The sequence below is a fragment of the Anolis carolinensis genome, chromosome 5, assembly GCF_035594765.1.
Source record: "Anolis carolinensis isolate JA03-04 chromosome 5, rAnoCar3.1.pri, whole genome shotgun sequence".
Lineage (NCBI taxonomy): Eukaryota > Metazoa > Chordata > Lepidosauria > Squamata > Dactyloidae > Anolis > Anolis carolinensis.
This window is the reverse complement of record NC_085845.1, coordinates 163,838,069-164,414,784: the sequence shown is the minus strand read 5'-3', so window position 1 is coordinate 164,414,784 and position 576,716 is coordinate 163,838,069. Positions and strand designations below refer to the sequence as shown.

General features: G+C 39.2%; 13 protein-coding genes, 1 long non-coding RNA gene and 1 pseudogene across 44 annotated transcripts in view; 10 read left to right on the top strand and 5 right to left on the bottom strand.

Annotated features, from left to right (window-relative positions):
- amdhd1 (amidohydrolase domain containing 1) overlaps window positions 1–5,328 on the bottom strand; it is a 20,720-nt gene extending 15,392 nt beyond the window's left edge. Inside the window, exons 1-4 of one of the 2 annotated variants that reach the window (XM_016993739.2) lie at window positions 4,938–5,328; window positions 2,983–3,089; window positions 1,161–1,225; window positions 215–492 (exon numbers count right to left, since the gene is read on the bottom strand). In XM_016993739.2, the coding sequence (XP_016849228.2) occupies window positions 215–492; window positions 1,161–1,225; window positions 2,983–3,089; window positions 4,938–5,074 (587 nt within the window). In that variant the 5' untranslated portion in view covers window positions 5,075–5,328. The remainder of the gene's footprint in view (window positions 1–214; window positions 493–1,160; window positions 1,226–2,982; window positions 3,090–4,937) is intronic. The other variant, XM_003221065.4, reaches the window with a different exon arrangement.
- Window positions 5,329–6,364: 1,036 nt separating this feature from the next.
- ccdc38 (coiled-coil domain containing 38) lies at window positions 6,365–35,166 on the top strand. Its single transcript, XM_062982825.1, has 17 exons — window positions 6,365–6,511; window positions 8,239–8,328; window positions 9,401–9,482; window positions 10,905–10,993; window positions 12,977–13,145; window positions 13,956–14,023; window positions 14,877–15,040; window positions 18,939–19,019; window positions 21,453–21,667; window positions 23,279–23,407; window positions 24,153–24,237; window positions 24,593–24,656; window positions 29,906–30,057; window positions 30,601–30,736; window positions 31,522–31,736; window positions 31,878–31,971; window positions 34,390–35,166. Exons 3-17 carry the CDS (start codon window positions 9,428–9,430, stop codon window positions 34,495–34,497), a joined length of 1,824 nt encoding a protein of 607 aa, XP_062838895.1. The 5' UTR covers window positions 6,365–6,511; window positions 8,239–8,328; window positions 9,401–9,427; the 3' UTR covers window positions 34,498–35,166.
- Window positions 34,771–39,368, bottom strand: snrpf (small nuclear ribonucleoprotein polypeptide F). The gene is made up of 4 exons (XM_008110843.3): window positions 39,205–39,368; window positions 36,622–36,747; window positions 35,352–35,416; window positions 34,771–35,008 (listed from the first exon to the last, which is right to left on the bottom strand). The coding sequence occupies exons 1-4, from the start codon at window positions 39,205–39,207 to the stop codon at window positions 34,942–34,944; spliced, it is 261 nt and encodes an 86-aa protein (XP_008109050.1). The 5' UTR covers window positions 39,208–39,368; the 3' UTR covers window positions 34,771–34,941.
- A 624-nt stretch (window positions 39,369–39,992) lies between these two features.
- ntn4 (netrin 4) lies at window positions 39,993–129,201 on the top strand. 3 transcript variants are annotated; one of them, XM_062982824.1, is made up of 10 exons: window positions 39,993–40,225; window positions 81,417–81,946; window positions 106,956–107,234; window positions 112,134–112,260; window positions 112,843–113,031; window positions 114,599–114,812; window positions 116,645–116,760; window positions 118,287–118,355; window positions 124,467–124,637; window positions 127,000–129,201. In XM_062982824.1, the coding sequence occupies exons 2-10, from the start codon at window positions 81,473–81,475 to the stop codon at window positions 127,131–127,133; spliced, it is 1,773 nt and encodes a 590-aa protein (XP_062838894.1). In that variant the 5' UTR covers window positions 39,993–40,225; window positions 81,417–81,472; the 3' UTR covers window positions 127,134–129,201. The 3 variants fall into 3 exon arrangements, with proteins under 3 accessions (XP_062838894.1, XP_062838893.1, XP_062838892.1); XM_062982823.1 differs by lacking the exon at window positions 39,993–40,225 and adding an exon at window positions 74,316–74,664 and having other exon boundaries at window positions 116,648–116,760; XM_062982822.1 differs by lacking the exon at window positions 39,993–40,225 and adding an exon at window positions 74,319–74,664.
- Window positions 72,196–72,327, top strand: LOC134299804 (U2 spliceosomal RNA; annotated as a pseudogene).
- A 41,722-nt stretch (window positions 129,202–170,923) lies between the features above and the next one.
- Window positions 170,924–192,923, top strand: usp44 (ubiquitin specific peptidase 44). Of its 3 annotated transcripts, none has more exons than XM_003221070.4 (6): window positions 170,925–171,189; window positions 181,918–183,405; window positions 188,235–188,433; window positions 188,907–188,973; window positions 191,419–191,624; window positions 192,376–192,923. In XM_003221070.4, exons 2-6 carry the CDS (start codon window positions 181,981–181,983, stop codon window positions 192,573–192,575), a joined length of 2,097 nt encoding a protein of 698 aa, XP_003221118.1. In that variant the 5' UTR covers window positions 170,925–171,189; window positions 181,918–181,980; the 3' UTR covers window positions 192,576–192,923. The 3 variants fall into 3 exon arrangements, with proteins under 3 accessions (XP_008109052.1, XP_003221118.1, XP_008109051.1); XM_008110844.3 differs by having other exon boundaries at window positions 170,930–171,189; window positions 188,865–188,973; XM_008110845.3 differs by lacking the exon at window positions 191,419–191,624 and having other exon boundaries at window positions 170,924–171,189; window positions 188,865–188,973; window positions 192,376–192,534.
- Window positions 192,924–196,060: 3,137 nt separating this feature from the next.
- metap2 (methionyl aminopeptidase 2) lies at window positions 196,061–215,998 on the bottom strand. The gene is made up of 11 exons (XM_062982820.1): window positions 215,722–215,998; window positions 212,695–212,793; window positions 208,293–208,358; window positions 206,493–206,595; window positions 205,006–205,167; window positions 204,514–204,695; window positions 204,338–204,432; window positions 204,139–204,235; window positions 203,433–203,536; window positions 197,387–197,502; window positions 196,061–196,755 (listed from the first exon to the last, which is right to left on the bottom strand). The coding sequence occupies exons 1-11, from the start codon at window positions 215,897–215,899 to the stop codon at window positions 196,503–196,505; spliced, it is 1,455 nt and encodes a 484-aa protein (XP_062838890.1). The 5' UTR covers window positions 215,900–215,998; the 3' UTR covers window positions 196,061–196,502.
- Window positions 215,999–217,949: 1,951 nt separating this feature from the next.
- LOC103278871 (uncharacterized protein C3orf20) lies at window positions 217,950–270,126 on the top strand. 9 transcript variants are annotated; one of them, XM_062982815.1, is made up of 19 exons: window positions 217,955–220,755; window positions 220,841–220,944; window positions 231,689–232,233; window positions 233,357–233,437; window positions 234,523–234,622; window positions 237,319–237,561; window positions 239,139–239,288; window positions 240,968–241,088; window positions 244,748–244,879; window positions 247,470–247,580; window positions 252,062–252,200; window positions 252,302–252,375; window positions 252,466–252,518; window positions 253,146–253,244; window positions 258,060–258,324; window positions 259,154–259,270; window positions 263,864–264,006; window positions 267,196–267,307; window positions 268,817–270,126. In XM_062982815.1, exons 1-18 carry the CDS (start codon window positions 220,663–220,665, stop codon window positions 267,272–267,274), a joined length of 2,649 nt encoding a protein of 882 aa, XP_062838885.1. In that variant the 5' UTR covers window positions 217,955–220,662; the 3' UTR covers window positions 267,275–267,307; window positions 268,817–270,126. The 9 variants fall into 9 exon arrangements, 7 of the variants coding, with proteins under 7 accessions (XP_062838889.1, XP_062838885.1, XP_062838886.1 ...); XM_062982813.1 differs by having other exon boundaries at window positions 217,957–219,455; window positions 220,695–220,755; window positions 252,302–252,518; XM_062982814.1 differs by having other exon boundaries at window positions 217,957–219,683; window positions 220,695–220,755; window positions 252,302–252,518.
- vezt (vezatin, adherens junctions transmembrane protein) lies at window positions 264,693–303,072 on the bottom strand. 3 transcript variants are annotated; one of them, XM_008110847.3, is made up of 12 exons: window positions 302,915–303,072; window positions 292,867–293,001; window positions 288,309–288,398; window positions 286,480–286,655; window positions 283,457–283,732; window positions 279,490–279,639; window positions 278,299–278,446; window positions 276,864–277,195; window positions 275,183–275,376; window positions 274,374–274,474; window positions 272,039–272,246; window positions 264,693–270,922 (listed from the first exon to the last, which is right to left on the bottom strand). In XM_008110847.3, the coding sequence occupies exons 1-12, from the start codon at window positions 302,948–302,950 to the stop codon at window positions 270,363–270,365; spliced, it is 2,406 nt and encodes an 801-aa protein (XP_008109054.1). In that variant the 5' UTR covers window positions 302,951–303,072; the 3' UTR covers window positions 264,693–270,362. The 3 variants fall into 3 exon arrangements, with proteins under 3 accessions (XP_008109054.1, XP_003221120.1, XP_016849231.1); XM_003221072.4 differs by having other exon boundaries at window positions 279,490–279,627; XM_016993742.2 differs by lacking the exon at window positions 302,915–303,072 and adding an exon at window positions 295,589–295,995.
- A 211-nt stretch (window positions 303,073–303,283) lies between these two features.
- On the top strand, window positions 303,284–372,497 carry fgd6 (FYVE, RhoGEF and PH domain containing 6). The gene is made up of 21 exons (XM_008110852.3): window positions 303,284–303,458; window positions 316,710–319,092; window positions 332,702–332,858; window positions 336,218–336,285; window positions 336,376–336,406; window positions 340,690–340,841; window positions 341,701–341,857; window positions 344,416–344,503; window positions 359,243–359,293; window positions 361,080–361,138; window positions 361,737–361,808; window positions 362,579–362,647; window positions 362,982–363,065; window positions 364,512–364,591; window positions 364,684–364,786; window positions 365,882–366,028; window positions 366,936–367,038; window positions 367,662–367,792; window positions 370,554–370,682; window positions 371,348–371,496; window positions 372,227–372,497. Exons 1-21 carry the CDS (start codon window positions 303,443–303,445, stop codon window positions 372,261–372,263), a joined length of 4,266 nt encoding a protein of 1,421 aa, XP_008109059.2. The 5' UTR covers window positions 303,284–303,442; the 3' UTR covers window positions 372,264–372,497.
- Window positions 359,730–381,532, bottom strand: LOC134299585 (uncharacterized). Its single transcript, XR_010006793.1, has 2 exons — window positions 381,393–381,532; window positions 359,730–359,798 (listed from the first exon to the last, which is right to left on the bottom strand). It is a non-coding gene; the product is annotated as an uncharacterized LOC134299585 (long non-coding RNA).
- A 49-nt stretch (window positions 381,533–381,581) lies between these two features.
- nr2c1 (nuclear receptor subfamily 2 group C member 1) lies at window positions 381,582–402,415 on the top strand. Of its 5 annotated transcripts, none has more exons than XM_062982810.1 (16): window positions 381,582–381,720; window positions 385,104–385,160; window positions 386,351–386,425; window positions 387,774–387,881; window positions 390,064–390,294; window positions 391,622–391,703; window positions 392,317–392,496; window positions 393,551–393,716; window positions 393,800–393,890; window positions 394,921–395,105; window positions 395,919–396,084; window positions 396,459–396,580; window positions 398,186–398,325; window positions 398,684–398,821; window positions 399,711–399,816; window positions 400,401–402,415. In XM_062982810.1, exons 3-16 carry the CDS (start codon window positions 386,372–386,374, stop codon window positions 400,573–400,575), a joined length of 1,944 nt encoding a protein of 647 aa, XP_062838880.1. In that variant the 5' UTR covers window positions 381,582–381,720; window positions 385,104–385,160; window positions 386,351–386,371; the 3' UTR covers window positions 400,576–402,415. The 5 variants fall into 5 exon arrangements, with proteins under 5 accessions (XP_062838880.1, XP_008109064.1, XP_003221122.1 ...); XM_008110857.3 differs by having other exon boundaries at window positions 387,771–387,881; XM_003221074.4 differs by having other exon boundaries at window positions 381,583–381,720; window positions 393,569–393,716.
- A 2,427-nt stretch (window positions 402,416–404,842) lies between these two features.
- ndufa12 (NADH:ubiquinone oxidoreductase subunit A12) lies at window positions 404,843–414,405 on the top strand. The gene is made up of 4 exons (XM_003221036.4): window positions 404,843–405,001; window positions 408,557–408,639; window positions 410,230–410,317; window positions 414,122–414,405. Exons 1-4 carry the CDS (start codon window positions 404,913–404,915, stop codon window positions 414,300–414,302), a joined length of 441 nt encoding a protein of 146 aa, XP_003221084.2. The 5' UTR covers window positions 404,843–404,912; the 3' UTR covers window positions 414,303–414,405.
- A 20,139-nt stretch (window positions 414,406–434,544) lies between these two features.
- tmcc3 (transmembrane and coiled-coil domain family 3) lies at window positions 434,545–567,508 on the top strand. Of its 3 annotated transcripts, none has more exons than XM_008110859.3 (4): window positions 434,545–434,974; window positions 554,370–555,286; window positions 557,728–557,863; window positions 560,411–567,508. In XM_008110859.3, the coding sequence occupies exons 1-4, from the start codon at window positions 434,780–434,782 to the stop codon at window positions 560,711–560,713; spliced, it is 1,551 nt and encodes a 516-aa protein (XP_008109066.2). In that variant the 5' UTR covers window positions 434,545–434,779; the 3' UTR covers window positions 560,714–567,508. The 3 variants fall into 3 exon arrangements, with proteins under 3 accessions (XP_008109066.2, XP_008109067.1, XP_062837018.1); XM_008110860.3 differs by lacking the exon at window positions 434,545–434,974 and adding an exon at window positions 463,044–464,394; XM_062980948.1 differs by lacking the exon at window positions 434,545–434,974 and adding an exon at window positions 511,145–511,525.
- A 6,790-nt stretch (window positions 567,509–574,298) lies between these two features.
- cep83 (centrosomal protein 83) overlaps window positions 574,299–576,716 on the top strand; it is a 79,617-nt gene continuing 77,199 nt past the window's right edge. For 5 of the 10 annotated variants that reach the window (XR_010006284.1, XM_062980946.1, XM_062980945.1 and 2 more), the window contains exons 1-2: window positions 574,456–574,633; window positions 576,632–576,692. Coding sequence is in view for 6 of the 10 variants with exons in the window: in XM_062980946.1 (XP_062837016.1) it covers window positions 576,650–576,692 (43 nt within the window). In the remaining 4 variants the exon portion in view is untranslated. The other 5 variants (XM_016993746.2, XM_062980941.1, XM_062980944.1 and 2 more) reach the window with 5 other exon arrangements.

The following is a 576,716-nucleotide window of genomic DNA, read 5'->3' as shown; positions in this document are numbered from 1 at the left end:
AATAATACTTCTGAATCAGAATGATTAAAAAAAACCTACAATTCGCAGTATTTCCCAGCCAGCATGATGCCAACCAACTGGCGATTTTCTCTCTCTTCCCTTCCTTTTGTTTTTGGTAAATATAAAAAAAGAACAACTCAGTGACCCATACAATTTTTATATGCACACAAAAAACAAACATGTTATAGATCCCACCAAGAAAGATTTATATTACTTGGGAACAGAGTGGGCACCACAGTAAGTGGACGAAATACCAATGTCCAGTTCCCTCCTGGCTCGCTCAATCACTCGGAGCATCTTGATCTCTGTTTCAAGATTCAAGCCATATCCACTTTTGCATTCAACCAAAGTAGTGCCAGCTCTCATCATCCGCAGCAGTCGCTGTTTGAAACGCTGGAAGAGCTCATCTTCGGGGGCTTCCTGAGTATGCCTCACGGTGAAATGTATTCCCCCTCCAACTTGATGAATATCCATATAGGAAGCTCCTGCCAACTTAAAAGAGAAGGAGCTGCTCAAGCACCTGTCATTGCGCAAACTACACCTCACAAAGCAGATGCAAGGAATGAAGTCTGGGAGTGCATCTACACAAACTTTGGTCCTCCAGGTGTTTTGGACTCCAACTCCCACAATTCCTAAAAACTGGTAGGCTTATCAACATCCCCCATACATTTAAGGACAACAGCTGAAACAGAAGCAATTACACTATCAAAAAATTTAAAGCAGCTGAAAACATACATCATTTAAACAATCACGCCATATAAGGCCTGTTTCTCTAAAAAATAATTTTCAAAGTCCCATTGAAATAATAATAAATCCTGGAATGTTTTTGTTAATTCTACTTCTTATATGTTCCTTGACATCTGAAGTTGTCCATTCTCTGTTGTTTAGTACACTGTATGTAATGCTACAATATTTCTACTTTTCAGAGTGACTTTTCAGAAATATACCCTTATGGCAGGCATGGGCAAACGTTGGCTTTCCAGGTGTTTTGGACTTCAACTCCCACAATTCCTAACAGCCTACCGGCTGTTAGAAATTGTGGGAGTTGAAGTCCAAAACACCTGGAAAGCCAAAGTTTGCCCATGCCTGCCTTATGGAAAAGGAAGTTAGATGTGAGCAAAAGAAAATATCCCAAACACTCAATAGTTATGCAAGTTTACCTTCATTGAAAACTCATGGACCCTATCACCAGCCCATACAGGATGTGTGTGTGCATCCACCAGACCTGATTTAAAGTAAACACAAAAATACAGTCATTATGCATGATCTGGATATTTCAATTATATTTCCTAGCATTAAGGAATGTATTGCCAATTTTTTGAAATGTATTTTTTGTGAGAAAGGATGAAATAGGTCCATCATGTCAAGTACACTAGACTGTATATTCTGGCAACTACAAACATTGTTGGAAAGGAAGTGATACATATATCTTTTGTAATTTCAGATAAATGATGGGTTTTTAAAAAGCAATTTATGTAACCTTTATGATAGTTAAAGGTAAAAAGGTTTTCCCCTGACATTAAGTCTAGTCGTGTCCAACTGGGGGTTGGTTCTCATCTCCATTTCTCAGCAGAAGAGCCGATGTTGTCCATAGACACCTCCAAGGACTTGTGGCTGGCATGACTGCATGGAGCGCCGTTACCTTCCCGCTCGAGCAGTACCTATTGATCTACTCACATTTGCATGTTTTCGAACTGCTAGGTTGGCAGAAGTTGGGGCTAACATCAGGAGCTCACCCTGTTCCCTGGATTTGAACCGCCAACCTTTCGGTCAGCAAGTTCGGTAGCTAAACTGTTTAACCTGCTGTGCCACTGGGGGCTGGTGGTTAACAGGATAATAAAAATTGCTAGAATATAGATATACAGTAGAGTCTTACTTATCCAACACTCGCTTATCCAACGTTCTGGATTATCCAACACATTTTGTAGTCAATGTTTTCAATATATCGTGATATTTTGGTGCTAAATTCATAAATACAGTAATTACTACATAGCATTACTGCGTATTGAACTACTTTTTCTGTCAAATTTGTTGTATAACATGATGTTTCAGTGCTTAATTTGTAAAATCATAACCTAATTTGATGTTTAATAGGCTTTTCCTTAACCCCTCCTTATTATCCAACATATTCGCTTATCCAGAGTTCTGCTGGCCCATTTATGTTGGATAAGTGAGACTCTACTGTATCTGCAACTATGTACTGACTATCTCCTCATTCTTTTTGGGGGAAATCACATTCAACACATTCTGAATGTGTATCTCATTTGTAAAGGAAAGGCTTCCGGTTCCAAATATTTCTGAATGGGAGAATAGACATTTTGTTAAAATGTCTTTAGAAATGTCCCTGACATAATTCAAGTCATCTGGAGGGTCAGCATCCTTGAGATGGGATGTTGATGTATTATTTTATTTACTCTGTGCCTTTAAAGGCTACCCAACATGCAAAATAGGGGTTAGCCTATGAAGAAGAAAAAGCTTGATATATTTCATTTGTGTGTATTTATTACCCCTATAGGGACAGGGGAGCCCCCGGCGGCGGAGTGGGTTAAAACGCTGAGCTGCTGAACTTGCTGACCGAAAGGTCGGCGGTTCAAATCCAGGGAGTAGGGTGAGCTCCTGCAGTTAACCCCAGCTTCTGCCAACCTAGCAGTTTGAAAACATGCAAATGTGAGTAGATCAATAGGTACTGCTCCGGCTCTTCGGGTTAGAAATGGAGATGAGCAACATCCCCCAGAGTGAGACACGACTAGACTTAATGTCAGGGGAAAACCTTTACCTTTGATATAGGGACAGGATCAGTTTCAAGGAGAATGGATTAGATGGACTTTATGATGTCTTCCAGTTCCATATAATTTTATGATTCTAGCTTAGGGGGAGCCATTAATTTGTATAAAGAGTGGAAATAATTCAGAATACATGTGGACAATTGAAAGTCTCTGTATCTTTCAGTTTTGTGCAATAAAGTCTAGCAAATATACCCACCTGGTAAAATGCACTTTCCTGAACAATCAATTGTTTTTTCAAAAGATGCTCCTGAAAATTGATTGCGAATTATCTTTGCATCACCAGCTGCCTTTATATAGCCATCTCTGCAAGCAAACAACCATCCTCACATTAGTCACAAACAAAAGAGACAAAACTTCAACCTTTTCTATCCTAATCCTAAACCCTTTTCTTGCTTATCTAATAAAGTGCACTACAACTGATTTGTTAAACAAATTTTTTAGTTGTGTTGTTTAAGAAAAAAAACTGAGTTGAATCTACACAGGAACTGTAATTCAATTTGGAAGTGGATTAAAATGAATGGATTTCACTGTACAGTGCCTACACAAGCATCCCAGGAACTGGTTTAAGACTGGGACAGTGGCCACAGTATTTGCAGACTGCGGATTGGAACCAAATCCATGATTTTTTCCCCTTACCCAATCCACTGAGATGCGCTGATGCACATATTCATGTCTGCTTCAGATCCGTGCTGTAATATGGCAGGGCACAGGAAATGAGAACAAAGATGCAGAAAATGAGAGTTCCCATGAGAATGACATAGTTTCTTCTCTTGCGGGTGCTTATTTACTTTCCTGCTAGTTGTGTTTTGGAATTTTTAAAAGTGCATCAGTGCTAGTGGTGTCTTGCTAAACCTTCCACATTTATTAATCTTGAATTCAAACCCTGTATAGAATATATGGAGCCCACAGTGGAACAGCAGATTGAATTGCTAAGCTGCTGAACTTGCTGACCAAAAGGTCGGCGGTTCAAATCCAGGGAATAGGGTGAGCTCCCGTTGTTAGCCCCAACTTCTGCCAACCTAGCAGTTTGAAAACATGCAAATGTGAGTAGATCAATAGTTACTGCTCCAGTGGGAAGGTAACGGCGCTCCATGCAGTCATGCCGGCCACATGACCTTGGAGGTGTCTACGGACAACGCCAGGTCTTCGGCTCAGAGTCGGACACGACTAGACTTAATGTCAGGGGAAACTTTACCATTACCTTATAGGATATACTCTGATCTGCTGTAGTAGATTATTTTTACTTATTTTGAAACTTCTGGTGAGGTTTTTTTAGCATACTGTTTTTGGCTTAACACATCATGCAGTGTGTATTGGGGATGTATGTTTTGTGGACATCCTGCCTTCAAACCTGCTTCAAGCTGCACCCTTGGTCCCATCCTTAGTCAGATGCACTCTTAGTCCCATAATACGCCCTTAATCCCACAGATGCATCCTTACTCCCATAGGTAAGGTAAAGGTAAAGGTTTCCCCTGGCGTTAAGTCTAGTCATGTCTGACTCTGGCGGTTGGTGCTCATCTCCATTTCTAAGCCGAAGAGTCGGCGTTGTCCATAGACACCTCCAAGGTCATGTGGCTGGCATGACTGCATGGAGCACCATTACCTTCCCGCCGGAGCGGTACCTATTGATCTACTCACATTGGCATGTTTTCAAACTGCTAGATTGGCAGAAGCTGGAGCTAGCAGTGGCCGCTCACGCCGCTCCCGGAGTTTGAACCTGGGACCTTTCGGTCTGCAAGTTGAGCAGCTCAGTGCTTTAACACACTTCGCCACCGGGGCTCCCATAGATGCACCCTTAATTCCATAAACCCACTGACATCATTGGGAGACCTATTGGTTTCAGTGATTTTAGATCCCACACATAAACTGACATTTATCTGAAATATAGATATAGATGAAATAAAAGTAATGGCCAAATAAATTCACCAGTTAGAAGAAAATTCATTCTAAAAACCATAAACTCCACTTTTTATCAATCAGTTATGCTTTGAATAAAAGGAACTGGCTTTACTAGGCAGAGTAGTTTGCTTTTTCTGTTAATCAAAGTAATGAACAGTATATTCATTGAGTACTGGTAAGTTTATTTCCAGCCAGACTTTCCCCCTCCCCATTTCCCCATAATAACCAGCTCTACCATTTGAGACCACTTACTTGCCAATCACCACACTGGCGTTTTCCAGCACCGCCAGATGTTGCATGCCAGCCTCCAGGAGGTATTTCTCACCTTGGGTGCAGACCAGTACTAACTCTTTGGCACCTTCGAGCAAGAGCTTGTATTCGCCAGCCATTGTGTCGCTCTCTCCAAACGTGTAGCCAAGCTAAGCAAGCCAGATGGGAAAGTGAGACAAGAAAGGCTTCAGTAGGGCCAGGAGAGCGGCTTAGAGTTTTCCCAGTCAGGCTCTGTCTCTCTGTCTTTCCTCTAGAAGTGTTGTTTCATTTGTCTTTAGACTGCTGCATTCACTGGCAAACAAACACATACGTTTCATAATCAACAGAGGGAGGCTCAGCTGCATACAAAAAGTCATGCAGGTTGAAAAACTAACTGTACTTATTTTGAGATTAACTATAGGGAATCACCAATTAATAATGCTTCCTAATCACAGCTTGGAGAATCATCAACTTTTTGGACTATATGGCTGTGAACTACCCAGCCAGCCAAATCCCCAAAATAAATTTTTCCAACTTTCCCAAAATATGTTTGATTTTGACTTGTGGCCATGTCTCAGGACTCAATTTTGTATTCTGTCTGCTTAACACCTCAGTGGAGATGGACATCTCTTTGATTTACACCTCAGTGGAGGTGGATGCATGTTTACATCAGACCTCAGTGGAAATGGATGCATGTTGCTGTTTTGATTTCAGTGAGTACAGCTATACCTAAAGACTGTGGGCTATCAATTAAGAAGGATACCCTGTGTACTCAACACACAGATAACTATATCCCATCTATAACTGAACTTGAATAAGAAATGTGCCTGTATGGTGAATTAATACAAAATGTTTGTGAGTAAACAAGATATGTTATTTTTCAAAAAATACTTTGTTTTTTTAAATCTCTGAGTGCATATTTTAAACTAAGAGTTTTCAAGGGAGTGTATATCTTTTGGACAACTGCAACTGCAATTTCAGCATCAAAGAAACAACCATCCTCTGATAACCAAATATATTTTGTAGTGCTCTGTCTTTGTCCTTGGCAGTTCGAAGACATGGTTCTTCAGTCTAACAGATGAGTTACCTGTGTGCCATTACATGAATGCTTTTGAATATCACTTGCTTGAAGGGTTGACTTCTAACAAGGTCATGCTTTTCTTGACTAGTGGTTTTCAAAAAGTGGTCTCCATTACTACCGGCTGTTAGGAATGGTGGGAGTTGAAGTCCAAAACACCTGGAGGGCGGGCCCAAGTTTGCCCATGCCTGGTGCAGATGCCACAAGTCCATATGCGGAGAGTGGTGCAATGCCTCTGCTTGGGAGCTGCTTTGCCAAGGTGTTTCCCAGGCACGCGAGGCGTCCAGAATCCCCACGCGTGCCTCGAGCCTCCTCCCAACCGCCCCGCTTTGCGTCCAGGAGAAAAGACGGAGCCCCTTGAAGCTGCCACGAAGGGGAGACAACCTCCCATGCCTTTGGGTTGGTCGCCTCTCCCTCCCTCGGCGCTCGCCCGAGCTCTTTGGAGAGAGGAGACCCGGAGTTGCGTCTTGGAAGGACTAGGAAGGTCCTAGACGGATGGGTAGCCAACTAGCCATTGCTCAGTTTTGAAAAAGGCGCCTGTGTATCGATACTCGCTTACATCATAGGAGGAGGCATCCCTAAACTACACCAATGACTCCCAAACCTCGGCCCTCCCGTTAATTTGAACTTCAACTCCGCAAAGCCCCAGCCAGTTTGCCCAATGGCGACTCCCAGAACACCTGGAGGACCAAAGTTTGGCCCGCACAGAGCTACACTATAGAATTAATGTAGTTTGGCACCACTTATAAACGTCCAGATCTCAGTGCCATGGAATCCCTGGAGTCGTAGTTTGAGAGGCATCTTGGTAGAGAAGGCTCAAGACCAGGCATGGGCAAACTTGGATCCTCTAGGTGTTTTGGACTTCAACTCCCACAATTCCTAACAGCCGATAGGCTGTTAGGAATTGTGGGAGTTGAAGTCCAAAACACCTGGAGGGCTCAAGTTTGCCCATGTCTGCTCAAGACCCATGAACCCATGGCATTGAGCCAAGTTAGTTCAAGTGGTGTCAAGCCACACGAAAATGTGTTGTCATAGCCTGAATCACTGGGTTGCTGAGAGTTTTCCGGGCTGTCTGACCATGTTCCAGAAGCATTCTCACCTGATATTTTACCCACAACTATGGCAGGCATCCTTAGAGGTTGGAAACTAAGCAAGTGGAGTTTATATATCTGTGGAAGGTCCAGGTTGGGAGAAAGAACTCTTTGTCTGTTGGAGGCAAGTGTGAATGTTGCAAATGGCCAGCTTGAATAGCATTGAATGGCCATGTTCCAGAAGCATTCTCTCCTGACGTTTCACCCACATTACAAATGGCCTGCTAACATCTCCCAACAAAGGATTCCCTCAAGCAAGAACTAGCCAGGCTTTGAATCTGCAAAGCCATTAAATGCGAATCAGGTTGGCCATTTGCAACATCCATGCTTGCCTCAAACAGACAAGAGTTATTTCTCTCAACCTGGACTTTCCACAGATGTATAAACCCCACTTGCCTAGTTTCCAACAGATCTCACAACCACTGAGGATGCCTGCCATAGATGTGGGAAAAACGTCAGGAGAGAATGCTTCTGGAATATAGCTATACAGCCTGGAAAACTCACAGCAAGCCATACATGAAGATACACCCCCTCAGATATGTGGGAATCTGTTATTCATTGTAATCCTGGGCACAGAAGCCACTCCTGTGTCTTTAATGGTCTTTAATAGAAGAGGGATTCTGGGTATTTGCTGCTTGTCATGTATCCTCCCATTTTCCTGGCTATTTTTAAAAATGTCCCAGTTTTTCTCTCTTCCTCCTTTTGTTTCCAGCATATTTGCATTGCTGCAAGCTGAGTTCGAAGTGCAAAAGTAGTTTGCATTCAATGAATCCAGTAGAGTGAAATGGACAGAGTGGGATCTGATTATTCCTACAAGACTAAGGGCCCTTACAACCCAGAATATCAAGGCAGAAAATCCCACAATTTCTGCTTTGATCTGGGTTATCTGAGTCCACACTGCCATATATTCCAGTTCAAAGCAGAAAATGTGGGATTTTATTCAGCTGTGTGGAAGGGACCTCAGTGCCTCTCCCAGCATAATGACTTTTGCAATCTTGACCACATCTGTCATGGGTTTCATCTGTGAAACATGTAGGCAGAAACCCAGCCCTATCTTTTATTTTTCTCAACAACCCAAGCCCTGGGAGATACGTAGTTTGCATATGAAGTGAACTTTATACTTTATGTATTCTAGGTGCTACTTGTTTATGCAGAAATATTGAAGTCCTTCTCCAGCTGTTCTGAATGTGGATTGTTTTGCTACTCATTCCCATAAACAAATATTGTAAGTGATTAACTGCATTCTTCTGAAATCCAAAACAAATTGTCTTTGATACTGTAAAACCATTCCAGTATAAAATAATGGGAATGGCTCAGTTGTGGGTTTTGCTTTTGCTTCCCCAAGGACCATAAATAGACTTTTAAAAAGGCGCAAGCATGAATACAAAACAGCAGCCAAAATTGGCAAATACATTCTGAGTTTAAACCAAAGATGATTCCTGATTTAAAGCCATTATAACAACATTCCTGTTTTGTTTATCCTATAGAATTAAGATGTCTACAAATAATAATGCTTCCTTAATCCAACAACGAAGCAGTGCAGGATCTTGGGCAAAGCACTCAGACTCAAAGGAAAGCAATGACATCTTGGCAAGAAAACCAATTAAGTCAGAGTCATCTTGAAGGAACATAACAACAAAGCCTGGTGCACATGTCACAGCATGTTATTTTCTGTGGACATTCAGCACTGATAACTCGGTGGTGCAGTGTGTTAAAGCGCTGAGCTGCTGAACTTGCTGACCAAAAGGTCAATGGTTGGAATCTGGGGAGCGGAGTGAGTGCCCGCTGTTAGCCCCAGCTTCTGCCAACCTAGCAGTTTGAAAAAATGCAAATGTGAGTAGATCAATAGGTACTGCTTTGGCTGGAAGGTAATGGTGCTCCATGCAGCCATGCCGACCCCATGACCTTGGAGGTGTCTACGGACAACACCGGCTTTTCGGCTTAGAAATGGAGATGAGCACCAACCCCCAGAGTCGGACACGACTGGACTTAATGTCAGGGAAAACCTTTACCTTTACCTAACCCTAGCCAATCAGTAACAACTATAGCACAGGGAGAAAGAAGTCTGGAAATGTTTTTACTAGTCCAAAATGTCTTCTTGCAAATATGAAAGTTTTAATTGCTGTAGGGTCCTTTGGCACTCATTAATGTCACAGTGTTGTTACGTAACACTACGGTATCAAAATACACCTTGGATCATGCTGCTGCATGACTGCATGTTGATTGTTGAATTGGTTTAAAATGAAATATGATTTTAATTCCTTTTGTTGTCTTGTTTCTTTTCCTGTTTGACTTAGATCCAAGGAGCATTTTCGCTGATTGCAATGGCAGCAACAATTATATCACTTACACCATGTCTAGGAACTAGCTATAGTCTCGGTAACAAAAATTTAAATTAATCATGTGGCATTAGTAACGAGATCGGGAAATGCTATGGTCCTGCCAAATGTGGAAGTGGGGGAAACTGCTTTGGAAGAGTGTTTAGAAGCTAGTTCAACAAACTGCAGCCGGCGTGTTAATAGGTTACTATGCCGTGTTGAAACAGCTGCATTGGCTGCCAGCTTCTTTTCCGGGAATAGTTCAAAGTGCTGGCTGTGATCTGTAAAGCCCTATAAGGCTTGGGTCCAGGCTATATGGCACACTAGATTTCTTTATATGAACCTGCCAGGGCTCTTGAGATATTAGACGAAGTCCTTTTCTCAGTCCTACCACCATCACAAGCACTGTGAGTGTGGACACGAAAGAGGGCCTTCTTGGTGGCTTCCCCTCGAATCTGGAACGTCTTTCCAAAGCCAGAATGGCCCCTCCTTGTTGTCCTTCCATTGTTGTGCTGGCAGGACTGCTGACCGACAGGTCAGTGGTTCTAATCCAGGGATAGCACAGTAGAGCTTCCTCTGTCAGCTCCAGCTCCAGCTCCAAGCGAGGACATGAGGGAAGCCTCCCACAAGGATGGTAAAAAAATCAAAACATCCGGGCATCCCCTGGGCAACGTCTTTGCAGATGGCCAGTTCTCTCAAACCAGAAGTGACTTGCAGTTTCTCAAGTCGCTCCTGACACGAAAAAAAGTTGTCCTCCCATCGTCTGCTAAACAAATCCCTTTTAAGCAGAAAGATTTTTTTAAATGGGTGAAGGGGTGCAGTGTGGTTTTAAACTGAACTGCTTTTACTAGCTTTTAGTCTTTTAATTGAGGCATCAGTAAGTTAAATGTTTTGAATATTTACATAAAACTGTAATTTAAGATAAGACTGTCCAACTCTGATTACCATATATACTTGAGTATAAGCCAACCCAAATATAAGACGGCCAGGACCCTCACTCAAGTATAAGCCGAGGGGAGCTTTTTCAGCCCTAAAAAGGGCTGAAAAACACAGCTTATACTCGAGTATATGTGTTAATTTATAATGGGCCCAGAGACTTTTCTACCTCTCCTAGCATCTGAAGCAGGAATGAGCAGATGTTTTGGATTGTATCTTTCTAATCCACAGACTTTGTTCCTGTTGGCTGGGTTTCACAGGAACCCAAAACACCAACGTGAAGAGTAATATGATCTGTAGTTCTCATAAGTAGCTTGACTTTAGATTAGATATTCTTGTGGAGTAGATAGGAAGAAAAAGTTATCTTGCACATTTTCTCCAGCTTTTCTTAAGACAATACTCTTTGTTGGTCTATGTCACTTTGTGTTCTGTATTACTAATATGGGGAGTAACTATTGTAGAAAAGACAAAACTGCTTTTGTTTTAGTTGAATATTCTTCTTACATGGTTTGGGAAAATAACGTTATTTATCTTTCATACTCTGTAGAGCAAGCTGGCAAACCAGGAAGCCCCTTCAGATGCGTGGACAATGAAATCTATCTTTATAGAAATATAGAATGTGTCGAGAAAGAGAAGGTATGTATTTCCAGAGTTCAGAGATAACACATTGTGCAGTAATGTATTCTTTGGTAATAAAATACCATGACTTATGGGAAGGGAACAACAACCATCTTTGCAACAAGGAAGGGGAAATCTCTGTTTATTAATCAAGAGGGTGGCCATCTCTTTTGAGATTCTTTGTAGTTCTTCTTAAATAAAACCAAGTCTGGCTATCTTGTTTTTTGTTTAAGCAAGAGTGGTATGACTAATGTCCCTTCTACACTGCTCTAAATCTCAGGATCCAATCCCAGATTATCTGATTTAATCTGGATTATATGAATCTCCACTGCCAGATGATCTGGGATAAGAAGATAACCTAGGATCAGATCCTGGGATATAGGGGCAGTTTAGAAGGGGTCTTAGTCACACCACTCTTGCTCACAAAGCACTCGAGATGCAACATGCAAAATACAAAAAGTGCAAAAACAATAACATAAAACAGTAAGCAGCCGATATAAACATCACAACTTCACAATGCCCCCTGATTAAAAACAGTAAAATGCAGTGATTGCTGCAAGTAAAAACAGTAATCAATCTCAATCTTGTAAAATGCTTGATAAAGTATCTGAAAGTCCTCACATATATTCATAAGGTAAAGGTAAAGGTTTCCCCTGATGTTAAGTCCAGTCATGTCTGACTGTGGGGGTTGGTGCTCATCTCCATTTCTAAGCCAAAGAGCCGGCGTTGTCCGTAGACACCTCCAAGGTCATGTGGCCGGCATGACTATATATATTCATAAAGAATCTAAATATGGTCAAAGGCATATAGGAAAAGCCATGTCTTCAATTGTGTGCTTGGAGGGTGAGGGCTAGCCTGATCTCCCTCGGGAGGGCATTGCAAAGTCGGGGAGCCACCACCAAGAAGGCCCTCTCTTTCGTCCCCATCAGCCGCATTTGAGACGGAGGTGGGACCAAGAAAAGGGCCTCCCCGGCAGATATTAAAGCCCGTGCTGGTTCATAGAAAGAGATGCGGTCTCAAAGATAGGTTGTACCTGAAGCTTATAGGGCTTTATAGGTAATAACTTGCACTTTGAATTGGGTCCGGAAACTCATTGGCAGCCAGTGGAGCTGCTTTAGTAGGGGCATGGTATGTTCCCTATAACCATGCTCCAGTTAGTAATCTGGCCACCAACTTTTGCACTAACTACAGTTTCCAAGCCATATTCAAAAGCAGCCCCACATAAAGTGCATTGCAGTAGTACATTCTACTGTTGCTTCTTGAAAAAGACAAGCCTCATCTCACTGTGGCCAACAAAATTGTGCAAATCTCCCATCCTTCTCCTTCCATCTTCCTCACTTCAATCCCATCTTAAACTCTCACCTCCTTTTTGCAAATGTTGCCATCCACGCCTTGCGTCTCCTCCACTCCAGTCCAGGCTTTAATATAACTATTCCTAGATGACAAAAAAATTGGATTTTTTAAAAATTTAAAAGACATTAATAATAATAATAATAATAATAATAATAATAATAATAATAATAATAACAACTTTATTTTTATATCCCGCCCATCTCCCCGAAGGGACTCGGGGTGGCTCACAACAGGGACAACAAGCCCGAAACAACGACATAACATATTTGACAAAACTTAAAACATTTAAATGATACACAAAATAAAATAATGGACAATAAATTAAAACATTAAGACATTCCTCAGCGCAAGAAGTTCCAGATATCGGAATGTTACCACCTGGTTCTGCCACAGCTGCCCACTACTACCTTAAGGGGAATATTTTACTCAAGAATAGTTCATAGCAGTAATTGTTGTCACAGCAAGGAATAGCGACGAAAATGAAATTTCTGTTTTTCTAGTGACATGACAAGTTCTGTGACTTTCTCACTGCAGAAAAGCTACTATCCATATCTACTATGTACATGTTATATCATGGGAAACTGCGGTATGTTTGTTTCTTGTGAATTTTCTCCAAAGCTAGATGGTGAAAATGGGTTTTAATTTCAGTTTAGGCAACTTCAACAGGACCTGAAGGTGTTTCAAAAGTCCACCGTTGCATCAAGGGCTCGGGAGCGAAAGACTTTTAAAAAATTAGAACAAGTCATTGACAGAGAGTCAGAAGATGATATAGAAGAGAAAAGTTCTGATGTGAGCTGGGCTCTTGCTTTTGCAAAATGTGAGCAAAATGGGTTACAAAAACATAACTTTGGATGACTTAGTGCTCACCAATCATTTATTTTGATGTCTACAATTCCCAATCATCCATTCATTAGTATTATATGCTGGCTTGTGTTAAATTTAAAAGAATGCATGTGACTTGTGATGATAATACATTATCTTTTCTGATTCTAGCTATAATGAGAAGCATTTAATTATTAAATGTTTAAGGATTCAGAAGTTATGGGGAAGTTACTTTTTTAAGCGGACAAATGGAATTTCCCAATTGACTTGCCTGGGGGATTCTGGGATTTTTTTAAAAAGGCAATTCATCTGAGCACAGATCAACCATGGTTTGCAAATAATCATGATCTCTGACAAACCATGTTTTAGCACCGCTTATTTATTTTTGTTCCCTGGGCATTTAGTGGCTCTGTTTCTAAAAACGTCTCTGAGATAGGACAACAGATCTAGCTATGGTTTAACATGTCTAATCAACACTAAATCATCAGTAGAACAAAATGTAATTTGTAAACCTGCTTCACACTTGGTTTCTGACTCTGATTATTGGTTGATTTTCAAGTGTTGGTTGGAAACCAACCAGGCACCGCCATTCATTGTTTGTTATTAATGTGTCAAAACTCTGAAATAAAAAAATGCAGAGTCAGTTAATTTCTAGAAAAGAATAATTTGAAAGATTTGTCCTTGTTCGGCTATTTGCACAATTCCTTGAATGTACAAAGTGCAATATGTGTTCTATAAATAACCATTTACTATATGCAAGGATATAGGGGGGAGAAATCTAATAAGTCTGTTTTTCTTCTCTAAGCCTGTCAAAGTGATACCCAGTCCATAACAGAGTACATCAGTGAGCAGAAGGAACTGTTTTTGCTAGAGGTAAATGCTTTCATTTTTGTAGTTAAAGAGTGAATGTCAATCAAAACAAAATACATCTAAGCCACACGAAGCAACATAGACTAGATATTTCACCTCTTATCAAATTTCATTTTGAGAGGTGGGCTGGGGGGCCTATATTGAGCTTCAATAAAAATGCTCATCTTTTGTATATTATTTATTTACCATATCAGAAACAAACAAAGGGTACAGTTGTAACGTATTTAAAATCACAAAGTTAAAAACTTGGCATTATACTAAATGTCCTTTGACCAGTAACTGGCCACTTGGAGTGCCTCTGGTGCTGTTATTAGAAGGTCCTCCCTGGTGCATGTGCATTTTGTATATTGTGTGAAATGCACAGAGTACATGGCTTAAAGCTAGAGAAGTGGGAAGCCCGGGCCCTTGAGTGCTCTAACTAGAGGTCAGCTGTGATCAGCAGTGCTGTGGAATTTGAAGTGGCATGCAAAGGGAGAAATGTGCCAAAGGAAGGTGTGTCAAGATAACCCTGACCAGGACCACTTTCCACCTGGAAACCGATGTCCTCACTGTGGAAGTACATACGGGTCAAGAATAGGGCTCCACAATCACCTCCGTATCCACTGCCAAGACACTACACTTGGAAGGCCATCATACTCGGCTGTTAGGAATTGTGGGAGTTGAAGTCCAAAACACCTGGAGGGCAAAAGTTTGCCCATGTCTGGTCTACACTGACTGTATAATGAAGTTTCAACATGCATGATATGATACTGTATATGGAGTCATACTCTCACTATATTCAGCTTATTGGAATAACAGTTTCACATAATACTGAATCTTAAATGAATATATTTTGCAATTTTTTTCTCTATCGCAGTATGCAGTTAAAACAAAGCAACGGGCTATATCAAAGATGGAGGAAAAGGCAGCAATGGAGGAGAGGAAGGCCAAAAACGCCGAAACAAAACTAGAAGACGATTCACTGGCATTTGAGGAGTTTCTCAAGGAAAATGATAAAAGTTCTGTAGATGCCCTTAAAATGTGAGAGGCTGTGTTACAATTTCTATTATTAACAGTGGGGCAGATTGGCAGTTGGTTGCTCTTCTCACGCACAAGGATTTGTCCTTTCCATCTTCCCCTCCAAAACTATCTAAAATCCGCACAAGGAATCATGCCACGGAGAGGACCGTGTATGTGTGTATCTCTCACTACCTGCTTATTATGCCTTTTACATGCTGTGAAATATATAGAGGTAGAGCAGTGTTTCTCAACCTGGGGGTTGGTTGTGAGGGGGGTGTCAGAGGGGTCGCCAAAGACTAGTATTTTCTGTTGGTCATGGGGGCTCTGTGTGGGAAGTTTGGCCCAATTCTATCATTTTATTATCTTCATTTCTATCCCGTTCTTCTCACCCCGTAGGGGACTCAGAGCGGCATACAATATACATTTAGGCAAAAATTCAATGCCTCATTATACAAAGAAAATAAAAAAACATAAAATAATAGAAACAATAAACACAATTTAAAACCATTGATATATTAAAACTTAAAACAGCATCTAGATACACCCTACTAGCCCCCCCTCCCTCCCATCATGATCTTAAGGTCTTCTTTGGCTGTCTTGGATGGTGCTGGGCAGGGCCGGCCGGACATATTTTTTTATATAAAGCGGGGAGGGGAAATTGCGCCCCCCCGCCTCCTGCGCCCTGGCCCCGCCTCTCACGCAGCGTGAGAGGCGGGGCCAGGGTGAGCTGCGTGGGAGGCGGGGCCAGGGTTGGCCCCGCCTCCCATGCAGGTCGCCCTGGCCCCGCCTCTCACGCAGTGTGAGAGGCGGGGCCAGGGCGTGGGGGGCGGGGCCAGGGTTGGCCCCGCCTCCCGCGCAGCTCAGCTTGCCAGTCTGGCCTTTTCCAGGGGGCCAGACTGCAGCAAAGGTCCTTGCAGGCCGCGATCGCAGCCTGCAAGGACCTTTGCTGCAGTCTGGCCCCCTGGAAAAGGCCAGGCCGGCGAGGCTGAGCTGCGTGGGAGCCTCCTGTGCAGCTCACCCTGACCCCGCCTCTCACGCAGCGTGGGAGGCGGGGCCAGGGCGCCTAACGGCGCCCCCCCGGGCCTGCGCCCGAGGCGGCAGCCTCACGTGGCCTCCGTGTTGGGCCGGCCCTGGTGCTGGGTCATTGGTGGGGTTCAAGGGACTCTTTGATTGTAGGTGAACTATACATCCCAGCAACTACAACTCTCAAATGCCAAGTCCTATTTCCCCCCAAACTCTACAATATGGAGCATATTGAGTATTTGTGCCAAGTTTGGTCCAGATCCATCATCGTTTGAGTCCACAGTACTCTCTGGATGTAGGTGAACTACAACTCCAAACTCGAGGTCAATGCACACCAAATCCTCCCAGTATTTTCTGTTGGTCATGGGAGCTCAGTGTGCCAAGTTTGGTTCAGTTCCATTGTTGGTGGAGTTCAGACTGTTCTTTGATTGTAGGTGAATTATAAATCCCACCAACTACAACTCTCAAATGACAAAATTAATCCCCCCCCCCAACCCCACCAGTATTCAAATTTGGGTGTATCGGGTATTTGTGCTAATGTGGTCCAGTGAATAAAAATACATCCTGCACACCAGATATTTACATTCTGATTCATAACAGTAGCAAAATTACAGTCATGAAGTAGCAATGAAAATAATTTTATGGTTGGGGAATCACCACAACATGAAGAACTATATTAAGGGGTCACAGCATTAGGAAGGTTGAGAACCACAGAGGTAGAGCCATGTCATTGTAGCTTTGACTGTTTAATAAGTGAAACGTTGTCACAGAATTCCCATGAGCTCATTGGGGATCTATACTAGTTGCAAAGCCCTCATCATAGCTTCATGCTCAGCCCAGAAATAGGAGCCCCTGGTGTCCAAGGGGATAAAAGCCTTGTAATTTGAAGGTTGGGTTGCTGACCTGAAAGCTGCGAGGTTCGAATCCCACTCGAGGAGAGTGCGGATGAGCTCCCTCTATCAGCTCCAGCTCCATGCGGGGACATGAGAGAAGCCTCCCACAAGGATGATAAAACATCAAAACATCCGGGCGTCCCCTGGGCAACGTCCTTGCAGACGGCCAATTCTCTCACTCCAGAAGCAACTCCGGTTGCTCCTGACACGAAAAAAAAAAAAAAGCCCAGAAATTGTTCTGGAGGTTTGAGACATAGAGTTATGCCAGGCTCACATGCAGTGGTCAATCTTCAAATACATATCCCCCTTATAAAAGGTAAAAGGTTCCCTCTTGACATTAAGTCCAGTCGTGTCCGACTCTGGGGGTTGGTGCTCATCTCCATTTCTAAGCCAAAGAGCTGGCGTTGTGTGTAGACACCTCCTAGATCATATGGACACCTCTTGTAGACACCTCCTAGGTCATGCATGGAGCGCCATGCATGGAGCTATAGTGGAGTCTCACTTATCCAAGCTAAACGGGCCGGCAGAAGCTTGGATAAGATAATATCTTGGATAATAAGGAGGGATTAAGGAAAAGCCTATTAAACATCAAATTAGGTTATGATTTTACAAATTAAGCACCAAAACTTCATGTTATACAACAAATTTGACAGAAAAAGTAGTTCAATGTGCAGTAATGTTATGTTGTAATTACTGTATTTACGAATTTAACACCAAAATATAACGATATATTGAAAACATTGACTACAAAAATGGCTTGGATTATCCAGAGGCTTGGATAAGCGAGGCTTGGATAAGTGAGACTCTACTGTATATACTCCCCTTATAGCAGCCCTCATATCAACAACCCCAAGAGAGACAAAAATGATGTCTTTTGTAAAGGAAATGGATATCTAGATGAAGTCTCCTCAATTTATTTTGGATTACAAGAGAATAATGGCTCAGAATAGATGGGTGCTTAACAAATCCCTCTCTCCTTCCAGTTACAGCTAAATGCAGAGACTGCAAGCGGAAAGTGATGATGCATGTCATATACTCTCTATTTAAAAAGCTTTTGGGCTTCAACCCTTCAAGTTCTAGGAACTGAACTTTGCACTCAACTGCTTCTCGCTTTTTTCTTAAAATCTGAGAGCATGAGAGTTTAATTAGCTGTGTGCCAATTATTTCGTGAACAATGTACTTTGATCCTCGGGAGATTAATTGTTGACACATTATAACAGAGCTTTCCAAACTGTGTCGCAACACATGAGTGTGTCAGCTGTAGTGTGTAGGTGTGTCTCACAAACGTAACAACAATTTTAAGTCTATGTGAAATAAGCTATAAATGAGATATATTTAAAAATATAAATGAAAGCTTTTCATTAGATATGTTGTGTAGATTTCATTACTACAACTTTTGTTTGTGTTGGTATGTCTTATAAGGGGTCGGGTTAACCCAGGCATGGGCAAACTCCGGCCCTCCAGGTGTTTTCGATTCCAATTCCCACCATTCCTAACAGCCTCAGGCCCCTTCCTTTCCCCCCTCAGCCGCTTAAGCGGCTGAGGGGGAAAAGGAAAGGGCCTGAGGCTGTTAGGAATGGTAGGAATTGGAGTCGAAAACACCTGGAGGGCCGAATTTTGCCCACGCCTGGTTTAATCTCTGGTTTGCTAGTAAAACTGAATTACTGTGTCGCGAAATGCTGCATGTCTAAAAAGATTTCACTAACATGAAATGTTTGCACAGCTCTACTTTATGCACATTTCTTGTTTTTTTCTGACTGTAAATTTCAGAATTTGCATTTTATAGCAGTAGCATCACCCAAGTAGTTTATAGCTGTCAGCATATCAGCTCATTGACATAATTATCATGCCCAAATATTATAGTGAAACTGATCGTATATCTCAGCTGAAGATAAAATCCTCATATGCTTTGTTTTCAATTGACTTGAGAGGGAAAAATATCCATTTAGGTTAAGATCTGCCTATACATCTATACATAGTTGACAAAACCCATATTATTTCAGGGCAAGTCAGGAAGCAAAAGCTAAAAATGAAGTCATGGCAGAAGTCAGGTCAGCAATGAATGAAGTGTTCTCTCTTAAAAGGTGAGCTCTTTATTTAATTTCTTGGCAAAGCGTAGTTTGTTTATGAGAAATGAGGAGATTTCTCTTTTAATGTTGATAGTTTTGCTTATCATTTAAAGGAAGTGCTTGAGAAGCAGGATCTACAATTCTTAAAAGGGGTAAAACTCAGCAATAATTTGAAAAATACTCAACTTTTGCAAAAAAAAAATACATGGGAAGTCAACTTAAGAATAAGTGTCAAATTCAGTCAAAGTCAGTTAATGAAAATATGTATTCTGTAGGGGAGGAAACCATACAGAAATCTGTATTGACACCAATGTTACTTTATTAAATCAAACCTTGTGTGAGGAAGATCCTTGAGTATCTTTAAATTTATAACCAATTTAAGTGTTTTCTGCTGCCCTGGAGACTAGGACACGGAACAATGGCTTCATACTACAGGAAAGGAGCTACCACTTGAACATTAGGAAGAACTTCCTAGCTGTAAGAGCTGTTCAGCAGTGGAACTCTCTGTCCTGGAGTGTGATGGAAGTTCCTTCTTTAGAGGCTATTAAGCAGAGGCTAGGTGTACATCTGTCCGTGGTGCTTTGAATGTATTTTCTTGTTTCTTGGCAGGGGATTGGACTGGATTTATTTATTCCGTATCAAAAGCATTGCCTAAATTAGTATAAAACTGATAAAAATAGAAGAGGTACAAGCAGCTAAATTTATTTTGACCAAAAATGGGCAACCGTGACCGCATTGTCTGTAGCCTCAAGCAATTCTTCCTCTGTACATGAGGCAGGACATTTCGGACAAGCATACGGATGCGGTGTTGTCTGTTCTGCTCCACAGTCGCACGAAGTGGAGGATACTTTTAGGTAGTGACATTTTGCCAGGTTGTCTTTAGAGCTGCCCACTCCACTTCTGAGGCTGTTCAGGGACTTCCAAGTTGCCCATTCTTGGTTTGCCCCGGGAGGCAGACCCTCATTGGGGCCATTCAATTGGGATTTCCTGGTTTAGCTGCCCAGAGGAATGCCCTCACTGTTGCTGGGGGGTACGTTAAGAGGAGTGGTGGATTGTCATGGGATGCAAAGGCACTGTGCTGTTTGTGTTAACTGAAAAATAAAGTGTATGAAGCCGATTGGCTGAGACTGCAAAGACCTGGGGATTGATTTGATACTTTTTCTGTTCTGCTCCTGCAGAACTAGTTTGGATAAGATTTTCAGTGCTGACTGAGTACTGCTGGTGAAGAGAGCAGTGTACTAAAGAGGGGCCTTGCTATTTTGAGGCCTGTTTGCTGCTGAAAAAAGAAGGTGAAGAATTCATATCTGAAGCAGATTTGTGGACTGAGAAAGGACTGTTATGACTGTGGACTTCTGTAAGTGATCAGAGGGACCATTGTAAATCCAGTAGAGTCTCACTTATCCAAGCCTCGCTTATACAAGCTTCTGGATTATCCAAGCCATTTTTGTAGTCAATGTTTTCAATATATCGTGATATTTTGGTGCTAAATTTGTAAATACAGTAATTACAACATAACATTACTGCGTATTGAACTGCTTTTTCTGTCAAATTTGTTGTATAACATGATGTTTTGGTGCTTAATTTGTAAAATCAACCTAATTTGATGTTTAATAGGCTTTTCCTTAATCCCTCCTTATTATCCAAGATATTCGCTTATCCAAGGTTCTGCCGGCCCGTTTAGCTTGGATAAGTGAGACTCTACTGTACTACTGTTTTTTTGATCTCTTGGAATCAGTAAAGTTCCTGTATTTTATTCTGCAAACCTGAGTGGCATGTTATTGTTCTGAGGATGACTCTGGATCGCGGACACACGTAAAGGCTTCCATTTATCATCATCAATCCGTAATATGGTTCTCATGAAGCTTTCCCTTGATTTGAGTCTACTGGGAGGAGGCTGATAGCCATGCAGAGGATGGCTTTCACAGTGTTCAACCTTATTTCTTTCACAGTTAGCAGCAACTTTCCGTTGCACATCCGGGGGGGGGGGGGGGGGGGGAATGCCAGCTAGCAACAACAGGTGTAGGTCTCAGACATCCTGTGATTATTCTGCGTGTTTCGTTCAATGCTATATTCACCTGCTTCTCATGGGCAGACTTGTGCCAAACAGGGCAGGCATACTTGGCAGTTGAGTAAGACAAGGCATGGGTTGATGATCTTACTAATTTTGGGTTGGATTGGATGGCCCATGAGGTCTCTTCCAACTCTATGGTTCTAAGATATGATAACTTTCCAAAATCAATTTAAATGTTTTAATGCTTTTTATGTTTAGCATTAGAGATCAAACAACAATAAAAAAACAAATATGACTCTGTAATTAAACATTTTTGACTCATTACCTTTTCCATTACAGTAATTCCAATTTATTTGCCTTGCATCACATAGAGATGCTCCTTCAATAAAATATTAGTACTTGTTGGTATCTCAGTTTTCATCTTTTGATGTCTGCAGTGAAATTACAAATGCTGAAGATCTCCTGAGATTGTATTTATCCTATGAAGCCTTTTTATTGAGCATTTCTCCTAAAGAGTGGCAAGACCAGCAAATTGCAAGGAAGAAGAAGAAAAGAGACAGGAAAAGCATCCTTTCAAAATCTTTTATTTCAGTGCCCAGTCGTGATAAAACCAGACTGGCATCAACCTCATTTTTATTACATCACAAAATACGTAAGTGTGAATTTTCAAAACTATATTCTGGGAACCTGTGTAGTTGTGGTATATTCAATTGCTCCCCAGCCCATCCCCGATTCTCCCAGAGCGAGAATCTGAAAGAATGGTGAAAGTCAAACTATACAAGACAGTAACAGCCACATTACTTCTTTATGTCTGCACCATTGGTGTATATATAGTGGATACTGGAGGAGAATGTAACTTTTAAATAGAAAAAGAATAGGTTTAAATAGATGAACTGCAGTATCTCTCACCTTACATTGCCGTAGTCAGTTTTTTAATTTAAATAATTCTTTTTTCTCCCACGTCTCAGTCCTCCAGGGTTCCCAAAGTGCTTCTGCTGTGAGAGAATTGGCCGTCTGCAAGGACGTTGCCCAGGGGACACCCGGATGTTTTGATGTTTTTACCATCCTTGTGGGATGCTTCTCTCATGTCCCCGCATGGAGCTGGAGCTGATAGAGAGAGCTCATCCGCACTCTCCCCGGGTTGGAATCAAGCCGATAACCTTCAGGTCAGCAACCCAACCTTCAAGTCAGCAGTCCTGCCGGCACAAGGGTTTAACCCACTGCGCCGGCGGGGGCTCCCGGCTCCCAAAGTGACACATAACATATAGAAACATTAATTGGAAACAGATTTTTAAAGCACATTGTAAAAGGAAACACTGCAAGTGAAAACAGGTTAAAATAATCCCAAAAGCCAACTCTAAAACTGGTTTAAAAGCCCAAAAAAATCACGTAGAACAGTGCAATTTTGGTTGCTTGCTGGAGGGAAGCTCAAAAACTATAGAACCAACCTGTCTTTGCATGGGAAGGAGTGCCACAACTGAGGTGTTGCTAGAAACAGAGATGATCTTGACTTCAAGGGGCACCCTTGGAGATGTTTGGAAGCTTTCTGTTGTGTAAAATGCAGCAGCTGGGTTGTTGGAGAGTATATGTCACTGATTTTGAATCAGATGCTCTAACTACCAATTTGTTTCTTACTTTTATTCATGTTTTTTATTTATTCTAAATAGCTTCTGGTTCAGTCAACTGTGGGTGCATCGATATAATTGAATTAGTTTATGCAGTTTGATTCCATCATGACTCAATGTGGTGGAATCATGGGAATTGTCATTTGGTGAGATACCAGCACTATTTGGCAGAGAAGGCTAATGACCTTGTAAAACTTCCATTTTTCCCATAGCAATGAACCATGGAAGTTAACATGGTATCAAACCGTATTAATTCTACAATGGAGATGCACCCTGTGACCATGCCTTCTCTCCTATGAACAGTCTGGTGTAACCTTGAGACCTGCAATGGAAGTCCTGTTGGGTGTCCCACCACTCTGAGAGGCTAGGTTGGTGGGTACATACAACAGGGTTTTCTCTGTGGTAATGGTAACATCCTCAAGAATAAAGACATAAGTATCTAAGAGTTATCCAGGCCATAGTATTTCTAATTTCTATGTTAGAATAATTCCATTATTATTGCAACAATATGACATGTTGTCTCAGCTTTTTGTTGATGGTAGGCTGGATTGGATTTTACAAGTTCATTTGTTTGAAGCTGCTAGTTGATCCTGTGTTTACAAGTAGGTGATTTTGTGTTGATTGAACTGTATCTTTAGACAAATGGGCCCACGCCAAAGGGTCACTGCTGCCCAAAGGGCCGCCACCAGGCAGGAAGTTGACAACTGCAAGATCAGCCTCTCTACTTGTTCCTCGTGAGGAAGAGAAGAAAAGCACACAGAGGACAGGTAGGGGGGAGACACCAAGTGGTGGAAGGACAATCCGGTGTATGTTTGGTTGTTGTTCCAGAGGTTTGCATTTGTGTGCTTTTGTACCTGGATCTTAACTAACTCCCTGCCAAAACCAGAAATCCTGTTTAAAAACCACTCACAAATGTGAGCTTACCACCCAGTATATATCTATTGAATGGCGATGTTCCTTTCTTGTAATGTGAATCCTTTGTTGACAGCCCCGGAGCAGCAGAGGGCAGGTTTGCTCCATTTTCTACATATCAACCTTCAAAATACTTTAGACATTGCGTAAATGGCCTCCTGTGCTCAGATGTAATAGGCTTTTACCTTCTTGAACAGAAGAATCTTATATCCAAAAACTGTTTTTGAAATCCCATCCTTCAAAAGTACTTTGTTATGTTGTGATGCTGTTCCAAAAATGTTAGCTCCATCGCCCAGCTGGTTGCAAATACCATTTTGTGTGTTTGTTTCTTTTTTGATACTGACATCAAAGTAAAAAATATTCAGCTTGCTGATTTTAATAGTGCATTAAAGATGCTACTAGATATAAGTGTTTCCTCGGCACAGCACCAAACACTCCTAGGTTTTGTATCCTCTGCACTCCCAATACAATTGTGTTATATTTAATTCTAATGAATGTATGGTATGAGAAAAATAAGATAATATAGCTCCACAGATACATAATACAGATCTAATAACCCCTGTGGCTAAATCTTATGTTATGTGTTGTCAATCTTCAAAGGAGGCGATTACCGCTTTTTTAGAAGAACATCAAGATCAATGAGCCTTAGGACATCCCTTGGAGACAAAAAATATATGTTAGCAAGGTAAAGCAATAACACTTGAGAAGTTTATTTTTATTCAAGTCTCAGACATTGAGAAACATACATGTTACATTTAGCAATAATGTGTGCTTGTAATATATACCAGCAGCATTTATATTCAACTAACTTATGGAAGACCAAAATTTCACTGCAGCTTTTATAAGGAAAAGTAAGCTATATCTATCCTTTGACTCCTTGTCTTTAGAGGTTTATTGCTGTGGTGCCTTCTTGCCAAAGTTATAGCCATCACAAAGTATGGGGCCCATATTTTCCGTCTCAGTGTTAGATAATGAGCTAACAAGCTGACAAGTATAAACACAAAGCTAAATTAGTGTTTCTTTTTTAACAACTGTCAAAGTGAAAGAAGTGTGTCTCTGTCTTCAGAAGAGGAATTTTCCTTGGATGAAATACCAAGCGATGAGGTAAGGATTTCCTATTTCTTAGACGCAATACTCATATCATACAAAAATTAAGGGCCTTCTTGCTTTTAATTTCAACTGTGCACTATCATCAGAACCTCTGGACAAAATCTTCTGCTGCAGTTGTTGGACCCCAATGTTCACAGAGTTTAATTTTTGATATATGCAACTTTCACTTTCTGCATGTATCTATTTCCTTCTCCATTTGATGAATGGGGGAAGAATCGATCCCCCACAGCTGGAAAGCATCTGTGTCTTAATCATCTTCATTTTTGCCATACTGATCCAACGTCCTGCAAACTGATGATATCACCAATTGTAGATTCTTAAAAATGGCCACAAACTAAACATAACATAAAAACCAAATGTCTTTTAATAAGCATGGTGCATCCATGAATTTTTAGTTGTACCATAAAGGTGGACACTGGCACCTGTTTTAATGAAGAAACCAACCCTTGGCCTAATTCACAACAGGTTTCAAACTAGTACGATTTTGAGAAATTAGGACTTAATTTGTGAGAATGAATCTATATTATTTAAAATATGTAGAACTCAAGCATCAACTGCCAATAGCTTAAGGATCAAGGTAGGGGGTCTTTTCAGCTAGGATGACTATTCCAGAATACTCCAAACAGTATCAAGTCTACCAGGAATTTATGAGGATTCAAAAACAACAACAACAACAACAACATAAGAATAAAGCATATAAATTAAAATATATATAGGGACACAAAACGTACTAGTTCTCCCACTATATCTTTTATTAGTCTCCATGCTACTACTGATGCATTTAGTAGATGCTTAAGAACTTTATTTATCTTCAAAGAAAAACAGACTTTCGGTGTCACCACTGAGGACATCATTGCCTCCTAGCCAGTTAAAATTAAAACAAAATCCCATAGCTAGTATGATGGAATCTGCTTTATAAAGTAAAACAAGTCTTTTAGCAAACATAATTGTTTTAAACCATTTTAAAATGTTTTAAATTTTACTTTTAAAAAAAATCACACATAAAGGCACCCACATTCCAATTCAAATTATCATTTATTTGCTAATTATAGAGACTGATTTTAAAATTCAGCATTAACATCCATCTGATACTTAGCAAAGCCACTTTTCGGATTGTGCAAACATGATTGTTTCAGTTGCTTTTGAAGAAAGCTTAGAGGCAGATCAGACTGCTGCTTATATGCTAGCTAATCCTAGAATCATAGAATCATAGAATAGTAGAGTTGGAAGAGACCTCATGGGCCATCCAGTCCAACCCCCTGCTAAGAAGCAGGAAATCGCATTCAAAGCACCCCCGACAGATGGCCATCCAGCCTCTGCTTAAAAGCCTCCAAAGAAGGCGCCTCCACCACGGCCCGGGGGAGAGAGTTCCACTGTCTAACAGCTCTCACAGTGAGGAAGTTCTTCCTGATGTTCAGGTGGAATCTCCTTTCCTGTAGTTTGAAGCCATTGTTCCGTGTCCTAGTCTGCAGGGCAGCAGAAAACAAGCTTGCTCCCTCCTCCCTATGACTTCCCTTCACGTATTTGTACATGGCTATCATGTCTCCTCTCAGCCTTCTCTTCTGCAGGCTAAACATGCCCAGCTCTTTAAGCCGCTCCTCATAGGGCTTGTTCTCCAGACCCTTGATCATTTTAGTCACCCGCCTCTGGACGCTTTCCAGCTTGTCAACATCTCCCTTCAACTGTGGTGCCCAAAATTGGACACAGTATTCCAGGTGTGGTCTGACCAAGGCAGAATAGAGGGGGAGCATAACTTCCCTGGATCTAGACGCTATTCCCCTATTGATGCAGGCCAGAATCCCGTTGGCTTTCTTAGCAGCCGCATCACATTGTAGGCTCATGTTTAACTTGTTGTCCACAAGGACTCCAAGGTCTTTTTCGCACACACTGCTGTCTAGCCAGGCGTCCCCCATTCTGTATCTTTGATTTCCATTTTTTCTGCCGAAGTGAAGTATCTTGCATATGTCCCTGTTGAACTTCATTTTGTTAGTTTCGGCCCATCTCTCTAGTCTGTCAAGATCATTTTGAATTCTGCTCCTGTCTTCTGTACTGTTAGCTATCCCCCCCAGTTTGGTGTCATCTGCAAACTTGATGATCGTGCCTTCTAACCCTTCGTCTAAGTCATTAATAAAGATGTTGAACAGAACCGGGCCCAGGACGGAGCCCTGCGGCACTCCACTTGTCACTTCTTTCCATGATGAAGACGATGCATTGGTGAGCACCCTTTGGGTTTGTTCGCTTAGCCAATTACAGATCCACCTAACCGTAGTTTTGTCTAGCCCACATTTTACTAGTTTGTTTGCCAGAAGGTCATGGGGGACTTTGTCGAAGGCCTTACTGAAATCCAGGTAGGCTACATCCACGGCATTCCCTGTATCGACCCAACTCGTAACTCTATCGAAAAAAGAGATCAGATTAGTCTGGCATGACTTGTTTTTGGTAAATCCGTGTTGACTATTAGCAATGACCGCATTTGTTTCTAAGTGTTTGCAGACCACTTCCTTAATGATCTTTTCCAGAATCTTGCCTGGTATCGACGTGAGGCTAACCGGACGGTAATTGTTTGGGTCGTTCTTTTTTCCCTTTTTGAAGATAGAGACCACATTCGCCCTCCTCCAATCTGCTGGGACTTCTCCCGTTCTCCAAGAACTCTCGAAGATAATTGCCAGTGGTTCTGAAATAACTTCCGCTAGTTCCTTCAGTACTCTTGGATGTAGTTGATCTGGCCCTGGTGACTTGAATTCGTTTAGAGCGGCCAGGTGTTCCTGGACAACTTGTTTGCCTATTTGGGGTTGGATTTCCCCCAATCCTTCGTCCATTCCATGTTGCTGAGGTTAAAGATGGCTTTCTTTTTCTGAGAAGACTGAGGCAAAGAAGGTGTTAAGCAGTTCTGCCTTTTCCCTATCTCCTGTCGCCATCACCCCATCTTCTCCTTGCAGTGGCCCTATCGCCTCCTTTTTCTTCCTTTTTCTACCAACGTAAGCAAAAAAGCCTTTTTTGTTGTTTTTTATGTCCCTGGCAAGCCTGAGCTCATTTTGCGCTTTAGCCTTGCGAACCTTTTCCCTACAGGTGTTGGCTATACGTTTGAATTCTTCTTTGGTGATTTCTCCCCTTTTCCACTTCTTGTGCATGTCACTTTTGAGTTTTAGCTCAGTTAGAAGTTCTTTGGACATCCATTCTGGCTTCTTTGCACTTGTCTTATTTTTCTTCTTTGTTGGCACTGTTTGCATTTGCGCCTTGAGTATTTCACTTTTGAAAAACTCCCATCCATCCTTAACTCCCTTGTTTTTTAATATTGGCGTCCATGGAATGCCGCTCAGTAATTCCTTCATTTTTTGGAAGTCAGCTCTCTTAAAGTCCAGAATGCGTGTTTCACTTGTCTTAGTTTCAGCATTTCTTTGTATTGCAAACTGCAGGAGCACATGGTCACTTGCCCCTAAGGATCCAACCACTTCAACTGTATTGATCAGGTCTTCCACATTTGTTAAGATTAGATCAAGAGTTGCTGATCCCCTTGTTGCCTCTTCTACCTTCTGGACCATAAAATTGTCTGCAAGGCAAGTGAGGAATTTGTTGGACTTTGTACTCTTGGCTGAGTTTGTTTTCCAGCAGATATCGGGATAATTGAAATCGCCCATGACTACTATATCTCTTCTTTGTGCCTGTTTGGTCAGCTGTTGACAGAAGGCTTCATCAAGTCCTTCATCCTGACTCGGAGGTCTGTAGTAGACACCCACGACAAGATCTTTTTGAGTCCCGGTTCCCTTGATTCTTATCCAGATGCTTTCAAGTTGGTTTCCCGGATTACAGTCTTGCATTTCTTCTGCCACGTAACTGTTTTTGACATATAAAGCTACTCCCCCTCCTCTCCCCTTTGTTCTATTTCTGTGAAAGAGGTTATAGCCCTCAATGGTTAAATTCCAGTGATGGGAGTCATCCCACCAGGTTTCAGTGATGCCTATGACATCGTATGTGTGGTGCTGTGCTAAGAGTTGGAGTTCGTCTTGCTTATTTCCCATGCTCTGAGCATTAGTGTAAAGACATGTAAGCCCCTGTGACCTCCCCTCGAGCTGTTTATTTGGGATTATTGTGCTCTCTGTACTTGGTCCTTGCTGTGTTTGTGCAGCCCTCCGTTTAGCCTTTTGGCGGTTCCCTGTGGTCGTGGGTAATATAGTGTTCGCCAAAGCAAATCCCCTAAATTATGAATGGGGAGGAAGTACTTACATTGGAACATCTACTTAAGAGGACCCTAAGTTAAGAGCATTTTGAGTTAAGAGCTGTTGCTCGACCTGGTTTTGCTTTGACACAAGAGCAGAATTTTGAGTTAAGAGCTAGCACCAGAGAAAGTGCCAGTGCCAGAGGGAGCGCTAGCGCGAGAGTCCTGGGCTTTAGGACTTCAAGGGAGCTGCCTCCATGCTTCATGCCTCGTGCTCTTGTCCACTTTGGGAGATTGCTGTCTGCTCTGCTCTTGTCCACTTTGAGAAACTTTGGGTTAGTTGATTTTGTGTGGTTTTTATTCCTGGTATGTTCGGGTTTATGAAGAGAGAGCAAAAGAGGGAGAGAGGCTGGAATGAGTATAGTATGAAGAAAATAATGCTTCTGCCTTTTCACTTTGTATTTTGGGCTTCCATGCCACAACTTTGTGCTTCTACCATTTTACAGTTGATCTTTCTTTTTTTATTGTTCCATGTGAATGTGCATTTTATACATTTTTTTATTTATAAATACATTTTCTTATTTATAAACATGTAACAAAAATGGGTGCGTTTGGGAAGGGGGCAGGACGGATTAATAGCATTTCAATGCATTTCAATGGAAAAACTCATTTGAGATAAGAGCACTTTGAGTTAAGAGCTCAGTCACAGAACAAATTAAACTCTTAAGTAAAGGTATTGCTATTTGAAAACATGATGTGGAATACTGCTAGGATAGGCAAGTATGTTGTTTTCCCCAGCACATGTCACAAACTTATATTTGAAAGTTTCCATGAAAGTTTCCAGTATGCAAGCAGCAGACATTCTTCTGCATAATGTATGAATCTTGAATATTTCTGCTTGCTATAAATTTAACAGCAAGTAAATCACAACTTACTGTAAGTAATTCAGTACCAGACATAGGTATTTTCCTCCTTCACTTTAGTATAGTTGTTTTCAATTATATATATAAAATATGTGCAGCATATCTATAACTTCACTGATGTGGCTAATCCCAGGAAATATGTAACACCCTGTCTTTAATATTAGGAGCCAGAAATATATTTCAAAGACCCAGATGAATTACTGCAGTTGTTTAGACATCTTGAAGAACAAAACCTTTCACTGTTTCAAAATATTCAAGAAATCAGTGGAACCCTGGAAGATAGACAGCTGAATGGTCAAGCTTTTCAAGAGCGCATGTAAATATATTATGTAATCACTTCTTAAGTTGCCTTGTACTGTCCTGAGTGACTGGCTGGTAAAATGATAAAACATAAAAATGCAATCAATTTTTGAAATAAAAAAAGTTAATGATCTTGTTTTCCTGCTGCTTCCCAGTGCAAAATATAATAATGGTGCCTGTAAAAAGGTGATGGTGACATTAGAAATGCCCATGGGAGCCTAAGCCAATGCTGGGAAAGCTTTGTCCAGAGGACTTGTGCACCTAATAATTGTTGCTTATAGGCCACAAAGTAATTTGTGTTAGTGGTTTGGATGCCAAAGTCAGCACTTTGAGTTAGCCTTGTGATGTGATACAATCAGAACTATTAGGTCCCAAAAGCAATCTAGCAATCTAACACCCTATATTTTCTTTTTTTGGATGGTCTAAAGGCATTACCATAAGAAGTTAGTTGGGGTTTTTTTTTGTTCTGTTACTGTTTTGTGTTCAACATTTCAACCCTTATAGATATATACAGAATAATTTTTAACAACAGTATTAAAGTAACAATTTTTAAATATAGGGAAGAAAGAATAAAGAGCCTAATAGATGGGAAAGAAGCTCTTAAAGCAGCTTGCGCCAAAGAAGAGGCAAAATCTGCACAATTAGCATTAAAAATCCAATTGTTTTCTGCAACAGAAAATAATTCAGCATCCATGGTAAGCTACACTATATTAATAGTCTTTTATCATAATGACATCACTTGCATGGGGATGAAACAGAGGCATAAGGATTCCCAACTCTGATTTCTCTATGAAGCTTGGGGAAATGGCACAAAGACATCCTGCCTGAGATTGAATACAGAAATGGTGCTTGTAGCAAACAGATATTGGGAGGTCCTAAGAGACCCAATAGTGGGTATGTTCCACTTATACAAATGTTACCACAAAGAAACAATAACCACGGCATCAGGATGTTATCAAGTCCAGAAGAGCTATTAAAAAGTGCAGACAGTGCAGTTCTATTGCTAAGCAATGCTATTTGTTTGTTGCTTTTTAAACTTTAATGATAAAAAAACATTAACAGATACAAAGTATAAATTCATGATTTCTCTTATCGGAATCTGTAAGCTAAATGTAATATTAAGCCCACAAAGGACAGACTTATTCAAATGAGTAGAACTTGCTAGTCACAAATAACCCAAGTGGGTTGCTTTCAGTGGGCCTATTTTAGGCAATACTGGTATCAGATTTTACCTTGCTTGTATTAATTCAAAATTATACTGATTTGCCAGGTCCAATCAATGAATATCATCACTGCATTTTCATTTTTTCATATTTTAGCAGTTTTTAAAAATCGTTTTTCTATTTACATTTGGAAAATGATTACATTTGTATCTTTAGTTTATCTTACTTTTCACTGTAAGCTCTTGTGCATGTTTTTGACCATAATGTACTATAGATGCTATATAAATGTAATGTATTTTCTGATGTCCTTTACTAAGGATAAATTGCTGAATTCACTTACTAAAAAAGTAGCAGAAGTGTACAAAGTTTGCTCTGGAGGAAATGAAGTATCCAGTTTGAACCCATTTCAAATGCTGAAAGCAATAGAAATTCGGGTCTCAGAGCTCTGCGAAATGTTTGAAACACTTCCAAAAGAGTACCTTGAAATTGTTGAAGCCAATGAAAAACTCAGGGCGAAAGAAAGAAGACAGAGGTAATTTTCTTACCACTGTGAATAACAAAGCCTGCCAAATATATATATATTAATATTAACAGGCATGATGTATTGTTTTCCTCCAACAATAAGCTAATACTATTTATATTATTAAAATATTTGTTTCTTTAATCCATGAAGAATCCGTGAAGATAAGCTGAAGGAATTGAGAAGGATTCAGGAAGAGAGGTTGAAACATGCTCTTGAGAGAGCAATTGCTGCACCAAAGAAAAGGGTGAGTAGTGGTTTTCTGGTGTTTTGTTTTAAATGTCTTGAAACTCAACAAACATATTTTTATGTACAGTACAGGCGTATCCAAGTTACAAACATCCGACTCACAAATGATTCAGTTAAGAACGGAGGTGAGACAACCGCAAGTGAAAGAAATCTACCCCTCAGAAGGGAAATTCCCTCTTAAAGAGTTGTCATGGGGGAAAAGTGTCTTCACTGAAGCTTTATCACCAATCCTTGGTTTTCACAACTAGTCAGAAATGTTCTGAACAGCCGCACAAACAGCAAAACAAACACCAGAGGAGTGTTAACCCTTCTCAATGCTATGCAACGCAAAAACCATATATATATATTTGGCTGGAGTTAAACTTAAAAATGTATTTGTTCTGACTTACATACAAATTCAACCTAAGAACAAACCTACAGAATCTTATTCGTAACTTGGGGACTGCCTGTATATAAATCATCTTAATGGTAATGTAATACCAGACTATGCAGTTGTTTCCATAACCACAGCCAATACTGCCTACTAATGGCCACTGGTGTTCAGTGTGTTGGCTTTGGGACAGTATAAGAGAAGCCATGTATAATACTAAAATAACTAACAGAACATTTCAGCATTGTTGTTGTGTACCTTCAAGCCATCCTGATTTATGGTGGCACTGAGGCTAACCTATGCAGATTTTCTTGGAGAGATATGTTCAGATTCTTTTGAGGCTGAGGGAGTGTGGCTTACTCAAGAGTCACCCAGTAGGTTTCCATGGCAGAATAAGGATTGGAAATCATAGCCCAACACTAAAACTACTTTACATGGGCTCTCCACATGCAGAAATATATACAGCAATTGTGTGCATAAATATATACTGCATTTCACTGCATAATAGTTGAACTTTCTCCACTTTTTCCCCTTTAAAAAAAAGGGTGCATGACTTTTGCGGGGAAAGGGAAAAAAACATTTGGGGTCTCAAAAAAGGAGGTGTGACTATTATGCTGTAGTGACCATTATTCAATTAAATACAGTAATTATCGAAAACAACTTATTTGGCAGTGTGCTTTGCTGTCTCATATGGTATTTTTTCGTGTCAGGAGTGACTTGAGAAACTGCAAGTCGCTTCTGGTGTGAGAGAATTGGCTGTCTGCAAGGATGTTGCCCAGGGGACGCCTGGGTATTTTGCCATCCTGTGGGAGGCTTCTCTCATGTCCCCGAGTGGGAAGCTGGAGCTGACAGACAGGAGCTCATCCCGCTCCCTGGATTCGAACTGCTGACCTTTCGGTTAGCAGTCCTGATGGCACAATGGTTTAGCCCATTGCGCCACCGCAATGTCATATGAATAACACATATATATTTTAAATATTTTTAAATATGCAGCCTTGCAAAGAATTTACTACATTTTCTTGAAATATTGCAAAGCATCTCAGAGGATGAAGTCTGTTGTTTTAAGCTTGAGGTATTCTATAAGAAACCAGGGACAGAACAGCATTGCAGAGAACAAAGTGTTTCGGTATAAAGAATGGTGTAGCAGTCAGTCAGGCTCCAAACAAAATTGTTTTGTTCTTTTACATTGACCACAGCCTCAAATGAGATTCAGGTTTTTGTATGTATGAAAGATTTGCTAACCTTTTATCTATCTAAAAATTCAGACTGGAAATGTAGCACTTTTTCTTCAAACTATTGAATAGATCCAGTTTTTTTTAAAGAATGGTGTAGCAATCAGTCAGGCTCCAAACAAAATTGTTTTGTTCTTTTACATTGACCACAGCCTCAAATGAGATTCAGGTTTTTGTATGTATGCAAGATTTGCTAACCTTTTATCTGTCTAAAAATTCAGACTGGAAATGTAGCACTTTTTCTTCAATTGAATAGATCCAGTTTTTTTAAAAATTAAATCAGTGGGACTTCAGCCATGATTAATTGTCCCCCCTGATGTTACCTGGTCTTTTCAAAGCATGACTGACCTTGCATTCAAATCATAATCGACAAATTTGAGACATGTTTCAATCTGGGAAAGCAAACAGAAGTACTGTCAGAATTCTTTCCTGCAAAACAAAATCCTCAATTGACACATTCAAATACAGGGGCAGGCAATTTGATTGACAAATCCTGCCCTACTGCAGTCTTCTGAAAATGCTACTTAGGGATTTCCAAGCGAACAGAAAGGTTGACCTTGGATCGAAGCACCATCAGCAAGAGCCTGCTATCTGAACATCTAATGGAAATCAGATTCCAGTACACCTAGTGGAATGTACTTTTCAGTGGACATGTTCAAGCAGAGGAGTTTTCAATTTTTTTTTTAAAAAAAGGAATGCATATTCAAATAATTTGTGTATTGCAGTGTTTTTAAAAAAGAGTCAAATGAATATTAAAATTTAGCAAAAAAACTAATGGTATTTTAACAAGGTTTTGCTTTTGTTCTCATTTTAGATGGGAAGAAAACTGGTGTACCGCTCAGAGCCTCCACAAACTAGCCAGGGTCAGGAAAAGGTTGTAGATTTGACCACAAAAAGTGAAGATGATTACTATTTTGCATGATTTTTTGTGTTTAAAGAAATAATTTCTGGAATAGATCTGGGGACATGGAAAAGGGTGGCTTCCAAGTGTTTTGTACTACAGCACTCTTGACCATGATGGCTGGGACTTATGGGAGCTGCAGTCCAAAGCATCTACAGGATCCCTAGTTACCCACTTTTAATTATTTCTACTTTATTTTAGCAGTTGTATTAACTAAAATGTGACAAGATTAATTTGATCCAGTACATTTTCAAAAACAAAACTCTTAGACTGTGATCGAATAACAAATTTAAGAACAATCAAAAGTAGCATATTTATTTTTTCATAGCAATACTTTCCTTTGCCAACAGTATTTCTCTTCCAGAAAAAACAGTTACCAGAACAAAAAAAGCAAAAAAACTTTTATCAAAACCTTAAAAAACGTGACAATGAAAGATCTTTAACTTAAAAAAAAATCAAAAATAGTTATTCTCTCATTTCTCCATCTTCTTCTTCCTCTTCCACACCCCTTATGTAAAGGACATTATTGCATCTGAAATGAAACCAAAAGTTGTGTTATAATTCATATAGATTTTAAATAAGTTTTGGAAAATAGCTTACATACCCCCACTATTTCATATACCAAGTTATTGTGAAGTACTGTACGTTTGTTGCTGTGTTAATTAATAAAAATTACTGTTGTTTGTTGTATGTGACATGTCATTTCAGTAGTTTCCAACTCTTATCATAGCTTTATTATTCAAATTTGAAATTTACTCATTCAATGGGATACAAAACAAAGAAACTCTTTCATACACTTAAAAAATATTTAAAATCAATGTTTTCTAACCCCAAAATATTCTCCCTAAATTCTGTTATATGCTCATGTCGATTACCTTATCAGAACTTCACCAAGGTGTCCAGACATTGCTCCATCAATGTACTCTTCTGTATTTGCAAGCTTAAAAATATATAAGACAAATGTATAAGAAAGGGAAGCTATACAGAGACATATGATCCTACAGTGATAGCATTTTTAGTGTAAAACATCCTTAAAATCTGTCCATAAATTCACATAACATGTTGCCTTTAGTTGAAGTGTGATACTTGATTTGGCAACAATAAAAGGCTTCTGAATACCACCCATTTATGCCAATCTGTAAGCAACAGCATGCAATATTTACAGTAGACTCTGCAAAAGATGCTTCAGCTGTACTCTTCAAAAAGTAAAATTAGCCTGTTGCAGCCACTGATTTATTATCAGTAAATGTTTGGTCTATACCTATTTTTGTATACCTCTATATGTATCTGGGGTCACATAAAAAAATCTTGGATGAAAAGGGGTTTAAGAGATTCTGGAAAAGGCTTAAGAAATTCTGGTTTAGAACAACTGAAAACAATTATAATAAAAATAATAATCATAAAAATTCGTCTCAAAAACTACAGACACTATTAATAAATTTTACTAATTGCAAACTATGTAACAAAGGGTGGATACAGCCTAGAGGGCTGTTTGCAGCATCCTATCTCCTGCTAGGGGCTACACATATATGCATACACACACATACACAGGCATGCAACGTCCCCTCTCGCACCCCATCCCATGTGGTTTAAATCTCCATTTCTTGCATATTAATATCTACGGATTGCCAGGAGGGGTGGTAATGAAAGTCTCTCCTATCCCTCTGTATTTGACATTAAAATTACTTGCAATTCCACTCTTCCACGACAAGAGTCTTGCAATTGGGATTGCTGTAGGTTGGTAAAGACTTTCAGCTCTCTCATCAGCACTGTTTTAACATTACAAAGAACAGTGGTAAAACAACATCCCCCATAACCCCTGATAGATCACAGCAAGAAAAAAAGGTGAGTTTCCTCCAAAATTTGTAAGCAGTTCCAAGAGCATCCAGGGAAAGCAGACCACAAAGGTATTGCCCAAACTATGTGCCTTATATTCCAAGGGGATGCAATCCCATTACTGAACAAAGCTAAGCTATCTGATTGACCAACATCTTTAAATCTTATTTACTCACATCCAAACTATTGTTGCATCTAAACAGTAAAGCACAGTAAGCATTTTGTCCCTACAATATAGGATGATTGATACTTGTCCCTGTACTAACTAGTTAGTTCCAATTCCATGGTCATTCTCCTGCAACCGTTTACCTGCATGTTCATGTAGCCATCGACAGACACAAGGTAGCCCTTATATTCCATTCCCCACTTCAATTTCACCATCACTGGTTTCCCAGTCAGCCCATTTAGGAAGGGCTTTGGATTGAGAGGCAAACTCTGCATGGGATAAAGTGGAATGTAAAAAAATCTGCTAAATCAGAAAAGGCATTCTATTCACACATTGAACTACTGGATACATAAAGGAAGCAGTGCACAAGGACAACATCACTTGTGTTCTCCCACAGAAACATTCTGCATTTCATATGGTAATATAGGTTCCTGATCAGTTGCTATAGCTTTACTCGTCACAATTTTTAATAGCCCCAGTTTGAAGTCAAAGCGGAATTTTCAGAACGTTGGACCAAAACAAAAAATCATGTAGCCCAGTTTAGCCCCGCTATGTTTTCCAGAGTAGCCCATCAGATGCCTATGGGAGCTCCAGGAAGCATCAACCTGGAGGCATCAGTTAATAGCCACCAACCATCTCATTCTTCCTAAATCTTTCTAGTATTCTGTGTTGTTGAAGGCTTTCATGGCTGGAATTACTGGGTTGCTGTATGGCTATGTTCCAGAAGCATTCTCTTCTGACATTTCACCCACATCTATAGCAAGTATCCTCAGAGGTTGTGAGGTCCGTTGGAAACTAGGCAAGTGGGGTTTATATATCTGTAGAATGTCCAGGGAGGGAGAAGGAAATCTTGTCTGCTTGAGGCAAGTGTGCATGTTGCAATTGGCCATCTAGATTAGCACTGAATGGCATTGTAGCTTTAATGCTTTGCTGCTTCCTGCCTAGGGGGAATCCTTTGTTGGGAGGTGTACGCTGGCCCTGATTGTTTCATGTCTGGAATTCCCATTTTCTGAGTGTTTATCTTCATTTACTGTCCTGATTTTAGGTTTTTTAAAATAGATTTTTTTCTCATTTCCATGGTTTCCTCCTTTTTGTTGAAACTGTCCACATGCTTGTGGATTTCAATGGCTTCTCTGTGTAATCTGACGTGGTGGTTGTTAGAGTGGTCCAGCATTTCTGTGTTCTCAAATAATATGCTATGTCCAGGTTGGTTAATCAAGTGCTCTGCTATGGCTGACTTCTCTGGCTGGATTCGTCTGCAATGCTTTTCCTGTTCCTTGATTCGTGTTTGGGCAATGCTGCATTTGGTGGTCCCTATTTCTTATTTAAAACTACAGTAGAGTCTCACTTATCCAAGCCTCGCTTATCCAAGTTTCTGGATTATCCAAGCTATTTTTGTACTCAATGTTTTCAATATATCATATTTTGGTGCTAAATTCATAAATACAGTAATTACAACATAACATTACTGCACATTGAACTGCTTTTTCTGTCAAATTTGTTGTAAAAGATGATGTTTTGGTGCTTAATTTGTAAAATCATAACCTAATTTGATGTTTAATAGGTTTTTCCTTAATCCCTCCTTATTATCCAAGATATTCGCTTATCCAAGTTTCTGCCGGCCCATTTAGCTTGGATAAGTGAGACTCTACTGTATATTAATTTAGCAGCTGGTAGTAAAGTCAATGTAGGCATGAGCAAACTTCGGCCCTCCAGGTGTTTTGGACTTCAACTTAGGAATTGTGGGAGTTGAAGTCCAAAACGCCCGGAGGGCCGAAATCTGTCAATGCCTGGTCTATGGTATAAACTACTGCAGTGGTTCTCTTTTTTTTAAAAAAAAAAATACATTTTTAAAGACATACATATAAACATGTACAATTCCCACCACCATGATTATTTTCTTTTACATATTAGTCGTGTTTGAGACAATCCTTCTAGATGTACATACTGTATAACATTTGTATCCTATTTCTTATGGCTTGATCACTAGACTTATTTACAGTAGAGTCTCACTTATCCAACATGCACTTATCCAACGTTCTGGATTATCCAACGCATTTTTGTAGTCAATGTTTTCAATACATCATGATATTTTGGTGCTAAATTCGTAAATACAGTAATTACTACATAACATTACTGTGTATTGAACTACTTTTTCTGTCAAATTTGTTGTATAACATGATGTTTTGGTGCTTAATTTGTAAAATCATAACCTAATTTAATGTTTAATAGGCTTTTCCTTAATCTCTCCTTATTATCCAACATATTCGCTTATCCAACGTTCTGCCGGCCCGTTTACGTTGGATAAGTGAGACTCTACTGTATAATATAATTCTTGATCCGGTTCCATCTTTCTTCAACTTCTTGTACTGCAGTGGTTCTCAACCAGAAGTCCAGCTGGTAAACTGGCTGGGATTTCTGGGAGTTGTAGGCCAAAACAAGCTGAGAACCAGTGCTCTACGCGGTGTACTACAACTCCCATCACACACTGCTCCCTGCCATGAGGATAATGGGCCTTGTAGTCCAATCTATTCAAGTGCCACAGGCTGGTGAACGCTTACATCCAAAGGCTGGCCTCCCAGCCACTGCACCCGAGGCTGTGGGGCCTCCACGCCGCCCCTTTCTCCCTCCCGCCTGAACCTCAACAGCGCCCGACTCCTGAGGGCCAAAGGCCCGCAGCACAATCTCGAAGGGCTCCCATTCCTCCCAAAGACACAGGCACTCACCATAGCAACCCGGCCAAAGAAGGAGGAGGCTGCGAGCACCAAAAAATTACTCGGAGGCAGCACGTGTGCCCGCCAGAGCTCGAAATGAAAAACTCGGAAATGACGTCAAGCTAATTCCGTTTTCCTTAACAACCTTTCTTTCCTTCGGTTGAAAATTGATTTTTTTCTATCTCTATGGCGTTCTGGCTGTTGGGGGAAACGCCACACTCTGATTGGCTCGTTTCGCACAATAGAGGCGGGGCTACAGCTGCCAAAGTTCTATTGAAGCTCAGGGATAGGAACTGAAGTAAATATAGGCCCGAAGAAAATGGCGCCTTCCTGGGTTTTTTTGGACTTCAACTCCCAGAAGCCTCTACTGCTTTGGCCAATGATCAGGCGTTCTGGGAGTTGAAGTCCAAAACGCCTTTCAAGGGCTACATCTATTTTAACCAGCAGATGGCAGCAAAGAGTTTCTGTTTGACTCGATAGGAATCCTGTCAGGAGTCCTGTCCCAGGCTGATGACCCAAAATGGCATTATAGAGGACTATTAAGGCCCCTTCTACACTGCCATATAAAATCCGGATTATCTGCTTTGAACTGGATTATATGGCAGTGTAAATTCAGACAGAACTGAACTACCTTACATGAGACAACACCAGGCATTGGGCAAACTTGGGCCCTCCGGGTGTTCTGGACTCCAACTCCCACCATTCCTGACAGCCTCAGGCCCCTTCCTTTTCCCCCTCAGCCGCTTAAGCGAAAGGGCCTGAGGCTGTCAGGAATGGTGGGAGTTGGAGTCCAAAACACCCGGAGGGCCCAAGTTTGCCCATACCTGGCCTACACTGATCATACAATGCAGCTTCAAACTGCATTATATGGCAGTGTAGATGGGGCCTCAGTGATATCCCCCTCAAAAACAACAACTCTTCAGTCTTCCTTAATTCATGGCGGGCGTTTACTGATAGACACATGAAATAACATCAAACTTGGAGCAAGGTGGAAGGACAAGCAGAGCAATCAGCAGGAACAATGAGATCCCAGGTATATTATTTCATTTTTCTACTCTCTGGGTATTCTTTGACATCATGTGAAGCTTATGAAATTCTGAAGTCTGTAAGATAACTGATGGTCAGTGCTTTCTGTGTGAGAGGTAGTACGCTCTGATCTAGCTATTTTTTGCCCCTATCAAAGGTGGATCTACACTATAAAATAACAATAAAACTTTATTTATATACCACTCCATCTCCTCGAAAGGACTCAGGGCGGTTTCCAACATGAACATAAAAACATCAATTCTCAAAAAACATAAGTTAAATATAGTTAACATAATAAACAACATCGTAAGACAGGACCAAAACAATTCTATTAAAAACAGGCATAACATTACAGAACTCTAGAATTACAAAATTCTACACTGTAGAATTAATGCAGTTTGGTACCACTTTAATTACTATAGCTCAAAGCTTATGACATCTTGGGGTTTGTAGTTTGATGAGAAACCAACATATAGCAGAAAAGGCTAAAGACGTAAAAGTATAACTCCCATGACCCCATAGCGCAGCGCCATAGCAGTTAAAGTGGTAACAAATTGCATTAATTGTAGAGTGCGTAGATCAGGGGTCCCCAAACTTTTTAAACTGGGGGTCAGTTCACGATCCTTCGGACCATTGGAGAGCCGGACCATAGTTGGCCACCAAGCAATAATAATAATACTAATAATAATAATAAAGAACTGGTGGGATCACAAACCAGCAAAGGTTGTGGAAAATGAGCACGCAAAGATACTGTGGGACTTCCGAATCCAGACTGACAAAGTTCTGGAACACAACACACCAGACCTCACAGTCGTGGAAAAGAAAAAGGTTTGGATCATTGATGTCGCCATCCCAGGTGACAGTCGCATTGACGAAAAACAACAGGAAAAACTCAGCCGCTATCAGGACCTCAAGATTGAACTTCAAAGACTCTGGCAGAAACCAGTGCAAGTGGTCCCGGTGGTGATGGGCACACTGGGTGCTGTGCCAAAAAATCTCAGCCGGCATTTGGAAACAATAGACATTGACAAAATTACGATCTGCCAACTGCAAAAGGCCACCCTGCTAGGATCTGCATGCATCATCCGGAAATACATCACACAGTCCTAGACACTTGGGAAATGTTCAACTTGTGATTTTGTGATACGAAATCCAGCATATCTATCTTGTTTGCTGTGTCATACAATAAAATAATAAAGAGGGTTGGAAGAGACCCTTTGGGCCATTGAGTCCAATCCCCTTCTGCCTTTGGGCACCGAAAGCACAAGCAAAGCACCCCTGACAGATGGCCTCCCAGCCTCAATGTTAATAATAATAATAATAATAATAATAATAATAATAATAATAATAAACAGGAAGAAAAGAAGGGAACCCTTGTGTCATTTAGCCCAATCCCTTCTGCCTTTGTGTCGTGGGGGCCGGATAAATGGCTTCGATGGGCCACATGTGGCCCCCGGGCCTTAGTTTGGGGACCCCTGGTGTAGATGCACCCCTAGTTTAAGGAGAAAATTCAGAATATAAAGGAAATAATAATAATGATAATGATAATAATCATATACTTTATTTATGTTCTGCTCCATCTCCCCAAGGGGACTTGGGGCGGATTACAGAACATACACACAGCAAGCATTCAATGCCATTATACAGTTAATACGGACAGACAATGCACAAACATAGGTAATGGCATTTCCCATCTTTTCCATTTCCAGCATCTTGGAGGCTATGCTCTACTCCAGCCACGGGGGTTGCTGTTGCTCCGTCTTCTATGCTGGGGAGCTTTGTCATCCTTAGACATCCACCCAATCAATGTCCTTAAGGGCTCCTTTTATTACCTCCCCACTTTTTTCGTGTCAGGAGCGACTTGAGAAACTGCAAATCGCTTCTGGTGTGAGATAATTGGCTGGACGTTGCCCAGGGGATGCCCAGATGTTTTGACCATCCTTGTGGGAGGCTTCTCTCATGTCCCTGCATGGAGCTGAAGCTGGAGCTGATAGAGGGAGCTCATCCGTGCTCTCCCCGGGTTGGATTTAAACCGGCAACCTTCAGGTTAGCAACTCAACCTTCAAGTCATCAGTTCAGCTGGCACTAGAGTTTAATCCACTGCACCACCGGGGTCCTACCTCCCCGCTAAAAGCAGTACCTATTTAGCTACTCGCATTTCTGCTTTCGATCTGCTGGGTGGGCAGGGAGCTGGGACTGACGGCGGGTGCTCACATTGACCCGGGCTCAAACTGCTGACCTTTAGATCAGCAGAATTTTCTGCAGCTAGCAGTTTAACCCGCTGTGCTAAGCCCGCCCCCACATATTCCCAATATTCCTATCATTGTGAAAGACAGTGTGAATATAATTTATATTTATCTTATCAACTTCATTTGTTCACTAGATATATAATGTTTATGTGAAAGTAAAGGCAATGTTATATCTATTTTTAAGCAAACAAAATATAATAAATGGTCCCACATTTATAAGGCTGGAAATCCATCCTACTTTGTATCAGCAATGTGTAACAGGAATACAAAATTTCTTTGGATTTGTCACAGTTCTTCAGTAAAACTAAACACCAGACAACAAATCCTGTTTTTGAGCTTTGCTGGTGTAAAAGCGTATTTTGCATGTGTTCACAATAAAGACACAAATTAAACAGCCATCCTATTGGGAGACTATTTAAAAACAGTACAGTGTGCTGGTGGGATTTCATAAGCAGTTTCTGAGAAAATTTTATTTATTTCTATGTTATTGTTTTGTTCCACATCTTTTACATTCATTATTTGGAACAATAATGCTGAATAGAACAAAAGTGTTTGTATTTAGGATTGTTGTAAGGGAAGAGGGAGAACATCAGTCCTGGAGGAATCTGGAAGCTCCTCTTTCACATCAATGCTTTCTCAACCGAAACTCAATGCTGGCTTCAAATCACAGAAACTGCGCAAAAGTCAGGCTCCTGCCAAGAGAGATTACAGGCCTGGATGCAAAAACAGCATCCTTCAGGGAAATGTGTTGAGAGTAAGCCTAAACCTAATGTTCATCTTGCTGGAATAATATTTGAGAATATAATTATTTAAGGCAGCTTTAAAATCGGACAAGCTGTGGAATATACAACCCACAATGATGTTTGATCTGCTCTTTGAAATAACTTTGGAGGGGAGGACAGAATAATTACAGTACTGTTGGCAAGAAACATTAAGAGTTATTCTGTCATTAAGGTTTTTAAATACATTTTATAAATTCATAATGTTCAGGATTGGCGATCAAGAAATTGTTCTTGATAGTTCTACCTAAATGCCATGTAAAACTATTGGTTTCAGTTAACGTAAAATTAGCATACGGTCCACAACGATACATTTCAGGACCACATAATTTTATCTTTATGAAGGGCCCACACCCCCAAATATGTGATTTATTGGTCATCATTTTCGATCTATATAAAAGGAAACGTTTCCCATATCTTAGCATAATATAAAATGAAATAGCTTGGTGCTGTTTCATTGCATATGTGCCAGAAACATAGACAAAGCAGGACCTTCTGGCTGACTTCGCATGAATCCAGAATTGGAAGCATGCTTTTTACACAATCTATGCAAATTATATGGTGTATTATACTGAGTTATGGTTCTTCCAATTAACCATAGCTATAAATTAATAGACTGACCTATTGAGCATTTAAAATCTTATGTCCAGCTTGATCAGCAGCAACAGTCCACACTTTTAAATTTTGAACTGCTGGTGTTGTCTTGTTGGATGCAGAGACTGTTCCTTAAGAGGCAAGACAACTCCTGTTTATGAGCTCATTTTGGATCTCAATAGAATTGTTTGAAACACAAAGCAATAGAGTTCACCAGAAATTGAACCAAAATATAAATTGTGTGTTAAAGAAAGGCTTGATCGCAATTCTTTAAAGAAAGGAAAAATAGGAGACCGATCTAGGCAATGAACCTACGTCTTTCTGGCTTCTGTGTTATCTTTGCTTCAGACCCTTCCTATAAAATGATAAGTATTTAATGTATGTATGCCTCTCACACTGGTGAAGCAAAATGCTTGCACAAAATAATTCATTGAGCTGATTTTAGGTTTGCCAACATTAATCTCAGGATTAATACTAACTTACTGCCAGATGCAAATCTTCTGACTAACAGCTAATGATCAATTATTGATTAAGTGCAGAGCCGGCCCTAGGTATTTTTCAACTGTAGGCGAACAGAATTTTGGCACCCCCCCCCCCCCCAACCAATCACTGAAAAATAAAAGCGTTGGATAAGCGAAAATGTTTGATAATAAGGAGGGATTAAGGAAAAGCCTATTAAACATCAAATTACATTAAGATTTTACAAATTAAGCACTAAAACATCATGTTTTACAACAAAACAGAAAAAGCAGTTCAATACCTTGCGGAGGCAGGCCGCAGGAGACAGGAGTTGCCTCGATGGCGCCCCCAACAAGATGGCGCCACAGGCAACTGCCTAGTTGGCCTAGTGGTTGAACCGCCTCTGATTAAGTGCTATAAAATGGTAGGCAGCTTATGGGTCTCTAGTTGTTGAAGCAATTCCAATTGTGTTTCACCATTGGCTATGTTGGCTAAGACTAATGGCAGTTTCACACGATATAAAACATCCTATTTCCTTGTTGTCTATGGGTGTTGTTGTCTTAACCAACTTTCTTCTTCTATTTGAGGCTGCTCTATCTGTAGTCTCATACTTGCTTATTCTCTGGATACAATTAAGTCCTTGTTGTAAATCTTGGCTTCTCTCTGTATTTGCCTCAAGGGTTTTCTTCTGGTGTTGGTGAGATCCTTTTAAGATCTTTTCTGAACCTAAACCTTTAATATATTCAGACCTCTTACAATTGCTGATGAAATGACAGTTTTTTTATTTGTGGGCTGCTGAGCATGATCACCTCATGATATATAAATACCTTAAGCACACACAGTTTAATCTGATATTATATCACTTTCCCTTTGAAAGATTGGCACAGCATTATATCCTCAGAACAAACGTATGAGGTAGATTAAGCAGTATATGACCACCAGAAATTTAGATGGCCAAGCAAAGATTGCAACCTGCATCTCCTACACACAGCACCAGGGGCCGGGCTGTGGCGCAGGCTGTTGAGCAGCTGCTGCAATAAATCACTCTGACCATGAGGTCATGAGTTCGAGGCCAGCCCGTGGCGGGGTGAGCACCTGTCAATTAAAAAAAAAATATAGCCCCTGTTCGTTGCTGACCTAGCAACCCGAAAGATAGTTGCATCAATCAAGTAGGAAATAAGGTACCACTTATTAAAAAAGTGGGGAGGCAAGTTTAACTAATTTACAACTGGAATGAGGAGTGAGGAAGTGCCATCAGAGTGGATGATGAAGCAGCTGCTCCCCCCTGTGGCCAGAATCGAACATCCCCTCAGGAGAAGGTTAACTTGCCTCTGCGTCTGTCTGTCTGTCTGTCTCTGTCTTGGTTCGATGTGTTTATGGGCATTGAATGTTTGCCCTGTATGTGTATAATGTGATCCGCCCCGAGTCCCCTTCGAGGTGAGAAGGGCAGAATATAAATACTGTAAATAAAATAAATAAATAAAATAAAATGTTTTGCTCCTAAATAAGCATGTTCTAAATTTCATCATTCTACATATTGTCAGTAGTCCAAATCCAAGAGTCAAGCTGGGTAAAGGTGTGAGGAGTACAGTATATTCCTAGGCTCAAATGGAAATACTGTATTATACAATGAGTCACAGCATTTCACTTGGGTCTGATGGAAAGTGTTATGATGGAATTTCTGTTGGGTGTCATCCTGGACTCCACAAGTCTCCAGTCCCCAATGAGTAGCTAGACTAGAAAAGAGAATTAGAATGAGGGACTCCTTTCTTTATTCCTATGCATGCGTTCCTAGAAGGGGCTTTCTGCCTCTACTCCTCTCTTCCTTTTTGGTACTATCTCCTCCCCCATTTGATTGATGTAGCAATGTGATCTCTTTGGGGAAATGGGGTAACTCATGGTCGGTTTCCATTTTCTTTCTCTTCTGCCTTTTGTCTCCTCCTGTGAGGACACATCTTGCCATTCTCCAGGCAAGATGTAGCTGCATGCATATTATTGATATCTTTACCTTTGTCTTTCTTAGAATAGGAGATATAGGATATTAGTTAGCTCCAAGAACTTTCCTATCCAGAATGTATTTCTTTTACTTCAATAAATACTTTTGAAGTTATATTTTTGGTTCTGCAGTCCTGTGCCATCCTATGTAATAGAAGCTTATCCCAGCTCACCACACGTAAATTTCTGATTGTTATGAAATGTGCTTCTATCATTCTGCTATATTTTTGGCGGAATCACCTCAAGAGAGGGTTATTTTGAGCCTAACCGCTCAATAGATTCCCAACAATTTCCAATGTTGAATATGTATCCTAAATACTCTAGAGCAGTGGTTCTCAACCTGTGGGTCCCCAGATGTTTTGGCCTTAAACTCCCAGAAATCCTAACAGCTGGTAAACTGGCTGGGATTTCTGAAAGTTGTAGGCCAAAACACCTGGCGACCCACAGGTTGAGAACCACTGCTCTAAAAGTACCAGGTCCTATTTGATATTGGAAGCTACTCAGGGTCAGGCCTGTTTGGGGAACCACTAAGGAATGGCAGGTGCTTCAGGCAATATTTCAGAGGAAGGAACTGGCATATCCACCTCTGAGTATTCCTTGCCTAAGAAAACTATGAAATTGATGGGGTTGTCATAAGTTGACAAATGGCTTGAAGTCACATGCACACACAGGTTGAGAACATACACTTTAGACCATTTTTACTTGCATTATTTTATTCTGTGATCTCTTTCGTACACATTTCACTCCCTTAAATTGTCACAGATCTAGAAGTGGATATCTAACACATGATAGTCCAAAATTGATCTTCAGGCTAGGCTTCTGACCACAGAGTGTTGCCATATATGGGTAGAAGACTGCTGTAAGAACTCATCACCACTGCTGTCACATCTATACTATATAACACAATGGTAATCAGGTTATTTCATTGGGTGTGTGTTGGTCCTACTGCTGTTACATTTTGTTCTTTCTTCCATGAATCCCAAGCAGTTTATCTTCTAGGCACAGAACATACTTAGATCTGCTTAGCTTCAATAAGTTTGTTTTACCATGTACCTTCAAATGACTTGTAGATCCTGAAATTTCAAAGCAAGCTGTGTTTTCTTCAACAGGACATGACATCCCAAAATTAATCTCCGCCCGATTAATATTCAAGGAAACTAACAGAATATGATAGTAAGCATGAAAAAACTCATGTTGTATTGTAATTCAAAAAACTATGGAGCCCACTCCATAGGCCATAAGCTACACTACCCTGTCACTGATATTTGATGGCAAACTGCACTGCTGAATTTCAGCAACAAGACTACTGAAATCCTTAAAATGAAAATGAAATTTCTGTTTTAAAGGAGTTTCCCTCCTTTGCTGCCAAAATTCTGCTTGTTTCTTTTTAAGGTGAGGGGAATAACAAATACAACCGTAGTAGATGCTGGCTTGGTCATCTTGGTTAGAATATTAGAATACTAAGATTAACATTTTGATGCTTATTCGAGTCAATGTGTGTCATACTTAAAGTCAGTCACACTATTTTAGTACAAGAAACAGGAAATCCTTTGAATATATCTCCCTGTCTCTTGCCGTAAAAATACAAAGGCAACATAGTAAATGCCTAAGGATTTGCAGTCTTTTCTTGACATCTCAGTAACTCCTTCATTCTGCCCAGTGTTAGTGCCAGCCATGTTAAATTAGGATTGCAGAGGCATGGGGCATTTCCTTTGAAGGCCATGAAGATTGTGGTTTGCCTTCTGCTTCTTATTTCTCAGCCTGACTAGGGTTGTTGTAAGGATAGCTATGTGCATGTAGGAGGAAAAAGAGAACTATGCATTCCACCCTGAGTTTCCTGAGGAAGAATGAGGTCAGAAGTAAAACAAATATGAAGGAATTACTGGAAGCTAAGCAAAATTAGCAGCACTTAGTACTTGGATGGAAGACTGCCAAGAAATACCAGGCTATACTTTAGAGCAATGGTTCTCAACCTGTGGGTCCCCAAATGTTTTTGATCTACAACTCCCAGAAATCCCAGCCAATTTACCAGATATTAGGATTTCTGGGAGTTGAAGGTCAAAAACATCTGGGGACCCCAGATTGAGAACCACTGCTTTAGAGGAAGAAGTTGGCAAGACCACCTCTGACCATCCTTGCCTTAAAAAATATGAGAAGAACTAAGTCTTCATATACACTGGATAAGATAGCCCAACTTCTATAAAAAGATATATCCAGCTAGCTTCAAGGATCACGGATGAGGATTGAGAATAAGATGTAGATATACTTCTACATCACTCTACACACACCAACCTGCTTCCATTCATCAATCTTCTTTATTAGATTTACTTTGGAATTGGTCTGCTAATGGTTTACAAGGCATCATTGTTTCTCTCAATGCACATATAAATATTGTCATCTAGACTGGAAAAAAGAAGGAGCTTATTAAAACTGGCAATTGTATAGATTTGACGAAAAGACTAATTTCCTTATTCTAAAGTTAAAATGTATGGAAATTCATATCCTCAAAAATGGGTAGCTTACTTGCTATTTTCTTCAACTAGGTTTCCCCTTTCATTTTCTTGTATTTTGGCCAGATTGAATATTCCTAGTTTACATGAGAGCATAATAACACCATTATTATTATTATTATTATTATTATTATTATTATTATTATTATTATTATTATTGTTATTTAAAAAACAACAGATTAAAAGGGGAAATGGAAATAAAATATGCTGGATTCTGTTGAGAGTATGAGTCTAAAGGTTCCTTTTGGGTTCATGGAGTTTTCAAAAACACTTGAATCCAGCTTTGAAACAAGCCCAGACCAAAAACTGGCACTGAGCTCATTTCTTCAGGGGGTGAAACTTGTAGATAAACTGGGGAAAGCTATTCCCACAAACCATTACAAGTCAAAATGAACACAGCTCCGAAAGTCTATTTTTTAAAAGTCTTGGCAAATAAATACTTTCATAGTGTTTATGGATTTCCCGGGTGTTAACTGCTTGGCTTCTTACCAGCTGTGAATTAGAAAAGCCATTAGATTTATTTGCTGAAGACTGTAAAGTCAAACTCAAGATTTTGCAAGCAGAGTCTAATTCTGTTTACCCAATGCTTGTCAGATCTAGTCATAGCCGTATACACCTTACAGTTAATTCCAGTATAAGAGGGGCACAGAAACAGCTAATGTACTTTGCTCCTGAACGTTACAAACTTGCCTTTTTGTTATGTTAAGCAACATGTATAATTATGGAGGATCCGCTCATAAATTACCTTGTTGCCACCATATTTGATGAAATGAAATAGGCTGACATTTATAAAAATAAATTTATTTATTTAATTGCATTTCACTTTAGAAGCTCATGGCATTTTATAAAACTGTATCCTGAACATGAAAAGCACTGAAACCAACAATAACATGTATTCATTAGATCTTCAGTATGATAATGATATGGCTGCTGATACAAGAGTCAGAGAGACACCAGAAACTAACAACTGTTACTCTGAAGTTAGAGACAGAGCTCTGATCTTGGAGTAGGAGATCTGTTGGATTCTCTTCTCCTTTTATTACCATATAGAAATGCATTTGCTCTGATAATTAAAGAGAGCTAATGCTAGAAAGTGGGTATGGTGCATGCAAAGTAAGGCAATTACTGGATCCACAGGATGCGAAGGTCTTTCAACGCTTAACTACGCCTCAGCTGGGTAGAAAATGTAGACTACTCTTTGCTCAGAATGGCAAATAAATGGATTTTTAACAAAAACTAAGAGTAAGACGTATATAATCCAACATCTTTCTCACCCTGCTAGCAAGAGACTGGCATCGGTGTTGGATGTTTTGTAAAGTATTCTAACAACATCCATTGGGTTGCCTTGGTTGTTTGATAGGATTATGGGCCATAACAATCCTCCTCCTTCTTGCTGAAAAGGAAACTTCTTCAGAAGATAAACTTTGCAATTGTTTAAAAAAAAACTGGCATGTTTGGACAGAGTCTTAGATTCCACTAAAAAATCTTGGATTCCACAAAAATCAGAGCCATAGCTCTTGGTGCTATGCTTTACTCTACCACAAATTAATATTTGTACTAACAAGTAGAAGAGCATAGCAGGTGTGGGGGTTTTAAATACAGGAAAGCAACATTAAATTATTAGAAGCAAGATTATAAATTTATTTGAATTTGGCTAATAACTTTAAAGTGATTGGGTATCATAACTGCTGAGATCCTGCAAACTGGATCTTGCAAAAGCAAGCAAATACACAAAACAATGCAACATTAGGCAAACTAGCAGTAAATTTATCATGTTGATAGAAATGTGCATGAAGAATCTAAAGGGCACTTACTGGCTGTTTGGCTCTGGATTCAGCTGCCAGGCCCTATGCAGTAGTTTTATAGCCACAAGATCAGCCAGCCCCAAGGTCTCTTTTTCTTTCCATTGAATTGGTTTACTGAACCTTGAACTTTTTATAAGCCTATGACAATACAGGTCACAAGGAAGCTAATTAGATTCTATATTTGTTATGTCACATAATTCTGGTTAATAAGTCACAAGTAACATTTATTTTGAAAGACAATAAGGATGTACTGAAACCATATTGAAAAGCAACATAAAGAATAATGATGAAATTACTTTCTTGGTGTGAAAAATAGCATTTCAACCATTCGTTTTTAGTAGCATTCTGATTTTTCAAGTTTTAGCCCATTCTGTTATCAAGCCTAAACGTAAGTAGAAGGTAGTGAGTGTTTCGAGAAGTAACACAAGTTACTTTTTCAAATATGGTAAAGACTAATTGCAACAGGTTTTCAAACACATTAATAATGAGTAGGAATTAATTAATTTTATAAAGAAACTTCCAAATTCTACTTCATATAGCAGTTACTTTCTTCCTCTCATTAGAAATGCAGAATTTTCACTAATGAGAATGAGTAGAATGGAAGAATTCGAAAAGTGGTTAGATGGCAAATGATTTGGGAGCAGAGCACTAGAGGACTATGTCTGTTTTGTCATGAGAAAGAATGAGACTGTTGGAAAAAATATTCTATAGCCTTATAGAATGATGTGAAATATCACAGCTAACATAACCCAAACCAAATCTGCACAGTGTGGGAGTTATCAAGCCCAATACACATGGCTGATTGCATATGACAGGATAGTCCTTTTGCTTGGAATCCTACAGGACGTATTGACAGAGTCATCCCTACAATTAGATGGAATGAGATAATTGCATCATTTGGAAAATATTGGGGGACAGAGGCTGCGGTTTTTCTGTTCTTTCTCTTGAAAACGCCAGCTGTTCTCTTCTGTTGGTGAATAGAGCTACAACTTCTCCTGGATCCTCTAAACTAAGGGTCCTCAAACATTTTGAACAGAGGGCCGGGTGATGGTCCCTCAGACTCTTGGGGGCTTGGAATGAAGTTTGGGGAAAAATGAACCAATTCTTATACACACTTCACATATTTGTAGTGCAAAAAAATTTGAAAGAACAATACAATATTTAAAATTAAGAACAGTCTTTACTAACATAAATAAAGTTAAAGATTTCCCCAGACATTAAGTCTAGTCGTGTCCGACTCTGGGGGGTGGTGCTAATCTCAATTTCTAAGCCGAAGATCCAGCATTGTCATGTAGTTACCTCATGTAGTTATGACCTAACTACATGACCTAGGAGGTCGCTACATGACCATGGAATGCCGTTAACTTCCCGCCAAGGCGATACCTATTGATCTACTCACATTTGCATGTTTTTGAATTGCTAGGTTGGCAGAAGCTGGGGTTAACAACGGGAGTTCACCCTGTTCCACGGATTTGAACCGCCAACATTCTGGTCAGCAAGCTCTACAGCTTAGCAGTTTAACCTGCTGCACCATCATGGTCCCTACATGAACTTACCAATATTTCAGTGTGAAGTGTGGGCCTGTTTTTGGCTGATAAGATAGTCAAGTTAATTAGGATTATTGTTGTGTTACTTCAAGTCATTTCAGACTTAGAGTAACCCTAAAGCTAAAGTTTAGGGTGGGAGCCAGGTAAATGACCTTGGAGGGCTTCACCTGGCCCACAGGTCTTAGTTTGGGGAGCCCTGCTCTAAACCAATATACTGTTTCACATATATATGCAGGGCCTGTATTTTACTCCCAGTTCAATCAGCATGGTTTCAGTAAAGGGCAACATCCTATACTTTATGCTGCGAAATATTTGCCTTGATCAGGCTTTATTATATCTGTCTGGGAACTACGCTTAGTTATGAGGAGTGGTCTGTAGTGTAGGACAGCAGTAAGAAGTTTGCACCAGGACTAGAGATGGAGAATTCAAGCTGGTCCTGCCCAAAGGATAATGTGGCAGAGAGGTCAGAACAGGAAGGATGGAAGAAGGCAGCTGGCTGCGCCTCTGAGTTTCTATGGAAAGTAAAAAGGAAAGTGAAGTTCCTCTAAAGCCATCTGTCTCACTCTCTATGGAGACAAGGGTGATGGAGGTGGAAAGGGCCTCTTCAGTGAGCCGATTCCCAGGACCTCCCTTCCAAACACCAGGTGGATTGTATTGCTCTTTGAATCTATAATTCACATTTTAAGTGACCCATTTATAAATGTGTCAATCAGGATAACTTTCTTGGCTCAGCCAAATGTAGACACTTTCACAGGGAAATAATGCCAACGCCATAATGTGTTATTTGTGCTCAAACTGGATTACACAAGCAGGGCACTCGGCCTGCCCTGATATTATTATATCAATGGGACATTTCTTTTCCTGCTGAAGCTTAAGATCTGAAAAAAAAAACCTAATTCCAACTGTGTTGCCAGCAAGCAGTCTGGGTGAAACGCTGTCAGCTTTCATGGAAAGTGCTGTAAATTGTAGTTCACTTCTTACACTTAAAGCATCAGATGAACCATTGAGCCAAAAACGTTCCTCAGAGTTTTGTTGCTCCAATCTCAGTGTTTGAAAACAGTGTAATTTATTTAGAAATACATGTCAAAGCCCTGCTGAAGTCAATATAAAGGCTTCTGCTTGATTATAATGGACTTCCAGTTAAGAATCTGAATAGTCCTCCTACCAATGGTTCTTAAAGAAGAGCAAAGAGTTGGGGGCATTAAAAATTTACACTTGGAAGGATCACTTTCAAAGAGTCCAGTTCATTAACTGCGCCTTTGCTTTCAGGAGGAAGAGAAGCAAAATGGCAATTGCATATATTAATTTGAGCTTGTGGATTGTGTCAGAACGTTGAAAATTTACACTTTTGGAGTAGCAGCTTTATCAGCGACAAATCTACAGTCAGAATGGGCATCTCTAAGGGATACTGAGAGTTGTGGTCCAAAACAGAAACTCCTCCAAGCTCTGCTTTGTGGTAACATTTGCAAGAAAAAAGATCCAGGAGGTGCAACAGTATGATTTTTATTGTTAGAATGGATTGCTTTACTGATAGCCATTTCTGTTAACTTTAATATCCTGTGTATGTATATCTGTTGACTAATGTTGACCCCATGAATTCCATAGGGATTTTTTTAGGCAAAGTGGTTGTGCTAGTTCCTTTCGCTGAAATATAGTCTACAGCACTTGGTGGTTTCCCATCCAAGTATTAAACAGAACTAACTCTTCTTAGTGACGTAGATCAGGTGGGATCTTGTAGGGTGTCAGCTGGAGTGTGTAGGAGCAATGTCCTTATATACAAGCAGTCCCTGAGTTACAAATATTCAACTTACAAACTACTCATAGTTACAATCAGAGGTGAGACAACAGGAAGTGAGAGAAATCTACCCCTTGGAAGGGAAATTAACTCTTGGAAGAGTTATCTTGTGGAAAAGATGTGTCTACTGAAGGTTTCTCACCAATCCTTATTTCCACAACAAGCCAAATTTTTCAAAATCCAATTATCATAGGGACAGAAAATGAGGTTGTTTTTTTTATTGTGTCAGAAGTGACTTGAGAACATACTGCAAGTCACTTCTGCTGTGAAAGAAATTGCCGTCTGCAAGGATGTTGGCCTGGGAATGCCCAGATGTTTGATGTTTTACCATCCTATGGGAGGCTTCTCTCATGTCCCCGCATGGGGAGCTGGAGCTGACAAAGGGAACTCACCCGCACTCCCCGGATTTGAATCACTGACCTGTCTGTCAGCAGTCCTGCCAACACAAGGGTTTAACCCATTGTGCCACCAGGGGCACCTAGAAAATGAGGTGAAATTTTCTGAATAGAGACACATACAGCAAAACAAACACCACAGGGGTGTTAACCCCTCCCTTTGCTATCTAATGCTACAAAATATACGTGTATTTTTGGCTTGTGTTACACTTAAAAATTGTACCTGTTCTGACTTTTAAACAAATTCAACTTAAGAACAAACCTACAGAACCCATCTTGTTCATAACTTGGGGACTGCTTGTATTTCGTTATTACAATTTATGTATGTTTGCATATCTCTTATAAGGAGTTGGTTTAACCTCTGGTTTGGTAGAAAAAATGAATTACTGTGTCATGTAATGATGCATGTCTAAAAATATAGTTTGAACTCTGTGTCAGTCTGGTGTGTGTATGTGTGCCACTGTATGTCTTTGTGTGTTCATACAAGTGTTGTGCTTCCAGACATTTCCTAAAGAGACATAAAAAGAGGCTGCAGTTGGGCAAAATCAGTCTGGTTTATTTACCAAGGCAATCATTCCTTCCATTTAATTAGAAAGAGAACTTATCCATTCAAAGTGTGAACAGTGTGACATAATTACTCAAGCAAATATATAATCTTCATTCTTGAACATCACATGGCTTGAAGGATCAACAAGTGTCATTTCCATCTATAGTTGCAATATTGAAGTTAGTTTAATCATGACAGAGGTTTCTAGGAGAATAAGCAAAAACTGAAATAACATAATCTATAGCGGCATTTGGAACATCACAGTTAAATACCCATTTAATAATGAATGTTAACTCAAGGCATAAAATAGGCTCTAAATTATAGGATTAAGCAAAACTGTCCCTTTGGGCTGTGTATTCCATAATTGTCCACTGTGAAATTCCTTGCCCGATTCTTATTCACAGACTCAGCTATTTGGTTTCACAACATACACAGAAAATGGATATTAAGCTAGATGGGAAACTGTGCACATATTTTTGCGTACACTATTGTCCAATGATCCCAATAAGTATGTATTAGAAGGCAAGAGAACTTAAAGTGATTAACAAGTTTATACTTTGAAAGGAGTGCAATTTTGATTGTAGGCACATACTGTAAAAACATTCATAAGAGATGAGATCACAAAACATCTGGAGTTATATGAGCTGAATAGAGAGTTGTCATCAGGGTTTCAAAAAGGATAAATTTAGCATGAGAAAACTAGTGGAATGTTTAGGGTGAAGGCAGGGTGAAATGATGGAGCCTGGCATTTCGAAAGGACATCAGGCCTATTCCATCAGATGATTTCCCCACTTGAACAATTATTACTGCCATGTGGAAAAATCATGTGCACAGTCCTTATCTAACACGTATTAAACGTACATGTCTGTTGTGCTGTGTTACATAGAATTTTATAGAATCATAGAATCATAAAGTTGGAAGAGACCTCGTGGGCCATCCAGTCCAACCCCCCTTCCAAGAAGCAGGAAAATCACATTCAAAGCACCCTCGACAGATGGCCATCTAGCCTCTGCTTAAAAGCCTCCAAAGAAGGAGCCTCCACCACACTCGGGGCAGAGAGTTCCACTGCTGAACAGTTCTCACAGTTTTTCCTAATGTTCAGGTGGAATCTACTTTCTTGTAGTTTGAAGACTGTAGAATTATGAAGACTGCTCTTTGACTGCACATTGCATGCTGGATGGTTCCCATGAACACCCCTATGGATAATCAATGGTGCTGCATTCAAATGTCATGTAATTTGCATTATGCTGACAGTGAAAGTGCAACCTTTGCCCTCACAGATCTACAGGATGCTCCTTTCCCCGGCCTTATAACATAAGCTGCACAATTCTTGGCTGTCAGTGGCTGGCTAGTGTTTCACCAAGGCATCATTTATCTACTGTTATACATCTATCTAGTAGCTACCATCTTAAGCAATGTTTTCCCAAGTATTATGCTGGAATAACTTGTTTGAAATGCAACAATTCCTAGCATTAAAGAGCGAAAAACACCTCACAGTGGGCAGTATTTATTTCGTGTCAAAAGCTTTGCATTAATAAGTATAAAACTCATAAAATATAGGGAGCACAAGCGACTAAATAATTTTAGACCAAAAACGGGCAACAACAACTGCATCATCTGTAGCTTTAAACATGAGGCAGGGCATTGTGGGCAAGCATACAGATGCTGAGTTGTTTGTTCTGCTCCACAGTCATACATGGATGATTCTTCTATGTAGTGCCATCTTTTGATCTGCCCACTCCACTTCTGAGTCTGTTCAGGGACTTCCAAGTTGCCCATTCTTGGTTTGCCCCGGGAGGCAGAACTTCGTGGGGGGGGGGGGGGGTAACCATTTGGGATTTCCTGGTTTAGCTGCCCAGAGAGATACTCTTGCTGTTTATGGGGAAACATTAAGAGGAATAGTGGTTCTCATGAAGCTTTTCCTTGATTTGAGTCTACTGGGAGGAGGCTGATAGTCATGCAGCAGATAACTTTCACAGTGTTCAGTCTTATTTCCCTCACAGTTATCAGCAACTTCCCAGTCTCGGGCCACACGTCGGGGGGGGGGGGGGCAGTACCAGCTAGTTTATAGAGTTTATCAACAGGTATAGGTCTGAGACATCCTGTGATTATTCTGCATGTTTTGTTCATTGCTATATTCACATGGACAGACTTGCAAAACAGAGCAGGCATATTCAGCAGTTGAGTAAAACAAGGCCACGGCTAATGTTCTTATTAATTTTGGGTCTGCACCCCATGCACGGCCAGTAAGTTTCCACAAGATGTTATTGCGTGCTGCTACTTTGTGCTTGGTGTTCATACAGTGTTTCCTAAATGTTAGTGTTCAATCTAAGGTGACACTGAGATATTTAGGATGTAAACGGTATTCAGGCTCTTGGCCTTTCCTGGTAACTTTCAATTTCCTGTTGGCTTCATGGTTATGTAGGTGGGCAGCACACACTTGTGTCTTGGCAGGGTTATGCTTCAGGTTGTTATCTTTGTAGTAGCTAGAGAGATCTTTCAGGGCATTAGTAAGTTGGTGTTCAACTGTTTCAAAGTCTTTTGCTTGGGTTGTTAGGCAAAGATCATCAGCATATATAAAAAATTTTGTGAATAGTGGTGTGGCTGATCGTTAGTAAAGATGTTAAACAAGGTTGGGTGCAAGAACATTGCCTTGGAGTAAACTATTTTTTTTCCTCCTCCGTCTACTTTTCCTGTCTTGAAACTCCACATAGAAGCTGTGGTTTTCTAGGAGGGTCTGGACAGTTTTTGTAAAATCGTAGTCTTAGGTAATATGGTAGACCTTATGCAGTATTCTTCTACGTTGCACCATGTTATAGGCTGCCAGAAAGACCATGAAAACTGTTCCCGTAATGAAGCCTTTCTCATATCCTTCCTTGATATATTCAGTCAGGTTATGAATTTGACCTGTACAGTTTTTTGTTGGTCTGAAACAGTGGGCAGTAGTGAAGATAGATAGTGACTTGAAATGTCCTCCCTCTATGTTTACTTATCTTGATCCCTGTGTGTTGTAAACTGATACTCTTAGGGATGTTTTTCCACATCTTCTTCTTCCCATGAGTCCTTTCTCAATCTCCTAAAATGTAGCTAGATTAAATCAGCATCCTGAATAGCTTCCCTATCTTAAAATAGGGTTCTTACAATAAATGACCAAGACCAATTAAGAGAAAGTATCATAAGATTAATTTAGGCATAACAATAAAATTATTGTCGAAGGCTTTCATGGCCAGGATCACAGGGTTGTTGTGTGTCTTTCGGGCTGTGTGGCCATGTTCCAGAAGCATTCTCTCCTGATGTTTCGCCCACATCTATGGCAGGCATCCTCAGAGGTTGTGAGGTGTCTTGGAACAATTTCTCCCCGTAGAGATGTTCAATGTGTTGTCGAAGGCTTTCATGGCCAGGATCACAGGGTTGTTGTGTGTCTTTCGGGCTGTGTGGCCATGTTCCAGAAGCATTCTCTCCTGACGTTTCACCCACATCTATGGCAGGCATCCTCAGAGGTTGTGAGGTCACCTCACAACCTCTGAGGATGCCTGCCATAGATGTGGGTGAAACGTCAGGAGAGAATGCTTCTGGAACATGGCCACACAGCCCGAAAGACACACAACAACCCAATAAAATTATTTTTCACATTCCAGAGCTGTTTTTAAAAATGGAAAGTACTGGGCAGCAGTCATATATCTCCTGTCCTCCAGACTGTCCTCTGCCTGACCTTCTATAAATGTGTCACTATACACAAGAGCTAAATTCACTCTTAAATACATGAAAACACAGCATAATTGATATGCATTCCTGAGTAGCAAAAATTATTTGACTGTTGGATTCATGCCTTAAAGCACAAAGTAAAACATGTAATAATTACTCTAAAATGGTTTGACATGCTTTAGTGCCTGCCCTGTTATTTAATTGTTTTGCGCTCATTTGAGATAATTTCACCCACACAGACTCACAGTAAAAGTTCAGTAAAATAGTAGAAATCCTAAAGGGCAAGAAGGAGCAAAGAAACAGAAGAGTGAGTCAGAAAGGCATCTGGTCTGTGGAAGAAGATAAAAGAGAAAGAAGTGGGGATCTATGCAATGAGAGCATTGCGGATGCAACATCGAGTGTATGGAAACAAACAGTTTGATATAGAAGATATAGAAAGGGAAATAACACTTGAAAAAAAAGAGATTGCATTTGGGGCAAATAAAATAATATAAATTAAAACAAAAACAGAAGAATCAAAAGCAGAGTCTTCCTTTGAGTGTTAACTATTGTTGTTGACTTGCAATAGTAAGTAACATTGGCAAGGAATCAAATAAACTGCAAGTTTCAAGCAACAGCAAAGGCATTCTTAACATTCTTCACTTAAAGTATATATGCCAATAGAAATTCTTTCTTTCTGAGATGCCATTTTAAATTACCAAATGACTATTTTTGGTTAGCAAACTCGTATGCACTAGGTAATGAATAACAAAATAACTAGGAACAACAGTAGCAATATATTATTTGCACCTTTTACAAACTAAAATGCTAGTATCAAGGACATGCCATTTAGTGTTTGGGGTATTTTAAACAAATGCTACTCTTGTCCCATGATTTTGTGTCCAAATCTGATCTAAAAGATATATGACGGCTGATATTATATTAGTGACACAAACCAATGGAACACAGGTGTATGCCCTTTTTGGCATTGCAGAGGGAGAGATTCACTAAATGCATGCAATTGACACAAAACCTGACTATCTCAGAGACTGTTAGAGAGTCATAAAATCATAGAGATGGAAGAGACCACAAGGGTCCAACCCTCCTGCCATGCAGGATTATCAATCAAACCTCTCAAAACAGATGGCCATCCAGCCTTCACTCAAAAACCTCCAGAGAAGGGGACCCCACTACACTTCCAAGTAGCATATTCCACAGCCAACCAGCTCTGCTCGTCAGGAAGTTCTTCCTAATATTTAGGTGGAATCTCTTTTTTCCTGCAATTTGAACTCGTTGCTCTGTGTCTTACTATTTGGAGAAGCATCCTTGTGACATAATGTGACATCCTTTCAAATATTAAAACACAGCTCTCATTGTCCCCTCTTAACCTTCTTTCCAGGTTAAACATCCTGAGGTCCCTTAACTCCTCCTCCTTGGGCTTGGGCTTGGGCTTGGCTTCCAGATATTTTACCATTTTGGCTTCCCTGTGCCTCTGGCTGGATGCATAACAATAAAGATATCCTCTTGTGCTTCCCAGGAATCCTCCATAGACTATGGAGAATGATTTTGTAGTGGTATCTCTGACTATAGGCACACAGACAGAGGTATTAGCACATATATAAAATTAAACATAAGCTACGTGTTTCAGATTGCAATCCTATACATGTGTGTGGGTGTGTGGGTGCACACAGTTATGTGTAAATGGATGTGTGCATGTATAATTATTCCCATAATGCTATAGGAAGATATCCTATTGAGTTCTCAGACATTCATCAAGCATACATATAAAGGATCAGGCTGCAATGTACTTCATTATATGCTTCATTCTATTGATTTCGATAGGATCCAAACAAGCTTAGGTTAAAAGCCAAAGTGACACTTACTTCTGACGATGCTGGTAATTTTCTTCTGACAGTTTTTACCATTTTCATTGTTTTTAAGATACTGTTGGCAAATCCTATGCATTTATTGGCTCACTAGAAATTCAAGAGGAAATGTTTCCTTTTTGGCCAAGTTACATCAAGAATTTTGAATACTGAATAATTTATTTCAACTTTCCTTCCAAAACATAATACATACTAGAATTATGCATGAAAGATGAACATGTCTGAACATAAATGGGCTTGCACTTAAATTTTTTGCCTTAAGCTTCAGTGAACCACCACCCTTTCTGAAAAACATGTACAAGTTGATTATCCCTTATCCAAAATGCTGAAGACCAGGATTATTTTGGACTCCAAATTTTCTGAATTTTCTAATACTTGTATTTGCAAAAAGTTACACTATGAGCTATAGAACCAAATCTATACAAAAATTAATTGATGTTTCATGTATGCTTCATATGCATAGTTTAACTGATCTTACCTACCTTACAAGGTTGGTAGGTGCCCACCTTGCATGACTGGTGTGTGGCCATTTTGTAAGCAGGGTTGATGGTGCGGCCATTTTGCAGGCTTTACTTGCAGAAGCTCAGCAGAGCAAGGGGGAGGAGCCATCAAGTAGCCATTACAAAAGGTGCAGTCTGATTGACTCAATGCAATTAGGAGGTTGCTTAGCAACTGGAGATGGGCGGAGCCAAAGTGACAGTTGAAGCCACAGAGCCAGGGAATTCTTTTATAGTTAGGGCTTGGAATTCAGTCAGTTAGGAGTTGGAGTTTGGAAGTCAGTCAGTTGGGAACTGTGTTTTTAAAAGGAAGCCTCTTTGAGAAAATATAATTAAAGTCATCAGGAAAAGAAGGGCTGAGAACTATATTTGTGAACTTTATAGTCTAGAGTATTGCTATTTAAATCACAGGGAAAGTGGATTTAAAAGTAAACTCTTCTGTTTGTGTTTCCTTGGTGAAGGAACATACTTACACAGAAACCAAGTTATATGAACATCTTTTGAAGAGAGAAGCATAAGCCTTTAAGGAAACTGTTAAGCAACTTTACTGTTCAATGTTAATGAAACTATCACACATACTGTTCAAACTACAAATAAACAACCATTTCTTGTTTCTCCTCACATAAAGTGTCACATGTGTCTCTCTCAATATCCTAACCTAGAAGAGGCTCCTGAATAAAGCATTGGTGGCAGCATTTGATAGAGGTAGCAAGCAAGTTCGAATCCTCTACATATCTGGTGGCAGCAGAAATAAAAGCCTTGGAAATTCTGGAAAATTTGAAAAATCCTCTCTGTTAAATATTGTTGAACCCCCCCCCCCCCCCCAAATCCTCTATACATATCCTGAAGGGAATTTTATAAATAATATTTTAATAATCTTGTGCATTAGATAAAATTTGTGTACTCCATGTGGATCATTTTGGATTTTGGAGTAATTTGGATTTATAATTCCAGATAACTGTAGCTTCCGCTTTTCTCCATGTTGGGTTCTTCATCACTTTGACTAAAAGTTGTTTATTTTGTCCGGAAATATAGGCTTGCAAACTAACAAATTCAGATAGAATTGCCCTTGCTGATACCTTCTAGTGAAAGGACAAAGCTATGATGACTCATCCTCTGAGTACTAGCTTTTTCCTTCTTTGAATAACGTTGAAAGGTTTTTTGAACTGCTAATACTTAATTTTCTTCATTTTTAATCCAACCAAGGCAACACAGTAGCCCTATTCAAACGTTACCGTCTAATCAGGAGTAGAACAGGACAATACTTACTGGCCCTGCCCTTTCTATCGTGTCTTTGGCATACCTTCCAATATTTCAGGAGAAACAACCTCATTTGATGTATTGCTACTGGCAGGTTACCCATGAAATTTAGAAGAATTGGATAGGAAATCGCAAGAAATCTATCAATTCCTACTTCAGGTCAGAGTTTAGAAATTTTTACTTTTAGGCTATAAGTCCCTGAATCCATCACCCTTCACTGAGAATGATTGTCCCTGAAAATCATATTTCCAAGTTTTGATCCAGACTTTCTCCACCTAGTAATTAGCAGGCTACATATATTAAGTTTACCAAAGAGAGCGTGCCTATGCTTTTAATGGCTATGTAGAAGAGGAAATTTCATGAAGTGTTTTTGCTTTGTAAGCAAGTAACAAGTAACATGTTCTGAAATCCCCACTTCTACACAACCATTAATGCTACAGGAAACTTGCCCAGTTTTGAGTCTGGCAGCCCTGTGATCTGATTGCCTGTCACAGAGGTTGGCAATTTATGTGAGTCAGGAAGCAAATTTTGGCTTACTCCCATGTATCCTGCCATGGGCTACACTCCCCATCTTCTGTGCTGTGTGGTACAATAACACTTAAAGGTAGATTTCCTACCCTTCTGGCTGAGGCAGAAGACAACATGTTTTCATGTTAAAACAAAGCAGGCAGGGGAGTGTGTACCTTTAGTACAGCGATAGAACTGTGTGTCCCTCCAAAGATTGTTGAACTTCAACTTCCTGCATTCCTCACCACTGGCAGCACTAGCACTAGCTGTAGAAAGACAGCATAATAACACCTATTTAGGAGGCTTCCTGGAGGCTTTGGAGAATGCAAATAGAAAGAATTTGTGTGGGGAGGGGGCTTTCTGGATGCTTTGCAGACTGCAATGACCTCTTTAAAATATTTTTTAAAAACACTGTGGAGGTCATTCAGCTGCTATACCACTATATCACTGAATTCAGTATGACCCCCCCATATCTGGAGGGAATTACTGTGAAAAAGGGCATTGTAGAAAATACTGAATCCTATTGAAATAATCAGCTTATATTGGAAGTTAACATAGAATTACTGGAATATCTCAGATACCGCTCAAGGAATATGCTAGACCCTCAAACGTATAATAGAATCATCACACATGGCAAACTCAAGGCCTGCAGTACAAATCCAGCCCACCATGTCTTTTTATGTGGCCCTCCAGATGCTAGACTGCACCACCTGTTTACTCCGTCATTAGACATAAAGAATAGAGCTGATGGCAGTTGTGATACAGTAACCTTTGGAAGGCTACGGTTTGTTCTATTTAGTCAAGATTAGTTGGTTTAGATTTAGATACAATGCTTGTGTATATGATGTCTGGATTTAATATGTCCTAATCCTTCCCCAACCTCAGAACCACATGTGCTGTTGGGATTCCCATTATCCCCAGTCTGTATGGTGGATAAGACATGATGGGAGTTGTTCAGTAACATCTGGGAATCCAAATTGGGTAAAAACTAAAGAGTACCAACCACTATATTAAAAAAAAAAACTATGGTTGAACTTCTGTCTTCACTGATTCTCTGTCCATGGATTCAACTTCACTTTAAAGGCAACAATAAGGCTAATTTGGCCCTTGATGAATATGAGTTTGATAGCCTTGACCTAGAAGATGGGGAAAATCCCCAGGGGGCATGTATTTTGTAAGGTGTGAGTTTGTGACACTACAGGTACTTTCCCATGAATACAACGGTCATATCAAACATAGCAAAACAGCTTGTGTAGCTCACAAATTGTATTGGCCACATCTACTCTTCCAGATCTTTGTAGAAATGTTGTGCTTTTCTTAGACCAATATAATGAGGGTATTTTATATTGGTTATATTATTATCTTTTCTATGCAGTTATGAACAAAAGAATATAGAGTAGGTTCTGTTTACTTTTTGCATAATGAAGATTTCCCTTGATCCTCTTATGTGAAGTTATTGTCCTTTGTCTGAAGATATCCTAAAAATTGCATGCCTAATTTTACTAGATCTTCAGTGCAGATATCACAGAAGTACATTTAATTGTATTTTAAAGCTAAGTGGAAAAACTAGTGCTATGGTATTACAATACAGAATTAATAAAATACATCAGAAACTTTAGAAAATACAACAGATGAGATAAAAAGCAATAACCAAGTATTGTTTACATAGGCTAATGACACAAAAAATAAAATGTTAAGCTAATACAAATACATTCACTTGAATTTAGCCCTGTTCACTCTTGTAACTGACACTAGATGTCACCTTATCTCACTAATAATTCTTTAATGTTTTAATTAAGACACCCCACTCCATTTATTCTCAATGTCGGCAATGTTAAGTGTGTTGCATGTTATTTATTTATTTCCATCATTTCTATCCCGCCCTTCTCACCCGAAGGGACTCAGGGAAGCTCACAGTCTGGCAAAATTCAATGCCAATATACAATACAAAAAGATAAAACATAAGCAATTAAAACAATTGGATAATTTAACAAAGTACAATAAATAGCTTTAAAACAATACAATATAAAATACTTGTTACATCTGTTGCAGCAAAAATAACAAAGATAATTTGTGTCATCTTAAAAACAAACACACCTTGTTTTGCATAACTATTTGTAAGCCAAGATGGGTGGAGTGTTACATTAATTTATAATGTTTCGTATATTCAGTATATTCAGCTTTTACTTGTTACATTCTTCCCTATGTTGCTTCATGGACACATCAGTACTATGATAACAATGACCACTATTTTATGTGTTTTAATCTTATACTTATGTCTTTTAATATATGTGTTTTAATAGTTTATGTTTTTATGTATTCTAGCTATATTGTATCCTGTCTCAAAACTCAAGAAAAGTCGGATAGAATGTTGTTATTTGCTGTCCAGTTATCCACAGGACTTTCTTTGCAAGATTTGTTCCAAGCAAGTTTGCCTTTGCCTTCCTCTGAGGCTGAGATAGTGTATCTTGCCAAAGGTTAATTTGTGAGTTTTCATGTCCAAAGGTGAATTCAAACCTTGGTCTCCAGAATTTTAGCCCAATGCTTGAACCACTATATCTGTCATGGATAGTGTGGATGAGGGTTTGCTGAGCAAGGGCTTGGCTGTTGAACAGGCTGAGCCTTCCTTTGTGGAACTAAAGAAAGAAAAGGCTCAGTTGAGAAGATCAGCACAATTTGCTGAGAAGAAGGCTGGCAATCGGGATCTGCTGTGAAAGCAGCATTTAAAGGTTTTCAGTATGTTACCTGATTGCTGGCTGCAACTTTTGTGTTGATTCCTGGACTTGGAACCTTGTCTTTCGTGTACCTTTTGGAATTTGGGCTGCTCTTGGACTATGGCTCTTGTCTTGTGGACACAACCTCGTTAATTGGCATTCTGGTATTTGGATTTGACTCTGGACTGGATATTTGGCTTTCTCTTCCACTTGTTCCCTTAGATTCTGTTTCTACCATGGACTAATTGGCTTGGCCTTGGACTGTAATAGTCTCTTGTCAAGTGTTTTGAGGTTGAGGTTCATGGCAATATCTCGAGGGTTCTCAACATTATTATTATTAGTAGTAGTAGTAGTAGTAGTAGTAGCACAGTAGTAGACTACTATCATCTTTATCCTCCTATCTGGAATTTTTACAATACTTCTAATCCAAGATAAGAATCTGACGTGAAACATCTGTGGCTAGAAGAGTTTGTTGTTAACACCATTTGGAATCATGAGTATTTTGGTTTTGTTCATTCATTTGTGAGCTCCTAAAATATCAAAGAGGGAAGTCTTTAGTCATAACTTGCAGTTTCTCATTTTCCACTGGTAGCTCACACATGAGAAACCACAGAAACAAACTCTCCACCAGTGTGACAGATTAATTGTGACATTTTATTTTAGAACTGTTTAACAGTTTTGCAGACCTTTATGAAAAGATAAGAAGCACACGCACAATGATGCATATATGTCATACACAGTCATTCATACCAAAGGCTGGATGAATTAGAGATGCCAGTGATTCGCAAAGAGCATGACACATAGGAACTCAAATATAAGGCAGGTCAGTTTGAAGGTTGTTGTATGTTTTCCGGGCTGTATGGCCATGTTCCAGAAGTATTCTCTCCTGACGTTTCACCCACATCTATGGCAGGCATCCTCAGAGGTTGTGAGGTGAGGTCCCTGGGCTGTTTGGATATGTATCTGGATTAATTCTCTGCCACAAGGCTCCCTATTTGTTTTAGCGTTCAGAAATGTTAGTTTAACAGTATTTCCATTCAAAAATAAGGTTAAGTCTTGAAAGTACAAATGGTGTAGTTATCATCTTCCAGTCAAATACAAGTTGAAACACTATCCTATTATAACCAAATGCCAAAAAACAAAACAAAACAAAACAAAACAAAACCTCACAGTCAAGATGCCAAAGGTACCCCTTTCCCCCCAGCACTAGATAGCAATGAGTTATTGCCATGGACTAATAGAGGTTTGAATTCCAAGTCTAAAAAGGCAAATTATTAAGACACTAGCTGAAACAAACTAAAACACATGACACAACTTCAAGTAGCCAGAAGAATCTGACTAATTGAACCCCATGCAATGACACAGAGTTAAACTATAACAAGAATGGTGCATAGCCATAGAGATGCCAATATATAAAAAGCGATCTTTGATCAGGCTTGTAGTTCAAAAATTAACCTTATTGTTCACATTTTTGAAATTCTTTTATGACAATAATATGCTTGCACTTTAAATTAATGGTACTGTTCTATTATCTGAGCAGAGGCCACAAGTGGGCGCTAGAGAGGGAAGGCTAGTCCATTTCACAGGAAGGAAGTCGAAGGAGAAAAACCATTCCCCTCATTTTTGCTGGTTATTCCCCCTTATATCATAAATGATGGGGATCTGGGTGGGGGGAATAACAAGAAAACTGAGAAATTGTTTTACTCCTTCAACCCACCCCCCACCCAGTCTCTCTCTAGCGCCCTCTTATGGCCTCCACCCAGATAATGGAACAGTGCCAAATTAATTAGTAGAAAAGCAAATGATGTATCCCAGTTCAATAGTTTTTCCCCAGATTGAGGCAAAATTCTGGACCTATTTGGCATGTATAGCAAGGTAGGGTAGTTGATTAATCTTTTAGAGCCTTTCACCTCTGTACTCTGATAAGAGTTAAGGTACAGTATTTTACATTGACCAGTGAATAAATTGATCCAGGTTTATTGGGTCAAGTGTTGGACTAGATTTTTTAGATTTATACACAAGCATATGCAGGACGCTGTAAGCATTTTGAGGTTCGACACTAAGTGAAAAGCAGGATACAAATAAAATAGAAAAATAAAATAGATTAAATTAAAGGTCTAACTTATTTTGGTGGTGCAGTGGGTTAAACTGCTGAGCTGCCGAACTTGCTGACTGAAAGGTTGGGGGTTTGAATCCAGGGAGCAGGGTGAGCTCTTGCTGTTAGCCCCAGCTTCTGCCAATCTAGCAGTTTGAAAACATGCAAATGTGAGTAGATCAATAGGTACCGCTCCAGCGGGAAGGTAACAGCGCTCCATGTAGTCATGCCGGCCACATGACCTTGGTGGTGTCTACAGACAATGCCGGCTCTTCGGCTTAGAAATGGAAATGAGCATCAACCCCAAGTCGGACACGACTAGACTTAATGTCAGGGAAAAACCTTTACCTATTTTGGTCAATTAGAAAATTATTGACCATTACAAAGGAAATAGTTGTGGATTTCCATCCCTGTAAATCCCTTATAATGCTGATTTAGGTTTATTTAGTTCAGGCATTTTCTAGGAAATGGATGAGGAATACATGAACTTCCACTAGTTGCTTGGTTTAGTGTGCAAATGTCTCTGCATTTCATTTTTGTCTACCAAATGAGCCCTGAAATTGAAAATAGTCCTGCTGTAAGGGAACTGGTCTTAGAGAAGCATTTGCATGAGAAAGGAGTGGGCTTAGCAAAAAACTCTCCCTGCAAAATTCTGATCAAAAAGATCTCAAAGTTGCTTTTGGAGGAAGATATCATTCTGCTTTTTGGTTATAATCTGCAGAAACCTAAAACCTCATGTTTCTTTTTCCTCTTTCTGAATAAACGTCATGTGTCATGGAGGACACTCCCTTCATGACTTCATGAAATGCATACTTCTTTCATGCAATGTTCTCAGAATATGTATCAATATAAGGAAACAGATATAGATTTTTCTAAAAAATATTTTTAAACACACCAATCATAAGAAATATTAATTGCTACTGCGTTGTATTTAGATATTTTTTTCTTGCTCTTTGAACCTATTTAGACCTGACTTCAGTGGCTCACTCTTGCTATGTTTCGTTGCTGTGTTAAAATGTAGGTTCCAAAATATAATCACAGTGATTGTAAACAGTTATCACAATACTATGCCTCATGATGGCTATGTCTTGTCATAATCATTATAATCACTGTATGTTAATAATCATTTAGCATTTGCTCTAACTTGTTTGATTATCTTGTTTCCCTAACCAGAAAAGCAGCCAAGGTGATATTTTCTGCATCTCTAATTTTCAGTATCAACTTAAAATAACTGGAGAAAACATTTCTATGTTCTGCAGTCCTATCATTTTCTCTAAATGCCGTGGCATGTATAGTATTTGCCACGTCTAGACAGGCACTTTCTACTACTACATATCTAATCTCTTTGCTAGGTACTGTTTTTACAATCCCAGCACAGATTGCTGACTGTCATTATTTTCAAGAAGCCTGGAAATTGGGGCTCCTAATAATTTCCATTTTTTGTCAGGGAGAATAGCAATCATTCACAAACTGTATTTGTTTTCAGTAAGCAAAACATGTTTTTCTTAAGCAACAGATATTGTTTTCAATTTTATATCTGTGATCCTGTTTTAACACTGTATGTACCATAATGCCTGAGAAGCAACTATTTAAGGAATAAACTATAATTTTATTTTCAACACATGTCTGACTGCTACTGCTACTAAAGACTGACTATTATATTTGTTAAAAGAAGTACAGGAAGTCCCCAAGATACAATCAAGGTAGATTCTGTATGTTTGTTCTTAAGTTGAATTTGTTTGGCTTGTTGTGGAAACAAGGATTTGGTAATAAAGCTTCAGTGGAGACGCCTTTTCCCCATGATAAGTCTCTCTGGAGTGAATTTCCCTAACCGGGGGGGGGGGGGGGGGGGAGGGTAGATTTCTCTCACTTCCTATTGTCTTACGCCTGTTCTTAAATTTGAGTCGTTTGTAAATCAGATGTTTATAACTCAGGGACTGCGTGTATATACATTCTCATGGAAATATTATAGTTTATTTCCGTTTCTACTGAATTTTTAAAATCATGTCAGAAGCTACTTGAGAGAACATACTGCAAGTCGCTTCTGGTATCAGTGAATTGGCCGTCTACAGAGACGTTGCCCAGGGGATGCCTGGACATAGAATCATAGAGTTGGAAGAGACCTCATGGGCTATCCAGTCCAACCCCCTGCCTCTGCTTAAAAGTGTCCAAGGAAGACATGTTAGCTGGGAGGCATCTCTCATGTCCCCACAAGCTAGAGCTGATAGAAGGGAGCTCACCCCATCTTGCAGATTCAAACTGGCAGTCTTCAGGTCAGCAACCCAACCTTCAGGTCAGCAGATCAGCCGGCACAAGAGTTTAACCCATTGCACCACTGTGGCTCTATATGACTGAATAATTACGGACAGCACATTTAAATTATCAGCATGGTTCTGCATTCATTTTTCTGCTATTTGGTGACTTAATTTTGTAGCCATAGCACATGCACCAAAGTATGCCCTGCAATAATTGCCAGAACATACATTCAGCCCTCCACATTCACTGCAGTAAGGGGCACCAGATCCCTGAAAAAGTGTGGATCATTTTTTAAAATACATAATACCTCTCTAGAGATGTTTTCCTACTAGAATTATAGGTCAATCGTCCAATCTGCTCCTGAAGAATTCTGGGAAATGTAATTCAGAGACGCTGAGAACCTCTCTAGCTGAAAATTCCAAAGACTTCTCCCTGAACTACGTTTCCCAGAATTCTGCAAGAGCAGTTTGGACTGGCAGGGAATAGTCTCTGTTCTATAACGCTGGTGGGAAAACGTCCTCGGAATCTCTAGATACTTTAGCATGACTCTATGATCAGCTCCCACTGGCTCGCACTGGAGGAGCTAGAATTTCTAGAAAAGTGTTCTAAAAATTGTGTAAAATTTAAAAAGCTGATGAAGAAGCAATTGATTATTCACAGATTTGATTTAAACATTATCTCTAGAAATCTATCTAGGTACTCCAGCATCTATGATCAACACCTGGCAGAGTTCCACCAAAGGGCCTAGAGATTCTTAGGACATTTAAATCAAATCCATGAATAATCAAATCTACAAAAGTGGAATCTGCAAATGTGGAGGGTTGACTATATTTGTTTCATCTACACTGATCTCTATAACATGAAATGAAAACCTGTGTCTCCAGCTCTCATGTGCAGTCATCCTCCTAAGTCATAATTATCTGGCAGTTCTGTGTTCTATTATTGTTTATCATTTTTCTAAAATCTGTAAGTTACCTTGTTATAGAAATATTGGGTGTATATTTTACACCCACATATATATGTACATTGTTGGTACATGGCTAAGGGCATATGAAACAACTGAGCCATTTTATTCCCTGTAGTTGGGGATGAATCTAAGACATTTTGCTGCTTGAGAGAAACATCAAAAAGCCTCCCTCAGTTTCACATGCCTTCTTAGTTCAGCACTGACAAAAGGACAGTGTCTTCCACCACACCTGAGGCAGCTGCCTCATTCTGCCTCATGGCAAGGCCTCCCTATAGTGGCCAATAGCATGCAACACTTCACTACATTTTTCAGAAGAATTTCTAAACATAAATAAAACCAACAAAACAAAGTGTGCAAGATGGTGGAGAAAATAACTCCTTGCTCACTGTGACCTGCTGCTCAAAAAGAACTTGTAATGTAGAGACAGCCGTCACAAGGAGCAAATTAACATCTACTGCATATGCTGAAACTATGAAAGCATGAAATGGGCAAATAAAAGATACTTTAGTTTTTATAAGGGATGTTCCTTTTTTGAAGGCCAGAAAACTGGTCCTTTAAAGAGCTGACAAGCATCCTTATTATAAGGGATTTTTCCTAGTTGAAGGTCGGAGAGCCTTTCCTTTTAAATAAACCTAAGAAGATTCAATCTTTTTTGGGATGTGGATGCTTAATAAAGACAGACATAGGTGTATAATAATAATAAATTTATTACTCGCCTCTTACTGCGGATAATGTATAAGGGTGCTATATCAAGGAGAAATACATGACTTAGGCTGTCTGAAATCAATACACAAATTATCCAGAATTGTGAAATACTCCAAAATTGTCTTTGTGGATGGCTAAGATAGTGACTCCTTTGCTTTCAGATTATTCAGTGTACACAAACTTTGTTTCACACACAATATTAAAAAATACTTCATAAAATGACCTAATCTCACTTTACCGGAGGAGTCAGCATATAGAGCAGTCAGAAGCTCCAGGAGTCTTTTGTCTATGTTGGACTTTGAAAATTTCCTCCAAAGTATCCCTCGGCTTATTGAGTCAAAGGCAGCGGATAGATCTATAAAAGCAACATATAAACTTCTGTTCAATGAAGAATATTTGTCAATTACATGCTGGAGAACAAAGGCATTGTCTATAGTGGAGTAGCCTTGCCTGAAGCCTGCTTGTTCTTCCTTTATTATCAAATTATTTTTAGCCCATTCCTCTACTTTGTCCAGAAGATATCTTGCGTAGATCTTAGCTGCAATGTCAATCAGGCTGACTGGGCGATAATTCCTAGGGTCGGCTTTGTCTCCTTTCTTGAAAATCAGCACTATAATGCTTAATTTCCAGCCTGATGGGACAGAACATGCCTTATTTACATGGTTAAATAGGCCCGCTAGTAAATGAGCCCACCAGTCTATATTTTGCTTGAACAGTTCTGGGGGGAGAAAATCGCTTCTCGGCCTTTTGGCTAAGATCAAGTATAGCCAAATTACAAAAAGTGCATTTTATGCTGCTATGCATTAAATTTGCTAGCAAATACTTTTTTCGGTTTCAGGGTTTTGAAAATTGAAGTGCACATTAGATTCGATGGTGCATTAGACTTGAGTAAATAGGAGTAATGAAGTTGAACACCACTTCAACTGCTATGGTTCAACGTGACACTGTGGCTCAGCAAGGCACCAGCACTCTGGGGCAGAGGGCTAAAGACCTTGTAAAAGAACAGCTCCTGTGATTCCATAGCATTGTGCCAGGGCAGTTAGTTAAAGTAGTGCTGAACCATGTTCATTCTTCAGTGAAGATGGACCCTGGTTGTGGCGTTTGGGGCAGGAATGCTTACAGCAGTGTTTCTCAACCTGGGGGTCGCGGGGAAGGTATCAGAGGGGTTGCCAAAGACTATCAGAAAACACATTTTTCTGATGGTCTTAGGAACCCCTTTGGCAGAGAAGGCTATAGATCTCTCTGCCTGTCCTTCACTTCCTTTTTAGAAACAGATGGCAAATCCTCCCACCAAAAGCCCTCCTTCTGCTGTGATTGGCTGGACTCTCAGCCAAGGGGAGGGCTGTTTCTGAGACTCCAAGCAAGGAGGGGAGAGCAGGCGTGCTGCACGCATGGCAGTGTGGTGCCTAAGCACAGGCGAAGGAAGTGTGCAAGGCTGGAGGGAGGCTCATGCCAGGGAGTCCCTTCAAGGCAGGGGGGAAAGTGCCCATGTGATGTGGGACTGAGAGTGGCCCAGCAGCATCAGGAGGAGGAGCAGAAGCAACTTAGATCATTTGTAATGCTATTTATTAGAAAAAAGGCAGTCTTTCCTTTTGTTTTTTATTAATGCTCCCATTCAAAAATGCATAAGTATGTGGTTGAACTACAACTCCCACATCCCACCAGTATTTGCAGTTGGCCATGTTGGGTCTGTGTGCCAAGTTTGGTTCAGATCCATCTTCGGTGGGGGTCACAGGGTTCTCTGGATGCAGGAAAACTACAATTACCATCATGTTCGGCGAGTCCCCCCGCCCCCCCCCCCCCAAAAAAACCCTACCAGCATTCAAAGTTTGGCATGTTGGGTATGTGTGGCAAGTTTACTAGTTCCATCACCAGTTTGGTACAGAGTGCTCTCTGAGTGTTGGTGAACTACAACTCCCAAAATTCAAAAACTCCCAAATGCCAAGGTTTATTTTCCCCAAATTCCACCAGTGTTCAAATTTGGGCATATTGAGTATTTGTGCCAAGTTTGGTCCAGATCCACCACTGTTTGAGTCCACAGTGCTCTCTGGATGTAGGTGAACAGCAACTCCAAAACTCAAGGTCAATGCCCACCAAGTATTTTCTGTTGGTCACGGGCGTTCTGTGTGCCTAGCTTGGTTCAATTCCATCGTTGGTGGAGTTCAGAATGCTCTTTGACTGTAAAGGAGCTATAAATCCCAGCAATGACAAAATCAACACCCCACTAACCCAAACTCGGACGTATGGGGTATTTGGTCCAGTGAATGAAAATACATCCTGCATCTCAGATATTTGCATTATGATTCACAACAGTAGCAAAATGACAGTTTTGAAGTAGCAACGAAAATAATTGTATGGTTGGGGATCACCACAACAGGAGGAACGGTATCGAGGGGTGGCGGCACCAGGAAGGGTGAGAACCACTGGCTCAGAGGGTGAGAAAGAGTCCTGGCCTCGGGGAACAAGAAGGAGGTCAGCCAGGCACTGGGGCCCGTAGTAGAAGGGGTGGGAGGCGCAGAGGTGGCTTCACAAGGGCAGGAGGAGGAGGAAGAAGCGTGGGTTGCGGGGCTGAGGGGAGCCCCTTCCCTTTCCCCCTTCGCCGCCTGTCAAACCGGCTGAGGCCCCTTGGCGTGCCGCGAGGTGACAGCGGGGGAAAAGTCAGTGGTTTCCAGGAATGCCGTGAGGTTGCTCCGGGGCAAGCCCCTCTCCACCCCCGGCCACGCTCCCCACCTCGCCTTCCCAGGGGCAGAGGGAGAGGAGGGCGCCCGGGGGGGAAAGAGGAGGAAGAAGAAGACGCGCCAGAGGAGGAGGAATAAAAGGAAGGAGGAGGAGGGAAAGGGGAGGAGGAAGAACGGGAGGAGGAGGAGGCACAGCACTCAAAGCCCCTCCATCCTCCTGCCTGGTGTGCGGAGGGGTGTGTAGCGGCGGCGAAGGGAGGCAGGCAGGCAGGCAGGCAGGAGGATGCCCTCCGGAGCTCCCCGCGGGGGTGCGGGCTGCGTGGGCGCTGGGCGCGGGTCCCGGCGCGGCGCGTGGGCGGGGGAGCCCGTGTAGCGGCGCGCGAGACCCCTTCCCGGGCGGGTGGAGCCCATGCCCGCCCTGCTCCCGCTCCGGCTCCGGCGCCGGCTCCGCGATGGGCGGCCCGCCCTGGCCCCCGATGCTGCTCCTGCTCGGCTGCTCCGCCCTGGCTGCTGCTGCTGCAGGTGGGTCCCTCCAGCCTTGTGCCTCCCTCCCGCCCTCCCTCCCTCTCTCTTTCCCTTCACTCTCAAGTCGCGCCTCCGAGGAAAGCTGCCTGTCCAGACCCGAAAGGCTGCTTCTGGCTCCCCTTTGAACCTGGCGCTGAGGTTCCGATGAGAACTGTTATTCTCTCCCTCCTTGGAATCCCGTTTCAATGCCTCTCGTTGGCTTTCAATGCAGTTTGCGAGGAGGGGGGCTTCAGAGGAACGGGTTAAAATAGCCAAACTCTGCAGGTCGAGGGATGAGGCACCTTCAAGCAGAGCCCAGGTGGCCATCTGCCGGGAGTGCTTTGATTGCATTATCCTGTGTGGCAGAATGAGGTTGGACTGGATGGCCCTTGGGGTCTCTTCCAATACTATGATGCTATGACACATCATTCTAGCCCCCTTCCGCTGAAGTTTCAGCTGCAAAGGGATCTCGCAGCATCTCTGCAACTTCACTGCGAGGATGCAGTTGGTAACAGCAGCATGCCTGGCTTATATTTCCGTTTATTTATTTATCACAGTGGTTGTCAACCTGTGGTCCCCAGATGTTTTGGCCTTCAATTCCCAGAAATCATAACAGTTGGTAAACTGGCTGGGATTTCTGGATATTGTAAACCAAAACACTTGGGGACCCACAGGTTGAGAACCACTGATTTATCATGTTAGAAGCAAACCGAGGGTACAGTTGTAATGTATTTAAAAACACATACAAAGTCAAAAATTTGGTATTATACTCAATGTCCTTCGACCAGTAGCTGGCCACTTGGAGTGCCTCTGGTGTTGCTGTAAGACGGTCCTCCACTGTGCATGTGGCAGGACTCAGACTGCATTGTAGTAGGTGGTCTGTTGCTCTTCTCCACACACTCACATGTCATGGACTCCACTTTATGGCCCCATTTCTTAAGGTTAGCTCTGCATCTCGTGGTGCCAGAACACAGTCTGTTTAGTGTCTTTCAAGTCACCCAGTCTTCTTTGTGCCCAGGGAGGAATTTCTGATTCGATATCAGCCATGGCTTGAGGTTCTGGGTTTTAGCCTGCCACTTTTGGACTCTCGCTTGCTGAGGTGTTCCTGCAAGTATCTCTGTAGATCTTAGGAAACTATTTCTTGATTTAAGGTGTTGGAATGCTGGCTGATACCCGAACAGGGGGTGGACCGGAGATGTCACTGCCTTAAACCTTCCATTACTGGTTGCTACTTCCCAGCAGATGTCAGGTGGTGCAATACTGGCTAAACAGTATAATTTCTCAAGTGGTATGGGGCATAGGCATCCTGTGATAATGCAGCATGTCGAGAGATGAAGCATGTTTAAGCAGAGCCCAGGTGACCATCTGTCAGGAGTGCTTTGATTGCATTATCCTGTGTGGCAGAATGAGGTTGGACTGGATGGCCCCTGGGGTCTCTTCTAAACACTATGATTCTATGACACACCACTCCTGCCCCATTCCTCTGAAGTTTCAGCTGCAAAGGGATCTGGCAGCACTTCTGAAACATCACTGTAAGGATACAGTTGGTAGCATCAGCATGCCTGGTTTGTATTTCCATTTATGTGATACTACCAACTTCCCAGTGTTGCAAGATTCTTTCCAGTGTTGATATTCCAGAAAAATGTGACACTGTCTGTGAATTCCAGGAGCTATAGAAACTGAGGATGCATCACACAGTAGAATGCGGCTTGACACCACTTTAACTGCTATGGCTCAATGCTAGTCCAAAATAAATTTAGGCAACTTCATCTGGATATCCATTTCCTTCACAAAAGACATCATTGTTGTCTCTCTTGGGGTTGTTGATATAAGAGGGATATATAGCTCCATGCAAGGCACTCCATACAGTCATGCTGGCCACATGACCTAGGAGGCGTCTACGGACAGTACTGGCTCTTAGAAATAGAGTCGGACACAAGACTTAATGTCAAGGGAAAACTTTTACTATTATTATTATTATTATCATCATCATCATCATCATCATCATCATCATCATTCTATGACCAATAATATGTATTTAGTTTAGTCAAATGACATGTTCAGGATTAAATAAAATGTCCTTTCAAAGTATGAGAAGATTTGGTGTGCTTTTAAAGAAAGCTAAATATTTTGAGTTGTATGTGAGTCATGTTGTAGTTCTATAGAAATCAATGCGATGTGAGTCAGTCATGTCTAATTTTTCCCACTGATTTCATTTGGTCAAAATGTGACCTAAAACTATCTGAACAATGCAGGAAGGGAGATTTTCTTTCTACAAAGGCCATGATCATGCCAATAGTAACTAAATACTGTAATTGTTTAAGGAGGAGAAGCAGCAGGAAGCTATTTAAAGGCAACTAAAATAGTGGGGTTTTCAAAGGTGATATGCTTTCTGAGAATTATTCTTGTGAACATATGTCCCCCTCTGGTAATCCTTTGAATGAAATAGCCCTGAATCCACAACTTCACATTATTGCAAGCATATTCAGCCAATCATCAAAGTCACATGTGAACAGCTTAGTTGTGGAATACTTGAACTGTATATATTTTGCTCTATCAGAGGGATCCAAATAGGACAAGGACCATAACATACACTGCATTAGAAGAACTATTCCTCAGTGTGTAATGGAATAACATCCACATGTGTATCATTTACCATCATTGATTCATATCTTACTGTGATGGGAAAGTTGAACACCTACATTCTTTCAGAATTGACTGATACTATTGTTATGAGCAAGAAATGTAACTCACAGATCTTAAACATGATAACATCTGAACCGGACAAACCTTTACCACTGATATCACTGATGTCTGTACCATGGTCCTTCTGACCAAAGGTCATGGCATGAGCCTAAAACAGGAAAATGGAATGGAAGATTGAAGATACAATCCACCCATACCTTTCTGTGGTTGAAACTGCCCCCCACTTTATTCTTTTAGGTATTGAGGTATTTGGAAAAACTGTGCCCCCCGCACAACGTTAAACTGCAACTCCCTTTAACCCTTGCCAGAATATTCAGCAGTGAAGAATGGTGGGAGTTGGAGTTCAAAGACATCCAGAAGATCAAAGATCTCTTCTTTGCATTGTATATGCCATATTTATCTGTTGTCAATGCCACCAGTGAAATATAACACAATTATTGAATAGAAGGCAGAGATAATCATTCAATTAGTAATTTTATTTCTTTTGAGTTGCTGTGAGTTTTCCGGGCTGTATGGCTATGTTCCAGAAGCATTCTCTCCTGATATCTATGTCTATTTCACCCACATCTATGGCAGGCATCTTCAGAGGCTATTAGGTCTGTTGGAAACTATGCAAGTGGGGTTTATCTATCTGTGGAATGTCCAGAGCGGGAGAGAGAACTCTTGTCTGTTTGAGGCAAGTGTGAATGTTGCAATTGATCACCTTGATTATCACAAAATAGGCTTGCAGCTTCAAAGGCTGGCTGCTTCCTGCCTGGGAGAATCCTTTGTTGGGAGGGGATTAGCTGGCCCTGATTATTTCTTGTTTGGAATTCCCCTGTTTTTAAGTGTTATTCTTTATTTACTGTCCTGATTTTGGAGTTTTTACATATTTATTTATTTATTTAAAACATTTATATTCTGCCCTTCTTGCTCCGAAAGGGACTGGTAGCCAGATTTTGTTCATTTTCATGGTTTCCTCCTTTCTGTTGAAATTGCCCACATGCTTGTGGATTTCAATGGCTTCTCTGTGTAGTCTGACATGGTGGTTGTTAGAGTGGTCCAGCATCTCTGTGTTCTCAAATAATACGCTGTGTCCAGGTTGGCTCATCTATTTACTTTGTTTAGTAAAACATTCATAGCAGATAAAAATGAGGGTTTTTTTTTTCTCAGAAATACTTTTGAAATTTCTGGCCATACATATGAATTAAATTAACATCTCCAGTATAAAAATCTAATTATTAGCATTTGATGTTAATTTCATACCATATGCTTGTAAAATGTTTGATGAAATATTGCAAAGGCAAGAATAGTTTGGCCAAAAAGTGCTCCAGCAGGAAGCATACAATTTAGTCCTGAATGTTTTACAGGTGAGTCATGCTGAGCCTTGTATGCTCTTGTCATTACGACAGATTTTTGTTCAGTGACATTTACTGTATGCAGGCTGAGAGGTGGTGAGCAGTTAACCATAAATATCAAGTAAGAGACAGAGAGGCAGGGAGATAGGAAGAGCAGGACATCTCCGAGAACAGAAGATGTCTTTCATGATCGTGCAATTGGCAGGGTAAGAAGAGTATTTTGCAAACTTCCAGATTTTGGAATAATCTAGTAGCAAACATTGCAATGCCAGAAAAGTGTCTTAACTGTATAAATGAGTGTCATCTGCATCCTTTGCTCGGTGTTCTTCTTTGTATTACATGCATGAAAATTACAAATGAAAAAATGGACAGCAATGTCAGATGTCATAGAAAATATATTGTGTTATTTTGGCTAAAACAGTTCCTACAAGCAAAGTTGTCTTTGACTCCATGGCACTGAATCACCACTAATCATGAAGCTAAATGGAAGATATTACTTGACCCAAAGTTAATATGAATATGTTTAGAACTGAAAAATATTACATTTTGCCAGATTCTTTGAGAAATCACAACAGTGGCTTTATTTTTAACAATATTCATGTTTCATCAAGTGGAGTATTCAGTTGATACTGAACATTTTCAAATTGTTTTCCCCTATAGAGTTCATTATTTGGTGTTAAAATCTAAGCTTCTCAAAGAATTAAACTGTTTATCAGACTGCACACTGTTTGTAGTACCTGTTCAGACTAAAAGAATGTGCATGGCTTCTTGTTAAGAGTTATATAGAGGCATTTTTCTACTTTATGTTTTGTTTCACAATATAACATACAGTTGAGAAATGTACTGCAGTAAACATTCAGTTGTTTATTTAGCAGGTAACTGGCATAATGAGATTGAAGATTCTTAGGAGCCACCATGTAAATGAAGGCAATATATGGCATGTCTAGCTGATAAGACACATGATAAGAACTTACTTCCTTGCTTCTTAGGAGAGCCCTGCAGATTAATGTTTGTATAGCACTTCAAAATGCTCTAAATGTTAGTATTTGTTTACTTTAGTTGGCATAAGTGTGCTCTTTTCACTTGGGCTTGAGGTTTGCAACCAACATTCCGCTTATATTTATTACAGTATATTTATATCATGGTCCTAAGCAGATTTAATTATTTCAAATGAGCTTTGCATAGAAAAGATGCATAAAATGAATGAGACACATAAAGAAGAGGGTGGAAAAGGAAATATTTTGTAAAAAGTGTATGGCCAAATGCTGTTTAAATATAAACAAAAAGAATCTTGCAACATGAAGAATAACAAGTTTGATTTGGCATAAGCTTTTGTGGGCTTCAGTCCCCTTGATCAGATACATTTGCCAGAACTATCAATGAGCAGAAGTCCACGAGAAGCTGTTAAAAGTGCCACAAAACTTGCTACAACATACTAACATTGTTTCTATTACTATAGGCCAGTGGTTTTCAACCTGTGGATCCCCAGATGTTTTGGCCTTCAACTCCCAGAAATCCTAACAGCTGGTAAACTGGCTGGGATTTCTAGGAATTGTAGACCAAAACACCTGGAACCCACAAGTTGAGAACCACTGCTAGAGGCCTTCAAGTCAACTCCAATTTATGTTGACTTTATGAAAGAATCTTCTTGGAAAGATTCATTCAGAGGAGGGTTGCTTTTGCCTTCCTCTGGGGCTGGGAGAATGCAACTTACCTAAAGTCACCCAGTGGGTTTCCATGCCCAAGCAAGTATTTGAACCCTACCCTCTTATTGTCTTGATCCAACACTTAGTTGCTATGATCTCTTTTATAATATAATATTCCTGGGTTGGAGTCACTGCCTCCTGAAGGTTTCTTGAGATGAGTCTTTAAACATTCCCATCAAAACTTTTCAACTTCATAATTATCTACTGGAAGTTTAGCAGGTTTTCAGAACACTTTTTCAGTTGATCACTCTTGTATGATATAGAACTATCAGGTCACATTTAGCGATACATTCAGTGAACTACTTCCCAAGAATAAAAGGCTTCTTAAGTCAAGGGATATTAGAATCCTTTGGCCCAAATCTAGTTTTTAGTTCAAATTTGATTAGACCAAATAAATCGATGGTAAGTAAGTGATGATGTATCCAATAGCCATTCAGCAAATCTCTTCTATGTGGAATTCACGATTAAATTTAGGTTTCTCTATATTATTGAGGTGGAACTGCTATTAAATATTTTGCGGCATTAATAGTCAGAAGGTGAAGGATGAGTGTCTATGTCTGCCCCTTCTTTTTCAAAAAGACTTTGGAAGATACGAGTCTGGAATAGTCTTATTCAATTTTAATTCAGCTAATGTCAGGATAGTATACAGTATACAGGGTGTTTGAAAAAGAACTCCCTATTCACCATTGAAATTAAATGATGAATAGGGAGTTCTTTTTCAAACACCCTGTATAGAATTTTCAAATGTCTGAAGCATTTCATAGACATTAAGTCTCAAGTATAGTAGCCCTGCAAAGTATGTCAATATGATTATCCCCATATTACGTACATATATGAATAAAGACTTGTTCTGATGATAACAATATAACTTGCTTGCCTTAAACTCTCACCACATCAAGCCAAAATTTAACTTCATCTTCTTTCTAATGGGAGATTAGAAAGCCAAAACATCCAGTGTTGATTAGGTACAGTTGTTGATTAAAATGCTGTGTTATAATTATTGCTTTTTCTTCTTATTCAGGACTGAGCAGTCCCATTGGAGCTGGGTCGCACTGTGAGAAAGCATGCAATCCTCGAATGGGAAACCTAGGATATGGACGTAAATTGTGGACAGATACAAGCTGTGGAAGTAACTCCACAGAACTTTACTGTTCTTACAGTGAGGATGCAGACCTCATGTGTAAATGGCTTAAGTGTAGCAAATGCAACTCAATGCATGCCCATCTGTCTCACCCGCCTTCTGCCATGGTTGACTCTTCTTTCAAGTTGCCCTATACATGGTGGCAATCAGCACAGGGGCTGCACGGAGAGAAAATCCAACTGAACCTGGAATCTGAATTTTATTTCACCCATTTAATCATGGTGTTTAAGTCACCAAGACCAGCAGCCATGGTTTTGGAACGATCTCAGGATTTTGGAAAAACATGGACGCCTTACAAATATTATTCCACTAACTGCTCAGCAACCTTTGGGCTTGATGATGATGTAACCAAGAAAGGGGCCATTTGCACTTCAAGGTACTCTAGTCATTTCCCTTGCACTGGAGGAGAGGTGAGTTCATTAAGATATTAAATACTTACAAAAAAAAACTAACAGTAGACTTTTTACAGGTTGCTGGCAAGCACTTGACAAATGGTATTTCCATCCAGATAATCGTTCCTTACCTATTTCCACTCCTGTTCCTCATTTTCCCATTAGCGACTTCTCCAAAGTATATATTTAGAATGCCAGTGTTAAAAACAGTGTAACCCCCAAGACAACAGTCACTCAACCAGTGTTAGGTATTGCACTGGAAAAAGTGGTGCAGCTAGCTAGTTTTAGATGCTGAAAAGTATTACTCTCATTTCTTGGTCCCTACTTTTAATTGGCCCTGGGTGTTACCTTGATTGTGAAGCAATTGCCATTTCTATGCTCACCTCACCCATGTGATTCCATGCTGTACAAATGCTTCTATAGTCCTTATACCTTAGAGCAGTGGCTCTCAACCTGTGGGTCCCCAGATGTTTTGGCCTTCAACTTCCAGAAATCCTAACAGCTTGCAAACTGGCTGGGATTTCTGGGAGTTGTAGGCCAGAACACCTGTGATCTGACAGGTTGAGAACCACTGCCTTAGAGCAAAGTAAAAAACCAGAATCATATGTGCCAACCCTGATTTTTTTTTTAAGGTCATTGTTATGTTAGCATACTGTAGCAATCTGCCAATGTGCGGGTTTTAAGAATGACTCTGTCCCGGCTAGTGGTATAAACCAGGAATCTTATGATCATGCTGTTAACAGCTGCAAAAAAACTGCTTATTTAAACATGTCATCATTACTTGGTGTTTCAATAAATGTTCAGACAGGGATTTGGAGCGTAGACATGTTGCATATTAAAGTTCTCTGTATTTTAACACTACTAGTATTTATTTGGCAAATTATACTTTCTGGTGACCAGATGTTATGGATTGCAGATTTTGCAAACATGATATTTAATTTGTTACAGCCTACTACACTCCAGCAATTACTTGTAACTGCCAATAGAAACATGTAGCTCAATATAAAACCTTAGTGAGTGGTTTTGAATTATGGTGACCTGACTGATTCATAGTAATACCTAATTTCAGATAACAGAAAAGTCATTTTATTAAAACAGTTGCTGACAATGCACAACATCCAGCTAAAATGGCCTTATAAATTAGTATATTGCATTCTGTGGCACTGTTGACAGAAAGCATTGCATTCTGGTGAAGAAAAGAAGGATAATCTATATATATAAAAGAGTGATGGCATCAGGGCAGCGGACAAAACAACAAAACTACAGGCCCCCCAACCTCAAAATTTGACAACACAACCCACCATCCACGGCTCTAGGTTGATACAACAAAAAGAAAAGAAAAATAAAGTCCTAATTAGAGAGAGAGGAATAATTGTTTTTATCCAATTGCTGCCAGTTACAAGGCTAAGTTCCGCCCACTTGGTCTCCTAGCAACCTACTCAGCCCAGGGGACAGGCACAGTTAGGCCTCACTTAGGCCTCTTCCACAGATTATCTAATTTGCACTGGATTATTTGGCAGTGTAGACTCAAGGCCCTTCCACACAGCTATATAACCCATTTAGAATCTTATATTATCTGCTTGGCACTGGATTATCTTGACTCCACACTGCCATATAATCCACTTCAGTGTGCATTTTATACAGCTGTGAAGAAGGGACCTCATATAATCCAGTTCTAAACAGAGATTATAAATATACAGTAGAGTCTCACTTATCCAACATAAACAGGCCGTTAGAATGTTGGATAAGTGAATATGTTGGATAATAAGAACGGATTCAGGAAAAGCTGATTAAACATCAAATTAGGTAATGATTATACAAATTAAGCGCCAAACATGTTTTACAACAAATTTGACAGAAAAAATAGTTCAATGCTAAGTAATGCTATGTTGTAATTACTGTATTTACAAATTTACCACCAAAATATCACAATGAATTTAAAACATTGACTACAAAAACATTGACTACTAAAAGGCAGACTGCGCTGGATAATCCAGAACACTGGATAAGCGAATGTTGGATAAGTGAGATTCTACTTTAATCTGAAATAATTACTGTGGTAATCCAGTCCAACCCAATTCTGCCATGGAGGACACAATCCAAGCACACCCAAAAGATGGCCACCCAGCCTCTCAATAATAATAATAATAATAATAATAATAATAATAATAATAATAATAATAATGATGACAAATGTTCGACAGTGGCATTGAAGAAGGGAAAAATCATTGAAAGTGAGGGCATAAATATGCCCAATGGCCAAACAATAAAGTGTCACCAGCCAGAGGCCTATAAATATCTGGGCATATTACAGCTGGACAACATCAAGCATGAACATGTGAAAACTGTGGTCAGCAAAGAATACACACAAAGGGTCAGAAAAATTCTCAAAAGCAAGCTCAATGGAGGCAACACCATCAAGGCCATAAACACCTGGGCCATACCTGTCATAAGATATACTGCTGGCATCATAAACTGGACACAGATGGAACTGGACAATTTGGACAGAAAAACAAGAAAACTCATGACCATTCATCATTCACTGCACCCTCGCAGTGATGTTGACCGGCTATATCTGCCTAGAAGATCAGGGGGCAGAGGACTCCTACAAGTAAAACAAGCAGTCAAAGAAGAAGAACATGCCCTGGCAGAATATGTCAAGCAAAGTGAAGAACCTGCTTTGATTGAAGTCAAAAATCAGAAACTCCTCAAAGCACAGCAGACAAAAAACCAGTACAAGAAAACCACACTACAAACTAGAGCTGACAACTGGCACAACAAAACATTGCATGGAAAGTTCCTTGACAAAATTGAAGGAAAAGCTGATAAGGAGAAGACCTGGCTCTGGCTCACAAATGGGACCCTGAAGAAGGAGACAGAAGGCCTGATCCTTGCAGCCCAGGAGCAAGCCATCAGGACAAATGCAATTAAGGCCAAGATCGAAAAATCAGCTGATGACCCAAAATGCAGACTGTGCAAGGAAACAGATGAAACCATTGATCATATCCTCAGCTGCTGTAAGAAAATTGCACAGACAGACTACAAACAGAGGCACAACTATGTGGCCCAAATGATTCATTGGAACTTATGCCTCAAGTACCACCTGCCAGCAGCAAAGAACTGGTGGGATCACAAACCTGCAAAAGTATTGGAGAATGAGCACGCAAAGATACTGTGGGACTTCCGAATCCAGACTGACAAAGTTCTGGAACACAATACACCAGACATCACAGTTGTGGAAAAGAACAAGGTTTGGATCATTGATGTTGCCATCCCAGGTGACAGTCGCATTGACGAAAAACAACAGGAAAAACTCAGCCGCTATCAGGACTTCAAGATTGAACTGCAAAGACTCTGGCAGAAACCAGTGCAGGTGGTCCTGGTGGTGATGGGCACACTGGGTGCCGTGCCGAAAGATCTCAGCCGGCATTTGGAAACAATAGACATTGACAAAATCACGATCTGCCAACTGCAAAAAGCCACCCTGCTGGGATCTGCACCCATCATCCGAAAATACATCACACAGTCCTAGACACTTGGGAAGTGTTCGACTTGTGATTTTGTGAAACAAAACCCAGCATATCTATCTTGTTTGCTGTGTCATACAACGTCGTTGTGTCAATAATAATAATAATAATAAATCCATTTATAATGGACTTAATGTAAGGTAAAACCTTTACCCTTTACCTTAACTACCACCAATTCTTCAATACTTTATTTCCCATACCACCATACTTCGCCACAGCAACACGTGGCCGGGCACAGCTAGTATAAAAATAACAGAAGATAAATTTGTATGTGTGATTTGAAGTGTTAAAAAAAAGGATTTGTATTAACTAGTAACGGAGGATGGTCTTCAAATTTAACCCAGTAACAGCAAAATATGGTTTTCTGGTGCACATCAATCCATTCCCAGACTTATTTTCTGATTATAGTTACTATACTTAGATTTATATAGAAATTTCAATCTCTCCTTATGGGAAGATTTGATGAATTGCACAGGTTAAAGGTCAGAGTTTACCATTTGGGCTACAGAGCAGTGGTTCCCAACCTTTTTTTGATCAGGGACCACTTGATCAGGGACCACTTTGTCCATGGACCACTCTCCAACATTAATACCAAAAGGGTTACGCATCGGTTTTTGGTCAATTTTAGATTCAGTTTGGTTATTTGGGGAGCTGATTCAGAAAATTGCATTGGATAGATCTCATCAGCTCTAGTTTCTGATACAGAACATATGCCATCCAGTAGTCGCCACCTGCTCGCCCACAGAAAACCATATTTAATAATCTAGAGTTGGTGTGGTCTCTCCAATGCAATTTTATGAACCAGTAACTCAAATAACCCCAGGAACAGGCATAAAAACAAAGACACCAAGGCAAAGACCCCACTTCCAGGCGCTCTTGGAATGGCTCTGCTCAAAGGCAGGGACGAGGAGGAGAAGCAGCAGTCAGGAGGCTTGTTGTGCCTTTCATGGTTAGTCAGCCTCTCCCCTCCCGACATCCCTGTTGCCTTGGGACTATAAGAGGGTTTTGCAATACCAGTCTCTCTCACTGTAACAGTGTAGTAACTGTGAGGCCATGGACCATATTTTAGTTCTTGGGTACCACTTAGGAACCATGGCTACAAAGGAATTCATTATTTGAAGCATTCATAATGATGATGTGATGATGTAGATAATCGTTTTCATCCCATTGTCATCAGTATCGCAGTTACAGAATATTGATATGTATTTCACATACCAATCTCAGTAATCACTACAGGTATTAAAGGAAGTTTCACATTATTCTTTCTATTTTTCAGGTATGAGGTAGTATGACTTTCCAATGATTAATTAGTGAGTTTATGGTTGAAGTGGGATTTAAATCAGGAATTTCTCAAATTGTCTTTCTTGTATTTTCACACATGCAGTTTAAGACATCACTTGAATCTGTCACATTTGTGACATAAATATACAATTTGGGTTAGAATGTTCATTTTCATTATGAATGCATCTACTATTTTTTCTTTCTTGTATAATAACAGACAGGCATTACAATGAATAGTGCAATAGAGAACACAAAGGAGGCCTTGCTTCATGGATTAAACCATCCTCAGCTAATATGACACAACAGATCTTTGCAGATGTGATGATTCTGCTGCCTCTTTTCCATGTATTTTCTGGATAGTTAACAGATTAAGTCTTTTATCAGTATTTTTGGAGGCATCTCATTCTAGGCTATGGTGGCTGTATACAATATATAATGATTCCACAAGTTTACAACAGTGATAGAATATTGCTACATGCCACTGAACAAGAGAAACTCAGGTAGACAGGACTCAATCATTCAAACTGGGATTTCAGCCAAAACACTGGAAATAATGGGTTTACTCGCATGGAAAGTACCTTGGAATGTTTAATGACCACAGTAAGTTAGATTCTTGGCTCAAGGTCTCTTTACAAACACATTGCTTGGGAACCAGTTCAACTGTCAGGAAAAATAAGTGATGCTTATTGACCTGCAAACTGAAACATCGGCATCTTGTTTTGAGAAAGCCATTGGCCTGATCTTGTACAGGTGTCAAGATCTGATCCAGTTATAAAGAACCCAATCTGACTGCTATTTTATGATGACAGACATTGAATTGTTAGGACTTTTTCTCTCTTGCTTAATTAAACTCTAGTGCCAATGCCAAGGTTCAGGCACAGAGCTTTAGGCTGGCATGGTAAGACAGTGGAGAACCTAAAGCTGTCCTCATAGCTGTCCTAACCATACCACTGAATGTGTTCCTAACTTTTTCCAGAATGGCTTTGTGTCCTTGAGATATGGGGGAAGCAGAAACAAAATCAGAACTAGTCTACAGACAGCTGGTCCACATTCATAATATGTTTTTTTTTAAAAGGCATCTTCAGCATCTTTCCAAAAGACAGCAGGGACAAGAAAGGACAGTGTTTTACCAGGGATAGATATTAGAAAATAGAAACGGTTCCCCCTTGTAATTCATTAAGTAATATAGCTTCCAGAATACATTTAAATGCCACATATGGAAATTATAGGCAAAGAAAAACTTTTGCAAAGACAAATTAATCAGTCTTTAAAGCATCACAGAACTCTTTTTCAGCTGAGAAGCATTGCTAGTTGTCAAATATCCCATTTTACAGGCCTTTGGTGTTGTATTATTATGCTCAGAGGTAGAGAGGGTTTTTTGTGTTTCTGGGGAGCCAGCCAGGTTTTCTAATGACTTTGCCTCTGAACTAGAAAGCAAAGCAGCTCACTCACTCTTTGGCTTAGTTTTGGGATGAAGTTCAAGCTTTGTTGATCTGACATACATCAACAAGTAGTGAAGGCATGCCAAATCCAAGGACATAAATCTTTAGGGAAGAGGGAAACTTGCCCGAGGAAAGAATATTTAAATATCATCTTTCTTGCTGATGGACCAAAAGGCTTCTCTACAGTTCAGAGTAGGGGGTATTTATTGCTTTTCCCATGCAGTGCAGTACAGTACAGTGTTTTGTTTTGTTTTTAAGGGAGCACACATGATTAAAGAGCTAATTGAAAGGAAGATTTTTGCTTTTAAATGTGGGTATCTTTCTTTTGTCTACAAAAGTCTGTTGTAAGAAAACACAGACTGAATTTATATATGCCTAATCTTGGTTTCCTGGTTAAATTAAAGGAGGTTTTCAAACAAATCATGTTCTTGTTGAAACATTAATTACACACATGGAGACACTTCAAGAAAATACTTTATATCATAGTTAAAATATGATTACTTCCTCAAGCCTGCAGGATAAATTAGATTAAATAAATATATAAATGGAAGGGCTTTGTAGTTTTGGGTATGGGAAAAAGGTTTCAGCAAAGGTTTCTGCCAGCTCTTTGCTTAACAGTAGTGCCATATCTCTAAAGAAACTGCATGATAAACAAAATTCAGTAGGTGTAGATCTTCTGTCATTAGGACTCTATGTCTAGAAAGACTACTTTTCTTGAATGTCTTATAGCTATTAAAGGACACAAAGTCCTTCTGGGAAAAATTAGCAACACATTCAATTAAAAATCTGCCTTTTAATTAGAACCTATAGGAGAGCAGGGTGGGAAACTCATGGTCCTCTAATGTTTTCAAAGCCAGCATTTTCCATAAACTGTGCCATGATAGTCCATGGTGAATAAGGCATGTTGGGATTTACGGTATCAACAATATAGTAAAAGGTAAAGGTTTTCCCCTGACAAAAAGTCCAGTCGTGACCAACTCTGGGGGTTGGTGCTCATCTCCATTTCTAAGCCGAAGAGCCGGCGTTGTCCGTAGACACCTCCAAGATCATGTGGCCGGCATGACTGCATGGAGTGCTGTTACCTTCCTGCCGGAGCGGTACCTATTGATCTACTCACATTTGCATGTTTTCGAACTTCTAGATTGGCAGGAGAACAATATAGTACTACCCCATAATTGCAGAGAATATATTCCAAGACACACACACTCTGTGAACACCTAAAACTACTTCTCTTTCTATTATACTCTACGTACTTCCATGGCTACAAACTGAATTCAATATGCAAATGTATAATAATAATAATAATAATAATCATCATCATCATCATCATCATCATCATCATCATCAGGACCTCAAGATTGAACTTCAAAGACTCTGGAAGAAACCAGTGCAGGTGGTCCCGGTGGTGATCGGCACACTGGGTGCCGTGCCAAAAGATCTCAGCCAGCATTTGGAAACAATAGACATTGACAAAATTATGATCTGCCAACTGCAAAAGGCCACCCTGCTGGGATCTGCGCGCATCATCCGAAAATACATCACACAGTCCTAGACACTTGGGAAGTGTTCAACTTGTGATTTTTGATATGAAATACCAGCATATCTATCTTGTTTGCTGTGTAATAATAATAATAATAATAATAATAATAATAATAATAATAATAATAATTTATTTGTAACCCACCCTATCTCCCAGAGAGGACTCAGGGCACTTTCCAATGAGTAACAAAAATGGCAAACATTCAATGCCGAAAACAGAGAAACAACAAATCAAGTCAAAAACAATGGATAAAACAATCTCAATGAAAGAATAACCAAAAATTAAACTTAAATAAACATAATATAACACATAAACTCATACAAATTAAGCTAAATGCATTAAAAGGATAAGATGATTTCAGACATCCAGCGGGCTGAGGTAGGTGTCCGATGTCTAGGCAAGGATATATATAAAGATGTACTAGTGCTCCTCTCCATAGGCTAGAGTGCACAAACAAGTTTTTAAAAGTTTTTTAAAAGAGAGGAGTGAGCGGGGCATTTTTAGTTCTTTAGAGAGGAAGTTTCAGAGGCGGGGAGCAACCACAGAGAAGCCCCCCCCCCCCCGCCCTCATTCCCAGCTTGCGATAGGGATGGGACCGAGAGCAAGACCTTCTCCGCAGACCAGAGTGCTCATGCTAGTTTGTATACAAATACACAGTTTTTCAAATAGTCTGGGCTCAAACCGTTTAGGGCTTTATAGGTAATAACCAGAACTTTGAATTTAGCCCAGAAGCAGACCAGCAGACAGTGGAGCTGCCGTAACATGCGAGTGGTTCTCTCCCAGTACAGCGCTCCAGTTAGTAACCTGGCTACTGATCTCTGAACTAATTGCAGCTTCCGAACTACCTTCAAAGGCAGCCCCATGTAGGGAGCATTGCAATAGTCCAGACAAGATGTAACCAAGCTGTGGACTGCCGTGGCCAGATCTGGCGTCCCAAATGTAGTTTATATTCAATTAACTCAGCAGCAAACAGAGAACATACCTTCTCAAAAGGTTCAGGCAAAAGCAATTTGCTGCAGATTGAATGAGAAGGAATGAGAGTATTCTTTCTCATTACAAATGCTTGTCATCTTGAACACTCTGATTTTCTTGGCCACACTTGTCACAGTTACAGGGTATGCAAGCATAATAACTGCACAGTATAATTTTTTTAGCATGTGTGAATAATAACTTATTATGGAAACACCATGACTGGTTTCCCCACAATTCCCCTGTGTTTTGCCAGTGCTGCTTTTTTCTTTCTTTGTTTTTCTTTCCAAAAAGACTACCCTTTTTGAAAGGAGACTTTTAATACACTCTCCACATAAGTAGATATTTTTAGCACCATTTTCTATCTTTAAAGTTGATTTGTAATAGGTCCAACTGCCCAATGAGTTGCCAACTATGTCAAAATTATATGTCTTTAAAAGATGAAAGTGTATGAACCAGAACATGGTGGGATTTATCCCAAGAAAAAGCATGCTCTCTAATGATGTGGAGCATTAATTTTGCTTGTAGCTTACAGTGACCAAGCAATGATTTATGATCACCAGAGTCTGTGTGTATGGAAGCACCCCAGGTCAGCCGATGAGGACAAATGGGTCCTGAACAAAGACACAGCTTCTGAATGAAAGTTAATTTATTTTTCATAATATTTGCTTTATAAATATTATCAAAAAGGCAGAGGAAGCATTGCCAGGGTACAAGTGGCAGTTGACTGAATGGTTCCTTTTGTCAAACTCTGCTGAACAGTCTGCTATAATGGACACAAAACATGCAGTCCCAGAAACCTAACAATACTGTTCCGTCCCCCAGGACGATGGTTTGCCTTACCTATTGGTCGTTTGTTTGCTTTCCCTCCTTTACATTTTGTTTGAGCCTCTGGCTGCAAAAGCCTAGGAAAAGTGGCTTGGAATCTGCAAGAGCTGGCTGCAGTTTTCTTTGCAGTGATTGGTCAAAGAGTGCAACATCTTAGGACCGCCCTTTTTACCAGGGTCTAGTCTCCATTTTGGAGCTTCATTCTGGCTATAGTCTTCCAACGTGCTGGAGCTGTGCAAGGCTAACTGGGACAAATCATCCTCAAAACCAGGCCAATCTAAGCCTATCCAAATTAGATAAGTATTGAATTATATTGATCTGGAATAGGAAATCTAGTTAGAGGAGCAAAGTTATTCCATCGCTTCTAGAACTAATCTTTGCTGTAAAGATAGGGAAGGAAAGAGTTTCTCCTTCTAATATAGGCAGCGTGATTAGGGTATAGTGGTTTTATAATCACCTTTGCCTTCTGGAACCAGGGATAATTCTGTGACTAAAACCTATAGAAATTTGTTTCATTTTCTGCAACTTTAAGATCTGTGCCAGGTTTACAACCTTGTATGAATAAACATCCTTTTTTGAAGTTATCCAGACTCAGTCGTTCAATATCTATAGGACAGCTTATAGGGATTTGCAGTTCGCCCGGATAAAGGACAGCACGTTTCAGTTTTATAGTTTTTTATTGTCCGGCGGACGGCACAGTTTTGAGGTCGATCAGCGGTTTTTCCGCTTCAGCTAGCTTGCACGGCTTTATAGTTTTTTATAGTTTAGGAAGTTTTAGTATAGGCTGCGGCTTTTCCGCCTGAGCTCAGTCTGCATACCTAAAGACTCTACCAGCGTCTGAGGCAGTGGAGCCCGCTCTCAGACCTGAAGGAGTCAAATAGTGGGGCTCTATTTCCTTGCTATTTGGCTCGCGTGTGCGCACGTAGCCCAGTGGCTTTCTGGGTTTGCACAGGCTGTGCAGTTCCCAGCAACGTCCAGGGCTCCCTCGGCGGTAGACCTCGAGCCGCGGAGCACCAGCGACAGTTCTTTGGCTGGCTCTGAGGCGTGGAGCCCACCAGAACCAGGCTAGAACCTGGACAGGCCTGGCAACGCTGCTGCGAGTTCGGCCGGAGCACTCAACCGGCTTTGACAGCCTCTTCATCAGGAGTTCGGCCGGAGCACTCGGCCGGCTTTGACCTGCCTCATGGTCCGGCGGTGGTGACCTGCCTCATTGACCTGCGGCGGTGACCTGCCTCATCGTCCTGCGGTGGTGACCTGCCTCATCGTCCTGCGGTGGTGACCTGCCTCATCGTCCTGCGGTGGTGACCTGCCTCATCGTCCTGCGGTGGTGACCTGCCTCATCGTCCTGCGGTGGTGACCTGCCTCATCGTCCTGCGGTGGTGACCTGCTTCATCGACCTGCGGTGGTGACCTCCCTTCACAGCGGGGAGGAGGCGTCTCTTCTCTCCTCCTTTCCAAAGCCAGCCTCGGTGCTCCTTCGGCGGCAGGCCTCGAGCCGCAGAGCACGAGGTGCTTGAAAATTTGGCGAAGTCGCCATTTTGGCAGTTTACGTCACTCGGGCAAGGGAGGTATCAAGTGGCAAGTTGCTGTCAGTTGACATTTTGCAGCTTGCCTACCAAAGTCTGGCGCCAAAGGTCACAATCTTTGTAAAGTATAGTTACTTAGTGATATATATTGCTATGGTTAAGTGTTGTGCATTGTATTATATATTGCATTTGCTTTTATTGTAAATTTACTTGCTGGTATGTTGTATTTGCCTTTGTTGTAAATTTACTTGCTATTAAGAATACATAATGTCTATGCAATTTCAAGATGTTACAGATGGTATACCTCCTTCTGAGGCTGAAAGTAGGAATGAAAGGCCCCAAAGGATAAAGCACCCTTCAGCCAAGATGCTAGCCCATCTAATAGATGAAAAGGAGCTCCTCCATGTGAGGTTAGGTTCGGCATGGGAGCGAATTGTAACATTGATGGACAGAATTGAGAGCTTGGGTTTTACAAGGGTGCCATCCATATTACAGACAGACCTTGAAGAGACCTTCGGTCTCTGGAGGGGTTTGGTGTCTAAGATAGTCCAGGTCCTCGAGCGCATTAACGCCAAGGATTCAGAGTTAGAAATAGTGAGTGTCTTAGCTGACACTAATGAGAAAGAAAATAAGGTGAGGGCAATTCTAGATGCCTTGGAATTTAGTTCTCCACCTGTTAATCTAAGGTCTGAGCCAAAAGGAAATCAGTCTTCCTTATGCAGCCATGAGACCAATCTTTTAAAATCACCTGCTGTGGCACTTAGTCTTAAGTCCAACCGCTCTAGCCAGGTATCTAAACTAAGGGAGTGTGCATCATCTAAACATAGCCACTCTAGCAAGTCTTCTGCTGCTGGGAGTGCCATCTCTTCCCTAGCTGCCTTGCACATTAAGGAGGCTGCACGTCTAGAGCTAAAGAGCAAGGTAGCGGGGGCGGAGGCTGATGCTAAGGCAGCTGATCTCACCCTTCCCTTTAAAGAAGAAGAGCAACGACTGCAAATAGAACAGGCCCGTAGACAAAGCGAAATGCAAATAGAACAGGCTCGTATAGAGATGCTTAGAATAAAGATGGATGCCGCAGCCAAAAGGGTAAGGGCTGAGACTTTGGCCAAAGCCCTAATTGAGCCACTCACAGAAGAAAATGTAAGCCAGTTACCAATACAGGATCCTTCTGCCAAAGTGTTTGCGCACCTTGGCAGCATGAACAGCCAGTTTTCGGATGAGGAACAGGGAGACTTCTCTCCTTACCCAGAGCAGGGCCCCAAAGTCACTTTTGAGTTTCCTGCAGAGCAGAGCGTCATAGCGGGGAGCTCACCCTTGCTCGAGCTACCTGTGCCTCCTGCTAAAACCCTAGGTCAGTCAATCAGGGCCTCAAGGCCGAGTGCTAGTTGGCCCCTACAGACAGCTGCACAGGGAACCATCGATTCGTCAGTGGTTGATGTCATCCCTCCAAGAGGCCAAAGGTTGACGCAAGGTACACGGTGGGAGTCCACTCCACAACAGCAAACTCCTCAATTGTTCCCTTCGACGTCAGAGTCCCAGCTTGTCTCCATCATCAGAAGCCCCAGAAGAGATCTTAAGGACAAGGGTGTCGAAAAGTTTTCGGACAAGCCTGAGGAATTTCTTCTCTGGAAGGCCACCTTCCAGAGAGCAATCAGAGACTTAAAGTTATTGCCTGAGGAAGAACTGACTCTTCTGGCTGCATGGTTGGGCCCAGCCTCATCCTCACAAGTTAAGAAGATCTACGCAGCCCACGTAGCCGATCCCGACAAAGCCCTGGAAAAGGCCTGGGCCAGGTTGCAGCAGAGGTATGGGGCCAGCACAGAGATTGAAGCATCTCTTATGGACAAGCTCCAAAGGTTCCCAGCTTTAAAACTCAAAGACTTCAAACTCTTGTGGGACCTTAGCGATCTCCTTGCGGAATTAGAGTCGGCCAAGGAGAATCCAGAACTGCCCGGTTTGAAGTGCCTCGATCAGCACCTGTCCCAGAGGCAGATCTTGACCAAGCTGCCCTTCACTTTGCAAGAACGCTGGGGACAGGAGGTCTTCAACTACAAGGAGGCCCACTCCCAGGCATACCCTCCATTTTCTCATTTGGTCCAGTTCATCACCAGGGCAGCCAGAGAAAGGAATGATCCACAGACGGGCCTCCCCACCTTATACCAAGGGACCCAGCCAGAGAAGGCACCTAAAGTGGACAAGAAACCATCTAGAGAGGCCAATAGACCTGTCAGCGTAAAGGCAGTCGAAACTCAACACAAGACTGATGAACCCAGGTCGGAGGTAAAAGAGTTGCTTTGCCCTATTCACCAAAAGCCTCACAGCTTGGCCAACTGCAGGGAGTTTAGTAGAAAGACATACAAAGAAAGGCAACAGCTAGTTCAAAAGCAGGGTATCTGCTTTAGATGCTGCGGAGCAACTCCACACTTTGCATCCAACTGCAAAGAAAACATCAAGTGTGAGAAATGCAACAGCCTCAAGCATTGCACCGCAATGCACAACTCCAATATCATCTCCCACCCCAAAGAGAACGCTTCACCAAAAGAAAAGTCAGCAGTCGAAGACACCGACAAGCCAGCCGCACCAGAGATGCAGGTGGAAGTTTCAGCAGTCGCCTGTACAGAGCTGTGTTCTGACTCGCACCAGTACAGAGTTTGTCATCCTATCTGCCTAGCGGATGTATATCCAGCCAAGAGCCCTTGGCTTAGAAAGAGACTCTATGTGGCCCTGGATTCACAGAGCGACGCCTCCCTGGCTACTCCAGAGTTCTTCCGCATGTTTGACCTTAAAACCAAGATGGTCGACTACACTATGACTACGTGTGCAGGAAAAAAGAAGTTGCAGGGTCGCATAGCATCTGGCTTTGTTGTCTCCTCTTGCGACCAGAAGAGACAGTTCAAGTTGCCAGACCTGATTGAGTGTTCCTCCATCCCTCGGAACAAAAAACAAATTGTAACTAGAGAAGTTGTGGAGGCTCATCCACATTTGCGACGGTTAAAGAATGCTATACCAGCCTTTCGGCCAGATGTGGACATTGCCCTTTTGCTTGGCTCGGACTGCCCGAGCTTGTTCTGTGTGAACGACCAAGTTAAAGGACCTCCAGGTGCACCTATCGCACAACAATTGCCATTAGGCTGGACAGTCATAGGCCCAGTGTGCATAAACAAGATGCACCCACCATCGTCGTTGGACTCCAATCAAGCACAGGTGCTTAAAGGTGGACGTCCTACACTTGTGCGCAGTTGCCTAAGTCATATCTCGGTCTACTGCCAAGCAATAACTCCAGAGTATTCCTCCATCTTCAAAGTCTCTGAGAGAGACGAAGCCACAGCGCTCTCGAAAGATGAGCAAAGGTTTTCGGACATTATGAATGCTCAAGTCTCACGAAGTGCAGAGGTGAAAGCCTGCAAATCAACCACAGAAATCAAGATGGGCCAAAGATCTTGCCTGGAACCACACCGTTTTGAACGTTTTTCGGAGTGGCACAGTCTTCTTAGAGCAGTTGCTAGGCTTATACATCGCTTAGTCTGCAAAGATAGTCAGCCTTTGCAAGTTCAGGACATGTTGAAGGCTAAGGGAGTAATATTCAGGTCAGTTCAGAGGCATGAGTTTAGTCTAGAAATAGCCAGGTTAGAACAAGGGCTTGACACCCCCAGTCGGAGTTTCTTGCGTGAGTTAAACCCATTTCTAGGCAAGGAGGGTATTTTGAGAGTTGGAGGAAGGTTAGCCAAAGCTAAACTCAAGGTGTGCGTAAAAAACCCCATCATCATACCCCCTAATAGTCACACTGCATTGCTGCTCGTTCGGCATCACCATGAAAGGATCCATCATCAGGGTAGAATTCTGACTGAGGCGACCCTTAGAAATGAAGGCCTGTGGGTGGTAAATGCTAAAAGTTTGGTCAGCAGTGTTATTTTTAAGTGTGTCAAATGTCGGCGACTCAGACGTAACTGTCAGAGTCAGCTGATGGCTGAGTTACCTCAGGACAGGACTTTGACAGACCCCCCCTTTTCCCATGTGGGAATCGATGTGTTTGGTCCTTGGGAGGTTGTCACTAGGAAAACCAGGGGTGGTGTTGTAAATAACAAAAGATGGGCGGGTTTGTTTACTTGTTTGTCAAAACGAACTGTCTATATAGAGGTTGCAGAGGGAATGGACACTTCATCATTCATAAACGCATTGAAAAGGTTCATAGCCCTCAGAGGGCCAATTAAGTCAATTTGGTCGGACTGTGGCACCAATTTTGCATGTGCAGACCTTAGCCAACCACTTCTGGAAGAGGTGGAAGGCCGAATACTTAAGCCAGCTTCAAGCTAGAAGAATCTGGCAAAGCCCACAGGACAACATTGAGGTTAACAACGTTGTGTTGTTAAAGGACAAAGACTTGCCCCGCCATGCGTGGCCCATGGGCATTGTATTAAAGACCTTTCCTTGCCCGGACGGTAAGGTCAGGAAAGTTCAATTAAAGACTTGCAACAGAGGCAAAGTGTCCATTTTGGACAGACCAATTAGTGACCTCGTGTTGCTTATTGGAGATGTTTAAAGTTCTAGTGTTTGTATTGTTGTGTATACAAAGGTGTTTGTATGTTTTTGATTGGTAAATTCCCACATCCTGGGAATTTAGCGGGGAGTGTTCCGTCCCCCAGGACGATGGTTTGCCTTACCTATTGGTCGTTTGTTTGCTTTCCCTCCTTTACATTTTGTTTGAGCCTCTGGCTGCAAAAGCCTAGGAAAAGTGGCTTGGAATCTGCAAGAGCTGGCTGCAGTTTTCTTTGCAGTGATTGGTCAAAGAGTGCAACATCTTAGGACCGCCCTTTTTACCAGGGTCTAGTCTCCATTTTGGAGCTTCATTCTGGCTATAGTCTTCCAACGTGCTGGAGCTGTGCAAGGCTAACTGGGACAAATCATCCTCAAAACCAGGCCAATCTAAGCCTATCCAAATTAGATAAGTATTGAATTATATTGATCTGGAATAGGAAATCTAGTTAGAGGAGCAAAGTTATTCCATCGCTTCTAGAACTAATCTTTGCTGTAAAGATAGGGAAGGAAAGAGTTTCTCCTTCTAATATAGGCAGCGTGATTAGGGTATAGTGGTTTTATAATCACCTTTGCCTTCTGGAACCAGGGATAATTCTGTGACTAAAACCTATAGAAATTTGTTTCATTTTCTGCAACTTTAAGATCTGTGCCAGGTTTACAACCTTGTATGAATAAACATCCTTTTTTGAAGTTATCCAGACTCAGTCGTTCAATATCTATAGGACAGCTTATAGGGATTTGCAGTTCGCCCGGATAAAGGACAGCACGTTTCAGTTTTATAGTTTTTTATTGTCCGGCGGACGGCACAAATACAAAACAGCAACCTATTAATTTATGGTTGATGCCACCCACTAGTGAATGGCAGATTTTGTCATGAATTGTTTAATTTCTTGCATTACACAAAAATGAGAGTTAAAGTGCACAATATTGCTCTATAAATATAGATCTTAGAAACTAATTTCATATATAAATACAGAGGCATCTGTCATCAAGAATCCACTTCATCTGATAGCCAAACAAAGATACTATATAATGGAAGAGATCTCTAAGCAATAGCTGTCTACTTAAAGCTTAATAAACTTCCTGTGTGTTGTTAATCATTTACACTTTCTGCCAAGATGTCTCTTTTTACAAAAGGCATTCTACATGCAAGCTTATATTTTATTTTCATTCAAGATTTAAGAGGACATATGCTAAGGAAGTCAGATGAATCTTTGATATTTGCAAAACAAAAATGCTAATTACAGCTTGGCAAGGATTTGAAGATATTTTATTACTATCTTAAGTTTAGGGTAAACAATATATTTCAAATTGGAAAGCGTTGAAACAATACCATTTTTTACGTGTAAATCCATGTAAATTGTTGTATACCCGCATTTTTACCATACCCACATCCAGAGAGAGTATATTAAAATCAGTGGATTGTTTAGGGGGGTAAATTTGCTATTGTTTAGCACTGAACAGGTTGGGAGAACAGCAGTTTAAAGACTGGCAGAAAATGTATTTGAAGTTAAGGTAAAGGTAAAGGTTTTTCCCAGACATTAAGTCTAATTGTGTCCAACTCTGGGGGATGGTACAAATCTCAATTTCTAAGCCAAAGAATCGGCGTTGTCTGTAGACACCACCAAGGTCATGTGGTCGGCATGACTGCATGGAACGCCGTTACCAGAGCGGTACCTATTGATCTACTCACATTTGCATGTTTCAAACTGCTAGGTTGGCAGAAGCTGGGATTAACATCGGGAGCTCATTCCGCTCCCCGGATTTGAACCTCCAACTTTTCGGTCAACAAGTTCACCAGCTCAGCGGTTAATCCGCTGAGCCAGTGGGGGCTCCTATTTGAAGTTACTAATGTTTAAAATTGTACTTTAAGCTTCTGAAATTATGAGCTACCTTAACTCTTGGCCTGGGATATGGGATAAAATCATACAAAAAATTTAAAGAACATTGTACCTTCATGAAAGGCTTCTCATGTACCCACAGATTTTAATTTTGACAGTTCTAGATCAGCCCAATGTTATTGGCACTTGGTGGCCATATAACATTGGGCTTCTTGAAGAACCATTGCTAAACAAGTGGTAAAATAGATGTGCAATTTTTGGCCAAATTCAAAATGAACATCTTTTGCTAAAATTGTAAAAAGGCTGTGATTTTTTCTGGTTACACCCAGCATGAGACGGGGTGAGCTCCCATCTGTCAGTTCTACCTTACAGAAACATGAGAGAAGCTTCCCATCAGGATGGTAACACATCCAGGCATCCCCTGGGTAATGTCTCTGTATACGGCCAATTATCTCACACCAGAATCGACTTGCAGTATGTTCTCAAGTCGCTTCTGACACAATAAAAAAGCTGGAACTACCAAATGAGTTTAGAACTATAACTCATAACCATTTTCCAGATATTCAGGGATACAGGATGAAAAGATAGACTGTTTTATCTACAACAGTGGTTCTCAACCTGTGGGTCCCCAGATGTTTTGGTTCTCAACTCCCAGAAATCCTAACAGCTGGTAAACTGGCAGGGATTTCTGGGAGTTGTAGGCCAAAACACCTGGGGACCCACAGGTTGAGAACCACTGATCTACAAAATTAATATCTTGTATTCTGTCTGTATTCATTTAGATTTTTTTCAAAGTCTCCCTCTTGCAGTTATCCACCCTTTTGGTACTTTCTTTGGATGTGTAGATTAGCGTTTACAATCTGGTCATTTTTATAAGTGCCTTAGATAATGGAATGGAAGACATGTTTATCAAATTTGTCACATCAATTTGGATGGGGCTGGGGGAAGAGGTAATATCCCAGAGGGTAGGATCAGAATTCAAAAGAACCTTGACAGATTGGTGTGCTGGGCCAAAACTAACAATATGAATTTCAACAGGGAGAAATGTTAATTCTTACATCTAGAAAGAAAGAAAAATGAAATACACAAATATAGAATAGGTAACACCTGGCTTGAAAGCATTACATGTTACAACAAGCTAAACATAAAACAGCAGTGTGATGCCGCGGCCATAAAATCTAATGCAATTCTGTATCAACAGTATAGTGTCCAGATCAAGGGAAGTAGTAGTCCCACTCTATTCTGCTTTGGTCAGGATTCATCTGGAATACAGTGTGTGGTGCTCACAGTTCAAGAGGTATATTAACAAGCTAGAATGTATCCAAAGAAGGGCAATGAGGACAACAAATAGACTGGAAACCAAGCCTTATGAGGAATGACTTAAGATGACTGGTATGTTTAGCTTGGAGATGAGAAAACTGAGAGGTGACACGATAGCTTTCTTTATATATCTGAAGAGATGTCACGAGACAAACCTGTTTTCTACTGCTCCAGAGACCAGAACAAGACCCAGTGGATTTGCATAACAGAAAAAGAGTTTCCATTAGAAAAGACCTGTTAGTGAATTTTCCATTTTTTGAGGATCTTTAAACAGGGGTGAAATAAGCATTTTTTAGGAATGCTTTAAACTGCATGCCTGCCAAGGGGTTGGACTATGGTCCTTGTGGTCCCTTGCAACTCTTAGGTTCTATTATTACTCATAATGTATATAACAACCTAGAGGAAATATGTTTTTGTTATTTTGCTCCAAATTGATGGGGAAGGAGTAGAAAAGTCACATTTTCCTCTCTATATGGTTAGCTGCTTCCTGTGTGATTACATGTGCATCAGTGCTGCTGCTAGATAATTTTAGATTTTGGGCTTAAAAGGTCCTCTGGAATGTGTGGGTTTTGAATGGCCTGGTGTTTTGCTTCAGTTGTACAGATCATAACTTACATACCATATATCTTCCCCTTACTAATTCTACTCCATGCTTCAGCATTACTGTATTTTTAAAGCAGAAAAAAGAGTAGTTGTTTGCCAACTTTGACTTTAAAAAGGTATCCTTGGGATCTCAATTTTGCATGTTAAACTGACTTCAGCTACATCAACATTATGACTACTGGAATAAGAAGTGGTTTTCTCCTGGGCTGTCCTGATGCTAAACACATTTCCTCAGCTATTACCATATAACAATCCTTGATGCTGTGAGCAGGCTTCAAACCAACCGATTATCTTGCTTCAGCAATGGTTGTACATGTTTTATTTTGCCCTAACTGCATTATCCAGCAGGACTCACCGAAAGTTATGCTACTCTGAGTGGGGAATTAAGAGCTGGAATGTGTATAAAACATTCAATAAAGAACATTGATAACAGAGAAGATCACAAGGCAAGGAATGAGCTACTGTTCTGGTGATTAGTAGGGATTAATGACACAAATAGGAACATTGATAAAGTCAGTCAGGAAATATAAACATGCATGACAATTCGTAAGAAGAAATAAAATCATCCCATTTCTCCTTTGATATTGGGAAACTACAGTGGTTACCTAGCAGGGAGAGAAATATGTTCTTCAGGTTATCATTTTATACCTTTCAAACTAGAGTTGAGTCTTGGCATTTAAAACACATTTTAGGGCTGATTCTAGTTTTATTTACTTCTAACAGAAGACAACGCAGGCCAGAGACCTAACTAGAATGTCCAGGGTAGGATTGACTTCTTGTCTAGACAGGAAGACAAACAAATGTTAGTATATCTCACAAAAGTTCAGATTCACAAAATATTGTGAAAAGGCATTCTGCACATGCTAATTGTCACTTATATTGCTTGCCATGTCTTTTTTTTCTGTATCAGGAGCGACTTGAGAAACTGCAAGTCGCTTCTGGTGTGAGAGAATTAGCTGTCTGCAGGTACCTTGCCCAGGGGACATCCGGATGTTTTGATGTTTTTACCATCCTTGTGGGAGGCTTCTCTCATGTCCCCACATGGAGATGGAGCTGTAGATGGAACTCATCCGCGCACTCTCCGGGTTTAATTCGAACTGGCAACCTTCAGATCAGCAACCCAACCTTCAAGTCAGCAGTCCTTGCTGGCACAAGGGTTTAATCCACTGCACCACCGGGGGCTCTGCTTGCCATGTTAAAAGAGATGCATCTTTGCCACAGCTTCTTCGGTTAATGGATCCTGGCTTAGGATAATTTTTCGGAAAGCCATTGGGAGGTGACAAAGCTTGCTGTGAGGGACCCAATTTCTAGCCTTGTGGAATAAACTGCATTAGGAACTCACAAGGCTCAACAGGTGTGATCAGAAATCTGTAATCCTTGCTCTCTCATGTGTGCAGAGTTATGGGAAAGAACCCGCTTAGATAGCGGATTTTTTAGCATGGACCATGCTTCCCCACTGAGGAGGCAAGATGCATATTTTGCTTTAAAACGTTTAACCAACATATAATCTATTTTTATTGTTCCCAGTCCAGTCTCCTGAGTAGAAGTTGAAAGCACAAGCAACTCCTGGAGCCTTTCCACTATGGAAGTTCTCTCCTTGTGCACACATGTTTTACCTCCTCCCCAATTACAGTTACTACAACTCAGTGCAATTGCCAGCTGCAGAGCTCCATAATACTTATCTGGGGAATGCCTGCTTTTTTACTTTTACATCTATAAATAGAATGTAGTTGGCCCAGTAAAATATCCAATGTGTGTTTTTCATATAGGAATAATAAAGGTTAAATGCTCATTGCTGTTTCAGATACTTTCTGTAATAAAATTGTATTAATATTGGGTAGGACTGGGTGTAAAGAAATTAGGCACGTGTGTGGCAGGACAAGTAGGTGGTCTTTAAGACAGGAGTACTAAAAACTTTTTGCCAGTTTCTGCAGAATTGCTCAAAAGTTGCAGCTGCACATGAACAAAACAGAAAGAAGGATAAAAAAAGGAAAGAGTCTCACTTATCCAACATAAACGGGCCGGCAGAACATTGGATAAGTGAATATGTTGGATAATAAGGAGAGATTAAGAAAAAGCCTATTAAACATCAAAATAGGTTATGATTTTACAAATTAAGCACCAAAACATTATGTTATACAACAAATTTGACAGAAAAAGTAGTTCATTACACATTAATGGTATGTAGTAATTACTGTATTAACTAATTTAGCACCAAAATATCATGATATATTGAAAACATTGACTACAAAAATGCGTTGGATAATCCAGAACGTTGGATAAGTGAGACTCTACTGTAATTGAAAGGAGGACAGTGCAGAGCACTAAAGCACAGTGACAGTCAATATTAATTTGCATTAAAAATGGGCAGACATAGGCATGTGAATCACAAGTAGCCTTAGAAGAGACTAGTCCCATAGTAGCTTCACGGAATAGCAAAAATAACCTCCAAAAGGCTACTACATTTAATTGCTTCCTAACCTTCTAACTTCTAGCTAGCTAACCTGGGCATTGCTAACTCATTAATCCATAGAGATGCACCATTCTCAGAAACCAATACAAGAACAGTCAAAGGAATGGGGGTAATGAATACATTAGGTTTCTTTAACTATAAAACTATAAAATGCAATATGTGAGATAGCTGTCAATTTGCTTGCTTACTTCACTGTGGAACTTTAAAGTTAGCAGGCTCTGCAAAACTTAGTTGTGAAAAACAGTGCCCAAATATTTTCTGCTCTTACTTCTCTTGTTTCAATGCCACAAACTTTCAAACATCTTATAGACTGATTCCCATGTATGATGCCTGACTATATAACATAATAATTTTGTTTGGAGCACAGGTAGGATGTACTCTTAAGGAGCCTGCTTCTGGAATTGTAGCGGCACAATGTGGACAACACTAGAGTCCATACATGGCCTCTGGCTATATATGTAGTAGAAAGAAAGTTATCTCAACAAGTCAATGTCATTCACTTGCATGTTCTCACTGTATGCAGAAGTAGCTAGTGCTGCTAAGCACATTTTCCCAGAAAGTACAAATCTTATAAAGTACAAAGATATTTTGTGTATCATTTTAATTTTGCTTTAATCAAAGTGTTAGTTCTCTCTCAAGCCAAATTTCTCAGCCTACATTTTCCATCATTCCCATGGAAAGGAAGGCAATGTCTAGAACTTGGATGGCCTCCAAGCCATTTTCTTTCATATCCGAAGGCATCTCACATTCACAAAGCTGCTAAGAAGTCATTGTAGTCAGAACTTTATGTCACTTAATTGGGATAAATAGAAAACCCTAAAGATGTACACAACTCTTGGCACTAAGATTTCTTTGAGTCTGTGTTCATACCTGCCTGATACAGCCTTTTTCATGGGTAAGTATAAAACTTTTAAGGGTTATACAAAGGGAAACAAAAGCCCTTTGAGATGTGTTACTAATTATTTAGATCTCTCATCAAAGGCACAACACTTTTACTCATGGCAAACAACTCAGGAGCTTTGTACTGCCTCTGCTTTTCCCAATCTAACATTTTCTCTATTTAAATTTTAACAGTCCTGTAAACAGAATGATGTAAACAGAGCAGGTATGGAGCAAGTGGCTATAAGAGAAAAATAATATGCTAAGTACATCTCTTTTATGCACTAAAATAGGTTTTTATTTCACATTAGAAAAAGCCATAAATAATTTCCTAACACCCTGCTTGTGCTTGTCTCTACCACACTGGCCACTGCCACATTTGGCATACTGACAAGGTGCACAAAAGCACACTACCTCCATTCAGTTCAGAAATGTAAATGCTCTAAATCCTTTTCTGTCGCCTTAGAACTCCTCTCCGCCCCAACTGCCCCCAGTCTTTTAAGGGAAGTCTGGCAGCTCTGGAAGGGAGCCAGATCTTGGCCAGGAGAGAAGCACAGCTAAAATGTTCAGGGGACAAAGAAGTGATTAGGCATGATGACACTAAATCAATATCACAATCTGCAGCCGTCAGAACTGACAGTTTCGTGAAGCGGTGGAATGATACGAATAATTAAGTCATCATCTTTAGTAAGAAAAAAGGCTTTTCACAACGGATGATGAAAGCTCTGTACATATGTCACATCCTTTACTTTACAAGGGGGTATGAATAACATAATTAGTTCCTCTGAAATATGTTGGCTATTCCTACTGAAAATAAGAAACAACCTTTTGTTTAAGGCCTTAAATTAAATTGGCTGAAATCTTAATATGTTGATTTATTCTGCCACAACAAAGGCGTGCTAATCTCAAATGTCTAATATCCCAAACCCACATCACTCCTTTGCTGCTGCACTCCCTTCTTCTCCAATGTCTCAGTTCATACAAGGTGTGTGTTTTATTCAAAGGAAAGAAACATAGCAATAAGATCATTACAGTTTACTACTATTGCACTGCAATCTCATATTGAATTAGCACACAAACAGAAGATCCCTGAGTTTGGGAGACACCCATAAACATGTGCTAGTCAACCTGAGAAAAGTGGAAGAAAGGTGTATCTCTTTCTCAATCTTGCAGTTTTAACCCAAGGTGCATGTACGTTGAAGAATTAATGCAATTTCACTCAACTTTAACTGGCATGGTTCAAAAGGCCTGGAGTTGTAGGCTTACAAGACCTTTAGACATTTCTGCTAAAGAGTGCTAGTGCCTCATCAAACTACAACTCACAGGACTCCATAGCATTGATCCATGGTAGTTAAAGTGGTAACAAACTGCTTCAATTCTACGTGTTGATGCACCTCATACGAAACTGGTAGTTTGTGCCGGGATGTGTGTGTGTGATAGGTTTTTCATCTTTTGAATCACTGAAGCCTATTGCTTCTTTGCTAAGGCTGCAAACACATTTGCCCTACCTGCAAGAGCCCTGATTTTTCATGAATAGGCCTTTCCATGACATAGGAGCAAATTCTAAAATCCTCACCTTTTTCTCAGAGCTGCGGTGGCGCAATGGGTAAACCTTTCTGCCGGCTGAACTGCTGAACTGAAGGTTGGGTTGCTGATCTGAAGGTTGCCAATTCGAATCCGTGAGATGGAGTGAGCTCCCGTCTGTCAGCTCTAGCTTCTGGGGACATGAGAGAAGCCTCCCAGCAGGATGGTAACGTGTCCGGGTGTCCCCTGGGCAATATATCTATAGACAGCCAATTCTCTCACACCAGAAGCAACTTGCAATATGTTCTCAAGTCACTTCTAACATGATAAAAAACAACCCTTTTTCTCAAGTACAGTTCAGGGAGACAGCCAGACATTTTAATTAGCAAACACTTATTTAGGTTCTTCTATCTAGCTTTTTTTATCGTGTCAGAAGCGAATTGAGACAAAGCGGCCGTGTACAGAGACGTTGCCCAGGGGACACCCGGACACGTTACCATCCTGCTGGGAGGCTTCTCTCATGTCCCTGCATGGGAAGCTAGGGCTGACAGATGGGAGCTCACCCCATCTCAGATTTGAACCTTTAACCTTCAGGTCAACAGATCAGCTGGCACAAGAGTTTAACCCATTGAGCCACTGCTAGCTAAGGCGTGATAGCAGTCCTGACTTTCAGCATTGTTATGACCACATTGTTGGCAATCCACTTTCTTGGTCACTTATTCTGTTTTATACATTCCAGGTTATATATCGGGCCCTATCATCACCGTATGCTGCTGATGACCCTTACAGCCCTGAAGCTCAGGCCCAGTTGAAGATCACTAACCTTCGAGTGCAATTGCTTAAGCAACAATCCTGTCCCTGCCACAGCAATGACTTGAATGCAAAACCTCCACAGCTGAACTACTACGCAATCTATGATTTTATTGTAAAGGGGAGCTGTTTCTGTAATGGCCATGCGGACCACTGTGTGCCCATCAAAGGATTCAGGCCCGTTAAAGCAGCAGGAGTCTTCCATGCAGTAAGTTTATGTTATGTTATCTTTGCAAAAGAAAAAGAAAAAAGAATTTTAGACGGACAGATCAGACTTTGAAGGGGCATCAGCACTCTTTGGCAGAGAAGGCTAAGAACCCTTGTAAAATTACCATTTCCACGATTCCATAGCACTGAGCCATTGCGGTTACAGTTGTGTCAAATTGTATTAACTATATTGTATAGATGCACCCTGAATCTCATATTGCCCATCCTTTATTTAGATTGTCAAGTTTTTTATTTTCTCAGCATGCATTCCTATAACGTTTACTACACTAAGTGTGGTATAATGTTTAAAAGATCCATCAGTATATACAGTAATTAAAAGGGGGTCCAGACAAACTAGCCAACTACTAGCTAGTTAGGTATGTACATGCAAGAACAGAAGCCATGAAATATTTCCTAAAATATAGACAGTTTGAAAAGAAGTAACTGAATATATTAATTCATGAATCAAGAGGCAATGGAAGGAAACATGCCCTAGCAACTGTCTTCGTGTGTGAAAATCTGGCTCTCATTCATCTTACACAAGTCAACTTTTGTCACAGTGTTTGCCTTGTATAGCATATTGAGCGATGTTACCAGAGAGCTGTCAAGTGAAGAAGGAAAGCAGTCTGAGAGGGAAGTAAAATGGAAAGACCCCATGACAGTATGAAAAATAGTGAGGGGCAAACAAATTCTGAGCAAATGAACTCCCTTGTGTCAGTTCACAAAACAACAAAACATCCTGGAAAAAACATGCCTTGTTAGGAATGCCTCATAAAGATCCAAAACAGCAATGCTTTGGTAGTATGACGGTAAATGGAAACTGGAAATGTTTCCACTATAGTTCACAGCTGTTAACAAGTCAAACCAGGGGCAGACAAATAATAGTTCAAGTGCAGAATTATACCCTAATATAACAAGGATTACTTTTCATTAATTCCACTTCAGTTTCTTCTACTTTTTATTTTCAAAAGTTGCACTCTTATTGTTTATAGCTGGGTGACCTGAACTGTAAATCTTGACATTCTGTCTGAGGTCCCATGCACACTGCCATTACAAAGCAGATTGAACTGGATTATATGGCAATCTAGACTCATATAATACAGTCAACACAGTTCAATCTGTATTATATGGCAGTGTAGATGGGACCTGACTGTGCAGTGACTCTGACAGCAATATAATGCTTTCAATAATCACATACATAGATACTTCTAGAAACAATTGCCAGGTACTTATTTCTCTTACAGCCTTTAAAATTAAAAGAGGTTTTGTCATTACTTCAGTAGAATGGGATAACAACAACAATAACAACAACAACAACTTTATTTTTGTTTCCCACCTCCATGTCCTTGAAGGCACTTAGGGCAGCTTACATGGGGACAAGCCCGATCAACATAGTGTAAAGTAGTACAATAAAATTCATGAAATGACATCATAAAACAATATAAAGCAAACAGCATCATAACACAGTATAAAACAACCATCGAGCAAACAATCAGTAGCCTGATATAGTAAACATTTACTGGGTTTGGGTGGGCGGGCTGGTGCAATCGGTTGCAAGGACAGGGCTGATGGATAAAGTGCAAAGGTCAGATGACAGAATTAGGAGTAGATGGGCAAGAAGGGCAATATGAAGTAGAATACTATATCTATGGGCAGGGGACAATAGTAAAGTGCAGGGAATAGATCTTGGGTCAAAGCTGAGGCCAAAAATATCTGGGGAACTGACTAATCAAAAGCACAGTGGAACAAGTAGCTCTAAATAAACTATAATAATTTTGGCCCTTAGAGTTAAAAATGATCTTTTACAAAACATCTAAAAAATTTCCCTTATGCCTCCAAAATAGGTAATATTTATAGGATGTAGTGGGCATTTCCATATCTTTGGGTTGCTCCTGCATTTTCCGTGATCTCAAAACATTTTGGAAAATGTTTCCAAAAAAGGTGTGGTGGGGTTGCCTCAAAATGTCCCAAAATGCTTCCTAGAAGCCTAGAAAGATCCAAAACATGTCCTTATGTCCCATATGGCCCCCCAGTTTTTCACAGTTACCTGCCTGTGGTTTAGACACTTAACTGCAGAGCTAATTAACCTCAATCTGTACAGAAGTTAGGAATTGATAAAGAAAGAAATAACTGTAGCCAATAGGCACAAATACGATGCAAGTTTATATGTCATATGGCCTGTGAAGCATCGTTTATGCTTCAGTTGTTTCCATTTACCTGGGAGAAATCCCACAGTAACACCAATGTTATTTACTAGACATTTAGGACTGTTCTGCTACTGATTCAGTTAGTTCCAGAGAGTTCCTTTTAAAGATGTTTTGTTTGCAAAGAGGCACAATACTCCAGCATTGTGAAGCTAGCAGGCATCAAGTGGAAGTGTATCTGCCAAATCCCCATGGGTCCATGTATACAGTGTAACACAAGTGGAAGAGAAGGTGTTGACAAATAGCTTCAAGCAACTGAGGCAACCCAGATGTTATAGTGGAAGTCGAAATGCCCCTGGGATCACTGCCCACTCTGATATGAAGGAAGTTTCTTCTGGATACAAATACTGTATAATGAAGTGTCAGAGATTATAAAGTACCATGTATCACAATAATATAATCTGGGCAAACACATTTACTCTTTCTTTAAAAAGTTGTAAATAAGAGAGCAAAGAAGCATTCAGAAAGTATTTGTGAGCAGCAGCCTGAATATAACTTCATCAGGAGTCTTTCTATTTCTCCCTCCTCCTCTATTATGATTTATCTTGGCTTTCTGATTACTCACATTTTCTTGATAAGAGCAGTTTTCTCTGGAGTTCAAGTACAGATTAAGAAGTTCATGCAGATCTACTAAGTTTATGTTTTTGCTATATATGCCTTACAAAAAGGAACATGCTATCACATCCATACTGGTCTCCCTGGCTCCATTATATCCCAGCAATAAAATATATTAATCTATTGCACTGAAATGTTTTTTTGTAATTATACTTCAGTAGACATGGTGAAGAAGTTTTCCAAAATGAATCATTGCTGTAAGTTAGGGGTCCTCAAACTTTTCAAACAGAGAACCAGTTAATGGTCCCCAGACTGTTGAGGAGCCAGACTATAGTTTGAAAAAAACACTAACAAATTCCTATGCACTGCACATATCTTATTTGAAGTAAAAAAAATATGAAAGAACAATACAATATTTAAAATGAAGATCAATTTTAACCAATATAAACTGACCAGTATTGCAATGGGAAGTATGGGCCTGGTTTTGGCCGACAAGATAGTCAAGTTAATTAGGATTATTGTTGTTTTGTTATTTCAAGTCCTTCCAGACTTAGGACAATGCTAAGTCTAAAGTTTAGAGCAGGGTGAGTAAATGGCCTAGTGCAATCAAAACAATATTATCTAGGCATAACAAAGAGGCTTGTGCAGGCTTGAGGAAACTCCTAAGTTTTGCAGAAATCACTCCTTCCTTCTCAACAAGGATAATGGTATTCAGTAACCCAAAGATGCTGCTCAGCTGACTCAGAAATATATATATATATATATATATATATATATATATATATATATATATATATATATAAAAATAGGGAGAATTATAACACTGTGAAATAATACATAATGGATGTAGCTAGTATTTCAGGTTTGGTACTCAAATAATGTTTAGGGTTTGGAGAGAACGGATTATTTCATTGGATAGAATTTTTAAAACAATTTCAAGTGCTTTGGGTGTTTCATATATATTACTTCTATAAAACCTACCACTGAAAGATAGACAAACTGCAGCCATGGAGAAGTAGATGAGGTGAGATTTAAAATTGGGACTTTCCAACAGATATTCTTCACATTGTGGCAGACCTCCACAGAACTCATTTCCATTATAAGTAGTTGTTACTGATTACCATTTATTAAGTCCTGTACAGCTTGCTGCTATCTAAATAAGTGCAAGGATACAGCTTATGTTTTTTTCTTTTCCCATTTCTTTCTAAAGGTAATTCCTTGTTTCCAAAACACCATCCAAGAGCTTGCTGGGTAACAATCATATGCATAAATGGGTATACCAGTGTAAAGTTTGGGATGCTCAGGTCCCCTATACAAGGATGACTTATGCCTGAAAGTTGGGCAATAGTACTAGATCCTGAGATCCCTCTTCATACATTTGAGTCATCTGAGTCTTCCTGTTCATGCTGAATATGCTGTCACTACTACAATGCTAGCATTTGCTATTTCCTACTCTGGCACTACAGCATGTAGATACTCAGGAAATATTATGTGAAGCGTTAGGTCTTTCTTATTTTGTAGCTGTACTTTAGAACCAAATAAAATAGTAATGCTACCAAGTGTATGCCAAAATCATTATACTGTACTGAACAAGGATTCACTTGGTGGTGAACAGAAACATCAGTTTATTCAAGCTATATATTCCCTACTTCTCTGTGAGATTCAGAAGGGGCTGAGCCTGAGAATAGCTACACATATGAAATACACAGCAACATAAAATGAAGGACTGTGCCAATATTGTTTATCTGTAGAAAGAAGTGAACAGTGGTTACTTGTTTATATTGAGCTAGACAAACTTTTTCAAGAATATTTTCTAATGTTAAATGACAAAATACTGTTGCAAAGATGTATCCAGCATTATATATCAGAATCGCAACTACTATGAAGAAGATATCTTCCTAGCTGTGACAGGTACTTTGTAAAGTCTATGCTGCGAAAAAAAAATTGCTACAACTATTACTCTCAATTCAAGAAGGAATACTTATACACTGTGTAAACTGCAGGATTGTCCTCACACCCAGTTTCCTATGTGCATTCCTAGTTTCCTTTGAAAGAATATATCCTTATCACATATAGTCTGAATCATTTGTGTAGCAGGTATATTTGCATGTTTGTTTGCTTAGTTTGTTTCCCACTGTTAGGTCCATGGAAGATGCATGTGCAAACACAACACTGCAGGGACCCACTGTCAGCACTGCGCTCCTCTCTACAATGACCAGCCTTGGCAAGCTGCAAATGGCAAAACAGGAGCCCCAAATGAATGCAGATGTAAGTAGCAAATTAAAATTCATACAATTTTTTCAAGTCTATGATAAATGGAATTCCTTTCTATCCCTGTTCTTCTTATATTTCCAAAATCCAAGCAATTCCATCAGTTAGCAAGACAAAATTACAATCCACTTCCATATTACATTTAAACATTGGCATTTACAAAAATGTTAATATGCATTTTACCAAAAGGCAAACTATTTGTTTGGCATCATTTTAGAATCCAGGATGGGTTATTCATATTGACATAGGATACCTAAATAATTATACTGGACATTAAAAAACTTAGTTAAAGCACTTTCCAAAAACAGAAAAATATACTGTAAATAAATAGCATGGCAAGAAGCCTTGCTGAAATTTAATTAATATATACTTTGTACGATGTAGCAATTTCATATCCTTTCAGTTAATTTGACTGAAAATAGCAATGAGCACATTTTAGGAACATCTTCAGACTAGCAATGCATTTGATTTCATTTACAGTAATTTTCATGGATGCCCCCCCCCCCCCGGCATTATTTTGTAAATATTAACAGCAGCAAGTTTAATGTATCCTTGTAAAAAATCTTGGCTATGTTTCAGCCTGTAAGTGCAATGGGCATTCTGACACTTGCCACTTTGACATGGACACATGGCTGGCATCAGGAAACCAAAGTGGTGGAGTCTGTGATAATTGTCAACACAATACTGAAGGACAACATTGCCAGCGTTGCAAACCAGGCTACTACCGAGACCTTCGAAGGCCATTTTCTGCTCCAGATGCCTGTAAATGTAAGATAACATTAATATGCATTCTTCTTATGTCCTAGCAGGCAGTATTAAGTTTCTCATCGTCACATCTGTAAATGGATGAACAAGTCAATATCTCATTAGGCAACAGCCATTCATTGTATCCTACAGAATTCATGTGTACACATATGAATGAAAGACAGGAAAGCTTCACCCAAGGACCCCTTTGTTAAAAGCTTAAGTTAGTTACAGATTCTCTGAATGGCCTTGTAAACAGGACCTGTTCAAGTAACACAAATCTTCCCAGTTATATCTGTTTAAGGACTCTTTAGAAGCACATACTCAGCTAAGCTTAAAAAGGTTACTTGCCTAGACTAAGTCCCCAAATCTATGCTGAGTGAGGGATTCTGGGAGTTTAAATCTAAAAAATAACTTTTCCAGTCTCTAGATGCATTAAATGACAGTAGTTCCCTTAATTATAGCAGCCCAGATTGTAATTATAACAGTTGCTGCAATGCTGTGCCAGATATGCAACTCACTAGTTCACACATAACACTGTTGAAAGGAACACTTGGACTTGTGTTTCTTTGAGCCCATAAAATACCAGCAAACTGATATTCAGTATCGATTCCATGTCTAAAATATATAGAAGGTAATCCACATACATAGTACTCAGTTGCAAGGATGAATAAATAATTTGTATGCTGCACACACAAAAAATCTATCTAGATGATAAAAACATTTCCTCACAACAGAGACTCATCCTGAAAGTGTTCTTTTCTGACTTTTTCTTCTTGATCAATTCACTGGTACTATTTCAGCAAGAACTACGGATTCAAAGGAAATGCTTTTCAGCTGTTGCCTGTAACCAAGTCATGATGAGCTTCATTTCTGGGCAGCTCTCCCAGTTTCATCTTCAGCTGCTATCATCTGTATAAAGTCTGCATGAATGGAGTCAGAGTGACACATGATAGAGCCAACACAGTAGACAGATATTTCCTGCATGAAATTGTTCTGTTAGAGATGGTTCTCTCCACTTGGATAAAGAGTGAGGAGCCTTTTGGATAGCTCCAAGTAAAAAAGAAAGCTTTGAGCAGACAGATCACAGTCTCAATTGGGAAATGATAGCCCTTGTGTCTTGTTTAGTTTATGATGATAACTTTTTTGATAACCTCTTTTTCATATATAGCAGAGAATAGAACTCTGAAGCTATTCCCAGTTCAGGTCAAGACTTTTGTTCAGTCACTGGGAAACAAGGAAAATGAAAAAGCTGTAAGGTCAAAACAAATGAAAGGGTTGTTAAAGTAATCCTTAGCCACACTAAGCATAATCTTAGTAAGCAGTGTGTAATATTTGTTCAGGAGTCAGTATTTACTAGATAAAGTAAGTCGTTCCCTTATTTAGCATGGTAAACACTGCCAGAATGCTTGAAGGTTACACAGATTGTCCCCCGCTCTCCTATTTTAACTACCTGTATGAGTATTTAAGATGTTACTGCAAAGTAATCTGAGATTATTTAAAATGTGATTGGCCTTTTATAGTTATTAAATTGAATGCACCCCCCCCAAAAAAAGCGAAGTAATTCTTTGAGTCTGTGTTAATTTTACAGTGTGCTCCTGTCACCCGATTGGATCCGCAGTGCTTCCCTTTAGCAATAGCACCTTCTGTGATCCCAGTAATGGTGATTGTCCCTGCAAACCTGGAGTGGCTGGTCCTCAATGCGATAGATGCATGGTAGGATACTGGGGTTTCGGAGACTATGGCTGCCAGCCATGTGATTGCGCAGGAAGCTGTGACTCATTGAATGGTGACTGCATCAGTAGGTGAGTGATCAGACATTGCCACATGTGATCAGACACCATTTGGACAAGAAATATCTGTTTGAAATGGAAATGATAAAATTACAGAAATCTCAAAACATATCCTGGAAAAGTTGGGCTTTTTTCACAACCACAACTCATGCTCATTACTTTCTGGACAATAGTAAAATGAATATAGGCTGAACTGTCTTGACTGGGAGAAATATGCATAAAAATATGGAACAATTGCTTTTTACCTGTCGTTTGCCTTGAAGCTATTAAGGTTTGAAAATCAGTTGGTTTGTGTCAGATTTCACCCAAAATCACTGAAAATTAAATTTTGAAACTTCAAAAGTATCAGTTGTAATGGTGATACATGATTCAGATCTAGAAATTACACTTCTTCTAAGACAGGAGATGGAAGAATTGCCACTTCAAATAGTATTGAAACATGGAGAAAGGAAGTGCAAAACATATTATTTTGTTGGCCCTAGAAATATACAAATCACTCCTGAATAACTCTAACAAACTTTAGGTTATGAATGGAGTATCAGTTTATCTCTCAATTTGGAAATCACTGGCTCAGAGAAATTTTAAACAAAAATGAAGCTCCAATATTCCTAAGCTGTTTCTACATATTCTGTGATTTTATTGCATTTCTTTAAATCTGCTGATTTGTTACTCAATTTTTTTTACATTCAAACATCTCTGGAACAATTCAAAGATGGTTGCTTATTGGGGCATTGCTACCCAGTTATGACTTCCTGGTCTTTTAGATATAGTTTGAAATTCTGGAGCTCTCATGCTGAGGGTTTTAGATGGTGAGTATTGTAAGTGATTGAAGAACATCTTGGTTTGAGTGCAAAGACCAGTGGTTCTCAACCTGTCGATCCCCAGATGTTTTGGCCTTCAACTCCCAGAAATCCTAACAGCTGGTAAACTGGCTGGGATTTCTGGGAGTTGTAGGCCTAAACACCTGGGGACCCACAGGTTGAGAGCCACTGGCAAAGACAATGGAGATTGAAACTCTAATATTTAAATAGCAAAAATCCCACAGAGTCATTTCAGAATCAGATCAAGTTGTAATCCCTGAGATGCCAAAGCAGAACAAACCATATAAGGGTCGACACAGAATGCTGAATTCTCTGCCTTGCCAAAACTATACATAGAGATCCTTTTATAGATACTGTGCATTCTACAACACATAGGCTTTCATTATATATATCTCAAATGTTTCCAGAACAAATGTACCACTAAGCATAAACGACAGATATTTATGTATCAAATTATATATTTTTTTCCAGGTATTGCCAATATAAATCCAATTAGAATTAGTTGAACGGTAATAAAGTTGGACTGGAAATGGATCCACAGTGTATGTAGTTCCTATATGAATTCACTCAAACTCCCAACTTTACCTTACTTTTCAATCTTTTTATGGCCTTTTCAATAGGCTATGATCATAGATACAGGGACAAAGGAGAACCAGTTGTTTCAGCAGCTCCTATGGGGCCATTGCCTAGTGCAAGAAATTAATTCAGGGCAAATGGTGATAAGATGGGTTGACTCAGTCAAGGAAGACATGGCCTTGGGTTTCCAGGGCTAGGAGGAACAGGATATCTTGAAGGTCTCATTCACAGAGTACTGTAATGTGAAGCCAACTTGACAGCAGTTAACAGTAACAAAATAGCTTTGCTGACAGCATATTTCCATATTTTGGAAACATGAATGCCAACACAATCTGCTATTTTTCCTATCTGCTTCTGATTTCCTAAGTGTTGCTGAGGCAACATGTAGGAATATGTTTAACTTATTTTGTGACTGAACATGTCACAATGTTTCTTTTTTAATTATAGCAGTGCAGCCATAGACTGGCACCATGAAATCCCTGGTTTTCATTCTACAGATAACAAAAGTGAACCTACATGGGGATGGGAGGATGAACAAGGATATTCTGCTCTTCGACATTCAGGTAAAAATATGAGCTCAAGGTATAAGTAGTAAAAAAACTGAAAAAAGGCAAGAAAATTAAACGCACTGAGACAAATCTACAAATAGATTCTCTTTGTTTCTGTGTGCCTTCGAGTCATTTCTGACTTTGAGACACTAAGGCATGACATTTTCTGGGCAAAATTTGTTCAGATGGGGTTTGGCTTTGTCTTCTTTTGAGGCTGAGAGAGTGTTTTCAGTCATATGAAAAAGAAAGAAATAGCAGTGGGAAAGCACAAGAGAGTTGTAAACAAGGGTAAAAAGGTAAAGGTTTCCCCTAACGTTAAGTCCAGTCGTGTCTGACTCTGGGGGTGTGGTGCTCATCTCCATTTCTAAACCGAAGAGCCGGCATTGTCTGTAGACACCTCCAAGGTCATGTGGCCGGCATGACTGCATGGAATGCCATTACCTTCCCACCTATTGATCTACTCACATTGGCATGTTTTCGAACTGCTAGGTTGGCAGAAGCTGGAGCTAACAGCAGTCGCTCACTCCGCTCTCTGGATTTGAAACTGGGACCTTTCGGTCTGCAAGTCCAGCAGCTCAGCGCCACCGGAGGCAGATCCCAATGCAATTCCGTAGATGACCCATGATGATTTCGCAATAAATGCATTATCTTAAAAACAACAATTCATTTTTAAAAATAGTATTTATTACATGCATTTCTTTTTAAAACAAGGAACATAAGGACTTAATGAACAAACTGCTGGAAGTGAAATAATTAGAAAATAGTTAGAAAAGTTTAATGGAATGGTTGTTCTGAGAGAAAGCAGGCCAGCCTTACCATTAGACCAAATGAGCTGATTACCTCAGAAAGGATATATGAAGGTGGTACAGAGAGATGTTGTATCCCTACAATTTCTTTGGAATCCAAAAGCTATTCTCCTATGTTGAAGACAAAATTCTCTGTCATATGGCCTACCCCAGTGGTGTTTTGGCCTATAACTCCCAGAAATCCCAAGCAGTTTACCAGCTGTCAGGATTTTTGGGAGTTGAAGGCCTAAACATCTGGGGACCCACAGGTTGAGAACCACTGGTTTACCCTGTCTCTTCTTACCCAGCCTAGTCCCTCCAGTGCAGTGTAGGATATGGTCCTTTTGCCCAAAGTTCAATTGCTATTTTAATTGGCTTCCTTTTAGGGGTTACCGTGGCGCAGTAGGTTAAACCGCTGAGCATCTGAACTTGCTGACCAAAACTCCCATCATTAGCCAACCTAGCAGTTCAAAGACATGCAGGTGTGAATAGATCAATAGGTACCTCTCTGGCGGGAAAGTAACGGTGCTCCATGCAAATATGCTGGCCACATGACCTAGGCGATGTCTATGGAAAACATTGTCCCTTCAGCTTAGACATGTAGATGAGCACCACCCCCAGAGTCAGATTTGACTAGATTTAATGTCAAGAGGAAACCTACCTATAGAGTTAGGAGATGGGCTACTTCATTCTTCACTTGAGATAGCAAAATGTCCTGGGACATCTCAAATAAAAAGTGCTTTTGTATTTCCATAGGAAAATGTGAATGCAAAGACCAGATTTTACGAAATTCCAAGATCTTTTGCAACATGAAATATACATATGGTGAGTAGAAATATATGTATATATTATTCAATTGACCTAACACTGTCAAGAGTTTAAAATGCTAATTTGTTCTATGGGTTGTTGTAAACTCAGGTTGATAGTAGGATGGAACTTGTGCAAATCTGATAGAACTTCACAAGTGATTGCTTTCTATGTGGCCAAATTACAAAGTTGTCATGAAGAAATCATAGGTAGAAGAAAGGTTTTTTAGGTACAATGATTGCTTAAGCATTATTTCAGGTCAGTCATAAAGGTGTTTGCATCCTTTGGTGCTATGTAAATGTTTATTACAATACCTTTGGCGTGGAGATACTTATCATACCCAAAAGTGAAATTGTTATGAATAAGAACAAAATAGCAGAGTTTGGTGGCTAGGTCTGTGGTTGCCCCAATCAGGATAGTATTCTTGATGCCCCACAGTTCGCCCTAGTGTAGGTTTTTAGTGTATAGAGATTCCACATTCATAGTGGCTACTATGATATTCTCTGGGATTTTCTTCAGGAAATCTGTTGCATTCTACAATTTAGAGGGTTGATCACATATGGACCACAAACTGTCCATATATCTCAACAATCAGGGCTCTGACAGTGGGTCTTCTGGATTGCCTTGTTTATGTATTGTGAGTAGTAAATAGAAGCTGTCCATTTGAATTCAGTTTTGTACATCAGTGAAGATTATTCTGAGTCAGGGCCGTAGCCAGAAAAAAATTTCGGGAGGGGTTTTGAAAATTTCGGGGGGGGGGGAGGGGGTTTGAACCCCTAGCACTCTCTCCCCCGGCTACAGACCTGTCAATATCTGCTTGAGATAGTGCCTGGAGGGACTCTTAATGTTTTGCGTCTCATAGGCTTAGCATGGGGATTTGGTTAACCAGTAAAAATTCATGAGTAAACCAAGTTTTTTTTTAACCTGAAAAATGGGGGGGAGGGGGTTGAACCCCTAACCCCCCCCCCCCTCGCTACAGGCCTGCTCTGAGTAATTTCTGTAGTTCCTTCAGAGAACTCTGTAAAATGTGGTGCCGGAAAGATGTCTCTCAAACCTCCTCTATGCAATCTGATTTGTTCATGATAACCAACCACATCTCATAGGATGTTGCTCTATCTGTTACAATGAAAGCCCTGCTTCTACTTCCATCAAAATATTTTCCACAAACAGCAGAGGAAGTGGTAGAACTCCACAAATATATCACTAAACGGTTTATGCACAATGTGCGTATGTTGACCCTTATGCATCCTGTGGGCTGCACCTTCTCATTTCTAGCTTATTTCAGCTGGGGGTGTCAGAGGGGCTAGATTTTTTTTTACATATTTGTAGGTGTCCCTGGTGGTGCAGCAGATTAAACCGCTGAGCTGCTGAACTTGCTGATCAAAAGTTCAATGGTTCGAATCTGGGGAGTGGGTGAGCTCCCGCTGTTAGCTTTAGCTTCTGCCAACCCAATAGTTCAAAAGCATGCAAATGTGAGTAGATCAATAGGTACCGCTCCGGCAGGAAGGTAACGGCACTCCATGCTGTCATGCTGGCCTCATGACCTTGGAGGTGTCTCCGGACAACGCCAGCTCTTCAGCTTAGAAATGGAGATGAGCACCAACCCCCAGAGTCAGACATGACTGGACTTAATGTCAGGGGAAAACTTTTGCCTTTCCTATGTTTGTGGATGGTTTCAGGCAGTTTCAGAACATTTTCAGGCAAAAAGAGAGCTTGAAAGTTGGCTTGATTATTTTTTTAACTAATAATAAATAATAAAACTTTATTTATACCCCGCCACCATCTCCCCGTGGGGACTCGGGGCGGCTTACATGGGGCAGAGGCTTCAAGGTCCAGAGCCAAACATTTGCTCCCCCTAAATTGCATGGATGCTCATTGGTTGTAGAAATGGCACTCAAACTCTGTAATCTACATTAGGGACCTTCGTGCATAACAAGAACTGCCCTGCATCACCCTTCTATAATGGGTGTATCCGCTAAAATGATGTACTTTGAGCTAGTGCAATAATACTGTGAATATAGCCCATGGATGAAATGGCAGGAAAGGCTTTATCTGTTCATGCCAGGCAGCTGATAAAGACATAGGCAGTCCTATTAGAATCAAGCTGTCAGTTCAAATGAAGATTAAATGCAAATTTTTGTCTGGCAGAACGTATCACAAAGGGCGTCTATGATTAATCACAATGAGGCCTTTGTTATGTTCATTCCCTGAGTTTTTCTTGGTGTAAATCAGGGTGGGCAAAGTGCAGCCCCATAGCCGCATGTGGCCTCACCTCTATTTTTGCATTTCTCAGCTCCATAATCTGCCTGGATGCCTTTCCCCTTGCCAAGCCCCCCCCCCCCCCCAAAAAAAAAAAAACCACAAAGTGAGCTGCTTCCCTTGGAAGCCTTCAGGAGCAAAAGTTCACTGTTGAAATAGGTTGCAGTTCTCTTCTACTGTTTAACATCAATATTTTTACATTTTTCAAAACCAGAAGTTGGCTGGTTTCATCCCAATGTGGATCTTTTGTTGGTTGGTAGTCTGTGCAGCTTCCACAGGGCCTAGGAGCAAACAAACTAACCCCCAGGTCTGCCACAGATGACAGAGTATTATTAAGGCAATTCAAGAGAATTACAAAAGTGATCTCTTTTTTTCTCATCCAATTAATAATTATGATTTCATTGCACAACAAAAGTGCTACTTAATGCTGATTTAATTTCATAATCTTTCAAAATTGTAGCTTTTCATGTCAAGAGTCAGACGCCAGTTAACATACAAAACAAAGTTTATTCCGAAGATAAGCCAAAAAATAACATAAACACAGGAAATATCCTTGAAACACTTCACTTTTCAGTGTTTCGAGAGTAGATTGGACAATAATAACTCAAAAACGAGCCACGCTAATTTCCCATGATGGCATTCAATAAAAAACTAAATAACGCTTCAATTCAGCTTTGGAAAACAAATAGAGTTAATTGCTGGAAAATAAACAAACTAGAAAAGCAGTAAAGCTGCTTCCACGGTGCAGATAAGCCGAGAGCCTCAAAGGGATGATGAATAGCCGTCGTCAGAAGAATCCAAGGTCAGGTCAGGAGGCAGCAGAAATTCCGAAAGACAAACCAATAGTCAGAAGCCGGGAATAGCCGTCAGTCAGAGGGCGTAGACAGAAGCCAGGTCAAATTCAATCCAAAGTCCGAAGAGGGTGCAGTCATCCAAAACAGGTCCACGATAAGACACAGCGAGAGCCAAGCCAGATGGTATCAGCAGATCCGAATCACAGTCCAAGTCCAGAAACACAGAGATCCCAATGGCGCCTCAGCAACACCTTGCCACACGCAAAGTGCAGTGGCCAAACATTACCATTTTATTCCCCTTCCTCCTGGGTGACCAAACACTCACACCCAAACACCAGGTGTCCCAAATCTACTCCGAGTCTGAACTCCACACAGCTAGAGCTCGTGGATCTGGAGTACCTAGCAATTCGTCGGAGTCCCAATCATCTTGCCCACACTTAGCCCCATGAACACTTAAAGAACCATCCTCCCTTCTCCAAGCATCCCAATTGGGATCAGCTCCTGCAGAAACCCCAGGTTCAGAAGTATCCATAAGCCCCAAATCCCCAGACATCTCCGGTGGCTGTGCCCATTCAGTGCCCGCTTCCCCAGCCACCACCTGTTCCTCAGCATCCATCTCCCCATCTGAATCTTCCTCAGGAGATCCCCCATATAGCTCTCTAAGTCGCTTCCTGCGCAACTCCTCCAGTGAACCCTCATCACGAGGGTTTTTTCTTCCTTTCCGAATTCCATCACCATCAACCATAATCCCCGAAGGCGCAGTCACAACACTTCAGGTCACACAATATATCCATTAAAAACTGAGCAGAAATAACATACCTAAGAAGTTCAATTTACTGTTTTCCCCTACATTCTGGGCCAAACCTTGAGAATATTAGAGGCATTTCCTGTGGTCGCAACTGCATTTATCAGTCCAATTAATTCAGATATTAGATGTAGCTTATATATACACTCCAGCATTCTAGACTGCAAATACAAACGGAAACTTTTTATCTAACCAGTCTAGATATTCAATTTAAGATTATTAATCTGGAGTAAAGCAGATAATACATTACTGTGCCCTTTAAATACAAGGTTCTAGCTGCCATTGCAAAAATATTCTTTCAAGCCACTTAAACCCAGTACTTACCAACATAGCTATCTTCAACACCATAAATGGTTTTGGGGCTGGCAAGAAATACTTGAACTTGTTAAAATTTCTGAAGGAGTAGTCTTCTGTTGCACCAAAACAAAGGCTCTTGTGCCAACTTTCTAGGTTGTTTTGAGTAGGTACCTTCCAGATTGTACAAAATGTTTGGCCTTTGATAGCTTGGAGAAGCAGTGTGGCTTCCCATTAACTCAGTACAGTAGAGTCTCACTTATCCAACATAAACGGGCCAGCAGAAGCTTGGATAAGCGAATATGTTGGATAATGAGAGATTAAGGAAAAGCCTATTAAACATCAAATTAGGTTATGATTTTACAAATTAAGCACCAAAACATCATGTTATACAACAAATTGGACAGAAAAAGTAGTTCAATACACAGTAATGCTATGTAGTAATTACTGTATTTATGAATTTAGCACCAAAATATAACGATTTATTGAAAACATTGACTACAAAAATGCGTTGGATAATCCAGAATGTTGGATAAGCGAGTGTTGGATAAGTGAGACTCTACTGTAGTTCTCAACCTGTGGGTCCTCAGGTGTTTTGGCCTACAAAGCCCAGAAATCCCAGCCAGTTTACCAGCTGTTAGGATTTCTGGGAGTTGAAGGCCAAAACATCCAGGGACCCACAGGTTGAGAACTGCTGATTTAGGCATGCTATCTCTGAGCAGTAATCCATCTCAATGCTAATCATTGTTAAGAATGAAGTCTAGGCACTTCATAAGCAGTTTCAGAGTTCAGAACACACAATCTGTGAACAGCTGTATGCCAACAGCACTTTCTACAAATTCGGTGATACCACAGTTGCATGGGTAGGATGAACACAGCATTCCTAGGTAATGAGCAGGCTTCTGCGTTTATCAGAAACCTCCTTTAAGTGAAATGTTGGAGTCGGTGAGCAGAGAAAAAGATGATGTTGGACACCATATAAAGTCCAAGTCTGCTCTTTGGGATAGTGTTAAATAGGAGAAAGAGTAACACAACTTGATTAGAGTCAGATGGTTCTAGTTAAAAAGGATCTCCAGTTGCAGCAAATCCTATTGGGATAAAGAAACAATGGTTGCTTTTTACTTGACAATGCAAAAGCTAGCAATTATTTGGACTTGCATCTAGAACAGGGCAGAATGCAAAAGAATATTGTGAAGGAAAAAACAGATATATAGATATATAAAAACACACACACATACACACATCTCTCCTTTCCTTTCCCATGTTTTGTCTACTACATGGAATTCTCTGGGTAGATTTTATCTTCCTCTTTGAGTCATGGAGAAATCTCTTTTACATACTTCCCCAATATAATGTGCTTATTGTACTATTTGCATTGTGGTGCCAATTAGAAGCTTCCTTTGAGAACAACTGATAGGCCTCCAACTTGAAAGCCATCCATGCATGACTTCAGTGGCTGGGTGGGGAACATTTTATCCCAAAACCTTTAGGACCCAATCTAACTCTGAATGGAGAGATTAGTTCTCCTTGCCAAAATATAAGTATTTAAAACTTGTAATGAGATGTGGCAGCCAAGCTACAGAAAAGAACCGTTTTATTCTGTAGATTTCTGCAGACCTGCAAAATGATGAGTAAGCAGTAGTTCCCAGTAACCCCAGTCGGAAGACGCAGCTGTGTTCCTAAAAACCAGGTCACTGAGCATAATACCATGTCTTTGGCAGAGCCTTAACTGGCTCATCAAGTACAAGATCTGGCAGAGTTTCTCTTTCACTGAATCACGTTCCGTTCTCCACATCCAATGAAGTATTTGGAAAGATTTCTATTTTGATTTGTTAGTAAACAAAGAGTGGTCATCCCAAAAGTGTAAAAATGGCTTTGCCTGTAGTATACACACCTCTCATATTCAACACAAATGAATATGACTTCACTGGAATAAAATATACATATATTCTTTCTTCTGAAACTGTCTTGACACAGTATTGAAGGCAAAGATTTTGTCAGCTCACGATAAAGGTTCCCATGCTGAGGTCAATGTGAAGATCCAGAAAGTACTGAAATCTACAAAACTTAAGATTTTCAGAGGAAAGCGGATTCTTTATCCAGAATCATGGACAAATAGAGGCTGCACTTGCCCAATACTTAATCCTGGTAGGTATTTATTGTAACAAGTACATTTTCATCAGTTGTATACTGACTTTTGTTTTGTACATTATTTCAGCAGAAGCTGGATAGCCATTTGTCAGGAGTACTTTGGTTATGTGTTCCTGCATGGCAAGGCGTTGGACTGAATGACCTTGTGGTGTCTTTCAATTTTATGATTTATTTCCAGCCTTTTTCAGCCTTTTAAAAAATGCACTTTATGCACAGATCTCCTTGTTATTTGCATGTTGGGATTTTTAAAAAGCATTACATAGATGCTACAGCAAACTAAACTGCCAATCATGGTTCTCTGTGATTAAGGTAATTTAATGTGATGCCAGACAACTCTTAATTTTAGCTTGATGTTGTACCTGTTACATCATGCAGTGATCAGCATGTTTAAATTCTACCACTTTTCAGAGTTGCACACATGCAGAATTTCCCCCCAACTGACTTTAATATAGACATAGTAGATAAAAGCAGATAGCATTCTTTAGAGAAATAAAAGAAGCACTCACAGCAACAGTTCTAATTGTCTAGGAGAGCAATATATACTACCACTGTAAGAAAGAAAACCCAGACCTAAACTTCTTAATCCAGCTCTGGTTGTGTTTGCAATTTTTGGTCTATGCATGACTAGTACTGCTTCCTCACCCATAATCTGGCATATCCAAGTGTGTGTCTGGGTTTACTTCCCAATTACATTTAAAAAGTACTCCTATTTGACCAACTGCATCTCCCTATATAAACCATTTCATGCACTGCGATCAGTGGAGGAGGCCATGCTCTCAGTCCCACCCTGTCACAAACACGGTTAGTGGGTGCGAAAGGGGAGGCTTTTCCGTGATCGCTTCCACCTGTGGAACTCCCTTCACAAAGAAGTAAAAATGGCCCCTATTTATTTATTTATTTATTTATTTATTTCCATCATTTCTATCCCGCCCTTCTCATCCGAAGGGACTTAGGGCGGCTCTACCCTCCTCTCCTTCAAAAAAACTTCTGAAAATGCACTGATGTACCTTAGCGTACGGAGAAGAGGAGGACTAGTACACCCCAAATCAATCTTACCGGAACAATGGTTACCTCATTTGTATCTTATTGATCCTACGGTATATTTTAAAGCATACCTGACGATAGGCACTTTCTATGCATCTTCGTCATCCAATTGTTCAGGGTACATGTTTTTAATGTAATTCATATTATTAGTGTAATTATTTGATTAATTGTATACTTCTTTTATTTTTATTTTTATTCTTTTTGTATGCCATAAGTTGACTGATGTTATTTTGTAGTTTTTGTATTATTTTGATGTGTTTGAATTTGTTTATGCATTATGCAGTTGTTTGCCTTTTTGTATGCAAACTGCCATGAGTCCCCTTGGCGAGAGAGGGCGGTTTATAAATAAAGTTTTATTATTATTATAGTAATCATCTGTATACGCAACTGTTTTGTAAGCACAGTTCTAGCCACATACAGGATAATATGCAGCAGCACAGAAGCATTCTGGGATCAAGCAGTGGTTTTGAAAAGAGACACAGTAGGACCCAGAATAGCTGCTCTCTTTTTGAGACAGGAATGTTATTTAGAAGTTTTACCATATGCTCCTGAGATGGAGTCTTTGGGTGAAATTATCATATAATGAAAATCCAAACCCTGGCAAAGTCTCTGTATGATCAAAATTACATGTTAAAGTTCAAAACGGACCAAAACAAAAACAAAAAAGGCAGGCTGAAATACCATATCGTGTGCTGGTCTTGTTGTGGGCAGCATTGTGGTAAAACATTAGCAAACGTTTGCCCTATCTCTGTCTCTCAGCCTAACTTATCTTACTAGAGGTACTCTGGGGATCAAAAGGCAAAACTTAATTATCATTCAGAGAGTTCTCTAGAAAGGGCAGGATACAGATGCAATAAATATATTTGTAAATATATTTGATAAGGAAATTGCCTTACAAACTTAAAAGCAAGATTTCCAAGAATCCTGGAAAATGTTTACGGCCTTGTAGACTAGGATAAAACAACTCATTTAACTTTTATTTTTATGCCCACAGATATAACCATTACATTTATTGAAGGATTCTATCTATATATCGTTTGTTAAAATTTGCACCCATGTGGCGATAGTTTATGACAAGTTAGTTTCAAGTACCCTCATATGTTACATTTACAACAATTATGTTGAAATAGTCTATATTTTTCTATATTATAAATTGCATTGGCTAGAAAATAATATAAAAATGCCTATTTTTTATTTCCAGTGTCTTTAAATAATTATCTCCCTCTCTCAACATACATTCCTTCTTAAGATTATGTACCTTTGATCTATACTGTTTAGCCACTGATCCAATAAATATCTGCTTATTTTATTGTAGGTCTGAAATACCTTGTGGCTGGATATGAAGATGTTCAATCAGGAAGACTGATAGTCAATATGAAAAGTTTTGTCCAGCAATGGAAACCAGCTTTAGGGAAAAAATTATTGGATATTTTAAAAGACTGTAGCTGAGAGTGCCGAACAAGGCATTTGTCCATACACGAAATGCAAACATGGAGAAAATAAGCTCTCTAAAATGAAAACTGGAATGTGAGGGAATAGTGCCAAATGTGTGTAAAGAGGTACTCCAATTTCCTAGCCTTTCACCCTGATTATAAACATAGTAACCGCTATTGCATCATTTATGAAAAGAAGAAGAGTGAAGCCCCTCCACCAGCCCTGCTTGAATGTAAATAGGTGTGTAGGAGGTATACCAGTCCCAAAAAATAGTGAACACATCCATCCATAAGCTGCACTCTTAGATCTTTTTCAGTTCCACCAATCACATTTTGGAGGAAGAGCAAGACTGTAAACAAAACTACACTCATGTATCTAATCTATTGGACTGATCTGCTTGAAAGTAAATGTCTTTAACTCAACAGAAGACTTCTTACAATAACAGCTTTTACATTATGTCTCGATAGTCAATGTGGACTTAGTATCTGGCTTTATCGGTGCTTTAATGGTCCACACTGAAGTATGTGGAACATCATAAAGTTATTTGAAAGTTGGAAGTTTATTTTCATGTTCTGCTTTAGAAGAATGAATGCATACTTAAATGACAGACAAAATAACTATCATGTACCATATCTGTTTAAATCTTAAGAACCAGTCAAATCCATTGGAATGCTTTTCTTTCACACTTCTGTATAAAACAAATAGGAATATTGTTTTGACTAGATATCCCTTGAAGACTATACATGTATGGAAATGACATGTATCTGTAGGAAAGATCCACCGGAAGGCACACAGATTCAGACTACATCAGTTCCCATTTAAATGAACTCAATAATATAATGAACAACCGAATTCGGTGAAAGTCAAGTATGACTAACTTAAAATGAATCCAGCCAATAAAACTGGTAATTCCAGCAGACCTTTATCCAACAGATTTTTGTGGAACATTCTTTAAAAGCAATTCAAGGATTGTCACTTGGAACACTTGGACATACCAGGTCACATTGTGTAGCCTCTGAAACCAACAGGGGTTTGTTTCAAACATCAGACCTTTGGGGACTATCATAAATGAAGAGAATTTATATTTTTGTGGGGTTTTTTAAATAAAAAGGCTGGTTCCATTATATGTAGTTACAAGTATAAATGGCAATGTCTCCATTATGGAGCATTACATGCATTTAAGTCTTTGATTACATAGAGCACTTTATTGTCTGCCTCTTACCAGTCTGAATTTTTTAATGTTCAGGAACAGATTATGGCACAAGAAAAAGTATTCTGAAACAGAAGCACTCCAAAACTGTTAGGACAAAATGACTAGTGTACTTCATACCTGGCAATTGCAACTCAGAAAATCTAAGGGTACATTTTGAAAAATTAATATATTTAGTGGGCTGCTGCGAGTTTTCTGGTCTGTATGGCCATGTTCCAGAAACATGGCCATACAGTCTGGAAACTCAAAACAACCTAGTGATTCTGGTCATTAAAGCCTTTGACAACTAATATATTTACTTTGAAGCCCCAAATTCAGACTAATAGCTTGATTCTATGGATATCAATTAGGATTGGACTATATATTATTGCGAAGAGAAATCTTTTAACAAAAATAATAAAACATCTGCTTGATGCAATGTGATAGACTTCAAAAACCATGATGGACTTAGCCTTTGTTTATAGCATCTAATTTTGAAAAATAAGTTCAAGTTTTCTTGTAAATGCAGTCGGTACCATGAATGGCTTCTGGACCAAGCAAAGGAGTCTCTACCCCATTCTGTCCATAATTTGCCAAGAATGAATTATCTTCCATTATTAGATTATAAAGATCTCTGGTAACAGATCTTTAAACCAGCACCAAAATGGTTCTACATACCTACAGAAATGCACACAAACCAACACACTTATCCACATATGTATGTATGTGCATGAAAGGCAAAAGAAGAGTTACAATGCTATTTAAAAATAAAACACCACACTGGGTCATGTCTATATTTTCTATTGTGGTCCTGTGGATTCACATAAATGATGCTGTTTTGAAATTTTGCTTTTGTATCTAATGTATATAATAAATATATGATTTCAAAAAATTTGTAGTGCAGGTATATATTGTACAGTATCTTCTCCAATGCTAAAATCTAAAGTGACAGTAGGCTACTATTAGATACTATAAGCAGGACTGTAGCCATGGGGGTGATAGGGGTTCAACCCGCTCCCATGAAAATTTTCAGATTTTTTTTTAAACCTGTTTTACTCATGAATTTTAACTGATTGACTAAATGCCCATGACTGTCCACTGAAGTTTATCAATGGAGCCTGATTTCTACATTATTTTGCGTTATGGAACTACTCTTCATGATTCTTTTAAAAAGGTTTCAAACACCCGCCCCGCTGGGTTTTTTTTCTGGCAATGGCCCTGACTATAAATATCCCTATTCTCTAGCAAGACTTTGAGGGGCTCAGTTAAGCCCATTGATGGAAACAAATGCTTGGAAGAAATGCTCGGAAGAAAGGCAAATGCTTGGGAGAAAGTAGATTTCATTTGAGTCCTCTGAAAAAGCATCTTGGAATGACTGATGTAGCTAAGTGACATTAGTCACATAATCAAGTGTTCTTGGAAAATCACATTCCTGGAACAAAATAGGTACTGTGAAAAAGTATTTCCTATATTCAGAATATATGTCAAAATAAGTTTTCCATGCCACGTGTGCTGTTGACAAACTTTATTCACAATGCTACAAGAATATTTTCAGAACAGGAAATCCAAATATATAAATGTTGCTTTAAAAATGGAATGGGAATAACAAAGCAAAGAAGCATTGCCCGCTCTTGAGGAAAGCATTCCTAATGTTTCAATATTCTGTGAGGCGTCAGTATAGCATACTTCTCATTGTCAAGGCCAAGCTGGATGATTACACAATCATTAAAAGTAGACTAGGCATTCATTCCAAGTTTGTATTAATAACCCCTAAGGGAATATGCTGATTGATATTAATTACATTTGTATGCCGTCTTTCTTCCAGAGTTGAAGATCACATACATGATCCCCTTGTCTCCCATTTTTATGCTCACAGCAACCCTGTCACTAACCTCAGCTGGGACTTGTGACTGGATCAAGGTCATCCATTGACTTTCAAAGCTGAGTGGGCATTTGAAGCAGTGTGTCCCCAATCTCCATTTGGCTTTCTATCAACACCCCCACACTGACACTCATTTGAACTAGAGTCAGATATATGGGAACAGAAGCAGCCCAATCCTAAAATTGTTATGGCAGCTTGTGGTGTTGGAATTACATTACACAAATGTCCTAAGCAGACTCTGTTTAATACTGAAAATTCTGTTGTTGATGGGAAGAAATGACCAAGAAGGTTATTTATAGAGAACAATGAGGTTTTGCAATTTGGATTTGTTAAGATAAAATGTTATTCCATTCCCCAGAGACCATTTAATACTACTTCATTATTGCTTTATTATGCCTCTTTCATCCTATGAAATCCTGGGGTCTGTAGTTTGGTGAGGGAATAGAAAGCTCTGGATGAAGACTCTGAAGGCCCCTCCTTATCCTGCAAATCAAGGGACCATGGCTACTAAAGTGCAATAATAGTGCTATTATCATTTGGTAATGTAAAAAAGCCTTTAGGAAAAATTTCTTGCCCAGGATAACCCAAAAGTGCTCTGCTAATATGTTTATTTGTAAAAAAACAAAAAACGAAAACCACACACACACGCGTACATCTATAATGCTAACGCTGAAATAGTTTATCCTGACCTGTATCTGTCAGATACGTTAAGCTACATTTCCTATAAATCACAGCCAACATGTAGTACAACCTATCTGGTAATACAACTCAGGAACTAGTGTAGATTGTACGGATATCAGAGAGGTGCCATATGAGACGTGTTTAATGGCAGTCCTCACACACTGATGATCATTCAGATTGGATGATGCTGGCTCAGCACACAAACTCTTGAGGGATTGAAATATGCTCCTTCATCTTCCGCATACACTGGATATCATCTGCCTCTTGGGAATTTACACAGTGCATATTACTACATGAATCCTACTCCATTCATGACACCTGCATGAGTCCAACTAAGAGCTGAGGGGGGGACTGCATAGGGACAAATATTTCAGCATTATCCAATAAACTTTTCTACTCTTAATAAACCAACGAACAAATATTTCCCTAGAGGTTTGCCAAAGGAAACTATTTGAACTTTAAGTGTATAGCTTATAGGGCAGAAGAGCCAATGTTTTTCCTTATGTACAATGGAAAATTACACAAACAAGGTTGCATTTCAGCATAATTACTTCTAAGGGCTAAGTCTTCATGTTACTCAAAACAATAGAACATCTGGTACTACCAAAGTATCTAAATAGAGATGTAGCCTTGGCATAAATAAACACAGCAGTTTTGGAACAAATATGCTGCCTATATTTTTAGGTATGATTATCTGTTTCCTTAACAACAGTAAAGTGTTAAAAAAAACCTCCACTGTCAACCCTGTCTAGCGGCTATTTCCTAGCACACTGGGGAGAGAGCTTCCAGATAAGCTACTGAAGTTGCTGGTCCCCAAGGTTTCTGTACTTTCTTGTTGATTTTTTTCAATGACAGAGTTCTGAAATCTAACTTTGCAGAAAGGTCAAAGCAGCTCAAAGCTCCTTTCCCACAGTTTAGTATGAAAAATATTTATGAATGTCCCTCAACAGTCTGAGGGCAACAAGCAGGAAAAATATTTTTGGAAATATTCTATATATGGAAAAATATCTACACATCCTAGAATAATGGCATAAACTAATGCTTACAGCAAAAAATGAGGCATAAAAATATCATAGCTGGCACTTGTTTTAAAGTTTGGCTTTTTGATGTCTTGGAGAAATATTAACCCTATCACTGCAGACTGCAGTCCTTTCTGTTCCAAGTTGAACCTCCACTTACCAGTTCCATAAAAAATCTGAAATTCTAGCATACTACCTCCTGCTGGCATTCGACCCTAACATCCACTTAATTCTTATTCAACCAGCCTTAATAGGGATGTGTTCATCTCTACTTGTACAATGTTCATTGTTTTTTTGGGAGTTGTTACTAAGACTAATGATGTCAGATATGAAAGATGTTCCTCCTGTCACAGGTGGAAGAGCAAGTTTGGTGGGCTGGAGCATGCAGATACAAGATTGGGTGGGTTTCCCACTAAAACCACCCAATTCAAGGAAGGCTCTTTGTCCAACATATTAGGTCTTGTCCCTGTTTCTCACACAGGATGTGGGAAAAGTATCCGGAATGGCTGAGATTGCTCAAAAGGTTATTAGAGGTCATTCTGGTCTGCTTTCTATTTCATATAGTTCAATAAAATAAAATAATAAAATAGGATAAAAATAGAGTTCATGTGGTGCTTTAGTACAAGTTCTTGGGTAAAAATAAGAGCGAAGGGAGAGGGGTCTCATCTTGACTGCATGCAAGACAGCAAAGGTTATTTATTTATTTTAATTCATTTCTCTATGCTCGTGTGCACATTTGCATAAGAAGAAAAAAGAAAAATAGAAAAAAGATACTTTATACAGGAGAGAGTCTAGTAATTGAGGTATATAGTACACTGTAGCTATCTAGGCCAGTGGTTCTCAACCTGTGGGTCCCAGCTGTTTTAGCCTACAACTCCCAGAAATCCCAGCCAGTTTACCAGCTGTTAGGATTTCTGGGAGTTGAAGGCTAAAACATCTGGGACCCACAGGTTGAGAACCACTGATCTAGCTGTAATTTTGTTGCGGTATGACTGAGTGAGGCCATGGAGCGATCTCCTGCAGAGCTCTGGACAATCGTTGATGTGGACTGGCTCAGGCTGAACATTTGAGCCGGGATGTGTGAGTGTGTGCGGAACTGGACTTCATGGAGTTGAGGGGATCTGCTGCTGGTCCGGGGATGGTCGAGGGAGACTAGAGTGATGGTGGCCACTGCAGTTCATCCTGGCCCTCTGTCCGTGGGAAGCTACATTCTCTCAGTGGAGAGCTATATCTCCCATTTTATTAGGGGTGGAGGTGGTCGTGTTCGATAACATAACTACAGATGAAGTACGTTGAAAATAAGGAAACTTGGACATAGCTGGTATTGACTGGATGTTGGGGAGGGTGCACATGCTCTCTTTTTCAGCTTTGAGGAAGCGGTGGGGAGATCAAGAATAGAGTATCCCCAGGTGACACAATGGGTTAAACCCTTATACCAGCAGGACTGCTGACCAAAAGGTCAGCGGTTCAAATCCGGGGTGCGGGATTAACTCCTGTCTCTCAGCTCTAGTTCCCCATGCAGACATGAGAGAGGCCTCCCACAGGATGTTAAAACATCAAACATCCAGACGTCCCCTGGGCAACAACCTTGCAGACAGCCAATTCTCTCATACCAGAAGGGACTTGCAGTTTCTCAAGTCACTCCTGACACAAAAAAATCTTAGAATTCTTTATCTCAGCCAATTTCCCTTACCAGAAGCAAGATCAACTGAGAGAAAAGTTTCTGATGAGAATTGTTATGGAAGAAAAAAAGTACACATCAGAAAGGTTCATTTCTCTCAATCTTTTGCAAAAAAAAAAAAAAATCTAGTCTACATCAAAGCCTAAAGCATGAGTGGGGCAAATGAGTGGCTGAAGTTTAAAGTGATCTGAGGTTGCTTTCAGAAGCCCAACATCTCCAGGACTTCCATGGAACTATGCATAGTACAAAAGATGTGGGAAAAGCTGCTTCTAATGTTGCAACATCAAGTAGCAGTTCTATTTCGGGGCTAAATCTGAATACATGTATAAGGGGAAAAACGCTCTGGCACTCAGGACTATTTGCTCTGAAAGGTTAATTGTATTTTTCCACCTAGTCCTTTGCAGGAGGTATAAAACATGTCTCGAATACCTCAGTATTTGCATTTAAAGAATTAATAAAAATTCCTGGCTGGTCAAAAGGCTTCAAGGAACATTATGACCTTGGCATTTTTATCACCTCCCAGCTTGTTTTTCTCTAGCTGACCAAACAGACTAAATACAAATCTGTTTTCTGAAGTATGCAAGCACCAGTCTTCTCCCGAGACTATGCAGGTTCACAGCCACAATACTTCAGGTGGCAAAACAAAGAACAAAAGCATAAATTCACAGTTCCCACTTTAACCTCATGCTAGGACACCCATGCAGTTTGCTGATGATAAAAAAAGGTGAGCGTGCTAAGTATTACTGCCTGTAATTCAGTTATCTTATTTTTGTCTTGCTCCTTCACACAGTCTCAGGGTAGATAAAGGTTTGAAAATAACATACATACAATAAAATACTCAGTCATATTATGTTGCCTGGTAATTGCTGTATCTGAACTACTGAATGTTACAGCAAGGAGGCCAGTTTTACTGGACAGTATTCCCACAACTGTGAGGAATTGTATGATAATATATCTTGGTCTCCTCCTCCAATTTGAAAGAATTAGAGTCAAAAAGCATTGTGAGTTAACAGTAAATGGTTGCAAGAAATAGAAGCATTGAAAATCAAGACCCACATTCACAATTTGCATGACAAATAGGGAGCCAGAGTAGATGGATGCAAACTGTCTTGGTTGTAACTCATCTATGGTGGGAGGTAGGTTGCTGTTCCCCTCCATTCCTTAGTCTGCATCAAATCTACCTTGCCAAACGTGATCCAGATCATAGAATCATACAATCACAGAGTTGGAGGAAACCATAAGGGTCATCCTGTCCAACCCCCTGCTATGAAGGATCGCACAATCCAAGCATTATTTAAACACAGCTGTGTGCCATCATTATACAGATAACCAGAGGCGGTCCAACCATAAGGTGAACTAGGCACTTGCCTGTGGCGCCATCATCCTGGGAGCGCCATCGTCCTGGGAGGAGGGCACCATTCTCCACCTCCTTCTCTTTCGGGCCTTCCGTGCTGGGCCTCCCGGTGCCCGCAATGGGCCTTCCGGCCAGCATGGACCCACCTTCGCACCACGTGAGCCCACCTTTGGGGCCTTCAGAGATTGTGAGGTCTGTGGGAAGTTGAAAGCTAGGTATGTGGGGTTTATATATCTGTAAAAGATCCAGGGTGGGAGAAAGAACTTTTCTTTGAAGCAGGTGTGAATGTTGTAATTAATCACCTTGATTAGCATTTAATGGCCCTGTGGCTTCAAGGCCTGGCTTCTTCTTGCCTGGGAGAATCTTTTTTTGGGAGGAGTTAGCTGTCCCTGATTGTTTACTGTCTGGATTTCTTCTGCTTTCAGAGTGTTGTTCTTTATTTATTGTCCTGATTTTAGAGTTTTTTTAATACTGAGGGCTATCTGGGTTATCTAAGTCCACACTGCCCTATATCCTTGTTCAATGTTTAGTGCTAAATTCGCAAATATAGTAATTCCTACATAACATTACCATGTATTGAACTGCTTTTTCTATTGATTTGTTGTAAAACATGATGTTTTGGTGCTTAATTTGTAAAATCATAATGTAATTTGATGTTTAATAGGCTTTTCCTTTATCCTTCCTTATTATCCAACTTTTTGCTTATCCAATGCTTTTATTTTTCAGTGATTGGTTTGGGGGGGGGGGGGGGGGCAAAATTCTGTTCGCCTACACTTGAAAAATACCTAGGGCCGGCTCTGCAGATAACATTGTGTTCCAACTCTCCTACTCATGATTTAAATGGCATTAAATGGCACATTAGGACAAATTATTCTGCAACTAATTCTACAGGTAAGAATGCCACTGCTGGAGCATGGTGTACCAACATCCAGCTGACAGACCTGGTATGGAAGGATACCATGGTTGACAGTACTTTTTTTCATGTCAGAAGCGACTTGAGAAACTGCAAGTTGCTTCTGGTGTGAGAGAATTGGCCATCTGTAAGGACATCGCCTAGGGAGTGCCCAAATGTTTGACGTTTTTACCATCCTTGTGGGAGGCTTCTCTCATGTCCCCAAATGGGGAGCTGGAGCTAACAGAGGGAGCTCATCCATGCTCTCCCTGGATTCACATGCTTTTTTTACTTTACCTTTTGCTAGATTTGCTACTTTTTTGAATGAACTACAGCCCAATTTGTATTTTCCCCATATGCAACTATACATGTATAGCATAAAACTTGCAAAATAAATAGTCGGTGTCTTTGGAAAGTGAAATACATTTAATAGCATCTCAAGCCATTCCTGCTTCTGAAACATTCCACTTTCATAGGAATGAAAAGAATGAGGTCAGAAGGGATTTAGTGTAATTTTAATTGGAAGCCTTTTAAACTGCAGACTTATATTGTAATTGTGAGATATAATGAAGCTGTGCTGCTTCTTTCTGTGGTTTTACATAATGACCTAATGTAAGCTACTCATTCTTTGCATTGCTCCATTTTGCTCTACGTTTATGCGTGTGCATATATGTGTGTGTGTGTGTTAAGACAAAATGCTCTCAATTAAAATAACGCAATTGGTTTCCTTCACTTTTGCCTCTGGGTCAAAAAAGGTCTGAATGTATGGCTTTTAAAAGCCATGAACAGTGGTTATAGTGGGCTTGATCCATACTGTGCAAGGAGGTTGAGGGGACCCAACTCTTTACAGTTCTAGATCATGGCCACTTGCTTATTGTTTGTTCAGAGACAGAAATGTCTCATTTCTGGTCATAAGAGTTTTCCATTCCGTGCAAAAAGTGGTTGCGTAGGCAGTGGTGACGGCCTTCCACCCGCTCTCCTCCGCACAAATAGACAAATACATAGTGTTGGGATAACCAAAGGCCACAACTTGTTTATTGGTTACAATGCAAACAGGGTTGGCAGCCATGCATGGGTTCTGGATCAGGAATCGGACAACTCTCTACTGATTGATTCAACCAAAACAACTGTAGGGGTTGCAGGCAGTTTACCGACCAGTTCCAACCCAGGACACTGGTACTGCCGCACCCCTAAGAAGCCACCTGGGAGCTCCTCCCCTTCCAATAAGAGGTGGAGGGGCCCAAACCGGATCGAAGGCTCATGCCAAATGCCCCCAAGTTGCAAAAAAAAAAAATGACTGAGAAATAACAATGGTACATAAAGGGAGTGATGGGGAGGATAACCCCCTCCATTCTCATTACCAGAGTTATTGGATTAGGTCAAATTCCCCAGAGGAAAAAGACACACAGGGAGAAAATTAGTTAAATGTTATTTAGAGGTTGGCAAATCTATGTCCATTTCAAAAATGGAAAACCTTAACAAATGAGAGCCGAGAGCCTTGAAGTTGCCCACCAAAAGTTAGTGTCTGAACAGCAAAAACAGCAGGTACACGAGATATCCAATCTGTTTCTCCCACTGTGATGATGTATAATGTTCTTTATTTATATTGTATTAGTTATTCCCATATTTGTGTGTATAAATACAAATCAGCATGAACAAATGTTATGCCAATCTCTGTCTTCTTTTTCAATCATATGTTTTCCTCTTTTTTAACCATATTTAAGTGGCTACCCTCTATTTATAAGATGTACTATAAAACACATAATTCTGCCTTCATCCCATTATGACAAATATCTATGGTTAGTCAGACATGGATCGATGTTTGTTGCAGTGAAAGGTATACTTTTATCCTATAGGCATAATTTCACGACAAGATAACATTACAGTCCAGCGTAATTTTCCAACTCACTCTAGAAACATAATTGCACTGTTCAGCTTCTGTCAGATTTCACTGTATTGAAAAGGAATTAGTTCTCAATAATAAGCACAACTTACCTATATAGAACATTAAAATAGCAGGTTCTGCAAAATCTTTTTACTAGTGTGGGAATGGTTCACAGATTATCCTCCCTTTCTGTGGGATTTACACTACTGAAGGAAGAAAGTCAGGGGATAAAAGCTTCATCCATCTAATTATACCAATCAGGAGGTTTCATCACATCAGCTGCAAGACGACATGTTGCGTGCCTGGGAAAGACACTGCTGTTGTTAGGATGTAAAAGTGTAGTTTGGATGACCCACAATATAGTGTTCTTCCAACTGGTTATTTATAGAGTTTGTGCCAAGCAACTTAAGCAGCAGTAAGTGATAGGGTGAAAGTGTGAAGGCTGAATATAGTTGGTTTGGCAAAGATCTTTTAAATTAAGACTCCACAAAAATAATAGGGCCTTTTTCTTTATTTATCTATTCAACCATAGGGCAGAAAGGGCAGAGAAGCTTAAAAGGCCTATTCATGCGAACAGAGCTGGCGCTTTGAGTCAACTATTTACACATTGTAAATGTATTTCATTCACATTAACACAACCTTCAGTGAATGAAAGGGATGCAAATAAAGCATCTCTGTTTCCTCATTTTCTAAACTGAGCTGAAATATTTATTCAGGCAAAAATATTAATGCTTTTCTAAATGGTACATAAAAAACAGAACAAATTAACATCACTCAGTGCAATCTATGCTTGTGTACTCAGAAGGATCCTCTAAATTCAGAGGGACACAGAAAATCACAAGTTTTATCTTGGTTTTATCTCGGGCTGCTTTACCATCATTGTTCTGTGAACTGGGATCCTTTTTAAAATTCATCCAAATGACATCCACAGAACTTCAGTTAGTGGGCAACTTTAAAATGCAAGTAATCAGTAAAATAACATAAACAAGCTTTAAAAAAGGAATATCTGAAGCCATACAATAATTTTACCTCACATTCTACCCGATGTTCAGAAAATTCTCCTTACCATATGGCGGAATGAAACCAAGACTTACGATGTTAACATTAGAATTAAATCCTATCACTTTCTAACAGAGCTTTCCAAGCTGTATGTCATGACACATTACTGTGTTGCCTATAGTTTGTAGATGTGTCATGAGAACATAACAAGACATCTCTGAGGGCCCTTCCACACAGCCCTATATCCCAGAATATCAGGGCAGAAAATCCCAGAATATCTGCTTTGAACTGCGTTATCTGAGTCCACACTCAAATAATGTGGGATTTTCTGCCTTGATATTCTGGGATTTATTTGTTTGTTTGTTTATTTGCAGTACTTACTGTATATACTCGAGTATAAGCTGACCTGAATATAAGCCGAGGCATCTAATTTTACCACAAAAAACTGGGAAAACATTGACTCCAGTATAAGCCGAAGGTGGTAAATTTCAGAAATAAAAATAGATACCAATAAAATTACATTAATTGAAGCATCAGTAGGTTAAATGTTTTTGAATATTTACATAAAGTTCAAATTTAAGATAAGACTGTTCAACTCTGATCAAATCATTATTCTCATCTTCTTCAATGTAAATGTGCTTATGTATCCTTTTAATAATAATAGAGTAAAATAATACATGTAATAATAATAATAATAAATACAGGAAAATAATACATGTAATAATAAATAGAGTAAAATAATAAATGCAATAATAATAAGATCAGAGTGAAATAATAAATGTATTAATAAAAACATAGTAAAATAAATGTAATAGTAGCAACAATAATAGAGAAAAATAATAAATGTAATAATACCAATAATAATAGAGAAAAATAATAAATGTACCATATATTCTCGAGTATAAGCTGACCCAAATGTAAGCCAGCCAGGACCCTCACCAGAGTATAAGCCGAGGGGGGCTTTTTCAGTTTTGGGCTGAAAAACTAGGCTTATACTCAAGTATATACAGTATATTCTGCCCTTCTCACCCAGGGCAGATCACAATGTACACATACAAGGCAAACATTCAATGCCATATGAACATAGAGACAGAGACAGAGCCAATTTAACCTTCTCCAGCTTCCAGCTTCCTGAGGGGATGCTTGATTCTGGCCACAGGGGGAGCAGCTGCTTCATCATCCACTGACTTCCTCATTCCAAATGGCAGCTGGACGATTTTTATGGTGTCGTAAATTAGTTAAATTAGCCTCCCCACATATAAATGGTACCTAAATTTCCTACTTGATAGATGCAACTATTTTTCAGGTTGCTTAGGTCAACAACAAGCAGGGCTATTTTTTTATTTTAATGGTTGGATGCTCACTCTGCCACGAGCTGGCCTCAAACTCATGACCTCTTGGTCATAGTGATGTATTGCAGCTGGCTACTAACCAGCCTGCACCACAGCCTGGCCCTATAGGCCTGTGTGGAAGGGCCCTTAGTCTGAGTCCCTTTGGGGAGAGAGGGCGGGCTATAAATAAAATGTTATTATTATATTATTATCACTGTGAAATAAGCAATAAATCATATATTTTTGAAAACAGAAATGAAGTTTTCATAAGATGTCTTGTGTCCTCATACATTTTGTTATTAGAATTTATGTCTCTGTTTGTATCTCTTGTAAGGGGTTAGTTTAACCTCTGGTTTATTAGTAAAACTGAATTATTGTGTCACAAAATGACACGTTTTAAAACTGTGTGGCCGACATGAAATGTTTGTAAAGCTCTGCTCTATAGTATAATTCTGTAAAAATCTAGTTACTGCCTCATCACACCAGAGCATGGATCCAATTTAAATCCGGATACTGCCTCTGCAGAATTCTGGGGTTTGTAGTTTGGTGAGGTCCCAGGACCTACTGTGGCTGAGGTGTTTAAAGGCTCCTCCCTAAAGTGGATTTAAAGTGGATCCAAGCTCTAGTGTGATGAGGTCCTTAGAATGATGAAACTCCCCTTGTTTCAATAATAACTTGTTGCTAAAACTTCTGGGAAATAAGTCTCTATTGGAACCAATTATGGCTTCTACCCAAGAGTTAGTAGCAGCTTTGAGAGCAAGGATTTTGTATGTGTGTCTGTCAGGAATTAAGATCACCTCTCAAATTACAGTCTCGGCAAAAATTAAGCCACCTGCGATACTTGCTTTTTTAACCAAAGTGTTTGTAAATGATACATTTAATAATGTGTCTAGATTATGTCATGCCTTGCTTGGAGGAATTATTTTAGGAGGAGGATCTAGAGCAGTGGTTCTCAATCTGGGGTCCCCAGATGTTTGGGCCTTCAACTCCCAGAAATCCTAACAGCTGGTAAACTCGCTGGGATTTTTGGAAGTTGTAGAGCAAAACACCTGGGGACCCACAAGTTGAGATCCACTGGTCTAGAGCCTCCATGAACAAATGATACTGAAGATCTAGATCTACAAGAGAAAGGGTAATCGAATCTCCTCCTGAGAATGCAGGGAGCTTAGTTCTTGAGTAAGATAATGAAGCTGCCTCTTCTCTCACAGAATAAAAACACAGCCAAGGCTGGGGATCACTGAGTTGTGTCTTCAGAGTAAGAATCATCTCAGGGGTAGGGTCTCTCTGAAACGGTCCATCTTCTTCAGAGATCTTATGCTGCAATGCCTCAAAGAAAACAGGAGTGGAATTCATGCAGCTCAGCTACAAAAGCTTCCATTTCAAGTTGGAAAGATGCTAGACATATCATTTGTATCTTATTCTGGACCATGTTAAACATTCCTAGCTGCCTGAACATGGACTGCGTTTGACCTTGCTCTTGGACTAGCCTTACCTGACACTCTGCTAGAATCATTTGTGCTGGAACTCAAAAGTGTTTTGACACAGTCTTTGAACTCTCCATGACTAACTTCTGCTAAGATCCCACTGGTTTGACTTCGGACTGTTGGCACTTGGCTAATATAATCTGAGCCAAAACAGACTAGTTTGGTATGAACAACCATGGCATGGCCCAGAATACTTTGGTTGTCTCTAAGAGCTCATTTGTTTTTGTCAGTCCTCAACATTGGGTGTCACTCCCTTTAAACAAAGAACTTCTAATTGGTATTAACAGTATAGTTTTTCATTGATCTCAATGCAGAAGAGATCTCCCACTTAAAATGAAAACATTTTAGGGAAGAGATATCATTGGCATGCCAAAGATTATCTAAAGTCTTGTCTGTTTCCATCGTTTTGTTGTGGTGTGAACAACTGCCTTCTCTAAACTTGTGATCTCAAATTTCTTGGACTACAAAACCAATACTCCTTAGCATGAATAAAAAAAATTAAATTCAATAGTAATGTGTTTTCAAAGTGCACAATTTTATAGGTAGTAATCTGATTATGACCGATTCCAGAAAGAAATTGGAGATCGAATGAGAAAGAAGCACTGTACTTTCTGCTGGCAGGTGGGAACTTTGCCTTCACTCATCAACTGTATAGTAGAAGATTTATAGCAGATGCTTTAAAGGATGAAGGATCAAAGAACTATACACATGAAATGGAATAATTGGGGAGTGTTTTTTTCTCTGTGGCTGGGTTGCCCCAAGAATTTTGCCTGCTGTAGCCTATTAACTTGTTTACAAAGTGTGTTGAATCAATTTGTGGTAAACTAAGCCCACCCTCTCACTCTCCAGTTTAATTGCTCCCCTCCTAAGAAGAGTCATGAATCTGAACATGTGGGCTTCTCCTAGGTACTCTCATGTCACCTTGAATCCTGTGCTAGGATAAAAATTAAATAAATAAAAATATAAGTATCTATAATCTAACAAAATAATATAGATCTGAATTAATGGCTGAGCTTGGCCATGCTCTTTCTTTTTCCTGACTGCTTATTCAGCAAAGTCAGTAAGCGTATCAGATATTTTCAATATATGTTAGAAATGTCAATGTATTACACTAAATGACTGGAATTTCTCCTTCAAATGATGCCTTAAGGTTATCCACATTTCATATACAAATGCAAGTAGTGGCTTGTTTTAGTGGCAGGAACATTTGTTTAATGGAAGATTATTTGTAGCTGCACAGTAGTAAATAAGCTTAAAGATTACTTCAGTTGAAATTAAAAGATAATACCAACTGATCTTGTGAAATTCTGAATTCTAACATGCTGTAGCAATATAGTAATGTATCAAGAAAGTACTTTATGCAATGAAATGCCCAAGCAAATTATTTCCCGTTAATTATAGTTTATGATATTTTATCCATATATTTATAGTTGCCTGTCCCAAAGAACAGCTTACAACAAATGTTCCATGGGGAGAAAGCCCATCCTCAGATTCACTCTGCAATTGTCAGAAAATATCCAATCATATCCAAACACTGAATAACTAAGAAATCAAAACTAATGGTAAAATTATTAAAAATATTCTCCAAACAATAGCAACATAATATCACATATTTTGATAACAGTTGAAATTGTTAATGGATTGCTTTAATCTGTGTATAAATTCATCCTGAATGTTTGGATAGATAAGGTTATATATTGCTAACTAAATTAACATCCCGAAGAAACCTTATTTCATTATTTAAAAACAATCAATCCCAGCTACCTGTGATATTCCATGTATGAAAGTGGGGCCTGATACATAAATCATTTGCTGCAGTTGCAATTTAATAGGCAAACAAAAGTATGTTGGAATGTTCAACCAGGTATGAAGTCCACCCATGTCTGGCCCAAGGCCCATACCTCATAAAAAAGTGACTGAACTGGTAGCTGTACCTTTCTTGAACAATGCCAACGCAGTATCCATCTGAAGCTAGCAAGCTGTCTTAGGGTGCATAGAATAGCTCTCACTTATTTAAAGTTTTTTAAGCCACTTCCACACCCAACCATGCCTAAGATAACTCATAATTTACAGATAGTACACACAGTTCTGCTCTTCTAAGTCCACTAACCATTACCTGCACCTATATCACATTGCCTAATGACAGGACTAATCCTTTGACTTCTACAGAATACATTTTCACATATGTATCTTCATTGACCTTCTGGCACAACTAGGTACAGTTGGACTGGTCAATTCTTCATGACTTTAAAAAAAATCTGACAAAGAGATGTCTCTGATGCCATCTTCACATTCCTTTCAGCACTTTCAGATGTTCTGTTCAGCCAGGTGTTTAACAGGTATTTCAAGTCATTTAAGAGAGATTTAGAACTCCCTGACAAAGAGTTTTAGTGTCTCACCAAACCACAAAAACCACGATTCTACAGGATACAACCACAGCAATTAAAGTGGTATCAAACTGTGATGTGTACTGTGACGGAGTATTTTCAACATTTAATTCTGAAAGGGTTTTGTTTCTTGTTGTACTTTGCACTAATTTTGATTTTATGGTTTTATGTTTCACTTTGTATCTGAATGCTTATTAGAAGATGATATGCAAATGTCATAAATAACATTTTAAAAGTTTTGTGAAGAGGATTTTGTCCAAAAGGTATGTATTTAAAAAAACAACCCTAAATCCCCACAATTACTTCACTAAGTACATCTAAATATACAAGGCACATGGAGTACAGAAAGTCAGATAAACTCCCCATAGACACTTTTCTGTGCCAAATTCTGCTGCCTAATCCAACCCGTAAACTTCATATTCCAAAAGAGCTTAAAACAAATGCCATTTATTCAGCATCAGGCATTGGTAACAATGGCAGCACTGTTGAAGCTCTGCTTTTCCAAAGACACCATCATTATAATTTTGTGTGTGAAGAAGAGACCAATAACAACTACAGCTGTTGTTGTATTATAAAAATAATTTTCTTACCAGAACTACATCTTGTAGAGGTCATGATTCAGATTCCAAGAAAAGGACATGCCCTTTCTACTCTCTGGCAAAAACACCACATTGAGAATCACGATACTATATGCAATTTGTCTCACTTTGCTGCTGTTCTTATCAAGAAATGTTGACGGAAAAACATTGTGTGTTATTCAAACTACACAGTATAGAGTAGTGACTCCTGTATACATGAAACAGGGCCTGTTATACACTGATGTACTTCTTACAATCCTGTGAGAAAGAGTCAGACCTTACATACATTACACTATAGGCAGGCCCATAGCTTGGGTGTGTGTGTGTGTGTGTGTGTGTGTGTGAAACAATCTTTTTTTTTTTTAGTGAATCATGAAGAGTAGGTCCATAACACAAATTAATCTAAATTCTATGACTAATACTATATTTTATATAGACTTAAATAAATACAATTTCTATTTTAGCTACAAACTTTCAAATCTTAAAAACCCCTGAAATTTACTCTTAATTAGTAATTTAGTGTTTACAAAAGAACACCACAATGCCTGTTGGTAACACTTGAAAACTATGTCAATATACTTTGACGGAAATCAGGCTCTATCGGCTAAACTTCAGTGAACACTCAAGAGTGCAAATCTAGTCAGTCTTTCTTGCCCCATTGTGCTTCTTATGTATGTTTTCAAAGACTTGAAGACAACCTTTCATTTGTAGCTGTTGACAGTGGCAATGTTGCAGAAATCTGAAGAAATTTCTTCACATTAAAAAAAAACCTGTCTATCACTGACAAGATATGCTTCCAGTGCATTAGATAGTTGTTTGCTTGTTTTTTTGCTTGTGTAATCTTTTCCCATTTTCTACACCACAGGTCCATCTCTTCCATCAGTCTGTGATGATCTTAAAGGCATCTTATGTGTACTTGTTCAAGTTGGATTTTAAATAACCACAATTAATAGACAAGAAAACTTGCAGCCTGTGAACTACTTTCTTGTGCCTTGTAAACCTTTCTCGAAGCTGACTGCAGAAAAAGTCTAGCAATAGGAGGTACACATTGAGCCTATAATGTTCCATTGGTGTTGGTAAAGTTGCCCACGTGTTGCTTATACAAGTCTGCCTTGAACAGATTTGAGGAATCCTAATTTCTCCACCCATACACTCCACTCATATTAGCAGCTACATCAGCTACATCCACACAAGTATTGAAAGTTCAGCCAAATTTTTTCCAGTGTTTTCAAAATAATGCCTGCAAGTCCTCCATCTGTCATATCAGTATCACTTCTCTTCACAAAGCCTATAAGGTTTTCTCTTATTCTTGCAGCTTCGACATCAATGTACCTTACTGAGAGCAATAACTGTTCTGAGGCACTCACATCCAAAACAGAGAAACACTGTGATACATTGCCTCTTTCAACAATTTTGGACTATCTTTTCACCATAAATGTCTATTGGTTCATTCTGTATTTGAGAACTAGTATACTGGGCATTCATAGCTGCAGTTTCAATATGACTTTTCAGGTCAATATATCTTGATCTGGCACAAGAGTTCAACAAGGCCCTGAAATTACCATCATTGTGCAAAGGGTCTTCACAGGTAATAGGTCCTAAATCATTGTTCCCTCTTAAAGCAAGTTCTTGTTGGCCACAAAGGACAATGCTTTCTACAACTGGCGGAAGTTTCTGTTTTCTTCTGCCTTCTTCTTATTTCCTTTATCATGATGCTCCAATTGAGCTTTCACTTGGTTATCAGAAAGTCTTGTTCATATAAAGTCCAAGGTCTAACAATGACCCAGTTTCTTATCTTTGCTCCTGCTCCATGGTTTCTTTGGCAAGGCTTGGATTAGTTGAACCAATGGTAGACACCTCAGTTTCCAGAGTTTCCTCAGTTTTCACCTGCAATCCAAGTGTGCATGTTCAGTATCAACTGCTGAAATGGTTCTCAACCTGCTGCCTTCTTAGTCTTCAATATTTGGCTTTTTTTTCTTCTTTCTGCTCAAAAATGTTCAGTTCCTTTCACAGACGTTTAGGCATCTTCTGGAGTCAGGTGGATGAAAAGAAACAGTAACAGCAACTAACAGGGCTTTAAAGTCTCAGAATAGCAACTCAAGCTAGCAGACAATTGCACAATAAAGCAGCTGTGTTTGGAATGGCCCACAGCAGCTTTCATGCCATCCTTTTATACCCCAATGGGACGAGCAGGAAGGCAGATGGAAGAGCAAAGGAGTCGTGAATTTCAGGGTTTTTTTTGTACTATTAAAGATATTTATATGGGGTAAAAACAAATGTAAGTACATAATAAAATCTATAATTGTGTTCAAATTTCATGAAAAAATGTTGATTAGTATAAGAGATACAGCATTTTGAAAGATATTATACATAGATTTTCACCTTAAATTAGAATATCTAAAAATCAAGATCTATGACCCACCCATATTATTATATTTCTAGAAATTACATAAAACTATTTTTAAACTGGTACCTAGTTATTCAAAAATGTTTTATAGCTAAGAAGAAATTTAAATATAAACTTTTAAAGCAAGCACAAGTTATCATAGTTGTTATGTATCTGGAAACATCATAAATTGCATATAGATGTAGCTTTCTGTTACAGAGTTTAACCTGGGGAGTCCAATTCTGATCTTAGTTTCAATAGACTACACTGTCTTCACGTCGAAAATGTTGTGATTAAACATCTGCAATGTCAAAACTTGGGTCACTTCCATTGTGTCAGCTATTGTTGCTATTGCTATGTAAATTGGTGGAAAGATAGTAATTGAGAGTGTTAATAAATTATCAAAATTTGGTTGAGATATTGCTTATAGTTCTGGAGAAACACTAACTTTTGATCTCATAAACTTAGCATGGGGATTTGATTAACCAGTTAAAATTCATGAGTAAACCAGAGTTTTTTTAAACTTGAAAAATTGGGGAAGGGGTTGAACCCATAACACTCCGATCCCTCACCCCCAGCTACAGGCTTGGCTGTAAACTATAGTAACATTCAATTATTTCCCATTTTAGGATTTATTGAATTGCTTACTTGAAACATGCTGCTGTAAAAGATCTTGGAATCCTCATGGACAACAAATTAAACATGAGCCAACAATGTCATGCGGCGACTTTAAAAGCCAATGGTCATGCTACCACTCTAGTCCACTTTGGTCAGACCACACCTGGAATACTGTGTCTAATTCTGGGCATCGCAATATAAGGGAAATGTTGGCAAGCTGGAAAGTGTCCAGAGGAGGGCGATTAAAATGATCAAGGGTCTAGAGAACAAGCCCTATGAGGAGCGGCTTAAAGAGCTGGGCATGTTTAGCCTGCAGAAGAGAAGGCTGAGAGGAGATATGATAGCCATGTACAAATATGTGAGGAGAAGTCATAGGGAGGAGGGAGCAAGCTTGTTTTCTACTGCCCTGGAGACTAGGACACGGAACAATGGCTTTAAACTACAGGAAAGGAGATTCCATCTGAACATTAGGAATAACGTCTTTACTGTGAGAGCTGTTCAGCAGTGGAACTCTCTGTCCCGGAGTGTGGTTGAGGCTCCTTCTTTGGAGGCTTTTAAGCAGAGGCCGGATGGTCATCTGTTGGGGGTGCTTTGAATATGATTTTCCTGCTTCTTGGCAGAGGGTTGGACTGGATGGTCCACAAGGTCTCTTCCAACTCTATGATTCTATGAAACATGACACCAAATGTCCATATTCCTTCAGCCTTCCGAAACACATTTGGAACAATTATGGAAACCTATCAGATGTTTCCTGTTACTGGTTTAAGGTACTATGCTCGTCCTCTTTAATTGCTTTAACACCTTCCTGATAAATTGAAACTTTTAATAGTTTCAACAGATTGCACATTTAATAAAATGGATCTAATTATCCTGGAGTGCCACCTGCTGGCCAAAGTGAAGCAAACAACATATCGTGTTGTCGAAGGCTTTCATGGCCGGGATCACAGGGTTGTTGTATGTTTTCGGCATCCTCAGAGGATGCCTGCCATAGATGTGGGCGAAACGTCAGGAGAGAATACTTCTGGAACATGGCCATACAGCCCTGAAAACATACAACAACCAAACAACATATCCTGATGAAAAATGTTTAGTGCAATAGGAATGCTGCGTAAGTGCATATGCCTGCCAAATTCCCACTAAACCACTTATTGCTATATGTATTTAATGTTTAAATTAAAAAGGAAAAAGAAATAACTTGAGAAAATACAAAACTGGAGGAAGAGAAAAAGAGGTTGACAGATAGATACAAGCCAAATTAATTAAAGAAAGCCTAGAAAGTTTGACTGCTAATAGGTTTTATTATAAAACCCTAGGAGTGACAAAAATAAGAACAACAAATGTCCCTTTTTTGTATGGGAGATTTGGAAATTTGATGGTACCTCAACTTCTAATTGGTTAATGTGTGGCACAGTCTGGAAGCAGTTAAATAAATTTTGTTGACTATAAGATGAGAATACCGCAGAATATATATGGTGCTCCTTTAATTAATGTTTTATGTCAGAGCCAATTTCTGTATCTGTGCTTAATAAAACTATGAATGGGCAAGGAAGATGATGGGAAGTGAAAAGACTATGCTGAAGAAGATTGAAGTCTTAAAGCAGTGATTCCCAACCTTTGGGCCTCCAAGTGTTTTCGACTTCAACTCCCAGAAATCCCAGCCAGCTTACCAACTGTTAAGAACTGTGGGAGCTGAAATCCAAAACACCTGGAGGCCCAAAGGATGGGAACCACTGGTCTAAAGAACATTGTATTGTTTTAGTATGTTTGATGGGCTTATTTTGATAGTGTAACGAGAATTTACTCATAAATGTGTTTATTGCATAATTTTTTTTAATGATTTATTTCTAAATTCGAAACATATTTTCACCTTATTGCTAAAAAAGGATCCAAGGGAGGTTACAACAAGAATGCCCTTAAGCCAGAATTCAATGGGGTATTTTTTTTCTTTCTCTGCTGAGATCATCCCTTTATCTTTTGTGGTCCTTTTTCTTTTGTGGGCTGATCTGGGCTGTAGCACAGCTGGTAAATCACCCACAGTAATAAGATCTACCAACCAAAAGGTTGCCAGTTCGAAGCCCAGTCGGGGGTGAGCGCTCGACCTCAAGCCCAGCTCATTGTTTACCTAAGCAGTTCGCAAATAGTTTATAAGTTGTAAGTAGAAAAATTAGGTACCGCAAATTGCGGGGGAGGTATTTTACGACACCATAAATAACAAGACCAGAAATGCGGAAGGAAGTTGGAAGGAGGTGGAAGGACGAAGTTCTGATGGCTCTTAGTCATAGAGAATGAAGCAACAGCACCCCCTGTGACTGAATCTGAGCGCAACATCAATCTCCAAGGCACCAAAAAACTGGACTTCAAGACTACATACCTCCTTCTGTTTGTCTTATTCTGTTCTGTCCTATCTCCAAACGGCATTGAATGTTTGCCATGTACGAGGGCTATCCAGAAAGTAGATTACGTTTTGATATTAAAAATGAACAAAGTATAGAAGAAAATATTTACCATATGCAGTTGAAAGCCACATCCAAATACCACTTCTCAACATAGTCGCCATTCAAATCTAGGCAGTTATCATAGCAATGAATGAGCTTGGAAAGTTCTCCCCCACAAAACTTCCCCACTTGCGTCTTCAACCCCTTTCCGCAGCTGCGCAGCGTCGCCAAAATGCTGCGTTGCCGCTTGGTTGAGGACGCTACCATTAGCCCAGAAAAGCCACGCCACTTCCCAAAAAGAGCTTGATTATTGGGGGGCAGGGCTGAGATGAGAAGAGGGGCGAAGCCCAGAAGAGGCCGAGGCCCTGCACCCTCAGAGGCCAATCCCCACATGGGGCCCCTCCCTCCAGGGCCTGCCACTCACCTTTCCAGTCCTGGCGCACTCCAAGGGAAAAGAAGGTCCATTTGGTTGGGGCGATGCCTCCAGCCCCTCCGTCATGTGTGCCTCCTCCACGCTACCTGTTCTTTGTCACAGGAGCCACGCGCGGTGGCAGGAGGAAGGGGGCCCAGAGGCCGGGTCCATCCGAGGCAAAGAAGAGGCGGCATGGAGGAGGCACGCGGTTGGGGCGATCCCTCCCTCCCCTCTGTCCTGCGTGCCTCCTCCACGTTAACAAATTCAGATAATTCAAACAAGTATTTCACCATACGCTGATCTTTATGGCAACCTTCTAATGTGTGATGACTTATGGGCCATGTAGTCCCGTTCCTAGTACTGTTGTGGCAGATGAAGAGGAAAACTTGGGTTTCCCACCGTTTCTGCCAGATTTGGAGCCCTTGCAGCTGCAGGATGTTTGCCCACAAGAAGTCAGACAAACAAGCCTTGAGGAGAAATCTCCCACATTTTCGCGCCGCCTTTATTATAATCAAGATAGACACGCGCGGGAGGCGACTCGCCGAAGCGCCCGGATAGCTGCCAGACAATTAGAAGATTAAGTCTACTTCCCTTGGGAAAGTTTAAGGAGTCCTGCATCTGGACAGTTTAGGTTTCGGTTCTTGTTCCCCAGAGAAAGTCTGCTTTGGCGGGAAAACAAGATCCTATATAGATGCTTGCCCACAAAGGGTTCCTTGCGGAGTCAATTCGTCAGCTTCGGGAGTAGATTGTGTGTGGACTACGCTACTCCAGTTTCCAGGACCTTGTTCTCGTTCCAGCCCTGCCTTGTTCCCCGGACCTCGCCACGGATTTCCCACGGACCCAGTTCTTGCTCCTCGCTTCTTGTTGCCTTGAATCAAGCCTTGTTTGCCAAGAATCTAGTTTGCTTCCTAGCCTTGCATTAAGCTTCATGGACTAAAGGACCTTGTCAATTCCCCTCACTTTGCTTGGCAAAGTGAGTGTTTCGGTTATTGGATTACAACTTTGGACCTTAATATTTCATATTGGACATTGTTTTCTTGGACTAATTTTGACCTTTCCTGAAAGGTCTACTTCTGAACTATTTTCTACACTTGCTTTTATTAACTTTATATATTTCCTCAATAAAGATATTAGATAGATTCTGGCCTCTGTGTATGGTTATTGGTGCTCTGCAGCCTGGGTCCTGACAGTTTGACTCCGCCACCTTAAGCACCAATTAACCTAGGCCAGAATGTCTACCGGAGCCGGGCCGGGAGACCAACCACTCAGCTACACCATCACCAAGGATGAAGTGGACAGAATCCGAGATATGCTCCATACGCAGGAGGGAGAAATACGGGGCTTGAAGGAATGCGGAACCCGTCTCCCTGCCCTGGCGTTGCCAACCAAGTTTTCTGGAGAAGCTTCCAAGGTTCATGTTTTCCGTCGTCAATGCCAGGCATACCTAGAAGCCCGTCAGGCCGAGTTTCCTCAAGAAGACATCAAGGTGGCGTGGATTTACAGTCTCCTAGACGGCCCAGCGGCCAATTGGGCCACGGCGCTGTTCGATGAAGCCTCCCCACACCTAAGTTCCGCGCAAAACTTCCTGAATCACCTTAAGGCGACTTGGGGGATCGAGGACAATTTAGAGGCGGCCGGCCATAAACTCCAGCGCCTTTCTCAAGGGGACAGGCCCTTGTCCCAGTACATAGCCGAATTCCGAGTGCTGGCTCAAAGCACCGGTTGGAATGACATAGCCCTCAGAGGACAGTTTCGGGAGGGTCTCAACATCGAGATGTTGGAAGAAATCTCCAAGGTGGATCCTCCAAACTCTCTTGAAAGACTCATTGACCAATGTTTACGAGCCGAAGTCATGCTTGCCAACAGGAAACAATGGCTCCGAGGCCAGAGTGGAAGAGCTGGAGCAAAACCTCCCGCTCCCGCCGGCATCCAGCCACGTCCAGTGTGGAGACCCCCGCCACCAGCCCCATACCCCAGAGACAGCGGGGAGGTGCCGATGCAATTGGGCAACGTGCGTCCCAGATTAGACGTTGCCGAGAAGGCCCGCCGCCAACGCTTAAACCTCTGTTGGTACTGCGGAGACGGGGGCCACTTCGCCAGAGAGTGTCCAGCCAAAAGAAAGTCCGCCGCTCGTTTGGCGGCGGCGTCTTCCGTGGAGACGGAGACGGCCGAGGCAGCTGGCACAAAGTCGGCGGGGGAAGCCAACGACCGGGCGTAGAGAGGCTCGCCAACCCGGTCAGAAACCCCACTCAAGAGCCGCCAACCGGGGTCCTATTTCTCCTAGTGGTCACCTTGTGGTCAGCGAAAAAAGGACCCGTCATGATCCATGCCATGATAGACTCGGGAGCAACAAACAATTTCATCGACAGAGAGTATGCCGACTCTCTGGGATTACAATATCACGATTTCAAGAACGCTCGGGTGGTGCAAGCCATTGATGGCCGCCCCCTAAAGACAGGTCCAGTAAGCCAATGGTCTGAACCCACCAGAATGTGGATAAGGGAACATATGGAAGAGATCTCCTTCTTTGTTACCGAGATTCCTCACTTCCCTGTGATTTTGGGGATTCCATGGCTGACGCTCCACGACCCCAGCATCTCTTGGACCAACAGAGAACTGCAGTTTGCTTCTAAATATTGCCAAAACCATTGTCTTGTAGCCAAGGTCTGTCACGCCACAGACGCTGAATCCATCATCACCTTGCCCAAGAAATACTCAGACTTTTGGGATGTTTTCAATGAAAAAGAAGCCGAGAGATTACCCCCGCATAGGCCTTATGATTGTGCCATTGACTTGGTGGAGGGGGCCCCGATCCCGCGAGGACATCTCTACTCCTTGACTGAACCAGAGCAAGAAGCTCTCAGGGAGTTCATAGAGTCAAATCTTCGCAAGGGATTCATCAGACCCTCTCAACCTCCAGCCGCTTCCCCAGTGATGTTTGTGAAAAAGAAGTCAGGGGACTTATGTTTGGTTGTGGACTATAGAGCACTGAACAATATCACGAAGCGGAACCGCTACCCCCTGCCTTTAATCTCGGACCTATTAGACCGGCTTCGGGGGGCCAAGGTCTACACCAAGCTGGATCTTCGGGGGGCTTACAATCTAGTTCGCATCAGGGAGGGGGACGAGTGGAAAACCGCCTTCCAGACCAAATTCGGATTATTCGAGTCCCTAGTCATGAATTTCGGTTTATGTGGAGCTCCCGCAACGTTCCAGCACTTTGTCAACGATATCTTTCAGGACTATCTAGATCGGTTCCTGATCATATACCTGGACGATTTTTTGGTGTTCTCAAGATCACAATCAGAACATGAGAAGCACGTCAGAATGGTGTTACAACGTTTGCGGGATCATGGACTATATGCCAAGTTGGAAAAATGCGCCTTTGATCTTGAAGAGGTTGATTTCCTGGGATACCGTGTCTCGCCACAAGGGCTCTCCATGGACCCGGCAAAGGTCTCCGCAGTTTTGGAATGGAGGGCGCCAACCAACAAGAAAGAGGTGCAACGTTTCTTGGGGTTCGCGAACTACTACCGCAAGTTCATTCCAGACTTTGCCCGCTGGTTTGACCCAATCACCAGCTGCATCCGTGGAAAACAGCCTTTCCGCTGGACGGAGCAAGCAGAGAAGGGGTTCCAGCAACTAAAGAAATTATTCACGTCCCAGCCAATTCTACAGCACCCTGATCCTAAAACCCCTTTTGTTGTGCAGGCTGACGCCTCCGATGTGGCAATTGGGGCTGTACTCTTGCAACCAGTGGGAGAACATCTTCACCCTTGTGCTTTTTACTCCCGTCAACTAACAGCCCCAGAGAGAAATTACACTATTTGGGAGAAAGAACTTTTGGCCATAAAGGCAGCCTTTGAAAATTGGAGACATTGGTTAGAAGGGGCCAAATTTCCCATTGAGGTCCATACTGACCATCGTAATTTAGAGCATCTAAGAACTGCCCGCAAGTTAAATCAGAGGCAGCAGCGCTGGGCTCTATTCTTTGAGCGTTTTGACTTCCAGATTCATTATGTAACCCCAGCCCAGACCAAGCAAGCAGATGCTCTATCACGGAAACCAGAGTATGCTGCAGGGCGCAGAGAGACCTTTGAATCCCAATTGCTGCAGCCCGAGAACTTTGCCACGCTCACAGTGGGAAACACCAAATCCACTCCAATTGAATCAACTCCCTCTACTCCAGGGCCCCTTTGTGCTCAGGAAATTAGAGCCAGTCAACAGGCGGATGCCTGGGCTCAAGATCAAATTCGCCAAGGACTACGTTTCCCTTTCTCACTTAAGGATGGATTACTATGCTACAGAAATCATGTCTACATTCCTCCAGGACCAGGCAGAGAAAAGGCTCTTCGCCTGTGTCATGACTGCAAGCCAGCAGGACATTTTGGACTATTTAAAACCATGCATTTGATTCTAAGAGATTTCTGGTGGCCCAAGATCCGTAAGGATGTGGAGAAATATGTCAATACCTGCCCGGTATGCCAGCGTTCCAAGACCAGAAGGGAGAAGCCCTCAGGGCTGCTGCATCCCCTTCCTACTCCATCTCGTCCATGGGAGATAATTTCTGCGGATTTTATCACTGATTTACCACCTTCCCTTGGATTCACCACGATCCTAGTGGTGGTGGACCTTTTTACTAAATTGGCCCATTTCATTCCCTGCGATGGCCTCCCCACGGCCAAAGAGACTGCAGATTTATTCCTTCAGCATGTTTTCAGACTACATGGATTGCCCAAGAGTTTAGTCACAGACCGTGGATCTCAATTCACCTCTCGTTTCTGGAAGGCACTACAAAAACTATTGGGCATAGACTCTCGTTTATCTTCAGCTCACCATCCTCAAACGGATGGACAAACTGAGCGCACCAATGCCACTTTGGAGCAATACCTTCGTTGTTATGTAAACTATCAGCAGGACAATTGGGCTTCCCTGTTACCTCTGTCAGAGTTTGCCTACAACAATGGTGTCCAGGCTTCAACTAAGGAAACCCCGTTCTTTGCAAACTACGGCTTCCATCCACGTTTCTTTCCTCCTGTCTTTGAAACCTCAGAAGTCCCCGCAGCGGAGGACTGGCTACAAGAACTCACAGCGGTGCAACAACTATTGCTCCAGCAACTGGACCAAGCCAAGGAGGACTACAAACGCCACGCTGACAGCCATCGCCAGCCGGGCCCCGAGATCAAGGTAGGAGATCGGGTTCTTTTGTCTACTCGCTTTTTGCCCTCCCACCGTCCCTGCCGGAAGCTAGATGCCCGTTTCATTGGTCCTTATCCAGTGGTGGCGCAACTTAACCCCGTGACTTTCAAACTTCAACTTCCGCGCTCTATGCGCATTCATCCAGTGTTTCATCGCTCCCTGCTCCTTCCGGCGGATGGTGTGCGCCCTGATGCGGACCGGCCGGCCCCCACTCCTGTTTTGGTGGATGGGGAGGAGGAATTCGAGGTTCAGGACATTTTGGATTCTCGCTTCCACCGCCGCCGCCTTCAGTATCTCATTGACTGGGTGGGTTTTGGCCCCGAAGAACGCTCTTGGGAAGACGCTTCCACAGTCCATGCCCCTGATTTAGCCCGCCGCTTCCATCAGGCCTACCCCGCCAAGCCGCGGCCCCGCACCTCGGGGAGAGGGCCCATTTTGGAGAGGGGCCTTGAGGAGGGGGATAGTGTGATGACTTATGGGCCATGTAGTCCCGTTCCTAGTACTGTTGTGGCAGATGAAGAGGAAAACTTGGGTTTCCCACCGTTTCTGCCAGATTTGGAGCCCTTGCAGCTGCAGGATGTTTGCCCACAAGAAGTCAGACAAACAAGCCTTGAGGAGAAATCTCCCACATTTTCGCGCCGCCTTTATTATAATCAAGATAGACACGCGCGGGAGGCGACTCGCCGAAGCGCCCGGATAGCTGCCAGACAATTAGAAGATTAAGTCTACTTCCCTTGGGAAAGTTTAAGGAGTCCTGCATCTGGACAGTTTAGGTTTCGGTTCTTGTTCCCCAGAGAAAGTCTGCTTTGGCGGGAAAACAAGATCCTATATAGATGCTTGCCCACAAAGGGTTCCTTGCGGAGTCAATTCGTCAGCTTCGGGAGTAGATTGTGTGTGGACTACGCTACTCCAGTTTCCAGGACCTTGTTCTCGTTCCAGCCCTGCCTTGTTCCCCGGACCTCGCCACGGATTTCCCACGGACCCAGTTCTTGCTCCTCGCTTCTTGTTGCCTTGAATCGAGCCTTGTTTGCCAAGAATCTAGTTTGCTTCCTAGCCTTGCATTAAGCTTCATGGACTAAAGGACCTTGTCAATTCCCCTCACTTTGCTTGGCAAAGTGAGTGTTTCGGTTATTGGATTACAACTTTGGACCTTAATATTTCATATTGGACATTGTTTTCTTGGACTAATTTTGACCTTTCCTGAAAGGTCTACTTCTGAACTATTTTCTACACTTGCTTTTATTAACTTTATATATTTCCTCAATAAAGATATTAGATAGATTCTGGCCTCTGTGTATGGTTATTGGTGCTCTGCAGCCTGGGTCCTGACATAATGGTCTTCACAGAAACCCCCTAGTGGCCTCTTGTGGTTGCAGCTGGCCCTTTCCTAGTCATTAAGCCATTTACCTCATTTGGTTGCCTTGCATGTTTGTATCTTGCCAACTGCAACTCCCATTAGCCCCAGATATGTGTCACTGCTACTCCCATCACGCTGCTCTCTAGCTGTGCCTGGACCCCCCATCCCCATCCTCCTCTATCCTCATGCTGCTGAAATAGGAATGCATAGCAAACCTCTGGTGGGCTACTGTAGCTGTATTCACACGGCTCTCCAGATTTGGGTGGACTCCAACTACCATTGTCCTCTATCACCCTGAAGACCTGGTTGCATTGCAACTCCCATCAGCCCATGACCTGGCCAGGGCCTTTTTGTTGGGCTTCAACTCCCTTCATCCCCAGGCTGGATGTGGCTGGACTCCGATTCCCATCATTCTCTGCCAACTCCACTCCCCAAACCCCACCAGTATTTTAAATTGGATCATGAAGGTTGCAATTGATGCAGTCCTATACTGTCAGGACCCTGGCTGCAGAGCACCAATAACCTTACACGGAGGCCAGTCTCTATCTAATATCTTTATTAAAGAAATATATAAAATCAATAAAAACAAGTGAAGAATATAGTTCAGAAGCAGACCTTTCAGATGAAGTCAAATATAGTCCAGAAATGTATTGTCCAATATAAGATATTAGAGTTCAAAGTTTTAATCCACTTGACCGAAACACACACTTTGCCAAGCAATAGTGTGGGGAATAACAGAGTCTTTAAAGTCCAATGAAGCTTGACAACAAGGCTGGAAATAAACTTGATTCTTGACTAGATCCGTGACTGGAGGCAAGACGAACATGAAGCATGAACAGAGTCCGTGGTAAAACCGTGAGACAAGGCAAGGCTTGAAGCTAGATCCGGAAAGCAAGGAACTGGGATTACGAAGTCCACACACGATCTCTCTCCTCAAGCTGATCAATTGACTCCGCAAAGAAACCCTCGCGCCAAACACCTATATTGGGTCTCGTTTTCCCGCCAACAGAACTCTTTCCCTAGAGAACGAGAAGCGAAACCCAACTCTGTCCAGATGTGTGACTCCTTAGAATTTCCCAAGGGAAGCAGGCCTAATCAGCTTGATGTTTGGCAGCTAAGCGTAAACTCCTCCGTTGGGCCTCTCTGGCTCCCCTTTCTCTGGAATAAGATTCTTTTCTGGGAAACGGTGGGGAGTTCTGCCCAAGGCCTGTTTGGCTGAATTCTTGAGGGCAAACATCAACATCCTGCAGGTGAAGAGACTCCGGCTCTTGCTGAACCGGCGAAAACCCCATGTTTTCCTCTTCGTCTGCCACAATAGTACTAGGAACAGGACTACAAGGCCCATGAGTCATCACATATACCCAGCCATTGCACTTTATTCTGGCCCAGCTCTAAAGGTTGCAATATATTGCACATATATAAATTCTATTGCCTTACTCCAATCTTGAATATGCTAACTGTGCCTTGGTTATTGGTTGGCTGAGTATGTTCTTATTGTATTTTATAAGCTTTTTGTATGTTTACATGTTTTAAATGCATTTTGATATTGCATTTTATGCTGTATTTGGGCTTGGTCCCCATGTGAGCCGCCCTGAGTCCCTTCGGGGAGATGGGGTGGGATACAAAAATAAAGTTATTATTATTATTAGTAGTATTGACACAAAGACATAGTATGACACAGCAAATGAGAGATATATGCTGGATTTCATATCATTGTTATTATTATTTCTACCCCATTTGGTCCAGAACCATCAAACCATGTAGGCCTTTATGTTATATATAAACATATATTATGTAAACATCCATGTGTACAGGCAGTCCTTAAGTTACAAACTCGATAGGTTCTGTGGGTTTGTTCTTAAATTAAATTTGTATGTAATATGGAACAGGTACATTTTTAAAGTGTAACTCCAGCCAAATATATATATATTTCTTAGTTTTGGATAGTATAGGGACATTTCTTAGTTTTGGATAACACTCCTGTGGTATTTGTTTTGCTGCCTGTGTCCAGAAGATTTCACCTCACTTTCTGTCCTTGTGATAATTGGGTTTTGAAAACTTTGGCTTGTTGAAAACTCTTCCAGGAGTGAATTTCCCTTCCTAGGGAAGGATTTCTCTCCCTTCCTGTAGTCTCACCCCCATTTGTAACTATGACTCATTTGTAAGTCAGATGTTTGTAACTCAGGGACTGCCTGTACTTTCACTGTTGGATAGATAATATTTTGCAGATGCCAAAAAAATGTAATTAAGTTTTTATACTGCCTCAACAGTATTTTGTGACATGTGGGGAAACTTCTGCACTATTTTGTGTCCAGTAAATGAAATGGCTGTGGATAATTAAGAAGGTCTATATTAAACAAACATGTAATGCACAGATTTCTGGCTTTCAATCAAATTTGTACCCCCAGATATAGAGAATGGACACTGATTTTTCATGTTAGTATGCATTCCAAGGCGCAGCCTGCTATTTTACATGTGGACCACTGTTTCATTCAGTTTACAATTTCCATTTTCGGACTGAATTAGCTGCAGACTCCACCATCACAATTTGGGGGCATCTTTTTTTGAATCAATTAAACTAAAAAAAGATCTCTGGGTTTTGGCTATGTTTTTGGCTTTTTATTTAATACAAATTTAATAGATAAGCTGGTTCTAAACTTTTAAAATGTTACCATTCCTATAAAGGAATAAACCCAGAAGATCCCCAAGCTGAAGCTGTCATTCTGAAAACCAGACAAACTATTAGCTAGATTACTTACACATTCTGGGCACAGGTTGGTACTGCAATTAATCTCTGATGCAGACACTCTCGGTCTTTATGCATCTACATGTAGCATAGTTGGATTGGTAAAACGTTAACAAATTCAGATAATTCAAACAAGTGTGTGGTTCCCCTATTCACTCTGAGACCTGGACAAAAAATACCCTTAGGCCCAGATACATTACTGGAACATAACAAAGAAAAGATATCACGAAAAAAAGAAATATGTTTAAAAATTATGTTTGGTAATATATTTGACCTTCTGTAAAGACAGGTTGAACATCCCTTATCTGAAATACTTGAAACTGGAAACGTTTAACATTTTAGATTTTGGAATACCTATTTGCAAATACACGATGAGATATCTTGAAGATGGGACCTAAGTATGAAAGGGAAATTCATTTATGTACACATTATATGCATAATGTGTACATAAGGGTATTTTTATTTATGTACATAATGTGTACATAAATAAAGATAATTTTACACCAAATGTTTTAATAATTTTGTGTATGAAACCAACTTTGTGTACACTGAACCATCAGAAAATAGAGGTGTCACTATGTAGACAGTTTTGAATTTTGGAGCATTTGATTTTGGAATTTCAGATCAGAGATGCTCAACCTGTACTATATAATCTTCAATCTTAGGGAGGTCGGGATGACTCCTTCCTAGCACTATTCTGCTGGAAAGTGAATTTTTTCTACAGTAATCTTTTGCTTTTAGGAATGGGGGGAAAGAGGCTTTTTACAGGATGCTATTTTCTTTATTTTAAAAAATGCTGTCTTTTAATTAATTTTAAATAGTTTTAATACTACAGATTGGCTGTTTCTGAATGATTATATATACAGAGAGATAATCTGAATTGATTTTAACAATTCATAAGCTGCGCTGAATCTCATTATTTGTGGGGAAAGTGGGTTATAAATGAAAATGACAATTTCAACAACAATAATGATACTAAAAGAACCAAAACAAAACATCAATTCAATTACTTTGGTAGAACAATTGTTACACTGTGATCTTGTTTGTGTGTCTAATGTGAAGTTACAATATGATCATTCCTTTTAGTAAATAAAATCATATATGTATCCAAATAAATATATACACTTTTTGAAATGTATTACAATATTTCAAATTGCAGTGTTCTTTTCAAAAAACAATAGAAATATCATAAATGCATTTCTTATTAATCACCTGTATCTGTTTCTGTCATATTACCTAGTGTTTTAAGTAAATTAATTTATAAAATAAATTACCTTAACAAAAGCTGTCACTGAAATCATAGAGGAAGCAGAAATATTCTGAGTTTAGGTAAACTGTGTTCTAGTAGCACCTCTAGTGTAGCTTTCTTGATGAGAAACACGTCTTTTTATTTCTAAAGATAAAAAGAAAAACGTTAATCTTCTCTTATCTTTAATAATATGCATTAAACCGAGATAAAAGTTAGTGCTCACAAGAGTTATTAGCAAAAAAAATGTGGAAGAAATGATGTGAAACAATTGATAAGCTGTCTAAGGAGTCATTATCCATGCTCAATTCAAATCAACATTAGAATGGGTTGCTAAATTCTTCTTTATTCTCTGAAATAAAAGGCAGGAAGATCTCTGATAAATGAAGCAGAAGCTCAATTATGGTGCTTAATGAGATTTTGAAAAGTAATTTGAAGTACTTCTGTTATGTTGCAAATCAGTGTTACCTCAAAATGCTTATGGTGAATCCTGTCCGTGTTTACAGTAAGACCAACGAAATTCAGTGAGATTTGCTCCCAGGTAAATGTCATATTGTGGACATACTGTGAGAAACCATGAGCCAAAGAGGAAGACCACACAGACAAGAAAAAATAAGCTATTATCTGTGTCATACTCTATATGCTCATATTATATCATACTCTATATGCTCTGGACTGTGTTTTACATATGAATGTAATGCTGCAATCCTACATACACATATTTGGAAATAAGCTATACTGAACTCAATGAGACTTCATTCCAAAATAACATGTCAAGAAGCAGGAAAATTGCATTCAAAGCACCCCCAACAGATGGCCATCCAGCCTCTGCTTAAAAGCCTCCAAAGAAGGAGCCTCCACCACACTCCGGGGCAGAGAGTTCCACTGCTGAACAGCTCTCATAGTTAGGAAGTTCTTCCTCATGTTCAGGTGGTGGCCCTTCGTCTGTGGAACTCCTTCCCTAGTGAAATCAGCTTGGCAAAATATGGCTATGGGACCAGGCATTCAAGCAGCAAACGCAGCAATAATTAACAAGAACAATTTATGTGTCTGATAATGGTCAGACCCTGGACTATGACCAAAACATGTGTAATTTTTTAAATGATGTTTTATAATTGATGTTTTAATTACCTGTTTTATAATTGTTTGTTTTGGCATAAATGTAAATAAATAAATAAATAAATGATTTATACATTGCTATCATGTCTCTTTAAGACACTTCTCATAGGGTTTATTCTCCAGATAGAATGCATAAGGTAAACTATTAAGCTCATCATCCCAAGTCATCCCCCTCCCCCCCCCCCCAAATCTGCAGTAATGAAAGTCGATCATGACGGGTATGTGCGCCAGATTTGGTCGAGATCCATCCTCAGTGGGGTTCACAATGCTCTTTGATTGTGGATAAACTACAACTCCCATCATCCAGGGTAAAGTTGGTCATGGTGCGTATGTGTGACAAATTTGGTTCAGATCCATTGTTGGTGCTTTTCCAGTGCTCTCTGAAAGTGGAAGGACTATAACTCCCATCATCGCAGTAATAAAACCCGGTATTTTCTGTTGGCCATGGTGGGGGGTTCCTATATGCCAGGATTGGTCCAGATTCATTTTTGGTGGAATTTGCAGTGGTCTCTGGATATGGATGAATTGCAACTCCCATCATCCTGGGTCCACCCCCTCCCCCCCCCCACCCCCCCAAAAAACCAGCAGTACTTAAAGTTGTTCATGGTGAGTATGTGTGCCAAGTTTGGTCCAGATCCATTGTTTGTGGGAATCACAGGGCTCTCTGGAATTGAAAGCCATCTTGGAAAACAGAGAAATATAGAACCTTTCCCCAACACCATGCCCGCTTAAATCAAAATATATTTGCCTGTTGCTGAATGCAGAACAGAGAGAGGGCAATTTTAGCCACCCATAAGAGGAAAATCCACAGCCACAAAAATGACCCTATCCTTGTGACACAATGAAACATTCCTGTGAGGGTAATGGGATTGAGGAAAAACACAGGTAGAAAAATATAGCCCTTCAGATAGTTTTGACATAAGATGGATAGGTCATAATGAGCATTCTGAATTGTGTTTGGAAACTCAGGCTGCCACACCTCTGGCTCAATCAGATTTTATCCAGATTCTAGGCATGTCACTCAGTGCTCATTTGGACCATCACTTGGACAAGATTTCAAACTTTCCTTTTAAAAATGTAAGTCGCTAACCATTGTAGTAACTGCGATATGGGACAAAATGTGAACTCTACTGCCAAACAACTTTTCAAAAAACATGCACATTTCTGCATTTCAGGAGCAAGAGAAGGGCAAATGAGCAACGCAAGAAGGGAGGGAGGAGTTCATTGTGTGGGTGTGAGCTGAGCGGAGAAGGACACATGCAAAGGAAGCTTCAAGTTGACGTGAGGCTATTAACAACAAAGTTTACTTTTCTGGGCGTTGTATTACCCCAGTGCATGGAAGACTTTCCCTCTAAAATACTCCCTTCAATAAAGATTAGACTTAACATGGCTATAGCTCTGCTGGCCAAAGCAGCAACCAGCAACAAAATTTATGAAAGCACTCAGGGCAAAGAGTAACAAAACATAATCTTTAATATTTTTCCTGTTACAATAACAATATCATTTCAAAAGACAATGCTGAAATTTCAGTTTGCTGATTAAACGCTTGTATTAATTAGTTACATCTTTACAGATAAATATGCATTCTGATGTATTACTCAAGAGGAACTGCTACTGTACTTAATGGGATTTACCCTCAGGTATCTCTGCACACTATTAAATTGATTAGGCTATTGAAGAATCTAACTTCTCATACATTAAGATCCACAATACATTAATACAGTATGTACTGTACTAGGTCCCAGAGCTAATATTATACATCAGTTAACTTTCGACTAGGAAATAACACTGATCAGTTATACTGATGAGGATAGAAATCAAATGCAAAACGTGGCACATGTCTGCTTCAGAGAAAATAGATACTTGGATGTTCACAGGTGCTGATAATTGATTGTCCATGTGCTTTATCTAGGCCTTAGCCATTCCATGCACTTTATTAGCTTTAGTCGTTCCCATCCCTAGTCATCGAAGAATATGCATTTTCAAATTTCCATTCCCCTTAAAATGGCCCATGACCATGTATTGGGATTACTGTCTATGTTTTAAGTTATTTTAACTTTTGTAAGATGTGTTATTATATTGTGATTTTATTGTGTTACTGTTTTTATTGATGTAATACTGTTTTGGGCTTGTCCCAGTGTAAGCTTCCCCGAGTCCTTCGGGAAATGGAGCAGGGTATAAATAAAGTGTTATTATTATTATTATCATCATTATTATTTAAACTATATATAACAACCACCGTTCAGTATCTCCGCTAGTGATTTTGCACACACACATAAGTCAGAGTCTTTGTTGTTAAGCTCAATACTAATTTCTATTTACTCAATACTAGTCCTCGCAGCGGGGGCCCCAATGGCGCAGCGGGTTAAACCGCTGAGCTGCTGAACTTGCTGACCAAAAGGTCGGTGGTTTGAATCCGGGGAGTGGGGTGAACTCTTGCTGTTAGCCCCAGCTTCTGCCAACTTAGAAGTTCAAAAACATGCAAATACGAGTAGTTCAATAGGTACTGCTCTGGCAGGAAGGTAATGGCATTCCATGCAGTCATACCGGCCACATGACCTTGCTGGTGTCTACAGACAATGCCAGCTCTTCGACTTAGAAATGGAAATGAGCACCAACCCCCAGAGTCAGACACGACTAGACTTAAAGTCAGGGGAAAACCTTTACCTTTACTAGTTCTCCCAACATGTGTTGAAATAATTATTTTAAAAAACAACAACTATTTTTGATAAATAATGCAAAGTCCCAATGCAACTATTTTTTTATAAATAATGCAAAGTCCCAATTACATCTACAGAGGTGTTACGAAAGTTGTGGCTACCTTTGGCTACTAATCATGTCAATAACTGTATATTACTTCAACAGCATGAATATGTTAGGTCTTACAGGTCGAGAATCCCATTTTGAGAAATTCAAAATACTCCAAAATCCAAAAGTATCTACATGGGTGGCTAAGATAGCAACAACTTTGCTATGATGTTTTTACTTTCCAGTTTTAATTATTTTAATTATATTGTTTATTTGTTACATGTTTTTAATTATGTAACTTTGTAATCTTGTTTATGCTGGCCTTGGTCCCCTTGTAAGCCGCCCTGAGTCCCTTCAGGGAGATGGTGGCAGGATATAAGAATAAAATTATTTATTTATTATTATTGTTATTACAGTAGAGTCTCACTTATCCAACATAAACGGGCTGGCAGAACGTTGGATAAGCGAATATGTTGGATAATAAGGACGCATTAAGGAAAAGCCTATTAAACATCGAATTAGGTTATGATTTTACAAATCAAGCACCAATACATGATGTTATACAACAAATTTGACAGAAAAAGTCATTCAATATGCAGTAATGCTATGTAGTAATTACTGTATTTACGAATTTAGCACCAAAATATCATGATGTATTGAAAACATTGACTACAAAAATGCGTTGGATAATCCAGAACGTTGGATAAACGAGTGTTGGATAAGTGAGACTCTACTGTATTTGCTTTCTGATGATTCTACATACACAAACTTTGCAGAAAATTATTACAAATGCTATTATCTTCAGGCTATGTATAAGATGTATATGAAACAAACAAATGTTGTGTTTAGGCTTAGGTTTCATCGCCAAGATAGCTCATGATGTATATAAATGCATATATTGCACAAGTATTCCAAAATGTGATAAAAACCAAAGCACTTCTGTCATCAAACATTTCAGATAAGGGACACCCAACCTGTATAGTTGCATAATGTAGATAAGCTCTACCCCATGTCCTTGTGTAACTGCATGAACCAGGAAGTAGCTCCTCCTTCCAATTTGGCATGACACAAGATTGCCGTCTGTTTGAGGAGAAAGCTGCAAAGTCACAACTAATGAAAGCTTTTTTTTCTTCCTGGCAAAGTGCATTCAGGGACCATTATTAACAGGTAGGGTCAAGACTCTTGTGCTTTTGGAAGATAATTCACACCCTAATAGACCAACAAATCACTGGCAATGCAGGATCCTCTCCAGATATTTGAGCTCAATCTAGAGCTATACAATTCCCTGAGGCAGCAATACCACCAATCTTGTAGTTCATACTCAGAGGGCAGGTGACCCAGGGCAGATGTCTGTACAACAATGTAGTGTGACTGTGATCAGTACAGTAAGTCTCACTTATCCAAGCTAAAGGGGCGGCAGAACTTGGGTAAGCGAATATCTTGGATAATAAGGAGGGATTAAGGAAAAGCCTATTAAACATCAAATTAGGTTATGATTTTACAAATTAAGCACCAAGACATGATGTTATACAACACATTTGAGAGACAAGGTAGTTCAATACGCAGTAATGTTATGTTGCAATTACTGTAGTTACGAATTTAGCACCAAAATATCACGATATATTGAAAACATTAACTACAAAAATGCCTTGGATAATCCAGAACCTTGGATAAGCGAGTCTTGGATAAGTGAGACTCTTCTGTATATAGTTCCTTCACTGCTATTAAAATATGCTACCCCTCCCAAGCAGCAAGATGATAAAAGTATTTAAGAGTTATGTGGGACCAGACAAAGGCCTATGGAGTCCAGCATTCTGTCCATACATTGACCAGATTTCCAGTGGAAGTCCATAGGAGGATATGAATGCATGCCAGCCTAGTAATTTTTATTGAGAGACATAGTGTTTCTGATACTGAAGATAAATATATGTTGAATATTTGAAGGTGAATTGACACTGTTGAATTAATGCAGTTTGACACTTTAACTACCATGGCTTAATGCTATGGAATCATGGGAGTTGTAGTTTTATAAGAATTTTCATTTTCTCTGCCAAAGTATTGATGCTTCACCAAACTACAAATCCCAAGATTCCATAGCATTGAGTCATGGCAGTTAAAGTGTCAATCTGTATTCATTATACAGTGTAGATGTACCCTGAAATGTTCCATCATTTGCCTGCACTCTTTGTGGAAACGATTTGACCATGAACCCAGCACATCTGGTTTTCATGGCTCCATCACGGTATAGAATTAGTTCAACTGACTTGACTCAATACTATGGAATCCTGGGACTTGTAGTTTGGTGAGTCACCAGCACTCTTTGGCAGGGGTGAAAAACCTTATAAAACTAACAGTGTATGTTTTATCCTATTTTAATATATACATGTGATGCTAGAGATTTTAAACTGCATTGTGAGCAGCTTTGTGTTTCACAGATATAAAAGCAGGATACAAATAAATAAATACAATAATACATTTAAACAGGGAGAAATGTATGGTACTATACTTTGGCAATACAAATGAAATGCAGAGATAGAGGTTGGGTGACACCTGGCTTGAAAACAGTCCATGTGAAAGGGATTTAGGAGTCCTCGCAGACTACAAGCTGAACATGAGTAAACAGTGTGATGCGGCAGCTAAAAAAAGCCAATGCGCTTTTAGGCTGCAGCAGTAGAAATTTTGTTTTTTTTTTTGTGTCAGGAGCAACCGGAGTTGCTTCTGGAGTGAGAGAATTGGCCGTCTGCAAAGATGTTGCCCAGGGGACGCCCGGATGTTTTGATGTTTTACCATCCTTGTGGGAGGCTTCTCTCATGTCCCCGCATGGAGCTGGAGCTGAAAGAGGGAGCTCATCCGTGCTCTCCCCGGGTGGGATTTGAACCTGGCAGCTTTCAGGTCAGCAACCCAACATTCAAGTCATGAGGCTTTTATCCCCTAGGCCACTGGAGACTCCTAAATGTAGTGTTGAGATCGAGGGAAGCAATGGTGCCTCTCTGGTCTGCTTTGGGCAGACCTCACCTGGAATCCTGGGTCCAGTTCTGGGCACTGTAATTCAAGAGCAATATTGAAAAGCTGGAAGGTGTCCAGAGAAGGATGACCAAAATGATCGGGCCTGGAAACCAAGCCCTATGAGGAATGGCTTGGGGAGCTGGGTAGGTTTAGCTAGGAGAGAAGAAGGCTGAGAGGGGACATCTACGTTGAAATATTTTAAAGGATCTCCCTTTGAGGAGGGGGAAATCTTATTTTGTGCTGCTCTGGAGATCAGGACATGGAGCAATGGATTCAAATTACAGGAAAAGAGATTAGACCTAAACATTAGAACTTCCCTGACAGTGGACTATGCCGCTTTAGAGTGTGGTGGAATTTCCTTCTCTTCAGGTTTTTAAGCAGAGAATTAAAAAGCAGAGGCCGGGTAGCCATCTGCCCAGGGGGGGGGGGGGGGGGGGAGAGACTTTAATCAGTTCAATCTGCATTATATGAATCTAATAATAATAATAATAATAATAATAATAATAATAATAATAATAACAATAATAACTACTTTATTTTTATACCCCACCTCTATCTCCCCAAAGGGGACTCAGGGCGGCTTACATGGGGCCAAGCCCGAATAAAAACAACAGCAATATAAAACACAATAATAGACAAAAGACATGCACAATTATAAAAATTTAAACATTAGCCAATAAAAACAAATGACAAGAACTAATAAAAACATGGATTAAAACGGAGAGGTTGTAAAAATAGACTAGGTAAGGTGCACCATATAAATATTGTAAACACAAGGTGACTGATAAAGTGCTGCAAATTCTTGGAAGTGCAAATTGGGATGGGAATAGACCCTGTGTCTATATCAAGTTCACAAAGGTAAAAAGTGCAAACTGGTACAAGAATGGTCACAGATACAGTCTACAGTCTACACTGTTGTGCATCGTCACCAATATATTTATTGGGATTTATTTCTGTCTGCTGCAGCTCAAACTGGATTATATGGTAATGTAGTTGGGGCCATAGTGATTGCAGAGTAACTGATGTGCAGTAACGGCTTTCTTTTATACAATTTTATGGTTTAGACATGGCAATTTGAAGCCAGGGCTGGACCTACACTCAGGCCCATAGCCAGAAAAAAAATTGGGAAAGGTTGAAACACCACCCCCCACCCCCCCCCCCACCCCCCGCCATGACTTTTCAGGCCAAAGTCTCCTGATCTGGCAAGGCCCTGAAATTACCATCATTATTCTATGGTTCTTCACAAGTAATAGGTCCTGAATCATTGCTCCTTCTTTAAACAAGTTCTTTTCGGCCAATAAGAACACTAGTTTCCACAACTGGCAGAAGTTTCTTTTTGTTTCCTTCTACTTTCTTATTTCCTTTAACATCAAAACATTTTCCACTGTGAATTAACAAGAAGTTTTCAGCCAAGCCGATACTGTTTTTTGATGTCTATTGAAGACTTCTATTGCATTTTTCCATCACACAAATAGTTTAATAACCAATATACTAAGCTTCTGATAACCGCCTTTACTACAAGCACCATCTTAACCCAATTTAGATTATTCACACTATCATGATCTACCTTTCTACCAATTTACATTGCAATAGCTGACATAGTGGAAGCTGCCAAAATGTGGTAGCTGGAGGGGGGGGGGGGGGTAGAAATTGACCTGGATTACAGGTGAAATCTGATGGCTTTGATGGTTGAAAGCGAGAAGCTGAGGAGCTTTATCATCAAGGTGAAAGAAGAAAGTGCAGAAGCTGGGTTGCAATTAAACATCAAAAAAACCAAAATGCTGGCAACCAGACTGATTGATAACTGGTAAATAGAGGGAAAAATGTGGAGGCAGTGATAGACTTTGTATTTCTAGGTGTGAAGATTACTGCAGATGCAGACTGCAGCCAGGAAATTAGAAGTCGTTCACTTCTTGGGAGGAGAGCAATGACCGATCTCGATAAAATAGTGAAGAGTAGAGACATCACACTGGCAATGAAGGTCCGCATAGTGAAAGTAATGGTATTCCCTGTAGTAACCTATGGATGCAAAAGCTGGGCCATAAGAAAGGCTGAGTGAGGGAAAATAGACGCTTGAACTGTGGTGTTGGAGGAAAATTCTGAGAGTCCCTTGGACCGCAAGCAGATCCAACCAGTCCATACTCCAGGAAATAATGCCTGACTGCTCACTGGAAGGAAGGATATTAGAGGCAAAGATAAAATACTTTGGCCACATAACGAGAAGACAGGAAAGCTTGGAGAAGAGAATGATGCTGGGGGAAATGAAAGGAAAAGGAAGAGGAGCCAACTAAGAGCAAAATGGATGGATGCTATCCTGGAAGTGACTGGCTTGACCTTGAAGGAGCTGGGGGTGGCAACGGGCAGACAGGGAGCTCTGGCATGGCCTGGTCCATGAGGTCACAAAGAGTCAGAAGCGACTGAATGAATAAACAACATACTAGGCAGGGGGGTTTGGTTAACCAGGTTTTTTTAACCTGAGCTATTTTAGGGGTGGTTTGAACATTGGCTGCAGGTTTGCCTACACTGCCCTATATCCCAGGATTTGGTCTCAGATAATCTGTTTATCCCAGATCAAAGCAGATAATCTGGTCAGGCATGGGCCAATTTGGGCCCTCCCTCCAGGTGTTTTGGACATATGTGGCGAGGGGAAAAAGGAAAGGTTTGAGGTTGTGAGGAATGGTGGGAATTGAAGTCCAAAACATCTGGAGGGTTGAAGTTTGCCCATGCCTGATCTGGGACCAGATCCTGGAATATAGGGCTGCCTATCTTGGAAACTTTGGCCACATAATGAGAAGACAGGAAAGCTCCGAGAAGATTATGATGCTGGAGAAAATGGAAGGAAAAGGGAAGAGGGGACAACCAAGGACAAGGTGGATGGCTCGGTATCCTTGAAGCGACTGGCATGTCCTTGAAGGAGCTGAGGGTGTCGACGGCCGACAGGGAGCTCTGACGTGGGCCGGTCCATGAAGTCACCGAGTGGGAAGAATAAAAACAAAGCTTCGAACTGCATTGAGATGGGGCCTGGACGGGACACAACAGACTCCACAACATCTGAGAAGTGTCCACTCCACATGGCTGGCTGGGACAGGGGCGCCTTTGCTTTGTGACGGCTCTGTGTGCGCAAACTTTGCCTCCTGAGCCACACTGTGTGTTAACATGTCATAAAAGGCCCTCAGGGCGATCGATCCCTGTGAGGTGTAGAAGGCACTTTTCGAGCACAGGAGGGAGGGGAAGGGCGATACCGCGAGGGAGCGGCCCTGACGCTGCTGCTGCTGCTACTTGTACCAAGGGGGCGGTTTCTGAGGAGGAGGCGGAGGCCTAGGCCCCGGCCGCAAAGGCGTCCAAGATGGCGGCGGCTGCTGCGAGCGAGCGAACGGAGGCGGCGGCGGGGCTGCTGAGGGAAACGACGAGGGCTGCTGCTGCTGCTGCGTGGGGAGGTATGAGGAGAACGAGGGGGAACATTTCCCTAAAGGAGAGAGGCCTGCTGCGCCGACTCGGGAGGGGAGCCCGTGACGGACTTCCCAGTGCGGTCCCTCCGCTCCCGAGAGTTCAGTTTTGGCGCTCTTCGCAGAAAGCCGGGATTTCCTCCCTCTCAGGCGAGGCAAACTCTCCTCTTTCTTGTCTCAGTCAAGAACGAGGAAGGGCTCAGTCAAGAAGAAGGGCGTTTTACTCAAGAGGCGCCACCATGGATGCTCTGGGACCGGATCTTCCTCCCTCCCTCCCTTGAAGTGAAGTTGGGGCAAAGAAGTAGCTTGTTATTATTAGTATTTACCTCTTTCACACAAGTCTCTTCAAACTGAGGGCTCACGTGGAGGGCAACTCTCCTTCATGGTCGGCCTCCATAAAATATAAAGCCAGGCTGAGGTGGTTGGATAGGAAGGAAGGGTTTTAAAAGTCCCCCCCCCCCCCCCAAAAAAAAGGTGCCTTTCTGCAAACTTGGTGAAGTTGGAAAGGGTTTCTTGTGGAATTGGGTTTGTGGTCAAGAGGTGGGATCCTAGCCACACAAAAAGGAAGGCACTTGTTGCTTCTGGAGCAAGTTTGATTGGGGAAGATTGAAGTTGCTGGGGGCCCTTCCACACAGCCCTACATCCCAGAATATCTGCTTTGAACTGGGTTATCTGAGATCACACTGCTATATATCCCAGTTCAAAGCAGATAATGTGGGATTTTATTCAGCTGTGTGGAAGGGGCCTGGGATGAATCATTACACAGCATGGACAACACTCCTTTTGCTACCTCAGGGCCCTTCCACACAGCTGAATAAAACACCACATTATCTGCTCTGAACTGGGATATATGGCAGTGTGGACTCAGATAATTAAGGGTCCTTCAACACAGCTCTATATCCCAGAATATTAAGACAAAAACTCAATACCTGCTTTGTACTGGGTTATCTGAGTCCACATTGCCATATATCCCAGTTCAGAGCAGATAATGTGGGGTTTTATTCAGCTGTGTGGAAGAGGCCTCGGATAATCCAGTTCAAAGCAGATATGGGATTTTCTGCCTTCATATTCTGGGGTATGTGGCTATGTGGAAGGGCCCTGAGTCCACATTGCCATATATCCCAGTTCAAAGCAGATAATGTGGGATTTATACAGCAGTGTGGAAGGGGCCTGAGATAATTTAGGGCCCTTCCACACAGCCTTAATCCAGAATATCAAGGCAGAACAACCCACAATACCTGCTTTGAACTGGGTTATCTGAGTCCATACTGCCATATATCCCAGTTCAAGACAGATAATGTGGGATTTATACAGTTGTGTGGAAGGGGTCTCAGGGCCCTTCCACACAGCCATGTAATCCAGAATATCAAGGCAGAATAACCCACAATACCTGCCTTGAACTGGGTTATCTGAGTCCACACTGCCATATCTCCCAGTTCAAAGCAGATAATATGGGATCTTATTCATCTGTGTGGAAGGGGCCTCAGATAAACCAGTTCAAAGCAGATATTGTGAGATTTTCTGCCTTGATATTCTGGGTTATATGGCCGTGTGGATGGGCCCTGGGCGGAATCTTTGCACTGGGCAGTGCTCCTTTCGCTGCCTCAACAGTTAGCCCTGTTTATGGACATATTTGGCCTGATTCCAAAAAGGGCACTACTACAGAACATATATCACGTTTCATCTGCTCACCCAGAGGAAACTGGGATGTATGGCAGTGTGGACTCTAATAAACCTGTTCAAAGCAGATATTGTGCATTATTCTGCCTTGATATTCTGGGTTATATGGCTGTGTGGAAGGGCTCCACGACAACCATATCTAAGGGCCCCTCCAAACAGGCCCTATATCCCAGGATCTGATCCCAGGTTTTCTGTTTTAAACTTGATTATGTGAGTCCACACTGCCAGATAATCTGGGATAAACAGAAAACCAGGGATCAGATCCTGGAATATAGGGCATGTCTGGATGGGCCCCAAGAAACCTGATTCAGTCTATTCAATGAAATGTTCTGAATCAGCATCCCAAATAACTCCAGGATCAGGCCTGAAAACCAAGACACCAAGAAAATGTAGTTGTGCTGTGTAATCAATATATTCATTAGGTTATTAGTTATTCAGTGTATTTGTATCCCTTGATTCGAACACAAAGCCGCTCACAACATTTAAAAAATTAAAACCCACACAGTACAAATACAGAATTAAATGACCAGTCATTTTACAATTCATTATACAATTTGAAATAATCAAATATCCTACACCACTTCTTTTGAAAACATACAAATATTAAAACAAAATTAAACAGCCAGTCATTTTAAAATCCCTTAAAACATTTAAAATAATCAAATAGCCTATACCATTTCCTTTGAAAACATGCCTTCCCCCATACACTTAGTTATTTTGGATGTTGACATCTGCTTATTCCTGACTGATTGATCTTTATGCAAATAGATTACTGACAAACACAGACTGGAAAAATAAGAAAAGTGTGGCTTCTTACTGTTTCTTAAATTATCCCAGTAAATGTTTTAAGTGATCACAGCACCTGCAGGTTGTGTTCCCAAATTGCTTGTAACTAAGAGCCATTGAAATAAATGTGCCTCACAACAAGTAAATGTGTCCAGGACCAAAATGATTACACAGGAGATGTTTCTTAAATGTGTGAATTTTGAGATGTTTGGATATGTTTATTTTCTAATATTGGGGAATTCTGGGGATAAGCAGCCAAGTGCAGCCTTTAGGCCCCACACTTGAATTCTTTTGTTGTGTCTGAGTAACTGACAATGAGGCAAAACCATTCCTTGGGGTTCCTGTGCATAAATCTCATTGAGGGAATTTCAAAAGGTATAGGGGAGAGAAATCTATCAGACAATATGGCCTAGCAGCTTTGCTAATAGGTCAGCAAGGAGCTGCAATTAAATGTAAATGGGAATGGAACAAAACAGTATATTTAAAAAGCGAAGCCATTATTTCTAGCAGTTGAATGCATTCTCTATATTCACAGAAAACAAAACAGAATTTACATACTATGTGGAGAATAGCAACACAAACTATATCTTATTAAGAGAGTTTTTGATTATGTTCTTTGAGAAAGGCAGATAATAATTTAATTTATTGTGGCAGATAGGACCTTTATGATATAAGGATAGTGAGAATCAGGTGGAATGCGTTCAATAAAAACTTTGGAATGTAAAATACTGCTAAGTTTGTTGCCATGCCACTTACAAAGCACCTACCTGCCAGTAGCAAGTTTAAGCTAAAGTGCTTGCTTGTTTGTTTGTTTTGCAGAACTTCAACAAATATTTAGGGGGAATCCAAAGGGGAACACCTAAAGCCCCATTAAATCTGACCATGTGCAGTGGTCACTGAATGAGTGAGGTAGACTGGAAAACCACAAAGAGAAATAGAATTCAGTGTTTTGAATCCTGAGCAGGAAATGTTCTATACTGCAACATTTTGTTACAGGATGTACTTCTCCTTCCTTTATGCCACTATCACACATAGGCATGTAGGCTTGCAGCGGTACAGCCCACTTAGAGTTCAGAAATAAGGTCATTTGGTGGAAAGTACAGAGGATAGTTTGAATAATCTTGAGGCATGGTGTCCCATCATATTATTAGTATTATATTTTTACACCACTTTATTTCTCCTGAAGGAGACTCAAAAACGCCTAAACATAAAAGCATTAGCATACAATTAAAAGAGACACAAACATGCAAATATTAAAACAGAATTAAATATAAACAGTATTTTAAAAATCACCTTTAAAATAATTAAAACATATTCAAAGATAAAAACCACAGCACCCCCTGAATTTATCTTAAAAGCCTTCTTTACAAGCCTGTCTGAATAAAAAGGTTTTAGCCTGCTGTCGGAAAGATATCAGAAAGGGGGCCATTCTGGCTTCCCTCGGCAGGGAGTTCCAGAGTCAAGGAGCAGCCACCAAGAAGGCACGCTCTCTCGTTCCCATCAACCAAGCTTGAGGTGGAGGTGGGACTGAGAGAAGAGCCTTTCTTGAAGATTTCAGGGCCTGGGCAGATTCATACAAGGGGATGCCAAATAGCCTGGACCTGAACCGTCTAGGACTTAAAAAGTCAACCAGCAATTTGAGTTGTGTCGGGAAACAAACTGGCAGCCAGTGGAGCTGCTGCAACAGGGGGGTTGTGTGCTCCCTGTAGCCAGCCCCATTTAGCAATCTGGCTGCAGCTCTTTGGACTAGCTGAAGTTTCCGAGAACTCTTCAGAGGCAGCCCCACGTACAGTAATTCAGAGGGGATGTAATTAAGGCATTTACCACGGTGACCAGATCCAGCTTTTCAAGGAACTGGCACAGTTGGCGCATAAGTTTGAATTGTGCAAAGGCACTCTTGGCCACCGCTGACATCTGGGCCTCTAGATTCAATGCCAAGTCCAGGAGGACACCCAAACCGCAAACCTGTGTCTTCAGGAGGAGTGTAATCTCGCCCAGCATGGACTGGATCGCTATTCCCTGACCTACCTTTTGACTGACCAGGAGTACCTCTATCTTGTCTGGATTAAGTTTTAATTTGTTTGCTCTCATCCAGTTCATTACCAATGACAGCCACTGGTTAGGGTCAGGACAGCTTCCTTGGTATTAAAAACACTGGACTTCCAAATAAAAACCCCACAGACTGCAGGGTGTTCCTGTTTTCAATGAAAAGCCCTGGTAAAATCTTATAAAACTTGTAAGAATTGTTCTGCTTGGTAGATAGAAACAAGGAGTAATTGCTACTCCTCCCATTTAGCTTTAATAGAACAAGAAAGTATTGTGTTAGGAGTGATTTTCCAGAATCAGTGGCTTTTAAATGTACTGATGACCTCTAGGTATGGCTTTCATTTAACAAAAAAAATATGAAAGGAGTATTAATAGATACATTTTAGGCTGATCTATACTTTAGCTCTCTTCAGTACATTTCAAAACACAATGCTAAAATCCATATAATACTTTTATTACACCATCTCAAAGGTCATGAAATGCATTACCAGTTTGAGTTTGTTATTTTCGTAGATAAAGCAAAATGGGTGAAGGGCGGAAGAAAGGAGCTCATATTAAAGTGGCTTTCTGCATTGTGATAAATTCATGAAAGCCACTGGCCTATCTTGTGCCAAAAATGTTTTAAATTTTACTCTAGTTTTATCCCACTCTTCATTTTCTGTTTTTATCCCGGTCTTCATTTAGGGAGAGATCACAGTGGTGTATATAATTCCAGTGTTCTTTTTTGTTTGAATAAAAAAAACCCTTGTGAGGTAGGTCAAAAAATTTTTGGACCATGGTCACTCAGTGAGCGTCATGGGTGATTGGGGGATTTGGACCTTGATGTAATTACTTTGCCAGTGTTTCTCTCCTTTTGATTTATTCAGTGTTTGTTGGGCATTGTAACTCTGTTTCTTCCCTGTAGACCTGCAAACTTTCCTTCAGATAAATAAGCAATCACTAAAGCTACAATCACAAGGATTATTTCAAGTGGGAAAAGAACTGTTGCAGCAGGACTTGCAACAATGGGCACCCCTGGTTTAGCATCCTTTCAAGAGAAGCATCATAGAAAAAGGGAATTCTTATTACTTTTCTTGCTGATGTGCCAATTCTGTTACTGAATTTTGCCCATTGATTTATTATTACAACCTGCCTGAGCAGTGTGCACACAATAGAAAGATTGTGTACATATTCAGATTGTAGGAGAGTGGGCTAAAGACGTTCATGCGGGTTGCAAACCACCGTCTGATATAAGGAGTAGCAAATATTAATGCTTTGCTGTTCTCCACACCAAATGTCCAGTAATAAACTGATTCACTTGTTTGTATTTAAAGAGGACTATGTTCTGAATGGCATGGCCAGGAATTATTGTTTCTTTGGTTGTACAGGTTTATCTCTGTTAACAGAGCCTCTGAAAAATAAGTTTCTTTTTCAAAGCTTCTTTTTTACATTAGTCAAGCCTCTCTTTTCCCTATCTTGCTTGATGATTTTTAGCAGCATTGGGAAAATGGTGAAGGAGGGCCGAGAGACACAAGGTATCAGGTTGTAGCAGTATGTCTGTAGTAAACAGTGCCATAAAATTTAAGCTGGAAAAAATAGGTTTCTGGTGTAGTTGAACCTACAGTTGTATAAGAAAAGTTGAGCAGATGAAAGGGGAAAAGTCATTCGTGTATGAATCTTGAAAGAAACCTTCAAGTGAGCTGTGTAGTGTTCAGGTTGTTTTTGTTTTATTAATGCAAGGTTTCTGTTTATCAATGCAAGCTAACACATGTGCAAATGGTTAGTTTTGAATAAAATGTTACTGAAACATGCTGAACACGCCCCATCTGCCCTTGTTTGTTGTTGTATTTTTGTTTTGTTTTGTTTTTTGCAGTGCAGGAAACTTATCCTTTGTGTTACATTTCTACTTTGTTACCAAATTCTCTGTTACAGAAGTACATCTGTGCTCAGGAACACACCTGATTTCTTAACTTATATACCTGTATTATATCTGGAACTGCGTTGATTTTCCTCGATTGGATGACCTTGGGCAACTCATACCCTCAGCCTTGGCGGAAGGCAAGGGCAAAATCCCTCTGAGCAAAATCTTCCAAGAAATCCCCGTTTATGTTTGCTTTTGTTCAGTTAGCACATTTTTATTTACATTTTGTCTGTCTTTTTGAAATGAGAGTCAAAATTTTGTATTTTACTTAATTTTACATTTTTTTAAAAATAAAAAGTTTAAGATTCTACTATTCTTTCCTTTAATAGATTTTTTTTATCAATTCTGGTTCCGAGGAGATATAGAATTACACTGTTAACAAATACCTTGCAATCTTGCTCTATGTGTACAATAGTTTAAAATATTGATGTATACTAATTGGAACTAGAATTGTCTTGACAGCTGCCCAGCACTAATTTAGTGATTTTCTTACTAAGACATGTTAAAATCCGGTTGCTTGTTACTAAATTTTAACTATGTAATTACAGCACTTGGTTTATGTGGATTTCCTGATAATTAGAAGAAAAAGATAAAATGAACACTTTTTTGCTCTTTCATGTGTTCAAAGCGACAAGGTGACTTGGAAAAGGAGCAGGAGGGGTGAAATAATGTAAAGCCAGACTATTTAACTCAAGGATTTTGAAACTACTTTGATGTACAGGGTTCTAAAGAGTGGGGTAGTCATCTTTTATTTTGTAAAGAGTGGAGTATTCTCATTCTCAGTAGAATATATTTTTGCTTAATTGTAAAAAAATTTTTTTATCACATTACTAACTAGTAGTTTTGTTCCCCTTTTGCATGTTTTCTGGAGCAAATGCATTTCCTATGAGAGAAGTAAAGGATTTGCGGCTCCTTATTTAACAGAAAATATTTATAGAGAGTGAGACACAGGGAGAGGCTAAGAAAATTGTGAGCGAACTTCTCCTTTATACAACATTAATTTGGGGGTTACTCAATGAAACTAATGACAGAGAAAATAAATGTTTTACATGATGCATAATGATTGTGTGAACTTACTATTATAAGATGTAGTGATAATTAACTGCTTAAGTCGTTTTTAAAAATAAGTTTAGGTCCATAGACAAAAAGCCTATTAACAGGTATTACCATGATAATTAACTCACACCTCCGGATTCAGACTATAATATCTCTGGGCAATAAATACTGGAGCCAGACAACACAGAAAAGTTGTTCCATGTGTTGTCTTGACCAATAATTCCTGGAAGCATGTACTACTCTTCTTTTGGGAATGGAATACACCGAAGTTGGACATAACATTACCATGTTTATCAATGCCAGAAGTGATCTTCTGACATAGCAGCCTGTGCAGCTTCTGGGTGATATTAGGGGCAATTAGGCCCATTGCTGTTCACTATGGGCTAAAATTTGGGTTTGCCCATGTTCATGTATGGGCAATATCCTAGAGTTAGGTTACATCATGCATTTTTTGGTCATGGAAACCCACTGTGTGATCTTGGGTGAGCCACTCACTCTCAGCTTCAGAGAAAGGCAAAGACAACCCCACTGAATACATCTTTTTTACATTACATACATACATAAGGTTTTATAATGTATTTTAATAATATTATTAACGGATCTATATGTATAGTTTTGATTTATGATTGTGTTTCTTGAGCATTAAATTTTGCCAATTTCTGTAAGCCGCCCTGAGTCCCCTCGGTTGATACGGGCGGAGTATAAATGTTGCAAATAAATAAATAAATCTTGCCAAGAAAAAAAACCATGATATTTTTAGGTTAGTCACCATAAGTTGGAAATAACTTGAAGGCACACAGCAACAACAGGTACAGTCAATGTTATGTGTCCCATCCTTGCAATTTTCAGTGGATTGCCTTCAAAATTAGGGCATGGCTAATTAAACAGAACTTAGGACGCTTTGTTTTAAAATTATTTTTACTAGGTAAACTAAGGCAAATGTTCAAGTTTGGGTAAGGAATTGTGTCAGTTATACTTAAACTCAGTGAGTCCAAGGCCCTAAGCACTTCACCATAGTAAGTCCTTATCTGCCGAGTAACATCAAACATGCTTACAAAAAGACTAAAGGATGTGTAAGATTGCTGTTGAATATGAAATAGAACCATTCTTATTTCTAGATACCATTTGTGTGAATCATTGTTTCTGCATGAATGACCCCGTCCCCGTCCCCGTCCCCCCCCCACAAACACCTATTTCTGCTGATAGTGGCAGTTCATGTTACCATCTTGCTGGATAGTTTTTGCATTTACTTTGCAGTTTGAGGCTGGAAAATGATGAGGCTGGGAATAGACCATTGTTTACTCTGTTACTAACCTGCTTGTAGCTCTTATAGTTTTTTTTAGCTCAGGCATGGGCAAACTTCAGATCTCCAGGTTTTTTGGACATCCAGATTTTAGGGCCTCTAACACTTTTTCTGTGTTCGGTCTTGGAAAAGCCTTTCTTTAGATCCCTCTATAATAGAGGTTGCATAAAGGAGGAGAGCAACAATTCTCATTTGAAAGCATTTGATACTTTATGTGCAGTCTTTAGTTTAGATGGCTTAATTTGCAAAAATCACAACTCTGGCGGATATTTTAAAAGACCATTTATATATAAGTGCCTGAAAGACAATATGTTGTAAGTGTTATCATACTGGCTTATGACTTTGAAAACTAGGGTTTAAATTAAATATGCGTTTTAATTGCTTATATATTTAGATTGTTTATATTTTGATGAAATGTGTTTTATTGTTTACCTATGCAGCATTGAATTTTTGCCGGATCTGTAAGCCACCTTGAGTCCCCTTCGGGCTGAGAAAGGTGGGGTAAAAATGAAGTACAGTAGAGTCTCACTTATCCAACATTCTGGATTATCCAACGCATTTTTGTAGTCAATGTTTTCAATACATCGTGATATTTTGGTGCTAAATTCGTAAATATAGTAATTACTACATAGCATTACTGCGTACTGAACTACTTTTTCTGTCAAATTTGTTGTATAACATGATGTTTTGGTGCTTAATTTGTAAAATCATAACCTAATTTGATGTGTAATAGGCTTTTCCTTGATCTCTCCTTATTATCCAACATATTCGCTTATCTAACATTTTGCCAGCCCGTTTATGTTGGATAAGTAAGACTCTACTGTAAGTAAGTAAGTAAGTAAATAAATTGCTTCTCAGCCATGGAAATCCACCAGTTCATTCTGTGCAAGTTATACCCTTTACCTTAAGAAGACAAAAGCAACCCCTCTCTGAATAAATATTGCTAAGAAAGACCCATGATAGGGTCACCTTAGGGTCACCATAACTCAGAAACAACTTGAGGGCACAGAGTAGCAACAGCATTATATAACTGCCTACATTAAAAGAGTTCCATCTGGGTAATTCTAAAATGGAATTTAACAATCACTATAACCTTTTTTTTGTATGTCTACATTTTAGATTTGAAGCTTGCTCAGATATAATTTTCATACCCACCTCTCCTCGTGGCAGGTTACAACATAGTTAAAAAACACATAATCATTATATAAAATACACATTAAAACATCTTTCTTCAAAATACATATATTAAAATATACAGAACAAAGATTAAAATATAGTAAGTTTAAAATTCATGATTAAAACTGGCTGGATAGGCCTGCCTGAAGAGATAGGTCTTCAGATGTGTTTTAAATTTCAACAGCTCATTTAGCTGTCGGATCTCTTTCAGCAGGATATTCCACAATCTTCTTTGGGCAGCCAACAAAAAGGTCCTCTAGGTAACAATCACCTGATTAGTTCTGGCAGGCTGGAGTAACCACCCCCAAGAAGACCTCAGTGTTCAGGGCAGATTGTACGGAAGAAGGCGTTCCTGTAGGTAACCTAGACCCAAACCACTTAGGGCTTTAAAGGTCAGAACCAACAATTTGTCCAAAAGGATTTGATTATGGCCTTTTCCCATTAAAATACTTGATACAATTTACTGTGATAATGCTTAAAATGAATATAATTACAATAGGCTCTTGATATCTGCTGCAGTTTAGTTCCAGGCTTCTCATGCATATCAAAATCTTTGGATGCTCAGGTCCCATTATAATGGCATGGTAAAATGATGTTTTTTATATGCAATGGCAGAATCAAGATCATTTTTGGGTTTTTTAAAAAAAATACTTTAAAGTTGTGGGTGGTTAAATCCGCTGATATATGAGGCAGGTCTTAATGAGAAAATTAATGTGTTCTGTTTTGAAAAGTGTGAGATGAAAGAAAATAAAACAGTTTTTTTTTCTTTCAGGTCACAATGCAAGAACTAGAAAACTGGTTTCTGTAGAATTTTGACAGCATTGAAGTATTAACAATGGATAAGTGTAAGCATGTAGGACGTCTTCGACTTGCCCAAGATCATTCCATTGTGAACCCTCAGAAATGGCATTGCATGGTTTGCAATACTACAGAATCTGTATGGGCCTGCCTCAGTTGCTCACATGTTGCTTGTGGAAGATATATTGAAGAACATGCACTAAAGCACTTTCAAGAAAGTAATCATCCAGTGGCATTGGAAGTGAATGAGCTGTATGTTTTCTGCTACCTTTGTGATGACTATGTTCTTAATGATAATGCAACTGGTGACCTAAAACTCTTGCGAAGTACATTAAGTGCAATCAAGAGTCAAAATTATGACTGTACTACTCGCAGTGGCAGGACTTTGCGATCAATGGGCTCAAGTGATGATCTTTCGCATAATAATGCGCAAGCTGTGCTTCGTAATCAAGATCGTATGTTCACAGCTCTGTGGCACAGAAGGCATGCATTAATGGGCAAAGTGTTTAGATCTTGGTTTGAACTGACACCAAATGGAAAAAGAGTTTTGGAAGAAGAGAAGCTAAGAGAAGAGGCAGAAGAAAGACGACTTAATGCTAGGAAGAGAAGAGAAGAACGAAAGCGGCAGTTGAAGGAAGAAATGGAAAAAATGCCTCCAAGAAAGAGCTTTCGTTTGCAGAATCAAAATAGAAAATCCTCAAAAATTCCACGCTGTGCACTAAAAATGTCACAAAATGTAGACTCTCCTGTAGAGCTGAAAGTAACAGCTACCTCAGATGAAGTAAAATTAAAAAAAAATAATGACTCTCCAATGAAAAGAAGGCCTACTATGACTCCTGGTGTAACAGGATTGCGAAACTTGGGAAATACGTGCTATATGAATTCTATTCTTCAGGTATTGAGTCACTTGCTCATATTTCGGGAATGTTTTTTAAAGCTTGATTTGAACCAAACTCAAGAGTTGTTAGCAGCTGCAGCCAATGGCAAAACAAGATCATCTTCTAAGCATCCTCCATCTCCTGGCTCTATTTTTCATTTGAACAAAAGCCATATTAAAGGCAAGGAATCTTATGCAAGGCGAACTAGTGTGGCATCAGGCTTAAGTGGGGGAGCATCAAACAGGAGAAATATGGAACTTATTCAACCAAAGGAGCCAAGCTCAAAGTACATCTCTCTTTGTCATGAGCTGCATACTTTGTTTCAAGTGATGTGGTCTGGCAAGTGGGCTTTAGTGTCTCCTTTTGCCATGCTCCATTCGGTATGGAGACTAATCCCAGCGTTTCGTGGTTATGCCCAACAAGATGCTCAGGAATTTCTTTGTGAACTTTTGGATAAAGTACAGCAAGAACTGGAGACAGCTCGGACAAAATGCCCAGCTCTCATTCCCACTTCTCAAAGGAAACTCATTAAGCAGGTTTTGAACGTGGTTAATACCATTTTTCATGGGCAGCTTTTAAGTCAGGTATGGTGAGTGAAATAATGCTATGAAATAATGTAAAAGATTGAAGTAAATTAATGTGAGCAAATGAATTAGAAGTAATTAAGGCTTGGAGGTTTTATGTGGATCCTTTGGCAGTTTTTGGCACCCACAAGATCCCACCTTAAAAAACGTTTTGTTAAAAATACCATACCTCGCCTCCCCCCAAACATACACATACCCATTCAGGAGGGTCTTGCCCTCTCAGACTGTGTTTAGATCCTGGGTAACTCTTTATTTAATGAAGAAGAAAACTGGAAGGTTTTCTGAAAACTTCAACTATTCTTCAAAAGGTTTTGTTAATTGCCCTTAAGGGGATTTAAAAAAAAGATTCTGGAGGCCTGGTAGTGGAGGTGCAAACTTACAAGGCCCTACAGGGGAACAATGTAGTCTCTCAAGCTCTGGCAATAGTCTTACACACCAATTTAAAGAGCAAGTTAGAGGAAATTCAATACAGCGTAAGACTATCTTTACAAGCTGAACATATTTATTTCCTTGTATCTAATAAGGTGGTCCACCTCAGTCATAGCTAGGGAGCAAGTAGCCTGTAGTTTGCATTCACCCCCACCTATTTTTGAACACATCATATCTTCTTGTACTTCCAGCTAAAATATTTTATTTTGAAAGCCAAAGCGGGAACAGAATGGTTCTCCTATAAAGGATGTACAAACCCTGTGTTTCTTGTTTAGCCAAAACAGTCCCAAGGGCATGTTGAAACTGAAGCTGACTTTCAATCCCTTCCAGTTTCAGTTTTTTGCCACTGGGTAGTAGTCCCATGTTGGATCCTTTTCATAGTGATCTAAATTTTGAACTGGCTGTCAGTGAAGGACTCTCGACAGTCTTCCACTACCATGATCCTTTTAAAATGTAAAACGTGTCTCCATACCATTCCTGACTTAATATTGTTGGAGACGCCCTTCTTAGAGTCACAATATTAGAAAAAAAGCACTACACATTTACAGAAGAAAGATCTGTGATGTTCTAATTCTAGAATATCTTTCTGAATGAGATATGATTGGCATTATAGTTCATTTGATGTTTGAAATCAAAATGTTCTTATTTATCAAGATATTTTAAAGTGATTGCACTTTTTGCTAGCTGAAAAGTTTTGGCTTTCTTAGTGTGATTGTACTGAGAAACTATTTTTAATTTAATTTATTGATCCCTAATGCACCCACTATGCCCATCTGTACTTTAAGATGTATTTTTTTTAAAAAATCAGTTAATCCGTAGATGGAGAAGTAGGTGCTAAAATTGATTAAAATAATAAAAGAATACTAAGATAGTGAGCATGTAAGATCTGCACAAAACAACTTCGGTAACCTGGGTTCCTCAAAAGGCCAGATAAATTAAAATGTTAATCTCAGTTTATCAGTGAATTTGAGGCTTTATGCTTTAAATCAGTCCCTTCTGTAATTATATGGACATCATAGCTTAACTCTTTATAACTTTAAAAATATTAAATGAACAAGAGTGAGAATGACATATGGAAGAGTGTTCTCAAAGGAAAGGTAATAAAGTTTTATTTTCAAGATTAAAAGTATTATGTTGGATGTTAGAGGCAAGATTATAGTCAGGAATATCTATGTCATTCTTTGGAATAGCATTATCATGTGACATGAACATATTAGAGCAATGTGATGAGCATGATATAGAATTGTAAATTAATATCTTCTGAAGCTTATGTCTTGGCTTTTTGATTCAGTGAGTGACAGTTTATTAGTAGCAGTAGACTAGCTTTCCTTCCTAGTTAAGATCTAAACATTACTTGTTTTAAGTACTGATAAAAGTAAGGAACATAATCAGACAATTGTACTATATTCAGGGGAAAAAAGCAAGATAAACTACAACTCTTCAGTATTGCAACACTACACAACTTAGTTCAGCCTGTTGTGACTTGAGACACATACCAGAGTAACTGAGAGCTGGAACAGGAGGGGATTTTCAGGTCAAAGCTGACTTAAATTTCCATCACTGAATTGGGATGTTTGTATAATGCATGCCAGCAAACTAAGGACCTGCAGCTGTTGTAGCATTTCTGTTTCTTACTAAGTAAAATCTCTATACTTAATTCATCTGCCTGATACTTGTTGCTTAGGAAAGTGTGTTTTGCTTATTACAATTTCTTGATACACCCTTCTTAACTACAATTTATTTGATCACTTTCCTGTCATTTTTATCCAGAAATGGCAATATTGATTAAAATGATTTCAAGGCATTTTATCCAGTTTATGTGCTCCAGAATATCTCCACTGACTTCAATATTTTGGAATAAACCATTTGTGATCTATGTATTAAAACCACACTGTACTTGTCCGGGCATACTGAATTCTAGATTATGGTAATACTATTTGAAGCACTTATCATTATGGTAGTTCAAGCAATATACACATTTAACTAAACATAATCACTGAATAACATTTTTGTAGTAGAATTCCTTGCCTTTGAAATACAGTAGAGTTCCGGTTATCCGAGATAACGGGCAGGCCCATTCTCAGATAACCAAAACTGATGGATAGCGGGGAAGGTGCCTCGAGGGAGGAAGGCAGGCTCCGGAGGAAGTTCCAAGAAGTTCCAATGGAAGATTTCTCACCTCTGAGGAGCTCAAAGGCTCCCACCAGCTGCTCTGAGGCAGCGGATGGCAGGGCAGGCTCCATGCAGAAGAGGGCGTGGAGCTGCAAGGAGGCCCGAGAGGAAGCCGCCACCACTGCTGTGCTCATGGCTGCCTCTGCTTCCCCCTCCGCTGCCTCCTCCGCATTTTCCAGCCAGAGGGAGAGGGAGAGAAAAGTCCTCCTCCCTCTCCCGAGCTGCAGTGGTGGCGGCTTCCTCTCAGACCTCCTAGACCAGGGGAATACAGACAGCAGGGTTACTGTATTTTTTACAGATCCACAGTGTCTTTCTACTTATGTCAGATCCTCAATGGTGGCTGTTACCAAAGACATTTGCCTCATGACCTTTGTGAGCCACACTGGAATACTGTAAAAATCATACAGAGACCTTAGACCCTGAACTAGCAGCAACATTATAGGAAAGCAGCACTATCTGCCTGTAAGAAAGCCACAAACCTGATGTACATGTATGAAAAAGATAGTTACAAGAGCTTGTTAGATTATATTGTTCCTAATATTTGTGCATATTACACACTTTTCTGGGTAGCTACACTGTAGATTGGTGACAGGATTATATGGTACCTAGGAAATACTTGTGTGTGGCAGCTGGCCATGTGCTGAGCCATCTGTGCCTTACTATCTTGTCCTGCAAATGAGATTATTTTTGTGTTGTCGAAGGCTTTCATGGCTGGAATCACTGGGTTGCTGTGAGTTTTCTGGGCTGTATGGCCATGTTTCAGAAGCATTTTCCTCCATACAACCTGGAAAACTCACAGCAACCCAGAGATTATTTTTCTCCAAGGTGTTGTAGGTCCCCTCCTCCCTTTCCTCACACATTATTAGAACATGAAGAAAATTTATCAATCCATATTGAAATGTATGATACAAATACAATTATTTTTAGAGGGATTAGATCCTTGCAGGATGACACGCTTTTGTGATTATTTTTTACAAACCAGTTGTAATGTGCAGGTTGAACAAGATTTTGCCAGCTGTTCTGGCAAACAGGCCTTCCTGCACTGGCAATGTAATTCACTATCAGTATCACAGTAACATAGTTAGAAAACTAGGCTAGGAGTTCCACTATATGTTTACATTGAAGTACCCTAGTTTTTCATTCAGAATTGTGAAATCATATCAGTACTTCTCATCTGTAATGAAACAGTTGACTTGTTAATAGTAATGGCTACTGTGCTATGAAACACACACTTTCCTGATGTTTCATTTATCTTCCTATGGAAAACCTAAAGTTTGTATAAATTAAATTTAAAGTAAGAGCATTTTACTATATTAATGGATTATACAAACAGATAGCATAGAACAGGCATGGGCAAATCTTTTTTGCCTTAGGGCCGCATTGCGGGCTGGGCCAGGATGGAGGGGGGCCGGCCACACGCTGGGTGTGGTGGGCCTGGGAAGGGGAAGGCCCGGGAGAGGGCAGAGCCAGGAGGGGGCAGGGCCTGGGTCATCCTCAGGTTGTCCTCCCGGCATAAGGACGAGGTTGCTCACCCCATTCTTATGCTGGGAGAAAGGCAAGACTCGCACCCTTATCCTCCTCCCCCAATCTTTGAGCTGTCCTCTTGGCATTACGCTGGGAGGAGAGCGAGACCGGCAGTGGCTGAGAGTGCTTTGGAAGGCTCTCAGCTGCAGGGTATCTTCCTTGAAGCTGTCCTCCTGGCATAAGAATGTGGCCGCTCGCACCATCCTTAAGCTGGAAGGAGGGCGAGATATGAGGTGGCTGAGAGCACTCCAGAGGGCTCTCAGCTGCTATATGCCTTTCTCCCTTGTCTTTTCAGCATAAGGATGTAGTGGGTCACCATGTCCTTATGCCAAGAGGACAAGGAAAATGAGGAGAGCCTGAGGTAATTGTCCAGGGGGCTGCATTCACCCCCCGGGCCTTACTTTGCTCATACTTGGCATAGAATGTATTCACAACTCCCAAGAAAGCCCCATGATAGGGACACCATAAATTGGAAACACCTTGAATGTACACAACAACAAAATAGTGGAGAAACTTTAAGAAAAATGGTAGCCAAGCATGCTCTCAAGTTTCTTTTCCTCCTAACCAACGTTAAACAATGTTGTCCTAAGGACAGAACAGGGAAGAATGGGAGGAAAAGCAGGATATAAATGTTATTTGATGTTTTGAAAAGAGTCAGGGTGGCAAATTGAAGATTCAGTTGTAATTATTGTTTACCTTGACAGGTAACATGTCTTGCTTGTGATAATAAATCAAATACTATTGAACCCTTCTGGGATCTCTCACTGGAATTTCCTGAAAGATACCACTGCAATGGGAAGGAGACAACCTGTCAGTATCCATGCATGTTGACAGAAATGTTGGCCAAGTTTACAGAAACAGAAGCCTTGGAAGGGAAGATATATGCCTGTGATCAGTGCAACAGTGAGTAAATGCAGTATGTACTCATGCATCAAACTTATACATAATCTGTGAATTAGCTTTAGTTACGCAAACTTCATTTAACCTAAAAATATACCCAGGAAAACTACATCTTGTAGTAAATGTCTTAAGAGGCAGTTATAAATATTATTTTGGAATTGCATCATAAGTAATATTTGTTTCAAGAAAAAAATCTGTCAAAATGTATAACTGTTACATCAATATACTGACCATTGTCACAGTACTTCACCATTGTATGAACTATGCAGTCAAATTGTATTTTGAATGTTTTATTAATTGAAGTAGTATTTGCAGGATTGTTCCAAAACGAATACCTGCTAAACTGATTCTTTACCCAGGATTTTCCTAAATTGCTGTTAGTTTGATCTATTGAGAATTTGAACGAGGGATTTTTTTTCCTTTTCATGTAACAGCAAAGCGAAGAAAGTTTTCATCTAAACCCGTTATACTTTCAGAAGCACAAAAACAGCTTATGGTATGCCAGCTACCTCAAGTTCTGCGGTTACACCTTAAGCGGTTCAGGTAAGGCAATAAACTATTTCTTAGTACATTAAGAGAACAAAACAATTAAAGTCTAATCTTATTGAATGTTTTGAAGATCTGTATGTAGGCAGTCCCCAAGTTATGAACAAGATAGGGTTCTGTAAGTTTGTTCTTAATTTGAATTTGTATGCACGTTGGAATGGGTACATTTTTAAAGTGTGACTCCAGCCAAATATTTACAGTGTTCCCTCACTACCTTGTAGTTCACTTTTTGCTCCCTTGCTGTTTCGCCGGGGGGGGGGGGGGGGGGGGGGGGGTTGTGGTCCAAGGCACTCTCAGAATGCCTTGGACCTTAATGCTATCCAATCAAAAGTGGTATCTATTAAACTAACCAATTAAACAACACAAAGTAACTAGGCCACGGTGGCGCCTGCCTTTCGCACATGCATTCTCGCTCCACCCCCTCTTCCAGGAAGGCTTCACTGGCTCCCGGGAATCCTGGGAGTGGCAGGTTTACAGTCTTCTCTGCCAAATTGCTGCCCGCCTCACCAAACTAAAACAACTACAGTGCAAAACAGGCTTGCGAGAGAGAGAAAGGCCACATAACTACTAAAATAAGGTATAAATATTAAAATATAGTGTCCCTACTTCGCGGATTTTCACTTATTGCGGGTGGTCCTGGAACGTAACCCCCGCAATAAATGAGGGAACACTGTATATATATTTCAGGTTTGGATAATATAGGGAAGGGTTAATGCCCCTGGTATTTGTTTTGCTGTCTATGTCCCTGTTCAGAAGATTTCACCTCACCCTGTCCCTGTGATAAATTGATTTTATCAGGTTGCTTTGGAAACAAGGATTGGTGGTAAAGATTTAGTGGAAACACCTTTTTCCCCAAGATAACTTTTTCAGGACTAAAGTTCCCTTCAGAGGCATAGATTTCTCTTACTTCCTGTTGTCTCACCCCCGTTCTTAACTATGAGTCATTTGTAAGTCAAATGTTTGTAACTTGAGGACTGCCTACATTTAGTTAGGTTGAGATTCCAGCGAAAAAGTTCCATTCCGTCTAGATCCTGTGTTCATTATATGTACTGCTCAATATATGTGCACTATGTAGTAATGCATTAAAGAACCATTATGACAGTTTTAGAAAAGATCATGGAGTACATACAATATGGTATCATAAAACTCTTTGGTTGGGCTGTATGCTTTGGATATGAATTTATGTGCTAAGTGAATAATTATTAGATGGAGAGTGAGTATAAAACTGTGGACCTGAGATTAGTCCCAAGGCAGGCGGGAAAATATCTGTAACCAGTGGATATAAGTGTGGTACCATTTGCTGTCATACCAGTAGGAAAATTATGATCCCTCATATCAGATATTTGAGAAGCAATGGTGTAATGGGATGTCTGGATTCAAACAATGATAAGCCTAGGAGAATGAGGTAAAAGGGCAAAACCATAAGATCTAAAGCCAAGAAAGCCATTATGTAAGAAACTGAGTAGCTGAAAGAGCTTCAGAAACTAGAAGGTTCTAGGCCAGAAAACTTGAGAGATTGTAAAATCACCAGCTTTTCCTATGTTTGAAATTCTATGATTGGAAGAGTGATAGGTGAAATGAGTGGACAGCTAGATGGTCATGTGATAAGTACTCTGCTCTTCAGAGATGACATTTATTGCTGAAGATTTACTGACGGCACCCTGAATATTAAGGTTTTTATGTTAAAATAGCATAAAGGGACATTCTAATATATTTAAAAAGTAAAATGGATGCATCTGGAGATATAAAAATCATTTTGTCAGAAAAAATGGCGATCTGATGAGTGGGATTGTGGACTGCAAAAAGCAGCTCAAGGAACATATTTTGCAAAGTTTTGCCTGAAAAATCTTGAGAATAGTACCATCCCCCCCCCCAACAAATCTGTAGAAGCATTAGAGCAAGTTTTAATTTTGAAAATGCTTTGAATAAATCACTAAATTTATTATAGAATCATAGAACAGTAGAGTTGGAAGAGACCTCATGGGCCATCCAATCCAACCCCCTGCTAAGAAGCAGGAAATGGTTGTGATCAAACCAAAAACATGCTTCAGGCAATGTTCCTTGACCAGTAGCAGAGCATAATGAGACATTTGGCAGGTAATAAAGGTGAGAGGCGAACATGGCTGCTCTTCACGTGTTTCAAATGCTGTCGCATAGAAGATAGTTTAGGCACAGTGTTAACAGATTTTTTAAGCATATGAAAAACATCTCAGTAAGAAAATAAAATTATTTCCCTACAGGATTGGTAGGTTAGACAGCCAATCAAGAGGGAATACTTCGCTTCTAGTATCCTCCACTGAACATTGTGTTGCATAGTTGTCCACCCACTCCAGTGCTGATTCTAGTTCATGAGATTGTGGTTTCAATCACATCCCTGAAAATTTTAAATCTCTGGTAACTTTTGAGAATGTTTTTATTAAGTTTACTTTTTCCCCCTATAAGATGGTCAGGACGCAATCACCGTGAGAAGATTGGTGTACATGTCACCTTCAGTCAGATACTAAACATGGAGCCCTATTGCTGCAGAGAATCCCTGAAGTCCCTTGTTCCAGACTGCTTTATCTATGACTTGTCTGCTGTGGTGATGCATCATGGAAAAGGATTTGGATCAGGACATTACACTGCCTATTGCTACAATTCAGATGGAGGTACAAACAAGGATTTTAAATGTAAAACCGCCTTTTAAGTTTGCCTCAGAGGCATTAACCATTTCAGATTAATTTTAATTGCCCATAAAGCAGTCCTTCCAAATTTTTCAGACATGCTCAGTCAGCAGATTTTATAAGATTGCAGCAAATGACAGTCCAGAGTGCTCTCTACAAAATCCTCCTTACAGCCATTTTACAAATGTTCCCTCTAGTATACTGAAATACAGGCAGTCCCTGAGTTACAAACATCCGGCTTACAAATGACTCATAGTTAAATACGTGGGTGAGACAACAGGAAGTGAGAGAAATCTATCACTAGGAAGGGAAATTCAGTTCTGAAATAGTTTTCATGGGAAAAGGGCTTTTCATGGGGAAAAGGCAGCAAAACAAACACCAGAGGGGTGTTAACTCTTCCATATTCTATCCAAAGCACTCGCTCTCGCTCTCCCCCCCCCCCCCCCCCCCCCGTATGTATGTATGCATTTGGCTGGAGTTACACTTAAAATGTACATATTTGACTCACTTACAAAAAAACCTATAAAACCTATCTTGTTTGTAACTTGGTGACTGCCTGTACAGTTATTGGTGAATAATCAAATTTATTAAAACATTAATCTGCAAATGTAGAGAGCCAAATGTACACCTATCCCTGTGTAAAATGTTCTGAACTGTAATCATGTCCTCTATTGCTATTTTAATTAAGAATAAAGCAATTTAACTTCTATGACTAAATTGCTGTTTTTCTGTCTAGGATTCTGGGTACACTGCAATGATTCCAAGCTCAACATGTGCACTATGGAAGAAGTATGCAAGGCCCAGGCGTACATTTTGTTTTATACCCAGCGAGTTATTCAGGCAGTTAGGCCCTCTCCTGTATCAGGTCTTGACTCACCATCTGGAAGGCAGCCAAATACTGAGGTTAACTGTTCCAGTACAGGCAGTAACAGCTAATCCAAAGCAGAAAATTGAGATGTCATTTGTACGTGAGCTAAGTAAGTGCAGTATTGTACTAAATCTGTCTTGTGATACATTGTGTTGCTAGCCTTTTGTACTTTGTAAAAAATTCATTTGGAGAAAATGTTTAGTATAATACTTTATATTGATGGTAGGTAACTTCCCAGGTTACTAGGATGTCTGTATAGCTATTTTTTTAAAAATGCCATTTGAATTTTTAAAATCTTACCTCAAGCTGTTTTTCAGCTTTTCTATATTTTGATGTAGGAAACATAGTTGGGGAATTTCAGTGAACAATTTTTATGTTATGCTGGAATTTTTTAATAAAAAGTGCATTTTATACAATGTTTCTGGGAACTAATATCCTACAAATAGATAAAGTACAAATCTTCATACTGATCGTTTGTAAACTACATTGATATATTCAAACAATTACTGAGATACTGGGCAAAATAAACAGAAAATGCATTTTGCTATCATCCAGGTTTTGCTGGCTCATCTCATCAGACTGCTGGACTAGATTAAATGTATGGGCAGGGCAAAGCAATTTATTGCAAAGGTCAGTAGAAGTATCTCGAGCACAGGACTTTTAGCTCTTATTCATACTAGCTTTAAGCAGTCCAATTGTATGTCCATGGGTTCTATCTAATCCAGCAGTTGAAGAAATTGATGACAAAATATGATGCCCTGAGATAGTGAACTGAGACAGTTCTGAGAACTGAGACAATATCTGTGAACATAAAGGCTCTCAAGAAAGATCCATACCCATTTCAGTGCAGTAATCATAGCATGTGGTACACATTTCTTGTGCAGTGGTGATAATCCCGATTTAATATTAAGTGTACTTTTTTCTATGCATACTGCATAATTTTTATACACCATTATCATGGTACACTCTTTTTCCAAATGTTTAGAATTTCCCATTTCAACATGTGCTGATATGTACTTCTTTGATACACTGTTTTCCACTTGCAGCATTGTTACATGGCCTAGCTTTGGCTACTAAGAAAGTTTAAAAAAAACCAGCTATGAGATCATCTTGTGTATTCTACTTAAAAGGGGTATCCGTTCAAATCCTCATTTAGCCACAAAGCTCACAATTCTAAATGTTATACAGAAAACATGGGTTGGGTTTTGTGCTGTTCTTAGTTCCTCGAGAAGGATAGGGAGAGAAAGTTAGTACTTGCCCGTGAATTTATAAAACACAATCTCTTCACTGCAAGGAAGAAGAGAATGGAAGGAATCTTTCTTTGTTTAATGTTTAATGGTAACAGCAAAACAAGATGCTGCATGAGGGATCTAGTTGTGTTTTGTGGATTCTTCCCCTGCATCCTCCAGAAAAGCAGCCGTACCATCGTTTTTCAATAAGGTAGCAAGGCCAATGCTACTGTAGGATCACATGAAATACAGACACTCAAGCCCCGGATCCACTTTTAAGTTCCTTTGAGAGTAAAGAAAGCAACTTATGATACTTTGGTTACTGAAATACAATTTGGCTGAGATTCTTTAACTGAACTTTTACTGACTTCCCGCACACTTATTTGCAGTCACAGAGAAATACCATTATTTCGTTATATTGAACTTCTTGTAATCTGATTCAGTTTCTGAACATTTCAGTAACATTATTATTGACACTCAGATGCCATGTCTGCAACAAGAATATTTCATTAAAAGCAAAATGTTTCTTCCTCTGCCCTGCTGAGTTCATTCTCTTGCCCTGAGTGTGTATTTTCAGGGTGATCAAGAGGGGACACAGGGATGGGAACAGTACTGCATCGGATCTTTTATTTTTTAATAAAAGTGTAGTGTTTCTGAAGCTATCTGGTTTGGGAAACTAGCAATTATTCGTATCCAATGTACCAGTAAGTAGTTTCATATCTATTCCAAGAGGCTACATTTGCTTCTTTCCTTCCTGGAAATGTGTAAAGGATGGATTAGGGACCACCATTTTGAGTAGCATTTATCCACTAAGAGAAAGTTCATTGTGCCCTTTAAGGGACACTTTCACTATAGTTGTAGATTTTACATTATTTAAGCTGAGGATGGGTGTGATTCAAAACTGGAAGATCCCCTTAGTCTAAAATAGCTTGAGTTCCAAACCTAGCAGTATTTCCCCCCATTCTCTTTGGTTTTTTAAGGGGGTGTGTGCACTTTGCTCCCATCTACTCAACCACCTTGAGAGCTGTGCCCCAAAATGAATGAATTACAAGGAAAGTGTGCCATGTATCAAGTCCTATACAAGATGAGATGTTTGTGTCAGTAGGTGGAGAAGAATATGTTTTTCAATTTTCGTCACTTACTACAGGATGTTGTAGCAAGATTTGTATACTTTCAGCTCTAATCTATTCATCTGTACCTGTACTATGAGTTAATCGTTTTTCTATTTGGTGTGGTTCTAGCAGTTTATGGACCGTAAGACTGTGCATGCTAGCTGCAAATTAAGCTTGTATTTCTAGTACTTGCTTCTGCCCCATTCAGCCTTCCATGTTTAGACTGAGCAGCCCATTATATCACCATTTTAAAAACCTAATACAATAAAACCATTGGAAACATGTTGCTCATGTAATGACAAAAGGCCTTACGAAAATTCTGTATGCTTCTCTTGAACAAGTACTGTGGCAGGGATCCTTAAGCTTTTCAAAAGTAGAATGTTTGCAATTATATGTGTTAACTTTTTCTCCCAAGGTTGGCTGGTTTTAGTCTTTCATTGGCTTTTCCTTCTCCCAAAGCACATTAAGAAAACATTAAATATTCTCATGTAATCGCAATTTGAGAAACCCTTTTTATGGCTTTCAAGATAAGGTTATACATACCTGATACATTAAAATAGCCATATTTCATTTCCAAAATATTGATGGGTACTACTGGATTTTGGTAATGTTGAAGTATAATCTTAAAAGTATTGCAAATATGGTAATCCCAAAAATATTCATCAAGAATCACTTAATGTTTCCTGCAGTTTCTACACTGCTTTACTAAAACACATTCTAAGAAAAGTAGCACCTAATTAGGCTTCCGTAGGAGAAATGTGAATACTTGTACTTTCATTTAAATTAGTCATAACTAAAAGGTCTTGTAGTCTTTGAGGTTGATTATCACTGAATATATAGCAGAAACATTAGTAGAAGGCCACTAATTCATGCAGAACGCCCAACCGCTCATCTCCATGCACTATCGGTGAAGGTAAGATTTATTCCAGGAAGTTAGCAGTGCTATAAATCTAAGGAAGCAAATCTTCATACAACATAGCAGGGTGAGAAATGTGGGCTGCCAATGGATTAAAAGCCCCATCCGCATTAGACAGTACTGCAAGTGGTAAGGCATAATCAGAATTGCGCCTCAACATCTGGAAGGCCACATACTTCCCATCCTTTCACAACCTTCAAATAGCTTCCAGTGTTAAGTAAATGCAATATCCTGTCATATTTTCAAGATAAAATTTAATAGGGAAGTTTCCTCAACTAATATTTAAACAGGTATAGTTTTAGATCTGGAAATCTGTCTTTATTATTTTTTACAAAATGAATTTCAGGATGTTTAAAAGGCAATACCAGATACGACTTGGGCACAGAAATCAGGTGTAGTCATTCAAAGCGTTCAAGTAAGAATATGGTAATATAAATATTTGAAAAGCCTTCTCAGAAATTTTCCACACAATATGCAGAACTCATTCCAAACTAAGATTTTGTGCATTATAGCATTTTCTCACAAAAGAAAAATATATATGTAACCTGAAATATTCTAAAGGCCCCAGAAAGCCATTTTCCTTGGTTAGTTACATTAGAGAACTTGCCTTTGATTCAATTCTTCTTTTCCAAACACGGAAAGTTATCACATTGGGTCCACTGTTAAAACAGACTGCAAATTTATTCTGGCATAATGTAATCCAACAGAGTACATAGGTGAGGTAATGGCCTTGAAGATTTAATAGTCATCTCCTCTGCTGACAACTTCTTTGCATGTTGGACGCAATAATATGGTATGCTCAAACTGTGCTGTATATGAGCCTTTAATATCACAGAGGGGAGGGTATGGGTCCACTATACCCAAGTCACACAGATTCTTCAAAGCCATTAAATATTTACTTTCTCCTAGACGATCTAGCCATCTGCGGCAGAAGGCAAGCGTGCCAAAGTTTTCATTAATAACATTCAGCAAATGTTTTGCTCTTGGAAGCCTAGGAGAAAAGAATGCACAGAATGAGAGAGAGAAAAGGTTGATGCACGGGAAATATTTTCTTCCAAAACTATATATATATATCAGGCAGTTACATATTATATAATAATATGCATGTTTACTCACACAATGATCAAAGGAACTTAGTGCCTTAGATGTTTAGAACTGCAATCTTAATACATTACTTGAAATGATTCAGAGTATTGTTTTTCTACCCAAGTTGGTAATCAAAGAAAGAAATCCTTTTGCTCTATTTCAGTGATGTCAGTTCAAAGCAGAGATTCAGATAATTCAACACTCAAATGTAAACTTATTTCCATTTTTAACAATGTAAACGTTTGTTTCCAAACCCCAATTCACTGAATTTCAGGAGAACCTGAATCAACAGGGAACTTGCTTATTGTTCACTAATATATAATAATTTCAGACAGCTGCAATTTATTTAAAGGCATTTATTTATTGCCTCTTAGGCCGCCAGGTCTCCTGCATAAGTTTCATGGTTTTCCATCTCACAAATTGCATCTAATTGCCATTTTTCCTTTTATGTTTTATGATTATCAGATGTTCTATTTCCAAGGTACTGGCATATCTAAGGCAACATTTTTACCTAATGTAGTAAAAATTGGACTAACCTTATTGGCACATGTCCAACATCGAAGTTCTTCATATAATGAGAACATTCCATGTCATCATGAACAACACCTTTTCCTGTGCTGCCAAATGTTTCTATAGCATACACTTCTCCTTCCTACAAAGAAAAAGATATATTTAATTATTGTTTAGAGAAGTTTTACCCGGCTCTTTAGCCACAAAGGCACTCAAGGCATCTTACAAATGATAATCTGCCCTCAGGCTTACAATCTGCATAAGATAAATAAGACATACAGGCTTCATAGCAAAGCAGCAGGAACGACTGGATCACCAGCAAGGTGCTCCTCTTCCTCCAGCCCTGACTGTTAACACCGGAAACAGCCTTTTCGCATCCCCCTGCCTCCCCATCCAGCCTCTGGGGCTCCAGGTTCTTCCGGGCTTTTCAACAGAGGTGGGATTATTTACACAATTCTAATGTGCCATTGAATCAAATGCACAATTAAATTTTGGCAATGTAATTTAGCCCAAAAAGGTGAGCATTAGGCTCAAACAAATAGGATATGTCTTTACATATGTGCAGTTAAATTAGTCATGTTTAATTTGTTACATTAAATTTCTAAGAACTAAATACACATTACCCTACAAAGCAGATATTTAAGGCATCTTACACATGAAGCAATGTCTCTAAACACTTCCATAATTCTAAGTCTAACCCTCTTATAGCTGCTCAACAGGCCATGAGATCAAGAAACCCAGTTTGCACTTTACCCACCAGCTTGCACCTTACCTACCCCCATCTTTTTGTTACTTCATTGCACTATCCCTGGCCCAGCTTCTCATAGTGTCTAGGCACTCCCTGGAATCTTGTCCACTGGTAGTTGAACTTTACCCAATGGATTAGCATTGAATTGGTTTTTAATTCTGTATGAGTATGTTGTGTCATAGTAATTATGTCGATGTTTTATTACGGTTGTGTTGTATGTTTTTGTGTTGGTAATTGAGTATTTTACCTATGTTGGAAACCACCCTGAGTCCCTTCGGGGAGACAGAGCAGTATATAAATAACATTTTATTATTATTTATTTTAATTCATCTATTCACAGTGCCTTTTGAGAACTGCCTAATATGACGAATATGACGATTCCTCAGAATCGTCATAAATCGGATCTATTCAGATTTTCGAATGGGGCTCCAACCCACATTAGCGTAACGGAATTAACCCTCAATTCCGAAGCGTTGAAGCCATTCATTTAATGGGCTCGTAATTTAGACTGGATATATGAGAAAGCATTTTTGAAGCAACCAAACTTGTTTGCAAGGAGGACCAGGATAGCCTGGGCTTGCCTCCCTGCCCAATCAGTATGGGCATTCATGTAAGGGGGAGGGGTTTGGATGTCCACATTTAAAAGCATCTGCTGCATGCCACGAGGCACATTCTGGCTTGAAAGTTGAAGCGAGGAGGACGGTTGATCTTTTGTTGCCTGTGCCTGCCTGCCTGGCCTGTTGTTGTTGCAGGGGGACCTAGAGGCACTGGTAGCCACTGAAAAAAAGGAGTCAACTCTTTAGAGAGAAGGCATTTTTGGGGTGGGAAAGGGTTGTTTTTTGTTTTAAAAATCTAAAATAAAGGAGTAAAAGAAGAAGCATTTATTTTTTGGGACAAAAGTGGGAGTTAGAAGTTTTGGAGAGGGGAAAGGGGTTGTTTTGTTTTAAAAATCTGACACCTTTGTCCTGCTCAAAGCACTGCATGCCCCATCATTCCCAAAATCCCTCTCTCCTGTACTCCCTTAGTCTGGGGGAGCCCAGCGACATTACATAGCTGAATCCTTCTCTGGCCCTCTCTGCCTTTTGAGTTTGTTTGCTTGTTTGGCCTAAGCCTCCTCAAAGCACTGTGTGTCCCATCATTTCCAAAAACTATCTCTGCTGGTGGTGTACTGCCCTCCTTTTGTCTGGGGAGAGGCAGCAACATTACATAGCTGAATCCTCTGAGTTCAAGGCCCTCTCTTTGTTTGGCCTCAAAGCACTGCGTATCCCATCATTCCCAAAAACCCTCTCTGTTCCTGGTTGATAAATGTCATTTCCTAATTGGTTCTGTCACAAAAATATGGCAAAACTTTATTACACTGCCAAAACTTTTTCTTTTCGCAAGGGACATCATGCTATCACATTATGGTTTGCTGAGTGTCCCCCAAAATAACAGAGTTTCAGCCACAAAAACAAAGTTTCTGAAGTAGAACGATGACTTTCAAAGTAAAGACAACCCAATGAAACAGGAAATAACACTTTCAAACCAGGAACAGATTTCAGTATTAAAAATGTTTTTTATATAAACTATGAAAAATCACGAAAAATCAGAGGATAAGGGAAACATTCTGAAATTTGATGAGTTACCAGTGGTAAATGTGTTCTACCACTGTAGCAAGTTTAATCAGGATAGCTCAAAAATGAGGACGGCAGAGTCCCCTAAAGTTCCCCCCATTGCTGATTTTCGCTATTGCGCATGTGCATCCACCATTAACAAATTAATCACGAAGTTTTGCAAAATTTCGAACTGTTTGCCTTCAAAATTTGGAAATGACTTTAGAAACGAAGCGCCAGCGCTCCCTACCTTCGAAGAGAGTTTAGAACCATTTTTTTTCTAGATCGCACATGCCTACTGCCTAAGTTAATGGTGGATCATTTAATTTTTTCTACAAATCAAAACACTGTAACTTAATTTAAACTCCCCTTCATATTTAATGTTTCTAATGTGCTGTCCCACAGAAGCAATGTATAAGGCATGACTTAATTCATTGTATTAATAGACATGATCTGTATACTTTCTAATCATTCTCTGGGTCAGGAAGCTACATATGGGAGCTGAGGTTATTCTGGCACACAGGGTATTGATCACCTAAATAATTAAACAACACTAGACAAATAAACATTAACAGGGGAACTAAAGAGGGATGTCCCCTTCCCCCAGCCCTATTCTCATTGGCCATTGAACCTTTAGCAAATTCAGTAAGGAACAACCCAGCTATTAAAGGTTATAAGGTGGGCAAGGAAGTCATCAAGATTAATCTATACGCTGACGATGTTATGATAATTTTAGGGGAGGTGGAGGAGTCACTACAATCAATAGTCAGAACAGTTAAGGATTTTGGTAAAACTTCGGGCCTCACAATTAATTTAGGGAAATCAGAGATTCTACATAAAAATCTAACATGGGAAGAACTTAAGAAGGTTCAAAACATCATGGGAATAAAACTGGGGAATAAGAAGATGAAATACCTGGGAGTAGATATACCAAAAAATATTAATAATATTATACCAATGAACTACAATCATTTATGGAAAAATATGAGCAAACAAATCATTTCATGGGGAAAAAAATTTCGAGATATCTCCTTAAGGCTAAAAATTTACAAGATGAAGATCTTGCCCAAGTTTTTATTCCTGTTCCAAACCCTCCTGGTGAATATCCCTATCAATTTGTTGAAGAAATGGGATAACTCTTTCAAAAAATGGGTAGTGGGAGGAAACAAAAACAGAATTGCTAACTTCTTATATTATAGTAAACAAGAATTGGGTGGATGGGGGGCTCCCTCATTGGGATTATATGAGGCAAGTCAACTAGTGAGATTACTAGAATTCGAATTGGAAGGGTCAAAAAAATGGGTGCAAATAGAAAAGGAAGCAAATAATTGGCTAAAGGGAACGTCAATGGGAGAGAGAATAGATATAAAAGACCTAAAGAACATAAAAGCAGGCCCTTGCTTAACAATGTTGTCAATCTGGAAAAAATGGCAAACTAAATTACAAATAAATAAAATTGACCCTTTCCCATTAGAAACATTGGAAAATAAGGACAAGACATTTAGGAATATAATTAAGGCACTGAAGGAAAATGGTATTAAAAGGATTGGGGACCTTATGGACCCCAATGGAGAAATATTAAAGTGGGATAAAATAAAAGATAAATGTGGCCAAGGGAACTGGATAGCATGGTTAGGTTTGTCCAGTAAAGCCCAGGCCATGAAAAGAAGAAAAAGTAGGTGAAACCCCCCTGGATAGAATAATTAGAAGGAAATTAGAAACAGATAAAGGAATGATTGGGCTATGGTATGATGTACTAATTACCTTAACTTATAATACGAAAGAAACGCTTACAGAGATCTGGAAACAGGAAAAAACTTTACTGAGAAACTAATTGGGTCATGGATCAATAATATTCATAAAATTAATCATATAAGGATCAAAGAAACACAAAGGAAAATAATCACAAAATGGTATAGAACCCCCCTACAATTGGCTCATATAACGGGAAGTACCTCGAACAAATGTTGGCATAAATGTGGGGGAATAGGTTCATTCTCCCACATGTGGTGGGACTAGAAAAATTCAAATCTTTTATAGCAAAATAAGAAAAGAAATGGAAGAAATTATAGGGAAAGAATTAATATGGGACAAAGCCAGATTTATGTCCCTCACAATAAAGGTAAGGGAAGATAACAATAATTGGACCGAGATTCTAAAATATATGACAGCCGCAATACAAGCCACAATAGCCCGAGGATGGAGGGATGAGACAAAATGGAATGTAGAAATTTGGTGGTCTTATATATCAGAATATATAATCAATGATTTCATTAATCAAAGGAAAAGAAAATATACAAATTGTCTAAAAGAACCTGACTGGTTCAGGAAATGGTCAGTCCTAATTAACAAAATAGATGGAGACGAAAGATACACCACCTTGAACCAGGCGTTCCACACAGTTAAAATGATACAATGATAATATATTGAATTGCTGTTCCAGGGGGGAGGGGGAATGGGGGAGGGGAGGGGGGTGGGAGTTACATTCCAAAGGATCGTTTAAAATGTCATTTAAGCATTACTTACTTTTGGTATTATGTATATTGAAATAAGACATGCATCGCTAAAATTTTGTTAATTGTTGGAATGTAATAAAAAATAAAAATAAAAAAAACAAAACAAAAAAACAAAACAAAAAAAAAACACAACACTTTAATACAGACATGGACAAATTTTTTTGTCTTGGGGCCGCATTGTGGGCCTGAATACGAGGGCCGGGCCAGGAGAGAGGAGGACAGGGCCTGGGTCATTCTCAGGTTGTCCTCCCAGCAGAAGGACAGGGATGCTTGACCCATCCTTATGCTGGACGCAAAGCGGGACATCCGGCGACTGCCCTGATTCTCCTACCCATCCTCTCCCCCCCCCCCCCCCAATCTTCGGCCTATCCTCTTGACATTATGCCGGAAGGAAGGCGGGGGAGGGCGGGACAGACGGAGGCCAAGTGTGCTCCAGAGGGCTCTCAGCCACCTCATGCCTTCCTTGAACCGTCCTCAGCATAAGGATTGGGTCACTCACACCGTCCTTATGCCGGGAGGAGGATGACACACCGTGGCTGAGAGTGCTCTCAGCTGCTATGTGCCTTCCTCCCCCATCTTTTTGGCATAAGGATGCAGCGGGCCACCGTGTCCTTATGCCAAGAGGGCAGGAAAAATGAGGAGGGCCTGAGGTAAGCGCCTAGGAGGCCACATCCAGCCCCAGGTCTTAGTTTGCCCATGTCTGCTTTAATATATAAAATTATACTGAATGTTCAAAACAAAATTATATTTTGTGGTTTTGGACTATTCCTGGGAATCAATGTTACTACGTGAGCTATTTTGCAAGATGTTTCATTAATTGTGATAATAAGACACTGCATAAATTTCTCAAACTTTACATTCCAACTGATCGAGTTTCTATTTATTCTGAATAAAACATTTTCTCTAATTTAAAAATTTTCAACAATACTTCCTTTTCTTTTCAAAAATAATTTTTACCAAAGTCAAGATTAAACAGCAGAAGGGAATATTATTTTTCCATGTTAGGAATTGTGTTGTTCTACATGTCAAGTATAGATTTCATTTTTCTTTTTAATATAAATATTTTTTACATGTTCAGTACCTTTCATTTTACTTTCTCACCTGTAAAATCACATATTAAGGCAAAGCCATGTAATGTTTGGCTATTAATCATAACTTCGACAATCTAATCATATACGGGACTTCCAACAGAAAGGAGGTGTAAAAAATTGCTTACCTCCATTCTTGTTGCTTCTCCTCCTTTCACAATGGGAACTGTTTTGCCTGCATGTATCCTGTATGGTCCAATAGAGTGCCCATTCAAATTGCGAATTGGTTTCACTGTTACATAAAATATTACAAAATCACTGACATAAGTACACTTCAGCAAAAAGGGCAGAAACATTTGTTATTTTTTAAAATGCTATTTTTAGGTTTTAAAATCTAGAAAAAAGCAAATGAAATCCCTGAAATTTATACTAAATAGGAACATTTATGTTGTGATTTGAGTACTGGACCACAACTCTAGAGGGCTAGGATTCATATCCTAATTTGGCCATAAAAAACCTACTGGGTGACTTTGGGCAAGTCACATACTCTCAAAACTCGGAGAATAGCAAAGGCAACCCCCCCCCCCCCCGAACAAAATTAGCCAACAAAACCCCGTAATAGAGTGGCTTTAGGGCCATCATAAATTTGAAATTACTTGAAGGTATACAACACTGAATAGAAAAATCAAGGTTATTTTAAAAATGCAATGCAGTTCTAGAAAATACAGGATCTCTCTCGACCCCTGAAAAAAAATATGTGGCCCTTCCTTCTGATAACAGCATAGTCATAGCAGATGTGTAAGATTTACAAAATCTAAAGCCCTCCCACTTTTTTTTTACATATAATGTAGTTTGAATTAAGGCTACCACAAATTCTAGATGGAAATAAATTACCCTGATATGTTTTTCCATCAATTTCAACTTCATAAGATTCCATGACTTCTTGGATAGCCTCACCGACATCACAAAGACGAACATCTATTCCAGCGCACTACACATAACACAAAAAACTCCAGAGTGAAACTGAAGATAAAATTTTCTCTCACAAAAGTATGTAGATAACAACCAGTTACATTTCACCCTATGGATATACCTTTATTCCAGTATTAGTTGCATCTTTTACAGCTTGTAAGAGCCTGTCATATTTTGGATTGAATGTGACAGTAAAAGCACAGTCAATGATACGACCTGAAATTAGATAAATTAAATAAAATCATTTGCCTTCCAGCTAAATTATCTAAACATACAAATAAGCAATAGAAGACTCACCACTAACGTGTGTTCCAAAATCTATCTTGCAGATATCATCATACTGCAACACAGTTGGATCTCCAGCATTGGGGGTGTAGTGGGCCGCACAGTTATTCAAAGAACAACCCGTAGGAAATGCAAGGCCAGCATTTAAGCCGTTCTCTTTGATCAACTTCCGTGAACAGTCTTCTAATTTTTCACTAGGAAAGCAAATGTCTCTATTACATAATAGGAAATTTCTCCCAAAAGCTGATTGAGGTCACCTAGAAGCTGCATTTTAGAAACTATAAACTGTACACATACATTTATATACATAAACGCACATACACCCATATATATTATGTGTGATACTGAGAACACTCTTTCCATCAGACTTGCTGCCACAAGTCCATTACATTGAGGAAGTGTTTCACTTTTTTCCCCTCTAGCCACTAATTCATCTAAAGAAAAATACGCAAAGTACATTCAATGAACTACAATAAGGAAATTTCTGTAGGCTTTTCTGCTCACCATATTTCTATCATGGTCATTCCAGGCTTGATCCAGCTCATAACATATTTCCTCACTTGTCTATGTGCTTCAGCAGCCTCTCTAAAATCATTCCAGATCTCTTCACTTGCTTGATCTAGTGCTCTCTTTTCATCACTTGTAGTTCTCCAAGTAGCAGTTCGCCTTTAACATTAGAACACAAAAGTAGTCACACGTTACCTTAAATTTTATCTTAAACTACAATATACATGTTTTAATTTTTAAAAAAGTTCCAAACACCAGATATAGATATATATAAGATTACCAGAAGTATCCTTAATTATAATTATAATAATTGAATACTTCCATATTCAATAGTGCTAAATTACTGTATTTCTCCTGAGAACTCAGCATGGGCAAGATACATGTTCAATCAATGTTTACTGTCCATTAATAATATAAAATAATCCTAACGGCCCTGTTCAGACTCCTCTAAGTTCAAACAGTAACAAGATAATGATTTGAAATATTTTAAAGATGACACTGGAGGGAAAATTCTACATGTGTGCAATTTTTTCTATTATAAAGCTTGAACCCCTGAATCCTGGCACAGTAAGACTGGACTGTAACGGCTTTTCAGAATGCAGATGAAAATGTTTTTAAAAAAAGACCTATGGGAAATCCTTTTGCCAAGATTCACATAGCAAAAAACAAATTAAATTATAAACTTTTTTTCACTTTTCTTTTGAATTGCCAAGGTGATGAACAGAACAGATCTGCAAGGGACAATCTGTTTTACCCCCTACTAGATAGATAATAATAAATAATAAAACTTTATTTAGATCAGGCTTTCATTAGACTAATAAACTATATATGCTTTTTCATGTTATCACATATTTTTGGCAAGATACAAAGCATTTCAAATGGATTTGGTGCAGGTATTGATCACACAATAAAGATCCAATAAACTATTTTAGGTCTTAATGATACTACTATATATTTATAATCTGAAAGCATGGAGAACTGGTAAACACGTTCAGGGGGTGCTTCTGAATAGTATATAAAAAACTATCAACTGGCCTGTGCAAGAAAAATGCATGGAAACAGATGTCTAGTAAAGACTAAGCACATCCTTTGTGTATTTTGCTAGCAAAGCTTTGAACACATATTTAGATGAGAAATTTGAACGAATAGTATGAAGATCAGAATCCCTTCAATCAGAAAACCCTCTTAGGCTATTTCAGCAACCTAATGTATTTTGTACAATGTTTTGTAGTTGCTGCAGGTAAACAATATGGAGTCCAAATAGGGAACCTACATACTGCAAGTGACCTTAAGGTCAAAAAGCAGCTCAATTTTATCTTCCGTCTAGTCTGCAGTATGGTCTACAATGCAACAAACTTGACACGCAGTAAAAAAAAAAAAAGTGATGCCAGTAAAGATTAGGCAATTAGTTGAGCCTATAAAAACACTCTCCATTGCTATATGTTGTCATTGTATCATTTTAAAACTTTAAAGTAGACACTTACCCATCCTGTGTTGGTGGGTACTCACATTCTTCACCTTTTGGAAATATCCCACTGGGAAACAAATCACATATTGGAATAGATGGAGGATCTGTCTGGACTTTGGCTGTTGGTTTAAAAACATAATTTATAACTTATTCAGTAATTTCTGGCACATAAGCATTTTGACGCTTAGTTCCTGCCTGATATCACATCCAAATAAAAATATGCTCAGATATCTTCAAATAACCTATCTTGATTTTCCAAGTGCCAGCAGCCAACAAGATGTGCCTTAGCCAAATAGCCTAGTTTGTGCAAACACATTGTCCATTTCTTTAAGACTATGACATCTGTATAGGTTTCAAGTGTACCTATTTACGAAGATAGTTATTTTCGGATTCTTGTCTCATGTAAAACACTAAATCTATTTGGTCTTTCAATATGACAGTCATTGACACACTTGCATTAGAATTTAACTTCTGCCTATTCCCAGAAATTACCATAACTAGGAATCACTTCCAATATAAGAGGACACAGGTTAGCCTATTAAAATTCACATTGAAGTTTTCAGCAGCTTTAAAATTATTCATAAAAGTCCTGCTATAAAAGCTGATACAAGACAATTTTTATAGGGAGAGATTTTATTTACGCTTTCCTCTCAAAATTGAAGTTAAGGGCAGATAATAAAACTGGGGGGAAAAACCAAATATACATAACTAAAATATGTACAGATGGAAAATAAGCTGGATATATTTAGCAATATGTATATATAACAGAATAAGTTTATTCTATGGGTATGAGACCTTTAATAGGTGATTGCTTCGGATGGCAGTGACTTGAAATTTTAAAGAATTAGTGAGTCTGATTGTGTCCTTGCTTTTATTCATGAAACGTTACTGAAGTATATGTGGTACGTATGCTACTAGCCTTCAAGAAATCTCACCATAATATTACTTACCTTGATATCATATAAAAAGCAAGGTAAGAACAGCCCTACCTACCAATCAGTGGACCCATAACCTATGCCTCCTAGGTAGTGATTCATCTGTGACTGAAGTGCAAAACAGATTATGATCCCACCCACAGAGTTGCTAATGGAGTGGCAAGAGATGAGAGTTTAGTCTGTCCCAGTAAACCTAAAAGAAGCACTGACACCTCTACTCTCTGTTGCAGTGACACTTTTGGCCTTTTAGAATTCTGGGCAAGAAAATAGCGGCAGCCCTTTGGCACTCTCCCCCCCCCCCCCCACAAATAAGTGCCAAGTGTAGAGGTTCGTGCTTCTTTTAGGCTCCTTTAATGTGCAGTACTAACTCACCACAACTGACCTATAATTTTGGCCCCATAACTTGTTATTGACTTATATACAAATATATACGGTGAGCCAGAAGGCTGGGAGAAGATTAAGACAAAGCTGCTCACAGCAGTAGCCTAGACTGTTAAAGAGGAATTACACAGCTCTCCAACTCTTCTAGACTGACTATATCAGCTAGAAATCACTGGAGTTAAAATCAAATAGCATCTGGAAGATCACGCAATTCCCAGCCCAACAGATCAGTGGGCTTACTCATTATAAGAGATGACATCTAGGGGCCAATCTGGAGATGCAGGACCCATTGCAGGTTGCACCAGCTCAATGCCCCCCCCCCCAAAGTAACAAAGTTGCCAGGAAGATTTCCCCCCCAAAGGTTTTGGAGATATGCAGTGCCCAAAGAAAAAGCCACAGAGCCACAAAATCCTCATTCAAGCTGCAGGATAACAGCACAGGTAAGTTTCAGAACATGACAGGAATGCCACTTATGATATATTCATGTGGTCAACACCTACGTCCTTTCTTCTTTTTCTTCTTCTTCTTTTTCTTCCCTGCTGCACCATCGCCTTCGCCTTCGCCATCTACAGGACACAAAAGTCATAAATACTGGATAATGAAAATAACTATGTAAACAACACATAATCAGCAATACATACAACTGCTAGAGAAAAAATTAGACAATAATAGATTGGGCCAAAAACAGCAAAAAAAAATCTGTACTATCTGACCAGGCTTGTCCAAACTTCATAACTGATATACAGGATGTTTCAAAAAGATGGTCCCAATTTCAAACAGCAACATGGTACAATTACACAAAAAGTCACAATGTTTTAATAAGTTACCATGTTTTACTAACCATTTTAACCCAGAAACTAATCTAAAAAATAACTCCGCAAAATGGAGAATATCTCAGTAGGCCTTTTGTTGTGTAATCACTATCTTGCAAATGATTGAAGCTGGGGACTGTTTGTGCACTGGGAGAGGCCTCTAGCGGTAATCATTTGAAACTCGGTATGTTCCACCCTTTCAAATGATAAGGTTTCAATTCATGGGTGGTTCGTAGTAGCAGACATATAGTGATTTTAAATTGGGTCCATCTTTTTGAAGTACTTTGTACTAGAGCAAAAATGATTTTCTCCCAAAAACAGGTAACCTCGTAAGATATCACAATATTTAGTATAATCCTGCTGATATCATTTTACGTATCACATAATGCCGTAGTGCAAAAAGAACTATATGTCAGAGGTTTGCACACGTCATCTGCATACTGTTTGGGTGCCTGGCCAAAATGTTCACTTTTCCCTACTCTTTTAAGCATTGCCACCCTTAAAATCTATGAACAAACAGGCTCAATACCTATAAAGTGCTCTTTATTTCCAGAATTCTAGGGGGAGGAGGAAAAAGAAAACATGAAAAGAGTGGAAGGTGAATGGCAACTGGCAATGGTATTTTGCAAGAGACTACAGTAAATATCAGTTCCCATTTACTTATGTACATGCATTTTTTATCTTACAAACTGATTTTTAATTTAACCAATACTAAAAATAAAAAATCAGCTGTGGTCTACTGTGTTAATTTCTTCAAAATTGGGCTACAGGATTACGTTTTAGATCTGACAGTTGCACATTATAGTTAAGGTGCTGAAATGACAAAATGTGCCCGTTGAAAACTGTTCTATATTTTAAAAGGTGTTATTTATCTGTCCCAGCACATTCCGAAACAAAGATACGTTTGATCTTCAAATAGTCAATGCTATTTAAAAGCACTGCTCGTTTTCGTGAATTAAAACTGCATCAAATTTCTCTTGCCCTTGAAGTGTGCTTAATCCATTTACACTACATCAGAAAAAAAGTTCTGGCATACAGTTCATTCATCCATGGATCTGGAAAACTTTCCAGCCTTCTATGCTAACCACTGCAGAAGCTGGCAATGTTGAGTTCAATAGCTGCTCCTATTCAATGATTACAGTTTTTTTCTGCAGTGCTGCTGGTAAAGGTGCCAATCAGCAAGCCAAACCATTCAAGCTGCCATGTCCTTGAAGACTGGTGCAAACTTTCTATGTGGGCTAGAACCCCAGTTTCTGATCCTAGGCACACTTATTAGAAATCCTACTATCTGAATGGCACTAAAGCCAGGGGTCCCCAAACTTTTTAAAAAGGGGGCCAGTCCACGGTCTCTCAAACCGTTGGAAGGCCGGACTATAGTTTTTTTTTTTAAATGAACAAATTGATATGCACACTGCACATATCTTATTTTGAAGTAAACAAATACAGCCTCAATGTTAATCATCGTCATCATCTAAATAATAAAGGGGGTTGGAAGAGAACCCTTGGGCCATTTAGTTCAACCCCTTCTGCCTCTGTGCACCCAAAAGCACAAACAAAGCACCCCTGACAGATGGCCACCCAGCCTCAATGTTGTTGATAATAATAATAAATCACAGATTCCTAAATGCTTGAGAAGCATATAGATCTCATTTCCTGTGTTATACTATGTCTTTGTGCCAATAATAATAACAAAGAGAGTTGGAAGAGACCCCTTATGCTATTTATTCCAACCCCCTTCTGCTTTTGTGCACCAAAATCACTAGCAAAGCACCCCTTAATAATTAATAATTAGTTAAATAATAATAAAAATGCCATTATAAATAAGCAAAGCTTTGTAAAGCGCGCACCAGCTGAAGGAGGAGGAGGGAGCTGCCGCAGCGGCCCCCGGGCCTTAGTTTGGGGACCCATGATCTAAGCTATGAGACAGTTGTATCCCGTGAGACAGAGAGATATAAAAATTCTCTCTGAAGGGTCTTTAAATTAGTCAAGAAATAAGTCTTCTTGTTATCATTACATTTAAAAGTCCATCATTTCTTTCTTGGGAATTACACATCTTACATAAAAAGTGAAATACAGAGCTGCTCTACTCAGTCACCATTTAAGATAAATTGTTGAGTTATATGACAGCTGGCCAGACTTTTGAAACAATTATTTCCACTAACAGTAACTTCTGATACTTTTCTCATTTTATCCATCACTTTGGAGCCACCAATTAATAGTCACTTGATAATCGGACTCCTCCCAGCTATAGGAAATTTAAATAATGAAAACTTCTGTTCATTAAATGTTAGCTAACTCAACTAACTTAGGTTCCATCTATTTCATTGAATCTATACCAAACACAACTAAGTCTGGATCCAATTAATCAATTTCAACTCTATGGAGTTATAACACATATTCAGGTGCCACACTACCATAAACAGAACATTTAGAGTTCACCTCCCTTTTCTCCTCCTGTGCAGCTGCAAAGATATCAGAAAGCTTCCATTTTAGATTAACCACAAGTCGGTATTATGCTTAATTTATGTTGAATCATGACATTGATTTGTTCAAACAAACTAACTTTGTAAATCACAGTCTCAAGACAGCTTGTTCCAGCTAATGAAGATTTATCATTAAACATTCATCCAGACAACATGGCAACTCAAAACAAAAGTTCTAAACTGTTGGAAATGTTTATGCCTGAAGCTCATTGTATGACACTGTTATCATGCTAAACTATTCTGGAACCCCCGCGTGGCGCAGTAGGTTAAACCCTTCTGCCGGCAGAACTGCTGACTTGAAGGTTGCATTGCTGACCTGAAAGTTGTTGGTTCGAATCCAACCTGGGGAGAACACAGATGAGCTCCCTCTATCAGCTCCAGCCCCATGCGGGGACATGAGAGAAGCCTCCCACAAGGATGGTAAAACATCAAAACATCCGGGCATCCCCTGGGCAACGTCCTTGCAGACAGCCAGTTTTCTCACACCAGAAGCGACTTGTAGTTTCTCAAGTTGCTTCTCACACACACAAAAATGCTTTAGTTCAAGGGTAGAGAAACTGTGGTTCTTCAGATACTATTGGACACTAACTTCCTGAAACCTTGTAGGGATTGACTGAGCTGGAATGTAATTTGTAGGGCCACACTTTCCTCACTTCTTGTTTAGGGTGACATCCATACATAGCCATAAAGTGCTCTTGTCCAAAACCAATCAGGAGGCAGGGAAGCAGGCTGCTTTCTACATTTTCGACTAAGCCTTTGTCTGTTTTCAGATATGCAGTCTTTCAGAGCAGACTGTAACCCAAAATAAGCATAATATAATTGTAGATATAACATTAAATGCAAACTTGAACTATCATGTGCCATATACATAAGCCTTTAGCCAGAGTCAGAAATGGCATTTTACCACTATGCATTTGCCCATCGCTTCTCTAAATAATAATATAACCTTTATTTTTAACCCACCTTCTCTCCCCGAAAGAACTCAAGGGGGCTTCCAAAAACCAAACATTCAATGCCATGTACAATCATAAATTAAACATTAACACATACAGTTAAAACAGATTAAAACGACTTTGGCTAAAAAGATGTGACTGTGGTGGTTGTTTCTTCAGTAGGACCCAATCTTGGGGTGCATGTAGGAGCCCATTCATCGATCCAGAGAAATGTACAGGCAGAGGTATACAAAGCAAACCTTGCTAATGTTCACATACTGTACATACAGTTTGAAGAGCTACATAATGGAGAAGATGGGACTCAGATTTTGAGTGATGGCTAAGAAGCCCTTTACACATGTAAAGGTCAGTTCCCTTCAGCAATACCTCACACGTCATGATCACAAACACAAAAATCTCAATTTTCAATTAATCCCCTTCAAAGTGGTGATGAAGAGTGACACTGCATCACTTCTTTTCACCACTGAAAAGAAATTGAGATATTCTAGTTAGTGGAAAAATACGGAGGGGTTGTGTTGACAGAGTACATCTAATATAAATTGCTGCATTATTATAAACTAGGTTTATATTAAAATATTCATAATAATCACCTAAGCTTCTCTAGAACCATTAGCACACATATTTGTATATTACAGCAGCATAGAATACACTTGCCTTCATCATCATCATCTTTTTCCTTTTCCTCCAATGTCTGTTTATCCAACTGTTTTGTTACTTCATCAAGGGTCTCCCCCTCTCTTTCGGTTTCTTGTCCTATTTGCAAAAAAAGATGGGTTAACACTGATGCAAAAGGCCACTGAGAAAGTTACAATGTTTTCAATAGTAAAGGTTTCCCCTGACATTAAGACTAGTCGTATCCGACTCTGGAGGTTGGTGCTCATCTCCATTTCTAAGCTGAAGAGCCGGCCTTGTCCATAGACACCTCTTAGGTCGTCATGTGACCAGCATGACTGCATGAAGCGCCGTTACCTTCCCGCAGAAGCGGTACCTATTGATCTACTCATATTTGCATATTTTCGAACTGCTAGATTGGCAGAAGCTGGGGCTAATAGCGGGAGCTCACTCCGCTCCCCCGGATTCAAACCGCCAACCTTTCGGTCAGCAAGTTCAGCAGTTTAACCTGCTATGCCACCACTTACTTATTTTCAAAGATATGTAATTATCCCTATCACTGCATGAGTACTCCATATAAATGAGAAAATTCTTTTAAGAATGCACATTTATCTCGACTTCATTCTTAGGACAAGTCCTACTTAAAAGAATGGAAAACTCTTCATAGCCAATCTCAACCCCTTTATCTTAAGATAGCCATCTTTAAATAGTTACTGATGATGAAGCAGGCTTGTTTTCTGCTGCGCTGGAGACTAGGACATAAAGCAATGGATACAAACTGCAGGAAAATGAATTCCACCAAAATATAAAGAAGAACTTCCTGATAATAAGCTGTTTGATATGGAATGTGCTGCCTCAGAGTATAATGGAGTCTCCTTCTCTGGAGATTTTTAAGCAGAGGCTGGATAGCCATCTGCTGTGAGTGTTTTAATGGTGTAATCCTGCCTACCAGGAGATTGGACTGGATGGCCCTTGTGGTCTCTTCCAACTCCACAAATTCTGATTCTTTATATTTCTGGCTTTCTAAAATGTTGGCGTCAGTTTTCCCACATCTAATTCTATGAGTCTGACCGGCTTTTACGCGCCTGAGTGTCCAATATTTTCAAGACTCTTCTCCCAGCACTCCCAAATCGCCAAGAGATCATTTTTAATTCTTTTTTCCGTACACTGAATTGTCTGAATCCAACATAACAAAAACTTACACATGAGCTTTGTGTTTACTCCTGCTGCTATCCTTAGATGGCAGCGTTACACTTAAGTACCTCACTTTCCAAGATCTCCCACACCCTGAGTTTCAGTGACAGCAGTGCAGCAGTCCACCCCCTTTCCCAAGACAACTCTCTTGCCCTGCCTTTCAACCCCTTTGCGGTAAAAGTCTCACAGATTGTGGCAACCGATGGTTAGAAACAGACAGGCCGTGGGCATATTAATAAGAACAGCCAGCAACCCATTCACCCCCCTCCTGAGAACATTTACTAAGGATTTCACATATAGCATAGGCCTAGGATGCATCCGGACTGTAGAATGATTGCAGTTTGACACCACTTTAACTGCCATTGCTCAATGCTATGGAATCCAGGGAGTTGTAGTTTGAAGAAGCACTGGCAATTTTTGACAGAGAAGGATAAAGAACTGGGCTCCTTCTACACTGTCATATATATATAATCCAGATTATGAAATCAGATAATCCACATTATCTGCTTTGAACTGGATTATATGAGCCTGCACTGCCATATAATCCAGTTTAAAGGAAATAATCTGGATTTTCTATGGCAGTGTAGAAAGGGGCCCTTGTAAGCTACTTTGAGTCTTTTTTGGGAGGGATAAAGTGGGATAGAAATAATAATAATCATTGGGTTGCTGTCAGTTTTCCGGGCTGTATGGCCATATTCCAGAAGCATTCTCTCTTAACGTTTCGCCCACATCTATGGCAGACATCCTTAAACATTGTGAGGTCTGGACCCACCCTGGACCTTAAAGAGATATATAAACCTTCCTTGTCTAGTTTCCAACATACCTCACAACCTCTGAGGATGCCTGCCACAGATGTGGGCAAACCATCAGGAGAGAAAGCTTCCGGGACATGGCCATAAAACCCAAAAGACTCACAGCAATCCGTTGTGAGGTCTGTTGGAAACTAAGCGAGTAGGGTTTATATATCTGTGGAATGTCCATGGTGGGAGAAAGAATTCTTGTTTGTTTGAGGCAGGTGTGAATGTTGCAACTGGTCACCTTGATTAGCATTGAATAGCCTTTCAGCTTCAAGGTCTGGAAACACCTGCCTCAAAGAGACAAGAATTTTTTCTCCCATCCTGAACATTCACAGATATATAAACCCCACTTGCCTAGTATCCAACATACCTGACAACCTCTGACAATGCCTACCACAGATGTCAGGAAAGAATGCTTCTGGCACACAGCCACACAGTCCAGAAAACTCACAGCAACCCAGTGATTCTGGCCATGAAAGCCTTCGACAACACAATAATTGTAATTGTAAAAACTACAGCTCCCATGATTCCACGTCACTGAGCCATGGCAGTTGAAGTGTTGTCAAACTGCATTAATTCTACAGTGAAGATACATCACTAACCGTAGCATATTTCATAAGATTGTACGAATAGAAAGGAGAGAGCTTTGTATGTTGAAGGCTGCTTCTAGTGCAGTCATGGACCAACATGGGCCCTGCCTTGAGGTGTTTTGGACTTCAACTCCCACCATTCCTCACAGCCTCAGGCCCTTTCCTTTTCCCCCTCAGCCGCTTAAGCGGCTGAGGGGGAAAAGGAAGGGGCCTGAGGCTGTGAGGAATGGTGGGAGTTGAAGTCCAAAACACCTCAAGGCAGGGCCCGAGTTGGCCCATGCTTCCTTTAGACTAGAATTAAAGCAGTTTGACAACACTTCAACTGCACTGGCTCAATGCTATGAATCAATATAGTTGCTTTAGTTTGGTGAGGCGGGCCCCAGCACTTTGGGAGAGAAGGCTGTAAACCCGCAACTCCCAGGATTCCCGAGCCTTGAGCCCTCGCATTAACTCGCCTGTCCCGGGTAAGCCAGGGAAGCCTTCCCTACCTGCGCCGGCGGGCCCCTTGCTCTTCTTCTTCTTCCTGCGCTTCTTCTTAGCGCCCTCCTCTCCGCCGGCTCCCGCCGCGCCCTCTCTCTCGTCGGCGTCCAGCGGCAGCTCTCCATTGAGGTGTTGCTGCTCCTGCTTCTCCTCCTCAGGGCTGCCCCCTTGCTCCGTGCCCGCCATGTTGCTCCGGCTGCTTCTGCTTCTGCAGCCAGGGAAGAAGGAATGCCGCTCCAGCCGGGCCACTCCGTGGTGCGGCACGAGGGGGACGCTGGGAAACGTGGAGGACTCGGAAGAGGGGGCGGGGCGAAGGCGCATGCGCGAAAGGGAAACTGGCAGGCGTCGTCGCGGCCTAGTCCTCCGCAAGTTCCTTTGCGTCGTCTGATTGGTTACAGTTTGATATACAGTAGTGTCTCACTTATCCAACACTCGCATATCCAACGTTCCGGATTATCCAACGCTTTTTTGTAGTCAATGTTTTTAGTACATTGTGATATTTTGGTGCCAAGTTCGTAAATACAGTAATTTCTACATAGCATTACTGTGTATTGAACTACTTTTTCTGTCAAATTTGTGGTATAACATGATGTTTTGGTGCTTAATTTGTAAAAGCATAACCTAAATTGATGTTTAATAGGCTTTTCCTTAATCCCTCCTTATTATCCAACATATTTGCTTATCCAACGTTCTGCCGGCCCATTTATGTTGGATAAGTGAGACTACTGTATATACCACTTTGGATTGGATAGTATTAAGACATGAGGATTGAAGTGGTGTCAAGCTGCGTTAATTCCCTATGTCACATGGAATTTATTTATTTATATCCCACTTTCTCTCTCTATGGGCCCCTAGTGGAGGCGCAGTGTGTTAAAGTGCTGAGCTGCTGAACTTGCAGACCGAAAGGTCCCAGGTTCAAATCCCAGAAGCAGAATGAGCGCCTGCTGTTAGCTCCAGCTCCTGCCAACCTAGCAGTTCGAAAACATGCAAATGTGAGTAGATCAATAGGTACCGCTCTGGCGGGAAGGTAACGGTGCGCCATGCAGTCATGCCGGGCACATGTCCTTGGAGGTGTCTACGGACAACGCCGGCTCTTCGGCTTAGAAATGGAGATGAGCACCAACCCCCAGAGTCGGTCACGACTGGACTTAAAGTCAGGGGAAAACCTTTACCTTTACCTTTCTCTCTCTATAGTCCAGGCATGGGCAAACTTGGGCCCTCCCTCTAGGTATTTTGGGTTTCAACTCCCACAATTCCTAACAGACTACCAGCTGTGTTGTCGAAGGCTTTCATTACTGGGCTGCTGTGAGATTTCCGGGCTGTATAGCCATGTCTCAGAAGCATTCTCTTCTGACGTTTCGCCCACATCTATGACAGGCATCCTCAGAAGTTAGAAGCTACGCAAGTGGGGTTTATATATCTGTGGAATTTCGAATGTAGGAGAAAGAACTTGTCTGTCGGAGGCAAGTGTGAATGTTGCAATTAACTTAATTAGCATTGAATAACCTTGCAGCTTCAAAGCCTGGCTGGTTCCTGCCTGGGGGAATCGTTTGTTGGGATGTGTTAGCCGAGGTCATAGCAAATTTCTACATGGAATATTTTGGAAAACAAGCCCTGGAAACAGCAACAAAAAGCCCACTACATGGGTCAGATGTGTGGGTGACACCTTCACCATTTGGAGCCATGGAGGAGAAGAACTAACCAAGTTCCTGGACCACTCCAACAGCATCCACCCAAACACAGAAATTATTTGAGAACACAGAAATGCTGGACCACTCTCACAACCACCATATCTGACTACACAGAGAAGCCACTGAAATCCACAAACTTGTACAATTTCAATAGAAAGGAGGAAACAATGAAAATGAACAAAATCTGCCCACCAATACTAAAAACTCAATAATCTGAACAGTAAATAAAGAACACCACTCAGAAAATAGAGGAATTCCAGACATGAATCAATCACGGCCAGCTAACACCTCCCAACAAAAGATTCCCCCAGGCAGTAAGCACCCAGACCTTGAAGCTGAAAGGCTATTCAGTGCTAATCAAGGTGGCCAATTGAAACATTCACACCTGCCTCAAACAGACGAGTTCTTTCTTCCACCCTGAATATTCCACAAAATAAACCCTACTTAACCAGTTTCCAACAGACCTCACAACCTCTGAGGATGCCTGCCATAGGTGTGGGCAAAACTTCAGGAGGGAATGTTTCTGGAACATGGCCATACAGCCCAGAAAACTCACAACAACCCAGTGATTCCAGCCATGAAAGCCTTCAACAACGCATTCCTTTTCGTCATTTGATTGGTGCAGCTTGATACAGTAGATATCACTTTTGATTGAATAGCATTAAGCCATGGCGATTAAAGTGGTGTCTGACTGCATTAATTCCACACTAGATACACCCTTTTCCACATGGAATTTATTTATTTATATCCCATTGTATCTCTCAATACCAGGCATGGACAAACTTGGGCCCTCCAGGTGTGTTGGACAGGCCGGTAGGCTGTTAGGAATTGTGGGAGTTGAAGTCCAAAGCACCTGGAGTGCCCAAGTTTGCCCATGCCTGATATATAATATATTATTAGCCTAGCACAATATTAGTATTATATATTATTATAGTGTACTATACCACTATACTACAATATTATTAGCAATATATCTAATATATATTATACATTTATTGTATTATATTGTACTATAGTACAATATAATACAGGAGTACAGGAGCCCTGGTGGCAAAGTGTGTTAAAGCACTGAGCTGCAGACCGAAAGGTTCCAGGTTCAAACTCCGGGAGCGGCGGGAGCGGCCGCTGTTAGCTCCAGCTCCTGCCAACCTAGCAGTTCGAAAACATGGCAATGTGAGTAGATCAATAGGTACCGCTCCAGCGGGAAGGTAACGGCGCTCCATGCAGTCATGCGGCCTCATGCCGGTGACATGACCTGGAGGTGTCTAAGGACAACGCCGGCTCTTCGGCTTAGAAATGGAGATGAGCACCAATCCCAGAGTCGATCACGAGTGGACTTAACGTCAGGGGAAACCTTTACTTTTACCTTTTTATGCTTGTCAGAAGGGGTCAGTGAGTATAACTGATTATGATAACACAGAATGTTTATGAAACAATAGGGAGCAGATACCAGAATATTTGTGTTAAGATCTTGGAAGGTTTCTGACTACTGTCATAAGAAATTTTATATCCAGCTGCAATCTAATCCCATCTATGTACCTGTATATTTTTACCTGAGATTCTAAGATTGTATTCCTTTGGTGCATCTGAAGAAATTGATTGTTAATTTACATGTGCTTCTGATTAGTTAGTTTTAAAGGTGCCACAAAATTTCCTTCCTTTCTTTTATTTTCTTATTAATAACCAAAATTATGTTTAATTTGAATGTGTTTCTAAATAATGTCCAATGTTCAAAGTCCAATGCAGAATTTAATACATGCTAATATCCATTCATTTCTATGGGGTTTTTTTTTACACAAGACTGAAAAGAATTGTAGCATGTATTCTTTAAGTCTTCTCCTTTGAAGAACCGAAACATGGCTGAAGAAAGAGACCAAGGTTGAGTACAATCCACAACAGAAGGTAACCAAGCAACATCCCTTTAAAACATTGTGTTGATCGACTGGCTGCCTTCATAGGGATTCAATAACTTTTCGCTTCCTTGAAGAAGCAACTTTAACACAAACAATTTCGCATTTGTGACCAAGCAAGTTTGGGAAAAACCTGTATTGGTATGTATGACATTATGCCTTTGCTACCGTCTCTACTACAGAATCATAATTAGCAAGGGAGATTTGAGAAGACAGAGTCAAATATCTTTTCTGTGAAGCAGATAGCCCGGATATAAAGAAGTGAATTATTTATAGCAGCCTAAAGAAGAGATTGCACAGGAAGATACTGTTTTTCTTAAGTTCATCACAATGTCCTGTTTTCATTTTTGTAGATGTATAGCATTAATGGTAAGTTTTCAAACTGAATCAAGATTGCTATAGATCAGTGTGCAGGAATAAACAGTATTAATAATCCAATTTGGCAAATATAAAAACTGCCATGATCAGACAACACATTCTTTAAGTAATTTTGGGGCTTAAATATTTTACACTATTTCTGACATTAAGAAATTAAAGTTAGGATGCATATTTGTTACTAACTTTTGTAAACTACAATGATAATGCTTAATTCAGAAGAATTCCAGAATAACAATGCAATTGCACATTTTAAAGGAGAATCCAAAACTGTTAACAAGCTTTTGAATTTTTCAGATTTTTTTTCATACTGCATATTAAACAAAATAACAGTGGAAAGAAGGAGGGATAATGTGACATAAACAGTTAATATGATTAAAAGAGTGGAGGAAGCACAGCAATGAGTTTTTATTTGCTTGAATGGTTGTAGGCATTATATGAAATCTACGTAGTAGAATTAAGAATTATGCCTGCCTTCCTGGGAGTATGCTATATTGAATTTAATTGAACAATGCTTTATTTGGATAATCTGGAATATGGCTTGTTAAGAATTTGAGTAGGTGATTTGGCTGGGAAATTGATTTGAAATTGCAACTCTAGTACATAGTTAATTTTTCAAATTTTCCAGTTTACTGTATGAATCCCCCCCCCCCCCATATCTGTGAGTGATACATTCCAAGTCCCCTCTCCCCATGGATCCCTGCAATTGTGGATAATAGCAAACCTTAAGGGTACATATACAGACACTTCTGGGGAATATTTTTGGAGTGTGGGTAAGTGAAAGCATAGTTATCGAATCCATTCATTATAGGGTCAAATTTTATTTGCAAATCCTATGCAAACCTTTCACTTCTTAGGCAATGAAACACTGACAAAGGCTTGAAACGGTGATACACCTATGGTTTCCATTAGATACAGTTGCAACTAATCAGCCCTGCTTTAAGTTCTCAAATATGAAAACATTTTATTTCTCATGTTCATAATATTTTATCATGATGAGTGCAGACTTTTACAGAGAAGAATGGCTGAGACTCTGGAACAAGGGCCTATATATTTCTTTGACCAGGTAATTTCCCTGCTCATTATTAATTCATTTTTATAGCTTTCTCCAAAGCTACTAAGGATTTAATCAAGCCTATATTTTATTTTAGCCAAAATCCAAAAGAAAATGGGTCAAGAAAAAGAAACGAGGAGAGCAGCTAGATGTTATAATTTCAGGCTACACAAATCCCCAAGAAAATAGAAGCTTTTACAGGTAATGGTGCTGCCTTATGGTTTTCTACATTAAAGTTTTAATACATGATTGATCATGTAAATTAACCGAGTTGTTAATTATAAAAATGGCAATATTTTTCAAAGGCATTATTCTCAAGTAAAATATAAATATTATGTGAGTCAGATTGCAGCCTTAGTCATAAAACTTAATTTTTATTCAATGACAGGCCAAGCATTTTACATTCTATTATCAGAGTACAGTTCAGTTAATATTACAAATGGGTAGAGGGTGTACATTAAAGCTTTGTTTCCTAATTTGCTTGGACTTTCATTTGTTCTCATTGGTTTACTTTAGTTATAAAGTCTAATAGCAATATATAAAACCACTTGATTCTTTATATGCGTCCATCTCCATAAAATAATAAGTATCAGCTACAAGGAGAGGCAAATAAGAAATAATAATATCATCATCAACATATTGGCCCAATCTGCATTTACAGTACATATCCCATTGATGTAGGTTGCTAGTTGGTTGCAATCAAAGTTTCAGGTATGCAGTTCCCTTCAGGTATTAGGCTACTCTCTATACTGTATTCAAATCACATTTAGTTAATGAGTTGATCCTTCTGAACAAAATCTAAACATCTGCTGATATGTGTAGACTTGTCACTTAGGTTGTATTCAAAAGTTTCCAAATAGCTTCTTTGTATTGGCTGTTGTTTAGTAATGCTTCACTTTCTGTAATATGCTTCCAGAAATTGATTGCAATAGGAATGTTACCTGGATGTATGTCAGCATGCTTCAGTAGTTCTACTACCTTTTGCTTTTGATTAAAAGATAACTTTCACTTCCCTCTCTTTCATCCTGTATTATGAAATAATGTATCCTGGTTATTTCACATCTACTTCCTTGCTTTAATGTTCTAGAATTTCATCACTGTCTTCTATTTTCTCACAACAAATGGTCAAATCATCAACATTGTTTTTTTTATTAAAAAAACATATCATACTGTGGAAAATAGTATAATGGAAGAACTGCAGCTGAAGATCCATTTGTTGCTGATAGCAAATTCCATTTTGCAGTCAACAACATGCTGATCTTCAGTTGCAGTTGCCTTCACTATACCATCCCATACAATGCAATGTTTCCCTTTAAAATTAACTTCACAGTTGCTCTGTTGGGGCTGTAATAGATATTAGGGTGGACCCCCAATCTGGCATGCATAAGACAATCATCATCATCATCATCATCATCATCATCATCCTTATTTGTATCCTGCTTTTCTCCCTAAACAGGACCCAAAGCGGCTCACAACATTTTAAAAACAATACAAATCTACCATACATAAAACAATAAAATCAACTATAAAATAAAACATATATAAACATTTTAAAAATCATTAAAAATCATGCTTCATGCTGCCCAATGGGGTTTTGCAGAACAGAATAATAAATAGTCAATAATCCTTGAGATTGATACCGTATTTTTCCTATTCCGTGCACATCATCCTTGATATTTTCATCCAATATTGTGAAAAAAGATTTAGCTCAGCACATATGGGACGTTGCATCAGGATCAAAAATATATTGATGTTTTTTAGTATGTCACTTGCAAAGCCACATTTCAACTCCAAAAGATTCTCCATAAAAATAGTCATCAACATTAAATGGATAAGCTAGGACCATAGATAAAAAGATCCATGCCCAGCGAGCATATTCTAAACAGAATGGGCCAGGACAAAAAAACACTCACCAGGTTAAAGACAAGCCACATAAGTTTATTCAGTTCGGCCAAAAGGAATACAAGTACAAGTGGATGCTTCAAAATGTACAAGCAAAAACATACAGAGAAAACATGACATCTCATACAGGTTGACAACCATTAAAAATTCCATTCCCTCCCCTGATTGGCCAAAAGAGGTATCCGCTCCCTGATTGGCCAGGAGTTCCACTGATGTCACTGCTTCCAATCGAGGATTTCCTTTTGCAGTGAAATGACAGCTAGGGATTGGCCAGCTGGGGAACCAATCGGCTGGTGAGATGCCCCCAGGGAGGAGGTTCTGCTTGTAAAGACAGCGTGAAAGAAATGATAATGAACTTCCATTTAGATCAACTTTCCAGTTCTGTATTTGACAAAGATAGGAGCTCCCGAAGACAAAGACGTGAGGCTTCTAAAACAAAAGGTGATGATCTTGGGTCATCAAGGGCAGGGCTGTCAATAAAGAAGTGTAACAGAAGTACATACTCTGCTTCCACAGTTGTCAAACTCTCAGCCTCAAGTTGACCATTTTACTAGACCAACAATTCTGGGCTAACATAGGAAACTATCTCTGCATATACATGCACAATGAATTTTGATGATTACCTGGCTTGGGAAACAGCCAAAGGGATTCACCCAGCCTTTTTGTTCTCATGGAATTGCCTCTGCTGGATTATGGAAAAATTACTGTCTTTGGGCTACAACTTCCACCTCAACACACTGGGGTTTTGGAGTCTTTGCTCCTCTTCAGGGACGGGGCCTGCTGAGTGTCGTCACATGATGTTGGCTGTGGCCCTGCCCCGTTGATCGCCAAAGTGGCGAAGCATCGCATTTTTTGGCCTTTTCCCCCCATCTGATGGGTCCAGGGACAGGGCACCTACGCGCCTTGTTCCAATGCCCCCATGTGATGGAGGTACCCCACTCACCTTCCATTTCACCTGCAATTGCAGGTGAAGCAGAACTGAATAGATGAGGTCCCTTGTTACATTTTATAAAGAAGTTTATACATTTTATATATAAGAAGTAGATACAGTACACAGAAAGAGACAAGTTACACAGAAAATGAAGAAAAACCGATACAATTTATTAAAGGGTTAGAAACAAAGTCTTGGAGGCGGCGGGGAGGTGAAGCTGCTGCCAGTCTACTCCTGATCTCCAATGCTTCAAACTTGGGAAAGTTTGAAGTATATTTTTAAAAATATTAAAGTAATATATTTGCTATGGAGCCCTTGGCATACTCTAAATATTTGGGGGTGGGGTGTCATTGTGGCTTGACAATAAACATCTGATTCCTTGGTGTCAGCCACTTTCCTGGACTGCATTCTTCGCATTCCTTTTCCTCTCTGTCTTGAGCCTTTGTTCTAAGCAATTAGATGGAAAGGGTCCCATTTAGTCACATAAAAAACGTTTAGCATTCAAGAAGACTTCCTAAGCTGGGATGAGGCTTTTGGTCTTACAGCTGAATATATTGTAGAACAAGCATCAGGTTTTTTTTTCAAGTTTAGTATTTTCCTTGGCTGTCAATTTACATGTAACAGAATCTAGTTCCAAATTCTCAGACTGAGCTTTGAAAACTTATAAAATTCTCAAAGTTTTTCAATAGTCATTTGAAAATACATGCAATGGATTCTCATTCGGCTGCCATTTAATATTTCTTAGCTCATCTTTTACATTTGACAAATGCTCTCTAAGTAGGGTTGTTGTATGTCTTTCGGGCTGTGTGGCCATGTTCCAGAAGTATTCTCTCCTGACGTTTCGCCCACATCTATGGCAGGCATCCTCAGAGGTTGTGAGGTATGGATTAACTAAGTAAGGAACCTCTGAGGATGCCTGCCATAGATGTGGGCGAAACGTCAGGAGAGAATACTTCTGGAACATGGCCACACAGCCCGAAAGACATACAACAACCCTGTGATCCCGGCCATGAAAGCCTTCGACAACACATTGCTCTCTAAGTATTTTACCAGTTTTATTCATGTACAACATAATTGGTCTAACAATTAAAGATTCTTATTGGCATTTGATTTCCTTGCATCTGTTCAATATATTCTTACATTGACTTCGCAGTTTTCTCATTCTGACCATATCTGCATGTCTCCTCATTGAGAACAATGGTGATGGGTCCCCCTCCCAAGATGGGATCTTCTCTTCTTCCTTTGGCTGCTGTTCCTTGCAAACAGCAAATACTGGGTCCTTGCTGATTCAAATTCCATTCTGCAAATCCAATTTGAGAAGTTTTCCTCTGTGAGAATGGGAATTGTCACTTTATATTCCAGGAGACTGCCATACCTTGTTGTTTTCACACGTGACCTGGCTCTTTGATCTACCTTAATCCTTTCACAGATCTCTTTAATAATAATAATAATAATAATAATAATAATAATGATAATGATAATAATAATAACAACTACTTTATTTTTATACCCCGCCTCTATCTCCCCAAAGGAGACTCAGGGCGGCTTACATGGGGCCAAGCCCGAATAAAAACTGTAGCAGTATAAAACACAGCAATAGACAAAAACATGCACAATTTTTTTTAAAAATTAAACATTAGCCAATAAAAAACAAAAACTAATAAAAACATGGATTAAAACAGAGAGATTGTAAAAGTAGACTGGGTAAGGTGCACCATATAAATATTGTAAACACGAGGTGACTGATAAAGTGCTGCAAATTCTTGGAAGTGCAAATTGGGATGGGAATAGATCCTGTGTCTATATCGAGTTGACAAAGGTAAAAAGTGCAAACCGGTACAGGAATGGTCACAGATACAGATTGCTTCTGGATTAGCAATCTTTATCTAAAGGCCTGAGTAAAGAGCCAGGTTTTCAAACTCTTTCTGAATGCTACCAGGGTGGGGGCTTGCCTGATTTCCCTGGGGAGCGAGTTCCAGAGCCGGGGGGCCACCACGGAGAAGGCCCTCTCCCTCGTCCCCACCAACCGCGCTTGTGACGGAGGTGGGAGCGAGAGGAGGGCCTCCCCCGACGAACGATCGTGCAGGTTCGTAGGGGGAGAGGGGGGTACAAGGTACAAAAAGTTGATAGAGAGCACATGTTTTGACTAGAACAGGGCTTCTTAAACTTTTTCTACTCAGGACACCTTTTTGCCTGAGAAATTTTGATGCAACTCCAGATATAAGTACAGTAGAGTCTCGCTTATCCAAGCTAAACGGGCCGGGAGAAGCTTGGATAAGCGAATATCTTGGATAATAAGGATTGATTAAGGAAAAGCCTATTAAACATCAAATTAGGTTATGATTTTACAAATTAATCACCAAAACTTTATGTTATACAACAAATTTGACAGAAAAAGTAGTTCAATACGCAGTAATGCTATGTAGTAATTACTATATTTATGAATTTAGCACCAAAATATCACGATATATTGAAAACATTGACTACAAAAATGGCTTGGATTATCCAGAGGCTTGGATAAGCGAGGCTTGGATAAGTGAGACTCTACTGTATATAAAATAAGTATAAAATCAAACATGTACTGATAAAAAAATCAGCATTTGCAAGGCTTGCTATACAGGCTAGTTTTCTTTTTTATCTAATACAGTGAAGCATTTCTGACAGAGTCCACTATAAAAACAGCAAGTTTGAGCTAAGAGGATCCCATTTGGGGTTGGGATCCACAGTTAAAGAAACAGTGGGTTAGAGGTCTTGATTAAGCAGCAATGACACAAATGGCTTGAAGAAACAAAAGGCTTTATAGTAGGAACTCCTTTCTGAGATAGTAAAGGTACTCAGCGTACTAATGTATATTAGCTATATTCTAGGAAAAATAGACAGGACAGACAGAAGGTAAAGAGGTGGGGAAAAAAATCTATGAGAGTATTCGTTTACATGACAGAGACTGAGTTGACAAGGAGGGAGGACACTTTGAGTCACTCAACGATCTAACTCTCTACTGTTGCCAACTTTGAGTCTTTCTTGACTTTCCAACACTAAGCTTTGTTTTGCTTCCAATAAAAAATGATTTCTCTGGGTGAGCTTAGTGCGTAAGTTCACTATATATGTGAAACTCTAAAAAATATTAATTTGTGAATTCACTATAATTTGGAAGTAATCACTCTAACAACCAAGTAGTTTCTCTTCACTATTCAAATCATTTTATTATCTAGTAGGAGTTGTCCATTCAAATTTATTTCTTTAAACCTTTTGGAATAAATGCTTTGCACAAAGCATTTTCCAAGCACACACTCCAAACGTTCTGAAAAGTTTTGAGCCTGTATTGAGAAACAAGTAATATGGATTTTACTTCAGAGTGCTTTCAAGTTTCTGAGGATTTTGGTTATGAGCTCTAGGTACATGGAGTTTTAAGAGATCTAAAGTAGTTTCCCGGAAATCTCATTAATTTTGTTTCTTCCTCTTTTACTAATTTACTTTTTTCCCAAATGAAGAGACAATTTCTTTGTGCTTGTGCGAGCGCGCGCACATGTGTGTGTATATATATATATACACACACACATGCACACGCACACACATGCAAGAAACTCTCTCTCTCTCTCTCTCTCTATATATATATATATATATATACACACACACACTAGCTGTGCTGGCCATGTGTTACTGTGGCTTATGGGAATCATTTGTTGGCCAGGTGGAATAGCAGTGAATAGCCTCAAAGCCTCAAAGCCTGGCCGTTTTCTTCTTATGCAAATCTTTGTTTGGTGAGCTGGAATACAATGGAATAGGTTTGCTGCTTGGAAGGCTGGGTACTTGCGTTATAAGGGAATGGTTTTTTGGCTAGTTTGAATTGCACTGAATAGCCTTGCTGCTTCAAAACCTGACTGCTTTCTATATAGGGGCATCCTTCCTTGGGCAGGTTGAATGGGACAGAGTACCCTTGTAGCATCAAAACCCGAGGGTTTTCTATTTAGGGGAAAATCTTGGTTGGCCAGGTTGAACAGAACTGAATAGCCTTGCTGCTTGCAAGCCTGGCCGCTTTCTACCTTGTGGAATTCTGGATTGGCCAGGTTGAATAGCAGTGAATAGTCTCAGTGTAGCAAGTATGAATGCTGCAATTAGTCACCTTGATTAGCATTTAATGGCCTTGCAGCTTCAAAGCCTGGCTGCTTCCTGCCTGGGAGAATCTTTTGTTGGGAGGTGTTAGCAGGCCCTGGTTGTTTCCTGTCTGGAATTCCCCTGTTTTCAGAGTGTTGTTCTTTATTTACTGTCCTGATTTTAGAGATTATGTTGTTCTCTATTATTATACCACAGTAATTTTAGATATTATATTTATAACCTTATATTATCTGCTTAGAACTGGATTATATTAGGCCCCTTCTACACAGCTGTATAAAATCCACACTGAACTGGATTATATGGCAGTGTGGACTCAAGATAATCCAGTTCAAAGCAGATACTGTGGGTTATTCTGCCCTGGCGTTCTGGGTTATATTGGTGTGTGGTGGGGCCTTGAGTCTACACTGCCATATAATCCAGTTCAAATTCAAATCAAATAATCTGTATTTTATAGGCCTAACTGAACCCTGGCTGCCCCTTGGTCGAGGGGGTTGCTAGGAGATGAAGTGGGCAGAGCCTACCCATCTCACTGGCAGCAAGGGGAAAAACAGTTCTTCCTCTTCCTCTAATTTGGACTTAATTTTTCTAGAATATTTTGACTGAAAAACATAGACTGGATGGCTATATCTTTTGTGTGGCCAAAGTTGGTGTGATTTGGTTCAGTGGTTTTCCTGTTTACTCCATAATAAAATGGCACGTTACATTTATATATGTGTGTGTGTATGTCTGTGTATGTCAGCTGGAACTGAATGGGCACTTTAACTGCCAGTCTGTCACCTAAAAACCTTGAAGCCCAAAGGTGCTGTCTCAGACCTAAACCAAATCCAGCTGCTCTTTTGACATAATATTTGCTATGATGCTATGTATTAAACCACTGTTTTACCCCCTTTCCTAATCAGCAATTTCTTGTATTTACAGAAGCAAAAGAAACAAACAAGATCAAAAAGCCAAACAAAGCAGTGTTTACGTGAGAGTTTACCCAAAATTAGTACTTCGCTTACAGATTTCACTGCCAAAATAAGATCTAAATAATGATAGTCATTTTCTGAGTTCCTTTTTAAATAAAGGGTTAGAAAATGAGGCATTTATAAATATGAGAGGGAAAGAAAGCAAATGTTTGAGGGAAATAATGCATTAGATAAAAAAAACCCTAAGAAATAACTGCTATACTGTTCCCAAAACTTAAATAAGAATTCATGCAGTGCTGTGCTAGGTAAATTCTACTTCTTATGCTTTTACTTGTCTTGAGTTGTTTCTTGTACAACTACTATCCCTTTTAGATTGAGTTTTCTGTCCTCTAGCCCAATATTATAACCTGATTTGTAAAACTGGTATGCTTCCAAATACCTGCTGTAGGAGTGAGAAATAAGGCAAAATAATTGCCTTCATTCACTGCTTTGTGAGCTTCCAGAACTAGGTTTCTATGTAGCTGCTGTTGAAAACACAATACTAGTCTGATTCAGCAGTTTGAAACATACTAGTCTGATTCAGCAGTCTTACGCAACAAGATCACTGCTCCAAATCTTCAGAGAATTTGCTTTCTTTTTACAGATGTAATAGCCTTCCCAATTTTCCCTTCCCCACTATTTTTGTCACCTTCCATTCAATTAATTTCCTCTTTTCAATGCTAATGTGGCACTATATTCTTCTATGGGAGGAAATTCTTTATGTATTTTTTCTTCTGAAAATTAATTTCCATTTTTTCATTTTTTTCCTTAAAATAACGGGAGTAAAAGTTGAGTGTAAAAAGTCATATGTTTAAATCTTGGCATGTCTTAAAAAACTATGAAAAACCCCTGTCTGAAGCCTTCAGTATCTACCATCAGATAATATTAGACAATATTAGACAATTTAGCTGAAAAGTGAACTAAGTAAAAAGCAGCTTCCTGGCTGATTCCCTACCATATTTATTCACTATCCAATTAATTTTCCTTCCCAATATCTCCTCTCTTTTCTACCATTTCTTCCCCCAAAATAGTTTTCCCCTCCCATTCTGCATTGACCCATGAAAAATCCCAGTTTTTCTCACTTGGTCTAGCTTCAGACTTCTCTTTCATCTTTGAGAATCTTTAAATGTATTTATTATTTATTTATTTGTGGTATTTATATATCACCCTTCTCAACCCCGAAGGGGACTCAGGGCAGTTCACAGTGTTGGTAACAATTCAATGCCCTTGATAAAAAACAGCATAAAATGTCAACGTTGACCCTCCCCTAATAAAACATTAAACATTATTGAACATATCACATAAAATAACATCATGTATCACACAAAGACATAGCCGTTGTCCGTAAACAGTCCTGGATCATTGCACTTTCAATTTTAATTTTAAATTTTCCTATGATGGGCCGAACGCCTGGTTCCACAGCCAGGTCTTTATCTGTTAAACACCACACATTGACTAATTATTAAGCATTATTTCTTATTAAGTAATAGGAAAAATAATCCATACTAGTACACATATATACACAGTTATTTTTTTTCTTGTTTTCCTATTTAAAAATGGTGGTTGGGAACTAGATGCTCCTTATGAGAATTTATCAGTGTGATGGAATATGGTGACAGTATTTGCTAATGCTTTCTCCAGTGTTAGGTTCAGCTGAGCTTTTTTTCCAACTAGGTGATTCTCTTTTAGAACCACATATGGTAACTTGATTTTTGTTATGTTTCCCCTAGAATAATTTAAATTCCTTCTTTCTATTCTTATAGCAGTGTCTTCTTCACCCAGTTATTTATCAATCCATTTTGTCTTGTGTAATTTTTAACGGTTATTAACTGCTGTTTCTTAATAATTATCCAAATCTAAGTATGGATGGATTGTACCTTGCCATTAGTTTCAATTTCAAAATAAAAACTTCTATCTTTTCCTTCTGTCCCAGCCAAGTGAGCAGTTGTCTGTGAAATTTGTTTTATTGCTCAGCTGAGTCATTGGAGGGAAGCATCACTTCTACATCTAGCCTATAAATAAAATATGTTAATTATTAAGAACACATAAGTCATTTTCAGACCTTCACCCAATTTATTATGTGTCTTTTGGAATGATACTTTTGTGAACCACCAATAAATTGGTACAGATTCTAGAAGTGGTTATTAAACTTTTGACCTCATCATGTAAAATTATTGGCTCAACAGCTGATATGGCAAGACTGTTAGAGAGACACTGCAAATTAAAATCCATTTTTGGTATATTAAAGGTGAGTGGACTGTAAAAAGCTAGTGCTGATTTCAGCAGGAAGTACATAATTCTTACCTACTTGAGAGTATTGCCATTCATTTCAGCAGTTAAGAAACCACCCCGAAAATAATATTTAGGTTTGTCTGGAGTTTTTCTTGACTTGTTCCTGGAAATGGATTATTTTCAGTGACAAAAATGAGGCTATGTTGGGAGGAAAGCAGAATACAGGCAGTCCCAGACTTGGAAACATCCGACTTACTAATGACTCCAAGTTAAGAATGGAAGTGAGACAACAGGAAGTGAAAGAAATCTACACCTCGGAAGGGAAATTAACTCCTAAAAGAATTATCATGGGGAAAAGTTATCTCTCCTGAAGCCTTTTCACCAATCCTTGTTTCCACAATAAGCCAAATTTTTCAAAATCCAATGATCACAGGGACAGAAAGTGAGGTAAAATCTCCTGAACGGGGACACAGACAGAAAAACAAACACCACAGAGGTGTTTACCCTTCCCTATGCTATCCAAAGCTAAAATAGATATATTTTTGGCTGGAATTACATGTTAAAATGCACCTGTTCTGATTTACAAACAAAATCAACTTAAGAACAACCCTGATAACTTGTCTTATCTGTAACTTGAGGACTGCCTGTAGTTTGTTGTGCATTCTTCTTTACCAATGATATTCCACTATTTTAAAAGTTATGCCCTGTAGTTCCAAGTTAGATTTTGCCTTCAATACTTCTTGGAGGTGAAAAATATTGAAAACAAAATCTAACTTGGAATTACAGGGCATAATGAATTTGTTTTATCCACCTGCAGGAATCCTGCATATAGAGAAGAGCGCATGGAAGGGGGGGATGCCTCAGTGAAAATCAACACAGCAAAGCAAATTCCAGTTTCTCCAAGTTGTCACCCTTTGGTTTTCCAGCCCACCTGCGAGCACCATTTGGATCAGCTTTCCCAGATACCTTCACATTCACTTAAAGAAGAAACTCTACAGTTAGCATCATTAAATGAACATAAATACATATCTGTTACCATTTTACGTGAGCTGGAAGACATGCTCAGACATTTTTCTAAGTATAAGATTATTCTACCCCAGGGGATTTTAAATATTTTGAACTACAGCTGGAAAGATCTTGTTGAAGATGCCTGGTATAATAAAAAATATTGCCAGGAGCCAACATACAAAAATCTAAATACGGGGATTAAACTGGCATCAGAGGAGTCATGTAGACTGTCACCCAGCTCTGAATATGATGATGAGATGGCAGTAAATACAAAACGGAGAAGCAAACAACTTATTGGTGTTTCTACTGATGTTGTAAAGGGATCAAAGAATCCTGTACCTCTGGTAAACAAACGTAAGGAGAAATTACTGATGTTTTCATAATGTTCTGATATCAGTGCAACTGCTGGACCAATATACTATTCATACATCCTCAGTCACATGATTTGACATGTAAGACTAATACCAGTTTGATTAGTTATCATGCTAACACTTAAACTCAGAATTTAACATTTACTGCATAATAAACTTCACGGTTAGTAAATGTAGGTGGTTAACTTATATAGGAAAGCTTAGATCAAGGAAAAAGGACCTCCAAAATGCCATTGGATGTTTCTTTGTGTGTGTCTATCTTGACATGGATCACATAAGTAAAGAGTCAACATTGATATAGGTGAGAGTAGATTTATGTTGTCATCCTATGAGAGCTTCATTCCATATGATTTTTTTCATGCCTTGTTTCAAAATAAGTTTTATGGAACTCAGTGGGACTTATTTCCCTGTGTGTATATATACCGGTAGCTGGGCAAGCAAAATTATCAGTTCTACACTGAAATAAACATAAATGACAATACATATTTCTGCATATAAAATCCAAATAGTTTGCATCATTTATAATTAATATTAAAAGATACATAATGTGTACTATTGGGATTTTATATATAGAACTACTTGCTCCTGTTTTCTAATGTTGACATTTTAATGTACTATTGTCATTTAAGGGAGCCAGTGGCGAAGTGTGTTAAAGCGCTGAGCTGCTGAACTTGCGGACCGAAAGGTCCCAGGTTCAAATCCCGGGAGTGAAATGAGCGCCCACTGTTAGCCCCAGCTCCTGCCAACCTAGCAGTTCAAAAACATGCAAATGTGAGTAGATCAATAGGTACCGCTCTGGTGGGAAGATAACGGTACTCCATGCAGTCATGCCAGCCACATGACCTGGAGATGTCTATGGACAATGCCAGCTCTTCGGCTTAAAAATGGAGATGAGCACTAACCCCCAGAGTCGGTCACGACTGGACTTAACGTCAGGGGAAACCTTTACCTTTATTGTCATTTAAATTTACATCAATATAGTCCCAGAAGAAAGCCACATAAAAACAGTGTTGGCTATTTAACTACCTTTTTGTAAAACAGAATGATTGATGTGTATGCTCATGTATATAATATGGTATTGGGTTTCTTTTTTCTCTCCCGTTCAGCTGTGGTTTTACAACAAGGTGCCAATGATTCACTTTCTACTATCAGTTTTTCTCTGTCCTCAAAACTGTGCCAGGAAAGAGGTATGGCCCATATCCTCAATTTAATAAGATGTGATTGATAGTGAAGGACTTAACTGTTTTAATTAGAAATTGTTCACATAACTGGGAATGAAAAAAATGATTAGTCTTAATTTTAATGAAATTTAGGACATTGTGGAGTGAGTGGGTGAAATGATTTTATTCACACTAAGATCCTCAGAAGTAAAGTTGGACTAGGAGTCTGGAAACCAGGGTTCAAATCCCCACTCAGCCCTGGAAATCCACTAGGTGACTTTGGGCAAGTCTCGCTCTCTTAGCCTCATAGAAAGAAAAGGCAAACACTTTCTGAACAAATTCTGTGACAAAACCAACAAAACCCTGTGACAAGTCTACCTTAGGATCACCATGTATCAGAAATGACTTGAAGGCACACAACAAGTATCCTAGAAAGTCATGCTTTGGTTTATTTATAAATATTTAATCTGTCACCGAATGTTTAATTTAAATCATTATTTAGTTAGTCGATAATGCATATATTTTATATATTTTCAAATCAGATATAAATTAAAATATGCTTGACTCAAAATAATGACTGAGACTATGCATTCTCATCCACTTTGCCTTGTGGTTATGGATTTTTTCCTGTGGTATGAGCTCATACCTGAGAAAGTACTAAAAAGTGAGCATCGTAGCTTTTTACTATTTGTTTTGTTCATGACCGTTGGTTTAGTCTGTAATGACAAGTCATTATTATTTTCAGTTTAAAGATGGAGAACTAAAGATGTTGAAAACAATCTGCCTACCTGTCCTAAAGTAGCCAATCCCAATTTAGTTCCCTTCAGATGTGTTCAACTTACAACCGCCATCATTTTCATGACCTTCCTTATTATGCTGGAATAGCTGTGTATTGTGTAGACTATACACTGAAGTAATCCATATCTAATTCCTGACACCTTCTCATCACAGCCATCTGTATCCCAATTGAACTCGATATCCATTTTTTCAAAAAGAGTGTCTTAACTGAGATGTATTGATTGATCAACTAGAACATATTTAAACAGTTAACCTTTTGGAATATAAGATCCTTATGTCAACCCACCAATTTGAGATCTTTCTTTTCTTTAAAGGTTGGTTTTCCCAACATTATAACAGTGATACTAAAGACCCAGAATGGAAAGCACCATATGTCCAGGCAGTGGAGAGGCTACAACTGGCTAAGATCCAAATGTATTAAAATGGAATGTACTGCTTTGGCTTGTTTGTTGTCATTGCGCTTAAATTAAGCCTAAATTTGTCTGTTTTATTTTAAAAATAAGATAGAGCTAATAAGAGATGATACAAGATGAGTTCAGTTGCCAGCTTGGACCCACACAGTGTGTTGGTCAGAATCAAATTCCACTGAATGAAATTGAGACTACTCCTTGGTAAGTGTGGAAATATGCAGGGCTGCTGATGGCCTTTCAGCTGGGTAAGATGATGTGGAGAATTGATGAACCAGTTTGTGGACTGGTGGATATATATGTGGTCACTGCTGCAAGATGATCCCTCTTTGAACCACCTGTGTTTGCTAAATCCTAGCCGCTGTATGGGAAGGCCCCCATGTAGTTGTCCTAACTAATGTATTGGGTAACTACTGTCCTACTGAGGCTTGAGTCCAGTAACAATTCTCCTATAGGTCATCATGTGGAATGCACAATGTCAGACCCAGAGCACAAAAACATATTTCTCCTCCAAACGGTGTCAGCTGGGACTACAGGATATTTTGCTGCTTGCTGGAGAGCTTAAGATGTTGTGTCTCTCCCCTGCAATTTTACAACTGTAATTAATTAAATAAATAACAGTTTGCAATCTTTTTTATTTTTAGAGCCAGCAATCTTAAAATTATGATGTTGGTGGGTGGGGAAATGTTCCAAATGTAGGCTGTCTCCACCAACCCATAAACAACATTCATTTTTAAAAAATATTTACGAACATTGATTACATTGATTACTATAGCATCTTTAGAAGTCTTACATTTTTGTCATCTCCTATATTTCCTCCTGTAATCCTTAGACAAGAAATTATTATGCTTGTCAAATCAAGATCAGATTATATTTTAATAGCCAAAACTGTTTATTATATTTGTAAATATTTTGTTATTAAACAAATTATTTCAGCATTAAAATACAAATGTATACATAGCCCCAATGTAAAGGAATGTCTCCCAAGAGAAGAGAACAATGTTTTCCTTTTTAATATTAATTACTTCCATTGGAACTGTGTATTGATACTGAAATTTTGTTCTTTATTTTGGCAATGTATTGTGCTGACTGTTGCCAGGTTTCTATGCCAACACTATAGCACTTAACTTAGTGTTATTGAATGCTTAGTCTTAGCTTGGTCAGCAAAAAGGTGTCCTGGGTGATATCCTGTTACTGAATTTAAGATGTAAGGAATGCTGGCTTGCGCTCAAGGATTCTCCTTAGATTTCCTCTGGTTAATATTTAGAATTACAAGTGCTTGGAATGCTTTCCTGCTTAATTGATGTTTTTAATTAAGGTGTTGGTATGTAAGCCACTGTGAAAGTCACTAAAGTATAATGTGTGGACTGAAAAGATTTAGAGTGACACTGAAATAAGATTTGTACAGTAAATAGGACTTGTACAGCTGCCTGAAGACTTGTACAGTAAATATGTTGACTACAATTGAAATTGACAGAATAATATAGCTTTATTTTAAATGGTACAAATAGTACAGCAGCTAGGTTTCCTTACCATAGGAGGATGTGTTACACCTGTCTGTGTAACACCAGCCTCCTATGGCAAGGAAATCTAACTGCTGCATTGCATTTCTTTCCCTCTTTCCTGTAGCAATGAAAAATGCCTTAGGACAGAGTGACTCAAAGTGGTGGTCCATGGACTGGTGCTGTCCACATCCCATTGGCTTCTAGTCCCTTGATTTCCAGAAAATAAATGGTTGTACACAAATATGATACTTGACTCTGACATATTGGGGGAAGAAAGTTCCTCATGTTAGCTTGAGAAGCACTGGTTTAGGATACTCTTCTGTTGAGCTAAGTGTCTACAGTCTCTTTCTGCTCTGTTGTGATCGGTGGTGTGAAAGTGACTTTTAAAGGAGGCTACTTGCAGATAAGATAAGATTGCAATGGCTATATGTCAGCACCAAGACTGGGCCTCAGGTTGAGACTTGGTAATGGCTGCTACACCCTTAATAATGTAGTTATGCAGATGAAGAGTAAACATGAACATCAAGTAGAATCAATCCTAATCTCAGTTGGGATATCTATGTATATAACTGATAACATTCTGTTGAAATCACTGAAGCAGTGGCCAAGTGTGGGCTAGTGATTATCTTGAGATTGGAAAATCCTTATTCAAGTTCCCACCAAACCATGACATTCATTAAGTGACCCTGGGCTAGTCACCTTCTCTCAGATTGACCCTAACTCATGGAGTTATTGTGAGTATAAAGTACAGAAGAAAAAAAGAACTATTGTTACCATCAGAGAACGTGTGGGATATACATTGTATATATGAGGATTCATTTACAAATGACTTGAAAGCTGTTTCACAATGAGTACAAAACACATTTCAAAGGTTTGAGTTGGATGAAATTACTTGTGTTCAGATAAATAGAAAAATGCTTCTTTAAATACTCTTCCTCCATGATTCTCAAATACCATTCTTCCTATACATCTCACCATTATTCAGCATTGGCCATAACATATGGAGGACAAAATCTGACAACCACTGCTCTATGGTGTTCAATTTTCTTTGGCAAAGTGGTTATTCAGATTGTTTGGATAATGTTTGGGTTAAATGCTAATTATATTGCTAACTTTTGTAGCCTTGTTTTTTGCTTTGAATAAAAATTTTGCTAGGTTACCCACTGCAGAGTAAAGATCTTTTTAAAAATCCAAACAGAACTGAACAGCTGGCCCATCTGAAAGAATCTGGATTTGATAAGCCTGTGATTCTTCGTCATTATGGTAGTTCCAAGAAAGATATTTTTGGAAATACATTTCCAAAAAACATCAGAAGGTACATCAGGAAGACAGTGTCCTCTAATATCCTGTATGAAAAACCACAATTACCAGCGATCAAGAAGAATGAGCCAGTTCTCAAGAAACTACATTATGGATTGATTGATGGATCATCTTTGATTTAATATCCTTTGAACTTATAAAATGTGTAAAATAAAATCTAGCAATAATGGCAAGAATGGTGTATACAAGGTAAAGAGCAAAAATGGAAACAAAGCCATTGTTAAATCTAGGCATTGTAGTTTCCATTGAGCACAGTGGACTTGCTTCTGAGTAAACATGTATAAGATTACATTCTTGAGCAATGAAATCTTAGATTACTTTAGAATTAACTTATTTACCTTTTTAAAACACATGTTTGTGAATAACATTTTTTCTACTTTAATATCCGAATGACATATCTTTGCTGCATTGCACATTGCTGGATTGGAATAAACTGGTCTGGTTCTCTTTGTCTTGAAATAACTAGACCTCAGTCTATACAAGTGTCTCTTTTTAAAAACAAAAAAACAAAAACCCTAGACATAAAAACATATAGAATCGTGTAAATCAAGGAAAACTAATTTTGGCACAGGATGGACCATTGTTGAGTAAGCACAGTGGCAGCTTATAGTGTAGAAAGTAAGCAAATGGTGAAAAGTATGGCTAATGAGCCTACATGGTGCAGTGGTTGGAGTGTTGGATGAAGATTGGGAGAGCAGGGCTGCAATTCCTGTTCAACCATGGAAACCCACAAGGTGGTCTTAGGTAACTCACATGCTCTGAGCTTCAGAGGATGGCAGAAGCTAATGCCTTCTGAACCAATTTTGCAAGAAAACCTCGTGATAGCTTCACCTTGGGATTGGCATAAGTCCGAAATGACTTGAAGGCCCACAACAACAGTAGATGGTGAATAAACACTGAGCAGGTTCGAGCTGCAGTCAAATGCAAAACAAACAAAAGGGATTTATTATTGTTTCACCCAAGCCATTGATTTTCATTCAGCCCCATAGTGAATCTTCAACTTCCATTTTTAGTTTAGTTCTTATGTTTTATTGTGAGAGAAGAAGCTCAACCACATGGTTGTTACAGGTACCTTTTCACTAGTGCAACTGAGGAGTCTAATGGTGTATATGTGCTATACATCTCCCCTCTTCAAGTACTGTGCTATTCTTAAACAAGTTTTTTTGTATTATATTGTTGTTGAATGCTCTCCACTGTGCTTCTCCAGAGAGCTGAATGAAGTATTAGATAAACCCTAGCATCCAGCTCTATACCTGTGGGTTTCTTTCCTTCATACCAATTTATCCTCAGAGGTCATTTTGCCAGATCCTTCCCCTGAAATGCAGCGTACAGCACCTGGCATTTATTGGTAGTCTTCTATCCAAATAGTAACCTGAGCTCACCCTACTAAATTTCCATAATCATGTGGGATCTGGTACCTTTAGACTTTATATTTTTAGACTACCTTCCCCAATTGTCTTTTTTCTTACTAAACAATGGAATGCATATGCACTCTATTAGTGCACGAATCCTTTGGCCATCTTCTCGTGAACCAGATATCTCCTCACTAATCCCCCCAGGTGCCTCCTAACTAGTCACACTAGTCAATGGCTAGTGGACCTTACAGGCTAAGATTTTTAAAATGCATTGAATTTAAATATATGGAGAAGACCTTATTAGCTGAGAGAAATGGTAGAAGCTCCTTGACTATTGGTTTACCTATCCCTCTGGACATTTTGCAGTCTGCCAGAGTTACTCAGATCTTCCCAATGGTGGTTTGTACACCAACATATTCAGTGATTGTCCTGATTGTGCTTTACTTGGAACATTTACTCCATTTGGACATGGCAGCATTTCCTTTCCAAACAGGTAGGAATAATTGTTTTAGAGAGCTTCTTACATATGTTGGCCTGGTCAGATGTTCAGATAATGAGTGAGTTGTATATGTCTCCTGAACACAGTATATGATTCAAAGCATTGCTTCCCAATGTAACTACAGTAGAGTCTTACTTATCCAAGCTAAAAGGGCCGGCAGAAGCTTGGATAAGCGAATATCTTGGATATTAAGGAAGGATTAAGGAAAAGCCTATTAAACATCAAATTGAGTTATGATTTTACAAATTAAGCACCAAAACTTCATGTTATACAACAAGTTTGACAGAAAAAGTAGTTCAATACACAGTAACGTTATGTTGTAATTACTGTATTTACGAATTTAGCACCAAAATATCACGATACATTGAAAACATTGACTACAAAAATGGCTTGGATTTTCTAGAGGCTTGGATAAGCGAGTGTTGGATAAGTGAGACTCTACTGTATCTCCCATTGTGAACTGAGTATGTCTCCGATTCTCCTGTTTGCCCTACATAAGACATTACAGATTTCCTAAGCCAACTTTGATTTTGGAAAATATGTGTCTAACACATTCTAACTCTAAGTACATGGTGTGGTGTAACTGATCCATCTGGTTGTACTTGTGTGAAGACATAAATTGGTTGGCTCACAGCACTGGCAAAACCTAAGAGGTGTGGTTGCTGCACTGGCAGTATTGTACTCTTTCCTGAGATTCTCTTTTGTTAATGTAGTAGACCTGAGGACTACACTGTACAACCAGAAGGGAATTATTTAGTTCAGCTAGTAAGACAGATTGTGCACAAAATGCTCCATGAAATCAATGCCTCTTCTGTTCATTTTCCCCTTTGCTAGAGATGTTCCATGCAGATTTCAGATATCCTTTGCATGAATTCACAACAAGCATTCGGTTCTAAGTCTTTGTTGTTCTGGTCCCAAATGATAGAAAGAGTAGAATAGGATAAATGATACTGTGGATATTATTAACCTATGATTGAAAGTACTGTACAAGCAATTCAGTTGCAGAAAACTTTCCTTCAAACTGGTCCAAAAGATCAATTCTGTGCCGTGTTAGAAATGTTTTATTCAAGCAAGTACTTCTTCTTTTGTATCTTCCTCAGTGCTCTCATCCTGTGCAGGCTATCAGACCATGCAGGAAAAAGCATGTCTCTTTCTTGTACTAACATGTTTCTAAAATAAGATGTGTTTATTGACTTAACTATTTTGCATGTATTGGTTTGTGGTTCACAGCCATGGAAGATGAAAGCCTATAAAATAGAATGGGGTATCTACAAAGTCTATCTAGAATAAATTCTTAAAGAAATCAAAGCAACATAGAATTATTAATGTATTTTGATTTTTATATAGTAATCGTTACCTGTTAAGGGCTGCAGCTAACTTCCATTGGATGTCCTATATGTAAGAAGCATAAGTATGGAGACAGAGTAGATGATGATGGAAACCAGTTTCCTTTTGCCTAATAGCTTATCCCTAAGGCTTGAAAGTTCATTTAGATCTATAATGCACACCTGTCTATAATACAGTCTGTGAGAAAATTATGTTGATGAAATGATAAATATTCAGATTATCATGTTAAACGAAACATAAAGGCTATGATCAACGTTGAGTGCTTGGGTTTGCTCATTATGCTTCTCTAAACTGTATCCTGAAAAACTGGCTTTTGGTTTCTGCAGCAACAACATAGCAATGATATTTAATCAGGAAGGTGGTATGGTGACGAATAAAGATGGAGAAATGCTACGCCAGTGGAAATGGCCTGCAGCAGGAAAGCTTGATGACCCAGTTATTATACAGGTAACATTCTGTTCTTTTATTTGTTATTAGTTTTATTCCTTCCTTTCTTTTTTTTAAAAAAACGTTTTCATTTTCTTTGGCTTCTCAGAATATTTTTGATGGAAAAAATCAATTGTTCAACCTGGCCTAGAATAAGTAGTTAACGACCTGAGCTTACTCATAGTAGAATTCTTCCCTGTTCCCTGAGGAAAAGGAGACATGAGTTAATTTTCTTCCTCCCACCATGAAGCAGCGAAGCTGGAAATACCAATGAACATGGACTCACGGTGCAAAGAAAAGAGGGTCTGGGAAAATGATGGCACTTCAGCCCTTTGGCATATCTGCTGTTCTTCCCTTTTCCCACAGGAGAACATGTCCAAACCATGACTTGCTAAGTTGTTCACAGAAAGGCCTTTTCATTCTTATCATTCAAGATCAGAATTGAAGATAATTTAACCTCATTATCTGATAGCAGAACATCATTCAGTCACAGCAGCTATAGTAGGAATAGCAGAGGCCTGCATTGCGTTACTTAATAAAGCATGCTACACCTGGCAAGGTGTGTGGAGAGATGATTTCACCACACACTTAACTATAATTGCAGAAAATGAACATTAAAACATTAACATAGTGTAGAATACTAGCCAGCCTTACATACATATAGTACCATATGAAGCTCTTGAAAGATTGCTTCACACTTGTTGCACAGGACCACATTCTTCTTGTACACCTGCTTCACTTTCTCTTGATGCACCTCATGAGCTTATGTTAGTGCAAATATGCTGGTGACCTATTCAGTTGTCACCACCTAGATCTGAAGATTCAGGTTCAGAAATAATGAATATTGTAATATACAAAAGATACAAAGATCTATTAATTGCAAGTAGCCAGTCATTTTAGAGCAGTGGTTCCCAATCTGTGATCCGTGGACCACCAGTAGTCCCTAAGAACTAAAATATGGTCCGCAGCCTCACCATTACTACACTGTTCCAATGAGAATGACTGATTCTGTGAATCCCTCTTATAGTGCTGAGCAGGCATGTAGCCGGGGGGCTACATGCCTGCTCAGGTTGGTCCGTGAGAAGGTCTTACATTTATTATTTGAACTGTTATTTTTATTCATATCATGATCTGATCACCATGCTCAATATATCCCATACACATGGGGGTATTGGGATAATGATACAAAAGGTTTGCTAGGGTAGACCCTCTCTCGCTCAGACTCAGCCCCCCCCCCCGAACCAAAATCCCAGCCCCTCCCGAAACAAAATCCTGGCTACGGGCAGTTCTGTAGCGAGGGGGGGGGGAGTTAGGGGTTCAACCCCCCCCCCCCGAAATTTTTCAGGTTAAAAAAAAACCTGGTTTACTCATGAATTTTAACTGGTTAACCAAATCCTCATGCTAAGTCTATGAGACGTAAAACATTAAGAGTCCCTCTGGGCACTATCTCAAGCAGATATTGACAGGTCTGAACCCGGCGGACGGGTGGGTCAGGGGTTGAACCCCCCCCCCCCCCCCGAAATTTTCAAAACCCCTCCCGAAATTTTTTTCTGGCTACGGCCCAGCTACGGGCCTGGTGCTGAGGCAACGGGGATGTTGGGAAAGGAGATGCTGACTCCCCACAAAAGGCGTGACAACAAGCTTCCTGACTGCTGCTTCTCCTCCCCCTCCCCCTCTGAGTGAAGCCATGAAAGCGGGGGTGCCTTGGTGTCTTCGTTTTTAGACCTGTTCCTGGGGTTATTTGGGGTTTTGGTTCAGAAAATTGCATTGGATAGACCACATCCCGTTGGGGAAATGGTGGCGGGGTATAAATAAAGTTTTATTATTATTATTATTATTATTATTATTATTATTATCTCTAGATTATTAAATATGATTTCCTGTAGTCGAGCAGATGGCTACTACTGGATGGCATGTGTTCTGTATCAGAAACTAGAACTGATGTGGTCTATCCAGTGGAATTTTCTGAATCAGCATCCCAAATAACCAAACTGAATCTAAAGTTGACCAAAAACTGATTCGTAACCTTTTTGGTACTAATGTTGTAGAATGGCCCCTGGTCAAAGTGGTCCCTAGTCAAAGTAGGCCCTGGTCAAGTGGTCCTTGGTCAAAAAAAGGTTGGGAACCACTGCTTTAAAGGGACCAAGATATGTCTTTAATCGTCTCTGATTTTAAGGTTGGAAATTCCCCTTGGGATGCTAGGTTTGTGATTCTGGCATTCATAGCCCTCTAAAGTGAAATTTCAAAAAACTGGCTTCTTTCCGTAGCAAAGAGTGAGGATAGAACTGTAATTCTCAAAAATGGGGGGGGGGGGGGGCACACAAATGTTTTCAAACACATACTCCTAAAGATCATTCATTGTTTCTTGACAGCTGAGCACTTTACAGTAAGCTAAAGTGATTCCAATTTACCCAAGAGGTGATGTATGCACCTATATAATTACTTTCTTGTTTAGGCAGGGTTTTATACTTGGAGATGTGCCCAGAATAAAGTTTGGAACAGAGCAGGGTGGGCACCAGACCCTGGAGGTCTGCAGCGTCCTGGCAGAAACCCTGGAAGAAATTATGATCATTGGCTCATTTGCTTGGCAACACTTCTTAGGGGCAATTTCATCATGTTCTTGGCCCACTCTGCAGTATTTTAGGCGCAGGCGGGTGCTTTTCTCAACAAATGACTGGAAACTGACTGTTGGCCACTTCTTCTTGATATAAAGGCATCTGGACTAAAATGTTCTAGAGGAGGGACCTACCAATTTAGTCTTTCACATGTGAAGTTCATAGATCCTTCATCCTTGCTTAAGTAAATATATTTTCTTTTGTGTGCCATTTGACTCAATTCCACTGATATCCACTGCTGTTTAGGCATGCTTGTTAAACAATACAATAAATAATCATGTACAGTACAACACAAACAAGGGAAGAATCATGGTGGGTGGTCACCTAGGACAGGTAGTCACTTGAGTCACCTAATCATTCTTGCCATGAAATAGTAGTTCTCGTGTTTATAGAGACATTTGGAGGTGCTGTTTCTGTATTTGGAAGAAGGGGCATTTGGCTTTTCTATGTGTGGCTTTCCAAACAAATTTCAGTTTGGATTAAATGAAGTGTGTATGACAGTAAAGGGGTGAGATCATGGCAAGGATCCCATGCAGTGGGCCTGGGACACAGCACTCAGGGAGATTCAGCCACACACACATAATAAACATTGAAGAATGTGTCACAAATGCGACTGATCAGAGATTGGAAAAATTGTTTGGGTCTACGACTTGTTATGTCAATGGACAGTGGTTCTCAACCTGTGGCCCCCAGGTGTTTTGCCCTACAACTCCCAGAAATCCCAGCCAGTTTACCAGCTATTAGGATTTCTGGGAGTTGAAGGCCCAAAATATCTGGAGAGCCACAGGTTGAGAACCACTGCTCTAGAAGATTCAGAGATTCATGGTCTTAAAAATGAACTTTTTTCCAGGTTCTGTGGCTGACTGGGTGATTGTTGGCAAGTAAGTGCAACTGAATAGTAATTAGCTGATTTCCTGAAGCATTCAACAAGAGTACTTCACACTGCAACATTTTATTTCAGATGCCACTAGCTGATTTTCTGTATTGAGTTGAAAGTATTTGCATATTGCGGGGAAAGGCTTGTTTAAACAATATTGAACACATTATTACTTTGTCTTACTCTAGGTTAACAAGCACATCACTGTGAGGATTGCTGGACGCTTTGCTGTTTCTTTGATTTACAAGTGGGAGCATGAAACTGTGAATTTGTCTTTGTCACCAGTACGAGGTGTGGCTGTTCCACGGCTAGAAAATCTGGTACGCAGGAACAATTTAGTATTCAAGACCATACAACATGTCAGTCTCTTTAAAGCCTGAACAATTCATGAGAGTATAACCCAATGTTTACACATGAAATGTTTTTGTTGTGGAAACATCTGGGGAAGAATAAAAAATGTTGTGCAGGAGTGTCAGAAAGAATAGCATAAGGAGAATAAAGATGCACAGTTTCCCATTAATGGGACTCCTATCTCTGTGTTCTCTTTCTCACACACACATTGTTCCTATGCAAATAGCCTCTCCATCAAATTCAAAATACAATCCCACATTGTTATAGAAGTCAGTAGGAATGGTCTCTGTTACAGCTCACACAGATTAAGTCATTGGATTATGGTATGTTTAGACAGTTACAATAGTGACGTATTGGCCTTGGATGTATACCAGGCATTGTTATCTTCTATATAAAGCGTGGTTTTCTTATCTCACTGAATTGCTGTGATAGAAACATAGATTAATCCCTGTGTAAACAACACTTATTTTCAAAGAGGATTTGTGCTCAAAGATGATAGGAAATAAATAAATCCTAGGTCCATGTGCAGCAGTTCTCTGCACATATGAACTACTTAATAATCTCTTTGGAGTTTAAGAATGCATGTTAAAAAAAATGTGCCTTTTGAACATGCCCAATGACAAACTAGAACGAAAATTTGGAAAAAATGGCAGGTAAAATAGTATACGCCAGATATTGGAAAACCTCAGAGATACCTCTCTTAGAATAATGGGAAAAATACATTATACATTTGCTGATAATGGATAAAATAACTGTACTCTTAAGAAGAGAACCTTTAGAGAACTTTGTTAATGAATGGCAACCAATGATCCAACATCTAAATGTAAAATTAATCTAAAAATGTACATAGGGGAAGCTATAAGACTGTAGACAAGGAGAAAAGGGATATCAATTTGGAGCCTGTAGTACGTTTATATGTACTATTTAAATAGAAAACTGTGACCCCTTAATGAAAATATATTATCTGAGAAATGATTATGGAAGACTAATAGTTGGAAAGTATTGCACTGTATGCAACAAACACTCACAAATATATGTCTATTTGAACTAAAAAGTAAATAAATAAAAAAGAAAAAGAAACAGCAGCTTCTTGCTACAGAAGAACTATGTAGGTAAAGTTATGCTGACTAAGAAGCATGGCTTTGCTCCCGTATCATGGTTAGGAGCCCAAAAAATGGCAATATGTATGTGTTCTTACTAGTATTCTCATTTGCAATCACATAGGTAGTCAAGCTATTTTTGACCAGGTTGCTATGTTTTAATCTACTTTATAATGAGGTAGCAATTCAGCTGCATTTCCATGCCAGGAAAAGATACACCTTGTTATAACGGTTAAAACCACTAGGTCTATATCCACTTGCTAGTCCTAACTACATTATACAAGTTGAAATAGTGGTATCTACTATGATTTGCAAACTGATATAATGGATATACTCTGGTTAGAATGAATGATAGGATGTTTTGTCCTATCAGGTAAGAAAAAAATGTCTCTAAAAGTCCCAGATTTTGCTCTTGGACAAACCATTTTTTTTGAAGATCTATATGACATTTGCACATCCCAAAATATTCTCAGGCAACTATCAGCTTGCCAAGGACTTTTATTCCCACTCCCCAGGCCAGTTTAAATTAACTCATTATTTCTTGAAATGAAATGTATATTTCCATGGTTCTTACCAGAACTAGCTAAGCCACAGTGTTTCTCAACCCGGGGTCCCCAGATATTTTGGGCCTTCAACTCCCAGAAATTCTAACAGCTAGTAAACTGGCTGGGATTTCTGGGAATTGTAGGCCAAAAACATCTGGGTTGAGAACCACTGAGCTAAGGCAATCACTGCTAGGAAACATGGTGAATTTTTCAGGACCCAGACTCAACAGAAGTTAAGCAATGGGAAGAGGAATAAAATAGGACTAGAAATAAAATAATCCTACTGCTTAAATAGTGAAGTATTGCTAAAGCATGTTAATACTTTGTATCTCCTGAATAGCAGTTTTTTAAAAGTACTGCATTCTGAAATGTTGCCTGAATCTAAGAAGATATGTTCCAATTACAGCAAGACAACAGCATCTTTGCCAGGGACTTACCTCATGGCATTGCTTCTTTCCTGCCACTCTCCCAGTGGAAGAACATTACATGGCATTTCTTTTTTAAAAGGGGGTCATTAATTGCTTGTTTATGATGGTAAAAGAAACGCTTTTACAGGTCATTTCCCGCTGGAGAGTGGTGAGCAGGGACCAACGTCATGTGATGAGTCCAAAGGCAAAGATGCTTCTTGTACTTTGTAATTGTGATTTTTCTGCCTTGTGTGATGATTTCCTTAGACTTGGGAAACATTTCAGAATTCAGTTCTTTTAAAATGGGTATTCAGAAGGTACAAAGTATTAGGATATTACAAAACCATGAATATACAGATAAATGCAAAAGAAACAAAATGATTAAACCTTGATATTTTCCCATTTTAGATAGGCTCTTAGTCCCAAGGATCTTGGAAAAAGAGAGAAGGGTAACAACACTAGCTGGTGCCCATAATATCTGCCGCTTGTTCTCTCTTTGTTTTTTAGGGTAAGATATTCACAGAAGTTAGGCTGTTATCTAAATCGATTAAAGCCTTTACTGAAACACACTGCAGAACATTAAAGGAGGAGGAAGAAAACAAACCTCTGAAAAAAGAAGTAAGCAATTTGTTGCCAAAGGCTTTCATGGCCGAAATCACTGGGTTGTTGTGCAATTTCCAGGCTGTTCCAGAAGCATTCCTTCCTGACGTTTCACCCACATTTATGACAGGCATCCTCAGAGGTTGTGAGGTATTTTGGAAAACTATATCTGTGGAAGGTCTAGGGTGGAAGAAATAACTCTTGTCTGTTGGAGGCCAGTGTGAATTGGTAATTAATCACCTTGATTAGCATTAATGGCCTTGCAAACTTCATATCCTGGCCTGGGGGAATCCTTTGTTCGGAGTTGTAAGCTGCCCCTGATTGATTCATGTCTGTAATTCCTCTGTTTTCAGAGTTTTGTTCTTTATTTATTGTTCTGATTTTAGGGTTTTTTTTAATACTGGTAGCCAGATTTTGTTCATTTCCATGGTTTCCTCCTTTCTGTTGAAATTGTCCACATGCTTGTGGATTTCAAACACAAACAAAAACAAAGATCCACCCAGAGGAAAAGTGTTCGTACCATACATCAAGGGAACCACTGACTGCATAGGAAAGCTGATGAAGAAACACAACCTACAAACTATCTACAGATCCACTAAGAAAATCCAACAAATGCTACATTCAGCAAAGGACAAGAGGGAATCCTCTCACCTCTGCAGGAATCTACCATATACCATGTAACTGTGGACAAGCCTACATAGGGACCACCAAATGCAGAATTGCGCAAACACGAATCAAGGAACATGAAAGGTACTGCAGACTAACTCAACCAGAGAAGTCAGCCATAGCAGAGCACTTGATGAACCAACCTGGACACAGTATATCATTTGAGAACACTGAAATGCTGGACCACACTAACAACTATCATGTCAGACTACACAGAGAAGCCACTGAAATCCACAAACATGCTTAGTTTTCCAAAATACCTCACAACCTCTGAGGATGTCTGCCATAGATGTGGGCAAAACATCAGGAAAGAATGCTTCTGGAACATGGCCATACAGCCCGGAAAATGCACAACAACCAAGTAAGCAATTGTCAGAAACTACATGTCATAAGTAAATGTAATGTTATTTCCAGACTGCAGTGCTACAATTTAAGTATTCTGGGCATTTCCCACTATCCCACCCATTCATTTAAAATTAAACACAACATAATGTTGTACCATAAAATTGCACAATAATCTTAGAACTTGTCTCAGTAAATCTAACAAAAATGAAGGGAAGATGTATTAAGAACTGCAGATGTTTGTGTTATGCTTAGCTAGAAGCTTGGATGCTATAATCCCTTGGATACTTTTCATTAAACCAGTAAAGAGGGTAATAAGCAGAAGAATTGAGATATGGAAGCCTAGAAAAGGAAAAGTTCACAGGAGACACTAGGGGACATGGGAAAAGAAAGGTGTGTCAGAGGAGATGAGATCTGGAGTTCAGAAACTGCTTAGTTATTCCTTGTCATCTATGTTTACATTGTTAGTTTTGAATATTATAGTAGTTTGTAGCTCAGAAGAACTGAAAAGGAAAGAGACTATAAAAAGGACAGAGAAGGATGAAGCCGGAAATACGGTACAAAAGATTTGAAAGAATAAAGCAAGAGAAGTTCAAATGGAAACCACAGAAAATAGTCAAAACAGAGGAAAGTGGGTAAAAGGCAACTGTGACAGGAGAACCTATTTGTCTCTATTTCAGATGTGAGTTAGTGACTGAGGAGAAGGTGGTTTTTTTGTAATGGTTCCTTAATTGTAGAGGTTTAGTGCTGCCTTTCTCACATTTTAAATGATATTTTAGATAAATAAAAGTATATTTGTCTAGTTTTTTCAATGAACTTTTGAATTTGTCTGCTGGAAATGTTTGCATGGGTAGTACCTTTTTATTATTTGTAATGATCGAATATCCTGGTCATGTATTTTTCCATCCACAGGATTGGTCAAGAGCCACTTATTTTTTTATGTATTAGCTTGTTTTATTAACGGCCTACATTTTTTTTCTGGAAGGACAAAACAGGAAAGGAAAGAGTCAAAGAGATCTTTCAGTCCTCCCATTTTAAATGACAACATCTGCTGCTTGTTCTTCTTGTCAGCATTTGGGATAATTAGTGGCAGGCTCCAAGCAAAGCTCATAAAATGGTTAATTGCTGCCGAGCAGCAACCCATGTATCATCATGTCAAGTTAAACTATAAAAAAACCCTTCTAAAATATTTTTTAGACTTGGTCAGTGGTAAGGGAATATGGGAACACTAGTCTAAACACCTGGAAGGCCAAAGGTTCCCATCCATGTACTAGATCTCCTGGCCAGCCATGTAGCCCCAAATCCCTCAGAGTTGCCCCACCCTGTGCTAAACATTGCAATATGATTTGTGTCTACTCAACAGTGAATTCTGTGTGTGTCCCAATCTTTTTTTGACCAGGGCCCACTTGATCAGGGACCACTTTTACCAGGGACTACTGTCCAACATTAGTACCAAAAGGTTTACAAACTGTTCAGTTATTTGGGGAGCTGATTTAGAAAATTGCATTGGATAGACCATATCATCTCTAGTTTCTGATATAGAACAGATGCCATCCAGTAGTTGGCATCTACTCGCCCACAGAAAACCATATTTAAAAATCTAGAGCGGATGTGGTCTATCCAATGCAATGGTCAGCTCTGTGAAAAGGAGCGGAAATAAAATAAAATAAAGAGGAAGGAGGTTCACGGACTGGATTTTTGTTCTCACGGCCCACGGGTCGGGAACCACTGGTGTATATGGTGACAAACAAAAGAGAGATACGCATATAATGAGATAGAAATAATTCATAAAAATATGTCAGAGACTTAGCAGTAGTTTCTCTTTGTTTATGCTAGTCATATCTTATCATAACTAACATATCTTAAACAGATAAAATCTCTTTAAAATAACAGTTGCTTAGTTTTTGTAGCACTCTAAATGTAAGAATGCCATAAAAGTGACATATTAAGCCTTCTTACTGCTTGATGTTAATCGGGTATGTCTATGTTTCTGCACATATTTATACTATATAGTGCCCGACTACAGGCCTCCCAAAATATTCATTTTTTTAAAAATGTGCAGGGTTCTTTAAAAATACTGATGCATGTTTATAGTCATAAATATAATGGCACAGAACCATCTGGCTTAAAGTTATTTTATTTTCCTTTGTTTTGGCATGGAAATAGAATTCACATTAACAATTAACATTAGCATCTGGCTTCATATTTGCTGAAAGAATGGGATTTTCAATGTGGCCGTGTACTCGTTGTTTTATTGAAATGATGACTAAAACTGCAATGGCAAATTAATTCTTTACCTATGACATTGTGTTTTATATATCTTGTGAAATTTCAGTCAGTTAATGTTTGAATTAGCTGATTGCACAAGATCTCATAACAATTCTGTTACATAGTTTTTAAAATATGTGTAATTTTCAAACCCTGTGAGTTCCCCTAGGGAGATGTTAGTGGCATATTAGATACATTCTTTTCCTTTCACTCTGTTTCAACAAGGACATTTTATATTTTGAAATTTATTTTTTATCGTGTCAGAAGCAACTTGAGAACATACTGCAAGTCGCTTCTGGTGTGAGAGAATTGGCCGTCTACAGAGACGTTGCCCAGGGGACGCCCGGATGTATTAGCTGGGAACCTTCTGGTCAGCAACCCAACCTTCAGGTCAGCAGTTCAGCCAGCATAAGGGTTTAACCCAATGTGCCACCGCGGCTCTACTTTATTTTGAAATGGCACCTTGCAAATTAATGTAAGCCACAGAAAGAAATACTCTTAAGAAATCAGCAGTGAAGTGAGTTCTATTAGTAGCCATCCTGCTTTTGTGTTGATGCTTGCTCTAACTGAAGAACATTCAGTTTTGAAAGTTTAGTATAGCAGCCTGAAGTTGAACCTATATCTTTGTGAGCATAAGGCCTAGGCACACATAGGAACCCATATCTCAAAGAATAGAGATGCCTTCTGGTCTCAAAGATACGCTTTGGTTGCTCAGGAACAACTTTGCCTGTTCCTTTACACATTGAACTTTTTTCTTTTCACAGGATATTATAGCCATTTTTTGCTTGCAACTAAGAATTTAAATAAATAAAAAAGCAATTGTCCACCAGTGATGTCTTTTTGGGGAGAAAGTGGTAATTCTTGTTGTTCCTGGGGGCAAATACTGAATTAGAGTTTGCAAAGTAATAGAGAAAAGATAGATGCCATGATATGTTACCTTTAAGAGGAAAGGAGGTGCTCTGGTGTAGAGAAGGGTTGGTTTTAGTAGATAATCATAACCATTGCCCCAGAATATGAGCATCTTGCAATAATGAGTTCATAGAAACAGTCCAGCGGACCCATAACAACTTTGTCGTGTATCTTCCAGCTGAGCAATAATAAGCATTGACCAATTGGAGTAAAATATCTCTCTTATATTTGTTAACAACTCTTAGCAATGTTGACTTTTGTAAAAGAAATATTTAATCATGTAGTACTATGCATTGTCATTGTGTTTTCCTTAGACATCTAAAGGGACAAAGAAAACGGAAGAGAATCTAAACCACATGAAAGATTTCAATGCTATGAGAGAATTAAGACTATTACAGCGGAAAATTAAAAACATCATGGAAGACTGGTTGGAATATTTCCGGATAGCCTTTGGTCAGTCCTTATTTTACTATAATTTCTGAATTCATTTACATTCATCAGCTTTGTTTATGTTTTGATATCTGGGTTGGCTTGGGTGGTCTTTTGTCTTTCAGGAATCAGCTCACCATCTATACATAAAAGCTCAACTTTTCCACAGAGATGTGGCAGAAACTGCAAACCACAGTTTGTGAGTGCTTTTCTAGATCCACACACAACACAGGAAGAGAAGTACGGTGAACATGAGGCCTCCTTAACACACAATGCTCCTCTTTTCCAGTCTGCTCCAGCACAAAGCCACCTAACACAAGAACTGCCATCTCTGTCTTCTAGGTAAAAGCCAAGGAATCTAAGCATACTTCTGTTTATTTAATGACTTTCCAATGGGAAAAAAATAGTTCAGCATTCATCTGAGTTTTATGGATAAGTGCCATATGTGACTCAGAATTGGGTTGCTGTGACTCAGAATTGATTGCATTATATTACTTCTCTTTTCTGAAAGGATAAAAAAGATGTAGGGAAGACTAAAAGCAATGCAAAGAATATTCCAAAATGGCAGATGTACAATCTTTGTAAGATTTTTTCTCTGTTTCTAAATGATAATAGTTACCAGAGCTTCTTAATTTGGAAGTATGCTCTCTAGAAAAGAGAAAATGATGATCTGTGACAACTGATAAGGTAACTGAAAAGTATACTACATGCCTGTATCTTGTATTGCTCTTAAAAAGTCTAAGTAAGGAGCAATGGATTCATTATGCTAACAAATTGTGCTTAGGAAATATCAGTTCATAATGTTAAGTATACACTGTGAGACTGCAAAAGATATAGCATGTGAAGTAACCTTTAGAAATGGGTTTTATACACTTGGGAAAATATTTTTAGAATTGAACAGGTCTTTCACATTTCTGCTTGACTTGTCAAATCACATTTAACTGTGGCTTTTTTTTTTTTTACTTGCAGAGCTCCCCAATTGTTGGGCAGCATTTTCAAGACAAATCAGGCAGTCCTTTCTCACTTAATTTTAAAGAAAAAAGAACATTCAGAGTCTCCCTCCAAAAGGTAAGGAATACTAAATGCAAATCAGAGTTGAATATGTTGAATAAGTGGCAGGCTCCAATGCTAAATGCTATGTCAGGGCAGTCGCAGTATATAGGAAGGGTTAAGCCAGCTGCTAAGCCAGCTCCACTGGCTGCCAATATGCTACCGAGCCCAATTCAAAGTGCTGGTCATGGCCTATAAAGCCCTAAACAGTTCTGGCCCAATTTACCTATCCGAATGTATCTCCTCCTATGAGCCATCAAGAACCCTAAGATCATCTGGAGAGGCCCTGCTCTCGGTCCCACCTGCCTCACAAGTGTGGCTGGTGGGAACGAGGGACAGGGCCTTCTCGGTAGTGCCCCCCCCCCCCGGCTGTGGAACACGCTAGCAGCATCTGACAATGTGATGACCCATGGGCCTTGTAGTCCTGCTCATGACATTGTGATGCCTGATGAAGAAGAAAACTTGGGTTTTTTACCTTCCCAGTCAGAACTGGATTCTTCCCAGACAGATTCTTCCCAGCCAGATCTGGGAACCTTGCACCTGCAAGAGGATTATGTTCCAGAAGTATGTCAAACAAATACTGAGGCTACATCTCCAGTGTTTTCTCGCCATGAGTTTTGTAAACAACAGAGAGGCTTGGAAGCAGCCTCGCGCAGGAGTGCGAGAATAATTGCTAAGAATTTGCCAATTAAGCCTACTTTCCATGAGAATCTTTAAGGAGTCAAACATCTGGTCTCAGAGATTAGCTTTCGGTTCTGGTTCCCAGAGAACTGCTCTCGGCGGGAAAGTTAGACTCTATATAGGTGTTTTCCCCGCGGAGTAACTTTGCGGAGTCAATTCGTCAGCCTCCGGAGCGAGTTGTGTCTGGACAGCGCGCTCCGTTTCTAGCCTCGTTCCTGCTCAAGCCTTGCCTTGTTTCCAGCCTTCGCTCCTGTTTCCCAGCCTTTGTTTACCAACGGACCTTGCCTTGTTTTCCCAGGACTAAACCTTGCCTTGTTTCACGGATTTTACCAAGTTATTCCACGGACCTTGTTCTTGTTCCTCGTTACCTTGTTCCACGTTTCAAGCCTTGTTTCAAGTATCAAGTTATTTCCTAGCCTTGCTCAAGTTCATGGACTAAAGGACCTTGTCATCTCCCCTCACCTTGCCTGGCAAAGTGAGTGTTTCGGTTATTGGATTACAACTTTGGACCTTAATATTTCATATTGGACATTGTTTCTTTGGACTAATTTTGACCTTCCCTGAAAGGTCTACTTCTGGACTAACTTTTACATTTGCTTTTACTAACTTTATATATTTCCTTAATAAAGATATTAGATAGAATCTGGCCTCTGCGTATGGTTATTGGTGCTCTGTAGCCTGGGTCGTGACAGACAAGCCCCAACTCTTCTGGGCTTCAGAAAAGCGTTAAAGACGCAGCTGTGTGCCCAAGCATTTAATGAATAGTCATCAGTCGACATGGTCTGAATTAAGGTTTATGTATGAGGTTCCGGATGAATGGATTTAATTATATATATGTTTTTAAGGTTTTATAATGTATTTTAATAATATTATTAACGGATCTATATGTATTGTTTTGATTTATGATTGTGTTTCTTGGGCATTAAATTTTGCCAATTTCTGTAAGCCGCCCTGAGTCCCCTCGGATGAGAAGGGTGGGGTATAAATGTTGCAAATAAATAAATAAATAAATAAATAAATAAATAAATAAATGCTTTGTACCCAAGCTGTAACCATCCAGACCCACTCCTGCTGCACTAAGCCTTGAAGGGAAGCCCAACTGCAGCATGTTAGAAGGAGAAACTGCTAGACCTACTAGGGACATGCCATGAGCTACATCTGGCTCTCACTCTAGTGTAATTCTTGCAGTATAGTTCATACATGTCCACCCATTGTGTTCAATGGAACACACTCCCAGGCCAGTGGATATAGGACTGCAGCCTCATTATTACCTCAAATACATGTTCATTCCCTCTCCTCCGTCCATCTCTTCAAAGAACAGAGAAAATATGACAGTTGGAACCATATAATATATTATGACTGTAATTTATTATTGATAGTCAGGTCCTGCCCTTGCTCCTAGATGCTCAGGGCAGCATAGCTAGTTCTATATACCACCTTTGTCTATCCTGACATTGCAACTTGGCCAAAGATCACCCAATAAGCCAAATAGCAGTGGATTTGAATATAGGTCTATCTAGACCTCATCCAATATTCTAACTACTTAACAACATTGTGATTCCAGCAGAGCCACTTATGTATATGTATTTCATCCCAAATCCTGCTGCCTGTAAGGCCCTTGCTTTTTTACGCTCAATGTCTGAAATTAAAAAATATATTTCATTTCTAATGCATAAACATATCCAGTAAACCTAACTTGGAGTTAGCTCATTGCTGTTCTTATTAATTCCACAAGATTTTAGCAGTTGGAAAGTTGGAGTAAACAGGCCTGTTTCTGTGTAGCCAGGTCATCAGTCTATGGATGTGGGATCAAGTTTGTGCTGGTAGACCCACGGGAGTCTTGCAAGCCAGTTTTTCTGGTTGCACCACAAAAGTGGTTTACCTCCTAGTATTACTTTTGGCAGCATTTCTCAGAACCTTATCTCTAGTTATCCAGTGACAGAGAGTCTCAAATATCCACACTGTCTTCAAAATATGTACAGCTTGATTATCCACACACAAGACCAGAGAAAGCATAAAAGCTATGTAGATTTGTTAGACTTTTAAAGACACAGTTGTTGTTGTTGTTGTAGTTGGAAAATACTATTTATGTTCTGCTCCTTATCAGGAGGTGTTTTTTTGTGGCTTTTTTCCTTGAAAAGCCTTGCTTTTAGCACTATCAGCATTCACAGAAATGCATGAAAGTTTTTGTTAATTAGACAAGGTACTTCTCTTAGAAATGGGAGAGGGTTGGTCTGTATTATTTATTTCTCTCTTAATAAACATGAATTTTCCAGATAAAAGCTTCTCTTAAGTAATCCCTTCAATGATCAAACTCTTACATTTAGGTGAAGTGGATGGTACTTCATTTCCTTGTGACATATTCATTTTCCATTATTTTCAGTAGTGATTTATTTTTGAAACTTCAAATCATTATTATAATTTGAGCTTTATCTTGTGTTCATCTGATTGCCTACATGGGTCAAGAAGCATATGCAACTATTCTCAGTTCTCATAATCCTAAGTTTTGATCTGTATAATCGAAAAGAACCTTTCTGTCTGATAGGGAGAGTGATTGCACCTTTGACTTCAAGTTTTTTTACATTGCGTATTATTGAACAGAATGTTTGGTGTTAGATTGCAATGCTGAATTATATGCCATAATTTGTTTTTAATACATATTTCATGTCATTTGTGTCCTATATAGGGACATAATAAAGGGAGAGGAAGGCAGGATATTTTAAAAAGGAAAAATTATAAGGAGGAAACGGTTAAAGGTGGCTTCATTAGTATTAGGCATTGCCAAGCAGTAAAAATAAATGGATAAAGGTCCAAGGAAACCTTTCCAGGAAGGTTTATATGGGGAAGGTAGTTCACAAGAAAGAGAAAAATAATGGCCATCTAAAGACTAGAGACATAAATTGGTTTAGAAGTCAGGTCACCTTCTTAGGGAGAAGAAGTTAGGATTCCTCAGCAAATTATACACATCCCAGCACCTTCAAACTATAATTCAAGGAATGGTCTAATGAATATGCTGCAATTTAATAACTGAAAGTAAGGAGAACTCCACAGAAATCCTATGTAAATTGCAGTGAAGAAGAATAGTATACAGCTTTGGGGGGTGGGGAGAAAACCAGCATGGTGTAGTGGTTTCAGTACTAGACTATGATTCTAGATGGCTGAGTTTGAATCCCTTTTGGAAAGCTACTGGTGACCTTGAGTCACACACTCTCAACCTCAGAGGAAGGCAAAGCCTCATCTGAAAAAAAAATCTTTTGAACAAAACCTTGTAATAGGTTCACTTTAGGATCACCATAAGTCAGAAACGACTTCAAGCACACCGCAACAGACAAAAACAAACAAACAAAAACACCTTGCATCTTGGCAGCTCTAGGTATGAACCATAACTAACTATGGACAGAATTAGACTATTCTAGGCATAGTAGCAGCTAGGAAGAAAGCATAAATGTGAGAGAGGGAGAAGAGGAAAGAAGCGGCCTGCAACAATTGTGTGACTAAATGGGGGAAACAAAGGAGCCATGGACAGCCAATATCTAAAAATATTGGTTGCCAGAAGACAAAGAAAGCCCATCCACACTATAAGGATATCATTTAATTTTTATAAGATTTTTTAAAAAAATACATAGTGGAAAAAAGGAACTTCTATTATATTTTCAAACTACTAAAAGGTCATTAACATTTTAAACATACTGTTTGATGTTTAAGAGGGCTCACTTGCCATTGGGCAAGCTGACAGTCTGGCCAGTTCACCTCAGGCTATGGATACTGGCAATATATTGGAGCACCTTTAATTAAACAAGAGATGGAGTAAAGTACGTGCAAAGGAGGTAAAGAAGCAGCAGCAAGATAATCAACGTACTCTGGGGCCCCTTCTACACTGCCCTATATTCCAGGGATTTAATCCCAGATTATCTTCTTAATCCAGATTATATGGCAGTGAGACTCATATAATCCAGTTGAAAGCAGATAATCTGGGATCAGATCCTGGGATAAAGAGCAGTTTAGATCTAGCCTAAGATATCATTTTTAAGCAACCTTTGAATTAATTGGAAATTGGAGGAAATTGAAATAGGTGTGAACCAGTAACACTATTGTTATTTCAACTCTTCTCCAACTTAAACTTGTTTGTGCCACTCTTTTCTTACTATGTAGTTTCTACGCTGCCTGTCCAGTGGCCCTTCGAAGAACAATACTGGGATATGAAACAAAGACATGCAGATGCAGCAACTATCAGATTCCATATGTTACAGACCTGGAGTACAATCACATTATTAACAACCAAGTGTCTTCCCCAGAGCAAATCATTGTGGTCTGTGTAGTCGCTTCACTGGGAACAGCCTATAATCCTGTGACAGATGAGCACCTGGACTGGCTCTATGAGAGGAGGAATAAGAACAGGAGTATGCCTTGCACCCAGGTGGACCTCTCCAATCTTGATAACCCTGTCATGCAAATGCCTGGTGCAGAAGCAAGGATGTTTTAAACAACCTCTTAGTGCAAAAGTGTTTGATATTCAGTTGCTTGGCTGGATTTTCCAGAGTGAGGAAATGGTCATGCTGGCTCAGGGACTCTTGGAGTTGTGATTTCAAACATTTAATTTTTCCAAGATCAGCATTATAATCCTCAAATAAATACACATTAAGTTAGAATTTCAGTGTACTGGCATAGGCAGTAACTTACTGGCATCTACTTCAGAAGTGAGGACAATGTCATTACATATGGATTGCATGTAACTCCTGATTCTCCCAATGTGTTCAAGACAAATTTTAAGGTGAAAGAAAAGGACTGAATATGGCCACCAAAATGTTGCAGTTTGCATTGGTGTACATTTTATTGTCTCACCAACTGTTGTGAGTTAATGTCAGTGGATGACAGGGACATTATCTGATAGTTGGATCCACAGCCAGTCATATTGTTGTCATGACTAAAGAGGTGTCTTTGCATCTCCAAATGTATTGTGTTGGCATTTTGCTCCTCTTACCTGTATTAGCCTCTTGGCACTAGATGTGAACAAAAAGCAATAAGTAATATATATTTGTTAAGCATGGAAATATTGTACCAATCAGTGATATTCCTCAACTAGCCAAATACTTGTGTCAGCTGCCAGTATGAACAGCAAATAATAGGATAATAAAATCTTCTTACTGATGCCTTGATCAGTGGGAAGACCGTGTCAATAGCTGATCAAATTAGTTGTTGTTGACACTGGCATAGTCCTGTAATGATTACTACTTTTATTCCTCTAGGGCCGCCTGGATTCTTTTCGGCTGCTGAAATATGATATCAACTCGGCCGACGAATGTACAGGCCATGGTGGTTCATTGCTGGTGAAAACCCATAATGTTGGGCCTGGAATGTTTTTGGTAGGTGAACGGCTATCCTATCTGTCACTGCTTTTCATTTGCATTCAGTTTTCTTTTTGAATTGAAGGACTGCCAGTGGGAAACCAGAGCTATGCATGTACCAGAACCAGGGCCCAAAGAGGTAAATCTTGACCTCTGGCGATTCATGGAATGCTGCTCTGGAGAATGCTACTGAAATAAGGACATTGAAAATCTACCAATACATGTGCCTGTGTAGCCTTTACATCCCAGTGTTCTTCTCTTTCATATTCTTCTGGTGTGGTACCTTACAGATGGTATGTTTGCTCTTCCAAGCCTGTGAGGTAAGATAGGCTACTGTTTTATATTCCAAAAGTAAAACTATAGTTGCTTGTTAACTTTGTTTTAATAACATTTATTTATTCCAAGTGTATATATTTTCTGCAAAGAGAAGAAACATATTGTAACTCCCCTTTAAAATATCCTTTCAGCACATAATCAGTTCTTAGATGTTCTCATGCTGTAATAGATTTTGTGAATGTCTGAGAATAAGAGAAAAAATAAGTAGAGATATACCCCTTATCTACTTAAATAGGGTGAGAAATAACTCACATCAGGATACTATATAGCCCTGGAAAGAAAAGTACATCAGAGTTAATCCAGGGTTCCTATTACTGTCACACACAAAAATGTATTTTGTTGGCTGTTATCTTATAGATGTATGTGTGCTGCAAGTAATCTGTTGATAAATTTCAACAGTTTTCAACTATAAATTTCATAGTTTTCTTAGGCAAAGAATACTCAGAGGTGGGTTTGCCATTTCCCCCCTAAAACGCAGCTTAAGCACCTGGTATTTGCAGTCTCCTATTCAAGTACTAACCGTGGCTGAACCTGCTAGCTTCCAAGATCAGACAGGGTTGGGTGCCTTTAGAACAGTGGTTCTCAACCTGGGGTCCCCTGATGTTTTTGGCCTACAACTTCCATAAATCTCAACCAGTTTACCAGCTGTTAGGATTTCTGGGAGTTGAAGGCCAAAAACATCTGGGGACCCCAGCTTGAGAACCACTGCTTTAGAATATTTAGGAAGTGCCCTGATATGAGTCTATACAGATAATGCAAATAAATTGTGATGTAAACGTTTCCCCAGCAGAGGGCTCATGTTCCACAGTTTGACATCTCATTTATCTATAAACAAAGTTTTATCTTCTATTTTGATGTAATACAACCTCTTTTGACTGTCATGCAGCTTCTTTAGAACCTGTTACTCCAGATTTTAAAGCATTCAACTTGACTCCCTTTTATAATAATAGAGCCAGTGGTTATGAGTGTTTGCAATAACACAGAATGTATCATTAACAGAAATGGCACATAAAATGTAAAAAGACATATCAGGGTTATGTGAGAACAATGCCAAATCTAAGTTTTATATGTTGCTGTCCAAATCGTGTGCATATTTACATGCAAGAAAGTCCCATCAAGTTGAGAATGGGACTTTCCTAAAGTATTGTAGAAAGCATATCAGCCTATGTTTTATATATTAAGTATAATTTGCATGCATGCATATACAGTAGAGTCTCACTTATTCAACATAAAGGGGCCGGCAGAATGTTGGATAAGCAAAAATATTGGATAATAAGGAGGAATTAAGGAAAAGCCCATTAAACATCAAATAACGTTATGATTTTACAAATTAATCACCAAAACATCATGTTTTACAACAAATTGACAGAAAAAGCAGTTCAATACACTGTAATGTTATGTAGTAATTATTACTATATTTACTAATTTAGCACTAAAGCATCACAGTGTATTGAAAACATTGACTACAAAAACATTGGCTACTAACAAACTGACTACAAATAAAGATAGAATTGCATAAAATAAACTTACAGTAACAACATTGTTGGAAATTAAATGCACAAAAAGTTCAGTCCTTACTACGTAGAGAAACAGCTGTGGATCCAAGCAAGAGGCAAGACTGTGTTGGATAATCCAGAACGTTGGATAAGCAAATGTTGGATAAGTGAGACTCTACTCTCTCTATACACACACACACACACATATACTCTCTCTCTATACTCTCTCTCTCTTTCTGACAAATAACAATTATTCTACAGTATTAGTAAGGTACTGTGCAAAGACAAAATCACAAAGTATTAGAAATTGGAAGTTATTTCTACTCTATGTTGTTCAACTGTTTATTACATTTGGCTTATCTGAGCCAACTGTCTTGATTGAAAAAACTCATTGTTTATCCTGCTTCCTATTTCCCAATAATCCATAGGAGGTTGGGTTTAGCGAGCACATGGTGGAGAAATAGCTATGTCAAGACTTTGCTGAACTTTCATGGAAAGTGTTGGTTCCCTCTTCCTTTTCATGATGACATTTCCAAAGTTGCTGTACTTCTCTTCCTAGAACTTTCCAATATGATATGTTCATCTCTTCTTTCTACTGCTGTCTGAAAGTCTACTATGATTGATTAAACTTCTGTTTATATTGAGGCAAATACACAATGTGCTGTTAAATTAAGTGAGGAAACATCCTACTCTAAAGAATACACCATTAGGATTAAAATAATGTCCTTTAAGACATCTCTGCATTCTCGAAATGTTCAATTTTTAAACCTATGATCAAATATATATATTTCCATTTTAACTACTTGCCTTTCATTGCATGTATCCTACAAAGTAAAAACTTCAGCAGAATCAGCCTTCTCCTGTTCTCTTTCTAGATTCTCTCAAATTCAGCAGTCTTTCAATTTAGGAGAAGCTTTATCTAAGTACAAACCTATTAGTTTGATTAATCTTTCCCCCCCTAGAAGATCAAGGTCTGATAGAGCAGGTCATATGAATTATTGGTGAGAATCATTTTTAAAAAGGCACTCAAAAGATTCTTCAAACCTATACCTGTCTGCCTTGCCCAAAATGAAACAATCTCTGTAGTATAGCAACTTGATATGTAGGAATTAGTAGTGGGCATCTTTTTACTTATGTGCCCCTAAACCTGTTCTAGTTCATAATCCTAATGGATAATAAAATGCCTCTTAAATATATTGCACCTACTGATATTCACATGCCAAACTACTTTTCAGTGATATTGTGGCAAAAACCTTGATACAGCTCCAAGTATGATCCAGGTAATAAATAGCTTCTTGAAGATAATTTGAAAAGCAAATGGTGCTTTTATTGCCCATTGCTCCTCACTGTTAGAAACAATTTTAACAGTGTAAGTATTCCCTTTCTGTGGATGTTTTCTGGAACATAAGAATAGATTCCAATTAAATTAATAGCACTTGTTTTAAAAATAAATAACAGTTTTGTGCTGCACGTTCAGGTCCTTCCAAAGGTAAAGAACCCTGTTGCTTACCTTGTAGTTTATTGGGGGTGTTATTTGGTGTCAGGTTGACTGGTGTATGGTAATTTTATGAGTGAGAGACCTACAAGAGCCCTGAACATCAGTTGCCCAGTTCTGGTCTTGCAAACTCAGGACTCTGGCTTCCTTGATTGAATCAATGTATCTGTAGTGTAGCATTTCTTTTCCTACTGCTTTCCACTTTGAAAAACATATTGTCTTTTCTAATAAGTCACATTATTGTATGATATGTTCAAAATTATGATAGCATCTGTTTAGTCTGTCTGGCTTCTAGTAAATGGTCAGGACTGATTTACTTCAGGATCCATTTATTGTCCTTTGGCTAGTTCGTAGTAGAACTCTTGTCCACCACCTTATTTTACATAAGTTTATTTTCTCCCTTTCTTCACTGTACAGCTTTCACAATCATACATAGAAACTGGAAACACCATGGCATGAGTGAACCTGACATTGATATTCAATATCATTGAACTATGTGTGTACAAATCATAATGATCAAAGCTAGTTTGTTTTTTTAAGTTTGCAATTCTTGACTTATATTTAACAGCATGTCAGAATATAAATTTTAAGAATGCTTTCCATTCAATATGTGGCCATTCCAAATTCATCAATCAGCTGTGATTGTACATATGGTAGTTAAAAAAGGAACTTAGCATAACCGGAAATCGATATTAAGACTGAAGTGCATAGGAAACTTTTGCATTGTTGAAAAACAAAAAAATATATACAACCCCCAAGATTAATCCTCAGATTAAGAATGGATCAGGGAGATGGTTTACATTTCCTATTCTCAATCATATGGCACAGTGTAGAATTATGTGGAACAATAATATCATGAAGACCTCAGACCTCCTTGAAACAAAGATTAAGTTAATATGTAGTGAAGAAATGATAAAATTAGGAGTACTGAATGCTTCCACCTCTGAGTCCATATCAGAATCTGCTCTGAAACAGTAAGAGAAAAAATGGTCACAAGTGATGGGTTGTAGGCTTGTGGGGAAGAGTGAAGTGCTTGTCATATACTAATCTCCATTCTGCTTTTTGACTGCTTCACCCTAGTTAACATTATTTAGTAGAAAATGTGTTTTGAAAGTATGACTCCATCTTTATACACCTTCTGTATTATATAAACACTCTGGAAAATACAGCTTTGGACTCTCATAAATGTCAACAGAACTGGGTGATTATTTCAGCTGTCAAGCCATGTCCTCATTTTTAGTGCTTTTTCCATTCCTCTCAATCCTGATCGCTTATTTTTGGCAGATGTACATCCAAGGAAAGCTGCTTTTTGCCAACTATATTTTCAATGGATACAGCAAATCTGTGAAAGACCTTCAGAAACAAATTGTCCTAACAAGGAACAACTACAATAGATGCTACTACTTACCTGCCGATTATAAATTCAGGTATTATATTCTACAAAATAACTAGCCCTGCAATCCTTTTAATTCATGTCCAATTTTGTTACATCTTTCTGTAGTTTTGACAAAAGGCTGGGAAACTATTAGAATACAAGCTTGTACTTCTAACGAAATCATTATGTGCACATCAACTTGTGTATGCTGTTTATGATTCAGTATGTTTTCAGTCAGTATGTGAATCTACTGAACCATCAGAAGTTAAAGGAAAGGTAAAGGTTTTCCCCTGACATTAAGTTTAGTCATGTCCGACTCTAGGCATTGGTGCTCATCTCCATTTCTAAGTTGAAAAGCTGGCGTTGTCCGTAGACACCTCCAAGGTCATGTGGCCGGCATGACTGCATGGAGTGCCATCACCTTCCCGCTGGAGCAGTACCAATTGATCTACTCACATTCACATGTTTTCAAACTGCTAGGTTGACAGAAGCTGGGGCTAACAATGGGAGCTCACCCCACTCCCTGGATTTGAACTGCCAACCTTTCAGTCAGCAAGTTCAGCAGCTTAGTGGTTTAACTTGCTGCGCCACTGGGGGCTCCTGCATAAGTTAGGTGCCAGAAAACTACTGTTAATCCAAAAGAAATTATGTAGGCTAAAATGATGTAACTTTGTTTATGAGACATAGTCAATGAGTTGTGTTCAAAAATTAAGTCCAACATTATCAAACAGCAGAAAGAACAGGGAAATATAGTTTTTAATTATAGACAGGAGAAAGTCAGAAAGTCATATAAAAGTACAGTTTATCTAAGTCAAGCATTTAAAGACTTAATAGAGAAGTTCAGAAACAAGAAATAAACTGTTACTTGTTTAAAGGCTACAATCTCATCCTCATATGTATACATACATACATTCTTGTTAGTACAGGGAGCAAGAGCGATTCCTTATACAGGAAAGAATGACAATCTAGATTGGACACAATGTTTGCTTTTGTCTGTATACAGTTTGATAATGTATCAGACAAACATTCAAAATACTAAAAGAAGAGAAAAAACTTACAAGCTTTTAGATGAAGCTATAGACCTTTAGTTCCATGAAATATGTCACATGAATTAAGCAGCTCAACTTAACATTGTATAGATTTACCTACTGAAAATTGTTTTTGTGCAACACACCTCATACCTGTTTACTTGTTAAAAAGGAATTAATTAGCTCCTAACATCGTAATGTTATAATTATATGTGAAATTCCACTCCTAGTAACCAAGAGCTGCAGAAACAGCAGTGAGTTGCTTAAGTGTAACATACTTATGAAGAACCTCTCAGGCAAATGCATTAATTTAATTTTATACTTAACCTGAACAGTTAGGTCCACAAAGGTGATGCAGGCCACTATAGTTGAGAGGCCACAATCTGAGAGGCTGTGTACAGACAACATTTCAACAATTGGGAAATGGTATTTTGGAACAATTATTGATTTCTGGAGGTGATTTGTCTGTTCATGGTGTGCAAAAAGGTGCCAATATGGCTTCTGCTTTGTACTTAACTTTAAAATATAAATCCCTTTGTTTTGAAAAGCCCAATAATGTGTGGGACATCTCTAAAGGCCAGGGAGACCTGGGACAAAACCTTCCTTAGATTATCTTTATGTGTTAGCAGTATGCACCCTCAGTTTCATCAGCTGCTGCCTATTTCTCTCTATTGATAAGCCCTTACAATCCTTGACTAGCAAGTGTTTCATTCAGTATGATAGGCTTTTTCTGCAGCAGCCCTACAGAAAGGTTCCTCTTGGACTGCTGCAGAGCCATGAAGACCTTATTTAGATCATTAAAGGTGTCCCTTAGAACTAATGCAAGAGGAGGAATTACATATACTCAATCTTACTTCAGTCAGCAAGTATATGGATAGGAGTAACCAACATTCATTAGTAAAGTGCCTGCAACAGTGAGCCAGCACTGTACGCTGCATAAACTAGCTATTGCCAAGATCATTTAGCAAGAGATTAATCTTCAGAGTAAAGTCAAATTATAAACAAGCATCTATATTAATAGACAAATACCTGCAGTGCTGATAAAGCATGCCCCCCACATTGTACAAAAAGTACTATAAGGAAGAAAGGCAGGTCTTAACCAAATTCAGAAGTACGGATGCTAAAGAAGAAGGAACAGTGTTGGCCAGAATATGTCAAGAAGGATAGAAAAGATTGAATAGAAATGCTAAAGACCACTATACAAGAAATCTATAATAAAACACCTTAAGTAAAAATCCTGAAACACTTTGGAAATTGTTACTCAAGGTTCTGCCCTTTTGGGCCTGTGAATTTGCAATGACTTTAACCAAAGTGTGCATTTGACTACATTTAATTCAATGAGCATCAGTGAGCATTTTACATTTTGGTTGTACTAAACTTTAAAGCAATAGAACATACACAGAGTGATTAATTCAGGTTAATATAAATGAAGTAACCAAGTTGTTCAGCTAAAAAGTAACATGAATGTGGGGCTCATTGTGTAGTTTTCTCAGACCCCCGCTTGAATCTAGACCATAATTCTAATAGCCTACTATACAGAAAGAAAGGAGAAAGTAAAGCTAAATGCCAAAAGCACTGAGAAAAGTGTTCAAGTGGAAATATTGTCAGTACTGGAATATTGATTTAAAGTCTATGTTTCCAACACTTGAGAAACTAAAATGATTAAAACATGAGAGTCCAGGTCCCAAAGGTCAAATCACCATTGAGCTCACAACAGGGTAGAGGTTTAAAATACTGCCAGAAAGTATCTATAAGTCCTTAGCAAAGTTGGCCCTTGGATTAAATGTATAAATATGCAATGAATAGTGCTGTTAACTCAGAAAGACCATTATCTTCAGTGGGTCTTAATCCTAGCATGCATCAGATTGTATTCCGAGATAGAAAAGTGAATGTTTGAACCTTTGGAATAGAAATGTGTGCATCTTCTAACCTAAAGATGCAGATTCCTGGAATAGAAAGTGGTGATATAGTTTAACAGCTGAAACATCACTTTGTCAGTTGCGGCCAACATAGCAAACTCATCTACTTGTTCGACTTCTTAATGAAGCACCTAGTAAGATAAACAAATAAACTTGATACAAAGCTTGCTATAAATTGTTGGGCTGTGTATGGGTCAAACATTTAATGCTCTAAACAAAACACATTCAATGGATATGAAAGTGTAGAAGTATTGAAGCTACATTTTCATTGTGGGTTTTGTCTCTGCTTTTCAGTTCTATTGAAAATAGTCTGCAGACCGACTCTGAAAACACTCAAGGAAGAATTTCTGAAGATACTTCTAGATGCTTTTGATATTTCTAGATGTATTTGTTATGCCATTGACAGGTAGGAATAAAGAAATATAAAATAGAAACTTCACAGAAAATGATAGGTTGAGACTTCTGGTTGTGCTCACTACTGAATGCCACAACCACCTCTCTTTTCAAGATCTCTCAAGATCTTGTAGGTGTAGAAAGAATTCAAGATGATTTATATACAAATATCTCATGATCAGTTATTAGTCCTTCTTTGGAGTGTCTATAACTTTGTTTTTTTGAAAGCGCAAACACAAGGCATGGATCAAATTGCATGGAGGCAACTAGCTATTTGCTGGTTTGATGCCTGAGGATGGTTGATGATCAAAGGACTGTTAGCTTTTGAGAGTGGAATATTCATAAAATGAATGAATTTTCATGAGATAAATGGCAGATATGTTATCAAGTACTTGTCCGTGAAATATTTTCAAAGGCAGTTCTTTTGGAGGAAGCATTTAAACTAGTTTTGAGATCTTAGCTTATCCTGGTGGACTGGATTTAGATTAATAAGATTGTTCTTACATCAGGCACATCATCATTCGAAATCCATCAGAGTGAGATTCAAACGGATCTGAAATTACTGTGATCCGAAAGAAAATGTGTGCTCCTCAATTACTGAGGATTTATTCTAGAAAATGCTTGTCAAGAGATTCCTCCTGGTGTTCTTTACATCTCCCCCAGCTTAAATAGTAACTTGAGATTTCTGTATAAGAGCGATAGAAAATCGACCATTGGGTAAACATTTTTGTGACTTTCATCTTCAAATGTATTTTGAAGCTAGGAGACATTGACATGCAATTTCATAGGTCTGATAGGCCATTTTGTGTTTTTAATGTGAGAATCAATATTATCTAAGATGGTGTGCAAATCTTTCTGATCAAGAAGTGTTGTATTTAGAGAACACACTGACAACTAAGTACAGTTTATCAGTCTGAGGTTACTTTAATACCAGTGAAGGTTTAGCACCTTCTCACTTTCATTATTATTGGGACAAAGCACATCTACTCTCATCCATTATTAAAATTCCATGTTTGTGCAATATAATAGCATGATGGCAGTATGTGCTTTCACACTCTTATATTCTTTTACATGAAGTAAGAAAGCATAAATCAGCAAAAGTGTTTGACTTTGGAAACAGCATTCCAATGTTGGTACTGGTGGAGGTGAGGAAATCACCTTGAAGTGATGATAGGCATGGACTACCAGTGGACTTTGGTTTGACAGTATTCAACATGTTGAATATATATAGTAATTAGTTATATGGAAGAGGATCCAAATGTCAAAATTGCAAAACAAATAGTGCATCCAAGTTGAAAGCAGATCATGATGTGTTAGATCAGTGGTTCTCACCTGTGGGCCTACAACTCCCAAAAGTCTCAGCCAGTTTACCAGCTGTTAGGATTTCTGGGAGTTGAAGGCCAAAACATCTGGGGACCCATAGGTTGAGAACCACTGTGCTAGATATATCTTAAGCAACAAAACAGAACTGAGGGAATGGTGGGAAAAGATTCTGAGAAAACCTTGTGATTATTTCCCTTAGGGTCACAATAAATTGGAAATGACCTGAAGACATACAACAACAAATCGAAGTTACAGAAGGCTTTGGCTGGCAAGGGACCTACAGTCAAGATATTTGCCTTCCTTGTACATTCCATATACCCTACTAGATATTCAGAAATGCATTTTGATAGTGTGATAAGCTCAGAAAAGAAAAGAACAAGTTCTTCTCCCAATAACTAGAAGGTTTGATATGACAATGCTGTACCTACAATACGATTTCAGATATTGTATATTTACAGGCACCTTAAACTGACCTAAACATTTAGAGCAGCCTTTATCTTTGTACTAGAAATCCAATCAAATGCATAACATTTTCCAGCAGGAATCCTTTTGTGTTATCAAGGAGGAAGTATCCTTTCATGAAGACAAGTATGAGTTTTTGAAAAGCCTTAGGAAAAGTGTAAAATTTTACTGATTTTAGAACAGTTATAGTGCAACTACTAATGGCCTGTAATCAACTTCATGTACATTTATTTCTAAAAATCAACATGTCACACACTGAAGTTGTTGATGCTACACTTATGTGGTATTTTAACAGCTGCAAAACATAACTATTGACATTTGGGATAGCTAAAGTAAACACTGTACTCAATGGAAAAAGAAGTGCTGTATATGGAAGCATACTTGCAGAACACAGTGAAAATGAAAGAATGGAATATGTATCCAAATAAAATTTCAGAGGTATTTTTGGTGTGTAAATGCATACATACCACTTACTCAGTTTCAAAAATAAAACTGTAACCATCTACACAAGAAAACAAAAAGATAAAGGCATTGAAAATAAGACTTTAAAACATCTACTTAATTTCTCTGTGCAAAAGCGTGGTTTATGAGACCAAGCTAGGGAGTATTTGGGAGTATAGGGAATTCACTGTGAATATAATAATGATGGAAATTAGTCTCTAGTCCAGATGTTCATATGCAATAAAATAAATATATTAGTTTTGTTTTGTAACCTCCTATTAGCAGCTTTGTATTAGTTTGAATTAGCATCCCAGGTTATTTCCGCTATGGCTTTCATTTTTTAAATGGAAGAGTCCAGGCTACAAGCCTGATGAACCAACAGATGAAGAAAAACAACTGATACAAACCAGATACAATAGAGAAAATAAAGCCTTCAGGGAGAACACCATGGTTGTTTATGTTCTTGTTTGTGAATTGGTTCAAGTTTTATAATGAAGGTTGCTATTTATAACATATAGAAGACAGCAAAGATATTTTCTTTTAAAGAAAAAAATGCTTATAATAATAATATAAATAAATAAAAATAAAATAGTAAATGAAATTTTATCCATGGTGCCTGTGAGAACCAGACTACACTCTTTGAGTCTAGTTTATACTTACGTGTTTATACATATATATTTTTTCAAAAGACCAGTGAAATCCAATTGATTCCACTATGAAAGGGTATGTTATCCTATATTTGCCATTCCGGATTTCAGTTCTGAATGTCTGTATGAGTTGCTCTTGTTATCTCACAAACTTTTTGTGGTGTTCAGATAAGCAAGTCAGTGCCTGGTTGAACTCTATAATCTTTCATTTTTACAGTTATCTCCTTCTCCTTTATGTTTTTCAAAAAACTCTTCATCCTCTTGTGTTTCTTCATTCTCCTCGTCCTCATCTCCAAATGTTTGCTCTTGCATGTTTGCAAAGGTAAGTGACTTTGCAGCAACCTGTGCTGCTAAACCAGATGCAAAATTGAAATCTGTTGATATATGAAGATCAGCCAGCCGTTGTTTGATGGAGGACTGTAACATATCTCTGTCAGTTGGCTGCAACACGTTCATTCTGTCCACATCTGTCAGCTCAGATTCTTCACCTTCTCCATTGCATTGATAACATGTTCTTTTTTCAATTTCTGGTGAGTTATCGTTAGCAGCAATGTCATTTTTATTACTCACACCAGACCCATCAGATAAGTATTCCGTCCTACTTTTCTCTTTGTCAGTGGCTTCCAGTTTTTGGTTATACACAGTCTCCTCCAAGTTTCTGATATAATATTGTTTCTCTGACTCTGAATTCACAGACAACCCCAAAGTATTTATGGGTTCCTCTGATTTTGCAACAGGCAGGTGCTTCACTGCAGCTTAAGAGTAAAATGAACAATTGATTATTCCAAATAGTCTATAATATCAGAGGATAACTTCAGTTTAAAGTTAATTTACCTAAACAGACAACCATATTTTAAAGGAAATGTAATTTTCGATATGCTGCCTTGTTAAATAAACACTGTGCTGGAAACTAGATATAGTAAGTAACTCCTGTACTATATATGTATCCCCGAAAGGTGAATGGTTTACATAAAATACGTGGGATGTGTAATTATTAAAATTTAAGCAGGATGTAGCTGATAAAATACTAGAAAATGTAATGACCAGAACATATTGTTTATGTTACTGTGTATGACTGTTTTGGATTGTGATCTGATAATTCCTTGCTTGCCACTTTGTGCGATGTTGAGAGCCTGAATCAGAATGTTTGTCTTTAGAAAGCAATCTTGAAGCACCGAGGCTTTGCACGGTAACAAAGTCTTTTTTTGATCAACACCGAGAACTGGAGTAACAAAAAAGTACCATCAACATGTAGAGATAATACCACCATTATATATGTAGAGCATAGAAAGGAAATGCAAAGACATGCTGAAGCCATTCAGAACTGAACAACACTACTATGATGCTTTTAGCCAAATAGGAGTCAATCTACAACAACTTAGTTATAGATGGCTTTGGCCCGTTATGCTGATTTTTCTTTAACTTTCCAAGCTGTGAAACCTTTCTACCTTTTATGTTATGTTGATCAAGTATGATTCCTAATACTTGCAATAAAAGTGGGGGGGGGGGGAAGAGTGGAGGAAAGTGTACACATTTGGGTTGTACTCATTGCCATTATGCCTAGCTATGTAATCCCTAAAAGCCTTGCCTTCCTATAATAGGGTCATGTATTGTTTGCGTCAATGTAGTACACTAATTTAGAACGTAAGAGCTCTAAGACAGTTTGTAACTACGTTTTAAGTGTTCTAAATTAATATAAGTGGATTGTTTTATAATCCATACACACAAACACGCTACAGTGTTTTAACAAACAGTGTAAGCTGCTTTGGTCCCATATGGAGGAAAAGCTAATAAATCAAAAATAAAATATACAATCAAAATACAGCTGCATACATGTTTTTCTGGAATTAACAATAATAAACAACACTTACCATGATCACTAAATAGAAGTTGCTTCCACTTTTGCCTTTCTGCCTCGGAAGCTTTAAATCCTAACACAGATTTTAGTTCCTGTAGCACTCTCTTTGATTCCTCTCTTTCACGTTTTTGTCTCTCTCTGTCTTCCAAGGAAAAGTAATAAAAGTCATCCCCTTTATACTCGCTGTCTATATCTGCATCATCAACATAGGCTTCAAGTTCCTGAGAGGGAAAAAAATCAACAAACATTTTTTTCTGCACATTTTTCAAATCCTATGAGACAGTGATACTTAGAAATGTCATTTATTCATACTAGAAAATTTGGATTCCAGTAAATTTAATAGACCAAGGGGATACAGGAGTGATCGCAATTGCAAATATTCTTCAAGGTTACACATCTTCTTTAGTAAATTCTAGCACAGGTTTATATCCAAGGTAAATAAAATGCCTAATATTCCTTTTCCTTCTTATCTAGTTTTGATCACACAGATTAAATACTTCTTTAAGCAGGGTCTGTATATAACTGCATGATACAAATGTTCTCCAATTAGCATTAGTCTACAGTTACACCATTAATTCACATTTGTCTTCATAACAATGACCAACAGTGATGGTTTATTTTTGACAGTAAAAATGTTGCATTACATAAAAGTAGCAAATACCAAAATTCAATTAATAACCATTTCTATCATCTTAATTGAAGTATTTTAATGACCACTTCTGGGTTAGCTATTATATAAAGTAGCATTTTGTGAAGTACTAGCAGCAGAAGCTGGCATTACTGCACGAAGAGGAACATCAGAAATATGTCAGTATGACCACATCCATTTTTTACAATAAAGGTGTATGCCTTTAATAATGGGCTGAATCCAAAAGGTGTCCTTGCCCAGAAGAAAATGTGCTCAGCTACTAGACTGCTGTGCAATAAAGATTGAATTCATTCCAAATATTATGTATCCACTTGCATAAGAGGGAACAAAACCAGAAGTAGCATTTTGTAAGTTCTTATGCAAGAAATCATGAGCAAAACTTGTTGCTCTTTTCCATCCCAGCATGGCTCTTTAAACTTAATCTAAAAGTCATAACTATGACAGCTACCAATTAATGTGATGGCTGTTCATTTTAGGAAAGAACTGAAAGCTTAAAAGCCACAGTTAGGTATTTAACAGCTTCCTAAAGTTAAGTCTGTAAAACTTTAAATTGAGTTTCCTTGTTTCTGATCCCTAAATTTCTAATTTCCAGAATCACTGGGGATTTATAATACTTGTGCTACTACTTTGCCACAAAATCATTAAGAGCTGAAATTTGCAAACTGTATGTGTATAACTATGCAAATACATACTGGATCTTATACAAACAAGCTTTCTTGGTCAGCTGTGGACCACAAATAACATGGAAAGTATCAATCATCATATAAATATGTAATCCTGCCTGCCCAAAAGTCAAAAGTTACAGAAATGACAGCAGAAATTGTGGTACGGCTGATACCATTTTTTTAAATAAAAAAGGAATAGTAAGAGAAATGCTGTGGAAAAGTTAAAAAGGGTTATTTGTTAAAATATATGTTGTGTATTCATCCACTAAAGTAGCTTACTTGAGTTCAAAAATACTTTTCTGAAGTGAAGAAACAAGTCTGAGGACATATTTTATACTGTCTTCAAGAATACACAGAATATGCCAACATCAAAATGAATATTTGCATTACTTTGAAACAATCTAACAATCATTTATGTCTTTCTATATTTATGGTGATCCAACTCTGAATATAAGCAGCAATTCAATTTTATACATGTCTGTTTAAAATAAACTCTTATTACATAATAATTAATTCTATGAATTAATATTAGAACACAGACGGGCTCTGACTTTGGCTTGAAACTTCCCCTGTTGTAATGGTCATATGGTTTTAATTGTTTTAATTTGATTTGGATATCGGCATTTATTTGTGTTTTATGCTTGGTTTTTTCTTTCTTTCTACATATTGTATTATATGTGACATTTATTCTGCCGTTGTGTAAGACCGCTCTGGGTCCCCTGGGGAGAAGCGCAGTATATTAATTAATTAATTAATATACAACTTCTTCCAGTTTAGCATCTAAAGGACTATAGTCAAAGTAATGTAGACTACTATTTAGAGTTATATAATTTTTTTAAAGCTATGCTGGGAGTGCCACTATTTGATACAATACAAGACTACAGATAACTACCAACTGCATTAGAAATGATTTTTCAGTAGTAGACATACTGTACATAAAAATATCGGCATACACAGATAACAAGAGAAAGTAAAAGATTTCTATATTCAAAATATAAAATCTATTTTCCTATCACTGCCCTAAAAATCTTTACCTGTTCTTCAGGAATTGGATCTTTATCCTCTATGTGTAGAGTTGGCTGTTGTAAGGGTATCGTGGTGCAGTGCTTGTTCTCACATGATGGTTCAGGTTTGTCTAATGGTAGGAAGATAAATAGCAGTGAAAATAGGAGCCATTGTAACTTAAAAATGGGGGTCTTAATCAACTTCCTACAGAAACCCAATGACCTGTTTGAACAGAACAAAAATGTGGATCATTAGCCCATGTCCTATTTTTGTTTTTCAAAATGCTCTGAATTAAGACTTGCTGATTAGGACAGTTCAGTTCCCTCTGCAATATATTGTAACACAGCTGCAAATAGCAAATGTCTGCATAGGGTCAAGATGTAGAACAATCTACCGACTACTATTTGACAGTATCATACCATGCTGAACAACTCCATGAAGCCAGGAATGTTCTCGTATACAGTGGGGTTTGGTTTTAGGACCCCCTGTAGATACCAAAATCCATGGAAGATCAAGTCCCCTTATCAACAATGTCATAGTAAAATAATGTCCCATTTTATAAAATGACAAAATCAAGGATTGAGGGGTTTTTTTTGGGGGGGGGGGAAAGGGAATTTTCACGATGTGGACAGTGGAATCCTTGAAAATCCTTGGAGGACTGACTGTACCATTTTATTTGCATCATGGTTTCACAGGACACCTCCTTGCTCTCAAGTCCTATGTATGACAAAGCACATACATGATGTTTTACAGATTGTATCTCTCCCCCCCCCCCCCCGCTACAACTTTATATTCATTTCTGAATTATTATACTGTATGAATTAGGACGACAATATACCTGTTTTATCTGAGTTTCTTCGAACCATTCTGTCCACCTGAGAAATGGCCTCCTCCCAGCAGCTGTTGCTAGCTTGCATGTGAGGCTGGATGAGTTGCAGTTTTTTTTCTACAATATGATAGGCCTCTGTGGTTAGTTCTTGACTTTCTTTGGAACTAATAAATTTTTCAAGCTCATCTTCAAGAATTATTACTCTGATCAAAAAGAGGAAAAAACCAAAACAATTCTCAAACATTGTCTTATTACTTTGTTAAATGTTTTCTGAACTTATTTGATGCTTCTCCCCTTCTAGTTTGAGCCTGATGCTTCTTGTCCTAACTTGGTGAAAATAAGGAACAAATGCTCCTTTTGATATGTCTTACAATATCTGAATAGATCTGGGTGCACTGGTAAGATCCCAACCTGGACCAGTTCTGGCTCCAGGTTGATTTTTTAAAGTAAGGATAGTAGCTGTGGGAAATGAGGGAGCTTTAGCAAAAGCTCCACAGCAAAACCACAGAGTAGACCTCTACCTCTTCCACGCTGCTATGATTGTTGCTACTTTGCACGCCTTCTCCTTTTACCACCAATCCACAAAGACTTTACGAGTGAGAAGGTAGGAAATGCAGGGCTTGCTCTACATTTTCCTTGCTCTACTATTCTGTTGGGAAAGTCCTGGTGAAAGAGGCAGAAACAGTGAGGAAGAGCATTAGCAGCAAGGTTTGGAGGCCCTAGGTTTAGCAACAAGCCATGTAATACCAGCCCTGACATGGAAACATGTGTTAATTAGCTTACTAATAGATGTATTAACTAGACATAGCACGAAGAACAAAGCATCTGCTTAGATCTGAAAGATGAGAACAAAGGAACCAGCACCAAGCACCAAAAGAAGACAAAATCCTTTTGCTTAAAAATAGATTTTGTATTTGGAAGAAAATCTAGCTCTCAGTATTGAGAATTGATACATAAGTGGATTTGTAAATTTAACTAACAATATAATTATGGACAGTGAACATTGTTTAGTTTATTAAAGCCTCCAGATGTAGGATTTGATGATTTTCCCTTTCATACATGGTCTTACCTGTTTTACCTTATTTGATTATACTTTTAGGCTATAATTTTTTAACTTGTTTTCACTTGTTTGAATTTATTTTATTGTATGCCACCCTGAGATCCTTCAATATAGGGATGGGTTTCAATATTTTAATCAATAAATTATAGCCAGTTTCCAAATGTTCATTTTATACAATGAAACAAGAAATGCAGATGATGGTATAGGACCACTTTATTGTTCAGGAGAAGAAATGTTTATAACTATGTCCTACATTCCACCCATTTTGACCATCTAACTGTATTGTGCCTAACTATTATTTTGGTTTTAGTCACACAAAACTCTTTTGGATTGTGATTCCTTGCTTTCATACACTATCTGTTTTCTCTGCAATTGAAACCCAGCTGTTTCCATATATCTCATATATACGGCTCATACAGAAGTAGAAGAATCATTTTATCTTCTCTTTTCGGAATACAAAATATATAATTTGGCTAAATAAGAACTAGGCTAACAAGGATAGTAACTTACATGGGCATCTTTCTCTCAAAATCTATTACTTTTTTGGTTGTAATATTATAGTTTTAAGTATGTTCTTTTCAAAAATTCAACTATAACTACTGAGAAAGTCTCTCTCAGAGAGGAACTTACTCATTCAGTAAGGCCTTTAGATGGAGCTGCAAACTACGCACTGCTGTTTGGAGATGGTTCAGCTCTCTTGATTTCTGTCGAGTTTTGACTGATCTTTCCAGACTGGATTGGTGATGTGTTTCAAAATACCGATAAAACTCATAGCTTCGTTTAAGTTCTTCTAAGCAAGCAGCATGAGCATGAGGGAGGCCTTGAGTCACATCAGAAAAGATAGCAAGAGGCAAACTTTCTGCTGTAATCAGAGTCTTGAGAGATGCATTGGAAGGCGAAAGCAGAAGAACTAGCCGCCTGAAGAACTCAGAACTTTGCCCAACCCAAAGCTGAAATAGTACCTTGAGGAGATAGAAAAATCACAACTTTCTTCATTGCCACAAAAGCATTCTGTTTTCATTTCCCCTGCTTTCCCATAAAAAGTATTTCAAAAACAGGACCAAGAACAATGTGATTTAAACTAGGTCATCTCAGATGATTGATGGGCCAGAAGGGAAATGTTTTAAATAATCTAAATGAAGCTATAGCAGTATATTTAACTTTTTTTTTTCGTGTCAGGAGCAACCGGGGTTGTTTCTGGAGTGAGAGAATTGGCCATCTGCAAGGACGTTGCCCAGGGGACGCCCGGATGTTTTGATATTTTACCATCCTTGTGGGAGGCTTCTCTCATGTCCCCGCATGGAGCTGATAGAGGGAGCTCATCCACACTCTCCCCAGGTGGGATTCGAACCTGGCAGCTTTCAGGTCAGCAACCCAACCTTCAAGTCACTTAGTCCACTACGCCATCTGGGGGCTCCAGTATTTAACTTAGTGGCCCTGATCGTATATTGCAGTTGGAACACAACCAGCCCCTGTCCTGATTCAAGAATAGTAAGTAAAGGTCATTGGGGACCTTTGATAAATATCTCTGTTCAGTGACCATTAAAAGATATATCTATGCTTAATTTGATACTGCAACTATGTATGTCACTAAGAGGATTCCAGCCAAGTATCTTTTTCAAATACTAGGTCTTGGAGACACCTATTTATTTCAGCAATTTATTAACAGCTGTAACTCAGTCTCCGTTACTCCCATTAAGCTGTTTATTATAGTGCAAAATGTATAAAGATGGCAGTAAGTTCACACATGGTTTGAACTTTTTAAAGACTTTGTACAAAAAGATGGGGGAAACTATATTTTGTTATTGCATAAATTTATACTGCAAATTAAAAATGGTTCCCAAGTTCACAGTTATAGCACCGACAGTCAATATGTTCAAATATTATGTTTGTGTAAAACACAAAAACATTACAACAAATTTAAAATATTCCAGAAATATACCTGAGCTCTGAACTCTGCCCATTTTAAATAATGTAATTCAGTATAATCTAAACTACAAACTAACTGTAGTTGCAAAAGAAGTAGATCAATTCATCAACAATATCACCCTGAAGTATGGATTACCTTTAATGCAGGCAGGCTGAAGCCATCTGTGAAATTATGTGCTGCTTCTTCTGACACTTGCTCTTCACTTAGTCCTAGGCCTAATTCTTTAAAAGGCACAACACAGATGTAGTTTGTCACATTGTCACTCTCAGAATTCAATGGGTAAGTTTAGTTTCGGGTTAAGGCAGTTAAAGCTTTTTGTATTATATGCTAAAGTCATAGATATGACCCTAAAACATGCAACATGGGTATATAGATATAGATAAATATATGATGGAAAAAGTAGCCATTAGCTATAGCTACATTTCTATCAAGTTGATACCTAGAACTTCTAAAAGACAAATGAATGGGTCCTACAGTAAATCAAGCCTGAACTCTCCCTGGAAGCCAAGATGACTAAACTGAGACTTTGGCCATATCATGAGAAAACCTGACTGACTAGAAAAAAAAAATGCTTGGCAAGGTAGAAGGCAGCAGGAAAAGACGGATTCAATCGAGAAAACCATAGTGCTGAGTCTACTGGACTTGAGGATGTTGAGGACAGAGGTCCCTCATTCATTCTTTCATTATAAATTAAAATTCACTTATGGTGGCCTTATGGCAGAAGCAGCAGTCAACAACAAAACGAGCCAATGTGATTACTTTATTCACACAAAACACTCTTTTATTCCAAAAATTAGCAAAACAAAGGAATGAAGGGTTGGAGAGAAATATTATTTAAACCAGAAGGCCTCATTTGTTCTTCTTTTTTTCTGCCGCCTTTTAATATCATTTACCACTATTGTCTTTACCAATGGGCCATGTCATTTCATGATACATCCTATAACATGCTCCCATATTACAACAATACAATTAAAGCCATATAAAACATCACAAACAGGTAAGTCATGGTTAGAATAGATGTAAATGGCTAGGGGACGTACAAAAAACTGACAGTAGTTTGCTCTGCTATTCTGTAAATGCTAATTCAGCTGCAAATCCTAATAAATTTAAGGGGGTTACCCCAACTTAAGGCTCTAATGTTATGACTACTAACAAAACCATAAGACTTCTGGAAAACAGTAAGAATCTGCCCCAGGAAACACTTATAGGACTGGATGGAATGTTATCTCACAGGAATAACTGCCTGGGAAAAGAACACAATGCACAAGAGATTGAAAGGAGCTCAGTGTTCAGGGATAGATGCAAGACTCATATTTAAAAGGATATTTTTTCAGCATATATAAGGTGGCAAGTCTTGAGGCTCTGAAATTGGCTCGTACGGATCGGTACACAGCTTTCCGGAGACCCATGAGATGCTGATAAGGATGTTGTCCAGCTTTATTAAATGGGCAAGCAGCACTGACCCTGTCAAGCAAACTTGAAAAGTAAAATGTGATACAACTGTACAGTTGTCCTAAAGAATTATAAAAAACACAATATAAAACATTAATATTGTCATCTTCCTTATAGAATACATCAATATACATATTTAAATATTAATTGTGAATTTTAGAATTCTCTAAATTATTGATGTTGAAAAAAGCCCATCATTGCTAGCAGTAAAGTCCAATGCATAAGCTTAACTTCAAGCTCCCACTATATAAAAGAGAAAAACATGCAAAATATTTCACATAAATAAATGAACAAATAAATAGCATGACATCTATGGCTATGTTTGCACACACACACACAATGTATATATGCTGTTTTTCTTAAAATAGATTATTCTTCACAGTCTTATAAAATTTGCACAAATGAGTCTTTGGCCTCTCCCATTTCAAAAGACTGGCAGACCCAGGAGTGCTAAGTGTCGTAAACCACACACATATTGTTATCTTCTATATATTATGCACTGTAGAAACAACAGCTAGTCCATCATAGTTGCTTTTGGCATATGATCACTGAAAATATGAGCAATTCAAACATATATTAGATTTCTAAATAAGCATGCATTTGGGAGTATAATCCAACTGTGTTCGAAAACACTTGAAGGAAAACACATCTTAGCCTCAGACAGGAAGGAGACCAAAGTTTACTACAAAGTTTTTCTCCCTTTCATTTCTTTGCTCTGTGTTATCTGTGGCTTGCCTCCACAACCAAACAAACGTTTTTAATTGAAAAGCAGAGAACAAATACTCAACAACAGCAACAGTATAATGATAATGATAATAATTTCTTAACTAAATAAAGAATCTAAGAGCCACATTAAAAACACTATTTTACCCATTTTTTTTAGCAAATTGGCTTTTCTGATAGCTTGTTTGCTTATTTATTTGTTTCAGGATGGTAATGCAGTCAAAACATTTATAACAAAACATAATTTTGTTGACCTTGTATTCACTTAGAACTGCAACAAAAAGCCCTTTCTTTGGCTATTGTTCATTAAAGGCAAGAGATAGAAACAAACAGTTAAGTACCGTATATACTCAAAGATAAGCTGAGTTTTTCAGCCCTTATTTATGAGCTGAAAAAGCCTCCCCGGCTTATATTTGGGTCAAGGTCAAGCCAGCAACCGAAGCCTGGAGGCCACAGTATTTTTTCTTTTCCAAAACCTCCCTTCTTCGCTTCTCCTCCCAGGCTGGTTATCTTATTTTTTTTGAGAGACAGACAGAGACAAGAAGCGAATGTTTTCAAAAGCGAAAGGAGAATGTGAGAAAACCCTTGCAAGCCAGATTGCATGGGTAGAAGGGGAAGGAAAAAAATATTCTTGCAAATTATTATTATTATTATTACTACTACTACTACTACTACTACCATTGCAAGAACATTTGAGTCCAAAGGGAGGGAAGGAGGGAAAAGAGAGCAACAGAAGGTGTGTATTTCTTTTTATTCCTAAGGAAACAAAAATGAGGTGGGTTTTTTTGGAAGGGGGAAAGAAGTTTTAAAAAGCCTTTTCTGGCTACTTTTAGAGTTTGAAAAAGGGAGAAAGAAAAGAGGGGGGAAAGGGCAGGAGAAAAGAGGACAAAGTTGTTTTTAGGGGGGCTTTGCTTGCATTTCTTCCTTGGGTAAATGCATGTCCCAAAGCTTCTAAATATTTATATAGATGTTCCCCCTACAAATACATTAATATATGAATTTTCCCCTCATATGTTTACAGGTCTTTGCAAATCATATGTAAATATAGAGATTTCCATGTACCTGTATATCTGTTCCTATATGTATATATTAATTTTATATATTAATTTTATATGAATTTTACCATCACATGTTTGCAAGTGCGCGCGCGCACACACACACACACAGATGTCTAGATAGAGATAAACATTGATAAATAGGGCTTACAAATGCGCGCGCGCACACACACACACACACACACACAGATGTCTAGATAGATATAAACATTGATAAATAGGGCTTACAAATATTGCAGGAGGAAAATGCACATAGAGAGAGGATTTGCAAAGGTTTCAGGGGGAAATAAACATGTGAAATTAGTATATATAATGATAGATCTATATCTAGTTCTGCATTATTTATGTAGGCATTATATGTTTGCCTGTTACTATGTTGGAAGCTGGCCTGAGTTCCCCAGGGGGAGACAGATAGGGCAGGGTACAAATGAAGCTGTTGTTGTTGATGATGATTATTATAAAGTTATTGTTGCTTTTCCACTTATAGAGTTAGTTTACTGTTTTTCTTTGAAATACAGTAAATATTCAAAACATTTAACCCACTGATGCCTCAATTAATGTAATTTTATTGGTATCTAATTTTGTTTTTGAAATTTACCAGTAGCTGCTGCATTTCCCACCCTCAGTTTATACTCGAGTCAATACGTTTTCCCAGTTTTTTGTGGTAAAATTAGGTGCCTCGGCTTATATTCGGGTCAGCTTATACTCGAGTATATACAGTAATCTAATGGCTTGGATCCATAACTGCAAGAGAACTTTTTGGCTTATTTATCAATGCCTACATCAAGAAACATAGTTATTGTCTGAGCAGAACCAGATTGGCATTTTAATTAAAAGTCAGGCACATACGTTAGCATTGGGGTTTTTTAACTGGAAAAAAACATTTTCCAAAATGTTTCTGAACTAATAAAAGGAATCTGATACTTGGTAACATAAACATTTTATGGCAGTTTTAACTGTGGTGGTCAATAAGCTTGCATGATTTATTATCCTGAAGTGAAGGAATATTCTCCCAGACCTAGCACAGCTCCAAGCACTTCAACATACTGGTTAGCAACACCCATTCATAGTACTGAGCCTTCTCAGCTTTACTCAGGGAAGACTTGCTTGTGAGGCACTAGACACCTGTCAGAACACAATAAGTTCTAAGGGGGCTGGAAAAAAGTGTCTTTTGCTCAAGCTATCAAACAACTGGATCCTACACATTGACCTATTTTTCAGCTGGAGAGCTAAATAAACATACTCAGAAGGTTTGGTTATGAAAATTAAGGACCTTGTTTTGCCTAAGGGCTTGTACAGACTGCAGTTAACACTAAATAAGCTCTTTTTGACTTGTTATTTTAACTACAGGATTAACTATTCTAAAGTATATGCTACTTCATCAAGAACAGACTTGGCCTGTTTTACAACATGCCTAAACACAAAAAGGTTGTTTTTGTCAGTGAAGCTAAATTTAGGTTTATTATCCATGATTAGGAAATTTTCTCTCTCTAAGATGGCTTGAGTTTCATTTTTACATGTCACTGTTTTCAGTTGCAAACCATATAGTTGAGCTAGTACTAAAAGCATATGCTCTATGAGATTAAAACATTGTTTATACATATAGAGGTTTCACAAACTTGATTTGTGGTTGTTTTCTGGTTTCTTTGTCTTTTCCATTTTATTAACATAATAATTTGGAAACAAATATTTTACAAATAAAAGCAATGTTTGACCACAACAGAAAATAAGCACAAGTATTTTGATTTCATAGATCGCTGCCAATAATTTATATCATTTATTATCAAAGTAGATAAATGGGGACTATTGATCTCTTTGTCACTCTTCTTTACTTTTATCAGATACAACCAACACAAATAAAACAAGTAGCAATGAAATAGGATTTACATCCTTTGCAACGTCCTTTTACTGTAGTGTGTTGAGTAGAAAATTGTGCCAAAGGTTAAAATACACACAAACAATAGCAGCAAAAGAAAATAGACATTTTTGCTATTTCCATTATGTGTGTACAAATATTCAACAGATTAGAATGATTTTAAAAAAAATTCAAATTTCAGACTTACAGAGTAAATCCTCTGGAAATGACCTCAGTTTCTTGGATGAGCCGTAAAGCTTTCCTCACAAGATTGGTGAATGCTCGGCAATTTGCTACAATATCTTCTAGTTGGATATGACATTTTCTGAGAGACATTTGCAGTTTGGCAGTCCTCAATGTGTCCAAAGCTCTCAAGCTTATGTAAACCAATAGGCCTATTCCCCACACAAGTCCAAGGAACCCATTCCATAAAGAAGGAATAATAATCAGGGTGCTGATGATGGCAAAAAATAATGAAATATCCCTGAAAACACAGAAAGAAAAATAAATAAGAAACAGCTAAGGATACCACATCCTTCACCATCCTGAATTTCACCAAGCATTTAGATAGACCAGCTATATTTTATACTATCAGCCAATTCAGATTCAAATCTTTCATTTTAAAAAGAATGGAATACACTCTGGCCCTTATAAAACCAGAAATACCAGGCAAGGTGTGCTAGTATCATTCCAATCAATGATGTTAAACCAATGATGTTCTGTCTTCCAATGAGAGAAATCACTACTGCAACTGAAGTGTGAAGGAAAAGAGTGATGCCCACAAAAATTAAGAAAATACAGAGTTATGATTCATTTAGTTAGAAATATAACTATTTCCCCCTCTACAGCAGAAGAGCTGCATATATGAAATAACAGAGAAAGTATGGATTTTAGATCAGCTGCAAGGAGGCAACAGTGTGTCTTCTGCCCACAGAATAAACGGTACCAATCAAGACATGGGTTACGGTAATGTTATTTCTCATTTTGGTCTTAGTTGTGCAGAAAAATACAGATATTCTCTTTATATTAAAATACTTTAAAAGTGCCTTGCCAGTTTTAATACACAGTTGTAGAATCATAGAATCATAGAATCATAGAATAGTAGAGTTGGAAGAGACCTCAAGGGCCATCTAGTCCAACCCCCCGCTAAGAAGCAGGAAATCGCATTCAAAGCACCCCCGACAGATGGCCATCCAGCCTCTGCTTAAAAGCCTCCAAGGAAGGAGCCTCCACCACGGCCCCGGGGAGAGAGTTCCACTGCCGAACAGCCCTCACAGTGAGGAAGTTCTTCCTGATGTTCAGGTGGAATCTCCTTTCCTGTAGTTTGAAGCCATTGTTCCGTGTCCTAGTCTGCAGGGCAGCAGAAAATAAGCTTGCTCCCTCCTCCCTATGACTTCCCCTCACATATTTGTACATGGCTATCATGTCTCCTCTCAGCCTTCTCTTCTGCAGGCTAAACATGCCCAGCTCTTTAAGCCTCTCCTCATAGGGCTTGTTCTCCAGACCCTTAATCATTTTAGTTGCCCTCCTCTGGACGCTTTCCAGCTTGTCAGCATCTCCCTTCATCTGCGGTGCCCAAAACTGGACACAGTATTCCAGGTGTGGTCTGACCAAGGCAGAATAGAGGGGGAGCATGACTTCCCTGGATCTAGACGTTATTCCCCTATTGATGCAGGCCAAAATCCCATTGGCTTTTTTAGCTGCCGCATCACATTGTAGGCTCATGTTTAACTTGTTGTCCACGAGGACTCCAAGATCTTTTTCGCACACACTGCTGTCAAGCCAGGCGTCCCCCATTCTGTATCTTTGATTTCCATTTTTTCTGCCGAAGTGAAGTATCTTGCATTTGTCCCTGTTGAACTTCATTTTGTTAGTTTCGGCCCATCTCTCTAGTCTGTCAAGATCGTTTTGAATTCTGCTCCTGTCTTCTGGAGTGTTAGCTATCCCTCCGAGTTTGGTGTCATCTGCAAACTTGATGATCGTGCCTTCTAACCCTTCGTCTAAGTCGTTAATAAAGATGTTGAACAGAACCGGGCCCAGGACGGAGCCCTGCGGCACTCCACTGTAACTGTTGTACTGTAAGTGTGCTCATCTTCCAAATGAAAAACAGATTTGGATTTTCAGCTTCCTCCTGAACTTCTCCGAAGTGAATCATGTTAGTCTACAATCATCTTCTGATTCCCGCTCAGCTTTAATTCAGCATGTGGCTGCACATAATGGCCTTGCTCTATACTAACTTGACAATGCAACCAGTAATAATGCATTTTTCTTTCTTTCAGACTGTGACTCATGTATCCTGAACCTAAAGTCATTTCTTTAAAAAAGGGTAGATGTAAAAGACATCTTTGTGAGCAGCTTTTCTAAATTGCTTGCTTGTTATTTTTAGATAAACCATAAAAATTATGCCTAGTAGCAGGTTTTGCAAACTTCAGGTGTTGTTTGCTTTTGTCTGCAAAAGTGTTATTTTGAAAAATGATTACAAAACTGCAGGCCTCTGCAAGAACACAGAACAAATACTCTGATATGAAAGCTCAACCAATCAATGTGGATAATTATATCTGATTCATTTCTTGTTCACTGTGAGAATTTCCATTTTTTTCATTACTTTTACCAGAGTCCAGCTTAAAAGAACAAAAGGAAGGAAAGGGGAAGGACAAACACAAAAGTTGCTTAAGAACAAAGCATTAAATAATCTCTTTATCTGGCCTTCTGCATGGAGCCTCCCAGAACACAAGAACATAGTTGTTTTAATTAAACATAGCAAAGTACAAATTAAGAAAGGAATTCATAAAGCATTGCTCACTCCAATCTTTAGTCCTAAAACAAGGGTGAGCAACTGTGGAAGATTAGAGGGCTATCTAAGCCCTCCAGGGTCTTACCCGTTCCCACCAAAATAAATGAAGAAAAACAAAACTCTTTATGAGATTTGTGGGCATGGAAAGGTGTCCAGGGATCTTAGACAGGATTCTGAGACTGCAAAATCTGATATATATATATATACACACACACATACTCACACATACATACATACACACATACACATGTTTTATAGCAGGGTATGTGTGTGTATAGCTAAAAAGTTTTCAGAAGGAATTTTGAAAAAAAAAATTGAGAACAAATTTGAGCCATAAAAAATGTCCCTTAGGGATCACATGCAAATTTCAGGCTACACACATTGCCCACAGGACAAATAGTATATTCCTATTGCCAGCACATAGTTCAAGCCAATACCAAATATTAGGAGCTGCTAGGGAGCGTAGCGTTGGAAGATGTCCACATTCCTGTTGCTTGGGCTGTCCTGCAGACAGGATGCTGGGGTCAAGCAGCTCAATCAGTTCAACATCCTCCTGCAGCAGAACTTCCTGTTGCAGGATGGTGTGGAGAGCCTCTGAGCGAAAACCAACATCCTTTATATAAAGGATTCAGAAGAATAGCATTAATTGAGAACTACAAGCATTTGTCAAATAAAACTCGCTTTGTAACAATGCAATGCTTTCTATGGTCTAAAATCAAGATTAATGGTATCTGAAGTAGGTCCATGAGACTTAAGTTAGCTGTGACTGACAAAATCTATTCATTTTAATGTGTATAATCTATGTAGGTCCAAAATTAGATTAAGAAATGTGTTATTTAATACATATACAGCAGCATCTATATGCATGATGCTTTGTGGAATTTAATACATGGGAAACAACAGAAAAAAGATGGAAGTAAAAGCAGAAGTCAACAAGGGAGCAATATGTAGCTGCTTCAGGCCTGATACCAGCACCAGACAGGATTGAATAAATACTAAACAGGACATCTTTTTCAGAAACTTTATTAAATTAGGCATGATTCAGATCCATGTTTATTCACTACTAGCATGGGGAACCGTTGATGCCCGGGTTATTTGAGAAAGGCACTGTTTGTTTTTGGATGTGAGATCGTATCAGTTTGGTAATTTGTAATGCTATTTATTTGAAAAAAAGCCAGTCTTTGCTTTTGTTTTTTTTTATGAATGCTCCCATTAGAAAATGAATGAGGGATGTGGGTGAACTACAATTCGCAGAATCGTAGGTCAATCCTCCCCAAACCCCACCAGTATTCACAGTTGGCCATGTTGGGTCTGTGTGCCAGGTTTGGTCCAGATCCATCATCTGCTGGGTTCAGTGCTCTCTGAATTCATGTGAGCTATAACTCTCTGATGCCAAGATCAATCACCCCAAATTCCACCAGTATGCAAAGTTGGGCAGCACTGGTTCTGTGTGCTAAGTTTGGTCCAGATCTGTCATTGGTAGGATTGAGAGGGCTCACAGAATACAGGTGAACGATAACTCCCATAGTTAATCACCCTCAATGTCCACCAGTATTCCAGATGGCCATGTTGAATTTATTTGCCAATTTTGGTCCAGATCCGTTATTAGAGGGGTTCAGTATTCTCTGAATACTAGTGAACTATAACTCCTGGATGTCAAGGTCAATCACTCCCAAACCCCACAAGTATGTAAATTTGGCAATGTTGGGTCTGTGTACCAAGTTAGTTCTAGGTCAATCATTGGTGGAGTTCAGAGTGCTCTAAGATTGCAGGTGAATTATACATCCCAGTCCCCACAAATCCTATAAATCATGGTGAATTCTTCCCAAACCTCTCCAGTCTATTCAGTTGCTGATCAATTGTTGTTTCCTGTGTGCCATAGGAAAGGGTGGGGAAAGGTTAAGTGAGAGGCAGTGGGCGGGGTCATGCAAATAGAGAGAGAAAGGAACACTGGGATGTGCTCGCTGTAACCTACAATGTCCTTGGAGAGAATGACTTGGTGGCTCCACAGCACTAGGAACTATCGACTGTTTGTGGAGGCTGGAGGCTGTCTATGTGAGCGGACAACCGTGCCACATACACACATACAGATTTCCACTTTTATTATGTGTATAGATGTAGTATATAAAACAAGCAATGACCTATCAAGCTACGTTTTTCTTTAAAAGTGGAAGTAAATTATTTGTTAAAAAAACACAAATGATTATTAAGGGAAACAGGAGAGCTGTTTTAGTAGGAGAGTGGATTGGTAATGAAAGATACTTACCAACTGGTGGAGCACATCATCCTTTCTCTTGTGTGTTAAAAAAAGTAGCCAGCTGGTAAATCTCTCAGCTAGGTTTGACAGGATGCTTTTCTATAAAAAATGAAATAAGCAATAGTCGTTCATAATTATGAACTATTTCCCTAATTCACAATAATACTGTATATTTCATTTACATGAGCAAGGGGTGCCTATTAAGAAACAAGTTTTCATGCAAGAAGATTGGACATAGGTTTTGTCACTCTTACAGTTACACACATTTGTGCAAAAATGAGATTACACCATTAGATTTCCAATTTGTGGAAAAATGAATATTAAATTTAATCTGTGTCACCTTTGGAAAAATAGTCAACAATTTCACCCAAATTTCAAAGACATAAAAAAATAATTTACAACTTCCCAATTCCCCTCATAAACCATTGATTCCTCTAAAATACTATCATTTCCCTCTATTCCCCCCAAAATTCAATTATAGGAAGCTTCACATTGTAATATCCTGTTATCATTTTGAACGAGAAGAGGGGGCAAAAGGAGCCAGTCTCCTGTTAGGGACATCTGCACAAGTAAGTTTCCCCTTAAGTGTGTGGATCTCCTTTTTTAGGCTTGGTGGGGGGTTGATATTCTCTCCTTTTCTCTGCAGCACCCAATCACCCATCACACAGTGGAAAGCCTTTGATGCTGCCTCACATAGCCAACAATGCTGAGATCCATCAGGATCCTCTAGGGATCTCAGGGCTGATGTCATGAATTTGCATCTGGTTTATAGCAAGCATGATCAAACTTTGGCCCTCCAGGTGTTTTTGATTTCAACTCCAACAATTAGTAACAGGCTACTGCCAGGAAACAAACTGATAGCCAGTGCAGTTGTTTTAGGAGAGGGGTGATTTTTTCCCTATACCCAGCACCTGACCTTTGAACCAGTTAGAAGTTTCCAAACACTATTCTGGGGCATCCTCAGGTAATGCATGTTACAGTAGTCAGATCTGATTACTTCTCTTTCATACAATCTTCAGCTAAACTTGCATCATTAAAGCTAAAGAAGTTATGTTTAGCTAGAATCCAAATGCAGCTTTTCCTGAAATGTAATTTAGCAGCTGTATAAACAGCACTCAAAACTGGTACTAGGAGTCAAACTCTAATTATGAAAGTAAAATGTCAGTCAGATTAAAGGCAAATGTAATTAAATCAGTTAACTAGTGTTAAGAACATTTTCTTTAAACAAAGGGGCACTGATGGTTACGGTGGTTCTAGTTCAATGTTTTTTAAACATCAGCATAGCCTAAATGTCTAGCTGAATACTGACTTGGGGAAAGATTTCTACTTGAGCTTCTTAAAATGCCAAAGAACTTAAGGTTTCTCAACCAATTACCCAGTTAAACCACAAGTTGTTCATGGGCTTAACTTTAGGCCCATTGTCACCACTTTGCTTTCAAGTCAGCGACTGCTTGGCTTCTATGTCATTGGTAAAATAAGCAAATATAAACATGGTAGTATTATTTTCATTAAATATAAGCCAATCACATTTTAAAATTCAAAGTATTACACCAGTAAGATGACTTAAGTGTTTAAAATTCCACTAATTTGTTTGCTAACTGGTTTCATGATTTTGTCTGCAGATTGAAATTATTAGTTATTTGCCCTATATGCTTTTTTCCTCACTGTATATCAAAACAATAGCCATACCTAAGGGGAGATGGTGGCGGGATATAAATAAAGTTTTATTATTATTTATTATTAAGCAGCATGAATGCAGCTTCTTTGAATTACACCATATATTTATTTATTTACAGTATTTATATATGGTAATTGCCTTTAGATGATGATCTATTCAAACATCACAGACATCTCTCTTCTACTGTTCCATATTTGGAATACTCTCACAATTGGATTTAAAGTACACAGGTCTCAAAATGGGAGTACCAAATAATTGTATGGATTCCTTTGTGTGTGAAAATAATTGGATATACTAGACCGGGGGGGGGGGGGGATGCTTTCCAGCTGTCCTGCAAATATTATCTGATCATATGTGGTTTTTAATACTGAACAAAGTCATCAGCAATTTAAAAGGGGGAAAATTACAAAATAGGCATTATTTGGAAATAAGCAACTCTGAGCTGCTATACTGCAGCTATCAGCAATATACAGAATAAAAAGGAAGTTGCCTGCTGGATTTCCTTGTAAATACAGGAACTAGTTCTAAACTTAGAACAGACAGCCTTCAAATCACTGCAGGGAGTATGCTCTCTCTCTCTATTTTTTATGTTATTTTATTTTAGCCTAGTATGACTGCAAATTTGAGAAGTACAGTATCCTGTACAGAACTGGAAAAGCAAAGCAAATATCTGAAAGGTCTTGTTCAGAATTAAGTGTCAGAATCTCAGTGATTGCCTATGAGTACCATAGAAATATTTCAATCAAAATGTGAATTCTGAAAATAAGCATTATTAACTCAAAATCAGCTACAAATCAGAGAAGTTTACAAATCTAAAGTTTCTGGCGGGTCATCCATGGACCTTGTCCCTTTGCACAATCTAGATTGTCTAGCTGCGGAAACTAGATGGGGAATGAGAAGAAGCTGAAGAGTCTATTCCTGTATGCAGTTTATCACCTGCAAATCCACCATGCCTCTAATTTAGTATAAATAAAGAAACACAAGAGAGGAACACAAGTGTATCATTCTGCCTTGGTACCATGCTGACAATACCTTGTGGTTCCTCAGCAGTTTTACTGTACAGCAAAAAATATCAGAAGCAAAAAAACCCCCACTAAAATAGTTCTTTTTTGGCTTCTGAGCATACAGCTAGCAACATTTTTATGATATAGTAAGTTTCATCATTCCTATATCTAAGCAGTGTTTTGCTGTCTTTCCCCTCTTTCTTAAATTTTTCATCTTGTTAGCTTACATGAACAACTCCACGCCTAATATATCCATTTTGTCATGACTACAGTCACGTCACATTTTTCAGAATGTACAGATCAACATCTGCTGCCTTTTTATATACCTCCTTATTTTTGGATATTAAAATAGTCTCCAACCTACAGTGATGGGCAAAGAAGTCTGGAGCATAGCCTCCTTCTTATTTAACATGTAGCTGGAGCCTATCCACTGAAAGACAAACTATCCAATAGGAAAAAATGAAAAACAGAGATAACTTCATTGGAAATCCTCCAACTATTTGCTATAGTACAGCCCAAAACCAATAGAATTTTCAGCAAGAAGTAAATTAATACCATCTCAGGAGAGGAATTGCCCTATTTGTACCAACTCAATACAAGTTCACTGTGCTTGGCATGTACTGCTGGCAAGCTATTCATTATGTTGCTCTTTTCCTAGGAGAAGCATACAAGTATTGGGTTCCCTATGGGAACGTCTGCTTTAGTCCAAGTATTATATATAGCCCAAGAACAGACACATTTCTTGAAAGCAAAACTGACAGGTCTTGTTTTTGGTACTGAAGTGAAAAATTTACCTAGGTTATAGGTTATAGGGCAAGCCCCCATGCCCCAAAATTAAAAAGCTATATAAAAATTATTCTCTGTATGTCAGTTAAGATACGTAGTGTAATTTTGGTCTGTAACAGTAACATGTTGCAGGAATTGAAGTGTTAAAAATAATCTACAAGGATTATCTCATCTTCTTTTCCCTAGCCAGTGCTATTTAAAGCAAGTTTATTAAGGGCAGTCTCTGAGCAACAGAAGCAAGAAACTGTTCCCATTTGCAAAACTACCTTATTTTCTCCTATTCTGCCCTCTCACCTTGCATCTTTCAAGTTCCAAGGTTTCAACTCTGACTAAATCCTTCATTGTTCCAATAGAATAAGCACTGCAAATAAATATAATGCTCTCTGCAAACTGGATGAGCCTGGATTGTTTTAGGAGGCTTCAAACAGACTGTCCACACTATATGAACACTGCACAATCTTATACATTTCTCTTCAGAAATGATTTCTAATGACTCCAATAATTCTTACTCCCAGGTATGTGTCTATAGCAAGGTTGAAATTGTGTAGCACTCTAGATGTTTAGGAAATGCATCTTGCACCAGGCCTGGCCAACACCATCACTGATATAGAACGTTGGGAATTAGAAGCCCACAGCATCTGGATAGCTGGCACAATCCCCATTCCTGTGCTATACATAGCTACACCTGTAATAACTAAATGGGATGAAATACTGTGACATGACAAAGGTTATGAAGAGAAAGAGAGATGCTAAGGCCTAGAGAAAAACAGGGAAGGCTATTTTCCCATCAAAAACAGGTGTGGGGATGTGCTTGATTCTATTCTAGGCCTACACATTTCTGTTGGACAGACTCTTCCTGCCACTTGCTATGACTCTACCAGCAAGGAAAAGGGAATAAGTTCCTGTTTCCAGCTTTGGCTGCCCCAAAAGCTGTAATTCTGGAGAACCATCAGAAAAGGACTCAAAGGAAGACTGTTCTGCTCACTGATACAGATTTTCAACAATACTCATATGCAAACAAAGGGCACACTATGAAGGGATTGTTTAAACAAAGACCAGAAACTCCATGAGGTTATGAATTACTGAATTACCAACTTGCCTTCTGAATGGGACTTGTATCCATGTCTTTTTGTCCCTCTTTGGCTGTACATTCTTCTTGCTTTTGTACCACAGATGAGCATTTTTCAAAATCAGTGTGCCCCAAATCCTGTAAGTACTGATAAAGTGGTGAATTCTAAAATAAAAAGAGATATAATTAGATCAACTGGTTGATGAAGTACACCTGAATTCACAATTATTACAGTTTATTCAACTACAGTGTGTGTATATGTGCTTTGCATATCCACGTTTTACATATTAGATGAAATATTTCTGCACAAATCAGGAATGCATCACAAGAAATTATACTGATGAGTTAGACACCAGATGTATGTTCTCCAAAACAGAATGTTATCAAATTGCCAGGGAGTCTATTTTTAACACAAGGAAACAATCAATCCCTTTGTCCCATTGCTACAAACAAGTCCTTCCCCCGATAAGAACAGTCCCAATAAAATTGGTTATTATATTAAACACTAGCTGTGCCTGGCCACGCGTTGCTGTGGCAAAGTGGTGGTGGTATTGGTTAAAAATTGTTGTGTAATTTTTATTTGATGTTATTTTCATTTTTTAAATTTTATTGTAAGTTATATTTTTATTTATTATATTTTATTATTTTCTTGTATTATTTTTAGTTATTTTCTGTTATTATAGTATTTTATTGTATTAATTTTTAGTGTTTTTTATTATTTTTTATTGGGTTGCTAGGAGACCAAGTTGGAGGAGCTTAGCCTTCTAACTGGCAGCAATTGGTTAAAAGCAATTATTCCTCTCTCTCTAATTAGGACTTTATTTTTCTTTTCTTTTTGTTGTATCAACCTAGAGGCGTGGATGATGGGTTGTGTTGTCAAATTTCGAGGTTGGGGGGCCTGTAGTTTTGTTGTTTTGTGGGTCGCCGTGATGCCATCACTCTTTTATATATATAGATGTAGCTAGTTTTCGTTTTGTTTTGTGGAAATTTGTGGAGCCTCCGGTGGCTCAGTGTATTAAAGCACTGAGCTGCTGAACTTGTAGACCGAAAGGTCCCAGGTTCAAACCTGGAGAGTGGAGTGAGCGCCCGTTGTTAGCTCCAGCTTCTGCCAACCTAGCAGTTTGAAAACATGCAAATGTGAGAAGATCAATAGGTACCGTTCCGGCGGGAAGGTAACGGCGTTCCATGCAGTCATGCTGGCCACATGACCTTGGAGGTGTCTAAGGACAATGACAGCTCTTCGGCTTAGAAATGGAGATGAGCACCACCCCCCAGAGTCGGACACGACTGGACTTAACATCAGGGGAAACCTTTACCTTTACTTTTCGTTAATTCATAATGGTTTCTAATGGTTTAGATTAATTAACAATAAATTCTATACAAATTATTTTTTCTGTATAATGAGTACTCTAGAGAGCTCTGTCATTTGCAAGAATGTAGCAAGTTAATTCAATGTAAGAATTTGAAAAGCATAAGCAATCTGATTGCAAGTTTTTAGCAATCAGATTGGAATGGAACTTAAAAAGCCAACACTGTCCCCTAAATGTTGTTACATTTAGTTTTCAACATGAACTAAGCAAGCTGGTGCTACCATCACCACCACCCCACCAGCCATAGTAAGCAATTGCTTTCTTCTTGATTTAGGAGATGGTTTGATGTTAAAATTAACACCCAGGGCATAGCTTCTGCTGCTGTTGAGGAAATAATAGAAAGGACAATAAAGAGCGATTCAACATGACACCTTCAACAACTCTGAGCTCCTCTTTTCTACCCAAAGTTAGAAAAACAATAAAAGCTTCCTCCCAGACCCTCTCCCTTTCACTGCACTGTCTATCTTTAACTTGGGTTGGTATGCAGGAGTACAAGACGTTAATTACTGCACACAGCCCACAAGGAAAAGTGCTACAAGGGTGATGAAGATGTTTCATTTTGTGTATCCCCTTGCCTTTCCCCAAAACCAAAATCAATTATCTCTCGTCTCTTGTTTGCAGCAGTACACTGGCTAAAAATCTATTACAGCAAGTAACTGTCTAATCAATAGAAATATGATACATCTTAATAAAAATGAAACAGTCAAACTATGATATAGATGAGCAAGAAGTAGCAAAACTCAAAATAAATGCAAAAATACAAAATAGAAAAATACAATCATTTTAAAAATCGGTTTTAATTTACTGATTTTCTATAATCACATTATCTACATCTAGCATTACTTAATATATTGATTTTATGATGTAGCATGATCCCTCACTTTACCTATTTTAACAAATTAAATTGACATTAGGATACAATTGCAAGTAATTACCCAATTTATTACCACAGCTGTTAAAATCAAAACCACACCCAGGTAAATTTTGCTGATGCATTACAAAGGAAATGACTAAGCCTTTCTCTGTAGGTCTCGCAAGTTTCCTCCCTCTCCCACCCTATTGTATCTCCTGTGGATCTACCCTTTTATTAACTCTTAACTACATAAACAGGCTGAAAAGCTTTAATATCCTTCTTCAAAGCCATATGAATGTTAAAAACAGTTAATCAGAAGCCAGAACACAAACAAAAGCCAATACTCTGAAAAACCTTAATAAATGTTCTCTCACTCTCTTGTCTAATTATGTACACATTTATTTCTACTTAGTCCCAAAAGCAGATATGAATTTGCTTAACAGCTGAAAGAAAAAGCAAGTTTAATCTGAAATTTGTGCTTGCCTGTCTCTACCTCACTTATACACATACACATAAATACAAAACTTACAGGCAATGCAATCCTTGTCTCCTGGAAAATGTGATTCCACCTCTCTCTCAAATACTCTGCCAGTGCATCTTCCACTTCCCCATTTTGGTCTACTTGCCTCTCCAGGGTGACTGGAGCAGAAAATTACAAGTATTGTACAGAGAAAGTGCACCTGTGCTTTTGAATGCTTGCATTTTCCTGGCATCCTCATCAGAAGCAGCCAGATGCAATTCAGAAAGGCGATGCACTTCCTTCTGTTACCATATGATAGGAGGAACTGAGAAAGATTCTTAAAGGCTTTTAGGAAGTTACCGCTTAGAAGAAATATAGTAATGCACATCAATATTATAGCATGTCTGTTGCAGAGACTTACCGAGCAATTGTATTTAAAGGTCTTAGTCATATCCCCTTGGCTCATCATAATCTAATCCTGTTTATCATTTAGCAAATTACTCATAAATCTCAGATGCAATAGTGATGCTGGAAACATACATGATCTATGTATCCTAAATTTCATATCTATTTTTAATTAGGTTTAGAGATTTTATTTCTCTCACACCTGATTCTCAGTTACTCGTTTTTTAAAAGGAAAAAAAAAACTTTGTGTCATTAAAAATTGTCCATGATTTTGGCCCAACAGCATTTAATTCAACACATATATTTTGACAATTTAATTTGCTCAGCTCCAATTTCCTTCTTAATTTTCTGTCAAATTCCCATATATATTACAGCATTCATTAAATCAGTGATGGTTGCTAGACTTCAACTTCTATCTGCCCTAGTCAGCACAGTAAAAGGTGAGAAATGCTGGGAGTTGAGTTCAAAAATGTTTAGAACTGCATGATGCCGACTCCGGTTTAAATATTCTACTGTAGTAGCAGTTCTTTTACTGAACCTCTGCACTTCATTTTTTGGCATTTAACTATGCACAAAACTATGGCGCCCCCAGTGGCACAGTGGGTTAAACTGCTGAGCTGTTGAACTTGCTGACCGAAAGATTGGCGATTCGAATCCAGGGAGTGGAGTGAGCACCTGCTATTAGTCCCAACTTCTGCCAACCTAGCAGTTTGAAAACATGCAAATGTGAGTAGATCAATAGGTACCACTTCTGCGGGAAGGTAGCAGTCATGCTGGCCACATGACCTAGGAGATGTCTACGGACAATGCCGTCTCTTTGGCTTAGAAATGGAGATGAGCACCAACCCCCAGAGACTGACATGACTAGACTTAATGTCAGGGGAAACCTTTACCTTTTTAAAAACTATACACAGACATTTTAAAGTTTTCAGGAAATCGCTTTCATAATCTGTAGAGAGAGCGGCCATATGGAAGAAACAGAATATGAAGGGGAAATTTGGTCCATGATAAGGGTGGGGAAAGTATAAATCATGGACCACATGAAACCTCTCCAAGGCCTTTTGAACCCCCAAGCATACCCATATTTTTAAACAAAACATTTTAAAAGATAATACAGTCTTTGTCCTGTGTAGCGGGGGGAGGGGGGGAGGTAATTTTGCCATGTTTATATTCCTCTCCAATTTTTTGGATCAGGAAATTTTAAAGAATACTTTTAGTGGATTTTGAAAAACATAATTGCAAAGAAAGAAAACAAAAAGCAGAAAAACAAAGGAGGGAGTAGGAATACAAAAGATGAGAATGTAGGCTATGCATCTACATTAATGTAAGCTGTTCACATTTCTAAAAACATATTTTCTTGAAGCTGGTGTTTATAAATGAAACTTGAAACCATGTAGCAAAATTTCTGGCAAAATGAACTTCTACTGGGATGGGAGAATTACAGCATTCATTAAATCAGTGTAAATCACTGATGGGTCTATGGACTGTAATAACTGATGTTGTTATAAATGAAACATCTATATAGTAAATTGGAAGTTGGATTACTGGTGGAAAAAAGTATCTCTTGAGCATGACCTACACACACACACACATATAATTAGTGCATGATGAGAGGAACATGGTTGTCCAACTGCCTAAGGTTTTGATTATTGATTATTGTAGGATTCACACTGTATAGTCAGCCCTCCACATTCACTGGGGTTAGGGGCACACCCCCTGTGAAAGTGAAAAACCATGAATCAAATAAATGCTATGAGACAACACCTCTCTAAGAATGTCTAAGTCTTCTAGCATGAAGCTTCTACTGGAAGCTGACCACAGAATCCCACTGTAGGACCTGGAGATTGCTAGAGAGATGTTCTATCTTGGAATTTCTAGGTACTTCAGCATGACTTTACAGTCAACTTCCTGAGGAAGTTACATTGGATGACCTAGATATTCCAAGAGAGAACATTTTAATCAAATCCAGGAATAATCAAATATGCAAAAGTCAAACTCTCAAATGTGAAGGGCCAGCTGTATTGCTAATTCATTTTTCCCTTGCCAATACTGTTTAACCTGCATGAAACAGAAAAGAAGATCATACACTCTATCTACTCTGACTCTATTAGCATGGCTACTTTTAACTTTGCAATGCTTCCTTTATAACAAAAGCATGATGATTTATACACAATACAAAGTTTTTTTGTTAAGGTATATGTAAATGAAGGATATTGTTTCAAAAGTTGCTTTGTTTTGTTGCATTGTTGTTCTAAGTGCCTAAGCTATTAAATCCAATTTTTAAAAAAAATCTGTTAATCACTTAGTGATTTAATCAGGTAGATCATATTTTTTAATTAAAGTGGATTTTTAGTATTTGAAACTAAGTCTATGTTGCATTCTCTTTTCCAATGTGTTCTTTTTATCCCAGGAATCCTACTAGCAATACTAGTCCTCTCCTGTTCTGCCACTTTTTTTTCTTTTGCTTTTGTGAGGCCCATCCTTTTCCGATTTCAACTTCTTTACTTGAAATTGGCAACTCCAACTTGACCATCAACCAAAAACACTATTACCAAGTATGATGTTCCATTGAGTTATTGCCACTATAGAAAGTCATTCTTTTTCATTATAAAATACTAGCTGTGCCCGGCCACACGTTGCTGTGGCAAAGTGGTGGTGGTATTGGTTAAAAATTGTAATTTTTATTTGACATTATTTGCATTTTTTATAAATTTTACTGTAAGTTATATTTTTATTTATTATATTTTATTATTTTCTTGTATTATTTTTAGTTATTTTCTGTTATTATAGTATTTTATTGTATTAATTTTTTAGTGTTTTTTATTATTATTTTTTGGGTTGCTAGGAGACCAAGTTGGAGGAGCTTAGCCTTCTAACTGGCAGCAATTGGATAAAAGCAATTATTCCTCTCTCTCTAATTAGGACTTTATTTTTCTTTTCTTTTTGTTGTATCAACCTAGAGGCATGGATGAAGGGTTGTGTTGTCAAATTTCGAGGTTGGGGGGCCTGTAGTTTTGTTGTTTTGTGGGTCGCTGTGATGCCATCACTCTTTTATATATATAGATCATGATGTATTTGACATCACAGTGACAATTTTTCAAAATTCTTTGACATACATTATATAAAATATTTCCAAAACTAAAGGATAACACTCCCATTTTGAAAAATGTAAAGATATATGAATTAAATAACCACTCCAAAAGTCTTGACATTCCTATTATTACACTTGCAGAAATCACACAAGAAATATGCATAAATGTTTCTTGCCATGTCAACTGTTCAATAAAATGGAACAAACTTTCTGCAGTTGACCATTCACATTAATGGGTTTGACGTCAGTGAATTTGAGTATTCAAGGATTTGAATTAAATGTTTTTCTTTGGAATGTCTAGATCTTCTAGTGCAACTTCCTTTAGAAATTAGTCACACTGGAGGACCAAGAGATTCCTAGAGAAAACACATCTCTAGGTTCTCCAGTCCAATTCTGTGGTCAACTTCCAGCAGAAATTGGCCACAGAGCCATACTGAAGGACCTAGAGATTTCTAGAGAGGTGTTCTTTCAAGTATAACAAATAGCATTTTTTAATTCAGTTTGTCACTTCTATTGGGTCCTGTGCCTCTAAATGTGGAGGGCTGATGTATTGTGTAAGAAGCAATACATCTTAAATCTAAGTCAGCTTTCAAAGAAGCACGAGAAAAAAGAAATAACTAAATTCTGTGAGTGGCTTTGGAGGACACAAATATGAACAGAGGTACAGGAAGCTATAAAGCTCTTAAATGTGATTTAAATTGTATTGCCTCCTAATGGAGATTAATACTGCTCTTTCAGTAAAATTGATCTTGGAATTTAAAGTCATGAAAATATATAAAAAAAGCACACTGGCACACAGTATGAAATGTGAATATTAAGAAATACGAATAAAAAAAAGGAAATTATACTTTTATGAACTGATTAACATCCTGGTATTTGAATCTTTATAAGTTCAAACACAATTCATCTATTAGCTATAGCATGTTTCAAGGAAAGCACTACTAATTGTTCACAAGCAGTGTTTCTAATGGAATATGCTTCATGAATAAATTACAAAATAGAAAAGATGCTGTGGCTGCAGTAAGGAAACCCTTTAAGCCAGAGTCTTTTGTAAGACAACTATATCAAACTGTAGACCCATATTTTACTTTTAATTCCACCGGACCATTAGCTATTACACTAAAAACGAAGATATGAATGCATCTCAAAAAGGAGTTTAAGCAAGCCAAAATGGTAATGGCAAAAAGTCAACAATTCTATGAAAATTTACATGAGATATAAATCTGCCCTGTCAATCCTCCCATTGCAGTTTCCAAATTGCATGGGGAGAGGAAAATTGTCCATCATTGGTTCAATTAATAGTCGCTTCCACAGGTTAAAACAGGCATGGGCAAATTTTGGCCCTCCAGGTGTTTGGACTTCAACTTTTGGAGTTGAAGTCCGAAACACCAGGAGGGCCAAAGTTTGTCTGTGCCTGAGTTAAAAAGACTGCATGTGCCCTTTGCCGAAGGACTGAATTGGAATATTTATTTATTTATATCCCACTTTATCTCTCCATATGAAGACTCTAAGTGGCTCACAATTAAAAACATTACAATACAACTTAAAATATACAATAATAAAACAGTACTGTCATTTATCATTAGTAGTATTATAATTAATATATGAGTATTATTATATTACATCATCATCATCATTATTATATGTATTATTATTAGTACTATGTAATGGCTTGTTACTAATGTTTACTCCTTTCCACCGAATGCCAAGGACGATGCCTGTCATTAGTAATGGACTGAACGAGGGCCAACAAGCTAAAACTAAATCCAGACAAAACAGAAGTACTCCTGCTCAGTTGCGAGGCAGATCAGGGTGTGAGATTACAACTTGTGTTGGATGGGGTTGCACTCCCCTTGAAGACACAGGTTCGCAGTCTGGGGGTGATCCTGGACTCATTGCTGACCAGGTGTTGGCAGTGGCCAGGAGTGCCTTTGCACAGTTAAAACTTGTGCGCCAGATGCACCCGTACCTTGAGATACCTGATCTGGCCATGGTAGTCCATGCCTTAGTCACATCTCGTTTAGACTACCGCAATGCTCTCTATGTGCGGCTACCTTTGAAAATAGATTGGAAGATTCAAATGGTCCAAAGACTGGCAATCAGGTTACTAACTGGAGTGCCTTTCAAGGAGACAACCACTCCCATGCTGCAGAAGCTCCACTGCCGGTCAGCTTCCGGGCTAAATACAAAGTGCTGGTTATTACCTTTAAAGCCCTAAATGGCTCGGGTCCAGGCTATTTGAAAAACCGCATCTCCCACTACAGACCAACTCAGACACTGCGGTCACCGGAGGAAGCCCTGCTTTCAGTCCCACCCCCCTCCCCCTCGTGGGAATGAGAGATAGCGCCTTCTCCATGGCAACCCCCCAACTCTGGAACTCCTTTCTTAAGGAGTTAAAGCTGTCCCCCTCCCGCCCTGCCTTCAAGAAACAGCTGAAGATGTACCCTTGCTCACTGGCTTATGATGATGATAATGAATAGATGATAATACAGTAGAGTCTCACTTATCCAACATAAACAGGCCGACAGAACGTTGGATAAGGGAATACATTGGATAACAAGGAGAGATTAAGGAGAAGCCTATTAAACTTCAAATTAGGTTATGATTTTACAAATTAAGCACCAAAACATCATGTTATACAACAAATTTGACAGAAAAAGTAGTTCAATACCCAGTAATGCTACGTAGTAATTACTGTATTTACGAATTTAGTACCAAAATATCACAATGTATTGAAAACATTGGCTACAAAAATGCATTGGATAATCCAGAACATTGGATAAGTGAGACTCTACTGTACTACCATTATACCATTGATTAATAGCTGCCATCCGTATCCGTGCCCTGTACACCCCACAAGCTCAATAGACATCTTGAGAATAATCAATCTATTTACCCCCAAGCAGCTGGGAAATTGACGTTTCCGGTGTATGTTTGATGTTTTGTTTCATGTCTGATACAATAGGTTGCGTTTTTCATTTAATTTTAGTTGTGAAACCATCATTTGTTTTTTATATGTTGGGTTGTCAATTTTTGTTATTATGGGTGTATTGTTGTTGTGTTCGGGCCTTGAATGTTTGCCTTTTAAATTTGGAATCCGCCCTGAGTCCTTCCAGGGAGATAGGGTGGAATATAAATAAGGTTTTATTATTATTATTATAAGGAGCCTCCGGTGGCCTAGGGGATAAAAACCTTGTGACTTGAAGGTTGGGTTGCTGACCTGAAGGCTGCCAGGTTCGAATCCCACCCGGGGAGAGTGCGGATGAGCTCCCTCTATCAGCTCCAGCTCCATGCGGGGACATGAGAGAAGCCTCCCACAAGGATGGTAAAATATCAAAACATCCAGGCGTCCCCTGGGCAACGTCCTTGCAAACGGCCAATTCTCTCACTCCAGAAGCAACTCCGGTTGCTCCTGATACGAAAAAGAAATTGTAAATGATTTCCAGAAAACGGTATGTTTGAACTTGATGTGCATATTCTTAGGGAAAAAAGAGATTGAGCATCTGGGTTTCCAAAACCCTCCATCTCAGCTTTTCTCAACCTGGGGTCAGGACCCCTGGAGGGTTCAAGAGGGGGTGTCTGAGGGGTCGCTTAAGCGGCTGAGGGGGAAAAGGAAGGGGCCTGAGGCTGTTAGGAATGGTGGGAGTTGAAGTCCAAAACACCTGGAGGGAGGGCCCAAGTTGGTCCATGCCTGATTTATCCCCCACATATGCGGAGGGCGAGCTCCTGAGGCGACGGGGCCCTTCCTCCCTTTTGTCTCTTCCCACCCTCGTTGAGGCTGCGAGCAGGCCCTCCTTCCCTTCCCCGCCGGGTGAGGAGGCTCCAGCCCGGGAGAAGAGGCCTCCCCCGCCGCCCCTTCCTTCCCTCGAAGCCCCCCGAGAGTCCCTTCCTTCGCCCACCTCAAACACCACTTCGTCGTCAAACTCCGGTGTCATCCTTCTCCGCCATCCGCGCCGCTCTCCCGAGGCACGATGGGAAACCGAGTCCAGCCAGCGCCGCGACTACATAATCTTCCCCCTCTCTCGCAGGCCCGGCAACTACAACCCCCAAGAGCCATTGGGAAAGGAAAGAGAAAGCGGGTTAGCGCTCCTTGATGGGATTGGAGGGCCAATGGGAAGAAGGTGTGTTCCAATCTCTGTCCTGGAGGGGGCGCTGTTCGGCAGGCGGGGAGGGAGCTGATTGGAGCGCGGTCTCGAAGCCCTCCAATCAGCTCCGCCCTCGCAGAGAAGGTGCGTTAACTCCTTGGCCTGTAGGGGGCGCTGTTTTGCAGGATTGCCCAGGCAGGCGGGAGAGCGGAGGCGTTGGAGCGCCCTTCTCCCGGTGGGAATGTTAGACGGCGAGAGGCTCACGGAGGGACTGCGCAGGCTTCGCGTAAACTCCGCGCTATGCCTTAAGGATCGGGGTCTCCGGGGCTGGAGGCAGGCATCATGAGCACCGCTGCCGGTGAGTTAGTGGAGGAGGAAAAGTTCCCTTGACTGTGGCTGGGGAGAAAATGCAGATCGGGTTTGGATAGACAATAGGAGGAAAGGGCTCTTCTGCCTCCCCTTCTTTGAGGAAGGAAGGAAGGAAGGAAGGAAGGAAGGAAGGAAGGAAGGAAGGAAGGAAGGAAGGAAGGAAGGAAGGAAGGAAGGAAGGAAGGAAGGAAGGAAGGAGTGGGCTGAATTGGGAGCGGGTCGCCGTCTGAACTTCCTCCAAGTTGGAAGTTCAGTTCTCGTTCCTTTTCCATCCCTTTTCCTTTCCTTTTCCAGCCCTTTCCTCCCTTTGAGTACCTTCAACTGCTTTCCCATGACTTAGGGTGCATCTACATTGTAGAATGAATGCAGTTTGACACCGCTTTGACCGCCAGGACTCAAGGCTATAAGATCCTGTGTAGAATTGCACCTTTATTCCCAGTCTTCTTTTATTCTTTGGTGCCCCTCTCTCTTCCCCCAAGACGACTCTTCGGTGGCAAGAACTTTCCCCCAAAACTCTTTTAAGTTTTCTATAAAGATCCCTTCTCTCCCTTTGGGGATTTTAGACGCTATTTTTCCTGGAATCGAGTATAATTCCTTGCCTGTTTTATTAATCGCTGGAAGTAAACAAGGATCCCCCCTCCCCCGTTTTCCTGCTTCATGAATCCACCTCCCACTCGCTTTCTCTCTCTCTTCCTTTCTTCCATCTTTCTCCTGATTCTCTGAGGAAATGAAGGGAATGCCCTTTAAAACGACTTGTTGTGAGGTTTCCGGGCTGTATGGCCATGTTTCAGGAGCATTCTCTCCTGACATTTCATCCACATCTATAGCAGGCATCCTCAGAGGTTGTGAGGTCTGTTGGAAACTAGGCAAGTGGGGTTTATGTATCTGTGGAAAGTCCAGGGTGGGAGAAAGAACTTTTATCTGTTTGAGGCAAGTGTGAAAGCTGCAATTGACCACCTTGATTATCATGTAATAGCCTTGCAACTTCAAAGCTTGGCTGCTTCCTGCCTGGGGGAATCCTTTGTTGGGAGGTGATTAGCTGGCCCTGATTGTTTCGTGTCTGGAATTCCCCTATTTAATGAGTGTTGTTCTTTAATTACTGTCCTGATTTTTAAATACTGGCAGCCAGATTTTGTTCATTTTCACAATTTCCTACTTTCTGTTGAAATTGTCCACATGCTTGTGGATTACACAAGCCAAGACAGTTTCAGCTTATCTTTTACAATCATAAACTTACTGTTTAGGTAACCTTGGGTGCATCTACAACTGCAGTTTGCAGTTATTAATGCATTTTGACGCTACTTTAACTCAGTGTTTTAGCAGGTCAAAATCTTTCTTTTCAGAAAGGTGTTTTGCGAATGAGCCGGGGAGGCTGTGTTTTATGTGGTTTAGCAGATTTTAAAATAGTGTTATTGCTTGTAATTGTGTGATTTTTAAAAATAAGTCCTGTGTTTCATTCTATTTTAATGTTTGTATGCTTTAGGTTTTAATTTACATATTTTATGATTTTTCATGTTAGCCATCCTGAGTCTCTTCAGGGATATAAATATACCATATCAGCATCATCTTGGGATTTTTAGTTTGGTTAGTTCCTTTTAGCAAAGAAGGCTAAAACGATCTTGTAAAATGTCAGCTCCTTTGATTCCATAGCATTGAGCCATGGCACTTAAAGGGGGTGCCAAACTACATTAATTCGACAATGTAGATCAGACATGCTTAAGTGGCTGAGGGAGAAAAGAAAAGGACCCGAGGCTGTTAGGAATTGTGGGAGTTGAAGTCCAAAACACCTGGAGGGCCGAAGTTTGCCCTTGCCTGTACTATAGCAAGTGCTAAATATTTTCCCCATAGGTCTTAATTATGTGTTGGAATAGGCAATTTGAACATTTAAAATTGACTTGGAAGGCTGCTTTGATACCCATATCAACTCAAAACTAAATTCCATTAAGTTTACACTCCATGTAAAAAGGTAAAGGTTTCCTCTGACGTTAAGTCCAGTCATGTCTGACTCTGGGGGTTGGTGCTCATCTCTATTTCTAAGACGTAGAACTGGCATTGTCTGTAGACACCTCCAAGGTCATGTGGCCGGCATGACTGCATAGAGCGCCGTTACCTTCCCACTGGAACGGTACCTATTGATCTACTCACATTTGCATGTTTTCGAACTGCTAGGTTGGCAGAAGCTGAAGCTAACAGCGGGTGCTCACTCCGCTCCTGGGATTTGAACCTGCGACCTTTCGGTCTGCAAGTTCAGCAGCTCAGTGCTTTAACACACTTCGCCACCGGGGTTCCACATATACACTCCATGTATATGACTGCATTTACAAGGGAATATATCTTATTTATTTCCAAACCTTGGACTCAAGGTAGTTTGATTTTAGTTGTGCTTAATAGATGCAGAGTTATACTGAAAATGGTTGTCATTCTGAAGTAAATATTTAGATTAAATGTTTTCATAACACTTTACAGAATTACAACTAACGAACTTGAAAATAACTTTCATAGTTGGAAGTAAGCTGCTTTGGTATTGGATAACTGATTCCCATGTAAATGCACTTGGCTAAACTTGCAGCATTGACAAAAAACCTGCTGGACAGAATGTGCTGTCTTTGTATGCCACCTGAACGGTTTTGGTTAATTTATGTGCAAGCTATGCCAGTGGAAACTGATCTAACATACATAAGGCACTGCCTTGACTGTGTTACCTTGTTCTCTGAGGCCACTATAGCAGTATCAAAATGAGAAGTATATGACAGACTGAAAAATACATAGAGTATTATTAAATTACCACCAGCAATGTACTAAATAACCTGATTTTAATATTTTGTTTTTAAAAAATTGGTTGCTATTTTGTAGTACTGTTTTGTTTAGATTGCATTTGCATACAGTTTATATATGATGTATGTGTGTAAGTAAACACGATTGGTCCTAGAGTAGACTTATATTGTAGGCATTTATATGTGCTATATAAGGTCAGCGGTTCAAATCTTGGGAGCGGAGTGAGCTCCCTCTTTTAGCCCCAGCTTCTGCCAACCTAGCAATTCAAAAACATGCAAATGTGAATAGATCAATAGGTATCGCTGCGACGGGAAGGTAACAGTACTGCATGCAGTCATGCCGGCCACATGACCTTGGAGGTGTCTACAGACAACGCTGGCTCTTTGACTTAGAAATGGAGATGAGCACCCCTCTCCCCCAAGCGTTTGACACGACTGGACTTAATGTCAGGGGAAAACCTTTACTTTTACCCAAGCCAAGCACTATGGGGATATATGCACTGATACATATGCAGATTGAGTACCCTTTATCCAAAATGCTTGGGTTCAGACATGTTTGGGATTTCTTTTGTATGTTGGGATATTTTCATATACATCATGAAATATCTTGGAGATGAGAACCAAGTCTAAATACAATTTTTCGTATTTCATATACTATGCTATACCCAAGGTCTGAAGGTAATTTTCTACACAATATTTTTAATAGTTTTCTGAATGAAGCAAAGTTTGTGTACACTGAACTATCAGAATGCAAAAGTTTCACTATCTCAGCCATCCATGTAGACAGTTTTTGATTTTGGGACATTTTAAATTTCTGCAGTAGGGAAACTCACCTGTACTACCCATTGTCTCTTTGTGATGTTGTCTTGAGGCCAGGCAGTGAGACTTGAGCCAGACTACTGAAACATAACCATGCTTTTCAGTTACATTTTATTACAGTATATACAGGACAGAGTAATTTCTATATCAAATTATCCCTTAGAAACTGTTTCTTTCTCTTTGTGTGGAAGGGCGTTGCCTACTGAAAATGATATGGCTATTGAAGCCTTCATGATTTGTTTCTCTGGCACCATTCTTAGAGCCTATGAATCGTCTGCAAAGGAATTGCCATGTTGGAGCAGAGTCTTGTCTTTGCTATCACTTTTCTGTTCTTGATAGTTGAGTGTTGCTGGGAACAGCCACAGAGTAAAACAGCAACAATAATCCTCTGGGTGACATGTGAAGTGGCCCACCAAGGCATATGGGCATTTGGAATTTGAATCCATGCCCAGATCTGACCCTGATTTTCCATTGACCTATTGTCCTTGTGAAGTTGAGATTGGATCTGCAACAGAAGTTGAGCTGGAGTGGGTGTCCTTATCTGTTGTCCTTTTGGTGATAGACAGCTTTACTATCTGACTGAGCTCTGGTCTTTGTAAACTGTCAGTAGGTCTTTGCAGCACACAGCAAAGATTTTGGATTTCCTGGAATTAGAGAAGGGTGATAAACAGCAGGACTATAAATTTAAAATTAGAGCTTGAAAACATTCAAGGTATAACTTAGTTACATTAGAGTTGCAATGTAATGAAGAATAAGACAACTTATCTTCTTTTATGGTGTGATTATATTTTAGTTGCTTTGACAGTTACAGCGTACACAGATCATCAGGCAGATGGGCTTTGCACTACAGACCTACTGTAGCATTTTGACTTTAAAAATGGACTAAACTATTTTAGATACTTTAATAATTGTTAACTGTAATTATTGCTTATGAGAGAGTTGTAACTGAGAAATGGTAAGAAACTCTCAAACTCTCTTCAAATATTTTCTTGATTATTATACTCTTGCAGGAAAAGCACAAAATTAACATATTGGCATAACATATTGAGACCTTGTGTGTCTCAAAGGATAGTATAAAAGTATCTGAACTTAAATGCCTATACAGAGAGACAGTACAGTGTAGTGGTTTGAGCACTGGGGTACAACTCCGGCAACCAGGGTTCAAATCCCCACTCAGCCATGGAAACCTTTGGATGACCTTAGGCTAGTTGTTTTCTCTCAGCCACAAAGGCAATCCCCTCTGAACAAATCTTGACAAGAACAGTGTGACCTTAGGGTCACCATGAAGTGACTTGAAGACGCATAGCAATAATGTTGTTAGCACTATAATATTTTATTCCTTTTTATTAGTATACCCCATTTTAAAGAAAGGAGGACAGAAGGTATAGGAGGATGTATTGGTTGGTTTCTGAGTAATAAGCAATATATAGTATGACCCACATATCTACATGGATATATTCTTGTGTTCCATGTTTATATATGAAACCATAGATAACAGCAAACCATGTTCATTTTAGTGGGACAAATGAACAGTGAAACTTTCAGTAAGCTAAACTGTGTACAGAATATTGGTTCTACGGATACTCTATCTCCAAAAGCTTTTTCATCCCCAGTTCCTTTTTGAAAAGCAGGAACAAAAAGATCCCGCAGTTTAATTTTGGCTGGTGAGATGAAGGAAGCTTGAGGTGTGGTGTGGCCAAGTAGTGGATTTTTTTGTAGAAGTACAACTAGTGGGTTAAACCACTCAGCTGCAGAACTTGCTGCCCAGAAGGTCAGCGGTTTGAATCTGCAAGATGGGGTGAGCTCCCGTTGCTAGCTCCAGCTTCTGACAACCTAGCAGTTCGAAAGTAGATCAATAGGTACAGCTTCAGCAGGAAGGTAATGGCGCTCCATGCAGTCATGCCAGCCACATGACATAGGAGGCATCTACGGACAACGCCGACTCTTTGGTTTAGAAATGGAGATGAGCACCAACCCCCAGAGTCGGACATGACTAGACTTAATGTCAGGGGGAAACCTTTACCTACAACTAGGACAGATAATAAAATAATGTCTGAGCCATATGTTTAGATGCACCCTGTTCCTTAATGTCTGGTCTAGATCTGCCTCCCCAAGTCAGTACTTTGAATCTGACTCCCATTCTGGTGATCTTTGAGGTTTTAGGATGGAAAGGTAAATCTGATTCCAGAAATCTGAATGCTCCTCACCTTTGTAAAGATTACCTATGTTAAGTCAATAATTAAGTAACTTATGTAAATACCAGGGGGTATCCATTGTTATTAGGCAATTGAGTTTAACAACACCAGTGATCTTTTTCCATTTTAAAAACCAAAACAAACCTTTGCCTTAAAATAATAAATGCCTATATTTGTAGAAAGCTGCTAACTCAGATTTTGAAGATGAGTGAGGGATCAGTGAGGGATTGTTCCTAGCCACAAGTCTGCAAGGACAACCTAGCTGATAGAAATCTTAACTCAATTAAAAGTGGTAGATAAATTATGTGGACCAGATGTTTTTTGGAGTAGTTTTAGAGAAAAGATAGCCATCTGAGTCCTGTTTTAGAGAAGAAGTAGGGGATAAATAAAAGGGATAAGGCAGTGACAAAGAGAACAAAACAGCATTTTTACAGCTATTCTTTCTCAACCAAATGTCCTCCAGATGTTTTGGATTACAATTTCTATCATCCATACTGTGGACAATGCTAATGGGTTGATGGAAGCCGAAGTCCAGAAGCGCTGAAGAAGTAGTTAAAAACTGCTGAATTAAAATGAGCTAAGTTATTAACCATGTTGAAATTTGCCAACAAAATTGTAAAACTTAAAGAATTTCTCAGGTTCTGATTTTAGAATTCACTTTATGCCAGAATTAAGTTGTTAAAGTAATGTGTGAAATAATTACATGAATCTAAATGCCAAAGGGTCATGAACTATTTTCCTAGAAGTTCTACTCTAGCTTAGAACGTAAAAGGAAATTTTACACTCGTAAAGCCTTTGGCTCTTACACATGCAGTCAGTTGGATAAAACTAGATAACATCTTGAGTAGCACATGAAAACAATATACCCAGTAACAAGAAGAATTGTCAGTGCATGTACTGACAATTCAAGCTAAGAGTCATTTTTGACAGGGTGAGTTTTCCCAAAGGGTTTTCATAAACACGAACCATTATACCCATGTCTGGAAACAGCAAAATACAAAGAGTTGGAAAGGAGGCCAGACTTACTATTAGCTAGGCAGTGGTTCTAGGTTTTTTGGCCTACAACTCCCAGAAATCGCAGCCAGTTTACCAGCTGTTAGGATTTCTGGGAGTTGAAGGCCAAAACATCTGGGGACCCACAGGCTGAGAATCACTGAGCTAGAGTAAGAGTTTCGTGCAAGACCAAAATTTGAGATGTCGTGAGTAGGGAGGAAATAGTTACAAACGATGGTGTTACTGTATTTTTTACTGCCAAAGAAGGGAAAGGCTCTTGTGGGATTTTCTGTTTTAGATTTTAAAATTAACTTGGCTGCTCTTGAATAATGTACACCTTAGCTTTTGGGGGCTGGGACATGGGTGCAAGCACATTTGATGTTCTTATCTTTAGATGAAAATATGAGAAGGGAAGGAGCTGTCTGAAAATAGTTCAGGAGGTGAGATGAGAGATGTAAACAATGACACAAAAGGGTGTAGAAATGCAGACATCTTTATGTTTGAATGTATTCATTATGCTTACAGATCCTACTCATCAGGGATGAAACTTTATGGTTTTCCAGATTCTTTTAATTTCCACTTCCAGAAGGCTTGACTGGTTGAAAGACATTATGGAAGTTGTGTTAGAAATGTATTCAGAGTACCAAATGTGTTACACCTTTATGTGTAATGCAGTTGTCAAAATCTGTTTAATGGCTGAGAATACTTCTCCTGTTTTAATCTTTACTGAAGATACAAATCATTTCAAAATCCTTTGTGATGTGAGAAGCTACCAGGGCTTTGTTTCTCAAAGTCAACATTGCTGCAGAACCAGTATAGCATCTTAACACCTCATTTTGTAATATTGCTGCAGTATAGTTACTATTTCTGCCTGTTGCATTGCTGATATAACAAGCCTTAGAACTCACATTTAAGTAATATACCAGATCCAAAGATTTAGGGAGTTGAGAGGAATATCAAGGCAGAAATGTTAAAGACAACCTGATTGTTTTTGTGTACAAAATATTTTAGCAGATTTTGCATATGCTAAAATCCATCACTGTTATATATTATAGTCCAAAAACCTATAACCACTGATCCTATTTTTTATTTTCTGGATAATAATTTCTGCTAGGTCAGTGAGACTAGCTTTCATGTATGAGGTAAAGTTAAACATATACTGAATTGTGATGTTGACAACCCATGTTTCAAAACTGTAGTTCTAGGTATGCTTCCTAAGAATTTCCAGACAAATAAATGAATCTTACTGTCAAGTAAACATACTTGGGATCAAGCTGGAAGTTGGGGAATGTGCTTTTGCAGAGTGCATATACTGAGGCAAAAAAATCCAAGTATTGTTGCAATTGCAACATTATAAACCTAGTTTGTAGTGTTCAGTTCTTCATGGGAGTATATTCAGTTGTTTAAAATCTGGCAGTCTTCTTTATCATGGCAAAAGATAAATATAATGTATGATGGAGGTCATATGACTATCACCCTCTTTTTTACAATTTCAGTCTTTGAAAGACTAACAATTAGGTCAAAGGGCAATGTGTCCTTTTAAGCAATTGAAAGCTCTGCTCTTTTCTCAATTACAGTTGTACCATCTGGGTTAAAACATGTTTATTCATCTCTTGTTTGTCTATTTTAAAGTTATTTAGTTTTCCTATTAGCTTTCAACATGATTTTAAATAGGGTAAAGCAAGCCAAGAAAACTCAGTGATAGGGTCACTTTAGGACTGCCATAAGTCGGAAACAACTTGAAAGCACATAACAACAACAAACTTTGTGGTGTTTTTCTTGTGGTTATATTAAGCTTATTTTCTAAATCTGTCCTTAGCAACTTTTCTCCCTTCTCTTTCCACTTAATTTTTCAAAGAGCGACTGTCCTGTTTTCCGGGATGTTGTGAGTCATTTCCTTTTATGTTTGCATCAAACAGTTGTGTACCTGAAAAAAATCATAGCCACCGTACAAACAATACATTACGTGAAGAACTATTGTTTGTAATGTGAAGCTATGAGCAGTTAGCAAAAAAATGGGTATATACTTTGTAGATTATCTCATTATGTACACACAGAATGGTTGTCATGAAACCATTCCAATGCAGGAATTTAAATAAGAACCCAAGAAAGCAGGCCAGTGTTCAGAGTTAAAGGGAGACAGAACATCTGTTTGGGGTTGTGTATAACAAAGGCTAGGAAACATAGCTCTTCTGAAAAGTGCAGAGACTGACGGCATGGCAGAAGGCTAGCAGCCTGCATTCATTGGGGATTCTCTTTGTTTATGAAGACCTCCTATTCAGAAGACTTATGGATAGTTTTAAAAGTGAGAGGATGATTTGACTTTCCTGACAGAACAAAGGTGTCTGAAGATGGGCAGATGGGTTCCAGTGTCAAACTTGGCTAATTATAATGTGTGGCTGATAAAATTGCACATGGAATGTTCATTTCATAAATAAAGAAAAGGGGAAGTTTCAGCCTGGATGCAGTTGAATTATCTGAGCGCTCCACTGTGTTTGAGACTCCTGAAATTGGAGAAGGAGTATTGTGATTTTTCCATGAATGACATTGGTACCTCTTTCATAAAATCAAGATAGATAGATGGTGGCTTGTCAACACAATAAGTGGAAAGCCTATGCCTCAGGGCAAGGCACAGTTAAAATAATTTATGTCCTATCTTTTTCTTAGGATTTGAATCTAAGACTATAATGTATGCCTATCTCCTATAAATGTGCTTGGGTTTAGGACAGGAGAATTTTTAATAATTGAATTGGTCTAGATAGGATTATCCCTCTCTCCACAAAGTTCTGAACTTTCTCTGTGGAAGGCATAATAGGAGTTAAGTTTCAAAACCGTAAGGGCATTGATGGTCACTGATAATTTGATCATTTATTTGCTAACATATGATGTCCACCAAAGTTTGATGGAGCTTCCCAAGAAGAATGAGAGAAGAACTTCTCTCTACAATGCTAGACAACATAATTGGGTCTTATAGACACCAAAAAAGGCAGAATGAAGAGTAATCTAAGAACTTGTCTACATTGGCCTTCTTCTCCCTGGTCACGTGGACACCTCTGCTGGTGTTAACAATGGGTGCCCATGACATCCAGAAGCTCTTTCTGAGATCTGCAGATATGAGGGTGGCACTGTCCCAATCCGTCTTTTTTCCCCAGCACTGATGAACTCAGAGAAAGAGGAATGGTGGTGGTGGCCCATGTAGGCAGTACACCAGCTTACATTGGAGCCGGTCTGCTGTCCACACTGTGCCCAAAGTGTAAAGTTTTCATGGATTTTTGGCAAAACTCTGGTGAATTCCCTGACTTTCCTTAGTTAAGGGCTAGACTGGTTCATCTTGATTTACCTTGTGCTAAGGACTCGAAGTCTCTGTGTCATAGACAGAACGCCACCAAATAGAGTACAACACAGTTTATTGAGGTTACAGAACTAAAGAATGCCCGTAGGAAACAAAGGACTAGGCAAACACTTGTCTTCAGTGTGAAAAGTAACAGAAACAGCTTCGTTTGAATTAAAACGGTTCGAAAGAATAAACCGGATTAAACAGGAGTTTAATCCGGATTAAATCAAAAGTGCTTACTTCAGCCTGGCAATTTAAACAAACAAAAGTTGGTAAACAGAGGTCAAAATGAACACAAAAAACTGGCAGCAGATTCCTCTCTGCTACTCAAAAGCTACAGATGAGTAACTCAGGCTGTTTACTCCTCCGTGCAACGAGCGAAATCCAGGTCCAGGCACATCAATCAGGGTAACGGCGGTCAGCAAGGTCCCAATCCGGTCCAAGGTCGAAAGCCAAGCGCAGACGTCTAAAGTTCCACAAGTTCCACTGTTAGCCACAGAAGGGATAGTCCAAGGTCGTAGTCAGTCAGTCAGTCCAGCGTCAATCCAGAGTAGGTAATTAATGTCCGTCAAAAAGACGACGGAGGTCCAAGCTATCAAGATTAAACACAAGTTGCACAGAAAAACCCCACACAGTTCCTCCCGCCGTCTATGCCCAGTGTCCTTGGTAACTTACGTATCCAGCAACGAATCACACCCATCTTCAGGAAGTTCCCCAACAAGAGCCCAAGCGTTCGTCCAGATTACCTTGCCCAACGCAATTAGCCATTGATCCTAAACCCCATTTTATCCCAGTTCATAACTCCTCATCGCTGTCAGCTGCTATCCTAATTCCAGGTGCCTCATCATCATCATCCTCATCAGAGCTAAAACACCTTTGACTACGCCCCACAGCATCCCCAGCTGTGGATCCCGCTCCATCCCTGCAGCCCGTCCATGGGTCTGATCCTGCAACCCGCCAATCGTCTCCCATACTATCATTGCCGGTGACACCCAAATCCTCCCTTACACGAGTCCACTCCATGTCATCTTCCTCTGAGCTAACCATCTCTTCCTCCATTCGCTTGGTAAAACCCTCAAATGAGTCTTCATCTGTTGGTTCTGCAAATAAGTCCCGGAGCCGTTTCCTTTCGCGCTCCTCAAAAGAGTCTGACTCTCGAGGAGTCTTACGACCCTGTCTCCTAGTATCGGAGCCAGAAGGCTCAACCATAACACTCTGGATATTGTGTGTACTTCTAGGAGTGTTTTTGGGCTCATGTAGAAAAGGCCTTACACTCAGCTATGAGACTTATATGATCCCTATATGATGATAGTGCAAGAAAGCTGCAGAGAGGCAGAAACACAGTTAGGACCTGAAGTCATGACCAGCTTTGCAACTGGTGTGTTCCTGTACCCACCAGTCATCTCTGACTTAAAGAAGGAAATGGAGGGAGACCTGTAACCTTAGAAGTTTAAAGCCTTCTGGGTTTAAAAGCTTCTGAGTTTGGCTTGCTCATACTCAAAGCAATTAAGAGAATGTTTTTGCAGGCTACCAAAAGTATCAGGTTGCTCCTGCATGCTCTCTTTTCCTCCCTCATCCCCAGCTTTGCAGGGCATGTGTTTGACAGAATTTTCCTGGATGTTTGGAAGGGTTCAGGAAAATTGTTTAGGAAATACATCTATGTGTTTGGATTGCTTCCCAGTTTGCTATAGGACAAGAGATTTATGCTGAAGCTTAATGGCTGGGAAATAGTAGGCTGAGAAAGTGAACGCTCTCAAGAGATGGGTGAGGAATACCGTGTCTGAACTTGTTTGCCCTGTACATTAAGGAAACCACCGAGCTTGAAGCTGGAATGTTTGGGATGATGAAACCTCTTCAGGTTTGTCTGGTAGAAGATTGCAGGTTTTGGAAACTTCAGAAGAAATGGAGTGCCAAGGACCTTTAGATTCAACAAATTGAGATTGCCCTCACTCACATCACATACTAGCTAGAAGTTACAATTCTGTTCCTTTTGAGAACAGTTTCCCCCAGTCCCACAAAAAGGTTATGGGAGATCTGCCTAGAAATGTAGCCCTTTCTAATCATGATTAAAAGAACCTGTTGCCAGCCAAGAACAAGTGACTGTTAATTATAAGATAAGGTAGCTGGTGTTTGGTAAGAAGCGGAAGGATTACAAATGTACTGAGCATAATTTTAACACTAAGCACATGAACACTTTCACAAATTTAAGGGTATAGTCCCATGAATTGGAAATTGTAGCAGTAGTAGTAATAGTTATAGTATAGGTCATACTGAACTTCTCCTATGATAAAAAGGAGGCATACTAAGTCTACAGATAACTTTATACATAGTATTTTAAATAATTTTGTGGATGAAGCGAAGTGTGTTTATTGAACAATCAGAAAACAAAGGCGTTGCTTTCTCAGCCACCCATGTGGATAATTTTAGAGCATTTCAGATTTTGCATTTCTGGATAAGGGAAACTGCCAATTGTGTGTTTGTGACGTTGTGCTGTGAGCAGGCAATATGACCTCAGGCAGACCATTAAGATATAGGCATGTTCTTCAGTTGAATTTAGACAGTATGGATAGAGTCACATTGGAAAGTAGAAACTGATCCTTAAAAATCACTATCTTAGTTACCCACATAGACAATATTAGATTTAGAAGTATTTTGGAATTTGAAATTCTAGATAAAGGATGCTCAACTTGTACATATTTCTAGATAGAAATATTTGAAAGGACTTTTTAGAAATATGGCAGTCTTGAAATATATTTTTAATATACTTTGCCATTAGTACAGCTTATAGTTGCAGTTGAGAAAACCAAAAATACATATTATAACATTAAAATATCTTGCTGTGGAAACCATCTGCTTTCAGACTAATTATTGTTTAAAAACATATACTCACCCATAGATTTAAAAATTGATATCTTTTTATCTTGCCAACGTCTGGCTGTCTATGCCCACTTTACCTTGCCCCGATATTTCTGACAACTAAGAGAGGAAATCATACTTTTTTGGAATATACAGTACATTGTAGAAACCATCATCTAGCATAATAATTAGATTGCTCAATGTCTATAAACTTTTAACAATGGTTAACCTTTAACATCTTCTCTTTCTTCCTCTTCCTCTTTTTTTAGAAGTCAAGAAGCCACCGGTGGCCCCCAAACCAAAATTTGTGATAGGACACAAAGTAGGTCCACCTCCTGTGGCACCTAAGCCAGATGTTGTTCTCGCAGATGTTTTACAAGCCACAAAGAAAACAAAGCCAGCAATAGCACCCAAACCAAAAGTTTTGAAATGCTCATCTGATCCTGAGACTAAAGCTGCACCCTCACCTTTAAGAAAAAATTCTAAAAGTTTAGAAGAACACAAAAGAGACTCTTCCGAATACTTGGTTCATTTGAATTACAAAAACGGAGCCCCAAGAGACAACACTGCTTATATTATATCAGTGTGTTCGTGCAATTTTGAATGCATCCATAAATTGGGGAATGGAGGAAGTACATGCAAAAATCCAACCATTTTTGAACAGTTGGAAAACTTAGAGAACATTGATATAGGAGAACCACTATCATCTTTGAAACCTAGGATAATATTTGATAGTCATAATGAAAAGAATATAAATAAAAATAGGGTAGTCTTGAAGGCTAATCTGCTGGAGGAGAAACTCAAAGATGTGTTAACACAAAGTGTTTTTCCGAATTGCAGCCATTTGAGGCAAAAGCCATTGAGTAAACTTGAAAAGGGCAATATTCATTCTCATAACAATGATGTTAAAATAGAATTTACGGACCTTGTCCCACCATCTGAAGATGTTGCAGTCAATCCAAGTAATATAAAGTTAGATGATGTTAAGCCTGAAATGTGCCAGGTGCTGCCTTTGGGGGAAAACATGAATGGATGCTTCTCCTTGTCTGATCCTTCAACTTCAGACACAAATGATTTGCAGACGAGCACTTCCTCCAAAGAGAGCAATGAATTTTTAGCTTCATTTGGAACAAGCCCTGCTCCATCTGTGAAATCTCTCCCAGTTCCAAAACCCAGAAAGCTACGTACTCCATGTCTGGTCCGCCAAGACGGCATAGATATCCCAGGAGACAAAATAAAAGAAACCAGTGCTTTGGAGAATGGCTCTGAACTTTCCACGTGTGCTGTTAAAAAGACCCCAAAAGTAAGTGTTCTTGCTCAAAGTGTTTCTTATAACAACCAAGAGCCTATGTTTTCTGGCAATAAATCTGAAATTGTTCTAGGCCTTGCTGGAAAAATGCTTCCAACAAGTGAACCTGATGATTCTAAAGAGCTAAACCCAGAAAAACTCTCACCTAAGATTCTACACAAAACTTCTTACCCGGTAGAAAATGTTGAGCATTCTTTGGATCTTTACTCAACAAATCCTTCTGAAAATATAATGGATGAAGATAACAGTATGTTGGCTGCTCATGACGAAAATACTGACTTTGTGAGGTGTAGTAATCTTTCTATGAGCTTGCCTAAGCAACTAAAATTATCATGCAATCAGCATTTGCCTGCTTTTGAGATCCTTGGTGATTCTGCACAAAAGAAGGAAGATAAAGACACTCACTTAAAAGGTGAAAGTTCACCCAAAACCATTCCTAAAAAACCTCAAAGGCACAGCATCCCTGCAGCTGGACTGCTGAAAAAAGCTGCGTCTGAGGAACTGCTGGAGAGAAGTGCTTATGGGGAAGGACACTCAGAGACTCCGCCGGAAGGATCTCGTATCAGGCATTTGTCAGCCAAAGAACAACGTTCACTGCTATCCTGTGATGCACCAAAGCCAGCTTTGGAAAAACCTGTTTGGAAATTACCTCACCCTATTCTTCCGTTTCCAAGCAATCCAGAAGCCTTAAAAAACACTAAGAATGCAAAAAACTCTGAACGTACAAGTGCTGTGACAAAGCCTCGAGCCAAATCCCTGTCTTCTGTAGATATGGACAGAATACATAAACCCCCCAAAGATCCTCAAAAGAAAAACTCACTGAAAAAATTCCTAAACATGAAGCTTTCTATATCCATAATGAAAACTGACTTCCATAAATTTCTGACTAAGAGTAGCCAACCTGTAGATAATTCCACGGTTGCTTTCTCTAGCCAGGAAGAACCTGGAAAAAATCAAAATGTGACTAGAATGACAAACGGAAGGAAAATGAAATCTCCCAAAGTACATTCTGCAGAAATGGGTGGCTTAGCTTCAGAAAAGGGAAAACAAAAGTCCAGGGGTCAGAATGATACAACAAGCAGTCAACGCTCAAAGTCATTAGATGAACAGGTCATTGCATCCCAAGGACATTTGAATTCTCTTGCGAATGACTACATGCCAGAATATGAAAATATGAGCCATTATGAAGAAATCCCAGAATATGAAAATTTACCTTTTGTAGCCATTGATAAGAATCCATGTTTTAAATGGCAACGTTCTAACACTGCTGAAGACCAGGATGCTGATTTATATGAAGCACAGGACCTGTATGAACCCACTAGGAACTGCTCAGAGTTCAGCAGGTAAGATTCTAAGAAGTGTCAATTTACACCTTAGGCTTATCTATGGTCTTGCTGTGCTCTTCATTTTAAATCTTTGGACTTAATCTATGGCATTATCCTCTTTCCACTGGATTAGTGTGCATCTTGGGCCGAGATATATACTTATATAGTAGAAATACCATAAAAGGATAACAAACTAGAACTGAATTTTATCAGATGAATTTCAAACTAAAATTAAATTATTTTGATGTTCTTTTACTTGTAAAGTGCCATGTATATTGATGCCGCATGACATTATCAATAACAATAATTTCCACACTTTCGCGGACTGTTATATATGGATGATATCTACTGATGTTGTTGTCTGTCAAACTTAGGAAGACAATTAATAGACCTGATTATTTTGAGTCTTCGTCCCTAAAATTCCAAACATCACCAATTAAATGCTTTCCTTGATATTTCTTTTATATTCTGCTGAATGTTTTTTAGATTGACAAAAAATTTCAGGCCAAGATTTGCCTGAATAAACTTTGTCAGGTTTCCCAAACCTATTGCCTCCCTGATGTGTTGGATTACAATTCCCATCATTCCCTACAAGCAACAAATACTGCAATTGGGCATGCTTCTGAATAAGGAGATGTACTCCCAGCCCCAAAATATTTTAGGGAATTTTGGTTAAGATTTTTCTTTCTAGTTTACACATTTCTTAAGAAATGAAATGTAAAAATCTCCCCATTGAAAAATCAATTTATGGACCTAACAATCCATTATCTTAGCCAACACTATAATGTTAGTTTATAAACTTTGGGAAGGCTTTTTAAAGAATTAAATACTGTAAGTGGTTTCTATAAACACATTTTTTGGAAAGTTTTTCTTCAGTTTAATAAATGAACAGCCTCTTGGTAAAGATATGCAAAAATGTATTTGATTGCAATTACAGGAATTAAATATGTCCTGACATATCTGTTTCAGATGGCAACTAATCTAACATGGGAAGGCTATACAGAATCTATAAAAAGTACTTCAATGTGGAATATACTATATATCCAAAAGAGAACCGAAACTGTAGAAATGGCTACATCCCTTTTCCGTATACTTGTGTTAGAGCAGTGTATTATGACATTATTGCAGAAGAGCGTTTTATGTTAGAGCAGAAAGTTATACAAAATCTAAATGGAAGAAAGTGTTATTTATTTGCAATGCAACAGCTTTTTCCTGAATGTTACTTTTATCATTAGTTGGTCAGAAAATACAAATTTATATTACGCGTTTTTCTTAAAATGAAATTTTGTGCAAACCTTGACGCCTGTGTTTAGAAAACTGTATATACAGTATATACAAAATCAGTTTCTATCTGTAACTGCACAGGAGGCAGGAGCTATTTCACCTCCCAGTGCCTGTCCAGTGGGCCACACCAGCAAGGTTTAAAATAAAACATCTTACCATTTCCAGCTGCCATTTTGTCAGATTTGGGAGCAATTGTGGGGTTTCATGGTGTTTTGGGAGGTTTGCGGGACTCTACAGGCCATTATAAGAACACTATAATTTAAAGTTGTTTTTTGATGAAAAACCGTCCAAAAATCAACCCCCAATTAAAATGTGTAACTGCGGGCTAGAAAATCAGCTGCTACCTGTGGCACTTTACTCACCACTTTGTTAAAGAATTTCTAACCATCTTAGATACGGAAGTGATTTCCCTGCAGGACGAAGAAGGAAACAGTGAGAAGTTAATGTTTAGGAATACATGTATTCTAAAATCATTACTACCACCAATTATTATTTATTTACAAACTGACATCAACGTATGTGGTATTTCAAATCTATGTTTAAGCTCCAATCATGTGTACATATAGAAGCTTTTTTTTCGTGTCAGGAGCGACTTGAGAAACTGCAAGTTGCTTTTGGTGTGAGAGAATTGGCCATCTGCAAGAACGTTGCCCAGGGGATGCCTGGATGTTTTACCATCTTGTGGGAGGCTTCTATCATGTCCCTGTATGGGAAGCTGGAGTTGACAGACGGGAGCTCACCCCGCTCTCTGGATTTGAACTGCTGACCTTTCTGTCAGCAGTCCTGCCAGGCCAGCACAAGGGTTTAACCCATTGTGCCACTGGGGGCTCCTACTTTCATATTTATATGGAAATAAATTGATTGACTTCTTTTACATCTTGATGTTTTCCTGAAGCAGAGAATGCACTCAGTTTCTGGCTGTTGAACTGGTACAAATTGGAATATTTCTGGATGAGCAATACACCAACTGGTAAAATGATCCCTGTACTGTACCATTTCAGGGTTTGGGCAGGGCTGAATGATTGAATTATGTGCTGTGCTAAAACTGAAACTCAGATTTCCTGCAAACACAAAGTCACCTAGCTTTTTCTCTGGTATGCTAGTTTTCTCTGTATTGAGGAGAGACAATTTAGTCATACAATCCCTTCCTTGCAGACTTACACGATACAAACCACAAAGAGCCTTTGTGTTATGGTGATAAATTTGTCTGAAGGAAATCTCTACAAAATTCAGGGCTAAGGTCAAGATGTTTTAACTAGATAGAATCCTTCATCACTGTGTAACTCAATAGTTCTGAAGATTAAGTTCCCGAGGAAGAAACCAGGACATGGGTTGACATATTATTCACTAAGAAGATGGATGTCTTCAAAGCAATAATGGTTTAGCATCACTAACACATAGAAATGTGATCTAATATGACCAAGAGAGCCAGTGACATGTAGTAGTTTGAGCATTAGACTGTGACTCTGGAGACCAGAGTTCAAATTCTCACTTAGCCATGAAAACTCTTTTGGTGGCCTTAGGCAAGTCATACTATCTTGACTGCAGAGAAAGGCCAAAGCAAACCCCCTCTGAACAAATCTTGCTACAAAAACCAAATGATAGATTTGCCTTAGGGTTACCATAAGTGGGAAACAACTTGAAGACACACAACCACAATGTTAGCAAGAGTTGACAAGAACCCTGTTAGGACTCGTTTCTCTTGTTGCTGTTGCCTCTTTCACCAACTAATACAGCAACATGAGAATGACTTAGGCAAGTTTGCACATGAGTTATTCCCAGATTCACCTCCACATATGTATAATTCTAGACAGCTGGGTTTTATGTTTATCTAATAGAAGGTTAGCCAAGTGTTGGAGTGAAGATAGCAAACATGTAATTTCCACTCCTTCCTTTCATTACATTTTTGGTATGACATCTTGTGTTACTGAAATAAAATCTAGGATTCTTTGTAGCATTTGCATATTATATTTCTGACTCATATCATCCATAACTTGATCAGAAAACAGAGTCATATGAAATATAGGTCCTTTAATTTTGGTTGGGAAGGGCTGTCATACATTGTACAAACAACTGAGGGGACCGATAGGCTTTTGCTAGAATCCAAAAATACAAATGTTTACAATCCCTAAAGTAAAAGCAACATTGCTAACAACCCCTTCCCTTCAGCCAGATGCTCCACTTGAAAACTGAATCTTTTCTTTCCAGACACGAGATGCCACTGTTAAATGCTGCTCTTTCTTAATACATTAAATTGCAATTGCCTTTTCTGGGTATATAGTTTTATGCTTGTTGTGCTTGGTGTGCTAATAAAAGAAGACAGTGGGAATGCCTGTTTCCCATGCTTGTTCCTAGCTGCTATATTAAACTTTGCAAGCCAGAGAAATTATGTCTAAACAAGCCTAATATGTGCCTCTATGAGTTGGATTTCCTACAGTGTAGCTTTGGTCAAGAAACTGCTGCCTCATACTCTGTAATTCAGGGATTAGTAACTGCTTGGGGCATGAGCAAGAGAAAATTGGCTGTTTTTAAAAGAACAAGTTTGCTGACTTTGGGAGACATCGGTGGCTAAAAATAGGGGCCCCAGTAGTGCTACTTTGCCCACCTCTTCTGCAGCTGGGCATAACTTTCATATTGATTTATTGTATGGGTCTTTGTTTGCCTTCCTTTGTTTCTTTTATCTTTCTCACTATTAAGAAAAAGATAGCATTGTGCAGAAAGAATGAAAACAATGTCCTTTTGCCAGGAAGGGGGTCATTGGCTTGTAGGTCAATAAGTAACTAGGTTAGCAAAATTATATGGGGACCAGGGGAAAATTTCCCATTTCCAGCTGTGGTCCACACCTTCCCAAACAAGCTCAAGTGCCTTCACTTTCCTTTGCAGTTCCTTTCAAAATATTATGTCACTTTCTGTCTTTATTTTGAGAGGAGCTGTAGAAGAAGATGGTAGTATTTAGGTGGGATAGTACAGGATTCTGGGATGCTTATGAAAATGGGGTGAAGCATTTTCACATATTTGTGTGGTATTTTTGTATGGTTTAGGGGCAACAATGTTTAAAATCGTTCTGATTTGAGTGAGGTTGGGAGGCTTTGGAGCAATGGTTCTCAACCTGGGGTCCCCAGATGTTTTTGGCCTACAACTCCCAGAAATCCCAGCCAGTTTACCAGATGTTAGGATTTCTGGGAGTTGAAGGCCAAAACATCTGGGGACCCATAGGTTGAGAATTGCTGCTTTGTAGGATTCAAACAATCATGTTTTTCTCCATGATGCCCCAAAAAATCATAGATCTTCATACCAAATAATTATTTAAAGCTTCTTTGATTCCCAGTCTGAGAGAAGACAAGGATATAAATAAAGTGATAGATGGATTTAAATTGGCTGTTGCTGCTGCTCATTTGTTTAGTCGTCTTGGACTCTTCATGACCTCATGGACCAGTCCACGCCATCACCGCCCCCAGTTCCTTCAAGGTCAAGTCAGTCACTTAAAGGATACCGTCCATCCATCTTGCCCTTGGTCGGCCTCTCTTCCTTTTTCCTTCCATTTTCCCCAGCATCATGATCTTTTCCAAGTTTTCCTGTCTCCTCATGATGTGGCCAAAATACTTCAGCTTTGCCTCTAATATCCTTCCCTCCAGTGAGCAGCCGGGCATTATTTCCTGGAGGATGGACTGGTTGGATCTTCTTGCGGTCCAAGGCACCTTCAGGATTTTCCTCCAGCACCAGAGTTCAAAAGCGTCTATCTTTCTTCGCTCAGCCTTACTTATGGTCCAGCTCTCGCATCCATAGGTTACTATGGGGAATACCATTGCTTTGACTATGCGGACCTTTGTTGCCAGTGTGATGTCTCTGCTCTTCACTATTTTGTCAAGGCTGGCCATTGCTCTCCTCCCAAGAAGTAGACGTCTTCTAATTTCCTGGCAGCAGTCTGCATCTGCAGTGATCTTCGCGCCTAGAAATATAAAGTCTGTCACTGCCTCCACGTTTTCTCCCTCTATTTGCCAGTTATCAATAGGTGTACTTGCCACGATCTTGGTTTTCTTGATGTTTAACTGCAACCCAGCTTTTGCACTTTCTTCTTTCATCTGTACGACCAAATTGGCCGTACTACCATAAAAATTCCACTTGTATTTCTTGAACTAGGCATACCATATAGAAGCAACAGTGAATCTTTGTTGTTATATGCCAAGCATTTAATTGGTTCCCCTTATTAAACAGTTCTAATGATTTTAAGATGTCTTCATTTGTACCAAGGGAATGTATTTTAGTAAGATATGTGACTATGTAGGCTTTTGATGCTTAGGCTTCTCTCAGGATATATTTTTTTGTTGAGTTCTTGGTGCTGACAGTAGAAAATAATCCTAGTGGATAAACATAGACAAAAGTCCAGCTCAAGTGTTCACATTTTCTTTTTTATAATAATACACAAAGAGGGAGGACATGCACAAGCATGCCAGGTCTACCCCTTTCTCCTGTTTTTATTGCCCTTGTTATGTTGAGGCTAGACAACTGAAATGAAAAAGTATTCTTCTCATACGGGCTGTCAGCGTAATTTTGCATGTTATAAAATGGAATTTGAGCACCTGAACAAGGCTGAATCAGGCAATGGAGTACTTGCTTTTACTCACATAACTTCTGGTTGTATGCTGCCCAAACTATACCAGGCTTTGCATATATTTGGGGAACTTGCATTCTTTAAGACATTTTGGTTCAGATAGCTTTGTCAAAAATAACTTTTGGTTAGCAATCTTTCACCCACAACTTGGATATGTTTGTTTAGAAAAATATTATTATAATCAAAATGAAATAAATTATATATTTATTTTTAGCAACCACATCTTCATATTAAGAACCATTCATATGACATGCTTAACTTTGCATATTTTTGATGTACAATATTTTGCGTAAATTGGGAAGATAGAATATTGAAAAATGTGTATTCAACAATGAAAAAAATGCCAACTTCTGGGAAACGCAGACTTATGACGATAATTCTCAGACTATCTAATTTTTAATGTTGTTAAGTAAGGGGAGGGAGAATCTATAAAACATTTAATTTACAAAACAGTGTAGTATACATTGCCAAGTAAAGTGAAATGAAGGGGAATTGTTGCTAATACATTAAACTAAAGTTCTTCTATACTGGCAATTTCTCTGAAATAAAAATCTAAAATAAAAATTCTTGCATTTAGCCAAATTGGATTACAGGAAAATCTACTGCAACTATGTAGAAAGTTTGCCCTAATGTTGTTATTGTGTTGAGTGTTGAAACCGAGCTACTTGTTAAGGAGCTTATTCAACTGTTTATTCAAACAGCACGCTATGAATGTCTTTGGGAATAAGTAATTGACAAGAAACAAACTAATTGTATATGCATTGTTCTTATTTTTTGGGCATAAGAATAAGCCTCTTAATGTTTTAACATCAGAACTTAAAGAAGTGTACCCAAAGGCAAAGGATATGCATTGATAAGACCAGTATTTTACTAGAATTGTTTGCATCACTCCGGGATGTAAATGATAGGCTCTTGGTACTCTTGAGGGAGTATCCAATTAAATTAAATAAACATGTATGGGACCTAACTGTGCACCTGCTGTTGTTAAATTAGCCAATTGTTGTTGCTTTGCAAATCATGCAGGAGTAGCTTTCCAAGTCTGGAGTGTAAGGTTTACACATAGTTTCTATGCACAGCTATTGATACAGTGAAAGATTAGTAATGCTAACATGTTCATACTAGACCACTCAACCATATTGGACTTGGAAAATAGCCTTTGCGCTTTTTATTCTCTTCCAGCCATCAGGAGTGTGTCCATACATGTATCAGACTTTTGCTTTCCTTTGCATCTGCAAACAACTCCTAGAAATCCATTGTTAATCATAAATATCCACCCCCTCATTTTCAGTTTAGCAAAAGAAATCACATATTACACCTTCACTTTGAAATTTTAAGTCAGAGTATTTTTAGAAGAAAGCTGCTGACAGTAGTAGAAATATATGCATTTTTCTTGTGAATTCCCAACGTTCTTGCTTGTTCGGAACTTTACATTCACAGCATAACAGGATCTAATAAAACCCGCATAATGTGAACTACACATTTTTCAGATAATTTCAGTTTCTTAAACTCAGGAAACTGCCACCATATATATATAAGTGAGAGAGATAGCTCACATGCTGCGATGGCCTATTCTTACTCAAAGAACAGTGCAGTGATTTAATGGTGACTGGTTTCACATGACTGGCAATGCAGAAGTTATGCTGCCAAAAAAAGCTCAGTATGTGGTAATCTTTAACATAAAAAAGTGGGAGATGAATATTTTAAATGAAATTAGCACAGGATATTTTTGGTTCTTTGTGGAAACAGCATATGTACAATTGGCATATGCTGTTAATAAAAGGACTGCAGCTAAATAAACCCAAAGTGCTGACAAATGTTTAAAGACCTTTAAAGTTTAAAGTGTTATTAAAGCTGCTTAATGTGGGGAAAAGTAAGTCAGATTCCTTTTGGCGAATTGTCAAGACCTGAATCTTAAAGGTATTTTCTCCTTCTGTCAGCAACAATATGTTTGTTAGAAGTGTTTCACCCATGCTAATAATACTTGGTGTTTCATCATACAAGTGATATATGTGTGAGTGTGTGTTACTATATAATTTTAATAATTGTGTTGTTAAAGGCTTTCATTGCCAGAATCACTGGGCTGCTGTGAGTTTTCCAGGCTGTATGTAAATTATTGTAATAATTCTTTATGCAAATCTTAGTATTTGATTTTAACTTGTTATGGTCAAAGGTCTTATGTTCCATCATCATCATCATCATCATCATCATCTGCTAAATAAGAGAACGGGGAGAGGATCAAAGTACAAGCAGGACCTGGGTTACAAACAAGATAGGTTTTGTACGTTTGTTCTTAAGGTGAATTTGATAGTAAGTCAGAACAGGTACATTTTTAAGTGTAGTGCCAGCCCAAAATATATATCTTTAGTTTTGGATAGCATAGAGAAGTGCCTGTGATGTTTGTTATCCCGTCTGTACCTATTTTGCCTTCTGTTCCTGTAAGAATTAGATTTTGGAAAATTTGTTGTTGAAGAAACAAGGATTGGTGATAAATCTTCAGTGGAGACACGTTTTCCCCATTATAACTCTTTCAGGAGTGAATTTCCCTTCCTTGGGGTACATTTCACTCACTTCCTATTGTCTCACCCTGTTTGTAACTATGAGTAGTTTGTAAGTCAGATGTTTGTAACTTGAGGACTGCCCATAGTTAAAAATGACTTTAACTGCTTTTAGAATTATTTCATGTCTTCCATCCTTGGAAAAGACAGTATAAATCTGGTAGCTAGCTAGGTAGGTAGGTAGATAGATAGATAACAGACAGATAGTCCGCACTACTGTCCAGATTCTCCTTCAGAATTCCCTTGTTGCATTGGGTCAAGCATTGTTCCTTCTGCATCCTTTATCCAAATTCCTATAAATCTTTCTCCTATGACTAGGGTTTTACAGCCTGAAAATTCACATTACTACAAAGTGCCTTTCTTGTGGATCGGAATGAAGCGTGGGGTTTCTGTTAAGAGAACAGCGCTTTTTTTGGTGGTTTTCTTTTGCCATTTTGGACTTTATTGTGCAAGAGCCAAGTTGATTTTTACATCCAGAGGTTAATTTTCTAATCTTTGATTTGAAAAAGGAGTTGAGACCTCTAAAATAGGTGACTTAATTGTCAAGCCTAAAGATTTGTAACTAGGATTTTGTTGCCATTTGCCAGAAGTGGGCTAAAGTCGCATATTCTTTGGTCTGATGATAGGTGTTGGCTCATCTATATATATAAAAGAGTGATGGCATCAGGGCAGTGGACAAAACAACAAAAGTACAGGCCCCGCAACCTCGAAATTTGACAACACAACCCATCATCCATGCCTCCAGGTTGATACAACAAAAAGAAAAGAAAAATAAAGTCCTAATTAGAGGGAGAGCAATAATTTTTTTATCCAATTGCTGCCAGTTTAGAGGGCTAATCTCTGCCCACTTGGTTGCCTAGCAACCAGCCAAGGGACAGCCAGGGTTCAGTTAGGGGACAGGCTGATTTAGGCCTCACTTAGGCTTCTTCCACAGATTATCTGATTTTAACTGGATTATATGGCAGTGTAGACTCAAGGCCCTTCTACACAGCTCTATAACCCATTTATAATCTTATATTGTCTGCTTTGCACTGGATTATCTTGACTCCACACTGCCATATAATCCACTTCAGTGGGCATTTTATCCAGCTGTGAAGAAGGGGCCTCATATAATCCAGTTCTAAGCAGATAATAGAAGATTATCAATATACAGTAGAGTCTCACTTATCCAACATAAACAGGCCGGCAGGATAAGTGAATATGTTGGATAATAAGAAGGGATTCAGGAAACGCCTATTAAACATCAAATTAGGTAATCGTTTTACAAATTAAGCACCAAAACATCATGTTATACAACAAATTTGACAGAAAAAGTAGTTCCATGCGCAGTAATGCTATGTAGTAATTACAGTAGAGTCTCACTTATCCAACACTCGCTTATCCAATGTTCTGGATTATCCAATGCATTTTTGTAGTCAATGTTTTCAATATATTGTGATATTTTGGTGCTAAATTCATAAATACAGTAATTACTACATAGCATTACTGTGTATTGAACTACTTTTTCTGCCAAATTTGTTGTCTAAGATGATATTTTGGTGCTTCATTTGTAAAATCATAACCTAATTTGATGTTTAATAGGCTTATCCTTAATGCCTCCTTATTATCCAACATATTCGCTTATCCAATATTCTGCCAGCCTGTTTATGTTGGATAAGTGAGACTCTACTGTACTGTATTTACAAATTTACCACTACAATATCACAATGAATTTAAAACACTGACTACAAAAACATTGATTATGAAAAGGCAGACTGCGTTGGATAATCCAGAACATTATATAAGTGAATGTTGGATAAGTGAGATTCTACTTTAATATGAAATAATTACTGGGATAGAATAATGCAGAACAATATAATCTCTAAAATCAGGACTGTAAATAAACAGGGGAATTCCACACAGGAAACAATCAGGACCAGCTAACACTTCCCAACAAAGTATTCCCATCATCAAAGTCTGGCAAATCCTCTGTTTTCTCAGGGCCACAAACAGTAGACACACATAAAATATTGCAAACAACACCACTCTGAAAACAAGGGAATTCCAGACAGGAAAGAATCAGGGCCAGCTAACACCTCCCAACAAAAAATTCACTCAGGGAGGAACCAGCCAGGCTTTAAAGCTGCAAGGCCATTACATCCTAATCATTTTTCCTAATTGCAGCATTCATACTTGCCTCCAACAGACAAAAAAACCCAATCAGAAATATTGTATATTCACAACCTTTAGGAAATAATATCCCCTGATGGCGCAGCGTGTTAAAGCGCTGAGCTGCTGAACTTCTGGACCGAAAGGCTGCAGGTTTGAATTGGGGGAGCGGAGAGAGCCCCCACTGTTAGCCCCAGCTTCTGCCAACCCAGAAGTTCAAAAACATGCAAATGTGAGTGCATCAATAGGTACTGCTCTGGCGGGAAGGTAACGCCGCTCTATGCAGTCATCCCACATGACCTTGGAGGAGTCTATGGACAACGCTGGCTCTTCGGCTTAGAAATGGAGATGAGCACCAACACTCTGAGTCAGACATGACTGGACTTAACGTCAGGGGAAAACCTTTACCCTTTACCTTAACTACCACCAGTTCCTCAATACTTTATTTCCCATACCACCATACTTCGCCACAGCAACGCGTGGTCGGGCACAGCTAGTTAGATTCTAAAAGGCTTCATTCTTGGATTTCAATTTTGATTTTTTTTTTCACCATTCAGATCCAGAACAGTAGCTCTGTTTAAGACTGTCAAAGCAGTTTCTACAAAAGCTATTGCTGTGGTTAAACTGGTTAACACTATTCCATTCTTTTTCAGGGCTGCACCATGTAAATTATTTATTTATTTATTTACCATATTTATACCCCACCCATCTCGGCAAAATTATGGCAAAATTCAATGCCGCATCATACACACAACAATAAACACCGTATTAAATTATAAAACATTTATTTATTTATTTATTTACAATATTTATATCCCACTCTCTTTACTCCGAGGGGAACTCATATAATATAATAAAAGAGATTCTTGCTAGATTAATGATGTCACAACTGAAAAACTACTGCATTTCTTTGATTCTAAGACACCCTTCCCCCATATAAACATCTCTAAAAATGGAGTGATCTTAGAATTGCAGATAAAAATCACTTTTTTGCTGGTAGTACTCAAATTAATGTAATGTTAGAATTGATGGTATCTTAGAATAGAAGAAATACGATATTTATACCCCATTCATTTTGAATCAAAGTTAGTTTGCTTGAGACTGTGTCATTCTTCTCCAAAATACAGGATCAACTTCCTTCTAAGCAACATTTGTGAGAATATAATTGTAACATGCTGGTACGAGAAATGTATTTACAAGGTCAGTGTGTCCTGTGTTTCGAATACTGTTGTAAAGTTGGTGTATCTAATACACTGTGACAACATGTAATAGTGGGTGTGCCTGAACATTATTTTTGTAATTATTGTGACATGTGTCAGGGAGGAATATCATCAGGCTTTTCACATTTGCAAGATCAAGCTGATTCCAACATAACTCTTTTGTATAATCTAGCTCATAGTTAAAGTGGATAGATAACATGTTGAGTATCTGTTGCTTCATTTCCCCCCCCAAAAGTGACTATGTGCTTCCTTGCATCAGCAGAATCCTTGTAAGAGAATCAATTTGGCAAATCAAAATTGAAAAAGTCAGGAATATCTTAGTTATCTAAATGGATTGATATCTGTTGCATCAGATAAACTACATCCCAGAATATTGGACTTGCCAGCATACTGACAGAACCACTTGCCATCATTTTTGAGAAATGTTGGTGAACAGGTGATGTACAATATTTTTAGCAGTGATTTAGAAGATGAGGTGGAGGGAATCCTTTTAAATTTGGAGACGATACAACAGCCAGGAGTGCAGGCAGCTACCATTTTGGAAAAATAGGACCAGAATTCAAAAGCACCTTGATCAACAAGAAAACTGAGCTGAATTTGATAATATTAAATGCAACAGAAATTTCTACAAATTTCTACATTTAGGCTAGAAAATCCAAACCCACAGGATGTGAGTTGGCTCCGTAGTACTTCACATGACAAGAACTTTGAGATTATTATTGAGGATAAAATTAAACATGAGCCAGCAGTGTGATACTGCTGCATATAAGGCATGCTATCTTAGCCTGCATCAACACAAACATTGCTTCCAAGTTAAGGGAAGTAATTGTCCCCCTATAATTTGCGCTGGCCAGGCCTCATCTAGAGCACTGTGTTCAGTTCTGGGCACCTTATTTTAGGAAGGATATGTAGATAAGTTAGAGCAGTGGTTCTCAACCTTCTTAATGCTGTGACGCCTTAATACAGTTCCTCATGTTGTGGTGGCCCCCAACCATACAATTATTTTTGTTGCTGCTTCATTACTGTTTTGCTACTATAACATAATTTTGCTACTGTTATGAAATGTAATGTAAATATCTGATACGCAAAATCTATTTTCATTCACTAAACCAATGAAAATAGATTGGGCATGTTCAACTTGATGAAGAAATGTAATCCCAGTCTTGAAATTCTGCAACAGAGAGAAGTGTGCAGCATTTTAACTTACAGGATGGTAGATTTCAATTGAACATGAGAAGGAGACAGCAGTTCATAAATGAAACAATTATCTAGAAAGGCAATTGGTTCTTCTTTTAATATCTTCAAAAAGAGGATGGAAGGCTACCTGATGGGAATTTTATATCTGAAGTTCTTGCATTGATCTGAAGATCCATATAGTCCTTTCCAGCTCTATAATCTTATGTCTCTATGTATTTAACATGATTGGACTTTGGCAAGTTCTTTAATCTGATGAAACACATATCCTTTGTGTTGTGAAACTCTATCCTTGAAACTATAAAATACTGTAAAATTGCTGTGGTGACCAAAGGTAAATGTGCCCAACTATGTGAAAGAATCTTTTTCTTTGAACAGCAGTAAAGATGGATTTGGGTATCTTTTGCTAGGATTTCTACTAAACTGTATATGGTGATGGATAGCGACACTATATAGCCATGGGATTCAGCTGTGTTTGTGGTTCATCTTAAAATTATTTCACTCTTTGACTTACGTTACAGAATTAGGAAGTACTAGCATTGGTATTAGGCTACTCCTGTCACCTATGCTTCAAATAATAATTGTAAATTGATCAGAAAATATTTATTTTGTAGGTCTTCAGCAGAAGAACTTGATGGTTCTGATTTGATACTGGAAGATGTACATTCAGATGATGATTTGATGTTGAGAGATGTAAACAGCTCTGATGAAGATGCTGATACCAATTCAGATTCCAGCAAAGGGGAGCTTGATACACAAGAAAACAAGCAGGTAGATATATATTACTTCTTTGGTATATCGATATGGTCAGTCTTCCCCATTCACTGGGCTTCAGGGCAACAAACTCCCATGAAAGTGAAAAATCATGAATAAAAAAATGTTTGTTTTTTTTCCTGAGAGAACAGTTCTCTTGGAAGTTCTAGGTTTTCCAGCATGGTCAACCTGATCTGGAAGATTGCCATAGAATCAGATTGGAGGACCTAGAGATTCCTAGAGATAGCATTTTAAATCAAATTGATGAATCGTCAGGCCCGTAAAAGTTATAACTGCAAATATGGAGGGACAACTATATTTGTTTTTAGTTCAATTCCAACCCTTCATTTTGTATTTTCTGTGGTAACTTCATAAGAAAACAAGCAGAAAACAAGCTGAAGTTAAAACAATAAATAAAATTTGCCAGCTGCTAAATCATCATAGTGTCAACTGGAAAAAACAATTTATTGATGAGATGAATGCTTGTGTCTTTTTTTATTTTATTTTCTGACCATGCAACTCTGGATCCACTCAATTTCCTGTTGTCAAAACTTCCGGAGGCATAGTGATACGTGATTATCTAACAACATGCAAGAAACATAATTGAGAAGTAAAAGTGGACAGTCTAGACCAGGGGTCCCCAAACTTTTTTAACAGGGGGCCAGTTCACGGTCCCTCAGACCGTTGGAGGGCCAGATTATAGTTTTTGAAAAAAAACTATGAACAAATTCCTATGCACACTGCACATATCTTATTTTGAAGTAAAAAACAAAACAAAAAGGGAACAAATACAGCCTCAATGTTAATCATCATCATCATCATCGTCATCGTCATCGTCATCATAAAAATAATAGAAGGTTGGAAGAGACCCCTTGGGATATCTACTCCAACCCCCTTCTGCTTTTGTGCACCACACCATAATCAAAGCACTGCTGACCGATAGCCACCCAATGACAACAACAACACCATAATAAACATGGTTGGAAGAGACCCCTTGGGCCATATAGTCCAACCCCTTTCTCCCTTTGTGAACCAAAACATAAAGCACCCCTGACCAACAATGGCAATAATAATAATAATAATAATAATAATAATAATAATAATAATAATAATAATTCAGGATTGGAAGAGATTGCTAGCCTTCAAGAAAAATGAATCCATGACAGGGCTGCAAAGGAGGGAGTCTACGTGGCAAGATAAAACAGAAGGTCTCTACCTTTTGCCACAGGCATGCCTCCATTGTTGTTTTGACTCCTCCGTCCCAGGTGAGAGAGGAGGCGGAAAAGGAGCGTGCAAGGCGAGCGAGGAGGCAGGAAAGGCGCGCACCTTTCCCTCCTCCCTCGCCCCGTGCAGGCCTTCGTCAGCGGCGGCGGCGGGAAAGATGCCTGCGGGGCGAGGGAGGAAAGGCGCATGCCTTTTTCTCGCCCCGTGCATCCCTTTCTCGGCGGCAGCGGGAAAGGTGTGTGGGGGAGGAGGAAAAGGCATGAGCCTTTCTCTCTTCTCTCACCCCGCGCGCACCTTTCCCGCTGCTTTCCTCAGCGGCAGCAGCGGGAAAGCTGCCCGCGAGGTGAGGGAGGAAAGGCACACACCTTTCCCTCGCCCCGTGCGGCTCTTTTTCAGTGGAGGCAGCGGGAAAGGTGCGTGCAGGGCGAAGAAAAGGCGTGCACCTTTCTTTCCTCCCTCACCCCGCGCGCACCTTTCCCGCTGCTTCCCTTGGCGGCGGCAGCTGGAAAGCTGCCCGTGAGGCGAGGGCTGAAAGGCGCATGCTTTTTCCTCGCCCCATGCGGCCCTTCCTCGGCGGCAGCGGCCAGAAAGGTGCCCGTGAGGAGAGGTTGACAAGAAATGTGTGCACCTTTTCCTCCTCCTCCACACCACATGCACCTTTCTTGACGGAGGAGGGAGCCACCCACTGCGGGGGCCGGATAAATGGCTCCGATGGGCCGCATGTGGCCCGCGGGCCTTAGTTTGGGGACCCCTGGTCTAGACTCTTATTGCAGAGTTTCTCAAGTTTCACATATAATTTATTAGCATATATAGAAGTAAGACTAGCAGACATACTATAGTTTCATTTTCTTGTTTCACTTGGCTTTCTGTATTTTGAATCTAGCAGCTGTGTATCAAATTTCCAAACAATTGACTCCTTCCTTGGCAGTGTCAAAAAAAAGTCTGCAGCTGAAAGGGGAAAATCATGTATGCACAGCTGGCTAATTTGGCTTAAAGTCTGTGTGTCTCTTGGATAATGTAACACATCACTATTTAAAACATCTGTATTTTTTAAGAGAAATTAAGGGCCACCACTAGAAAGGGCTTGTTTTCTATTACTGTCTGATGTAATAGTTTTCACAGGTAGACCAGGGCATATAGGTAAATAGATGTGTTAAATAGATGCCTTGAGGCAAATGCTTGTACAGGCAGGCCCCAAGTTACGAACAAGATAGGTTCTGTAGGCTTGTTCTTAAGTTGAATTTGTATGTACGTTGGAACGGATAAATTGTTTAAGTATAATTTCAGCCATGCACACACACACACACACAATAGAAGCAAGCTTTGGATAGCAACGGGAAGAGTTAACACCCCTGTGGTCTTTGTTTTTCTGTTTGTGCCCCAGTTCAGAAGATTTCCCCTCACTTTCTGTTCTTGTGCTAATTGGATTTTGGAAAAAAAAATGGGCTTGTTGTGGAAACAAGGGTTGGAGATAAAGCTTCAGTTAAGACACTCTTTTTCCATGATGATTCTTACAGGGGTGAATTTCCCTTCCTAGGGGTAGATTTATTTCACGTGCTGTTGTCTCACCCCCATTCTTAACTATGTGTCATTTGTAAGTCAAATGTCTGTAATGTGGGGACTGCCCGTACATCTAGGCAAACTAAACTTTTAGATGACCTGTTTCCCAAAACATTAGGCAGCCAGTGTACCTCTACTATATACTGAAAGTGTTTCTTATAATCTAAAGGATACTGTTTTTAACTGACCAATTCTGCCATTGTATAATTTTTCAAATGTGCGGAGAAATAATTTATCCCACAATGCCTTGTCTTAGAAAACTCTGTTAAAAGTATTATTGAGCTCCAGTTGCTAATCCCTTGCAGTGAGTGACATTTTAAAGGCAGGATCTGATGGTTTCTTCAGAAGATAAAGTATTTATTCATTCGTTTACAGCCTTTTTCTCCAAGTGAGATCCAATTCAATGTGATTAAACACCAACAGTTAACTGAACCCTACTAAGTGGGAATATGCTTCGTATTTTCACCATATACAGACTATATGGCAATGTACAATTATGCATAAGAAAATAGAAGTTTTTGATTAATGTATTTTTATAGGTTCTTTCTCATCCCTATATGTTTGCTTTCAATAAAGTTTCATTTTATTTGCAGATTAAAGCAGCTGGGAAGAAAACAAAAGTTTATCATATTGCTAAAGAAATCATGAGTTCAGAAAAAGTGTAAGTATCTAGTATGGAATGAAATAGGTACGTGTGGATACATTTCCTTTACATATGAGATAATATTTTTTCTTCTTCTTTTTGTAATAGGTTTGTAGATGTGCTAAAGCTCTTACACATTGTAAGTATTTCACACTTGAAAGTTAATCATTTCTGAAATTCCTTACAGAAACAGCATTTGTACGATGTTATTAATTCTCCATTTTACAAAACAACAAAATAACCCATTTAAGCTGAAGCCTTAAACTCCTGTAGCGTTTTTTATAGATAAGCAGAAACTGGTCTGCAATCAAAAAGTTTTGACTGGATGTTAGAACTTCGAGCACGTTCTGTTTTAGGCTACAGTTATTTTTAAGGCTTCAGGGCGAAAGGCCAAAATATTGAAATTAAGGATAAGGCTGACAGTCAGGAATTCGTGCACATTCCCTGCCAGGGCAGAATGCAGTAGAGCAAGAGGGTGTTTTCTTAAAGCTTGTTTTTCTGTTTGACTTTGAAAATTCATTGTGTGTACACAGGTGAAACTTCATATATACTTAGAAAATGTATACCACAAATCTAATTTGTTTATGGTAGTTGGATATGTCAGGTAGTTCGTCTGTGCTGAGAAAGGAAATGACACACATTGTCATTTCTATGAGGCTGCTAGAATGGAGGGAGGGAAGAACCTTGTCACCTTTAATAAACTGAAAAGGACCAATGCTTGTCAGCGTTTATAAGTGCGACAGTATCTTGCTGTCGTTTTCACTTTTATTTCACGCTTTTTCAAGTCACACGTTCATCACACTCTTCTGCTCCACAATTTGGAGACGATATAACAAATGCACAGGAAAATGAACCCGAGGAAATGGGGAAAACTCTCCAGGGGCCCATCCAGACAAGCCCTATATTCCAGGATCTGATCCCAGGTTTTCTGTTTATCCCAGATTATTTGGCAGTGGGGACTCATATAATTTAAAGCAGAAAACCTGGGATCAGATCCTGGAATATAGGGCTTGTCTGGATGGGCCCCTGGAGAGTTTTCGGAGTTTGGGAACATTAAATCTAAACCAAAAATGGAAGGGGGGCTTTCAGAGGGCTTCAGGACCACACAAGGACCTCATAGGACACACAGACCACACAATATAATTAGTGAACCCCTCCCCCCCTTTTTTTAGGTCACTGAGTTAGAACTTGATTGCTCTTCCTCTTTAACATTCAGTGATCAGAAATTAAGGGCTGTTTGTCAGCTCAGGACTTTTTAATATCATAGTCTTCCCTAAAGTTAAAAGAAAAAATTCTTGGAATTTCTTCAAATAGAAAACCAAAACTCTAATCTGTGGCCACTTATTAATGGCAGTAGAGTGCAATTCAATTTTTTTATGGTGGTGAGTTGCGTCATATAATTTAATCTACCCTTTCCAGCCTGATCCTGGTGCCAAATTAACCAGGTGTCATGCGAAATGACATCACCTGAAACTGTCCTTTGTAATTATGAAAGGCAGTGAGCATCTGGTTGCTAAACTTCTCTTACCTTTGAAAGAGGATGCAGAAGTGGGATTTTTTTTTTAAATACAAAGTGCACAAAACTTTTTTATTACTATCAAGAAAGCAGCACCTGTAACCCATTAACATTTATTAGAGTCATCAAGCCTTTCCCGGGAGTCTTCTGGGAGCTGTATATGCATATTAGAAGCTGATGTAAATGCACAGTAGATCCTAAAGATGGACAGGTGTGCTTTTAATATTAAATTAAAGATTATCAGATTTCCTGTAAGGAACAATCTGATATAAAAAAGACATTTCAAAAGAAGTATAATTAGAAACTTTAATGTTATTATAGTTTGTATATTGAATTCTGAACCATGAAACCTTTAAATGGTGTATCTTAACAGCTGGTAAACTAGCTGGGATTTCTGGGAGTTGTAGACCATGGGTTGCGAACCACTTGCATTACGTCATTATAAAAAATTTAAAACTTTTAGCATTTCAAAAGCATTTTGTAATGGACAATGGACAATGTGTGAAGAAGTTTGCTAGAACCTACCTTCTTTTGGTCTTCACTAAATAATGTAAGACAGGCATGGGCAAAGTTTGGTTGTCCGGGTGTTTTGGGCTTCAACTCCCACCATTCCTAACGGCCTCAGGCCCCTTCCTTTCCCCCCTCAGCCGCTTAAGCAACTGAGGGGGGAAAGGAAAGGGCCTGAGGCTGTTAGGAATGGTGGGAGTTGAAGCCCAAAACACCCGGACAACCAAACTTTGCCCATGCCTGGTGTAAGATCACTGAATACCAAAAAAACAAAACAAAACAAAAAAACAAGAGGAAGAAAGAACAAAATACTGTACTGATTTCACGCAAAAACAGAACAAATGAATTTTCTGTTTTATCTGCTCATATTACAAACTAATTTTGATCCATCTTCTTGTGGTTGACCAACCACAGAGCCTCAAAAATGTTAGACTGGTAGACCTGCAATTGTTTAGATTCAACCTTTTCTTTTTCACGTGGCAGATAGCATACCTCTGCTTTTATTTTCTTTGGAGGATGGGTGGTATAATAAACCCGGTACAGAGTGAGAGGGAGGGGAAGGAATAAAGTTGTAAAGCAAGAAGCCATATGGAACTATAAAGCCACTGTTATTAGCCTTTGACTGTTGTACACTCATGAATAAGTGTATTCAAGATCAGGACACAACACCAATTTGGTGTATGTATATTAAGAGCGTGTGCACATTCCCAGCATATCCCCCCAAGGTATTTTAAGTGTTCCTGTTGGTGTTACCCATGTTGTGTTTTGCTTAAGGTTCTTTAAAGCTACCGTGCTCCATCTGGATTTTATTGGGTATAATAATTTATTGGGTTATTTTTGTGTGTGAAGGCAGTGTCTGAAGGTCATAAAACCCCAGGAGTGTAAAAAAGCTTGTTAAGTTTTGTGATGCCAGTTGATTTCCAAAAGACAAAAAAAACCCCTACATTTCCATATGAATAAAACCATTTGTTATTTATTTTTTTAACCTAGTGCACTAAACTTCTTAGTGCCAAAAGCTGCCCTTCCCATTTCTCCCTTGAGTCATTTAGTTTTAAAAGAAGCTGCAAGGAAAGAAAACCTGAAGGGAAGGGAATTGCTCATCAACATTTATACCCCCACTCGATTGTGTGAGAGGCCTTTTTGTTGGCTGAAGAACACAATTTAGACAATTGTGCCCAGATTCACATACTTGCTTGACTTTGTATACATTTATGCATTGATACAAATGACAAGAGTAGTATGTCATCTGACAAAAGTGAATTTAGTCATACAATGAATCACCTGTAGGGAGACAAACCATCCCTAACAAGAAACACAAGGAGAGTTGCATTAAAGATGACATATTTGAACACTCTTTCCAATCCTGATGGTTGATAAATAAAGAAATAATGCTTTCAATCTATCCCGATGTCTCCAGCTTGCAGATGTTTGATTGGTTAGGGTCTCAGGGGATTATGTGAGAATAAGAGTGAGCTCCAGATTTATGTGTGAAATATACAAGGAGGTATTCCTCCAATTGCAGCATTCAGATTTGCAGATGGATAAGGGTTGAGTCACATGTTAGATGTAAACATGAGTATAATGGATGGATGGTATAAACTCAGCAAAGGCCCTGTCAATACTTTGCAAGTTTTAATGTTAAATACAGATTTGCAAACATATGTTTATAGGCGCTCCAGTCATGCTGGCCACATGACCTTGGAAGTGTCTACAAACAACGCCGGCTCTTCAGCTAAGAAATGGAGATGAGCACCAACCCCCAGAGTTGGACACAACTAGACTTAATGTCAGGGGACAATCTTTACCTTTTTATGTTTATAGGACAAGTACACATGACAAAAGGGGTGGAGGTTGCTGCCACAGCCATATAATATACCAATAATCTTACCCTTGGGATATTTGTCCAGTCCTGGGGAATTTTGACAAACAGGTTTGCTCTTTCTGAACAATGGACATACAGTAGAGCCCCGCTAATCCAAGTTCTGCTTATCCAACACTCTGTATTATCCGAGGCAAATGCTCTCCCTCGTTCTCTCTCTCGCTCACACTCACCCCGCCGGGTCCTGGTGCTGCCCGAACCCAGCCGGGTGAGTGAGCGAGGGACGGAGGGCAGGCGAATGAAGGAGGGCGGCAAAGGCCCACCTCGCTCTCTCTCTCACTCACTCACTCATCCCGCCAGGTCCCAGTGCTGCCATCGCCGCTGTTGGGATCCGGCCTGGTAAGTGAGCGAGGGAGGGAGGGTGGGTGAGCGAGCACCCACCCTGTCATCCGTCATTCTGCCCGCCAGTTTATGACAGATGAGCGAGACTCTACTGTACTGTAACCTACATTGTGGCTGGGCAGGCAGTTTCTCAGAAGACCTGAGTGTGTTTGTTTGTTTCCCAATTGCGCTGTAATAGGATTTCCGGGATGCGGTGGCACATGCTTCTAGGCAGCTTGGAAAGCCAATAATTGAAGACAGGATCCTGAATCAGATCCTGACCTACCTACCTCAGCTATATGAGCTCAATCGGGATCTCTTGAGAGAACTAGAAGAACGTCTGTCTCACTGGTAATTATGCCACCTTTCTTACTAACTGGGATTCAATTCTAGAAAATATTTCACTTGTGGTAATGCCCTTATTTTGGATCACAAAGGTAACTTATTTTGTTTAATATCTAATTTGTAATGTGGATATTTACATATAAGGATATTATAAAATGCATACTTGCAGGTAAATATTACATATGTAATGCTATCGTTTTGCATGCTTTCATATGAGTAATTTAAAACTAGACTAGCTTTTGCATAGCCAAAGAAGATCCTAGTTCCCTTTTCACAATTTATTTTCTAAGACTTGGACCCTTTCTATACTGTTCTATATCCCAGAATCTGATCCCAGATTATCTGCTTATCCCAAATTATATGGCAGTTGAGACACAGGGCTCAGGCTCTATATCCCAGGATATGATCCTAGGTTTTCTGCTTCAAACTGGATTATACGAGTTTGCACTGCAAGATAATCTGGGATAAACAGAAAACCTGGGATCAGATCCTGGGATAGAGGGCCCGTCTGGAAGGGCCTTCATATGATCCAATTCAAAGCAGATAATCTGGGATCAGATCCTGGGATATAGGTCAGTTTAGATCCAGCCTAAGAAATTCTTTGCTGGGTGAATGTGGAATCAGTATGGGAAAATTTGATGTGACATTCACAGGATATGGCCTCTAGTATCATGGGGCAAATATTTCAATCTATGGTCAGTGCATTAAATCAGTTGCTCAGTAGTAAATCAACACATACGGTAGGCAAATCTTACTGACTGGATTTAGATCTGTATGTTTCTAAACAAATAGATCCTGGTGGGATGGAGGTTTTATCTGTATTTGGCAGGTACAAGGTTTAATTCTTCATGGTGGTGAATTCCAGGGTTGACCATCAGAGAATTGCTGATATATTTATGAAAAAGGGGCCTTATTTAAAGATGTATTCAACGTACATCAAAGAATTTGAAAGAAACATCACCCTCCTAGAGGAGCAGTGCAAGAAGAACCCGGGATTTGCTGCTGTCGTTCGAGATTTTGAGGTAACTAAATTTGGCACACTTTTGAGCTTCCACATATCAGAATACAAAACATATCTGTATCTTGACAGAAGTTTTCACTTATTTTTCCTATATAAAATGCATATGAGTAGAGGTTCTATATAAAGAACTAAATCAAAATTCTGTCTGGAGCAAAGTACAATTAATGATTTTGGAACTTCTTCAAAGATCCAGTGAAAGGGAGCCTAGAGGATTTTATCATTAATTTGGGGGGTCAAATTGGCATTGACAAAAATAACTTTGGTTTATTGACAAATTAAAAAACACAAATAATCAAATATTAACCTTAAATAATGGTCTTAAAACTTGTATATCCAAAATATTGGTACTGTCATTATGTTCCTGTGTGGCAGGTGTTGGACTGGATGGTCATAATTGTCTTTTCCAACTCTATAATTCTATGCAATTTAATTTGTCAAATCTTCATTCAAAACTTTTATAGTCATGCGTACACCAGTATAACCTTTTAAAGAACATTAGTTAGGAAGTGTCTGTTTCAGTGATTCTCAGCCTGGGGTCCCCAGATGTTTTTAGCTTTCAACTCCCAGAAATCTTAACAGCTGGTAAACTGACTGGGATTTCTAGGAATTGTAGACCAAAAACATCTAGGGACGCCAGGTTGAGAACCACTGGTCTATTTCCTTTAATAGGTTCATTTTATGAAATTTCTAATTGTTAGGATAATCAATTATTGCAACCAAAATAGTTTTAAGAAGGTTACTGTAGAGCTAAATGGCAGCTTGCAAATTGAATAATAATAATCATCATCATCATCTTTATTTATATTCCACCACCATCTCTCCAAAGGTACTCGGTGCGCTTACAAAGTCACTCCAGGGTGCATATAACATAAAACGCTAAAAACAATACATGAGTATAAAACAATAACATTATAACAAGTCCTGTCAAGACATATAGCATAAAATCAAAATAGCACAATTTTAAAAACAGAACATCTGTAGATACAACTAGCTGCCTTCAATTCACAACTAAAGTGCCAGAGTGTCAACTTCATCTGGGCCCCTTCAGCGTACTCCAGATCAAAAGCCTGTTTGAACATCCATGTTTTCAAGTTGGATCAGAAGGATTGAAGGGTGGGGGCTAATCTAATTTCTTTTGGGAGGGTATTCCAGAGCCGGGGAGCCATCACAGAAAAGGTATTTTCTCTCGTCTCCACCAATTGCGCTTCAGACGGTGATGGGACCGAGAGAAGGGCCTCCTCTTCCCATCTCAAAGCACGCAGGAGATGTAACTTCACGGCTCTTTTACATGTCTAAGTTATGAGCATCCATAGAAATGTTCAATAGATGTTTCTTGGGTCCCATGTGGAGAGAAAGAGATGTGAAATACAGATTAATTAAATTTTAAAAATATATCCATAAATCGGCAGATGTAAGTAATAGGGCGGGGCCCCTGGTGGCACAGCGCGTTAAAGTGCTGAGCTGCTGAACTTGTGGACCAAAAGGTCCCAGGTTCAAATCCCGGGAGCAGAATGAGCGCCTGCTGTTAGCCCCAGCTCCTGCCAACCTAGCAGTTCAAAAACATGCAAATGTGAGTAGATTAATAGGTACCGCTCCGGCGGGAAGGTAATGGCGCTCCATGCAGTCATGCCAGCCACATGACCTTGGAAATGTCTACGGACAGCGCCGGCTCTTCGGCTTAGAAATGGAGATGAGCACCAACCCCCAGAGTCAATAACAACTGGACTTAACGTCAGGGGAAACCTTTACCTTTTTTCCTAAGTAATAGGTCATTTCCTTCTACAGGTATTAGTATGTACTTTGTCAAGCCACCTCTCACACTGAACAGAAGCTGTACTAGATGGTCTACAGCAGTGCTTCTTAAAGTGATTGTCCATGGACTGGTGTTGGTTTCTAGGGGAAAAAATAGTTGATGGAGACCAATTTGATGTTGGTCCTGGCATAATGCTGAAAAATCTGCCCATCTACCATATCAGATAGCTTAAGAAGTGCTGGTCTGCAAGACCTTTATGAGTCAATGATTTGTGCATGCCTTAGGTTCACAAAGAATGGGAGGGGGGGAGGTTCAGTCAGTTTGAAGAGAATGGAATGTCAAGTCTGTCCACTTCTGTTGGTAGGAGGCTTAAGATATGTTGTTTGCTATACTGCAAACAAAAAATTTAAGCAATGATACTTGACTGATGGAAGTAAGGAGGGAAGTTTCAAAATGATAGCGCTGCTGATGTCCTATTGTGCTGACTTTAGTATGTTTTACTTCTATACATCGCTCCAGGTTTTTAAATCCAAGTGATCCTATGGTCTTTTGATAGTATAAATCCAATTAAGACTTTATTTCATCCTGCATCAGCAATAATAGTTTAAACGAATACTAGAGCCTTGCAGCGTTTTAATTTTTGTATACTTTTTATCATGTTTTAATTGTTTTGTTTTATAGTATATTTGTTGCTGGCCCTCGTGGCAGAATGTAAGCCGCTCTGAGTCCCCTCGGGGAGAAGGGCGGGGTATAAATGCATGTAATAAATAAATAATAAATAGAGTTCTGGGTGGTTTGCCTTTCAGACGAGCCCCCGATGTGCCCATCTGGCACTTAAGCACTACTTGCTGAAGCCGGTCCAGAGGATCCCCCAGTACAGGCTGCTTTTGACAGGTAAGAAACAAGCTTATTGCTATTCTGTGTGTGTGCAAAGCTTGGGAAAATTGTCTTTTTGGTCTCCTTGAACAGCCCTGGCTGGGGATTCCTTTTCCAAATTTTGTGTGTGGCAGTCTCATTTTATGAAGAATATTTTAACCTGAATTAAACTCTCTGATAAAATTACTATTCAGGAAGAAAATGTAATTCCCTATTTCATGGTAGACTAAAATGCAAAGGAAGGAAATCATGATATTGGCTCTTTTTCTGTTAAATAAATTTTGATGGTGATAAGCATCAGACATACGATGTTAGACCATGTTTCCACAGCTGTTCAGCCCTGTTCCTGCTGTTCAGGATAGAGCTGTATTGATTTCAAAGAGAAAATGAAGACTCTGAAAATGGATATAATACAAATATTATTCTTATCATAAATGCTGATCTATGCATATTTTGATGTTTTGGTGATGCTACTGAGATTATGTATAGTTTGTTTAAAAATCCATATTCTGCCCTTACTTTGATCTCTTAACACTGGATTCCTAAAATACTTAGTTGGAATTCAACAACACTCTACAGAGTAAGCCTTACTTCTGTGTTGCTGTGGGTTTTCTGGGCTGTATGGCCATGTTCCAGAAGCATTCTCTCCTGAGGTTTGACCCACATCTATGGCAGGCATCCTCAGATGTTGTGAGGTATATTGGAAACTAGGCAAGGGAAGTTTATATATCTGTGGAAGGTTCAAGGTGGGAGAAAGAACTTGTCTGCTGGAGGAAAGTGTGAATGTTGCAATTAATCACCTTGATTAGCATTTAATGGCATTGTGGTTTCAAGGCTGATTCCTTGCTGGGGGAATCCTTTGTTGGGAGATGTTAGCTGGTCCTGATTGTTTCATGTCTGAAATTCCCCTGTTTTCAGAGTATTGTACTTTATTTAGAGTCCTGATTTTAGCGCTTTTTAATATTGGTAGCCCAATTTTGTTTATTTTCATGGTTTCCTCCTTTCTGTTGAAATTGTCCACATTCTAGTGGATTTCAGTTGCTTGCTTCTGTGTTAATACACATTGACCTATGCTGCAAGTCATTTTCACAGTTGTATTTTAACAGAGAGAGGTTTTTTCTTTTCCTCTAAGATCTGGTTCTCCAGCCTTAAAAATAAAGATTTGGAGATATACTATAGGACTACATGTTATACATAGTGTCATGGAACTAGTTATCACACTTTTGAAATGTGATTTAACTTTCCTTCAAAAATTAACATTTTGTTCAAGTTAATTATAAAAACTGTGGTAAAATGACTTTTTGATTTGTAACAATAGTTGGCGGTGGTTCATAACTCCACACCTGACGAGGGAACAACATAAAACATAGATTGACAGTTCCAACTTGTGACCTTTTCCATGCAGAAAATATTGGTGCAATGTTTACATTGTGTTTAAGGCACACAAACACGAGAATTGTAATTCCTCTAACCCCAGTTTATAGTTCCTTTAATTCTGTTTCTGCCATTCTCCATCCTGCTTTAAGAGATAAAACTTTTTACTGCTTCCTTATTTGTATATGGAAGTTGAATGTGTTATACAGATGCTGTTTTACATATCTTGATCTATAGCATGAACTAGTGATGGCCAATTTTCATAAATGGCAGAGGCTGCAAAATCAGATTGTGGGGAGAGTATGCTGCCCATCCGTGATTTAATCACAAAATATTTGCTTACTGTAAGAGAAGATGAAAACAAAACAATGATGTGCTTATGTCTTTTTAATAACATCAAAAGTGATATGTGTGACTTCTTAATACTGGAATAAACATGCTATTTTTTATGATTTTTAAAATCTGCTATTATTTAACTATGTGGTGCTATTATTTGATGTTATTCCTAACAAGGCTGGGAGTGCTTTGCTAAATAGTAACTTCGTGCTCCATTCTTTTGCCAGCCAAATACTTTCTCCCTTCTGAAATGAAAACTTTCCCCGTCTATTACTTTCTTATTTCTGCAGGGTTCCTGCAAAAACGTTCGCTCCTATTGCCAAAGATACAGAAAGGACTGTTTGTGCTGAGTTAGTGAATTCCAAACAGTTCAGGCTTCCTTATCCTGTTTTGTTTTTCTTGTATCATGTTAGTGCATTGGCAGGTCAGAAGCTCTAAATGTTGGTTTTAACCTTGTTGCTCTTAGCCTTTGGAAATGTTTAAAGAGACCATGGAGCCAAATGTAGAAGGAAATCATTTCACAGCCTATCCTTCCTCCATGACAATTGCTCTTCAGTGGGCTGGGTTTTATGTTTTAAGCATTCTTTTTATGGCAAATAGTTTCCAGATTAATATTTCAAGTACAAATAAGAAAACAGGTGATTAATCTAGGTCATGTGTTTAGGAGGGAACTGTGTACAATAAGTGTCAAACATGCATGACTAATTCCAGAAAAATATTAATATTAATATAATCACTGTGTTGAGCCTTAAGAGAAATCAGTTGGTATATAGTAAATGTCTGCTGTGTGATCCAGTACAAAAGCCATCATGGTGATCTTGTTTGCTGTGTACTAATCTTGTTGTGTATCAAATAATGATACCATTACATAAGTGATAGATAAGAATATGTTAGCCTATGTATGTATGTATGTATGTATACATATGTATATACATGTCTTCTTCTACATGGAGCTATGTGCAAATAATAACTATTTCATTTTTGGATGTTAGCAGCAGAGGACTCTATATAGATAATATATAATACCTGTGAACACTCATAGTATTTGTTGATAAAAAGTAAAAAGCAACAATGGATAAACATTCAGATTCCAGTTGTAGCTGCTTTCAAGACACCTGTTCAGTCTTCATGAATTACTCTTGCTCTAATCTACTTGCATGCATCACTGTTTCTATATGGACAGGTTGCTCACCTGTAACCATGTTTCTTCGAGTGTACTCTGTGAATTCACACTAATGGAGAAGCTGCGCCTGCGCAGGTTCCGACGGAAACTCTTCCAAGCTGAAGTTCAAATTTTGGTGGTAACCACGCCCCCCCTTCCCAAGGGGCATATAAGGCGGCCCCAGGCGCCCGCTCTCCAGTTCCTACGCCGCCAAGGCAACGAGAAAGGGAGAGGTTTGCCAGAGGGGAAGGAAGGGCGGGTTTGTGTGAATTCACAGAGTACACTCGAAGAAACATGGTTACAGGTGAGCAACCTGTCCTTTTTCTTCGTGTACTCTGTGAATGCACACTAATGGAGACTGACACGCTAAGGTCCCGGATGGTGGGACAAGGCAAACTCGACAATTTAGTGAATGTCCAAACACATATTTATTAGGACATAATGAGATAACAGTCCCAAGAGACCAGTGCAATCAATTGTCCGAAAGGACCAGTGCAATGCAAACATGAGCATAGTAGAAGAGGAAACATAACATAGAAATTTTTCAATAAACATGATAGAAAAGACACTCAATTGCGTATAGTGCATATAAACGCTCTCCCAGGGGGGAGAGGGACAAACACATCGTGGTCTTTGACATATCCGCCAGGGTCAATAAGGCGGTACGAAGTAACAGAGCAACTGCTCAACATAATCAGGGAAAAACACATCCCTAGAGGTAGGTATGGGGAAGACGACCGGCCGAAACTTGAAGGAGAGGTATAGAGAGTCACCTGTGGGTGAATATAAGGAGAAAAGACGTTTGAGAGTCAGGAGAGGCAAGATGAGAGTACTGATCTTGCGAAGGCCGAGTCCTTTAAGGCTTTATTGTCCAGCCTGTAGTGAGAGACAAAGGTAAGAGGGTTTGACCAGATAGCCGCTTTGCATATGGAGTCAAGCGGAATACCCCTAAGGAAGGCGGTTGAAGCCGAGAGGCCCCTAGTCGACCTCGGGCGGATGGATGGAGGAGGAGGTCGCTTGGCTAGTTCGTAGGCCAACTCGATGGCCTGAGCGATCCAGTGGGACAGTCTTTGGGAAGAGATGGGATTACCCAACTTGTCCTGGGCATAGGCGACAAAGAGTCTTTGTGTCTTACGGATGTCTTTGGTACGGTCCCTGTAGAAGAGAAGTGCCCTTCGAACGTCGAGAAGGTGCAGTTTTTGCTCTAGAGGAGAGGAGGGGTTAGAGAAGAAAGCTGGTAGGACAATGTCTTGGTTGAGGTGGAAAGCTGACACCACCTTAGGGAGAAAGGTAATGTCCGGGCGAAGAACAGCGCGGTCATGGTGAAAACGTAGATAAGGCTCGTCGACCCTGAGAGCAGCAAGCTCGGATGGCCGTCGTGCCGACGTGATCGCCACTAGAAAGGCCAACTTCCAGGAAAGCAGACGGAGATTGGTCGAGGCAAGCGGTTCGAAGGGAGCAGAAGTGAGTTGAGAAAGTACAAGTTCGAGATTCCAGCCCGGCGTAGGTGGTAGCGACGGCGGGCAGATGTTATTGTAGCCTCGGAGAAAGGTTTTGATCAAGTGGTGAGAAAAGAGAGATGGCTGACCGTGGCGTTGAAAAGACCAGGAAAGAGCTGCGAGATAAGCTTTAATAGAAGCGAGAGAGAGTTTCTTCTCGACGAGGGTCATGAGGAAGTCGAGGACCACCGATACCGAGGTCGGGAAGGTGTCGACGTTACGGGATCGAAGGAAGGCGTGAAAGCGAGAGAGTTTATAGGAATAAGCCTTGGTAGTAGACGGCTTATGGGCTGCCCGAAGGACGTCTTGCAGGTTCTGCGGAAGGGAGGCTAGGTAAGAATCCTCCATGCAGTGAGATGAAGGGAAGGGAGGTCCGGGTGAAGAATTTTGCCGTCCTCCCTTGAGAGAAGGTGCGGCGAGGGAGGCAGAGGGCGAAACGTTGCTCTGGAGAGACGAAGAAGGGCCGGATACCACGGTTGGCGGGGCCAGGCCGGAGCTATGAGAATCGCTGTGACCGAGATTGAGAGAAGTCTTTCGAGAACTTTCGGTATGAGAGGAATCGGTGGAAAAAGATAAAGCATCTCCGCCGACCAGTCCAGTAGAAAGGCATCTCCTAGACAGCCGGGGAAGGAGTTCGGGGGAAGTCTCGCCCCGTAGCGGGGTAGCTGAGCGTTGTGGGGAGACGCGAAGAGATCCAGAGTAGGGCGTCCCCAGTCGAGGAACAGACCGTCGAGGATCTCGGGATCGAGCTTCCACTCGTGAGAGGAAGATGTCATCCTGCTGAGGGCATCTGCTAGGTCGTTTTGGGCGCCCGGCAGGTGGATTGCAGAGACCTGTACGTCGTGGGCTATGCACCAAACCCAGAGACGGGAGGAGAGGAGCATCAACTTCCTCGAACCCGTACCGCCCTGTTTGTTGATGTAGAATACTGCTACAAGGTTGTCCGATTGAATGAGGATGGACTTGTGACGGATGAGGCGGGAGAATGCTTTCAGGGCTTTGAGAATGGCGAGAAGCTCGAGAAAGTTTATGTGGTTGGCCCTCTCGGATGGGGACCAAAGATCTTGAACCGTTAGACCGCTCATGTGGGCTCCCCAAGCGTAGGTGGAGGAGTCCGTGGTTATGGTTAGCGACGGCGGGGCTGGATGAAATGGGAGGCCCCTGCACACGTTTTGGTGAGACGTCCACCATGAGAGGGACTGGCGGACGAACGACGGTACCGACAGGTATCTGGAGTTGTGGTGGTAGAAACGGCTTGAAAGTGTCTATAAACCACCTTTGCAGGACCCGAAGGCGCAGCCTGGCAAACAGGGTCGTGAGAACCGTGGAGGCCATGTGGCCTAGAAGGACTTGGATGGCACGGGCTCTGACCCTCCGGGCAGATCGACAAAGGGCGATGTGGTGGCGGAGAGCTAGGAATCTGTCGAACGGAAGTGAAACAGTCTCTGTGACAGAGTCGAAGAGGGCCCCGATGAACCAGATTCGGGTTGACGGGGAGAGATTTGACTTCTCGGAGTTGAGTTGGAGGCCGAGAGATTTTAGAAGACGCAGCGTGAAGGAGACGTGGTTTTCGAGACGAACCGGATCGGGCCCGACGAGAAGCCAGTCGTCCAGATAAGGAAAGACCGTGATGCCATGCAGCCTGAGGTGGGCCGCTACGGCGGCGACGACCTTGGTAAAGACCCTCGGGGCCGTAACGAGACCGAAGGGTAAAACGGTAAATTGGTAGGTTTGGTCGAGAACTTTGAAACAGAGGAACCGTCTGTGCGCCTCCCGTATCGCCACGTGGAAGTAGGCGTCTCGTAAGTCTATGGAGGCAAAGTAGTCTCCCCGCTGCAGCATCGGGAGGATAGAGGCAATAGAGACCATCCTGAATTTGGAAGGGCGAATGAATATATTGAGGGCCCTTAGGTCCAGAATGGGGCGTAGCCCGCCTCCTCTCTTCGGGACTGTAAAGTATCTGGAGAAGAAACTTAAAGGGTCCAGTTCGGGAGGGGAGGGACGGATGGCGCCTTTGGCCAGTAATGCCTCGACTTCGGCCAGTATCTCTGGGGAAGGAGTTGAGTGGAGAATGCGACCTGTAGGTGGGAGGTCCGTGAACTCTAAGGCGTAGCCGTCTTGGACAATGCGAAGAACCCATGCATCTGAAGTAATAGACTCCCATTGATTGTAGAAGGGGGCTAGGCGGTCTGCAAAGCCGCCGGAGGGTCGAGGCAGCGTGGGCTCTGCATCGGTAGCGGGCGAGGAGCTTTGGCAGGGGTTGGCGTCAGGTACGCTGGTTAGCCTGCGGAGGAGCGGGGGTGGTTCGACCGCGTTGCTTTTGCGGATGAGGTCCCCGACGAGGTTGGTGATGGGTTTGATTATTCGAGCCCGAAGGCCGCCTGAAAGAGTGGTGTCTGAAAGATTGCGGCGGGAAGCGGCGGGAGCGGTGCGGGAACCAGCGGGTGCGCTGAGGTTGCGGTTGGTCGCCACATTTAGACGCAAGAATTTTAAAGTCATGATTAGACTTGAGTTTGTCATCGGTACCGGAGTTAAATAGTCCGAGCGCGTCAAAGGGAAGGTCTTCAATGACCTGTCTGGAAGATGAGGAGAGACCCGAAGACCTCAGCCAGGCGTGGCGGCGGATGGATATCGCGTGGGCAATCATCTTGCCCGCAGTATCACCTGTATGTTTCGCCATTTGTATTTGGTGGTGAGCAAGCGAGTCTGCTTCCTGTTGGAGAGTAGTGAGAACGGAGCGGTCTTCGTCCGACATCTTAGCGAAGAAGGGCTGTGCCTTCTCCCAGATAATCTGCTGGTAGGCACCCATGCAGGCTCCATAGTTCGCCATGCGGCAAAGCAAAAGGGTTCCGGAGTAAAGTTTTCGACCCACGGCGTCGAAGCGCTTCCCTTCTCTGTCGGCCGGAGTGTTCGACTGACGACCTGAGGATTGAGAGGCCTTAACGACCAGGGAGTTGGGGTCGGGGTGGTGTTTGAGCCATTCCAAGGTATCATCGTCGGTACGGTACCAAGTCTCGATCCTCTTCGAGGTCGGAGGAATGGAGGAAGGGGTTTTCCAGGAGGCCTGGATAACGTCCAACAGATAAGGCAGGAAAGGGAGTAGCGTGGCCGGCGGAGCTTGGGCCTGCACCCTTTTGAAAACTGGATCAGACACTGCTTTGGAAGTCTGCTTGATCTCCAAACCCAGGGCGTCGGCCATTCTGACCATTTGATCAGAGAAAGCACGAATATTGTCAGTAGGAGAAGGCGGGTCCGCCTCATACGCATCGTGGGGAGGAGAGAGGTCGAGACCGAGAGAGACCACCGAGGCCGAGAGGACAGAGTCTGGGCGGTCAACATCAACATCTTCCTCCTCAGCCCCTTGGGGGGACTGAGGGGGAGAAGAAAGCACAGTCTCGGGAGGAGGCATGGCCTCGCGGGAAGAGAGGGTCGGGAGCCGAGGATCCTTGGAGGCTGAGGCCTGAGCTGCTCGAGCCAGGCGAGCCGTTTGTCTGCCACGCTCCGGTGTCGAGGTGGGAGGGAAGAGCTGTTGGCGCGACGAGTGAGGCGGCGCAAGGGGCTCCGGCACCGGCACCCTGACCACCGTTTGGGTAGAGTGGTGGGGTGAGTCCTGCAGCTCCCCGTCAGACAGGGGGTGCAATGGAGATTGAGAAACATCTCTAGGCCTCTGTGCTGGCACAATTGGAGAGGATCTTCTCGAGGAGGTTGCCGAGGAAGATGGCTGGTCTCTCCTTGAGGAGGCCGAGGAAGAGGAGCGCTGAGTCAGCCGTTTCTTTGTCGGCGGTTGCTTGGATGCAACCCTCAAGGACTTGCCAGGTGTGGGAGGAACCACAGCTGAGTCAGATTGCGCTCGACGAGACTCATCGTGAGCCCTTTTAAAGGCTATTTTGATAGCAGAGGAGGACGGAGGGGAGCTGATACGAGAGCGGATCGAGGTCACCGAAGCCAAAGAGCTCGACGTCGAGGAAGGCCCCACCTTTCCGGAGCGGGTCGATACGGTAGCCGTCGTCACAGTACACGGTGGCTTGACCGGCTTAGCGGCCCTGGAGGTCCTGGACGCCCTGGACGAGACCGAGGAGGCTTTAGCTGACGGAGGCTTAGCTGGTGGCGCCGACATAGCTCTTAGAGCTGAAGACGACGACGTACCCGACGTCGACGGAGTCGGTTCTGGCGCGAGAGATTTTTCGTAAAGTGCCGCTCTAAGCCTAGCGGCTCTGTTCTTTCTGGCCTGAGCTGTGAGAGCTAGGCAGAAACGGCAGGTACTGACCACATGAGCCTCGCCAAGACAGAAGAGGCACTTGGCGTGGCCGTCCGAGTCAGGAATTTTAGCAGCACACTGCGTGCAACGCTTGAAACGAGTAGTAGACATGCGAAGAGTCCGAAGTGAACCTTGCGGCGGAAAAAAAGGAACTGGAGAGCGGGCGCCTGGGGCCGCCTTATATGCCCCTTGGGAAGGGGGGGCGTGGTTACCGCCAAAATTTGAACTTCAGCTTGGAAGAGTTTCCGTCGGAACCTGCGCAGGCGCAGCTTCTCCATTAGTGTGCATTCACAGAGTACACGAAGAAAAAATATATTTAGCTAACTAAGATTATTTTTGGTGTAGACCTTCCATTTGATATTCAAGGAAAGCATGGAATTGGATCCAGGTGTCCAGGCTTTGTGGTAACACGTTTTATCCCAGATCAAAGATTATTCTTGAGGAAAAGCATGTTGACATTTCAAATAAAAATTGTAAATGAAAAAGACTGATTAGACTGCTGAGCTGCTGAACTTGCTGACCAAAGTTCAGCAGCTCAGCAGTCTAATCAGTCTTTTTTCATTTACAATTTTTATTTGAAATGTCAACATGCTTTTCTTCAAGAATAATCTTTGATCTGGGATAAAACATGTTACCACAAAGCCTGGACAAAGTGGTCAGTGGGTGAGCTCCCACTGTTAGCCCCAGCTTCTGCCAACCTAGCAGTTTGAAAACATACAAATATGAGTAGATCAATAGGTACCGCTCTGGTGGAAAGGTAACGGCACTCCATACAGTCATACTGGCCACATGACCTTGAAGGTGTCTATGGACAACGCTGACTCTTCAGCTTAGAAATGGAGATGAGCACCACGCCCACAATCGGACACGACTAGACTTAATGTCAAGGGGAAACCTTTACCTTTAACCTTGATGTTCTGGTTAGTGAACCTGTAAGTACATCCTATCATCTTGAATTTGTGTTAGATTTTGAATTTACTTGGGAATTTGACTTCAAGTTCAGTTAGGTTATGATAAGAAATTCCATCCAGAGTGAGTGACACATTTACTATGGCACATTTTCATGGACGAGAGTCCACTCTGTCAGATGGAAGTCTTTCTGCACAATTGCTCTACAGGTTATGACATGTTCATTTATTGTTCTTCAGGTTTCTGTGTGATGCTCAATCCCACTCAATGTGGCATGGCACCTGTCAGAATCAACATGTGTACAATTACACTTCTAGTTTGTTGGAGCAACCACATCCATTCTGGCATTTGTCATTCTCATAGATTTTGGCAGCAATCAGTCTGTCAACTATGAAAAAAAGTGACATAGGGGGCAAACCTGTTAGTATATAGCTACAGAAATAAGGAGTCAACTTTCTTGCATTTAAATGCCTATTTGTTGTATATGATTATGTGTGCACAGTTATACATTTACTAATGTTTAAAGTTCTGTAAGGCTCAGTAAACATTTATTCTCATCAGATCTTTCAAATACAGAAAGCGGTTGATCTAATTTCCTTCCCATGCCTGCAGAAGAGTCAAGTACTATGCAAATGAAAGTTGGGAGAAAAGATGAGAAGATAATAATAATAATAATAATAATAATAATAATAATAATAATAATATACTTTATTTATATTCCACTCTATCTCCCTGAGGCAACTCAGAGCAGATTAAGAATGCATATAAGGCAAACATTCAATGTTGTCACAGACAATGCATAGATAGAGGCAAGGTTTCCTGCTTTTTCATTTCTGGCATCTGGAGGCTCAACTCAGCCATGGAGAGGTGCTGTTGTTCCATTTTCCATGCCGAGGAAGCTGATGTCCATGTACACTTTCTGATCGAATTTGCCGGCATGTTTTTCAGGGGCGCCTTTACCTCCCCACCTAAGCGGTACCTATTTATCTACTTACATTGCTGTTTTTGAACTGCTAGGTAAGAAGCAGGGACTGATGGCAAAAGCTCACCCGGACCTGCAGTATGAACTGCCAACCTTCCAATCAACAAGATTTTCAATAGCTAGCGGTTTAACCCGCTGTGCTAGCCTTTTATTAAATGCCAACTCAATTTTATGTCTTATCTAATTCCCAAAGAAAACAAAACTTCGTTATCTCCAAACTAATTTGTTCTTTCTTCTTTTTGCCTCTTCTCCATCTGTGTCTTGCATATCACTCAAAAATTGGACTGTACATTCTGTGTGAAAAGAAATTCTGTGTTTTTTTCCTTCTGTTGTTTGACAACTGCAGCAAGGATTGTGGCCTTCTAGATGTGTTTGAACTGCAACTCTCATGAGTTCTAGCCGGCAGAGACAATGATGCGGTGCAGCATATCTGGGGAGTCACATTTTCTTTACTCTGTGTTATATGATGATGAACATGATGAGCCCTTTCCCCATCTCATATATGTGTTTTGTGTGTGTGTTCTCAGATTGCCTGTTAACTTGTGGAGATCTCATAAATTCCATAAGATTTTCTGATGATGGTGGTTTTGCCAGACCTTTCTCTGGAATAAAGCCAACAGCACTTGGTATTCATACATCCATGTACTAACCAGGGCTGACCTTGCTTAGTTTCAATAGATGATGGCTATTAGTGGTGAAAATGTCATCTAGCACACACATAAGGTTGTTTTTTTTTTACATATTCCAGATTTCTTCCCTAAAACATGAAAAACTGCTTGTAAGATCATGTTTTTGGAGGCCCTGGTTGAGCCCAATCCCACATAGATTGAATTCCAGTTGGGCAGTAAAGCAGTAAATATGAGTGTGTCTTCCTCTGTAGGAAAGGGATTTTATTTATTTCCCCTTCTTCCGCTAACTCATATCCTTTGCTTCTTTCTCGTCTTAATCTTCTTCCTGTGTACGTTTGCAGCAACATTCTCTAGTGTTGTTTGTTTGCCCTACTTTCCTCAATGGTTGCATAAAGAGAAAGGTCCTCTCTCACACATGTGTGCGTGCGTGCTATTTATGAGAGAGATTCCCAAAATGTTTTATTTGCCCAAGAAAAAAAATGAATGTTGAATATAAACTGTAAAGCAAATGTAAAAAATGTAACATTTTAAAAATAAGTGTCATTATTTGTGACTGTAGAAGATGGGTGTTAAATGTGTTGTTTCTGTTGTCATGGCTTGTGCTGAGGATGAAGGGGAAGGGTTTCTTTGCTCAGCATCTGAGCCAGGGGCAAACAGACCAGCAGAACAAGCAGTCTGACACTGAGGAACCCACCTCTGCAGAGCAGGAACCGCAGCCCCAAGGAGATAGGGATACAGTGTCAGGGCACGATCAGGGGCTTCAGGAAGCAAATCAGGAACTAAGTATTCCCGGAGGACCAACCGGTGGGATCACTTGGGAAAGTGACATATGTAGCCGGATGCTGGATCAGTTATGATGTTGGAAGCAACATTCATGAAACCATTAACATCCTGAATCTCTGCTGATGAACCTTGATGTCAGTGTGTGGAATAGATTTTGGCTTGCAGCCTCGGTATTGATGAGATTTCTTGGCTTTGAACATTTTGGAAAGGAATTTGGACTACTCTTGTGTCCCACCCTTATTTTGGCTGACTGCTGTGGATGACCTCGGACTGCTTTGGACTATGATACAGTGTGTGTCTGTTTAACAGTAATTTGGTGTGTGCGTTTATGTCATTTCTAACCTATGGCAGCTCCAAGGCTAAACTTATTATGCGGGTTTCTTGGTGAGATTTGTTCAGAAGGGTTTTGCCTTTTCCTTCCTCTGAGGTTGAGAAATCTCAACTTGCCCAAGATCACCTAGTGCAGCATTTCTCAACCTGAGGGCCGGGACCCCTGGGGAGGGTCGTGAGGAGGGTTTCAGAGGGGTCGGCAAAGATAACCAGAAAACACATATTTCTGATGGTCTTAGGAACCCAAATCCCTCCAGTATTTTCTGTTGATCATGAGGGTTTTGTGTGGGAGGTTTGGTCCAATTCTATTGTTGATGGGGTTCAGTTCACCTTTGATTGTAGGTGAACTTTAAACCCCAGCAACTACAACTCCCAAATGTCAAAGTCTATTTTCCCCAAACTCTACCAGTGTTCACAATTGGGGATATTGAATATTCGTACCAAGTTTGATCCAGATCCATCATTGTTTGGAATTCACAGTGCTCTCTGGATGTAGCTGAACTACAACTCCAAAACTCAAGGTCAATGCCCACCAAACCCTTCCAGTATTTTCTGTTGATCATGAGAGTTCTGTGTGCCAAGTTTGGTTCAATTTCATTGTTGGTGTAGTTCAGAGTGCTCTTTGATTGTAGGTTAACTATCAATCCCAGCAATTACAACTCCCAAATGACAAAGTCAATCTCCCTTCCTGCCAGTCCACCAATATTCAAATTTGGGTATATCGGGTATTTGTGCTAAATTTGGTCCAGTGAATAAAAATACATCCTGCATATCAGATATTTACATTACAATTCGTAACAGTAGCAAAATTACAGTTATGAAGTAGCACTGAAAATGATTTTATGGTTGAGGGTCATCACAACATGAGGAACTGTATGAAGAGGTCGCAGCATTAGGGAGGTTGAGAACCACTGACCTAGTGGTTTGCCATAGCTGAACACGAATTCAAGTCCTGGTCTCCAAATCTTAGACCAATACTCAGACCAATGCACCACACTAGCTTCTGCATATTAAATATTGTAATGTCCATCAGCAACCATCTGGCAAGAATAAGCAACTGTGTGTAAAAGAACTTCAGAGGTGTACATGGCAAAAGAGCAACAAGTGTGTTGCTATTAAATCCTCTCCAAATCAACACAGAGCTGAGGGAAGTTCTTCTCTGGAGTACTATGTACATGTTTCCCTTGACCTAGACTAAAAGCATTTTATGCAGTCACTGTACAGATCTAGGTCTGGTCTGTGCTTGGATAAGAAACTGTCATGTATTCTCAAGTACACTAACTTCTGCAGTGGCAGAAAAATGTGGCCAAGCAAACATTAAGTAAATGTATCCTTAATCATGGTTCTTGCTACCTTTTGGCTGGGAAAGGAATGCAAACTTCTCATTTGAAGACGGTATGCTGTATGTGGTCAAACCTTCCCTGGACTCCGTGTTTGAAAGCATGTTTCATAATGGTAGAGCTTGGACACAGTCCTGCTACAGTAAGCACTTCTAAGTTCCTTTTGTAAGAAGTGTGCTTGAGTTGTGTGTTTATATAATTGAACATTTTAAAATTTGGATAGGTGGAATGCAGTAATTAGATGGTTCATTTGGGCCATCTAGTGGCCAAGAGCAAACTGGATCATAAAGCAATTACACTATGTAACAAATTTTGAAAAATTACCTGTTTCTGTTTGGAAGTGTTATTTCCTGTTTAATTGTGTGGTAATTACTTTGAAAGAAGCTGTTATACTCCAGAAATTTCAATTTGTAGTTGCCACAAACTATGTTGGATTGGTCGAGAGACTATATTTATTGAAAAACTATAGCAAAATGTGCTACAGGATGTCCCGCAAAAACAAAGTTTTTGCAGTTTAATAAACATTTTTATTGTTTTTATGATGGAAACATTTAGGAAATGACATTTATAACCCAGGGACAAAAATGTGATAGTGTTATAGTTGCAGTTTTTGTTTTGTTCATGTACAATTACATAAATGAAGGACATTGAATAGGAGTCCATAGCAGCAAACCCAGGTCATTTGATGTCAGCCTTACTGAACACAGGGAAACTTACATCTGACTCTATCAAGTAACATGATTTTAAAAAGAAAATTCAGTTTAATAAGCTGTGGAGTTTTCTCTGACTTCAGTGAGAATTACAAGGAAACCAGTTCTCTAGTTATTTGTGTGTCCTCCAGCATGATTCTAGGGTCAGCTTCCTGGAGAGGTGTTTTCTCAGGTTTTAAAAAAGGCTTTTTAAAACATATTTTTTCCACTTTTGTTGGGGTCTTGCACACTTAACCCCAGCAAATGCGGAAGATCCACTCTAATGGAAGAATGCAAAAGGTCCCAGTGGCCTAGAGTACCTCCACTGTAGATGTCCATGGGGAGTCTCTTGAAGATATTGAGGTCTGTCTGTGTTGGATATATATGTATGACTGCACTAGTGTACTGTGCTTGTTCACTGTAATGAAATTACTTTGCTTAGTTCTTCTGTGTTTTTCTCTCACAGATTATTTGAAAAATCTTTTGGAAGATTCAGCAGATTTCAGAGACACACAAGGTAATTGCTCTAGAGTTATATATCTAGTTAAATGAAAAACTTAATTTGGCATATTTGGTAGGCATTTCTGACATGTGATTAGATTCAAGGTTAAGGGAAAGCATACTTTTGGTTTCCTCTTTTCCTGCAATTCTTTGCATTCTTAAAAGTCTGCTTTGAGAGATTGGAGGAATGTTAACAGTGTGGAAAGGATCATGAGAGGGAAACAGGGAATGGGAACATGGTGTCCTATCCGCCTAAAAGGGCAAAAAGGTGTACTGGCAGCTAGTGAAGCATCTGGGATATCTGCTTATTACTGGGGCCTTTGTGAATGTTCTTCCTTCTGCCTCCTCCTCCTCCTCCTTTCCCCCCCCCCCCCCCCATCAAGCTCATTGAGGAGAAAATCAGAATGTGATGATGATGATGATAATAATGATAATAATGATAATGATAATAATAATAATAATAATCATAGTTTTATTTCTTGCCTGCCTCTCCTCACGGCTCAAGGTGGGTTACAGCATTACTAAAACAAACAAACACATAATCATTATAAAACACTCTATAAAATACATATGTTAAAACATATTTACATCAAATACATATTAAAATACGCAAAGCAAAAATTAGGCATACAGTGATGGATTTGTGACTGTGCCCATTTCCACCAAGGTAGAAATGGGCATCTGGCAGGAAAAAAATTGGTTTTTGAGTATTTTGGTTTTCCAGATAAGGGAGAATCGACCTGTATTGATTTGGTGGAATAAAACTGCTAGCAGTCTTAGATCCCTTCTACCCTACCATATAAAATCCACATTATCTGCTTTGAACTGGATTATATGGCAGTGTAGACTTTGAATCCAGTTCAAATCAGATAATGTGAATTTTCTGCTTCGACCTTCCTTTATATTTAATGTCCTTTCCTATAAAAGTGTGTCCTCATTCTACATGGCCAGTCTTTGGCTTTTTTAGAGCTGGAACTACAACTACATTTTAATGCAATGTCTCTAGGAAATCAAGAGAAATTTTGGAAATGAACTCTGAATTAACTGTACAAGAAATCTCTGATTCTTCTCTTCTGTGTTGAAACTGTGTGTGATGCATGAAGTTGACTTTTTGGGGGCAGCTAAGAAATTTATATTTAATTTCATGTTGCTTGTAGTCTCATACCTTCTAATAGCTGTTAGTTGGCACTACTTCATTTATGGTCTTGAGAACTGAGTTTTCAAAATTAGATTAAAACCACTTCCTGTCTTTTTTCCCTGTCAGTAAAGTACCATCCTGATCATTTCCCCCTATGCCCCCCTATAGTATAGGATTGCCCTATATGTGTATATTTTCATATGCCAGATTTCTTTTGAACTCCAGCTTACTGTGAGCAAATAAAATATTTGCACATGACACTCATTCACTATGACTTCATTCATCCAGAAGGAGTGGGTAAACGGGCCAGGATTTCCCCATTTTTGATTTGTTTAATGTGACTTCCAAATCAGGAGACCTACTTCTAACAACAAAGAGTCATAAGTCAGAGATACAATTTTGAATGTCATGCTACAAAAATAATGGATAGAGGACTTTGCCTTGTTTTTCTACTTCTTCTGGAAGGAGGGTTCAAGTGGGGAGGAATGAACAAAGATGCTCCAGCAAATTTCTTCATTTGCAATAGCCAAATTTGCAAAGAATTCAAAAGAACTATACTTTAATATAGCCATGTGTTATCCTTAGTAATGATGTGTATTAATATGTTTTACCCTTAAAACTGATGTGTTTTAATATGAATCCACAATTCTGTTTTGCTTTTAAGGTGCTCTTGCTATTGTCATAGAGGTAGCTAATCATGCCAATGACATTATGAAACAGGGTGTAAGTATGATCTTAACTATATACTCTATCATGATTTTAAACCTATAAGCATAACAGTATTAACATTTTAGAACTCTTTGAGATATTTCTCTCCCTGTGTGTATATCACAATTGCATTTGGATCTTGTGCAGGACCAGTTTTGAGTTTTTCTTTTATCTGAAAACTCTCACAGTTGCAATCAGAACCAGGCTGAATATTACCTCTCAGAATTCTTCTTTGTGGAACCACCTCCTAAGGGACATACAGCTGGTCCATTCACTTTTCACTTTCAAAGTATTTCTAAAGCCTAGTTTTGTAAGTGGATTCACCCAGGAATATTGTATCATTATCTGCAATATTGAAGAAAAAAATCCAAACCCTAATATGTACATTTCCAGCTTGTAGCAACTCTTATTGTATATCAGGTTTCATGAAAACATCCCTTCCTTGAATATTGGCTTCAGTAATACATACATACTAATGCACAGAATGTGAAAGTATGAAAATATTTCCATAGTCCATTCAGTTAACAGTTATTTTGTGTTTGTCTAGGACTTTTTCTATATAATACTTCCTATGCTTCTTTGTTTACAATGACTTTATACTTTCATTCTCTAGGATAACTTTCAGAAGCTTATGCAAATACAGTACAGTTTAAATGGCCACCATGAGATTGTGCAGCCAGGAAGGGTAAGTTCACGAATGGGTATTATAAGATGTTAAAGGAAAACCAGAGCTTCAAGCCTGCTTTTTGTGATTATCTAATGTGCCAAAATAATCTAAATCAGTGGTTCCCAACTTTTGGTGCTCCAGGTGTTTTGGACTTCAGCTCCCACAATTCCTAACAGCTGAGAAGATGGCTCGGATTTCTGGGAATTGAAGTCCAAAACACCTGGAGGACTTGGGAACCACTGATCTAAAGGAAAGAGGGAAGATACTGTAATTATGCGTACAACCTTTTTGCACTGAAGACTGATGCGGCAATTGTAGGAAGTGGGGAGGAGAAGCACTTTCTTCTTCGTGGTCTCTGTGAAAGTTGCACTGATAGTATTTCCTGCACCTGCAGTAGAAAGTACCATAAGTGCAAATTTCACAGATGACCACTCAAAGAAACACGGTTGCAGATAAGCAACCATTCCTTATCACTGCACTGTGGCCTAGACAGACACAGGCAGACCTTGTCTCCCTCCTTACATTGTAGCTGGATTTGCTAAACTCTGATGTCTGAAACTGAGTTTATCCAAGTTTATTTATCCAAGTTTATTTAAGGGCTAATGATAGCTGCCTCTTTCGTGGCAATTTTCACTTATCTGTCAAGCTTATCTGTTTCTCTGCCTCCGTGGTTTTTCTTTTTGTTTTTTTAGACTCTTGATTAGGATGTAAACTTTTAAAATAAGTTCATCTCTTGTAAAAAGAGCCCATTCTGACTTCTGCATTTACATATCTGCTCGAACATCCAGGTTTTCTTAAAAGAAGGAACATTGATGAAGCTGTCCAGGAAAGTTATGCAGCCACGAATGTTCTTTTTGGTAAGTTGCCACAAACATTTCTTACATTCCTAACACTAGTGTGATTTCATAATAATTCAGCTAGTATACCACAAATATAATTTGTCAATTGACAATAGCCAACATGGGGATGGGAGCTTTCAAGAAGATGTGTCCCAGGTGATGCAGAAAACAAACATGGACATGTTGTGGGTGATCTTGGGCAAATCACACTCTTCAGCCTCAGAGGAAGACAAAGGCAAACCCATTGCCAAGAAAACACCCTTATAGGGCACCATAAATCAGAAGTGACTTGAAGACAGAGAATAGCAAAAAGGAACATTTCAAATTATTTTTTAAAACATTTATATTGCAGTTTAATGATGCTCTCCTGTATACAACTCCTGTACAGTCTGGAATGTATAAACTCAACAACATGCTGTCACTGGCTGGAATGAAAGTGAGTGAATGAAATTTCTGCCATTATCATATTTTGCAATATGTACCCTAAATTTCCACAAGGAGCTGGGATCACAATACACGATCTTTCCTTTGACCCTCACAGCAACCCTGTGAACAGCCTGGGGGCCCATCCACACAGCCATATAACCCAGAAATATCAAGGCAGAAAATCAGACAATATCTGCTTTGAACCGGGTTATCTGAGTCCACACTGCCATATAATCCAGTTCAAAGCAGATAATGTGAGATTTTACACAGCTGTGTGGAAGGGACCTGGGAGAGAGAGATTGACTCCAGGTATTCCCAGTATGTTACATCTTAGTGGAAAGTTGAGATTTTATATTTCTGGATCAGTTCAGTGCAATAGCCATTATACCAAAATTTCACACACATATAGATTTGTTACTATACAAGATTCCTAAGAGATAATTACAAACATACAAGTCTTTTCAAGACAAGGGTTTAAAAAAGTTGAACACCTGCAACTTCAATTCTGTGTGCTTCAGCTTTGAAGTGTATTAATATGTGCAGCATTAGTTATTTCATTTTTTAATTTTTAATGTTTTTACTTTGGGATACACACACACACAGAAACATACAATCGTTGATATTCCACAATCAAATTACAAGTATTTTTCCCCAGTCCCACCACCTCCCCATTTCTACCCATGTACCCCCACCCTAGACTTCTCTTTACGTAATATGAAGGTTCAGGAATACTGTTAAATATTTATACCTCAGTATGATCAAGCATGTAATCATTTCCCTTGATTTCACCAGCTATTCTGTTATCACTCAGAAACTTATTTTTCGGTAGCTCTATAAATACTGTGAAACAGTGTGCTAGGATTAATATAGTTAAACCCTTTAGAGCAGTGGTTCTCAACCTGTGGGCCACTGATGGGCCGTGACACCTAAAATAAGGTCTGCAAGACATGGGAGGGAAATCAGCTCTAGATTATTAAATATGGTTTTCCATGGGCGAGCAGATGGCGATTATTGGATGGCATATGTTCTGTATCAGAAACTAGAGCTGATGTGGTCTATAATATGCAGTTTTCTGAATCAGGACCCCAAATAATCAAAACAAATCTAAAGTTGACAAAAAACTGATTCGTAACTCTTTTGGTACTAATGTTGGAGAGTGGTCCCAGGTCAAATGGTCCCTGGTTAAAAAAAGGTTGGGAACCACTGCTTTAGAGATATGGTTTATTTTACATTTGTTATTTACCGTAATCTCTAAGATTAAAAAGTACTAATTTTTCTTAGAAGCTCAACCTTTTAAATACCTTACCATTGTTTCTTGCATTGTAATCTCCGTTTTCTGTAAATATTGTGCTGGTCTGTTGTACTTTTTATTTTCCCTTGCCATGCTTTTTGAGTTAAATAGTTGATAGAACCTTTTCCCTTTCTGACTAAGCTGTGTATTCTGCTTCTTTCTCAGGTTAGAAAACCAACCCATGAAGCTTACCAGAATGAACTTAACATTGAAAGTGTAGAACGGTCCTTTATTCTGTCTGCAAGGTAAATTATTAAATTATATTTACTTGAAAAACACAACACAATCTCCATTATTTTCTGCTCAACTTATGGACATTTACTCTTTCCCACCCCAGTTCCGCTACAGAAAGAGATGAATGGTTAGAAGCTATCTCTAAAGCAATTGAAGACTATACAAAGAAAAGAATTACTTTTAACCCTAGCAAAAGTCTGGAAGAGGTAAGTTTTCTCTTTCTTTAAAATTTCTCTCTTTATATATATGTATGCAATTGGGGCTACAGCATACTTGTCCATATTTCTTAGACTACATATTTATTTCACAGGATCAGCTACCTAGCTCTTTCAGGATTGCTGTAGTGCTGCATTCCTGCAAAGATGAGAGTTAAACTAGATACCCTTGTGGTCCTTTCCAAATCTTAGGTTTGTCCTCTGTTTATAGTCAGCCTGTAATTATCATATTACTTTAGCAGAATATTAGGATAAACCTTTCAACATTAATAAAAGTGTGTACCAATTTCTTAGAGAGTTGGGCTCTTCCTTAAGATGTTCAGGTCTAGCTTTGAATTTTCTGCATTGATTAGAAGATTGATCTAGACAGCCTAAAGGCAACATCTAGCTTCACGATTGTATGATGTGTAGTAAGGTAACTTCAATAAATACCCCTGAAATAGTGATATGTTATTGTTTAGCTATTATGCTTTGGTTTTCACATGTGTGTGTGGCATTGGATTTTGCCATTATTATGTTGGAAACTGCTTTGCGTCCCCCCAGCGGTGAGAAAAGCAATATAGAAATACAGTAAATAAATAAATAAATCTGTTTATCATCTATCACATTTTTATTCTGCCTTTTAAAGACTTTAATCTAGCATACATGGTGGTCTTCCTTATATTTATCCTCACAACCATATGAGGTAGGATTGGCCGAGAGATATTGACTCCTGCAGAATCAGCCAGTGGGCATCACAGGGGATTGGGGGTTTGACTTGGGTCTCCCCAGTCCGGAATCAAAGCTGATGAAAAAAACTGTTGATGCTCTTGATAAATAATATACACACATGCGTACACACTGATATAAATTAACGGTTTTAATTAATGTATTGGTTTTAACTATGTATATTTAATAGATCTCATATTTAATTCTATGTTAATGTTTATATGCTTTTTAGTGTCAACTGCTTTGAATCTCCTTTGAGAGAGTGAAAGCAGGATGTGGATATACTACAAATAAATGAATATAATACATATAGTCCTAAATATAAAAAACATGTGCGTTTTTCCCCAAGTTGATAATCCATCTCTTTTTTTTTCTTAGGCAGACCCAGAGAAAGATCAAGAAGATAGTCCTGTAGGGTCAAAGGCTCCAATCTGGATTCCTGACACAAGAGCTACTATGTGTATGATTTGTACTAGTGAGTTCACACTGACGTGGAGAAGACACCACTGCAGAGCATGTGGGAAGGTTAGAAACATTTCACAGCTATACTGCATCGCCATCATGGAAAATATTAAATTTATTTATTTATTTATTTATTTATTTATTTACAGCATTTATATTCCGCCCTTCTCACCCCGAAGGGGACTCAGGGCAGATCACATTGCACACATAAAGGCAAACATTCAATGCCATAACGTAGAACAGAGACAGAGACAAGATGCAAGCACGGGCTGGCCTTGGTCAGAGTGATTTGTTGCAGCTGGCTTGCTTTCCAGCCTGCGCCACAGCCCGGCCTAATTTTAGACTGTTAACAAGCACTAAAATGTTGAGAAGATTGTACTGCAGTATAATGATATTTGCTGTAACTCACTATGTACAAAATGGCTTCAGAATCTAGAATAAATATCTGTTGTTTGTAGTAGAGGTCACTGTAAGCAGAAATTTTATCAAATATTTCTGTAGTCTGTCCTTGTTAATTGTATAATTGGCATTGAATGTTTACTGTATGTGTGTTCTGTGAGTCGCTGTGAGTCTCCTTCGCGATGAGAAGGGCGGGGTATGAATACTGTAAATAAATGAATAAATATTAGGCAAACCCAGTGTTTTTTACTGTAGCAAAGAACTATAGTTTGCTACTGCAGCTGAACCAAACCATACATTGTATTTCCTAATAAGAACTGAAATAGAAAGACAAGCCTATATCCACCATATCTGACCTCTAAAATATTTAATTTCTAAGACTGTTGAATATCTAATACTAAACCATCAATATCCATAAGATGAATATACTTTTCAAAGTACCGAATGTATCTCATTTACATATATTAATTCTGAATAGAATAAATAGTTCTTGTATGAAATCTAATTATATTGAAGCATGCAGTTGAGTACTCTAAAAGAACCATTCAGAAAAAATGTTTCTTTTTTCCAGGTAATCTGCCAGGCTTGTTCCTCAAATAAGCATAGGTTAGACTATATGAAAAATCATCCTGCTCGAGTATGTGATCATTGCTTTAAAGAGCTACAAAAACAGGGTAAGGACTTTCTTTGCTTAACTTGCTTTTAGTTTTTGCTACTTTTATTTTCGGTTCTGATTTCTTTTCAGGGGCTATAATCTCTGAGACAGAACTTAACTTTATTTTACTGTGTCTTGGGGCAGAATCCTTTGAAGATTAAGTGGAGTAGAATTAAATTCACAAAGGAAAAATGTTCTGTGTAACATATATTTTAATCTTAACTTTCGGGTTCTCCTGAGGTGAAAATGAATCTTGCTAATTAAATATTTTTCCTTGTTGTGCTATTTTTAAAATGTTTTGTATAAGTACAGCTTACACAAGTTTTAAGTTGTGTTTTGCAGTCACTTCTTTGATTTATATGGATGACAGTGTTCGTAAAAACTATATCCATTTGAGATCCATTTTTCAGGAGATTTGAAACGAGTTCAGTTACCCACAATTTTGTGGATACTATGGATTGTTAAAAAGACAAATACATGTGTCTTCAAACAGACGAGTCCTGAACTCTCCCTGGAAACCAAGACTACTAAACTGGGGTTATTGTACTTTGGCCATAACATTAGATGACTCAATAGAAGCTGAAGCTGAGATTTCTGTTTGTTTGTAACACAAAAGAAGTGAAACATTTTTCTCCAATTTAGATCATTTCTGCACATCTCCTAAAAATGGTTCTCCAGTAAACCACAGATCTCCATCTAGTGCCTTATCCACAGTGTTGCATAGTATCCCTTCAGGAAGAAAGCAGAAAAAGATTCCAGCTGCTCTCAAAGAAGTACGTGTAACGTATTTTTTTAAGTTATTTGTCTTGCAGAAAGTTTATAGTGACTCTTTAGTTGGAAGAGACCACCAGGGCCACCCAGTCCAACCCCCATTCTGCCTTGCAGGAACACACAAAGCACCCCCGACCGATCAACCTCTGATTAAAAACCTCCAGTGAAAGTTTTGAATGGAACAGAATACTTTATTTTGTCTTTTTAAATAGAATGCTATGGAATGTGTGTACTTACTATAAAGTAATATAGGCACACTCCATGATCACTGACACTTGTCTCTCTCTCCCATTATAGCTCTTTATATTATACTAGCTGTGCCCGGCCACGCGTTGCTGTGGCGAAGTATGGTGGTATGGGAAATAAAGTATTGATGACTTGTTGGTAGTTAAGGTAAAGGGTGAAGGTTTTCCCCTGACGTTAAGTCCAGTCATGTCTGACTCTGGGGGTTGGTGCTCATCTCCATTTCTAAGCCGAGAAGAGGCCTGATTGAAGAGGCCCTGGGCTGAGTGGGTTGCTAGGAGACCAAGTGGGCAGAGCTTAGCCTTCTAACTGGAAGCAATTGGATAAAAACAATTATTCCTCTACCTCTAATTAGGACTTTATTTTTCTTTTCTTTTTGTTGTATCAACCTAGAGGCGTGGATGAGGGGTTGTGCTGTCAATTTTCTAGGTTGTGGGATGTTTAGTTTTGTTGTTTTGTTGGTCGCCGGGATTCCACCACTCTTTTATATATATAGATTGCCTATCCCCTCCCCCCCTTTTTGGCAGCATCGCAGTTGAAACTCTTACTTATCTCTTGAGCCGAATTTAAATATTTACTCTTAATGAAGGACCAAGTTCCCTGGACTCCCTTTGTGCCTGAAACTGGTTCTCTGAGGATCTTAGAAGAATATAGATAGCTGTGCAAAAGAGAGAAAAAGAAAACCCACTAAAAGCTGTGTTTGATTCTGCAGGCATATTTTATGCAATGTGTAACTTTTAAATGGTTGGCACTCAACCATTTTATTAAGAGTGAAATAGTCCTGGATATTCATTGCTCATTTAAGATATGCTGTTGCAATTTAGTTGAATATTTTTCATATTTGGTTTATTAAAATGTATATTATTACTTTATACAATTTGGTGAAAAGCATTCCTGGAATATTAGAACTGTTTCCATGCCTGATTATTGAAAAAACAGCAGACATCCTGCAGAATTTCCAGACACTAATTATTTATCTAACTTAAATGTGTTTATATTCCAGTGGTTTCTGTATGAATCCTCTTAGCACTGCCTTCAAGTTCTGAGTTACTTAAATTTTTGATGTCTGTTTAAGGTATCCTGGGAAGTAGGTTACGTGCAGTACCTGCTATATGCTGTCTACACAGAACATTAATGCCAAAAACCTCAATGTGTGGTTTAGCTCAGCGCTCCCTGCTTAGTGCCAATTCATTCTTCAGTCCTTCTTCACAATAGCTTACACTGAACATTTTTAACAACCTCTTGGTTTTAATAATCTCCATATTTATGTCCTACTAAAAATGAAATATTCAGCAAAGGCTGCTCATACTAAATCATATCTACAATTCAGTTTTATCTTTTTTTAAAAAAAGGAAAATCTGCTATCTGTGATTTTTGTTGATGCTCGATGAATGGGGATGATGAGAGCTATAGAGCATCAGAGTAGGGAAGGCCATTATGCAGCCTTAACATATTTGAGAACCATTACATTGGGAGAAGGGTGTATTTAACAAAATGTAGAGCAGTGCTTCTCATGTTATCTGATACAGAGGCCTACAGTTATCTTCTTCCAGATTGCGAGGGGCCAGTACCTTATTTGTGCTGTTGGCTGCAACTGTTTCTTTCTTGGAAACTCCATGGACCAGTAGCCAGTGGTTTACAGGCTAACACTGATCCAGAGACCAGCACTTTGAGCAGCAGTGGGACTGAATGCCCTGATTAGGCAGTCAGGATTGGCTTCAGCACTCTATTAATCTCTATTTTTTACTTACTACCTTGGGATGCTGTAATTAAATGCTTGTTCAGAATTCCAGTCCCACTGAGAACAGCAAAATATTATTCCATAGGATTCCATCTTTAATGTGAGAACAATGGGGCAGGGATGGAGATTTATATACTTTGCTGAGTTTATTGAGAAGTCAGTGGTTGGCATAGGAAGAGATCATGAAAGGATGTAAAAGAAGAAAATAGTAATGTAAAAATGATAGAGCAGAGGGCAAGGAAAACAGAAAGCACTGAATAACACTGAAAGAGAAATAGGAAAGTTACCAGATACTGGGATGCAGATTTACCTGTAGTGGGCACAAACAGGTGGGCGATTTATCTCTGAAATTACTATGCAGATTTGGAAAGATAGAAACTGAGATTATGTGCCAGAGTTTCTCAAACTGCTCCTCCAGATGTTTTGGATTTCAGCTCTCACAATTCCTTGGACATGATGCTGGAGATAAGAATTAGACTTATGAGAGGAGGAGGAAGAAATATAGACAGAGCACTGCTCAGTTTGCTCATGCACAGCTTTCACTCTGAAATACAGCAGAGAACAATTCATTCATTTACTAGTGTGCATACCATTTTTTAAAGAGCAAACAACATTAAACATTATTTTGGATGTCTAGCTTGGAGTCTGGGTGTCTGGCTCCACTCCTGCAGTTTTAAAAGGCCAGATCAAGATGCCAGATAATAAAAGATGCAAGATGCGGATAATAAAATATATTGATGAGTGACTGTCTTACAGTACTATATTTTCTTTAATTGTAGGTATCTGCCAGTACAGAAGATTCTTCAATGAGTGGTTATTTATACAGATCAAAGAGTAGCAAAAAGCCATGGAAACACTTGTGGTTTGTGATAAAAAATAAGGTGCTATACACATATGCTGCTAGCGAGGTAAGAAATCAAAACTTGCATGCCAAGCTTATAAATATTTCATAGATAAATGGGATAAATGTTGGGGTGAAACTTAAAAGCTGAGGTCAGATTTTGATACATATATCAAATAGTTGCTAGTGAGTTTTTTCAAAGACTGATATGATGATGAAAAGTGCCTATAGCAGCACAAAATAGTAAGCTAGATTTTAACAAAAAATGCTTAATGTTTAGATATCTAAAAAGTTCTTATTATTAGCTCTTCACGTCAAAACCAGAATTTCTCAGAAACCGGAATTTTTGAAACTATAACCTATTCAATAAACCTGTTGAATGAGTATGATTTACTTACGTGTCTACTCAACATTCAATAATTCATTCATTTGATTTCCTCTACTAATGTCTGACAAGATTCAGACTATAATCCAAGTAATGTTCTAGCAGCTCTGAATAGAAAAGATATGTATCAAATAAGCAGCAAAATAAATGAATACACGAGGTTGAAACCAGAGGTTCCCTCTACTCATGGAAGTGTTCCTTGGGATCAATTCAAAAATGTTTTCATTAACATTGCAGGAAATGTTTTGGTTTTGTTTAGGTTTTTTGTACACAATTGCAACCATAGTTTACTGTTCAGGTGGTCGAAGTTATATCATGTCTCACTCTTGATTATTTTGAAAAATTAGGATGTAGCTGCTTTGGAGAGCCAGCCTTTATTGGGATTTACAGTTGCTGAAGTCAAAGATGAACACTTAGATTCTAAAGTTTTTCACCTGATGCACAAAAATACTTTGTTTTACATATTCAAAGCAGATGACCCCCAGTCAACCCAAAAGTAAGTTACCATTCTTTGATTAAACCTTGCATGTTCAATTGGGTTTTGGGATTATATACAAGCAGTTTTGGGTCATATACTTTATTTGCATAGTTTTTGTTGTTGCACAAGCGTGATTTCACCAATCTGTATTTAAGCAGGTCAGTATAAATCACAGATCAACTTATGACCCACTATTGTTGGTCTGCAACATCTATCAGTCTAACTAGATAAAGGCAAGAGAGCTTGCATTCCAACATCTGAAGGCTCAAACATTGCCTATTGAGTCATAGAACAAGATCTCACAAACTCATTTTTCAGATGGAGCACAAAATAGAGAAATGTATCTATAGAGTGTAGTTTCAAACAAACTTTGGCTAGGATCCAGTCATGTACTTTTGGATCTCACAGTTTGTCCCATAATCTGCAGTTGCCCATCCCATAATGTGTTCATCTGAAAATGTACTTCAGAATGCTCTGATTTAGCATCTCAAAAAGCTGTAGTGGGAGGTAAAGACTTAATTCTGCTAGTATTGTATTGTATATGTTTCCAAACACCTAGATATCCATCTTTTTAACTTGAGAATATTGAAAACCATTTAGTTACAGCCTACAGTGTGGTTTTGATTGAATGTTACAATTTCTAACTAATGACAAACAGAATGTAATAACAGTACATGCTAAGGAAAATATTCAACTGGAATTTGTTTTATTTAGTCACAAGAAAGTAATATTTCTTCTTCTTCAACAGGTGGATAGAAGCTTTTCAAGAAGCCACAATACTGTAACTTAGGTGGTGATGTCTTTCGTCTGAAGAAAAAAATGTCAAATGACACAAGCTCATATTATAGGAGATTCAATGAATTTTGTAAACATGAACCAATACAATCCTGGCTTGTACATCAGAGTTAGGAGACCTTGCCTCTTTTGTTCAGGCACCGTAATTTTTAAAGTAATGTGTATATTATCTTTTTGTCATACAAAAAGTGTTATTTATTAAACTGTGCCACTGTTTTATTTAATGGTCGAAATCATTTCTGAAATTCACATTGAATTCCATAGTGTCCTTGACCTTTGATTTTTACTTTTTATTTTAAAAAACTTGAGTTGGTTAAAAAAAACTCATTTGTTGCACAATTGTCACCATTAGTGTCAGACCTGCTGTTGAATTTTGCTGTTGACAGAAAGGCACATTCATTTTACAAAATCTAAATTTACAGAAATGTTATACACTCTGTTTTGGTGTAAGGTGAATTTATAATTTACCCGAAGCTTTTATATATTTAGAAATACTCCTCACTTCTTAAAATCTGCACATCAATACCTTTCAGTTGTCCTGATTTGGCAGGGACAGTCCCAATTAATCACTTCTTACCAACATTTTCAGGTACTTTTATAATATCCCAGTTTTTTACTTCCCCTTTTCTTCCTTTGTCCTCATTTTAGTTATTGTAAACTGAGCTCAACATTCATACCTTCCAGCTTTCCCACTTTTGGCAAGGACAATCTCATGTAATCCTTTGCTCTGTCTCACTTTTTCAGCTGTCCTGGTTTCTCTGTCCTCCTCCCACATCTTCCCTTACTTGGATTGTCACAAACTGAGTTTAAAATGCAATTGTTTGTACTCAACAGGTGAATATGACAGCTTCTTGTCTTTCCCCATACATTCAGGCAAAAGCAAACCACTGCATTTTTTCTTAGCTCCCTCACTTATTTATCATTCTGGCCAAATGTTGGTATTGCTTGGTCAGATGTGTACCAATTTCATCTGAAATGTTGGAGGGTATGAAAAATGCAGGAGTGCTTTGCACTCACTTAACTCCTCAGTGGGGGTGTATTTGTTTGTGGTGAAATTTTGGCTTCCTTGTAAATTCGGGCAAAAGCAAACAACTGCTGTCCTTCCTGTCTGTTGTGTTCTTCCTCATTATTAATGGTTACCATCTTGACCATACACTATTGTAGCTCTGCCACATGTCCTAGTTTACTGTACATCAATACAATATTGGTAGGTACGATTTACAAACACTTAAAATTGTTGCTGACTTCACTATATATGTATGTTCAAAACATATTTCTGAATGATTCTGTAACAGTCATGATTGATGCAAGTGTTTTTGAAGTGAAATGGAAAACACAATCCTAAATGGTCCATGAATTTCCTGCATAGTATTGTTATCACAAAATGTTTAAACAGAAAATCATACACCTAAATCCAGTTGTTAATCACAATTAAAGATCCATTTAATCTATGGAGCATACTTAAATGTATATTATATCAATATTCAACAGCTGAGCTGGGACTAAACATGGATTTAGCCACAGTGTAGAAAAAGAATGTTTATTACCATACTTGAGCCAGTTGGTGATGTTTTTCAAGAAAGTTTGAAAGGATAATATTTCTGTTCCTCTTGTGACATTCCAGCATATGTTACAGCAAGTCATAGTACCAAAATGTTTAAATGAACATGCAAAGTATATATTTAAAATAGTGAACTAGATCACTTAAACAATCCTTACTTTCAGCATGAACTTTTAGTTATATCCATTCCTCCTGAAGCGAGCACTACTATTCATATACACAATACAGAATATGACACCAAAGGTCTTGAAAACATGTTTTTGAAATCTTTGTAAATAATTGCTGAAACTGGCTTTGTGTAACAAAATACACAGTATTTAAGGGTGGATATAAATTTTGTGACATTTCAGATATTATTGGGCTACAGCTCCAAGCATTCCTCATGACTGTGTTGGTTAGGGGCTGTTGGGAACAGCAGTCCAACATAATTTGATGGGCAACATAATTCCCACCCCCAAGTTATAGCATTTACAAGGAATGTTATTTGATTCCTACATTAACAAGGGAGTTGGAGTAGATGGCCTTTTGGATACTTTTGAACTTTAGGATTTTATGCTTCCATCTAATTTTCAGTGCATAATTTATTCCATTAGGGTCATAAAGCATACCTTTATGTGAAAAAATATATGGAAATATTGAGGTTACATACCGAAAAAAGGAAGAAAATATTTTTTTTGTTTTGTTTTTGTGATGCAAAGCTGGTGTTACTCTTGTCATTCACTCGTTTGTATCTCATCTTTCTTCAAGACAGTTTACACAATTTTGATCAAAAAATACAGTGGGCTGTGTTGAGAAAGCAATGTCATGTTGCTCAACTGGATGTGTTAACAGATTACTTTCACTACAATTCAAATGTTTTTCTCTGCCCTTAACTGGTGAAGCTAACTCAACTGGGTATAAACAGGACTGCACAATATGTGACCTCTCAGATTTTGTGGACTGTAAATGTCTATAACCTTGCTAGGATAGCCAGTGATGAGAAATGATGGTATTATAGGTCAGCATCTGAAAGTCCACACATCCTCTATCTGCAGTGTATCGTGTATGCTTTGTTAAAAAGAATTCAGATATTGCCTCAGAGTGTCATAGAATATATTTCCCCCAACTCCAAAGTACAGTCGGACCTCTACATTTGTGGGTTTTACTTTTACAGATTTGTTTATTCTTGGATTTGATTAATACATTCTCTTTAGGAATCTCTAGGTCCATCATCACAACTCTGTCGGAAATTGGCCATAGATTTGCATGGGAGGATCAAGAGCCCTGATTCCCAATGTGGGGCACACACTCCAGGGGGGGAAATTTGTTTGGGGGGACAGGGCGGGCGGCATTCAAGCATGAGTTATTAACAGTGATTTTTTTTCATTTCTTATGATCCTAGGAGCCTCATATACTCCCTCTCTCTTTCTCTCTCTCTCTCTATATATATACAGTAGAGTCTCTTATCCAAGCTAAATGGGCTGGCAGAACCTTGGATAAGCGAATATCTTGGATAATAAGGAGGGATTAAGGAAAAGCCTATTAAACATCAATTTAGGTTATGATTTTACAAATTAAGCACCAAAACATCATGTTATACAACAAATTTGACAGAAAAAGTAGTTCAATACGCAGTAATGTTATGTTGTAATTACAGTAGAGTCTCACTTATCCAACACTTGCTTATCCAACGTTCTGGATTATCCAACGCATTTTTGTAGTCAATGTTTTCAATACATCGTGATATTTTGGTGCTAAATTCATAAATACAGTAATTACTACATAGCATTACTGCGTATTGAACTACAAGAGGGATACTCTTGCTGTTGCTGGGGGAACATTAAGAGAAGTGGTAGTTCTCATGAAGCTTTTCCTTGATTTGAGTCTACTAGGAGGAGGCTGATAGCCATGCAGTGGATAGCTTTCACAGTGTTCACAGTTAGCAACTTCCTGTCGCACATTGGGGGGGGGGGGGGGCAATGCCAGCTAGCTTGTAGAGTTTATCAACAGGTGTAGGTTTGAGACATCCTGTGCTTATTCTGCATTTTGACCAAATGTTGATGAACACCCCACTCATCAGTGTTCTTTTAACATTCGAATCTCTACAATATATATATATCTATATATATAAAAGAGTGATGGCATCAGGGCAGTGGACAAAACAACAAAAGTACAGGCCCCGCAACCTCGAAATTTGACAACACAACCCATCATCCATGCCTCCAGGTTGATACAACAAAAAGAAAAGAAAAATAAAGTCCTAATTAGAGGGAGAGCAATAATTGTTTTTATCCAATTGCTGCCAGTTTAGAGGGCTAATCTCTGCCCACTTGGTTGCCTAGCAACCAGCCAAGGGACAGCCAGGCTTCAGTTAGGGGACAGGCTGATTTAGGCCTCACTTAGGCTTCTTCCACAGATTATCTGATTTTAACTGGATTATATGGCAGTGTAGACTCAAGGCCCTTCTACACAGCTCTATAACCCATTTATAATCTTATATTATCTGCTTTGCACTGGATTATCTTGACTCCACACTGCCATATAATCCACTTCAGTGTGCATTTTATCCAGCTGTGAAGAAGGGGCCTCATATAATCCAGTTCTAAGCAGATAATAGAAGATTATCAATATACAGTAGAGTCTCACTTATCCAACATAAACAGGCCGGCAGGATAAGTGAATATGTTGGATAATAAGAAGGGATTCAGGAAAAGCCGATTAAACATCAAATTAGGTAATCGTTTTACAAATTAAGCGCCAAAACATCATATTATACAACAAATTTGACAGAAAAAGTAGTTCCATGCGCAGTAATGCTATGTAGTATTTACAGTAGAGTCTCACTTATCCAACACTCGCTTATCCAATGTTCTGGATTATCCAATGCATTTTTGTAGTCAATGTTTTAAATATATTGTGATATTTTGGTGCTAAATTCATAAATACAGTAATTACTACATAGCATTACTGTGTATTGAACTACTTTTTCTGCCAAATTTGTTGTCTAAGATGATATTTTGGTGCTTCATTTGTAAAATCATAACCTAATTTGATGTTTAATAGGCTTATCCTTAATGCCTCCTTATTATCCAACATATTCGCTTATCCAATATTCTGCCAGCCTGTTTATGTTGGATAAGTGAGACTCTACTGTACTATATTTTCAAATTTACCACTACAATATCACAATGAATTTAAAACACTGACTAAACCCAGGACAGTAAATAAACAGGGGAATTCCACACAGGAAACAATCAGGGCCAGCTAACACCTCCCAACAAAGTATTCCCATCATCAAAGTCTGGCAAATCCTCTGTTTTCTCAGGGCCACAGACAGTAGAAGCACATAAAATATCGCAAACAATACCATTCTGAAAACAAGGGAATTCCAGACAGGAAACAATCAGGGCCAGCTAACACCTCCCAACAAAAAATTCACTCAGGGAGGAAGCAGCCAGGCTTTAAAGCTGCAAGGCCATTACATCCTAATCATTTTTCCTAATTGCAGCATTCATACTTGCCTCCAACAGACAAAAAAAACCAATCAGAAATATTGTATATTCACAACCTTTAGGAAATAATATCCCCTGATGGCGCAGCGTGTTAAAGCGCTGAGCTGCTGAACTTCTGGACCGAAAGGCTGCAGGTTTGAATTGGGGGAGCGGAGAGAGCCCCCACTGTTAGCCCCAGCTTCTGCCAACCCAGAAGTTCAAAAACATGCAAATGTGAGTGCATCAATAGGTACTGCTCTGGCGGGAAGGTAACGCCGCTCTATGCAGTCATCCCACATGACCTTGGAGGAGTCTATGGACAACGCTGGCTCTTCGGCTTAGAAATGGAGATGAGCACCAACACTCTGAGTCAGACATAACTGGACTTAATGTCAGGGGAAAACGTTTACCCTTTACCTTAACTACCACCAGTTCCTCAATACTTTATTTCCCATACCACCATATTTTGCCACAGCAACGCGTGGCCGGGCACAGCTAGTATATATATATATGTGTGTGTGTGTGTGTGTGTGTGTGTGTTCTGCATATGAATGTAGCAAAAAAATCTGAAAAAAACACAAAGCACAATTATTACTTTGATAAGTAAGTCGCTATTTTTGTATGAAATAAAATAAGTATTATCAACCACAAGAAAATTAATATCAGGTGACAGGATATTTTTACATATCCTCACCAAATGAGGTTGGACACTTAAGTTACCCTGAATTCGATGCAGATTGCTCAAATCAATTTGTTCTTTTATTTTTCTCTTTCACAGATACCATGTTCTTTGGAAGCTTGCTTAGACTAAGTTAATGGCTTTTTAGGCTTCCTCCATGTAAATAGGAGTTCACTTTTTGAATAATAAGAGTTATATGTCACGGGGAGGGGTGTGTCAGGATTTTAAAGATGCTTCAAGTGCGGCAGGGCAATATAAAGGTTGGGAACCACTGATCTAGAGATTCCTAAGGAGGTGTCCTCACATTTTTTTAAAAAGGATTTTAATTATGTGTTTTTTCCCCACCTTTGGGTAGAGGTCCTGTACCCCTAGCTGAGGGAATATGGAGGACTGACTGTAATACTAAATTTTCATGAGCAGTTTAGACTGAAAGTATAATTCAAGTGACATTTTGGAAGTCAGAGCCCCTAGGAGCTTTAAAAATACTTAGTGAAAACAAAACTATAGATAACATTTTCATATAACTTGCACTTAGGATAATGTGGTGACTCACAAGCCGAGGGCTTCTGCTGAAACATGATATTTTCCTTTGAAAGCATGCATAATTATCATTCCCTTTGATGACTACCACCTCTTCCCCCTAAAAAGACAGACCTATTGATAATTTTCCTTGGATTGAGATAGAACTGATGTTATGTTTGAGGAAACTGCATGAGTTTTCTGAATATATTTATGAGCAAGTTCTCCTGAACAACTCTATTCTTCAAGGTACTTGGCACCAAGGAAAGTGATAAGAGGAATAATATAGTTAATCCAAATAGTATTAAGAAGCAGACATGATCGTCTAATATATGGAACTGAATAAATTAAATGTTAAGTGGTGAGTTGAGTAATTTCCATCAGCCTAACTTTCTTCCATAATGAGTATTCACTGCTCAATAGGCAAAAGCAGAGTTCATAGTTGGTTGTTTAGATGCAAATCCTGACTGAATAAATCCATGACAAGTTCCAACTGGAGCTGTCACTTTACAGTTAGCTTATTAAAATATTTTAAAATAGTGTATAGAAAACCATCTGACAATTGTGTCAGACTTTCTCAGCTCCTAAGGAAAGCCTCCAGAATGTTTGAAAAGAAGCATATGAATAGAAATATTAGTACCATGATTTCAAAAGAAGCAAACAAAATGTGACTGCAGTTCAGAACTCCATTTGGGTTGTATCTGGATGTTTGGCTTTTTTGCTGCCTGATAAAAAAGCTGAATTTATGGAGCTGAAATATTTCAAAAGTAATTTGGTTAGTGGAAAAGGACATATGAACTGGAACATGTACTTTATACAAGGATGTCACTAAATGACCCTCTGGACTGTGACATTTATAATTAACATTTTCATCACTCAAGAACATGAGCCATGCTAAAACTGGAATGCCACACAACTCTTGTTTCTTATCTACACTAGAGTCTCACTTAGCCAACATAAACGGGCTGGCAAAAATGTTGGATAATAAGAATTAAGGAAAAGACTATTAAACATCAAATTATGTTATGATTTACAAATTAAGCACCAAAACATGATACTTTACAACAAGTCTGTTTGGGAGTGTAGCTGCACTTGTGTTGTTGTTGGGTGTGTTGGCCTGTTGCGCTTGCTGCCTAGAGAAACAGCTGTGGATCAGAGTGGGAGGCAAACTACGTTGGATAATACACAATGTTGGATAAGCGAAGATTGGATATGCGAGACTACTGTATTACTAGTTAATGCAGTTTCATAAGGTGAACTAGCACTGCTGAGAAAAAGGACTTACCGAAGAATGTCTGCACATCAGCAAAATCCCAAATGCCGCAATTCAATTTCACTTTATTTAATTTCATACAAATCTCCCAATTCACAACTATATTCCCAGCCAGCTACAGATACAAAAACAGTACTGTGACAGCTTAAAAAAATCCAACTAGAGTGCTATTCAAAACAGCCAAAAAGTTCTGAGTTCTCATTGACCAAAGCATTCAAAACCAACATTGGATCAAAGAATGCTCTGAAGACTAATTGATAAATAAATAAATATAGGCAAACATTAGACAATACTACTACTTTCCTTTCTGGATTTTGTTTTATGTTTCTTCACCTTCAGCCAGTTTTCCACCCATCCCAGCCAATGAGGCAGGTTTGATAATTCTGTGACTACAATATATAGTGCTTGTTTTCTTTGTATTACAAAAGAGCATGTATTCTGCAGATGGTGAACTGCAACTCTTATCAGCATTAGCCAGAAGAGAAAGCAGTAAGATGGAGCTAGTCTGCAAATGCTATTTTTTAAAACAAATGTCTAAATTCAAGTATTATTTATTACTCAAGCGACAACTAAACACTTTGCTGCCTCCTCTATGCATATACATATGAGATCTGGTATCAAAATAATCCTAAAACATGTTGGATGTTAGAAGTGTTGCAGAGAAGGGCAACTAATACTATCAGAGGCCTGAAGCACCTTCCTGCACAACAAAAAATGTTTGGAATTTTATGATTTAGAAAATATTGGCAAAACATAATATGGGGTAACTGTGGTTTATGAAAGCCTATACCATCTTGGGAAAATATCATTTGCCTTCATATTTTTAAATCTCAGGTCATCTGGAATACTGTAGCTTCAAAATAAAAGTTTTACAAAATACCTGGATCCATTGTAGTGCAATTAGTAAAATGCCTGGAAACTGAGCACTGTGAGGAAAGGGTTAAGGAGCTGGGTGTCTTCTGCGTGGAGAAAAGATGGATGGGTGCTTGATAGCCTTATTATTATTATTATTATTGAATTATTATTATTAACGTGTGAATACTATAGATGTGGGCGAAACGTCAGGTGAGATTTTTTTCTGAAACATGGCCATACAGCCCAGAAAACTCACAGCAACCCAGTGATTCTGGCGATGAAAGCCTTCGACAACACATAATAATAATAATAATAATAATAATAATAAACTTTATTTCTATTCCTTCCTATCTCCCCAAGGGGACTCGGGGTGAATTCCAACCTACAACAGCAAACATTCAATGCTATCACAAAAACAATATACCGACATAGAATCCCAGAAAACACCCACATATGAAAACAGCAATTATCAAATTAAACCTACTATCGGTGAATAAAACCTAACATCAATAAACTAAACCAACATAATCCAACGAAGATTACATAGTGACATAACATCTGAACAAACATCCACATTAATTTACAGAAGCCAGTTGGGAGTTCACAAAGTTGTTTCGGTTGGTTGTATGGCCTATGGAAGTAAAATGGGCTGACATAGACATGTTGGAGAAAGCTGCCCATCTAAAAGCACCATTGGCTGATAGTGGTTTGAAAAGGCCCACCTATAGCAGATTGTGGAGAGAAGATAAAAGGGAGGCTCACCGTCGCGCGTGCGCAGAAGACACTTAACCTGACCCTTAGGTAGTAAGTAGACAATTCAAAAGGCTGTTCCCATCCCCCGTGACTACTCCCCCTTCAATCGCCATGACTACACGCCTGGCTCTTCTCCCTTCTCTTCCCCCGCCGTGCGGCACGGTGACATTCGCTCCGCCTCCGCCATGGGCTCGCTTTGCGCAAGCGCAGCCGGGCCTTCAAGCGGCGGCAAGGGAGGCTGTGGCGGCGGCTGAGGGGACGGAGCGGCGGCGGAAGAAGAAGAAGAACGCGAGCGTAGGCCTGCCTGAGGGGGTTGCGGATGCGTCGCGCCTGTCAGGTCAGTTAGGGGCGGGGGGAACGGGCGGGAGGAGGGAGAGCGGGAAGGGGGGGGGGGTCGAGGCCATTCCAGGCCCTTTTCCTGCCTTGAGGGAGCCACGGAGGAAGGAAGGGCGGGCGGGCGTCCTCGGCGCCGTCCTCCGCTCAGCCTCGCAATGGCAGCAGAGCAGCCGCCGCCCCCCTGACCTTTCACCCACAGGAAAGGCTTGCGCCTCCCCTCCCCGGATCCAGGCCGCGCCCCGAGGCCTGCGCCTCTCCGCCGCCCAGCCGGGCTTCCTGGGGAGGAAGGGGCGCCGGAGGGGGCCGCGAGCAGCCATGTTGAGGCCGCAGGGTGACAGCCGGAGGGAGGGAGGGAGGAAGCAAGCCAGCCTCTGGCCCGGCTGCCTGCTGCTTTGCTCTCAAGCTGCGCACAAAGGGAATGTGAATACATTACGCTGTTTTCTCCGCTCAGCTTTGGATGTTTCTTCCTGTATTATATCCACCTGCACTCTCTCCCCAGTTTCATATACTGTATATTAGGCATGGGCGAACTTGGGCCCTCCCGCCAGGTGTTTTGGACTGCAACTCCCACAATTCCTAGCTGCCTCAGGTCACTTCCACTATGTTGGTTGTTGCTGTTATTGCAATATAAATTAGCAGAAAGGTAAATCTTCCAAATTTGGTTGAGATAGTGCTTGCAGTTCTGGAGGAACTCATAATTTTTGCTTCTCATAGGCTTAGCATGGGGGTTTAATTAAAATTCAAAAATAATTTGTTTTGAAACACTTTTACATTGAAAACATGCTTGAAATTACAGTGGAGTCTCACTAATCCAAGCCTCGCTTATCCAAGTTTCTGCATTATCCAAGCCATTTTTGTAGTCAATGTTTTCAATATATCGTGATATTTTGGTACTAAATTCGTAAATACAGTAATTACAACATAACATTACTGCATATTGAACTACTTTTTCTATCAAATTTGTGACATAACATGATGTTTTGGCACTTAATTTGTAAAATCATAACCTAATTTGATGTTTAATAGGCTTTTCCTTAATCCCTCCTTATTATCCAAGATACTCGCTTATCCAAGCTTCTGCCGGCCCGTTTAGCTTGGATAAGTGAGAGACTACTGTATTTACTAAGTCCCTGAAAATCATACAATCCATTCAGTTACTTTAGCATTATCATGAGCATTTGTGGTTTGCTCATATTTCCCCTAAAGCTCAAAATAACTATTGTGTATGATCTCTAAAACCCTTGTTTTAAAACAATGTCTGGTGATTTAAGCATGATAGCAGACCTTTGACTGTTTCAGTACATAGCATAATCATAACTCATCTCTGTCCTAGAAATATGTTTATCTTCTCATCCATACTCTATTTAAATTGAGTTAATGACATCAAATTCTGACCTTGGTTCTGTTTTATACTTAAACTCCTATTTGAAGAAGGAAATGCTTCAGTGTTGATAGTAATTTCTATAGTTTTATGAGGAGTCAATAGGACCACAATGGGCGTGTGCTACTCTCAAATTGTGATTTTTTGGTGCATATCCTACTAGTCCAAAGCAATTTCAGCTGTGAAGCTGCAATTGAACACATTTCCTGATAATAAGTATTGTATTGCTTATTTCCCTGTGTTTCATTATCTTCTACCGGCAGCAGCTTTTATAATATGCTGAGCAGCATCTTTTACATGGCAAAAATCCATCATGTTGTGACTCTATTTCTTGGCTGATTCCTTTAAAGTAGTATTAGAAATTGCTAGTCATTACATGCCAAAGAAGACAAATGTCTTCAAATTCTCTTTTGTTTAAGCCAGTGGTTCTCAACCTGTGGGCCCCCAGATGTTTTGGTCTTCAACCTAACAGCTGGTAAACTGGCTGGGATTTCTGGGAGTTGTAGGCCAAAACACCTGGGGACCCACAGGTTGAGAACCACTGGCTTAAGTAGATCATTGCAGGCATACCTAAATTCACAAAGCCTCTGATAAAGGAGCTCCTTCTTGTCTTCTATCAAGCTGGAAACGTTTTTTGGGGAAGGGCAGCATCGTAAAGAGGTTTTAAGTGTTGAGTTGCAGCAGTGTGTCTGTAGTAATGGGTGCTCTCACCACTGTATTGGAATTGTACTGAAGGGCTGTCATTTGCCACCTTGCCTTTAAACTGTCAGCATTCACCCCAATGGGTTATATTATAAAGTCTCCAGCAACAAGTTGTAATATACATCTAAGTGAGGAATGCATAACCTGTGGCTCTGCAGATGTGGTAGAACTATACCACCATCATTCTTGGCATTTGGCATGTTCAGTTAGCCAACATGGGCAGGGGTTTGGGATGATGGGCAACAGGGACTAGGAGCCAATGGCTCAAAGAATAGCAGTGATATACGAAATACTACTTGCAGTAGCACTAATGTCCATCAAGTGGATTCCAATCCCAGAATCATTTATTAGTTGGGAATTTAAGTCAGTAGGAATGGTACATCTGTTCACTGAACTCCTACAAACTATTTCGGTAATTTGGAAGTGTATAAGGAGATGATAGAACTGGGAGGGCAGAGGGAAACCAAAAAAAAGTAGAGGGTGAAGCCAGCCAGCCAAGTAGTATGAAGAAATTTTCCCATCAAGCCTGTGGGGGTTGGGGGGGGGGCGTTGCTTGGCAAAACATTTCTGTAGGAAGCATTGATATATTCTGATGAAACTTCAGAAAAAGTACTTAAGATAGCATGATTTAGACTTATGGTAATTTAAATCCATAAGACAATTTTGACTCAGACGGAATACATCGATCCTATACTGTATGTAATTTATTCCAATCTCAAAGTGGGTCCTTATCCCTACCATTATGCACTGAAAATGTTGTTTTTATCTCATGTTAAGGCATCTTCCAGAATTTCTAGAATGAGTGTGCTGCCCTTACCATCATTGGTTGCAATAAAAAAAAATCAAAATTGTAGAATAATAATAAGCCAGTGGAATACTAGGCCGTTAGTCAAAGAAATTTCCCCAACAACTAAAATACATTTTACTGAAAAACGAAGGCCCCTTCTACACTGCTCATTCTGCTTTGAACTGGATTATATGGCAGTGTAGACTCATGATCCAGTTCAAAGCAGATAATATGGATTATCTGCTTTGATAATCTGGATGATATGGCAGTGTAGAAGGGGCTTATACAGATGTAGTTTTAAGATGGTTATCCCTGGTACAGATAAAGTTCTTCATTTTCTGGATACAGCTGCCACATTTAATATATATGTTGATTTTTTTAAAAAGAACCACTGAAAAAGTTTTCACACCAGAGAATGAACTCTTCTATGTTTCAGGGGAAGACAATTATAAGTAATTTTCACTATGTAAAAATATTTTTGAAATATAAACAGTCTCTCTTTATTGAATCATAGGAGCATCCAAAAAGTGATTATGCATACAGGAAGCTGAATATAAAATTTACATATTGGGTAAGCATATTGTATCATTTCAAATATTCTTAATAGCATTAGGATATTTTAAATTTGAAAGATAATATTTTCATTTGTTTTATATTGAGTGCGTTCTCTAGTAGCTGGTGGTTTCAACTTGCCCAAAAATTATTTTTCCAATATTGGCATTTGTCATGTTCAGGATATGCTACATTCACGGCATTCCCTTCATCATTTTTGCAAATTTCTTAATTTTATAAAAAAGGAAAAAAAAAATTAGTTTAGCATGTCGTATTTTATCGAAATCCATGTTCACTTTTAGTTATCACAGCAGTTTAGTGATCTGCTCTAGGATCTTTCCTGGTATAAATTTCAGGGTAACTGGATCCTCCTTTTTCCCCTTTTGAGAATAGGAATAGCATTTGCTTTCCTCAAATCTACTGGGGGCCCTTCTATACTGCATATAATCCAGATTATCAATGCAGATAATCCATATTATCTGCTTTGAACTGGATTATACGAGTCTACACTGCCGTATGATCCAGTTCAAAGCAGATAATATGGATTTTATATGGTTTTAAATTGTATTTATATGTTGATTGTTTCTATTGATTTTTTGTTATTTGCTTTGTATAATGTGGCATTGAATTTTTGCCTAAATGTATGTTGTACACCGCTCTGAGTCCCCTGTGGGGTGAGAAGAGCGGGATAGAAATGAAGTAAATAAATAAATAAATAAATAAATAAATAAAATGGCAGTGTAGAAAGGGTGTGGGTCTTCTGTTCTCCAGAATTCTCAAAAGATTTTTGCCATTGGTTCTGAGATTACTACTGCCAGGTCTATTGATGTTCTTGGATGTAGTTCATCTGATCCTGGAAACTGACACTATGATCTCTGGGTTTTTTTACATTCCTCCAAATGTCTGTCTCTTGTGTTTGGGATCTGACTTCCTCAGAGATATGCCATGAATTCCTCATCCAGTTAAAAGGGTATAATATTGGGACATAATAGATATAGCCAAATGTAGTATCTTGACTGTAATAGAATGTGCTTTATGAGTAGAGTTACTATACAGTTATATGGGTATAACAAAAAACATTCTGACGGTAGTCCCATTTTTTAGAGCAACACTATAGGATAATCAATAAAATCTTGACTTCTATTGCTTATTTTGCTTCTAACTAATTCTATTTTATTATTCACATTTAATCATTTCCCTCTGTAATAGGAATTCCAGTGACTCAAGATCATGGCCACAATTGAGGAATTGGCCCATCAAATTATTGAACAGCAAATGGGAGAGGTATTTTTAAATACGTTTTAGGAATATTATATGTGTTTTAAAACTGATTCATTTTAAGTATCCCTTATCTCAATGATTCCCAAAGTGTGCGCTACCACCCCCCGGTTGGCGCTGGAGCGATCCAGCTTCTTCCCAAGAGTCTGAGACAGGGCTGAGAATCTATACCTCTCCTGAGGCACTTGTTGGGACACAGAGGGCAGAGCTAGGCAAGGGGGCGGGGCCTCCTTCCAAGAACCTGAGACAGGGCTGAGCCTCTATACCTCTCCTGAGAGGCCTTTTAGGACTAAAGGGTGGGGGCGGGGCCTCTTCCCATGAGCGCGAGACAGGGCTGAGCCTCTGTATACCTCCCCTGAGGCGCTTCTTAGAACACGGGGGCGGGGTATAGAGGTTCAGTCCCGTCAGGCACTTGGGAAGAGGCCCTGCCCCTTCCTCTAGCCCCGCCTCCTGTGTCCTGGCAGCCACCACAAGACAGGGATAGAAGCTCAACCCTTCCTCAGAGCTCATAACTCTGCCCATCCCAGTCCTGGCTGCCCATTTGTGGCCCCGCTCACCTCCCTCTCAGCCCTGCATCTTGGACTAGGGGAGAGGCTCAGCCCCACCCTCTTCAGCAGGAGCCATGTCCACCCCTCTAAGCCACGCTCCCCCTTCCAGGGGTGCACTGAGTCATATTTTTTCTGGAAAGGGGGCGGCAGGCCAAATAAGTTTGGGAACCACTGCCTTATCTGGAAATCCAAAATCTGAAGGGGGCCAAAATTTGCTGAGATGGATGGTTGAAATAATTACATCTTTGCTTTCTGATGATTCGATATATAACTTATATTTTAAACACAGAACTGAATTGGATAGAATGCTATAAGCTGTTAAGCACTTTTTTTTTTGTTTTTTTGGAAAAAATGTAATTAGGAGCAACATCTCATAGTGCTTTTAAAGTTTTGTTCCAGTATGTGTTACTTTTTTCCAAATAAACATTTTTAAAACTATGTTTTACTATTATCATCCAGTATTAGCTAACTGATGGTTATTTTGTTTCATCAGTCAATTAACTCTTGTGGGATAGGTAAATAAAAATTGTCCTTCTAGGGCAGGGCAGGAGCACATTTATTATCAAGGGAAACATTTCTTAGATATCCTTTCTCTCTTCATTAGTCATCTTGCCGTGTGCTCTTTTAGAACAATAGTGCTTTGAAAAAATACAACACTTGATTCATTTAGAGCATGGCAGGCCATTATGGGATACAGCATTAATTATATCTCACCTAAGTAATATGTAGGCCAGAAACATCTGTAAGGCCAGCCATAGTGGCCTGTCCTAGATTGACTGAGTTAGTGTGTCTGTCTTTTGTAGCAGATGGCTCAGTCTCAAGGATCAGCTACCCAAACGCTAATGGATGGAACAGCACAAAGAATTCAGATTGTCCCTGCAGATGCAGGTGTCTCCTTACCACAGCGGATACAGGTACATTTTGTTTAATTGGAAAGCATTTGTTAAATTAAAATCAAAACATAGATTATAGCTGTTTTCTTAATAAGCCAAAATGCACTGACAGTATTTAATGAATACTTTATAAATAGTATAGTAAATTATACTGCTGACAAGCCCTTGTTGCTGTGCATTCAGATTGTTTCCATGGGAGGGCTAAGGTTTCTTCTACACTACCATATAAAATCTAGATTATCTGCTTTGAACTGGATTATATGGCAGTGTAGACTCATATAATCCAAAACAGATAATGTGGATTATCTGCTTTGATAATGTGGATATATAGCAGTGTAGAAGGGTTTATTTATACAAAGCTGGCCTAAGTTTTTTTGCCGAGATTTGTTGGGAGGTTCCTTTGGTTGCATGTGAGGCCCAAGGTCACCTAGTTGATTTCTCTTTGCTGAGAGTGGAGTAGAACCCTGGTCTCCTCCATAGACAATATGTAAAACTTAGCCCATTACTATTCCCAAAATCACAGTAGCATAACTACATGGATTCATCTTAAACATACTTTCTGGCTACTTTTGAAGGATTAGTGAACAGGATGGACACACTTAAACCATTATTTCCTACTTATTGTGAAAATGTATATGTATTTCTAACATGACCAGATTATGTCAGTTTTCTTGTACTTACCAGTACAGGCAGTTCTCAAGTTACAAACAATATAGGTTCTGTAAGTTTGTTCTTAAGTTGAATTTGTATGTAAGTTGGAACATGATAACTTGTTTAGGAGTGAGCTTCCCTTCCTAGGGGTAGATTTCTCTCACTTCCTGCTGTGTCACCCCTATCATTTGTAAGTCAGATGTTTGTTCGGGGACTATCTCTATATACCTGTAGAGGTCTGATCTTGTTACTAACAAAAAGATGTCCATCATCTTAGAACCAACACTTAGAGTAATCCAATTTAAATAAATGAAAGTAAAATTACTCATGATCGAAAGTATCATTTATTTGTATGATTCTAGTCCAAATATGCCTTAATTTATACTGGGGTGGCCATAACAAACACTACAAGGAATAATCAAACCAGTGATGCCACTAGTCACAAAAAAACCTCAATCTGTTGGTACAGTAGAGTCTCACTTATCCAAGATTTGCTTATCCAAGGTTCTGGATTATCCAAGGCATTTTTGTAGTCAATGTTTTCAATATATCATGATATTTTGGTGCTAAATTTGTAAATACAGTAATTACTACATAGCATTAATGTGTAATAAACTACTTTTTCTGTCAAATTTGTTGTATAACATGATGTTTTGGTGCTTAATTTGTAAAATCATAACCTGATTTGATGTTTAATAGGCTTTTCCTTAATTCCTCCTTATTATCAAAGATATTTGCTTATCCAAGATTCTGCCGGCCCGTTTAGTTTGGATAAGTGAGACTCTACTGTAATTGTAGCAGTAATTTTAGCGTTGCATGTCTTTAGATAGCATGCATTCCTAAATCTTGAGTAAGCATGCATAATGCTAGAGTAGGCATGGGCAAACTAAGGCCTTGGGGCTTGATTCATCCCACAGGTGTTTACCTCAGGCCTTCCTCATTTTCCCTGTCGTCTTGGCAGAAGGACATGGCGATCTACCATGTCCTTATGCCAGAAAGATGGGGGGAGGAAGGCGTGTAGCAGCTGAGAGCCCTCTGGATTTCTCTCAGCAACCATGTGTCTTGGCCTCCTCCCGGCATAAGGATGGCTCAAGGAAGGAACATGACAGTTGAGAGCCTCCGGAGCACTCTCAGCCGCCTCTTGTCTCGCCCTTCTCCCTGCATAATGCCAAGAGGACAGCCTGAGGATTGGGGGAGGAGGATTGGGGCAGTTGCTGTGTGTCCCACCTTCCTCCCAGCATAAAGATGATGCGAGCAGCCCTGTCCTTATGCTGGGAGGACAACCAACAATGTCTCAAGCCCTCCCAGCATGTGCCCAGCCCCTTCCCTCTTGGCCCTGCCTTTCTGGCCAGGCCCACAATGTGGCCCAAAGGCAAAAAAAACTTTGCCCAAGCCTGTGCTAGAGTCTGGCTTTAACGGTAATTTGTGGAAAGTGTGCTGCATCCTCTGAAAGTAGTTAGTATTGTTATTCTTATAACACCATGGTCATGTTAGACCACACCTGCTTTTAAGTACAAACTACCATAACAATTTGGGATAAATTTGTTACTAGATTGTTACAGATCAGCAGACAGGGCAGAAGATTCAGATCGTTACAGCACTTGATCAATCTGCAACAGGCAAGCAGTTCATTTTAACAAATCATGATGGTTCTACCCCAAGCAAAGTGATCCTTGCCAGACAAGATACTACTCCAGGAAAGTTTTTTCTGACAACTCCAGATGCTGCAGGGGTGAACCAGCTGTTTTTTACATCTCCAGATATTTCTACACAGCACATTCAGGTAAGGAATCCCAAACTCTTATTCAGATGACTTCTAAAACCCAAGACACAGTACCCTTGTTAAACTTGACCCATTTACAGTAGGTTAATACCCTGCCTGAATCTTATGGTTGACATCTTTACCTTGGGTGAGAGGCAATGTGTTGGCTGGTTTTTAAACCAGAATATCACAGGGCATGGGTCCTTTAGTGTTGGAGAGGAAATAGTAATTCTTCAGAGACATACATTTTTAAAATGTTAAATGTGTCAGGATTTGGAAATTACCTAGAATTTCCTAAGGCCCCTTCTACACTGCCATAAAAAAATCCACATTATCTGCTTTAAATTGGATTATATGGCAGTGTAGACTAAGGACTCTTCTGCACAGCCATACAATCCAGAATATCAAGGCAGAAAATCCCACAATATCTGCTTTCAACTGGGTTATCTAAGTCCACACTGCCATATATTCCAGTTCAAAGCAGATAATGTGGAATTTTATTCAGCTGCATGGAAGAGGCCTAAAATAATCCAGTTCAAATCAGATAATGTGAATTTTCTGCTTTGATAACCTGGATTATCTGGCTGTGTAGAAGGGGCCTAAGTGATAGCAGAGTTTATACCTCTAGTCTAGTCTAATCACCTATAAAAGAATTAAGACAGAGTAATTAGGATGTGATGGTTAATGCAATGAGAGTAGTATATAGGTTGTAGTTATGCTGAGTAAGGGCCCTTCCACACAGCCATATAACCCAGAATATCGAGGCAGAAATCTCACAATATCTGCTTTGAACTGGGTTTACTGAGTCCACACTGTCATATATTCCAGTTCAAAGCAGATAATGTCTGGTTTTATTCAGCAGTGTGGAAGGGGCCTAAGTTTGATAAAGCACAAACGGTGGTTTGTAGAATTGCTGCTGTGGGTAGTGAGGAAGAAGAAACTGTAAAGTCTGTATATTTTGTATATACTTTGTATACTGCTGCAACAAAAGAGAAAGAAAAACCTTCCTGCTTATTTGGGAATGAACAAAAGTCTCTGCGGGTCCTGTAGTTTGAGTAGAAGATCATTACAACTGTGTTTTTGGATACCTGGTTCCTTAACCAGAACTAATAAGGGTAACTTCTGCAAGAACAGAAGTTTTATGACTGCATAGAACCCCTGACAAATGTTCATCAAATGTTGGATATTATTTTGGAAAAAGGACCAATGTATTCGTTGCATCTACACTTTATGAAGTAGCAGTCACACTTGCTATCAGGTTGTTTGTTTCTGTGTGTGTGAGAGAGAATGTAGGCAAAGGAGTTAGTGAAAGCAAGAGATTAATTAAATGATTTATTATTTTTTCCAGATTTTAACAGACAGTTCTTCCACAGAACAGACCTTGAATAAAGTATTTGATCTCTGTGTTGTTTGTGGAGACAAGGCATCAGGTAAATCACTATGAAGTTGTAATTCCAATATTCACTGTTAGTTGGGTGGTAACATAGGGCCCTTCCACAAAGCCATATAACGCAGAATATCCATTCAGAAAATCCCACAATATCTGCTTTGAACTGGGTTATCTGAGTCCACACTGCCATATGTTCTATTTCAAAGCAGAAAATGTATGATTTTGTTCACGTGTGGAAGAGGCCATAGATAGTTTTGCATCATATATGGTATAAAAGTCCATGTCCCTTTTCAAGTCACAAGATAAAAAATTGAGTCCTTTCAATAATTCTCATTAAACTATTTCATGTTTGGAAATTGTCTTTGAGATTTTTTTACAAGTGTGGCCATCTTGAGATTAGAGATACTGTAATCCCTGTTGGTTTTTAAAGTTTTCCATTTCTTCTATTAGGTTTGTATCTATTCATTCTTTTGTGCAGACAATGGCCTGCTTATTGTCTGACTGATAAAATAGGCTGTGGTCCACGAAAGCTTATACTGAATAGAATTTGCTAGTTGTTAAGGTGTACAAAGACTTTGTAGTAAGTTATTTGGTATAGAGAAATAATACAGAATCTTTCAATAATCGAGTAACGTATTTTATTATCTGACTAGGGCGCCATTATGGAGCAGTGACATGTGAAGGATGCAAAGGATTTTTTAAAAGAAGTATACGAAAGAATTTAGTGTATTCTTGTCGGGGAACAAGAGACTGTGTGATTAACAAACATCATCGAAACAGATGTCAATATTGCAGATTACAGAGATGTATTGCATTTGGAATGAAACAAGATTGTAAGTATGGACATTGAACAAAGTTTATTGTGGGGAAGGGAGAATCACTAGAAAAATTATTGATTTACTTGAACGTTACCTGTCACAGGCAGATTTGGGGATATTAAAAATTTAGTAGCAAGGATCTTTTGATGCTGTGATGTTCTAAATAGCTTCTAGAGTGAGCACTTTGCTTTCACACTCTTTCTGTATGTGATAATAAGCATTTATTGAAAGCTCAACCTTTCCCTAATATTTTTTGCGTATGTACTTGCCAGCCAGAAAAAAAGTGTATTGCATCTGAAAGCAGTTCAGACACATGGAGGATTTCTCCTCTTCTTTACGCTACTACCTGAAGAGGGGTGTCTGTACACAATTGGCCATTTTTGGAAAAAAATCTCATTGCTTTTGTATAGTGCAGATTAAGATGAACCAATTTAACATATTACAGAATCAGAACTAATAGTTTATAAAAGCAGAGGCTTTGAAAATATTTCTAAGAAGCCTTGAAATAGCTTGGTACTTTCCAAGGTTCTCCAGTCATAAGATCAGTAATACAGAACAAGTCTCTCTGAAATATAACATGTCTATCCTCCACTACCATTCTCCTTGTAACATGCAATTGAAATACTAAATGTGTTATAGACTGCACGGTTCATTTTTGTGGATCAATCGCAAGACTCAAAATTAACTACAAAAACCCAGTTACTATTTGAGGCCGAAAAACCGAGTGCACACTTAACAACAGAAAGACTGAGCACACACACTCACAGTCCAGAATCTTTTAAAATGCCTTTGTACCTTGGCAGACAGACTGTGAAAATGATTCCTTGAAGGCAGAGAACTTGAATGTTTCTGTTAGAGAAAATCTAAACAAAGAAAAATGTCCTTGTGGAAACTTACTGGTGTCAACTACAAACTTCTATATGAATTAGTATAATGTTTAATGATGTTAATGTGCTTAAAATTAATAGCTTTGATATTGTAAAAAATGCAAAACTGACAGTAGTAATTGAAAGTTCAACACTAGTGTATAACAGCTAATTGTGTGTGAATTTTGAATTGTTACTGATAGCTCCACACCCTTTTGTAGCTGTTCAGTGTGAGAGGAAACCGGTTGATGTGTCCCGAGAAAAGCCTCCGAATTGTGCAGCTTCTACAGAAAAGATTTATATTCGAAAAGATTTACGGAGTCCACTTACAGCAACACCAACGTTCGTAACAGACAATGAAACAACCAGGTATGCAAATACTCCTCTGGTTTAGATAACTTGGTAGCTTTTCTTATAAGGACATAAGAAACATGTATCTTCTGTTATTTCAGATCAACAGGAATGCTGGAGCCTGGAATGTTTGTGAACATACACCAGTCTGGTGTAAAGAATGAACCTACGGTTTTAATGACTGCAGACAAGGTATATGCCAAAGGAACTCTTATTGACATCTTATCAGTTGCCTTCAATCAAATGGTAAATAGTACATAGGTGTAATTTGCAGCTTTTACATTTAACTTAAAGAATCATCCTAATTGTCAGGACCACTAACTGTAAACAGTTCTGGATGGTGATCCACCTGGGAAGCGAACTCCCTGGACAGCAAACTCTGCCTTGCAAATCAAGAACCTTCTCTAAATTGTTTCATTAATCATTATGTTTCGCTTTCCAGTGACTGGCTGCTATCCTCCCTTTTTCCTATAATTTTCCGCTTGCGTCTGCAGCCATTGTGCCCGTAACAAAGCATCGACTTTGTATTGTCCTGAAACCTTTTGTCTTGTTCTTCTTTTGGGTGCTTGACCTTTTCCCCTCTTTTGGTTTTGTCAGCTTCAGTAATTAACCTCATGTCTGGATTATCTTGCTTGGAATCCTGACTGTTGCTTGTGATATCTAACTGAGAAGTGTTTTATGCATGCTTTTTTCCCTCATCATGCAAAGAATGACAAAAAGCAAAGCAGAGGTGGCAATGCATTTAAAATTGGATTTGATCCAGTCATGCAGGAAACATTATGTTAGGTATAGGGCAATATATCATTTTGGAAAACAAAAGGTGTATAGTGAGGCTGTGCACCCACCACACATCATCAGAATTCTTTCCCCTCTTCCAAGTACATAATAGAAGGGATCCGCGGTATTTCACTTGAATTTATTCTGAAGCACATAAGAGTTCGCCTATTGTTTCTAAAAACAAATGGGTACAATTTATGAGGTTCAGGGTTGTGTAGAAAAAGGTGGCTGGATTTACCTATGTAACCTCAATAGCTGCCCACTCCTGCTTCAAACTATACATATCAAGGTGCATCTGAAAGTTTTCTGAAGATAATTCTGTCATTACTGTAAAAGTCAATTGCACTATAGCAACAAAGGCTTTTAAATAATGTAGTATTCCCTCAGATCCCTCTGTAAATGTCTGCTGCCGTTAAATCTCTCCCCATTATTATTTCTTTCTTAGGTTGAAACATGTCAAGGAGATTTAAGTACTTTAGCAAATGTGGTAACATCATTAGCAAGTCTGAGTAAGTCCAAAGATGTGTCACAAAGTAGTCCTGATCTGTCTATGATAGAAAGCTTAAGCAATGGAGACACTTCATTGACTGAACTCCAGCAAGATGAGAATGCAAATACTGATGTTACAAGGTAAGATTAGTAGCATGCGGGAACAATAGACACTTTCCTATAGTATTTTTTCTAAGTTTAACTATGTATAGTATTGTTTAAACCATTTGGATCAGCTGTGTAAATGGCTCATGCCCAACATGGGCATCTAGTTCAACATATCTTTGAACTAGATTCAGCAAATATAGATACTCCCAATTTTTTTTGACAACCCCATCTTTATGTTTATAAGGATTTAAATTGGTGTAAGGTCCTGGTAGTTGTTGCTTGCTGTTATTATTCATCATAGTTTCTGAACTTCTTCAAAGAAAATATTGAGTGTTTTATGAAACTGTAGGGTTATATTTTTGAAGCTGGCTGAACGACTTGTATAATAAACCTGTGTCATTATTCTTAGTCCTACCAGTGAGGCCCATAAAGAAGCAATGGGAATTAGAGATGGGAATTGCTATCATACTGGAGATACCTTTAATCTAGCTAAAACAATTTTCTATTTCGAAAATACACATACAGAACCATAGAATTAGCCATCAGGTCCAACCTGATTCTTATTGCAGGATCTCCAGCTAACGCATTCCCAGAAGGTAGCTCTCCAGTTTCTTTTAAAGACTTAAGTCATATCAGAAGATGCAGCATGATTTATGGAGATTAGGAATTTTTGGAACCATTTATCTGTCTTCTTCTTTTCCCTTCCTTAATTTTGTTTATTGTGTACATCTGTGCACACTAAAGTTTCTCTTTTTTGCATTGTGGAGATTTTCAGAAACATTTCTAAGACATTTGAAATTGTTTGTGGCTTGATTGATGTTACAATCCTCAATGCATTATTTGTAGGGCATTTGATACTCTCGCGAAAGCATTTAACCCAGGAGAGACTGCATCATGTCAAAGCTCTGCAGAAAGTATGGAAGCCAGTGCACACCTGTTTGGTGAAGAAACAACCACGAGTATTGTTGAAATAGAGGGTCCACTTCTCAGTGATGTCCATGTTGCTTTCAGGGTAGGTAAACATTTACCGATATGTACTTATAATCATGAACTATTTAACTTGTGTAAATATTGGTATAACATTTTGGTTGTATTATTTTTTTTGGTAAGGAATCATAAGAGTATACCACTATTGAATGTTTGGTTGGTACTCATTTTAAAGTGTTTAAATTACTTTAATGTTTGCTAGTCTGTGTGGCCCCCAGAAAACCCCAGGGCAAAGAATTAGTCCCCAGATCCACCAAAGTTGGAGAAAATATGAACGTATTATGGAAACGTGCAGCCTTACATTGTAATATATTTTTTTTAAGTTTTAACATTTTACATATTTGTAACACTTAAAACATGGTAAGTAATTGATTTCTAAAAATACAACTTTTGTGACAGCTCACCATGCCTTCGCCTATGCCTGAATACCTGAATGTACATTATATTTGTGAATCAGCCTCCAGGTTGCTGTTCTTATCTATGCACTGGGCACGTTCTATTTCGTCTTTTCAAGCTCTGGGGTAAGTATTGACGGGCCAAGGGCCATTTCACTATAGTTGAGTTTTTTGTTGCTACATGCATGTAGCAAGGGAGGAAGCCTACATTTTTTGGCTGGTCTTGGTGTCATAACAAAAATTATGGTTGACTTACCAGTCATGGTGCCAACATGTAACTCCTCCCCTCCCTCTCAGTAAGGAGCATTTTATGTGCCAGGACTTGAAATCATCACAGCATTTTTCAAGCAGCACCTTCCAATTTCTCCAACTAAATATTTTCTATTGGGTTCTGAACTTGATAGTTTAATCTTTCCTGGTCAGGATGCTTTTGACACTTTGGCAGATTTCAGGCAATCTCTGTTCTTCTTGCAAACATTTTAATCTGGTGGGTGCTGAAGATCATTGTGTAATAATTGGAACTGATTCCCACCGACACCTACCTGTGGTGCGAGAATATGGCACCACTACTATTAAGTTAGAAATAATGATTCTAGCCTTCGTATTATTGCATGCTATGTGCATAAGAAAGAGATTTAGTTCAAAACAAGTAATGAGTTTGTGCTATTCATATATAGCTGCTTATTTGTTGCAGGAAAAACGGAGATTTGCTTTCAACAAATAATATGACCTTGGATTATCTGCTTAAGGGTTAAACATTAGTCTAAAGCAGTGGTTCTCAACCTGTGGTCCCCAGATGTTTTGGCTTTCAACTCCCAGAAATCCTAACAGCTGGTAAATTTGCTGGGATTTCTGAGAGTTGTAGACCAAAACACCTGGGGACCCACAGGTTGAGAACCACTGGTCTAAAGGCTCAGGCTATTAATCTAGTCCCTATCTTCAATTGTTTACCTCTTACAAAAACATTTTTAACATCTGTTTTATCAGTATTACCATGTTAGAAATCAGTAAAAAAAATTAAGTTTCAGCTGATCTCTTCAAGCTCAGATGTGATAGAATAAGTTTGACTGAAGCGAAACAGTGTTATTTCCCACATGTTGACAGGTTTCTCTTTTGTGACAGTCTTCAAGTATTGCTTCTTGATTTGTTAATATTACCAACAAACTGGACACCTGGATGAACCTTTATTAGAATAACATCTTAGGAAGGACCTGGTCAATCATCTTGCCCAACACAGTACTCATAGTATTTTGTAGGTCATCTCAGTCTAGAGCAGAGTGAGTTGGTTCCAGATTTGGGTACATCCAATGGGGCTGGTAGAAAAGATATTTCCATTCCTTCTTTCACCTTGAATCCTTTCCAGATCCCAAGTAAGCTACATAGAGGCCTATGAGACCCTGGTAAAAGTGGGTAGACTACATTTAGTGGAAGGGTACACCCTGCACAAATTCCTTCCATACTAAAGTGCATTTCATATTCAGATATCTCTCTGAAATCAGACTTTATAAGCACATTACAATATGGTCATGATTCAGAACTTGACCTACATAGACACATCAGTCTCTTCTGTAATTAGTTGAATAAGAGCACAGAATTTTCATGTGAGATGTGCCAGAAAAAACAATTTCATGTGAGATATTGTATTCATATCAGAGATCCTGAAAACTTGCAACTATGTACAATGCCTTATAGCAAGCACTTTCATTAAAATAATTGTGTTCCTTTTAATAGGCAGGATAACAGCATATCACTAGTGAAAGCCTGCTGGAATGAACTTTTCATACTTGGTCTTGCACAGTGTTCACAAGTAATGAATGTAGCAACTATACTAGCTGCATTTGTGAATCATCTTCATAATAGTTTACAGCAAGGTAAGATTAATTCACAGTATCTTCAAAAAGTGTGCAAATAGGATCAATGACCTGCATTCTCATTTCTTGTTTGCTGTTGAAATTAGAAGGCCTAAATACATGTAATTATGCTCACTTATATTAACTTGTTCAGTGCTATGCCTAAATAATTTTGATTTTATAGGTATGTAAAAGTGTTCAAGAGCAACATTTGCTTTCTTTTTTCTTAATTTCTTTTCAGTTGTATCAGAGATGCAGGTTTGGTCTCTAAGCCCATCTCATCTAGGTTTTAAACAATCTGAAATTGACTTTTACCAATTCACACACCAAAACTGGCAAAAGCATCTTAATTAAAAGTGTGCTTCTTTTATTAATGTAGATAAGCTTTCAGCTGATAGAGGCAAGTTAGTGATGGAGCATATCTTCAAACTTCAGGAGTTCTGTAACAGTATGGTGAAGCTTTGCCTTGATGGTTATGAATATGCTTATTTGAAAGCTATTGTCCTCTTCAGTCCTGGTATGTAAAAATATTAATCTAAATCATTTAGCTTTGCTCTAACTGTGTACGAGTGTCTGATCTGCTGAAATGTTGCCTGCATGTTAAGCAAATTCAGACATAAATCATTTGGCCTGAATACAGTGCTTTCTATACACATTTCCACTGGCAGGATTAAGGAAGAAGGATATTTTGTTCATTCCCCCTTCCCCTGCAGTTCTTTTTTCCTCTTTCTCATGTGGAGGAAGGGGAGGGGACCCTCTTGCTGAACCCTTTGGTGAAGCTAATAGCATTGGGAGCTGCAGAAGGAAGAGCAATGACCATCACTTCTGAATGTGGTGTTTTGTGACGCTGGGCTATATCTCTAATATCTGTTATATATGAATTATTTAACAAGAATGGTTGTGCACAAACCCCACCAAGTATAGTTAGCAGAAGTTTGGGGCTATATCACCAGCATGTTCAATTCAACCTGTTCTACATGTCTGCCATACATACAGGGTGAAAATCCTACTTATTTGATTGTATTATTTTAATAACATTTTATTATTGCCTTGATTGAAAATGGTTCATGCAGATACCCCAAATCTAAAATGCCCTTGTACAGTGTTAATGTTTTATTAGGCTTTCTGCAGAATGGATCTTTGACTCCTCCTCCCCCCCCCCCCCCCCAAACACACAATCTCTGTTTTGGGATCAGAATTTGTTTTCAGATAGAAGAGGTATTAGATGGTCTTTAAATAAAATATTATTCCTATAAAGCTACTTTGAATTGTATAATCTTAATCCTTTGTAGATACTTGACAGTTTCAACATATTTTGTGTACATTTTTGGTAATAAGAAAATATGATTTAAAAAATTGCCTCCTTATGCCATCATATTTGGAACAAATCTCATTACATTTTTTAGATCACCCAGGCTTAGAAAATGTGCAGCAAATTGAAAAATTCCAAGAAAAAGCATATATGGAATTCCAGGATTATATAACAAAAGTATATCCAGATGATACTTACAGGTGTGTACAAGCGACAAAAATAACTGATTTTGCTTTCCATAATGTTCTAAATTTGTATTGATTTGAGAAGCCCAACAAGCTTTTTGTTTTTCTGAGTCCAAATTTTATATATTAAATAATAACAAAAAAATTCCCCACCTCTCCTTGCAGCTCGAGGTGGCATACAACATAATCACTCTAGACTTCTGTATAGTTTTGCATATATAGAGTAAAAAAGTCTTTATGCCTTTTATCTGAAATGTTTGGGGCCAGAAGTATTAAAAAAAATGGAATAATTGTATACATTTAAGGAGATACTGTATCTGTAAGGAGGTAGGAGGTATCTTGGAGATGGGACCCAAGTCTAACCCCAAAATTCACTTATGTTTCAGCTACACCTTATACACATAGCCTGAAAGTAGTTTTATATACAATATTTTAACAATTTTGTATATGGAAGATGTGTACAGCTGGGTTGTTAATTTGGTAATTTTTAACTGGGAAACCATATTTTTTATCGATCTATTTGTTGAGAATCTATTTTTAGAGAATCTTTTGTATATTTTTAATGTAAAATTGTGCCACCCTTTTGTCCAACCTTTCAGGTTATCTAGGCTGCTTCTCAGATTGCCAGCCCTGAGACTGATGAGTGCTGCTATCACAGAAGAATTGTTCTTTGCTGGACTAATTGGAAATGTTCAGATTGACAGTATCATACCATATATTCTAAGAATGGAAACTGCAGATTACAACTCTCAAATAATTGGTCATGGTGTATAAAATCTAAACCACAGATTCTACTATACCATGTCAATCATGGTGTTTGTAAATATAGATTATCTCTAAGAGATAACATTTTCCTGTGAAGTCACAACAAGAACGTTGAAAGAAGTGCTCACTTCCTCCTTACCAATACATTTTGGAAACACAGTGAAATATTTTGACTGCTACAGGATGATTTAACTTTTAACTGGTTTTCAAGAACTTTGTATATTATTTTAGAATCAAAATCAAGAAGTGTAGTTCATCCTATTTTTGTAGTTTAGCTATACATACAGCTAAAGAACTCCAAACAGATGTACAGAAAGCAATCTATCCTTTGGTGAAAGGAAGTTCATCAAAACATTTTAAGGTGATATTTAGGAAATAAATAAATTGACTTTCTTCCCAATGTTGTGTTTTGGTGTCTTGTTTCTAAAAATGCACTCTTTGTCATTTTGATGTAAGTTTGAAATCTTGAATAAGCTATCTTATTTCTTATGGGACGTAGTTACAGAATTCTGGATATCTTTCACTGCTTTAAATAGAACATATTTTTAATAAACAAGTGTTTGTTAGAATTGAAGAGAAGCTACAGAAAAGCTGTAAAACTGTTTTACCTTCATGGTAGTGCCTCAAAATAATTGCTCACTTTTTCTTGAGTTAATTTGATTCACTGATCATTGTAAAGTTCACAGTTATATTGGCTGCTAATATAATTTAGGTGTAAAGAATTCTAGATATTTTGATTACATCACATGCTCATTGTGTGTTAATTCTTAAACCCTGTTATATTTTTTACATATGTGCATTAGTTTACCAGTGCCAACTAAGCTCATTTGAATAAGGTTAGTTCTCTTATATTTAGCTAAGGATTAGAATAATTAAAATATGGTAGGTGCTCCTTTCTTTCAGTGATGATATTCAGTGGTACCACATTTACTGCACCAATTCTGACCCTCCCTCAAGATTAAGTCTCAGGTTCTGTGTAGAGTTTCTGAAATGTTCCTAAACAGGTAATTAAATAAATTACGTATGGAACATATGTGTTACTAATGGCATATAGTGTTTCCAAAACAGTAGTGATTACAGAATTTTCCTTAGTGCAAATTTGTTTTCAGAGTATATTTGCTACACTTTACCAAATTCACTTTGTTATTCTTTAAAAACTGCTGAGTTTTAATTGCTGTATAGTAATTGTTTATCTAGCATCGGCACAAAATATCCATATACTATATCACATGTTGTCCATATAATGTTTTGGCAATTCTCATTTTAAACCTTACTTTCCGATATTAAGTATTGATCACAGTAACCTACCTGTTTCTAGTTGTCAATCCATGGACTTTTAGGAAATGAAAAAAGCCTTCTGTAATTTGAAAATGCACCAGGCTTTCAAAAAATAGAAAATAGTTGCTCCTTGTATATTTCAAAGTGAGACATTTTACAATAATGAACCATATTTTTTTTGTCCAGAAAGTTACATGCATATGTGTTATTGGACATATGCAGATATGCATCATACACAAAGTTATAATATATTTTCTTCATGATGTATTTTATGATCTTGTAATTATAAATTGGTTCTAAATCTTGCCAGTAAGTCATCTGCACACCTCCTTACTGGCGTCAATAAATTGGTTCAACTTAGGTTTTTTTTGTTGTCACTGGAAATGAATTGCCTTTGCATTCCATTCAACTTTTGTATACATTTTTGTGGTTCCGTTTTAGTGTGTGCATCAGAATGTCCTAAGTACTGTCTTGTTGTATAATAAATTCTGTAAATGTATTGAGACCCGAAGAAGTGTAAATTCTATTTTGACTGTATTTTTAAAAATAAATTGTAACTTTTAATATAGAATGATGTTATTTCTTTTTTTTTTAAAGCTCTTCTGAATTGTACATCAACATGAACTATCTCACACACTATACTTATGTTTAAAATTAGGTTTCCACAGCAATTTGATAAGAGTGAATGATAATACTTTGGATCAGTTGCATTTGCTGTACTTATTGCAGTACAGGTTTCAGCCACCACCATTGACCATTTTAGATATGTTCTCTTATAAGTTTCTGTCTGAGCCAATATACAATACTCAGAAATAAGATTTTAAAAAACTATGTCATAAAAGTACTATTTTTAAGAATTTGTAATCATATTTAGTATAGAGGTGTATGCCATTCCTGATCAGTGCCCATGTTGACTGAGGAAGACTGCAAACTCCCCAGCTCTGGTCTTAGTAAACATGTCCATCATTTGGTTTTTCATTAAATACACAGGGGAAAATGTCACTATCTACTGAAGCACTCCATTTTAATATATCTTGGTAATGTTTACAGGATGAACATTTCTTTCCCAAAATGCTTGGGTCTAGAAGTGTTCCATATTTTGGCTTTTGGAATATTTGTGCATAGATAATGAAACATCTTGGATTTTTGATTATGAAGAAAATAGCAGTAAGAAGGTAGGAAGTGTTAAACAGGACCTTTTCTTAACCTCTATCTTCTTTGCTTTAATTCAGTCTACACCCACTTTTCTATTTTTCTATTTTAGTTTAGATAAGAATTTTTTCACATCATAGAAACCTTTTTTGCATTAGATAATTACTGAAGAAGACAAGAACAAAGGATGTTAAAAATATCCCTACTTTATATCCATTCTTTTATCCCTTCCTACTCCCAACACTCTTATTAATACAAATTATATTTTTTAAAAGGTATCATGGAGAAGCCAGTTAAAATTCATTTATGCTTCACTTACACCTTAATTATATACCCTTAAATATAGATTTATACAGGATATTTTTAAATTATTTTGAACGTGAAACAACTTTTGTGTATATTGAACCATCAAAAGCCATAGGTGTCGCTGACAATTCTGGGGGATTTTTGAATTGCAAATATGGGATACTTAACCTATACTTGAATCTACAAAGTATCTGAATATACCAGCGCAGCAAGATGTAGTGCTTTGACCTCATCTACACTGACCTATAATGCGGTTTGAAACTGCATTAAACAAATCAGTGTAGATTCATTTGGCAATGTAGATCGGGCCTTTGAATTCCTGCTTGGCCATAGAAAACAAACCTGGCAGAAAACACACCTGGCCTGACATGCCCTAGGTTGCACTTTGGTCTGTGCCAATCTGGGATCTCTTCAATTGTCTTCTGTGTGAACAGAAGACTTAAGGTGCAGCGTACATGTTACCTAACCTATATATTAAATACAGTGAGGTTTCAGCATAGTGCAACGGGTCCAGAGTTTGACTCCAACACTTAGCCTTGGAAAAGGTTTTTTCTTGATCCAAATACATATATATTAGGAAAGGCACACTCCCAGGGTGCATCTACACTGTAGAATGAATGCAGTTTGGTATTACTTCAGCTGCAATGGCTCAAATGCTATGGGATCCTGGCAGTTGTTTTATAGCTGACTATAATTTAAGTGATTGGGGCTTTTAAATTGATTCCAATACCAACTGGATTTTTTATTGGTTGTTAATATGAGCTAGTTTTTTGCCTCTTATGTACAATATATTTTATTCCAGCACAAAATGTTATACTTTCTGATGTTCTGATTTTATAATTGAATTTTTGTGACTCCTTTTTATTATGATTTGTTGTTCTGGTTTGTTTTGATTGCTATTATTACTATGCATGATGTATTTTTTTGTTGTAAGCTGGCCCAGGTCCCTTTTGGGAGAGGAGGTGGGATACAAATAGATTGTTGTTGTTGTTGTTGTTGTTGTTGTTGTTGTTGTACAAGATCTTTAGCCTTCTCTGCCAAACCACAAATCCCAGGTTTCAATAGCTTTAACCCATGGCAAGTTCAAGTGGTGTCAAACTGCATTGATTTCTGCAGTGTGGTGCAGACTCAGCCTTGGAAAAGATTTTCTTTTGCTCTAAATATATATTTACAAAATTAGGGAAGGCACTCTCAGGGTGCATGGACACCGCAGAATGAATGTAGTTTGATACCATTTCAGCTGCCATGGCTCAGTTGCTTTGGAATCCTGGCGGTTGTAGTTTTACAAGATATTTAGCCTTCTCTGCCAAACTACAAATCCCAGGATTCAAGAGCTTTATTCCATGGCAAGTTCAAGTGGTGTCAAATTGCATTGATTTTTATAGTGTTGTGCTGATTCACCCCAGGAGTCCAGAGTTCAAAAGACAGGTCACACTCTCTTAGCCTCAAAAGAAACCTCCTCCGGCCAAATCTTACTAAAATAAACCATGTGATGGGATTGTTCTACATAGGAAACGGGAAGAGGAGGCTATGAATGACAGAGGAGAAGGCGGGGCTGTGGCTGGTTGAGGAACTGCGCCTGCGCAGTGGCCCGTCCCGCTTCCGGGAAGATGGCGGAGTATATGCAGGTAGCCAAGAGGGCGCTGCAGCAGCTCGGAGGCCATGGTGGAATTCGCGGGTTGGTGCTGCAGCTGCTCAGGTCAGGAGGCTCTAGGCTTCTCTGGAAAGCCGCGGGGAAAGTGATTAGGGGTGGTGGGGAGAGAGGGTGAAGTGTCCGCCCTTGCGGTGGGTCACCTTGGAGATAAACGAGGGCAAAGCGTCTCTTTCTGGGTCTGAGGGAACTGTGGCCCCTCGAAGCTTGAGGTCAGTTGACAAGAAGGAGGAAGCGGGAGCACAGAGTCAAGGCTGTAGAATTATAATGAGGTTTGGTTGCTGTGCTTTTTCTGGGCTGTGTGGCCATGTTCCCGAAGCATTATCTCCTGACGTTTCACCCACATCTATGGCAGGCATCCGTAGAGGTTGTGAAGTCTGTTGGAAAGCTATGCAAGTGGGATTTATATATCTGTGGAAGGTCCAGGGTGGGAGAAAGAACTCCTGTCTGTTTGAGGCAAGTGCGAATGTTGCAGTTGGCCACCCTGATTAGCATCGAATAGCCTTGCAGCTTCAAAGCCTCAAAGCTTCAAAGGCCCGAGCTGTGGCGCAGGCGGGAGAGCAAGCCAGCTGCAATTAACTGCAATGAATCACTCTGACCAGGAGGTTATGAGTTCGAGGCCTGCTTGGAGCCTATGTTTGTTTGTCTTTGTTCTATGTTAAAAGGCATTGAATGTTTGCCTATACAGTAGAGTCTCACTTATCCAACATAAACGGGCCGGCAGAATGTTGGATAAGCGAATATGTTGGATAATAAGGAGAGATTAAGAAAAAGCCTATTAAACATCAAAATAGGTTATGATTTTACAAATTAAGCACCAAAACATCATGTTTTACAACAAATTTGACAGAAAAAGTAATTCATTACACATTGATGCTATGTAGTAATTACTTTATTTATGAATTTAGCACCAAAATATCGTGATATATTGAAAACATTGACTACAAAAATGTGTTGGATAATCCAGAACATTGGATAAGTGAGTGTTGGATAAGTGAGACTCTACTGTATGTGTAATGTGATCCGCCCTGAGTCCCCTTCGGGGTGAGAAAGGCGGAATATAAATGCTGGGGGAATCCTTTGTTGGGAGGGATTGCTGGCCCTGATTGTTTCCTGTGTGGAATTCCCATGTTTTTTGAGTATTGTTCTTTATTTTTTAATACTGGTAAAATACTGGGGGAATTATTTGTTTTATGTCTGGAATTCCTCTGTTTTCTCAGTGGTGTCCCTTGTTTTCTGTCCCAATGAGGTTTGATACCACTTTACCTGCCCTAGCTGAAAGCTATTGAATCCTGGCATTTGTGGTTTGGTGAAGCACCAGCACTCTTTGGCAGAGAAGGATGAAGACTTTGCATCTACTGTAGATCAGGCATGGGCAAACTTCGGCCAGCTGTTAGGGATTGTGGAAGTTGAAGTCCAAAACACCCAGAGGGCCGAAGTTTGCCCATGCCTGGCGTAGATGTACCATTAAGCAAACTGCTATGGACCATCTCGACCTCCATCACCATCATAATTGTTATTCCACTTTCCCAGAGTTGCTCACAATTTTTTTTTAAAAAAAACACACAGTCCAATTCTTTTCTACTAAGCTACAAATCCTTGCCTAACAAATTTTGGCTGGCCATATATTTATTTATATTTATGTTTGTTTTTTATTAGACTGTCTCTTTCACCCAAGAATGCGATCCAAGCATCTCATGGTAATATTGCAATTAAAACACACCACAGAATCATGCATTACAGTTAAATGAATGACAACTTAGAACAGATCAGTAAAGCAAATATAGCACACACCAGATTCTAATTGGGGTGCATTGTGTCATTAATGTGGTTTGACATTGCTTTAATTGTCATGGCTCAATATTGTAGAATCCTGGGGTTTGTAACTGGGTGTAACTATTCCTTTTTTAAGACAAGGCTAAAGACCTTGTAAAACTGCAACTCAGATAATGCCATAGCTCTAAGCTCCAGCAATTAAAGTGGTGTCAAATTGATTTATTTTTACATTATAAGTTCTCCCTACAACTGGCCAGTTTTGAAAAGAGTGCCTAAATAAAAAAGGTTTTGCTTGTTGGGGAAGAGGACAGCAGGTATCATACCAGATCAAACTTCTCTTTTTTTTTAATTTCCTGAGCCTAGAGCAGGGGTTCTCAAACTTTCTCAGCCATGGAGCCCTTTTTGAAGCAAAGGTTTCCCATGGAGCCCTAAGAAATGTTTATATATTATATTATATAGTATATTATATATAATGTATATACAGTGTTCCCTCACTACTTCATGGTTCACTTTTCGCAAATTTGCTGTGTTGTGTTTTTTCAATAAACTCTAAAAGACTATTATAAATCATAAAAATTACAATTTACAGCCTAAGGAATGGAGGACGGAGAAGCCAAGGGGAGAAAAAAGGAGCCCAAGAGGCAACAGGAGAAGAAGGAGGCGATTTATCAACACACGATTGGTTGATAAAGACTTAAAATAGTGTAGAACTACTAAAATGTATAAATATTAAAATAAATATAGTGTCCCTAAGTGAATTTTCAGTTATTGCAGGTGGTCCTGGAACCTAACCCCCGCAATAAGTGAGGAAACACTGTATATCAGGCAGGGGCTGGGCCAGTGCAGATAAAAGGAAAGAACAATGCAATATTTAAAATGAAGAACAATTTTTACCAACATAAATGTAACAGTATTTCAGTGAAAGACCTCAAGGGCCATCCAGTCCAACCCCTTACCTGCCTCTCCTCACGGCTCGAAGCTGCTTACAACATTGCTAAAACATATAATCAAACACATAATAATTTAAAACACTCTGTAGAATACACATATTAAAACATATCTTCATAAAATACATATTAAAATATACAAATCAAAAGTTCAACAGAGAGTGGAAGTTTTAAAATTCATCATTAAAACTATCTGGGTATAATAATAGCAGAAACCCCAGAGGCCATCTAGTCCAACCCTCTTCTGCTACGCAGGAAAAACACAAAGCACCCTCTGCAGTGCAGGAGGGATATTAATAGGGTTTTGGAAGCAAAGAAAGCGGGGGTGCCTGGAGGGTCTGGACAGCAAGGAAAAGAGTGGACAGCGATGGAGGCAGTGGGGCAGGAGTCTGTGTCCCAGGAGAAGGATGCTGCTGCTGCTGTTGTTTCCAGCAGCTCAAAACTTTAATTTCACTGCATTTCTCAGGAGGAGGAAAGAGGAGGAGACGGGAAGCAGCATGGAGCTGCAGAGCCCCTCGCTGTCATGGGCTCCGCGGAGCACAGTTTGAGAACCCCTGTCTAGAAGAATCCTATCAAAGATCTTAAGGGTTGGATTGGAGAATAAGATTTTTCAGACAGCTTGATTTCAAGTCATATATTCACTTTATAGGTCATACTTCCAGTACTTTGAACTGCACTAGAAACAGATGGGTTACCAATGAAATTGTTGCAGTTGTATCGTGTTCTTTGTAACTGGCCCCATTGAGTATTCTAGCTGCACCATTTTGGAGCAGCTGATGGTTCTCAACATTTTTAAAGGAAGTTCCATGTTTTGTGTCAGAGCAAAATATAGCTAAAGTTTTGTGACATTTCAATACTATTCTTTTTTGGCATTTTTCAGGGTGAATGACCTAAAGACTGGCATGCTAGTTGGTGTTGATAAGTATGGAAACAAATACTATGAAGATAAAAGATACTTTTTTGGTGAGTCTGTATTTGAGAGATTTGGGCAAAGATAGGATAAAGAAATTTGGGCAAAGATTATTCTTTCTGTGTGTTTCTGTGATTAAGTTTAATGGGAGGTAGAGGCTCTATTGATCACAAGAAGTGCCTATAAACTATTGTGACTTCACAATAGTTTGTCCCAAAGTTATGAAAAAATGCATAATTTTTTTTGGAATATTAGTGTTTGTTCTAATTAGAGCTAATAGTTGGATTTTCGTCACTGTGTCTATATGTGCATGTGCCTTCAAGTCACCTGGCAGCTTATGGCAGGCCGCTAAATTTCTTAGGATATTGTTAGGTAAGCCTCTGGCTATATTCTGAGAAAATCAATGACAAACACTGCAGAAAACAATTCTAGGCTGATGTGCCCTGCGTTGCATAGTAACTTGTGCTCATTTTGATCTTCTCTTTCATCTCCTGTGCAGACAGAAGCCTTTATGTAAAGTGTTCATGTTACATATGTATTAAATACAATGTAATTTCAACATAGTACTCCTTATGTAAGAGGGTTTAAGTGGTTCTACTTTGCAGGAGATTTTTTTTGCATTGGTGAAGAATATGACATCCCAAAACTTTCGGTCAGGGAGTTGGAGGGGGAAATAAATTTGTAGACTAAGTGCAGTGGGCTTTTGCTATTTTTTTTATTTTGGTTCCAGGACTCCCGGAGGATATCAAAACTTAGATGCTCAGCTCCTATTATGTCCAGTTTTGTAGGAAAATTGTGTGTGTGTGTTTTAATATATTGGCAATATCAAGGTTTGATTTTTGGATTTAAAGAAAAAATAATGGATAGTTGAATGTGCATTCATAGAACTGGCTGTATTAGAAGTACAGCCATTCATCAAATAGTCTGCTGTTCTGGTCCATACACCAAAACAAATACTTCATAAGTAAAAGCATTTAATCATACATTCTTTTTTAGAATAAGTGAAACTTCTAGGAACAGAATTAACTCTGTTGAAATAGAATGCAGTTACCACGAACTTCTAAATAGAGAACAGGTCTTAACACAAATCAAACCTGAACTCTCCCTTGAAGCTACAAGGATAAAACTGTCATACTTTGGAAATATCATGAGAAGACATGACTCATTAGAGAAGACAGTGATGCTTGGGAAGGTGGAAAACAGTAGGAAAAGAGGAAGACTGCATTATGGAGACTCAATCGAGAAAGCCACAGCCCTGGGTTTGCAATACTTAAGCAGGTCTATTGATGACTTAGAGGCCTCTTATTCATAGTGTCCCCATAGAGCAAAATCAACTTGATGACCACTGACAACAAACATAAATACAGTAGTTTTAATTCTGGATGTATCCTTTGAATAATTTCCACTGGCTTAACACCCCCACCCACCTCGCTTTATGTCAAATCAGTTCAAACAAACAGGATGTTTGTTGAAAATCAGTCTTTTGAAAACAGAATAATCCAAATTTAATCTTAGCACAACTTCACAGAATTTAAATTTGGGATTATGCAAAGATCCTGCTAGTTATTTCTAAAGTGTGATGCATCATTCAGTGTAATACATTTCAGTTTATTGATTTGTTTTTCTTATGCTTCTATTTTAAGGTCGTCATAGGTGGGTTATATACACTGAGGAAATGAATGGTAAGAACACATTCTGGGAAGTGGATGGAAGTATGGTGCCTCCTGAATGGTAATGTAGTTTATTTCATTTATTTCTTCTGTTCAGATGTTTTATTAACCTTGTGAAACAATTAACCTTAGAGCGAGTCAGTTTGTCTGAGGCCGACATGCAAAAGCAAGTAAATGAAAATTTAAGCCTCTTAGTAGTCCATCATCCCCTAATCTTCTGCCAGGAAGCAGTGTTCGCCATTTACAGGACAGAACACAAATTAGGCACTGCAGCTGTATGTGAAAGGGGCAAGTGATATGTAAATACTAAGCACTATGGTGACTTCCTATTTCCTACAGAAAACTGAAGATCTGTATCTTATTCTTCCCTTCTTTTTTCCTTCTATTTGCTTAGTGTAGTAAAGGATGTAACATCATCTGTTTTCTCACAGCTGTGCCTGCCTCTTACTCACAGCAGCAATTAATAATATGTAATTCAGAATTTTTTTCTTTACAGCTAGGTTTTGATTTACCTGGGGTTGTACTTTTGAACTTACAATGAAACTAGGACTGATGCAAATGAGGGCAACCAGTTTTATAGGAAATCACTGAAGTCCAGAAGATGAGTTCAACCCAAAGCAGTCTACAAAATTAGTAGTTTTACTTAATTCAATACCAGATTCAAAGAGATTTAGGACTTAAAACATTAGAGCATACATGAGAGAAATCCCTCCTTCAAGGTAGTAAGACTCCATTTGCTTACTCATCCCCACAACATACACACCTAAGCATGCAGGAGATAATCCTTCCAGCTACATCAAAATTCCGAGATTCCAGTTTCTTCCTCTCCTTTATGTGCCCCCTTTTAATCTGACAAAAGAAAACCCCTTCTTCAAAACACTGGCAAGATTCCAGTTTCTTCCCCTTTAGTATCTTCCTTCAAAATCGGCAAAGAAAATCTTTCCCTCCAGCATTGTCAAGATTATAGTTGCTTTCTGCCTATTCCTACTCCCCTAACCAAGGTGTGTAAAAAGAAATCGAGTCCTGTCACATCTTACTACTCAAATTTGATGCCAAAACTCCCAACAGCCTTCTTACCTTATTTCATCCTCCTTATTTACTGCATCTGTTAACTGCACAGGTAGTCCGGGAGAGCTATGCAGTATAGGTGGGAGATTTGTTTACAAATCAGTGTTATGTTATAAATTTGAAGTATCATAATTCGGACAATGCAGATTAAAATTTTAAATTCTATATTGCAATGAGAGGAGAGAGAACTAATGTCCATTATTACTTGTGAGAAAGTACATCGTTATGTGTTGTACCAATAGGGTGCCTAATCACCTTCCCTTGGCAAACCTATTCTTTGTATAGGTCATTCACCAATGTGACCAAAGTTGCCTCGGTCCCATAGCCAGGTCTGAAATTAAACTGAAATAGATCTTGATAATTTGTCTTATCCAGGAAACCTTGGAATTGATAAGTTGGTGCATGCTCCAAAACCTTGGTCAAAATTGCATGTTTGAGATAAAGCTATATTTATCTAGTATGACAGGGACGGTTTTTCAGAAGAAGTCATACCATAGCTTCCTTCAGGTGTGTTAGGATCCTGCCTTGCTACAAAAAGGCATTAATCACTTCCCTGCTCAGCCAGTTGTTTTCTGACAGTTTAATAAGTCAAGAAGAGCAAGGGTCTAATACATATGGGGTGGTTCTCAACTCTCCAAGGATCTTTTCCATATGTCTTTCAGCTGTTGTGCAAATGTTGATACTTGTCTTAATTATAGCAAACAAGAAGAAAAGGATACAGATAATGATTTAATTCCCCATTAATGAAAGTGCAGTCATTCCTTGTCCTTTGTATACATACTATACTTGACCTTTTTTTGCTCATGGGTTTATTTAATGATTCTGTGAATGTGACAGTGAAAAGTTTTGAAATCTTAAAAAGGACAAAAATAATCAATTGGATTCCAGGAGATTTAAATGAGATTCTGTAAATTTATACTGTCAGTTTTATCCATTTTTGTATAAATGGTAGAGCTATTCAGCTGTGTGAAAATCAAAATTCATTGGTGCAAAAAATCAAAATTAAGCACTTGCTATCATAATTTGGTTGTTCAAAAATATAGTAGCACTACATTGTGAATGCCACTACATTGAGAATGCCACATCACAAGATGCTGTAATTCCCTTCCCACTCTTTCCACACTATCCTTGTCTCATAAAGTGTCGTTGCTGTTTTAAATTGCCACAGAATACAGTAATGAAATACCAAGGTGAACAGCTTTAAAAGTGGGTAAGATAAATAGTAGGAGGATAAGCTATCAACGGCTACTAGTCATTATAGCAGAATTGTACCTGCAGAATCAAAGACAACATTCCTGTGTAGGAGTTAATGGCACAAACAAGTGGGAGGGTACTGTTACACTCATGCCCTGTTTTTGAGCTTGCTGTAAGCATCTGGTTGGTAACTGAGAACTAATTGCTCAAGTGGATTGGCCTTCGGCCTGATACGGCATGGCTATTATATATTTGAATTGAGCTTTTCCTCTTTTCCTTAGTTTCTTTCTTTATATGCACAGTGGTGCCTCATAGGCTTTCACTAGCAAACCTGCCCTGTGTTTGTGTTTATTTTCAAGGTTCTGTTCCATCAATAGATTACTGCATCATTTGAAATTATCTTCTCTTGATATAACTAATAACACTTAAGATCCTCTAGCATAAACTCAATGAATCCCTGTCAGTGCTGTTATATCTCCGGATAATCCGGATTATACGCCAGTTTGTTCTTTTGGCATTTTCTTCGTTTTGAATGCTTATTTACACTGAAGTTTAAGTGTTATAAGCTCCTTGGATGGTTTATTGAGCTATTTTGAGTTGTTTGTTAAATAAACTGCATTTATCTAACTGGCTGTTGTTTCTACCTTAATTAACATTACTGAGATATTTTCCAAAAATCACCTTTTTAAAAAAATTCAAATTATTTTAGCAACCCTAAGTTTTAGTAAGAACATGCCTGTGCAGCTTAAAGTAATTCCAATACATCATTACAACTTTGCTGTCATTGTTGAAAATCAATTTAGTTACAATTAAATAATAATAATAATAACAGAGAATCTAGTCGTGCCGTTTCCTCATCCTGTGGCCTCTCTAGAAAATTGTGTCATCCTATGCTACTTCTTCAACAGTAAGAAAGATTATGTGTATATTGACTATAGGATTTGCATGCAGTAGTAAATAATAATTTAAAAAGTTAGCCAGATACGACATCTGGTCCTGGAACATTTCACTTAACTTTCCAATTAAATTTTAAATGGATTTAATTCTACCTACTGGTGTTTAGATCTTTATTGGAAACAAGACAGAAGAATTCTTGTAACTACTTCTGTATAATGAACTATTTGCAGAAGTCATCTTCATATGACTTGCATGCAGTATTACACATGGTTAAATCATATGAGCAGAAGTTTTCATAATTGTCATAGTTCCATTGTCCTATTTTGGAAAGCAGTGAAGGAAAGACAAGGCAACATCTGGATTTGGTTTCTCCACCTAGTAGAGGATGTTAAGAAGAATCACTCATGTCATGATAGGAGCCATTCCTGTAGCACTTTTATGTGTCCATAAATTGATTGTACCTATTCTTGTAATAACTTCTTTGTAACAACCTTCTTTTGTGAGAACTGTTTACCTGTTTTGGACTACTTATATTCTGATTAATAAATGGCTTCTGTATTTGCACTTGGTCCTCTGAATCAAGAACATGAGATTCAGCCACTAAGTTACTTAAAATGTAAGGATTTATCAACAAGGATTGCCTTTGAAGCTGTGTCTGATACAGTGGTTATTAGGACATTTTTATTACTTTGTTTCTATTTTTAAGGCATCGGTGGCTTCACTGTATGACAGAAGATCCACCAACGACGCATCCACCAGTGAGTCGGAAATTCATTTGGGAGAATCATAAGTTCAATCTGAGTGGTACTCCTGGACAATATGTACCCTATTCTACCACCCGCAAGAAGATACAAGAGTGGGTCCCACCTTCTACACCTAGTAAATGAAGTGATGTGATGATTTGCAAATAATCAAGCTTACAGTATGAACTGTATCTTTCTTCTGTATTTAAAATAAAAGCCTTTGATTAAAAGCCTTTGATTAAAAGCCTTTTGAAGTCATAAATATTTATTTTAAAAGAAACATGGAATTGTAGATGGCGAGAAGCAGAATACAGTAAGATATGACCAAACTCCATTAAATTAGTCCACTTCCAGTCCCAGCATGCCATGTATTTTCATATAAAGGGAGATATGCTTAAGACTAGCACTTATTTTTGATTATGCAGCGTTAGCACTCATAATAATAATAATAATAATAATAATAATAATAATAATAATAATAATAATATGCCACGGCTTCCAACATGTTAAAATACAGTACAAAGTCAATTCTATATGTTACTCTGCATGACTAAATCTTGTTTATGGGATGGCTTATAGACTGTATATTAATACAGTTGTATACATAAAATAACTGGCATTATTCACCAGAAATATTAGCATTGTTATAATGTTTTTGTAGTGGTTCATAATTCATAAGGTCATATTTGGGAGTCATCTTTTTTCTCCTGATCACTAATGGACTTGTGTCACCATAAGAAAGAGATTTGCTTTTGGGGATTTCTGTGCTTGTTACATGAAAACATATAGACAACTTCTCTAAAATTTGCAGTAAGATTCTGGTATTAATTGTGCATATCTAAAAGAAACAAAAAAAATGTTGTGCTCCAAATATTGTCATCTATGGGACAAATATAATTTAAAATTCGAATTATTAAATGAATAGGAAAAAATTGTACATATCTGTACTGTGGTATAGCTAACATGTTTTTGGTGTTTTCAAAGAGGTAGCTCTGTTAGTCTCTTGTAGCATAAAAAGGAGAAAAGAAGGGGGAGTAAAAATAACCATGAAAGCAACTTTTAAGATGAACGCTTTTATTTTGGCATGAGCTTTTGTGGACATAAACCCACTTCTTCTGATGTAGCACTGAGTTGTATTGAAGCCTCACTCATGTTTTGGTGTGAGCTTGCATCTATTATATTATATTTAAATTTTAGTCCTACATATTTTCCTCTGAATATATTGAACCTGTTATGGAGACTTTTTATTGTAGATTCACTGCTGTTATGTACTTTCAAGTTAATTTTGAATCATGACAACTCTATCAGGGTTTTTTTTTAACAAGATGTATTCAGAGGATTTGCTATTGCCTTCTTCTAAGGCTGGGAGACTCCTGCAATGATGGAATAATGCAGTCACCCTTCAAATGAGGCAAGGTGAACCAGAATTGTGGTACTATAATATTTAAAGAATAGAAGTTTCCACACTTTTATATTTTTGTTGGAAACTGGGGGCAGAAGGAGGAGTAATTGGTTGTGTCTGAGAGTGTCATGTGATTCATCTGTTTAGCAAGTTGGCAGACCTTGTAGTTTAGTATAAGAGTTATCACGCTGTAGTGAAAATGGCTGCGAAACTTGTGAATTGCACTAAAAAGAAACATATATTGCACCAAGAGAACGTAAGTTGTTCTGTCATATGTTTTCTGTGGGCAGAAGGTGTGCTAGGAGCACAAATTAATCTCCACATGTGCACTCAGTTAATTTCTCTCTCACACAGTCTGTCTCGGAGTGAGGTGGAGGCTCCTTCCTTAGATGCTTTTAAAAAGAGGTTGGATTGCCATCTGTCAGGGGTACTTTGAATGTGCTTTTCCTACATGGCAGCAGGTTGGACTGGATGGCCCATGCGGTCTCTTTCAGCTATGATTCTATGAGTCATCTATGAAATGTTCAAAATTGGCCATATTAGTGTGACAGATGTAGAGCGTTCCAGACATCCAGCTGCAGCCACGACCATGAAGAATGAAGAAAGAACCCTGGAACTGATTTGTGACAATGGAAGCATAACAGTCAAAAGAGATTGCAGGAAAGCCGAATGTGAGTGCAGCTCACACATTGAAAACCCTCAGACAATTAAGTGGGAAGTTATGGAGCACCCAGTTTACAGTCTGGATTTAGCACCAACTTTCCTAAATCCGCCAACTGATTTCCAATTTATAGGACCATTCAAAGAAGCTTTAAAAGGAAGAAAGCAGCAGTGTATCAGTGGCTCCACGCTTAGCCAAAGGTATTTTTTGCTAATGGCATTAGAAAATTGGTATGATGCTGGGGAAAAATGCATTGCAATGGAAGGTAGACTATACAGAAAAGTGATATCATTTGTTTTTAAAATTCTTAATAAGTAGAGGTTTTAAAAGGGCAGATTTTTTTTTGAAGTCCCCTCATCATACATGACTGCTGACAGTAGAGGGATAATAGTTCCTTATGAAATTGATTAGTCAGCACCGGGCATTACATGAACACAGCGCATCTAGCATGTTTCTCCTTTCTTTTTCTATGAGATTAAAATAGTGCATATATGTTTGAACTAAACATAATACATTAGTGTGCTTCCCCCACCCTCTCAGTTAAAACTGTTCCAATGATTTGACCATTTTTTGTTGCAGGGACGTTTTGACAACCTTTGCAGTTAATGACTTGAATCCTTTTGTTTGTTTTATTTAGAGTAAACTCATTGAATTAGTGGGATTTCCCTGTGTTGGGATTCATCAGTTCACTGTATAATATGACCCCTGTATCTATGGGGAATACGTTCCAAGACTCCCATCACCATTGCACATGGATAATAGTACACCCTATATTTTGACTATATGTTCCAAGACACATAACAGGTGAAATTGTGTATAACAGTGATTCCTATGTTTTGGTGATTCTTGGGACAGGAGCATGTGACAGAATTGCAGTATGGTATGTATGGGGGGGGGCCTGGAGAGGCCTACAAACATTGGCGGTGGTGCGGGGTTGATACTTTTTTGGAATGTGGGTAAGTGAAACCATTGATATTGAATCAGTTAATAAAACAATGAGGTTGTATCTTAGTTGGAACTAATCAACTATATTGTATGGAGGTGGGGGAGTCTGTTATTTAGTTTTTTCCTTGAAGGCTCAGGATAGGTATTCACATGTTCAACTTACCCTGTTTCCCCTAAAATAAGAAATCCCCAGAAAATAAGACCTAGTAGAGGTTTTGCTGAATTGCTAAATATAAGGCCACCCCAAAAGTAAGACCTAGCAAAGTTTTTGTTTGGAAGCGTGCCTGCCAAACAGAACACCAGAGCATGCAGGATTGGTAAATGTATGTACCATAGAGTGTTGTATATGGAAATATCGGTAGTACAGTAACAAGAAATGCTTGATAGGATTCACAGTTTGTCTGGTTAGGCTGGTTTGTGATGACAACTACTGTACAGTATATAATAAATGTTCATTTTTTGTTCAACAATAAATGTGAATTCTTCTTTTTCATGGAAAAATAAGACATCCCCTGAAAATAAGACCTAAAGCATCTTTGGGAGCAAAAATTAATATAAGACACTGTCTTATTTTCGGGGAAACACGGTATTTAAACTATTTCAGCCATAAGCCTTAAGAGGTCTACAACATTGCATCATTTGGAGAAAGCTTTCATGAGTTAACAGTTGCAACATAGAAGTGCTTTCCTGCCCTATGTTCTGTTTTCCCATGCCATCATCACAGATGGTTTTGATCAAATGATCCTCTTAGTTGGAGGCTTATTCAAATTATAAAAATGCTTAATTTATATGCCTGGATTATTATGTATCTTCTAATGAAACTGGCAGCCGCGTTGCATAAATATAACTAAACAAAATCTGAAGTAAATTGCCATGAAGGGTTATATATAGCCAAATGAAAAATGCTGATGGTTTTGTTGGCTGAAGCCTTGCCCAAATGCTGCTGTGTCATGGAATTTCAAAGACAGGCTCACTCAGTATTCATTCATGAATTTCAATGAATGGTCACAGTGCATCCCTTACTAAACACACAGCTGTAATTCTTCAAACATCTCCCAAAATTGTCATCTTGCCAAGTACAAGCTTATTAAAAGCAATTAAGCTATTTAGGGGTGTCTACTTCATGATCAATTAAATGTGGCTGACAGATGTCTTGAAGACAAAATAACACACATGAATTTTAAAACAAGTACTACTGACAACTCCTTAGCGAAGGATGTTATAGCAAATGATAGAATTTTAGTAAAATAAGAAGCAGATCAATCTGCCAGATAAATTTTAACTGCTAGTGCCAATGAAGCTAATGATTTTGAAATGCTCATTTTTTTAAAGCAACGCATTGAACAACAAGATTTATAAAAAAATTAGTTATACCTGTATACTTTAGTTTTCTGTTGTTTATCAAATAAAATATTTTATTCAATTGAGTCCTGGGAAAAACTTAAATAGCACAAATCTTTTTGAAAAAAAATAGAGTGAACTATATGCATTGTTGGTGTTTAAAGTAGGGAGTGATATAATGGTTATTAACATGGAAACACCACCAAGTAAAAGGCATCACTACAGTCTTCATGACTCCCTAGAGGAAAAATTAAGCATACGAGTATTTTCCACTTTCATATATTCTGAAGACATAATTTCAGTGATTTTTCAAAGAAATGTAAAAAATAAGGCAGCCTTATCCCTAAATTGCAGGTTAAGCTGGGAAAATAGTAACTTTCATAGAGAACCCTAGCGCATATACAATTCGGGTGGAATTTGAAACAGTACTGTCTTGCTTTGCATTTCTTAGACTTTATCATTAAGATATCTGTACAATTAAGATAAGATAGATGTATAAAAGTGCCTTACAAACTCCAAAGTTTACTTAGGCATTGTTTTTTCAAGAGTGAAACAATCAACTGGCTTATAAATTCCTTTTTCATAGTTTTAATATTTAAAATATTAGGTGTGACTTGCTTTCTGCATCTTACTGTCCTCACATTTGTGAAATGATATATTCCATAAATAGCATTGAGTATAATAATAGATGAAAGATACAAATACAGAGATTGCTAAGAAGGTTATTAAAGGGGGTGGCTCATCAGTCTTTGTAGACAGGATTTTAATCTCTTTTCATTAAACTGGATGAGTCATCTAATGAGTACCCAAAACTTGTGTCTCCAATTCAGACTGTGGCATTCTATGACAGGTGAGACAAAATATGAGAAGAGGCTTCTGTGTTGGGAACAGTGGTTTACTGGCCAATTGATTAATTAATTATCTTTGGAAGGAAGATGATGTATCCCAAGAGGCAACAGTGATACTGCTCAGTAGACTTAAGATTTCCAATAATAAGATTTAGCCCCACTCTTTTACAGTCCATTGTATGGTGAAACGTTTACAACTTTAAAGTACTCTAGACAAGAAGAAGGGAGGAGGAATCTCAGGATGAGAGCAGTACCTTGAAAATGTGTGTTACTATGTTACATGTTTATTACGGTGTGACATGCCTTGAAATCATAGAAGAATAGAGTTGGAAGATACCACAAGGACCACCCAATCTAACCCCATTCAGCCATGCCAGAACACACAATCAAAACAACCTCTGCTTAAAAACCTCCAGAGAAGGAGACTTCACTGTGCTCCAAGGTAGTTTATTTCACTGCTGGACTTTATAAAAGTGTGGAAATTTTACCATCAGGAAGTTCTTCAAAATGTATAGGTGGAATCTCCTTTTTCTGCAATTTGAATCTATTGCTCCATGTCCTAGTCTCTAGAATGGCACAAAACAATCCTGCCCCCTCCACAATGTGACATTCTTTCAAATATTTAAACATGGCTATCATGTCCCATTTCAGCCTTTCTTTCTCCAAGCTAAACATACACAGCTGGTGTATTTCTCTACTAACCTTCTGTGGTGGAGGCTCCTTCTTTGGAGGCTTTTAAGCAGAGGCTGGATGGCCAACTCTCGGGTGCTTTGAATGCAATTTCCTGTTTCTTGGCAGGGGGTTGGACTGGATGGCCCATGAGGTCTCTTCCAACTCTATTATTCTATGATTCTTCAGTATTTCTAAGAACTACTCCTGCATCTCAGGGCTTGAGAGACCCCTGACTTGGTAACCCTATTCTCAACTGACACTGTATTGCTCCACGGTGGTTTATTTTTCTTCTGTCCAAATGTTCCATTATTTACTGCACACAGCATGAATTTAATTTCACTGTGTAATTAAGAAGTATAAACCAGGTACAAAAAATTGTATGTCACTATTTGCCCAGGAGGCCTGTTAAACAAATGAGCTAAACATTCAAACTGAACAGAAGGTGTGCATGAGAGTCTTATAGCTTTATTATATATATTGCGTGCAAATGTTATTTATATGCAATGTTTGTTTCTGTTTTTTGGCTTATCCAGCCTTTTTCAGCTCTTTTGTGCTCACTCCTTATCTATAAGGATCCCAAAATCAAAAAAGTTACTATAGTGGGACTGTATCCAAAAAATTCCCAAGCACCTTCTTGTCAAGGAGATCTGCTTAGCCCTACAAGACTGTTATCTGTTCGTTTTAATTTGTATTATTTCCTCTTAAGAATATAGGACAGCTAGCAAGCCACATGGAAATATAAACCTAAAATGTCAAAATATATGTTTCAAAAATCGCGCATCACATTTTGTCTGATCTTGGAAGCTAAGCAGCCCCTGGCCAGGTTAATATTTCAATGGAGAACCACCAAAGAATACTAGAGGCTGGAGGCTGTATTTCAGAAAAAATGACTAAGTTTTTGTTGTCTAAGAAAACCCTTTGATATTCATGGGATTGACATGAGTCCATAGGCAACTTGAAGGCATACACACAAAAGGATGCTATTATAAATAGTGTAGTAACTATATAGTTTTGGTAGAACAAGAATAAACAGCACATGCAATCAAAGCTTGGATTGCCTGTGCTGAATTTGGGGGAAAACTGCATTTGATCTTGTGATCTGAGTAAAAATAGGTATGTGTAGGTAGGTAAACATGGTAGGTATACATGGGTTAGGAATTTTGCTACTCCAAAAATTGTTTCCCAAACCGGATACGCAGCATGGCAGAACAGGTAGAGTGCACTGAAAAGATGTGTGGTATGATTCATTGCATGATAACCTCATATAGCATCGGCTGCTACAAGAAAAGAAGGAGGATTCTGTTGGAACTATTATTTCAACCTCCATTTTAGATGGAAACAAGTACAAGGTGGTAAAGTTATTAACAAAGAAATGAAGATGGATTTATAATAACCTGCTTTTAAAAACACCCAGTAATGTATGAACCTGAAAATCATGTTCCCTGGGACACAAAAAACCAACTGATTGCCAGTTTACATGTAAATGTGGCACAGTTGTTTTCACATTTAAACAGGTGGTCTCAGCCTGTTTAATGGTGGGTTTGGCAGGGAGATTTAGTGTGATTTCCACTGGCTTTTATAGGAGAACCCCGAAACCCCTTCTCCAAACAGGCCTGTCTAGTTCATCCTCAGCTGGCAGCTAGTTTTCATACAATAATTCATTTTTACTAATTAGCTACATTCCTAAATAAATAATGATGATTCATTGAAGAACATCTCATTTGCATATTTGAGGTTTTTTGTTGTTTCAATATCGTTCTTGGAAGGTGATGGAGAAAACAAAAGGACTGAAACAATAGTGGTCTAATAGATTAAATGGTGCAGTCCACCTTTGTTTTTCTAGCTCTTTTTCATTGTTTTTCTCAAAGTACAATACATTGTAATATACAACGTACTGTCCTCTCAAATTCTAAATTGAAAATGCTCTAGGAGAGTAAACATTAGGCTGAGTTTTATCTTGGGGGCAGAAAATATGCCCTTTGGCATTTCTGGATGGGACTGATGGAAATTGCAGTCCATTAAGTATCTATATGAGGGAACATGTACTGGTCCTCTCTTCATGTTAATGTTGCAGCCAAAAACATGAGAAGAGTGGAGTGGAACAATTTCTTCCATTTCCTTCTGGAGCAATTTTCTCCTAAGTGAAATGATTGCTGAGCTTTCTTCAGAGATACACATAATACGTTCAGTAAATGCAGCTCTCCTGTGTTTCCTATTACAATTATTTTAGGATGGTGAAGAATCTGCTCTTGTACAGCTACTCCCCTGTGTGTATGAGCACTATGAATACACTGTTTACATTTTTGTAAAAGGAAATTGCAAACAAATTTTGTGCTACTAACACATACATAGACACAAAGAGTAGATAATGATACCACTGCACTGCTTACACTGCACAGCTCACAGTTGCTACTCTAGTGCAATTTCTTTGTTCCCCTTCAGACAATTAGTTTAAAAAGGGGGAGGATTTATAGAACATTAAATTGATTTCAGTTACTTTTTCTAATTTTTTCAACAGTGTTATGGGTGGTTTTGTGATGGTTCAGAAAAAAAATTCTAACTTATTTGTTGAAAACAACCTATTTGAAAGAAGGATTTCAGTGTTTTTCAATGTCTGGTGACAGGCCCAACAGTTGCTATATTTCAGTAAAAGGCTCAAAGGGACAATTAACCACAAAGCTGCTAAGGTCAAATTAATTTGTGGTTTTGACAGCCTCAGATTTATGCTCATAAGTGATAATATAATTTTCTTCCTCAGCTATTCATGCATATTCTTTGTTTTGCTGTGCCTATTAGTGATTAGCTGCTAGTGACACGGATTGCACATGGTTTTAGCTTCTATTGATGGGACTGGATCCCATTTTCATTTATGCTGTCCAAAATAATGTTTTCTACCGCCTAAATTCCCCTCTGGAATATTAGTTTATATTGCCCTAAGTGTTATAATCTTGCTGACCTGATAGCCAACATATATTCATAATGCCATTTAGAATTAATGTGTGTATATTTCCTGTGTATTGTGCCACAAGGACCTCGGATCTTGCCTGTACCATTTTTTTCCCTATCTGAATGAAGACAGAAATGGATTCTCACAAAGGTGGAAGTAGTCCGTGGTATAAGTGACTAGACTCTGCCCTAAAGTTAAAAGCCCCAATGCACAAACCACTTCCTACACATTTTATAATATTTCTACCTCATTTCATAGTTAGCAGCTATCTATCAACACTGAGTTTCCTCTACACTCAGTGTGGTGTTGTCAATTCCATACTTGTGCCAACTGCTTATAAGTTTCTTTTCTGGAAACATTCCAGGAACTATAATGGGTTGGGACTGGCACTGGTCTTTGGGACACAGCTTTACCTTCCCCATTTCGGCCCATTTCGGCACATGTTGCACTTTGCCTGGGTTCTATGAATTAGTCTCCAGTGTTAATATTGCATGTTTTATGTTGATTTTAACTATTGTTTTTGCTGTAATTGATATTTTTATTGGATAACTGTTTTATTGCTGTGTTTTGATATTTGATTGTTTTATCGGGCAAGGCCCCATGTAAGCAGCCCCGAGTCCCTTCGGGGAGATGGGGCGGGGTATAAAAATAAAGTTATTATTATTATTATTATTTAGGTAACATTTCTCTTCATTAGCCATGGTATATCCATTAGCCACTATATCCTTCCTATTCAGCTCTTAAGTGGAGCCTCCAGTGGCGTAGTGGGTTAACGCCTTGTGACTTGAAGGTTGGGTTGCTGACCTGAAGGCTGCCAGGTTCGAATCCAACCCGGGGAGAGCACGGATGAGCTCCCACTATCAGCTCCAGCTCCATGCGAGGACATGAAAGAAGCCTTCCACAAGGATGGTAAAAACATCAAAACATCCAGTCATCCCTGGGCAACGTCCCTGCAGACAGCCAATTTTCTCACACCAGAAGTGACTTGCATGTTGCGCCTGACATGAAAAAAAGCTCTTAAGCGTTTCAATTTTAACATACAAAGAAACATTATGTAGTATGTGTTAAATTTCCGTAATATGATTGTTAGACTCCTTGTTGATGTGTATTTTCCTACAATCGTAGAAAAGTAGAGTTGGAGGGATCCTAAGTAATGGTGGATAGGCCAGGGTGTCTGGCAAGTGGGCCCCTTTAAACATTAAACAATATGTTAAAAAAGTAATTATCTTTTAGTTGCTTAAAAATATAAATTGTAGTTTAAATATTATTATTCAATTATAACAATCTGCATTTACATTTAGTATGTACTGTATACTGGCCGTAATATATACAATATATGTACACTGTAATTACTAAAAACATTACTTTAATTTAACAATAAATCTAATTATATATTTTCCACTTACATCTTTTAACAATTTTCATTTATTTCTTATTAAAATTGCAGCCTTATAGTTGTGGGTGATCCCCCTTTTTCTCCTGGCAACCAATATTTTTAGATCCAGTCTGCCACTGATCCTAAGATCCGTCCCTCTGCTGGAACAGAAATCCATAGTTTAAGCATCCCAGAGAACAGTTTAAGAAGCCTCAATGAATTTCAAAAGGCAGTACATAACACCTTCCAAGTGAATTGTTGAAGAACGATTATCATCAAGAGTTATTCTCAATCTCATCTCTTTTAATTTGAACCCACTGATTCAGGTCCTACTCCCTGGACAAGTATTCTACATCTATCACATGGCAGTCCTTTAGATATTTGAAGGGGGTTGTCATATTATCTCCCAGTGTTCTTATTACAGTAGAGTCTCACTTATCCAACATAAACGGGCCGGCAGAATGTTGGATAAGCGAATATGTTGGATAATAAGGAGGGATTAAGGAAAAGCCTATTAAACATCAAATTAGGTTATAATTTTACAAATTAAGCACCAAAACATCATGTTACACAACGAATTTGACAGAAGAAGTAGTTTAATACACAGTAATGCTATATAGTAATTACTGTATTTACGAATGTAGCACCAAAATATCACAATGTATTGAAAACATTGACTACAAAAAGTGTTAGATAATCCAGAACGTTGGATAAGCGAGTGTTGGATAAGTGAAACTCTACTGTATCTCCAGGTGAAACATCCACAGCACCTTCTGTGATTCCTTATAAAGCTTGATTATTTTGCACACACTCCAGGTTGTTAATATCCATCTTCAATTGTGGTCCTGTTAGGTCTGACCAAAGGAGATGGGCTTTACATATTGTGAAGATATACATATATTGTAATGGTTGCTGTTGCAGCAGTGGGTGCAGGTAAATTGAATCTGCCTGGTCATAAATAAATACTTCCTTTACTAAACCCAAAACAAAACAGAAATCCCTAAGGAAATGCACCCCCCTTTCCAAGATGTTTACAAAAAAGGGCATATGGCTACCAATGCTTAGAGCCACATATAGCCTTGGGAGCATAGGCACACTACATCAGACTAATACAAATCGATTGAATAAGGACTTCTAAAAAGCATAACTCAGCAAAACTACATGCTTATTACTCAAAAATTAATGTTACATAGGAATATTAAGAATATTTTTGGTTCATCTAGGCCAACATTATATAGACACTGGCTCTTGATGTCAAATTGTATCTTGTTTTAGGGATGGAGTAATCACTGAATATGTGAATCAAGACTACACAAAGAAGCATCTTGGATGTTTTATCATACTGCAAAACAATTATGGGAGTGTTAAATTGTGATTTTATGTGGTGGTGGGGTTAAATGTGATGCAGTGGCAAATTTCAATATTTTGTTGTTGATAACGTTGAAATCTCTGTGTGCATATAACAATCTTGCTGCAATAATCATATACTAAAGTATCCTTCCATGTTACCTTTACAACTGTTCTTCCATAAGTCCCAAAAAAATAATATTGGATATAACTCTTTAAAATAATCCGAATTAATGCTATTTTTGTTATTTCATACAGGGGAAGAATTACTGATGTGAGAAACAACAATTACAGACTCTCAAATATTTCCTGTTACAAGTACAAATAGTGAACATATATAGAAACCTCTGATCAATAGTGTCAATGCATGATCACGAATTTTGTGTGGTCTTAATATTATTTTCTACCCCAGTGCTGTGGAAAGAAGGATGTATTTTTGCTATTTAGTTTATCTCTGAAAATATTTATAAAACACTTCATTTGAAAAATTCAAAATAATCCACTGCAATACACACACACACACACACACACACACAGTATGTAAGATTTTTTATGGACATTAGTAAAAATAGATAGCAAGCCTGTACTGAAAAGGCTTGCAAAAATATGTAATTCTTCAACATATACCAAAAAAGAGATATAAAATAAGGTACCTGTCTGGTTATTTTCTAGGTCCTCAAGAATGACTCTATGCTGACTTCAGGTGGATGGCATTCATTTTAATATGGTTTGTTATTATGCATGGTTTCCTGTTTTCACACCAAGCTCAGGGACATATCTCCTGAAGATATGAGAGTCTTGCTGTATAAATTTTTCAGACTATACAAAACTGCATATTTTCTTGGGTTAAGATTAATAGACTATAATGACATGTACAAGATAAAGCTGTACAAGAGTCATATTTGTATGAAAACTATATGTTTTCCTAGTAACTGCGTCAACACTATGGATATGTTATGTTGTCTCCAACTAACAGGGATGGGGAAGATACTATCTATATATATAAAAGAGTGATGGCATCACGGCAATTCACAAAACAACAAAAGTACAGGCCCCCCAACCTCAAAATTTGACAACACAACCCATCATCCACGCCTCAAGGTTGATACAACAAAAAGAAAAGAAAAATAAAGTCCTAATTAGAGGGAGAGCAATAATTTTTTTATCCAATTGCTGCCAGTTTAGAGGGCTAATCTCTGCCCACTTGGTTGCCTAGCAACCAAGGGACAGCCAGGTTTCAGTTAGGGGACAGGCAGATTTAGGCCTCACTTAGACTTCTTCCACAGATTATCAGATTTGCACTGGATTATATGGCAGTGTAGACTCAAGGCCCTTCTACACAGCTATATAACCAATTTATAATCTTATATTATCTGCTTTGCACTGGATTATCTTGACTCCACCCTGCCCTATAATCCACTTCAGTGTGCATTTTATACAGCTGTGAAGAAGGAGCCTCATATAATCCAGTTCTGAGCAGATAATATAAGATTAGAAATATACAGTAGAGTCTCACTTATCCAACATAAAAAGGCTGGCAGGATAAGTGAATATGTTGGATAATAAGAAGGGATTCAGGAAAAGCCAATTAAACATCAAATTAGGTAATCGTTATACAAATTAAGCACCAAAACATCATATTATACAACAAATTTGACAGAAAAAGTAGTTCCATGCGCAGTAATGCTATGTAGTATTTACAGTAGAGTCTCACTTATCCAACACTCACTTATCCAACGTTCTGGATTATCCAACGCATTTTTGTAGTCAATGCTTTCAATATATCGTGATACTTTGGTGCTAAATTCATAAATACAGTAATTACTATATAGCATTACTGTGTACTGAACTACTTTTTCTGACAAATTTGTTGTCTAACATGATGTTTTGGTGCTTGATTTGTAAAATCATAACTTAATTTGATGTTTAATAGGGTTATCCTTAATTCCTCATTATCCAACATATTCGCTTATCCAACGTTCTGCCGGCCCGTTTATGTTGGATAAGTGAGACTCTACTGTACTGTATTTACAAATTTACCACTAAAATATCACAATGAATTTAAAACACTTACTACAAAAACATTGATTATGAAAAGGCAGACTGCGTTGGATAATCCAGAACATTGTATAAGCGAATGTTGGATAAGTGAGATTCTTCTTTAATATGAAATAATTACTGGGATAGAATAATGCAGAACAATATAATCTCTAAAACCAGGACAGTAAATAAACAGGGGAATTCCACACAGGAAACAATCAGGGCCAGCTAACACCTCCCAACCAAGTATTCCCATCATCAAAGTCTGGCAAATCCTCTGTTTTCTCAGGGCCACAGATAGTAGAAGCACATAAAATATTGCAAACAACACCACTCTGAAAACAAGGGAATTCCAGACAGGAAACAATCAGGGCCAGCTAACACCTCCCAACAAAAAATTCACTCAGGGAGGAAACAGCCAGGCTTTAAAGCTGCAAGGCCATTACATCCTAATCATTTTTCCTAATTGCAGCATTCATACTTGCCTCCAACAAACAAAAAAAACCAATCAGAAATATTGTATATTCACAACCTTTAGGAAATAATATCCCCTGATGGCGCAGCGTGTTAAAGCGCTGAGCTGCTGAACTTCTGGACCGAAAGGCCACAGGTTTGAATTGGGGGAGCGGAGAGAGCCCCCACTGTTAGCCCCAGCTTCTGCCAACCCAGAAGTTCGAAAACATGCAAATGTGAGTGCATCAATAGGTACTGCTCCGGTGGGAAGGTAACGCCGCTCCATGCAGTCATCCCACATGACCTTGGAGGAGTCTACGGACAACGCCGGCTCTTCGGCTTAGAAATGGAGATGAGCACCAACCCCCAGAGTCAGACTCGACTGGACTTAATGTCTGGGGAAAACCTTTACCCTTGACCTTAACTATCACCAATTCCTCAATACTTTATTTCCCATACCACCAGACTTTGCCACAGCAACGCGTGGCCGGGCACAGCTAGTAGCTTTTAAGTAGGGAAACACAAGGGCATTAGACACTCTTCAAAGCAGCAAGGCAACCAAAAAATAAAAAATTACCATGGCAACAATGCCCTCTTTTGCTACAGTCAGACCAATTTTGAGTGTAAGACAAAGTGGAAATATTGGTACACGTACTGACCATCCAAATTAGGAAGACTGGTCTGGTTGATATCTATTATACAAGAGAAATCAAAGGAAGCAGTCAGTATCAGTGTACAATAATCATCAGGCCCATGAGCCAGACACAGGCCTTTGGGATCTCAAGTCCAGCCCCCATCTGCCTTGGCCTTCCTCTCAGCTTGCAGATGTGGTGACTCGCGGCACCAGGTTGAAAGGAAGGCCGAGACAGAAACGTGGCTGGCGAGAGATCTCTGGCAACAGTCTGTCTCCTACTTCTCCTCTGCCTGGGATAGCAGAGGGCCGCTGTCTCCCCAAGCAGGAAAGAGTGGCATGGGGGAAGACCTCCAGCAATGACCTGTCTCCTCCTCCTTTCATCTCCCCATCCATAGGCTGGAAGGAGAGCTGCGAGAAGGACAGTTTGTTGCTGAGAAATAGCTCTTGGCAACTGATACTTCCTTCTCCTTTCAGCCTGGAAACACAGCAGGCCGCTGCCTCTCCAGGCTGGAAGGAGAGGGGAGGGAGTACAGGTGTTGCCAAGAGAGAGCTCTCGGCGGCAGCCTGTCTTCTCCTTTTTTCAGATGGGGGAGAACGGCCCGTGGAAGGGAGGCACCAACTGAAATGACTCCATTGCTGTTTCTACTGGTGCCTCTCTACCTTGCCCTTCTCTCAGCGAGCCTCCTCCTTCTGCCGGGAGAATAGTCTGAGCCAGGAGGGCAGGCAGCATCTGAAAGGGCTGCGGAGCCTCCCGGCAAAAGGATGAGGCAAGTAGCCTTAGCCTTATGCAGGGACAACAGACAGCCTGGTGATGACCCGCTCCTTCCCCTTCCCACCACACCCATGCCCCTTCTGGCCCAGCCCCACCCTTTCCAACTCCAGCCTTCCGAGCTCGCCCACCCTCCCTCCCAGCCCGGCCCTTGTGGCCTGGCCCACAAGGCTGGCATCCCCATGGCAAAACAGCCTGCCCTATAAATTCTATCATATCTAACCCTTTAATATATTCTATCTATTTTCATTATTTTTTGTTTAACTTGTATCTTTTTAACTGTAGACTGCATCTATTTTTATATAAAATGTATATAGCTACTTTATAAAATATATCAAAGATGTAGCCCAGATCCAGTCAACCCTCTGTGACCCCACAGAAATAATTTCCTAGGAATTAGAAGGCTGGACAATCCCCTCTGGCCATTTCCCATGGCAGGTAATCACTAGGTCCATTGTTTGTGTATGCAGATAGGTGACTTCCTATGCCAGCTCAGGTAAGCCCAAGATTGTGTAGCTATATGGTTCACCGGAGGCTGAGAGATTGCTGCCCATGGAATCAGAAGCTTAGAGTATGTGAATTCCTTAAGCCCTTTATTTTTATTTTTTAAAGCCCTTTATTGACAGCCAAGCCCTTGATTGCCCAAGATAGTCATCTTTGTCCTTGCACCTTTGCTTCCTGAAACTCCTATCTTTTTTCAACACAGAACTGGACAGTTGAGTGAATCAAAAGCTCATTAACATTTCTTTAACATCACCTTGCCGAATTACACCTCCTGCCGGGAGGTCATTGCACCACTGATTGATTCCTTGCCCAACTAATCCACTGCCATCATTTTCCCCGCAAAGGGAATCCCCGCCTGGTGATGTCAGCAGAGCTCCCAGCTAATCAGGGCATGGATCCTGACCAGCCTCTCTTTCAACCAATCAGGAGCAGGAGAGGGAGGTTTGAATAGCTGTCACACTGTATAAGATGTCTTGCTTTTCTCTGTATGTTTGAAGCATCTTGCCTGTATTTGTATCCCTTTTGGTAAAATTGTATGAAACCTCTGTGGCTTGTCTTCAACTTGGTGAGTTGTTTTTCTGTCAAGGCTGTTTTGGTTTAGCATACACTCACCAGGCATGGATCCTCTTATCTGCGGTCATAGCTAATCACTACAATGGAAGATGATGATGATGATGATGATGATGATGATGATGATGATGATGATGATGATGATGATGATGATAAACTTTTTTTTATATCCCATCCTTGCGGCCAATAAGTACTGGTGCCTGTCCAAACTACAAATCTCAAGATTGTGTAACACTGAGCCATGGCAGTTGAAGTGGTGTCAACCTGTATTAATTCTAGAGAATAGGTGCATCCTGGCACTCAATGTAACTTGCACAGTAAAAAGATTACAATTAAAAATAGTTTTTATGTGATTTCAGGATGCCTCTGAGTTGAAGGGAGCCCTAGGGCAAATTCTTGGTACGATTTATACTGATATTTGCCACTGTCTTCATCAAAGTGTGAGAAAGTGTGACTTGACCATGGACACCCAATGGCTGTTTATGGATGAATAGGGATTTGAACCCTTGTCTCCTCAAGTCATAGGTAAACACTGAAACCACTAACCATTTTAGCTCAAATTTTGTCTGTTGTCCCACTGCCACAGCCTGCATAGCTTTTCTATTTTGCCCCCTCCCCTCAAACCTGTTAAGCAGAAGTAGCTTAGTTTACCCATAAAATATATCTGGACTAGAAATAGAGTCTTAGTATGAATCTATATACTGTAAAATTAGTACAGTTTGGCACTGCATTAACTGCCACAGCTCAATGCTATGGAATCATAGGGGTTGGCCTTCTCTCTCTCAAAAAGTGCTGGTTTCTTTCCAAACTACAAATCCCAGGATTCCATAGCATTGAGTCATGGCAGTTAAAGTAGTATCAAACTGTATTTGTTTCAAAGAGGTGACATGGGTGAGGGGAATCACAAGAAAACTGGGAGAAATGGTTTAACTCCTTCAACCTCCCCCCCCCCCCCCCAAAAAAGGACTATCCTTCTCTGTCTAGCGCCCTCTTGTGGCCTTTGCCCGGATAATGGAGCAGTACTGCTGCATTAAATCTACAGGGTAGATGCATCCATAATAGTACGATGGTGCTCAATGTATAAACTAGCAGAGACAAGAACTTAAATTTGAATGCAAATCATAGCAAGTAAGAAAGTGCAGGAATTCATGCACAAAAGAACACATACAGGCTGAAAAGGTAATAAATACATGTTTTACACATACTTAGGTCCCTTCTACACTGCCATATAATCCAGTTCAAAGCAGATAATCTGGATTTTACATGACAGTGTAGAAGGGGCCTTAAATGCACTTGCTGCTTCGTTACTGTGTGAATTCTAATTTGATATTCTGACATTTGTTGGAACATAATCCCAGGTTCTTTGTCTGGCATCAGTCCTGCCAGGGCCAACAAACAAAGACAATGTTTGGTTGTAGGCTAGGGCTCATTACATCTCAAATTTTGAATTGCAGAGCCCAGTTTTGAATTGTAGAATGAGGGCCGGATATCCAAGTGCTACCAGGATGATTGAGGCTGCTGGCTGAAGCCACAGATAAAAGGGAAGAGAGCCAATTTGTTGCCCATTTCATTCTTTACTATTGCATATTTTTTTTCCAAGATGTGGGATTACGCATAATATAGGAGACTATGGATTTAATACCAAAATAATTGAGATATCTGCACCTTTATTACCAGAGATTGGGAGAAGTGCTTATTATAGGGAACTGTGGCTTTATTTACCCAAATAAATGGTGTAAATGTGCTTGATTTGGGTGAACACAGGAGAACATTTTCTTCTTCCACAGCAAAGCCAGCGGAAGGAGTTTTTCCACGCGCCACAGGGGCACTTTAAACAGATTGGCAGCCCTTTTTTTGAGCTATGTATATGAGATCTTTTGCTGAGGAGGAAAAGAAAGCAACAGAGGGGCGTAGCGAATGTAGGCTCTCCAGCCTTTGTATTTTCCCATTACAAACCACAGAGTCTCTAACGTAGAGAAAGTCCCAAATACGCATGACCAGCATTTAGGCCAAGGCTGGGTACATCTACACTGTAGAATGAATACAAGTTGAGACCACTTTAACTGCCACGGCTTCGTGCTATGGAATCATGTCCCTTTGCGTTCTTTACCCAAGAGTTGAGCTGTTGAAATTTCCTCCGGCAGGTCTACCCAGTCTATTTCAAACTATGCATTTTAAATGTACCTTTATGCACGAACGTTGCAAAAATTCAACAAATGACATATTTATTTATTTATTTATTTATTTATTTACAGCATTTATATTCTGCCCTTCTCACCCTAAAGGGGACTCAGAGCAGATCACACCACACATATAGGCAAACATTCAATGCCTTTCAACATAGAACAAAGACAAACAAACATAGGCTCCGAGCGGGGCTTGAACTCATGACCTCCTGGTCAGAGTGATTCATTGCAGTCAATTGCAGTTGGCTTGCTCTCCCGCCTGCGCCATTTCTATAAAAATCCACATTAAAACTGCATTTCTATAAATACATATTAAAATTACAGAAAACAGACATCCAACAAAAGACACGAGATTAAGATTCACACTTAACTATCTTGAGTAGGCCTGCCGGAAGAGATGTGTCTTTAGATGGTTTTCATAATAATAATAATAATAATAATAATAATAATAATAATAATAATAATGATGAACTGGTGGGATCACAAACCTGCAAAAGTTTTGGAAAATGAGCACGCAAAGATACTGTGGGACTTCCAAATCCAGACTGACAAAGTTCTGGAACACAACACACCAGACATCACAGTTGTGGAAAGGAAAAAGGTTTGGATCATTGATGTTTCCATCCCAGGTGACAGTCGCATTGACGAAAAACAACAGGAAAAACTCAGCCGCTATCAGGACCTCAAGATTGAACTTCAAAGACTCTGGCAGAAACCAGTACAGGTGGTCCCGGTGGTGATGGGTACACTGGGTGCCATGCCAAAAGATCTCAGCCGGCATTTGGAAACAATAGACATTGACAAAATTACGATCCGCCAACTGCAAAAGGCTAAAATTCTCTAGAGAGCAATTTAAACTAATAGTCTTATAAAAACAATCCAAGTATATTTATCACCATTTAACCAGCCATTCCTGTGCCCGATGGTTTCCAATGTAGTCTAGCAATTCTCAAATGCTTGCTTAAATAGCCAAGTTTTTAGCTCCTTCCACACACATGCCCAGTATGGAATACCTCTAATCATGTTAAAACAGTGGATTTGGCATTTAATGAGACATGCTGCATTATCACAGGATGTCTACGCCCCACACCACTGCAGAAATTATATTGTTTAGCTGGTATTGTACCACCTGACACCCACCAGGAAGTAGCAGCCAATAAAGCCAGGGCAGTGACATGTCCGGCCCATCCTCTGTTTGGATATCAGACATCACGCCAATGCCTTAAATCAAGAAATAGTTTTCTACGATCTACAGAGATACTCGCAGGAACAGCTCAGCAAGCAAGAGTCCGAAAGTGGCAGGCTAAAACCCAGAACCTCAAGCCATGGCTGAAACTGATTGAGAGACTCCCTCCTGGCCACAGAGAAGACTGGGCGACTTGGAAGGCGCTGAACAAATTGCGCTCTGGCACCGCGGGATGCAGAGCCAACCTTAAGAAATGGGGCCACAAAGTGGAGACCACGACACGCGAGTTTGTAGAAGAGCAAACCACAGACCACCTATTACAATGCAGCTTGATCCCCCTGTCACATGCACATGCTTTGTGGGGTGTGTGCGTGCGTGTGTTGGGTGGGAACGGAGCTCTATGGCTATTGGCCCCGTCGAGGCGCCTAGGCACAGCTGCCGTCTCTTCGCGCGGGGAATCCGCTCCGGGGCGCGCGCCTGGGCGGTGGAGTGCGCGTGAGGCGCACGCGCTCGTCAAGGGGGAGGAGAGGAGGGGGCTGCGGGAGCCCCTCCCCTCTGCATTTCTCCCTTCCCCAGCCATACAGACAAGCCCGCGCGCGGCTCCTGCTGTCGCTGCTCTTCCCGCTCGGAGGCGAAGCGCCTCTCCTCCTCGTCGTCGTCCTCCCAAGCGAGGCAGCCCTGGCTCTCGGGGGCGCCCCTCTATGCCTGGGCTCCGGGCTGGAAGCCGTGGCCTCGGCGGGCATGAAATGTGCGCTCCTGGGGCTGGCCAAGACTCCCAGCAAGAGGGAATGGCCCCGGAGTGAGAAGGAGGGCCAGGACGAGGACGACGACGACGAGGAGGGGGCCGGGGGGGAAGAGCGCGCAGGAGCCGGGCAGCCTGCCCTCGCCTCGGCCTCCCGCAGCCCCGCACGCTGCCTGCCCGGCATGTTGAGGAAGGTAAGCGGAAGGGATGGGGTGGAGAAAGGCAGGCAAGCTGAACCTGAGTCAACGCTGTGATGCGGCGGCTAAAACGGCCAATGCCATTCCAGGCTGCATCAAGAGGAGTGTAGTGTCCGGTTCCAGGGAAGTGATTGTAGCTCCTGCCTTAGTCAAACAACACTGCGTCCAGTTCTGGGATATTGGCAACCTGGAATGTGCGTTGCTGTGAGTCGTTCGGGCTGCGTGGCCATGTTCCAGAAGCATTCTCTCCTGACGTTTCACTCACATCTATGGCAGGCATCCTCAGAAATTGTGAGGTCTGTTGGAAACTAGTCAAGTGTGCTTTATATATCTGTGGAATAATGCCCAGTGTGGGAGAAAGATCCCTTGTTTCTTTGAGGCAGGAGTGAATGTTGCAGTTGGCCAGTTTGATTAGCATTCGATAGCCTTGCAGCTTCAAGGTCTGGCTCCTTACTGTCTGGGGAGATCCCTCGTTGGGGGGTTAGCTGGCCCTGATTGATTCATGTCTCGAATTCCCTTGTTTTTGAGTGTTATTCTTTATTTACTGTCCTGATTTTTAATTTTATTTAATACTAGTAGCCACATTTTGTTCATTTTCATGGTTTTCTCCTTTCTGTTGAAATTGTCCACATGTTTGTGGATTCCAATGGCTTCTCTGTGTCGTCTGACATGGTGGTTGTCAGAGTAGTCCAGCATTTCTGTGTTCTCAAATAATATGCTGTGTCCAGGTTGATTCATCAAGTGCTCTGCTATGGCTGACTTCTCAGATTGATCTACTCTGCAGTGCCTTTCCTGTTCCTTGATTTGTGTTTGGGCGAATGCTGCCTATGGTGGTCCCTATGTAGACTTGTCCACAGCTGCATGGTATACGGTAGACTCCTGCAGAGGTGAGAGGATCCCTCTTGTTCTTTGCTGAACGTAGCATTTGTTGGATTTTCTTAGTGGGTCTGTAGATAGTTTGTAGGTTGTTTCTTCATCAGCTTCATCAGTTTGGGGAGATGGAGGCAGGTTATAAATAAAGTGTTGTTGTTGTTATTATTATTATTATTATTATTATTATTATTATTATTATTATTATTATTATCAGCTTCCCTGTGCGGTCAGTGGTTCTCTTGATGTATGGTAAGAACACATTTCCTCTGGGTGGATCTTTGTCTTTACTCTCATAATTAAAATCCACAAGCACATGGACAATTTCAACAGAAAGGAGGAAACCATGAAAATGAACAAAATCTGGCTACCAGTATTAAAACATAAAGAACAACACTAAAAAAAGTGGGAATAACAGACAGGAAACAATCAGGGCCAACTAATCCCTCCCAACAAAGGATTCCCCCAGGCAGGAAGCAGCCAAGCTTTGAAGCTGCAAGGCTATTCAATGCTAATCAAGGTGGCCAATTGCAACATTCACACCTTCTGCAAGCAGACAAGAGTTCTTTCTCCTGCCCTGGACCTTCCACAGATATATAAACCCCACTTGCATAGTTTTTCCAACAGACTTCACAACCACTGCCAAAGATGTGGGTGAAACGTCAGGAAAGAATGCTTCTGGAACATGGCCACACAGCCTGGAAAACTCACAGCAACCCAGTGATTCCTGCCATGAAAGCCTTTGACAACACATGAAGTTAGGAGACTGAGCAGACCACAAGCTGGCTGTGAGTCAACGGTGTTATGCGGCAGCTAAAACAGCCAATTCCATTCTAGGCTGCATCAAGAGGAGTGTCTGTCCAGATCCAGGGAAGTTATTGTCTCTCCTGCTTTGGTCAAACCTCACCTGGAATCACACTGGGTCCAATTATGGGATATTGACAGGCTGGAATGTGTCTCGAACTCTAGATAAAGGATGAAAGGTTTGGAAACCAAGTCTTTTGAGGGACCGGCTGAAGGCTCTGAGTGTGTTTTGCCTGGAGGAAGAAAAGAAGGCTGAGAGAAGGGGCCACGATGGGGAAATATAAGAAAGGATGTCACACTGAATAGTGAAATATGTCAAAGGGTGTCCTGTTGTTTTAGAGATGTGCCTTCCCTCTCTCTTTGAACTCTCTGGTTTCATGGTGGATGTAGGAAATCCGGGAGGGAACCAGGGATGTCCCTGCCGAGCGTGTTTCTTGTTGGCATTTAAGACACGCTTCCCAGAGGCACCCTTCCCAAATTCAGCCGGGAGAGGGTGCTGTTTTCTAGGTTATGACACTCCGCTTGGCCCCAGGGTTTGAGGATTCACACTCACAGGGCTTCAAGGCACAGATTTCTATTCTAATTTGCCTTTCTTGCAGTTGGGAGGATTTCGGTACCATGGTTATGTCTGCTTTTTTTTTTGTCTGAGAAGGCAATCTATCAAAAGTAGGTTTCCACACCATCTGCCCATGACTACTTGCAGCCTTTACTTACAGAGGTTATGGCTACAGGTTAGCCTAGAGCAGGCATGGGCAAACTTCGGCCCTCTAGGTGTATTGGACTTCAACTCCCATCATTCCTAACAGCCTCAGGCCTCTTCCTTTCCCCCCTCAGCTGCTTAAGCCCATGCCTGGCTTAGATGAATCACTGAACTGAGTGGCTAGATTCTCATTGATATGAACAGCACAACTTCCATAATTATCCGTCCTTTGGACTATGACACATGTCACTATTATAGAGACCGTAATCACATCCAGTTTGCAGAATCCACTTGTTTTCTGCTGCTCTCAGGGACTAGGACACAGAGCAATGTATTCATGTTGCAGGAAAAGAGATTCCACCTAAGTGTTAGGAAAAAAATCTTCATGTCAGTAAAAGCTGTTTGTTTTTGAAATATGCTACCTCAGAAAAAGCTGAAGTCTCATTTTCTGGAGGTTTTAAAACAGAGGCTGCATGGACATTTGTTGGGAATGTTTTGATTGTGTATTCCTACATGGAAGCATGAGGTTAGCAACACTGTGAAAACGGGAATTCCAGACATTAAACAATCAAGGCCAGCTAACACCTCCCAACAAAGGATTCCATCAGGGATGAATCAGTCAGGCTTTGAAGCTGCAAGGCTTTTCAATGCTAATCAAGGTGATTAATTGCAATGTTCACACTTCCAACATACAAAAGTTCTTTCTCCCACCCTGGATCTTCCACAGCTATATAAACCTCACTTGCTTAGTTTCCAACAAACCTCACAACCTGCTAGAGGGAATCCTTTGTTGGGAGGTGTTAGCTGGCCATTCTTCATACTTGGTACAATGATGGAAAGACCATCCCTGGGCAGTGGAGGGCTTGTGTTGCTTGTGGCTAAGAGAGAACTTCCTTGTTTTTTTGATATTTTCTGTACTGTCAGAAACTTTCATCATGTAGTGCTACACCAAAGAATGTGTGTATAAGAAGAGAATGTGTGCATGTATGTAAATATAATATATCTTGGCTGTGCTGAGATTTGTTAAGACACACTTACTTTTTAATTTGTAGTATACAATTCAAACCTACGACAAAATGCTGCAGTGATTTCTCAGTGACTTATTCAGAAATCCAACCAGCCAGGTTCTTTTCTAAGGGTTCATCTACACTACAGAATTAATGCAGCTTGACACCAATTTAACTGGCACCACTCAATGCTATAGAATCATGAGAGTTATAGTTATACAAGGTATGTATTTAACCTTCTTTGCCAAAGAGTGTTGGTGCCTTAAGGTAGTATTAAAGCATGGCAGTTAAAGTGATACCAAGTAGTAGGTGCAGCTTTAGATAGCCATTGAATCCCCATTTCCAGTTTTCTGACAACGTTTGATCCCCCCAAAGTCTGAATTATGCGGCTCCTGAGCATGCTTTGTTTTTATTGATTGTTTTGGGGTTGGGGTGCCCCCTCCCTGCTTAGGTTTTTCCTCTCATATATTTATAGCCACATCTACATTGACACCCACACTTACAAAACCTTGGGATTCCTCACAGTGCAGCTGATAGCTTATTCATTTGTCACCATTCTGTGTTTGGCTGAACCCGTTTGGCCTGTCAGCATCTGTGATTGCTGTTAGAAAGAGAAATAAATCATCTCTTAGGCATTTTTTTTAACTAAGACATTTAGCTTTTTCTTTGTAAGTAGTTAATTTTTTGACAAAAGAATTTCATTGAAATTGTTCAGGCAAGCAGTTTCCATTTTGAAAAACCCCCAAATGCTGGTTTGCTGTGGTGCTTTGAGATGTGCCCTGAAGCCAAGGGATGCCCCATATGCTCCGTGGAGCTGAAGAGCCCAACAAATGTAGGCAGCAGCAACAGCAGATCATGTTCTGTGATGCTCAGCAGTTTGTCTTTTTTAATGTGCTGTTCATTTTATCTGTGCATTTGGGTGTCTTTGGACATAAAATGCCACAAAATCATGGACACTTGGCCAATCAAATAGTTAGCAAAACTGAAAATAATTCATGGCTTCCAGCAGGGAATTCACATGCCTTGGGCACATTTTTCTTTTTCTTTTCTATGGACTTGAGAGCTGAGGAATCTGTTGAGGACAACATAATTACTTGTTATACTTGCTACGTCTTTAATTTGACTACAGTTACCATGTAGCCTTTTATCAGCCAACTTCCTCATTCTTTCAGATGTATAAGGTTCTTTTCAGCTGGGTTAAGTTACTGTTAAATCATAGACCAGGTAGCAATTCGTAGAATTGTAACCTATACTTGGGACTTGCAGTTCTTTTTGTCCAGGGATGAGCAATTACCAGATTTTGTGGGTATCGCATTGCTCTGGATGTGTATCTGGGAGACCTCTTTTTTGTCATGCTCAACAAGTCTTTCGAACTTTTGAATGTTCCCCATTTTACAATGATTTCTATTTAATTTCTCTTTTTTCTTTTTTTGCAAATAAAGGAGTGGGAGACATTTAGCAAGGCACTGGGAACATCAACATGGTCTTGAGTAGTCATTCTTCCCCAACCCTGATTGTTTCTAGCCTGTTTCTTATAAGACAAGATACTTCAAACTTTTTAGTGGCGCATGCCCAATGTTTCCTAAATTCCCCCAAAGAACAAAATCTCGAAGATTGAGATAGGACCCATTGAGACTCAAGGGTCATGTGAGCATACCACCAGGATACCAGAAGTCAGATTTCAATACAAAACATTACAGAAACACAGACAGGTATTAGAAAAAAATATGTGAAAGGTTGATGTAGATAAATGTAAAAGCTGCAAAGGAGGATATATGGAATAGAATGCCACAAACTGAACTGTAATGTGACACGCTAAGTTGGATTGCCTATTGGTGAGGGAACGAACAATATCTGTAAAACATTTGTTAGTTTTATTGCATATTTACAAATTTTTCTGTAATAGTGAATAATTAATATCATACCTCCATGGTGTGTAGCTAAGAAAACTACAGAAAAAAATGTCAGCCTAAACTCTTTTTTATTTGCAACAGCTGTGTGTGATTATCTGTATGATTGTGTTCTCCATCATAAACTCTCTGTCTGAAAATTCCAAATTGTTAAGTTACACAGAAGGGAAATTTAGCAACCTTTGACTAAAAGTGCCTGTTTGTTCAGATGTGAGTTTAGTAGTACTTATGACCAGTTGGGAACTTGTAGGCATCCAGATATTGTTGGACCAGAACTCCGATCACCCCTCAGCATTACCCATGCTATCTGGGGCTGTTGTGGATTGTATCCCAACAATGTTTGGAAGGCTTGAGGTTTTCCATCTCATGCACACAATTGTAGTATACATCTGTGTTGCCCTTGCAGCTCTGAGGTCACACTGGTGCTTTGTTGTGGTTACGTGCCTTTAAGTTGACTTCAACTTAAGGTGACCTCAACCTAGTCTTCTTGGTAATATTTATTCAGAATAGGTTTGCCACTGTTTTCCCCTTAGGTTGAGGAATTTGCCTTTTCCAAAGTCACCCGGTGGGTTTTCATGGCTGAGTAGGGATTCAAGACCCCAGTCTCATGGTCCAACACTGAAAACTGTTTCATCAAACTGGCTGTACTGTACCACATTAGCACAGTGAAGTTACTTGGTGGAAAACTGCAGAGATTTGAACCAACACCATTCAACTTAGGCACTTAGTAATCAGAATTACTATTCTGGTCTGCAACATTCTGGTTTAAAATTGCCTGAGGGTTTTTTTTTTGGGTTTTTTTTTTTTTTGCATTGGAGCCATCAAAACCTTATGCCAGGGGTCCCCAAACTAAGGCCCGGGGGCCGGATGCGGCCCATCGAAGCCATTTATCCGGCCCCCATGGCACAAGGGCAGAAGGGGGTTGGGCCAAATGACCCAAGGGGTCTTTTCTTCTCTTACAACAATTAATAATAATAATAATAATAATAATAATAATAATAATAATAATATTGAGGCTGGGAGGCCATCTGTCAGGGGTGCTTTGCTTGTGCTTTTGATGCACAAAGGCAGAAGGGGGTTGGACTAGATGGCTCAAGGGGTCTCTTCCAAACATCATCATCATCATCATCATTATTATTATTAACATTGAGGCTGGGAAGCCATCTGTCAGGGGTGCTTTGCTTGTGCTTTTGGTGCACAAAGGCAGAAGGGGATTGGACTCAATGGCCCAAAGGGTCTCTTCCAACCCTTTTTATTATTATTATTATTATTATTATTATTATTATTATTATTATTAATTATTGCTCGGTGGCCAACTATAGTCCGGCCCTCCAATGGTCCAAAGGATCGTGAACTGGCCCCCTGTTTAAAAAGTTTGGGGACCCCTGCCTTATGCCTTCGCCCACCCTTGCATTTGTCTGGAGGTAAGCCTCATAGTTGCCATATCAGCTTGTTTCCCAGCAAATGTGTGTGTAAGGTTAGATGCTTAAGGCCATGAAACTTTCCTATATACAGCCGAAGCTTCTCCCCACTGTTTGCTTTCAGAATTCAGTTGCCATGGATTCCTGCACTTGAAGTAATGTCAGTTGCAGTCTCTGAGTCAACCTGCTTGTACAAGTTATTGTGCTCATGGTTTTTTCAAAGTTTAAATAAATGAAAGGGTAATACCTCTAGGGCTTCAAATTAGCTAATAAGAAATGCCTTATACTGAAACAGGATGATCAGTGATTCTAGCTCTCTGATAAACAGAGTTGTTTTTGGTAGAGGAACCCTCCCCCCTTTACCCTTTGCTGAGCCACAGGGTAAGATCTGAAAAAGCCTTGGGTTATCATTAAAGGGTTGTTGTTCTGTGGCTGAGCTCCCTTGCCTATCTTGGTTTGGTAGCCGCGAATGATTTCACAGTCATTATACCTCAGACAGGAAGAGGGTTTATCAGATGACCCAACTCTTCATTGCTCCTTCTGTGCAAAGCAGGTGGTTATCATGATAACCACGTGTTTTAAACCTCAGAACAGATTTTATATTTATCTAAATATAATTTTCAGTTTCATCTAGAAGAGACTCATTAAATGAACAGGTATTTTTAAATCAACATGTTTGCAGACTGATGATTCTGTCTGTCTGATTTAGTTGGGGCTAGCAATTGGATTTATCCCAAGGTAGGTAAGGTGTGGCCCTCCAGATACAACTGAACTGTACCTTCTGTCATTGCACATGATTGGCTGTGCTACCTGAAGATGATGGGAATTGTAGTTCACGCCACATCTGTTTGTTGTAGGTTGCCTGTATCTAATTTAGGCCACAATTTTTAATTGCAACTGCTACTACAAAGGTGAAGAAAGACCTGTTGAGATACATAATGAATTAATTGGGTCGCACCTATCTTCTTTGTCATGACATCTGATATATGATGAATGGTGAAAAGAAAATATTTTAGTGGGGTCCTCATTCAAAGTACTGTATATGAAATTCATTGATCTCCCCACATTGGGTTTGGAAATTGATTGGCCATGTATTCAGTTCTTTTCATATGTGAATAATCTTTGTACAAACAGGATAACATGTAGTTTGTTGTTATTGACAGCCTTCGACTTCAGCGTATGATGTGGTTTTCTTGCCCACATTTCTGCAAATATCTATTGCCATTGGCTTCTTCTGAGACTTCAGACAGTATAACTTGGCCAAGGTCACATAATGGGCTTTTGTGGCTGAGTGGGGATTTGAAACCTGGTCTCCCAAAGTCCTAACCCAATGTTGAAACTACTGCATCATGTTGGTTCTAACATAGGGTTAAGGATGGGCTAATTAATTACTTGTTTTAGGGGTTACCTTGACTCACTTACTGATTTTAAACATCAGACAACATATTTGTTTGAGCCCTAATTGTTTTGACAAGCTCATGTGAAATTCTGAAGCCAAAGGGATACAGCAGACAGTACTTTCATGTTCTCCCTCAGTGCTCTGTCAAACCTCAGTGCTTTGGTGGATGAGATTTCCAATTGAAATGTAAGCCTCCCTCAGGGGACACTCTGCTTTATGGACACTCTAATGAAGCTATTAAGAGACATTATTTTAAGAAGAGCAATTAAAAGTAGAATCAAAGTTTTATAATTGTATAGTGTAAAAGAAGTCTTCTATGGCATTACCATCATTTAAACAGTTATCAAAAATAAAAAGCTCTTGTCTCTTTTGAATTTTCTCACCCTTTTCCTTGGTGCCCATTTTGTTTTGCCCAAGGCTACCCCATTGGTTTCCACGGCTATGTGGGCATTTGAACCTGAAGCCCTCAGAGTTGTTGTCTAACACTAAAATAATTGCAACTTTATACTTCCTCAGCCTTATTTGCATTGAATTTGTTTTAAATATAATCTACCAGATAGCCATGCATTTGTGCTCTATCCTAACAGAATTGTCAACTGATAAATGGCTTTAGCAAGCTTCATGCAAGAGAATATTCTTATGAAGGTTTAAATCTGAGTGAGCAAGGACATTTTTATATTTAATCTACGATATGGATACATTGTGGAAATGTGAAGAAACAACCTGCTGCAAAGAATTTGCACATCTTCTGCAAATAAAATAGTTCAGATCTGTTCTGACACATAGTTGATATAGTTTCAGTAGCTATCAGTCTGTTCCTCTCTTGTCTAATACAGCACAAACTTGTAATGAAAAAAAAAACTTTTTCAACATTGTAGCTGTTTTGTTGACTTAAAGCTTTTTTTGTTCTAAACTGGTGTTTGGGATTAGTACTAGATTGGTTGGGAGGACTAAACAAATTGAAACCTTTTTAAAAATTGTGTTAGAAGTAACTTGAGAACATACTGCAAGTTGCTCCTGGTGTGAGAGAATTGGCCATATACAGAGACATTGCCCAGGGGACGCCCAGATGTGTTACCATCCTGCTGGGAGGCTTCTCTCATGTCCCCTCAAGCTAGAGCGACATACAGGAGCTCACCCTGTCTCGCAGTTTCGAACTGGCAACCTTCCGGTCAGCAACCCAACCTTCAGGTCAGCAGTCCAGCCGGCACAAGGATTTAAACCATTGTGTCACCGCAGCTCTTAAACTGAAACTTAATCCTAACAAAACACTTGCTCCTGGCCAATTGAAAGGCAGATGAAGCAATAAATATTCAGTTTGTGCTAGACAGCTTTGCTCTGCCCCTGAGGACACAGGTTGACAGTTTGGGGACATTTCAGATTCAGCCTTGAGCCTGAGGCTTCTGATTTCTTTAGTGGCTAGGAGCTGTGTTGCACCATTCATTCTAATGCCTCAATTGCATCCATCCCTGGAGATATCACATACGGCTATGATGGCACATGCCTTAGTTACATCCCTCTTGGATTTAATGTTAAAAGATTTTGAGAATTAAGCAAGTATATTGTGTTCTGTGTGGGGTTGTTTCGAAAGCTGCAGCTGGTTCAGAATATTGCAGCCAGATTGTTCTTTGAAATTTGTTACTGGGAACATAGGACTCCTTCAGTACAAGAGCTTCATATGCTTCTGGTCTGTGTCTGTACAGCTTCAATGAACAATCTGGCTTCAAGCTATCTCATAGACTGGATCTTTCTATAAGAGATGACCCATCCCTGAGAACTTCTGAAAAGATCCATGACTTGACCCCATCACCCTCACAGCTACATCTAATGGGAATGTGGAAGTGGGCCTTGTTCATGGCTTTTCCTGGGCCATTAAACTTCTTTCCTGGGGAAACTAGAATGGCTCCCCAGGTTGCTGTCCTTCCACCATTAGGCGAAGACTCATTTTTTTCCAAAAAACGAGAATATTTTCTAAAACATAGCTTTTAATAAGGTACTCTACTACCCTTGATTCTGCAATTTTAAAACTGTTTTTAAATTTTAAATACATTTTAAATGGTTTTTGAAGTTATTGGTTCCCTAATTAGATTTTGAAATTAACGTCTGCATGTTTCAGTTGTATTTTACTTGTTTTGATTTTTAAACTTCTTTCAAGAAGTTCCATGGCAGAAAAGGTGGGATATAATTAAAATGGAGGAAGGAGATGACACAAAATGCTCTTTTGAAAAGAGCTACCTTCCAATGCCCTAATTATGTTCTGCATGGCACTGAGCTACTGAGTTATGTGTGTGTTTTTAAACTTGTAAATTTAGAGCTTTGCCTTTGACTTTACAGCTGTCCACTTCACACTTTCTCAGCCAAAGTGAAAGCAACACTTTACAGAATTCTCTAGGGATGTGCTAAATATTTGCTCAGAAACATTTCTAGGGTGAAGAAAAATATATATGTCAAGAAGCAATGTCTGGAATAATGCAGGGGATCTTCATCTTCAATTGTATATACATATACAGGAATTGAGTTGTGCATTGTGTAATATCCATATACAGTAGATGGCTGCTGTTAAGTTACTATGTAGCACAGATGGCAAAACACCTAATTGTCAGGACCCAGGCTGCAGAGCACCAATAACCATACACAGAGGCTAGAATCTATCTAATATCTTTATTGAGGAAATATATAAAGTTAATAAAAGCAAGTGTAGAAAATAGTTCAGAAGTAGACCTTTCAGGAAAGGTCAAAATTAGTCCAAGAAAACAATGTCCAATATGAAATATTAAGGTCCAAAGTTGTAATCCAATAACCGAAACACTCACTTTGCCAAGCAAAGTGAGGGGAATTGACAAGGTCCTTTAGTCCGTGAAGCTTAATGCAAGGCTAGGAAGCAAACTAGATTCTTGGCAAACAAGGCTTGATTCAAGGCAACAAGAAGCGAGGAGCAAGAACTGGGTCCGTGGGAAATCCGTGGCGAGGTCCAGGGGACAAGGCAGGGCTGGAACGAGACAAGGTCCTGGAAACTGGAGTAGCGTAGTCCACACACAATCTACTCCCGAAGCTGATGAATTGACTCCGCAAGGAACCCTTTGTGGGCAAGCATCTATATAGGATCTTGTTTTCCCGCCAAAGCAGACTTTCTCTGGGGAACAAGAACCGAAACCTAAACTGTCCAGATGCAGGACTCCTTAAACTTTCCCAAGGGAAGTAGACTTAATCTTCTAATTGTCTGGCAGCTATCCGGGCACTTCGGCGAGTCGCCTCCCGCGCGTGTCTATCTTGATTATAATAAAGGCGGCGCGAAAATGTGGGAGATTTCTCCTCAAGGCTTGTTTGTCTGACTTCTTGTGGGCAAACATCCTGCAGCTGCAAGGGCTCCAAATCTGGCAGAAACGGTGGGAAACCCAAGTTTTCCTCTTCATCTGCCACAACAGTACTAGGAACGGGACTACATGGCCCATAAGTCATCACACTAATACACATTGATACCCAATGTACAGTAGAACCAATGTACAACAGGATCCATGCATAATGGGTACCAGTGCAGATTGGGTATTTTTGCTCGTTTTTAAAGTCACCAATGTCATTTAAAAAATATTTTAGCTACAAAATTGTGGTGTGATTTGATATAGGAAGAGGTCTAACGGAATGACACTATGGTAGTCCTGGTATTTCTACTGATTCTTTTTCACATGCTTTTTGCAATAGCTTCTTTTGCTGATCTTTTAGCTTCATGCCATTAAAAAAAAATTAAGTCAGTCATTAGTCTTGGGAATCACTGCCCAGTCCCATTGATTTCAGTGCATTTGAAATATGACCAATTTCGACTGAATCTAACTTCCTGTTTCTTTACTAAGTTAGTCCTAGCCAATCAAAAATCAACTAGACAGTGCCATATTTTCAGTAAGAGTGTGTGATTTGTTGTGATTTGTTGTGGTTTGTGAATAATCTAGTGCTTCAGAGGATGAGGAAGGGGATATTGTGGGGTCTCAGGAGAGAGGTTTGGGGGATGGAAGTGGCATGGAGAGATGTATTAGTGAGTCTCCTGGGAGTTTTCAAAATGTTAGAGAAAGTGAAATCTGTTCTCATGAGAAACCTGCCAGAGTTTGCTCCTGAGAATAATGTGGCGGTGTATGAGTCTGTTACTAGGTTGGAGCAGCTACAGCTGCGCCGCAAAAATGTGAAAGAAAAACAGATTCGCTTTTCCCAGTGGCTTCAAGATAAGCAGCGAAAAAGCAGGTGTACGAGCGAGGGAATTGAGGCCTTTAAGTGGGCTTCAAGCATGCAGCTCGTTGTAAGAACAATGTTGTATTTCAAGTGGATATATCTCCTGAGTTCTGTGGTCTTGCTTCAAGTGTTCAGGTTTCTGTATTGTATGTCCTGTTCATGTTTTCTTGATGCAGTTTCAAGTTCCTGGATTGTAATTCCTGTTCGGATCTTCATGGTTTTTGGTCTGGATTATGCTCTGTTTTGTTCTCACATTCGCGATGTAGATTTGATCAAGTGTACGGATTTTGCCTTGTTTCTCCGTTTTGCCTCAACATGCAGTTCCAAGTTCTTGCATTCCTGTGATTTGATTCATGAAACTGAATATCACTTATACCCAGCAAATTTGGAGTTTCTGGATTTTCTTTTGGATTTTGGATTGTACCTTTTTATTGTGTTTCTTTCTTATCTTTTCTGTTTTTCTTAATAAACTTTACTTAGTGGATTCCTTCATCCCTGCATGGTGTCGGACTGCGTAAAACGGTGCGCTGGGGCGCAACATGGAATCAAGAAAAATGTTTTCTCTCTGAGAAGGATCTTTGAAAATGCCATATATTTACTTTTCATAGAATCATAGAATAATAGAATTGGAAGAGACCACATGGCCATCTAGTACAACCCTCTCTCATGCAGGGAAAGCACAATCAAAGCAGCCCCAACAGATGGTCATCTAGCCTGTGTTTAAAAGCCTCCAAGGAAGGAGCTTCCATTACATGCCGAGGCAGAGAGTTCTACTGCTGAACAGCTACAGTCAGGAAGTTCTTCCTAATGTTCAGGTGGAATCTCCTTTCCTGCAATTTAAAGTGCTGACATTTAGAAATAAATGAGTGGTTTTTAAATGAAGAAAACAAGTGGTAGATTCTCCAAAGGATCTATACTTGGGCTGGAAGTATTTAACAGCCATACAATATCTGGAGTCAGACTGAAAAAGAAAGAAAAGAAGGTGATTTATAAGTTATGGATTCTAACTTGTTCAGGCTAAACACAGAAATTAATGTTACATGCTTCTCTCCAAACCTGAAGCATTATCAATAAAATGCAAGTTAAAGTTCAGTGTATAATCTTTCCAGAATTATGCATCTTGTGCCCCAAATACTATCTTGATGTAATAAATAGATTGGATCACTTTTTACTAGCTGTTAATACTTGAGAACATTGCAGCAATAAAGGCCACTATCATTTTAAAAAATGCAGGGACAATAAATGTAAATCGATAGTTCCAAACTACTTTATGTTATGCATCTATATACAAAGGTAGAATGATATCACCAGCATGGATGGGTGACCAGGTTGGGGCCTCCTGGAAGTTGTTAGCCAGCAAAGGTCAATGAAGAAGAATTCTGGGAGTTGTAGTTCGTTGACTTCCACTTTTCCCATTCCCCATTGAAAAGTGGGGATACAGAGGGCACCTGCAGTTTACAAAACAGTTTGACAGTTGTCAGTAAAACAAACGGACCCACAAGTGGATACACATTTTGTCAAACTGCGGTGTTTCTACAAGGGCTACAGAATTAGCTCATCTTTTTAAATATAAGATTAGAATCTGAGCGGTTTGATTTATGGGGGAGCACTGCTCACTTTTATTCTTTCTTTCAGTTTCATATAGCTGCAGTGATCACATGCTCAATAAATGTACTTGTACAAGCTGTCACTTGCTGCTTCCAGATTGTAAAAAGGGTAATGTATCATAAGTCAGAAAAACCTGGAGGCTATTACAAGTAAATCAATTGCTCTAAAATCTATACCAACGAGAATATCTTATTTGTACAAGCAAAGCCATCGTGGAATAGTGGTTTGAATGTTGGATGTTAACGCTAGAGACCAGAGTTGAAATCTCTACTCAGCCATGGAAATCTGCTGGGTGACCAGTCACAAAATCACATTTTCTCAGCTTCAGAGGAAGTAAAAGGAAAATACCTTGATGGTTTCACTTTAGGGTTATCATATGTCAGAAGTGACAATACAAACAACAACAAAACACATCCCATGTATTTTTAGTGTTCTGATCTTGAAAAGCTTCTCAAAAGCAGCAACAGTAGATCGAGCAGCTTTTATCTGAGCTGCCTATTAGCTCAGAATGGACCTCCTCTGAATTTATGCAAAGAAGCCAAGTCTGGCAGCTGGACTCTCAACAGGAGTTGTTTCAGCAAGCATCTGTCTATGTACAGTACATTAAAATAAAAAGACACATTAGGTTTCTTGGGGGTGCATCCCACCATAAGCAACCCATGCTCGAGGACATGCTGGGCTTAGGTTAGTAGGTTGGAAGAGAAATAAGAGTACAGTTAGCCCTCTATATCCATGTATTCAACCATTCATGGCTTGAAAATATTCAAAAGAATTTCAAAAACCAAACCTTGATTTTGTTTAAAAAGCCATTTTATGTAAGTGATAGCTTTTTGCTATGCCATTGCAAATAAAATGTATATAAAAGGGACTTGAGAACCCACAGACGTTTGGAGTCAAAACCGAGCGGATACCAAGGACCCACTATAATGTATTTCTTCTTCTTGCTTTTTATTTCTGTGTTAGGGAAACTCCTAGTCTGATATTAGATTATAAAGGCTTTATTTCCCATTCTGAAAAATGGAGTAAGTTAAAGTATAACCAATATTGGTATTGTATGGCTGTTTTTAAAGACATTTGACTGCAACTATACACACACATACACACACACATACGTGTGTGTTTATATCGACCTGTCTAGACTCCTTTTGTAGCCTATTTTATATATAGCTACAAGATTAGCCCCACTTCTCTTATTTCTTTTCCTATGGTATTGTGGCTTCTGGAGATGGTGTCTGTTGTTTCTTTACTTCTTTCTGCATTGGTTGAAGTAAAAAAAAAATGTAGTCTATTATTCAAATAAAATTTGATAAGTATTTTGCTCTAATTTTCCTTATTTTGATTCGTTCAAAACTCAGCAGCATGCCTAGGAAAGTTATATGTATCATGCAGTGATTTACTATGTTTCCTCCTATGTGCCATTCTTTATGTTTTTGGGTACAGCAAATGACTGAAAAGGCTTAGTAGTTCATAACATTTCACAGGACTGAAGGCTCTGTTTTTCACAGTTATCTCACAGAATTTATTGCATCACTCCACAAATGCATTTGGTGAACTCAGGCTGAAATGTGACATTTGTATTATACAGTGCTAGTCCGTTGTCTCAACAGGCACACAGACCCTGCTGCTCAGAAGGAATTATAGGTTTCTCTCTCTCTGGCAAATGTGTTTGGGTTTGCTGCAGTGTCAGTAATATCTCTTTTGAGAACACAAGTATGTGACTGGGTTTGTATGCTTGCTTTGGAAAAGAACAAAAAAGGTGGCGTAGGCAGGATGGACAACAACAAAAATGGCAGAGGAAAACTGCAAAAGTCAGTGTAAATGTAAGCATATTACAGGTCAAAGCCATGATATTAAAATGTACCATTTAATAAAACTAAGCTGGACAAATATGGCAATTGTATTACTAGAAATCAGTAATGCTGGTTCTAATTAATTCTTCATGGTTAGGGAATATTCCCAAGGCCATAGATATGGATTATTCAGTACAACTGTAAAGACTTTCACAGCTTTTTGTTCACACAACCAAAATAAAAGAAAATTATGTAAAACCCACTTCTAAATCAGATTTAGGTGTGATGATGGTGGAAGCACTGTAGTCTGGAAGGCCACAGATGGATAAAGTTTTTCCTGCTTCTTTGAAAGAAATGAATTATATACTGCTCAATATTTTTGAAATGTTTTTTTTTTCTTTTAAGATCTTACGCTATTGACATTTTCTTACTTTTTACTTCAATGTGTAAGAGTCAGGAATATTTTATATAATACAAGTGATATTTGCATTATGGTTGGGATGGGCAAAGAGTAACCAGTCCTATGTTGTTTGTAACTCTTAGTATGCTTCACTATTGGCTATATTTGCTAGGCTTAATGGGAGCTGCAGTTCAGTGATGTCTGAAAAAAACTGCACTTTGCCCATTCTGTTGTGTGTGTGTGTGTGTGCACTAAGCAACATGAGACAAACACATATGGTTTCTTTCTCCTAATCAGAACATGCAGGGACATGAGAGAAGCCTCCCACAAGATGATAAAATATCTGCGCATCCCTTGGGCAACGTCCTTGCAGACGGCCAACTCTCTCACATCAGAAGTGCCTTGCAGTTTCTCAAGTTGCTCCTGACACGAGGAAAAAAAACATTTTGATTAAAGCTTTCCATAAAAAACTTATTTCACCCATTACAAAGGGAAAATATTTAATTAGAGATTTTTTTTCTTATGATCCCCAGTTTTCTTTTTTTCCAGTGTTAAAATTGAAAATATGTCATTGAAAAATCAGGAAACACTACTCCCCTAATTTTCCTTCCCCCACCCCTAGACTTCACATCTCACATCATTTATCCCTAGCCAATACGACCAGAGGTTGTACTCTATGGAAATGATGTAAGTTTTAATCTGCCACATTTTGAGGACACCAGCTTGTAAACAATTGAGTTAACCCAATTGATTCAATCGAATTAAGTTTTTTGATTGACAGCAGGGATTGTTTGCACTTACTGTCTGATGCACAGGGATCAGTAATGTGAAACTCCATACAAAACTAGAAACTTTAAAATAACTTTAATTTGAATTTGTTAAGCTTTGGCCACAGAAAGCCTGCAGTTTGCCAAATTACTAATAAGGTTAGAAGAACAGAATGAACAGCCAAATAGCTTAAGGCTGAACTACATAAATATAAATGGGGAAAAGCCATCACATTTGGATTTGTTTTGGACTTTATTGACTAAGTCTCAAAGAGAAAGCACTTTGATGTATTAAATATACTTGAGAGAACTCAAGGCATTTATGTCTCTTTTTAAATTTAAAAATCCTTTAAACAACTTTATAATGGGAATAACATTTAATAATATGTTTACTCATTTGATCTTGAGAATATTAGAGACAATGTCCTAATCCTTATCCCATCACTTTCTCTTGAGTTTCTCATGAATATCTTGTAACTTAAACAAGTTGTGTGTTCAGTTTATTCAGGAAGGGCACATCCATAACCATTCTTCTGAAGCCATAGGGGTTTCCCCCCCCTGTAAATGCTCCTCAGTCCAAGCTTGATCTTCTGTCATCATCATAATCCAAATGTTGTTAGCCTTAGAGGACCTGTCCAGGGTGCTGAACCTCTTAGGGGGAATAGGGTTTAATACATTATAGTTCCATTAAAACTTATCCAGTGTTCCCTCACTTATCGCGGGGGTTACGTTCCAGGACCACCCACGAAAAATGAAAATCCGCAAAGTAGGGACACTATATTTGTGTTCTTTACAAACACGCGCATGATGGTGCCGCCTTTTCTCTCCCTTCGGCTTCTCCTTCCTTCCTTCCTTCCTTCCTTCCTTCCTTCCTTCCTTCCTTCCTTCCTTCCTTCCTTCCTTCCTTAGGCTTCTCCTTAGGAAGAAAAGAGAAAGAGAGAGAAAGGAAGGAAAAATTCTAATTTTTAATGGTTTATTACATTCTTTTAGTGTTTGTTGAAAAACCGCAAAACAGCGAATCTGCGAAAAGCAAATGGCGAAGTAGTGAGGGAACACTGTACAGACAATTCTAGCTTTGGATAGCAGAGGGAAGAGTAAACAAACACCCCTGTGGTATTTGTTCAGAAAATTTCACCTCAGTTTCTGTCCCTGTGATACTTGGATTTTGAAAAATGTGACTTGTAGAAACAAGGATTGGTGAGAAAGCTTCAGTGGAGAGACCTTTTCCACATGACAACTCTTTCAGGAGTGAATTTCCCATCAGAGGGGCAGATTTCTTTCACTATGAGTTGTTTGTAAGTCTGATGTTAGTAACACAGGGACTATCTATACTAACATTTAAAGCAGATATTGAAGGTTCCAGTGGCTACCCCTAACCTTTTTTATACAGTCACTGATATCCTATGGCCTGAATAGGGAGGATTTCAGTCACCATAGTAGGACTGAACTAATTTGTTTGGATTAGAGGACACTACGGCTTATAAGAAACCCAACAGTGTGGTACAGTTTTCTTTGCAGTCTAAAGACTAGTAGTGGCAAAAGAAGAAAAAGGGCAAATGCAGAAATGACAAAGAGTAAGTGGGAGCTAATGCAGCTAGTATATTTAACCTTTGGTAAGAAACAAAAGCTTACATAATGGATACTCCCAATGTACTAATCACCTTTTAACAGAGTAAAAATTGGCATCTCAAGACTGATTTTGGGATCCTGTTTTAGCACATGTTTTGATTTATTTACTTACCCCCGAGAATATGGTAGAGGAAATTGTGGTGCATATCTTGGCAAACAGAAACTTGTGACCCAAAAGAAGAAAAGCTTGCCATTCATCTTAGAGTAAAAAAGCAAACTGTGTGTTAAAAAAATAAACTGGGATTAAAAAAAAAACCCTGATGCCCAAATAAAATGGACTATGGTAAAATAACAACAACAACAACAACAACAACTTGCACTTCACGGTTATGAGCCTGTTATGAATGAAAGCAGTGCCCCTGATAGCCCATAGCCATCATAAATTCTTTATTGCAATTTCTTCTTCCTAAGTAATCAATGGATATTGTTAAATAGCTAGGCTGAGCATGAATGGTTTAGATTATGATAGAATAACAGCACATCTGCTAAAACTATTCTGTTAGTTCAGAAACAAAGATACTTAATTAAAAATGCCTTGTTCATGAAACAGAAATGTTTTGTTGAAGACATTATCAAGCTCTCCAATGTTGTTTTTAGATACCCATGATTATCCCTATACAGGAAGTCCCCAAGTAATGAACAAGATAGGTTTTGTAGGTTTCTTCATAAGTTGAATTCATATGTCAATCAGAACAGGTACATTTTAAGTGGAACTCCAGCCATCTATATATCTATATATTGGATCAATCTATCTAGTTAGCTAGCTAGCTAGCTTTGAATAGCATAGGGAAGATTAACACCCCTTTAGTGTTTGTTTTGCTGTTTGTACTCTTGTTCAGAAGATTTCAATTCACTTTCTGTCCCTGTGATAATTGCATTTTGAAATATTGGACTTGTTGTGGAAACAGGGATTGGTGATAAAGCTTCAGTGGAGACACCTTTTCTCCATGATAACTCTTTCAGGAGTGAATTCCCCTTCCATGGGTTTGTAAACTGGATTTTTGTAACTTGGGGATTGCCTATACAATACTGTTCTTAAAGAAGCAAAATATGTTTTAGCTTTGATGCTTGGCTTTGTATATGCTTGGGACTACATTCCTAGAGGTGAGTGAGGGTAATGAAAGGCATAGACCAACAAAACCTCAATAGATAGTTTCCCCCATTCTTACTTCAATGAATCTTATATAAACAGGACAGGAAGTCAAAGGACAGTTCCACCACTACTCAAACTAAGATCTGAAAAAAGATCAGAAGAGAAATGACATGAATTCATTTCGCTTTAAGCTGGCTGATAAGTGCTGTAGTGGAGGTGGCATATTTTTCTCCTGTGTCTGTACCACTGTGGAATATGTTACAAAGGCAGAAAGGGCCATTGTTCTCCATGACAGAAGACTTGTGATGAGGAGATGTATCTGAACAAATATCCTCATCATGATTAACTGTTCTAAGGTAGTACATTTGAACAAGTAGGACTTTGTGAGTGCTTCCACAGTCTCTTTAAGGCATTAATTAAGGACAATATGTGAAGAGAGAAAATAGCATTGGTGTTATACCTAGGGAAATATTTTGTAGGAAACAATGTTTGGATTACTCAGAGTGGCAGTAGCGAGGCCTCCTGCCTCCAACCATATAATTTTGGTTAAGATCTAGTTTCCTATCATCTCAGAGCTAGTTAAGTATGTATGTGTCCATGTTGCTTAAAAAAAAGTCACAAAAAGGATTTTCCTGAACAGTCCAAAGCTTTTCTTTGGATTGTGATATATCTAATATTTCAGCAAGTGTGCCTGCAGCCATTATAATGTGCAGTCTAAACAAACTTTGCTACACCTCATAAAGCTAAAGTGATTATTAAATGCAACAGTAAAATATTTCTCTTTCCACAGTGATTGATTCAAGCAGGACCAGATGGATAAAAATTATCCAAAGGAAGAAATGTAACAGCGTGAGATGTAATTACTTAGTAAGTTTGTACTTGATTTAACATCACAGCACTTTATTATCCCACCTGGTGAAGCTTAACCTCAAGTTGAATGCTGGATTTATGAAATGAAAGTTTTGAAATCCCTGTGCAGAGCTCCATATCTCTACTGACAGTTCATTTTTAGCTTCAGCACAAGAGTTTTCTATGTCTTGTGTCTCAGTGAATTATGTCAGCGCAGAGAATTAAGAGAAAGCAGGTTTTCCATTAGTTATCACACTTAATTTTAATGTAACCCATTATGTTAAAGGCACTCCAGAGAATTACAGTAGAATCAGACTGTGTTTCAATCACCAATGTCTACACCAGGGGTCCGCAAACTTTTTAAACAGGGGGCAAGTTCACGATCCTTCGGACCGTTGGAGGGCCGGACTATAGTTGGCCACTGAGCAATAAATAACAACAACAACAACAACAACAACAACAACAACAATAATAAAAAAGAGGGTTGGAAGAGACCCTTTGGGCCATTGAGTCGAATCCCCTTCTGCCTTTGTGCACTGAAAGCACAAGCAAAGCACCCCTGATGAATGACCACCCAATCAATGTTAATAGTAATAATAATAATAATAATAATAATAATAAAATAAGATTGAACTTCAAAGACTCTGGCAGAAACCAGTGCAGGTGATCCCGGTGGTGATTGGCACACTGGGTGCCGTGTCAAAAGATCTCAGCCGGCATTTGGAAACAGTAGACATTGATAGGATTACGATCTGCCAACTGCAAAAGGCCACCCTACTGGGATCTGTGCGCATCATCCGAAAATACATCACACAGTCCTAGACACTTGGGAAGTGTTCGACTTGTGATTTTGTGATATGAAATCCAGCATGTCTATCTTGTTTGCTGTGTCATAATAAAATAATAATAAAGAGGGTTGGAAGAGACCCCTTGGGACATTTAGTCCAACCCCCCATCTGCCTCTGTGCACCAAAAGCACAAGCAAAGCATCCCTGACATATGGCCATCCAGCCTCAATGTTAATAATAATAATAATAATAATAATAATAATAATAATAATAATAATAATAATAATACAGTAATAATAATAATGGTTGTAAGAGAAGAAGTGACCCCTTGGGTCATTTAGCCCAACCCCCTTCTGCCCTTGTGCCGTGGGGGCCGGATAAATGGCTTCGATGGGCCGCATCCGGCCCCCGGGCCTTAGTTTGGGGACCCCTGGTCTACACCATCAAATTTCAGAATTCATATGAAAAACTGAACATCCGCAAAGTATATTTATTCAGAAATGTCTGATTAGTAATTAGAATTAAAATTTATGACCAGCATTTTTAAAATGTAGCATTCATTCTTATGCTTCTGATGCATTCTAGTTATAATGTGATAACAGTTTTAGTGTGAAAGCCAAAGATTTACTATTTCTGCTATTCTCAGAGACAAAATAAATATTTCTAATGACAATATGCCATAATCATATTTAATATACAGATTTCTGTTCAAAGGAATGGAAGAAGTGTTATAGTTTATTTATGGCCCATACCATTGTGACATAAAATATGCAGAGCTTGCCTGCAGTGTTTTTATTGCCAGTTGTGAAGCAATCTTGTAATCATCTTGGCTTAATATTCTATGGTAGCCCAAAAACATACATCTTACATCATAATAGGACTCCAGCTGTGACACTCTTCTTTCTATACAATTGCTTTTGAACAAACAGATTAATTTTGGTTGTTCTCACTTGCCTCATTTTGCCAATACCTATTGTTGTACTTTGCTAAGACTTATCATCTTCCTGGTCACATACTGATTCACATTCCTGTGCCATACATAAAAAATATTTTGCTGGAAAGCTATTTATAGCCTCAGTCTAAGAATTTGGGATTATCCATAGATGGTCACTATGTATTCTGCAGCAGGTGTATGTTACAGAAAAAGTGAATTCAGAATGCAGCATTTAACCAAAAGGAAGGGATAATTTTATTTTTGCATTGACTAATATATATTACTCACTAAAATGAACTTCCTATAATGCTTTTTATGTGCTTTTCAATATCTCTCTCCTTACACATAATTATGCTGATTATTTTGGTAAAGGAAATTTATTCTCACTTATGGGTTGTTTTTGATTTTCCCCATATAAATCGTATACTTGAATCCACTCTACAGCTTTTGATGTAGATTTATACCAGGTGAGAAAATAGCTGCTCTGAATACTATTACTTTTTGTAATGTTGTGTCTGTCTAGTCTTCTAAATATATAAAGAGCAGCTTTAATGTATTCAGGATCAAAGGGCACATGGCACACTGTCCAAGAAGCCTGTTATGGTTTGGACTTTGTTCTGCTTCAAGAAATGGCATCATTGTATCAATTTTAGTTTGCTTAAAATATTTATCTCCAGAATGTTTTGGTAGTTAGAGTAAGTATTTCAAAGTTATTATAGTTCTGTAGAAGCTACTTCAAACAAGGCAATTTTGCACTGGCAATTTTTTTAGCAGTGGCTGTTCTTCTCTCAGAGTACTAAAAACAGCAGGATTTGACAGATAGAAACTAACAGCAGTTATTATGCTGTTACAACAAAATATGATAGTTGCAGGGCAGAACAGCACATGGATTGTTGCACAGCATATAAAGTCTTACAGATATAGTTGCGCGCTGCTGGACACGACTTGGCAGGAGTTGCTGCTTTAGGCATCTTTGTAGTATATGGCCTAAATCAATTGTAAGTAGACCTACTCATTGGATCAGTTGCTATGCCAACAATTATGTAAGTTTCATTTATTCTGTGGTGTCCTCCTGTTGAAAGTGACAATTTGAAATGGAGTTTTGTAAAACCTTTAATACATTATAATAGCAATATAATGGCAAGCTGTAATACTTTAAAAGTTATGGTTCAAAATGCACAATTCATGGAAAGAGCTAAAAATATAATTTTTAGCTTTTAATTTCAAGACTTCAAGAGCTATTCACTATAGTACTAACAATATACAAAACCTTTCAAGGTCTGTTATACGCTGCCAATTCTGATAGCTCTCGATGGTGCTATTATGGTTGAAGAAGATGCCTATTGTCCGCAGAACAGTTTGCTTTGCATTGAGTCCTGGACCATCCGCTGAGCTATTTATATTAAATTCCTGTTGGAGTTTCAGACAAATAAATCCAATACCTGTGGATATTTTGTTTTCATAGAACAAACTGTCATGAATTCCCACAGACTAGATCAAGACATTTACCTGTTCAATTGTCTATGAAATAACAGGTTTTGGACACTCAAGAATAATTGCTCCATAGTGATTGTTCTGTGACAAAACTGTGATGTCTAAAGAGGCTTTATGTGGTATTTTGTACTAGATGGTACACCTATGAAATAGGATATTTGTTTTGGCAACCTCCATTAGTGAATGCTTGACTGCCAGTCATCTTTATAGTTGCTGGGGCAGTATATAACAGGCATGACTAAAACAAGTCACAAATAGAAGCATACAATAAAACCAATCTGTATTTTTTTAAAAAAAATAAAGTCAACTGAAGCAATAATTCAAAATATCTTAACAAAAAAACAATGAAAATCCATCAGAAATATATTAACAAAACTGGCACTGAAGGAACTGCAATATCAGCATCTTGCCTCTATGAAATTAGATTTTTCAGCGTCCAGGTGGAACCAGAGAGAAAGCTGTTTTTTTGTTGCCATATTTTGTACATATCCTCATAACACTAAATAGAGAAATGTAAAAACAATGTTGGTGGACAGGAAAAGAGATTTAAAGGTGGAGTTAAAGCCAACCTTAAAAACTGTGGCAGAGACACCGAGAACTGGGAAACCCTGGTCCTTGAACGTTCTCACTGGAGGTCAGCTGTTACCAACAGTGCTGTGGAATTCGAAGAGGCACGAATGGAGGGAGAAAGGGAGAAACGTGTCAAGAGGAAGGTGCATCAAGCCAACCCTGACCAGAACTGTCTTTCATCCAGAAACCGATGTCCTTACTGTGGAAGAACATGCAGATCAAGAATAGGTCTATATAGTCACCTATGGACGCACCACCAAGACCTTACACTTGGAAGACCATCATACTCGGACATGAGTGATCACCACTGACTGAAATAGAGAAGACACTCAGCTGAAGATCTTTGGACATATGCTGACTGATATACAATGAGGGGCTCTTTGATAAAATGCACAAAATCATTTTTTTAAAGAACAGGAAGCAAAGAGGAGAAATCAATGGTCGGTTTTCACAATGAAGTTATGTGAGTAGTAGAGTCCTTGAGGGATTTTTGTTGGCACTATTGATTTTAGCTTGTTGATAAATGACCTGGAATTAAGATGAATGAGGCAGTTTACTGCTGACATAAACCTGTTTGGGGTGGTGAGAACAAAAAAAAAGTTATGAACATTTCCAGAACAATTTCCCTAAACGTGAGATGAGTGGGGAGACAGGGACATTTTAAAAAGCAAATTATGAGATTCAGTATAAGCAAAATTATGATGATCATACAGAATTATCCATCTCAGTGATAAATCCTGGAAGCCATTCTTTTATTGTTCACAGCTAAATTATGAGTTCAGTTTTTTATATTAGGCTAAAGCCTAATATTCAGATAAATATGAGTGAACTAGAATTGAGGTAGGTGAAAGAGTTACTTCTATCTGAATACTGTTTGATGGGTTGCTAATAACACTATGTAACACAATTTTTGTTCCTGGGTTATAAATGTCATTTCCTGATTGGTTCTGTCATAAAAACATGGGAAAAGATTATTCAACTGCAAAACTTTGTTTTTGTGGGTCATCTTGCAGCACATTTTGCTTACCTCACAACCTCTGAGGATAGATGTGGGTGAAACGTCAGGAGAGAACGCTTCTGGAACATGGCCATACATACTCACAACAACCCACATTTTGCTATAGTTTTTCAATGAATATCTCATAGAGTCTCAACCAATTCAACATAGATTGTAGAAGCCACAAAAACAAAGTTTCTGGAGAATAACAACTACTTTCAAAGTAAGTACGGCACAATTAAACAGAAAATTACACTTTCTAACCAGGAACAGAAGATTTTTCAAATTTTATTACATAGTGTAATTAATGAAACTCAGTTTTATTTAGCTATTTTAAAGAAGCTTGTGATTCTAAGCACATTTTGGAAACTGTTTTTAGAAATCAACAGGCCTTGTGTCCTATTCAAACCAACATGTGTTTGCATCAAGATGCTGTTATCTAGATCAAGATGGTTTAAATAGCATGACATAATTCTGCTGCGTATTTGATCTTGACAAGTACATCTTGTTTCTGTACAATTACAAATCTCCTTTTAGTTCTGAGTTCTAACCCACTCAATACTCCCTATTGCCTGTCAGAACAAGTAGTACAATGTTACCATTGAGTGCCTCTTATGTCCCCTCTCTATTCTGGGATTAAATATTGCTCGAGGGAGATGGGGAGCAGCAAAATGCATTCAGCCAGCATTTCCAAGACCCAGCTGAGCCCTTCATAGTGATGCCAAGTGTCCAAAAAAGCAACAAGGGACAGTCAAAAGTCATGACTTGCATGGTTGACAATCAGGAAGTAACAAGGTTGTGTTCTAACTAAATTCCAAATGAAAATATTGATTTCTGTTGACCTTGCCATGTATTTCTCTGCAAAAATAACATATTGTCCACATTCATAATACATGAGATATTCATTTCTATCTTTATGAATGGCTCACATCCAAAAATAGAGGATTTTTGGCATGTCATATAAAAGGAAAGGTTTTCCAACTCTCAAATAGGAGGCATATAAAGGACATGTGATAAGTTCTGACCTTGTATATCATAAGTAAGTTTAGTTCCTGCTATGCTTTCTCTTTTCTCTCCTGTTAGCAAACTAGTATATGATAGGATAAAATAATGATTTTGCTATAGCTACAAAGACAGCACATGTATGGCAAATGTCTGATAAATTTTAGTGACCATTTTTCCATTGCCTTGTCTTGGCCATAGGTGTTCTTCCAACTTTTCTCAGTTAAAACACAGAAAAGCAAAACAGAAGGAAGGAGATTCAGTCAGTGAGAAGGGGGTCAGAATGACATCTGTTTTGCCTCGAGCTTTGGCCATTAATGCATGCTTTCTCTATGAATGAATCTGAATTATCAATATCTTTATAGAGCTAAGCATGGGAAAGTAATAAACATTCAATCTTATAGGGAATGGAATATGATACAATTATCTGCTGGAATGAAAAGCTGGCTTGGCTAAATAGAGCGACTGCCAAAAATTCAGAACAAAAATATTTATCAGATGGATTTTCCTATTTCTCCTGCAGTTCTTTTTCTGTAGCAAAAGAAGAAAAATAATTATTGATGACCACTTCAGGGAACGAGCAGAGAGCTGATGTTTTGGGAATACTTATACAGGTATCATCGCCAGACTGATGTTAAAAGCATGCCGGTCTGTTGGATGATCCATGCATGAAATAAGAGATGAAAATGAAGCTCAAACCAGATAATACATTTAGCATACCATTAGAAGCAGGGCTTTTTAAGTGCTAAAAGATGTATGTTTATCCTAGTACAAGCTTTCCTCCTTCTTCATATTGCAAATGAACTTGTTTTTATTCTGTCTCTTGTCATTAGTAAGTAAATGTAGGGTTCAATGGAAAAATTGATTGCTTGGGGATGGAGCTTAGAAAATGTATTGTAATAGCAGGAAAATATGCATTTCCCAAGAGCCAGTATGGTGCAATGTTTTAAGCATTGAACTAGGACACTGGACGATCAGGGTTTGAATGCCTGCTTGGCTCAGGAAACCCACTGAGTGACTTTGGGCAAGTTACATTCTCTCAGCCTCAGATCACTGAAAAGGCAACCCCTCCCCCCCAACAAAGTTTGCCAACAAAACATTTAAGACCCCCATAAGTAAGAAACAACTTTGAGCTCACAACTAAAACAATATCAGAAATCCTAACCTCTTTTCTTGCAAATTCTGCCTATAAGTTGTCTGGAATTTGAGTGAACCAACTCTCTCTCTTCTGGCTACTCTCTAAGTTTTCTTTTTGGAGATTTTTCTAATAGACGGCCAAACATTTGGTATCTCATGTATTATCAAACATAAACTTAACTGATCGCTTCTCAGAACTTGCTTGGCTTTTGTTTCTTTTCTGCTGTTTTCTTCCCTCTCTCTATAGATCAACTGCCAAGAGCATTCTGTTCACTCTTAAATTTGTATCAGGAAGTTTATTCATTTAACTACACACCACCTATTTCTGTCTGTAGAAATCGTCACGTTACCTTTTTGGATTACTCCATTTTGCCTCCAGACGTAACAAACATTAAACAAATTGAGCGGGAGCAATATGCTGAACATTATCATACAGAAAGGGAAGGATGCTCCCCTTTCACACTTTAGGCTGTACAACAGCATTTCCCATACAGTGATCTTCCGTATGCCAATTCTCAATCATTGCCCAAAGCAACGACAGTTTCTAGAATTTGGAGTCCAAAACACCTAGAATCCTAGAGTTTGGTAATCACTTCTGTGTAGGAATTCTACTATCAAACTCTCCTTTGATTTGTTTGGGATAAGAGTAACAAAGCAGGAAAGTATCTTACTTTAATATCTTTCCCTGCCCTTGCTCTTTGCCACAAGAAGAGGTTCTCTCATGTGGTCTCTGTGAAACCACACATGTAGTAGTTAGTTGCACGTGTGCAGCTAACTACCACATGTGCAGATTTCACAGATGACCACTCAGAGAACCACAGTTATGGGTAAGCAACTATTTGTTCTGCAGTACTGCTCAAGTTTATGCTGCCCTGATCATTCTGAGCTACATGACTTATACAGAAATCCTTAATTCTTGTATTGTATATGGAAATCTTCACATCGTTGGCACAACTGTATTCCAAATACCATTAAGAATTATATATCTCCTCTGCAATAGTAGGAATCAGACATTGAGATAATTTTGTACACAGTACATACTGAAACCTACAGATATTAACCTTAGGAAGACTTTATTAAGCTTGAATGGCAGCATGGTGTTGTGATGTGAGCATTCGACTAGGTTTCGAATCAGCCATGGAAACCCATTGGGTGACCTTCAGTGATTCACATCAATACACGAGACAATGCATCAGGAATAAAAAAACTCCTTTTCATTATTAAATGCAGAATGGTTGGGATTAAGAAATTGGTCATGTGCCTGTATGTGTAACAAAGAGTACACCTGTTTAAACTATGGGCAGCTAGTGCTCCAGAAGTTTGCAACTACTTGAACAAGAGGCATGGGTACAAAGAGAGGCTCCCATCTGAGTTTTTCAATTTGCTGAACTGAATTTATCCCAAGATTGTTACCTGTGCTGTGATGTTCATCAGTTTCCATTACCTAGATTGTAACTTACCCTGGAAAACTTGAGAACATTCCTCGGATTGTGTTACTACAGTGGACAAACAATTTCTCAGAAACTTCATTCTGTCGGGGCAGCCAACATTTCTAGCAAACAAGTTCTTCCAGCTATATTGCCTGTTTATATACGTGACTAGCCTTTATTAGGTCAGGTCTTTTCAGTTTGGCTGGGCTCCATAGTTAGCAAGATGCAGAGTGGGCTAATGTTTGCCACACCTTTGCATTACCGCCTGTGAGTCAGTTGGCTGATATGAATTTCATAAGGATTTCTCAGCAACCTGCAGCAACTCAGTCTGTTTGAACATCAACCACCACTAATGTTATCTGTGAACTTTGTTACCTTAGGAAAGCAGAGTTCATGTTTTGTTTTATTGGGCATTGAGGTAATTGTGATTGCTAAAGAGGCAGTGCCAGCGTAAGTCATGGTACACACTGTTGTTCAGGCTGCCTCTGTGAAGTCAAGCACGACATCTTGAAATAGTTTCAGACCTAACAAATGGCAGATTCAGTCTTGGATGTGGAGGAGAGCTTGAAATGTGACCAGCATACCAACACACAGCTGCAGGTAAGTATTTCAGAAATACTAACAGTTTAGCTTCTTTAAGAATACAAAATACTTTTACATCTGATTCCTAATGTAATAGCTCTGATTTCCTGGTCTCTGCTGAATAAACTGGAAGTTTTGTTAAGTAAGACTGACATTTCAGCATTTTCAGTCTGCTTATAGCATGTATAAGCAAAATGGAAAGAGGAAAATTGCTAAATGCCAAACTGTCAGATGATTGGACAACTGTTTTTTTTTAATGTAGATGAAGAAAAAAACATGCTATTTTGGTGGTTTTCATTGGGATTACGTGTCTGACCTATTATAAAAGTATGTTTAGTATACCTTTTTGCTTTTTTGCAAAAAATGTTTAAAACCAGATTGATCTGCTTTGGTTTGTCTCTTGCAAGTGTAATAACAGTTTTCCAACAATGTGGTCATCAGACCCTTGGGCTGTGGATTGCTAAATGAACTTTGAATTGACTTTTAACACATTTACACATTTAATTTATCATTGCATGTGTTACTTTTCTTTATGTGGTGCCAGGGTCTTCAGCACTGGATTTCCCTTGTGGCCTCAGCATCCTCCACATTTTCTGTCCCTTAGGGTTTTGTTTCTCTTTAGCTAATTAAATTAAATTTAGCTTAATTTGTAGGATGTCTTATTTCAAAGTGAAGGAACTGTCCCCAGCATTGTCACGGTTATTAACTGTCTTCAAGTCCACGCCAACTTATGGTAGCCCCCATGAATGAGAGACCTGAGGGATTCTTAGAAAATGAAAAGATGTGTGGTTGTAGCACACTTCTTTCTATTGCTGCATACATAGCTACTCAGAGGAGAGGTTGAGTGGAGCAGGTTGTTGCTTGTGTGTTTTGCCTGCTTTCAGGGAAAGTAACAAATCTTTTATTTTGATCTAGTACAGAGTGTATGTTTGCCAGTGGAAATACGTTGGTGCGTGCGTGTTTGTATTTCACTGAGCCTCATGTTAAAGGATAGTTTTGTTCTGTCTTTTGGAGTCATATATGTGATTTTACATTTGGTGTTCACATACCTCTGTGTTTTCTTGGCTAGGTGACTTATCCCTAGGCCTTAGAGAAATGGGTGCTTTGTAACTGGCATTTTGCAAATAAGCATTTCATTCCATAACAACAATCCTGTATTATATTACAAACTGTAATGCTATCTGCAATAGATGCGAACAAAGATTAATATATGCACCATGCAGTTTCTAGATATGAATGCACTTGCATGCTGCTCTGAAATTATTGTTTTTATTGTTATGTGACCAAGCAGAGTCTGACTTAGGGGCAACACTATCATAGGTTTTTCTTGACAAGACTTGTTCAGTGGAGCTTTGTCACTGCCTTTCTCTAAGGTTCAAAGAATGTGACTTGCCATGGTCATTCAGCACCTTTCTATGAATAGTGATTCAAATCTTGGTCTCCTAGAGTCCTAGTCCAACACTCAAGGCACTATTGGATTAGAAATTTATCACAGGCATCTCTGGAGCCCCTGGTGGTGCAATGGATTAAACCCTTGTGCCAGCAGGACTGTTGACTTGAAGGTTGGGTTGCTAACTTGAAGGTTGCCGGTTCGAATCCAACCTGGGGAGAGTACAGATGAGCTCCTTCTATTAGCTCCAGCTCCATGCGGGGACATGAGAGAAGCCTCCCACATCTGGGCGTCCCTTGGGCAATGTTCTTGCAGACGGCCAATTCTCTCACATCAGAAGCGACTTGCAGTTTCTCAAGTTGCTCCTGACACGAGAAAAAAAAATCTCCTGTGTGGTAGCTGGAAGCTCTTAACAGCCCCAAGAATTTCACTGCTTTTTGGTTGTGTCATTTGGTGCACCTAGGAATTGACCAAGGAGGCTTACCTGTCCTACAAAGTCCCAGATACTTCGCTTTGTGGGATCCTTCTTTAAAGCAATTCATTGTAGGCAAAATAGAAGATGTTATATTATGTTTACTAATATTCCATCTTTTTCTGATGCAGGACACAAGGTGGTTTACAAAGTAGAAATACTGTGGTGTGACTTTCACAATTATTTACATATATGCCAATATTAAGATGGATTTTAACAAATTAGAAGTGTCTCAACTGCAGTTGTTACTGAACTACAACAAATTACTTCCAAACTGTCCAAATGTATCCAGAAACTGCAAAAATCAAATTCAAAACAGAAAGTCTGTTCCATTAAAATGTATTATCAGTTGAATAGCATCATACCAGTTACATTCTTCGCTTCCCCGAAATTTCATATTATTATACCTGAAACTTTTGAATGTTAAACAGAAAATAGTGAAAGGAAGTTTTTGTTTTTAAAATTATACCTGGACCTTGAATGGTAAACAAGATAGTGAAAGAAGTTACTGTTTTTAAAAAATCACAGTGGCAAGTCTGAATGCCTCTGTGTTGAGCAATTACCAATGTCTGTATGCTCATCTGTCTTTGGTGTTATAGGAAAAAGACAAAAAGACCTTTTCACACATTTTCAGAAAGGATGCAGCCTGCATAATAAGTCAAAACTATGGAAGATATGGCAATAAGTATTGGCTAAGCTGTTCCTGAAGTGCATACATATTATTTAATTACTTTTTTTGGAACAAAATGGATGTTTAATACCTCAGTCAAAATTTAACATGAAATTGTGCAAATGTCCTCAATTACTGTTGCTAATTATTTCTTCCTCCAAATTATTATAGCATTCCTCCCGGAGGCAATGATGAAGCATTTGAAAGAGCCAGAAAAGTAGAGAGAAAGCTGATACAAAAATATTATGAACCTTTGTACATCATTCCTTATTATGGCTCTTGATTTTGCAGACTTCCAAATGCTGTATTTACATACTGACCTACAGTTTTGATCGCATTGTGTTAGATAGTGTGAAAAGAACAGATGATAAATTAAAGATAAATGATAGATTTTACTTTAGAAAATGATATCAGTTCACACAGAGCAAGCTTGGAAATCCTGTGGTCTCCATATGCTGTTGAATGACAACTCTCAGAACATCTACCTAGTTTAATGATTAAGAGAGAATGCTGGTATTTGTAACCATCTTAAGGATGCACAGTTCCCATTTCCAGGACCCAGTCCTGTTAGTACTGTGACTCTATTTAAATTACTGTGGCTACATCCATAAGAATTGTAGATTGGTAATTCATTTGGCCATAATATCTGAGATGCTAACTATTCCTCCCTAAACTGCAAATCCCATAATTCCATTAGTTGGAACTTTGACAGTTCAAGTAGAAACATAGCACTCTAATTGTTCAGAATAGAAGGATCCTGATGAATAAAATAGATGCATCATTGGAAGAAAGTTGGAGGATGTTGTTTCAATCCTATAGATTCTCCTGAACCTTTTCCATTCATACTCGAATAGCTGTTTCCAAAAATGTGCTGCTGGTGAGATTTCTGCTCAATCTTTGGAAATCTTTGCTTTGGGATCTCACAGGGTTCAATCCTATTCCACATTTTTTTCCAAATATACATCAAATGTATGGGTGGTATAGATACTTGGAGGGCTTAGAGTGCATAGTCATTGGTATGCTGATGGCATGCAACTATATTAGTTCTTATCTTCAAAGGTAAATGAAGTGATATCTGTGCTAGATAAGTGACTGGATTTAATAAAGGACAGACTGAAGGTTGTAATTTGAAGTTCAGTCTATTTTGGATAGGGGTTACATTCCCCCTGAAGTACAGGTTGAGTATCCCTTATCCAGATATCCAAAATGCTCCAAAATCATTTACATGGATGGCTGAGATAGTGACATTTTTCTGAGGGTCCACAGTGGGAGAAAGAACTCTTGTCTGTTTGAGGCAAGTGTGAATGTTGCAATTGATCACCTTGTAGCTTCAAAGCTTGGTTGCTTCCTACCTGAGGGAATCCTTTGTTGGGAGGTGATTAGCTGGCCCTGATTGCTTCATGTCTAGAAATCCCCTGTTTTTGAGTGTTGTTCTTTATTTACTGTTCTGATTTTAGAGATTTTTTTAATACTGGTAGCCAGATTTTGTTCATTTTCATGGTTTCCTCCTTTCTGTTGAAATTGTCCATATGCTTGTGGATTTCAGTGGCTTCTCTGTGTAGTCTGACATGGTGGTTGTTAGAGTGGTCCAGCCTTTCTGTGTTCTCAAATAAAATGCTGTGTCCAAGTTGGTTCATCAAATACTCTGCTATTATTCTGGTTGAATTATTCTGCAGCACCTTTCCTCTCACCTACTGTATACCACACAGCTGCGAACAAGTCTACATAGGGACCACCAAACGCAGCATTGCCCAAACACGAATGAAGGAACATGAAAGGCACTGCAGACTCTGTCTGTAAACTGTTTTTATATTGTGTAGAAATGAGGTTTTGGGGGTGGGGGGGGGAGAGGGAGGACCCTGCATCTGATGAGGTCCTTTGAAAATATGGAGAACAAGGAATTTTAAAAGGTGCCTAACCATATATATTACAAATGAACTGCATAAAATGTTATAATTCTGCCTATGTTACAAACAGCACTCCATTCTGTTCCCTATTTCAATAAAGGAAAATAGAATGATGGATTTATTCAGATTGCTAAATGCAGAATACTCTAGATTTATTTTGACAGAGTTGCTCTTTTGGCTTCAAGTGATAAGTCTCAGGCAAGATACTGTATAATGAATTCATCTCTGCCATAAACTATATTCTTTTGTTGGTAGTTATAACCTTTCAGGGGAGGGAAAAAACCCAAAGACAACTTCACCCAGTTAAGGGCAGGTATATTATTCTTGTCACTGCTGACATTTGAAAATGGGACCTTTGTCTCTTCAAAAGGAAGCACATGCAGTTTTATATGCTTTTGGAGGCCACAGAACTTTCTCTTTCCTCTGCGATAGAAATAATGCAAGTTCCCTGTTTAAACTTAGTAACATGTATCAAAACAAAAGTGGGGCTGCAGTGTTGCAGTGGGTTAAAACACTAAACTGCAGAACTTGCTGATTGGAAGGTCGGTGGTTCGATTCTGCAGACAGAGTGAGCTCCCATTGTTAGCCCCATCTTCTGTCAACTTAGCAGTTAGAAAACATGCACATGTGAGTAGATCAATAGGTACTACTCTAGCAAGAAGGTAACTGTGCTCCATGCAGTCATGCTGGCCACATGACCTTGGAGGCGTCTACGGACAATGGCTGTTCTTCAGCTTAGAAATGGAGATGAGCACCAACCCTCAGAGTTGGACACAACTAGACTTAATGTTAAGGGAAAACCTTTACCTTTACCTATCAAAACAAAAATATCAAATATTCTTTGAATTTTCTCTGTGCATCAGGTAAAAGCCATTCAAAGTGAGAAAATAATTTTTACATCAAATATGTAAAGATAAAACAAATTAATTGGCAAGATTGTTACACTGCCAATATGGTTGACAGTTAATTAAATTGCCTTAAATGTGACCAATATAATCTGCCCATTGGCATCTCTGTGAGATGGCCTTATAATATAGCATTTCCATTAGTTCAATGAGTTTTTACTCTCCTCAAGACACCAATCTAGAATCTACAAATAATAATTTTCTCATCTGTCGGGGGTGCTTTGAATACGATTTCCTCTTCTTGGCAGGGGGTTGGACTGGATGGCCCATGAGGTCTCTTCCAACTCTACTATTCTATAATTCTTGCGGGGATAGAAATATAAAAATGTTAATTGTGCCAGCTGTTGCCATTTTTGTTTACTTTTTAAAATCTCTTTTTGTTTTTATTGATGTTTCCATGTATTTGCTATAATTTATTTGTTCAGATTAAAAGTATTCATCTAGATAAGGTTTTGTAATGTGGTTGTCTGTGGGAGATCTCCCATCTCTGGACCAGCAGAGCATTATTGCAGTAATTAAGGCAAGTAATCAATTTCAATAAAAGCATTTCGAACCAGCGTGTGTTCCAAACACAAGGAGGAGCTCCAGGCCTAGTGGAGATTCCATTGTGTGGTCTATTAGTTCCTGCTGTTTAAACCCAAAGTAAATATTCACTGTTATTTTCTGGAACAATTGGGGTCTTTTAACTATCATAGGACAGCTTTGTTTGAATATCTTGGTTTCTCAAGCCAGATACCATCTACTACAATCTCTTTGAAAAATATATTGTACTTGAAAGAACTTTTTGACATTGTACATATTTGTGCATTCATAGCTAACTTTTAATATTTGCTTTCAATATGTTGTTGTTTATTCGTTCAGTTGCTTCCAACTCTTTGTGACCTCATGAAGCAACCAGAGTTCCCTGTCAGCCATGGCCACCCCCAGCTCCTTCAAGGTCAAGCCAGTCACTTCAAAGATACTATCCATCCATCTTGAACTTGGTCAGCCCCTCTTCTTTTTTCCTTCCATTTTCCCCAGCATCGTTATCTTCTCCAAGCTTTCATGTCTTCTCATTATGTGGCCAAAGTACTTCATCTTTGCCTCTAATATCCTTCCTTCCAATGAGCATTCGGGCATTATTTCCTGGAGTATGGACTCAGAATTTTCCTCCAACACACAGTTCAAACCTTCCTTATGGTCCAGCTTTCACATCCATAGGGCTTTCAATATAGAAAACTTAAAAATTGAGAGTGAAAACATGTAATGCTGTTGCTGCTTGAAGTATCTCATTAGCACAAGATTAAGATAAGATGAAGAATGATGCAGATACATGACAATGTGCCAGTTGAAATGCTTTTGAGGTACTCTTTTGCATGTCTTCAAAAGAGAAATTCAATATTAAATGTGCTTGTGTTAGTTTTAAAATGTATTGTTGGTTGTGAAAGCATTTAACTTCACATTTCTGCCTTTCTGTGTTTGATGCACCCTCAATTTTCTCCTCATAGAATTGTATGTGTATGAAAGTAGTGTTTTTCAAACTTTTGGCAGTGTGTTCGATTGCCCTATGTTTCATCTTGAGATTGAGCATAACTTTAAAATCAATTTTATAGCTTCCTATCTACTTTCTCTGCCCCTACTCCACCCCAGTAATCTGGAGGTTTCAAAAACTTACAATTTAATGAGACATGTTCACCTAGTATAGGCATTGCCCTAATATGCATTCAGTAACATTTTCCCACCAGTCATTCTAAAGAGGGATGTCAGTTTCACCCAGTTCTTCCTCCTTTTCCATGCCATGTATCACCAGTGTTTTTTAAAGCCAATGATAGGGATTACTCTTTACCTTTTAATGATGATGATGATGATGATGATGATGATGATGATGATGATTTTGGAGCCTCGGTGGTGCAGAGGGTTAAACTGCTGAACTGCTTAACTTGCTGACCAAAAGGTCAGCGGTTCGAATCCGGGGAGCGGGCTGAGTTCCCACTGTTAGCTCCAGCTTTTGACAACCTAGCAATTCGAAAACATGCAAACATGCAAATTCTCTGGCGGGAAGGTAACGGCGCTCCATGCAGTCATGCCGGCCACATGACCTTGGAGCATTTACAGACAACGCCGGCTCTTCGGCTGAGAAATGAAGATGAACACCAACCCCCAGAATCAGACACAACTAGACTTAATGTCAGGGGAAAACTTTTACCTTAATAATTTGTCTGTCCTAAATCTCTAATTACTCAGTTCAGTAGAACACATAAAAATTGTAAAAATACCACAAATACACATATTAAAATGTATTTCTATCAAATACTTATTAAAATACACAAAACAAAGATTAAACAAAGGACACAAGTTTAAAAATCATGCTTAAAAACTGGCACAAATGTGCACTATCAGGCTGCCAGTATCATTTCCTGATGGAATTGCAGAAGGATCAAGTAGTAGAACAATATGAAGTGCTTTTAGAAACCATATTAACTAGGGAGTTTGTGGCTAAAGTGGGAAACATTTGTAATTTGTGAATGGCAATTGTGTGTATTAATTAACAAAGCCAAGAGATTTTGTGAGTAATATTAAACTGATTGAACAAGTCTGTGTACATTCCAGCAAAGTGGTTGTGACTGATCAGGAAAAAGAGAAGCTCGACAGAGCCAGATTTTAACAGTTTACAGCTCCTACATGCTAGTGTTTGCTCTGAAAACCTGTGTTGACAAAAATTTCCCCCAGCAAAACATGAGATAACATTCTTAGCATTTTCAAAAATCCTGTTGAAAGGCATGTGAGAACATGTAAGCCCTAGTCCAGGGGTCCCCAAACTAAGGCCCGGGGGCCGGATGCGGCCCTCCAAGGTCATTTACCTGGCCCCCGCCCTCAGTTTTATAATATAATATTTTTATATCAATATTAATAATATAATATATTGTATATACATATAATATTGATAATAATATTATGTTATACAATATAATACTAATAGCAATACCATATAATAATATTAATTATATGTTATATATTACATATTATATAATAGTATAATGGTATAGTTCAATATAGTAATATATAATGCTAATATTGTGTTATGCTAATAATATAATATATTGTATGTACATACAGCTGCTCTGAGTCCCCTTCGGGATGAGAAGGGTGGGATATAAATGTAGTAAATAAATGCAGTAAATAAATAATTAATTTTAGACTTAGGCTCGGCCAAAGTCTGAAATGACTTGAAGGCACACAACAACAACAATCCTAATTAACTTGACTATCTCATTGGCCAGTAGCAGGCCCACACTTTCCATTGAAATCCTGATAAGTTATGTTGGTTAAAATGGTTTTCATTTTAAAATATTTTATTGTTTTTTCGTTGTTGTTTTTTGTTGCACTACAAATAAGACATGTGCAGTATGCATAGGAATTTGTTTTGTTTTTTTCAAATGATAATTCGGCCCCTCAATAGTCTGAAGGATTGTGGACCGGCCCTCTGCTTCAAAAGTTTGGGGACCCCTGCCCTAGTCATTGTGCCTATGCAAAGAAATCATACTATTTGAAAAGGATACAGTTCAAAGGGAAAGAAATAGAACGCCATATAGAAGAAAATATCCACATTAATGGAGGCACATGCTATAAACATGTATTATTAAAATAAGTAGGCATAAGAAGAGCCATATATCATTCCCGAAGCCTATGCAGCCTTTTGTGTGAACACATACTTTACTTTGTCTGTCCCAAATCTCCAATTACTTAGTTCAGTAGATTATCCTAGGTTCATGACAAAGGATTAAAGGTTTCTCCTTAATTACTTTCTCTACAGCATAAATAATGATATATAACTTGATTACATCACTTTCCTTTCTTTCTAAGCTAAAATGCTTCTGACATTGTAACATTTCCTTTTATAGCTGTTACCTCAGTCCCTTGGCCAGTTGCTTGCTCATTTTTGCACATTTTCCAACTCCAGAGTATTTGTTATTAGGCATAGTGACTAGAACTGTACACAGTATCACAGATGTGGTCTTACCATGGACTAGGGAAACACAATATTTAAAATAAAACTTCTAACTTTACATATACATTGTTAGGATCTGAGTTGTCAGATAACTGACCGAGAAAGTGATTTTAGCATTGTGGGAGAGTGGCTGTAATAAAAAAGGCAAATTCCATGTTGCATATGATAAAAAATAAGTTTTATTTTCAGTTTTGTTTTCTCATTATGCCCAAAGTAGAATTCATCTTTTTTAAAGTCCACAACTTCCAAGGTACAAGAATAAAACACAAAGTACAAGGTTGCAAAATCCAAAAACACAAGACAGTGTAAATCCCATTAGACAAGGCATGAACTTGGTAAACTGGAACCATGGAACTAAAACACACTTGGAATCAAAAGACAGGAAATTGGCAAGACAGGAAACATGAAGCTAAAAAGTTCATTTGGAAAACTTAGAGCATTAACTTGGCATGACTGGCTAAAACCACCAACGTTGATCGCAACAAAGCAGAAGGCTTTTCCCTTTCTCTTAAAAAGCCTTCTGCAGTGAGAAAAACACATTTTGTTTCAGTTTCTCACCAGATAATTTATCTGCCCTTTTTTCTCGAAAGTGATCTGGCCTCGAAAGACCTGGGAACTCTCTCTGGTTACAAAAGTCTTGTCATCTGTCTGTCAGCTCATTAACCTCTACATCTGCATCTGATAAATCCTCCTCAGAAAACCGGCCCCTTTCAGGAATGTGGCCTTGAGCCTCTGGTCTCTGTTCTGCAGAAACCTCTGGCTCTAAGCCAAGCCTGTCACTACCATTATCTCCATTACAGTTCCCATTGCAATCAGACACAGGCCTAGAAACCTCATTGTCATCAGACACTAGCACAGGCTGGACTACTACAGGTATCAATATTTCCCCTTTAACTCGCATAATGAAGAGAAATTAAGAGAAATAACCTGCTAGATGTCTTTATTACCTTGCTGACTTGTGGTATGCATTCTAACTGAATCTGCATTATTGCAGTTTTAAATAGCTCCAGGTATCATGGAAAGATTCAACTCTTTTGATTTTTCCTTCCAGTTTCCTCTGTGCTATTTCCCTCATTTTAGAGAGGTTATTTTATTTGAAGTGAAATAGAGCTTCATTGGAGTTCCCTAACACATTCCCAAAATGTTGGCACTATTGCAGACATTGTTTTCAGTTAGTCCAAACATTCCCATGTCTTATTCTAGATCTAGGGCAGTACCCCATAGGATTAGGCCCAGGGTCGCTTCTTCCCAAGATTTTCCTGAGTGTTTGTCAGCAGTGGTGACATTTATTTATTTATTAATTTGCATCACTTTTACCCCACCCTTCTCACCCTGAGGGACTCAGGGCTGCTTACAACACTCGGCAATTATATTGCCCAAAATACATTCAATAAAACAGTAACAGAATCCATAAACAATAAAACAGTACCACATTAATTAAAACTCTAATTAAAATCTGTTAAACCATGAATTATAAAATTTAAAATGCATCCAGTCTATCACTCATTCCTTTCCCATTCTTCTTAGAAGAAACTAGAAGAATAATAACAACAATAAAGAAAAAAATTACTGGTTTTCCTTTCCCCATCCTTTCTGCGTATGTCGCTCAAGTTGAGTGATGTATATGCCTAACTACTCCTTGATAATAACCAATATTAAGATATTGATCACTGTGAGGACCTTACATAGCTCTTTACTGTCACTCAATTGCAGGTGTCCCCAAACTAAGGCCCATGGGCCAGATGTGGTCCTCTAAAGTAATTTTCCTGCTCCACCTAAACTTTAGACTTAGGGTCACCCTAAGTCTGAAATGACTTAAAGGCACACAACAACAGCAATCCTAATTAACTTGACTATCTCATTAGCCAAAAGCACGTCCACAATTGAAATACTGGTACTTTTATGTTGGTTAAGAATATTCATCTTTTTAAATATTGCATTGTTCTTTTTTATTTGCACTACAAACAAGATATGTACCATGTGCATAGGAATTCATTCATATTATTTTGAACTATAGTCCAGCCCCCCAACAATCTGAGGGACCATGAATGAACTAGCCCTCTGCTTTAAAGGTTTGAGGACCTCTGTTCTAATGAGTGTATACATCATCCACCAGTATGTGTCAACAGAGATAACACTCCACATATCTAAATAAATGGTACTGTTATTCAGAAAGTTTTTGAAATGCTCTCCCTCCCTCTCCTTTTAATCTCATTTGCTTTTTATGGAATATTCCAATTCCTTTCCCTCCTTTGCAAGAGCCTGAGAAGCAGAGGGAAACAGATGAGGGACTTTCCAGATCTTTAACATGCTTTATGACCTGGCAGCTAACCCTGGGCAGTAAAAATTGGAGAGTACTGCTCAAAAACTAGACCTTGGGCAGCTTCTGCATTTTCCGACCAACTCTGTGGTTATATCCTTATCTGCCTCAGAGGAGCACAGTGGAGGATAGTTATTATCGTAGAACACTTTGGAAACTGTGGTGTGCTATTTATGAGCTATCCTGATTCGTCCTCCCATTCTCTTTTGACTGCTGTAAAAGTACTATTTTCCAAACAGGACAGAAACTTCTTTCATCCTAATCAACACAAAGAAAATAATTCTTTCCCTCTAGTCTAAAACCTTGAATGGCTTGCTCCTTGTTCAGATCTGTCCCACTTCACAAAGGAAGAATTCACTTTATCTGAAAGAGCTTCAGAAAGCTTCCCTACTATATTACAACTGTGACCAAAACACCTTGGAGTAACTGGTGGTTTGCATTGTAGTATGTAGAATTACAGACATGCTTAAATAGGTTCTCCTACTTTTTTTATCAAGGTTCAGAAATAAAGAATATGATTTGAAAATATCTTGTAAAATAACCTCATCACCAAACCTCATAGGAGGCAAGTCTTTTTCAAAATATGAGAAATATGAAACGTGTGTGTGGAGAGAAACATCCACTTAGTTCAAGTGAACATGATAAAATTAGCCAAAATACTGCTGGCTTATCAGCAGTAAAATTCTGTTCTTTATATCCACAATTTCTTCAGCAATAATAATTGTTTTCTGATAGCACTGAAATAATGTTTATTGTTATTTTCCAAATTCTGATTATGCTTTCTAACAAAATTTGAAAATTTTTATATTCCTGATTTGAAAGTATTATTTTCTGTTTAATTTTGTAGTGCTTACTTTGAAAGTAGTTGTTATACTCCAGAAAATTGGTTTTTGTGGCTGTCACAAACTCTCTTGAATTGGCTGAGGCTCTATGAGATATTCATTGAAAAACTACAGCAAAATGTGCTGCAGGATGTCCCACAATAACAACGTTTTTGCAGTTTAATAAACCTTTTTCATGCATTCATGATAGAACCAATTAGGAAATAATATTTATAACCTAGGAACAAAAATCGTATTACATAGTGTTATACATATCCGTAAAGGGTCTTTTAACCTTGGGAATAGTACATCTTGGACAAATTGATGCTAGGGCTATTTAAAGGATGACTTTATTTTAACCCCCAAGAATCAAAATGTATACATTGATTGCACTGGGACATAGCTAATATTGTGGCAGGAGTTCAAAAATGTCAAACAGTGAATGCATGCCTCAAATAATTTACTTACGTGGCATAGTTGCTTCAGAATGGGATGGTATTTGAGGCAAGTGAATTCACAAGATTAGCAGAATCTGAAGATCTAAGATATCTTTAGGGGTCATATAGGATGCTACTGCAAAGATGAGCCAGAGGTTTGGGGCTATATAATCTGCAATTATATAGCCCCAAACCTATATTGTGGGTCATCAAAGAAAAGGAGGAATATTCAGAAGTTTCCTCTTAGATAGATAGGGCTGCATTATCAAAATATATAGTTCTGGACTGAAATATATTATCTCTTAGTCTCATCGGACTGTCATGGAGCCCCCGGTCGCGTAGTGGGTTAAACCAATAGGTCAGCGGTTCAAATCCAGGGAGCGGGGTGATCTCCCATCTGCGGGGACATGAGAGAAACCTCCCACAGGATGGTAAAACATCAAACATCCTGGCGTCACCTGGGCACCGTTCTTTCAGATGGCAAATTCTCTCACACCAGAAGCGACTTGCAGTTTCTCAAAGTCGCTCCTGACATGGAAAAAAAAATCAGACATTCATGCAGAAGAACTGGAATGAATTTTAACTTGAATCGTGCAAAAGACAAACTGTGGGTCAAAAACCAAGAGGTTTAGTAAAGAGAATAACCCAACAACATTTCTGGATACAAATTCAGATTCTTTGGGGTCTGAAAAAGAGTGTTAGCTCATCGAAACCTAGATTCCTGGATGATATCAGTTTAAAAGATTCTAGAAGGATTGCAATATCCAGATGCAGGAGGCAGGAAGTTTTTGTTAGACATGACTGCAGCAAGCAGATCTCTTCCTCAGAATTATCTTTGAAGTCAAAGGTATTTTATGTGGTTTGACGGTGAGGAAATTACCTTTGGAACTAACAGAACAGAAGGATGCTCACCTGCCTTTCCTGATAGTCCTTTCCAGGTCTCAGAGAAACATAACAAAGTACTTGACCTGACTATCTACTATGTGATCACAGTGGCAATATAGCTATGGCCTAAATGTAGGATGCTCTGATGAAGGTAATGCTCTTTGTCTGGGCATAGTTCCTCATATGTATTAATTTAATTAGTATCCATCATATTCCTGGTGGTGGTAGTCAATGAAGGTATGTTCCTTATTTCCTTCCAGTGGCTAATTTGGCCTAGTGATTTGACTTCCTGGCTCGCCTTTCTGTGTCCTTGACTAGACAGGCTGGAATGGTTCCATGGACTAAAAACAGCCACCCGTCTTCCCACCCCTACAAGTCTTGGAAGGGATGTTGTGAAAATACCTTGGTAATGATATATCATTCACTATTATGGTTATTACTTGTAACTTTATTCCCTGGTGTATTTTATTTTTGTTCTCGGTTTTTATAAACCTAAGATGACAGGTTGATGGAGGAGGTGGAAGAAGTTTGCAAGGAATAGATAAAAATAGTTGAATATATATTTCATTTTGTAAGCTTTTATAAACATACTGTTTTACTGCCCTAAGATATTTCTTTTAAAATCCCTCTGTCCTTCATCTTTGGACTAGATATCATCAGATGCCGCAGCTGTTTTTTTTTTTTTTTCATTTCCACTAGTGAGAGCGCAGCAGCTCCAAGCTTTCAGACATTCATTATAGACAACAAACAAAAAAGGCTGAGAATAGTTGTTGTTTTCTTACAGAGAGGCTTTGTTGCCTGACACCCACATGCTCATTTCATAGTTATCTCTGGTTTGAAAAGTTTCTGAAGGTTTTTTGATGCTACAAAAACATAGGAAACTGATTAACTTGGGAGCTATGGAACAGCAACAAAAAGCAGTGCCATATAATACTTCTTTTCTCCCTGTGAGGGACCACAGACCTCAAGAGTTTGCCCTGTCTGTAGATTCATCTGTCATAGACTTCACAGTGTTGGAAATTAAGGGACTAGAAGAAAAAACTAGTACTGACAGTTTAGAAGAAATCTGTGTTTAGGGTTTGACATAGGAGTTACAAGTGAGGAATGCTTAGAAGGAAGGAAATAAATGGCCTATTATTTTAAAGCCAAAAAAGCTGAAAAATAAGACAAAACATTAAATAAGAACAAAAAACAATTACATAAGTTAGCATATCAAAACCAACCAGACCTAAGCCATGTTAACTGTGGTAAGTTACATAAATCACACATTGTCTTACAAACAAATTGTCTTACAGACTGAGGATTGATTTGGTGCTTTACAATTCCAGTTTCTTGATGGGTAGTTGGAGATTTCAGATGTTGCAACCTGCCATGGCTTGAATAAGCCAACATAAGACATGGTTCATATGCCAACAATAAGACATGGCTTCAGATTGTAGTTTGTGGCTGGTAAACAAATCACAAGTTAGCAGAAGCAACAATAAGCCAGATTCAACAGACATGTTTTGCAGATGCTATCAATGTCTCACTTTCCATTATGTATATCTTCATCAGTTAGTCCATTTTCATTGCTGTACATCTTTGTTCTGACAAACATATATGTTTTATATATGGTGTTCTTGTTATGTGCCTTCAAATTGACTCTGTGATGGTTTTATTGTTTTTGGCAATGTTTATTCTGTGGTGGTTTACCACTGCCTTCCTTTAAAGGTGTGACATATTCAGAATGGCCCAATGGCTGATGGAGGTTTTCATCCATGAGCTAGTCCAACAGTTGATCCATGAAATCACACTGGTTTCTAATCAGACATTGCAATGAGCAATGTGGGTTTGGAGTGGGAATAGAAGTCTGGTGAGCACATAGATTTATTTACCTTGTTATTTCTAGCAGGATGATTAGCTACTTCAAAAATAAATAAACTAGTTCAAACGTTTTTTAAAAATCCATATTATATTATGGATGTTTGCTTTCACATTCATTGTGTAAAAGGGAAATGTCATGGTCAGTATATGAACTAATGTACTAACTTTTCAGAAGAATAACTAGAAGTGACACAGGAAAGCAAAGTTTGGGGGAATTAACATTAATCAAATCAGCAATCTGAAGCAGTGCTATGCAAAGGAAACAGGAGGGTTGTGTCATCATGGAATTCAGAGGCAGGTGTTGCTGATAAGAGATGGATAGATTTATTAAGAAGAAAGAATAATAATGAAGAGAAGCAGGGAAACATCTGGTGCAGTTGCCAAAATTCAAAAAAGGGGAAGCCCAAAGGACTTCAGTTCCACGTGACAGTAATTGCAAAATATTGGGAAAATGCTGCAGGGAGAATTTGCTTCAGATTTTGCAGCTAGTTACAAATTTAAAAAATAGGTTGAAAGCTTATATTTACTTAACACTCTGTCATCTAGGAGGAATGAAAATAATGACTTCTTAACAGCCAAGGAGAACAAATAGGAGCTCAAGCTGTTATTTGGAATTCCAAAGCTTCCATTCATGTGGGTTCAGATTGGTGATCGCCTTGCTTTCTCCAGAGAATTTTCAACAAGATTCCAGAATTGTACATTCTGCTCAAGATTTCTGGGACATTCAGTTCACTTGTTAATCACTTGGGTTAAAAGTATACAAGTCACAAAAAATAAAATGTGTACCTGCGTCGCTTTGTAGATCAAACTGCAGTCCTGTATGCATAGAGTCCCACTTTGGGACTCACTAGAACAGTTGTTCTCAACCTGTGGGTCCCCAGATGTTTTGGCCTTCAACTCCCAGAAATCCTAACAGCTGGTAAACTGGCTGGGATTTCTGGGAGTTGTAGGCCAAAACACCTGGGGACCCACAGGTTGAGAACCACTGCACTAGAAACTTAGAAATACTGCCCTAGTCATACTAACCACTAACATGCTAGGAGGCAGATACTTGAAATTGTGATTTAAAAAGTAATTTTCCCAAGCTCTGAGTATGTAACAAAGTAGAATGGACAAACTTGCAGTGAAGGAGTCAGCATGAATAAAAGTAAAAACAAGTTATGTCAACATGAGTGATCCTATCCTTGCACAAAATAAATACCAGTCTCCAGAGTATTTACAGCACAATATTAAAAACAAAAGTTGGAAAGAGTTTGATAACTCTTATGTCTAGAATGCAGCAAACAGGTTTGATTTTGACATCATAACAGAAAGCCCAGGGACTAGTTTCCCCCCAGATTATTATTACCCTTAGTTACTTATACAGTGAAGCATAATTTAAAGTTGGAAGACAAGGTGTCATCAAGCTTAATGAGATGGACTTAACCTTACTGATGCAATTGGTAGGTGGAAGCACTTAAGGGTTGGACCATTTTTCCTGCAAGGACTTTTGCGTGACCAGTTCAAAGTTCTCTTCTTCAGCTGGTTGGCGAACTAGACAGGTATGTGCATGTACTTCACTTGGGCAGAAAAAATGGAAATCAAAGATACAGAATGGGGGACGCCTGGCTTGACAGCAGTGTGTGCGAAAAAGACCTTGGAGTCCTCATGGACAACAAGTTAAACATGAGCCAACAATGTGATGCGGCTGCTAAAAAAGCCAATGGGATTCTGGCCTGCATCAATAGGGGAATAGCGTCTAGATCCAGGGAAGTTATGCTCCCCCTCTATTCTGCCTTGGTCAGACCACACCTGGAATACTGTGTCCAATTTTGGGCACCACAGTTGAAGGGAGATGTTGACAAGCTGGAAAGCGTCCAGAGGAGGGCGACTAAAATGATTAAGGGTCTGGAGAACAAGCCCTATGAGGAGCGGCTTAAAGAGCTGGGCATGTTTAGCCTGCAGAAGAGAAGGCTGAGAGGAGACATGATAGCCATGTACAAATATGTGAAGGGAAGTCATAGGGAAGAGGAAGCAAGCTTGTTTTCTGCTGCCCTGCAGACTAGGACACGGAACAATGGCTTCAAACTACAGGAAAGGAGATTCCACCTGAACATCAGGAAGAACTTCCTCACTGTGAGGGCTGTTCGACAGTGGAACTCTCTCCCCGGGGCCGTGGTGGAGGCTCCTTCCTTGGAGGCTTTTAAGCAGAGGCTGGATGGCCATCTGTCGGGGGTGCTTTGAATGCGATTTCCTGCTTCTTAGCAGGGGGTTGGACTAGATGGCCCATGTGGTCTCTTCCAACTCTACTATTCTATGATTCTATGATTCTATGTTTTTCATAGTCATAGCAGACAACTCCCTTCAATCAAAGTGGAAAGTTGTACACTCTGTGTTTCTGATACCTCCGTGGCATTCCAGAACCTCTTTAATCTTATTCCTGGAAGCTTTTCAGGTTGTACCTGTCAGAACAAAATTGATTTTTTTTATGTCAGGGCAATGTCAAATAAATACATACCACACAATTTGCACATAAAAGAGTCTGAGCCTATCCAAAGTTTCTCTGCAGTAGTACATGCTTATTAGTCCTTCTGTTGTGATTCCATTCATGAGTTTTTGCTTGATAAATTGCCCCAGATTTCTTGTTTAGATATATCATGAGAAATGAAAAACCAGAAAACTTCCTTAAATGAAAATGTAACTCATACATGTAATTGAATTTGCTTTAAAGTTAATTTCTTCAGACTTCTGTAAAGATATAGAATTGTTAACATGTGTTCTAATACAGTAGAGTCTCGTTTATCCAACATAAATGGGCCGGCAGAACGTTGGATAAGCGAATATGTTGGATAATGAGAGATTAAGAAAAAGCCTATTTATTTATTTATTTCATGTCAAAAGCATTGCATAACAAATACATTTTAAAAATGATGGGGAAAAAAGGAAATCACAAGCAACTAAATAGGTTAAACATCAAAATAGGTTATGATTTTACAAATTAAGCACCAAAACATCATGTTATACAACAAATTTGACAGAAAAAGTAGTTCATTACACATTAATGCTATGTAGTAATTACTGTATTTACGAATTTAGCACCAAAATATCACAGTGCCTTGAAAACTTTGACTACAAAAATGCATTGGATAATCCAGAACGTTGGATAAGTGAGACTCTACTGTAATTTTGATACTGAAGGTTGGGCGACAACAACTGCCTCCTCAGTTAGCTTAAATAAAGATTATTCCCTAGCAGTAGCTTTTTAAAATTGATACTTCTCGGTAGAGTACAATAATCTTTCAAGTTTAGATGTGTGGATGTGAAAAATTAAGTGCTTCTCAGTAGAGTACAATATATCTTGCAAGTTTAGATGTGTGAATGTGAAAAATTAAGTCGCAATTCAGATCTCATCCTCATATCTGCATAGCAAAAAAAAAAACGCAGTAAGAAAAAATACTGAAAATAAAAAGCTACTTCTAGTTTGTCATATACTACTATTGTTCATTTTGTTTTGTATGATGCAAACATTTTTTCTTTGCTGTGCAGTTAGATTAAAATAAATTGAACTCAGGGTGCTGTGTTCTTCCTTCCTTCAGTTGTATATGAATGTAATGACTGATTAAAGTGACATATGTTGAACATGTTCCCAAACTAAGTACATCTCAAAGCAAATTATCCATAGAATCATAGAACAGAATCATAAAGTTGGAAGGAGCCTTATAGGCCAACGACAGACCTCATGAAGAGCAATCCCAGCAGGTACCTGTTCAGTCTCTTTTTTGGAGATACCCAGAGAGAGAAAATGCACTGTCTTTCAAGATAATTGGTTCCATTGCCTTTTGTAACCTCTGGGATGCCAGAGAATGCACCTGCATCTTCCCCTCTGACAGCCCTTTAGATTTAAAGAGTATAGTCATGTCTTAGTCTTCTAAGTCTTCTCTTCACCAGGCTGAACATGCTTCTGAATCGCACCAAATATAGTGAGATTATTACTTCCCCCGACTTGGAAACTATGGTTCTATTAAGGCATGCTAAAATAGGAGCTGCGGTGGCACAATGAGTTAAACTCTTGTGAACTGCTGATCTGAAGGTTGCCGGTTTGAATCTGCGAGACAGAATGAGCTTCCGTCTATCAGCTCTAGATTGCGGGGACATGAGGGAAGCCTCCCAGTAACACATCCAGAATCCCCTGGGCAATGTCTCTCTGTAGACAGCCAGTTCTCTCACACCAGAAGCGACTTGCAAGTTGCTTCTGACACAATATTAAAAAATGCTAAAATATTGCATTAATGTTGCGAGAAATCTGAATAATAAAAAATGCATAAGCAAGGAACTTGGTTTGTTTTTTCTCAGTTATGAAACATTCAATTACATTCTCAAATATTAATGAGAATCAAAAACATTGACTGTATTAACTGTGTAGTCTTGCTAAACACATGTTAGGCATCCAGGTTTGATTGTTGTAGAATATCCTCCATCGCAAAGTTCTGTTTTAAGGGACTTTATTTCTTCGGAGAATAACTGAATATACCAAACAATATAACCAGCGAGAGTACTGGGAATTAATGCAGAAAAGTAAGGCAGTTTTTTTAAAGTATTGAAGCAATTTCATGTCAGCAGCAAGCCATCAATAAACAAAGTTTTACGTACAGCAGATAAACAGGATTCTCAAATGGATGGTTGAAGAGACTACGCCTAGAAAATAGTCTGCAGGGACACATAATCACTGTCTTTATTTAAACTAGATGGAAATCATTTGAATGTCGTAGTTGAAGAGATATGAGAATTGATCAAGAGCTAAAGTAAAACTCACATTGGATAATGATTTCTTTAACAAAGGACAATAAGATATTTTGAATTTGCACCACTAACCTGTATCTAAATTGTACTTTAACAATGTGACTATAGAAATAGGATTTGTGTAACTTTTGTAATATTTAACTGTTGCTTGAAATTAGGTATTTCATTAAGTTTTTGGGAGAGATAACTGTTAACTTATTCCACAGAAGAAAAAAGTAGCGTCAGACACCACTGTGCCGTCGCCCCTGGGGCTGTAAACTCTTAGTGAAAGAGGCATGGACGTGACATCTTTCCCCAGGGGATTGCTTCTTGCCCTCCTTTAGGGAAACTGGAACTCCCAAGGACCAAAACACTGTAGATAACTCAAAAACTGGGTTTATTGTTCACAAAGGGGGTAAAAGAAAATATACATTACAGTCTTTGGTTGTTTAAGTCCATGAAGCTTGTCCAGATCCCTCTTTCTCTGGCTGTGACTGCCGGAGCAAACTCAGCCTCAGTCCAATGACCTATATCTGAAGACAAGAGTCTTCCTCTGTTGCCAAAGGACTGATGTGAAGGCGCTTGAGACTCCTCAACGTTGTTCAGGTTGGCCCTGAACATGAAGTGTGAGTCCCAAGGGTAAGAACCTCAGAATTGGTGCTGAGAGGTAACTTTTGAAGGGCTTTTTGAGCCAAGCCTCTCTTTCACGTCCATCCGATAGAGAACATGCTGATGGAATGAAAAGGAGGAAACACAGTCCTACTCCAGGAAGAGGTGGAGCCAAACAGTTTTGCTGAGTGAGCAATATAACAGGTACAAACAACATTGATTGACAGATATAAATAACCAATCCAACTACATTTACAGGGTAAGGGCAAAATCAGGCATGATACAACAATTCAAATCTTGAAACTTATAGTTCCAACATATAGATGGCGCCACTCGCGCCGTCACAACCACCACTTCATTGCAATGATTGTGGTAACATTGTGTTGTAGAATGCTTTCATGACTAGATTCACTGGGTTGCTGTGAGCTTTCTGGGTTGTATGGCCATGTTCCAGAAACATTCTCTCCTGACGTTTTGCCCACATCTATGGCAGGCCTCCTCAGAGGTTGTGAGGTATATTGGAAACTAGGTCAGTGAGGTTTATATATCTGTGGAAAGTCCAGGATGGAAGAAAGAATTCTTGTCTGTGGAGGCCTTGATTAGTATTGAAAAGCCTTGCAGCTTACTGCAGCCTGGCTGCTTCCTGCCTGGGGGAATCCTTTATTGGTAGGTGTTAGCTGGCCCTGGTTGTTTGATGTCTGGAATTCCCCTGTTTTTGAGTGTTGTATTTTATTTACTGTCCTGATTTTAGAGTTTTTTTAAATACTAGTAGCCAGATTTCATTCATTTTCATGGTTTCCTCCTTTCTGTTTAAATTGTCCACATGCTTGTGGATTTCAATGGCTTCTCTGTGTAGTCTGACATGGTGGTTGTTAGAGTGGTCCAGCATTTCTGTGTTCTCAAATAATATGCTGTGTCCAGGTTGGTTTATCAAGTGCTCTGCTATGGCTGACTTCTCTGGTTGAGTTAGTCTGTAGTGCATCTCATGTTCCTTGATTTGTGTTTGGACAATGGTGCTGCATTTGGGTGGCCACAGCTGCATGGTAGACTGCTGCAGAGGCGAGAGGATCCCTCTTGTCATTTGCTGAATGTAGCATTTGTTGGATTTTCTTAGGAGAGAATGCTTCTGGAACATGGCCATACAGCCCGGAAAACTCACAACAACCCTGTGCGAACATTATTCTTGTTGGCCAGAATTGTGACATCAATGTGGGCCTAATTCCCAGGTCTCTTTCTGTTCCTTTATTTTTTAAGAATATGATTGCTCTCCATACCAAATCTGTCTGACAATCTAGATGTGTCAGATCAGCTCTAATTAATCAGGAGCAATTCTCTTAACTGGGCGCTTGTCTGGAATAAAACAGTGGATGACAATGATAAAGTTAATAGAGGAACTTAAATGACTGGTTTTCATCGGGACACAATGATTCCATAAAACTGTCTTGGGTTTGTGGTATTAATTTCTCTTCCTTTTTTTATAATTTGGGGGACAATTGTTCATGTTGACATAAGGCATTTGAAAAGAGATTATAGGATGTTAGGGCACATGAGCTAGAGAACATTAGAAGAACTCCCTAAAGCCTAGGAATTTGAATTTCATCCTTTTATATTGTTCGTTATAACAAGCATATAAGAAATCCTTTGCAATGGAAAATGGCTTTAAACGGAGGTCCTGACAGTCAATTGAATCATTTAATTGTTAATCGAGCCCCCCAGTGGCACAGTGGGTTAAACTGCTGAGCTGCTGGACTTGCCGAGTTCCCGTTGTTAGCCCCAGTTTTTGCAAACCTAGCAGTTCGAAAACATGCAAATGTGAGTAGATCAAGAGGTACCATTATGGTGGGAAGGTAACGGTGCTCCGTGCAGTCATGCCAGCCATATGACTTAGGAGGTGTCTGTGGATAATGCTGGCTCTTAGACTTAGAAATGGAGATGAGCACCAAACCCCCAGAGTCAGACATGACAAGATTTAATGTCAGGGGAAAACCTTTACCTAATTGTTAATCATTTTTCAGCTAGAATGAAGTTAGAAAATTGTGGTCTTTCAGATGTTTTTGGCATATAGTTCTGACTAGTCCCCTCCAGCATGAATAGGCAGTGGTAAGGGGAGTGTGAGATCTGCTGTCCAGAAACCCTAGAAGGCGATGTATATGCCAAGTTGCATATTGAGTTGGTCATCAGCACCTCTTCTGCATTTTTATTGCATCATGCAAATATTCCAATAGAAAGACATCAGAAAGCATGCTAGGTTTAAAATGGGAAGCAGACGTTAGATCTGAGTCTATTCTTTCTGCATAGCAAATGATCCAACAGCTGTAGCAAAGGAAAATAAATCTAATTTATCCCCCTGCTACGTAAAATTTCCTTTGTCTTTCTTTTAGTCAATGAGCTTTTGATCTGATTTTGCTGTAAATTAGGAGCATCAACAGTAGAAATGGGGAAGTACACAGAATAGCCTAGAGATCAATGCATGCTTGTCTTGTATTAAATGAAACAGACTTTATACCTCAAATCAGATGTTGTTTTGCTGCTTTCCCAGCCAAACAGGAGCCAGCCTGGCTGGAAAAACATTTACATGACCTTTCTATGTGGATCTGATCTGTGAAACTTTACCCATGTAACCCATATCCCCCTTCTGACTTGATCATAATTTTTTATATGTTACTGTACAATCTCCAGTCCAAAAGATAAAAGTGAGGATTTGCCTGGTTTATGTCTTTCTACCACAAGGAATGGTACCAAAAAAAATACTGTAAGTGATATTACAAATCCCTAAAAATTAAATTCACTGATTTATAGAAGGAAACTATAAAAGGCACGAAAAGGTAGCAGTAGGCATATTCCAATTATATGTAAAGCATAGACAAATGTTCAGGAAGAGTAAGTGTATTTCATTTCTACCACAGCAACTGTTGGTTAATCTGGGAAGATAGTATTGATTACATCTCAGGAAGAACTAATTTGTGCTGGTTGAGTTCAGGTGCAAATGTATCTCATGTGCTTCCGGATTTTGTGCCCAGAACCCCCAACGCATGCCAGGATCTGTGGGTGCTCATCCCATTATATGCAATGGCATAGTAAAATAACAAAAATCAATGTTTGCTTTTAGGAATGTTTTTAAAAATCAAGCTATGGATGGTTGAATCAGTGCATACAGAGTCTGTGGATATGGACAGGTGACTACTGTATCCAATTTATTAATTAACAGTAAATATGATGTACGTTTACTCCACTACATTATAACACAGGAGGGAAACTTTTGATCCTCCAGAGGTTCTGAATTGCAACTCTCAGAATTGTTCATATTGGTTTAATGAATGTTGTGGACCAAAAATATATGTGCCAAAAGAGAGGCATCCATTTTAGTGAGTTGGCTCTGTATTCTAGTTTTCAGTTCTGAACACCAGGTTGTAAGAAGGTTCAGATTTTCTGATTGGATAATACATTGAAAAAGTTCTTCAGATGCTAGAGGGATTGAATTTGCTAGAGGTAATGCAATGAAGTTAAACAAAACCAAGCTGTTTAGATGTTTAGGCCGGGCTGTGGTGCAGGCTGGTTAGCAGCCAGCTGCAACAAATCACTCTGACCAAGAGGTCATGAGTTTGAGGCTCGCCCGTGCCTGTGTCTGTCTCTGTTCTATGTTATGGCGTTGAATGTTTGCCTATATGTGCAATGTGATCCGCCCTGAGTCCCCTTCGGGGTGAGAAGGGCAGAATATAAATACTGTAAATAAATAAATAAATATTCTACAAATTAAGAGAAGTCAGTGTCGATAATGGAACACTAAATGTTTAGCTACTAGGAAAGGAGGGAGAGAAAATGAGGCTATTGTTCCTTCAAATAATAATAATAATAATAATAATAATAATAATAATAATAATAATAATAATAATAATAATAATAGGGTTGTGGTGAGTTTTCTGGGCTATGTGGCCATGTTCCAGAAGTATTTTCTCCTGACATTTCGTCCACATCTATGGCAGAGGTTATCCTCTGAGGATGCTTGCCATAGATGTGGGCAAAACATTAGGAGAGAATGCTTCTAGAACATGGCCATACAGCCTGGAAAACTCACAACAACCTTGTGATTCCAGCCATGAAAGCCTTTAACAAATACAATAATAATAATAATAATAATAATAATAATAATAATAATAATAATAATTTTTATTTATATCCCGCTCTCTCTCCAAACAGGACTTACAAAAAGTAAAAACACAATGCAAAAAAACCATTACAACATAATACATAAACAATAATATCAAAAAAATAAGAATTCTTCCCTTCCCTAATTGAATGTTCTTTCACTTCCCAAAGTTCTAGCATTGCTGTGACATTGGTTGTGCTGCCTATCATGAATAAATGAAAAAAATGAAAAAATGAAAGAAGTTGAAATCTCTATATTGATAATGTTCCTTTCAGGACTACAACCCCCGGCATCCTGTAGCCAACATGTCTAAAACTTTGCTATGGCAGCTGAATAATGGTATGATGCATGAACCACAAATCTGTCAGCCTCACTAGATACCAGGTGTGGTAGTGTTATGACCTACTTTCACATTGCATTACTATGCATTTGTCATCTCACTATATCAACATCAAAATCCCCAATTTCCCAATGGCTCTGCGTGATGTCTGAAAGGAATTAACAACCATCTGACAGTGCTGATGAGGTTCATCAGACATGGGAAGCAAGTGCATATTTACACATGACTCATGAAACGTGATCGGACTTGCTGTTATGAATAAGATTGATCATGTGTTTTTAAAATGAGATCTTTGATGTCATATTTTCATTTCTGGGTCAGTCCTTCCTGGATTGCAGCTTTGCACCGAGATGTTGGATCTTGACCAGCACACCTTGCAGTGGCTGTGAAAGCTTGCCACCATTGGGCACCACTGGCCCATTCTAAGGATTGGGGCAAGTCAATTTCTGTGGATTCTGACCAAACAAAAACAGGTTATCGAAGAGACAAGGAAGAGACCTACGTTATGGGGTACCCTTGAGTCATGGCTGGAAGTTTGTTTTAGTAAGTGACAAGTTGTGACTGGAATCTGATGTAGGGTTTTCAGTTCCTTTAGGCTTGTTAGCACCGCCTTCCTTGTGACAGAAATCTTTTTCTTTAAAGAGGAATTCTTTCAGCACTTTGAGCTGCATCTGCATGGATAGTAGTAGTTAGTTACTTTCCGTTAATCTGTAGTGGAGTTTAAACATTAAAAGAGCTGTTGCCGAAGGGTTTCATGGCCAGAATCACTGGGTTGCTGTGAGTTTTCCGGGCTTCTGGAACATGGCCATACAGCCCGGAAAACTCACAGGAACCCATTAAAAGACTCAAAATACAAAGACTTAACCTCAAAATAGGTTCATCACGTTGGAAAGCTCTCATGAAGTTCCAGGCTAAAATTTGGACCTTATTCTCCACCACACATGCATGAAAGCCATCAATTGCCATTGCATGCAGAAGGACCTGTGATGTCTTTCTGGCTAGAGTCCTCAGAGTCTAAGCACGGCAATATGACTTCCACTGGGCATAAGGGAGATGGTTCCTGTGACCTTCCTATAGAAAAGTGGTGAGAATTGTATGCTATCCAGATGTTGCTGAACTGAAACTTCTAGCAGCCCTAGATGGTATGCCTGAGAGTGAAGAATGCTGGGAGTTTGAGTTCAACAACACCTGGTGGGCACAATTCCCACGTCTGCAGTGTAGACCTAACTGGAGGGATGGGGGATGGACTCAATATATTTTAGTGACAAAGCTTTCCCACAGACCGTTTAACTTGGGAATCTGGGGCTGACCATGACCATAAGTTCCAGAATCGACCATGTGAGGTTGACTATATGCAGCAAGTGAATTTGGACAGGTAAGTTCTGAATACAGCTGAAGCATGGAAATGCAGTTTGCTTGGACTACCACCCCTAGAATTATCAATCAACAAACAGAATAAGTGTGGAATCAGTAACTAAAATAACAAAGATAAAAAATGGAATAAGGATTGAAAATGTTAAATGTGCATATGAAGAAGAAAATGTTTGTTGTTTATACGTAAATGCCCTGTGATGCATGAAGAAATGTAACATTCTCTTAAGAACCATCTTGTCGCAAAATTATCACTTCAGAGTACTGACTTTTGCCTACTTGGAACAACTGAACTTTTAACCACATTCATATAATAAATAGAAAGAAGTTGGCAGAAACTATTACAGTAGAGTCTCACTTATCCAACATAAATGGGCCGGCAGAATGTTGGATAAGCGAATATGTTGGATAATAAGGAGAGATTAAGGAGAAGCCTATTAAACATCAAATTAGGTTATGATTTTACAAATTAAGCACCAAAACATCATGTTATACAACAAATTTGACAGAAAAGGTAGTTCAATATGCAGTAATGCTACGTAGTAATTACTGTATTTACGAATTTAGCACCAAAATACCACGATGTATTAAAAACATTGACTACAAAAATGCGTTGGATAATCCAGAACATTGGATAAGCGAGTGTTGGATACGTGAGACTCTACTGTATATTGTTTTAGGTTTCTGAAAAAAAAGTGTTCAACCCATTCTACTTATTGTTATCATAAGTCCAAAGTGAATCACCTTATTGCATCAGATAAGGTGTGTATTTAGACAAATCTAGATCTAAGTCCAACAGTCTATCACTAGATTTATTGAAGTCTAGAGTATGAGTTTCAGGTTCTTATCATAGGTAAGAAGTTGAATTGGGCAGTGTTTCATTTTCAGTGTGTTTCAATTACAGTAATCAAGATGAGCAAAAACAAGCAATATGTTGCACTATTCACATCTAGATTATGAATATCCAGTCACTAAATCTAGGTTCAATAGAATAAATCTGGGACTTTGCATATCTAGCTAATCTGCTAGTCATGCTTTAGTCCTATTAAATCAGTGGAATTTAGCTACATCTAAAGCATAGCAAATTTACAATGTAATCATATATATATTTCATTTATTCTAGGATGCCACTGATTCTAAAACACTAATTTCAGTACCACCAACAGGAATATTATATATATCCCCATCAATTATAAGATGCACCTCATTTTTCAAGATGTTTATATGGAAGAAAAGTGCATCTTAGAAACAGTGAAACAGAGAGATATATAGGAGTTCAGTGATAGTTTGAATATAATCCAGACTGAGTTAGTGCAGTATGTGTTTGTATATACCATAAGTTAGCCTGTTGACTTGGGAGGATCCATGAATTTAATATAATTAAACAACGATCTACATTTTAGGCTTTGGTAGGAAAAAGGGGATGGTAGTATTTCTTGCTACACAGCTATTTTAAAAATGATTTTGGTGCTGTTGATACAGTATTGTGTCATTTTTCACTGATAATGCAACAGAGTTCAAACAAATTTTTATTTGGGTTGCTGTGAGTTTTCTGGTCTGTCTGGCCATATTCCAGAAGCATTATTTCCTGACGTTTCACCCACATCTATGGCAGGCATCCTCAGAGGTTGTGAGGTATATTGGAAACTAGGCAAGGGATGTTTATATATCTGTGGGATTTTTATTTGCTTTTTGATTGTCCTAGATTTGCTCCAGAGGGTTCCTCAGTGCTCCAGAGGGCAAAATAAAATGTAGGGTGGTGGTGGAGAAAGAAGCTGCAAGGAAGTGGAAATCCATTTAATCTGTATTTCCTGTTCCATTGGCAAAAGGATACGGTTGGATACAAGCCAGTATGTCTTCGGCAGTGAAACTCAGTCTCTGTAACATAATTTTTATACAGTATAGAGCAGTTCAGTACTACTGTATAAATGCAAGATCCTGTTAAAGTTGATTCCATATACATCTTTAAATTTAAAAGCTATTTATTTGCTTGGATTTGCTTGATTGCAAATACATCATTTTTCTTTTTTCTTTTCCTTTTTTGCTAATTGGAAATTCAGTAGAATATGTCTCTCAGGGAAATATAGACGCAGTAAAATATTGTGCTACCTATACTGAGAGGTAGGGAGAAAAAGACCAACAGAATGGCTGGAATCCATGCACCTCAGATATGGTGTACTTTGGTCTTTCTTTTTATACGTTTCCAATATTCTGTTAAGATTTTTCTTTGATTAAAAAAAGAGATGCTGATAATTACCTTAAGGTGTGCTGCTGTAAGTTAAATGTTTGAGATCTGCCAATAGACTTAGTTTGCATTTTGATTTTAAGTTATGCTGATGATTTTCAAATATTGCGTGTTTGAGGAGGCCTTTTTATGTGAATTTTGTTTAGAGAAACAAAGCAACCTTCTCCACCTCAAAGGCTGTTACCTAGCTCTCGCAACATGTTTAAACATGAAAATCATTTTAAAGAGGAAGGAAGCAAAGGAATGTTTGATGCACAGAAAGAATATCTGGTACACAGATCTTGCCCTGCTTTTCATGGACAATTTATAGCATTTTCTCCTCAATATATAAATGCTTTCTTGTATGCTTTTTTGAGTGTAATTTTCTTTTTGTTAGCTGGAATAGGGAGTTGTATTCTGCAAGTGGGCCTCTACCATCAAGAAGACCCTCCCTCTGTTATATTCACACTTCATCATAAATGAGGGAAGTGGGGTTTCCTCAGGAGGCGCTCCACTGTATATGTTAATACATAGCTAGATAGGAAGATGTTTATTTATTCCATCTCTCCCTATCATTCTCTGCTTGGAAGCAATCTCGCTTTAGTTTGAGTTGGAAACAGTGAAAAAAAATCTACATTTCTATTTTGTTTAATTAGGGCCCTTCCACACAGCCATATAACCCAGAATATCAAGGCAGAAAATCCCACAATATATACTTTGAACTGGGATGTCTGAGTCCACACTGCCAGATATTCCAGTTCAAAGCAGAAAATGTGGGATTTTATTCAGCTGTATGGAAGGGGCCTAAGCATCCCATTACCATAGAATCACTGGTTGCTTGAGAGTTTCTAGTGAGCATTTATAACCAAAGAAGTAATGTCAGAACTTGTGTTTAGGGATAAATAAACAGGCCGTACTGATATTTTAGGATGGTGATTTGAAAGACCTGGACATAGTGCATTACATGCTTTTTGAAAGGACACCATGAATTCCAAATCAAGTCATGCAGAAGGACTAACATCTGATACTAAGAGAGCGATAGAACCCATCTACAATCCAGTATCATTGCAACATTCAATAAGCAGGCTCTGACCTTTCCATTTTTATACTTTTCTGGCTTATTTACAAGATCACCTTTCCTCTCCCCGGAAATACGTAGGGCTTTGTTTCACTGTTCCACTGCATGCATTTTCAAGGAATGAAGGAGTGAATCAGAAATTGAACTGATAAAGAATCAGCAAGCCTTGACAAGATCAGAAGCTCTTGACGCATGTGCTGTGTGCAGTCAATAGCTTTTCAAAGATTTGAGGCAGTCAACAGCAGCACACCCGGAACACTTATTTTGTGTGTGTATACCACCATATTCTCTGCCCCAACTATTTTCTTTGGGGTGATTGTTCTCCTCTTTTCTTTTCTTTCTTTTTGCATTTTATAGCATTCCAAGTTGCTCGCAAATTGCCCATTAGAAAAGAAAAACAGCAATTCTGCTGCAATGTATGTGTGCAAAGTCCACTAATGGCTAGAAGAAGAGCAGTGAACTGAAGCTGTATCCTGACAAGATGGAAGGTGATTCTCATGTTCCTGTTCTAGAAAGGACAGTCCTTCTGCTAAAAGGAAGATATGGGCCTTAGGGATATTTTTGAGTGAATAAAAAATATTCCTAAAGACAGATAGTGTCAGTGGCTAAGATTATTTTGCGGATGCTAGGTTGCAAATAACCCTAAGGCAGCTTTTGTGGTCCACAGATCTTTCCAGCTTCCTGACTTCTGTCAGACCACAGGATGTTGTGTAATTTGACACCCAGTCACAGCACAACTATAGTTGTTTTGCACAATGCATGTACAACTAGAGCAGGCAAGAGGGAACAGTGAGATCTGCATTACAGTATGTAAGCCCCTCACCTTTGTGGTGATATTTTTGTGAAGCTGTCTTCAACATAGTATCCTGTAGACATTTTAGACTACAATGCATTAGCAGCATTGATAGCAGGAGTCGATGAAAGTTGAAACCAAAGTATTTGGAGAACAACATATCGGAATAGGCTACTCCTATCATTCCTAAGGTAAATTAAGAACCCACTACGGATAGCTACAAAGTTATGAAATGATCGATTCTGTGTAAAGGGAAAGATGCAATCACTACAGGGTCATAATTTGCTATAATCAGACCAGCCAGAGAACTTTCCCGACTTCCTTTGATCTGTTGATTCCATATTTCCACCATTGTGCTAATGAGCAGGATCTTGCTTCATTATTGATCATCCCCATTAGTGCTTCGTGATGCTGCAGCCACTACAAGTTCAAGCATGTTGCTATAGATTTGTGTGTGTCTAGTAAAAAGTGGTGGGTAAACAAGCAATTTTTGCAAATAGAAGGTGACATTGGGGAGAGCCCTGCAAAATTTCATAAATGAAGTCAGGGAATAACATAGTTTAAAAAGATTTTTCCTCCATGAAAGCACCCCATGTTTTGTTTTATATCAGGATTTACAAACAGTGGAATAGCAACAGTAGTTTATTAATGTTTACACCATCTAGGCATCTAGATACAAAATAAATAAATTTGATATTAAAGTGCAACAATATAAAAGTGGAATGAGGAAGCAAACCTGGAAAGGTTAGTGAGTTGCAGCCTTTATGTCCCTCGTGAGTCTTAACACTAGTTGTGCTGCCATTTAAGTACCAACAAGAAAGAATGTAAATTAGATTTAACATTATCTGTAAACAGCAAAATAATAAAACATCCACTATTTCATGGGAGAGGAAAATTAAAATACAGTAACCAATGCTTAAAATTTGTGTAGAAACCTATTATTTGTTGGGTATAAATATACAGTGCCATTCTAATTCAAACAAATATAGAATATTGCTAAAATTCAAAATTGAAATCCATAACTTAGAAGTTAGTTCTGCAAATCAGAGCCTTGTTGGACTAACTTATAAATGTCCTCAAATGGAAATATGAGATTATAATGTATATTCCACTGCAATAATGGGATATGTGATATTTCCTAATGATAAAACTGACAAGAAAGCAATTTATTTATTTACTTACTTGCTTACTTCATTTATTCCCTGTCTTTGTCACCCCATGTGGGACTCAAGGCAGCTTACAACTCCAGCAAAATTCAATGCCAATTAAACACAGTAATAAAAAGCAGCCCATCAGTTAAAACCAATTAAAACAATTATGCAAATAAAACATCTAGAACAACAGGTTAAAACATATATAGTACATAATTCAATTCATCCATAATCTTTGCCCATAATCCTTAGTCAGACTGTGTCGAAATCCATGATAACTCATTCTTCAAACACTTGATTAAAAAGGAAAGTCTTTAGTTTATTTCTAAAAATGAGAAAAGATTGCAATAGTAGTTCATAACAAATTTCAACAAACATGTTTTTTTCTTTGATGTTAGAGATTCTATAATCTAATATTGTATTGTACTTGTGTTGGCGATGATAGCTAAGTTTATGTACTTTTTATGATAGCTGTCATATAACTATTATTGATATATAAGAAACGGCTATTTGGATTGCTATGATTGACATAAACAAGAAAAGATGACTGCAAACATGCTGCTGTTAAAGAGATATGTGAGGTAACTATGTTCCGATGTTCCCTCGTTGTCTGCCACTTATATATTAATTCAGTTCAAATTACAAACATAACTGACCTCACAACCTCTGAGGATGCCTACCATAAATGTGGGCAAAGCATCAGGAGAAAATGCTTCTGGAACATGGCCATACAGCCCAGAAAACTCACAGCAACCCAATAACTTCTATTTCACATTAGAATTGTGCTGTGATTCTGTTTGACACTTTAGCTAATAAAAGTGGTTCAAATATGTTGATTCTTTAATATTTCTTTTTAACACTATAATGAAAGCAACAGCTACTGATGTCTGTTTCTTATAATAAAATGTTCTGTAAAATATTAAATGTGTACCATCTCATGCCCATTTCCACATAGTTATTTCCTAAGGTCAGAATTCTGAAGTAGCAAGTGCAAGATTATAACATCAACCCTGTTGCGAAATGTTATCTTGCTGGCATTTTCTCATATTTATCAATGGATGTATTTTTTGTGCTCCTACTGTAATCTCTTTTTCTGTTCACAAATATTCAGTTAGATGACTTCACTCTTCAGCAAAAGCTTGTACATAAAAAAATTATATGTCAACCTTTTGAGTATTCAGTACTAAATCACTGCAGTATTTATTTTGAAGGATTCTTCCTGGAACTATGATTCAGCTTTTCATGAGGTAGCAATGTACGTCTATGTCCCAGGGTAGGTGACGCTTGTGCATACTGTTAGAAAATCTCCAGGTAGTGATTTTTCTGTGGCTGCAAATGGAGTTAAGACTTCTTAAGTTCTACGTTGCAAACATATAGACAAACATTCTGAAATCAGCACACAAATTTATTTTGAAAGCCCAGGGAATTGATAAAGTTACATTACACATGAATGTTAAATGCAATATAATTATTCGAAATACATCTTTGAAAAACCAAAAGCTTAAAATGGGAGGTGTTACATAGAAATACTGCTGTTAATTTTTGGGCATTCTTGTGATATGTGGCTTGTTACAGTTTTGGATCTAAAATATTAATTTTTTGGTTCCTAGTTTTTGTTTTCTGAAAACCCATGGCAATGTTAAGATAACTTTAAATGTATTTCAAATGTTGGATAGACAAGTTTTGATATTTTTAAAGTAAGTTTCTAATTTCTATTGGTAGAATATAGAACATTTTAATAATAATAATAATAATAATAATAATAATAATAATAATAATAATAATCTGCTTCTTCTCGTGGCTCGAGGTGGGTTACAACATTGCTAAAAACACACAATCATTTAAAAACATAAGGAGCTGCAGTGGCACAATGGCTCAAACCCTTGTGCCAGCTGAACTGCTGACCTGAAGGTTGGGTTGCTGACCTGAAGGTTGGTGATTCGAATCTGTGAGATGGAGCGAGCTCCCATCTGTCAGCTCTAGCTTGCAGGGACATGAGAGAAGCCTCCCAGCAGGATGGTAACACATCCAGGCATCCCCTGGGCAATGTCTCTGTAGATGACCAATTCTCTCACACCAGAAGCGACTTGCTGTATGTTCTCAAGTCACATCTGGTACAATAAAAAAAAATTAAAAACATTTTATAAAATACAATTATTAAACATATTTTTACAAAATACATATTAAAATATACAGAACAAAGGTTAAACATAAGGCTTGAGTTTAAAGTTTGTGATTAAAACCGGCCAGTTAGGCCTGCCGGAAGAGATAGGACTTTTGATGTCAGATCTCTTCCAGTAGGTTGTTTATGTGCTATGATACAAAAGCAAGAAAGGAATGTATTGATGAAGATCAATGAGTCAAAACATAATATTCCAATCAATCAACCTCTTAATTGTTGCTTTCAACAGACATAACTCACACCAAATCTGTAAGAACAAATGCTGTTATTAAACAGAAGTCCAAGATTGGTCCAATACAAATTTCATTTCATGTCGAAATGTTTTTGCAAACAGCATTTTAAAATAAATACTGATCTACGGGTGGGAAAAAAGCAGTGTAACTCATCACAACAAATACTGACAAACATGCAATTTGTGAGCGAATTGTATTTTAAATTAGTTCTGCACTTGATGTGTATAGGTAAGTTGCTCCTGAATTATTAGACTGCAACAGAAAATTGGCACTGTTGTGTTTTTCCACAGTTCTGCAATCCATCAGTTCAGTAAAGGGGAACCTTCTCAAGGGAAATCAATAGACTTGACTGGAATGTGAAAACAGAATTATTGACTAGGATAGGGAAATGTAGAATGGCAGTTTCACTTTAGAGCAGGCATGGGCAAACTTCGGCCCTCCAAGTGTTTAGGACTTCAACTCCCACAATTCCTAACAGCCTGCCGGCTGTTAGGAATTGGGGGGATTGAAGTCCAAACCACCTGGAGGGCCGAAGTTTGCCCATGGTAGCTCTAGACTTATTCAGGCAAAAATGGAGAACACCCACAATCTCAATGTTTGGTGCACTAATTATACATATATGTAAAATAGGATATGGACTTTGCACTTCTGACACTCATTATGGAAAATGCCCTTGGCTCATTTAAGTACTAAATGTGTATAGCCTGAAGTGAACTATCTACTGTTTTCAATTTAATGGTTAATTGAATGTTTGGACCATGAAATTGACTGCAATTGGAAACTTGACACTTATTAAACACAATGAACGCATGCTCATAGTTTCTAAGAGATTCAAAAAGATGTTTATAATGCACCTTTGGGGCTTTATCTATTTGATCAGCATGCTGAACTTTTATCTCTGATTATTCTTTCTTAAACAGGCTATTACATAAGGTACTAAATGCATCATTACATCCTATTAACATGCCTAGATTAGATAGCCACAGTGTTTCAGTAATGTTTACACCCCACAATTGGCCATACTGTTGAGAAAGCTGCTGGAAAACAGTTCATAGAAATGGATCAAGCACACGTTCACCAAAAAGGTGTAATTTTATCCAACTAAATTGAATAACAGGCTGTAGACAAAAGTAGCAGCAAACCTTAATATCAAATATATGATCGACAAATTAGGAGAAGTGGATGTGTAGTGCTAGAAAAAGATCACAGACTTGCCTGCTCTGGTCTGTTCTCAAAGTGTTTGTAGTGTCATCTAGATGGTGTGTACAAATGCAGCGTCCTACGTGCTCACATTGAGTAAGTCATTATCTAATATCCTCTCATCTTGGAATGATAATCCATCATCAGGGATATGTGCACAAGACACCTTGTAGTTTTTCAGAAAAATTCATGGCATGCAGTTCATTTATGTGTTTATTAGGGACCTCACAATAAATTAACCTTACGCTTTTTGCTAAATATATGTGTGAGCTGAAGGATAAATGCATTCAGTTGTCTATTTTTAACATCCTGTATTTTATATTAATTATATTTTGATATATGCATAATTTAAACCTGAGATATATATATAAGAAACAAAAATAAAAGTGAACAGTTGAATTGGTTGTCGTAAAATATGTAGGATGTGTGTTCTTGAAATAATGCTTCCTTGAACATGTGTATTATATCTTCTCCCTCTCTCTTTCAAGTATTTCCTCAAAAGACATCTTATGAGATGTCTGATGCAGCCCCTTGCCCTACTATAACCCATTCTATAATGTGGGATGAGTCTATACTGGCTCCTACATCCACATCTAGACACACCAGACTGAACCCACTGTGGCTCTGCATTGGCACCCACACAGCCCAGCTGAGCTGAGGCCATATTGGCCCCACTAAACTATCCCTCATTCTCTGTGTCATTGCCATTGCTCCTAGCTGGACACAGAACTTTGTGTGAGCTCCTGATCATTGCAGGTCCCTATCTGACATCCGCAGAGACACCTGCAGAACCGGGAAGGAGGAGGCGGGAAATCTCCCCTTATGGTTGCACAAACACCTTTGTTATCAGAAGAGGGCATTGTGATGGACAGCAGCTCACATGGAGCTCCACGGCTGGCTGGATATAGTGGTGATGGTGACATGGAAATAATCCATCCTCATTCCCTATACCAGTGAACATAGAGATTGTGTGGGCACCAGCACCTCATCTGGACAGACATGTCCAAATCAGACCCGATCCTATTGTCCAGACTGCCTAGAATTTGTAGGCTACACCAGAGTTTCCAGCACACTCTGGAATGTTCCCAAAATTTGTCCTGTAAAACTCACAATACTGACTTGATTGGAAGTTGGTGAACACCATGGAATAAGCCAAAAGTGACTTTGAGGTGTGCCTGGGTTTTTTGTTTTTTGTTTTGCCTGGATGGGTTTGCCCTAAACCTAAGCATGTTTAACAGATATAGTGGCCTATTGCTCCCTTCTCTAAAGCTACTTCTATATCTCCCACTTTTCTTGGGTCTCCATTGTATCTGATTTTACGTTTGTGATGTTTATTGGTTGGGAGATCTGTAAAATGCTATGCCAACTGATGTTCCATTAATGATGAATGATTAATAATACATAAAGCATGTATTAGTTGAATGGTGGTCAGTTGACATAATAGAGAGACTTTTACATTTTTCTTTACAACCTTTATTCTCCATATAAACGAAACCGAGGAAATCTAAAGTAGATTTTAATGCAATTTTCTAAGTACTCTAATGTTAATAATCTGTGCAAGTTTGTGTCATTGAACCATATTTGTCAGTGAGAATTTATACCAGCTGTAACGGTGGAAAGAAGTGTTGTCTGAGTAGTTTGAATAGCCCATTTTGGGTGATTATGAAATGTTGGCATAAACTTGGAGCATTCATTGAGAGTGTTCTTGTGGAAAACATTGTGTCCTGTATAATAGAGCAATGTCTTTCATTTCTTGGCAATGATTACTGCTGCACTGTACTGCTGTTTACATGATAGGCCACATAGCATTTGGAAGAAAGATACCATGTGGCCTGCCATTTATAGTGTACCAGGAAATGAGAAAAGTGTGGATAGGCTCTCCTTTGTGATTTCATGTACAGCAGCTATTATTTGAAGTACAGTTTGAAAAGTTCAGGTCTAAAAGGTTTTTTCTATTAACAGCAAAACGCATATAATAATAATGCATATCATTAAACACATTCTAATCATGGGCTTAACATTACTTGATTATTGTAACAAGAGAAAAGAATCATTGTACATTTTATAGATAAGGACAGACAATGGAAATGCATAGACGAGACAAAATATTGTGTATATGTGCATTCACACACTTATGCACACGTTTCTGTGTGTGTATGATACTTTGCTTACCAAGATAAATTTCACACATATTTGAATATGGGGGTAGGTATGGGAGTTTCAAAGTCTTTGTTTTTTTTGGTCCCTGTCTTTGTTTTTTTGAGCCATGACTTCATCAAAGTACTAGTGAAAAACCTGTGCACCTTTCTTGATTAAAATGTCACAAATAATATAGTGTAAGCATACTTCCTCTGGTTGGTGATTACAGTAATATTGAAAATGACGGAGAAGGCCCTAGAATCATAGAATCATAGAATAGGGAGCTCTGGCATGGGCTGGTCCATGAGGTCATGAAGAGTCGGAAGCGACTGAACGAATAAAAACAACAACATATAGGACAGTAAACCTATGTCTGAATGGCATCACCCCAGATTGCGAATTGCAGCTGTGAACTAAATGAGTGAACTCCATACAAAAAGTTCTCAATAGGTAGAGAACAATAAGCATATTATCAAATAACAGTGACAAGAATTTGTATCCTTTTCCTTTACATCTAATGTCATTTTATTATTCTCCTTTTCCCCAATGGGAGTTCATATTTGTGGCTTTGAGCGTAATAGTTCCATAGGGAGTTTTTACCATCTCAACCTGCTGTTTGTGAGACCTGGGCCTAAAGTTCCTGTGGTAGATACTGACTAATCACAAATTAAATAACTGATTTTCTAAGCAAGAGGCATTGAAATAATTACACAGAAAGTTTTGCTAGGAGTACATCCAAGTAGCATACTTAGTAGTTTAATGCTGTACAGTTAAACCTTGCCCAAGATATTTCATAGGGGCAGAATGGTTAGTAAAAATATAAATGATTATGGGAATATATGATAACTATAATTAAAACCCTGGAGTATTTGCGATTACAGTGAGCTTTCTATATATATACCTCTCTCATGTGTGCTCCTATTTGAAGCTCGTAAACATAATACACCTTTTTTGTTTCTGCTTCCTGAGTGAAATGCTTGTTCAGAGCACTTTATCAAGACAAAGTTAAATGATATGGCTTAACATCTGACCATCTGGACACTCTTTTAGGGAAAGGACAAAATCTTCAGATTCTTTCCAGAACAACATTTTTGTAAATATATGAGGCACATGTGTTCCACAGATGATAAGAGTGAATGACATTCAGCAGCTATTTCTGATTCTGAACTCCAGATTCCCACATCTCTGGATCTTCAAAGTAACTGCATGTGGCTAAGAGATTTTCATTTTTTAAATCAACGGTTAACTCTGACCCTTGGTTTGTTTATTATGATACTAGAACTAAAATGGAAAACATGTCCATATTTGTTAAAATTAATACAGAGCATTCTTGCCTGCTCGTTATTTCATCATCCCATTGAACACACTGAGACTGTTCCTATTTCTCATCACACCCAAAATCCAATCCTAATGTGAGCACACTTGCATCTGGAAAATTTACACAATTGTTGGGTTAAGCATCCAGAAATTGGTTTAGAGGGTGGTTTGTTGCTGTTGTTGTTGTTGTTGTTGTTGTTGTTGTTGTTGTTGTTGTTGTGTGCCTTCAAACAATTTCCAACTCATGATGACCCTAAGGTCATGGGGTTTTCTGAGGCCGGGAGTATGTGACTGGCACAAGTTCATTCTGTGGGTTTCCCTGGTTGCGAAGGGGTTCAAACTCTGATCTCCAGAGTGGAAGTACAACTCTCAAAGTATTATTCCATGCAGGCTTAATGACTGTACTCCAATAGAAATTTGAGAATTTGGAATTATGGATTAGAAATAGCTGCTGAATTTTATTCACTCATCAGTTGGAGTGCGCATGTTCTGGACTCACACATGGTAATGTTCTCTCTGAAGGACATTCATTTCTGTCCCCTATTGATATCTTTTAGGAATCAAAGAAGACATGTTCCCTTGGTCTATTAAACTCCTTGGGTAAGGAGACAGAATGATAAAGGATTGGAATGGAATAACAAAATTGGCATTCCATATTACATTGCCAATACACATTTTTAAAAGGAATTTTACTAAGTCAGGCATTAACTATTATTTCATGCTACCATTGTACATGTAATGATTATTTCGATTGCTTAGAATCCACTAAGTTGCAATGTAAAAAGCACATTGCCTCCAAAAGCTCTACAGGTTTCGAAGTGCAATAAAGATTCACTAAGGTGTTCTGAAATTGCTTTTCCGTTTGTGTTATGTTGCCATTATGACATCAGAAAAATCACTGCATGATTCTTTTCAGAATGTTGGTTTTTACTTTAGTCATCTGCGGAGTATAGACAGATTTTGAACAGAAAAAGGGAAGGGAGAACTGAAGGTAGGGGGCGGTGTTCCCTGCATCACTTCTGTGCCTGAAAAAAACACCTTTTACTGTCAAGAGCAGTAATTGAGGTGCACAGACTGGTAATTTCTGAGAGAAATAGAAAAACTGCCTTCTTCTGTAAAAGGTGGAAGGAATTGTGGGTGTAGAATAACAAAAAACAGATTGCCCAGCAGGACCTCCTGAGTGATTTTCTTCTCTTCATCAATCAAATTATTGAGTGAAACATGAAGTGTTCTTTGCAGTAGAAATCTAAATCCTGCAAACATGTTTGTTTGGTTGTTTACCTTTTGAGTATTGATGGGTGGATGACTACATTCCTAAATTAATTATAGTGGGCCCTTCGAATCTGTATGGGTTTGGTTTTGGGGACATTGCCACTTCACCCCCGCATAGCAAAAAAATAGATGGACACACCTATATTATTAAATGGCAATGATGTGCAATACACCCATATCAACACATCTGTGTACACATTGTTGAAATTTTAGAAAATACTGTATGATGCAACAACTGATTGGAAGCCTTTGGTTTAGTTGGCCCAGTGTATGCACTCAAGAGTCAATTATTACTACCTCAGATTTGGCACTCTGCTGCTGAATATGCCTGCCGTGTGTAGAATACATCTCACCACGTTAAAACAGTGGATGTGGCTCTTAATGAGACATGCCGTGTTATCGCAGGATGTCTGTGCCCTACGGCACTGGAGAAATTATACTATTTAGCTGGTATTGCACCACTTGACATCCGTCGGGAAGTAACAGCCAATAATGAAAGGACCAAGGCATTGACATCTCTGGCTCACCCTCTGTTCGGATATCAGCCAGCGAGGCAATACCTTAAATCAAGAAATAGCTTCCTAGGATCTACAGAGATATTCATAGGAACACCTCAGCAAGCAAGAGTCCAAAAGTGGCAGGCTAAAACCTGGAACTTCAATCAGTGGCTGATACTGGATGAGAAACTCCTCCTTGGGCACACAGAAGACTGGGCGACTTGGAAGGCGCTGAACAGACTGCGCTCTGGCACCACGAAATGCAGAGCTAACCTTAAAAAAAATGGGGCTACAAAGTGGAGTCCGCGACATGCGAGTGTGGAGAAGAGCAAACCACAGACCACTTACTACAATGCAGTCAGAGCCCTGCCACATGCACAATGGAGGACCTTCTCATAGTGACATCAAAAACACTCCAAATGGCCCGCTTCTGGTCAAAGGAAATTTAGTACAATGCCAAGTTTTTAACTTTGTGGGTTTTTTAAAATACATTATAACTATATTCTCAATTCGCTTCTGACAATAAATAAATAACCTCAGATTTTATAAAAGAATGGATAAATTAACAAATGATATGCCTATCGATAACCATTTTCTATTATTAAATAGGAATTAGGAGAAGAGCCCTGCAGAATCAGGCCGAAGGCCTGTCTTCTCCCAACATCCTGTTTTCCACAATGACCCACAGATAGGAAGCCCACAGGCAGGGTGTGAAGGAAACAGCTGAACTACATTTATTTTTATTCCACCAGCAGTTCATTCTGATAATTACAGTTCTATTCAGCTGCCACAGCCAGAAACGGGAAATGCTACTTTCTTAAACTGCAGCACCCACGCGGCCGGGGAGCCTTGGAGTTTTAGTCCCCAAAATAATATGTCTAGTTTCTGTTCCCAAATAATGGCAGGTCTATCAACTTTCGATGATAGTCTCTTTCGATGTTTGGGACTACAAACCCCATGAGCCCCAGTCAGTATGATCATGGGTCAGAGATAAAGAAAACCATAACGCAAACACCTGGAGTAGTTCAGGTTTGAAAAGGCCGTGACAGATGTGTTATTTGCAAATTGTCTTATCACTTTTTAGATGCAAAAGTTTATATCTACGCAATATGACAGCTCGGTAGTCATCATGTTACATTCCATAAATTATTATTGTGAGAAGTATCTCCTGCATGATCATCTACATTATTACATGGAAGTGATTTTCACAGACTTTAATAAGATTCCTAATAATTCCTTATTGACTTTTACCCTTTATTCACTTTGATTCTGATAGTTAATTTAGTTGGGTGAATTGGCATTCTGATAATAATAATAATAATAATAATAATAATAATAATAATAATAATAATAATAATAATAATAATATCAGCATATCTATCTTGTTTGCTGTGTCATACAGTGTCATTGTGTCAATAATAATAATAGTAATAATAGTAACAGTAATAATACAATAGTAATGCTTTATTTACAACCTGTCCTATCTCCTCAAAGGGATTCAGGGCAGCTTCCAGAAAAATAAAACACAGTGGCAAACATTCAAGTATTATGAAAGGGGAGGAAAACCTTGTCTCCAGATTTTTCCCTGCACCATGAGAATTATTTAATAAATACTATGTTTCCTTCTTAGGTGTCCCAAAGGGCTCACAATGATTTTGTTTCTCCTTCTAAAAAAATCACTCCTCTTTGGTTTTCTTCACCTAGTTTTTACTGTTGGGAAAAGCTTTCCCATATATTGAAATGGGGTTTTTATTTTTGGCCTCTGTGGTATATTAAAATTGATGGCAGGAAGAAAAAGAAGTAAATTTATTGCGCTCTTATACAACCAAACCTATTCTTATTGGGAAATCTTACACAAATATGGATTAATTTGATCCTTAAGGAAATGGGTTCAGTCCAAGACACTTTTGCCTGCCCAAGGGGAAAAAAGCAAATATTTTCTGATCAAGGCAGAAAATTCCACCACCGTATCTCCTTGTTCCTTGAAATAAAAATATTATTCACAGAAAGTTTTTAAAAAAGTCAATTAGCTGCCTTTTTGTGTCTCCAATAATTTGCTCCCTCTGTCTAATTGTTTGCTTGCTTTTAAATGTTGTTTTTGTCATTACACAATGAAAGCACTTTGATCCACTTTTAATTGCCATGACTCCATACTATATGGAATCCTGGGGTTTGTAATTTCATGAAGTACTTAAAATCTTCTGCCAGAGAATTTTAGTGTCTCACTAAGCTATTCTGCAGGGCTCCCATCATGTGTCTTATATCTACAATATATGTGCTGGGTTTAGCATAGCAGGCTAAACTGCTGTGCTGCAGAAAGATCCAGCTGATTGAAAGGTTGGCAGTTCGAGCCTGGGTTGGGGTGAGCACCCGCCATTAGCCTCAGCTCACCTGCCCACCTAGCAGGTTGAAAGCAGAAATGCAAGTAGAAAAATACGTACTGCTTTTAGTGGGGAGGTAATAAAAGTGCCCTTAAGGACATTGATCAGGAGGAAGCTCCTCGGCATGGAAGATGGAATGACAGGACCCCCTCCCCCCCCCCCCATGGCCAGAGTTGAGCACAGCCTCCAAGATGGAAAAAACTGCCTTTACCTCTTTGTCTTGTCTGTCCTTGTTAATTGTATAGTTGGCATTGACTGCTTGCTCTATATGTGCTCTATAAAGCCGCTCTGAGTCCCCTTCAGGTGAGAAGGGCAGGGTATAAATACTGCAAATAAATAAATACATTAGAATGTTATAACTGTATAGTGTGAAAGAGTCCATATGGCCTCCCACCCTGCAAACAATATACAGTACTATAATAGCAGGCATTCTCCAAATAGCCCAAATGGCACTGTCCATGCATAAGATGGAGCCATGAGCAAGCAGTGGTGAATGGTGGCTTCTATGTCAGTGGAGTGTTGAGTCCACTCCAGGTTTTAGTTGGAATTTTACAAGTTGCAGAATTAGCTTGGGAATATGGTTCAGGACCTTGGATAAATTCAAAATAAACCCCAAAGCACATTGACCACCTCATTGACATGGAAGTACTCAGTGTGTTAAAGCGCTGAGCTGCTGAACTTGCAGACCGAAAGGTCCCAGGTTCAAATCCCGGGAGCGGAATGAGCGTCCGCTGTTAGCCCCAGCTCCTGCCAACCTAGCAGTTCGAAAATATGCAAATGTGAGTAGATCAATAGGTACCGCCCCAGCAGGAAGGTAATGACGCTCCATGCAGTCATGCCAGCCACATGACCTTGGAAGTGTCTACGGACAACGCTGGCTCTTCAGCTTAGAAATGGAGATGAGCACCAACCCCCAGAGTCGGTCACGACTGGACTTAACGTCAGGGGAAAACCTTTACCTTTAACCTAGGAAAAAGAATGACAGTGGCATACTCATGTGTCTGTCTGTCTCACAGTGCCATGTGACAATGAAGGAACATAAATAAAATGTATGGCAGGAACAGGAGTTGAATAGAACAAAAGCACATGGCTAGTTAGTGAATTGCACTCTTGAGCAAGAGTCCTAAGATTCAACATTTGGTTGTACACCCCACTTGCATGTAATGAGAGTGAAGGCCCTATATACCATGATATAATACTAGGTTTTCTGTTTATTCCAGATTATCTGGCAGTGTGGACACATAATCTAGTTTAAAGCAAAACACCTGGGATATAGTGCCTGCCTGGAAGGGCCCTGAGCTCAGTTCCCTTAAGCACCTATGTAGCCAGAATGAAGGGAGATATCAACAGAAATCACAGGCTTTGCAAAATAACAAATAAAATGTATTGTGAGGGAGGACACTAAGAGAAAAACACTGAGAAGACCCTGGTGGGTACTGAACATGCTTAGCACCCACTGATTTTCTCTCTCTCTCTTTGTGATGTAGCAATATTTCTGTGTTGGACTGGGAGCTGGTAGATTTAGGATCTCCTCTCCAGTGAGTTGTGCAACAGCAAACTTGTTCTTCAAGTAGCCAAAATGGTCCTGTCCATGCCCAAAGAGGGAGTAATAGCAGGCTTTGGTGATCACAGGAAGTGTAGATGTCTCTGATTTGCCTCATAGGGCTGTGGTGAGGATACAGGATAGATAGGAGAGCCTTGTGTGTACCTTGAGCTAATTGTAAGAAAGCAAGTGAAATAAATGTAACCTAAATACATGAGGAAAGAGATTGCCATGGACTGGAAATCGGAACAAGAAGCACTTTGCAGCGAAATATGCAGGTGTGGTTGTGCTATTTCCTTCCTCGAAAACATAGCCCAGGGCACTTGACCTGCATTGCCGGCCTGCACACAGTGTTTTATTGGGGCAATTCCTCGGGAGCTCATCTTCCCTGCCTTTCCCAGAGGGATGAATCAGAGGTATAGGATGACAAATGCTGATGATCATGGTAGAGATACCAAACAGGAAAGGTGTCATACCTTTTTGATGGTGAAGTTGCCAAGTTTCCCTCTTGGCACTTACGCCTCTCCTTATTGTTAAAGATTTCCTGTTCTGGATTTGGGGGACTGTAGCCCCGCACTGCAGCCAGCCCTCCTCCTCCTTGGTGGAGTCTTCCTCCTGAAAAGTGGGGTTGGGTGGAGGAAAGGTTAGGAGGAAAACTAACATCCCTCCATCTAAAGAGTGACAGTGAGGAACCGCAGATTTAATATTGTGTGGGGTCTCTTCTGTGTGTGTGTGTGCATGTGTAGGTTGATCACTGGACCCTGACTCTGGAGAACCGGGATCTGTAAGGTCAGAAACCCAAGGAGTCATACTACCCCAGCCTCAGAGACAGGCAAATCTGAAAAAAAACATGCCAATACCATGTGGGGAGTGCTGGGATTTGTGTTGTCGAAGGCTTTCATGACCAAAATCACTGGGTTGCTGTGAGTTTTCTGGGCTGTATAGCCATGTTCCAGAAGCAGGCATCCTCAGAGGTTGTGAGGTATATTGGAAACTATAGTCAAGTTAGGTTTATATATCTGTGGAATAATGTCCAGGGCAGGGATCCTCAAACTCTGGCCCTCCAGCTGTTTGGGCCTCCAACTCCCAGAATTCCTAACTATTGAACAAGCTTTTTAGGGCTTCTGGGAATTGGAGGCCAAAACAGCTGGAGGGCCGGAGTTTGAGGATGCCTGGTCCAAGGTGAGAGAAAGAACTCTTTACAGTTAGAGGCAAGTGTGAATGTTGCAATTAATCACCTTGATTAGCACTGAAAAGCCTTGCAGCTTCAAAGCCTGGCTGCTTCCTGCCTGGGGGAATCATTGGTTGGGAGGTGTTAGCTGGCCCTGATTGTTTCCTGTCTGGGATTTCCCTCTATTCTGAGTGTTGTTCTTTATTTACTGTCCTGATTTTAGAGGTCCCCCCCCCCCCCCCCCAATACTGGTAACCAGGAGAAAACCATGAACATGAACAAAATCTGGCTACCGGTATTTTTAAAAAATTCTAAAATCAGGACAGTAAATAAAGAACAACACTCAGAATAGAGGGAAATTCCAGACATGAAACAATCAGGGCCAGCTAACACCTCCTAACAAAGGATTCCCCCAGGCCGGAAGCAGCCGGGCTTTGAAGTTGAAAGGCTATTCAATGCTAATCAAGGTGGCCAATTGAAACATACACACTTGCTTCAAACAGACAAGAGTTCTTTCTCCCGCCCTGGATCTTCCACTGATATATAAACCTAATTTGACTAGTTTTCAACATACCTCACAACCTCTGCCATAGATGCAGGCGAAACGTCAGGAAAGAATGCTTCTGGAACTTGGCCATACAGCCTGGAAAACGCACAGCAACCCAGTGATTCCGGCAGTGAAAGCCTTGGAGAACTCTTTGGAGTCCTCCTTCTCTGGATGGCCATGTGTAGAGGGGAGTGCTTGGATTGTTTGCTCCTTGGCTGGACTCGATTCTAGGTCTGCTGCCTAAGAGCAACCCAGGAGAGAGGCCGACCTCGCTCCACCCGGGTCTCCCCGCCCTCCGCTTCCTCCCCGTTGGCTCCCGGCGAGGAAGGAAGGCAGGCAGCCGAGTCCAGGGCGTTAGTTCAGTTCCTCGTGGCTCGGTGCTGCTCCGACCCCTCCGTCCCTGGGAAGGAAGGCAGGCAGACAGGCGGCGAAAGCCCCGCTGCCCAGGCCGAGGAGGACCATGCCCGGCAGCGACACCGCCCTGGCCGTGGACAGGACTTACTCGGATCCCGAGGGGCGCCGGCGCTTCAAAACCCGGGTCAGTTGCGCCTCTTTCTCTCTCCTCCCTTCGCCTTTCCTTCGGACTTACGATGCGTCTCCACTGGAGAATGAATGCCCGTTTACTGCCGAGGTTCAATGCTTGGGAATACCAAGAGTTTGGTGGAAAGAGAGGGCGAAGGAACTTTGAAAAGTAGCTTCTTTCCACTGCTGTCAAACTGCATTGCTTCTAATGTAGCTCAGGCATGGGCAAACTTAGGCCCTCCAGGTGTTTTGGACTTCAACTCCCGCCATTCCTAACAGCCTCAGGCCCCTTCCTTTTCCCCCTCAGCCGCTTAAGCGGCTGAGGGGGGAAAGGAAAGGGCCTGAGGCTGTTAGGAATGGCGGGAGTTGAAGTCCAAAACACCTGGAGGGAAGGCCCAAGTTGGCCCATGCCTGAGCTACACCCTTGAATGAAGACCTTTTGTCTTTGCTCTTCAAAGTTGGATCGAGTGCAGGAAAGTTTGAGTGGTCCCTCGGCACAAATGCCCTGGCGTTACCTCTCTTTCCCCTGCTCTCTCAATTGGCATGTTGAGACAGGAGACTGGCCAGAACAGGTGTGATCTCTCCAGGTGCTTCCTCTTCATCCTGGAAAGAAGTGACGAGCAGAGTGCCATAAGCAGGGTTCCTTCCTGGGCCCCGTTCTGTTTAACATCTTTATTAATGACTTAGATGAAGGGTTGGAAGTCATGATCGAGTTTGCAGAAAACACAAAATTGGGAGGCATAGCTAACACTCCAGAAGACAGGAGCAGAATTCAAAAATGATCTTAACAGGTTGGAGAGATGATTGGCCGAAACTAACAAAAAGAAGTTCAACAGGGACAAATGCAAGATACTCCACTTAGGCAGAAAAAAATGAAATGCAAAGATACAGAATGGGGAATGCCTTATTTGACAGCAGTACGTGTGAAAAAGATCTTGGAGTCCTCATGGACAATAAGTTAAACATGAGCCTACAATGTGATGCAGCGGCAAAAAAAGCCAATGGGATTTTGGCCTGTATAAATAGGAGTCTAGTGTCTAGATCCAGGGAAGGCATGCCAGCCCTCTATTCTGCCTTGGTCAAACCATACCTGGAATACTGTGTCCAGTTCTGGGCACCACATTTGAAGGGAGTTGTTGACAAGTTGGAATGTTCCCAAAGGAGGGAGACTAAAATGATCAAGGGTCTGGAGAACAAGCCCTATGAGGAGCGGCTTAAAGAACTAGGCATGTTTAGCCTGCAGAAAAGAAGGCTTAGAGGAGACATGATAGCAATGTATAAATATCTGAGCAGGTCATAGGGAGGAGGGAGCAAGCTTGTTTTCTGCTGCTCTGGAGACTAGGACGCGGAACAATGGCTTCAAACTACAGGAAAGGAGATTCCACCTAAACATTAGGAAGAACTTCCTCACTGTGAGAGTTGTTCAGCAATGGAACTCTCTGCTGCGGAGTGTGGTGGAGGCACCCTCTTTGGAGGCTTTTAAGCAAAGGCTGGATGACCATCTGTGGATGGGGTGCGTGTGCTTTGAATGTGATGTTCTTGCTTCTTGTCAGGGGGTTTGGACTGGATGGTCCATGAAGTCTCTTCCAACTCTATGATTCTATGATCCAGTTTTGACCTTAAAGTTGGTAATCTTTGGGTTCAGATTTGGTTTGAATAGCAACTGGGGGAAAGGCTTCCAACCCTTGGTATCCCCATGTGAGCTCATGTAGCATATTCAGTGGAAAACGACCTGTTGTAGTTATAGTCACCATAAGATCAACTTATGGTCACCCTAAGGCCATGTGTGTATAGGAGCCGCAGTGGCGCAGTGGGTTAAACCTTGTGCCGGCTGGACTGCTGACCTGAAAGTTGGGTTGCTCACCTGAAGGTTGCCGGTTTGAATCCGCGAGAAGGGGTGAGCTCCCATCTGTCATCTCTAGCTTACGGGGACATGAGAGAAGCCTTCCAGCAGGATAGTAACACATCCTGGTGTCCCCTGGGCAATTTCTCTGTAGATGGCAAATTCTCTCACACCAGAAGCAACTTGCAGTATGTTCTCCAGTTGCTTCTGACATGATTAAAAAACCTTAAGGCTGAGAGTGTGTGACTCCTCCAAAGTCATACAGTGCATTTTCATGGCTGAACAAGGAATCAAACCCTGGTCTCCAGAGTTGAAGTTAAACACTCAGACTACATTGGGATGAAAATCATGTAGTTCTCCAGTTGTTGCTGGACTTCAACTCCCAGCATTCTTCACTATTGACTGTGTTAGCCTAGGAGTTGCAGTCCAACAACATCTGCAGGGCTACATGATTCCCATCCATGCTGCCTCAGTGCTGTTGATAAAACCCAACATCAAACATGCCCGTAGGCGTGTTCTAAAGTGAAGTTGGTGGGTTCCAGCTGTTTCAGAGATACTATGCATGATCTCATTACAGGCACTTTCTGCTTCTCAAGAGACCTTCAACAGTTATGCTATCTGAGTTCTTGAGTTGCTCTTTAAAATATTTCCCTTACAGTTCATTTGATGCCATTGCAATTTAACTGTTTAAACATTGATGTAGAAAGCACAAAGGGCAAAGATACATCTTGGATGAAGTAAACCAGTTAAAAAAGCAGAGGTTAAATGAAAATCTGTTCAAATAAAAAGGCAAACCAACTGTTTCATTCTTGGAGTATCGCAGTACTGAGTGACTTGCCATTTACAGTTAGGAAAGGTAATGTGAAGGTTACACAGTAAGGAGTTCCGGAGAACAGATTTCCCCCTCTGTTAAATACAATACAGTTTAGAATATACATCACAGTGATACCTTTGGTAGGCCAACTAAGGATGTAGAATACATTATGTGACATTTCAGATTTCCTCATCAGGCAAAGGTGTTAAAAATGGCACAATAAGAAAAATGAAGGTATTGGAGTCATAGAGCTGCATCACATTTGAATTGTTTGTTTAAGATGGTATTTAAAATAGTATTGAGAGAGAGTTGGTGCAGGTAGAGGCCCCACCTTCTTGGCCATGCCTCAGTCACAGCAGACAAAGACACTCAAAGGCTTCTTGGGCAAGAATTACTCAGAGGTGGTTTTGCCTGTTCTCTGAAATAGAGCCTACAGGTATTGGTGAGACTTGTGCCATCCAAGACAGGATCTGGTACCTTTAGGGTATTTAGGCCTTCGTGTAACCCTCACCAATGAAAAAGACAGGGCATTAATCCTTGGCATTCAGAGTAAGTTCCATAGATTTGGGGACCGTTTTATTTTTATGGTGCACAATAGGGTTACTTTATTCCTTTGGATCTAGAAGCCTATTTAAGGACCCAAATTGTTGTACTCCAAGGCAGGAAGCACCTCTGTACTTAACCAGCATACTCCAGTCCAAAGTAAATCAACAAAGCAGTTTATTGAAGATTATATAAAAAGCAGGTCAGCAAAAATAGTAGAAATATCAACGTCTAAATGTATGAACTAGTCCACAAGATTCAAGATACAAGAGTAGCATCAAAAACCAGAAATGCAAAAGAACCAGGATACACAAACCAGCATGAAATCCAATACAAAATATCCAGGAACAATCCTTTAAACTTGGAAGCATGAAAGATGAACAAACGAAGACATGGAACTAGAATTCCCTTAGCAGGTTTGACATGGCAAGAGATGTAGCCTCAATAACCAATGTTGACCAGACTGCTGGAAATCCCTCTGGTCTCTCTAATATTGACATGAAATCATGCAGTCTTCCCTGATGGCCGTTTCTGTAACAAGCACTGTGAACTTCACAGAGTGTGAAGCAGCCCAGAGATTACAAAAGCTAAGTCTCCTATTTATCAGCTCATTAACCTCTCCACCTGCATTTCATCCTCTGAACTTGCTTCTCTAGAGAAAGATTTATCCGCAGCAGGAGACACAGGACACACAAAACACTCCACTTCCTCATTGACATTAGGAGCAGGCACAATCATGGGCTGAACTGGCTGAACTACAACACCAATTTCAAAATGACAGACTCAGTTTCAAAGCAGTGCATTTCATGATATCAACATGTTATAATTACATAAACAGTTACAAACAGTTTGATAAGTTATCAAGTTTTACTAATCATTTTGGGCCAGAAACAAATAAAAAAAATAACCCCCCAATAAGAATATCTCATTACGCCTTATGCTGCGGGATACCACCTTGAAGGTGGGATCTGTTTTTGTGTGATGGGCGAGAGATCCAGTCGTAATCATTTGAAAACTTTGTACCCCACCCTTTCAAGTAGTAAGAGTTGCAGAGTTCATAAGTGGTTTCAGAGATATAGTGATTTTCAAATAGGGGTCATCTTCTTGAAACACCCTGTGATGTTGCTTAAAGAAAAAGAGATAAGACTTAAATGTTAAGTGGCTGTAAGTCTTTCAGGCTGTATGGCTATGTTCCATCTGGAACATGGCCATACAGCCTGAAAGACTCACAGCAACCTAGTGATTCTGGCCATGAAAGCCTTCGACAATACACTTACATGTTGCTTTGCTTTTAACTAGAACCTGCTGAGTAGAGCCTCATAGAAAAGCCTTCAAGTGAAATTATTCTAAGCCTACACATTTGCTCTGAGTAACAAAACTGAATAGTTACACAAACACACACTTCATGTTTTCTTTATGTCGACAGTGTAAAATGGGTGGGTAGGTGTAATTACTATGAAACAATGGAGAGTCAGAAATACTTGTTGATCTTTTGCAGATCATCCCAAAAATTTGCCTCTAGATTCATTTTTAGCATCTGCCCACTGGTGGCACAATGGGTTAAATCTTTGTGCTGGGAGAACTGGCCAACAGGTTGGCGGTTTGAATCCAGGGAGAGCGGGTGAGATCCCTCTGTCAGCTCCACCTCCCCATGCGGAGACATGAGAGAAGCCTCATCATGGTAAAACATCAAAAACATCCGGGCATCCCCTGGGTAACGTCCTTGTAGGCGGCCAGTTCCCTCACACTAGAAGCAACTTGCAGTTTCTCAAGTTTCTTCTGATATGAAAAAAAACCTGCCCACTAAGGAAAAATTAACAGCAGCCTAGAATGGTGCTTTTTAGCAACCAAGGTTTGGCTAGGTTGTATATGTTTCCACCAGTGAGCTAAGGGTATGTAAAAACATGGTTGGGAAGCAAGGCTCGGGATTATTGACATTCTGATTTGTCCTCACTGGCTTTGGCTGCAGGCAAAACAAGTTCTGCTTTCCTTCTTCTCAGAGAGATGCCTAGTGGGTTGTTGTATGTCTTTCGGGCTGTGTGGCCATGTTCCATTAGTATTCTCTCCTGACGTTTCGCCCACATCTATGGCAGGCATCCTCAGAGGCCTGCCACACAGCCTCTGAGGATGCCTGCCATAGATGTGGGCGAAACGTCAGGAGAGAATACTTCTGGAACATGGCCACACAGCCCGAAAGACATACAACAACCCTGTGATCCCGGCCATGAAAGCCTTCGACAGATGCCTAGTGCTTCAGAATAAATGATCTGCACAGCATGAAGTGGCTGGATTATTTATTTGGGTAGGGAAAGGAAGTAATCTTCCTGTGAAGAGCATGAGTTTCTTTGCTCTTCAAAAGAAAAGAGTCTCTTCAATTATGTGACTTTGTTAAACAGAGAGCATGATTCAGATTGTTTCTGCATAATTAAATGTTTTAAAATAAATAAATCCATTTGCTGAAGCTTTGATAGCTGCCCCATTGTAAGATACAGATGATTCTAACTCAAGTGCTCTCCCTCTGCAAATAGCAACTGAAACAGTGGCTTCTGCATGGTATAATTTTTTCCCCCTAACCTTGTGACATTTAATTTAAAATGATTACTAGGGAGTATTTTATCTGTTTTAATGGCTGATTCTCTGCTGATTCTTCCCGAGCTTCTCACAAATGGGATACAGAACACAAATCCCTTGATACTTTCAGGATTAACAAAATTATGTGAGCTTTCATAGATGCACGAACCACTTAATCATGCCCATGGAGCGGAATTTGGAAGATTCAAGTACTGTTTTGAGAGACTGGCAATGAATGCAAGGATCTGTAAGCTACATTTGAGAGGAAAAAACAAGTGAAACCACCATTGAGTATTCCTTGCCTAAGAAAACCCTAAGAAATTCATATATGTATAGCTGAAAGCACATATACATATATACATTTTGGGGTGGGATGTGAACAGTGAAGTGAAAGACAAATTCAGTCAAGAAGAGTTCAAAGGATAACTTTAACAACCCAGCCTTTTGAATTACCTCATTACTGGATATATCTTACCTATCCTACGAGCCGTGTTGGCACAATGGGTTAAACCCTTGTGCTGGCTGAACTGCTGACCTGAAGGTTGGGTTAATGACCTGAAGTTTGCCAGTTTGTATCCGCAAGATGGGCTGAGCTCCCGTCTGTTAGCTCTAGCTTGCGGGGACATGAGAGAAGCCTCCCAGCTAAGACATCCTGGTGTCCCCTGGGCAACGTCTATGTAGACGGCCAATTCTCTCACACCAGAAGCAACTTGCAGTATGTTCTCAAGTCTCTTCTGACACAATAAAAAAACCTATCACACAATGTCCTTTTTAAGAGCAGCTCTTAAAAACTGTTATAATACATAATACATAAATGAAAAGAACAATTGAATGGATATAACAAACAAATGTAAATAGGATTTTTTCTACCAATTTCACGTTTCCTAGGATATAACCCCAGTTGGTATGCTATTTTTTTTCTGTAGTGAAAGAATGAATCCTCCTCTTCATCATGTGCTGAGTATGATGTGATCGATTACATATTTTGTTTACACATTTCTTAAATTGTGTGACTGAGATTTCAGCATGATCAGGTATTGGCATGGGAGCCCTTCATAAGTGACTGAATTGCAGAAGACCAGATGACTGAAGTGTAGCTGGTTTTTTACTGGAAGTTAAAATTCCTAATGCATTTCTCTCAGAGTTAAGTACTTTGTGAACTGTACAGGTGAAATGTAAGAAACGGATATCATGAACATAAGTTTATAGTTGATAGTGACCAGTTTTGATGACACAGAAATTTCCGCTAGATACTAATTGTATGTTTATCATAAGGGCCTGAATAGTTCTCAGAAGAGAGTGCTTTGCAACTTCAAATGGAGCCCCCAGTGGTACAGTGGGTTAAACCCTTGTGCTGGCAGGACTGCTGACCTGAAAGTTAGGTTGTTGACCTAAAGGTTGCCAGTTCGAATCCCGGGAGAGCACGGATGAACTCCCTCTGTCAGCTCTAACTCCCTGTGCAGTGTCGTGATAGAAGCCTCCCACGAAAATGATAAAACATCAAACATCTGGGCATCCCCTGGGCAACATCCTTGCAGATGGCCAATTCTCTCACACCAGAAGTGACTTGCAATTTCTCAAGTTGCTCCTGACACAAAAAAAATGGAGAAACCAAACTGTATTACCGATTTTTATATCATTTGTTCCCATTCAGATCACAGCAGTTGGAGGAGGGTGAGATGGTAGTCATCCTTTTTTTTTTTCTATGCAGAGGTTTCTTACGCTGCATCCCAAATTAAAACTTTAGATACTATGACTTTCTTTATCCATGTATTTTTTATCTTTGTTCGATGGAGAAACCTGTGAGCTTCAAAAGCTAACATGATGTATTTTTCACCTTTTGGTTAATTTAGTAAAGCGTAATGATAAGTTGGATATTGTAGGTTTTGCTTGTCTATTAGAAACATAACATCCCCCTCCCAGAAGAAGAAGTGGAGAGTTCCACACTGACGTCTTAAATGACATATTCACCAAATTGAGACACAGAATGATCCATAGGCAATGCTTCTAGCTTCCAGAATCAGACAGCATCAGTGTATTTAGCATGATATAGTGATATGAGTGTCTCTTTCTGCTGGAACAGATAACTGTCTCCTGCTAGGAGTAAACTGTGTGTTCTAGGAAATTGCTTTTTCAAAGGTCTGTGTTACGTATACATCTCTTCTCTGTGCAATTCATGAATAACTGAAATCAGTTCATGACGCAGAATGACTTGGAAAAGTTTCATCTTTGAAATGCCCAGAATTTTAGATGTTTCTGACTACTATATTTACTGAGCCATGTAATGCCTTAGCAAACTTGGTCCCTTCTTCAATTATGCAGTAATTAGTTTATAATTAATGCATCAAAATAACTCTCAGCCACAAACCCCCAGAGCACTGCTACATTTCTCTTCCACGCAGAGAAGGATTGCCTGTAATGTACCAATTCTGGAGCCCATTCATACCACACAGGCCCCATCTACACTGGATATTGAATGCAGTTCAAAGCTAGCCTCCAACTGAGGTAGCTGGACAACAAACTCCCACAAAAATGTGTGAAAGAAAACTCTTAATGCGCATCAGTGCTCTGTGGTTTGTGTAATCACCACCATCTGGGACTCGAACTGGTTTCAAGATTTCCAGTGTAATTATCTGCACAGTGAAACCACTGTCTTCAATACTGATTTGAAACTGCATTAAGTGGTCAATGTAGATAGAGCCACAGTGATAGTGTTATAGTCTAATTTAACTACCATGGCTACTTCCTATGGAATCCAGGGGTTTGTAGTCTATTGAGATACTAGCACTTTCTGGCTGAGAACACTAAATGCCCCTCACTAAATTGCAAATCCCAGAAGACCTCCATAGGATTTTGCCATTGCAGTAGAAGGGAACCATAGCACTATACAATTGTGAAGGTGAAACAGACCTTGAACTAACACCCGAGGACTATTGTATTTCTGCATTATTTAAGTCCATTGGTTCATGTTTTGAAGCTTTTCTCTATAAGGTGTAGAAAACTGGATGGTTTGAAGAAGCAAGAAGCTCAGTAATCAGGTTATAAGCAATTGCAGATACTGACAGTGTTCATCTATCTTGTTGGATCAGTTCACTTATCTGTCTCTCACATTCTCAAAGGTAGTTTACACTAGATTTATTTTGAACAAAACAAAGCTGGAACTGACATTTTCTAGAAATTGTAGTGATGCAGAGGAGAAAAATACTCCTCCCTTGAGTCTGGAAATGTGGTAAAAATGGAATTATCAGTAATACTACCTTCTTACCATGTTTCCGCGAAAATAAGACAGTGTCTTATATTAATTTTTGCTCACAAAGATGTACTAGGTCTTATTTTCAGGGGATGTCTTATTTTTCCATGACGAAGAATTCACGTTTATTGTTGAACAAAAAAAATGAACATTTATTATATACTGTACAGTAGTTGTCATCACAAACCAGTATAACCAAACAAACTGTGAATCCTATCAAGAATTTCTTGTTACTGCCAATATTTCCATGTACAACAATCTATGGTACGTACATTTACTGATCCTGCATGCTCTGGTGTTCATTCGTTGGGCATGCTTCCAAACAAAAACTTTGCTAGGTCTTACTTTCAGGGAAGGCCTTATATTTAGCAATTCAGTAAAACCTCTACTGGGTCTTATTTTCTGGGGATGTCTTATTTTAGGGGAAAAGGTACTAAGCAAATGTTTTAAAGGAGCATTCCTACACAAATGTACTAAGCATCTATATCAGTGGTTACCAACCTTTGGTCCTCCAGGTGTTTTGGACCAACTCCCAAAAATCTTAGCCATCTTACCAGCTTTAAGAATTGTGGGATCCAAAACACCCGGAGGACTAAAGGTTGGGAACCACTGATCTATAGTCTTATGCATAAATACCTGGAAATGAACCACAGTGAACACAGGTGACCTTATAATAGATTTAATTTATTCATTCACTTCAAGTAAATGAAATCTATTGGTTTACACCAGGATAGGAAATCTTTAGGTATCTAGATGCTTTCTTCTACAAATGAAATTCTAACATTTCAGGTCTCATTAATAGAAGAAAATGTATATAAGGCATATTGCTGCCCCATCCCCTACCATGCACTTTCCAAAAAGGAAGGTTGGTACTTTTGCCCCTGCGGTTCCTTATGTATCATCTTTTACCGTTTAGCATTCAGCAGGACCACCACCCCTTCTTAGCAGCCTTCAGAAAGCTGCAGGAAGGAAGCCCTTTGATAGGAAATGTCATTGTTTGTGGATCGGTGGCTTATAACTGCCACAGTTCCTTTGTCATTAGCCATGAAGGGTGAATGAGGATGATATATAACTTCATCAGGAATCTAGTCAAACACATTAGCTGTGTTGTCAGCAGACCAAGTATCATTATATCGCGAATTCTGTAAAAGATCTACAACTGTATTAAGTTCTACTTTTACAAAATTATTATAGAATACTAGAATGTTTAGAAATCATCTGTTTGAGGGAGTTGGGATAGTCAGGTTTGTCTGCTTCAGCAAAAAAATCTGTTTTTTTTTTTGTTATTGTTTATTCCTTCAGTTGCTTCCGACTTATTGTGACCTCATGGACCAGCCCATGCCAGAGCTCCCTGTCAGCTGTGGCCACCCCCAACTCCTTTAAGGTCAAGCCAGATACTTCAAGGATAATATCCATCCATCATGTTCTTGGTTGACTCCTCTTCCTTTTTCCTTCCATTTTCCCCAGCATCATTGTCTTCTCCAAGCTTTCAGGTCTTCTCATTATGTGGCCAAAGTACTTCATCTTTGCCTTTAACATCCTTCCTTCCAGTGAGCATCCAGACATTATTTCCGGGAGTATGGACTGGTTGGATCTTCTTGTGGTCCAAGGCACTCAGAATTTTTCTCCAACACCACAGTTCAAAAGCATTTATCTTCCTCACCCGGCCTTCCTTAAGATCCAGCTCTCACATTCATAGGTTACTATGGGGAATACCATTGCTTTAACTATGCGGACCTTCGTTGCCAGTGTGATGTCTCTACTATTCAATATTTTATCAAGAGAAACCTAAACAAATCAAGATAAAAACCCAAAACAAAAAAGAATATTGAGGTGTACTCATTTATAAAGTGTTTTATTGTCATATAGCCTGAAGTTCAAATTTCTGTTGAAAACTTTAGTGTTGTTTTTCCTGAATGAATGAAGCCAATAGTGCAGTGGTTCTCAACCTGTGGGTCCCCAGAAGTTATGGCCTTTAACTCCCAGAAATCCTAATAGCTGGTAAACTGGCTGAGATTTCTGGAAGTTGTAGGCCAAAACACACAGGTTGAGAATCACTGCAATAGTGGAAGAAGGATCTCAATTGTGGGATTCTTTCTTATCTTTTTAGTATTACAGGATGGGGATGTTACTTTTTTGGCCACACCTGTGAAGTCTTCAAATGTATGTACTACAGAATCTGAATATAAGTAGAATGAACTTTATACATTTTACAGTGAGTTTAATAAACATATTTAACAACTTTTACTAGGCTTAAGAATGCACAAATTATAGTTGAGCTCTACCTAAAATTTGAAGACAGCCTTAGCCAGATATCTTAAACTTCTTGTTTTTTATTTAATTAGTGAGATGCTATGTGACTAAATGACTGATTAGGATTGAAGGCAATAAATAACATATTCTCATATTTAATTTTTCTTAATTATAGCTGAGGCCTGCAGTGTGGAGTCCTGTTCCTTTCCCTATGCACTAGTTTCCCCTCAGTATCCATTATATATATATTCAGCCCCCATTGAGATGTGTTGCTGTGAGGCTTCTGGGCTGTATGGCCATGTTCCAGAAGCATTCTCTCCTGACGTTTCACCCACATCTATGGTAGGCATCCTAAGAGGTCTGTTGGAAACTAGGCAAGTGGATGTGGGCAAAACATCAGGAGAGAATGCTTCAGGAACATGGCCATACATCCCGGAAAACTCACAGCAATCCAGTGATTCCGGCCATGAAAGCCTTCGACAACCTAATTGGGTTGCATTCATTTCTTTGGTACTTCTGTAACTGTTAAAGGTTGTTTTCATCTATTGGGACAGAAGCCACTGTGGCATAATGGGCTAAATTCTTGTACCGGCTGAACTGCTGACCTGAAGTTTGGATTGCTGACCTGAAGGTTGCCGGTTCGAATCTGCAAGACAGGGTGAGCTCCCATCTTGTCAGTTCTAGATTGCGGGGACATGAGAGAAGCCTTCCAGCTAATACATCCAGCTAATACAGCTGGCTGTCTCTGTAGGCGGCCAGTTCTTTCACTCCAGTATGTTCTCAAGTTGCTTCTGACATGATTTTAAAAAATGTTGACATTTTAGCTACAGGAAGACCATCCCCTGCAAAATCCAGATTGCTGTTCATATATATATTCTGTTGTGAACTTATACATTATTGCTTCTGGAAAATTCTGAAGGACACGTAATTGTCCTTCGGCCAGCTTGGCATTTCCCGAGTGGGATGTAGGAGTACAAGTTTGTTTCCTTTATCGTTGCTGCTGTCTCTGTGCAGAATGTTCAGATGTGATGCCAGCTGGCATGATGTCGCTGCACTCTAGAGACTGTCGGGTTCACTTTTTGTAGCAGACTTTGATTTGTTATTCAGTATTAAAGTTTAGATCAGAAATCATCCTGGCGTTGTTAGGTATTCATTTTTATCTTACTGGCTCAACTAGGAAATGCCTTTTTCTTTACATGGCGACATTATAGAACAGATTCCTAGCCCATAGTAGGACAGTACTGCAGAATAAGTGTGATGGCATATGCAACAGGAATGTAGGTCTATTGATGTTTCCAAGTATTGTTCAAAGGCAACACAACATACAACACATTATAGAAGAAATATGGCAGCAGGTATGTTTGAACATTGCTTGATCAGTGCAGTGGTTTGTTTGGCTGTAAGAAAGTTCACAAGCACCCTATAGATATTAGGTTCGCATCGGTGTCCTTAAGCAAAGGCCTGGAACCCATACCTGCCCTCTGACATATTGCATGGGAAATTATTTCTTCTCAATAATCTTGTGCTTTGAGCCTCCTTCAGCCATAGCTGGGTAGAAAAAAACAGCACAACTGTCAGCCAGGACCAACAATCCATTATATTTCCACTTTGGACTCTTGTACAGATCAGCTTACATGACAGAAAGGTGAGAGAGAACAGAGCATCAATTTTTCCAGTTATAGAAGATAACCTTAAATCAGCAATGGGCAACTGTGGTAGTTCTGGGAGCCAATTTATTTTCCCCAGACCCTTTTGCAGCTACGCTGTCAAAAATTGCATTCCCGTAAGTGGCCAAAGTTCACATCTGCTTTTGAAAAAAACGTATTTTTTCATATTAAACAATAAGCAATTCTGCAAGCTATTTAATAGTGATCGTCAGATCACTGCCAAAGGCAGGCATTATTGAAACTGTAGTAGAGCAAAAATATCTGAATGGCCAAAGATTCTGCATACCTTTGTTAAATACTGAAGAATTATACCATTGTATCCTTGTAAGGAGGGACAGAGGGTGTGAAATCATAAATTAGTTGGTTTTGCCTACTGTTGACTCCACCTTCCATTGGTCTACCTTCCCTACCAGTTCTGATGGACACTAGGTCTCAGTGATTTTAATTACTTTTTGTTTTTGCCTTTGATAACTAAAGTACTTTTATAGGGTGCATCTCCACCATAGAATGAGTGCACTTTGACACCACTTTGTGTGCTATGACTTTACAAGGCCTTTAGTCTTTTCTGCCAAAGAGTGTCGGTGCCTCACTGAACTGCAACTCCAAGAATCCTATAGCATTGAGCTGCGGCAGTCAAAGTGGTATCAACCCGCATTCATTCTACATTGTAGCCACACCTTTAAAAAGTAACTATGTATGTGATATAGCAGTGGCCTTAAATGAGATGGATAAACCTTTCAAAAACCCTAACAACTAGACTTCATAACCATTAACATGAATAAGTGTCATGGCATGTATTAGGAAACATGAATCAAACGTCACAAGATAAGCTGAACTTATCATTGTACAGCACATGCTGTTTGTTATGTTGTTAAACTTAGAAAATGACCTTTCAGGCTAACAAAATTAAACAAACCACATGTTAATGTTTCCAGTTCTTAGTCTTCCGTTGGGTTGACCCTGTTCTTTCCTGCTAGTAAAATTATGTGGTTTAGTATCACAAGCTGTCATACAGAAAATACGCAAGGTTTTACTTTCACGTATGCAAAGTCTATACTCAAAAATATTAATCACAGTACAATCCTATTGAAAAATGCAGAAGAAGAAGAAAATATGTCAGATAACTTGTGCACTATCTGTCATGTTGAATAAGGGTGGAATCTTTAACAATATTGCTAATAATAATAATCTAGTTCCTTTTCAAACAGCATATGAAAGGCAAGAAGATAGCTTTAGCTGCAGTAAACATTGACAAATGCTTAAACGTCCACAAACCAAACAAAGAATTAAAAGAAAGACATAATCTCAGAATGAAAAATTATGTCTTGCATGTGAAGATGGAGCAGCTACTCAGAGAGATTGTTTTGGTAAAATCTTCAGAACAAAACAAATGCATTCAGATTTCACCCAGGATGGAAAACTGAAATTCTTGCTTTTTTTTTGTTTAAACATTTGTAACCAACATTCCCTTTTGTTATAAATGGATCTTTGCAACAAAATGTGTGTATGCATGGTCTCAAAAGTTCCCCTTTTAACATCCTTGTGATGCCCCAGGTGAGAAATTTGAGTGGTGTTGCATTGGTTTTCCACTTATTAATACAACAAACACAATATTTATTACGGTCCATAGACCCATCAGTAAACAAACAGTCATTTTGAATTCTCCCATCACAGAAGTTCATTGTACAAAGTACATCTACATGGTTTCAAGTAATACCCCTATCAGAAGTTAGTTACTTCCTCAGCCTTGTTGTCACTGAGAGGAATTTTGCCACTATGAGAGTCAATTATTGGTCAATTATTAATATGCAAAATAAGCAAGCAATGACTTGTGTACTTTAAAATGAGCTTGTTTGTCCATTTGTTTCTAATTAAAGAGCTCAACATTAATTGCACAACCACTAGTATTTTTTATGCTTCATATCATAGACATGACAACAATTCCAAGATAAATAATAATAATAATAATAATCTTTATTCTTATACCCCGCCTCCATCTCCCTGAAGGGACTCAGGGCGGCTTACATGGGGCGAAAGCCCAGGCAAATACAATAAGAAACATAAAACACATCAAATAACAAAAACCATGTGTGAATGAGACAAGCATTAACATAAAAAATAAAAGATCTTTCAGGTGTTAGAAAATTAGAAAAGGCGGTTTGTGCACAGAGTATGTTGGGCCACTTGGCTGAAGAACAGTGTCCATCTTTGTAGGAAGTAACTTCTTCAGGGCAGGTCACTTGCTCTTTAATTTGGGATGATGCCATTTCTATTACTGCAAATTCCAATTCTTATTCTAAACTATCTCACTGTTAGTGAAAAACAAACATTTCCCTCTAGAGGCCAATTGTATTTGAGCAGGTGTCAATAATTGATACCAGAAAGTATATTTTACTGAATTTCATGAAACTTTCCTCTGGTCAGACATGCAAGGTTCTGCACAGTAGCTCCAAATAGTAATCTTAAGCAAGTCCTGTTTTGGACTGAGACTCCCAGATTCCCCCAGAGAGATAGTTTTCATTATTGAACAAAACTATTATTTTCATCTTGGAAGAGATCCGACTCTGGCTGGTTATACAGTATAATTTTCCAGCAAGTTTGACAGTCTCTCTTCATAGATTCTTCCCAGAAGATGTGACCTCTGCTTGCATCTGTCTCAGAGTGCCTGGTACTGCATAATTTAATTATAAGAATAATGCTATTATCTCATTGAAATAAGAAGCTAGATGCTAGTTTCATCGAATGCATAGGAGTCAGGGATTAAACTACAATTTCCTGGATCAAATGTAATTGAGAAAGCCCAGGAGAAATTTTGAAGTGTGAAAAGCAGGAGGAGGTAGAGTTCATTTGCAGTGCTCATAAGCCTAATAAGATATGGTTTATTTGATTACAAGTGTCATTAAGATGGTTATATATCTGGTATGGGACAGTATGGGCTTTAAAACTGGTTAAAAGTTCTTTGGCATACTTATGTTAAACAAATCTAGTTTATAATTTGCAATTAGCTGTAAGTGCTATTTGCTCACTATTAGAACTTGTTGGTAATCATCATTGGAGCTACTTGAGACCAATAATCTGTTATTGGGTATATGGGGATAGCCTTCTATATGCATAGGAGACTGTGTTTTAGGCTACACCTACAATGGAGAATTAATGTGGTTTGATACAACTTCAACTACCATGGCTCACTGCTATGGGATTCTGTGAGTTGTAGTTTTATAAGGTCTTGAGCCTTTCCTGTCAAATAGTGCTAGTGCCTCACTAAACTGCAACTGCCATGATTCCATAACGTTGAGCCATGGCAGTTAAAGTGGTGTCAAACTGCATTAATTCTAAAGTATGCGCACACCCTTTATTAGAGCACTCCTGAACAACACTCTTTGGAGGCATTATGGAAAACTAAAATGCATAATAGACCATCACCAAATACACCCCAGCCCCTTTGGCTAGAAAATGGAGGCACAGGAGACCAGGCATGTGTTTCTGGGAAGGGATGCTTTCTTCTGAGTCCCCTGTTGGGTGAGAAGGGCGGGATATAAATATTGTAATAAATAATAAATAAATAATTCTGCATTGTTGGCTTTCTGTCTCTGTGAATAGATAAAAAGCCAACAATGTTTCAATGGACTATGTGCCCAGTCATTCTCTGCAACTATTTATATATGACTATTTATACACAAGTTGTCAGCATGTCTGGCGAATCTGAAACTATGCATAGTCCAGAGATTTTCACCATTTGTGTGCCACGTGATGTTTTTTTCTTTACTGTAATTTCAAAAAGTGAATCCAGAGTTTCCTGTTCCCACAGTAAATTCAGGTATATGTCTCTTATGGATATGGGGAATATAATGTAACTCATGCCCCAAATTAAGGCAAGTGTGGGTTTTTCAAAACATGATGCCAGGCAAACCTGATACTCAAGTCACTATGCAAATGTTTTAAGAGCCATGTTATGCAGTGACACATGTTTTCTTCATGACTGCTGACTAATAGGCTGGCTAGACAGATAAATATACGCTCTGTGACTAAATTTGTTTAGGGTAGACAAGTGTTCAAAGGTAGTTTTTAAGCCACATGGGGTAAGGTAGGCTTTATGCCTCTTGCCATAGCTGACAAAATGAATCATTAGATCAATTTTGGTTCCTTGGCACATAATTAGAACTAGTATTAATACAAAGTTGTCCTGTCACTGTATTCTTTATTGTAATAATATGAAATCAAGATAGAATAATATACATAATCTTAGTATTATTTGGGAGTCAAGAACACGGGAAACGAACAAATACATTTAGACATGATTTATGCAGACATAACAAGCATTAAGTTCGTGTTTGAATACTTTCCAAAAAAACCCTCATTGCATAGATAGCTGTTGAGTTAGCTACATAATTAGAACTACCACTTTAGGTTTGAGGTTGTTTATTTTCCTAAAACCTACTCAACCCTGCTACATTACAACATGGCTAGTTTTATTACTCTACTGACAAATGGGATGCCGTAATACAACTTTCTTTTTTGTGGTAAGGCAAATGTGGAAAAAAGGTGAAGGTAAAGGTTTCCCCCTGACATTAAGTCGTCATGTCTGACTCTGGGGGTTGGTGCTCATCTCCATTTCTAAGCCGAAGAGATGGCATTGTCCTTAGACACCTCCAAGGTCATGTGACTGGCATGACTGCATGGAGTGCCATTATCTTCCCGCCAGAGTGTACCTATTGATCTACTCATATTTGTATGTTTTCGAAACTGCTAGGTTGGCAGAAGCTGGGGCTAACAGTGGTAGATCACCCTGCTCCCCGGATTTGAACTGTTGACCTTTCAATCAGCAAGTTCAACAGCTCAACGGTTTAATCCGCTGCACCACCTTTACCTTTAAAATTGTCCTTTACAACCTCAGTAAAACTATCTGCTGTTGCTTAACTTCATAGCTTATTTTAGGTAGTGTTTTTGTATCTCTGTTTTCAATTAATAATAATAATAATAATAATAATAATAATAATAATAATAATAATAATTTTATTCTTATATCCCGCCCCATCTCCCCGGAGGGACTCGGGGCGGCTTACATGGGGCCATGCCCAGACACGACAGCACAAGTCAGATAAAACATTAAACAATTGAAATAAAACAATTTAATCAATTGATTAAACAATTGAAATAAAAAGACAATCCAATAAACCAAAACAATGCATTCATTTGGAAATAAACCAGAAAGATCAAACATTTAGATATGGATTTAGTTCCATATCTAAACGGAATAGTGAGTTTGCTCATTCTGTTCACATTTCTGTACAACTCTTCAAAATACTAGCATCCACACACTGTAGCTTCTTTCTAAATACCTCAGTAATCTTCATGACCTTTCTTTAGCTTCTTCCTTTTGAAAAATATGCAACATGAGAGTTCTGAAGGCCAGTGCTTCTGTGGTATGGAATTAGTTTATTTTAGTTTGAAGTAGGCTTTCTTTCTCAATTTAAAATCATACAGAAACTGATATAGAGACAGAACATTGAAAATTCCATTTGGAAGTGCCATTTTGTTGCAATCATTTCCCAGGACACAGATTTGTGAGTTGCTGTTTCCAAATAAACTGTTGAATTCGATGTGTATGCTCTTATTTTTTTTCATTGCATTCAGCAGCAATTAGAAGATCTAGTTAAGATTAAAATTGGGAAATACTACTTTTTGGACTGCAATTTCGAAACTAAATTCCAAAGTAGAGATGGCAAGCTAGTATATTATAAAATGCCAGTCTTCCTTAAATAACTCACACAGATACATCTACATCAGGATAACCCTGAAGGGACAAATCTCTATGTCTAAGTTCTAAATGTACTAAACTTTTGAGCAACCATTTTGGTATAAATACAACATAATGTTAACAGAGGAAACATTGTTACCTCATTCTAGGGATGGGAAATCGAAATGAAGATGAGATAGTGTCTAATTTGTCCCCCCAAAACAGTTCTTCCATAGATGTTGGCACAAGTTATATACAACATGGAGCTGAGTGAGGATAGAATAAGAAAGCTTCCTTATTGCGGTCTATAGGTACTCAGTCTTCAAAATATTCTGTTTGTTTCATATATAGGGCCCTTCCACACAGCCATATAACCCAGAATATCAAGGCAGATAATCCACAATATCTGTTTTGAACTGGATTGGTCTTGACAATTGTATTGACATGACTGTTTCCTTCTCCACTTACTATTCTTCTTCAAAACAGTTGTATCACTGGAAGCAGACATGGACATGAAAAAGCTCAAATGGCTCTTACATGGACCTATATTTGCATGCCACACAGCAGAATTTGCACCTGATATCTTTGAAATTCACTAGAGCAGTGGTTCTCAACCTTCCTAATGCCGCAACCCTTTAATACAGTTCCTCATGTTGTGGTGACCCACAACCATAAAATGATTTTTGTTGCTACTTCATAACTGTAGTTTTGCTACTTTTATGAATCGTAATGTAAATATCTGATATGCAGGATGTATCTTCATTACCTGGACCACATTTGGCACAAATACCGGATATGCCCAAATTTGAATACTGGTAGGGTTGGGGGGGATTGATTTTGTCTTTTGGGAGTTGTAGTTGCTGGGATTTATAGTTCACTTACAATCAAAGAGCATTCTTGACACAAAGAACTCCCATGACCAACAGAAAATACTGGAAGGGTTTGGTGGGCATTGACCTTGAGTTTTGGAGTTCTAGTTCACCTAGAACTCCAAACCTTCTCTGCCAAAGGGGTTCCTAAGACCATCAGAAATATGTGTTTTCTGATGGTCTTTGGCCACCCCTCTGACATTGCATTCATCAATGTCCTGACCCCCAGATTGAGAAATGCTGCACTAGAGCATCAACTGAGCTCAGAAAACGGTGCAGGGGCAGCTTTTCCCAGATATTGAACAGTTGTCTTTATTCTTTGCCAGTGCCCAAATTGATTAGGCTTGAATTTCACATGCTTGAGATTAACAAATTGGGATACACTGACATAAACAAATACAGTAGAGTCTCACTTAGCCAACATAAACGGGCCGGCAGAACGTTGAATAAGTGAATATGTTGGATAATAAGGAGAGATTAAGGAGAAGCCTATTAAACATCAAATTAGGTCATGATTTTACAAATTAAGCACCAAAACATCATGTTATACAACAAATTTGACAGAAAAAGTAGTTCAATATGCAGTAATGCTACGTAGTAATTACTGTATTTACGAATTTAGCACCAAAACATCACGATGTATTGAAAACATTGACTACAAAAATGCGTTGGATAATCCCGAACGTTGGATAAGCGAATGTTGAACTACCATATGTTAAATGGTGTTTGGAGGAAAATTAGAGAGAGTGCCTTCCACTTCAACTTTTTATATGCTTTGTACACTAGTTCAGCTATGTTTTCACAGCTTTTCCAAAAGAATCCTTAGTGAAATTTGTTCCTAAATTATGACAAGATCAAGGCCTTTGTTTAAGCTGTTATCTTCCCGCCAGAGCGGTACCTATTGAACTACTCACATTGGCATGTTTTCGAACTTCCAGGTTGGCAGAAGCTGGAGCAACAGCGGGCGCTCACTCCGCTCCCGGGATTTGAACCTGGGACCTTTCGGACTGCAAGTTCAGCAGCTCAGTGCTTTAACACACTTTGCCACCGGGAACTGTAATTGTGGTGCTACTTATACTTGGAGAGGTTTCATTCTCCTTATATTAAAGCACTTGTGCTGGCAGACCAGCTCAATTAGACTGCCACTTAGATAAGTGAAACAAGATAAACAGTTTAAAATATAATTTGAATTTAGTTTTTAGAGAAGGGAATTCCCATCAACACTTTTATATAAAAGATTATGAACATCAGAAATAGCTGAAATTGATAACTAAGCATTCTTTTAAAGTTATTGTTATCCTGCATGGATAAGCTTACAAATAAACTTTCCTGACCTACCGTGTATATTATTTTAGAAGGATATAGGAAGAACTTGTATCAGTTCCATAGAACTGTTTTCTAACCCTGTTCTGCCTTTCTTGACTGTCAGGCTCTTCAGATTTTTTTGCAGTTCACAAGATTTTAACAGCATGGTTCTCGTGTCAGTTTCACAACTCTTTTTCTTTTCCATCCCCATAAATAGTGGGAAGGTGGCACTCTGATGGTTTTGATTTTGCTAGCTGTTTTGGGAGGCAGCCACAATATAAAAGACAAAAACTTCACGGTGTCTAGAAAATTTATGTTTGAAGAAGATCAGCAGGGAAGTCATTTGGGGAGGAACACAGATTAATCCACAGAACTGAAATTTTTTGAAAGACTAGATTGCCTTCTAAATCCTTATTCAGCTAACTGGCGTTGGTATCACAGTTGTTCCCTCAATTGAAAAATGGTCCTGTTCCTTTGCCATGTTGAAATCAGTTCTATGCTTTTCCTTTATTAAAACAAAATGTCACATAAAACACCACTCTGTGCCCCGGAGTGTGATGGAGGCTCCTTATTTGGAGGCTTTTAAGCAGAGGCTGGATGGCCATTTGTCGGGAGTGCTTTGGATGTGATTTTCCTGCTTCTTGGCAGGGGGTTGGACTGGATGGTCCATGAGGTCTCTTCCAACTTTATGATTCTATAATTCTATGATATAGTTTTAATATTTTAATTTTTTTAAAGGTAATCACAATATATAGTCATCTAATATTGAAAACAGACTACCAATAACACTATGTAACACGTTTTCTGTTCCTGGGTTATGAATGTCATTTCATAATTGGTTCTGTCATAAAACATGGTTCTGTCATAAAAATATTAAACTGCAACAACTTTGTTTTTGCAGGACATTCTGCAGCACATTTTGCTATAGATTTTCAGTGAATATCTCATAGAGTCTCAACCAATTCAACATAGTTTATGGCAGCCACGAAAACAAAGTTTCTGGAGTATAACAACTACTTTCAAAGTCAGTACTTCACAATTAAACAGGCAATAATACTTTCAAACGAGGAACAAAACATTTTTTTAATTTTGTGATGTAGTGTAATTTGAATGCTTCTTTTGTTGTTATTGCTGTTATCTGCTGTCAAGCTAACTTTGACTTAAGGTAACTCTATCAGTGAGAGAATTCCAAGCCATCCTGCCATCAACAGTCCTTCTTGGGTCTTGCCTACTAAGGCGATGGCTTCTATCACTGAATCCATAATCTGGGATGCAGTCTTCCTCTTCTCATTTGGCCTTATACATTGTCTTCACAATCTCTTCTCATGATATTTCCAAAACACATTAATCTCAGTTTAGTCTTCTTGGCTTCTAAAACAGTTCAGGCTTCTGCTCAAGAACTCAATTATTTGTCTTGTAATTTTATGTGTACTTTCTTAGAAACATATTGCTAACTTTAGTGGGACTTAATTCAAAGTATATGTGATTGTAATCCATGTGCACTAGAGAAAATCATTATAGCCTTGAATATTACAAACCATAATTTCATTTCATGCTTAATATTCGTTTTGTTAGGCAAATGATATCTAACTTCTGTGGTCTGCTATTTCCTTTTCAAAAATAAAAACAACCTCAAATTCTGTTAATACTGAGACTACTTTGTGTTTTCCCAGAAAAGCTAACAAAGAACTTGAAAGGCATCTTTCAGAATCTGGAAATCTGTAGGCTTATTAGTAATTTTGTGACAAACACGCTGTCGGAAGCCATGAGCAAATTGCAGTGTATACTTCAGACTATATTGTCCCTGTTAGAATGAAATCTGCTGGAACAGCATGTGATGATGATATTAATTTGAATTGCTATGAGGAATAAAATTATCTGGATGAAAATGAATCACCTTAACAAATCCAGTGATGTGAAAGAGAGTCGACACTTGCAATACAATACAATTCAAACCTCCCTCCATCCCTGCTGAACATTTGTTTGTGAAGGAAGAAAGGCGTATCAGCTGGTTTCTTTGCATATTAATCGTCTCACTGATCCAAGAACCTGCTCAAACGAGTTGGGTGCATGTGAATGGATTGTGCTTTTGTGTCTCTTCCTCCATAACTAGTTGCAACGAATAGTTTCCTAAAATATACACAAATGGCATGAAGGAAGCACAACCATATGTTTACTTCATGACAAGGAGAAGTTGGTCTTTGACATTGCATGAGGTATAATGTAGTGTAGTGTTTCTCAATCTTTGGTCCTTCAGATGTTTGGGGTGTGAAATCCTGGGGGAAAATGAACCACCACAGCCAAGAGTTTGGCATAATGGGAACTGAAATCTGAAGTATTTGTTGGATGAGAGTTTGAGAATCCTTGACATAGAGAAATATCTGAAAATAGAGGAAATTGGGGAAATTGACCATTGAGTCACCTGTCAGACCCCTGGCTGCTGGGCACCAATAACCGTACACGGAGGCCAATCTCTATCTAATATCTTTATTAAGGAAATATTAAAAAGCAATAAAAACAAGTGAAGAATATAGTTCAGAAGCAGACCTTTCAAATGAGGTCAAATATAGTCCAAAAATGTATTGTCCAATAAGTGATATTAGAGTTCAAAGTTTTAATCCACTTGACCGAAACACACACTTTTGCCAAGCAAAAGTGTGGGGAAATGTCAGAGTCTTAGAGTCCAATGAAGCTTGACAACAAGGCTGGAAATAAACTTGGTTCTTGGCTAGGTCCGTGACTAGAAACAAGGCAAACGTGAAGCGTGGAGCAGGGTCCGTGGTTACATAGCAAGGCAAGGCAAAGGCTTGGAAGCAAGGAACTGGGGTTACGAAGTCCACACACGATCTCTCTCCTGAAGCTGATCAATTGACTCCGCAAAGAATCTCCCGCGCCAAACACCTATATTGGGTCTCGTTTTCCCGCCAACAAATCTCTTTCCCTAGAGAACAAGAAGCGAAACCCAACTCTGTCCAGATGCAAGACTCCTTAGAATTTCCCAAGGGAAGCAGGCCTAATCAGTCTGTTGTTTGGCAGCGATCCGTAAACTCCTCCGTTGGGCCTCTCTAACTCCTCTGTCTCTAGAATAAGATTCCTTCCTGGGAAACGGAGGGGAGTTCTGCCCAAGGCCTGTTTAACTGAATTCTTGAGGGCAAACATCAACATCCGGCAGGTGAAGAGACTCCGGCTCTTGTTGAACTGGCGAAAACCCCATGTTTTCATATTCATCTGCCACAATAGTACTAGGAACAGGACTACAAGGCCCATGAGGCATCACAGCACCCTGGATTACCTAGGTGTTCCTAGTGGGAAATCCACAAATGTGGAGGCACAGCTGTATTTTATTACAGCAGTCTATTACTAAGCAGGCCTATCCAGGACTTATTTTGATCTCTAAGTGCCCTTCTACACTGCCGTAGAATCCAGATTATCAAAGCAGATAATTCGCATTGTGTGCTTTGAACTGGATTATATGAATCTACACTGCCATATAATCCAGTTCAAAGTAGATAATCTGGATTTTATATGGCAATGTAGATGGGGCTTAAAAGAGGGCTAGATACTAACCACTGAAAGAAATATTCTTAAAGGAAAACTTTGATAGGGATTAATTTTGAAGGAGAAAGGGAAATCTGAAGATAATAAATCATGTTATTTGTTTATTGTTGTTACCAGCCAAAGAAGGCGAGGTGCACTGCGTGAGCTATTCTTACACTCAGCCTATTATCCTCTGTGGCAGTGCAACCATGTGTAGACCAATGAACAAATTATCCATAACACTGAAGCTGACGGGAATGAGGTCAAACATTTTGTGACACTTATTAAGAGAAGAAAGAACTATTAGAGAACATGATATGCGTGGCATCTGAACAGAGAAAGTCTGATAATGTTCATTTAAAATTTATATTGGCCTCTGTAAGGGTCAGTATTGATTTTCAAAAAGTGAATCAAATTTTCTTGCTCTAATCTTATCATACTCTTAAGGCAGGTATCATATTTCCCTATCTAGAGGAAGCCAGACTCCTAGATATGACACATTACTGCATCTTTTCCTTATTTTCTTTCCTTTGGGAGAAACCATGAATTTTGTTGCAACCCATAATTGTGACTTGAAACTTTACCCAAAGTACATGCATTTCAGAATCGAGAGGACTACTCTTTGATCCCCTTGATGATAACTTTTTACATTGCCAGTGTCAGTTTTATTTTATTGCAGTGGCCCATTACTAAAAATATTAACCATTATTAGTAGGTTCGGGGTGAAAAACAAGGTTTTTGAAAAGACAGGCATTTAAGTCAAAAAGTAATACTATCCGACAAAACCGGAAAGTACCTCAAAGATTATGTGTGTTATGTTCATAGGTATGGCATGCAGGGGGGTACCCTACAATTAATGGGACACAAATTTGAGGTTGTATGGTTTCTGCAAGTAACCATGTCAGATATCTTAGGTTAGCACAGGCATGGGCAAACTTTGGTCCTCCAGGTGTTTTGGGCTTCAACTCCCACAATTCCTAACTGCCTACCGGCTGTTAGGAATTGTAGGAGTTGAAGTCCAAAATACCCGGAGGGCCGAAGTTTGCCCATGCCTGGGTTAGCAGGACACATAACAAGTTCATTTCTGGCAAGGTGTCTTTAAAAAACAAATACACATATCAGCGTAATTCCTAAAGAACCAGAAGTTCAAGTTGCTCCCCAGAGTGTGAGGAGGTTTTCTAAAAGTCATTAGCATCTTGTCTACAAAACTTGTCCTCAAATGGTCTGACCCAAAGGCCTTTTGTTTCGCAAATGGATGTTGGGCCCGAAAACATTATTGTTTTAGGAGAATGAGGAAGCACAGATTGTTCTTCAGGAGGAAGTTTGATATTAACAAGATATTTCCGTAACAGTTAATGACAATTTTAAAATCTAAGCTGGTTTAAGCTGAGGAAAAAAAGGAGAATGGGGGCGAGATACAGTGGAACACGCTGCCATTATAACGTGGGAGTTCAATTTTCAACTTTGTGAGCATATTGTTCAGGAAGGTTAAACTGTTATAATTGCTAATCTGTAATAATATATATACACAGAGAGAGAATGTGAAATTATTATTTTTAAATAAATAACATACCAGTTTTTATACAAAAAGACTTCCTTTTTTCACAATAGACTTTTCTATGCCTACCGTTGTTTCTTTTCTGAAACTCTTTCTTTGCTGCGGTTCCACAGGACTCCAGAAATTGCTGGCCATTAATCTCATGTGCAGTAGTTCTGTTTCCTCTGCACACAAGTCTTTAATCGCCTTCATTTATAATTTAGGAGAGTTGTTGGTTTAAAATTTTGTCACCTGAGGAGAAGTGGTAGTAGATTAACAACAGGGGTTACATTAATCTTTCTCCCTGAACAATATGCTTTATTTTTACAATGAATAATAAGGTACATTTACCAAGGTGTTAGAATTAGGCATATTATGATTTTCCCAGACAATGGCAAGAGTGATATTTTAAACCAGTGGTTCTCAACCTTTTATTTTGACTAGGGACCACTTGAACCAGGGACCACTTTGACAAGGAACCAGTCTCCAACATTAGTACCAAAAGGGTAGATTCAGTTTGGTTATTTGGGGAGCTGATTTCAGAAAATTGCATTGGATAGACCACATTGGGTCTAGTTTCTGATGCAGAACGTATGCCATCCAGTTGTTTCCATCTGCTTGCCCCAGAAAACCATATTTAATAATCTAGAGCTGATGTGGTCTATCCAGGGTTGTTGAGATGCCAATGTTCATGGTTTTATTTCACTATCTGGGCCACTAGAAGTCCATGTAATGCTTTGAACTTTTGTGAATGGAAAGGTTGTTGTGTTTACAAGAGAAATTAAGGTAAAATGTGGTTATACATATGTTATATAATACAATATTACAAGATAAATATATGGTGGATACAACCCAGAATGTATAATACAATTAAAAGAGTATGTTTGATACAGACATCTAATAGAAAACCTGTGTATGAGGAAAAATGGCAGAAACTTGGGTTTTCAAGAAAGACATTGGTTGAGAAATGCCATTTGATAAACCCTAAGTAGGAAAATATAGAGACATCAGGAACAAGGTTGTTGGGATATGATGTTTCAGACTTTGGTGAGATAGGGGTTAGGAACAGGGAAGAAGCTATAACTCATTTCAAATGTATAGAGAGGTTATGAGAAAACCAAATAGTTTTTATAGACTTGTAAATTGGGCAACTGCAAAAAAAAATTGGAAATGGAGGCTGAAGGATAGAACAGAAGTTTGAAATGCGATATTGAAAAATTAAAACTGCAATGAAGACAAGGAAGAAGCTTGTGCAAATTAATACAAATAAAATGGGCTGAAAAGAAAAAAAAATGAAATATGAATATTGATTAAATAAATACAAATGGCTTTATTCTGTTCACATCACCATTGCAATTTCACTGTAATGACATTTAGAGTTATGATTTTTTCATGATACAGTTATGTATAAACTCTTCTGTTCTGCAATGAGGCCTGCTGATTTGATAAAATAAAATTGATTCTCTAAATAGAATATACGTAGAATAGCGTAAGAAGCTTGAGAAGATGACAACACCTGCTTTTCATGGCCTAGCAATTTCACTCCTGATTTGAGTTGCTGTCATTCATCATTTATTTGCATGCAGTGTGCATTATTGTGATGTGAGGCTACATTTTAATAATTCAGAATTTTTAAACAGTAAAATCCTGGGCTAACTGTGGAACTCGTATAAAGCACTTTTATTTTTCATTTATTGATGACGCAGTTCTGGATACTTACAAATGAATGTTCAGAAATACTTCTATGGTTTTTATTTATCGTGTCAGAAGTGAATTGAGAATACAGTTATAATGTATAAAAAAAAACACAAACAAAGTTAAAAACTTGGCATTATACTAAATTTCTTTTGACCAGAATCTTATCATCTGGAGTGTCTCTGGTATAGCTGCGAGAAGGTCCTCCACTGTACATGTGGCAGGGCTCAGACAACATTGCAGTAGGTGGTCTGTGGTTTTCTCTTCCCCACACTCCTATGTCGTGGACTCCACTTTGTAGCCCCATTTCTTAAATTTGGCTCTGCATCTCATGGTGCCAGAGCACAATCTGTGCCTTCCAAGTCGCCCAGGTTTCTGTCTGCCCAGAAGGGAGTTTCTCATCTGGTCTCAGCCATTGATTGATAGATGTTCTGGGTTTTAGTCTGCCCTTTTTTGGACTCTCACTTGCTGAGTTGTTCCTGTGGGTGAATCTCTGTAGATCTTAGGAAGCTGTTTTTTATTTAAGACTCTGGCATGCTGGATGGTATCTGAACAGAGAACCTTTTCATTGGTCCTTTCGTTGCAGGCTGCTACTTCTTGACGGATGTCAGGTGGTACGATTTCAGCTAAACAGTGTAATTTCTCCAGTGGTGTAGGGCGTAGACATCCTGTGATAATGTGGTATGTCTCGTTAAGAGCCACATCCACTGTTTTAGCATGGTGAGATGTATTCCACACTTTTATGGTAAGAGTTTTGTTTAAGATCATATGGAAGTTTGATTTCTGGTATTTGATTGTTGCTGAACTAATTGAGATATACTGATTCGTTATATTAAAACTGAGCTCATGTTTGTGGAGTGAACAAGTATGTGTTTAACACAGAACAGACAGACTGGATAATCTTTGCTATGACAGATGCCTCAAGGCTTGCTTGTATTCAGTCATATATGTTGAAGGTCACTGTATTTACCTTTAAACTAAGTCAGAAGCTGAACTAGCTTTAGCATTTTTAAAGTGAAAGTATGGTAAGCTTAAACAAATGTCTCCTTGGTTTATTTAGATTCTAAACAAGCAGTTACAGAAGGATTACAGTATTTGTAGTGACTATGTTTCCATGACCAGCACTGTGTATTCTGTTGTTATGCTCTGCTTTATTCATCATGGTTTTAAGGGCAGATCAGAATTAGACCTAAATTATTCTTGTTCTTTATTATTCTATTCTTTAATAAATTAGGGAGCAGTGCCAAACAAAGTATTAACAAGTACAAAAGCATAACAAAGTAACCTATCAATGTTTTTCTGAGCTTACTCATAAATAAATCTCAATAAGGCTTACTTGCTAACTGATTTATGATTGTGCATTAAATGTGTAACAGACCGATTATTCTTCACAATAACAAAGTGAGGAAATTGACTTCCTTTCGTTAATCAATTGTTAGTTGATCTCTAGGATAATCTGTTTCTTTAGGCCTTTCCCCCAGTTTACGTAAAATCACAAGCTAACCCTTTTTCAGCCTCAGGTTTTATTTTTTTGTACTTAAAATTTAAAACAGTAGTGTGCTATAAAACATAACTGAAAAAAGCAATAAAATGGAAAATAGGATCTGTAAGAAATAATAAAATAGATAATTTTGTTATATAGCACTGTGTTGTACGGATAAAGCACATATTCAATTTTTAACTGTATGAAAAGTATAAAATCGGTACCTAGAGTGCTTTTCTAAAAGAAATCTGCTGCTGCTTAAATTTTAAGTAATAAAATGTGGGTTTTGTTAATGAAACTTTGGTTTATAAGTCTTTATGTGAGTACTACACTTTAAAAGTGTCATATTTGAGTTTTGGATTGCTTTTTCCACACTATTGAAGTGGAGAAAGAATCACAAGAGTTGGGACAGTAGGATGAGCTAGACTCCCTTGAGCATATGTTGTGCAAAATGAGTCAATTTAAGAAACAAGAAGTAATTGTTCAGTTCTTTCCCTTGCATCAATACCTAGGGTACCTGGTTACTCCAGTCATCTACTTTCCATTATTTCATCTTTCCATTTCCACAATAGGTTCAATAGCTAGACTCTTCATAGATCTAGCTATTGTCAAGCCAGCTGTGTACCTAGAACTCCTGTCTTTCCAGATTTCAGTTCCCAGTTCGTGCCAACTCTATTCAATTCCTCTGGTTCTCAACCTGTGGGTCCCCAGATGTTTTGGCCTTCAACTCCCAGAAATCCTAACAGCTGGTAAACTGGCTGGGATTTCTGGGAGTTGTAGGCCAAAACACCTGGGGACCCACAGTTTGAGAACCTTTGCTCTATAGCATCCTTTAGTGATGGTTAGCTAGATAGTAGAGACTAATAGATGAAGAGGATGTATGGAAATGAATGAGTACCTAATATGATGGATTAATTGGTATGTGTATTGTGTCTGTTAAGGAATGTTGATTGTGCTTGCATATTGGGATTACAGACCTGAATTTCTTTTGATGTCTGTACCAACCAAATGTCATCATTTTGGTCCATGAAAACAAAACAGAAACAAAGTTCACATGATGATTAATATCTTTATTAAGAACAACTGAAATGCCACTGAGTTGTATAGCACAGTGCTTTCTATATTGTAATTTTTGTCACTTCATGTAATAGAAGATAGGATTTAATTCTAGTGTTCAGAAATGCTGAGAATTCATGACTTGGGTTTCTATAGTTGAATTGCTTTGAATGGTCCTATCATTAAATGGTTTTGCTTAATGTGATACCTACCCTATATACTTATATATAAATCTAGAAGTTTTAGTAAACAAAATCAACCCCCAATACCTATGTTGCCTCACACATGAGTCAATATGAGTAGTGTACCTTAAAAAAGAAAAAGAAGCTGTCCCTTTGCTGAGTAGATTAGGTGAACGGTCAAAGCTTAGTCCATCCCAGGAAAATCTAAAAGAAGCACTGATCCCCTCTTCTCTCTGCTACGGTGTGTCCTGGTCAGCTGGAAGGACCAGTGGTGGAATTGAAGATCAGCAGCCCCCCCTCCCCAATCTAGTTTAGTTATTGCAGAAGAGGAGCCTTCAAAGGTAGCCACCACTTCCCAGTAGTTGGAGCAAGCAAAAGCCAGTACATCGGGGCAGGCTGATGGATTAAATGCACCATCCTTTTAGAACACAGACAACAATGTGTAGAGGCCCCCAGGTCTGTACGATTAGCAGATATATGAGTTGTACACAAGCAACACCTGAGAGCATAGGATAAAAGGCTCTCACGGTGAAACCTTGTGGTAGGAGACAACATAGTTGATGTGTGGTATGAATCTTGACTCTGCTGCTCTTTGGCTTTGTTGGATCTGGTCTACTGTTTTTTTGGTTCCTGGCTTGAATATCTGTCTCTGCTATTTTCTGACAGCCAGTTTTATTGACCTTGGACTGAGATTGTGGGTTGTGTTTGTTCCTGATTGAAAGTCCTCTGGCATAACTATGGTAAATTGGATTCAGGATTTTGGCTTTATCTCACCCTCAACGGCTTGTGTATGTATACCTACCCAAATATGGTTTGTCTACAAGGCCTCTAGCATTTGGGGCTTTTTTGTTAACAAATTATGACTTTGTTTTGTTCTTCTGTTGCTTACGAATCCTCTGTTTGGATAGCCAGGACTTGGCATGTTTTGCCATGGTGCAGTTTCTGGCCTTTTTGAATGCCTTGGGGAAATAGCGGTGGCCAGTGGAGACTGATCCCCTGAGACAACATTGGTGCTTTCTCTTCTCCTTGGAATAACCTGTAACTTGTCCATGGCTCATATCAAAACCCACAATTTTGGCCCCCAAACCTGCCCTTGACTTGTACGTGAGGACAACTTATACATGAGTACATATCGTAAATGCAATACCGGATTTGATGAGATACACATTACTCCCAAAATCATTCTTCTTTTCTCATAGCTCCTTGGGTTTAAGCATTTTACAAAGCTATTATCTGACTGTGTTAAAATTTTAAGAGGGCCAATCTGTCATTCCAGTCACTACATGGAAGCCATATTTTTAACATATTTTAATGGGGAACATAAAAATTTGTTTGCCCACTGAGAGAAGCATATGAGATTTATAGCTCCGAGTCTTTTTGTTAGATTATTTCAAAAGCTGTGATGTGTTACAGTATCTATTTTCTAATCTATTGAATAGCTTTTCTTGTGAGGCTTTTAGACCATCCCGTATCTTGAATTTGAATTTAATTTTATTTTGTGCTAGAAATAGCAACTTGATACTAATAATGACTAGGAGCTCTTTTGCACTGCACAATGATAGCGCTATTATTAGACTTAAACTGCCATGGAAGCATCCTAGAGTATCTTGTGATTTGTGGTGTAGGGAGAGACATTCACAATTCTCAGCTAGATACATCTAGTGCTTCTCCAGATTAGAGACTCCCATAGTCCATAGAGTATTGCCATGGCAGTTGGAGTGGAATTACCTCGCATAGATACAAGAAGCATGTCTGTAACAGTCTTTGAAAATTTTCTGAAATCACAGTTGACATAAAGCTAACACCAGAAAAAATGCTTACAGATATGTAGAATAGAAGAATTCTGAATTAGTTTGCTAGGCTATACCAAGGCCCAGTCCAGTCCTGAGCCCCAGCAAATGTAGAGGGCTCACTTTATGCACTATATCTTCTCCTGATTAATCAATGACAAGGAATGCCTAAATTTAATTCTTGGAAAAATAAACCTTTTGTTTTGCTCCCTTTATCCCATTCATTACTTATAAATCTCCATCGTTTCTTCAGGCAAGAAATCTTATGAAAAAGGTGGTGTATCAAGATGTCTTTGCTCATTTCCCCCTTGTAACAAGTAAAGCATTGTAAGCACATAGGAAACAGTATCATTTTGGTTGACAAGCTGTCAGATGAAGACTGTTTTGTAAAAAAAAACCTTTGGATTAAATTGATAATATTTGAGTAATTATTAGAAATGCCCTTTGAAAAGCAAAACCCCTTTCAGTTAGAAAATCATTGTGGAGAAGGCCTGTTCTGACTGATGGAACACCAAATATCTCAGAACCTGTATTACAAAATGCTCTTAAGATTTCATAGGATTTGCTTCTATTTCCCAGACAGGAGATGCAGGAAAGCATCTATCACTTAAGCTGTTCATCTTCCTATTTTTATAATACCATGTTATATGTGTCAAAGAGGTTTTCTTGGTTTTGGCTATTTTGGACAATATTTGAGAACTCTGTGTTGAATGAATAGTCAAACTGATAACTATTTTTAGATAAAGGATCATTGGATTTGTTTTCAAAGGCTTTTAAAGCCGGAATCACTGGATTCCTGTGAGTTTTCCGGGCTATATAGCCATGTTCCAGAAGCATTCTCTCCTGATGTTTCACTCACATCCAGGATTCATCCAGGCAGGAAGCAGCTAGGCTTTGAAGCTGAAAGGCCATGCAGTGTTAATCAAGGTGGCCAGTTGCAGCATTCACACTGACCTCAAACAGACAAGAGTTCCTTCTCCCACCCTAAACTTTCCATAGATATATAAATCCCACTTGTCTAATTTCCAACAGACCTCACAATCTCTGAGGATCCTGCCATAGATGTAAGCAAAACATCAAGAGATGGCAGAGTAGGCTTTCAAGTACGCTCTAGCCCGTGCTTGATCAGATTTGCTTCAAGTTCTCCACCAACACAGTACTTCTATCTAGAAGGAATGAGGAGACACAGCAAACTCATGGTGAATGCATGTGGCATAATAATAGCAGTTTAGTCTTAGTTTAACTGTATGGCTTTCATGCCCTTTTTCTAGCAAAAAAATTTAAATTCCTCATAAATCCTAGGATTCTATAGGATGGAACCATAACAGGCCAAATGGTATGTAACTGCTATAACATGCAGTGTGGATACACTATGGAGAAAAAAAGCTATTAAAAGTCTGCAATAGAGTGTTTATTCAGGTAGTTTCTATATTGGTTGTCAGATACTGGAGATGGTGTAAATTATTTTTTCTATTGAAAACATGTTCAATATGTCAATAGTCATACCAATATCCTCTGTACAATATATATAGCGCCCATGTGTATATAATTAAATTCAAAGTATGCCATGAGTCAGTTGAACTTACATCCCATTGATTTGAAGTAGGAGCTAATTAATATCTGGTCCAAATATATTTTAGTGGTATTACTTCACCATAGCAGAGATACCCAGGTTCACAGATTAAAAATATCTTAATTGGATCAACTGGTATTTTTTCTCCCTTCCAACTAGCTGCCATTTCTGTTCCTTCATAGGCCTATTCAACAAGTCTCTGTCTTCCTTCGCCTGCCTACAGTCTTTGCATTCTACAACTCTAAGACGTTTTTCTCCCCCTTCATCCACTAAGGCTACCATTAGCTCTGTCCAACCTAGTGCTTTGATTATTTCTGCTTTTTCTCTTCTTCTCTTTCCTGTTATCTTCATTCATTCCTTGTTTTTCCTTCTTCATCCTGATGCTATACAGGCTTTCTCCTGTTCACCATCCTCCCTCTCCATTACCAGGAAACATACCCTTCTGCTTTCTCTTAACTTATGAAAGAGTGCGGGAGGCATGGAGAGGAAGCAGCTGTTACTCCCAGCATGTTGTTTTCCCCACCATGTTCCTGGACCACATGGAGTGCCCTAAAGCCCTCCGAGAAATGAATGTGCCTGGGCTCATTGCACTTTTCCTCGCTGTTGCTTAGGGAAGTTTGACATCTTCTGACAAATGTATTGCAGATAACTACTTTCTCTTAATCAACATTAATTAATTCATGAAAAATCCATACAACCAAAGCATGCATCCCCTGACTGTCCCCACTGTATGTATACACTATTTCAAGTATCAACATTTCATGGTCTTGGAGCTTTGGTAGAGACTCAAAACACCTTTACAGCCACACTGCATTTTCCTTTTCCCTTTGTAATTCCTCACCAAATTCTGTCTCAGTTGTGTTTCTTTTCCCACTGCTCATTCAGACTGCTTCTGCTCACTCTCTTCTCATCTTACTAGGCAGAAGACTCTTTCCTCACCATGTTTTCACTATATGAAGAGTTTGACAATCCCACAGGGAAATATAAAGTGTGGAATATCCCAAAGGAATAAATGTCCCATCCTGACTGCACCTTTGTCCCTAAGGGAAGTTAACGGAATTTGCCACTTTGTGCAAAAGTTGGTACATCAAACCAGAGATGGATTTTACTTAACTAAAATGGATTAATTCTTTTTAAAAACAAAATAACTCAAAGGTACACACACACTATGGTCCATTCAGTATATGTGCCAGGTTTCAGGGATCTAGTTTTAGATCTTGGAACCTATACAAAGTTCAGACAGCGAAACAGATAATTATTTCTTCTTCTTCTAGAATCTTGTTTTGCATTTATTTATTTGGCCAGTGTTACTTTCCCTTTTTCCTTAGGAAGGTTAGCAAACACGTTTTTCATTTCATTGTCTCAATGAATCTGATACCATTCAAGAAAACATGTCTGCTTTTTAGCTTTTGCTTTACTCTGTATGGTATACCCCATGATTTGGAAGTGTGTGTATATAAAAATAAATATATAACATCTATCTTTGGTAACATGCATCCAGCAAAAAACTAAAATGAGCATTGCCTATGCTTTTCATCCATGCTTCTCTGTCTGCAAGGGAAAGTAAACTCAGCACAACCACGTGAAACTGTTGACCTCAATTCCTTAATTCCTGAATACAACATCACTGCAGTTTGGAATGTTGTCTGCAGCATTTCATGAAACTATAAATGATTCTATCACATACGGACAGTGCACAAATGAGTCATTTGTTTATTATTAGAAAGGTATCCAGCTTTTCCCATTTCACTGTAATCTGATAGAAAATAATTCTTCGTATGCGGATTTTAACTGCAGAAAAAACTATGAGGCTATGGTAATTGAAAGGGAAAAATAGCGCTCTATATATATATATATATATATATATATATAATGTATTGATATTTGCAACATGAGAAAATGGTCAATTAACTTCAGCAAGAAGAGAAGTATTCTTAGAGCCACACAAACTTCAATATTTCTGGTTACACCATCCAAAAATGAAAACAGAACCTTTGTTTACATTTTGCTTGCAAAGGAAGATTTGCTATAAATTATTAGTCCACTATTTTTGCTTATTAGGAAGAATGGTGTCAGGCACCCATAACAGATAATGCAAACCAATGTGACGTTGAAGAACATGGCGGTTACCCAACTGACATGAGTTTGTTGTCGAAGGCTTTCATGGTCAGGATCACAGGGTTGTTGTATGTCTTTCGGGCTGTGTGGCCGTGTTCTAGAAGTATTCTCTCCTGACGTTTCGCCCACATGACAAAGGACTCTTGCCACACCCTGGACTCTACACAGATATATATTCTTTCCTTTCCTTACTTAGTTTATCCATACCTCACAACCTCTGAGGATGCCTGCCATAGATGTGGGCGAAACGTCAGGAGAGAATACTTCTAGAACATGGCCACACAGCCCGAAAGACATACAACAACCCTGACATGAGTTTGTTGATTCCGTTTCAGCTGGACAACAAACAATATCCAGATCATTCTCATCACATGCATAAATAAATATCCTGATATTTCTGCAAGAATAATTTCATTTCTGCCAAATGTGCAAAATAGAATGCACACAAATCATGTATGTTGCACTTGATGTGACCTGTGCATCATGCCTCATTGACAGAGAATCTAGCTAGCCCACTCTCTCTCCCTGACACACCAGATGCCTCAGCTCCACAATGTTATTCCAAGCTGATCTCTGGTGTAATATTGATATAGTTTCTGGGGACAGCGCAGTGAAGCAGTGTGTGTCCTGAGTCAACTGTTAGCAAATTAGATTGAGGGATAAGAGGCAGCTCCAGATGTGCCCTAACAGTTTCATCAGCACACATCTGTTGTCAGTGTTTACATTGCTGGCATTGTAAAATGTGATCATATTTAGCAAAATGTCTGGATGGGTCTGTTCAGTACTTGTTAAAATGACTTACAGGAAACAGCATAGGTGCTTTGTGTGTCTTCAAGTCAGGTATTCAAGTGTTCAGGCAGGCTTTGCAATTGTCTCCTTTTGAGGTGAAAGAGTGTGGCTTGCCCAAGGTCACCCAAGGTGTTTCCGTGTCTGAGCAGTATCTACAGTATTGCAGTATCTCTCGGTCACTATTATATGCCACTGCTGGGCTAAATGCATCTTTGAAATACTTGCAGTAGCAGTGTGTTTGTGATCCTGCTGTCAAAGGAATGCTAATCTGGAAACTCCCTGTGGGTAGATGGCTATCTCCTATATCAGTGTTTCTCAACCTATAGCTCCCCAGATGTTTTGGCCTTCAACTCCCAGAAATCCTAACAGCTGGTAAACTGGCTGGGATTTCTGGAAGTTGTAGGCCAAAAAACCTGGAGACCCACAGATTGAGAACCACTGTGCTATATGGTGAAATCTTCAGTCCCTCTCTCTACTCACTTCTGCCTGAAGAACAAAACAGCTTTTGAGGCAAGGCCAGGCAAACTGGTCAAGGAGTCAGCTCCCTAGGAATGACACTCTGTTAACGTATACTTTTCATGTAAATGAAAAACGATAGTTATGTGAAATTGTAATGCTGTAAAGGAAACAAAACTCATCAACACATGAATTAAAATATAACATTATGCTTAAATTATTATATGGGTGACTTTTATACACCCATCTAAGGACCTCATCACACTAGAGCTTGGATTCATCTTAAATCCATTTTAGGGATGGAGCTTTAAACAGCGCAGCCAGACAGGTCCTGGGCCTCACCAAATTACAAACCCCTGAATTCTGCAGGAGGCAGAAACCAGATTTAAAGTGGATTCATGCTCTAGTGCAGGCACAGGCAAACTAAGGCCCGGGGGCCGGATGCGGCCCCTTGGGCGCTTAACTCAGGCTCTCCTCATTTTCCCTGTCCTCTTAGCATAAGGATGGGGGAGGAAGGCACACAGCAGCTGAGAGCCCTCTGGGGTGCTCTCAGCCACCATGTGTCTCACCCTCCAGTCCAAAGATCGGAGGAGGAGGATTGGGGGCCGTCACCACATGCCTTGTTTTCCTCCTGGCATAAGGATGGGGCAAGCAGCCCCATCCTTATGCCAGGAGGATAACCCATGGTTGACCTGGGCCTTGCCCCACCCTCTCCAGGCCTTGTCTTCTCCCAGACCCTCCCCGGCCCAGCCCGGCCCATCCAGGGTGAGCCCAGCTGCCCTCCCTCCCAGCCTGGCCCTCCTGGCCAGGTCCACAATGAGGCCCCAAGGCAAAAAAGTCTGCCCATGCCTGTTCTAATGTGATGGGACAGTAAGGAAGGTGTTCCAAAGGCTGATTAAAAAGGAACTCTTCCCACCTGAAGTGTAGAGTGTAACACTGCAAAGAATCTCATAGGCAGATTTTTAAATATGAGAAAGACTATCCTTTAAACTCCATGGCATCACACAAAGTCTGTAAGAGTTAGATTTATTTTTAACTTCAACTTTCAGAATCCTTCAGCCAGTATTACAGTACTTTAACTGCGCCATGCCACCCTTTCTCATCTGTGCCCTATTTTCAGCAGCATTTTTCTCCACCTTTCTTAAAGGCTTCTAGGGTAATGGCAAATAGAGCCTCCACTCAACCTTTAGCTATATTCAACAGTGTTGGTAAATATCCATTTTTTAAATCAACCCTGGGGCAATTATCTGAATCACTGTTTACTCTGATGTTTATCTATCCATTATAACCATTATCTGATGCCTTTGAATAAAGAGAGTGGATATCCACAAGTTCAATATCATTTTTAGTGGTTGTCAGCTTCTGTGAAATGATGTCTATATAATGAACTTTGCAGCACAAAATTTAGACTGTTTTAATCTCCTAGACACATAACTATTTTAGTGGTGGACTATTTTATTTTTTGCTATTGAATTTACTTTTATTTTCTTATTTTTATTGGCAGAGTATTGATTTGGTTTTGATTCTACATACTCTTCTTATAATTCCTTTTTTAAAAAAATTCTTGACTTTAGTCTAAAACTCTAGTAGATACATAAATGGCGTTCCTAGTTTCACATGATACACATTTTGTACCTTAAGCATGAAGTTTTGTTCTTCTTTCTTAAGTGACTTCTTTTAATGTCATTTTCCCCAGAGTGAAACTGAACTCTCACACATTTTCCCAGTTGCCTTTTTATATCGTTTTCAGAGCACGTCAAGGAAGTCACAGAGCTTAGGGAGTGATTTGCCTCTGTCAGAAGGAGATGTGCCATCATTTCAGATAGGAAGGGAACAGAAAGATTAGAATAACCTTTATTCAGACTTACGTTTTGATATATACAATATTTTCAGAAAATATTTATATTGAGATGAATAAATATTATTTAAAATTGTAGCCAAACAGATCCACAATCTTTAGAACTACGTATATTTTGCTTTGTAACATTTACTGATTAGATTTCATGTAGTCATAACATAGTTAGCACACAATATTTGTTTCACATTTGCACTGAGTCAGGGGTTTAATTGCTTTAGGAAATGAGTGGCCACGCAAGGCTTTGTTCCATTCTGTTTGTTGAAAATGTTACAGTAAAAATATCAGAGATGATACATATGAGAAAGTTCTAATAATGAAGAGCCAGGATAGATATTTTGACTTTGCATTTTGTAGGTTGTTACTCTTGTCTAAGGTTGAAATATTCAAGTCTCAACTCTAGCCAACCTCATTTGTATATCAAGATTATAATATGTGTATGATGTGAATTATACCGTGTGCTGTCGCATGCAAAAACACTAATTTCAGAGTTTCATCATAAAACTCAAACTGGGGTGGGTGGGGGTGGATTAAAGTGGGGCCCTTACAATCACTGGACTTAGGGGATCAGAAGTGCCAAACAAGTGGGAGGAAATTAATCAAACTGCCAATGTTTCACTTATTGGCCAAACACAATAAAAGGCAAATGCAAGTTTGTTTCCCATAGTACAGCTAGATGGAATTATAATAATGAAATAAATAAATTCTAATTATTCTGATATTTAATTCTTTCTAGTGATGATACTATCAATCTCTGATTAGTCAAGAGTCTAGCAAACATGTAAAGAAAGCAGTTTCTTCAAAATGTCTCCCATGTTATCTACTAGATTACCGTACGTGAAATGAACCACAATGGAAAACGTTGTGTATGTATATGTGCCTTCATGTTGCCTGTTGACAAGTTTCCCATGGACTTTATAGGGTTTTCTTAGGGCAGAAAAACTCAGAGGTGGTTTTGTCAGTTCCTTCCTCTGATTGAACTGCATTGTGTGGTCAGTGTAGATGGGGCCTGAAATACAGTTTGCAGCACCTGATATTTGTGAGGGTCTCCTATCCAGATAATAACCAGTAATAACCCTGCTTAGCTTCTAAGACAAAGTATAGCTGTGGTGCCTTTTTTCAGAATGCCTGGAGGACTTTGTTCTGTGGTGAGGTTTTTGGTATTCTGTGGCTAGTTATAGGGCTACAGCGAGATACCTCTCCAATATTTTCTAGCTTCTACTGGTCACTAAATAACTACTAAGGGTCAAGCTCTCACTGGGCAAAGCTGAGTCCTGCAGGAGTTTTGGCTGTTGTTGTAAGAGAGAGGTGCTTAATTTCTTCTTTGTCAATGGTGAAAAAGAGAGGTAATTAAAGAAGACCTAACCTTCAATCATGGCTGCACATGTCACTAAAAGAATGTCAGCCATATATTTACAATCCTAGTAACAATTGCCATGCACATGGTATAGAACATGCACATCATAAAAGATTCATGCCAAGTCACCTTTCATATTTGAAGATGTTTGAAATGCATGCTCATCTGAGCATATGCTTTTAAAAATGTACAGTATAACCCTTCCTATTCATAGATTCATTGTCAACAGTTTCGCTTCCCATAGTCCAAAGAATATTCCCAACCCAGAAGTGTTTGTGGGTCTCTCCAGGTCCTCCAGTGGGATTCTTTGATACTTCTTAGGGTTGCTATTCTCCATGGTTTCAGGTATCCAAGGAGAGGGATATCTTGGAACATATTCCCTGCAGATATGTCGTAGTGTAATTCATTGTGTAAATAATCTCAACCTCCCCAAAATAATACTTTTGAAAACTTATTTTGTTGGTTAGTTTTTCATCACTTTTTTGAAAATATATTTAGTATTGAGAAGAAAATGGAATAAAACTTGAACATTCTATTCAGTTTCCTTAGATATAATTTTAGAAGTAAATAGAAGATGGTAACTAGAAAGTAACTAGGAGGGAGCCCCTGGTGGCACAGTGGGTTAAACGGCTGAGCTCCTGAACTTGCTGACCAAAAGGTCGGCGGTTCAAATCCGGGGAATAGGGTGAACTCCTGCTTTTAGCTCCAGCTTCTGCCGACCTAGCAGTTTGAAAACATGCAAATGTGAGTAGATAAATAGGTATTGCTGTGGCAGGAAGGTAATGGTGCTCCATGCAGTCATGCTGGCTACATGACCTTGGAGTTGTCTGGACAACACCGGCTGTTTAGCTTAGAAATGGAGATGAACACCAACCCCCAGAGTTGGACATGACTAGACTTATTTCCAGTATTAGTTATATCAAGGAGGCAGCTGTTGTCCTCTTTTCTTATATTACTTTTGAAATATGACATTGCCACAGCAACTTATTACCACAAGGTAGGTAGCTATGTTACATGCTTTGCCTCCAATTTTTGATCCTGATACAGTAATGTTTACACAGCATGAACTGGTGTATGCACAAGCAAATGTATTGTATATTGTATAATACATGAGCAGGTGTAATTAATCAAAGGTAATGGTTCTCAACTTGTGGTTCCCCAAACATTTTGGCCTTCAACTCCCAGAAATCCTAAGAGCTGGTAAACTGGGAGTTGTAAGCCAAAACACCGGGAGACCCACAGGTTGGGAACCACTGATCTAAGGGATTTACCTTTTGCTTAGATTAACACTCTTTGATAGTTTGTTCCTTGCTATTGTAATTAAACATCTATTTAATAGTGTTTATCTCCACTATGGCATCATGTTATCGTACTTATTGAGTCCAATGTACAAAGTACAAAGTATCAAACACTTTGTAAATTGGACACTGTGCCTTAAAAGCTGTGAACCTTCTCTTTTGCTTGAAGACCATTCTGCATTTTAAAGGTATTTAATCTAGTTGCTTTTATAACTAAGAGATTTTTTAAATACTTTCAGTATTGGAAATGGTACTCTCTTTTCATGGGCAGATTGGACTGTTGGATCTCTTATTTTCTTAATGTTCTTAACATGGGCAGATTGGACTTTTGGATCTCTTATTTTCTTAATGTTCTTAACATGGGCAGATTGGACTATTGGATCTCTTATTTTCTTAATGTTCTTAACATGGGCAGATTGGACTATTGGATCGCATATTTTCTTAACGTTTCCTCTTGGCAACCAGATAACACTATGGATCAAACGTAACCAAGAATGTACAAGTAGCCTGTTGGATTATGGAATTACATGTACCATATTCTTGTCAAATATATCAGATTTAATGGGCTTTGAGAAATCTTTGTCATGCTTTGTTGTGATAAATTGAATTATTCTTAGATATCATAGAAAATTACTTCAGCTGTGGGTGTGTATTAAGTGACAGTTGGCTAGTATTTCTGATGTGGGTGAGGTTGATAGTAACAGATGAAATTGTTAAAAGTGCCAGTTGAATTGTGGAAAGAGATGTCAATTAAATAAACATTGCATGCGCTGCTGAATTGACAAGCAGAATTTTATGTTGGCTTGAAAACTAGTGCCAGTTGGTCAGTAAAATGGTTACAAATAGTTTATTTGGAAAAATTATGATATAATCAGTTTGTGTAGCAAATGTTACTAAATAAAGACTGGGCTTTTTATGTGGATGACATTTTTATGTTGAGTACTTTGTGTAAGTGAATAACAGCTGTGTGAGGGATATTGCTAAGCTACTTGAATGCCTCATTATTTACTGTTCTGAAGTAAAGTCATGCCACAATTTGTTTTTGTTACCTATGCATTTATAATAGCATTTCACACAGGTGGATAAGCAGAACACTATGTTCCTGATCTGATTTCTGCAACAAATACATATACAGTACTCCTCAATATTTGTCATGTTATTCAGTCACAACATTTTTGCTGCTTTAAAGTCATAGAAAACTACAAAGGCTCTCTGTTTCTGCTTGGGAGATTTTGCAAAGAAAATTATAGCTCATTCATTTTCAATATTTCATTTTTTGTAGGTGGAAAGACATGACATGAACACTCTCAGCTTGCCTCTTACTATTCGCCGTGGAGGTTCGGACACCAATCTCAACTTTGATGTTCCGGATGGTGTGTTTGAATTTCACAAAGTAAAACTCAGTGCCGACAGTTTGAAGCAAAAGATCCTGAAAGTTACAGAACAGATCAAAATAGAGCAATCGGCCCGAGATGGGAATGTGGCGGAGTACTTGAAGTTAGTGAACAGTGCAGATAAACAGCAAGCAGGGCGAATCAAGCAGGTCTTTGAAAAGAAGAACCAAAAATCTGCCCATTCTATATCCCAGTTGCAGAAGAAACTAGAACAGTATCACAGAAAGCTAAAGGAAATAGAACAAAATGGTTCTTCTAAAACTACCAAGGATACTTCCAAGGATAGTCTGAAGGACATTCAACACACTTTAAAAGAGGCCCATGGAAAGCCCCGTACTGCCGGCCATGGCAATGAGAGCAGCAAAACGGGTGTTCCAGGTGTCTCTTTGACACCACCAGTGTTTGTCTTCAGCAAATCCAGGGAGTTCGCAAACCTGATCCGGAATAAATTTGGTAGTGCTGACAATATTTCTCACCTTAAAAGCAGCCTAGATGATTTCAGGCCTGAACCTACTTCAAGGGCTTATGGTGGCAGTGCCACCATAGTGAACAAGCCAAAGTACACCAGCGATGATGAGTGCTCAAGTGGAACATCTGCCTCTGCAGATAGTAACGGAAACCAATCCTTTGGCCACAGTGGAGCAAATACTTTGGACAGCCATGGAAAGTTTTCCATGCTCTTGGAAGAACTGCGGGAGATAAAGGAAACACAATCCCAATTAGCAGAAGACATTGAAAGTTTAAAAGTACAGTTCAAAAGAGACTATGGCTTCATTTCTCAAACATTGCAAGAGGAACGATACAGGTATGCCATTTTGCGATTACATTTTGCACAGACTGGTAAGAATATAGGTTGAAACAATTTAACAGTGAGAAAGTGTTACTGATGTGATTGATCCCCATTCTTGACAACAACTAACATTGTGATGTACTGCAGTTTTCACGTTTGTTTTTCCCTGGGCTTAGACAATAAAACCTAGGTGGCATCATAAAGGGAAGGGAGGTCAGGAAAGAATTACGAGGAAGCTAAGGATGTGACCAAAGTGATGTTTATGCTCATGGCATTTTGCTCTGAGCTGACAGTGACTGGGAGCAAGGTAGGATAAGGGGCAGGAGCTGGAACTTACCATTTGTCCCTAGTGCCTGATAGTTGCATATATTTTTGTCTTTCTATGAAAACATATGAGGAAAGCCAAGCCAGAGTCCAGGCTGCTCCAGAAACGCCTCCATTTTTCCTTCTGCCCATTACACCAAATAGCACTCTCCATCTTCCTCCATTCCCACCTTCCTAGCTCCCAGGAACATGGTGGGTGCACCTACTAAGAGGATTCCTGGCCACTGTCTTTTCAGACCATCAGAAATCAGGGAGGGGTGTGTGCATGAGGAAATGGGAGAAAACCTCTTTGCTGGACCCTTCCTATTCATGCATAGCTGAAAACCCTTTCCTGCTTGGCTTAAAGTGGCCATCTTGGTCCGGGGGCACCTAGCTGACTTTCTTGTCCACCGTCATTCCCTGCTCATTGTACACGTCTGATGCTACAAACAGAAGCTACTTCCAATACCTTTTCGCTAGGGTTTGAATTTTTTCTTAGTGACTTTGATTACAGCGAAGGAAGACCCATTGAAGAAAGGAAAGAAAAGGAGACTGCGTGGAAATTCCAAAAGAGTTTTGCTCTCATGACTTGGTTTCTGTTGAAATACTTCATCATACTCTATGTGTTTACCCCAAATTTGATAATATAAGGATAAGTAAGGTAAAGGTAAAGGTTTCCCCTGACGTTAAGTCCAGTTGTGAATGACTGGGGGTTTGTGCTCATCTCCATTTCTAAGCCGAAGAGCCGGCATTGTCCATAGACCTCTCCAGGTCATGTGGCTGCATGACTGCATGGAGCACCGTTACCTTCCCGCCAGAGCAGTATCTACTCACATTTGCATGTTTTCGAACTGCTAGGTTGGCAAAAGCTGGGGCTAACAACGGGCGCTCATTCTGCTCCCGGGATTTGAACCTGGGACCTTTTGGTCTGCAAGTTCAGCAACTCAGTGCTTTAACACACTGTGCCACAAGGGGCCTCAATATAAGGATGAAATACAGGAGTTCATTTTTTTTCACAGTGTTCTCTATGGCAATGGTGCTATAAAATTCCATATCTTCTGATTATTTAGTGAGACTGTTGCAAATTTTATCCTTGAGATTAGTAACTTTAAGGTATGTTTTCTTTTTATCTGTGTCTTCCTCTTGTAATACCTGCGTTATGATTTTGTTGTTATAGGCCAGTAAAGGCGGTATGTCTGAAACATCTAACACTTCGCTGGTATATATTTTTCTATAAGTTGCATTCACATAAACTAAACTAAGTTACCAGTTTTCTCATGAAGTAGATTCCAAGGAACAGTTTTATTATGAAGTATCCTTTTCTCCAACATGCATGTTCCATTTTTGGCAGTGGTCCACCCCCTGTAGCATATATGCCCACTCCAGGAGACTAAGATATTCTATGGAGCAAGATTTTGCCATCACGGAATATTACAAGGGGCAGGAAAGGTGAAAAAAAATCCAATTATATTGATGTTGGATACAGAAGAACATCACTGATGTACACTGCTTTTAGTATAGTAGTATCAAACAATCAAACAGAATGGTGCTGTGACTCATCTCTCATCTCTTGCTTGTCTGGAGTAATTTGACAACAGAGGAACAAATAGTATGATTTTGGCTTTCAGTCATAGGAGTCCATTGTGTCTGGTAATGTCTGTTGCATTGATTCTGGACAGATAGATGTCTAATGGCCAGATTAGACATCTGGCCATTGTGTCCTCCACCCTTGTCTTTTCTCAGTGTCTCCATCAAATCGTAACATTTGTAAGTAATACTAGAAACTGCTTTTCTGTCCCCTATTTTTACTGTTCAGACACATGTGCAAAGGAGATTGGTCATTGTTGTTTTTTTTTTAACCACGAGGCGAACACACATGTTATTAGCTTAATGTATAAGGGGGTGTTATCAGTATCTGAATATGTTGGCACAGCTCTACACAAGAACTAGAAAAATATTAATCTAAAACAGAATTACTTCCAAAAATTCTAACACATACAACATGCATGCAAGTTTTCAGTTCAGAATTTCAACCTAGGGAAAGTCTAATTATTATAATAAAGAAAGGTGATGACAAGCTATGAATGAAAATGTCTACACTTTTAATTAGATTTCCTATGAAAGATTAAGATACCTTTTTGTTGTTGTCAAAGGTATGAGCGATTAGAAGACCAGCTGAATGATTTAACAGACCTTCATCAGCATGAGACTGCCAACTTGAAACAAGAATTAGCGAGTATTGAAGAAAAAGTTGCGTATCAAGCCTATGAACGCTCACGGGATGTTCAGGTATTAAATTTATAAGTCAAATAGTGGATTGTTTGTGTTTTCAACAGATATTGTTTCCTGGGGATAGATATCAGGACCCCGGGGCCTCAATTAATTGAATTCTAATTTAAGAAAGGCTTTGTGTATTTCAAGATGCATGGGCCTCGTGCTTCTCCTTGTAATTTCTCCAGCATATTTGAAACAGAACCTTTCCTTTTCCCCTTCAGAAATAACTGGCATATTAATCTTTTGCAGAGATCTTGTGACACATTATAGAGTAACACATTTTGTCTAGAATTCTGTTAGAGACATAAGTTTCCCTTATGGATGTTCCTATTTTGTCCTGGTGTTCCCTTCATTCCTATACAGAATATAAAGCCACCATTGATCTATTGAAAGGCCTCTGAAGCTGCCCCACAAGGCCATTCTGTGCTTCATAGTGGATTTATATTAGTGCGGAAATCCACTGGGTCCTTTAGGGATCTCAATATGGCTATGACAAGGTTGCACTAGCTAAAGGGAAGTAGCCAGAAGCTTCTCTGAGCATGAACGCACCTGCAAAGTATGAAATAGCCATGTGGAGAAGTTTTAGGAGCTTTCCAGTAAGAGCCTATTAGTCCCACATACATATATTTACACTGTGTTGTGGAGGATGCAGGGTTGAGAAGTTATTATTGCATGATTTCCATGAATCCACATCATCTGATGGATGTACAGTATTGTCCTAAATGACAGCTATTATCCTTAGTTCGATTGCTAGTCCCAACTAGAGTCAACATACTGAATGATATGTCAGCAAGTAAACAGTGAATTACATATGAATTCCACTGGTTCAAAAGATATATTCTTACTGGGATTGGTAACTAGGTTTGGGCCATAGGCAGTGGTTCACGAAGGAAAAGTGGTAGTTGTATGATGTTGTAAGTAGTGAGTTTAGAGCAGTGGTTCTCAACCTGTGAGTCCCTAGGTATTTTGGCATACAATTCCTAGAAATCACAGCCAGTTTACCAGCTGTTAGGATTTCTGGGAGTTGAAGGCCAAGACATCTAGGGGCCCACAGGTTGAAAACCACTGGTAGAGGAAACACTATATTCAATTGAGCCATGTAACAATGTCTATTTTTTAACATTTCTGTGTAAGTACATCATTGATCCATAAGCATCTATTCAGAAACCAGTGGGAAATATTTCATTATTTTAAGACATATGTAAGTGCTCTTCAAATTGTCATTCTTAAGGAAAAAGAGCTCAAGATTGCAGCATGAAACACCTTAAATAAATTTCTTTTAGAGGCCCTACATCTTATACTTTTTTCAGAGTCCCTATAACTTAAGCACATTAAAAAAACCTTAGCTTTTCATGTAATATCAACTGTGCTATGTAAGAATATAAATGTTATCATCTAATAATTAAACTCAATTGATTATTCCTCCCAGGGTAAAACTTAACACTGAACAATTGGTGCAATTACTCTGATCTAAACAAGGATCAGCAATTGGATTTAAGCAATTACTGCTTTTTATTGGGTATCACTGAATTAATCTTCGTACTTTTACTTTAGTTCTCTCTGACCTCAACATTAAGATAACTCTTCATATAATTGAGGAAGTGGACTCTAGTCTACAAAAAACTCTACCGTAATATTTACGTTAGCCATTAAAATCCCAGAAGATTCTTTATCAGTTCAAAGAAATTGTGTCTCCATGCCTGTCCTGAACATCTCACATCCACAATTGCCTATGATGGATCTATAGAGTTGCAAATGCACTGCTCCTGTAACATCAGAATAACTCCCAGGTTCTCTAGAAGGCGACTAAAATGATCAAAGGTCTGGAGAACAAGCCCTATGAGGAGCGACTTAAAGAACTGGTTATGTTTAACCTGCAGAAAAGAAGGAGACATGATGGCCATGTATAAATATTTGAGGGAAAGTCATAGGGAGGAGGGAGCAAACTTGTTTTCTGATACCCTGGAGACTAGGACGCGGAACAATGGCTTTAAACTATAGGAAAGGAATTCCACCTGAACATTAGGAAGAACTTCCTCACTGTGAGAGCTGTTCAGCAGTGGAACTCTCTGCCCCGGAGTGTGGTTGAGGCTCCTTCTTTGGAAGCTTTTAAGCAGAGGATGGATGGCCATCTGTCGGGGTTTCTTTGAATGCGATTTTCCTGCTTCTTGGCAGGGGGTTGGACTGGAGGTCTCTTCCAACTCTATATTCTATGGGAAATATTATAGACTTCCTCACAAGCTCTTGTGGGAATGAAGCAAGATAAATATTTCAAAGCACATGCAAGTGTTGTATAAATCACTGTTCACTTAGCTTTTAATCAACTGCCTGTCATAACGAGTACAGTTTTCATATTCTAAAGGAATTGAGACATCATGTATATCTGATGTATTTGCAACACTGGCTATCATTATTAACCAACTGTAAATTGGTTTTTGAAGTTGATTTATGCCTATCATGAGAGTGACCCTCATAAATTAGAACAGGGATGAATGAAATGGAAGATTTGTTTTCATCCTTTTTCTCTTCCTGGCCTTCTTTTCTCATATTTTCTGTCCATAGGAAGCACTTGAATCTTGCCAGACGCGGGTTTCTAAGCTGGAACTCCATCAACAAGAACAGCAAGCCCTGCAGTCCGAGACTGTGAATGCCAAAGTCCTGCTGGGGAAATGCATAAATGTCGTCTTGGCTTTCATGACTGTCATCCTTGTGTGCGTCTCCACCATAGCAAAGTTTATTTCTCCTATGATGAGGAGCCGTTTTCACATTATGGGCACTTTTTTTGCTGTAACTCTTCTTGCGATTTTATGCAAGAACTGGGATCACATTGTCTGTGCCATCGAAAAGATGATCATACCAAGATGAATCTGCAGCTCCAGAACATTCATTTTAAAAGAAGAAGAAATACTTCTGAACACACTACCAAATCTTCAATTTTGCATTTTCACTTCAGACTCAATTAAGATATTTTTTTCTTTTTCTTGGTATAGATATGATCATTCCTGTCAATTCCTGTTATATGGAATGAGGTGAAGCTGTCATGAACTAGATCTTTCAATCTTTTTGCCTTAATCCGGTGAACTTTTCTACACTATGGATCTCCAATTGGTTAAATATTGAATGCATAATATTAACTAGACTTGGGTTTAAGGGAGGTATCACAGAAGGAAATGACTGACAATGATCCTAGCTGAGACACTAAGTTTCAATAAAGGATTAAATCATCCAACCTTTAAAAAATAACTAGTCTTTCCTTATGACCCATGTGCAAAACATTTTCCTGCGATGTGCACATTTTAGGTAATGCAAACTACATTTCCTGTTTCCTAATGACCAACATTCATAAGTTAGAAATTGTGATGTAACTGAATAACTACTGGCATTGGCCCAATAGCCAGTAGTATACGTAACCCTTTCTAGATTTTTTCCCTTATAAATTAGTGAATGTATTCAAATCTGGTTTTGTCATAACAAAATCAGAGTTGTTACATTAGAACTTTAATAAAAAATACACACATATATAACTGGCATGCCTATTTAATAAATTAGGATATGTCAAGCATACAGCTTTCCCTAAAGATCCACAAATAGGAATTCTTTTTTTCCAGAGGCAAAAACACATAGGAAAAGCTCTTCATGTTCCTTGAGAAACTACAGATATATTAATTGGCAAGAGAATGTTTTAAAAGCACTATGAGCCAATAGCTCGCTATGAAGAACAAACTGAATTGAACAGAATACATTTTTGTCTTCTGTTCTTGTTTTTCATGTTCATTTTGAACTCTCAACTTTGAGAGTTCAAAATTTTTGTCCTCTGCTTGAATTCCTTCTATTTAGTATATTGACTTCATCTTCTTTTTCTCTTCCCCATCTGTCCACCTCTGTTGAGGCTGTCTAGTGCTGTTCTCTTGCTAATGTCTAGCTGTAGCAGGACAGTTTTCTAAAATTAGTGTGTTTCAGCATACAGTAACACCGCTATCACTGTGAAGTTTATACTGAAATGAAACTTCATGTAAGGAAAAAAAATCCCTGTATGAGATAGTTGAATAAATTCAGTAAGGAATTTAAAAATTGGGAAACACAGTAGGTGTTTATGGGTTTGTTTATAAAAAGTGAAAGGGATCTACTTATTTATTTTTCAATGCTAGTTACATAAATATATCAAAGCACCTTTCCTTAAATATTAACTGACTTAAATTGATGAATCAATGTATTGTTGCACATTTGCTGTTAATTACAGTGGGATGTATATTGGAGAAATTCTGGTTAATTGCACTTGTAGGGCACTTTTAGTTCAGGCTCGTCCTTGTTGTTTATGAATACAACATGCAGAAGACTACTACTATACTATTACTGACTCATTATAGCAGTGGTTCCCAGATGTTTTGACCTTCAAACTCCTAGAAATCGTAACAGCTGGTAAACTGGCTGGCATTTCTGGGAGTTGTAGGCCAAAACACCTAGGAACCCACAGATTGAGAACCACTTCACTATAGGAAAAAAAACCCATATATCTTGCAAGGAATAGAGTAGAGTTTGGTTAGCTGTCTGAGGATGCTTCAGGAAGGTGTTTGGTAACACATGGCAAATCTATTCCCACGATTTGGGTGGAAGGCAGATACCTTATTTTGATGACAATTCCCACAATAACCAAAAAAAGGTAACTTTTCCAGGCTCTGGTTCTTCTTTATGTTTTTTTTTCCAATAAGAAAAAGGATAAGAGAGACTTTGGCACAACATGGCAGGGTTACATACAACAAATAATGATAATATACAATGACCACCTCTAAAGGTCTGTATTTGAAGCGAGGTGACCACAGGATAAAGCCATGCCTAGAAGCATTTTTACTGATAGGAAAAGATGCGGGTTGTGTCTTATAAGGCTGATGTTCTGATGCAAGCTTAGCACAAGACTGTGCAATTCTCCCGAGGAAAGCCTGGAATCTGGAAAGCCCCTTGAGGCTTGACCTAATTTCAGGAGCTAGCCATTTATATATAATAGGAACATTGTTGGTGATGTAAATAGCGGTAAAGTATTGCACTTTAAAATGAATTGAAACAGTCTGTGCAATTTTGGAAGAGCAGACTTAGTCTTGTTTATAGAAAAATAAATAAAACTAGACTATATTAAGCATTGTCAGCTATTTCAGTAATCCAGTGAAGGAAGTGGAGCCAACTGGCAAGGAGTTTTACAACCTTCTAAAGTTAGCTATTCATTTAACCTCATGAATCTCGGCTGAACCTCTCCAGATATGTTGCACCAATCTATCATTCCCTTAACTGAGTCTTAATTGGTTGCATATTTTGCACTGGAAGCCAAGAACTTTTAAAGACTCAGGTGTGTTCCCGATTCTACACTTAAGTCTTCCAAAGTTATCAAGCTCTCCGTTCATTTCTTGTTTCATTTGGCAATTTTTGCACATTATATTGGGTGTTTAGCTCCTATAAGTTCTCTTAAGCATAATTTGAATACATTATTTCGACAATCAATTGTTCTCAAAAAGATGAATTGTTTTTAGAGTGCCATTGCTTGAGCATTAATGCATCACTGCAAGGGAATGTGAGCAGTTGTTTGAGAAGTGATGTGGAAATTGAACTCAGACATCCTTTCCTTTCAGAGGATTTCCCTTGTTTTGGTTCCAAGGTCTTGTGACGCAGTCTTGGGACATCTTGCTTTTCCTTTGATTAAACAGTGTTTTCCCATTTTTATTTACATGAATGCTCTTAACACTCACAATAGGGTTGTTCCAGACACGCAGCCAGCAAATATACTCCAGACTTTCCCTCTGTTTGCATAAGGCACTTTACTCTTTTAAAAACTACTTTTCTATCACTGAAAATCCACCCTGTCATGAAGTGTGTAATTTTGACTCTAACTTAACAACTATTTGAAAGCAAAGAAATTCTATCACATACAATACTAACATATTCTCTTAATATATCATGCAAGTATTAATGGTAGTTTCTTTATAAATCTCTTCTATTTCACATGAATGCAGTTTGGCCTTCTGGAAACAGGAGGCAGGAGAAATGTTGCAGAAAATGTGGAACATATTTTTGGTGGTTTTGGGAGGAATCCCCCCCACAACACATGTATATTGTTGCCTATTTCTAATACTGTGATGCAATCCTTTGAATTCTCTTGCTATACCACCATATATTTTAGTGGGGCTTAAGCTGTGGTCTTGCACAGGGCATTTGAAAAATTAATAGATTGTATGATACTACTTGAAGCTGCACAACAAGTGCTCTCCAGTGGGGATTTTCCTAGACACATGGACATAGAAATAATTGCAAATGCTACCCCTGAAGATGACAAATGTTTTGTCAGAACTGTTTGTTTCCTTCAAACTTTGTATTAGCCTGCTTCAGCCTAGTGTACTCCAGATGTGTTGGAGGGATTCCCAGAAAGTATATCCTCCCTTTCCCTCTCTTTCATATTAGTAGGAGCATAATTGCATACCACCTGTCTGAAGATATGTGCCAGCTGTAACATTAATATGCCTGCAGGATATCAAATTAGTTATTTTATAACTAATTTGGGGAGGAGTCATGTGGTCCTCCAGAGGTTTTTCGATTACATATCCCAGCAGTCCTGGACAGTACAGCCAATGGTGAGGAGTGAGTGCGAGGAACTACAGTTAAACAACATCAAGAAGGTTGTAAGATTCTACCCTTGCTTTAGATTAACACATTTCTTCAATTTTGCTCTTCAATCCTTTCTTGGTTCTGTATCAAATAGCTGACTAAAATCTGCCAACCATGTCAGCATCTGCCAAATGAGAGAGCAGAAATCATTTCCCAAGAAATGTATTTTTTTGTTTTTGTTTCGGATCTTTGACTCAGGAGAAATTAACTGTCCATATCTGCCCAGTGTAATTTGGTGTACTGCCAATGTTTCTGTATCAGCTGGAACAGGCTGCCATTTTATGCAAGTGAATGATTAGCACTACTAGATAATCAAGCAGCAGAAGTCAGCAATGTTGAACAGAAGCAGCATGCTAAGAGCATTCTAATTCAAAAACAACACAGATCATGTCATAACAAATAAACAGTATGTATAACAAAAGACTTTGGAAGCCAGCATGGTTTGAGCATTGAACTACAACTCTTGAGACCAGAATTTGAATTCCCATTAATAGGCCATGGAAATCCAATGAGTGACATCTCAGTTTCAAAGAAAGGGAAAGGCAAATAATCTCTGAACAAATTGTGGCATGAAAACCCAGTGACTTAGGGTGGACATAAGTCAGAAACCAATGAAAGACGTACAACAGTGAACAAAATAATATGGATTTTACTAACTTGTCTGTATGCTCAAATATCACAGCACTTAATGGGATTGCTTACACTTGTTCCAAAAATGTTAGTTCAGGATATGTCAGCGCAGTTCACAGAAACCTTGGCTGCAGAACAATTAATAGCTGCATTTTGGACATCAGTTTATTGCAATAGCTATAGATAAACTCAGAGGGTGACAATTTGAAGCCAATGCTGAACTTTCCAAAGGTAGGGCAAGGAATCTCGGCAGCAAGAAGGAAAGGTTCCCAAAGCAATGGCTTCATAGTGGGAGAAATACATCAGTTGCTAGGTTTTCAGTTTTGTAACAGAAAAATGTGAAATAAAGATTCTTGTAATATTCACACTCAAGTGCAGGTCATGAGGAAGAGCTTTGGGCAGCTGGAGCCAATAGAAGCCTGCAGAATTAAAGCAGTTTCACAATACATTAACTGCCATGGCTCAAGGCAGTGAGATTCTGGTATTTGTAATTTTGTGAGATATTTACCCTTCTCTATCAGATAGCAATCTACAGAACCCAGGATTCCATAGGATAGAGCCAGAACATTTAAAGTGATGTCAACCAGCTATAATTCTCTAAAGGTAAGAAGCATGTCCGCCTGAAGAGAAAGAGCAGAAAACTTTAGGCCCTGGTACCGTTAAAGGAACTAATGCCTTTGGCTACATATTAAATATTAACAAGTAATATTGCTGGAAAGATGTGATGCTCAGTTTCAAAACTGTACTGTAAAACTAATGATTCCCCTTAAACCAAAGCAATAGAATATAATAAACCACTTTTATTTCAATTGACTTAAGTGGGAATAAACAGCCTGAAAATGAAGCACTTTGATTTATACCAAATCCTCAGTACGGTAGGTTTTAAGGAAATTCTAATGATGTTGCTGGTATGTGGTTCTTTTCGCCACTATAGCTTATGCTGGCTTATGAATTGGGTTTTCAAAAAAGAAAAAAAGAAACCTAATTAGTCAAGCAGAAAAATCGTAACACTATAAAATAACGCCATATTATTGACCCTTGTTCATTTTAATTCAAGCATGGAAAAGTTACTTTGAGTACTATAGCTCCCATAACCACTGCTTGAGAAATAAAAAAATATAAATCTCCATGCTCTGATTTAGTATCACCAGCTATACAATTCATAGTTGCTTGACAGCAAAAGCAAGTTTTTCCATGTACTGCAGCCAATTCTGAGGAACCAAAGTAAAAGGTCTCTATCCTCTCTCCAAATTCAGACTGCACTCACTTAAAATATTAGCACTTTCCCCCCACTTTTTAGATCACCTTTGTGTTTACTTTGTGATGTGATCTTTTGAATGCTTGTTTTCACAAATGTTGCATGTGTTTGCAGTCATATACTCTTTGTATGTGTATGTGTGAAATTGCTCATAAGGTTTGAGGATGAATAGCTCAAGACTTGAAATTGTTGCACAATTGTTCCCCAGCAGAATCACTCGATGAACAATAGCTTGTTGATTGACTTCTTCGTTTCATTACTCCATTGTTGGTTTTGGCCTTATATGGTGTCTTAGTCATGGAACTCAGTGGTGCTTGTTCTTTATCAGAGTCTCAATTACAGTTGTTATTGTGCTTCAGTACTAAACATGTTTATACACAGGTTTGACACATCAGACAACTACAATTAAAATTTTATGTACAAGTCACTTCATCTTATGGCTGGTGTTTAATTCCTTCTTCGAAAAAGAATCTTCATAGAAAGCATATTGAACCATTATGTCTGCCTAGTTTTTAATGAAATTTGTAGATCGGGGATGTGCAAAGTAGAAGTAAGCAGATAGCATGTTTACATATAACTTAACTCTGCATTAAAACAAGATTATTTATTTCAGGAATAATGCGGCGGAATTTCTGAAATCCTCGTGAAACGTTTCCTGACATAGAAATTACTGTACAAATCCAGATTTCATGATATTCAAATCACTGTACAAATCCAGATCTTGATTTAATTGTAGCATATGAATTTTGAAGACATTGTATATACTGTTAGCATGATGACTGATTGAACTGTCTTGCAAAATGTTAATTTATTGCATATATTTGGTGAATTAAGTTGTGCTCTGGCTGTCCTTGCTTCTCTCCTTCTTGTCTCTCTTTTTTTGGAAAGCAATGGCTCTCAGGCACTGTGGGAAAGTCTGTTTAAAAGTCTACTGAACAGTCCATTTGCACTGAATGGAAAACATGTCTTGATATGTGTAACATAAATTGTAACCAGACCACTTTCATTTTGTGTTTGTGAAAATATAAATGTATGAGCATATTTTACTGTACTCTGTACATTTCATACAGTCATGACTGTCCCAAGCAGCCACAGATTTTTTAAAAATAAATTTTACAAATTGGTATTATGTTGAGTTTTTAAAAGCATCTCCTGTACAGACTGATTCGCCAATAATGGATGATCAGAGGGTATTTTCCCTTGTTTTTTATTTTCATAACCGAGAAAGGGAGAAAAATCAGACATTGTGAAAAATATCCATCCAGGGGAAAAAATTAGCATACAGTGCCTTGGGTTGTTGCATTCAGTGTACTGAATGGGTAAAATTAAACGTAATCCTATCATTTTGCCTTTTCATTACATGTTTATATACATACACCCTATATATCTATGTAGCCAAACTGTTTGTATAACCAAGACATTTAGTAATGTAACATACTGTATATGCACAATATGGACGGTGGCTTCTAGCTTCTCTTTTACTAAAACTACGTGCATCCTTTGCTTTATGATCATTTGTTTTTTGATAATCCACTGTTTGAACTGATCTAAATTATAGTCCTATACCACACTTTTGAGCCCTAGTCCACTCTTTCAACCACAGTTTGCTTTCCCTCCTCTGTCTACTAAGCACTCAGATTGTTTTCTAAGGCTGGATTTACTTGCCATGTAGTACAGTTTGGAACTGCATTATATAGTCAGTGGAAATCCATATAATACAGTTCAAAGAATCGTCTACACTGACCAAACATAGGTTGGCCACTGTCTACTCAGCTGACTGTTTTTAATCTTCTCAGTCAACTCAGGGCCATCTAGTGTTCGGTTTTTCATTTGCATGCTATGAAAAAGCATTGGGTTGGTTTGCCTTTGCAACCATTTCCTCTTTTTAACACTTGGTCTCAAACCCATCAAATAAGCTGGAAATAGCTGTAACTTTGCCTTCACCGAGGTCTTTATTTTGTAGTAGAGTGATCAGCTATGACAATCAACAGAACATCACACTTTATTTATTTTGTGTCAAAAGCATTACATAACAAATACATTTTAAAAATGATGAAAAAAATAGAGGAAATCACAAACAACTAAATAGTTTTAGACCAAAAGCGGGCAACAGCAACCGCATTGTCCGTAGCTTTAAGCAACTCCTCCTCTGTACATGAGGCAGGACATTGTGGGCAAGCATACATATGCGGAGTTGTTTGTTCTGCTCCACAGTCACACAAGGTGGAGGATTCCTCCAGGTAGTGCCACCTTGCCAAGTTGTCTTTAGATCTGCCCACTCCGCTTCTGAGTCTGTTCAGGGACTTAGAATCATAGAATCATAGAATAGTAGAGTTGGAAGAGACCTCAAGGGCCATCTAGTCCAACCCCCCGCTAAGAAGCAGGAAATCGCATTCAAAGCACCCCCGACAGATGGCCATCCAGCCTCTGCTTAAAAGCCTCCAAAGAAGGAGCCTCCACCACGGCCCGGGGGAGAGAGTTCCACTGCCGAACAGCCCTCACAGTGAGGAAGTTCTTCCTGATGTTCAGGTGGAATCTCCTTTCCTGTAGTTTGAAGCCATTGTTCCGTGTCCTAGTCTGCAGGGCAGCAGAAAATAAGCTTGCTCCCTCCTCCCTATGACTTCCCCTCACATATTTGTACATGGCTATCATGTCTCCTCTCAGCCTTCTCTTCTGCAGGCTAAACATGCCCAGCTCTTTAAGCCTCTCCTCATAGGGCTTGTTCTCCAGACCCTTAATCATTTTAGTTGCCCTCCTCTGGACGCTTTCCAGCTTGTCAGCATCTCCCTTCATCTGCGGTGCCCAAAACTGGACACAGTATTCCAGGTGTGGTCTGACCAAGGCAGAATAGAGGGGGAGCATGACTTCCCTGGATCTAGACGTTATTCCCCTATTGATGCAGGCCAAAATCCCATTGGCTTTTTTAGCTGCCGCATCACATTGTAGGCTCATGTTTAACTTGTTGTCCACGAGGACTCCAAGATCTTTTTCGCACACACTGCTGTCAAGCCAGGCGCCCCCCATTCTGTATCTTTGATTTCCATTTTTTCTGCCGAAGTGAAGTATCTTGCATTTGTCCCTGTTGAACTTCATTTTGTTAGTTTCGGCCCATCTCTCTAGTCTGTCAAGATCGTTTTGAATTCTGCTCCTGTCTTCTGGAGTGTTAGCTATCCCTCCGAGTTTGGTGTCATCTGCAAACTTGATGATCGTGCCTTCTAACCCTTCGTCTAAGTCGTTAATAAAGATGTTGAACAGAACCGGGCCCAGGACGGAGCCCTGCGGCACTCCACTTGTCACTTCTTTCCATGATGAAGACGACGCATTGGTGAGCACCCTTTGGGTTCGTTCGCTTAGCCAATTACAGATCCACCTAACCGTAGTTTTGTCTAGCCCACATTTTACTAGTTTGTTTGCCAGAAGGTCGTGGGGGACTTTGTCGAAGGCCTTACTGAAATCTTCCAAGTTGCCCATTCTTGGTTTGCCCCTGGAGGAAGACCCTCGTGGGGGGCCATCCAGTTGGAATTGCCAGGTTTAGCTGCCCAGAGGGACACCCTTGCTGCTGCTGGAGGAACATCAAGAGGAGCGGTGGTTCTCATGAAGCCCTTCCTTGATTTGAGTCTGTTGGGAGGAGGCTGATAGTCATGCAGTGGATGGCTTTCACAATGTTCGACCTTATTTCTCTCACAGTTAGCAGCAACTTCCCATCACACGTCAGGAGGGACAATGCCAGCTAACTTGTAGAGTTTATCAACAGGTGTAGGTTTAAGGCATCCTGTGATTATTCTGCATTTTTTGTTTAGTGCTATGTCCACTTGCTTCGCATGGGCAGACTTTTGCCAGACAGGACAGGCATACTCTGCAGTTGAGAAAGACAAGGCCAGGGCTGATGTTCTTATTACTTGTGGGTCTGCACCCCATGCACTGCCAGTCAGTTTCCGCAGGATGTTGTTGCGTGCAGCTACTTTGTGCTTGGTGTTCATGCAGTGTTTCCTATATGATAGTGTTAGATCTAAGGTGACACCAAGATATTTAGGATAGAAACAGTGTTCGAGCTCTTGGCCTTCCCAAGTAACTTTCAGTTTCCTGTTGGCTTCACGGTTACGTAGGTGGAAGCACACACTTGTGTCTTGGCAGGGTTGGGCTTCAGGTGATTCTCTTTGTAGTAGCTGGAGAGATCTTTCAAGGCATTAGTGAGTTGGTTTTCAACTGTTTCAAAATCTTTCGCTTGTGTTGTAAGGCCAAGGTCATCAACATATATAAAGCTCTTTGTGAGTGGTGGTTGTGGCTGGTCGTTCGTGAAGATGTTAAATAAGGTCGGTGCAAGAATGCTGCCTTGGGGTAAACCATTCTTTTGCCTCCTCCATCTGCTTTTCCGGCCCTGAAACTCCACATAGAAGCTGCGGTTTTCTAGGAGGGTCTGGACAGTTTTTGTAAAGTCAAACATCACACTAAACAGATCGAAACCCATTATTAAATACGACTCAGCTCTTAAATTAACTGATGGCCCGCGAGGAAAGACAAATAATATTTTATATTTCCTGTGATGTCTATGGGATTTGTGGACAGATTTATACTTTCTGAAGTGCACTATTAGCCTGTGTCTTATCCTTTCTCGCATAGCTGAGATTGATGCTTCCTTCATGTCATCATCTTCCTCTGATCCTTATTAAACTGAAGGCGATGATTCAAAGTGCTTTTGTGATGTTGGCCTGGAGTTTTAGGTGCAGCTTGGCAATCCCTACCAATGGTTGCTGCTTTAGGACAACATGCAAAAATAGAAACCTCTCTTTCTATTGGAATACTGCTTAAGTAGAGAACTGTTACTGTATACTGCAATTCATTAGATACAGAGATATTGAATAACAAGGTCAATTTCTAGTGAAACACTTTGGGCAAGCCCTTACTGTAAACCACAAATACTATGACTTCCTTTTGACAGCTGCTATTCCAGCCTCAGCCACACGTTTCAGTAGACGGCTATCAGACTGTGTTGTGTCCCTGCAACTAGGAAACAGGGCACTTGCTTGGCTCAACACAGCTTTGGGTGAGTGGCTTATATCCTCTCCTCAAACCTATTTCTTCTTTAGGGACCGGAAGACTTTGTGGATAGGCTTCATGCTATCTCTATGAAAACTGAATCAAATTAAAAGTGTTTATCAATGGCTAGGATTCATATTAGTGCAGAATGGAACCTCCTTGTTTGAATTAGCCTATTTTCAATAGCATTTCCATTACAGCTTTTAGGCTTCTCTGGCTGGCTGGCCACTTTAGGATCAGAATGCTAGACTAGATGGAATGCGATCTGTTCCACCAAACCAATTTTTGTATTTAGACAAGAATAATTGACCGTAAACAGACACGCAGATATACCTGTTGTGCTTTAATTATGAAGATACATGCTTTCACTGATCTGCCTTGGAGCATGGTGGGAGTCGTCCTCTTTGGAGTTGTAAGCAGAGGCTGGGTGGCCATCTGTTGGGAGTGCTTTGATTGAGTGTCCAGCTCAATGGTAGAATGGGGTGGGACTGGATGACCCTTGGGGTCCCTTCCAACTCTTTGATTCTGTGGAGTCTCTGCCTTCATGGAACTCCCTCAGGATCATCTTTTTGTGGCCTGTGATTCCAACATTGTCACCAGTTTTCTTTTGTATGATTTTTAGCATCTTTGCTTGATGATGTTAAAAGCCAGTGAAGTTTCAAAAGCTTGCATACGATATTTCATGCCTTGGAGTTGGTGCTAAAAAAGATATTGGATTTTGCTGAATGACTAACATAGCTACCCCTGAATATTTTTTCCTCTTTGTAGTTGTAGTGGTTTGAGCATTGGACTATAGCTGGACCTACACACTACCATATAGAATGCAGATTAACTCATTGAACTGGATTATATGGCAGTGTAGGCTCATAATCCAGTTAAGTGCATTTAGTCTGCATTCTAAAACTGGATCATATGGCAGTGTCAATCCTGCTGATGACTCTGGAGACCAGGGTTCAATTCCCCACTCAGCCAGGGAAACCCTTTGGGTAACCTTAGGAGAGTCACATACTCTCAGCCCCAGAAAACTCCACAATATAGTCACCTTATGATTCAGAAATGAAAACACACAACTATAACAAATGTGCTTCTTTGTAAATTAAAATGTGTGGAACATTTGGTATCCTCGTTTTTAAAAAACAAAGAAACCATGGATAAAGACAGCCCAACCCATTTATAGAGGATGTATATTTGCAGAACGTTTACTACAGAAATACTATACTCCAGGTTTACTATATCACTGGTAGATTTGCTTCAGGACTGCAAAATCTGTTTTGATTTTTTAAATTACGGTTACTACCTGGACAATGCCAATGTTCTAGATCTTCAGAGATGTATCTGAAAGATGCTTTATTCAATGGACTCTGCAAATACCACTTTTTACTATCATTATTGTGATGGCATCCATTTTGGTCTGATCCTAATCTCAAATTCAGAAAGGCCTAATTTTTCCTGTATTTGGAGTTACACTACCCTCTAGGGGTATTCATTCAAACTACAAATCAGTGTTTCCAATGTACAGTAGAGTCTCACTTATCCAACACTCGCTTATCCAACGTTCTGTATTATCCAACGCATTTTTGTAGTCAATGTTTTCAATATATCATGATATTTTGGTGCTAAATTTGTAAATACAGTAATTACTACATAGCATTACTGTGTATTGAACTACTTTTTCTCTCAAATTTGTTGTATAACATGATGTTTTGGTGCTTAATTTTTAAAATCATAACCTAATTTAATGTTTAATAGGCTTTTCCTTAATCTCTCCTTATTATCCAACATATTCGCTTATCCAACGTTCTGCCGGCCCATTTACGTTGGATAAGCGAGACTCTACTGTATGTGTTTTATTAAAGGTGTATGTATTGGACTATTGGATTATGACCTGTTAGGATCACAACCTAATGGGGATTATGACCTGTTAGGCTCATAACCTAGAGTTTTAGAGGTGTTCCTTTGGTTTATTGGGTAATGGAAGATCCTGAGGCACATAAATATCTTGTTTCTATTCAACGCTCTCAGCAGACAAAGATTCAAGTAGACTTCTGTAAAATAACATGTTCGTTTTACTCATAACTTCATGTATTTAAATATACAGGTACATTTCTTGTCAGGTTAAACAATAAAACATTTCAGGTTGTATTTTTAACTTAGTCTTTAATAGTCTCTTCCAACTATATTGCTCTGTACAGCTCTCATTCATAACAGTCTACTACGCAAACCTCAGCTGTCTTCTAACTCCAAACACTGGCTTCTGTACTCAAACAGACTCAAGCCTCAACTGTCATTCAGAGAATCAGAGTAGGAAGAGACCTCACGGGCCATCCAGTCCATCCCCTGCCAAGAAGCAAGAAAATCGTATTCAAACTTCCCCTGGAGGGAGGGCCAAAGTTTGCCCATGACTGGTGTAGATGCACCCCCAGATTCCAGCCATTATACTACATTTGAACATTAGGAAGAACTTCCTCATTGTGAGAGCTGTTCAGGAGTGGAACCCTCTGCCCCGGAGTGTGGTGGAGGCTCCTTCTTTGGAGGCTTTTAAGCAGAGGCTGGATGGCCATCTGTCGGGGGTGCTTTGAATGCGATTTTCCTGCTGCGTGGCAGGGGGTTGGACTAGGTGGTCCATGAGGTCTCTTCCAACTTTAGGATTCTATGACTTGCTCTCTCCATGTCAACTATAAGGCTGCCATTATATCACAAGCGAGATAAAAGTACTGTAACCGCCTTTGAACACAAACGTATAGGACCGAACAGTCATTTAACTGTCTACTGTTAGAGCTGAAGAAGAAATCTGAACACAAAGCCACGCCCACCCTCCCCCGCTATTGGTTCTTCTCTGCGAGCGACGGCACAAACCCCGCCCACTCTGGAGCTTCGCGCGCCGCCTCGCGCCGCGCTGGGCCCTTTCCCTCCTCGCGCCCCCCTGCCCGGCTTCTTCCGCGTTCCCGTCATGCTCCGGGGTTGCCGAAAAGCTTGACCGGTAGTGGGTTCAGGCCTACAGCTTTGAGGAATGGCAAGGTAGGCAGGCGGCTTCACGGGTCCCGAGAAGGCTCAAGCCAAGGGGGCGGGGCGAGTGGGGCCGAGGCGCCATTTTTAAACAGCCGAGTTAAGCGAGAGATGGTTGAGGCGAGTGAAGGAGCCTGAAAAGGGAAGGAAGGGCCGTCTGGAGAGGGCGCTTTTTCGTTCATTCCCTTCCTAAGAGTCCGGCCTCGGTGAGCCTAGCCTTTACTTTGGATTGTCTTACATTAATTCTGTATTGTAGCCTAGGCATGGGCAAACTTGGGCCTTCCCTCGAAGTGTTTTGGCTTTCAACTCCCACCATTTCTAACAGCCTCAGACCTCTTCCTTTCCCCCCTCAGCCGAGGCTGTTAGGAATGGTGGGAGTTGAAGGCCAAAATACCACAAGGGAGGGCCCAAATTTGCCCATGTCTGCTGTAGATGCACATGGTCACCACTACATTACACCATTGTATATCTCATAAAACATGCTCTTTAGAATTTATTGATATTGTACATTTTAATAGCAATATGTAAAGCCAAACATGTTTCTCAAAATAATTTCACAACAACACTATGTAACACAATATTTTGTTTCTGGGTTATAAATGTCAATTCTTAATCGGTTCTGTCATAAAAACATGGGGAAAGTTTATTATATTGGGAAAAAACCTTTGTTTTTGCGGGACGTCCTGCGGCACATTTTGCAATAGTTTTTCAGTGAATGTCTCCTAGGGTCTCAACCAATTCAACATAGGCTAGATCTACATTGTCCCTTATCCCAACATCTGATTCCAGTTTATTTATTTATTGTATTTATATACCACTTTTCTCACCCCTGGGGGGACTCAAAGTGGTTCATAACATAATTCATGGCAAAATTCAGTGACTTACACGTATGAAACATTACTTATCAATTTAACCACATATAACAACAGATTAAAACCACTAAAACTATAAATAACAATCACAAACACAACATCAAACATTTAAGGCTTGCATCTATCCCGGGGCCCTTCCACAGCCCTATATCCCAGAATATCCCACAATATCTGCTTTGAACTGGATTATCTGAGTCTACACTCAGATAATGTTGGATTTTCTGCCTTAATATTCTGGGATATAGGGCTATGTGGAAGGGCCTCCAAAGTTATCTTAACTATTTCCATATTTCAATACTCCTGTCATTCACTCAATGCCTTCTTGAACAATCAGTTCTTAAGTTGTTTCCTAAATGCTAGAAGGGAGGAGGGATCTAATCTCAATGGGGAGGGAATTCCACAGCCAACGGGTCATCACCGAGAAGGTCCTGTCTCTCGTCCCCCACCAATTGCACCTGCAAAGGCAGCAGGACCTCCCTGGCAGATCTTAGTGTTCTAGCTGGTTCATAAAAGGAGATGCGTTCAGACAGGTAAGCTTTGAACTGGATTATATGAGCCTACTCTGCCAGATAAAGTGGGATAAACAGATAATCTGGGATCAGATCCTGGGGAATAGGGCAGTGTGGAAGGGGCCAAAGTTTGTGGCAGCCACAAAAATGAAGTTTCTGGAGTATAGCGACTACTTTCAAAGTAAGTAGCACACAATTAAACAGGAAATAACACTTTCAAACCAGGAACATAATCTTTTAAAAATTTTGTTACACGGTATAATTTTTGCCTGTTCATTGAACTCTTTCCCTCCCTCCCCCCTCCTCCCCCTCTCTCTATATATGTATATATTGTGTATTTGATATGTTGTATTTTCCAGTTAGAGTAGTGCTAATAATACAGCAGACCCTTAGTATCTTTTGGGGTTTGGTGTGGTGCCAGGGCACTCTCCCTCTGTAGATAGAAAAAAAAATCCATAGAGGCTCAAGTTCCATTATATCCAATGGAGTAATAAAATGTTTTTTCTTATATGAAAAAACAAAATCAAAATCTGCTTTTGAACTTTTAAAAAATGTTTTCCAAGCCAGGATAGTTGAATCTGTGGGTACAGAGGTCCAACATGTGACATGTAGCCCAATAAAGATGCTGGGATGGTGGAGTGAATTCATTTGGAGTGTTGACAAATGTCAGGTAACCTTTCTAAGAGACATATTTGTTTTATGACAGTTTTGTGACAAGCAAAGCTGTGCAACATGGTATAGGTAAAATGAGCATTAGGAATAAAATCAGTCTCTTGTAAGTGCTAATTCTATGCAAATTTTAATAACTTGTTAATAACTCCAGGATTTCAAGATGGCATAGATGATTCTCCATCCCATTTTTATCAGCACAACGGCCTTGGGAGGTAAGTTGAACTCAAAAAGTGTGA

Excerpts from the sequence above, each read along its gene's own strand:
- ccdc38 (XM_062982825.1), top strand. The coding sequence starts at position 9,428 with ATGGCAGCAACAATTATATCACTTACACCATGTCTAGGAACTAGCTAT. Across the intron at positions 13,146-13,955 it reads GGCTCTTGCTTTTGCAAAAT|CCTGTCAAAGTGATACCCAG; the intron begins GTGAGCAAAATG and ends TTCTTCTCTAAG. Across the intron at positions 24,657-29,905 it reads ATGAAATACCAAGCGATGAG|GAGCCAGAAATATATTTCAA; the intron begins GTAAGGATTTCC and ends CTTTAATATTAG.
- snrpf (XM_008110843.3), bottom strand. Across the intron at positions 35,417-36,621 it reads ATGGCTACATGAACATGCAG|CTTGCAAATACAGAAGAGTA; the intron begins GTAAACGGTTGC and ends TATATTTTTAAG. Across the intron at positions 35,009-35,351 it reads CTTGGTGAAGTTCTGATAAG|ATGCAATAATGTCCTTTACA; the intron begins GTAATCGACATG and ends GTTTCATTTCAG.
- ntn4 (XM_062982822.1), top strand. The coding sequence starts at position 74,595 with ATGGGCGGCCCGCCCTGGCCCCCGATGCTGCTCCTGCTCGGCTGCTCC. Across the intron at positions 113,032-114,598 it reads TGCTCCAGATGCCTGTAAAT|TGTGCTCCTGTCACCCGATT; the intron begins GTAAGATAACAT and ends TTAATTTTACAG. Across the intron at positions 124,638-126,999 it reads TTGCCCAATACTTAATCCTG|GTCTGAAATACCTTGTGGCT; the intron begins GTAGGTATTTAT and ends ATTTTATTGTAG.
- usp44 (XM_008110844.3), top strand. The coding sequence starts at position 181,981 with ATGGATAAGTGTAAGCATGTAGGACGTCTTCGACTTGCCCAAGATCAT. Across the intron at positions 183,406-188,234 it reads ATGGGCAGCTTTTAAGTCAG|GTAACATGTCTTGCTTGTGA; the intron begins GTATGGTGAGTG and ends TTACCTTGACAG. Across the intron at positions 191,625-192,375 it reads TTGCTACAATTCAGATGGAG|GATTCTGGGTACACTGCAAT; the intron begins GTACAAACAAGG and ends TTTTCTGTCTAG.
- metap2 (XM_062982820.1), bottom strand. The coding sequence starts at position 215,899 with ATGGCGGGCACGGAGCAAGGGGGCAGCCCTGAGGAGGAGAAGCAGGAG. Across the intron at positions 212,794-215,721 it reads CAAGGGGCCCGCCGGCGCAG|GACAAGAAACCGAAAGAGAG; the intron begins GTAGGGAAGGCT and ends TTTTGCAAATAG. Across the intron at positions 208,359-212,694 it reads AAAAGATGATGATGATGAAG|ATGGCGAAGGCGAAGGCGAT; the intron begins GCAAGTGTATTC and ends TGTGTCCTGTAG.
- LOC103278871 (XM_062982812.1), top strand. The coding sequence starts at position 220,663 with ATGTTCATAATATTTTATCATGATGAGTGCAGACTTTTACAGAGAAGA. Across the intron at positions 220,756-220,840 it reads CTATATATTTCTTTGACCAG|CCAAAATCCAAAAGAAAATG; the intron begins GTAATTTCCCTG and ends ATTTTATTTTAG. Across the intron at positions 258,325-259,153 it reads GGAGTATGCCTTGCACCCAG|GGCCGCCTGGATTCTTTTCG; the intron begins GTGGACCTCTCC and ends TTATTCCTCTAG.
- vezt (XM_008110847.3), bottom strand. The coding sequence starts at position 302,950 with ATGACACCGGAGTTTGACGACGAAGTGGTGTTTGAG. Across the intron at positions 288,399-292,866 it reads ATACAAGTCCCATTCAGAAG|AAAAGCATCCTGTCAAACCT; the intron begins GCAAGTTGGTAA and ends CATTTTTTATAG. Across the intron at positions 286,656-288,308 it reads ATGATGTGCTCCACCAGTTG|GATGTTGGTTTTCGCTCAGA; the intron begins GTAAGTATCTTT and ends CTTTATATAAAG.
- fgd6 (XM_008110852.3), top strand. Across the intron at positions 364,787-365,881 it reads CTAGCAAAAGTCTGGAAGAG|GCAGACCCAGAGAAAGATCA; the intron begins GTAAGTTTTCTC and ends TTTTTTTCTTAG. Across the intron at positions 367,793-370,553 it reads TTCCAGCTGCTCTCAAAGAA|GTATCTGCCAGTACAGAAGA; the intron begins GTACGTGTAACG and ends CTTTAATTGTAG.
- nr2c1 (XM_008110857.3), top strand. The coding sequence starts at position 386,372 with ATGGCCACAATTGAGGAATTGGCCCATCAAATTATTGAACAGCAAATG. Across the intron at positions 398,326-398,683 it reads TCATAATAGTTTACAGCAAG|ATAAGCTTTCAGCTGATAGA; the intron begins GTAAGATTAATT and ends TTATTAATGTAG. Across the intron at positions 399,817-400,400 it reads TATCCAGATGATACTTACAG|GTTATCTAGGCTGCTTCTCA; the intron begins GTGTGTACAAGC and ends CCAACCTTTCAG.
- ndufa12 (XM_003221036.4), top strand. The coding sequence starts at position 404,913 with ATGGCGGAGTATATGCAGGTAGCCAAGAGGGCGCTGCAGCAGCTCGGA. Across the intron at positions 405,002-408,556 it reads TTGGTGCTGCAGCTGCTCAG|GGTGAATGACCTAAAGACTG; the intron begins GTCAGGAGGCTC and ends GGCATTTTTCAG. Across the intron at positions 410,318-414,121 it reads AGTATGGTGCCTCCTGAATG|GCATCGGTGGCTTCACTGTA; the intron begins GTAATGTAGTTT and ends TCTATTTTTAAG.
- tmcc3 (XM_008110859.3), top strand. The coding sequence starts at position 434,780 with ATGAAATGTGCGCTCCTGGGGCTGGCCAAGACTCCCAGCAAGAGGGAA. Across the intron at positions 434,975-554,369 it reads TGCCCGGCATGTTGAGGAAG|GTGGAAAGACATGACATGAA; the intron begins GTAAGCGGAAGG and ends CATTTTTTGTAG. Across the intron at positions 555,287-557,727 it reads TTGCAAGAGGAACGATACAG|GTATGAGCGATTAGAAGACC; the intron begins GTATGCCATTTT and ends TTGTTGTCAAAG.